The sequence below is a fragment of the Salarias fasciatus genome (genome assembly GCF_902148845.1).
Source record: "Salarias fasciatus chromosome 7 unlocalized genomic scaffold, fSalaFa1.1 super_scaffold_4, whole genome shotgun sequence".
Taxonomy (NCBI): Eukaryota; Metazoa; Chordata; class Actinopteri; order Blenniiformes; family Blenniidae; genus Salarias; species Salarias fasciatus.
The window spans coordinates 9,658,717-10,173,927 of NW_021941229.1; the positions used below are offsets into that span (position 1 = coordinate 9,658,717).

At 41.8% G+C, this 515,211-nt stretch overlaps 7 protein-coding genes across 10 annotated transcripts; 4 read left to right on the forward strand and 3 right to left on the reverse strand.

Moving 5' to 3' along the window:
* Window positions 1-55,483: 55,483 nt before the first annotated feature.
* On the forward strand, window positions 55,484-300,019 carry cntfr (ciliary neurotrophic factor receptor). Its single transcript, XM_030085403.1, has 11 exons — window positions 55,484-55,749; window positions 96,920-96,960; window positions 155,957-156,038; window positions 200,834-201,067; window positions 262,522-262,639; window positions 263,983-264,149; window positions 271,338-271,501; window positions 288,149-288,217; window positions 288,775-288,895; window positions 297,352-297,478; window positions 299,117-300,019. Coding segments are annotated over exons 3-11 (1,083 nt in total). The 5' UTR covers window positions 55,484-55,749; window positions 96,920-96,960; the 3' UTR covers window positions 299,118-300,019.
* Window positions 300,020-311,231: 11,212 nt separating this feature from the next.
* Window positions 311,232-316,138, forward strand: tmem267 (transmembrane protein 267). The gene is made up of 3 exons (XM_030084596.1): window positions 311,232-311,265; window positions 312,868-313,325; window positions 314,035-316,138. Exons 2-3 carry the CDS (start codon window positions 312,918-312,920, stop codon window positions 314,368-314,370), a joined length of 744 nt encoding a protein of 247 aa, XP_029940456.1. The 5' UTR covers window positions 311,232-311,265; window positions 312,868-312,917; the 3' UTR covers window positions 314,371-316,138.
* A 744-nt stretch (window positions 316,139-316,882) lies between these two features.
* Window positions 316,883-366,067, reverse strand: il11ra (interleukin 11 receptor subunit alpha). The gene is made up of 12 exons (XM_030084593.1): window positions 365,926-366,067; window positions 334,442-334,538; window positions 329,594-329,660; window positions 328,185-328,351; window positions 326,146-326,260; window positions 325,911-326,071; window positions 325,370-325,533; window positions 325,102-325,246; window positions 324,925-325,011; window positions 321,356-321,458; window positions 321,066-321,145; window positions 316,883-320,632 (listed from the first exon to the last, which is right to left on the reverse strand). Exons 2-11 carry the CDS (start codon window positions 334,536-334,538, stop codon window positions 321,067-321,069), a joined length of 1,185 nt encoding a protein of 394 aa, XP_029940453.1. The 5' UTR covers window positions 365,926-366,067; the 3' UTR covers window positions 316,883-320,632; window position 321,066.
* A 14,304-nt stretch (window positions 366,068-380,371) lies between these two features.
* LOC115382739 (cystatin-like) lies at window positions 380,372-384,676 on the forward strand. Of its 2 annotated transcripts, none has more exons than XM_030084599.1 (5): window positions 380,372-380,512; window positions 380,614-380,770; window positions 382,921-383,072; window positions 383,149-383,250; window positions 384,411-384,676. In XM_030084599.1, the coding sequence occupies exons 2-5, from the start codon at window positions 380,683-380,685 to the stop codon at window positions 384,504-384,506; spliced, it is 438 nt and encodes a 145-aa protein (XP_029940459.1). In that variant the 5' UTR covers window positions 380,372-380,512; window positions 380,614-380,682; the 3' UTR covers window positions 384,507-384,676. The 2 variants fall into 2 exon arrangements, with proteins under 2 accessions (XP_029940459.1, XP_029940460.1); XM_030084600.1 differs by having other exon boundaries at window positions 380,379-380,512; window positions 380,639-380,770.
* Window positions 384,677-406,668: 21,992 nt separating this feature from the next.
* Window positions 406,669-415,140, reverse strand: rassf6 (Ras association domain family member 6). 2 transcript variants are annotated; one of them, XM_030084594.1, is made up of 11 exons: window positions 415,039-415,140; window positions 412,115-412,189; window positions 411,932-412,010; window positions 410,576-410,736; window positions 409,995-410,089; window positions 409,609-409,811; window positions 409,418-409,519; window positions 409,284-409,335; window positions 409,080-409,198; window positions 408,537-408,634; window positions 406,669-407,277 (listed from the first exon to the last, which is right to left on the reverse strand). In XM_030084594.1, the coding sequence occupies exons 2-11, from the start codon at window positions 412,171-412,173 to the stop codon at window positions 407,202-407,204; spliced, it is 1,044 nt and encodes a 347-aa protein (XP_029940454.1). In that variant the 5' UTR covers window positions 412,174-412,189; window positions 415,039-415,140; the 3' UTR covers window positions 406,669-407,201. The 2 variants fall into 2 exon arrangements, with proteins under 2 accessions (XP_029940454.1, XP_029940455.1); XM_030084595.1 differs by lacking the exon at window positions 415,039-415,140 and adding an exon at window positions 412,430-412,897.
* Window positions 415,141-418,112: 2,972 nt separating this feature from the next.
* On the forward strand, window positions 418,113-450,558 carry musk (muscle, skeletal, receptor tyrosine kinase). The gene is made up of 17 exons (XM_030085603.1): window positions 418,113-418,182; window positions 426,856-426,982; window positions 427,455-427,606; window positions 427,757-427,884; window positions 427,989-428,130; window positions 428,261-428,385; window positions 431,680-431,839; window positions 432,254-432,260; window positions 435,628-435,891; window positions 435,970-436,163; window positions 437,309-437,332; window positions 437,411-437,499; window positions 441,467-441,641; window positions 441,734-441,920; window positions 442,003-442,194; window positions 444,976-445,124; window positions 449,503-450,558. Exons 1-17 carry the CDS (start codon window positions 418,113-418,115, stop codon window positions 450,201-450,203), a joined length of 2,886 nt encoding a protein of 961 aa, XP_029941463.1. The 3' UTR covers window positions 450,204-450,558.
* A 5,015-nt stretch (window positions 450,559-455,573) lies between these two features.
* Window positions 455,574-491,609, reverse strand: lpar1 (lysophosphatidic acid receptor 1). Of its 2 annotated transcripts, none has more exons than XM_030085358.1 (3): window positions 491,310-491,609; window positions 473,619-474,386; window positions 455,574-459,090 (listed from the first exon to the last, which is right to left on the reverse strand). In XM_030085358.1, exons 2-3 carry the CDS (start codon window positions 474,367-474,369, stop codon window positions 458,768-458,770), a joined length of 1,074 nt encoding a protein of 357 aa, XP_029941218.1. In that variant the 5' UTR covers window positions 474,370-474,386; window positions 491,310-491,609; the 3' UTR covers window positions 455,574-458,767. The 2 variants fall into 2 exon arrangements, with proteins under 2 accessions (XP_029941218.1, XP_029941219.1); XM_030085359.1 differs by having other exon boundaries at window positions 491,306-491,609.
* Window positions 491,610-515,211: the final 23,602 nt, after the last annotated feature.

Consider the following 515,211-nt stretch of genomic DNA (forward strand, 5'->3'; position numbering starts at 1 on the left):
AGGCTTCTGGAGAACTATGCTGGATGAGATACTAATGAGTGGGTAAAATTGACTAATAATAACTATTCTTTCGTGTTTACAGATTATCATGGTATAGACTTACACTTGCCTCGGACCAATTACTTAATATGACCTTAACCACTCACTCTGTCATTGTGTGCACTGTGATGTTTTATTTTCTGACATTACTTGTAATGACCTAGAGTTTGAATTCAGACTGTACACAGTGCAATTACTTGGTGGTTGGTTGGACCCCTGTTGAAAAGCTGTAAGCTTCTAGGGTGTCCTTTTTCACAATATGCAATGCAGTCTTTGTAAGTTACAGTTTTGTAATGCTTATAAAATTGTGAAATAAACGCACAAACAAACCAGAGCAAAAAGGCTGTGACCAGAAAAATGCTCATTAGAGGAGCAAGGAGATTGTGTGTGCAAAGATAAAAATCCAAAATGATTTTTTTTTTTTTTTATGTTTTTTCATACCTTTTGGAACTTTACTTTTGAATGTCTCTTAGCAAGGATTCTCGATTTGACCTTCTGAGTTCTGGAGATCGAACATGAGGTAGTGCAGATGTTAACATGGGAGTGAAAGAGGAGTCCAGCAACAGGGCAGGAGCCACATCATAAATACCTGCTCTTTTTGTGGTCACGCACTTCATAAATTGCGTTATGGCCATAATTAGTTGGAACTATAACTGGATTTATGTCAGAAATGATGGCGTCCCGGTGGACAGACAAAAACAATAAACAGTCATAACATCACCTTGTTTAATTTCCCAGCGTGGATACTTGGAGAACAATACACTCCTACAAAGTGTCATATGAGTTTCTGATGTATGTGGGAAAATAACTACAATCATGCCCCCTTGTTCAGGGACTGTATGTGTTACCATGGTTTCCAAATCATTTTGCATGCATAGATTGCTCAGATAGATTTTTTTCTGAGATCGTTTCCTGATAGAGTGCAAGGTCACTCTGTGGATTGTGTAAATTTAGCTTTTATCTGTTGAAATAATGCTGAATTCACAAACCTTCCAAGTGCACTATGTTATGTGGTTTGCATTTGCATCAAAGATAATTTCAAGAGTCTCTTCAACCTAACCCCAACCCTCTTCAAAGTGAGGAATGGATAATATTGTACGCTGAGAGGCTTCTGTATTACAGCGGTGGCTCTCAGCCTGGGGGGCCAAGGCTGAATTCATAGAGGGGGCTGAGACTTTTCCTGCACTTGCTGTCTCAAGCAGATCTGTACGTCTCATGAAAGAACACAGGAGGACACTTTACATTTCTGCACAAAAAAGTTAGTACATAAGGAGTTAAATTCCGCCGCTCCATAACACGGCCTACAGCAGCGGATCGATCCATCTTCTACACCTCTTCATCCATCTCTGGAGCACTGGTAGCTGAAGCCAGTAACAGCTGGCTGAAGCGGTGCACATCCTGGACACGTTGCCAGTTACTAATGTACCCTGCACAGCAATAATGCAACGGATCGTCGCTGATCCGCGGCCCGCACCGTTCTCTCTCCGCACTTCACCGCACACTTGGACGGCAGGTTGATGGAAGGTTGGGAAAAAAAAGTACCCGTTCATGTGAAGGGCATGTGTTCAATACAGAACAGAAGGAAGGCTGCAGACATTATTTGTAGATTTTAGAGCAGATACCAACGGTTCACAAGAGCGAAGTTCAGTCATTTGTGGCAAAATAATTCAAGGCTTTTCCTCTGGGATTAATAAACCACTAGCTATTCTATTCTTTGATTCTGATTTGGATGCAAAAAAATGTTGAATTCTTGGATGTTTGCACCCGATGGCATTGGCGCAAAAAAAAAAAAAAGTATTTCTAGTATTATTATTTCATGTGGAATTTTTCATTAAGCATTTGTGACTTTTGGTATTCAACAAAAGACAAAAAAAAAATGTTTTCTATTGAAAACCTTTCGGTCTGCGTGACTCTCTGGGTTGTACGTAGCCTAAAATGCTCTAGAGTGCTGTCTGTCCAATGAGAGAGGTGGAAAAAAGCTGCTTCCAATGCTTGTAGCTGGAAGGGAAAATGTAACCAGAAGCTCTCAGTAGCTTACGAACAGCAGACATTGTTTTCATCCAAAACTTTTTCGAGACGAATTGAGGACAGACTGAAAATCACAAATGTCATCCAGCTCAAAACAGTCGCTCAGTCTTTGTCAGTGTGTCTTTAAAATAGACTTTAACGCATGCATTTACATCAGGAAAAAAAGTGTATTTTAAGAAATGACAACAAAATATAAAAGAAAGCACACACAGATCTGACAGTAGAAATAAACACTGTGCAACAGCAGTACCTTCAGGCCATTCCTCCTACCTTCAAAGAACAATCATATATTAAACTTCCTGAGAGAAGAGAAGTTTGAAGCTTCTTCTCCCCTTTTCGTTTACATACATGAGTTGGTGTGAGTATCAGGAACAGCCGTAATAGAGTGCAGTCCAGAGCAGCGCCACCATTTAGTTTGTAGGAATATTAAAGGCTTCATAAAAGCAGATTTTATAGCAGAATGGTTGTAATGGCTCGCATTACATCGAACAGGTGCAGATAATAAAGCAGCCACTGACTATAGTCCTTGTGTTCTAGATACATAATCACACATACTGCAGTCGTAAAACATTTTTTAAAAATCACGGAACAACCTTATATGGTACTGCTGCGCACAAGCTACAAATCTGAGTTAAAGAGCGACACGTTACATAAATAGAAATGGCAAACACAAGGAAGTGTTTGCCAGAGTATCTGCTGCCAGTGAGTCAAAAAAGTCCACCATTTGTTATCCCACCTGTTATTAGAAGCTGAAACCAGTGTACTGTCATTTTGCTCAGCCTGGCATTTAGAAACAAAAATCACAAACTTTTTTTTTGTGTGTATGTTCTTGAACATTTGTCAATTTTTGAATAATAATTATGAAAAAACATAAAATCAAACAAAACAATTAAAAAAAAAAGACAAAACATAATTAAAAAAAAAAGAATGAAAGAAACATTAACCCCGCCAAGATCCCAGCTCTCTTCAGCTTTAATCCCTACAATGTTCAGACAGTTCTGAATTCTCAATGACAGAACTATGAGTTCTTTCCACAATTCAGTCATCATTTTGGCATCTGGACACCAAGCAAAATGAAGTTGAATAAATAAGTATTTAAAAAAAAAAATCACAATTTGTTGTAGCCCAATGTGATGTTTACTTAATAGTCCGAAGGACCTGTGGAGAGAAACCTCTGAGACTCTCATAGAAAGCCAGAAACTATGTTGAAATGCCCTTCATGGTCACGGGATGTCCTGGGCTGTGAGAAGTAAAAGTCCAGCACAATTAGATTTGTGCTCTCTTGCTTGGATTCAGCCAAAATTGAGGCTGCAGATGAAATTCCGTTAACCCCCACCCAGATGCATCCTACACCAGAGATATGGAGGGACTGAAAGCTAGCTCGGAAGACCAACAACTCCAGGATTATATTGACTGAAAGTACAGATTTTTCTTTGAAGTCTGTTTGCAGTGAGGGGAAGAATATAATAATGGAGCGCCATCTCAGGGAAAAAAAAAGAAAAAGTTCTCTCACAGTAAGGTAGAGCTAGCTAAAATGTTGTTGGCTCGGTCCATGACTGTAATTTACTTTTGCTCTCATATTTGTATACCTCCATGCTTCTCCATAAGACACCTTTAATCAAAGGGTTCCTCATCGAAATGCACTTAAAATCAATCAAACCTTTTTCCTTTAACCACTGCTGCTCCATCTGTCCATCGTCACACTGAAACTAATGCAGGCCCTTCTGCTACCATGTGAGTTTTATCAGAATTTGCAGAGACATCAGAGCGATGAGATGCATTGGGAAGCTCCAGAGTGACTCTCCTCGTGGATTTAAAGCAGAGTGTACACAAACTCCCTCGCGGTCTCCATCACGCTCACAGATATACGACTGCATTTTATTTCTCACTTCCACAAACACAATGGTCCTTTCTGCTCACACGTCTTTTTTTTTTTTTTCCTTCTAAAATCATATTCATGACTCAAGGAGAACGTTTTCATCACCGTGTGTTCACTTCAGATGAAAGCCCTCTTTCCCTTATTCAGACGTATTTACGATGAGATAAGTCAGAGCTCACACCAGCATGCAAAGCAAGAGAAGAAGAAGAAGAAGGAAAAAAAAAAAGAAGCTTCCCCCATCTGTGCTCATTTTAGACTGAATATGAATTGGCCAAAGAGTGCACCATTTGAAGCGTTTTTAGTGTCTGCTGTGCTGGGCTATTTGATTTGGACACCAGCTCTTGGCAGCCTGGAGTTTATACAGTAAATGACAGTTTTGGCTGCAGCGGCCAGCAAACGAAAATTGGATGAGTTTCCCTCTTTTCCCTCGTTCTCTGCCTCTTGGCACCCGGGCTAATGTTGTGTTTAGCTTTCAGTGCAGGTTTCATCTTGCTTTTGGGGGACATGTTGACTCTTGCGAGACAGTCTGACAAACAAGAAAATAAGGGGGGAAAAACTGCAAGAAAGAAAAAGCATCACGCTACTAATCTGTCAAATCTGAATTTTGTGATCTGGTATATACTCACTTTTTCTTAAAAACACCAGTCCTCAACATTTCTGTCTCAAGGCAAATGCATTAAAGAGTAGATGGGAAGCAAAGGCTTTGGAGTTTATCAAATCTAGAAAATTAGAGATTTTTCTAAACCAACATATCATTTCAGTATATATTGTACATATTTACAAACTTCAAAATAAAAATGGGAGGTACTCCTTGCAATTATATTGATAACAATGATACATAAGGTTATGAAAGTCTTCGTCTGTCTCATACTGGTTCGGTCCAGACTGACTGACTGACAGCAGCACTGTGGTGCAGGATGAGAGAGGAAAACTACTGGCACTCAGGAAACGTCGCACTCTTATTTACTTGGACTTTCCAGTAAAACCCAAGACATTAGTCAACTCTCTCTCTTTCTCTCTCTCTCCATTTGCGAAGCTGTGCATTAGTCCAAGTATTTTAGACACAATCTTGCTATATATGTGAGGGCTTTGCTCACCACTCTCTTAGATTTTGACTTCTGCTGAAGTGTGAGGTACTTTGCAGTCATGATTTTCAGTGTCCGTCCAGGCTCAGTGTAACTTCCTGAAGCCTTCACCTTCAACTCAGGACCTGTCTTCATGACGTTTCAAGTGAAACTACACTGTTTTTGAAAAGTTAAGCATTTAAATGACAACATTTTGAAAACAATGTTCATTTATACTGAGATGCTAAAAACCATGTAATTTTCCTGTAGGACCTCTAGTGGGCGCAGTTTATCTTTGTAATCGGACCACATCCTCCTGCATGCAGAAAACAATACGCTATAAACATTAACAATGGTGAGTACACTAACATGTGAGGGATCACTAAATCAGATTGCTGTGACGGGTGATTCTCAACAACGAAACGATGAAGTCCCAGGAGAATATGGACTCATGGACTCATGGCACTCTGGAGGCAAACGATATTGTCCATCGACTCGCGCTTGTGCAGAAGGACTATTTATTACGGGCATGGTGCGAATTCCCAGTAGCCTATCTGCTTTTCAGAAAAGTAGCATTTTCCCCCACATAAATGCCAATATGCTACTTTGTTTTCATGTTCTGTTTGAAAATTTTGCCGGACTGTGTCGGGTAAAGAAGAAAATATCGTTTTGTTTCAATGGCACAAGCAAAAGTTTATCCTGTAAATGTTCGAGTTTATGAAATTTTGGGCTCAAATTTGATGAAGACCTTCTGGGGAAGAAGTAAGAATACAATATTACATACACAGAAGAGGGTGTGAATTGTCAACTATATGGTGCCATGAGTTTGAAGGTAATTTTTTTTTGGAACAAAGTTTTTTTTAGTCAGTGATTTGATTTAGAATTTTCAAAATATGTAAAGATTGTCTGCTGAACAGGAATAACAACTGGAATGAGGCACGACCGTCAAGTTGGCCTACAAAATGATGCCAGTCCTGCGACGCCCCTTTGTCCCAGCAGTCCCTCTTATTTCTGGCCATAGAAAGTGTGCAAAGTGGGGCTTTACAGATGGTAATGTCACTATGCTTCATTAACCTCCCATCAGCTTTTTTTCGCTGCAGCAGGCATCCATAAAATCTCCCCTTAGGTCCGCGCCAGTTCACTGTGACTTGTGGTGATACTCTGATCTCTTACAGGGTGACATTTCGGCCCACTCTGATTAGCACGTGCGCCCTGCGGAAGGGCTTAGTCATCGCTGGGACATTATACGGCCAGGGACCATTCGAATATCTCCACGAGATTTATGTAAAAGTTGGTTATTTGAAAACTTTCCCAGCAGTTCAGTTTAAACATAGTAATTACTCACTTGCAGTGCAATATAGCAGCAGATCAAAGAAAGCGCCGGCATCGGTCACTTTCTGCACAATGATCTGTAAAGGAATGAAGGATTACTGGTCAGCACCGCTCCATTATTAGTGGTGACCTACAGTTGTCCTTAACTGAACCTCTTTTCTTTATTTAAAGGACTGAGGAGAGTCCGTTTATGGGTGCGTTCTCCTTTGAGTCACATATTCACATTGCCTGAACAGTTCAAGCAAACTTGCTGTTTTCGTTGTTCATTTTATTGTTTTTTTTTAAATTTTATTTTAGATTGATGCTGTATTTGATCAGCTACAGCACCGCTCGGATGATTCACACACTGATTTATACAGTACGATCACTGCTGGTGTTACAGGATTTCTTGAGTCATTCACGTTTCGTTCTCTCTTCTTTGATCTCGATAATCTCTGTGACACAAAACTTGTCCCGAAGGAAAGCAACTTATCACGAAGTTAATCCAGGCTCGAATTTTTCCAACCTCGCAACTTCCCCGTGTTGACAAGCTGTAAAGCCCACAAGGAAAATGACTCAAAAGTGAAATCATTAAGCTTTATTCATCGCGGCAGGTTTGCTGGAGCTGAGCCACAAACATATGTACAATCTTATTACATTAATCCTCAAAAATCTGGAATTTATTTTTTTCGCTTAATATCTTCATCTCCTCAAAGAAATGGTCATAAAACTCAGTTGCTTGACTTGTTTCGGGAGACGTCCTCAAAAGCTGCAGAACCCACTGAAAGAATTAAAATGATTTCTGTGCAAAGTGAAGCAGTTTTATGACTGAAGAAAAGGAGACGGATCTGAAAATAACTAGGGTTCAGCACCCATTGTGCTTGAGACCTTCTGGGTAAATGTGTAACGTAAAAGACAAAATTCAAGCTTAATTTACATCAAGCGTATGGCAGTTGACCCAACCGGCGTGCGGCAGTCCAAAAACAGCTTGTGCCAATAAGCAGACACTAATGGGGTGACTTTCACAATCGCTACAGCATGTTAAGTCGCTCGGTCAGTCGCACTCACGTCTTTGTGCTTCCCCCAAATCTGCGTTCTTTCAGTAGTTTTTTTTTTTTTTTTATCACATTCAGATTTTACGTGTTGTCTGGACTGGACAGAGAAAGAGGGCAGAAATGCAAGATGATGCTTTATTATAGACAGTTGGGACAAACATTTACAATTTCTTTTGCTTAAAAAAAAATAGATGAATCAGCATTTATTTAATCTGTCACAAAACTGTTTTTAGCATCTACAGTAAATATAACATTTACTGTTATGTTTTTTTTAAGGTGTCACATCAAGCTGAGGAGAAAAAAAGTGTACCAACAGAGTTAAATAAAATACGTCTTCATTGAATAAATGGACAAAATTAGAGCTGAACGCATCTGCTGAAGTGAAAACTGGTGAATGAAAGTGTGAAACTGCCAGCCGAAGTGGCTCCAGTCCACCAAACACCCTCAGATGTGTGCAAACACGAGGAGTTTATCTTCAGAGAAAAGGAACTCGTCGTTAAGCAGGCCACACTGTAGCAGCCCACGGCAATGCAACACTTCGTTGTTGTTGAAGGATTTGAAAAAAAGACATTTTTAAAGAAAATGATTTGCGTTATGGATCAAACAGCAGCAGGAAAGATAGGTCTAAAGAGATGGAGATGTTTTCCTTACTCTTTCCAGTTCGCCGGTTTCTGCATAATAGGCTTAGTACATGTATTGCATGCTAAAGGATAAATGGTTATCCTCATGAATATGTGCCGCTAATCAAAATTACACAACTGCTGTAAGCTTTTGTTTTTGGTTGATTATTATTTTTGCTTTCTGTTATTAGCATATGGCATCCCTTGAGACAACAGCCTTCGCCCAAGTCGCTAATCTTTGGAAACACATACGGTTTTTATATTACACATCAACAGCACGAGTGCTTTTCTTCGCTTTATGAAATGTTTGGTGACGTACTTCTTGTATTGTTTTCATCTGACAACGATAACCACGAGAAAGGATTTTAATTTAATGGAGTGCAGAAGAATGACATTTATCATAATTGTTTCATAAAGGGAGAAACAACAATTTTACCTTGTATTGCAATAAAACTTCATTTCATCGTTGTTATTTAAGCATTGAATCACATAAATGTCAAAATGTCAGCTTTGTTGTTGTTTGCTGAATTTATTTTGGTTCCTCCAAACCCCTCCCAGCAACACAACTGAGTATTAAAATCTAAAAGCAGAACCATAAACATATGGCACTGGTTTCCAAGTGCGACACAAACTTTTTTTTTTTTTTTTTTTTTGGAGAAAAAGGCCACTTCACAGCTCTGAATCTAATCCAACTAACATGTGGCCAGGAATGTGTTTTGGGGGCCAAACTATGTGTAATGACACACATGTGTGAAAGGGCAACTCTAACCGTGGGGAGCTAAACGAGCAAGCTTTAGGTGGCTTGACCTTTGAACCAAAACCAAAGGCTGGTGCAAAGGGAGCCACCTCTAATGAAGGGCTTCAGAGTGGAAACCGCCGTGCCTCCTGTCATTTACAGAAATCACTCTTAAAATTAAAAACTGTCCACAGAGAACATTCTTTTTAAGCTTTTATTTACCTGGAGGGAGCCGACTGTGAACACATGCTCCCTTTCAACAAAGCTCCACTTAACACTCAGAGTGACACTTTGGAGCTGGCCGGTCTTCTTCTGCTGGCCGTTAACCAGCTCGGCTGAAGCCGCCGGGGGTCGGGGAAACTCACTGAAGGTGCGACTGCTGAACGTGCAGGGCAGCACGCCTGGCATCTTGTTACTAGTAGGAGCCGCACATCAATCGGTTCCTGTTTTGTCATAATTGCCTTCAAGTATTTGTTTATCAGACTGGACCTTTTATTGCCTGAAGTCAGGTGTGTTGTATTTTAATTTGACAAGGGTCACGGCGTAACGACAAGGTTTAAAGCACTCCCCAAAAAATTACTGTGAAACGGTATCAATGAAACGTGATCCAATTAGGGAAGAACAGTGAATTGGCTCTGGGGTCAGCCCTTGACAGTCAAAGCTGGTTGATGCATACATGAAATGAAGAGCGGCCCCTGTGGCCCAATCAGCTGGAGCTGCAGTAAGCGTTGAGTTGATCAGACCACAGGGGCCTGACCCCGGTGGTCTGATCAACTCAACGCTTACTGCAGCTCCAGTTTCTGCACAAATGAATGCTGGTTCTGACAGGAAGGCGTCAGAAGACCCAAGTGCATGCGTGACAAGTTTGAACAAAACCATTAAAAACACAGGCTTACCTCAGGAAGCTGTGAAGTAGTTTAAAGTAATACATGTGTTTCTATTATTAGCTTTCCTCTGACGTCTTCCTGATGTTCTGACGTTTGTATAACTGGACTGGAACCGTGCTGCATTAGCTGAGAGGATTAATCTCACGCAGAGATGGACGCTGCTGGTCCTCCAGAGCTGCTGTTCTTCACATTTTATCTCAGCTGAACACACTATGCTATTATAATTGTACATCTTGAAATGACTGGTTTATTATTTGCCTTCATGCGAAGCTTCATGTATTAAAATCAGGTGTTTTGGAGCAGAGAGCTGTTGAAAACTTCCAGTACCCAAAGTACCCACCTCTAGTTTAATGACTCACACACTCATTAATTTCGGCTCAACTTAAAACAGTTAAGCTGGAAGTCAAATGGTGGTGGACACACCTTATTTTGGTCTGTCTGAGTCATTATTTATGTCTGGCGTACTGGGCCGCACTGCCAGTCTGCAGGATCGCCAGTCATGCAGAACTTGGCAAAACACCTGTTCTGGAAGGAAACTCATTCTTCATGAAATAATGACAGCAAGGAAAAAGCAGAGAGAAAAAAAAATCTGCAAGGATTTACCTCCAACATGCAAACGACATCCTATTAGATCCTAATAAGACATTTTCCAGTAGTAGCAGAAAATTACACCACCTGAGACAAGTGGTCACTGTATTATGGCTGTGAAAGGCAGATCATGTGTTACAGGCATAAAAAAAGAGCTGAAAAAGTTGAATGGACTGGCACAGCGTTAATGCACGTTATTGGTTCCCACATGATGAGTTCCCATATGACTTTGAAGATGCCCTGAATTTTACCCCAGAACCACCATGAGGCTGACATTTACTGTTTTCTGTCATCCTCTTCGAGATGGCATTTGGTACACATATTCAGGTCGACCTCAAGATGGAATTAATAAATATGAAGATCCTTGACTTTTCATATTTTGCCATCAGGATCAAGTTTTTTTTTTCCTTTCTTTTTTTCCCCCAGATGATTGTCTTGAAAAGCAGCAGTCATTGAGTTAGCCAGCATTAGCATGCCCGAAAGCTGAGCTCCAATGCAAACAAACAAACAGATTAAAAGCCTTTATCTATCCAAAAATGTCAACGTGGCGGTCTGCATCCTAATCTAGCCCTCATGAAGATTGCATTTAGCATAAACATTTGTGTTTCTCTTGATATGATTGAATTATAACGAATAAACTTACCAAAAAAACAAAAAAACACAACTCATCATCTTGAATGATTTGAGGACAAAGACAAGACAATCTTTTTGCCGTGAGCAGGGTGGAGGATCCCCACGGTAAGAATGTGTAAACAGATTTATGTCTCCACATTATGAGTAATGCTAACACACACAGTGAAATCACAGTGTTGGCGTGCTGGCACACAGAAGTGTCAGATCAACCTCCCTGCCCTTGCTCGGTCAAAAAGCATCAAAACAGATGAGATGATGGATTACGCGGTGAACACCTCATCCCATGAATGCTTGTTAAATAAATTACAACACTTGAAATATTACGCTTTAAGAGTATGACAGAGTTTGGGTTTTACAAGTTGCAAGATAGTTTAGGTATTGAAGGTTAAGCCTTTAGGAGTTCAGTATAAGTGAGTGAAAGGTCACCTTAAGCCATGGAGGCACAGTCTAGTGTCCGAGGATTTGATGATCTCGTCTTTGTTGACATTGCCACATTTATTTTTGGGCGGCTTTGAAGCCACTCGCTCATTTAAGAAACGACAGCTGAAATTAAGCCATTACATTTAATTAACATTTCCTGACCTTTTGTACAAACCCTTTGATGGAATCATTCGGGGGTAAGGAGGTGAGGGAGCGTGAGGTTGTTACAAATATCAGGTGTTCTTTTTTTTTTTTTTGTGGTTTCCCAAAGTGACACGTTTCCAGCTAAATGTTCCCTGCCCTCCTCGGCTCCCCACGGGAACAGCAGCAGCCTCGAGGTCATTGCGCTCTGATGAACTCTGAGGAACCTGTGTAATTAGAAAGGGTAAAGCACATTTTTACTCCAGCCAAAGAAAAAAAATAACCTTCATTTAAAGTTTATTTTCAAGCGCAGCAGCAGTACGGATTTCATTAGGAGCTTTGTGATGAAGGTCAGTATGTTGACGTGAATGAAATGGATTGCTCAAGGCTTTAACAAATGTGATTTTAAGAACATTGACCTGTAAACATCAATGACATGAAAGTTAATATTTGCCCGACAGAGATTTTAAAGTGAAGCTAGACGTCAATCCATAAACTCAAATAAACACAGGGGGAGACACAATGCTGTGCCTCAACTCAGGAGTGTTTGATTTAATTTTACAGGTTTAGTTGGGTTTTTGAAGATAAGAATTTGTCAGCTGGAGAGTTTGTCTGCTTATCATGCCTTCTGATTTTCCTTTCTGTTTTAGTACATGCTAGCTAAAATGCCTGCTATATTTTTATTTTAGTTTTAGTTTTGCAGACAGTTAAATGCAAATTAACAATTTAGATGATTAAGCATATAGTGAAGGTCAGAGATAATGGTAGGAAAGGGTCTGTCATGATAAACACTGTTGGTAAATTGAGCTAAATATAAATATTTTTTTAAATATTCTCTGAATGTTCCTATATCATGCCATAAATTTACCGGGGGCTTAAGGCACCGGCTTAAAAACTACAGTGTGAGGCCTCACTGTTATTGTCCAATGAGAGGATACAGCATATCGGCCCTCAGGAAGAACAGCAAGACAGAGTTTTTTAAACTGTGTCCTATTTTATGGATTAGTTTCTAATCTGTTTTACATAGTCTTCTTGCATCTTTACTTCAAATCCGGGGAGAAACGGTACCCGTTTGGACACCATGGTCACAAACTGTGTTTTCCATGGTCGCTATGAGCACCGTGAACAGGAATAGCATTCTTATCTCCTGCAAAGTTCCAACTAACTGAAACTAGGTCTCAGGACAATTGCATTGTTGCATTGTTTTTTTGTTGTTGTTTAAAGGTGTTGTGGGGTACACCAGCTATCATGGCCGTTGAAATAGTGCCGTTGGTGTTTATTTTAATTGCTGTCAGAGTTGGGATGATGGTGGTCTTTGGAGTGCAGCGCCGCCGCCGCCACAGCACAATGAGCCGGTGGCTGTGAAGGTCTTTGCAGGAATTCATCTCTGTGTGTGTGTCTCCTTTTGTGCCTCGCTGCGGATGTTCCTGTCCGAGATAAGAATATAGAAGAAGATAAATGCCCAGAGATAAAGAGAGGTATGTAAATACAGGGCAGTGGAGTAGCATACAGTATATTTTATTTGCAGCGACGGCGCTGCCAGGGTGCTCAAGGTGTTCCCTTTCAAACTAATGACTTTAGGTGAGAGAGAGATGACTAAGCTGTTTCATAATGGTTCAGTTCATTCAGGAGGTATGAGAGGAGCAAAAAAAAAAAAAAAAAAATCTTTTTCTTTTGTATGTTCAAAACAGGCAGCAGGAGATGGACTAAAAGACAGCAACAGAATAAGAGAACAAAGGAGAGACAGTGTGATCGAGGAGCTTTTTGGTTATCACCAAAAGCGGCAGATTAAGAAAAGAGGTTAAGAAAGTAATTAGGATCACCCTGAGGAATTAATCACAGTGGGTGACGTGCACTTATCGATATAGCGCTGCACTTCGTCTCTGATCGGGTGGATTCTCAAACCTCTCATCTCTCAACACAACAGTGAAAGCTTGAAACATGTTTGAGTGTTTCAGCAGCGTTCCAAGCAGAGCATTGTTTAGCTTCTTGCTTGAATGTTAATGTGTTTCCGCAGGTTGACGACTCATCTGTGGAGGTGGGTGGAGTGTTGGATGACCGATGAGTATGCAGAGGCCTGTGCTTTGTTGAGCTGGAATTTAACCTTCTATAGTCATTCCTAATGCTCTTCATATGCAGCAGTACAGAGAACAGTTTTATGACCGAGAGAAAAAGCCTCACAAGCGGTGCAGCCAGTCAGAGAGAAGCTTCAAGGAGCCACTAAGTGGTCAAAAATAGAATGAAAGCACTTTCGTTTGAATTTTTCTTCAAGTGATAAATGGTTGCATTCTACACATGCTTGCTGTTCAGTTTGATCACTTTTTCTGTTCAACTTTTACCTGCTGTTTTTCTTGAGGGTGCGGGTCGAGCTTCAAGTGTCTGTCCGGCTCTTTCTCAGAGAGTCTGCTTTAAAGATTTTTGGCTCTAGTTTAACAGCAGTCGTTCCTTTCATTTTGTCTTCCAGAGGATGTTGAAGGGTTAAAATTAAACTTTAAGAAGTAAAACTTTCACTTCGGGGCATCATGACACCACCACCTGAGATGCTGTCTATGGCTTCCTCCCATTCCTCTGGCGTGCAAAAATAATCTGAATCTAATACTGAAGATAGGTGATAATTTTCAAAATGGAAAGTGATTTAAAAAAAAAATATCTAGTGAATATTTTTCTGAGATATTATACTGTGAATGTCAACCTTCAAATTTACCAAATCAGTGAGTGTTTGTGCGTTTTCCGAACCACGAACACTGAGTTCAAATGATATTGCATTCACAGGAATGGTATGCACAGATAAACAACTTAAAAACAATGCCTCGAGGTCACTGCTCTTGCCTGGCAGGAGTTTAAAAAGAGAATGTGGCAAATGGCTGGATGAGATTGAATGGTTCGGAATGAAAAGCAAGCAACCAACAAGTTTTTACAATGTCTCAAACATCAGTCTCCAATTTGTTAGACTTTTCAAAACACATTTTGGCGTCGGCTGCTTTGCAGCCCACATCCCTCATTGATGACTTCAATGCTCTCATGTGCACTCTCCGAAAGACCTTCCACCCGCCAGGACGTGAGTGGTTAAAACTGATTCATTTCCTCCTCTACCTCCCGGGCGCAGCTTTTTCCAAAATATCCAAGACGGGACACAATGCTCGCTGTGGTTTCGCCGCTAAATGCTTTCAATCATCTCCCAACAGGGAAGTTAATTAAGATCAAAGAGGTCATCTGCTCCAATCTCATAAATCCGATCTCTCCATGTTCGTGGCGCTCAAGTGGAAAAGCACATGTGAGCAAACACAGCCTCGCTTGAAAACAGGAAATGATCACAGAATCTGCGCTTACAGTTATTTTCTTTTGGGATTTAGTACCACAGGGAAAGTTTTGAATGCGGTGTTGTGACACTTCCTCTGCAGGAACGTGTCAGTGAAAGCTATCGCATATTGCACCCGACACACCTCTGGTAATTAGGCCTTCTGTATATCACGGCACGCTTCTATTGACATACATTGTTATGTGCGTACCCATCCTCCCTTTTGATGCAATGAGTCGACTGTAGGTGCTGCGAGGAGATCAAAAGAGGTGAGAATAATCTTGTGAGATGAATATCCTGCTGCACCTCGGATGGATCATACATACATGATGAGGAATCAGACCACTGCCTTTGCTCCCTTGTTGCTCCCGGTTGTAATGGTTGCTTTTGTTGCTTTGTGCTCCTTTTAAACCACCCATCATACAACGGGGAGTTTCATCTTTGCGCTGGCATATATTCACATATCACACACAGTCTGATTCTGAAATGTTACAAAACATATCAGAACAGCATTTTGATATCCTGATCTGCTCAAAACATTGATTTTAGCCATCTTGTTTGACATATTATATAACACCTATGACTGATCTGTTGCTTTTAGACTGTGTTCTGTGTAGGCAGCGAGCGAACCAAACTCTTCTCCTCTCTCCCTCTTTTCCTATGACAAAACACTAAAGTCAGTCCTCAAATAGTCCGTCCACCTCCATATCGTTCACCTCCTCCGAGGGGGTGGGGGGGCAGCTCAAGTTGTTCTCTGCTCATCCATCAGACTGTGATGCTTTCCGTCCACATGTATCAGCTCCTCCTCTTTGCATTCTCACTTTCTCATTTCCAGTCTTCTGTGTTGCACAAAGCATGCTCACCCGGTCTTAAATCTCTGTTGCTTTCTGTTTAGGAACTCATATGATGGCACTGGGTTTATGCGCAAACATTGATCCATAATACTCTTTGATCAGCCAAGCAGTGAGGCTGTATCTCTTTGAGATGCAATCTAAATATCTCAGAGATTTCATGTTCACGCCTGACCACAAAAAAAAAAAAAAGAAAGAAATTAAAAAAAAAAACAGGGAGGCACAGTTTCCCTAGTTCCTTCAGGCTAGTGGATCAATGCAAACAATGAAAAGCGAATAATCAATCTTTCAGCTACACTCACAACCATTAATTAGGTACATGTTCCTGGAACACAATTGGATTCCCTTTTACCTACAGAAGTGCCTTCATTGTTTATTTCACAGTTTTTGAAACACGTGTCGTTCTGTAGATGAATATAGACCAAGATCATTTTCAGTTCCTGGTTATGTTTGCATAGAGGAGTGGACAGAATATTACCTACTCATATCATTCACATGAATTTTGTTCAGTTCTCTTTGCAACAGAAATAAAATGTTTCAGTTCTATTTGGGTTTTACTGTCTTGCACCACAAAGTCCATCAATTCTCAGTTATTGATTTGTTTTTTGTCTTTTTTTAATCTTGGATTTTAATTCTTATTTTATCTCAGACTGATTTTGAGGAGAGAGGTGATCAGTGTTTTAGAATTACATGTTCACCACTGTATAACCCAAAAAAATCAAGCAACAGAAGCACAACATCAAACTCACTCCTGGTGATGGTTCTCCAGAAGTCCGAAGTAAAAAATCCTCTGCTTGTTGCAGCAAACAAGCAGGGTGAATATTCTGTCTTGCCTTCTCTCCTTTAGGATGCATGAAATAGCTGTAAGAAAAAAAAAAAAATGAGGTGCAAGCCATCTTAGCTATTGCACAATTCAACAGCATTTTTAACATTTTTATGTCAGTAGATATATTTCACTGCATTTGACTTATTTTCTTACTGGCTCTTCACGTCACTTTCTTGTCTGCGTGTTGACTTGAGGCCTTACTATTGTAGATTTGTTGAGTGCACATCCAAGTGAAATATCCTGTGCTATACATGCCAAAGGGTGGAGATGTGGTAGCTATAGAGGCCACTGGAGTACAGGAAATCCACTGTCATGTTCCAAGAAACCGTTTTCCCCTGTCTCATGCTGTCCAGTCTCGATGAGCCTGCAGCTTCAGTTGCCTGATGTTTGTTGACAGGCACTTGTGGCGCTCGTGTGTTCTGCTGCTGTCGGCTTCAAAATCTGACGTGTTTTGCGGGCAGAGACGGTCTTCTGCATGACATGGTTGTAACAAGTGGTTATTTGAGTTACTGCTGCCTTTATATCATTTTGAACCACTCTGGCCAATTTTCCACTGACCCCTGACAACAACAAGGCGTTTTGGCTCAGAGAACTGCTGCTCTCTGGATATTTTATCCTTTGAAACCCTCTCTCTAAACCCTCGAGATGGTCATGTGCAACAGTCCCAGTAGATCAGCAATTTCTGCAATACCGAGGCCAGCTCGTTTGGCACCAACAAGCGTGCCACATTCAAAGACACTGAAATCACTTTCTTTCCCATTGTCAAGCTCCCTTTGAACCTTTGGTCGGTCATCTTGACCATGTCTGCTTGAATAAATATATTAAATATATTATACTGAAATTGGTTAATTAAAGTTGTGTGTTAATGAGGAGTTGAGCAGGTGAAACTAATGCAGTAGATATTGAATGTTTCAGCAATGTGATTCCACTGGAGATCAATACTCCGCAATTCAGACTTCGAGAGAGGGGTGTTAACTATTGTTTATAGTGAATGTTAGTTGATGATGCCTCGAAAATGATGAAAACTTGAACTGAATTAGCGTCTGTCGGAGAGCCTTGCATTTGAGATGTGACTTGTGCAATTACCAAAAGACTGGCTAATAATTTCTGTGTACTGAAATGAACACCCATCTCAACATATTGAAGTCCCATTTACACAGTTTATACAGCAGCATGTTCTAGTGGCAAAGGAAAATGTCCATTTCGGTGTCCAAACGATGCTTGGAGCCACTAAAAACACAATGTATGGAAAATGGCTGCCAAGGTAGAACCTTTCAAAAATGATCAAGCTCCATCTCTGTGGAGCTCATGATGATCAAGATAGAAAACAACAATGGTGGCAAAAAGTCGTGCACATGTAAACCTAGCTTATGTCTGGTTTATTTACAAAAAACAATCAACAGCGCCCACTTGTGTCCTGGCATGCTAACTTCATTGCCTCCAGCGCTTGTGTGTGAACAGACATCATTTCAAAGTGTTGAAACATTTCCGAAATGAAAATACTAAAGCACTGTATCATGTAAACCGGGCCTATACTGGCAGCAGACCCCTCAAAGTAAGCTTGACATCTATCTAAGTATCCTGATGCATGAGAGGGAGTTACTGCGGTGGCAAGTTTCTAAATATTCCTTGTAGTGGAACGTCTTTCATGTTGCTTTTAGGAGGATCGAGTCAATTAATTATTGAGACGCTCCTCCAGGAAAAGTAAGTAATCTTCTCACTGGAGATAATGTTTTTGGTCAGCAGGACAAGGAGGGACGACAGGTCTGAAATAACGTCACACAAGGCAAAAGTAATGAGCAACAAGCCAAATGAAACTTCAATTCTGAATGTGAGTTGGGGTTCGCCACACCGGGCTTAATATGACTCTCCTACACATTCTCACTTGGAAAATGTTGTGGTGTGGTCGATTGTAAAAAAAAAAAACAACAAAAAAACAAAAACAAAATCATTTTAGCCATGTCTGCATGGAGAAAGCTTTTCTGGCTTTGACTTTATTTTTTTTTAACTTACCTTTATATGAGAAAACATCATGTCCATATTTGACATTTGGGGACTAATACATATTTTTTTTTTTTTTCATGCTTATTTTTGGATTTAGTGTCCAAGTATCTAAAACACATGAAACATAAATGAATGAGCTTCAAACCTTCAGTATCGGTTTCTTTTGATGGGAGTAGGAATATCCTTTCTTACTCTGTTCTGCAGCCAAATGAGCTACAACAATCTGCCCATGCTACTGGAGCTCAGCAGGAGTCCAAAAGGAAGACAAAGGGAAAGGAAAAGCATGCTGGGCTGATGCTTTTCAGATTCATAACCAGCCACGGACATATATGTTCTTAAAGGCAGTCTGGGAATTCATTACTATCCAGTGCTCACAATCACCTTTGATTTAATGTCTTTGAGTTTAGTTTCGGTTCAAACTGTGCTTTGGAAATTTCAGCTTCAGTTTCACGTAGAGTGGGGAGGGAATTTCACTTTTTTCTGCCTTGTTTGGTGTTTGGCAAAGAAAATATTCCCTCTCGATCACACTTTTAATGATAAACTTCCAATCAAAAGTCAGAGAAGGCTCTGTGTTGGCCCTTTGCTACGGGGGAAAGCTAATTCAGACGCCACTTATAACAAGACTGCTTTTTGCCGTGGAGTCATCTAGAAAGGGCAGTGCTGTATTTGGATGAATATTTAATGGTGGGAGACAGAAAGAAGGAAGTTTGCAAAATATTTCACCTTTACATTTTAAACAAAGTACATTTTAAGACTTTCTAGCTGTAAGGAAGACAAAATAAGTGTCTATTTGAAGTATATCCCTAAACATTTTGCATTTACCTTTTTTTTTTTTTTTAAGATAAAAGATCCCAAAACTGAGTGAGTTTTTTCTTAAAGTTCCCTTTCAAATGTAAATTGGGTGCAGTTGTTCAGTCACTAAGGTTATAAAAACACTATATTTGTCACAATAAAGTTTTTAGTTTTTCTTTTAAACTTATTTTTGTGACTCATAATTATCTGCCAGGATTGGGAATATACCTCAATATGCTTCAAGCCTCTCAGTGTCCTCTTCATGAAAATTACTCTGAGTTAAGAAGACATTTCAAGAGGTATTTCCGTGCAAAATGACGAGGGAAGGTGTCGCCCTGGGAGATGGAAGCTTATTAGCCCACCAATAAAACATTCTCCCTTAGCAGCAAATGAAAAAAGATCATCATCTCTCCGGTAGTTCATTTGTTATCCAGACAGCATGAAGAGGAGGGAGGAAAATAATCAGGAACACAGTGGAAGTATCCATCAAAAATGGTGGGAAAGGAGCGAGCAGGGAGGTCAAGAGGGGAGACGTGTGATGCAGAGGAAGAGGTCGTCAGGATGAAAGAGGTGGAAGAAGAAAAAGGGGAAGAATTTTGATCACTACCAAAGCCATGTGAATTTACATTTCAGACATTTGATGAGATCCCACTCGTATTTCCGTCTGACCTACCACCCTGCAGTCAATCTGAAGATGTATGGAGGTGTAAGTCGATCGTTTACCTTCTTCACTCGGCCCTTGTTCTCTCTCCTCACTCTCTTCCTTTCTTCTCCTCCCTTTGAGCACTTCTCAATTTATTCTGATACCCTCTTCCACCATTGTTTGATCAAGCCTGCTTTTCAGTTTGTCCCCATTTAGTCCTCGTTTTTCTCTTTATTTTTCAGTCTTTCTTTGTCTCCTCTTCTTTATCTTCATGTTCTTCCTTCCCTCTTCTCCATCCCTTCTTACAGTACGGTACAGTATACAGTATAGTCCCTGATGATGTGTTCTGTGCTTGTCTATACATGGAGGTGTGTACGATGTGTTTATATCAGGTGAGGTCAGGTTCAGGGCTGCCTGTACTGACTGTGGCAATTAAACATTGATCGACATTGATCTCTCGGTATGGAAGTCTTTCTGCCGATTCTTTTCTCCAAAGAGTGAGGAGATTGGTTTGCTGTCCTTCTGCATCAGTGTTTTTATTTAAAGGTTAGAGAAAAATGCCGGAGCTCAGTTGATGACTTATTTGATTGAAGAACTCCAAGGATGAAAAAAAATAATAAAAAATGCTATAATCTTCTAAACCCCATATACACCCTTTATACCACAGTGGGAAACATCATGATGGGAGTTTTTAACCAAGAGAGATCCTTTTTGCTGATGATGGATTTTCAAAATGATTTAGAATGACTCATTTTGGATACAACAATGATATAAATGATCTCATTGGAAACCGAGTCCAAAAGAGAAAAGTGTGGTTAGGCAATTTTGAAACATTTTATTACCAAGAAATGTTCGAACATATTCTCTTGGTCAAGGTTTCATTACTTTGCCATAACATAAAATGGGGTTATTTGTAAATTTGTATGTACTTTCCTGCCACTAGCAGGGGCTGGGAACCCCTTCACTGATGGTGTCCATCGCAAAAACCTCCCCTGCTTCCACTCATGTAATATAGATAAATGCCTTGTGAAAATATCTCAGTTTAGCACATTGTACTTAAATAAATCGGTTGGATTTTCAAGATCAAATCAGGTAATTTCTATTCTAGCCTGATTTTGCTAGCTGTTGTCAAATTTGAAGTAAATGGAAAAATCTGGGGTGAATGAATATCAGACAATACAAACAAGCAACTCGAAGCATTTCAGCAATGTTTAACTAGTGCACATCAACCAACAAAATATTATGAATGTAACATGAACTAAATAGTAAGAAGACAGTTTATTGCATTCAATAGAAGTTTCTCCATATGTCTTTAGTAAAGGACAGTTGGACACATGGACGGGTTGAGATGGAGAATTGAACTGCCAACCTGAAGAATGAAAGATGATCTGCTGTTTAATACAGTCAGACAAAAGTATGGAAACAACTTAACTGTGCTCTCCATGCCTACCTTCTGACTTCAGAACTCCATTTCTTTGCACCATCACAACCTTCCTCTTCTTAATCATTCTGTTCTCCACCACCTCCACGCGGCTGTAATTTGCATGCTGCTCAACCCCTTTCCCTCGGTTTTACCGCCACCCCTCCGCCCCCCATCTCCACTCTCAACTCTGCGGTCAGCAAAACTGAGGAAAACCGCTGCAGCTGGAAACCCTAACTTGTTACTCTCAGAGTTTAAGCCCCTGCCAAATAAAAGCCCCTGCTCACAGGCCTGTAGGCAGTAAAATGCGGTAACAGAAACCAAGACTTGTAAATCACATCTTGATTGAAGGCTTGCTAAGAATGGGATAAGAGGCCTGTGTGTGCGCGCGCACACACACAGTCACACGTTTAAGCGCAGATGTACGCCCCCGCTCCTCATGTCTGTCCATTTAGATTTTTTTTTCTGATCTTGATATTTTCTAGCCTTTACTTCTTCTTTTCATGTTTGTCCTTTGTTCCTTGATGCTCCTCTGCAGCTGTCTATTATCTCCTGACCAGATCCTCCACCAGATGCTGTGTCCCCGTGGCAACTGCTCTGCATCTCTTCCATCCTACTTTGTAAAATACACAATAGACAGAAGATTGCAAAGTAGAGACATGTTTCCAACAGCTTGATCATGCAGATATTTGTTTCGCTCATCCTCGCCCTAACTTTACCCCAGGATTTGCATGAAATGATTATGAAATAAATAAGTAAGAATTTAATGACTAAATTACCTTGATGTTCTGCAATAATTTGGACCTCCATGACAAATGACACTAAGAACAGACACTCGGGTCATAACATGGCTACTTATTACCAACTATAATCGGTTTGGACAATGAGACGTTTTGCTGCGACACTGAATGAAGATGCAGTGGCATCATGAGACAGTTGACTCTAATCTGGTCATCCGCTGATCCATCCATTGACAACTGGTCAGCAGGGTAATTTCATTGACTTCATCCAACTCAGCAATTATATGGACGACCATCGACAGCTCATTGACAAGACTTCTGTCATGCTATTATCTGGCTGTCCACTGATGATTACGATCGGATGGGAAATGATGATACAGTCTGGAGCTCATACAGATGTTGATTGGTGAACAGGATTGTTGGACACATTGAACAGGATTTTTGATCACAGTTTGGACAGGAGAGCTCTAGCAGCTGCGCCGCGGCCTGCTTCACGCGCCTCTGTGAAGCAAGCCACGGCGCGTATCGCTCCGGGTCTCCGCTCCCGGTCGGAGACGTGCTCTGTGCCGGCTGCGGGGCGCGCGGGGACCCGCCGCATAACCACGGAGGCGTGTGAAGCAGCCCGCGGCGCGGCTGCTAGAGCTCTCCCGTCGCCTCCGTGGAGCAGCTCCGGGCCGTTTATCCAATCGGCCCCAACTCTGCCCCTGGAAGTCAGGCACCCAGGCGCCGTGACAGCCGAGGCTGAGCCAAAAGGCCTTTCTGCTGGGGAGAGGAGCTCCGCGACGTTCCCATCCGAGCTAAGTTAGCGAGGTGTCAGAGAAGAGCGAAGCGCAGCAGAACCCATCAGAGCAGAGCAGAGCTTTGAGCATCCAATTCCGGACTGAAAGGCAACCCGGGGCCGCCATGGGGGCCCCCAGCCCAGCACGGCGCCCAGCGCCACCGCCATGGTGGACGGTTCCCCCGACCCAGCGGCCTAGCCTCCAGGCCCGGCTCCGCAGGCGGGCGACCGGACCGACGTGCCGACTGCCCCTGGCCGTCTGAACGTCTTCAGGTGGGTCAGCTGACCCACCTGAAGACGGTAGACGAGCTGAGTTTATGCAGCCTCCCGACGAGTCCGACGCCCGCGCGCCGTGACAGCCAGGCCGACTCAAAGTGCCTTTCTGCTGGGGAGAGGAGCTCCAACGTTCCCATCCGAGCTAATTGTGGCTAAGTTAGCGAAAACTGTCAGCTGACCCACCTGAAGACGGTAGACGAGCTGACTTTATGATAACACTGGCGATGGATGAAAAAATATAGCCGAAATGAGCGATTTTGCAGAGATTATGTCCCACGCTGAAGCTCCCTTGCCGTGGCCCCCGCTAAATCGGTTGGATCTAAATGACTTCTGAAGGACTCCGAGCTGCACGATGTTTGTCTGAGTGAGTATATGAGCATGCACACACCTATAAATAAGGTCCAGGTGTCAAAAAACCGGAGTTGCCCTTTAAGTGGAGATCCAAAGTCTTTGGCATATTTAAACATCTTTTTCGAAAGTAACACAACAGTTACTTTGCCTAGTAATTAGTTACTTTTGAAATATTGTAATTCAGTTATAAACTCAGTTTGAACTAGTAACTATAGCTAATTTCCTTTCAAAAGTAACTTGCCCAACACTTCATAAAACATCATACATATACAGTTATGTGATGGAAAGAAGAGGAGCTCAGTTTGGCCACAAGAATCACAAAGAAAAACAGTGATTGTGGAATATTCAGAGCATAGCTTTAAAGATCAACCAAGCTAATGCATGGCATGTTCATTCAATCAGATACACATTTTAATTAATAGAATACAAACAGTTTTATTCTATGTCAGTACAAGAGATCAACATCAGCATATCCCAGAGTGTGTTTGAGACACCTGCCGTTCCTAAACGCTGCGTGAGCCTCGCCAAACCAGAATGAAGAATTTGTAGGCTGGCTTTTACAGACCCTAGAAATGGAGATGTGTGCCCCAGGACGCATGTACAATGAAAGGAGTGCAAGTTTGGCTCCTACCAGGTACTGGCCAATCCCTTCCAATCACACTCTGACAGCTCAGATTTTTCTTTTTTAGTTCAAACCCACTCAAATCCCACAATACAATTAGACAACAACAGTGGAAACTTTTACATAAGCTGTCATGAAGGCATCAACCTGCCCGCTTCAGAGCTTTAATAATAAGCTGTGCCACGTTTTTGACATTTTCAAGTGCTCCTGCTTCTCGCTCAATCTACTTTTTTAATGCTGTCTGATGTCTATCAGCATATCAAGTGTAAAGTAATGCTATTTTTCATGAAAATTCCTTTACTTGAGCTTTCCTTTGTTGTGTTGAACCTCAGATACAAACATCGAAGTTGTTGATCATCTAACATTAGAGTTACTAGTGTGCATACCATAAAGCAGTAGAAAGCTAAAATCTGCTAAAATATACGTAAAACTAAAAATATACCAATACTGTAGTTGAAGCCTCAGTGGAATGTCTCTTTTTATCCACTATGAATGATGCTTGTTTCTGGATGTAAAGTTTCCTTGAATAGAACCGCGAATCGACCTTGACACCCCGGTCCGAAGCTTTTGAGTCGTTGCGATCTCGTGGTAAAGAGAAGTGCAAGATGTAAAAGAAAAGAGAATATCTCAGATACATCCTCCTGCACTTTTGTGGACCGTGTTTGATGTTCTGCGACTGTCTGGAAATACGGAAAGGTAAAGTTTCCAAGGCGGTAGTGAGAGCTGCCATGGCGTATTGTCTGGTGGACAGCTGTGCTATTTAAAAAGACAGAAGGTCGAGCTGGTGGAGGCAACGACGAAGATGAATGTTGAAATCTGCTGGGAGTGAGGAGGGTGGACAGGATGAAACATAAACAGATCAGAGGTTGAGCTGTCCGAGATAAAGGAAAGTTGAGATTGTTTGGATGTGTTGAGGAGAGACAGCGGCTGAATCGACAAAACAATGTTGAAGGCTGAGAGAAAAAAGAGAAACCTCAGAAGACTCATGGATGCAGTGAAGGAGGATCTTTGCACAGTTGGCGCAACAATACAGGTGAGAGTTGATATGGAGGCAGATAGTCTGCTGTGGCGACGAATGACGTGCTCAGAAACACGTGTCTGAGGTCAGCAGGCTTTCAGCCTGAACTGATCTTCTCCCAGGTATTTTTTCGTCACGTTTGGGCAAATGAATTCCTCCTGGACAGCTCAGACAGCAATGAAATGTGCGCTACGTGCCGGCACCTCTGCCCACTTCCCTTTCTGAGTGCTTCCAAGAGACAAGAGAACAGTTATCGCTTATTGAACTGGACAGATACCATGCCTCCATATTGAAAAACTCATCTGTCTCTCTACCCTGTGCTGAATTCAGGGATGAAGAGAAATGTTTTTTAATAAAGCTGCAGACCCGTATCTGTAAGGAAATTGTACAGAAGATAGCGAAGCCTGTCCTTAACTTTTCAAACAAATGTAAAAACATCATCTTTGAAAAGGTTTTTAAACTTTTCACCAGATTTCTGGACTTTGATTGCGATGCAGACCTGGATGTCAATTATTTTCTCACAACTACATGCATGATCTGAAATTCAGAGTGGGATTATTCATAAAGCAATATTTGCTCATGAGTATCGAACTTCAGAGTAATGACACTTGATCACACGAGTCTCAGTTCAGAGGCTGAACCGGAGCATTTTCATCCCACAGATCTGGGATTATGCTAATTTACAGGGGATAGCTGCTCTTCAGGGGTCCAGAGGCAGCAACTTGTCAAAGCCAGTCCTCCGGCTGCTTCTGCTTTTCAAGCTGTCCGCCCTTATTTGAGGGGACGGTTTAATGAAAATCAAAGTGTAAATACATTACATTAGATCCACTTCGGGTTGATAACGCAATCCGGAACTCTGTTACAGGTAACATTTTCTAATAAGCTGTTCCTAAACACCTGTAAAATACCTGAAAATGAGTAGCAGAGTATATATAGCAGTAGTTTCTACCATTCTGACTCATAGCTCACTCAGATGGACACTACCTCTCATCCTTTGAGTGACTGACCAAATCTGGATATAGAGGAGAAAATGAGGGGAGCCAAATCGCTTTCTTCCTTCATTTTACCCACAAGCAGCTCTTGGGGGAGGTGCCGAGTCCCTAACTGCTCCAAGTAGAGCCGTTCAGAGCCAACAGCATAATAATGCTGCGGTTGTACTCGGTGGCTCCCAGGTGAGAAAAGTGTGTAACTGAGTGATTCTGAAGGAGCTGCTGAAAAGGAGCATATGAACTCGGCTCATCTTCTCTGGGCGAAGAGAAGTTAGAAAAAAGAAAAAGAAGAGGAAAAAAAAGACCTACACACATATACACACACACACATACACACATCCCCAGTCTTCTCTCACTTACAAGTGTCAAGAGTCAGTTCTCCCTTTACCTGCAGCTTCTCCCTGCTGACACTCAGGCACATGTACTGCACATCCACAGACAGTTCCTCCACTTTGTTTATTGATATTGCGCCAGTCAAGTTGAAGATCCAAGTACCGGAACATCTCCAGAAATAAGAATGTTTGAGGTATATATATGTATGCATGTGTGTGTAAAAGTTCAGAAACACCAGTGTGTTGACAGTGTGCACTTCACATTAATCTGGAAACAGATGGGATTGTATTTCAAATTGTTCAAATTCAGTGGTCATGTTTAATCTTCACTGGCATGTGGGATTAAAAGGCAAAAAAAAAAAAAAAGAAATCAAACTTTTCTTGGACTGGTTATAAGCTGCAATAGTTACACCACCCACCTGCTGAAGTTCACACTCCCCAAGGAAAAGTTCCTCAAACAACCTGAAAACAGCTTCTTTAGACTCTTGAGCCCTTCATATATTTGGCCTCAGGTCAGTGTGCATCATGGCTGAAACCTTAATGTAACATTTGCGAAGTGTCCTTCATCCAAGAAGTTCGTGGCGCCCTAAGTTTTCTTACACTACAGTTATGAGTTTTCACAATATCCCATTTTCAGTGTTCCTGTCTTGGTTTCCTAAGTCTTTTTGGATTGTTAATATCAGTTATTAGTGGCATAAATGAGGGCTAAAGGGACCCAATGAAGCCCGTAAGGGAACATGTTGCATCTTATGCTTAATAAAGTCATGACAAAAGCAATATGGGATGGCAGAAGAAAAAAAAAATTCATGTCAGCGCATACATATAACACTTACACATTCTCCTTTTATCACTCTTTTTGCTTTTCCCAAACCAAAGCCGGGTGTCTTTACATCCCGGTCACTCTAACCAAAATATTGACGTTCATTAGTCGGATGCATGTCAAAGGAAGCCAAGGGATTAGATTCAGATGGCGGAGGGGAAGCCAGAGGGCAGATAATGAAATCTGGACCGCAGAGCCGAGGCAGAAGGGATCTGAGGGTGGAACGTGTGGTGAGACGCACACACAGCGCTTCTGCGGGATAACACACACACACACACGCACATAGAGGGAAAAAAAAATCAGCATAGGATTGCGCGCACGCCTTAGGACTGCATTTCGTATATCACACAGAAGTTTGCTGTGCGCACATGGACTTCAGTCACACACACACACACACACACACACACACACACTGAGTGATGCAGAAGACCACAAGGCTCTGTGTTGAGGTCAGGCTCCGTTTCATCTCCGGCCGCGGCCTAAATCTCCTCAGACAGGGGCCTCGCTTTGACACATTCCCCCAGCAGCCAAGCTCTCACCCTGGCATGTGTGAAGCTCTGAAGTTGCGGTCGACTCGGGGCTTTTCTTTTTTTTTTCCCCTCTCTCTCTCTCTCTCTCTCTCTCTCTCTCTCACTCTCTCGTCCTCCTTTCTCGTAATAAAAGGGCTCTTTTTTTTTTTCCTTTCAGCATTTTATCTGCATGTCTCTGGTTAATCTCAACTGTGTGTCTTTATGTACGTTTTTAAGAGGCCGCATGCGCCCTCGCGCGCGCGTCGGAACGTTAGCGTGTGTGTGTGCGTATCTCCTCATGCGGGCCATGTAAGTCTGACATCTCTGCTCCTCATTGTTCTCCTGTGTTCTCCGAGCCTCCGACTCGTCCCCGAACACGCAGCAGGATATTGAACTGTGTTGCTGGCTTAGAGAGCAGGCAAACTGATCTTCATCTGGGATAAATATAGAAAACAGACACTTTCTTGGGCCTCAAAACTATGAAAGTTTATAAGAACAAGAGGGCTTTGAAGCAGATGGGTTTTGATTTTGACGGCTGATAGCGCTGTGCCGTTGTGTTTGGTTCATAGCTTAATAATGCAAGACCTTTTTTTCTTTTTTTTTCTTTTTTTTCCTGCAGATCTAATCAGTGATGGGCTGGAATATAACATGCATTTTTTGGTTGTCGTTTTTGGCTAAACTATGGCTTTTCAGCATTGTGCTACAGGGGTGACGCATCAGGGTTTTTTTTTTGTTTTTTTTTTACTGGGTTTTTCTGTCTCGAACAACAGTCTTTAATTAAAAAGAAAAACAATTCAATCTCTGTTTTTTTTCTAGCTAAATAAATGAAAGAATAAATAAATACATTTGGAAAATTCAGTATACTTATCAATGACATTAGAACGTTCTAGCTGAAGTTGCAAGGCTGCTAGAAGTTTTTATATCAAGATGAAAACGCTGAAAGAGTAGATTCCTGAATAGATGCTTTCAGAGGTTGTCGTGACGGCATAACATTTTGAAAACATTTAGCAGTTTGCAAGCAGCGGCAATATTGAAAGTACCTTAAAAGCACAAAACGATCATGGCTGGAATGTTTTGTGTGACATTGTGGAGGCTCACAAGGATATAATTTAGTACAGAAGACGGATGAACGCGAGGATGGATTAAATCCATTTAGAAACTAAAAAGATTGCACTATTGAGTTCATCAATCTAAATTTTGAGGAATTTCTGGCTACTTAGTGAGTTTCAGAGTGCATTACACAGCCTGGGTAGATTAAGCTCGAAGCATCTGCACAGTCAGCTGAAAACTCAAGCGAGTGGGTAAATATTTCTTTTCATTTTGGAGGAATCTACCTCACTGCAGTTGATGAAGAACAGAAAGCAGACCACTCTGGTTATAATTCATCTCTTTGTTTGTGTAGGTACAGCTGAAAGATGAAGAAGTTCTGCAAACTCCACACAAAATCAGACTCCGTCGTTATTGCTCTAAATTATTGCCTTTTGCACTGAATGTCTGAGTGCTTTATTTTAAAACGCCGCCAAGCCCTGATTGCATAACAACACAAAATGTAGGAGAAACGTGAAAACATACACTGTTTCTATCTCAGATTAGCCATCAATGCCCGTTAATGAGATGAAAATGAATTTTGTAGTGATTGCTTTGCTATCTAAAATATGCTAATGCAATCATCCTTATCCAATTACTTCATTTGCAGAATCAATGTACCCTTATTTATCCAACATTATGCGGCTAATGGCTACTGCATATGCATCGAGTGCTTTATATTCGGAGACGATTCCCCCAGCTATTGTACACGGTATTTTACTGTATGTTCCCCCGACTGCAACTCGGGAGTGTTGTCACAGTGGTGGGCCAATATTTACCGAGCCCTCCTCCTGCTCTGTGCGTCTGGATATGTTTTTCCAATTCTAATTGGAATTTTAATTGCAACAAGGATTAAGGCTGAGTGTTATGGATAATTGAAACTGACAAACAGAGCATGGGGCGAGCAACACACACTGGACTAATCTTGTTCCTCGTTTTGCTTCGACTTCAATGGGCCTGTTTTATTTAGGGGTTGTTTTATTTTTTTTTTCCTTCTCCCTAGGCGTTTGTAGCATTCAGGGCAAGTCGGTGGTTTTTGCAAAGAGTCTCCCGCTTTACATTTTCAGTTCAAAACATAACAAAGCTTTGAAAGATCTTCCAAAAACACAGAGGGAATCTGGAGTCAAGAGGATGTTGTGGGGGTAATGCAGCAACAAGTTCAGTGTTAGAAAAGATCTGTCATGGTTTGGCTTTTAAACAATTTGTTTTCTTTTAAAGAGAAAACCAACCCTGATGTCACCCTTCATTCAGTATGACACAGTAATAAGAAACCCATCTTTGGTTTTCTGTTCTTGTTCTCCTGAAGGAGAACGTGTTGCTGTTTTTGTTGAACTGTTGCATCATCAGACGAGTTTTCACAAATGTCCTAATGCAGTAAGGTAAGGTAAGGTAAGGTACTTTATTGGTCATTATACAGTGAATGTACAACGAAATTTGTTCTCTGCATTTAACCCATCCATCGATGCCACTGAGGCATTCCGTATGGAGCAGTGGGCAGCTGCGGGGAGCGCCCGGGGACCCATCTCCAGATGTGGGGTCAGGTTAATGGTCAGAATCACCTGACTGGAGGATTGACCTATGGTGCATGTTATCGGTTGACGGGGGAAACCGGAGATCCCGGAGGAAACCCATCCAGACACGGGGAGGAACATGCAAACTCCACACAGAAAGGCCCGCACGGTCCACGGTGCAGTGTCTCAGAACGCTACCTGCTTCCAGTGTGGCAGATGTTCGGCGCTGGGTATTCACGCCAAACAACAGCAGAGGCTGCACAAGTCGACAGGCGCTGTGGTTCTTGATTCAAACCACTGGATAGAAGAATAAGTAAAAGAAATGTAAATGAACACATTATTTTGTGTCAGAATAAATCAAGCGGTGGACTGTCTGGGTGTGTCTTCGCCCAGCTGGGACTGACTCCAGCACCGTGCAACACTGCACGGGATGGATGGATGGATGGATAAATCACATCGAAGATATTTCAAAGCCTTTCATGCCCCTATATGACAGTTGTGTCAAACTCACTGTACTTGTTGCCTGAAGAACCTGTTATAACTGAAAATCTCAAGAACAAGAAAAAAAATACTGAATTGTGTTTTATATAAGCTAAACACCTCAACCTTTTTTCTTTTTTTTTTTTGCGCACATGGATAATTGTGTGGCTAAAATAAAAAAAAAAAAGATTTCATGAAATTTTAAAATTTGTTATGTTTTTATTTTTTCTGAATAATAGTTAACATGAAATGGTTAATGGTTAACTTTTTTCAAACTATTTTTTTGTTATAAAATATATGCTTCGATGTACTGTTCAGAACATTCATCTTTCAACGATTAAACATTTACATTTCGATGATATACATCCATCCATCTTCTATAATCTTCATCCTCTGCAGGGTCACAGGACACTGTAGTCAGTTCTTACCTTGAGGGCAGGATACAACCTGCACAGGTCACCAGTCCATCAGAGGAAAATAGACAGACAGACAACAACACACACTCACATTCACACCTACAGATAATTTGGTTTCATCAATTAACCTCATGCACTGTTTTGAACTGTGGAAGGAAACCAGAACACCCGAGGAAAGCCACGCATAAACAGGGAGAGCATGCAAACTCTGCACAGAAAGACCTACATTAAAATGTCAATGGAAACAATATTCCTTCATTATTTAATCTGAGTTTTAACAAGCTGTTTTGACTACTTTTCATACCACAACTTTTTCTCGCGAGGGTACATGTGAGATTTTGACTGGTGCAACGCACACAAATGACTCAGTCACATCCTATAAAACTTTAAAGACTCGTGTGGAGACAGCGGCATTTCGGGTGTGGGACGCTGTTATTTTGCAAAATTTTCAAAATCAACGTGCATCATGGGAGATGTAGTTTATAGTGGCTTTACACTCGAAGCTGAAAATGACTTTCAAGATTTTAAAAAGATATTACAGCCTGGAGGAATCTCTCAGCCTTTTGTTGTGACAACACGGTGAAATAGGAAAAAATAAAAAGTTTCACTGACCTATTTTCTCAAAAAGAACACCTCATAACATTATTGCCAATTCTTTTTTTTAAATTCCTACTATAAACAGCAACAATCAACATACTGCATATTACAATGGATAAATACAAACATTCGATTCCATTTTTTAGTTTCATATAATTTCATTCATCGGATTTGATGGTGTTGCTAAAAATTCATTATTACAGAGCCGTCTCGCCACAATACGACTACAAAACAACATCAAAGCTTCTTTCTCTCTGCTTATAACAGAACATACCTTTATTATCTGTCCAAGGTGGATGAATGAAATCATTCTCTGGTGCTTCTGATGAGAAAGTGTCAATCCAAAGAAAACTGAGCGAGAAATCTCTCACTATATTCCCTGTAAACACATGCAGCAAATTAATAATTATTTTAGCGAGCAGTTGGAGTCCCATACATTCAACTCAATAATTCCATCAATCTTTATTAATACTGCACCTTTCAGAAAGAAATTGAAAGTTTAGTTTAGTTAGTTTAGTTTAGTTTATTTGTTTCTTTCGTTTAAAACAACAACACAAAAACAAAAAAATGATGAAAATACAACAATGTCAGTTTGAAAAACAAAACAAATGAAAGAAAAGGGGCAGAAAGAAGAACAATCTTATTATATCTGCCCCTTTGCATACAAATTATTTAAACTGATACAAATTTACAATACTAAAAACTGATACAAATTAACAATACTCAAAAACTCAATTTCACTCAATCAAATTTTTTCACAGCAACAACTTAGTTTCATTTTCATGTTCATCCAACGTGGATTTTTTAAATATGTTTCTTAAATGTCATAATTGTTTTGCACTCTTTGATTTCCTGTTTCAGAGCATTCCATAAGCTCACTCCTTTAACCGCAATGCTTCTTTCTTTGATTTTGGTTCTGAATCTGGGTTTTTTGAACACGTCTATTCCTTTAAGATTGTATATACTGGTTCTTATTTCAAATATAATCTGAAGATTTGCAGGCAATAATTTCCACTTGGCCTTGTACATTATCTTTAGGATACTTAAATCAACAATGTCTTGGAATGTCAATACTTTCAGTTTGATAAACAATGGATTAGATGGTTCTCCATAATGACTGTTTGTGATTATCCTTAAAGCCCTTTTTTGTAAAATGACAATTGTCTGTAAATGGGTTTTACATGTCGTGCCCCATACTTCAACACAATAAATGAGATATGGTAACATCAATGTGTTATACAATGTTAATAAAGCACAACTGTTCAAAAAAAAAAAACTTAACTCTGTGTAACACAAAAATGGCTTTCCCAATTTTCCCTTTGGTGTAATTAATATGAGATTTCCACTTTAGATCGTCATCAATCATCACTCCTAAGAATTTTGTTTCTGTTACACGATGAATTTCAACTCCATCTATTTCGAGTTTTACTTTCACTTTTTCCTTTTTAATATTAAACAACATAAAATTTATTTTTTGGGCATTTAGGATCAATCCGTTTAGATCAAACCAGTGTTTTATCAATTCTTCATTCACTACTTTTGTGACTTCTTGTATACTTTTACCTGAATAAAATAGTGTGGTATCATCTGCAAATCGAACTTAGAGATCATAGACAAAAATAAAAATTAAACATTGAATATAGACAAAATACATCACCCACAAATTAAAATGAAAATAACAAAATAGAGAACAGAGGCAAGACAAAGAGTGCAATGTGATTGGAAACATGGAAGTTAAAAGCAAAAAAAAATAAATGTGGAATATGCAACATAATATACTCCTGAAATGTGTAAATACATTACAGTTCATCCTCTGAATAAACTGCATCCATGTAATTGTTCATTGATACAAAACAAGCAGGAGACCTGAAATCAAGTCTAAAAGCGAGGGGGAAAATATGCCCATGGTTATTTATTAAGCATGAATGAACATATATATTAGATACATTGTACTTAGGTTTGAATTACTTTATCATGCTGCTGGACAAATGATCCAAATATTCATAAATGAGATTTTCACTCTGTAATTACGCCGAACGGTTGAAAATGATGATGAAGTGAAAAACAAAGCACCGTCTCTGCCGAACAGCGCAGTCATTATGAGGCCATTTTCTCAGTATTTGATTGGACTGCCGAACAGTTTCTCTACCCTGGAAATATCTCACTGTCAGTCTGGGATGTGAACGATGATTCTTCACGGGCTGGATGTATAACGTCAGGGGGATGACTCACCTGACGTCATCGGTTCTCTTCATAATGACTCCGCTGCGTCTGTAACACGTCACTCAGGTTCTCTCTCTCTTGGGAGAGACGCCGCGTTGAAGTACCTGCTCCTGTCGTCCCTTTGATTGGCAGTAATCGTCTTATCCATCAGGAGGATTAACGCAGGCATAAACGCTCTTGCATGAATATATTATTCAGACGGCGTCGCAGTTAACCACGACTCCAGGATTTCTGTCTCTAGGCTCAAGTTTGCACGGAAAATTTGCTTTCGGCTGGAAGTGCCTCACTGTTTTAAAAAAAAAGCACATACAGTGGGGAGCCTGATCTGCTGCCAGAGTACACAGCAGTACTAAATGAGGATAATTTCTTTATGCCTCGACGGTAAGCCCACCACTGTCCCTCATCGCCAGGTCAGGACGGTGTAAAATTGTGATTGCGCATAAATCCAGTCGGACCTGACAGATGACATTTTGGGTTCGAATCAAATCCCGCTGGGTGCAATGGCACAGGGTGAAAGCAATCAGAAAACTATCCTTAATCCAGTTAGTATTTAGCGGGGTGGTGATTAGACTGGTGTCAAATTAAGAACAGCACTGCGTGTGGCCATCAGAGCATGTTAACACTCGTCAAGGCGAAAGGACAAATCACCACGGAAGACACAACAAGACGGAAATGTGCCATCACGTGACTTTGTCAGGTACAGTCAGAGTTTCAGACAGAGACACTTTTTTGTAGCAAGCAAACAAAAATAGGTTTTTAGATCGAGACTGAAAATAACTAAATGCAATTTCCAGTTTTGGTTCAGCTGTGGGCCTTTGCTTTTCCCTGTAGAGGTGGGTTTTCTCCAGTTTCCTCCGACAATCCCAAAACATGTACCCGAGGTTAAGTGGTCACTCCAAACTTCCAATAGGTCTGAATATGTGTGTGATTGTTTGTCTCTTTGAGTTTCCTCTGTGATGGACCGGTGACGTATCCAGGGTGTCCTTCGGCCTTCGCCTTTACTCAGCTGGGATTGCCTCCATTTGAGGTGGATGAAATGGACTACAGATGGATGAAATCTGCATCAAATGTGTGTGGCTAGGATGAAACTACATGCATATCAGTCAAATTTGTTCAATCTTAAAGTTTAAGCTGTATAAATAGTAAATTCAATTGCATTCCCAATGGATTTGAGAGTCTTAGACCCTGTTTATACAGTAACGTTTCAAGTGAAAAGGTATCGATTTTGCCTTTAAGTTTCTGAAAAGTTTTGTGTTCACACAGCAACGTTTTGAAAACTGTCCATTTACAAGGAAGCAGGAGAAACACTGAAAACAGTGGAGTAACCATGCCAGGCCACGAGATGGCACTGATGGTGGTTTTTGTAATGAAACCACACACAATATGCTACAAATATAAACAAAGATCTGTAGAAGTTTGGATTGTTATTAAAGGTGACCCTCAACTACAAAACTACCAAGTCCCAGGAGAATATGGGCAGGGAGTCATGGCATTCGGGAGGCCATCATTGTTGTTAATAATTTACTACAGCCCTGGTGTGCATGCACAGTAGCAACGTTTCAGAAAAATGAGTTTTTCTACTAAAACAGAATCGGAGCGTTTTCGAAAATTTCCACCTTGACAGTCAGTTCTAAAAACTTGTATTTTCAGAGGCTCTGAGCCCTGAAATCAAACAAAAGTTTTCTGTTTTCACTTTTAAACGGTGGTTAGACATTGGTCCAGCAGTGGATCTTTGGATTTCAATGTGGTAGAGAGGGTTTCCCCCCAGTTTCCTCCCACACTTCAAAAACACACCCAAGGTTAAGTGGTCTCTAAATTTCTAGTAGGTCTGAATATGTGTGTCTCAGTTTCCTCTGTGGTGAAGTTGCATATCCAGGATGTAACTTTGCCTTCAGTCGTGTTCAGCTGGAATTGGCTGCGATTGGGTTCCATCTTAATGCCCACACTGTATAAATAGCAAATGCACTTACATTTCCCATGGGTTTGTGGGTCTTAAAGTGAGGTGTGGTCAGGCTTTCTGGTGGCAAGGAGAAACGGAGTGTGCACACACGTTTTGATCAAAGTAAATGTGTTGTGCTGTCTGCATGAACAGCAGTAGGATCCTAACATGTTTCTATAGCACTGTGGTGCACGCTTTTTTAAATATGACAGGTGATTTTTCGTCCATTAACTAGTGTGATAAAGTGTGCAGCCATTCCATGTCTGCCCTTCTTAATAATTTCTGTCACAGTGTCAATTTTTAACTCAGTGAAACTCCCAGAACTCACCTCCCATCTGGAGCCAAAGGATTACAAACAAGGAATGTGTGTTTAAATCAGAATCTCATTGATATGTTTGACTGTAGACGTGTGAAAAGCGGTCACATGTGCACCAGGGGACGTCCTTCATGGCAAGATCATAAGACTCTTAACATGAAATATGAACAGGAAATAAACCATTCAATCATCACAAACATGTCTTTAATGATTGGCTAGCTGGTTTTTAAATGTATCTTCAGTGTCCTGTGGGAGTAGCACATTTTTAAAAAGCAAATCATTAAAAAAAAAAAAAAAAAAAAACACACGCATGCATTTTTTCCAGTTTGAATAAAAATGTTCCCCACTACTTTCTAATGTGAGGATCTGGAGAAGCAGCTGTGCTAATGAAAGATGTTGAGTAGTTTGGTAATTCTAGTTTTCGTCTGACTGCGAGGAATTCCGCAAGTGTTCACAGGAACCTTAAATTGGAGATTAAATTTGACAGGACTCCGAGATAATGAGACAATTTGATTACAAGGTGTTACCTGTCAGGCACTCGTTTTTCCCACCTTTTCGTTGCAACTATAATGAACCATCAGCTTGTCAGACATCTACTATTAAAAATATGTGAATGTACACACAAAAAAAGCAAGAGAGAAAAAACTAATGGAAGGCCAGGTTAGTCCTTCAAGTAATTTTGTAATCACATAAGCCCTTTAAATGTTTGAGAGAAATTCCCCCTGCTGCTTTTGTCTGCAGGGAGCAGTGAAGACACCAAGAGAGAGAGGAGGAAGCACGGGAAGAGGACGAGAAACATGAGAGAGAAAGAGTCAAAGAGAGAAGTCATGATGAGGAGGGATGCAGGCAGCAATAAAGGAAGGTGCAAGAAAGTGAGGCAGAGAAATAACAAGATTGCGGAGGAAGAGTGTGTGAGAATAGACAAAAACAGCAGGAGATGCGACTAGAAAGCATTTTTTTTCTCAGCGAGTGAGCGATAGTCAAGGGCCACATTAAATATATTTATTAGACGAGGGAAATGTCAAGCATGCCACGTTACCGGAACGGCATTGTTATTTTGGGTTATGCAAGAGAAAATCAATGTTTCATTGGGTCTGTATGACAAATGCAACCAGGCGCCGTCTCGTGTGGAGAGCAGGGGACATGCACAGATTCAGCGATTCGCTTAACAGCTTGACAAGAACACAGAACGCATTTACATACTATCTGTAGAATCTATATTCACCGCGAGTTATTGTGTGACAGGTAATCGCATTCGATCCAACACCTGAGCAGCTGCTGCTGCCCAAAGCGGGAACAGTCCACAGCCAATGAGAACACTGTACTGATGCATTTGAGGATCTGATCTGTTGAAACCTCAAATGAAATATGAGCGCACTGTATAACATGGACAAACGATATCAAGTCTTTTATGTTCCAGATAGTTGTTCATTGATGTTTTTTCACCTTTAATCAATATCCCTCCAGCAGATTCCTTCAAATGCAGACAGACTGTGACAGTCAGTGTATTTCTTTACCGCGCCGTCGCCGTCAAGTCCTCAGCTCCAGCTGTCACTGTTATCACTGCTCAGCACTTCAGCCGTCATAATACTAATTAGCATCCATTTCAGTGTAATTGTCTGGAGGTGCTATAAGCATAGGACGAGCGCCAACGTGAACAAGGCGGAAATGAAATGTTCTATGTGGTAACTGCAGAGTGGGTCAATTAATTGATGTTACACTCAAATCAATCATCACAAGGACAATAGTAAATGACTTTACTAATGTCTTCCCAGTGTGATCGAACAGTCATAACCACGAGTATGTCTTACTATCAACTGAAGAATACAGCGATGGTTGAAAGAACCGACGACTCAGGGTTTACAGATGTTCTGTTCTGAGAAACGCCAACGCAGCGGACCACATCGCTCCGGTTCTCATGTGTTTTCACTGGCTTCCTGTCATAAAAACAATAGATTTCACACTATTTTCTGCAAATCTCTGAATGGTTTAGCTCCAAAATAAATCTCAGATGTTCTGTTATCTTTCAAGCCACTCGGACCTCTCGGGTCGTCCGGATCAAACCTGCTGTCTGTTTCTCAGAGTCAGACCCAAACATGCAGAAGCTGCTTTCAGTTTTCATGCACCAAATATTTGGAACAAACTTCCAAAAAACTGCATAATAAATGATTTCAAAACCAAGCTGAAGATCTGTGTGTTTGCTGCTTATGTTGCACTGTTTCTTTAACACCTTTTCTTATTGTTTTGATACTTAAGAGTATATTGTGTCTTGTCCTTGTTTTAATTCACATTTCTTGATACCAGCTCTATCAAATCTTAATTTCAGCAATCACAATGCTTTTTGAGCATTTTAGGTATGTGTTAATAGGATATAACGGCAAGGTACTCATGCTCGATAAGTGTCAGGTTCTCTACAAGCTGAATGTTCATAATACTTAGAGCGCCACCCATTATTTGAAAATTACACAACAGACTTAACGCTGATTGCATGTTATTTTTCATCTAAAAATAGAAAAGGCGACCGTGCTGTTCTTGGAAAGACTGCAGACTGCAAATCACTTTTGGTACAAAATAAACACAACTCTGCATCGCCGCTGTGGCTCAGTGTGTGAGATGATGGGAAGATGTGGACAGACGTTTGACACCATGACACCGGAACGGTCCGCCGCGATACCGCCACTAAAGACTTCCAATTTTAGGAAAGCAAACAATCCAACAAGCAAACATACCCCGCATGGCGAACAATGACATTTTTGTGTTCGTCTTATCAGAGCAAATAAATATTGGCTCGGCGCTGATGGAGGCTTGTGGGTCGGGTGCTGTTTGTGATTCCGGGAATCAAGTGCCGCAGGGCCCGAAGGCGTGTTTTGTTGCTTTCCATCCAGAGTCTCCCAATGAGGAGGAATCTATCTCCCTGACCTCAGCTTACACCCCCAGACATGCTGATAAACACTGAATATTTATCATACACACTCTCTTTCCCTCCCTCTCTTACACACAGACACACACCTCCAAGAAAAGCCAACTGCTTACACTGTTTTATGCACACATTGTTTAAAAAAAAAAAAAAAAATGAGAGAGAGAGAAATAAAACATGGTTGTCCACGCACACATATGCTCCGGCTGCCAAGCCAGCACACGCACATACAGACACACACACACACACACACACACACAGAGAGCAATATTCAGCTACTTCAAATAACGTAAGTGCACTGAAATTTTCAGAGATCTCAGATGAACATTAGCTTTGAGGTTCCTTTTTTTTGTGACCAATTTTGCAGGAACAGACTGTTCCAAAATGTGGCGTTAAGCGCTGACAAAACTGCAGTCCTATTTCACAACAGCTGCCAGTGCTCACACCAGCTTTAATTGTTGGGGTGACTACGAGCCATGACAACGTGGGAACACGGCACAATGAAGAGTAGAAGAAAGAACTGTACTCATTAACATCAAGCCAAAATATCTCCTGAGAAAAGAGGAAAAATGTTGATTTTGAAACTTTTCTTGTTCGCCAAGGGCTCAGCAGGTTCAACCGTTCAGGGCAGTTTTTTTGGAATCCTTAAAACATTTATTCAAAAAGCTGTCCATTTTTTTTCTTTTTTTTTTTTTTTAATAAATTCCCAAGATAATGAAAACCAAAAGGTTCAGATTTAGTTTTCTGATGACTGTACTTCTTTGTGATGAAGATAAAATGTCTTCCCAACTGTGTGATTCATAATGAATAACATTTTCACCATTTCAATCTACTTTCCTGTATTTTACATCTATGACAGGCGAAAACTGTACCTAATTTATATATTGCCTGCCATCTCTGTCGGAGCAGCTCTGCTCCCAGCACTTCCGAAAGAAAGGTCCCTGTCCTCGTACATGTCAAGTATCATCTCTAACACTGACAACACGGCTTAATTAGACTTCAGTCTGTGGAGTAAAGTCGGTTTGAGAGGAGCGAACCTCAGCGGTGACGTGAGGCAGCATGACTACAGATGTGATGATGAACCTCGGAAACGTCTGTGTAACCAAATATTTGTTTAATTTCCAGTTAACTTTTCAGTGCAACTCTGTCAACTTAAAACAAACAAACCTATTAATGCAAAAACTATCAATTGGTTCATAAAACCATCAGCTGTGAACCCAATCACACCACTGCGCAGCCCTATTTCTCCATTTTCATTCCCTTCTGTGCAATTTATGAGTTAAAATGTCTTTACCAGTGCAAACTGGACCAAAACAGTTCACATTTCATCTTTTCAAGAATAAAAATGTATGGATTTCTCACCGGATTTCTTTGAAATATTGCATATAAACCTGTTTTTTTATTGTATTAATCATTACAAAGAATAGTAATTTATCTAATATGTTGGGTACCAGTTTGAGAATCGACATATTAATACTTGCAAAAAAACAAGAAAACGCTGCCACACAGGACGACTTCCAAGTTCATACTCTTCATAATTCATATTTTCATGGCATGGTGTGAATTATTTTTGACACCTGCCAAAAAATTACTCAGACTAGCATAATATACAAAACGGAATATATAAATAGGCTGAAATTAATAAATATTTAATTTATCCATGATTTATTTTTTGCATGTCATCTTGGCTTGATGAAGAACATATTTTATACCATCAAGACATCAAATGTGAAAATGGAAACTTGGACACTAAAACATGTTTAAAGATGCACCACAAAGACACAACTGCTAAATATCCAAGAACATTTCTCGTGGTCAAGATTACATGTGACAGCCTGTCCTTCAAAGTCCTCACAGGACCATGGCCGCCATGGCCAGCATGTGTTCACCATTAAACATGCTAACCGGAGAAGACACAAACGATCTGCCTGAAAGATCGAGTCTACAATGTGCCACTATCATCCGCCTGAGGTTAAAAGCTCGCTGTGCTCGGAGCGGCGTACGTCCGGGGTGACGGGTTAATTATGTGTTTGCCTGGCGGGACTCCTCCATTGTCGAGTTAAAAGAAGCGTCTCCCCGGTGTCAATAGTCCTTTTCTCCACTTCTCAACGGAGAACTGTTGGAAATTCTCACGCCGTTTTCAAACTGCTGTTTAGCGAGAGGTGAGTCCCCGAGCGAGAACGCTGATGCCGGAGAACATTAGTAGATTGTTAGAACTACATAAAATAAAGCCCCAATTGACTGTGCAGCAGTAAAAAGCCGAGGAGCTCGGTCTTAATTGGTGCAACCTCGTCGAGCGTTGCTGCAATGTGAAACCGTTCATTTTGATCGTGATGTAATAAACAATTCTGAGGAGCTTTTCTTTCACGCCAGCAGTCATTTTGCGAGATTACCTTTTTGTGGAAATCTCTATTCCGACAATAACCCCCTAATAAGCCTGTTTTTTGGTTAATTATTTCTGCATGTTTTTACATGAATCCACAAAGCTTTCATTAAGGTGATTATATTCAGCGCGATACCGGGCCCGAGGCTGAGTTTGGCATCTGCTGAGAATTAAAACTTAACGGAGAACGACTGAATCGCTTTTTGCTCAGACATTCATTTTGTTCTCTTATCTCGGGGTGGGATTAGTGCATGACAGAGAAAACGCTCATGACCCGCAATTCACAGTGTTCATTTTCAAACTCAGAATGTCTTCAGAACAGTCCCAAGGATGCTGTTTGGCACACTCTGTGAATAGAAACGACCCATTAGCGTTAGCGCCCTCCTTTTAGGGTGACACTCGGAGACTGAGGGTAGGATATATCATTTACACAGAGGAAGGGGTTCGCTTTGTTGTGTTTGTTTGTCCTTGTTGTCACATGACAGCTTTGCAGTCATTGCATCTGAGGAGAGTCTGCTGGAAGGTGACAGGCATTTCAAATGCCTCGTCATATTTTCATCACCCGATAGTTTGTGTAGGTTTGAACGGGCAGCTGTGGCTCAGTCGGTAGTGTAGTTGTCTCAGTTCCAAGGTTGCAGGGTCAATGCCCCATCTCCCGAGGTCTACATGTGGAAGTGTTGAGGCAATGAACTCCAAAAAGCCCCTAATGGATGGACTGATCACCTTGGAGCTGCATTCTGATAAGTTATTTTTTTTTTTTATAAAGGATTGTTGTATAAATAAATATTACCATTCCATCACGCAGTGAAAACTGTCAAAAAATCATAAAAGGACATTTAGATCTGTAGGCCATAATGAACATTCAATATTAGTTAAAGAGGTTATCCATCAGTTGAAAAATTTCTCATCAGAGCTGATGTTTAGGGTTCAGTAAAAATGGCCAACCATGAGGATTTGTGAGATCTTGACATTGTAAATTGTGATGGGTACTGGGTACAAGCTTTTCCCAAAGTGCTACTCTCAGCGGGCGTTCCAGTCTGCAGTGGTCAGTAGCTATGAAGGGCGGCCCAAAGATACAACAGAAGGGAACCGTAACTAGGTCAGCTTGTATTGTCAGACTTGGTGATTCCATTGGGAAGTGAAGGCGTCGTCTGTGATCTGATCCAACAGACAAGCTTATGTACTGTAGCTTATATTGCCACAAAAACTGTGACTGATTTTGATAGAAAAGTGTGAGAATACACTGTGAATCCGAGCTGCAGATCTGTCAGGGCTACTGTTAGGGCTATTTTTTTTTTTCTTGTTCAAATTGACCGTGGTGCATTTGTTTGTTTCTCCTGTTTTGACGTTGACTAATCAGTCTGTACAGTCAGGCACATGGTTCTTAGACTGTTATGGACTGATGTTCTGTCCATTGTCAACTTGGAACAGCAAAAGCGACTTTCTTGTCAAATGCATTGAGAAATAAGTTGCGATAAGTTACTTAAAGTGTGTTTAATTTTGATGCAATATATATTTTGTACTGTAGGTGGTACTAACGCCTTCCTGTAGGAGTGTATTCATATGGCCAGGTTAATGAGTCCAGGTGTGAACAGGTGTGAACAAACAGGTGAGGCAGTGGAGGTGACAACAACAGGAAAATAACTGTAAATTCATCTAAAACTGGAACCGTCTGGACATTGATTGTGTCAGTTGAGCACTGCGTCACTAAATGCACCTGTATGCTCCAGCAGTGGAAGTAGAGATCCACTTACAGATGGTTTTAATGGAGAGCTCATTTCACTGTTTGAAATATAAACCAAACAAAATGAAAACATAAAGTCATAATGGTAAATATACCCTCAAATATTTCAAGCATGTAGTGGAGAAGTTTAACATTCCTCGCTCTCTTTGTTTGATGTCATTAGTAATGAGAACGGCTGCCGTTGCCTGACTTTGTCCCGACTTGCCGAATGATTGGCACACTCAGCATTTTTCTTGGAACACTTACATGTACCGTAACACCTTAAGCACTCACTGCACTTCAATGGCTGCCAATCTTTTCCTCCCAAAAGGCTTTCAGTGGCTCAATTAAGGAGGCATCGGACTCATTCAGGCTCCTGAGTACCACTACCCTCCAAAGGGAGAAGAAAATCCTCAGAGTGATCAATATTATCTATCAGAGGATGTTCTTGCAGACACCAAGGTCAATATTTCACTGCAAATCACGAGTTATTTTCATAGATCAATGGTGAGAAAAAGGGAGCATCCCTTGCTTAAACTCTTGCGGCTGATTCCAATAATAGCTTGGGTATTTTGTTTGTAGTTGTTAAGAGGTTACCCACACAGCACTGTCTAAAAGCAGGGGATGAAAAGACGGACCCATTAAAGCCTCATTCCGCTTCCACTGTGTTGACCGCTGGGCTCAGGGGCCAACTTCACAGAATAATTGGGCAAGAAGTAGTTCCAAACAATCTGAACCAGGGGGAACCCCCAAAAAACTGTTAGAAGCCCCACATTATATGGCTAAAACTATTTTAGTAATGCATTTAAACAAGTACGTCATACACCTGAGTCTTGACAGTAAATCAAATCCTGCAGCTAATTTGCTTGTTCATGCAAGCGTTTGGGAAAAACACAGCAATAATCTGCTTTTAAAGCAATTCATTGTAATGACGGTAAATCTATTTTAGACTATCAGCAATAATCTATTTCAATTCTGAAAATTAACTCAGTGACAGGCTAACTTCACCGCCTGTCAGCGTATTCTGGAAGATTCACTGCAGAGGCACTCAGCTGACATATTAGCTTACAAATGCAAAACAAAAGTAAGTTGAAAAAAAAATGATTAAAGAGCTGCTTAATGCATTCTTGGCACAAATGACCTGATGCCACACGACTGTCTCTCTTGTCTCTGTTGCCATTCAGTGAATAATTACTCTGGAACCTTTACAAAAATACACATTCTTTCCATTGTTGATACTGTTTTTAAAAGACATTTTATTTTATATGTTGGTGTATTGTGTCTGTTCATCCACCCATCATCCAAAAATAGACATAAAATACAAATGCATCTGTAAAAACTGACAGTATATTTATATTCTTAGTTATTTGTCTTCAGTGATTCGTGAGGCTAATCACATCTCCCCTGGGTCATTCAACCAAGGCAAATTTTAAATCGAAATCTCTGCTGTAGGCAAGTCTGCACTGCACAGAGTCAATGCCCTTTCTACCATGAAACATCAGTCTCAAACTAATGCCTTTCTCTCTGTGCAACCTCTGGCCATGCAAAATATTTGTATTTTTTATTTTCTCAGAATGGTTTGTAACATTTTAAATGCTGTGCACACCAGAGTGAGCTGTAGTTACTATTAATGTTAATGAGGGTGCGTTTTGAAAGGTGTTGCACTTGCTTCACTTCAGGGAGATTATTGTCGGCAGCAGCAGCCATGTGAAAACGTTCGGACGGCGGTTCTGGCGTCGAACCTTTCAGAATGAGTCTGTCTCCTCTAACTTCCTCCTCGCTATTATAATATACTGGTGGCCTCATTTCTCCTCCTGAACCTCAAGAAACAGGTCAAACAGTAACAGAAACAGGTCACAACCAGCGTAATAAATGTGGGAAACTGATGGGTACTGTTTAGCCCTGCAATAAATCAAGGCCCTGATGCCTATAATGTATGACTTATCCTGACTTTGACCAAATTTAATTTTCACTGTGTTTTCACAAATACACTGTAAGACACATTTAACCTGTTTCACAGTCCCAAATAAAACCCATGGTTGCCTGCCTGGTATTTAGAAATGTGTCTACGGAGACCATCTGACCTACTTGCTCCAAATGGACCCTGACGTCGGCAACTTTTTATTTGATGCCTTCCATCGGTCCTGGAATCAGAGGGCTGAGCTGTGGATACCCTCCAAAACTGAGTCGACGGTGTTTGTCTGTCAGGTGGGACCTATGATAATTTGTTGATGTTCACAGTAGAGAGCGTTTGAAATCAGTCAATCCACTTAGGTTTGGCCCGCAGGCAGAGCTGCGTGTCTGGGATCAAAGAAGTGAAACTCTCACCTCGCTGTGCCGCCGCACTGCTCTTCCTGTCGCTCAGTTCTAGTTGACAGGATTTGGGATTTCTCTTCTCAGTAACTGTAAGTTGCCATTTACAAAACTGTAGCCGTGAGCCCCATAAATAACAATTTTGCCTGGAATATGTGGATGTCTTCAGTACATTGGTCCATTTTGGATCTTTTTACTGCTCGGGTATAAGTTAAATGTAACTGACGGATGTATTTAAAGTTCAAACTACCGGAATTTTAGTTTAATCTTGGAAAAAGCTTTGTTTTCTTTGAGTACATGTTTATTGCAGTTGGTGTCGATACATGGTGGAGTTTTATTAAGAACTGAGAGGGGGAGGTTTGTGGGTTGGCAGTAGTGGATGGGAGCAGCATTTCAAAAAAGTTGCGAAAAAAAGTGGAGGAGGAGTCGGAGCATTTTCAAAAACTGCTATCTTTGGGAGTCATTTTCAAAACATTAGATTATCAGTGGCTTCGAGCACCATTGTGATATAATTCAACACGAAAAACACAACAAATTTTTTTCTGTTTTCACTTGAAAATGCATGAACAAGGTGTGAAAGGCATATTCGAGGATTCTCCGCCGACTTCGTACAACATGGCCGATGTGCCATTTTTGGAGCACTGCGCGTGCGCGTCTCCCTCCGCGCGAGGACTGTCAGAAGCGCGCACGTCAGCCACATGTCAGTTTGTTTACATCCGCGCAGCTGGAGCATCGTCTTTCCGCACAGGATTAAAACACATTTGTAATCATGTCGGACTCTTCTTCCAATCATACATAAGAATACGATCCGTAAAGTAGTGTCTTACGTGTTTGTGCAACAGAAACACATCTGAATGGGATAATCAGCATGTTACCTGTCCAGCAGAAACTTCCCCACATCGTGATCAGTCCTAAATCCCTTTTGTGCTTTGAATGTCCGCCACCTCGTAAAAGAATCTCCGAGTAAAACACACGTTTTGCCCTTCTTTTCTGTGGCCTTTCCTCTATCCTCTGCCATCTCAAACAATGTTCTTTTTTTGTGGCTAGCCATCTTCGGAGGTGTTCGCGGGAAGAGCAAGCCGCTTCTGAATGAGGGGCTTTGGTCGCTCCCACTGCATGTCACTTCCAAAATAATGCTCTGCGTATGCGCGGCTCGAAACCAGAACGCGCACAGAGGCGGCGACTCGACATGATGTGTCATCACACAAACGCGTTCCCACATTGATTGGCATTATGACTGCCCAATTACGAGTTGGAACCATACAATTCTGATTGGTTCTAAGGATCCTCCAGTATACCTTTAACGCAAAACCGTGCTGGTCGCATGCCATGGATAATTTTTTTTTCTTTTTCTTTTTTTTAGCTTGCCTTTGAATTCCACCAACTGTAACCAAAAGCACTTTTGATGTACAACATGAATCCGACTTGAGATTCAGAACTAACTTGTTCAACGTTTTAGAGAGAAATCAATTTTATCCTTTTGACAGAAATCATTGTGAAGCAGAAGTCACCAAGCGTTGGATTGTTCACCCACTAATAGGGAATGTGAGCTGGGATTAGACCCTCGTGAGACAGGTTAGTTTTACCCTACTGATGGTGTGTTGTTGCAATAGTAATCCTAAGCATGTCAAGCGGAGGGAAGAGGGGGCAAATCCCTCCATCCCAACTGGAAAATCACCCCCCTATTACAGGTCCCTGTGACAAACATTCTGTTGCTGCAACATATTTACGTTTTCCCACCGCTAAGCATCAAGAGGAAGGCATCAAACAACCCAAATAATGAAGATCTGCATGTCTTCAGCAACAGGAAGGACACAGAGTTCAGCAGCAGCTGCTGGAGCCTCCTGGGACGACTTGTAACGTCATCCAGTCTTGGTCTTGGATCATTCTTTGAGAGAGAAGCAACTGTGACAGTCACAGAAGATCTGCTCTGAATCCTCACCAGTTGTGGTGTGATGCAATGGTAAGGACATTTGACAAATCTACCTGCTTCTACTTCATCACAATAAATGCAAAAACAATGCATTTTCACTTGAAACATTGTGTAAACAGGGAACAGATGTCATTCAGTATGATCTTTATTATTTTGCATGCTTCGCTGGAATAAAATGCATCAATTAAAGTGGAATTGAATGTGTTTTGGTCCATAATTGTCATTATAAATTTGATAAGATCTGTGGTCAAGATAGGTTACAACATGATGTCCAGGCACAAAGTGTCCATCATTTTCAACCTCAGTTTTCTTAAAATATCAAGTGCGCCATAGAGGAAGTCACAGGAAGCTGAATTCTGACTAATTTTGTGCAAATGGCTGGACCGTTTGGCTTCAATTCAAAATCACAGCTTTTAATTTGAAACACAAAGAAAACGCTTTATTTGCCCACTGACTGAGGCACATATTTGCCAACATTCAGCACTGAGAGAAAGAGCTGTTTTGTCTTTGCTGTTATTTTTGTTTTCTTTTTTCCTTAGTTTTTTTCTTTGTATCTTTTGGATCTGGTTCTCTCTGTTCCATCTACGTCAGTTGATATTTTGGTTTCCGATTTTTTACTGTCTCAGAAATAAGTTTTGTTTTTGAGAGTTCTGAAATTCTAAAATTGAGTTGTTAAACTTGATCATAGCATGATTTTTTTTTTTTTTTTGGAACAAAAGTTTATTGATATTTCAAGCTTCACATTCTTCACTCGTACACATTCTGTTTCAGTGTAAAGAAAAAGCTTCAAGAACAGCTTCAATATAGTGCAAATAACATGGCATGATTTTTAGAAGAACCATAAATGCCTTTCAGAATTCCGCTAACAGGTGCTGATGTTCAATACTTAGCTGCTCACGCTGCAGTTCTCAAACTGGGGTCCCTTTACCCTCAGTAGTCAGCGAGCCAGAGCTTGAGGTCCGTGAAAAAATGTCAACTAAACTGATACTAAATTAATAAGCAAGCTGAATAAAAAAAACCGGTGTATATTTACATGTAGGTAGCAGTACACCAATAAACAAATTACTCCCACTGCTGTAGGCCAATAAAAACTCTGACATGATTTGTGATACCTATCACTAAATCTGTGATCCATTACTTGCATCACACACAGCTCCTGCCTCTAATCAGTGTTTCTGGCCAGTGACGATGGAAACATATTTAAATAAGCCTCGTCATCAAGTGGTGTTAAATCCAAAGCAGCAGAACTGAGAAAATATCACCATTGTCTGGAGCTTGGTTTCATTGAGAACAGTGACAGAAGACCAAGATGTGTTTAGAGTCTTCAGCTGGTAGCAAGTGAAGCCATGAAGCCACCGAGCGAAAGCAGCTCCTGATCACCAAGAACCAGAGTCCAGAGACTAAACAGAGGAAAGAGTGAGGAGTACATCAGCCTGAAAACGGGAATGCTGAATTTGGCTGTAACTTCAGAAACAGTCCAGGAGGAGGATCTGAGTCTACTTTTCATCCATCACTCCAGAATAGAGAAACTGTGTTGTGAGAAACAGATTCACCTTCTCACTAATTTAACCTGTTAGTGATGTGACTGAGCTGTGTGTGATCAGACTTGTTACATATATTTACTGGATGACTCCAACTATTAGGATGCTTGTCAGTTTTCTTCCAATCATTCAAAGAAGTGACAATAGATGTTGAACCACCTCAGAGGGTTATGAACTGGTTTTCAAATAAACTAGGTTCATTAGGACAGTGTCAGTGTTCATCCTGTTTGTAGTAACTTGTAGATGAAGGAAACTCTCTGGTATGAAGCGTCACAACTCCACACTTGATTACCAGGTGCTGCACAGAAGATCTAACTACTCACACTACCTGGTCAACTCCTTAACTTCCTGCAGCATGCTGTAACTCCAAGACGCCACTTGAACATGAGAGCTGACCTCTGACCTGCCTGACTACAACATAACTTCCACATTACAACACTGATTCTGTTCTGAAAGCTGGGATAGCTGTAAATTAAAAATTCTTAATTCTGTGAAGGGAGAATAGAGCTTCAATAAGAACATGATAGAAATTGTTTTGACATTACTCCAATTTAATTTTGTGAAGTTCATTTGTACTCCACAGATCTTAAATATTTCGGTTTGAACGTTTCCAAAAATAGATCATTCATATGACATTTGGGGTTACAAATGGCAGATTGTGTTAAATTAACATGAGGGTTATGAGTAGTCCTTGAAAAATAGTCTCCCCTGTAAGAGGTCCCTGGATCCAAAAAAGTTTAAGAAACCTGGTGTATAATGTTAAATACAGGTTTTTATTCATCAGACAAGAAGCATTTGGTTTATTCATAACATGGAACTTTATGCTGTTAGCTGGAGCTAACTAGCAGTTACTACTTACTTTATTGAAACACTTTCATACATCTTTTATCCATCCGTCCACGTTCTTCTCTTAATACCATTTTATTCAGCTCTGTGTGTTTCAAAGACGCTCAAACAGGCGCCGGCTGCACGGAAGGGCACAGGGAAAACCTGGACTGGATTTTCAGTGGTGTGGTGGTTCTCTATATGAACAAGTGGAATGGATTCACTGAAGGGCTCTCTGAAGTGAGGGGACTGACTGACAGATTGTTGATCAAATATGAACGGTTATATGATTATTTAAAATCATATTCCAACTACTTTATGTAGAAAATTAATTTGTAAAATAATAATGATAATAATAATAATAATAATAATAATAATAATAATAATAATAATAATAATAATAATAATGATGGCACCAAATTATTTTATTTAGGGGGGCTTAAGATTGTTTTAGGACTCCAGCCCCCTTAAATAGGTCTAACGACGCCACTGTTCAAAACTTTTATGCGTTTAATGAAGTGAAAACTAACTAACTAAATAAATAAATAAATAAAGCTCTTATATCCACATTGCCCCACCCACCCAGTGACGTACCAGAAGCCGAACACTACCTGAGCACGTGCAGCTGCAGCAGTCTGACACTGGTTCGTCGAACCACAACAGGTATGTGTAATTCTGTAACTTTATGGTAAATGGGGTGAAACTGCGTTTGCATGGACGGATAAACATTTCTTCCTGTTTGTAACATTTTCTAACATGTGTTACTTGCAGCAACAACAAAGGACGTTCAGGAAATCGGTCACCAGTTGACAAACACTAGAACATCCAAAACGCCGACCGGAAATCGAGAAGTGACTGTTGCGCAATCAAAAAAAGTAAAGCGCTTCTCAACATGTAAGTAGAAAATCTTTTATAATTAAGAACAATTATTTTAAATCAAGATTATGTCTATTCTTTGTTTATTTAATTTTCTTGGATTTGGAATGGGATTTTATTGAATTTCATTTTTATTGTTGTCCACCTTATGGGTGACTCGTTGTGTGCATCTCTCTCCAAAGGTTTTTCTTTAGTCACAACTCTGCTTAGAAACATGTTTTGAAATTTGCTCAGTATTTTGATCGATTGGGAGTTAATTAATGTTTTCCTTCTTTGTCGTTGTTTTGTCATTAATAGATTTGCCCTCTGTCATAATGCTTATTAATTGCTTATACAATAATCAAGTTGTATCTCAAATGGGTCCAGATGTGTAGGCATTGAAGCCTTGAAAGGTAGACCTGACTTAAGAAAGACGTGTTTAATAGTATCATTCTCCCACCTTTAGAAACTCTTTGACCTTAATTACCTTAAATGTCTGTTGATTGAATAAAATTTGGCTTTAAATTTGAATGGCTTTTCTACTGAAAAACCACCTGTCAGAAAGTAAATCAACCTTAGAGTGCTTTGTTGATTTTACTTTTATTTTTTATAGGTTAATCAATAAATCATTACTTTTTCCCTTTAAAGTAAAATCCAAGATAAACTATAGGAGTTTGTTCCGGTTGTAGGTTTTAGAGGGGGCATGAACGACATGCATATCTGCACCAGACACATTCAGAACCTTTTGAGTCAGTTGTAGTTGTCATTGCTGTTGTTGCCAGGAGCATATTAATAGTTGGAGGTGACTTTAATGCTGTGAAAGATTCAAGATTAGATAAAACACCAGCAGAAAGGGACCCTAAAGTGCTGCCAATTACATTAGATGTTACACAAAGAGAAATCCATGAAGCCATAAAAAAAATCACAAACCTCAAAAACAACACATCTCAAGTTAAAGTAAATTAAATGAATGAATGACACTGACAGCCTAATTGATCACATTTCCAGTAGAATTCACTGCTTTTTTCCATGTAAGTAAAGAGATATTTTGCATGAGACATATTTCTTTTTCTTGGATTAGTGCTATGAATCTTCTTTCCTTTGTTCATATAGGGGACAAAACACCTGTAGTATATAACCGATTGTGTAAGACGTTTCACTGACTTTTTAATTTATACTGATGTTGCTAATATTGGGTAGAAGTAGGATTGCGTTTATAGTTTTCATTGATATAATTTTCAGTGTTTATGCTATATTTTCATGTCCAGGTGGATATATTACAGAATAACTCTGAACACCAGGGTTTCTGCTGGTGTGTTGCGAGGCTGGCAGCCCACTGAGCCGAGTCGACCTCTCCCGCTGAGACAAAGCCTCCAAGCTTTCTTTCTTTCTTTCTTTTTTTTTTTTTTAAATATGTATTTTTAATCAGAAAAGGATTTAACTCAGGAAGTTATCATTAAATATCCACCACAAACACAACAATGTGACCCCCGTTGTCACATAAACTAACTTTATGCCGAAAGATCATGCTTTTTATAAACTCCCCAGCAGTGATCCAAGCGAGTGCCGCGGAAATGAAAATTAGAAAATAAGAAAAAAAAAGGAAAATATTCAAGAGCGGCTGCTGCACCAGTACTGTTACCCAGGCGTGACAGCTTTTTTTTTTTTTTTTTTTTTTTTCTTGAGGGGAAAAAATAACACCCTGCATGCCCACGCAGGTGTTTTTACTTATTCTGCCTCATTAGAGCTGTGGTCAGGTTGAAGCCAGGAGGAACTATGCTGGGAATCGCATGAGGTCACCGAGCGAAGCCGGACCAATAAAAAAAGATAAAGCCGTAACTGTCCCACTAATAACACGTGTAATAAACCTATCAAGTGGAGTGGCGATATATCAAGTCACTATATAGTCTGTAAAGTGGGGCAGTAACCGAGCCTCGACCCGCTTTGAACTTGATGTTGTGCTTTAAAGATACGACAATAGGAAAAAAAAAATGAAGCTGTTATTAAAGAAGTGATGCATTTCATTATCAAGACGTTAGTATTGCCTAATGCGCATAAGTATAGCAACTCTTTAACAGAATTTCTAATCTTAACTTTGCAGGATAAGTTGAATCAGTTTCCTCGATTGTTGTTATTGTCCATCTCCTCGAGAATGTGTAGAACAGACTATTTAAAATCACCTTGGTGACAGTGTGCAGTATAGCAGCAAAAAGTTACATTTTCAGTGACTCTGAGCACTGTCGTCATGTAAGAAACACCCAAAACGCTGCGGAAATTTTCCATTTTCATTAGAAAACATGGTTGTGTGTTTGCTTCTAAGCTAAGTTTTTAAGTGGCATTCATCTAATTCTGCTGTTGTTACATGTGGATCCCAACAACTGTTGACACAAAATCCTTTCACATCATGTCAAAAAGAAAAAAACAGACGGTGTCACTTTTATACCTCTGCTTTATACTTGATTTTTGCAGATACATTTACGTACTGTGATTTTATCTCTGAAAGACAGACGCCAGTGCAGAAAATGTACAGAGCAGAATGGATTTCTAAACAAAAAGCAGGTTTTCTGTTTCAAGTGCACAGCATATTTAAAAAGTGGAATCAATTGGTGCTTTAGAGACACATTCAAAAATACACACTTTTTTTTTCTTCGGTTACTTACATTTAGGGACCTTTTTTTACGCTGACAAAAAGAGTTAAAACCTAAGATATATCACTCTGGTACGATGAAAAATTTGAGGTGTGTAAATTATCTGCAGGGGGCATCGTAACAAGTGCGACGACGTGAATGTGTCACTGATCTGTCACCGCATTCGCTCCTGTGATCGAAGAAAAGACTTTCCGGAGTATTACCGTGTGAATAAATGATATTCAGTAGCTATTCATTTCGGTTCAAGGTCCTTGTGAGCCGCAGTGGAAGGACTAGAAGTCCCTGAGCGTTGCGAGATGAATGTGTCAGGAGCTGATCAACTATCCGTTGGTGCGCATGCGGCGTGAATACAGCTCTGGCTGTGTGAGTTTTGGGGGGGAAAAAAAATGATGCAGCGTCAGGGGTGTTTTGCAGCTAGTGCAATCTCATCGATGCATTTCCTAAGGGCCAATACATCATCTTCTCTATTTATGCTGTCATACAAAGTTTTGAGGCATTTCTGACTCTATGTGGCCGTAAAAAATAGAAAAAGAAAAAAAAAAGTCTTTGTTGGTGCCACTATATATATTTCAAATGAAACATTTCATCTGTAGTGTTTTCCATTGTCGTTTCTTAAGGTTTGATACCGATAATGCAATCCTATCAGCCTTGCAACTGAAGGTCAGCTTTAAAAGGTTTTCCATTACTGAAAAGGTCAGCGCTCCTAGGTGTGAGGCTGCGCCGCCGCACTGATGGAAAAGTCTGAAACCGCTGAAACAAGATTTAATTGGATGAATTGTTCCTAATTATGCGAGATGTATTTTGTTTTCCATGCGTTGCGTGGGTTTGCGTTGACTGAGGTGGTCTTCAAGTTTGACAAATGGGGGTCAACACAGACTGCAAAATCACAATACAGGATGTTTTTGGGTAAACTAACAAACGAATAATTGATACAGCACCACTTTCCCAAAGCCACTTCTCATTATGGTTCAATTAAATACAATTGCATGCTTTAACATTGGCCAGATATGATGAATTTAGTAGAAATCCTATAAATTCACTAGATAAATGTAAGAAATAAAGTGAGAAAATATAAATGTTAGCCCAAAGTGATGCTATATAAGCAGTGCTAATGTTGTTTTTTTTTTTTTTTTTCTTTAAGTAGTATGGGGAAGCAGTGTCCTTGTTGTACATACAGGAAGCTGTTCAGGGCAAGGTCATGGTCAAGATTCTTTAAAAACTAATATTACTTTAGTGCAGTCAAACACATTTTAGTTTTGTTGTTGATGTCTGTTGCCAGCCAAGCTTGACGTTAACCTCTGAGATACATTATGAAACTTTTGGGGTTGTTGCTTTCACTGGAAGTAACATCCCTGTTTAAAGATACATCTCTCAAAACTCACACTGACAACATGACTTTTTAGGGGCAGTGCTCGCTTGCTTGCAACCAGGTAGCGTGCTTATATGTCAGCACCATTTATTTCTCAGCTCAGGTCTGTGCTGTTGTGCAAGAATTTGCTTTCTTTAAAAATGTTATACTTTACTTGGTCGTTTCATCTGGCTGGATACCAGTCCGTCTTGGTCCACAGACCTTATTTTTGACAAAATGATTGACTTGTGTTCGCAAAAAATTGCAACGAAATGTTCAAAGCACAATTTTATGTGTTAATTTTTTCTTCCATTTACTTTGTGTTCATGGTGGTGTCTTCAGTATACACAAGTTCAGCATAGTTTCAACACAATGGAACATACAGTAAAATACATATTTCAGAGTTAGAAATGTCTACTTGGTTTGTGATTGACTATTTCTTCCATAAATTTGTTCATCTTGCATTTGTTATGTTCTGCTGTATACTATGAATTCATGTGAATGTGTGTGTTTTGGTGCACATGCTGTGTGAGGGTTGTTCCTTCCAGTTCCCTGAACGGTGGCTAGGGGGTGCACTGTGGACACGGTGTGTGTGTGTGTGTGTGTGTGTGTGTGTGTATGTGTGTGTGTGTATGGATGAGAGAGAGAGAGAGAGCGAGGAGAGAGAGAGAGAGAGACTGGGTAATGTATTCCTGCCTGTGGCTGGGCTGGTCACATGGGGAGAGCAGCCTGTTTAAAACAGCCTCGGCTCGCTCAGTCAGAGCACTGCGAGACGCAGAGACAGACGCACACGTTGGCTCTCTCTCTCTCTCTCTCCCTCTCTCTATCCGTCCTTCTCTTCACGCACACACACGCACACGCACGCACACACATGCTCCTGCACGGCAACTTTCCTCTATCGGACTGACACATCGCACAGCAGCTGGGATAGACACACTCTCACCTTTTGCTACACTGGAGAAGAAGATAAGGAGTGACAGATCAGGACAAACATACTGACAAAAAGAGAAGCTCCCAGTGAGTAGGTAATTTCCATTCATTATTTTTTTCTGCTCTTTTTATTCTTGATTTTCCTCTTGGCGGACTTTCCCTCGTCTTCAGGACCTGACAGGAGACACTGTGGGAGGGAATGTGAGTTAGTGGATGGAAGGAAGAAACAAAGCAAAAAGAAAAGATAAAGCAGGAGAGGTGACAGGAGAGAGCAGCGATGTGGTGCCGGTGCAACGCTGGAATACCTCTCCATCCATCCATCCAGCTCTCCCTCTCGTCTGCGAGGATCTAATGCCGTTAATTAGCAGCATGCGCTTGGAATGAGAGGAATGCCATTGCGCCGAGCTGAAGTGGGGTCTGCTTGGACTCCCGTTCTTCTTGTGTGTGTGTGTGTGTGTGTGTGTGTGTGTGTGTGTGTCTTTTGGGAGCTTTTGTTTGCCGGTTGCATTGTGGTGGTCAGTCAGTCACAGTGATGTGGAGCAGATTCTCCGAGACACACGCTGCTCCGGCTGTGATTAATAGAAAGCCATTGATATGCAGATGGGAGTGGATGGACCTGTCACCGCGCTCCCGGTGATATGAGTGATGTGCTGTGGAGGTGGCGAGGCGGGAAACACGGAGGGACACTGTCACTGTCCAACTCTGGGTGTTTCGCTCCCTCGTCTGCCCTCCTGCCTCATTCATCCTCTCGCTGGCTCCTGCCGCCGCCGCCGCCGATCTCTCGTCATGTCACACTCTCTCCTCGCTCCCATCCCTGTGGTTTCTTTTAACTTTTCCCCCCCCGTGCATCTTTTCTTTTCTGTCTTGCTTTCGTCACATCTTGCTGAAGTGTTGTGGATTCCTGAGTTTGAGTGGAAAAGATGCTCGAGGATCGCAGAGTCCCGAGAAGGGGAAAGCAAAAAAGTAGAGAAGAAAGAGAGGAATGAGGGAGAAAGTGCAAAAGGGGGTGGATGGGGAGGTGAAGCAGGGAGGAGGGTGACAGGCAGAGGAGATCGGAGGGAGGGGGGGGGCATTGAAAAGGCTGACACTGGCTTGGACAATTAGCCTGGGGAGTCCGTCCTGGGGTGCTATTCTGAGAGAGGCTTTGGCCCCCGGGCCCTGGGCGCTGGGTCACGGGATGCCTTGACCCTTCCAGTCGACAGCCAGGCATGGGAGCCATTATCACGGCCTGATTGATTAGCGCCGAGCGGAAATCCCTTTTCTCTTCACTCCTTGGGAGAAAAAGACGGGAGGTTTTTGTCCTTTTGCTGCTGCTTGCTGGTTTAGTATCTGCCTGCATGACTGTTGCAAGCTTTGGCTGCTGTTTTATTTATTTACTTTTTTTTTTTCCATAGTCCTGTCGGTGACACAAATTTGAGTTTTTATCTTGTTTGTCTTGTCAAACTGTGAGCGAGTGCAACATCTATCCGGCTAACAAGTCGGACGTCATTTGTCTGGAAACTTTTTTAATATCTGGCCAGTTTGATCGTTTGACTTCTCTGGTTGCGTTCAGTCCTCCTCTGAGCTCTCATTAGCTGTGCACCTGCGGAGATCTTTTTGGGGGACGACACGGAGAGGAGTGGAAGAAACTAACGATCAAAAAGAGATGTGAAGGAACAAATCAAGCCTCTCTCTTCTAGTCGTTCCATTCTGAGCCATCTGGTACCATCTCTCTCACTAAATCTCACTACTTTCCCTCAGTGGCCACCTCATCCACCCCCCTCCTTCTGCCCCGTCCTCAGACTGGGGAGTTTAGCGGGGTGTTTAGCCCAGCTCACGGCTGATCAAAGCAGTGTGTGTCAGACTGGGCTTAGTCCAGGCACTCCTTAATGGAGCACCGTTTTCATGCCTAGTTGGTGGTGGTGGTGGTGGTGGTGGAGCGGGAGGGACCGATGGGAGGTTTCGGGGGAAAAGGAGGGGTTGGATGCAAATCGAAAGAGTGACAGGAAAAAAAAAAAAAGTTTAGAGGGAGGGAAAGACAGTGGCGGAGAGGAGGAGCGCGGGCGAGCAGATTAGAGCGGACAGGCAGATGGACCATAATGACTAACAAGCAAGAAAGAGGTGAAAAAGCAGGAATAAATAACAGATGCTGGGTGTCGGGAGTGTGCAGAGAGGCCCGGTCAAAGACGGGGCAGCGGGCAGAGCGACGGCCTCTTCCCATCCTGCTTCTGGTGGAAACGGCCCAGCGCCGGCGAGGGCATACAGTTTAGGGCCAGCACAGGATAGCTCCCACACATGGTTTGGTTTTAGGCTGGAAGCAGCACCAGACGGGGAGAGGCCTGTGTGTGCACGGCGTCTGTGTTAATGTGTGTGTGTGTGTGTGTATGAGAGAGATAACGAGAAAAAAAAAGAAGCGCCTGTGTGTGTGTGTGTGTGCGTGTGTGTACACGCATGGTAAGCATCTGCGTGCCCGTCTGCATACGTCTGTATGCCAAGCAGCGCAGACACTCATGTATAACTACACACTGATTTGAACCCTGACTGTTTTAAGAAAAAAATCTGTGGATTTTAAAGTGCTCATTTTGCTTCTTTGCTTCCAAGATGTTTTTTCTGCTGAGAGTAAAACTTTATTTTAGTAATGATGAGGGAAAAATGTCCCTATTTTAACCTTGAGGAATAAGAAGTAGGAGTACATACTTTTAGTTAGGGGGACAGATTAAACCACCACAACCACATTTTGAAGTGATTTTACTAAATGTTGTGAAGCAACTTGATTGAGATGTAGTGTCAGGATTGATTGTCGTCTTTTCTTCTCATTCTCTCTCAACTCTTCTTCCCTCATGTTCTGATTTCCTTGTCTTCTTCCATCCCTGTCTTTTTGTCCCTTTCCTTCTCGCTTCATCTTTTCATATCTCTCAGGTTCACTCAGTCTTACTCCCTGAACGCTTTCCTCTTTTTTTTAGTCTCTTTCTCCTTGCCTCTCCTCTCCCATCCCCACTTTGCAATGCTGGTGTTTATGCTTCACACAGAAGAAAGGTAAGGTAAAACTAGGATAATATTTCCCCTAACATACTTACTGCTTGGGTAAACATCCTCAGACAGATGTCCGAGCGCAGGTCTGATCAGAGCCGGGCGGAGGGGGCCTGCGAATCTCCGTGCTGTAACGTACACAAAAGCTACAAATTGGAAGCTGGTGTGGAGAAGGGCTGCAGGGCGAGGCAGGGAGGTTCAGGGACACGAACAAAGAGTCTTCTCGCCTTGAAAACAAAGCAGATCAAGATAAAGCGATCGTCTTCTAGATATAGGGGTGGATTAAATAGGAGCTCTGGTCTGGAGTGAGTAAGCCTCATGAATTCTTTTTCAAGGATTTTCTGATCAGATTTCCCTAACTTTTATAAAGTTCACCATGATTTACTTATTAACAAAGTTACAGCTTCCTGAGCTTTCTATTTAAGACGTAGTTTTGTATTGCACAGTTTTATGGGCACCGGATCCCTAACTGACAAATTATGAATCAAGTTCAGAACTTTTTTGCTTAAAGAAGTGAAGAGTTTCTTTTCTAAGAGTTTGAACAAAAGTGTGAACTCTGTGATCTTCAGGAGAATAACTTCAGAATTCCAAGACTGATCTGGAGCATAGTGCTTTTCTTTTTTAGGTGCTGTGTGAATATTGAATATCCCTAAATTGTGGTCACGACATGTCCTTCAGAATAACAGCATTTCTGCGACAGACTCCAGTTTTCATTGTATTTTAAGAAAGAGCAGCATGTGTGTCTGAGCAAAGTGGTTTATTTAAAGGAGACAGTTAAAGGTTTGACTTGGGTGCATTTTTTATTACTCACTTGAATCTGAGACAAAAAACGGGCGGTTAATCATAAACTTTGCTGAAAGTAGGTTTGTGTCTCTTGGCTGGCTCTGTGTAAGCAGGTGTTTGTGCGTCTGCCAAATATTTGTTTGTTAGAAGAAGAAAGTCCACTCTCTGACAACAAACTGTGATTATGTATGTGCAGCTTCACAACTCCAGACGTTTTTTTCTTCTGGTAAAAGCTCCTTTTTGAGTACAGGTTGGACTCTTAAATATAATTTTATCAGTTTTAATAGCTCAAGATTTGTATTATTCGGAGAAGCAGCGGTAGAAGAGGGCAGGCAACATCGATTTGAACTGCGTGAGTTACGTATTTAATCAGCATTTCACCTGCTGCTCATCCTGTTTAAGGGAGAAAATTAATTAATCTAGCATGAAAGCTGTTATCCATTAGCCTTCTCATCCGACAAAAGGCGATTACTGATCTAATCTGAATATTCAGTTACAGATATTTATAGCTTTAGTTACTTGTAAAATGCTAAAAGCTCTGCATAATTAGATTTAGCGAGGGATTTGAAAGGATCTGATAAACAAATTCAGGTGTCGGATCCAGAAAGCTCAAACCTTTCAACAGGGGGAGTGCGTGAGAGACGAGTGAGTGAGAGGAGAGCTGGAGCGCTGAGAGGCAGGGGGAAAAAAAAGAAGATTTTCAGAAAGTGTGTTTGTGTGTACATGCAGTGCGTGCCTCAGAGCCGTTTTATTCACTTTCTGCGAGGCAAACGTGGACGGGATGCTTTGTGCGCGACGAGCCCCCAAACGGCGCCGGAGACGTTACAAAAGCCCGAGCTCATCTCTGGCAATGCACGGCTCCCACGCTTTCCTCCTTCTTTCTCTCTCTCTCTTTTAGTAAGATATGCCACTTGCTGTGCGCTTTTATCTAACTGCACCTACGGGTGTGAAAACATGACAAGATTTTGTTAAGATTTGGCCCCAATTAAGGCGCCTCACATGCGTTTCAGAGCTTTCTGCGCTTTACGATGATTTCCTCTCCACACTGGGAGGGGGACTCGGTGTGTAATTATTTTGGTAATCCAAACGAACTTCCCTGCTTTCTTTGTTGCATTTTTTAACAGGGAAGAGGACGCACAGATGTGAAGGCGCTCCTTGGCGCCGCAACTCAGAACATGCCCCCGAACAATGGATCAGCATCTTAAAGTGGCAGCTGTTAGTTTGAACGCCGTTTGACAGTTTTTCCACCTAAAACATGCATTTTTCTGCCCCTTTTCTTATTCCTCTCGATCTATTTTTCTGCCTGTCTGCTTTTGAGAAATGGCCTTTTTTGTCTTGTCAGTTTATGCACAGGCTTGTGAGTCAGCGCGCATGCATGTGTGTGTCACGTTGCGTGTATTTTCTTGAAGAGACAGCTCTGTGTTCAGCCCCTTTCAGAATTCTCACGAACCGGGCGACAGAATAGTTTGACTCCCCTAACATTCGGATCAAAGCAAACAAGCCGTGAAAGGATGAAAACGCTGAAAAGCGTCGATGAATATGCATTAGTCAGTCCAACATGAGCCCCTCAAATCTTTTGTATACGTTGACAATCAAAACGCTGCCTCCACCAGTAGGGGGCGTGCACTTTAAAGAATATCTACTACTACCTAACTTCTTAAAGCCACTTTCTTTGGTATAATGACACGCCACGCACGGTTTGATATACACATGGTGGCAAACAGCCTGCACTCAATTCATCAGGCTGATATATAAAGTGCTCACTTTCAGGATGTGGAAATAAGTTCCTCAGACACATGCACCAGCGTATATAAATATGCATCTTGAAGACGGGCAGATTGGAGTAGGTTTGCCTCCAGGCGATGGTACAGTGCAGCGCAGGATGTATGCAGAGTGGGAATACATTATGTGAGGGAGTCATTAGATATTCTGTTGGGAAGAAAAAAGATGCCTCTTTCTAGCTACTCTTGTGTCTCTATTGTCAGTTTGCTCACATCTTTCGAGTATGGACAGTGTTAATAAAACATCGGTGTTGTCTGTGTTTCGCCAGGCCAGCACAAGACAACGGCTCTCTCGTCCTCCTCCTGGAAATGAAATGGAGGTTATGTCAGAAGCAGTGCGTCACTGTGCCACCGGCACACATTTTAATTGAGTGAAATAGGAGAAAATAGGATAGAAGTGCTCGTTGGTGTCACGGTTAGCACTCTCGTCTCATTGCGAGTTCAGTTCTGTGTGACTTATTCTACATTTTTTTTTCTCTCAGTACTTCTGTTTTCTCCCACAGTATTTATGGTTTGAAGGTTAACTTGTTACTTTAAAATTACCTGTGGATGTGAATGTGTGTGTTTGTGTGTGTGGTTGTTCGTTTCTCTGATGGACTGGTGATCTGTCCAGTGTCCCCCGCCTTCCCCCACCGCCTGCTATGATTGCCTCCAGCCCCCTGCAGCTCAGAACTGGATAAACTGGTATAGAAGATTCGTGGAGACGATTAAAAAAAAAACACATAAAATATTTGGTGCACAGATACAAATGAAGGAACACAAAACAGAAATGCAAATACACATAGAAAAACTTGCTTTGTATTGGCTTGTAGCAGTCTTTTATATAGTACATTGCTTTAATTTTAACTGGCCTTCATGACTGAAATAGTCTCTGTACGTTGCGCCTCTTCTTTTGAAGCACAATCACTGATTGGTGCTGCTGACATACAGTACACGTAACCTGAATGCCTCCTGTGTTGAAATGAACACAGTGCACCTTCTGTTGCTGTGGTTTTCCTTTCATTGTTGCTTAGTTGTACCAGCACCATACCAGGGGTTTTTGGCATCCAGTGTGTCTGCTGATGGTAATGTTTGGTGAAGCAATGCTTTAATAATAGGGGATTCCCAACATTGCAATCACAGAAATGACTGTAATCTTGAGCAATTTCCACAGAAAGTTGAAAGTCATTCAGCTGAAAGCGATACACGTCATAGATTTCTCTTGAACAGAATGCTTGTTGTCTTTAAAATTTCTCAATCAGCTTGGCTTTTACCGTCATTGACCATTATGTCATTTACCATGGAGTTACTCTCATACAGCTTTTAGTTTGGGAACGACAAAGAGAGTCTCTACAGTGAAAAGACAACTTTTAAACCTTGATGCAGGCTAATCTTTCCTGTTTTCTGCATCCTTAAAAAGAGAGAGTGGAGCATCATTGTCAGGTAGAGTCACAGTACATGAGAGAGAAGCTTGTATCTGAGGAAGCGAGACAAACGGAGGTCAGCTGAAGCTGACAGCCCGCTGTGGGCCCGTCTTGAGGGGAAGAGGAGGTCAAGAGAAGTGACAGGAAAAGTTGAGTTTAACAACAGGTAAGAATGCTCTCACCCGAGGCAGAATGGGGGAATATGGGAGTCGTCCAGGAGGGGAGGGGAGAGGTAAGCCCAGGCATAGCTAACACCATCTGTGTCTTCCTGAGGGAGGGATTAAAAGAGACAAGAGGACTAGAAACGCGACTTAAGAGGTGAAGAAGCTGCTAACAACAAAGTGATTGTGGTCAGAGGAAAGAAGCAAGAAAACTATAAGAGCATGGGAGATTCAATTATGGAGCAGAAGGCATTTTTACGGAAGGATACCATCAGGCTTGATTGGGAGTATAAAGACAGTGGCGAGGAGTAGGAGGCAATGAAAGGAGCGTATGGACCTGGCAGAGGCTAACGGCTGCTGTGATTGTGGTCAAATGTGGGAGAGAAAGACTCAAAGCAATGAGAGGGGAAGTGGAGGTGAGGAAAGGAAATTAGAGGTTAGGTTAGGATGAGCGTCATCTTTGAAAAGACCCACAGCACAAATACGCACAAAGAAAAAAAAAAAAAAGAAAGATAGTGAGGCCAACAGCTTTATGGGCAATTCTGTGACTGAATTCAGACAAGAGGGAGATATGCATGCATGCAGGAGAGAACAAGAAGAAAGACATCGTTTTTGAGGTGAAGCAATTCGTGAAGGTAAAATGTGACAATGTTCATTGTGCAGAAGTCAGACGCGACTATAGATGGAAAATGAAATGCAAAGCTGTCATGAAAACACTGCTGTGTTTTAATTTGATGTAGAAAAAAATAGAGAAAGATAGCAGCTGTATATAAAACGGATTACTCTACATGCATTACATTGGATGAATTGTTGCATCAAAGCGATCTCTGAGGCGGATGTTCCAGGAAAAAAAGATGTCTGTTAATGGGGCCTGAAGTACGTTTTTTTGTTTAGTTAAGTTTTTAACTTAACTAAACAAAAAAGTACTTAAAATACAACTTTTTTTCTTTAATGTTGTGACTCTGTGTCTCTGGAATCCCAGGAGAAACGCAGCTTTTTGAAAATGGATTGACCCCATTGAAAAAAGCTATTTAAAGCGTTTTACTGAAGTCAGGGAAAGAAGCAAACTTGAGGTTGGGAACGTTGTCCCACACAGACATTCTTCTGGAACATGTGTAAAATGTGTATGGAATTTGGCTTTACTTTTACCATAACAACTCAAGGCCGAGTGAATGTTATTTTTCTTCCCCTTCACAACTGCTGTTGCGCCATATTCATGTTTTTTTTTTTTTTTTTCTCATAGTACATTAGCAGTGGCACGCTGAAACACTTCCACTCTTATTCATTCTCATTACTCTTTCATTGTATTTTTTTTAAACACAGAGTGAAACCTGACATCACCACCCTTGTGTGTAGGAAACGTTCGCCAGTCCTGCACCATGCCACTTTATTAATAATGTACTCCATTAATAATGCATGAATTTTCCATCAATTGGAAAATCAGCAGTGGGGCACCCACTTTATAACAGCGAGCAGATTTATTCTTATTTGGAGATGATTTCCCATGTATTTATTTATCGTGGTTATGAAATACATATGAGCTGTTGACAGCCTTCAGGACTGTGCCTGTGGCTCTGCCTTTTCTGGGTGTTTGTATCTCCACAGAGTTTGACCATCTAATGTCTCTGTCCTCTTAAGATATGAAGCTGCTTCTGGTGCTCATGTGCTGCTGCTTGGGTCCATCTCTTTCTATCTGTGAATTAGCCCATTGGTGTGTTTGTGTTTGAGCTCACTTTTCTGCACCAGTGTGCACGTGAGTGAGTGACACCGTCTTTCAGAGCCGGGGGCTTTTAATCTATTAAAGCCCGATCCTTAAACACTAATCAATGTACCCTTTCATATTTCCATTACAGTAGAGAGAGAAAAGGATAAATAAACCTTGACAGTAGAGTTCAGTCAAGGCCACGTAACACTGGTTTGTGTGATACTTGTTGATTTGTGTTAAAAAGCAAATTGAAGAAGATGTGTTGTCGATGTTTATGTCAGTTTCACACTAAAACTCGAGTCAGTAGATGGACAATAATGTTTTCCTCCAGTATCATGACTCCCAGCTCATATAATCCTCGCAGTTTTAGAGTTGAGAGTCAAGAATGTCTCTATTCTTGCCAGTGTTTATAGCATATTGTTCTCTGCGTGCGCGTGTTTTCGTTGAAAAAAAAAAAAAAAGGGGCAACAACAGCTCCCACTAGTGGGCAGACAGGAAAACTACATTCTTTTTAAGATTTCTGCCATTCCTGTGCAAACGGACATAGTTTTGAAAACGTTGTCGAGAAAATGCAGAATGGTTCTGAAATAAAAATTGAAAACTTTTTGCATTTTTACTTGAAATTTCGTGTAAACGGGGCCTCAAAGTCACACCCGATTGCAACTGACCGCTTCAATTACAGCAGCTGTGTGTCAGATCGTCTTATCATATCTTTACCACATTCAATAATAGTCAAAACTGTGCGGAAAAAAATCATTTGTGGCATGTAGGTATTTGTTTATCTGGAATTAGAAGACTGGGTTGCACCATCTGTTTTTTTTTCTTTTTCGTTTTTTTGTTTTTGCTTTAAGGTTGAAGGGTGAGAATCTTGCACTGCATGTGTGACAACTGTTGCTTAGAAATATTGCTTTTTGTGTGGATATTATGAATAATTTGGAAACTGTTTTGGACTTCGTGAAGTTTTCTCACTGACCTTTGAATAGTTCTCTCATTGAGTATCATTTTACACTTTTTACATGACTTTTATTAAAAAATGACAACAAATATTTCTCGCGTAAACTACAGCTGGCTTTTAATAATACTGTTTGAAAGCATTTAAAACTATCCTCTTCTTGGACTATTAATATGAAAAAGTGGACGAAAGGTCATAAGAAACACATCAAGTTCAACAAACAAAGTAAATCCAGAACCAGTCCTAAAGACTGAGCGTTTTTCCGCGGGAGCTGCCATTTTCACGCTTGCTGATTCCTGTTTTTGTTGCACACTTTGTACGACTCGTCGCAGTTTCAATCTCTGGTGCGTCTGGGACATCTTTAATGTTATCAGCCTTATATGTACACATTATTTCTACTTCCTCTGTGTGGTGGAATCATTTTCAGCAGGTTTTCCACTCGGTTTGATGAGGACGGCAGGGCATATTGTAAAGTCAGTGCCATCGTGTCTCATTTCCTCTTCTTCTGCCGTTCCTTGAAATACAACTTCCGTGTTCAGCTGACAAAAATAAGTTTCTCTTTCAGTGAATATCTTTCACTTCCTGCTCAGTGTTTGCTCCCTGTTCGCCAGGGTCACACATGAGTTTGTTGGATGATTGTAACATTAGAGCTGGCGGAGAAAAGTCCAGCTCGTGTTTCTCACACGGGGCTCCAGCTGTTTCTGCAAGTACATTGTTCTCATAATTAGAGAAAAATAGTCCACTTGCATGTTTAAAGAAAGTTTAAAGAAGGCTGCCAAAGCATTTTTTTTCTGTGTGTTCTTGACACCTCCTTGTTGCAGTCAGACAGAGCGAAGTGTGTTGTTAAAGCAACATCGTATCACTCGTCTCCCGCCGTTACTTTTATATATTCTCCTTAAATTGCGGCTCTCTTTGCTTGAACTGCAGCGTGGCACATTCCCGTGAGACTGTATTTAAGTCGTGATGTATGCACCCCTGCTCTTAGCCACCAGGAGAGAACCCTGAAAAGACTGTGCACACTACTGTTCCGTAGATGATTTACAGCAAATGACTGCAGTGCAACAGGAACCCCCCTCTCCTCCAGAAGCCCCCCCCCCCGCCTTTTCCAATTTAAACCCACTAAACTGACAGTATTTACTTCTTCTCAGAGGACACTCTATTAACCGCTGTCTGCCTATGTAGGGGCTACGTGTCCCTTAACCCCAATTAATTGAGTCTGCTTAAGTGGCAGATTTGCCTTAGACCATGTTTGCTGTTAGAGTATACTTTATTAGTGTTGTCTAAGTAACCCACGGTGACGCCTTGCAACCTCGTCCCCAGCCGCCCACCCCACACACACACACACACACACGCATTCATTTCACTGTGCCGTCCCCAACAGTATTTTCTCAGCAGGAGCGCATGTGTGTGTGTGTTTTCCGCTCGACTGTGGTAGTTTATTAGCAATGTCTCCTTTGATAGTTAGTGTGCACGCTTGATTATGGCTGAAAGGGAGTGGGCCGGGCACTTGGCCGGAGAGGAAGTCTGCCTAATGATATTAACAACATCCTTTATTGGTTAGCTACTGCAAGGCAGAGGCAGGGAAACGAGGAGAGGGAGAGGGAGAGGGACGGGGTGGGCGTATTGGATGGAGTTTAAGAGTGGCGTGTTGGGGAGGGGAGTGTAGGGTAAATGAAAGAGACAGGGAGGAAGGCTATTTTGTAAATTCAGCTGGAAACAAAAACATACGAGATTAATACACTTATATGAGAGGTGTGACCTGCATCAAAACAACCCTGATTGATACTTCACTGCCACATTTTCTTAAGTTAATGTGTAAGGACCAAGAAATTGTGCAGAGATTGAAGCATGGTGTCTTGGGAGTTTGTATGCAAGGATTGGGCAGAAACAATCTGATGATCGGAAACATGCTTTTACCATCGTGATTTGTCCAAAAACACATCTGTCAGTTTGTATCTATACTTTGGGGAATGTCAGTCGAAGACTCTTTGGACAAGTTTGACTTCCTGAAGGAAATGCGTGTGGTTAAAATCTTTCAGATGACCATTGTTCAGTCAGGAAGTTCCTGAAGTTTATGAGCAACTATAGAGCCTCCATAAAAGCCTCAGTGTATTTTATATGAGGTGGAGGAATCAAGAGCACAATTAAAAACTGAATTGCAGCGATGTCAAAGCAACCTCACGCAAAACCGGAGGGACTGACCATGATCAATTGAAGTAAATTGCCCATCACCCCCCTCATCAATCTTTTCAGGATAATACAGATGGAAGTATCAGGAGGCCAGATTGTCTTTGCAGATAGAAGTTTAATAGAGACATCTCTTATTGAACCTGACAACCTCAACGTGAAGAGAGGAGCAGCGATTGTTTGAATGCTGTCTGATAAAACAAGGCCGAACGTCTGCATCAGTCAGCGACGCCGTCAGGTTTCCATACGGGCATTTTCACCCGTTACTGATCAGCTTTAGGATATAGGTAACGTTTTTTTGTGCAGTGTAAAATGACTTTTGTCTTGGAGGATGTTCTTGCATGTTTCAATTATGTTCCATTTGTCTTGTACAATTTCCGTGAAAATGGTTGGCTTTCATTTATATCGTACATTTTCACTGCTCCTTCACTCTCAAGGTTGTTTGCATGGCTCGGTGTCTTCACACATGTACAAATAAACCAGTGGATGGAGGAAATGACTAGTATGTAATTTTGAGAATTACGCATTGGCAGCTGATGACTAACTGCAAGACAACCAGCTCTGTTCACTGATCCACAGCCGTCTTGTCAATACTTTGGCCAACATGTATGAAGATTTTATTTTCTTTATAATATGAATCGACTGCCATTACAAATATATGAATTTTTATTTATGTACTTCTTGATTGCTAATTGAAGTAATCTATAAAACATGAATTCCTTTGTGAAACCTCACAAATTTACTGTAAAATCTGAACGATTGAATTATCACCTAAAACAACCTTGATATTGATATTGTAGAATCAAAACAATAATTACTACTCTTTTACTTTCATTCATTTTGTTTGATATTGTGAGAAGATTCTTCATCACAACAAAACAAATCTTTCCTCCAACCTTGAGTCATTCAAAATCTATTTTCTGTTGAAGGTCTTACCCTGTTTCAGAGTCCAGATATGCTCTTTGATCTATTTTTTTGTGCACAACAGAAATTATTTTTTGTTTTTGGTCACGGACGCATAGAGACAGAGGCTTGATGTTTATTTAATCCTAATATATTCCACTTTACACAACTGGGTGAACACGCACATTTTACACTCTGGCATTGCACAAATATGGGATGAATGGAGGAGGATTATTTGCACAGCCAGTTTGTCTCTCTTGTACTTTTCAAAGACAACAAACACAAAACACGATAGCACAACTGGCATTGTAGGGTGAACAGGGAAATTGCTCTCCAGAAACACAATAACAGAGAAATGCACACAGCTGAATGAAAGTTTTGAAATACTGAATTGAAAATCAGATGTCGGCTGCAGTCAGTAAATATTTGTCTTTTGTTTGCTCTCAACAATAAATTATCTGCTCTGTATTTGAACTCCAAGCTCTCGAAGGTGTGAAAGGGCAGATCTTAATACTTTCAATTTGATACCCAGGTTTACAGAAGGAGAGCAGAGGGTCCTTGTTTCTCAGATTTGCTCATGATCATGTCCTTGCTCATTGTTTTTGTGCCTTCGCCTTCTTTTTTGTATGACACAAAACTCAATTGTTATTTTTTTTTCTGCTTCTCAATTCTACTTGATCCATCTAAAAGTGGATTTTTACAACAAATTCAGATCGAGCTATTCAATCAAAGCCTGCACGGACGAAGACTTTGTCCTTTTATCTGGGACTTAACCAGTGAAACGAGCACATCGAGGACAAAGTTTAGCCTGTTTGAGAGAAAATAGCATGCATGAAACAACACAGATACAATCAGTAGACAATGTTCTGTGCTGACCCCGTGTAGTTCAACATTCACATGAACACACTCTGTACTCTCCCACACGAATGTTCCCCCCCATGGAGCAACACTCGAACCCACACACCCAATCGTTGCTTTACATCTCCGACTGAAAGCTGTCAGGTTTCCCTCAACACCACAACATGTAAAGGCTGGTTATTTCTGTTATTTCTTCCATTTACCTTGGCGAGGCGCCTAAGATCCCACGTCCCTCCTTGATGCGTTGGTGTGCATGAGAATGCACGGATGCGTATTTATTCATTAGTCTCAGAACAAGCTTCAGTGTGCAGCTGCGTGCTGCTTTTCTTGATTATATATTTGAATTCCTGCGCGCCCGTGTCCGCGTGAGAACGACACGCGGATAAATAAACTCGCTCTCCCGCCTCTCCGCGAGCGGCGTCAGCATCTCGCTGCACCTGTGCCTAACGAGACATATCAAATACACAGTCGGAACTTTTTGCACGCACCTCGTTGAACGTGGCACGCAAAGCAGGGAGAAAAAAAAAAAAAAAAAAAGTCCACACGTCCTCGGTGGAAGTGCACACATTGTCACACGGTTTTGCGAGGAGACAAGCGCGGGGCAGCGACACTCGCTGCTCACCCCGACATGCGCACGCAAGCACACCCCGGCTCACCTCCGCACATGCAGACATCCACTGGTATGTCAGAATTTCTCTTTTACCGGGATCTTCCCCCAGGTAGACGTGACTGCTCTCGCTCTGTGTGCATATTTGTGTGTGTGTGTGAGAGAGAGAAAGAGAGAGAGCGGAAACTAGTACCTTATCAGGCAGGATCAAAAAGGAATCAGCTCACATACCTGAAATAACTGCACCTTCCATCTATCTGTGTGTGTGTGTGTGCCTATCATATTTATACTGTTTATATCTGACAGCGTCTCAGGTTGTTTTTAACAATGATAATTTTGCCAAAGTTTGCACAAAAACTGATATCTTGTATTTGCATAACATAAATACATTTTAAAAAAAGCAAAGTAATTATAGAAACGTTGCCACAACATTAGCTACACCTGAACGTTTCCTCCTTGCTGCAAATATCTAATCAGCCGCCGACGCAGCTCATTAAAAGTGGCGAGCCGTGTCACTGAAGATTGGAAAAAGGGTCCCCTGCTCTGATGAGTCTCGATTTCCACTGGAACTTCTTCCTGATGGGGAAAAAAAATCTGTGGAAAACAGCACAAAAGCATGGATCCACCCTGCCTTGTATCAACAAGCTGCCGCTGCTGCTGGTGTAACAGTGTGAGGTATTTTTCTCTGTACACTTTGAGCCCTTTAGTACACATTCATCACAATTTAAACACCAGGCGTATAACACGCCGGTCCTTTTATGGGAACAGTGTACCCGTCTTCTGATGGCTACTTTCAGCAGGATTACGTACCGTGTCACACAGCTGCAGTCGCCTCAAACTGATTTCTGGAACGTTCATGTGAGTTTATCACGTTTTAAAAGCCTCCGCAGTCACCAGATATGAATCCATCAGAGCTCTGTTACGGTATGGAGTAACCATTGTATGCTGTTGTTTCTTTATGGACTATTGTCAACAAGAAATATTTCTAGAACGGTGCTCCAAAAAAAAGCAGTTCAGCCAACTACAATCGAGCATTGTGTTCTTAATAGTGAGGTCAATTAAACTGTTGATGCAGGTTGAATTTATGCAATTTCTTTCTGTTAGTAGAGACGTGTGCAGCGTTTTTTCTTAGACTTCTTTTGACATCGTATGAACAATCAGCAAAATGATTTGTACAGGACAAATCAACTCACAGTATTTTACCCTGATGGGTATTTTTTTTTCTGTCATTAAGAGGGAAAACGCTCAGAAGATAGTTCAAATGTATTTAATTAGGGTCGATTTATCCCATTGTCTTACTGAAACCTTTACCTTGAAAAAGCACAGGTGGAAGCATGTCTTGCGAGGCCATTGCCGTAATGAGCTGCATTTTTCTTCCTGGAGTGGTCGGGATGCCAGCATTTTAAAGGTAATGAGGTTGGCCTGAGTGTGTCGGCACCGCAGCCGCATGCAGGCGCAATATCTTGTTCGAATGTAATTATGCATTCCGTTACTGTATAAACCTGTAGGATGTAACGTTTGTGTGCCATTTGTCGTTTACTGTCGCCTTAATTAGCGGAGAAGATCTCAGGAGATCAAGTGGTGAAAGTCTGATAAACCGAGCAACAACTGTGATGTACAAACGTGACATTATGTATATGTTTCCCTGCCTTTCCAATCCCCTGATGTGATTTCACTAATTAAAAACATAAACAGAGATTCAGACATTTTTGAAATCCTGCACTAATATTAAAGGCGTGGAGCATCATATCTACGGGAAATAATCATCTGAAAGGTCACGGTGGAGAGGCACGTCCCTCACATCGATGTCCCCCGGCAAATCGGTGTCATTAATGTGGAAGCAACCCTGGCAAAAACAAAACCGGACAGAGCATGTAAACTGGCTGCCTGAAGCAATACGGCGCTGCGGCCAACGAATTGATGTGTGGTGGATAAAAAGCCCCGGTCCAAACACCAGCTGAACACACCATCTGTTTCCCTGCAATTCCACTCATTAGGATACATATTTTAATTTATTTTTTTATTTCCCTTGTCATTTCATGGGCAAACTATCGCCCTACTATTTTGTGCTATCATGTTGTCACTGTCAGTTTTTTAACAGCTCTTGATTTGTTGTTGCGGCACTTCTGGATGATTTTTCTTTCTTTTTTTTTTTTTTTTCAAATCTCTTGAGGATTTTCCCCGCTTACTCAGTTTGACGGTCTCATCTCCTTTGGCTTTGTTTCCTTCTACATTCTGCCAAATTCAACGTGATTGATCAGTGGTATGCCACCAGTTTACTGCGTAAAGTTCAAAAAGTACTCCAATGTTTTTTTGTAGTTTATTTTTTTTCCACATTTTCTTCAGGGAAATTTATTCACCCTCACCACATAATTTCTTTTGCTCGCTGCTGTGTTCATTATGTTTTTGAATGCAACATTCAAAAACCAATGGACTCATCAACTGCAAGCCCAGAGGCTGCAGTCATGCTAGCCTTCTGCTGTTCCCCCCCTCCAGATGCAACCTTTACATGCTCCATCTGTGGTTGTGTGATTGCTCTCAGTGGCCACCTGCAGCAGCACCGTCACTGACAGGCACGGCTGCAGCTATCCTCACGCGGCCCGCTTCCATAACCATTCATGCCACTCTGTAGCCGCTACTGAGAAGTTTTGACGTTTTGCAGAAAGTTGGGACAATTTCACGAGAGCGATGGCAAAATGTCTTAAGCTCTGTCGACACGGCAAAGTTTCCGAGTGAAAACACAAAACTTTTATTGCATTATCAGTGTCCATTTCCATGAAAACTATGCTCGGAGCCACTGAAGATGCAGCCTTTTGGAAACGGCTCTCAAATTAGCCGTTTGGCACATATGCGAGTAGATAGACAACAATAATGGCGGTGTGTAAAGTGTCGTGACTCCCAGTCCATGTTCTCCTGGAACTTGGTAGATTTATAGTTAAGATGCACCAAAACTAGCAGTCCAGCTTCATTGTCTGTGTGTGCATTTCATATTCTAATTGTTTTTAGCGCATTGTTGTCTGCACGCATGTTTGTGTAGTTTCATTACAAAACTAGCCAACATTGCCAACTAGTGGCCTGACAGGCTAACTGCATTGTTTTCAGCATTTCGGCAATTTCCGTGCACATAATTTTCGACGAGTTAATGTGAAAACATGAAAGTTTCCTGAACCAAAAGCGTTTTCACTCGTACGTGAGGTCTTATTCACCTCCTTTTGACTGATTGCAGTGAACACAATTCATTTAGCAGAAATCATGCAGAAAGGATTTTTACATTTAGTCATTTTCCTCCTGAAATTGGTTACAAATTGCGAGTTTAGAAAAGGAAATAAAGGGCACATTATTCATCTTCATGTATGCTCTTGACTTGCACTCCTAAATCTGACTTGTAGCTACAGAAAAGCCAGCCGAGTCCAGCAGCTGTCCATGTGAAAACTGATAGTAAATCCAGCATTAGGGAGGAAGAGTGTCATGTTAGAGGAACAGATTTTGTTTGACGTTAACTCCACTTTTTTTTTTTTTCCCTCCCTCCCATGTGCACACATGTGCTCGTGCATAAGCATGGAGTCTCTGTACGTGTTTGAGAGGGAGATTTTGTATGTTCTCGTGTGCGAATGTGCGTGCGCTGGAGAGGCAGATTCGATTTCACTGCAAAGGCATGTTGAACAGTCTGTCAATTTCCTGCCCGCACGTTCAAGTTTTTCCCTCCCCATGACAAATTCCTCGATTTCCTCACAACACATTCCTGATGCATTATTGGTCATGGACATTATATGGTCCCCACATACTCTGTCCTTCAGAGTCTGGGAAGTATCGAGTTGCCTCTGTGTTTATGCGAACAGGCAAGAGCGAAAGAAAAGAGCAGAAGCCAACAATGTCTTCTCCTCTTGTTGGGGAACGCTGAGCATCTTGTCAAGAGACTTTTGGCTTTCCATATTTAAATCCCATGCCTTTCTTGTCGTGCTCATTGAGAACTAGAGCAAGTTTGTAATTGGGAAGCGCACAGAATCTTAATTTAACCTCCTTTTTTTTGTGTCAGTGCGTGTAAGATGTGCTTTGCGTTGTTTGGGTTCTCTGTTTGCTATGCTACTGTTTAAATAAGATAAAAAGTTCTCAAGATTAGAAACAGATACATGATGGCAAATAACGGCATCAATATATTCCTCCTCCATGAGCAGGAACCAGAGGGAGGCTGTTGCCTGAGAAAATGTGAGTGTTTGCAGTGGCAGTAGAGGGAACTGACGTGACTTGAGGCTTTTATATTGTTGAGGAAAGTAAGGAGGTTTAGCTTGACTGTGAAATTCATATTGAAGTCCTTTGGTTATGCTTGATTTAGTTTGTGTGTGTGTGTGTGTTTTCTTGTATCTGTTCACCTGCGCGTGTGCACAGCACTCATTTATGCATACAGTACTCCGTAGAATGTAAGGCTCTGTGCATTGGTATGAAAATATAGCGCTGGTATTTCCATTTAACTGCGTGTGTGTGTGTGTGTGTGAGAAAAAGTGAGAAAGAGGCCATTGTGTAATTCATGACCCTCCAACTATTTCATAAATCAATGAACTGGTAGCTCAAAATGACAGAAATGTAGGAAAAAAGGTCCATATGGAACTTATAAGTAACCATATTTCTTCATTACTCGAAGCAATTTGTTTTAATTGCATACTTAGAAGTAATATGGTCTCAGACTAGGTTTTTTTTTTTCAGTGAAAACCAAAATGAAAAATGAGAATGCCCATTAACTGCAGCGATTATGTTCTAATAATCAGAAAATTGAGTTGTCAAGACTGGAAAGCTTCTTTTAGATGGTGGTTTCACAGCATATGCCGTGTGTGTGTCTACATGTGTGTGTGCGTGTGTGAGTCTGGAAGCAAGCCTCTGCGGATGCGACAGAAATCGCTATTTTCATAAGCAGTCATGCTGTAATTGATGGGCTAATTCTCTGTTGCGCTGGTGGTTTAAATATAAACCGGTTTGGACACTTCACCTGTAGGTGTGAGGAGGTTGACAAGGCGACGCGGTCCATGATTTCACTTTCTCACATAGCTTTTCCTATTAATTTAGATTTGACCTGCCACAAATAGCGGACAAAAATAACCTCACTTTCATAAGGTTTTACCTCGCCTAAAGAATGTTCAGTTTACGGTTTTAGCAAAGTTTATTTCATGAGAGATACTGCCACACTGTCTGTCTGGCCTTATACAACATACACGGCATTTTCAAGGCACAAAACCTCAATGCAGCCTATTCAGTAGAATCTGAAGATATCGTTTCTGAAGGACCTCTCGTTCAGTTGAGTTCACGTATGCATCTATGCAAAGGCTGCTTTAAGACTCCTTTTAAATTAATTCATATTCTGAGTAGAGTTTTGATGCAGGCTAATTCATACAAGCATTTGCAAAATTCAACCTAATACAAGGATACAAATGTTAACAGAAAATACAACTTTGTAAAGTAGATGAACATAAATTTGCTGTTAAAAGACTCAAAGCAGCTTTATTTTTATGTGGTGTGCTCACAGAACGGGAGCTCTAGGAGTCAAAGTATCTAAAACACTCAGTTGCTAATTAATTTCAAAATTTAATTTGCCATGTATTGGGTCAGAAAATGTTGTTTGAAGTGATTCCAGTATGTTTTGGTGACACTTTTGAAGTGATGAACATATTCTGGTTTTTATCGTGATTATATGGCAAATCAAAATTGCTTTGGCCCAGATAATCGTGATATTGTCCCATGCCTAGTGTGAATTAATACGCATTCTCTTGTGTGGAACAGGGTTTCCCTGACCCACCGTACGGTGGTATAATCATACAAAACCCAGTGGGAAGCTCTTCATATTCATGATTACAATACGCAGCTCATTAATGAATCCTAAACAGCGCCGTGGCCTCAACGTGCACTCCATCCCAAGTGGCTGCAGGGGCGTTCATTAGTTTAAAATAATCCCAATTTTTCAAAGCAATGGACTTGATACTGACATCTACGAGTGCGCTCGGCACATTCAGCTGAGTCAGAGTTCATGAATCGCTTTTACTCCAACTTAATTCCACTGATAGATGGCGGTGAGTGAAGCTTATGGGGGACTATTTGATTGAGTGGAGCACAAATCCCAAATCTCTGACAGTGACGTTGGTTTAAAGTTGTTTCATTAATGTCACGAGGTCAAAGACATCAACCGATTCAACACACATGAAGCTGTAACTTCAAAAGAAATGGATCAAAAGACGAAGAATCTTTACATTTTTGCAGCTAATGTTCCCAATTCTCAAGCAATTTCATTTTACTGTACAGAACATTATGCTTTTTGTACGTTACCCTCTACATTCAGTTCACCTTAGCTGGGATGTATTATGATTAACGCTGAAGGAGGTAAAAAAAAAAAAAAAAAAAAAAAAAACCCACACATTTTTCTGTGTCTGGCATCGATTCCCACTCTGAGCTTGAAGCTGCGCTTGACTTAGCTTCTCCAATCGCTCTTGATATGCGGGAGGCTTTTAGTGGGCTTTATTTCAAAACGACAGGCGTAAGGGATTCTCACGGGGCTGTGACACTCCCATTAGGACCACGGATCCCACACCGAGCTCCGGAGCCCCCTCCGCCTGCAGCGGCGTCCACAAATTACACTGGCATTGTAACCCCGAGATGTTTTTGCTGCTCAGACCGAGGATTGTTCTCGTGGCTGCGAACTTGCAAACTGGATTTGCCGTCATGCTGTCTCAAAGTAGAAAAAGCTCAACATGTTCTGATTTAGTGGTCAAGGACTCGGCTGAAAGTTTCGTCTCATTTTAAATGCAAATGCCGCGACTTTAATCTTCTTGGCTAAATTAGCATGGATGGTTCTAGCTCAGCGCCGGAGTGTTAAGTTATGGGCTTTTTTTCAGGACACGGCGCTCTCTGTTTTATGTTTTTCACCGTGCTTGACTGCTAGCTTTGCCCTCTAATCCTGTTACACAAAAACAAGATGTTCATGTGAGACTCGGAGAGCAGTTTTTTTTTTTTTTTTTTTTTTTTATTTAAGGGTTAGGACACACCTGTGGTGCATTTGGAAACAGCGCGCGCGTAGGAGAAATACATTATCAGTGGGTGTGCGAAAGGCTGCCATCAATCATGGCCAATCAAATCAGCTCCTCTAATTCCCTCTAAAAGCAGTGCACTCCCCGCCATGAGGCACTGACAGTTTTATTATGGCCAGTCCAGCCCGCTTCTCCTGAAAGGAATCGGAGGCGGTCTGGGCTGGATGGTCTTGTCTCGGAGGTGCAGAGTCACAATAGCAAAACGTGTAACACCCTAAATATGAATATATGGCACTATTCTTCCAAGGAGCGATTGTGTGTCTTTTGTTAAGAATGTGGAACAATTGAGAGTATGGGAAGTCCATGCCAGGGGCATCCAGCTGTAACCATCTGATACCATTATAATTCAATTTTGACATGTATTATTCATGTATCGACACAATTTAGGAATCCCTCCATTTGCCGCTGAGGAAAAGATTCACGTGCGAAGCCCTTTTGCAGCACATAAAATATGTGATTGAGTTAAAACATGGGCTTTTTCCCCCTCCGCATTTAATGAACGGCTAACATATTGGTGATGCTTCTGATGGCGACTGAATGGTAATTAAGTGAAATGATGCCTTTCATTCAATTTAATTTCCTGGAGGCATTGGGCATAGAGGAAACATTTAATTGAAACATAAATTATCTGGCTTTGAATAAAGGTCAATTATTTCTCTTGGCCTTTGTGTGAATGGGTTACATTCTTCCATTTATGTGTTCTCCCATTTTTTTGACCACAGAGATGCCAGCCTGCCAGACAGTTAACCTCTTTTTGGCCTCAGACGAGGCCTCTTGTGTCAGGTCTTTTAGACCCATGAACACTTACCTTATTGTCATGCTTGGCTGAAATTCTGTGAATCAAAATGGAAATATGTACAGCACAGATGCCATCGAAACCATTCTGTAGTCGGATTAGTGAAGGCTGTTGTTGGACTTTTAGGTTTTGATTTTAAAACTCTTCAGCTTGCAGAAGTGGAAGGAGAGTAGATGGTGGCTTCACTCCTGTCAGTCTGCTTTACATTATCAAAGGAAATAGGATTAAAAAAAAAAAAAGGTGTAGTCCTTGGATTTCAGCATATTTTCTTCAGTTCATTTTGGATCCATGACAGATTATTAGCAATGCGCCGGTCTTTGAATGACAGGTTTAAAAAAAAAAAAAAAAAAAAAAAGAGAGCAAACATTTGAATTTCAGGACTGTGGAATATTCAGAAAAGATTTTACTTTCAAGTATCTCAACTAAATGAACAAAAGTACAACATTAACCAAGGACTACTGTTAAATGAGTGCGAGCAGCACATTAATGAAAGTTGAAAACTTTCATTATGCTCTAGGTATCTGTTTACATGACAACTATGTAAAAGACACACATTGTTTAAAATTACTCCCAAAGTTTAACTTTTCAACACTCCAACTCTCTCTGTGTCAACAGGGAGAAATGCTTCTTTTTGAAATATTGCTGCTACTCAGCTAAAAAAATTGTTAATGAAATTCAACTAAATTTCAAAGTATATTTGTGTTTGCTACATGATTTAAATTCTTCTTGACTTCCTGGTTCTAATTTCTTTATCTCTTAGAAATAATGCCACATTTAAAAGGAAGATGCGTTTGAGTTGGGTATACGTAATCTCCTTTTGGCTTTAGTTCAAAGAAGTCAGACAAAGCCAATAAAGGTGCCAACAGATTTAAAATTCTGTATTAAAAACAGTTGCAGCGGTATGTTTCATTATGGTTTTATATTTAGTCTTCTTACAATCCAATCCCAGAGTATTTATTTCAGTTGAATGCCGCCTGTATGATCCATCATTCAGCAGACAGATCGAAACAGATCATGCTCTGCCCCTAGAGGACAAAAGAAAATCAATTAAACATCGCCTCAGAAAAATGCTCACATCTATTCTGAAAAGTAATTCATCTTGCTTTATTCATTTTCCCTTTTCCGAGGAAATGATGTTTGATTTTGAGATTTGCTATGGATTATTACCTCTCTGCACGGACGCTTCGAAGGAGTCTCAGTCATTAAAAATGTAAAGAGTGGAGGAGGCGAGCAGCCGGGTGTCTGCTCGCCTCCACCTGCGCTTCCTGTCGCACCACATGTGTGATGCCAACCAAACTAACTCTAAACAGATAAAATTTTCAATTTTCGCTACAATTCCAGACTGTGGAATCCAGGTTCGTCTGTCATGATGGTTATTTTGATCAATATCTTACTGGTTCGCGCCCAATGCGTTCAGTACAAGTCGGGCAGCATTCAGAAATCCATTTTTAACAGATTACGTCTGACACTTGTGATTCCTGAGAGGAGTTTGAAGAGATTGAGCCTCTGAATTGCACGGACGGACCACAGCTGAATGGGAGTGAGATGTATTGAAGGGTTATTGATCAGCAGCTTCAGGGATTGAAATGGAACTTCAGCTGTGTGTTTGAGTGTGTGTACGTTCGTATATGATAGTGCACATTACACATGGACTCATCCTTCTTGTTGCTCAGCTGATTGTACCAATAAATAGGTTTTTCACGACTGAATACAAATGTAGGACAGCCATGAATCTAAGTGAAGCTCTTTCCATAATGACATGTAGCAGCGATGACTAAAGTGTGTCATTATGCCGTACTGCCATTGAAATGGATTCATTTTGCTGAAACAAGCAAGAAAACTGATGTTCTTTCCAGCTTCCTGGATTATCGTAATGCTTTGATAGGCAACCACCAAGAAGTTTGGAATGTGTGAGGATGTTGTAATGGAATACAAAACCCATGTTAGAGTCACACAGACAGCAGCTGTGTCCCAATTCAGAAGCTTCATGCTTCCAAGGTTGCATTTCAACAGGGACGATGTCTGTTGTGGCACAACAAAAATGACTCAATTTAGTGCCTCTTTCAAGACCGACCGAGTAAGTGTGTCCTCTGTTTGCAAGACAACACAGGATTAAAGACAAGTGTAGTTCACATTTTTGAGTTTCCTAATATTTGAGAGTGTTTGTGAATTTTTAAACTTTTCCTTATCTACCTGAACAAATGTAGTTCAACATACGAACCAATTTTTTTAGTAATTGCACTGCGGCAAGTATCTCACCCTCCTTGAGCACACAGATAGAAAAGCACAAAGTGTTTGGAGAAAACCTTTGTTGGCACAGTCAGGACATTCAATCTCACCCACCTCCCTGTGAGGCAAGAATGCAAAAATGAAAGGTTTTGTTGCATTTTGAGTGTCCGTTTACACAACAATGGACCTCTGGAGCCTCTGAAAATGCATTATTGAAAATGGTTCCCAAGGTGGCACTTATTGAAAATGCCCCAGTACATCTCCATGTCGATGGAAGAAAACGCAGCTTTTTGAACACGCTGTTTGTGCATATTTGCACCATAGTTGCTGTTCATAGTTCTTCTGTACATAGGTGAGTAGATGGAGAATCGAAACAATTGTGGGCCCCAGAGGTCATGACTTTCTGTCCATATTCTCCTTCGGCCTGGTATTTTATTAGCCCATGATTACAATCCAACTCGGTCTTCAGTCCACAGGAATGTCTGTTTTCCCATCATTAATGTTTATAGCACATTGTTCTCTGCACGCATGTGTACAAGGTTTAATTGCAAAAAATAACCAACAGCGACAACTGCTGGCCTGGCATGGTGACTATGTCGCTTTCAGCATTTCTACCATTTTCATGTAAACAGACACTGAATTCGAAACGTTGCTGTGTCAGTGTGAAACGTTTCTGAACTGTCTTCTCCGTGCTTTTGTCCGTTGCACATCAAACAAACTCTGTTTCAGATTTCGCTGTATTCCAGCATAATGGTGAGGAGATCTCAGGTGAAAAAGTAAAATGTGTTTCTAGATGATTATCTGCCTGCTATGTTACATTCAGCGATAGCACCATATTTACAGAGTTGATGATGTTTTAATTTAAAGGGATAGTTGACCCCTCCATAAATGAGGCATGAAATCCTTCCAATTAACATGTTGGTGGGGAACCAAAATGGCCGCATATATCAATGAGATCCCATTACGGGGGCATGAATATGGCGGTCTGGGGCAGCAGCCTGCGATGCACTGCAATAATTTTTTTTTTTTCCTATGCACAGCATGTGAGAGAGAGAAAAAGAAAAACCGACCCAAGGCCAACGCAAATACGTTAAGCGATTAAAAAGACGTGCACCAGGCAGTACACGGAGACTGAGGCAACAGAAACAGCGGCGCTTTGAGATATGAGAGGAGTCAGGCCACCAGATGGTCTAATGACCACAGGAAATATTACAGCTGGCAACCGCACTCCACCATTGATGACACCAGTCATTTAAGACCCTTGAGAAGAGATACTGTGTGGGTGTGTGTGTGTGTGTGTCTTACTGATTATGCATGTGTATGCACTGCATTTAACAGTACTTGCAAGGTCAATATCCCCCCCGCCACACCACCTCCACCCCTCCCACCCTCTCCCCGACCCCAAACCATTGTACAATTAGCAGGAGGAGAGGCCTGGAGACAACTGAAGATTGAATGTTTCATAAAATAGCAAAAATGGTCAAGTCTGGAAATGTTGGTGTGCATAGTCTTTTCTGCTGGGCTGCTTGATTTGGTGCTTTTATTATTTATTTAAATGTTCTACCTGAAAAAAAAGTGAATGTGAAATTTAATTTTATCTTAAACCTTCAGCAATACCAAAGATAATTGCTCTTAGTAGCTGATATATCATCTATGTGGAAAACTGTGGAACGTCCCTGGGAAATTGAAGTTTTTCTGTGTGTGTTAATATTTGTGATTTTCTAGAAGGACTTTCTAGGTTTACATTGCTTTTTCTTCTAAATTTAAGGAGTTTTTGATCATGTGTGAATTAAAAAAAAAAAAAAATCAGCACAACACAATAGCTAACCTACTTTTCCCAAATCTAACTGTTGACTTTCCAGTAGCCTAAAATGTTGATGTTCAGTCAACTTTTCCAAGTGTTTATACCCAGGATGCAGCTCTTACTCCTCCTGCTTTAAGGCATTAAAGACAAAAGTTTGAGGTCAGGGGTCAGAACATGAGCAGATGCTGTTAAAAGTAATCTCCATACTGTGAAGACCAGATTGAATCCTGTGTTTCACAATGACATTAATTGCATATTCCATTTATATCATCAGATCACAGTGATGTGTCCATGTGTTACATATTCCCCACCAATCATTGGGCCTTGCAGTAGATATTCTGATGACAACTTGTACGAACAGCTTTTACCGAGTTCACGCTGAACAAAGTGATGGAGATGAAAAGCATTTGTGCATTTAGGCTATACATTGGCTTTATTTATGTAAGATCTGACCCAAACCTGTTGTAAAATGTATACGTTGGCATCAGAATCACGCCTGCAGATGTTTGTGTTGAATGTTAATGTTGCGCTCTTGCATATTTTTTCGTTCCTGCCGGGCTCGTATGTCTTGTTGACTGCTGTCAGTCTCGGATACTATAGACTCCATGTGAATTGTGTTTATGTACTCTATAGTGTGTAACCTGTCTTTATCCTTCCTCCGTCTCTGTTTATATCCCTCTCTTGGCATTCTCTGTCTCTTCCTCCATTCTTCATGCCCCCTCTTATCGCTCTCTGTCTCTCGCTCTCTCTCCTGGGTCTATATGAAATATTCTGACCAGGCTCCTACAGTGAACACATAATTAGAAAGCACTGAAGCGTGGCTCCAACATAGGAGGGGGCGCTTTGCTCCTATCTGTGTGGTGGAGGTGGGGGGCAGATGATGAGGATGGGACGCCTGTAAAACATCTTCATGGCCAGAATACTGAGGACGGTCCGAGCCGCCGGTGGTGTCCTGCAGGGCATTCAGACAGATAAGAGGGGGAAAGAGAGGGTAGAAGGAAGCGGATGGAGGAGGGAGAATGGATAAATGGATTGATAGATGAGGCATGGGGGAGAAGGAACGCATCAACAGTGAGATGGAAAGAGAGCGGTATGGCTTGTGTCCATTAGCTCTTGTTTTCCATCGCCACCGTAATATCGGCGCAGTGCATCGCTGGGGTTTTGTCTTCATTAATTGGCCTGCTTCAGTAAAGAAGACTCAGGTTTTTTGAGTAAGAGAGGAAAATGTTAACATACACAGCATTGTGTGAGCCAGATATACTGTGATATGATTGTTCTTCATGAGGAAATGTCCACATTGATCTGATTCATAATGATTTTACTGTTAATTTATTGGCGTAATTCGATCAATGTTAAGTTTGGTGTCCAGTTGACTCTAACTGTTCCCAGCTTACTTGTTTGCAAAGTGGCTGGTTTAGAATTCAGCATACAAAAAAATTCAACATTATTCACCAATATCACTAATGATGAGCTCTGAGGTCAATGAGTTCAACCTTCCGGCAGACTGAGCATTGATAGCAGACGGTGCAAAACTTTGGAGGAATAAACAACATGAAGATCCCCTTTACACGTTTCAAGAGAAAATATGTTGTTCTTTTGTTTCTGTTTTGGAAAAGTCTTGTGTTTGATGGTGATTATTATCTCTTCAAACCTCTGTTCGGTTCACACAGGGTGATTGTGACAGCCCTGGCAAATAACATGCTTATTTTCACTCTTGATGAAACACAATCCTCCGTGGACTCGTGTGTCTCCTTCCTAACAATCTATCTGGGCAGAAAATGTTTCATTACAAGATAAAAGTGATCACTTACATGATTGTATTGATGTGCCTTCAAGATGATGTGCAGTAAATGTCCCTGTGCAGTATGAGTCTCTCTGTAGTCATTACAATGATCTCACGTATAATCAATACGGACATGGGGTCATCGCATGATGTGTGTTTTACTCTGCTGACACAGACCCGTAATATGGCTTTCTTGCTTTATCTTTCTTCCTCGTGCTGCTCTTGTTGATGTCACAGTGCGTCTGGACTGTGCGTGGACACACACCTCCACGTGGTCGAGCTTTGACTTTTACCTGACTTTGCCCTGCGTGGCTTTAATAAATTGTCATTGTGTGACTAGCTTGTTATGGTTTGTGCTGATGGCTGATTGCGGTGTTGGAAAAAAGGCCAGAGGAGCCTTTGGGACAGTCTGCATCACCGCTTGTCCTCGGAAGGTCGACGTGCTGTCACGTTCAGACGCAAAGACACGCAAGGACACTTTACGTTCTCGACACAGACACACGCATGTTTTTATGAGTCCTCCCTTTTGGCTATAGCAGGAAATGAAAGTCCGGTAGCCGAGGCTGTTAATTAACATTTATGGCCGCTGAATCGTTAGACTGGCTCTCACAGCGTTCACGTCAAAGCAATCAGGGTATAAAAATCCAATCTCTTGCCCCTGACTCCAAGCCAAAGTAATGATAGCGGATCATGATGTTGATTTGTTTCATAATCTAAATCTAAACACCAGTCATCTCCTTTGGGGATACAGTATTTGTTTGTTCCCTTCAATGGTATGTTTCACCGATTTACTAGGCGAGGCGTGTGGATATGTGGAACCCTGTGTTTTCTGTTGATAGCGCTGTTGCATTACCCCCTTTGACATTTAATATAATACGTTAAGAATCTGCAGATTGAATGGATGTCTGCTGTAGTGATGTGAGAGAATGAAAATTTCATATTGTGAGAAATGATAAGTCAAGTCTCATTGTGTTATTGTGATACAGCAAAGCATCTGTTTGCATCAGATACACTAGTAACTTCCCTACAACTGTTTTGATAGGAAATAAAAACAATTTTTTAAAAAATAAGAAAAGTAGGTATATATGTGTGAAATATAAAACTGTATCATGCATTAATGGTAAGATGAAGGTGAATCCTCGTATATCGTCGTGGTGGTTTTACAAGTTCTTTTCAACACTTTTATTGTTGAGAGTTTTTGATGGTAAGACTGTAACTAGTTGATACTGATCAATATTTACCAGTATTACATATTTAACATCAAAGGTTTGTTTCATCCATAGCTGTATTTTGTTGAACCTCTCTGATTCCTGATGCCCTTTTCATTTCTCACTTGTTATTCAGGCTGCTGCATCACACAAACAGTCTATAGTTATACCAGGCTTCCACTGCTGAAACATTGATTATATACAAGTCCACAGTGAGGGACAGGCAGTGACTAATAGTGCTTCCAACCAGGACCAAGGCTCTGCAATAAGCAACAAACAAAAGCAATTCCTCGATCAATAGCAACATGCAGCCATTGTTTTCTAGTTGGATATAGATCGAGTCAGGGAAACTTGTACTTTGGTGTAATGCAAGTACTAACCCAGCGCTCATAAACATTTATGCTGTTGTAAGTCTGCACAGGAACGTTGGAATATGAACTTGAAATTGCGACAGAGCACCATCCAAACACAAGCAAACATTCATGTTTTCGTGTTACTCCTTTAAATCTGTGCAAAGTTAGACGTTCTGGTCGCACGTACAGGACACACGAGAATTCAGCGTAATCGCAAAACTACACAGACGGCAATGCACAAACAGACATCTGAGTCGATTCCAATCACAGCTCCAAAACACCTATCTGCCAATCTTCCGCCGGTGTTGTGTCTGCTTTTCCCTGGCCAGTGTGTGCGCGACCAGCATCCGTGTTATGTCACTTTCTGTGTGTGCGTGTGTGTGTATGTGTGTGTCAGCAGTCTGACGGCCACAGATAAGGTGGCAGTTATCTTATCATAGTGGGCCAACCTCACCCCGAACCCCTCGTAAACCTCAGGTGTCACACTGCGCCGGCTTTTCCCCAAGCCCCCCTCATTTTCATGTCGATTTCACACCATTTTGCGCGCTCTCAGTCACTGCCCTCTTTCCCCTGCGCTCTTTATATCCCTTGATTTGCCCCTCCCCACACACACTCTCCCCATTACTTCTTTCTCATAGGTAGTTAAGCCCATTTTACTTCAGTTTTGCGCCTCTGCTCTCTCTTCACCTCTTCCGTTTTTTTTTTATCCCTCCCAGCAGCCCTATTTGATCTTTCTTGGTCTCCTTCCACTTGGCCTTGTTATCAATCTCGCCCGTCGCTGGCTAACTTTGACAGTACTCGCTATCCTGCTTATTTTCACTTTGTCCACATCTGACTTCTTTCTGTACTTATCTCTCCTCTTCCTTTTCTTGCTCTTCCCATCTTTACCCCTCGCGTTCTCCTTATCTGTGCCCTCTGTCTGAGTCCTCTTAGTCTCCCCTGTTTTCTCCAACAGGTGACAATTCATTTTCCAGCGCTCCTTACTCATCCCCTGTGCCTTTCTGCTCTACTCTTCTTTTCATCGCATTTTATCCTCTCATTTATTTATAGCCCCATGAGAGATGACAGTTTATCAATCTGCTGCTCAATTTACTCTCTTTCTGTGTTTTGTCTTCCGTGCCCGGAGTGTGTCTCTTCTGTCTTTTGTATTTCTTATGGATTCTGTCACTCCGTCCCTCTGCCAAGCTGTCCAGCTCTCGCTCCTTCCCCTTGGCCTTGTTAGAGCGTCTTAAATCATATGAGCTCATCGGTTTTGGAGGACAAAGTCTCCAAGTGATTCAGTGACTGTCAGCTGGAGATGAAATCGATAAAATAGAAGCGGCGGAAACAAACAGTTTGGTTTAATTTTTTCTTAAAGGCGTTTCCATAGAAACCTTAAAGGTCTAAATAGATGACCGTAAACTAATTTTGTGAGAGAGGAGACAGAGTGAACATTTCACAATCCAAAACAAATAATATGGGATTTAAAAAGTAAAGTAAACCTTGTCACATCCTGCGGCACACCCGAAGCAGCAGCTGTCGTACCAAACCACACACACCTGGAAGAAAATGTGTTCCTCAGCGTGTCTTTACCAAATCTGTGGAACATCTGCAACAGTCATCCAGCTGCCAGCTTGGTGTTGCTGTGATCATATGTCTGCTGCACTTTAAATGATCAGGTGATGTTTTTTTTACATTTTAATAGATGGAATTTTACTTTTTTTTTCATGGTATTTGCAGTCAATAGAAAAATACGTATGGTAATGTTGATGAAAAAAACATTAATGATTTAATCTGTGGCATTTTGCCATAATTGATTTTAAAAATATGGTGATAAATCTAGGAGGTAAATTACCAAAAAAAAAGCTTCCCGCTCCTGCCAGACAGTGAACAGGATGGAAAGTGGAGCAATATTTTATTTTCTACTATATTCACAATTCCTTCTTTCCTCCCTTCCTGCCTCCCCTGCTTACTTCACTCCTCGCGTCCTTCCTTTGCTTCCTTCCTTCCTTCTCTCATCATTCTCCAGTTCTATCCTTTTTGTGTCTTGAACTTCATAATGACAGGTGCAGCATTGTATTCCTAAGAGATAGTAAGTAGAGCTGAGGATATAATTTTTTCACATTTCTTCTATTATTCGCGGATCCTGGAAGTAAATCTCCATTAGAAGTGTTTTTTTTTTTTTTTTTATAAAACCTGACAGATGACAGATGTCAATACCCAAACTCAGCTCAGTCCCTCGCCAATAAGATTCACCAATAAGATCCACCATACATTTCAAGGGAGGAGAAACACAAATGCAATGTGAGGAAAAGTAAAACACAACCAGAACATCCAAACAGAAAAATATGAAAACACACAAGAAATACATTTGAAAATCAGTCAAATGCACTCTTTAAAATATATCCAAAGTCAATTCCAACAGAAAGCTTCGAGTTTCTCCACATTTATTTGAACTCATTGTGGTTGATACATATCTTCAAACGAATACCTGCAACAACTCAGTGCTGATATCATTTGACTGAATTTTTGTAGAATATATTGCTTTTAACCTTCTCTTCCTGAGCATCTCTACCATTTCTTCCCCAAGCATCAGGATTTCCAATGAATGTCCCTTCATCCTCTGTCCTCATTTCCCTACAAAGTATTGTCAGCTGTCTGCTACACGCTCGCTCTCATCCATTAGGTAAAACCCCTCAATTCATTTTACCTTATATCTTTCCTCCGACGGCCTCCCGCTCCCTTCTCAAAGCACATCAGACGGTTGTTATCTCTCTGCAAGAGGCGAGAACACAATCTCGTTTTCAGTTTTACCTCCACCGCCCCCCCCCCTCCGCCCCTCCTGCTTTGACTTCATTTACACGTGGCGGTGCAGAGGTGGACGCGGCAATGAGAGGAGTCGAGCGTCCCCTGAACGCCCCTCGGGGGGTTTCACTCTCCTTCTCGTCCTTCTCTCTAACTTCAGGACTCATTATCTCCGCTTTACTATTCTGTTTGTCACCCTCGTAGCTTTGAAGATTTTTTATCACTTAAGACATTTGGTAACTCATTTTTTCCCCACTTTATTTGTAGTATAAAATTTTGTTGGCGCTTGTCACCTCGTTTTCAAGGAAAGGTGTAGAAGTTATATCTAACCTCTTTGTCCTCGATGTCTCATCTTGAGAAGTGAATGTCTAGCAAGTGGTTGTGTGATACACAAGTCCTGTAACCTTTCCATTCACCAGCTCTTGTTTGGGTATTGTCCTTATAAAGTTCTGCTGATTTATTGGTTTCCACCTTTCCCAACTCAAGACTGCATAATTCACCAAGGAAATGAGGCCACGGAAAAAAGAGAATGTGAAAATAAAGAGGAAAATCATGACATTTAAAAGTAGATATTCCTCACTGTGTTGTATTTTCTAGAAGTTAGAGATGGCTCCTTGACACGCTGGATTTATGCTGAACACGTTTGGTGATTCTGACAGGAAATGTAGTGCTACACGGTAAAAAACCAAAAAAAAAAAACAAAAAAAGGAAGAAGAAGAAGAAACAATACACCTTGAATATTTCTCGGTAACAAGCAACGACAGCTTTCTTGACATTTACATTTTTCTGTCGACTTTCTAAGCACAAGCGAAGCGTCCTGATTCTGCTTGTGATCTGCCGGAGCCTGACACTAAATGAACTCTCTCGGAGCCAGGAGTGAGATTTGGGCTGCGGAGTTCTGAGCTCTGCTTTGCCTTCAATGCGTTTCATTATTGACACTTCCTGCCAGGAGTTCCTGTGGGCAGCAAACGCTGTCTGCTCATCTCTGTCCATCTTTGACCTATTTTTCTTATGAAAATGTACCATAATCTTACAGCACACAGCTTTGAGTCAACCCAGAATATACCATATTGGTCCAGATATGACCAGACGTTTTCATTCCTAGATATACACCTGAAATATCTCCAAATTACGGACGACATTCTGAAAACACCCCAACTCAGTCTCCATGGAAATGTCATGTGGATAAACGCCAACATTTTCAGTGTTTCTGCCATTTTTGAGTGAATGGACATTGTTTTCAAAATGTTACCGTGTAAATGCGAAATCTTTCGGAAACAAATGTAAAAATGATGCATTTTCACAGTAAACATATTTTAAATGGGGCCTATCAATTCATTTCTTGTAACATCATACCAGACCTCCTCCTGTAATCAAAAAGTACTTTTTAATGACAATACCCTTTTAAAAGAACATTTATTGCATTTTTTTTTTATTTGTTGCAATTTGCTGTCGTATTTTAATTAAACTCGTCATACCTAATCACAAAGGTATTTCTTAATTAATGCAAGAGTCACAAAATAATATGACATGGATCTGTAGTTCTTTATCATGTAAATTAAAAAAAAAATGCATTCTTCATCTGTGGAGTGATTATTGCATAAGTTTCAACAGGCACCACGTGAGTTAACTTTCCTTTGCAATTGTCAGCACACTCAGCAACTCGGACTCAGTCTATTTTTAGATTTGGTAGAATTCTGAATAGGTGACACTAACAGTAGCTCCAACCTGAAACAGTAGTAATTGTATAGATTGTTCAGATCCTCCATGCTGCAGGGTGAAAGAGGTGCTGAGCTCATCTCCAGTTTTGAATTTGTAGCTTCTTTGCAGTTAAACCAGCACGCTGTGTCGGTTATACAAGTTTGGGGAGAGGTGGACGTAAACCGTTGGAATGCTTCCTGGGGTCTGGTAATTCCAGTTTTCATTACGTGATTGTATTGTGAGAAATGAAAATGTCAGACGCTGCTTCCTCTGGTCTCTGTGCAACGGATCCCACTATTTATGCCCTGTCCACGCTTTTGTCCAACATTCAATTGTATGAGCATGCGTCTGCGTGTGTGCAAATAAATTCAATGCAGAGCCCGCTGGAGCTTGTGTGCTGCAGACAGGTGATTGGGTTCAGCATTGACTAATTGTCGACCTCAGCTTGCTGACCTCTGTCTTGAGCGCCGTCTTGGGCACGATCTGTACAGCCCTTCAGTGTGTGTCCCTGTGTGAAACCGAGCAAATCCAGCTGAAAGGACACTGTAAATTAAGCTTTTTAATTATCCAGACTTGGGTGAGTCCGTGAAACTGACCACTTTACCTTGGATGACCTCATTTAACAACAAGGACAATGTTGGTAGATCTGTTGAGCTGGAAAGCTCTGAAGATGAAAGGAGAAATCAATCTCAAACAGGAATGGCTTGAAGACGTTTACGTTTGAGATTTCAGAGATGATGGTCACGTAACCACTGCTGTTTTCGAAATGGGCTGTGAAGATCTCAAAGGGCAGGTACATCATAACCTGACCCGCATTCATGTGAATTTAAGTAAGACATCTTATAATTAGGAATTCTAATAATTAGGAATTTCCTGTTATTGATTATCTTTAGTAGTGATCTAAGAGAAATAAACATTTAGCGAAAACCACGATTTATTTTGATATAACAGGAGCTTACATGCTTAATAATTGTCCAAATAAAACAATTCAAGTATTGGTAAGTTAATGTTTATTTCATCAAATAGCCAAAGTTTTGTTTTCTTTGTCAATATTAAAAAAAAAAAACTTGTTTTTTGAATACGCATCAGCCTGTGAACTACCATAGTAACAGTCGGCTTCAGGTTTACTTTTTCAAGCGTCAGTGGCAAGCTGTTATTGCAATTTGGGTGTCTGTTTACAAGGCAACGGTGCTCATTGCCACTGAAAATGCTAATTTGTGAAAATGCTCCAATTCCATGGAAATGGGGGAAAACACATTTTCTGAACAGCTGCTGTTGTGCATGTGCACCATGACTGGAGTAAACAGTTCTTCTGCACGTGGGTTAGCAGGGACAGTAACAATAATGGCGGCCTCCAGAGTATCATGATTCCCAGTTCATGTTTTTCTTGAACTTGGTAGTTTTGTCTTTGAAGTATGAAATATTGAACTATGAGATGAAACTGCAGAGTCTCAACCATGAATATGGCTGCATGATGCATAAAACCTGAAATGCTTCCAGCATGAAAAGGAGATGTTTTGGCATGTAAATATCAAAAGCCAATACTGCATGATAGCAAAATAAACTGTTAGCAACTTTAGAATTGGTTTAAACATACTTCTAGTTATTTTTTTAATGAGCGGTCAGCACACAAGTTAAGAACAACAAAACTGTTTGAGCAGTCATTTGCACGGTGGCTCATTATCACACTGGTAATAGTTTTCTCTGTTCTTATCACTGTGGTGGAGAGGCCTCTTTATCCTTTTCACATTTTTATGAAGTGGATTAATAGGCGAAGTGCATCTGTTTGTGTCTGTGTCTCTTCCTGTTTTCATCCCACCTCAGTGTAAAAAAAAAAAAGAAAGAAGACTCCAACCCATTTCAAGGCAGAGTCGGGTGACACTTATGAAGCACATTATGAGGCTTATTGTCTGAACTCTCATGCTCTGCTTTGCTCTCTAACCTCTGACATCTTAACTGTGGAGTTATAAGGTTTTTCTATGCAACGCCATATTTACTTTTTCATTTATTTCAATTTCCAAACCAGCACTTGAGGGTTTTATGCCAATTGTTCCCTAATGTAAATTTTTTTATGTCATTTAATATCACATATATAACAGCGTTCCAAATCAGAACTACTAAACATTTTGTTCCATATAACATTAACTGTATAGAACGGGAACCTATTTTCCCCGTCCTCGATCTTTCCATCACTCTGCTTTGTTTCAGCGCATTGTCTCTCAATGTAGCTTCACTACATGTCATAACATGGCTTTAGGCAACACCTGTCAGGAAAAGGTGTTAGATTAAAGATTGTTGTGTTTTCTCCAGAGCGCTTTGATGAAATGTCTTCAAAAGCAGTGGATGCGTTCACTTACACCTAGAGACAACTGAATATGTTTATATAGAGAACGTGAAAATTACTGTTATCATTAGTTTACCCAAGATCTCAACAAAAGCTACATTTAATACTTTTTTTGTATTCATTAGCTATTTATACTCCATATAATCGGACAAACACTAATCCGACTTCTAGTTGATAAAGTCCCGTAACTGCAGGCAAGTAATTGAACGTTATCCTATTAAATTACAATAAACGTGAAAACAAGGCATAGAAAACAGAAGAGCACCTTAAAAAATCCATTAATTTAAGACTTCCTTGCTTTGGTTGGCTTCATGCTGTGCTGTGCTGCACGTACCTAATTCAGTTCCGTGGGAATTTCCATCACGTATTCTTCAAAATAAACTAACAGGCCAACCTGTTTTCTGCAGCTTTGCCTCCCACTGAGCTCATAGTTAAATTCCCTGTCTCTCCATGCTCCTTTAGCCTTCATCTTCTTAACCTGATCCCCCGGCTTGCTAATAATAGCCCCGGCTCCGACAGAACCGGCGGGGGAAACAGAGCAGACGGGGTGAATTGGGGGGACTGCTGGCTGAATTCACATCGGATCCCGCGGCCCTCAGGACTTCTGTTAGCCCATATTGATTTATAGTAGTAATCCTGCCAGGGTAACCTTTTAATTCCGTGTCTTTATTTTTAGTCTGTATGTGCGAGGCGGTGCTTTTATACCCGAGCAGCGCTTCCCCTCAGGTGGCCGGCTAGTTTAGAAATAAAATGCAAACGTTTCCCTTTCTGTGGAATCGCTGCGAGCAAGGCTCAATCAATGCATACATGCCCGTGCTGGAGTCAGTGAGAGGTGACGTGCGCCATCAGTCACACCGTAAAGGGCACGGGCTGGTCGGAGCTCGTCCCTGGGAGCTTATTTCTGCTGAAAACGAATGCGGTGGCACACGCGGCTGTGTCTGGGGTGCATTATGTGTGGCCGGCAGAGCAGGCAATCTTCCATATGTCTACCATATCTCCAACCCAGAATCAGTACGTGCAGCCGTGACTTCCGCGTTTCTGCCAAGATTTGGCCGAACACCGGAGAGGGAAAAATCCACCCACGCTACGGCGCTACGGCGTTCTGATTGAATATTAATGCGAGGTAATGATAAGTGTGGGGTTTTGCTGTCTGTGACTGAGGATCCGGAGTGTTGAAAAGACACACGCTGAGTACATAATTATCTCTGAGAGTCATCTCTCTCTGTTCAGACTCTCATCTCTACATTTCAATCCCTCATTCTGTCGTAGATACTGTAAATTTAGCAGCTTCTCTTCTTCTCTTTCAGCTTCCCCTGCATAATCATCTGAACACTCTCCACATAAATAATTTTTCGCCTGACCTGCTAACACTGTCAAACGTCCTATCTGGAGCTGCGTTGGCCTGAGGGATTTGTTTTTTTTCCTTTGGTTGTTTTTTTGCTGATTTGCTTGGTCTTGCTGCGGGTTGTTCGCCTGTCTTTTAGTTTCTATAAAGTTGTTGTGTGTGTGATTTCCTTTGTGTGTTCTTACCCGGTGTGAAATCCCATTGTGTCATCCGGAGAGTTCAAGAACTGCTGAATTGGAAAAGTGCATCTCGTGTCAAGGCCTGGAAGAAAGGTGAAAATGGGTAGAGAGATGTTTGCGGGACGATGTATGTGCATGTAAGAGCGGAAAAGCAAAGGCATAGGTATGAAAAACAGAAACTGAGAAAGGGAGATCGGGGGCCGCAAACAAGAGGACTTCGGCTGGGAGATGGAGAGAAAGCGTGTACTTGTCTAAAAGGTGATGCTTCACATGATGGCATGTTCTGCTGTGTTGCATCAGTTCTCCTCCAAAACCCTCGTCTCTTTTTTTTTTCTTTTTTTTCTGCTGCTTTTCCCCCCACCAACCAAACACACGAGTTTTCAGGGAATAAATAAATAACCTTTAGGCCACCGATGCCTCTGGGTGAACTACGTCGGCTTTGACACACCACCAAAAAAAAAAAAAAAAAAAAAAAAAAAGCAGTGAAATAGATAACAAGCAAAACATCCTATAACCGTGACGCTGAGGTCAGAATTTCTCTGCGGTGTGGGAATCGTAAAGATTCCAACAACGGAATGAAGCTAACAGTAAAAATAGTGGAGAATTTTATATACTCTGTATGCAATTCATGCTTTGCCATATTGCAAAGTGCACAGATAAATCCTGGTTATACTGGGGGTTACTCAGCGATCGATTTACGTGGTGAGGCAATGACTCGTGTTTTCCTCTCATCCATATTAAGAAACATTATTTACAACCTGCACATCCTCGATGCTGTTGCTCCAGCCAATGGTTGCTCATGACTTGGATCATATTAAGTATTCTCAAGGCCAGAGAATGCAATAATCTTTGTGAAGGTGGTCAATGAAAAACTCATTTTACTTCTCCCGAATGATGTCAATCATACTTTACTTTTCCAGTATTCAGGAAATCAGTTTCTTCGTATATATGTTATTATTCCTGCAGTTTAAATCCAGTGAAGACACACTACTGCAGTCACAGAGAACACTGGGCTAAGGTGGATTGTTGTCCGCTTCCACAGAAGGGGGTTAGATCCAGAAGATGGCTATTTGACTGTCTGCGTCTCAGTGTGAGATCAAACATGATCATTGAGTGTTGACAAAAGTGTGGCTGGAAATGATGCACAGGGATGAGTCTGGAAAAGACTTTCAAGCAAAACTATTGTCAGAAGTTGAAGGACTGAACTACAGTGACGCTTGTTGACTTGAAAGACTCGGTTGCTGACTTTGGCCTGGAGTATTTTTTGGTTGTTATTTATGTCTAATTGAAAGGCCTTCGATGAATCATTAACTGATAACATGCATCTTCTTGAGAGTGTTACTTACAAAATGTTTTTTTTTAGGTTTGGTTGGTTGTCAAAGTTTTCATGACTCTCCCCTCTTTCCGTTAATTTCTCTGGACTAGGGAAAAACAGACACCAGCTTAACGCTTGTTTCTCTGTCCTGGAACCAGTTGTTTAACTATCAAAACACATCTGGTTTAAATATTGGTCCTGTCCCAGAACTAGCTCCAGGTCCTTTCAGGTTTAGAACTCGTAACCAACACATCTAAGAAGTTAACGTCGTTGGTTTCAGTCGTAACGACTTGAGGTATTGAGGTTCTAATTTTATCAACACGGATAGCATTGGTAGGCTGAGCAGCCTGGAGGAGTAAATGTTGACTCACTTATACTGATCAACAATCTTTCAGCCCGACTATATACTATAGCAGTGATGGTTAGATTGACTGTTTGCTGTGCATTTACTCGGATGACACATGAAATTTGAACGACTTGCAAAGTGAGACCTTCAGCTCTACTCTCCTGTGTTTTTTCACGGTGAATCACCTGATATTTTTCTCTCCTGTATTCAGCTTTGATGAGTCTTTGAGTCACTATTTGAAGGCGAATCTGCTCCTTTCAATGTATTTTGTGGAATGTTTTTTTTTTTTTTTTTTTTTGCTCTCTGTTCGTGAGCTTTTATAGGATGGACACTAGACTGCTTCATCAGGGCGTGACGCGGCCGCAGTAACAGCCGTGTTACGGCGCTGCAGATTTGTCTGATGTGCATGGCGACTTAAATTGGCATGAAGTAGAGCTTGTGTGTATGTGTGTGCGCGTGTGTGTGTGTGTCTAGCAGACAGTGTGAGAAGCGTGTAATAGGCTCACCTGTCCCCGGCTGCAGACTGATGGGCAGGTGGAGAGAATGGAAACCAGATGGAGGGAAAAAAAAGGGTGGGGGGGGGGGGGGGGTGGGGGGGGGTAGTGAATGCACAGAGCAGATAAGACTGCCGTAGACAGCCGATGGGCTGGATGCATTTAGATCCTGACTTTTCCCATATTGTTGGTGAGTCCCTTGGCATTGATTCATACGTAATGTCTTTACAGTATGTTATGTTTTTACGACAGTGAGATTTAACACAGTTCACATGTATCTGCCTTTTCTTCCAAGGATTGAACGGTTTTGTTGTTGTCCCCCCCCCCCCCCCCCCCCCCCCCCCCCGCCGCATTGTGTTTCTTCTTTTAATGGTACTAATCTAATTCTCTTCAAATAAAGGCCAGTGTTGATCGCCATTGTGATGTGTGGGTAGCCGATTGAACCAACTCACAAGGCTTGTGATTGCTTAGCAGAAAAGTTAGGAAATAGATTATTTATTTTATTGCTTTTTTTTCCCCCTCACTTCTCTGTATGTCTTTATGTTAAGTGATTTTATGAAGAATACAGGGAAATTATGATGAATCAAGGTTTTGTGGACGATGGTTTCTCGTTTTGCCATGTAAAATTCTGAAATGCGAAATGTTATTTCAGAAGAGTTCTCCTTCATTGTAATGCTAGTAAAATTAAACACTGTTTTTAATTTTGTTAAGTCTGTGATGGTAATGTATCTTTTGCATTTAGTGAAAACAACCAATTACTGATTACTCCACAGCCGCCTTGCTGAAAGACCAAAAACATTATATCTCAGCTCTTATAAACTGCATTTGACCACACTTCAAAAAACTGAACTCTTTCCCAAATCTATTTTTCTTTTTCTTTCTGGGGAGAGAGAAAATCTCATCATCACTGATAATGGTGACAGCTGCTTTGTCGAAGCAATCAGCTCGCAGGAACGCACTCGATCCCTAAATCGAAACTATGGCTGCCACTACAAAGAGTTTTGAAGTCTGCAATGATCTCACTTCAGATTCTTTTGATTTGTTACAGCTTTGTTGTATCAAGACCTTATTTTTACTTCTTCATTTTTCTCTTCACGTTGTTGTTTTCTGATCTCAAGTCTGTTACATACACTGTCTAACCCAAAGTTTCTGTTTACATGTTGGACAGGGTGAAGAGGAAGACTGTGCTGACGTGTTGCCTTGTCCAAGGTAAGCTTATTTAAAATGTGTGAAATCTGTACATTTTATGAAACCACTGGTGCTGAAATTACAGACTTTAGATGTCACCGACTGCTTTTGCTATTCACAATGACTTCCTTGTGACGTGTGCGATATTCGGTTTTCTTCTTTTTGTAAACCGACGACATGTGTCACTCTCGATCTTTCCTTTCTTTGCTCAAACATACAGCACGTACTTTAGGATCGTAGTGAGAATAAATCAATAATGAGAGCCATGTAAGTATAAAGACGGTCTCAGCGTTTCCTTTTTGGCACATGTGAAAACATGAGGATAGTCTGCTGAAGCGCTGACGTTTATATCACGCTGATCTTAGTTGATGTGTTTGTGTAAAAAAAAAAAAAAAAATGTTTAACGGGTTTGCCACATTTGAGAAAAGTCTGTCCTTCCAGTATGGTGGTCTCTGCTTCTGTCAGTAGCATGTCTTCGGCTGCATCTGGTCACCGTGGTGACATGCATGTGTCAGCAGCAGTGTGTGTGTGTGTGTGTGTGTGTGTGTGTGGAGCAGAGCGGCGGGCGTTGAAAGGACTCCACACAGCAGTATAGGGTTCCTCTGTCCAGAAATGCCACTGACCTCCACACATACACACACACACATGCGACCAACTGTAGGCAACAAACAGACTTTACACACACACACACATACACACACAGGCATGTGCACACCTACACACACCCCGATAGGAAATACGCAGACGACTACGGACACACACGTAGACAGATATCCAGATTCCAGGGAGGCCACTGCCTGTGCGTTCACACTGACAGCTCAGGGCTATAAGGTTACACATCGGGAAGTCCGTGCCCGTCGCAGCGCTTTGAACACTAATAGTATGTGTACACACTTTTACTCACTCCAGAACCCCGGAGCTAAAGTTTAACGCCGTTCATTTGGAACTGCAAATAAATGTCTTGCATCCAGTTTTCACTGATTTATTTTCTTATACATACAAGATTGATGATATTTGCATGCGGAATTAGCAGAATGCAAATGGTCGTTCCCTCGGCAGCCGCGGCGGGGAAATGGGGAAGTGGCGGGGCCTCGCTTTGGGGCAACTCGGCTGTAGTTGATGAGTGAAGAGAGAAGGTTCGTCACTCCCCTCCTCCCCCTAAAGCAGGCCTGGGGAATTGATCCGAGGACACGAGCGACCGCAGAGGCTTTAGGGTCGCTGCTGACGAACAGGTGTGACACAATGCAATTACAACGGCGGTTTTCTTCTTCGACGCAGTCGTAATTGAGTTCAAGTTCAGGAATTTATGGTCCCCGTCGGGACGTTTGGCTCGCAGCGAGGCATATGTCATGTTGCATAATCACAGCAAACAAAGAGCTGATGCTCAGAAACGCAAGACATATTAAATGAGTTGGAAGGAGGGAAGGCTCGGGAGACGGGGGCTCAGGAGCCCAGCAGGTCCAGATCGGTTCCAGGTAAGAATCTTAATGAGACCGCAGATGAATTATCGCTGCAATTGAGAGTCTTCTTCCTGGATATGTGATCTGTTTTCTAAGACCTCCAGCTTCATGCTGGTTTAAGGAGTTTAATGACTGATAAAGTCACTTTGCTTCAGTCTCAAAAACAAAACTGCAGCAACAATTAGACCAGTGTTGGACCCCAGATTTTTTTCCCCTTTCTTTCCTGACATAATTGTCGACAAGCCACTTTAACATTGTGACACATTAATTTTGAGCCTGTAGAGGTCACAAATGGGGTTTTGTGCTCATTACAAAGTAAAATTAAAGCAAGGAAAAATACAGTGGTGCAGACTTTTTGTTCTCCAATAATAGAAGACGATTGAGTGAAATTAGTCCAACAGGTGACTGGATGTAGCACCGAGTAATGCAACATAATAAACAGATTAATATATGAGGCAACATAGCAGGACTTTTCTTATTAACTTACAGCACAGTTTTTTTTACCAAAATATGTTTTTTTTTTTCAGCTGGGACAGCCTTTTTTCACTAGTTCACAGTGACCAGGTTATTTACTTATATTTGTCAACAGTCTTGTCATTTCAGCAGATTGCCTATTTTGAAAGAAGTATTTTTCCATAAAGAAAACATTGTTATTTTGAAAGTTTTTGCATTGGAATTGTCCTGTTTATTTTACCTTTTCTCTCAGTGAATAAACTCATACCTACTTGTTGCATTGAGCTTGAAGTGTCCGTGTGCAGTTTCTGTCGAACGATTTGAACTTATTGTCTGTGACCTTTGATGACGGCGAGCATTCTCAGTGTCAAGGTTTCCTCCATGACGGGGCAAGTGCACGCACCCCCTGCTGTTCGGAGTCTGTGTGTGGGGGTGGGCGGGCATCAGTAATGTGAGAGTGTGTGTTTTGATCCCTCTGGGTCGCCCTGTCGCCAGAATCACCTTCACACACACACGCACACACACACAAACACAGGCACAGTTGATCCTGCTCACGGAGCCATTCACAGTGCACGCATGAACACTTTTTTTTTTTTTTTTCCAGATCATATTGACATTGATTTGTCTACAATGTGCCCTGTACCACTTCCTAATTTGCTTTGCTAATGCACTTTGGCACAAAATTGACTTTGAAATGGACTTTTAGGTTTGCAATTATGCCAAGGTTACTATTTTATTGTACCCTCGCTCTGCTTTACGTGTGCGTGCCTGTGTCAGTTGTTCTGTCCTCTAGTGTTCACTGTGTTGTGTGTGTATGTGCATGCATGCATATACGTAAGTGTGTACACATCACCTAAGAGCCCGTCCTGCGATAATGGATTCAAAATGACCTGAGAGCTCTTCCAACTTCGCTCATTATGCCGAGCATCAGGATGTGTTTTTGTCCCTTTTCAGAAGCTAATAATATTTCATTTTGCCCACAGCCATCCTGAAAGAGTTCATTTAGCAATGCATATTTGGAAATGCCTTTTTTTTTTTTTTTTTTTTTCAATCGTTGAGACAATCCAATATTGGGTATCAATTAGAGGAGAATGCCATGGATGATACTGCAAGTTTTTGGAAACAAATGGTTTTTTTTTTTGAATAACTGTTTTAATTTGTCTCATTGATTTTGAAATAAGCACAAATCAAAGCATGATCTAGCTTCAATTTACTGCTTTTACGTTGAAGAAATCCTCCTCATGTTCTTTTTCATGACAATCTTGGATTTTTTTTTTTTTTTTTAACCGTAGATCTGGTGAATTTCACCCTTTCTCAGTTGGCTATTCACTTTTAGCATATCCCTCTCATATTTCATTTGAAGCCATGTATCAGTCTGCAATCCCAGCACTGCACGACGCAGAAGTGCTGACAAGGGAGTGATAAGCCAAAGAATTATATGAATGCGGCCGTGTCCTGACCGTGCTGACAAGACGTTCTTCTCCGGGCCCGCCGCTGTCGTCAGACGGCTCTGAAGACGGAGCCGTTTGCCGACGCTGAAATACACCGACGCTGACAAGCAATCGTGGACTCTGGCTTTATGAACTGTTGACCAGGGAAATGTGAGGCGAGAAAGGAAGAAGAAGAAGAAGAAGGAGGAAAAAAAAAAGTTTGCCACATCAAATTCACATGTTGACAAGCAAGGCTTGGCTGAGCGCTGAGGCCTGCCTTGCCCTTGTTGTCGCTGACAAGACGCTAGATGTTTGGTGACAAGCTGCTTGCTATTCCCCACCCATGTTAGCGCGGCTAAGGTCACATAGACATCTGTAGTCTGGGGGGGGGGGGGAAACTTGAGCCTATCTCTCCGGCAGGCTTTGCCGGCGTGTGCAACGCGAGAGCCAGTTGATAGGGATTAGCGGAGATGTGCGAGCACGGCTCCCCGGGATGGTCCCGCTTGCGGCTGGAGGTCAGCGCGCTGCGATGTCCACAAGCGTGTGTTTGTGTGTGACTCCGAGTGTGTGCATGTGTATTTGCGAAGCGGTGGGGGGTTAGGCCGGGATTGCAATGACAATGGAGAAGAATTTAAATGAGTGAAAAAAACGGATCAGGGACGTTTGCAAGGAGGATGGAAGAGGCTTTGGCGCCATTGTTATTCTTCCCCTTTGTCATTCGGCTCTATCTCTCTATTACAAATCCTTCACTCCGTGTGTGTCTCTCTCACTCCTGCCTGCCACATCTGTCTGCCTCTCCTGGTTTTATCCCGACTCCTGTCTTCCTCTCACTCTTGTTAATATGTCTAATTCTGAGGATTGCTGAGGCTCTTCCTGTCATGTTGTAAGATTCTGTGGGAGCTTTACCCCAGGATTGATGTGTCTTGATCTTACACTGTACCTGATCATGATTCTAAATAAATGAGTTATTCATGCACTCATCTTCAGTTTAACCAGAACAGCTTTCGAATATATAGCTGGTCTCTGTTGACTGGGGGCGGAGGTGGAGACCTGCTGGACAGATCGCCAGTCCATCACAAAGCAAACACAAAGGCACACATACACACCTGTGGAAACTTGGAGTCACCGATATATCAAATACATGTGTCTGGAGTTTGTGAGGAAATCCTGCAGAAAGGAGCCTCTGTGTGGCCTCCAGCCCACTGTGGATATGCTCTCACTCTGTGCTGTGAAAAATGATCACAGTGTGTTTCTACAAACTATAAAGTGAATTTCCATCCTCCAAAAACAATGTTGTTTATATCCCCAATTCCAGGTATAAGCCACTGGCTCCCTTAACTTTTATTATTGTGCTAATCATGATTTAGGTGAGGAAATTACCTGTAGAAAGTGGAATAATGCTATTGTTCTACTCATTTGATTTCAGTCGTAGGAAAACACGCTGGTCTCAAAACAGCTTTAACCAGCTTTGTGCTACTGATTTGTTCAGCTGATGCTTTGCTTCCTGAAGCTGTCCTTTGTTCCTGTCAGGGCTAATACAGCCACCAGAGGCTACCTGCTGGTACTGCCAGTGGTATGAATGTGGGATATCAAACGTATCCTTCATTTGCAGTGACAACAAGCCAGAACTGACATCAGGTTAGAGCAACTGTGACTCAAAAATCACAAAACGGGCACATTTGTGTTGATAGATACATAAGCAGAAAAGATTGAAATTGTTTAGTCAGTGCTAAATGTGTTTTCTGTTTCTGACAAACGATTTGGCCAATACCGCCAAAGGTTCCCTTATCTTTTCGCATCAAGTTTTATTTTAATACCTTTCTTTAGCAATGCTCTGTTTTGTTTTTCTGTTTTGCCGTGACTCACCGTTGCTTTGTGTCTCATCTGTCTCATATCAGGTTTTTTATTTATTTTTTTTTTTTCACCCCAGCAGCCTGTGGTCAAATGCAGTCCAGTTGCTAATATAACCACTCTCAAACAGGCCCATTGATTTTAATCACTTTGTGTGCGTATGTCACACACACACACACACACACACACACACACACACACACACACACACACACACACACACACTTTCTTTCCATATCTCCGTTTGTCTGCCCCCTCCCCACACCACCACCACCACCCACCATCTCTTTGCACTGTAGCGGCTCTAATTGCGATCAATTAGGAAACTTCAGAAGGCTGAAATCGGAGCTGTGACAAGGGGCATCCGCTGAGCTGGCAGGGAGGGAGGGAGGGAGGGAGGGAGGGAGGGAAGGATTGAAGGAAAGAGAGAACGGTGACATGGGAGTGGAAAGGGGAGGCTGGGAGGGGCACGGGGAGAGGAGCCCAAGTCGGTGTGGAGAGATGAGCTAATGGTAATAGCGTGATTGATGTGGCCACAGCAGCTGAAAGTCACATCGTTTTTCAAGCCAGGTATCGATTCCCGACAACCTCTTGTTAGCTCTGGGGGGCTGGCAGATTGGGCATGGCACTAGCATCGCCACGGGTAGGGGTTGTATTCCCATTTGAAATGTATGCTGCTACTCTGCTGAAAGGGGGGCTTTGAACAAAAGGATCATGCTCTAAATTCTGAGCATGCCAGCTGGAAAAAGACAGGGTTGTAAACTGATTTCAGAAAGCAGTGGCGCTGAAACGTGAGAAGACAATCAGGGATTTTTCTTGGTTTTATTTGTAGATTTTATTTCATCCAAGTGCACTGGAATCACTGCTGTGTGAAAACAACATACTTTCTCATTTTTGCTTGAAAATGTTTTTGTAAACAGATAGAACATGCAAACTGTGCACAGACAGCCCAGAAACAAACCGGGGTCCCTCTGGCTGTGCGATGAAAGTGCAACCCGCTCGAAACATTCCTGCAAATCTGGAGTGAAAATGATGAACGTGCCTGTTTGCAGTGGAAGCCGAGGAGATAAAGGCACCTGATAAAACAAAAGCTAGCGTCCCGACTTCCTGTTTCTCCCGGCTTTCGCTTGTTTACATACGCATTAACAAGACCCGGCCTCAACGGCAACCTCCAAGACAGCTTTGCTTGAACAGTCTTTTTTCCAAAAAAACAAGAAACTTCCAGTTCGAGTCAAGTATCCCCCACACGCTCCCACCCCAAAGGCACGGGCTTATAAATAGCGTTATAATTCGGACATTTTTTCTCACAGAGATCGGAGCGTGCTGTTGCCTTCAGCTTTCTGAGGCAACAGCTGTAAATGTTTGGCCCATTCTGCAAGGTCCATGTTGTTTCACACACAGCCCGGCTTACAGATGATGAAAATAAATAAAAATAAGCTTGCGGTAAATAAATGGAATGGTAATTTCCCAATGTTTCCCGTCGGCGGTACGGTCGCATGTTTGCCGCCGTGGGTTTGTTAAGTGTTTCTGCTCTTGATGCTCATACTAGGAGCTGGAAGCCCCTGATTTCTTGTTTAGCTGGCTTTTGCCGTGGGGCATGCAGACCCTTTTATCTTGTCACCCTAATGTGTGTGTATGTGTGTGTGAGGCAGAAAGAGAGGGAACAAGAGAGAGAGAGAGAGATAGCTAGTGAAGAGATAGGAGGATCAATACTAAGCAGTCAGGAGGTCTGCTACTCCCAAAGAGAGAGGGAACAGGACACCCAGCGAAGAGGAGAGGGAGAGAGTAACAGAGAGTGAGAGACAAAGGAGAGGAGAACGTGACGGAAGGGAAGAAACAAAGGGAAAGACGAGGTGGCAAATGATTGGATAGTTGGAAAGTAACTGAAGGGAGATGGGCTGGAGATGTATAATCAATGTGGCCAGTGCTGGGTGGACAGACGGGACAGACAGAGAAAACATGGGGCAGAATAATGCAAATGAACGGTTGTGGACGCTGAGCGAAGGCGTGAGGAAGACGGCAAACAGAGTTGTAAATGTGATGTAACAAGTGAATATCAAACTTGAGTGACGGCATTGTTTGCATGATGAAGTGATAAAAGGAGTTAATTCAACATGTTGGAAATTAAACCAGTGGATATGTCACGGTACATACAGTCAGATAGTTCCAATGATTACCTTCATTAAGTATTCTCTTATTCAATCCTGCATCCCAGCTTGTCCCAGGATATTATAATAGCAAAAAACTTTCCTTCTGACTCGAGCAGGTTCTTTAACCGACTACGTATAGAAATGAAATTAACATTATTGTCATTCCATGAATGTCTGAATTGACTGATCCCCGAGTGTCACAGGAGTAATCTGGGATACATACTGAAGTGTCATTGAGCTGAACAGGAAACCTCTCCCCTGAAAACCCCTTCGCGTTGGAACCGCCGACACCTTAAATGCGAATATCAAGAGAAATGTTCCTATAATGGAGAGATCACACATCTGGTTCCCTTGAACGTGCAAAATTTCCATCAAATCGCCGTCTTGTGTCATCATCATTGGGCATTGTTCCAGCCGAGTTCCTCAGGAATAAATGTCAGCCGGCGCTTCGCAGCGTTTTGCACTTGTTACTGAAAGTATCTCGTGCAGCAGGATTATCCGCTAATGGCGCTTTCTTTTTAACCCACGTCGTATATCTCACGGGCCTGAGTACAGTTGGTTAGATTTACACCCTGAACTCTGGCATCGCCAGTGCAAAGCAAGAGCTCCTCCTTATAGATACACCAACAACAAAAACAACAGACTACGGGTATTTATAGTGCAGGTTTTGATGCATAATTCAGCGAACATAAACATCGAATAAGTAGAGAAGCGTAACTGCATCCCACAAGATCTAAAAGCTTCGACTTGACACTCATAATGAATATTTAAACCCTGATGACCTGACTCTGCGTATGTAAATGATTTATTCTTCTCCCTCCCACGTGCCTATTTTTATACCTTTTGTCTTTTTTCCTTCCCCTTTAATTTCTGTTTCACCTCTTTTTATCTTCTCCCCTTTCTGCCATTGACATATATATATATTTTTTTTTCAATTTCTGACTCCCCAAGCGCATGAAAGTCGTCAACCAAAGACGGATAGCGATGACGTGTAAGCCTGCCAGCTGTGGAAGAAGCGGAAGACAGTAAAGCTAAAATAGAGAGAGAGAGAAAAAAAAAATCCTATGTGTGAATTATCTGTGAATATCATCAACTGTAATTATCGTTCTGCAGTGTGTTCCAGCCCGTGATGATTAAGTTTCTTAATGGGCTCTGGGAATAGTAGTATTTAATGTAGGGGAATAAAATGGGGAATAATACCCCATTATTATTAAATGTATTCGAGATGAAGAATTTCAATTGTGAGTTTCGTTATACTTGGGCCAATAATGACCCAGGTTCTTTAATGAAAGAAATGACTCTGAGGCATAACACAGTTTTTCACAATGAAGCAAAAGGATGTAATGAAACATCTCTTCCTGAATAATGCTTTATCTACTTTTTTTTTTAGCAAGGCTTGAAAAAGGCCATTTTATGCTTTAACACAGAATCGCACTAAATGTTTTTCTGATGCTAATCAGTGGGTCAGAACAGTGCCGGAGATTAAAGCCAAAGATGGATTGGAACACTACAGTGTTTTCCTTAAAATAGGGGCTGCAGTTATTACTTCAGGTTCTGCATTGATAATTTCTGTTAAAAAGTCACACAGACAATGGAAAGATCATCTTTAAGACAGTTTAGAAAAAGCTTTTTGGTGTTTTGTGTGTACTTCAGTAGTAAATTACTTTTTTTTTCTAGTCATCAACAGTTAGATGTCATTTTAAATTGGTTTAAACAAGCCCTGGTTCAAATGAAGTAGCCTCATGTTTAAACTGAAATAGATTTAGGTAGAAACCTTCTCCAGCTGGATGGTTGTAAAACTTCTGACCATTTTTGACACATTTTTGGTGCAAATGTATTGGTTGTGTGCTTTGATTACAGTTTTGAGAACAATGTTCATTTGCATGGAAAAAAGATGCTGTTTTGGAGAGTCTTCTGAAAGTCTGAAAGTTTCTCCTTGAGAGTTGTTTTCAAAAAGTCTGAGCACTGCTCTCGTCTGGATGGCGCCTTCGAAAAATTACACATGAAAGCGTCTTCAAGTTGTAGCAAGAAATTCAAAAGAAAAGTTTTGTAGTTGTTGGAATCAGACATGATGAAACATTGTGAGTGAGCTTGAAATTTGGGTTGATGATTTAGAATCGATAAATCGTGGTCGTCCACTGCTGTCTGCGCCGCAGTCCCGCTATATTTATTAGCCGTAACCTGCTACTGATCTCACGGTGCCTTTTATTGGAAGACAAAAGGTCATTTGGCCTTCGGGGGGCCGTCCAGACGGCCCCAGACGGAAGCTAAATATTTGTCTTTTCGTGCCTTCTAACGGGCTTTTATTTTGCTAGAATCACCTACAACAAACAGAATTGTAAATCAGCGCTTTTTTAAAAACGGACTCGCCGCAGGAAAAGAGCCTGAGTGATTCTTACAGCATCACTTTAACAGTCTGAGCTGTCTAATATTAGCCGTGCTCAGTAATGAAGACCAACAGCCTCGTTTATGGCAGAATGTGCCTTTGCAACCTGCATCCCTCGGTCGATCTCAAGGTTAGGGCTCACGGGGGGAGGAGAGGGGATCAGGTTACACTAATGCATCATGGCTGCTGGAGGACACGCGCGCACACGCCTCGTCACATGCTGTCTCACCTCATCTCTCTTCCTCTTCCCCACTCGCACACGCACGCGCGCAGCCTTGCGCAGCGATATCCCTGTGCGGGTCTGAAGCATGGCGGCGGCCTTGTGTTTCCGTGGCCTCGCAACCCGCAAGCCGTCTGCTGTCTTTCCTCTGGGCAAATCGCTTGTCTCCAAAAATAAACCCAAACCGTGTACGACTGCGAAAGAGGCGGCCGAGGGTTAAGCAGTGGCGGAGCGGTTAATTCCAATCAAAGCCCCTCTTTGATGCGATATTCAGGATTTTAAATGATCTGACTTGAGGCCGCTGAGTTGATATCACAGATCTTGCTCATGATTTGCTGTTATGTAGTTCACTTTAGGTTGAATTGGTTGAAGATTTTTGCATTGATTACTCTCGATGTTTTTGTTGATTTATCGTTCCCTTATAAGAATACGATAAATCAACCAGTAATAAAAATAACTGAACTGCACCCGTGTCCATTTCACCACTATTTCTGAGATTTATCGTTGGATTACTCACAGTTCCCATCCTCCCACCAGGCACAGTCTCCCAGTTACACACACAGCTACATTTCCTTGATATTAATTGTCTAAAAATAAAGCAGCGTTCTGACCCTTCTGGGTCTTCATCAGGGAAACGGCCAACAGAATAAAGAACGGAACATTTATCGCTTCCAAAGTAGTTACATCATGCTAACGTTATTAAATTCACAATATTATCAGTTTGTATATTTCTCTGATGAAAAACCCTTTTTCATCAAATTATTTTCCATCATTCTTATATAAAACATCTTTATTACCAGGGACATTACACTGATGCTCTGTTTGAACATTATTTTTGCATTTTTGTTTAAGAAACAGCAGCATTTTGAAAAAAGATGTCAGTTTCTGCAGAAGATGACATAGTCAGGGTTCCAGGCCATGAGTTGGTCATGGTCGCAATGTATTATTACAGAAAACGTACAGCAGCAACAATGACGATTTTGTGCACTTAATTTTTTTATTTTGGTTGGATTTGACTTGGCGAGCTGCAGAGCTCCCGAAACTGAAAACCTTTTGAACACATGGAACTGTATCTGGAGCCATGCTTGAACATTAGCTTCCCCTTTTCAATACCTGCTTGCATGTCAACTGCTTCCTTGTGTTATTTTAGCGAATTCACAAATCTGTTCCACACCATCTTCCTCCCACAAACTGGTGTAAATGTATTGGAACCGAATGAGTGAACCAGTGATGAAAACGACCCACAAAGCGCCCAGAATCCAGCTAATGTGTCACAGCAGCTCTACAATAATAATATGCACATCGTCAAAGCCCTGCAGTAAGAAGTGAAGTAACTGGGACCGTAATTTGCACATTGTCTTTTCTTTGCGTAACACTGTGCAAATCACATCATACATGATTGTCAATTTAGAAGATAGCCATGCTTAATCTTGATACTTTCATGAAATGATGACCGCTTAATTGAATGACAAACTGGCTTTTGATCACGTACAAGACTTATATACTTGCTTATCACCTCACTGTAAGTTCTGTTTTTAACCCATTGAGTTATATCAGTGGTAAATTTGGCTCCATATTAAAATGTAAATATGGATGTTATTCACTTCTAATTGCATGCAACCATTCCATATATATGTGAATGTGCACACACCCTCATTTGCTGTTTATAGATAAACTTTGAAGTATTAAGCATAATTGCTTGGTGACTGACTTTGATGATGAATCAATTTGCATTATTGTTAGTGTTGAATTTGGGGCTAATTAATTCAGCGCCTGTGATATTCACTCAACAGTGGCATTACGGAAGGTTACAGGACCAAGTATTGGATAATTTTTTGACCTTTCCTCCCTATTGTAGGAATTACACTGCCTTGGCTCATTAGCTAAATCTGGAAAGTAGTAGAATTTTATTTCATATTGATTTTTAACAGGTTCAGGCCAGTGCTTGCCATTCCTAAAGCTTGAGTTATCGCTGCCTTGTTTTAGAGGTCTGCATGCACGGGCGTGCATAAATCAAGTCAAATCACCGTCTCATTATCAAGCTGCAGCAGAGCTTGATTTCAACAATAAGGTGATTATTGCATGATTGCATTAACCTTATCCAGCCTAATTGGATGCATGCATGATAACGATGACATTTTGCCAAAGTGAACAAAAGCTTGGCGTTACTCACCGTTCAGCCAGCGAGTTAATTTAGTCAAGAGGAGGAAGCGAGGAGCCGGTGCGTCATCGGGGCCGGAGTGAATATCCACCTGCTGATGGTGCAGTCCTCAGAGTAATAATGTATTCATCATGCTTCACTGTTTGTCACAATATGCCCAGAATGCAGTTCCTCATTAGGACACCCGAACTGACAAGAGTGTGCACTTGCAACTGTGCTTACACCCACACCCTTAAAAAAAAAATTAGGCCTTGTTTCCACTCTTTGTGGTTTTATTCAGACACATTTATCCATTTGTCCATTTGTCCATTAGTGGCAAGTCTGTTCACTTAATATAACTCAACGTTTTGACTGTCAACCCAATAAAATGCATTAAGAAATTACGATTTTTGATGTGGTTTATCAAAACTATGTTTACTCTTTCAAAAGTCCAAGTGCAAAACACTAAAACCTAAATAATGTGATACTGTGAAATACAGTAAACGTATAAAAACGACACTCATATCATGCTGTATCATATAAAGTAACACTGGACAAAAAGGAACTGCAGAAAGCCTCCTTATAAGCCCAAGTTACCTGAGGGTTGACATTTCGGTAACAAACTGCCAATTTGAACAGCAATGATAGGACTAACAGGACTGAGTTGGCATCCAGACAGGAGATATATTCTGAGCAGCACATTTCGCAGGGCAGCAGCTACTGCGAGGAATCCTGAGGAGGGTTCCATAGATGCTGCTGGGTACTTGAGGTAAATAGAGGAAATACATTTATCTCTGCTGTTTCTCAAAGTAAGACATCGAGTTATTTGTGGGAATAACACATGATTGCACTCAACAGCATTTTCATGACATCTTTCTCATCATAGTTATAAGACCAGTCTTCTCGAACATTCACTGTTCAGTTAACCTGACATTGTGACAAATATTTTAAATAATTAACATTCTGCAGCTATTTGATTAAAATAAATAAATAAATAAATAAATAAATACAATGGATGAAATGATAAGCAGTAGAATCCCTGGTCTCTGCAGGAAAAGCCGGGTTAGACAGGATGGAGGATGAAAAAAAGCTGGTTTCATAATACAAGAGTAACAGCGAGAAAAACACTTTCTCACTTACATTCACCTGCGGGCTTTCTCACTGACATACTGTAAAAGTCTCCCTGTACACGCTGTATTCGCTTCTACGAGGCCCTGCCAGAAAAGGCCCAATGAAATTTCCATTGGAAGACCGACCGTTGACCTCTAATACTAAGAAAGGAACAGAGAGCTGGAGGGTCATTTTCGTCGTCAATGGCATTCTCTCACTCACACACACACACACACACACACACACACACACACATACACGGATGCACACTTTTTCTCTCTCGCGCGCGCGCGCACGCACACACACACACACACACACTCTCTCTCTCCCTTTCCCAAGTGTAGTGAGAGGGCTTTATTGTGTGAGCCAGAGGAAATGCAGACACAGCAGAGGACAGGCCATCCATTGATCCGAGTATAGACTCCTCTCCTCCTCGGCCTCTCTGCTGTCCCACACTGTCTCTGGCTTTTCCCCCCCCTCCTCAATCCTTTGCTTTCTCTGCTCTTTGTGTTATCTGCGCTCTACTCTCCTACATATAGTTTTTGTCTCCCTGTGATCTACCACCCCCTCTTTCTCCATTTTCTCTCTCTCTCTCTCTCTCTACAAGCCATCTCTGCTGCCCCTCTCTCTCTCTCTCTCTCTCTCTCTCTCTCTCTCTCTCTCTCTCTCTAAACATGCTTTCTCCTCTCTCATGTTTCTGCCACATTTCTGTTTAATACTTGCGTCTGCCAAAAAATCATCCATCCATCTATCCTTCATCCCTTTTTGTTGTTCACTCCATTTCACTCCGGCGCCCTGTCCATCGCCTCGATGACAGGATTGCCCCCCCCCCCCCCCCCCCCCCCCTTCCTCTCTTTACTATTGTTTTTGTCTCCGAGGATTTGTGTCTTTTGGAGCTTGAAGTTGGTCGGGATTTCATTCATGTTTGATTTATTCTTTTATATTTGCTCATAGCAGCATAACCCACCATTGGGATGATTATTTGGTTTGGTCTCAGTGTGGATTAAGAAAAGAAGAAGCATGGATGGATGGTATAGTTGGCATAAGCATGTGTTGAGTCGGTTTCGTTAGAAATTCTTTGATGGCATGACCATGAGCGGAAACAATGTCATTCTTTATTAAACCTATTGTAATCCAAACTCAAGGCAACACTGGGTTTCCAAAATAAATTTTCCACTTAGCAGGAACGTTTTGGAAGCTTCGCCTTGTGTCTTGTCATCTTCGATTATGCTGCTTCTGATCATCAACACCGCTGGATTCAGTGAGAGAGAAGTTAATCTCCTGCACATGTATGCGTGAGACTGTCTGAACCAGAAGAGCGTCCGTTGCCACATCCAGCGCGTTCTTCTCCACATCGTCGCCCATCTGGGACGTAGCTTCTCCTGCTAATCTGTCACTCGCAGAAGCGAAGTGGACCAAACCCCGCTCTGGTTTGACATGCATGTGAAATGCAGATTGATCGCTCTGAGCGGAGATAGTGCGCAAGATGGAGTGGGTGAGTGAGTGGCAGAGTGAAATTAAAAGTCCTCCTTTCAAGCTGAGAGCCGTAAAGCATTTCATCTGTAGTGCGTCCAGCTTTCATCCTGGATTTGTCGTCATGTTGATTTGATGAATGATTCTACTCAAAAAAACAAAACAAAACAACATAACAGAATAAAAACCATTACTTCTGTTATTTGTTGGACGGAACAGATTATGTGCTGTCAGTCTGTTGCTATTTACTGGGAGCCTCATGTCATGGCTGAAAGTGGGGCTTGATGAGGTTGATGTAAAGTTCTGTTTATTCTTTTTCAAATGAAAACAGAAAACTTTTGTTGAGCTGTTTTGTCTGTTTGAAGATTCCCCTGTCAGAAAGTTGTTCCCAACGTGGAACTTATTTGAAACCAACCGACTCCGCCTCTGTGGAACTGGAGGAAAAGCACCTTTTTGAAAATGCCGCTACTGCACATGGATGGAGTAAATAAACTGTTTCTTTACGAAGGTCAGTTTGAGTTCATTTAAATTAATTTAGAAACACAGAACATGCATACATGAACCCACTTTTCCTTTTAATAGATATTTTTATGTCAGTGCAACATTCTGAAATGTTGACTTCAGGTTCTGTTTCATGACTAATGTTTTTTTTTTTTTCGTAAGAATTGTAGGATATTTTAGTCTAACAGAAGGAATTGTGGCTTTTTATAGCTCTTGTCAAGGTGCATGATATATGCAGGGGAGAGAGAGAGAGCGGAGAGCAGTGGCAGGTAGTTTGTATGTTAAAATGTGTTGAAGCTGTGCCAGGAGGAAGTGATTTAGAGAAAACACACACACACACACATAGACACGAATGACGTACAGCTTCAGCCATGGCCAAAGCAACCTTCGTATGACTTGTAATCCTCAGAACTCTCCTCATTTGTACATCCCTCATCTCCTTCACTCGTTCACCTCCTCTCCTCCTCTTCATCTCCCCCGCCGCCTCCTCCCTTCACCTCCTCCCTCCCCTCATCTTTCTCTGCTCTGACACTTTCTTCTTTCTTCTCCCTCCCCCTCTGCGCCTCTCGCTCCCTTTCCTGCCGGACAGGCTTTTATACGAGCCATGTGGACCTCCCTAATGACATGTGGACCTGTGTGTAGTGCGCGCGCCGAAGGTGCTGACATGTGCATGTGTGTGTTTGAAGTGGATGCGTGTGCGTGTTGTTTGATGGAGGTGCTGACGTGTCTGATCGCGGTGTGGTTCTCCTACAGAAGTTGTGCCGACAGCCTTTTATACCTTTGAAGAGGCCAGTGGGCAGAGAGGAGGGGAGGGCGGGAGAGGTGAGGAAGAGGAAGGCATTAAAAAAAAAAAAAAAAAGTTTCTCGCCCAGAGGAGGAGTGAAGCAGGGGAAGGAGGTGAACCCAGAGCGGAGATCAGGATGGATTCATCGGCAGGGAGGATCACGGTGTGAAGAAAAATGAATGGGAGTTACCTTTTAGCCCTCCCGATTTAGATACTTATTATGGAGGTTTTACCGTGCAGAGGGATGCTTTACATGTGAGGAATACAGAAAATAAAGGGCAGACGAGTGGGAGTAAAGCGAGTGATGGATGGATGCTTTTGCAGTTAGTTTCATGCCTGCAGCAGTGGACAGAGCTATACACGTCCTATAGACTTATATGTGATAATGTCTTCAGGTTCAACAAAAGGTATGAATGTCCTGGTTGCATGACTGGGTGCTGTTGTTTTTTTGTAATGAAACCACACACACTTACAGAGAATATGACTGGACATCATGAGACTCTGGATGAAATGAAATGCCAGTGAAGGCATCCCAATAATCCACCTACTAATCTGTCTCCTGTACCTTTTCATACACTGGTCCATCACTGCGAGTCGCACCATCAGACATCTATGGAGAATTTGTTCGCCTGTTGTGACCTTACAAGTGTGTATTTTGTGGAGAGAAGCCAGCACATCGAGAGAAAGTCCATTCACACTTTGGGAGAACATGCAAACTCCTGTCAGAAAGCTGGAATCAACTCGAGGTGTTCTTGCTTTTGCTTGCAGTCCGAGAAATCTGCGATTATTCTTGAGGTCATGGTGAACTTTAAGTGAGCGAGTGGGCTAAATTTAAGGAAATTACCTGGAATGGTGCTTCATTACTGCTTTCAGCATTACATTATACAGAAATACATTCGCCTGACGACACATTACCTGCTGTATCTGACTGTCTTTGGATGAGGCTGGGAGAGGTAGCGGGAACGAGAGGGCCAAGGGTGCTCAGGCATCCACAAGGGGCTGAAAGTGTCATGTTTCACCCTTTCAAGTCGGCACTGAGATGTGAGGACACTTGGAGAAATGAAAGAAGAGGTGGGGGTCATTGTGTCGCAGTAAAGTGAGCCTGCTCGCAACATGACAACTTTTAAGTAGCTCTGATTGGAGTTTTAAGTGTTTAAGGAGGCTGCTTCAAGGGACCAACCACCTGCACTACTTCTACTGAGAGACCTGCTAACAGTGAATGACAGAATATTAATATGTCCTATTTTAGAGTATTTAAGTTTTCTTTATTTTTTCTAATCAGCAGAGAAGTAAAGATCTCTCAGGAAAACTTTAATCCTGCCTCTTCACTCTATTAATTTAACTGTAAACTGTTGACTTTACTCTGATACTTTCAAGTTAAACCTCATGATTTACCAAACATATTTTTTGTGGGTTTTTTTTTCCTTTTTTTTTCCAAGATCAAGATTTAATTTATAGTTTACCCAGTCCTATTAAATGAAATCCATAAAGTGTCACTTTAAACAACTAAGTCATAGTTAATAGGACTACACAAATGTTCTGTCTGGTGAAGGTCATGTAGAGCCTCTTGATGTATTAAAAACAAACAGGCTGATATAATAAAGTATTCTGTGTGAAAAAAAACATGAGATTTTAAACCAAAGATTTAATGCTAAGCCGGGTGGTTGTAAAAAGGTGACTTGGTTTTTCAATAAAGGCTCAAACCTTGTGAAAGAGACATACAAAACCTGCAGGTTTACTTTGGCTTCTCAAACAGGGTTATTGAGACAAGTGTGGGAAAAAAACAATCCATCAAAACAACTGAATGAGTTTGGCCTAGAATGTTAATGTCATAAAGAAGAGGTCCAGACTTTGTTTACGCTTCAAGGGTGTCCGTCATTAGCTTGTTAGTCTATGCCGCGAACGTGAGGGGTCCTGACTTTAGCCGAGGTCCGTGATTATTTGTTCTGCTGTCTCAGATGTGTAATTTCTTATGGATTTCTCCCATATGTTCTCTGTTGCGAGCATCTGACTGCATTCTGGTGTGATGAAGCAAGCTCTTTGTTTATGAAGCGCCATAGGATGCCTTTGAAGAAGAGCTGCAGCTATGCTCGAAAGATGAAAGGAGAGACAAAAAGAGACCATTTGTCCAGCATAAGAGACTCTCAAATGGCGAAATGCAACAGACGAACAACACAGTGAAATGCAGTCACAAAAGCACAGATCAAGGATGTTAGTGTTACATAGCGGGAGTTGAATCGGGGGCAAATGAAAGTGTTTTTGAACCGCATACTCCTCACTTGTGTTTATCAAAGACTGATCATTACAGTATGAAGAGTGTTTTGTTCACTCACTTCACTCTGAGAGGTTAAAACCATCTCTGTAAACTTCAGTGGGCATATATGAACCCCTAGGAGTCGATGAATGGCAGATTCTGCAAATATGAACTTGTAGACAATATCAACCTGTCAATTTGCTGCATCTCATATACTTAATCAGTGTATTCTTTTTTACCTTCTTCCATATGTTGGCCCTCATGTGATCACCTTCTGTTCTTTAGTAACAGTTTTTATATGCCCAATGCTGACTTTGCTGAAAAGCTGAACAATCTGCTGACGTTAATCTTGACATTGCTCAAACAACAGACACTATTGGCTCACTTGAAAAAGGATAAACACTTCAGGATTATACTAGAAGTCCCTCTCCTGTCAGGAACAGTTTTGACTTAATCACTTATTTCATAATCAGCATTTTTGATGGTATCGGGCAAAACACTGCCTATTACTTAGAGTTGGACCTTTGTTCTGGTAACTCCTGGGCCAGCAGTGGTTTTCTGCTCTGATCCACTGTCTTTTACATTTGATTCAGTTTTGAAGACCAAGTGCTTGCATATGGGTTCTGATTATCACCATCATCATGTCCATGATGTTTTTTTGGGGGGTATACATTTTAATATGCTAATACAAAAAAAGTCAGATCACAAAACATGTCAAGCCGAATATTCACCAGATGTGTTTACTCGGATTGCACGTTGTGTGAATGATACCAGTGTTGTTTGATGGTGGTAGCCGTTATCTCCAGCCAGAGTTTGGGCAGATTTCCACTCGTAGTTAATTCCTCTTGTTGAGTCAAAGCAAGACTAACTTCTACTCATGACGTCCTCTAGTGGCAGGACAGTGTGCTCATTTTACGTTACATCTCAGAAGCTTGTTGTTTTACATAATTTCCTTGCTGATTAGGTGAATTTTTGTTTTTAGCCATTTGCTTGAACGATTTATCTGTGGAAGTCTACAAGGCTTAACTTTTGATCTTTTGATGCTGGTGTATTTACAAAACCCTGAACCATATATCAACCATGGCAGCATGAAGTCCTGCTTTTTCCCTTCTTTACATAAATGTGGGGTCCCTAAAGTTAGTGTGGGAGATGTTTTGACAGTGTGGCTAGTTAGCAGTGATTGATATGTACAGGCCCCCTCAGCTGTTAAAGAGAGAAGAGGGAGAAGAAGTGATGCGAATCGGATTGGAAGCTGCCTGCTGGCATCTGACTTCAGGAATGGTGATTAAAAACACATTATGACAAAGACAACATCTGGCGGTGCATTTGAAGCGTCAACCGAACAGTAGTGCCCTGGTACATTACCCCGGCAGAACATGCACCGAAGATGAAAGGTGCTCCTCAAAAACTCCAGACTCCTTTCTAAACACTTGAATATGACAAAGAAAACAGAATGAAAGCGATATTTTCTGCTGCTTGATGGTGCTTTGAGGAAACAATGAAGAATCACAAAGTAATTAGCTTCATTGTCATTGTGTTTTCTCACCCTTAGAAAATTGATGTTACTCTTTTTTTTTTCTTAATTTGTGCAACTTTTCATTCTGCAATAATTTGTTGAATCATTATTTTACATGGATCAAATTCTGATCCCAGATAGGTTATCAAGCCTCAAGTCAAAAAATAACAAACATGCTATATAATCTATGACTGCAATCTAACAGATACTTGCAACGGTACATACGTTCATTCTCTGGTAGGGCTTCAGAGCTCGGGGGCCATATGTGGCTCTTCAGCTCTTCTTGACCGGCCCCTCAGGGTGTCAAAGAGAAATTCTGAATCAACTGAAAACCGCTTTTAGTATTGGCTTCCATTACATCTCAAATTGTCACATTTTTCATGTTACTGGCCATTATTGGATTATTAGTTGTGTCTTGGCTAACAGGGATAGCAATTCACAAAATGTGTTCCACAGTGGGGAAAAAAAGGAGAGTTAATGAATAAAATATGTAGTTTTTATACTCATACTTCAAAATTAGAAAAAATATAATCGTGATTTCCTGGCATAGACTGGGACAACAAAGTTCACAGAGCAACAGTAGGTCATAAAAATCATAAATAGAATAAAAAAAAATGCTTTTTATCAAGAGATAATTCTTTTTAAGCAGACTGAAGTCAATGTATGTCTTGGCTCTTAGTGCTAATTTTCCATGTGGCCCTTTGGGAAAATTAGTTGCCCACTCTTGCTGTAGATGGTTTTTCCTCCCATTTTCGCGCTGAAGTGACTTCTCAGGGGCGTCTTAACCTATTTGTTGGCTCATTAGGCTTTTCTGAAATGACTTCAAAACTAAAGCAGATCAACAAGCGTATGTTGTTGTCCTGGTAGCCAAATATAACCCCAATATAAAATCATAATTTGTGTCATTAGCATGGTTAATCATTATGCTTTTAGTGTTACATAACTGGCAGAAGTTATAATATATAGGTGAGACATCGCTGAAGTCAATTTGTGCATGACAGTTTGACGAAGGTAAACTTGATCGAGTTGAAGACTTGCTGAAGCTGTGGTTTGTCTTTTGTGTCAAGTCAGTAAATGAACATTGTAGCTCCTTTCCACATGAACTGAATGAAGGAAAACCTTGAACATGAACACAGTTCTACGTGAAAGCCAATGCTTTCCAAACACTTCAGGCTGCTCTAAATGAACCGTATTGACTTTTCTTTGCACAGAGCGTGAACAGCATTGTCCTGTCAGCAACAAGCGTCTTTCACTCAGCTTCCTCCATTGTTCCTGTCATATCACAGGTGTCCTCTAGAGGGCCCTCTAGTGTATAACAGTGAGGAGTCTAGTTTTGGGTCAATCTGTGAAAATGGCTTTGCTGTAGAATGATTATATTTCTGTACTCTGCTTTTGCTAAAGCGAATAGTAACAAATGTGTGGGATTCATTTGCAGCCTCTGTGCAGTTCACAATATTCATTACGATACATCAATATGAAAGTAATGAATTGGCAGTTTTATTCCGGTGTCATTTGACAAAAAAATGCTGCTGCTTTTCATCTTTTATTAAACTCTTTGAGTCTAAATTAATCACATTCCAACAGGGAAGACCTCAAAGTGAATCATGTTAAATTATAAAATGCCATTCCTTCTTCAAGTGTGTATGAATGTGTATTCGTGTCTCCTTTTCAGTGTCGGGGTTATTCTTCCTGCTTTCATGTTATGTCTTCACAGTTTAACTTCACATTTATAGTGTTAATGAGGCAAATTTCAAACTAAGAACATCAAAAGCTTGCTCAAGTTTCGATTTATGACTGCGGAGACAGAAACAGACAGACGAAAGGACGGGCAATAACAAAACATGACTGAAAAGGATGTCTGCGAATTGACCAGAAAGTTTAATATGTAGCTTCTAAAAGCATAAAGACAGTGAACATCTGCATCTCAGCAGTCAGTTGATTAAAAAAAAACAAACTGTCATTGTATGTGAAAATTGCATGAGGCGCAACAGTTATTTATGTGACACAAAAGCATTGTGAACGACAGAAAGACTGTCACTCAGTAGGAGAAACAAATCGCTCCGCCCGACAATTAAACTCACGCTCCGCTCACAATTTGTGGAAAAATCTCCAGAAGCAGGCAGATGCTTTTGTCAGTGCAAATTAAAACTCGAGGTAAAAAAAAAAAAAAAAAGAAAAAAAAAAAGAAGAAAAAAAAGTGGCATTTCTTTCTTTTAAAGCTCTGTGGCTTTCAAGGGGACTGAACTGTCTCTCTGCACTGAGTTCAATGAAAACAACTTTATTTGAAACCTCATAATCCTCCATCGAAATGCGACGTGCAGCCAGCGAGATAAATTCTTCGAAGGCAAACCTCGCCGAATCCAGCTGACCACAGCGATTCACACACTGTGGCCATAGGGCTGGAATTGTAAACCCTCCACTGTAGATTTTTGTAATCAAGTGTGTTATTCGGAGAGTGATGTAACGTTCAGAAATGCTTCACGCGTTTATGCTGACTTGAAGGTTGGAAATTAATTTGTGGGTCCTCGAACTACGAATATTACTCTTTGCAGTTGATTCCATTCACTTAGAAGAAATCAGCGGTGGCCATGGCAAAGATGGAGTAAAATTAAAAGGAACTTCAAGTTGCTGTATGAAATGAAACTGAGTTTATGGCATTAGATGTATGTTTATTGGCATTCTTGCCATTGAGTGTAGATTCCTATTCATTGACTTAAACTATCTGACTGTTAGAAGGTAAGAAAGATGAAAAGAAGGGATTGTGTTGAGACAATGAGTTCTGAAAGAGGCTTATCTGAAATCATAAAGGAGCTTTTCCCTTTAACTTATGCTACATCCATACAAAAGATATGCAATTAAGCAGTCGAGTTTAATATGTCCATTAAAAATTGTCAGTTCTTGAGTGGATTTTAAGGTTGACATCTAAACAAACAAGACATATTGCCTTTTTAAGAATGTCTTTATTTTGAGATCCAAGTTTTGTCATCTGTGAAAAACAATGGAGTATATTCCTCCGTTGGAATGTGCTTCAGCTGCTTAGCAGTAGGCAGTGTTGGTCACTCTTCTCCTCTGACTTAGGTCCAGTTACTCAACGTTTCAAGTGAAAACACATAATTTTTGTGTTTTTGTTTCTGAAAAGCTTCAGGTTAACACGACAGTGTTTCAAAAATGATATTTATTTACACTGAAAAAAGCTGAAACAGAAAATAATGTAGTTTTCATGTATGGCCATTAGCAGGTGCTTTTAGTTGTTTTTGTAATGAAGCCACATATACTGTACATATGCACACAGAGATCAGTGCTTAGAGAAGTGGTGGTCGGTATGGTGATTGTTGCATGAAGTAAACTAAACCATTATAATAACAAATCGGAGAGACATACACATGATAATTTGTCTCTGCAGCTTAGCTGTGTCCTTTAAATCCTTCACATGCTTCTTAACAATGGAAACTGTGGTTTACTAAAACCCCCTTAAAGTCGGACATGCAATTTATCGGTAGACGCTGAATTTTACGGCTGTTCCCGAAAAGTTATCTAGTAAACAAGCTTGCCTAATGTTACTCAACAATCGGTTTTACTGGAATTCTCAAAATGCTCAATGAACAGCTCATAAATGGATGCCACCCTAATGCTTAACAAGTAACTAATTCACAGGAACGAGTCAGGGCATTAATGAGATGTCCCCTTGTAAGCCATTGGTTGACAGGAAGTTTGACAGAAAGCCCTCACACGCAGCCTGTTGTCCCACGCTGCAGCTTCAAATGTCACATAAATGTTTCACATGCAAGCTTATCCGCAGATGCTATAAAGTCCACATGGTGGGCACAACAATTCACAGATGTACCCTGAACGCCTCTCATGCAAAATCATGGCAAACACGCTCGGACAGTTACTTAATGGTCCATGTAGAGTTTTGTCAGACGCTTCAATTTACAGAAGCTCCATGAACACCTCATTTAGAGACGGCCTCCGGAGATCTGACAGGTAAATGCTTTGGTTTGTCGCCACCCAAGTGACTCCATTAAATCGATTGACGCTCCTATGAACAGATTTCCACTTAATTTCAAATAACTATAATATTCTACAGTGTAAATCCATGGCGGACATGCTTTTCTAAACACTTTACGTGCAAATAGCCAATATATCCATTGATTTGCAGCTGCCTCTTAAATTTGCTCATAGACAAACTCCCTTTACATGTTAATTTGCTCATATTAGACACTGCGGCTTGCATATGCCCCCTAAAGTGGACTATCGACTGACGCGACTATTTAGCCATATATCTACGCGTGCAGACTTTCTGTAGTTATTACACTTTACTGATGTCCTCCTGAAAAGCCTTGCAGGCTGGACGACTCCGTCCCTGCAGCTTAATTAATCAACTAAATGATTAACTGAACAGCAGAAATAAACACTCTAATCCTGTCTAGTGGGAGAGTTGCAGCTGCTTATAAAGTAATTTCAAACATGTCATGCATGTTTTTGTCAACTTCAGAGGTAGAGTGTGTGAGTGAGGGTGGGGTGGAAAAACAGAAAACAAAGTGAAACAGCCAAGACTGAGGGAATTGCTTTAGTGTCTCTCATTGGAGTAAATCAGGAGGAACTCACACACACAGAGGCAGCCTTCCAACCAATAATGATTTGTGGAGATGTGGACCGGTGCGGGCCTGTGAGACCCGGCCGAGGTCTCCGCTGTAAAAGCTGCAATTCTTCCATGTGAGCTGTTGCTGAGTTAGAAGCTAATTAGTTTGGTGCAGCAGTGGGAAGAGTCCCAGTGCCCTGTGTGTGTGTGTGTGTGTGTGTGTGTGTCGGGGGGTGCAAAGGAGGGGTTAATCCTGACTGGTTGTTCTACATCAGCGCGCCCCCCCTCCAACCCCCAGACACCCCTCCTCCTCCTCCTCCTGTTTAGCAGACCTTCAACTTTTCTGCTTGTCTTTTGTGTCCGTTTCCCTTCATCCTTTTGACTTTCCACTCTTTCATTTGTTTTCTCTCTGTCATGCTTGTTTGTAGCAGCATCACTTTGTTTTCAGTTTTCAACCATCACAGGACTCTTTTTACACCATCGCATGCGTATTTATTTTATTTCCCACCCCTTATCCCTGCTTGACCCCCCTCCTCTTCGTCTCTCCGTATCTTCCTGTTTATCCTCTCATCTTTACATTTCTCCCCGCCCCCCCCCCCCCCCCCCCCCCCCGACTAATGAAAGTCCCCCCCATATCTGCGTAATCCAGTGTCTGTTTCTCCCGCCGTCTTTCCGTTGCTCTTTCTTTTTCCCCTTCCTATCCGAAGAACTAATGAAAGTCTGTGGTGTTGGTCTAATCCCCCCAGCTTGTGTGCTCTCAGACTCTTTGTTGGTCAAATCTGACTAATGCTGTCCGTCTCACTCCACAGCACAGGAGCCTCTTACCTCAGCCCTCGTGGATAAGCACACACACACACACACACGCACACACACAGGCCTTGGGAAGCAGTATAATTTAGCTTAAATTGTATGTCTACTTTAACTCCTTTGCGATTGTTTCTCGAAGAAGACTTTTAAATGTACTCACTTTTTCAAACATTGACGTACAGAACTGAGCACACACACACACACACACACACTCGCATGTGTACAAACAATATAATTGGTCCGAAACACACATCAGTGTGTTTGGGTCTGAACTCTCACAGGTTTTAGGCCGTTGCACGCTCTTGACTTTCCCCTCCTGCATTATGGATGAGTGTGACTAACTGTTCGCGGCTCCTGGCCTTATTATGGGAACGAGCAGCTCCCAGTTTTTGTTTTCAGGTGACCTGATATGAAATATTGACATTTAAAAAAACTAGTGTTGGGTGTTGTAGCAAAGCAGAGATGAGTCATTTTTTTTTTACATTTCATGAGACCTGCATCAGCAGTGATATCTGCATTTATGAAGGGTAAACAACCCTCAGGGTAATCACACACAGGAAAAGCCACACTGCACCTTTAATGAGTCACTGTGTTCAGACTTCTGAGCTTACGCGAGTCCCAGGCTGCAATTTGTTTTTCTCAGATTTCTTTGTTTTTTTGCCCAAAGCACTTTTTGTAATTATGAAATGGATTAATGAGCTTTTAACAACTCGCTAAGGAGTTATTGCAAATATAATATTGGTCATTACTTTACAGAATGGTTATTAATGCTAAAGCCCTTTGTTTATATAAGCCGTGTCAGAGTCAAGCCTTTCCTTCACATCCTGTTTATCCTAAGATTAATAGAAAAATGCAGTAAATACATCATTTTCCCCCCAAAAGCATCACTGAAATAAGAATTTCTTGAAATCAACTGATGACTTTATGAAACACTTTCTTTCAGTTTTTAATTCAGAATCAAAATCAAAATAGTTGAATAACCTCAGGGAAATTATTGATCATGCTAACGAAAACACAATGTGTGCACATATTTTAACATCAGTTTTTTTTCTTTTTTTAAATTCATTTCAGCTTGCTGCTACAAACTGAAGCAGTTTCAGACATAGTCTATTGTTCCCTGAACACCTAGACACATTTATGGAGCTGTTTGTTTGTTTGTTTGTGTCTTGCAAAACATGACACTCCTGTGGCTTTCTTGCCTATTCATCACAGACATTATAAAAAAAAAAATACTATAATCGAAACATAAAAAATGGATTTATCCAAAATTTTTGGCAGATTCTACAATATGAACTTCAGTCCTCTTTCCTTTCAGTGATGTGCTCAATGTGTTTATTTATTTCTGGAAACCTAAAAGGCTCTGAACTACCATTTATAACTGAACTTTCAAAACTTTTTTCCTGCCATCCCTCGAGCAGGTGTGATCAGCAAACAGCTGTAAAAATCATTTTCAACAAAAACTACATGCGTCTGTTTTTGTGTGTGTTCGAAGCACAAGCCTCAATAAAAACACCATTTATTTATCCGGGCCTTTCTAACAGATGACTTGTATCAGCAAAGCTCAAGGGCAGTGCTCATGACTGTAATTCACAGAGGAGAGGGCTGAGTTACCCGAGGCTGCAGCCGCAGCTCGTGGTTAAACCGGAGAATGAAAAGTGCCTCTTTCTCTGCCTGTTGGTTGGTTGAGAGTCCCTCGACACATGACTGAAGACCTCGAGGAACGACTGTCATCGAGGTTACTGTGCTGGCATTGTTAAGACGAGCTTAAATTAGATACTCTGCTTCTTCTTTTTTTTTTTTTTGTTTTGCTTTCTGAGGCTCAACAGCAAATCTTTGCGTCCGTGAGCTGCAGTCAGCATCCCGCTGACCTCGGCTCACCCCACCGCGTAGTGACGCTGCGCTAAGCAGCGGACCGACCCTGACACCTGCACGCAGGTCAGAGCGGATCGTTTTCCCCGCCCGGCGGTCCTCAGTCGCAGCTACAGCTTCATCCCGCCGGTGTGCGTTTCGGCCTTCCGATGACTGCTTCATTACGGGGCCAGACGGCGACCCCGCCTGACCCCCGGGCCGTCCTCGCCGAGGAGCTAGCGAATGTTAATGGTTTGTATTGACATACTGATGCGCCGTGTCCCTGTAATGCACATGCAAATGTTCCAGTCGATACTCTTCGGTAAGGTGAGGTGGGCTGTCAGAAATGTGCACATGATAAATACAGTATGTACTGCATTGTGTTTCACATATTGATTTTTTTTTTTTTCTTCATCTTCCTGTGCTGGCTGCTGCCAGCGCAGCATCATTGACTTTAGATCACTAGGTATTTCTGTGTGTCAGAGAGTCTGCAGCTTACATAGGTGTGTGTGTTTGTGTGTGGAAGATGAATTCATCCTTAAACTGTGTATTTCTTTATGAGAGCGTACGTGCACACCCCCGCCTGCGCTCGCAAGCCGAGTCTTACACAATTCTGACAGTGTTTGTAATATTCTCAGTCATTAGGTTTCCTGTTTATGGAGACGTGATAAATCATGACAAAACATAACTAAACACAAGTGTGTGTTTATCAACAGGAGAAAGCTGTTGCGGGCACTGCGCGGTTTCAGCCGGGGATGTTTCTTCCGAGGTGAAATTGTTGTGGTTTGTGCAGAAACTAGGAGTAAAAATTGGCTTTCCGACGTTGGTCTGTGGCCATGTGGCTCATGTTGTGTGAAGTGTCACATTTTGGGGACGAAGCGATTGGATTTCAACAGGCTTCAACAACAACCTTGCAGTTTTGGAGCGCTATCTTGCAATGATCTGAATTTCTTCTGTAACAGATGTTTTGTGTTCACATAAATTCATCTCAATCGGACTGTTTTCTGACCTGAAGTAAGTGACACTCGGCATATCCTGCAGATGTCTCGCTCATAAAGCGGAGAGATGAAACCCTTTAAGTCTCTTCAATATTTGAATGTGAAACATATGAGTTCGAAATGGCCTCTGTGTATCCACTGTTAAACTGTTACACTGAGAAAATCAGGAATTCGGAGCAGCACAGTGCTCATTAAAGCGCCGCTGTGTTTGACTGAAATTGATTTATTTAGAAAATAAATATTACGTTTTGAAATAACAAGGGAAGAATATTTAAATTGTCTCATTCTTGTGAGTTAATAACAAAAACATGGTAAAATAATTAAGGCGTGCAAACCCTTCCACATCCTCAGGTGAGGGGACGTGTCTGAAATGCAAAACAACTTTAAATTCCAGCCTAAACTGAAATGAATTCGGGAAGTTGCTTCTTTTCGTAAAACGTCGGTGGGACTTTGGGATTTTCCAATTTGGACAGTGACAGCTTGGTTTAATTCCCCTGAATTCCCAGTTGGGGCTCAATACTCTTTGCCGGCTGATGCAACGGCTTCTGAAGAATCGCTGGCCGGGTCCACAAATGGTTTTTGTGGAAGAGGCAGATTTGTGTTATTGGGCTGCCAAGTTTTCGGTGACCGAACGGTCTGACCTCCTCCCAGAGTGTGTCATCTTATGTCTGCGCCTGACTCACTCATCTGTCCCTGCAGCCATGTGTGTGTGTGTGAGTGGAAGTGATGTGAAAGTTTCAGTTGTATGGTGTAAAACATCCCCATTTATTATGGAATTCTAAACAAAGCTTTTCATTTTTGATGTGCTTTTTAAATGATTTTATGGAACTTATGAAGAAAACATGTTTTTTTTTTTCTTTCTTTCTTTCTGGTCTTCTTCAATATCAAACATCTGACACCGTCACAAGAAAATCAGCTGAATTTGTTTTATTAAAATATATAATAGTTTACTACTTTGGAAAACCAGGTGGCAGATTTTTTATTGCCAATTTAGGTCCCGTTTGCACGTCAATATTTTCAAGTGAAAATGGAAAATGCTTGTTTATTTTCAATGGCAGAATAAAAATACAGAATACAGACAAAATATTGTCTGGAAACAGAATAAAAGTAAGAAAAAAAAAAACAATATAGGCAAGAAAACACAACAAGACATTAAAGTAAAAGCTAGAAATCAGAAACATGCAATATTTAATAATCCACTGAAATGTTCAATATTTGATGTACCTTAAATGTGCAATACAGTATACCTCAAGGTAATATTACATTATACCATGAAAATGAGCAATATATAGTCCAGTATATCGTAAAATGTTCAAAATCTAGTAACATATAACCATTACATTGGTGCCCTATATAGCAATACCTTGAAAGGACCATATATATCAAAATGTGTCAACAAGGCTGACAGACATCTGCAAACATCTGTCACAATAAATAACGCCAAGATAGTTTTTCTTTTTCACTATTTAGTAAATAATTCAGTTGTTAAGCTGTTGTTTTTCTTTTCATTTGTTTTTTTTTTTTAGTCGACGGTTCTCTGTTCTTCACAACGCCGGTCTGACACGTGTCATGTTTATCATGAAGAGATTACACCGTTGAAGTCCCGCATTGTACGAGCTGTGGGTCTCGCAAAAAATGTCTCCGGGAGTTAAAAGTAAGACACAAACACTCAGGATTTGACAGTTGAGCTTTTTTTTCCCACCCTCCTGGGGTAGTTTTTTCCTGAAAATTAGACATCATTTGACAAATGAGAAAATAAAAAACCTGACAACCCGTCACATTTGAAGTCATAGGAAGAAAATAAATTACACACGTCCCATTTTTTTTAAAAAAAAAGCTGTCGCAATCGCAGTGTCTTGTCAACATCAATAATGTTTACAGTCTCGCCCTACTTCCACGAGCTAGACTGAATTATTATTGAAATATCCGGGGATTAAACACTTAGTTTAGCACATGCTTCAGTATTTAAACTTCTTTAATTTTGAAAATCAGAATATTAAATCGGCGCTTTTTGCTTCTGTCGTCACATTTCTTTCTGTGCTTCCAGTAAATGCGTATTGAGTGTATTTCAAACCAGATTCTCTCATGTGGGAAGTTTACATGTACAAGTCAGCCAAAGGTGAAATCCAGTCCTGCCAAGGGAGATTTTCAGCTTACAAGGTCTCAGGCAAGACTCCTCTGATTCATAAAGGGTGTGTAGAAAGAGCGAATAAACCTCTGTGTATGTGTGTGTGTGTGTGAGAGAATGTGTGTGATCACCAGGCAGACTTTTCAGACGTTCTCATCCGTTGGGGCATCCGAGGATTTCGCTGTTTTCTTAATACTCAGACTGTAGAAAAATAGTGGCAGTAATCGCTGAAAGCTGGAAAGTGCTGTTTAATCTCATGCGCGACCATTTGAATATCGATGTGGAGCAATTTCCGAAAATATTTTGATGTGAGGAAACGTCAGAGACGGGAGAGGTTAACCAGTCAGTGAGAAGGACAGGCACAATGAAGAAATGGTTCGAGAACACAAACGATTCTTTTCACCATCATCAGCAAAAATGTACAGAAGATGTTGATTTGCCATCATGTTGGCGGTATTTAATAAATTGTAGATGAGCGATAAGAGACTGTTCTCTTTTTGTTCATTATGTTCAGACAACAACATGAACGGCAATCGATTGGAGATTTTGTCGGCTTTGTGCTCTGAAGTGATTCTGCGAGCTCTGTGTGCTCCTCTGTAGAGGATGGAAGGAAGACAAAAATCCCAACATTTCCACGTACAATGTATTGTAATATAATATTAGTATTAGTAATAGTATTGTAATGTAATATTGACATTAGCACAGTACAAACTAAGAGCATGTTCACGTAATAATATTTCAAGTGAAATCATGTGGTTTTTGCATTTTCATATCGGAAACATGGTTCAGAAATTCATTCAATTTAATATAGGATGTTCAAACAAAGATTTCATGTATTCTTCTCCATCGCTTGTGATCTGTTAAAACTCTTTCTCTGCTATGTTCATGATATACCAGAGATCGCAAAGGAAGACATTGTTTTTAAGTAAGTCACAGAATTTGTCATTCATGTCCTGTGGGATAACCACTACCTTTCTCAATGCTGAAACATCACTGTAGGAACAATATTTGTGTGTTTTTGCATTGGCACACCAGTGATGAGGCCGGAAACATGGTGCTGTAGTCATCAGTACTTCCGAAAGTTCTGACTATTTCAGCTCCCTTGAATATTTTGACTTGATGAGTCAAATGTCAAACTCACTGGGAGTTCAAACCAGGGAGGACAGGAGATACTGAGCAGAATGCCAAAATTTAGTCCAAGTCTGGAAAAAGAACAAAAGCCCCAGTCATGCCGAGCGTAAACACCAGGGACAGTGGGGAAAGAGAAAGGGCGAAAGGTGTCGCCACCTCTATTGGCATCCTCTCCAACCGCCTGTCTAATCCGACAGAAGCTGCCATGAAATCATCTCCCCTGCTCCCTGCCCTCCTGCCTCAAGAGTGAAAACCACGGTTGAATCAAGCAGAGAGAATAACTGAGGAGCCGCGGTGCTAATCCACCCGTCGGGTCTGCCGGCCCGGGGATTTCGGGACTAACTCTTCTCACTTAGCGTGAAAGAGGAGGAGGACGGAGACGAGGGAGGTGAATGAATACGAGCGCGGGTCAGAGAAACGGCCGTGTTCGACGCTGGCCTCTCTCATGTCAGTCACGCCGCTGCTTCCTCTCAACCTCCGCTCAAACTTAGACTCTCTCCGCTCCAACTCTCACTTTTTTTTTTTTCCCTTTATCATCTCCTCCCACCTCGCAGGATACACTGTGACTCCTCTTCCTCTCTATCTGTCTCCGGAAGCTTTGTTAATACCACTCTATCTCTAATCAGGCAGCGAGCCAATCCACTTCCCCGAGCAGAGCCGTGAACTCCATTACTGCTGCCAAATCACAAAGAACGGCGTCTAAAAGAAGGTATGTAGATAGAGCCATTAGCAACCTTCCACTGGGAGAGGTTTCAGAAGCGGAGAGCGCTTGATTGCTCAGATCTGTTTATGCTTGGTGTTTTATAAAGTCATAAATCGGCCTCAAAGTTCAGGGAAGTGAAAAGAACAGTCAACTACAATGTTGTCCCGGTGAAAAAGGCTATTTATCCATACACACACACACACACACACACACACACACACACACACACACACTGCGAGCTGAGTTGGTACAACAAAACGTAAGGCGCTACAACTGCAAGGTTTGCTGTCTCACTTACAAAAGTGGTAAATCTCAATATTATCTGGAAAATTTCAACCTCTAGTGAAACAAAAATGCACTAACTGGACAATTCAGCTAATTGAGGTAAGAGAGGAACAGTGAGTTTGTCAGTCAGTTCCTACTGGTCATGGGGAGTTGCTGTAGCATGCATCCTGTCCTTATTTGATCTCTCTTAGTTGTGACAGTTCGGTATTTATGTAGAACTTCCGCCGTCGTTGTCTTATTGGTCCATCTGCCGGTGTTGGCAGCCAGGCACCCTGTCTTACTGCGCTGAGACCAGACATATATGAGACATCTTGTAGGACAAAAGTGGTATTAAAAAATTGGATGGGTGACAGTTTTTAGTTGGCTAGCTAACCCTATAGCATAATGCACAGATTTCTTCAAGTTTTTGCTACTTTCAGTGTTTTGCTTCTGGTTACTTCTACCTAGAGTGTAGAATATTTAATCTTTCACTGCACTCTCACATGCAGTGTATTCATAATGTTGTGGCATTCCATGAGTTACCTTCACAGACTCATCAATTTCTCATCCTCACTATTATTATTATCTGTCTACGTGAATTTAAATTTAAGTGAGTATTTTCTGAGCATAATTTAAACTGCTTTCTTCCACACTGCTAAAGGAAAAAGAAAAAAAAAAAAAAAACATCCTTGCTGATCAAGAAATTCAGCAATTCAGGCTTTTGGATGAGTGAGCGCCGGATTCCTGGAATGAAGCCTGTAATTGCTCAGAAGCATAAGCGTCTGTTTGGCCACCGATGCTGCCGCGGACTCTGTGAGTCCTGGTGCTGGCGGTGCTGGTGACGGGGAGTTAAATGTTGGCAGCGGTCTAAGGAGCTGGAGGCAGAGTGATACAGAAGCAGCTGATTGGATTAATAAAGCACACACTGATTAGTGATTGGCTTCCTCGCTCGCGGGCAGTCGCGGGCCACAAAGGAGATGCCTCCTGAATCCTAGAGTGCGGAGAGGCGAGGAGAAAAGTGCAAGTAAACTAGTCCCCCCCTGATTGAACATGTTCAATCACAGACTCATTTTTATGCTGAGGGACGAGCGCTTCAGCCAGCCTCTTTGGCTCCGCTCTCTCGAAGTTGCAGGCTGACATTTAGGATGCTGAGAAGTGATTCAATTTGTCACTTTGACCTGAAGTGATACTGTCACTGACTGAGCAACATGCAAGAAAACACAAAAGGCTGTGAAGCCCCGGCAATGCAGGAATAGGTCAGAGTAGAAAGCAGCCGCTTGCCTGTTGGTTGTTTGAAATACCTTGTTTCCCCCTGTTTTTTCTGTGCCATTTCTTTGACTTAAAACAACTTTTACCTCTTGTTTCTGTGCAGCTTTGTGCACGTTGTGCTACTCCACAAGGCGTGCAGAAGCTAATTGACCTTGCAGAAGCGAACATGTGCACCAATTCCGGCATATTGCGCATTAGCCATACCCAGTGGTGCACAGTAGATCTCATCCTGTAGCTAATTATTATCAGCCATCTGCTAAATGCATACGGCTTGGCATCAGCTGCATTGCCATCATTTGATATTACCCATTTCTCTATATGTTCCCCTTTTATATTCCTGCTGTTACATTTCCATACCTCCTATTGTTTTACCAAGTTGATATTTCTTACTGTTCGGCGTTAGAACTCACTTTTTTTTTTCCATTCTCTGCATCTGTTCCATTTCTTTCTTTTTTTTTTTGTCCGTGCTCATTTTGTGGGAATAGTGTGGTCTGCAGTTATAAAAAGCAACTATAAACAACAAACTGGAATTCCTGTCGCTGGAGTCTGAAAGCCCGTTCATGAGCATGGCGATAAATTTAGAGCTAACAGCATGGTAGCAAATTTCACTCCTATATTTCCTCTCTCTGCCCACAAAACAGGGCTTTCTGCTGGACTTGTAAATGTCATGCCTTTTTCTTGCTTTCTTGCGATCAGTAGCTTTACAGGCCGATCGCAACATAAGGTTCAAACTAATACTGATCATCTGTAACATCCATTATGTCACCTTTATGGAGCATTCAGGCAGTTGTACCCATCATGGGTACCCATCATGGGGAAGTTTATATTAATGGAAACCGAAGGAAGACCGAAGGGGGAAAAAAAGCACTGAAAAGATGAAAGGGTACATTTGAAAGGAAAAGAAAAAACAAACAAAAAGTCATTTCATTTGTTTGTAAAAAGCCAGCAGATGAGAGTTGAGAGGGAGTTGGACAAGGTCGGCAGCAGAAGTCCAGCTGTGGGAAAAATAGACAAACCAGGAGAAAATAAGCTGGTTGGGGAGTTCACTTGAGCCGCACTCACGAGAAAGCAGAAAGACCATCAGCCGAAATGGTTGCGATCGGACCCTTGGCAGAAAACATGAAATCTTCTTTGATTGTCTGCGATTACAGATAAATGCAGTATTTTCTCAAAGAACCATTTGTTTTGATAAAGACTTATCCCTCTTCCCGAGAGAGAGAGGTTAAAATAAGCCGAGAGAAATGGGGGAAAATAGAAAAAAAGAAAAGGATTGAGAGAAACCACTTGTTGGTATTAAATACTTTGATGTGAATGCTAAATTATTCCTCAGCTCCTTCACCAGTTCGTCTGTCCCCAACTTCTTTGCTCTCAGTTCTGTCTTTCTTTTATCAGTCATACATGGACTTGGAACTCTGATTTTGTTTTGTTTTGTTTTTCTTTCTTATGTTCCTGCTCTTCCACACTGTCATCTCCCTTTCACTTTCCTTCTCCACCCTTGGTCCAAACCTTGACAACAATTAAAAAAAAAAAAAACAAAACTGGCAGTGGAAGGAACACCTGCTGTAGGAGCAATGTTTACTAATGTAGGCTCATCATGGGCAGTTTTCAGTCGTATTTTATACTTTACCTGCTTTGTACCTACTCAGAGTATTGATGGCATCTGTTATGGTGTGGATCAAAGGGCTTGTGTTAACCCAAACTAGGATTGACAAACTGTTACATGGTTAAGATATTTTTCTTTTTGATTCTCACTCAAATCTTGGAGGAGTGTCCGGCAAAAAAAAAAAAAAAAAACGAACACATGGTAATCTGAAAGCACCTGTGAACAATTTTAAAAACATCTGCTACATACAAAAGTGTTTTCCTACAAAATTAGAATGACTTTTTGACAGATTAATGCTGAGTACACACAATTGCTTCAATGTTCACATCGAAACTAATGCAAAAATGCAAGTTTTCCAAAAGTGATTCAAAAGTAATGATTATGATTGAATAAAAGCATGGCCATCATCTCAGTAATGAGTGTGCCATTCAGTTGGAAAATGAAGTCCGAATGTCATTACGTTGACTTGTTTTGAGGTGGACACAAACAGACTCTGCAGAACGAAAGCGGATCAATGGCTCGGCAATTACTTGTTTCAGCCATAAGTTCACTCAACAGAGGCCTACCATTGGATTTATTAAAGCATTTCACTGTAAATAATAAATGAATGAATGAAATCTGTGGTTGATGGCGCAGAATAATGCCCTGTCTTCCATTTGAGCCATTACATAAAAGCAACATGATGGCTAATTATCCCTGACAATAACCTGCATTAGTCTTCGGTCACTGAGCCACTCATTACCATTGGAATGGCTTTCTTTGTCCCCTTGGGACATTCCATTTAAATCAAATCATTTATAGCCAGCACACTGACTGAGGGCTATACAGACAACTCTCGGTCACTTTTTATCAGAGGGAGCCCAGGCGCAACATCAAACCCTGGCAAACAGGGTCATGGGAAGAATGTGAAGAGAGGAAATGCTAACTGGGAATAGTTGGAATATTAGTTGGCGGTTTCTTTCATGGGTTTTGTACTTTGTTGTGCCTACCCCTCTATTCATCAAATTAATTTACTTCAAATTTGGCAGTGTTGGTAATACATTCTTTACTAATTGTACCTTCAAAAGTGGTAATTCCAGTTGGTTCTCACGTCTTATTTGGGATCCAGAGCCACTTTTGTGATGTCCAGGCCAGCAGGGGTATCCTACCTTATTCCTGGAGAGCCCCTGTCCTGTGTTCAGCTCTCTCCCTTGTTCAACCCATCTGACAGGCTCATTGCGGGGACGGTTGGTTAGGGGCTTGGCGTTGACAGAATCATTAGATCCAGGCATGTTGAAGGACAGGGGTTCTCCAGGAAAAGGGTTGGGCACCCCTGATGCACAAGATTATTATTCCAGCTGGAGTTCCTACTGGTTAGGTAAACTTTTGAATTCTGCCTTCCTGTGTTTATAAGTTTTTAGTTTTGTGTCTGCGAGATTACCTTTTCAGTCCTTTCTCTTGTTTCATGACCGTGGATCAAGGAGCAGATGGAGACTTGTAAAACAGATAACTTTACCTTCGATTTTTACATCTCATCCTCAGTCCCTTGTGGTCTCTAAATAGTATTCCGTCTCCTTGTCCTTTCACTAGTCTCTCTTGAATAAGACCAGCCGTGTGAACTCCTGCCTCGGGTTGGTTTCACCCCTTATCTGAAAGGGACATGCTGTCCTTCTCACTGAGGAAACTATACTGGAGTTTAAAAACCTCGACAGCCTACCAAGTTCTTCTTAACCCTTATTTAAGCTGCAGATACTTCCAGTGCATGCTGGAGCACATTATTTGCAAAAGGCATAGACTATGTTTTGTGAATATATACAGCAAGCCCGTTCATGAGCATGTGTTTGAATGTTATTTCAAAAAGTTTTAGAAGCTAAGAGGCTTTGAAATTTATCGCCATTGCTTCCTGTTCAGTTAATTGTTGTCTGAAGCATGAATCCATCATTGTGCACATTGTAGCACATGGTTTTCTTCATGTGCTCTTGAGTTTTTCTCCATAGAACTGTTTGGAGTTTTAAGCCTCACATCGATCTGAATCAAGATGCATACTTGATCTTACAAAGTGTTCCCCAGAAACAGGCATCTCTCGGCGCCACACATTTGGCTTTTTCTCACCAACCCCTTCACTGAAGAGCCCTGTGTAGCACAGAAAATGGAGATATTCTATCTGGTGCAGTCATGTTTACAGCTTTTTGGCATGCAAGCCTCTTTTTGATGATAAAAATGTTTGGTAACGTTACCATCCAGCTTTGCCCAGTACCTCTTTTATCGAGAAGCCCAATTCCAGCAAGTATAAATCAGAAATTTCTGGCATTTTGACATCTTGTAGCTTGGCCTCTGCCCTTCCTCCTGAAGTATTCAGCAATGAGAAAAACAAAACTTTAAAAAGAAATGAACGTAGGACAGTTGGTGAGGTCTTTAGAGCTTTATGCATTTTTACTCATCTTGCATCATCCCCTAAAAAAGCAGCACTATTTCCATCGACGAGGAAAGCAGGGAGAGCCCCTTTCACCTTGAAATGTGCCGCGTTTCTGTCTAATCTTCTTTCCCCCTTAAAAAATTACCTTTCTGAAGGGCGCTGGGGTTCAGGGAATCAATAGATCACTCAGGCTGCAAATGTATTATCTTACAAAGCAAGAGAGACGGGTAAGGAGGAGGGAGAGAGCGAAAGAATGGATGAAGACAGGGAGGGAGAATGAGAGAGGGAGGGAGGGTGAGGGCTGGAGAGTGAAAGGAGAGATGAAGAGAGGAGTGGGGAATGGAGAGGAAGTGAGGGATCGGGATGATTAGGGTAAAAGTGGTGGAGGCTAGATGGATAAAACAAGGGAATGATGAAATTGTAGAAAAGTGAGGTTGCAGGAGGAGAAGTGCGAGCAGCCATCGACTAACACTGAATGGTACATATTAATGATGGGTGTAAGAGCAGACTTAGGGAGGAGAGAATCTGTCACCTTTAAATGATTATGTAAAGCAGAAGAGACACAAAATCAGGTCAGAAAAATATATATAAAAAAAGTGTATTTAACGAAGATGTCCTCAGCTGCAACAAAAACCAGCCATGAGATTATGCTTCGATGAAAAATGTTTCTCTGTTATCACCTTTCTCATTCCCAGCAGGGCAAGCTGCAGTAGTTTTACCCCACAGGCTGATGTTTCTGCGCAGGAGTAAAGTTTGAGATGTTCTGAACAGATGGAAAGTAGAGATATAACAGGGACGGAGCAACAGTCAGGAGTCGAGGAACAAACAGTGCAAGCTCTAAAGCCAAGCCCAGCTCTATAGTCATCATATATCAGCATACATTTGACCTATTTTGAGACAAAAGGTTTAACTCTTTGGTTGCAAAAAATACAATTTGAATAGAAGAGAGTGGAAACTTTTCTTTTTCAAGATATATTTAAAAAGCAGCAGTGATTTAGTTGAATTGCTCGTTTGTGCATTAAGACAGATTAATGTCGGTGTCAAAAGGCATACAATACAATGAACAATTAGAGAGTAAATGGGGGCAGCATACTGGTTCATCACCTCAGCAAAGTCTTTATATCGAAAATATGAGCAGAAAAGGAAAAAAAAACAACTTGTTGATTCACTGTATACACGTTAGCACATTCACTCATGTTTGGAATCTTGTTTCCAGTTTCAATCTAGAAACATCTCGCACTCCCTGCTGGGTGTTTCTACAATGTGATGCATTCAAGGTCTCCCAACTTATTTAGAGTCTCTTCACTGTAGTCACTCTCATTGATTTATCTTGCGATAACTTGGATCAATGAGTTATACTGTAATTATTTAGCACAGAATAACAGGTTTGTCCTGCAACATTTTCTTTCAGGGTTTTAGCAAATAGTGGTTCTGCTGTTTGCGTTATTTTTTTGAATAGTTGTGATCTATTTGGCCTTGTCCAAAGTTATACTGTACGGGTACATTGTATGGCTGAAAACATTTCATCTTGTACTAGCTCAGCCTCTGTAGACATACTTTGTGGGATTTATTCGATCAGTTATCAGCAGAAATTACTGGCTTCTCTTATGTTGCTTCTTCTTAACACATTAAAACATTTGATCCACTTTAGAACTTCAGAGCTTCTTATTGCATGGGATTCAAGATACTTCTACCTTGTGGTACAAGCATTTCTGCTGCTTTCAGGTGGCTGTTTTGTGCCCACCACTTTAAAATTTGAGCCAAAAGCAGTCACCCCCCCTTTCTATTAATCAAGTTTTCTGAAGTCAAAATTTGTGACTGCGGCTGTGTTCCCACTGACTTAACGATGCCATTGTCACTCTGTCGGCGGGTTGAAAGATAGACCTCCTCAAAGATGACATGGAGGGCAACTCCTCCCGCTCACACATAAACACACTGGCAGACGGATCAATACTGTCTCATTTCACACCCTGTGCAGCCAAAGTTCTCCATTGTACAGGTAGCAAAACAGACAGCCAACAGATATAGATAGCCCAGGAGACAGACGGCGCGCACGGAGAGGTGCAAGGTTGAGTGTCAGAAAAGAGGTGCAAATAGAGAGCCGCATCCCGATAATGGTGATTGATGTGGAAAAAAAGAAATAACGGAATTAAATGTTGCTGGGCTAAAGCAGATTTTACCTCCTATCTAAAGGGGTTTCTCGGTGCGGAGCTCAGACAAGCGTGCTGGGTGTAAAACAGCTTCCTCTGTTACCCTGTTCCTCACGCTGACACTGATCTGGCTCTTCCCAGCCTGTCTGATATATTTTCTTCTCCCTCCTCTTCTTTTTAAACATTACTTGACATTAATCTGACAGATTCAGCCATCTTCTGCTTAACACTGTAAGCAACAAGAGATTAAAGCAATGTGTTACTGTAGAACATTACAAACTCCCAAAATAGAAAACACAAAGAGTCGAAGTGTGAGTGCGAACGCAGCAATCCTTTAACCTCATTGAATATTAGAGCACAGTCTGGGAAGGCTTAATAGAATAAGTCCTCCTCTCCTCTCCTTGCTTTTAGTTTATTTGTGACATAACATTGATATTTATTTATGCACACCCTTCATCGTTACCCTATCTATTCTTTTTTGCGTGCATGTGTAGTCAACATTAGCTTTTCTCCACTTTAGCGTTTCCCTACAGCCTACAGACTTTGCTCATCTATACCTGCTGTATATGTACAGCGTTTGTCAGTCATGTCACACGTGGCTTCAAACTAGAACAAAAAATGGGGCCCCGATAAAGCCTTCTCACTTAAACGTGCACGTAGTGAAGCCGGAAAGCATTTGATTAACATCCATCTCTGCATCACTTCTTTTCTGAGTCACCTCCACACAATAAAACCATTACAGCCACTTTGCCTTACACCAGCGAGCGTTTGTCATCCCATTGTGCCGAATAACAACGCTGCGAGATTACTATTGTTCGCTCATTATTCATCCTTTTATGTTTCTATTCTTTTTGCACGGAATTGCCTCCTAACTCATCCTTCATGGGCCGAAAACTCATTTTTGTTTATTCTATCCCATTTTTTTAAAGCCCAATTTGCAGGTTTTGTTGTCTCACGCGACTCCAGCACTAAGTACACTAGGTGTTAGAGCGTTCTTCCATCAAAGTCGCATTTGTTCTTACAGGAGTATAAATGTAGTGAATTCAATTTTTTACTCCTAACCGTAACCCTTTTTTGAAATTGCAGTAAAGGATTGAGGAAAAAAAAACATAACTACTGCATGTAAATCACTCTTCTACCAGTATGTACCTGCTAGGTGTGACCAAAACATCACAATAATGTACTAACATATTGAAGGACTGATTTAAAACTAAAAATCTATTGTTTACAATATTTTTCAAGCATTCAAAATCTATGACTGTACATTACTGGCAGCTGGATGACTGTAAGTTACTGTCAAACAGTTTACAGCAGCAACAATAACAGTTGTTTTATTGTATCATCACTGTACACTACAGGGAATGCTGTTATAGTCTTCTTGAATGCTTAGCGGTTAGCATCATAGCATTCAGGGCAATGACCTGGTCTTACTTCTGTGCTCAAGTAAGTGCCCCTCTGCTCTTGTAATGCCTTGCCCATTTCACTTTTTATTACAACTGGAGACAAAGAACTAGAGACTCATTGAAGTCAAGCTTACTGCTTTCATGTCCGCAGTCATTGCAGACACTTGTATTATGAAAACAGCACAATCTACAAGCAATGAAAAATTCAATTAAAGTTGTAGTTTCCACTTGAAAACTTGAGATGACCTAAAAGTTTGACTTTTGTCTTCCCATACTTAAAAAAAAAAACAAACAAAAAAACCTCTTCATTAAAGTATAGCTTTTATTAGTAATTTTAACTAGATTTCACGTTCCGTACCGACATGCATATTGCTACATATCACATTCACGTCACAGGATTCTGGCAAAATTTACTAAAACTGATGGAGGACAGCTCATAGGCCCCTGATCCAGGTGATCGAAGTGTAATCTGCAGACATTCCTCTCCCTCACACCTGCCCAATAAGAGATTAAGTCAGGTCAATTTCAGCCGCTCTCTAAAACCAACAAACCGGCAATCTAGCCACTTCAAGCAGTGATTGGACATCTGTGTGTAGGAGAAATAGCAAGTCAACGTATCTTGCTATTGAAGAAACGCCTCCTGTTTTTCATCTGTGCGACTGCCAGTCAGAGGAATCAAACACTTCTGATGTTTTGAAGTGATCAGACAGCTCATATAAAGTAGTTGTAATCTGACACAACCCAAACCTGTGAACTGTGCATGAACTAACTGACTCATCTGCCTGTCACTCAAGGTGTCAGCGTTCCTGTGTTTCATCAGCAAAATGCGTTATTGTGCTTGATTACACACTTTCAGCGTGTCGCAATGTAAGCATCAGATTGGCCTTAATCTGATGAAAAGGGGTTTGCAAATCGTGTCAAAAGGCTTTTAAGTTTGTCTCAAAGGCCGTGCACATTAATGCACTTCACGCAGCTGCAGCAAATCCAGTATTTATCTCTAAATTTCCCTGATGCGGATGATAATGACTTCCTTCTTGACATGAGACAGATGAGCTGTCACACTCAGTTATTTCTTACATCAACCTTCCTCAGTCTTCAGCTCTGTTAGAGTTGTCGCATCCCTGTTATTACTTTTCTCTGCAATAAGGCGCACTCTGCCTGTGTTGCCGGGCGATGTACTGGCGAATACAACCATCTTAACAATCCTGGAAACAGGGGTTCAATCCCCATCTGACTCATGGGGGGGGATGGTATTTCAGTTGGAAAAGAGATGGGTTTGTTTGAATCTCACTGGCAGCGCAGTCACCGCTGAGTCCCTGAGGAAACCCCGAAACTCCAGAATGCAAAAGGCCAGACAGTGCTAGTCAGTGCTTCTTAGAGACAGGCTGAAAACAGAGAATAAATGTGTGAGAAACAAAGGATTGTTCATCTTCAGATGAAAGATGTTCAGTTATACTAAAGACCAACTGCTGCCTCTTAAAAGCGTGCACATGGCTGCGATTTCCAAATGCTTCTGGAGCTAGTGTCCTTAGCATCTGTTCTCGGGAAGCCTTTTATGCACTCAGTGGATGCACGTCGTGATCCAGTTTATAGCACATAGTACTTTGCTTCATCAACTTAATTTTAGCTGTTAAATAGTCGTAGTAGAATTCTGCTGCTTTGGCATAGAATCGCACCTTCAGCTCCTGAGGCCACTGCGCATTTAAAGACCAGCAGCCCAACACATGATCGTGAGGCCATTTGCAGTACTGAACAAGTCTTAATGAAAGAGTTTAAGCTGGGGGTGGCCAAATATGTCTGAGTACCATAATCAAATTCACTCGAGTAGAGGAAGAGTAGAAACAGATTTGTGATGATGGAAATACATCCAAGTTACTGAGGGTATGTCCTTTCCTAATGCGATGCCTTTCCGCACCCATTAGATCAACAGCCATGATCCCAGATCAGCCCAACAAGCAGCACTCAGCAGGGAAATTAGAACATATTGTGTTACTTGCATAATTCTATGTCCTCACTATCATCATAGGTAGGAAGGCCGTAGATAATCGAGAAGATTTTTTGCTTTACATCTTGGTTTTAGGTGTGTTCTTATAGGGTCTTATTAGTATTGTAATTTAAGACAGAAACAGACAACAAAGTGTCTGCAAGCCATCAGGTTGGGTCAATCTCAAACACCCACCTTCCCAATACTGGTTAGTAGTGATATAGATTTGCTTGAAATGTAACAAAAAAGAAGGAGGGGGGGCTGAGGATGAGCTTTTTATCTTTTCTGACATTTTTATGCTACAAGTACCCACCCACACATCTTCAAATTCCACTGCTGAAAGATATATAGTGTCACTGCTATAATCACTGCTCGCAGTTTGAGTGTATTTCACTCGGCTGGAGTTTATTCTCCCAGTCGAGTTTAGCTTAAAAGCTGCTCTCAGCTTGGGAGGTTACATATTTGGCTGAGCAGCACGGGAGAGCGACGCTTCCAAATCCCGTGTGAGAAAAATGATTTTCAAATGTTGAATATCGAAGTGCTGTTGCATAAGAGTCTTAAATGACTTCATGATAATCGGTAGACAAACAGAGTTACATAAACCGCGCGCAAGAATTCATCGGCGTGCGCGCTGGCGCGTGTGCGTCCTGCACCAGGAATGCTTTGTCCGCTGTGTAAAGGAGTTTTTTTTTTTTTTTTTTTTTCACATCATTCGGTTCCCACTTTCCATGCTGGTGTGTTGTTTCCTCCCTTCGCCACCATTGTCTCAACATTTCCCCACAATACCCACGGTCGTCTTCCTCATCTTCTTTCTTGTCCAACTCCATTTTTGTCTTCATTTCTCCCCTCGTACAACAGTGCATTTTTAGTTCTCTGCTTCTGCCCCGACCCCTTTTTCTGTGTTGTTATGCTTTGGGATTTATTTCCGTTCTGAGGAGCGTGACTGCAACCTTGATGATGGGATATTTCCGCGCAGCAGGTTATCGAGATGCAGCCGGGGTGGACGCGAAGGTGTGAGCGCCCGGCCAAACCCATGTAATGGATTGCCTGGCTGATAAGCTGTGAAAGGTCAGGTGCAAAGTGGTCGGGCGGTGTCAGCTTGTGTGTGTGTTTGTGTGTGTGGGTGTGAGGGGCACGTAGGAAGAGAATCCTGATGTTGCTGTCAAGACCCTGATGAGCCAGGTGTTTAATTCTAAACAACACGTGCCGTTGCTCATGGGTGGGTTTTGTACACACTTCAATAAGATCTGATGTTTATTTACCTTTAAAATGTACTCCAGGACTTGGTTTTCCGTATTTTCATCTGTTCATTGTATTCTAAACTCTCCTCTTTTGCATGAACAACAACCTGGAAGGAAATAGCCACTTATTCAGATTTACTCAGCCACTTACCCAGCAGTCAGAGCAAATAAATAAATAAATTTGTCACAGCTCATTATCATGTGGCTGTTTGGCCAAAGCCAATTTGAACAATATAATGAGAATTCAAACGATTACCCAGAAAGCTCCTCAGGCTGAAATATATTATAGTATGTATTTTAATGTTTATTTGCAGGTAATGTTGACGAATCCTGCACGTTTCCTCTAGCAGGGCTCTGCTTCTAAGTCATGCTCTGATGCATATTAACAAGTGGGAGTCGCATCGTGAACGCTTCTTCTCGGTCGGCGACCACAGGGCAACTCCGCTGGAGCAGATAGAGGTCCGATGCCTTGCTCAGGGGCATCTTGAAAAAGTACTTTGCAGCACAAGCGGGAGCTGTTACTCATGTTTTTCCACCCACATCCCAGAGCTTGAATTGTCAAATTTCCATTAGTGCAAGCTCACTTTGTCTGAAACTCTAATGTTTGTTGTTACCTTCACAAACGTCTGTGTAACCTTGTTCTAAACAGTGTTTCGTGGAGCCTGTGGTCGATGAGCTACTTTGGCTCAGTCGCATGCCGAAGCAGATTTACATTCGGAGGTTGTCACCGTCCCTGCTTACTCATTGGCGCGTCACCGCCGTAGCGGTCCCTCTGGGAAGTCGGCGGCTCTCTTGTCGCGTGAGGAAGCGAAATGCTGTCATCAGCGTTTACGGGAGGACGGAGGAAGACGGAGACAGGTTGACGGCGAGAATGAGCACCGGAGGTGAGAGCAGATGAGAAAAGGTGAACGGAGAAGGGCAGAGAGAAAGCGGAGATAATGACAGATATGAAAAGGGGCAGGTGGAAAGAGAAAAGGGCTTCATGAGGGATGCAGATGGAGCGGTGGATACAGACAGTCTGAGGTAAAACGCTGAATTACTGCTCTGTGTGGAGAGGCAGGAGGGGAGCCTATAGGGTCGATGAGGAGCAGAGCGACTCGACTAAGATAATGAATGTGTCTCCACCTCTGTGAGGCACGCAGCTGTATAGTCACAGGGCGAGCTTCCACGGTGACATCAGTGTTAAATCAGCGGTGACTAAGTGTAGACCTCCAGAAGAGTAGTGCTCAGCAGGAGATGACTCTCCTCCGGGCGACTCATGGCGGGGATGATGTAAGATGATGTCCTGAGCGCTCAGCAACTTTAGCTTCAGCCTTGGGTGGTGCAAGTATCCCCTCTACGGTTTTCTTTTTCAGTCACAGATGGATCAAATGTTTCATTATTGAGCCTGAACTGATATGTTTGTTTTGTTTTAATAGCATTTTAATAGGGGAGACGTTGTTCCTACATGAACTGTTGAGAGTACGTTTGGAGGATTTGGTCACTGAACATTTCATTCTTTTATTCTTTCCTTCTAATTATTTATCAGTTAGACAATAAATCTGCCTGGTACACTTTGGGTACCACTTTAGAGACATTCGGTTACATATTGATGGCACTCGAAAACCTGTGGGTCCACATTACCTCGGGCAGTTGTTATTTATTTATTTATTTTTATTTTTTTTGGGCGGGGGGTTCATGGCTTAACGTGACTTAAAGGTAACATTGGATCCCAACTTGCTCTGTTGTTTCATCAGATTTTGGAAGCTTCAGTTTAATTATTGGAATGTCAGTTGTCTGGTAATGTGGAACATGTATGCATATTTTGACCAGCTGATTAGTGATTACCTAAAAGTTTACAGTCAGTTGGTTCTGGTTATATACAAGGTTTGTGTGATGCTTTGTAACTCAAAACTCAAATTGGTCTTTCATTCATTTTCAGTGGACATGTGATTTTCATTGAAATACTCAGTGTTACCGTATTAAATAACTCTGACTCTGGAATTGCTGGAAATCAGCAAGCACATGAGTATTTCTGCATCGCACAGGCAATCGTCCTTGAACACATGCGCTCACACACACACAGAGGACTATTTCAGTGTATTTGCTCAGAGAAAAGTGGCAACAGACACTTAACTGTGTTTAAGTGAATGCTCCAGTATAGTTCGTCTGTTTGTCTGGTTGCTGAGGTAGTTGGCCACCCAACTTCCGAATATGTGTTCCTTCCCATGCGCTCCTCATGGCATCGCTACGTTCAAGGTTAGTGCATGTTTGGACGCAGTTTCATCCACCACTTAAACCGTGTTTGCTTTACTGTCTGCACATGTGTGGCGGTCCTGTATCTTCTGGACGTGTGCGTAAACCACCCAGCCGTGCAAGGCCGCCGGACGGACGGCCACATCGACATCAAGGCCGCGGGACGGCACTCTACAAATAGCCCTCCGGTGGTACAGAAACACAGCGGAACAGATAGTGTTTGTGCGGTGCATGTGTGCACAATTATGCGTGCGCGTAAGCGTCTTTGAGTTTGTGTACGCCAAGTCTATGCTTCTACTGTATACCCAGTGTTTACTGAGAAAGACGGCAAACAGGTTGAGTCAACATGCAGTTTTTGAGTTTCCAGTGCATGCATACCAGCTCTCAGACTTGCCTGTTCAATTACATGCATGGAGACACCACTTCATAGCTGTTTTCAATCATCTTTTTGCAATTGTTGTTGATTCTTTACCCTTCATTGTTCATTCACTGTCGTACCCTTGTCAGGCATCTGGCCATTTCTTTCATGCTTGCTTTGGAATACAGTATAATACCCTCAGGATCGAAGGACTGAATTCAACACAGCTATTGCATTTTAGACAAAGAATTGTTGAGCTGCTATGTATTAAAAATGAACGGTGTTTTAGATAATGGTTAATAATGTGGACTGTCTGTGCGGAGTTTGCATGTTCTCCTTTGGGGCTTTCCACTGGGTGTGTTAGCTGTTTAGTGTCTCTCTCTTTTTGCTCTGTGATGAACATTTCACCCTCGCCACTCTGTAACCGGAGCTTTGTCAGTTGGCATCAGCTTCAGTCAACTTCAACCCAGAACATATTTGCATATTCGACAGATGCTTCCAGAGCCAATCAAATGTGTTTGTCATCAAGTAGTTTTTCTGTCGAAATCTAACCAAAGAGCAGCTGTGAACTTTGTTTAAAACATCACCATTGCAACAAATGGTAATTTTCAGATCTTAAAAGATCCCATTATAGCCAAATCAAAAGCTAATCAACTAATTCTGCTGGCTAATCTTAACCAAATAGATGTCAAAATGATCATAAACACTCTGTTGTCCGTGTAGAGCCTTCCTGCACATTTGATAAGACTGCTTAAGCACCCGTAAAATCATTGGGTGATTTAGGAGCTATATGCCTGAAAAACCAGTTAACCTCAATAAGCACAGCAATATCCATTGTGATGCTCAATTATGATCACTGGATTCAGAACTATCATTTTCTGCCACTCAGTCTCAGTTTCATTTACCGTGTTTACTATAATGCGGTTCTGTAAACCACTCAGGCCATGTGGTAACTGAGCTGCAGGAATATTTTCCCTCACAAATATTAGCCCGGCCTTGGTCAAAGCCAGGAGGTTATTTCGAGCTCTCTGTGTGGATTACTCCAAAGACAAATGTCCCTCAGCGGTGGTGCTGCAACCTTTTGTTTTTGTTGTTGAGTTTTTGTGCTTTAATCAATGTATTGCGATTTCATGACGATTCAACATTGCACCTCAGGCTGAAAATGGAAATAACAGAGATAATTTACTCTTGTTTTCTTGTTGCTGTGAATTAATGGCCGGAGTTATTTCTTTATTTATTTGAGTTCCCATTAATTACTAGTGTCAAAGCTTGTACTCCTTGCAGTCCAAGAAAAAAAAAGAAGAAAAAAAAAACAAGTTGTTGATAATACCAATTAGAAGATACATGGATTAACATATATGTTTGTTTATGTGAACATTTCTATTTATTGTAACTGGGTGTAAATCCGGCAATAAAACAATGTTTCTTTACTTCAAAACACATGTTCTCCATATGGACTTTGCACACAGCCCCGATCTGTCTCACATTTTTTTTAGGTGAATCAAAAACTCTGTTTAAGCTCTGATCTGAAATGTAAATTTATTGTTGTATGAGGCTGAAATGTTATGAGATGTGCCTAAAATATACAAAACTGTGTTGCTTTCAAGATTATTAAATGCTCCTTTGTTTTTCTCAATTAATAAGATAAGGTTTAAAAAAAAAAAAATGTTTTTTATAAATTAACATGATACATTTTCTTTTAAAAAAATGGGGCCTGTCTCTGAATTAACAAGATAAGTTTTAATGAAAAAGTTTCTTTTGGCTCTGTTTTCTGAATAAATAAGATTTGACACAAAACAACAAGCAACGCTTTGACAACTTACCGGTCTTAATTATGCATTTAAATTAGAATAGGAGGTCATAATGAACAAAACAGGCCAAATCAGAGAACTGACAGGTTCTGGTGCAAGTTTAATGCATCAAAATGAAGCATTTCAGAAATCCTTAGGTTAGTGTGATGGATTTCCTTTAGATTGTCTCTAGTTTTCTGTCTTAACACAATGTGAAGCCTCTTGTCAGTTGGAGTTCTCTGAGTTACACCACAAAGCGTGTGGTTATGGAAGCCTCCCCCGGCCTGGACAGTGAGCCGGCTTGATGGACAGCTTCATATGTAGCTGGTGTCGCGGAGCTAAGAGGAGTCGGATCTGGACTTTGAGGAGCCGCAGCCAAACAAACAGCAGACTTTCTTCAAACACTGCCGGGGGGTTTGGCAGGCCAGTGACAGACACTCTCTGAGGGGTTGACCTCTTCCCTGCGTGTGTCCACTTGTGAGTGTCTGTCCCACTGCTAGCGCCGCTCCGGCCACTGGTCCGTGACGTAGGTGGTCACTGCTTGAAAAGTGCTCAACGCCACACGTCGGGATGTTTTTGTTCCTGGACGTGATTGATGTTCGCTTGAAGAACACATCATGCCGCGCATTTACCTTTTTTATGCCCCGCCTGTTTCAGCTGACAGGGTTCAGCACTCATGCCTCTGTTAACAACAACTCCTGGGCTGCTCATGGTATATAGACAATTCAAACACTGCCAGAAAGAAGAGAAATACACTTAAACGTCTGTTTACAGGTCATTAAAGTGGCCTCCAAAACATCTGCTCCGTGACCTCCATTCTCCAGCATGTCACACAGTAATCCTGTACCAGAAAAAGATTTGAAGAATGATGTCGGAGTGACTTTTTTTAAAGCATTTTCTCTCTATCAATAAGAAGCGACCGCATTTCTGGTTATATGTTTAGTTTTGCTGTTTCTAGAAAAACAGAATATCATGTACCTGAGCAACACCAAAGCTGTATAACCTTCAGTTTATTCTCTTTTTGGTTTGTTCCCATCCTGATTTCAGTGGCACATCGTCCCATATCCTAACCTATGACTCTTGACGGGCGGCCGTGACTCGGCTGGCAGAACGAGTTGTCGATTGGAAGGTTGTAGGTTCGATTTCCTATCTGTCCAGGGGTCGACTTGACCTTGAGCAAGACTGTTGACCTCAGATTACTCCCAGTGGATGGACGGCAGCCGCCTCCATTAATGTGTCAGTAGATGAATGTGATTAACAATGCGAAGCACTTTGGGGACTGCTCAAGCAGTGGATATGACTGAAATGCATTTAACATTTTACTATTTGACATTACACTTCACTATGAAGTGCAACATTACTATTTGCTGCTTGTAAAGCCTCTGTGTGAATCCCTTTGCGCAATATCTTTTAAGAGCTTTTTGTTGCCTTTATTCTTGTTCAGAATGTGACATGTCAGTTTGTTTTTTTATTGACCGGACATATGCTTCATTGTAAAATCACTTTACCATTTCCCTTCGGATCATTGGAGGACAACTTGCCTGTTTCTTTTGTTCTTTCCTTCTATTTTGACCTGACTGAGCACCTGAAATACAGCTATGAATTGGTTAAGGAGACAGAACCCATGATTAGTCTTTTTATTTATATGAATTTCAAGAAGTGCAACTTGAGGGTGAAAAATGCATAACGATTAAGTGATCTAGTGGTCAATTGAAAGTAAAGCAATGACTGCGTGTGTGTATGCTTGCGTGTGTGTGCACGTGCGTGTGTGTGTTTGTGCGCCTCGCCCACTGTGGGCAAGGCACTGACTCTGTTTCTGATTAACTCTCTGTAAAAACACCTCTGTTCAGAACATCACAGCCCGTACATCACACATTCCCTCTCTCTCACATACACACACACACACACACACACACACACACACACACACGCATGTGCGCACACACACTTGCACACACACTTGCACACACACTCATGCTGTGCAGCTCCTGGAGGCTCCCTGTTCACTGAGGGGAGTCTACACCCATCATTCAGAGCCTTATAGGACTTAAGAATGCTGACACACACACACACTCATTTACACCGACACACACACACAGACACGGACACACAAAGTGCTCTGTTTTCTTAGCTTTGATACACTTATAGAGTTCAGAGGTGAGAGGGCTGGAGGTAACACTGTGTTTTTCCAGAGCTTTCTAACCACCTAAATCTGCTGCTGCACACACAAGGAGGTCCAGATGGCTGGGTGGAGACAAAAACACTCACACATATACACTCGCCGCCGAGCGCCGAAGAAAAGATAAGTAGTCATCACAGATTTAATTCCTACCACGGGCACAATGAGTCCCGCAGACATTTCCAAGTTTTGATTTGTTTTTAGTTTGTTCATTTGCGCTTGAGCCGCTTCCCACCGCGGGTAATAAAGTGTGTGTGCGCGCTCTGTGGGTATTTGTATAAAACCAAAGCAGATGAGATGCTGCAATTATGTGATGTGAGACCTCCAGAGACCCGGAGCGACAGCCGCAGCAGCGGTGCAGCGGGGCAACACGATGCATTCCATCTGACTTGTTCAGGTCCTCTAAATCTCAGCCAGCTGAAAGCAGTCACATGTGATCAATGGCTAAATTTATCACTGGCAGCCAAACGCCATCATCCACATGCATGAGGGTCTGCTGCCGTGTGTGTGTGTGTGTGTGTGTGTGTGTGTTGCCATTCCTGGTCCGAACCCCCCGCGACCTCTCAAGACGCGATTGACGCTGTCTTTAGCAAGCAATTATAGCCAGAACGGCTGCGCGGGGAAAAGGTCACAGCCGTCCGGCTATCAACACTTGGCAACCAAATGCCAACTGTGTGTGCTCTACCCAAAATGCCAGCAGCCACACTATCAGCCCCAACACTTCCCTCCTCTGCCGCCGCCGCCGCCGCCACCCCACCTTCCACCCCAAGCGGCGCTCGGAGATAATCTGCTGCAACCCCTGCATGATTGATGAGAGAATTAACATTGCCAAGCAAAGCATTATGGGAACAGGGTAAAGTTGTACTACTGGAAAGGGAGCGTGACATTAAAGGTTGCAGTGGCGACAGTTGTGTGTGGTTCTGTGCGTGTGTGTGTGAGCGTGTCAGGTCGGGACTTTTTTTTTTTTGATGGATGAGGTGCTGTGAATTTCTATTATAGGTCACAGACGTATAAACTCTATGAACATTTGAGCAAACTGGTGCTGGACATCTACTGATGAACACCTGACCAATGTTAAACATTGATAATAGACAGTAAATGGTCCAATACGAACCAAAGCATGAAATTGTCGTGAAAAAAATTAACATTGTGTTGTTTTCAAAGTGCATTCTTTCCAGAATAATGGTTTAAGGAAAATGAAACAGTTTTCCATCAACTTCTCTCCCTTTCTTATCTGTATTACCTCAGTTTAAAAAAAAAAAAAAAAGCCCGGGGGGAGGACAAATGTGTCAAAAGAAAGTCACTCAGTCATTCCTGCTGAGAACAGACGTCCTTTTCTTGCCGTGAGGATCCCCTTAAAGTTTAAGTCGGCCTCCTTGATAGAATGCCTTAACTCAGTTTCATGGTTTCACTTAATGTGATTATAAAGTTAGAAGAGTATTTCCAAATGTCTCCGAGACTATATTCACCATTTCTCCTTGTGCTCGGTAGGTTTTTGGTGAATTCTCATCATTTCAGTCTGTGTGTTGCTTGTTTAACGTATTTAGAAAATTCCCCTCGGACAAACAAAAATAACATAATACAGCTGTAATCAAGACAAAGCATCAGCAAAGAGAGAGAATATATGAAGAAATAAAATAGAATCAAAATGGAACGATTGTAAAAAGACATAAAATTGTGTGTTTGTGCAACTGGGAACTTGAAAAGCTCCCAGTTCTCCTCTCCAGTTGGGAGCATTAGTTTGACAACAAAATAACAATCAGCAAGTCTGCCACCAAAAAAATGCTGTTTTATTTTACGAGCCTCATTTCAACCCATTTGGAAGAACATAGGGAAAGGCTCACAATGTTCTCCTAATTTGACATTTTTTGCAATATGGTAGCTTTATTACAGGATGCAGTTTTTGGACATTTTTTTTCTCGTGTCGATGCACAAATGCTGCCATGTTGAAAGATGTTAAATTTTGGAGTATCTCTGTCAGACTGGGAAGTCCAGCCAACTCACTGTCTGGCACACTAACTACATTGTTTTCAGCATTTCTGCTGTTTGAGTGTCAACAAACATTTTTTCTTTTCCCCAAAAAATGTTACCGTGTGAACATGAAACTGTAAAAAGAAAACTGAAAAACAATACGTTTTTACGTGGAACCTTCTGTAAACGGAATCTGAGATGTTTGTCACAGGCAGTTGGTGAACTCTTCCCATCACTTCCCAGTCAAACAGGGAGTCGCGGAGAGACGCCAGCATCGGATCTTTGTTGAATCCAGTGAGAAACCTCGCCGCTGCATGCAGATCATCGCTCCAGGCGAGAGAGTAACTTTTACTTAACGCCAGAGCGACAAGACATCCAACAGTCAACTGTAGATTATGTTTCTCTTTCCAAAAAGGCGGATTTAAAGGGGGCTGCTCCTTCAGGAGGCCTCACGCTGTTGGAACTCGGAGAGACGAAGCGCGGTGCGGCCGCTTGTTTTGTTCTTACTCGAGCTGCTATATTCGAGCGTCTTTCCTGTTTACGCGTCGCTCCAGATGGTTGGTGGCGTCTCTGTGAGTCAGTATATAAAGCTTGCAGGCACGAGAGAGGTGTGATTTTACAGACTTTTAACATCCTCAGTGCTGCCAGACGAGGCTGGGTTGAGCATTTAAAAAAAAAAAGAAAACTGCTGGAATCCCAGCTGGATTACACTCCTCTGGTGTCAGCATCATATATTCTTTAATTGCCTGTGCGATCCATAAATCTCACTTCTGGATGGCCCCTTCAGGAATTGCTGAATATGAGAGGTATCTTTAAAAAAAAGAAAAAAAAAAAAGAGAGCGAGAGAGTGAAATCATTTATTTTGATTGAGCGTTAAGAGATTCGGTGTCGTTTTCCAAACATGATGGATATCTCTGATACAAAAACTCCTTATATACAATTCCCCGCTGTTGGCCTCACGGACAGCAACCCAACCCGTCTATTGTTAGCTCCTTCTGAACATGCGATCGCCGCGGCTGCCGTTCTTCAGGGCTGTAACTCCCTACTCTTGCAATAAATCAGAGCTCTCATTTATTACCCTAGGGGAGCGCTTCTCTTTATTTTCACCGCAGACACATTTGTAATGAACTATTCTGTTTCTGACAGCGCGCTGACAGGAGGAATTTAGTCGCTTTGCTTTTTGGTTTGTTTGTTTGTTTTGCAAAGAAGAGAGAATAAAAATGCAGCTATTATTCCAGTCAACTAGTGGTTTGGTGAAATGAGGATGACAGTCAGGTTGGGATTCGTGAAGAAAGCAAACAGAGGGGGTGTTTATAACGACTTGGGAACTGGGCATGGGGTCTCTGGTGGAATATTGTTTATTTTGAGGTGAAATTATGAAGTTGAAGACTAACACTTATTCTATTAAAACCTCTTTTTTTAACCAAATGCAACAATCGTCACCAAGAAAACAAGGGAAATGAGAACTGCAACTGCTGCTTTTGTGAATAATTACTTCACAACTTTTTAGTAAGACCTTCTCACCATTTTTTTTTCTTTTTAAATATTGTTAACTTTGTGTCTTGGAGTGCCTTCTTACCTCCCAACCATTTCATTCTTTCAACACGCTGCGCGCCTCGTCCTTCCAGTCTGGTGGTGAAGTAGTTTCAGTTTGATCAAACATGAGGCTGAAAATGGACACAAAGTTTTTTTTTTTTTTTTCTTCATTTCCATTACAAGATTGTGCCTCTTGGCCGACCACTACAGTTTGATTTTCAGGCACTTTCTGGACCTAATAAGGGGGAAAGAAAAAAAAAAAGTATGTATGTGCATTTTTTTTTTTTTAAATAGAAGGATGCCTTCTATTTTCACATGCACACACACAGCACAGGCTGCTGAGTATATTTCCCTCCTGGCTTTCCAATTTAAATGCAAATGTTCCCAAATCGGACTCCACAAAGAAGCAGAGGCAAAATCATTTGACGCAGATGAATTATATATTTTAATTAAGCAGCCAGAAGAATCACGCCTATTCAGCCCTTTACCCTCCAATAAGAAATGAATAAATAAATATGGAATAAGGAAGGCAGAAGAGGGGAATAAATGGGAGGGTCGACGGAGGGGAGGGATGCCAGGATGAAGGCAGGAGGGTTTTGTATTGAGTTTGTGTGATTGCTGCGCTAACCGCCTGTGGGCTGTCATTATGTGAGCGATCTGAAGCTGTCACTTTTCAAAACTGTATTGTTTTCTGATAGACGGGCTAAATACCCCCAAAGCTCCAAGCTCGCTCTCTCTCTCACACACACACACACCCTCGAGAGCGTTTTGCACCCAAAAGATCTTTAATGCATGCCAACGCACACACACACACACACACACACATGCCATTGGAGTTTTTGATGGGCGAAGCAGCACTTTGAAAATGAAGAGCAGCGATGAGGATTGTGATGCTCTGACAAGGGATGCAATTTTAATTTCACCCCCTGTCACTCTCCTCAATATCTGCTCAGATGAAATACATATGAGCTGCCAATCACTCACACAGGCAAATAGACATGCACAGACACACACACACACGCACACACACTAATGCACACTCTTTCTGTGTGTGCTATCGGTTGCCGTTTCGTGAACAGGTGTGTGTTCACACACACACACATACACACACCTAAGCACACACTGAAATGCAAAGTCTTTTGATATCAGCTGTCAAGATTAGAGTCAGCGTTCAACAGGTGGATGTGCGATTCAATCGGAAAAAAAGAAAAACGCCGCCACTAGTGCTCTCAAGGCTTCCTACCAAGTAATCAAGAAATAAGATGAGACTATATGATTCTGAAATAGGACTGAAACTATTGAGGCAAAGTAGTTTTTAATGTTTTTTGTAATTTCTTTTTAAAGCTCCAAAGCCAAATCAATAGAATATATTGTGACAACATCTAGAATTTAATGTAATGTCTGCAAAAAACAACAAACTGATGACAAAACCACCGGTAAAATAAGTAATTTTCCTGTAAATCTGCAAAAAATTGGATGAAGGCAAACATTTCTGCAGCTAAGCAGGTTTTAACAGAACACAGTGAAACATCCAAATAACCACTGTATACAAGAGTAGAAACACATTTTTCATCTTCCGTCCATATCTATAAAAACTTTGGAGAAGTGCTTCTTTTTAAAACGTAATCCTCTGTTTTCGTCCTTTCTCCATGCGCGTTGCAGTTCAAAGAAGAAGCCAAAATGGCTGTAAATAGCAAATTTCCCCTTCAGTTTTTGCTGTACAAGCTGAAAGAAAAACTCCTCCGGTCAGCTGTACGAAGGTGATGAGGCGCTGCTATATAAGCAGTCACACCTATTAAAAGTGCTCAGATGATGATTAATGAATGTGTGCAGTCGGTGTTCTTCACCTCGGAACAGGTGCACATTGTGCTCGTCTTTCCTCGAACATATCATGATGCTATGTTACCACGTGTATGCAAAGAACCAACAGATGGAGGCATGTTTAGTTGAAGCATCATTTGGGATCAAGAGCAGTATCATTAGTGATATTTTAAAAAAGCTGGGGGGAAATGTGCTAAATGCCATTACCTTAATTATTTCTGGTGAGAATTACCTTGCTGTAATTACTGCATGGCACTTTGGCTTAAAAAACAACTGATTTCTCTATTCATACTAATTAAAATTACCCAAACAAGTTCAATTAATTAATATTTTTTGGGTTATTTTAGACAATTTTGCAGTAGGTGGGGACCTTTCGTTTTTGTTCATTGTTAATTAGTTTGGATGTAAAAGCTTTTGCTTTCAAGCAGCAGTCATGTTTATTCAGTCAGGAAAAGCTTCCCTCGTATGTTTTTCTCCCGACTTTAAAAGCTTTTCTGTGTTCTCGAGCATTACACCGGCGTTTCTTTTTTACGAGGGACTCCGACATTTGGTGAAAGTGTCCGTGTTGGAACTTAACTGCAACGGACAGAACAGGGGTATGATATGAAGGGGGGACATGGAGAGGCGCAAACAAAGGAGGGAGAGAAGACCGAGGGTGAAATGACAAAAGAACAGAGTCAGAAAGAGCCGAGCTGAAGCCAAACAAAGAGTAAGAGCTAATGGAATATGACAGAGGTTTGTAACAGCTGGAGTCTCGCATCAGAAGAACAAAGAAATCCACTTTCCTTTCTTCGCCTCTCTTTTAGAGTGCACGCTCTGTTCTTCGCATGCAGACACACTCACACCTTTTCTCACCACGGGTCTCAGCGGCAGGGAGACCCCCAGACGACCTTTGTCTGTAACGGAGCCAGCTATTTCACCTCAGGACGGAGGAGCGGCCCGGAGAGAGGAGACGAGAAGGAAATGTAGGAGGAGAAAGAGAGAGCGCATTTTTATTGGAACGACCCGGGTTCAAGCCCCTCTTGTTGGCGGGACTCCAGGCCGCTCAGCTGTCCTCGTATAGAGTTTTCTAATCTTCCCAGCTCCAGCGGAGAAGTCGTGTAGTGGGTGACCCCGACCTCCGACTTTACAGCTTCCAGTAGAGGTTGGAGTGGAGGAAACGCTGGTTTCATTAAAGGGAGCATCTCAAACGGACTCATCAGCATCACGTAAACCTTTCTCGGGTAGCTTGATGCTCGCCGTTCCCGGTCAACGAGCAGCTGAGAGCCGTCCCTGCCGACCGAGGAGACAAAAACCAGAAACTTGTGCAGCATGTCCCAGAGCCTGGGATGCTATACAGATGTGCTGGATGGACAGAGAAACACTGCGGTTTGTCAAGAAAAATCATAAAACCAAGAATTGTTTCCTTTAAAAGAAGCCGGCCACGTTAACCAGCTGCTGAAGGAAGAACCATAACCATAACCATAACCATAACCATAACCCACGTTCAAACCAACAATTTGTCAATTTTACACCTTTCTGTTCCGATTGAATTGAACAATATATCTTCTAGAGGACTTGAGTCGGACTTTGTGCTTGAAAGGAATCGACTCTGTTTCCGATGTTGTAAAATCACAAAGGTTTTCTGGTGGTTCGAAAAATCATAAACTTTATAGAAGGTGAAGAAAGGTGCTGGAACAAGCTGGAGGTACCATATGCAAGAACAGTGTCCGGCAGCCACAAGATGATGCTGGTGTCAAATTTCAAGCACTACGCTTTGCAACACAAACAAGTTAGCGTTGTCAGAAGAGATAGTATCTGAATAATATGTGCACTTGGTGATAATAATTAATATGGCTAAAACTAACATTGTCAGAGGTTCACTTCATTCCGTCATCTTCTTCAGGCACGGCAGCAATCCGCAAGGGCATGATGCTGATGTCTAATTACAAGCACACTGCATTAAAGTTGCAGCAAGAACTAGTTAGAACTAGGTTTGCATGAGGTGACGTTTGCTTTCCAAGGATTTCAAGTGTTTTGAGTTTCAGGATGAGCCTGGTGTCAAATTACAATCTGCACTTAATGCGATTAAGCACGAAGACAACTAGATAACCAGAAGAGACGAGCTGAAGTTGTTTGTTTTGAAGCTCGAAGGCGGATTGAAGCGCTGCGTGAATGACTTGTGAACGACAAAGGAGTTTCAGGGTTGAATATTCTGAAAATTTGTTGTGATGGAGGAAAATAAAATGCCCCAATTGACTAAGCTTTCTGATTCGTAGCCTCATATTTAGTCCACACATATGGTGGTTGCAGAAAGCAAAACATTTCAATATTGTAAAACACATCTTACACAGAGCGGCAGTTCGAATGCTAAACAGGTATTTAATTTTTGACATACGGTGACAAGAAGGCAAAGAGATTTCTATGAATCACTGTTGTGTGTTTGTTTATGCTGTGCTATACCTTTAAGAGCTGCTGGCCATAGCCCATCCCAGAGAGGATGGACCCATTAGGCTGATGAACAGAACGAAAGAGAGGAGGAAGGAGAGAAAGAGATGCACATAAAGAGAAAGATAGAGCGCGTATTCCTCCTATAAAAAAAGACTCAAAAAAAAAAGACGAGAGTGGGAGAAGTGAAAGAAATCAAATACAGCAGGAGACTTGGACGAGTGGGGAGGAAACTGTGAAGAAAAGAAAAAAAAAGGACCACTTGAAGGACTGGGATAGTGAAAGGAGATAGACACACTGAGAGATACAGTGAGAGAGGACAGGAAGCGGCTATCTCTCCATCTCTACATGGTGTTGTAGGCGTCTATGGGTCTGTCAGTCAATCAGGACGACAGGCGGACGCTCTCTCTCGCCGGCTCTCGGTCTCTCGCTCGCGCTGATGACTTTGCTGTGTGTGTGTCTACAGATGGCAAACCTTGTGACATCGCTGTGCTGTGTAGTTCTGGCCGCGGTGGTGGTAGCCTACGCTCAGAGGCGCAGTCAGCTCGGTGAGTATGCATTTTATCATCTTCTTCTTGTTTGCGGAGGCCTGCTCTGCCTATCCTGGTTTTACCCCGGCCGGTGAACCCTGGTGGGCTCATCTCTTTTCTCAAACTGTGCTTCTTTGCAACTTTAGTGGACTCTACAGTGCTTTTCTCTGCTCCTCTTGACTGTGTTATTGTGTGTTTTCTGATGCTCCGCTGACTTTTTCTCCAACTTTCATCTATTCAATCTATCAAATAGTTTTCTGTTTTCTTATATGATGCTATAAATGTATGCTGGGCTTCATTTGAAGTTGGCTTTATTGTCCGAGCTAGACATTTGGGAAGTTAAGAGTTGTTTCTGTGGTTGTGCTTTCATCTCATTGGAGAGCTTTAAGGTAGCATTCAAAGACAAAAAAAGCCACATTTGAGGAATTTCCTGAAATTTTTGCATCAACAACATTGTCCCTTTAAACAAAAAAAGTTTTAGTGAAGGCAACTAGTGATCAGAAGTGTCGCAACCAATTTATTCCGTGATGTTTTTAGAGAGTTAACTGGAGTTTATAAAGACGTAATCCAGGATCCACTCTTCTGAGAATTCACACGACATGCCGTAAATTAGAGCATATGTGGAAGCGGCTTGTGTGTGTGTGTGTGTGTGTGTGTGTGTGTGTGTGTGTGTGTGTGTGTGAGTGTGTGTTTGTGAGAGAGTGTGTGTGTGTGTGCGTGTGTGTGTTTAATGTTAACAGAAGAATCAATTTGTCACTTGACTTTTAGTGAAGGGTGGCCTTGGCTTATTACCCAATCAGGCCGGGCTGTATAAGTCAGCTGACCTGAAGAAAGAGTCTAAGTCAATAAGTCTCCAGTGACGCACATCTCTATGTCACGAGGGCAACACACACACACACACACACACACACACACACACACACACGAATGGGATGAGCGCCAGAGTGAAAACGGATGAAAATAGGGAGAAATCAAGAGAATAGCAGGAGACAGAAATGGAAGGCGAACAGAACCAGACTCACTGGCAAATACAATTAAAGCAGAAAATAGGCACAGAGACTGCAAGACATGCCTTTCAAGAATGTCCCCCAGGGATTAATAAAGTGTTTCTATTCTGTAACGATGCAATACGCATGTGAAAGATTAAGTGTGAAGTTGTTCCTTGAATTTGAGAGCAGCCATTAGCTTCAGTGGAACTGTGATTCGTCTATACCAACTTTATTCAGGTTTGAGTCACAGAAACCTGGAGCCTATCTGAACTGCTTCACTCACCCTGAGTGTACCCTGGCTCCCTCCATGTAATTTTGTTGAAATTACAAGTTTTTTTCTGAACTTTCTTGCAAAAGTTTTTGAATCCTTTCTATGTTTCGGTCTTGGCGGTAGAATACGATACAACGTGGTAATTCAATTATAACGGAAGTGGAGGAAAATTGGACTTGGTAGTTTTATAATTGAGACTCACTGATAGCAATTCAACTTTTGTCGTATGTGTGTATGTAGATCTGTAGCGTATCTACTTCTGTTTTTTGCTTTTTTTATTCTCCACCTAATAAATCAACTTGAACACACCTAAACATAATAGCAAATAGTGTGTATACAACAATCACATTTGCACTGGGAAGCTTTAGCATTCATGCATAATCAAGTAAGAAAAACAGTAGTCTTCCTCGTCTGTGCATTTCTAGTGTGCATGTACACACACACACACACACACACACACACACACAGATATATATACACATCTGTCTTGCAAAGTGCTTGTGTCTTTGACAAATTGCCAGCTGGTTTGACTGACAGGGTTCCCTGGGGTGTGCTGTCTTGGCAAAGTGTGCAGCACGTATGTGGACCGACTCACACATAAACATTTACACGTGCACAGTGACGCATGCTCAGAGTGTAGTGCACACACACACATATATTGTTAGGTCTCAGTCAATTTGTAGGAGCGTCACATACTTAGAAAGACACGCTGCCTTTTTTTTTTTCTTTCGTCAACTTCTGTGTGTTTTTGTGACACAGAGTGTGTGAGGCATCCATTCGAGGCTTCATAATTAATGACAGCAGTGCACTGCTGAAAAAATAGCAATAAGAAACAGTGCTAGAAAACATCTACAGACACAGTCAAACAAACAGATACAAGCCTGACGCTTCCAAGAGTGTTGTCTGGATGATGGGGAGAGGGGGAAGGGAGAGAAAGAGGGGAGAGTCAGGGGAGAGAGAGAGAGAGAGAGAGAGAGAGAGAGAGAGAAGGAATGATGGAGGGTGGAGCAACAGAGTGAGAGACAGACGAGGAAGCAGAAAACAAACAAGAACTCCTCAGAGGAACAGACAAAATGTTCACCAGGCATTAAATGGAGCCCATCACAGAGATCTAATCTAGATTTAGAGTGTGATATTAAAGATAAGAAAGCTGTTATTATGCCTTTTGTGGCAGTCGTATTTTGTGCTTTTGTTGAAAGATTTAATAAACTTCTCAAAAAAAAATTGCAAAACATTGTGATTTTTGAATTGAACCACAATTGACATAACCGGCTGTGATGAGACCAAAGAACGTCTTGAAATCTTTCATTGCAGCTGCTGTATTTATTACTGAACAAAAGACTCAGTAGAGCAACCGTGTTTAAAAAATAAAAGCAGTTTTATCTGCCATTTGTGACAGAACAAAGTTTGTTTTCATCAAAGAACAAAAGGATATTCCCAAACGTCAAATTATGGGCTGTGTAAATAGCTAGAAATTTGGTTTGTGGAGTGATGAAAACGTGTGTGGCTGTCTGTGCAGATTGTGGCGGATTTTATGCGCATCCAGCAGATGAGTAACAAAATCAACCACCAACAACATCGACACCTAAAGCTATGCTTGGTGAAGGGATAAAGTAAGGTTTAGAGTTCTCAATTTTATTTTAAACTTCAATAATGTATATTTGTGTCTGTGATGCAAAAAAAAAAATACAATATTGATTGCTTTGTTGAAAATGAAAATGTCTTAGCAAAACCAAAGGAACAGAACTGAAAGGTAAGAACCTGTAGAGTGAGGTTGAGACTTGAAGATCAGGTCGATTTAGCGTTCTTCAGTCTGAGTCTGATCTTATTGTTAGTGAAAAACAGATGATCGGAGGTTGCGGAGGAGGGCAAGGAAGACTTAAAGTGGGTGGAACCGACAGAAGACAGATACATGTCGGGGGGTGGGGTGGCATGAGAGAATACCAAAGCGAAGACAAATGAAGAGACATGAGAGTGAGAGCGTGGGAGAGACGGAGCCAGAGAGACATGCTTCGGACTGTTATTCCATGGTGCTCACATACATATATGCCCACATCAGGATAACCCTTGGTGCTCACCTGAGGCGATCACTGACACTACAAGAAGTCGCCTAAACTGCAAAAATTTTGTTGAATATTTATAGTTTTCGGTGTGTAAAAAAAAGGATATACCCTGGATGTCTTGGGTCCAGACAGGCTGTGGTGCTGCGCTGATCCTGACCTCCCGTCATCCCTGTGGCTGAAGAGGAGGAGAAGGGAAGAGAAATCAATAGCATCATATTCATGCATTAGCATTATCATTAGGCAGTAAGCAGCTTTTGTTTCTCATAGTAAAACAAAAGTTTAGAGAATTGCAGGACTGCAGCCAAAATTTGACAGTGTGAACAATTATAGTCTGCTCCAGTTTTCGTGTTTTCAGTAATTAAGAATATCGTATCAATTGACTTTGGGAAGAAGGTTATGTTCTCAGCACTGGCTGTTTGTCTTTTGGATAGATTAGAAAAAACACTTCCAGCGGAATGGTTCAGAAAACTGTTGGGAGAATGAAGCGTTCATCTATTTTCTATGAGTGAATGATGCTCGCTTCCTCGCACAGTCCAGAGACATGATTGCCATACCACTGACGTGTCAATCTGCCTCGCCGAACTGTATACAAGAGTCAAATAAGATGTTCAACTCAGCGGGGTAATGAGTAAAATAACAGAAGAGAAAACACATCTTCTACTGCATAAATGTATGTTTCTTCCAGATTATGCCGTGAATAATCAAGTCAATTATCTCAAGAATGAAAAACTTGACAATTGATCTTAAACATGGAAAAACAGAAACTTCATTTTCTCCCACAATTTGCCTTTAATCCTTGATCCATCTCTCACTTCGTCTTTCATAAAGAAGTCTGTTTTTCCCTGATTCCATCCTCATCCGTCTCTCGTTATCTTTCTATCTTCCCTTTAATCCCGAGATATATCAGAAAGTCCTTCGGCAGAGCAGTACCATTCCATTAATGGGGTTGCCTCACACAGTAAATACTGGGAGACAGCACAACGAGAATACCAATGAACAAAGTGTGAGAAGGCTTTAGCGGAAAGTGGGAGAGCTGAATGAAACGAAGGACAAAAATGAGGAAAATACGGTGCAACTCAGGTTGTTTGCTTTCAAATATTTTGACTTTTCTGTGTCTTCCTTTCTTTTTTTTTCTTCTTTTTCCTCAAGACAGGCATCTCGGCTACATTTGCCCCCACATCACATCTCTACTTCCTTGTGTGTGTGTGTGTGTGTGTGTGAGAGAGAGAACGTGGTGACATCATGCTGTTGACTGAGAGGGCATGTTATTTATGGGAGTCCATATCCTGATTGAGTGGCAAACATTTCCACTCATAATCATTCCCTCCATCCTTCTCTCCCTCTCTCTGTTGCACCTCTCCCTCCTCCCACTCACTCGATACCCCGTCCTCCTCCTCCTCCTCCTGCTGCACTTCACCGTGCACATCATCATCATCTCCTCCTCTTATGCGCCTCTTTTCTTTCCCCTCTTCATCTCCCTCTCTCCCTTCCTCGGCTCTCTAATTTCTTTACATTACTTCCTCTCTCTGGATCTTCTTCCCTCCCCTCCTGCCCCTTTAATCCATCCGCTAAGTGATCAACAGCAGATTTATCACACATGACATCTTTCACCCCATGTATTTGTGCGCTGTGTGTCTGCGGTTTGGACCAGCCTTTTTTTTTTTTTTGTTGTTGTTGAGAAAGAAGAAGGGAGTCCGAGGCCGAGGGGAGGGTAGCGGGTGAGAGACAGGAGGAGAGTAAGAGGTTAACTCCTGCACTAATTCCATGGTATTACAGCTGTCAAAGCTGTATTTATTTCTTGAGCGTGGGACACGTGCTGCTGTGACTCTCCAAACATGCCCGGGCATGTGCGTTGCCACGCCGCAGCCTCATTTACCCGCTCTCCAGTGAAAAGGATTGTGGTGGATGTTCAAATTAAATTATTCCCCCGCATTTTTTTTTTTTTTTTTTTTTTTTTTTTTTAACCCTCTTCCGCCGCGTTTGGAGAGGCGAGCCCTGATCTGATTCAGGCGGAAATGCTCATACAGACAGACGCAATTAGCACCAATAATTGCTGCGCTCCAAAAACATGGCGGCAGGCAAGAAAATACACCGCATCAGATCTATTCGCGGGGAAAGTATCCTTTCAGGTTTAATCACTTATCTTCCGTCTTTTTAAGGTCTGTATATGCAAGTAAATTACGAGTCCTTCAGAGGCCTGTTATGTAAGATCTTCTTTACTGGTTTGATGCTGCTGTACCTCTATATGGATGAAATACTACTCTAATTGCAGGTACTTTTTCATTCACTTTACATTGAGCCTTTTTGAAGTCTGATTGAACGCTCATACGTAAGCTTCACCTGACTAAACAGCTCCCATCAGGGCTCATTATAAATACCAGAGAAAGACATGTCACTCTCCTCACTGCTGATACTGTGTATAACTTCAATTCCTTACAAGGGCTGAACCACTTTCTGTCATTTTGAACATCACAAATACACTTTCCATTCAGTTTTATTGACTATAAATACATAACTGCAGGTTTTCACTCACATTTTCACTCTCATCTGTTACATGTGCCTTTTTTTTTTGTGACATGAAGGCACGTGTACTCTATTCTGCTTTGCAAATTGTATTGTGCAGGTTATTCACGTGTTCGTCACTGTTTCATTAAAACAAAAACATAACTCAGAAATGAACTTTTAAGAACACATGAAGCAGGGGTGGTAATTAAAATAGGGAAATAGTCTTTTGAGTTGTCTTTTCTCCTTTAATTTGATTACTCAAATGGTTTTTTTCTGATGTGTGGAGACAAAAGAAACCTCAGTGTTCGTATTTCAAGATTTAGGGGATATCATTGAAACAAGCATAGAATGTGGCAGTTTTCCCTGAGAGAGTCTTCTTTTACTGTCCAGAAGATCTGTTTCAACAAGCTCTCAATTATAATACCAATTTATGGTGATTCTTTTCAAAGAGCAATTAAAGGTTGACGTTCTAATTGGTTTATGTCTTGATGTGCCTAAATCTTTGAAGAACTGAGGCTCAAAGTGAAGCTTTAGAGCAGCTAGAACAGAGGCCTGCATATCTCGTGGCTGTCGGTTTGACGTCCATCGCTACCTGTCCTTATTTGAATGCACGGATGCTTTACAAAGCCGTCGCCGCCATTGGTATGCGAGTGTGTGCACAAATGTGTTTGTGAATAGAGGAATGTTAAGTACGGCTATAACATCAAAGGTCCATTTTTCACAGAGACGAGTGTCTTACAAGATACTTACTGTCTATGTGTTACAGACAAGGCTTTAGTGGTTTGAACAAGTCTTTCCTCTGTATTCATAAATAGCAGCGACAGGACTATTATGTGCCTCGACAGTGGGACACTTCTCTGCATATTTAGCCCTGATACAACAGCATTCATTTGAGTATTACATCGTGAATGATCCCATCCTAAAGAGGATTGTGATGCTGGGTAAATAGGCATCAACAGGGAAGTCACTTTATTTCACCGTCCACATATTTACTCCGCTAACACCAACTCACTTGGCTGGTAAAGACACGGTCTGATTGCAATCCGATTGGTTTATTGTAACTTGCGCTCAATGCTATTGAGCTGTGCTCACGCTCCACTTTTTTTTTTTTGGTTTGTTTTCACACACAGTTCAGGGCAGGAAAATATTTACATTTGTGTATTTATCAGGATTAATATAAAGTGTTAAACTGAATCCACACATGTTGCTTAGGATGCAGTTTATTTACTGTGATGAAAAAAAACATCTATTTGTGTTTCCGATATGTTTCCAGTTTTGTAACTCTGAAAGACAAATCCAGGCAATAAAACAGTAATTACACATAGAATTTAATTGCTCTTTGACGTCTCATCTGATAAATCAGCTGCTGTAAATCTGCAAAACAAAACAAACAAAAAAAAAAAGTAGCATATCAGCGTGTGCGATCGCCCGTCTTCCTCTTATTTTCAACGCCGTGCTTGTGCCGGAAGGGAAACCTTGGTGACTCTCATTAACCTGAGTAGCACTCAATGTAATCAGTGTTCTCTGTTTGGCATGCTGCTTTGTAGTAAATTCACGACGCAGCTCGGGCCGATTGATTGAAAGACTAGATTGGCAGACGGATTACCGCCTGACCGACTGGGTGACTGACAGTCTGTAAATGTAATGCTAATCCCATTTATCCATGGCTTGAAAATGCGGAAAACAGAAAACATGCCCATGGTGTTAAATTGATGATCGTATATAATTATTGAATTGTATAAATACCATCAGCTTTGTATGTGCTGTTGGTTTAACGGGCTGGAAACTCTGTACTGGTTGGATGGATTTGCATAGATTGTTGATCCAGCAACTGAAAACTTCATTAGCTGGTGGTCCACCCTGGTGCCTGACAGATTGACCAATCGGTTGACTTAAGTGTTGAGGATAGGGTATTGTTTGCGCGATATTGTAATGGTTGGAAAACTAATGCTCAAAGACGTGAGGGTGGGTCGTGAGAATCGGTACGATGTAGCAGCTGGAACAGGAACAAGTCAGTGTGTGTGTGATCATAGTTTGGGTTTGTTTGGACATGCTAGCCATCGTGCGCCGGCGTCAAGATCTCCATTAAGATACGCCGGTCAACATTTACAAACACATGTCCACAAACACACGAACCCATGCATAGTTTTCGGACTCACTCAGAGTTTCTTTTGTGTGTCGTAAACCTGTTTTAACATTGTTTAGCTCTCTGCAGAGTCGGCACACACTCACACACACAAACACAAACTTTCACTGGCCACAGAACTCAAACATTGTTTGTAAAAATTACTGAAACGAGCACACATTTCCTTGAGAAAGTACTGGTCGGGGTCGTGGTTCAGCAGGATTTCACATGGCCTGAAGTCAGGATTGTGTCTGCCTCTCTAATTTAAAGCTGTTTGACAAATTTTCATCACTTTGTTTGAGTTTGATCTGAGATCTGTTAAACCTTTCTGCGGCCCTTCCAGATTCTGTTGTACTATTCTCAAAAAGTTACTTTGTAGTTTTAATTGGGCCTGGTTTCTGTGCTTTATGATTCATTGACATTTTGCTAACAGGAAGAGTGTCCAAACATTTATGAATCAATAACAGTTCGAGAAGAAAATAATAAACCTTTCTTTACTGTGGACGAGAGAGACTCACTGTGTGCCCGTTGCTCCGATTGATTGCAGTTATTTCTGCTTTGTTCTGGTCTAAATTTAGATGTAGTGTCAAATTCCTAAGCGATCTGAAAGACTTAACCAACAAGCCAAGATATGTTCTGATATCAAGCCTTTCTGTGTTACAAGCACACAAATACTGTACAGTCTTGTGTTTGGTTCTCAGAATTCTGGTAACGGAACATGAACGCCAGAAGGAGGAAGCTGAGCTATGCTAACTAAGCTAAGCTAAACAATGCTTAGCAATGTATTCTGCTCTTCTTCTGGCAAAGACACTGACGGATACAGTTGGATGGGAAATCATAGTTTAATCCACATTTTGCACATTCTGTATTCAGCATTTTTTTGAAGTTTTTTTCTTGTTTTAAACATCAAACTTTTTCTGTTTCTTGCGTTGTACAACTATGTCTCTAAGTTTACCTTTTAGCTGTAGAGATGGTAATGAAATAATAAAAAAAAGACTTACAAGAAGAATATGTGGGTATTCTACTTGTCAATAACGTAATCTATAATGAAACCAGCAATCAGAATTCAACCAAATCAGAAATCCCCCACTCGGCTTGCAAACTCACAATATGTATTTTCTTTTACGTCGGTTTCCGATGACATACAAATAGCAGAATGCGACACTTGATGAACACATATCCATACTGTCCCCTACTGTTTGGCGCATGTTTCTATAATTGGTCCGCTATAGGAGCAGGATTCCCGACCATCTGATAAAATCTGTCTGGTAATGGACCATTTCCAACCAATCGCAGTATTTTCTGCTGCGATACAGAATCTCTGAATCTCACTGTCTGGGGCAGAGCGTTTGTGCCTGTTGTGTGCATTATCTGAGTGGGCTTTTGGATGTGTGAGTGTGTGCGTGTGTGTATGTGTGTGTGTGTGTGATTGTCGTGTCTAACTCTTTTAACTCATTAATCTTTTACGAGGGATTCCCAGTAAAGCTTTGATCAGCCTTTTCTCTCGCTTTCTCCCTGAAGGCTCCTTCCCAAAAGTCTGAAACAGTTAAACAACAGCATGCATTCACAGTAAAATTTCACCTCTTTTTGGTTCGTCGACCAAACAAATGACGGAAATGGAAACTGCATATTTACGCCGTCTGATGTTGAGCTCTGGCTAACTTGTGTGTTTTTTGCAGTTTTCCCCTGCCGGGGCTGTCGGGGTTTTGATGCACGCCGTAGCTTCAGTTCTGTAGCGAAGTGAAGATGATTTGTTTACTTCACTGTAAACTCTGTATCCATGTTATTAAGATGATTCTGGCCTGAAAAACGAAATGGAATGTCCATCACGGCTTTGGGATAGAGGAGATGAATGCTAGAGAAGTTCAGGCATGACTTTCTGTGTTATGCACTGCAGTAAAGCATACGAGTAGAATCGTAAACCTTTAGAAAAAGTACATTCCATTTACTGCCTTTAGTTTGAATGATTTGTAGGCAAGTCGGGGAGGTTGGAGAGCCTGATCTAGGGGTTGCTTTTGATTGTTCAAAAGGATTTGTCATTATCTTTTGAATAATATCAGCCACAAAGTCAATCATTCAGGCTGACTGTATTTTTTATTTTTTTTTAACAAAAAGACGATCCATATTTTGCAGACCAGTTATACGGAGCACATATGGTCATGGACTCATTGTAAAAAAAAAAAAAGACACTAAATTACAGTGCCAGTGACCAATGACCTTATTTCATTGGTCAGTAAACAACATAATTGCAAATGTTGCCTCCAGATATCAGTTGGGAGCTAATTCAGCAGACCACACATCATCTTGACACCATCCCACCGACGGGCACTCGGATCACTGCAATTATATTTACTGTTGAAGGTGCACTCGCAGGAACATGGAACAGAAAATGAATGAGACATCTTGCACCGTGTTTGGCTAAAGACTGAATTTTATTTATTTATTTTTTTTTTTTTGGTCAACCTTGATGTTTTTCATATCACTGTTGTGTAATTGACTCCTGGGAAAATTGAGATTTTTCTCAGGTTTCCTTCAAATACAGTCATAAAGATAAGTCAGAAGGTTCCAACACCTATCAAATTCTGTCTTTGGTTCAATTAGACAACTTTGATATGTGCTAGATTTTTACTTGAAGTGAACCACACTCGTCTATTTTTTGGGAACCGATCTTTGACCCTCTTCTGCTTATCGGTTTTTTGTGTGATTATTTTGTGCAGGCGGGAGCTTGAGGTGGCAGCATCAATGCTTGTTAAAATTAAACTAAGAGAACATTCACACATGAGTTCTTTGCAATCAAAATTCACCAAAGTTGCCAAAGATATAAAGGAATAGAAAAAGTCTGAAACTCTCATGGACATTTTGCTTGATTTTTTTTCAAATGATGTTTAAATCCTTGCTTGCTTTAAACCTCATTTCTATTTTCATACTATCAGACCCATTTTACACTAAAGCTGATTTTCACATTGTGCACTTGCATTATCACTGTAGTGAAACTAATTTTAAGGTTCTGTTTACACACTGCTACTGCACATGCGTGAGTAAGTCACCCATAATCCAAGTTTGTCATTTGTGTATACGGATGTCTGTGTATTGTTCTCTGTATGTGTGATTTCACTACAAAATCAACCCACATCGTCATCTTGTGGCTGTCTATCTAAAAGTGGAAGCTGCAGAGGTCGTCTGCTCCTTTCTTGTTTGTCCGCTCTGCCGGCCTCTCGCTTTCAAGCACACTTTCCGAGATAAAAGTGGAGGAAGGTAAACTGCCCCGAACGACCAGCGCATAAGCTCTCACCTTGGCTTTCATTAAAGGAGCCCAAATATTAAGAGCACACTCGTGTGTGTTGCTTAATGCGAGTCATTAGTGGAATTGTGGAGTAATGAGGCTTGCAGCAGGTCACAGGCAGCCAGTGTTTAATGACAAATAAATAGTGAACAGAATGACGTGACGGCACTGGGGTCAGACGACGTTTAGCATAGCCGCCGTGGGACGATGTCCGTTCTCTGTCGAGGGTTTGTTCCGCAGTAAGAAATAATAATAGAATAATAAATAGATAGATAGAATAGAAAAATGTGCAAATTCCTGTTTTTTTTGGACAGATATTTTTGAAGAAATTTTATGACTACATAGCCTAAATGATGAGGAATGAAAGAAGCGCTTCATTTATAATGTAACATTTTTTAGCCTTAGAGATTCATAAGATGTAGAAGTAACTAAAAGAAATTTAATATGGAGGTCAAAATCTGAAAAAAAAAAAAAAAAAAAAAATTGAAAAAGAAAACCAAAACACTCACACAGAAGCAAGGCTCTCACAGGGAGTTTTAAGAGGTAAAGTATGACACTGACTCTGCGTGTCTCATTTCTTGAGGAAGGTCGTTGTAAAGTCAAGCCGCCTCTGCTGGCTGAAGTACAGTCATCTTCACATTTTAGCCTCAACTTTGGAACAACCAGCGGGGTCTTACTTCAGGATTTAGGGCGATGAGCTGACTCATATGAGGTCATGATTACTCTGATATAACTTTGGAGTCAGCCGAACACAATATTTTAAAAGTTTTTAGTGCGGCCGTAAACTCAGATGTGGATTGGATGGTGAGCCGCCGCTGAGACCAGGACCGGACTGACGATGTCCTCAGATTAAAGCCAGGGAGAAAGAACCTCAGCGGCCGTATTTTTAAAGCCAGTCGAAGTGCTGGACGGAGACATTAGCGAGGGAACGAGGGCTGGTTTGGTTTTACGAACGGGTCTTTGTTGAAAGGATAGCTATTTGATTTATGTTTGAAGCTTAAAGTAAATACCTGCTATCATGGTTCGCTATTGGAAAAAGAAGTCAGCCAGAGGACGGACTTGATGCTGCAGCCTGATGCGTTCCTGAACCCTCCCTTTTTGGTGTCTGTCACAGCAGCCTGATTAACCTCCCTCCATCCTGTTGTGCAGCTAATGACGGCGTGCTTGTGTCTGCGAGGAAATGGAGGTACGGTACAGTAGATTGGCTGTTGGGGCCTGGTGAGATGAGGAATCTTAACTATACAGTTAATACTCAGGAGGCAGTTCCAACACGCTGTGATGTGTGCCGCTTCCAAGGCGTGCCGATGCATTCCCAATTACTGCGCCACACAAACACAAACCTAAGCACTTTTCCTTCCCCTACTGTATATCATGCTGGGTGAAAGGCCCCCTGATTATACATAGTGATATATTTTTGGATGGTTTATTTATACTTAATTTATTGTGTTGCTCTTTCAGTCTCACCCTGCAGTTAATCTCAAATGTAATGCTATAGCTCTTTTTTTTTTTTTTTAAATGTAAATATGCCATATATTAGGTCGAGTCTTTTATTTTCTAAATAGCACAGAGAATTATGGCTTTGTTCTTTCTCCCTTTCCATTAAAGCAGTCACTTCTGGGTTTTAATGCACTCTGTTTGACTACTGACCCATGTGTACCAGACAACAAGCAAATAAATGTCTAAAAATATTTTTTTTTTTCTTCTGTCTGATAAAGTAAGGAAACACGATCCTGCAGCCTGTGTGTTGAAGAGGGGCGACTTTGGCAATATTGGAAACCAACGGGCCAGCTGTAATTTCAAATAAATTACCTTAAAAAAAATCAATTTATTTTGGTCATTTAAAAAAGCATTTCATTTGTAGATGAACAGAATGTCCCCTCTATCGAATTGAGTGACCATTTGCGAGATAGATTTTCTGTTTCCCGAGCCATTTTGTTGATTCCAGCCCATTAAATCTTGAGTTGTGTTTTGCCGTGCCATTAAAAATCACTGAGCCCCCGCTAGTCCCCCTGATCCCTCCTGATAGACTGTTCAATAAGTTAGCGTTGCCAGGAACCTAATGTAATTCCAGCTAGCATGAGCTTAGTTTTGGCTAATGTTGCTTCGCAATAAAACTTTGTTCCAAGACACTGGAACTGAATCACCAGAGGCTTAAAAGGGGTCTTAGACCCCTCAATGGTACAACACTTCTAAATATACACATTTAATTTGATCTATTGTTAACAGGAGGAACTTTCAATGTGACGCATGGTGAGGCAAAAGTGGGAGAGTGACGGGGCGGCGGGGGGGATCGCCGTTTATCACACTGAACTTCACTTTAATTTAATTCAGCTCAACTTTATTGTCATTCCTCTCAACTTGAGTCATTCTGCTTAACTCAAGCACACAGAAACAAGGGGAGGGGAATGTACTAAATGCAGCGGTGCAAGAGAAAGTGAAATAAAAACAAGTGCCAGGACAGAAATTACAAACAAGAAAGGCACAGCGGTAAAGTGCAATAGCAAAACAGTGTGAAGTAAAGCGACGTACAGGATACGGTGGTTACTGAAAGCCAACAGATCTGTTCACAGCTGCCAAAAATAAATCAGTCTTGCAAAACAGCATTTAGAAGCTCCTCCAGTATCGACGAAAGGAAAATTAGAATTAGGCCTCCTTTACGTTTTCAGGCTTCGGGTGTCCGTTTACATGACATGGGTGCTTGGAGCCGCTGAAAGGTTTTTGAGCGCGCTCTGACTCAGACTCTTTGGAAATGGACCAAAACACAACTTTTCTGAAACTATGCTACTGCACAAACGCACCATGGTGATAGGAAATAGTTCTTCTGCTCATGAGCGACTCGATCAACAGTAACAACAATGGCGGCCTCCTGAGTGCCATGACTCCCAGTCCTTATTCTCCTGAGACTTGGTAGCTTTATATTGCGTCACCAGTAATGGACATCCAACTTCATGATCTGTCCATACCAATGCCCCTGTCCTAATGTTTAGAGTGTATTGTTCTCTGCATACATGTGTGATTTCATTACAAAAACAATTGAGTTGTAGCATTTTAACGACATAGTTTTCAGCTTTTCTGTGGAAACACGCATTGGTTTCAAAATGTTGCTTTTTTTTAAATTTCAGATGTATTGGATATAAATCATACTTTAAAGCTCAGAGATGTATTCTTCAAATTCTTCTTGTAAATCCTGAAAATCAAATGTGCAGCATATGAAAATATTAGAATATTTCATGCGATCAGAGGTTGCCTTTTTGTTTGTCAATGCCCACAATCCAACCAAAACTTAAAAAATGTAAAATGCTTCAAACGTGTCTTTTATGTTTTGTAAATGTCAAAAGAAACCACTTTACAATAATGTTTTTTTAAGTTGTCTTCATTGTAACTAGTAAATAAAAATAAAAGAAAAAAACAACAAAAACACACACAAAAAAGATATTAATTTATGATCGGTAAACTGCTCAAAAGAAAAACAGGGTTTAAAAAATTATACTGTGAAATTCAAATCAAATAAATCTACATTATTTATTAAATCTGAATAACAAATCTGTGTCTGGGTTCGATATCAACCCATAATTGTGTTTTTCCGGTGTGCAGCTGCAGGAGACAATTTTAAAATAAAATACTACAAATGCTTTGAAGATGAGCATCAAAAGTTTGTCAATTTAGGCTGGACTGACCTCTAAAACCAGCTGCATGCTTGGTGATGTTTTTGGAATAAAGCAGCTGTGTGGCGGGGCTGAAGGTTTCCAAGAAGAATCAATTCCTGCAGACAAAACGTGGATGTACATGTGCACGGTTTGAAGTGGATGAATCTGTTTTTCTGTGCGACGTTGAGTTTCTCGCCACTACCGACGCAGCTCTTTTAAGTCTCAGTGGACTCCGGATATCGCTGAGTGATAGTCAGTGTTTTGTTGGTGCGATGGACAAGAAAGCTTTGGGAATTTGAATTTGAAAGGAGTGGAGGGAGCCTTTTGTCCCCAGACAATAACAGTTGGAGGGTTCGGGGAGCGAATGATTTTCCGTATGAATCCATTCCACCACAGGAAATCAAGCCTCAACCAACAGGGAGATGGGCTCCGTCCTTGCACAAAGTCACGGGCAATATATACAAACACACCAAGCACTCTGAAGGACGTACACACTGCGCACTCTCTATTTTGCGCAGTTTTTTTTTTTTTTGTTGTTGTTGTTTTTTTTTTTTATGTGCTTCCAGCTCCTTTGTTGCCTCGCCTCTGCAAGGACAAACAGTTCTTTCAGAAATTTTGTAGTGTTTTGTTGTTGTTTCATTTTTCATCTCTTCTAAAGTTCCAGGTATTGGCTAACAGTGCTGCCATATACCTAGACAACCCTTTTTTTCTGAGAGAAAGGGAAAAAAAAAAAAAAACGTTTTCTAAAGAAATACAAAAAGGTAGAGACACTAGCTCACATTGACAGGACACAACAAACCTTTTCTCATTCCAGACGGCAGAAAATAAGAACTTTTCCCAGTGAGAAAACAAGCCCTCAAAGCAATCTAGGAGAGAATCTAACTCAAGAGCTACTTCTGGGATGTTTATCAGTTACTGTTGCTTCATTGCTCTTAATCCGTCGACATGCTTGTTTTCCAAACATGTGAGCGGTTTGGCTTTTCCCTGCGCGGCTCAGAAACAGGTGTCCTAGTTCCAAAAGACACACGTGTCATAAAAACTATGAGTTTGGTATTCCAAGAAAAAAAGAAGACGCTCCAGTGACACTGAATGAGATACTTCAACTAAAAGTAAATGATTACACCACTGTCATGAAATGGAACTTCGCACAGACTGCAAACATAAGTACCATTCAAATGTAAACTATGAAATTAATATTACTAATTATAATTGGTGATTATATTAATATTTGCCCAAGGTCATTAATGAAAGTTGACAAGTATAGAGAGGGCTTTTGGTTTATCTGTTGCAGTGTTTAGCGTTACAAATTAGAGGTTAATTAAATTTTTTTCTATGATTTGATGAGATGGCCATTGTTATTTTGACTTCCATTGACTATGACTTTTTCTTAAGAATATTTGTTTTAATCACATTTAATGACAAAATTAAAATTTTCAAATCAAGGACATTGACATTATTATCTTTCAATTCTTAAATGTATTCATATTTTCTTAATTTTCTCAGGAGGTCTTCAGCTTCTTTCAAATATTACTTTGAGCAAATAAATTCACCCCTGCATGCAACACATGGAAACCAGAGCAGTCGGATAAATTCCACAGCTAGAACGTGCAAACTCAAACCTGGACTTAAACAGGCGCTTATAGTGAAACATCCTCAACCTAAAATTTGTGTGAAACATCATGGGACCTTGTTTTTTGTCTCCCCGTTGAAGTTTAAGACCCACAAGTATGTGAATGCTCGTTTTTCTGTCTGATCAGAGACAACAAGTACACACACATTTGAGGGGGAAAAAAACACAGAAAGAAGCAATAACTTTCTGTACTTTTTTTTTAATACTTTGGATTAACTTTAAAGGCAGTATGAAATATAATACTAATTTCATTCTGCTTTGAAGCAGGCTGAAGAAAATAACTTCAAATTGGAAACTGATTTTTTCATTAAAACACTAATAAAATACACAGTAAATTACAGAATGGTTTCATTTTTTTCAACTTGATCAAAACAGCATGCTGTGCGCACATCTCTGGAAAATACACCACAATGTTCTAAGACCTGAAAAAGAAAGAGGAAATGGAATAAAAGCTAAATCAGCAAAATGAAGAGCAGACTTTTTTGTTTGTTTAGTTTTTTGTTTTTTTTTTTTTTGCCTCAAGTTTTTGAAAGCGGCAGTGTGTGTAACTGTTCGGGAGATTGCTCCATTACTAATACATAACAGGCTGGCTCTGTACAATAACCATGCGCCCCTAAAGTAAGACACAGAAGCGAAGCCCGCTCCGTCACTGTCAGCCTCGCCACCACTCCGCTGCCTCGGGAGCCTGCGTCTCCTAATCCACCAGGACTAACAAGTCATTATGCGGCGTAATGCCCTGTCATGGTGGAGGTGACCAGCTGTGGAATTATGATGAGCTATCTGCTTTAGACCCCGGCGACTGGTTATTCTCCTCCGCAGATAAAGAGCCATGAATGCCTGACCGGGGCGGCGTGTGGGGAGGTGAGCGGTGATGAAGAGCAGAGCGAGCGAGCCTCGCTGACCTTTCGGCTCCCGCGATACCGAGAAGGCTCATAGAAAGAGAATTAGAAAATGGAAACAAACATTTAATCAAAAAAAAAAAAACAAAAACAAAAAAAAAGCAAAGCTGTTATGAGAAGAAGTAAAATAGGACCATTATGTGACTTTCTCCTCCAGTTCTCCTTCCCCCGCAGTAGGAGTATGAGCCACTTGTGCATAATCAGGCGCATAACCTGAGAAATTGAAGTCCTTTACGCTATCCAATCATTGCCTGACGCGAGGTTACATAACATTTTTTTTTTCCCATGAGCATTTCCTGAGTAGTCCACAGCACCGAATAATATTAAAAATAAAGATTTGAAATGTGATAAAATTCACTTGTTTACCCATAAAATGTCACAATAATGAGTCAGAACACAACAATTTGGGATATTTTGTAGATTTAGTTATGCATTTGATATAAGAGACTCGACAGTATGTGTTTAGTTCACCACCACCGGACTTCTGAGTAACCCACAGGGCAGATTCAAACAAGAAGCTTGTCATCTAATAAAGTTGTTACATTTTTCCAAAATACACTGGAAAGGTTCTACCCTGGGAAACATTTTGAAAAATTTCCATTTTCAAAGGCTCCGAGAACTGTCGTCATGTAAGCAGAAACCCAAAATGCAAGCTCCTAAAATCTGGAATTTCCCTGACCGGCTACCAGTGAGCGCCTACCCTTCCTCGCCGCTACAGCTGCTTAGCTTTCACACGTCCGCGAATCAGACCACAGACCACAGCTTTCACACCAGCCCCGTCTGCCTGTACAGTGAATTTGTACCAGCGTAACACGGGCTGGAGTTGGTCAGATTGATAACACGCCGTATTCATCAGAGCAGCTTCCCCACGCCCACCACTCACGCGGCTCAGGTAATCTAGTAGGTGTTGTGAACCTTTCTCCTGCACACGGACACACTGACGGCGGCGCCGTCTCACACACTATCCCACACAGGTAGCTCGCAATTCTTTCAAGTGTGTCTCGTTATTTGTGTGTGTGTGGCTTTTTGTGTCCACAAATATATGAACACTATATATGAAATACCGTGTATTGTTGTTGCAACCCGTGCTATTGTTGTGCTCCTGCTTTCCCCTCTGCTCACAACCCCTTTCTGAAAGGGTAACACTAATCCTAAACTAATGAAAAAAAGAAGCTGTGCTGCTCGAAACATGCACAGAATAATAGAATAAGCAGAAACTATTAGTCTCTTATTACACTTGCAACAGAATACTGTAAAATCTTATTTTAAGACGAGCTGAACAGAGAGCTCCTTCTTGTCCACATGCTCTGTTGTTGCTCTTTGATGGAGGCTCCTGTTTCTATAGAGGAAGCCTGTGGCCTTGGTTATCCATGTGAGAATGTGTAGGGGATTTAGGGTTCTTATCACTGCTGGCCAGCTCTGCTGAAATCCACCCAGGCCATGTGTCCTGCACCCTCTAACCAGCTGTGCAAAAACACAAAGAACTATAAATCCAGCGGTAGAGAACATAAACCTTTAGCGTGAACCAGATGAGGCTTGATAAATCATGATCATTTTTCACTCCTAAAGGGAGTCCAGTGGGATATTTTTTTAATGTTGTTTGGAGCAATTGACAGCTGTTTTGTAGGGTTTTTTTAAGTAAAGCTGGTCGATCATAGCAGTCTAGTCATATGATAAGAGCCCCAGGTTGACTGAAAACATTCTACGTATATTTATTCAGAGCAGCTCCATCTTTTCCGTCAATGTACTCATTCTTTGATTCTTCCTGTCTGCGCCTTTCTTTAATTTCAGCTTCTGTAATACACAAATAGCAAAAACTTTTCTTTTTTGTCACCAATCAATATGAAATATAAGCAGTCATGTGAACATTTTATATTTGTAAAGCTGAAAATACAGTGTGTGAACTTACTGGTGTATAAATCACATTTTGGCCCTGTTTACCCAGTAAAGTTCTCAAGCAAAAATGCAAACTTTTCATAGTGTTGTGCATGTGTGTTTACATGATGATGGTGCTCAGAGTCACTGAAAACACAACTTTTTTGAAAACTGTCAATTTGGTGACACGTGGGGAGTGAGCTGGCATGATGTAGTAAAAGCAGCAGATACATTTCAAAAGAATAAAAACAATTCAGTATTGTTACATTTCTGCAATGCCAATCATACCGTCATGAACTTTCATGATCAATAAACAAACCGACTGACATCAGTAAAAGTGTGTACTCTACGCCTTCTTATTGCACAAGATATTGTCTCTTCTGCATATGCCGTGTTGGATGTAGCTTCGTACGTGTTTCTAAGTTATGCATCACGTCTCGCAGGCGAGACAACGCAAACCCAGTCTCAGATTTATCTCCGAGTTTGTGGCCACCATAGAATCTCTGACAAGCTTTTAGAGACTTAAAGCAGTGAACAATGCCAGCTCAATACAATAAATGTCAGTTGTCATCCACTTCAATATGCTCCACAGTGGACACAGCTCATGGGCTTTGTCTTCATTGAGACAACGCATGACGGGGTCACGTGACGACTACGCGATCCCAGCTCTTTTCTGTTTCTGTTTTCTTTTTTTTCATATGCAATTCTTGCATTAAGATGTGTCCTTCGTCCCTTTTTTCTCTCCAACACATCAACATGCAGTGCATCTGCTTCCACCTTTTCTTTCCCACTCATATATTATTGTTATTTCATTTATTTTTGTGAGAGAAGGTCATGAGGTCCTTCAGGAGAAAAAAAAAAAATCAAAAGGTTTAATCCCTGTTTGCAAACTCTCACATCTTCCTGAAATACAATAACAAGGGGGAAAAAAAAATAGCAAGGCTGCGGTGCTGGTGGAGCTCGGTTGTCACTTTCTAACAGATACGCTGACATTTCGAAGCACCGGCATCTGATGTGTAATTTCTCAGCTCCTGGCGTAATTGTCTTTGTGGGACGCCTCTGACTCATCACGTCCTCGGCGCTAACTGCCCCGCTTAACAGTCAGCGGTCACAATAGAAACACAACAGTTTACACAACAGGTAAGAGCTTTTGTCTTTCTCAACGCCGGAGCCAAATTGAAGCAATTAGAGTGCTCGCAGTCAAAGCTTCTCACTTTTATTGTGTCTGCTGAGATTTTTATGTCAGATTCGTGAAAGCAGCTTTTTGGCCACTGTGGGTAAAGTTACAAAACATTTCTACCAAAATATCACCGAGTTCTGCTACACATGTGTCACAGCTGTCTGCTATTATGCTCTCCTTTTTTTTTAAAGGTTTACTTCCCTACCGCAAAGCTTAATATTATCGAGGTGTTTAGTTTTATGTGATGAATGTCCGTCACCTCATCAAGTCTGCGGCATTAAATTTCTAAAATTGCAACGTCGTCAATGTGGCCCTTTTCCTGTAATTTTCAGCTATTAGATTTAAATTTTAATATCCCACTGTGAGAAGGACTGTATTCACCCTATAAAGCAAAAGTGTCAAACTCATTTCAGTTCAGGGGTCACATGCACCCCCGTTTAATCTCATCTGGACTCGTCCAGTAAAATTGTAAAGTAATAACCGCCGACAACGCCACATTTATTGCAAATAAGTTTGAGGACATTCATTCATTCACTGAACATTTTATATAACCTTTTCTGAAACACGAAAACTGAGAAGTTGCATTTTTCCTTGCCACAGAGGTTCACTTCACATGTGAGCTGTGAAGTGTGTTGCTTTTTAGCCCATACAATATGGGCGACCTTCAGTGCGCTGGCGGAGACTTGCATTTCAAACTCGCGTGGCCAGAAGTTGGAGAAACGTCCTTTGGCAAAACCAGCACTGTTTGGCTGTGCTTTCATCTACAAATCAACTGGAGGTAGCCTGACGGTTGTGTCAGTAAATCAAACAAGTGTATATCCACTCCACTCTAGCAATACAACCCTTCATTCCGCTCAGGCATTCAGAAATTACCTGCGGAGAACTGGCAGTTCTAGCCATGCTCAAACCCATTTCAGATTAGAGTAAATCCGAAAAGATAACACAGCTCCTCTTAACAATGGCCTCTAAAGATCTGCTTCCACTTTGTTGAAGACAAAACTTTCAGAAGGTTAAGTGAATACAGTGAGGTAGAATTCAACGTAATAAACTGTGTCTGTTTCCTGGAAAAAGTAGCTCTCACTGCGGCCTTGAGTTGAGTTGTAGGTCTCAGAGTTGTATTGTGTTCGTGCAACTCACAGCCACCAATCCACAAGTAGAAGGTGAATGACAAAATGTGTGTATCCATAGTTCCTTATTATAATTTTTAGTCTTTGCAATGTCAACAAGCAGGCCAGATCCGGCCGTCTCGTGGGTCGGCTTTAGCCGGAGGATATATGGCCCTCTTGCTGTAAAGGACAGTATGTTATGACTTCATAATTGCAGCTTGTGGGTTTCACATACTTTTTCTTTTTTTTTTTTTTGTAAGAAACCCCATAACTCACATGGAGATGTACTCCTGCCTTTAGAAAGAAAAGGAAAACATGCGGGTGCATGTGCGCTCAAAGGAATGGATGTGTTGAATACCCCTTCCTTCAACAAGCAGCTGAGACATGAATGCTCCTGTCTTCCATCCTGGGGTGAACGCCGGTACGCTCCTGTCTTCAGCATTGAGATACAGTGTGCTGATACCTTTCAACAGGCCAGTGTGCATGCCCGGGCACTTGAACACCTCTAATAAGGCATGTTTCCAGAGGTCCCTTCACATGACGTTCATTTTTTCCTATTTGCAGACTCACTGACCTTTTTTATTCAAAAACTTGCATTACGTCATATTAAATGTATTAAAAGACTGCAACACAAATCATTTAAGCACATGCTGTAGAGTTTAAACACCATTTAAATGGTGGGAAACAGGGATAAAAAGCCTTCTTAGCCTCTTGAGCTTTGGGGATCCATTTTCACATCATGTAAATGGCAGAAAACAAAACTTTTTTGAAATGCTGTTACTGTTGCATGCACACAACGGCCATAGTCAATCGTTCTTCTGCACAGACCTGAGTAAATGGACAATTACCACAATGGCGGCCTCCGGAGTGTCATGGCTCTGAGTCTATGTTCTCCTGGGACTTGGTAGTTTCATTGTTGAGCCAACCGTGATGTTTTCATGCAAGCATATTGCTTGAGAAGGAAATCACAGAAAAAGGTGGGAGAGAGCTCCAAAATGTGACGACCCTTTCTCTTCGTCTCCTTTTGTTTTGTTTTTTTTTTTACTGTCGTTGATGATTGCAGCATAGCTAATAATCCCCATCTCTAGTAGTGGACTAAAGATTAAGTCAGACCAAAATACTTTTCTGTCAATCTGAATTACTGTTGGAATAGTTTGTTTTGGTTTGCGTCAGAGATCCTCTCTCTGTGGAGTTTCTGTCTGGGCCTGGAGGATCATTTCCTCCGTTTTCCAGCTATTCCTACAAGAATCCGAAAGCAGTGCTTGTTAGGCAGACTCAAATGCAGATGTTAGGTGACCACTCCATTTGCCAGGATAGGCTCTATTCCCTAGAAACCTAATTTGAATGGAATGAGTTTGAAGCATGGATGCAAATGAGGGATGAGTGACTTCTGTTACTCACAGAACACACTTCAATATCAGTGTTCTGATCCTGGATGTTTCGGCTTTTGAACACTGGTGAGGAGATGACGGAGAGACCGTCTTTGATTGTTCGCTTCCACTCAGCCGCTCAAACGCCGCATTGCATCGACACGAAACAGAAACTTTCCTCATCTCAGTGACGAACTTTGTCAAGACTTTGAAGCAAACTGCCAATGAGATGCAGTAGCAGATTTTAATGTTCCTTCTGGCCACTTTATGCAGTCTTCTCACTCGCGGCTGCTAATGATGGAGACACAAATGAGTGTGCATCGGGAGGAATGCCTCTGGTTGATGTGGGTAGATAATGCCCGGTCACGTAATGCCCTCTAGAGCAGGCTTTTTGTGTGGGATTTTTTTTTTTTGGGAGGAAAAAAGAAAAACTAGGGGCAAGCCTTTTTCAAAGTTTGCATCAGCTGGTTTAAAGTAATTCACAAAAAGAAAGAAGACTAGTTTTAGAAACCCACAAAGGGAAGCTGCCCAGGCTCACGGTGCATTATACAGTAAGTGGTTGGTGGACCTGTGGGTACAGATGAGACAGGAATACACAGAGGACACTTTTCTGGAACACTGTCCTTTTAATTACTCCTCAATGATATGATAAAGATTCAAATCTTGATAAGAGAGCAGTTTTCTTGAGGAATGAATAATTTTTAAAAAGGTAATCAGGCTTATTTTAAGTGCAAGCACTAACTTTTACTTGGGACCGACTTTTTCCCCCTTTCACTCAAAACTATCTGTCAATACATACAAACATGTCCCATAGACATGATGCGTAAGTGTTGCTCACCTCCTGATGAAAACCTGAATGTTCCTGAGTGTAAACGTGGTGTTGTCATAAAGAAAAGATCAGCATTCCACAGTGGTGATAAAATGCGGTCCACCTGCCTCATTAGTAACGTAGAGTCATTCACGTTGCACCTGCTAAATGCTGGAATACATTCAGGAAGCATCGCGATAAACTGAGGACAGACCGGGTGAACATTCGTGCGCTCATGTCTTACTTGTGTTTTCAATGAGGAGGTGCCAGGTAGAATCACAGTGTGTGTGTTTGTGTGTGTGTGTGTGTGTGTGTGTGAGAGAGAGAGAGAGAGAGAGAGAGAGAGAGAGAGAGAGAGAGAGAGAGAGAGAGAGAGAGAGAGAGAGAGAGAGAGAGAGAGAGAGAGAGAGAGAGAGAGAGAGAGAGAGAGAGAGAGAGAGAGAGAGAGAGAGAGAGAGAGAGAGAGAGAGAGAGAAGGGAAGAGTGGAGATCTGTTTTGAATGAGAGGAAAGTTTGGAGCAGACAAAGAGGCCAAGCTACTGGAATGTCAACAAGCTGGGGTAAAATGGTGTGTGAGCATGTGTGTGCAGACATGGATATCCGTGTGTGTGTATGTGTGTGTGTGTGTGTGTGTGTATATTTTTGATTACATGAGCTTGTACGCATTAGATCGCGGACTCATTGTACAGACGGACGATGCACACATGCATCCATGCAGATGTACACTGCAAGCTCCAGGAGAATGAAAAACACACATTTGCACACACATCTGCTTGCACAAGCACAGCTCCCCCCCGCCCCCCTCTCTCCTTCCCACCCCGCCTTGTGCTGATACCCTGTGTGGAGCTGCGATGAGCCGTGTAAAATGAAGAGCAAACATACCTGGATGTCATTATAGCTCAACTTCAGACAGGCTCGTTGCTGAAGCAGAGGGCCTCGAACCAAACTTGTGTGTGAATGTGCATATGCTTCCTATTTTGCTCAAGTATTCACACATGCAATATGTGTCTTTGCATGCCTGAGTGCCAACAGATGAGCGTGCCAGCGTTTCTGTGAGCGCACTATCAAAATGTCAGCCTCTCCTGTTGTATGTTGGGTGAATACATAATGAATAATACCGGCTCAGACATTTGCCCAGTGAATACATCTCGAAAAGCGCTGTCTTTTCCTACTCCGCACACCTTAAATCTCTCATTCCCCTCCCTCAATCGCTTGCCACTTTCTTTTTTCTCCATTTTTTTTTCTTTCAGCTTCTCTTTATATCTTTCTTCCTCTTCCTGTCCTTATTGCCTTTTCTTTTCCTTCAAAGAGCCCTCATTGCACACGCTCATCCATAACATATGCTTTGACATTCCTTCTAAGCACCAACAAAGCCTCTTAATTTCTCCCATTTGCCTGTCCTGTTGTTACAGCTTTGACATTTCTGCGTTTCTGCGGTTTCACAGTCTGTGGCAAAAAAAATGGCTGACCTGTCTCTGGCTACAAGTATGCTTCAGTCTGCAAGTCTGTGTGTGACAGAGGACGACGGCAGGGACACAAATGAAGGTTAATTTGAGTAATGCATTTTTTAGCACATGTCTGGATGCCATCATTTGTGATGCTGGTGTTTTGTTCCATCCTGATCAGTTTTAATAGCAAAAATAAAAAAAAATGAATAAAAAAAGAAGAAGAAGAGACAAACCTGTCCTGGCTGTGACCCATGTCCAGTATCACGCCACCTGTCGCAGAGGGAAAGAGAGCACACAATAAAGCAAGAAAAGAGAGAAACCACTGGCTTTTGGGTCATTAAGGTAGCAGCCCATCGATTCTGGCTATGTCTACTGCAGCCAGTTCTTTCCGCCTGTTATTGACCGTCTCGCCTGCAGTGTTTCACCAGAGCTGCCTTTTATCCTCTGTACGGTTTATTTTTAGTGTGAAAGGTGGCCTTATTTTTTATTAATCCCTATATAATTTCTTTGAACGACATACAGATGGCTAAAAACAGAACAATTTTGTGCTATTTTGTGTTTTTTGACTTAAGCAGTATTTCAGAAAGAGGCGTTGCATCAACTACCATTATCCTGGATATCTGTGTTTTCTGTCCTATAAAGCAACATTTTGGATTGACCTGTAGTTCTCATCATCAGTCAGCAGTATGCGCACCATGCATTTAGGGCACGTCTGCAAATTTCAAGGTATGTTGAAAGACTGCAAACGAGATGTAGAGGAGATGTCAAAATTTCCATCACTGGTGTGCGTGTCTGAAGGGTTTATGTGACATTTGGGTTTTGCATCACCTACATGCAACTTGTTGCTGCAATATATTCAATCTCTAGCATCTATTAAGTTGCTAATGTGATGTTTACAAATTGCATTATCAATGCTACACACGTGTGTTGTGCGTATGTATCACCCACTTTGTTCTCACTGTATGCTGATTTCCATAAATGATGTAATTAAACTAACTAAATGCTCTTTTTGAATTGTTTAGGCGCCCGACTCTGATGCCATGATTACTGTGGTCACTGTTTTCTATGATTATTATCACCAATCCGCAATAATTAACCTAAATTCTTTTGATCTCCTAATAACTGAGCGCGGCGATGAGAGTACTCCCCACTCCGGTCTCGTCTTTGAAGTCAGGCTCATTCATAGGGGGGGATTGTCAGAGAAAATTATTCACTGATAATGATTTTTTTTTTTTTTTTTTTTTGTTGTAGTAAATATTATGTTCAGCGTCATTAGTCTTCTGACAAACCGTGAGCGCAGAAGTGTAAGTTAAGTTTAGCATCAAAGGCCGAGCAACAACACTGCAGGGCGCAATCCAGTTGTAATGAATCGGTGTGTGTGTATGTGTATGTGTGTGTGTGTGTGTGTGTGCGTGTGCCTCTGCTGAAGTTATTTGCTTCCACACCTTTTATCAGTCCTCTATACTGAAAATGCACACGGCAAGTAGTAATCTGCGCCCTCTCAGCTGCTTAGATTACAGATGCAACAATGTGTTTTGCAGCCACTGAAGCGCACAGCCGCTCTTTTCCCCGCAGCGCCTCACTTGTTGTGTGTTTGAGTGCACTCGTGTTGGGGCACAAAAGCAGGTGGACACACATTTCACCCTGTTTGTGTGTGTGTGTATGCACGAGTCGGTAAGATTCTGTGCACATCGGTGTGTGCGCGCAGCCGTGTGTTGTCCGCACAGTTGTGTTTGTTACCTTTCCAGTCACACATGATTGATTGCAGCTTCAGAGCTACTCATGTGCAGGTCCCCCCGGTACCCGGCTGTACTTGGAAAACAGTCACACACAGCCAGCCAGCGGTGGACTCACACGACTGTGAGGTGGGAAAAAAAAAGAAAAATTATTCTTGAATTTCACAGAACCTCTGCAGCGACAGGGAACTAGCCTCGGGTCCCACTTGGAATGGAGGTCCTTTAGATTGCTGACTCAAATAACAATGAAAATAATGCTAGAAGCTCCAGTGTTGTGTGGTGGAGTCGGGCCCATGCTCCATTTAGCTTCCTCTGCAACAGCTTGACGAACCGGGCTGATTGTCGTTCCAAGAGCCGGGTGATTGATGGCTCGGCGGCAGCTTACTGCACCCTGGAGTTCAGCAGCGGGACAGAAATAACTTCTGTGCGTTCCACATGCAAAGATGTGCTGTTTCATAATTTACTAATTTCTGCTGTTGTGCTTTCCATCCTCCCGCCTATATTTCATTCTAAAAATGTCCTCCTAAAACCAGATTTGACCTCTTCAGTGAAGAAAATGAATTATATGCAGTAAAGATATAAATTACTTCATGTTTACTCATAAGTCTACAGTTTTCATCACTACTTGGCCACAATATAATGAACTGAAGTGTCATGTGCCATCAGAACAGGAGCCAGTTGTTCATATCAATGAAACCTGTTTCAGATGGGATCAGATTTTTCCTGCAAGAAACAAACTGTTAACCAGGAGAATCAAACATAAGGCCCGTGGTTCAAAACTGGCTTCCAAACCAGCAAGCAAGTCACTGATCATTTGAACAAAACATTGATTTTATTAAGAAATTTCTTAAGATCAGCAGAGTGAACACAATGCAATACTGTCCTGAGTTGAGATATCGGTGAAGCTGCCATTAAAGATAGTTATCTTTACTAATTTAAAATGTAAAGCAACTGTTTTAAGAGGGGTTTCAGACATGTCACTGTACTTATTTTGTATTTCCTGTAGAAATTGATTTTTTCAAAAATATACTGTATATGACATTTCCATCATGTGCGCCACAAGTAAGAAAAGCTTCAAAAAGTTTTAAATTAAAGGTTGTTATGGCACTATTTCACCAGTCTGGCCCACTCGAGGTGACATTGAGCTGTATGTGTCCCCTGAATTAAAAGTATTTGACAACCCTGCCCTATATCTTAACAAATCCACTAAAATGAAGTAAAATAAACTCATCGACTAAACACACTCTTCATCCCTGAGAGGCAGTTGTCGTTCGCTCTTTGACCCACTCAGGTGTGGCCACCATATTTTTGCAGGTTTTCGTTCTCACATGACTAATTCGTCCAACATGATGGTTTCCAGGGAGAAAGTCTGTCTGGATTCCTGCACTGCTTCTAACAGAATTACTACAGCTTCACTGTGTCGCCGTTAATCTCTGCTTTCCTGGCTCCGGTTGGTGCAGTTGAGTCGTACTTCTCCATATTTATGGGACTAATAAAAACTGACTATTGCCAATAATATGACCTGAAAGTATCGGCTTGAAAGAAAAAACAGAATCCAACATTAAGTATTACTTATAATCCAAAAACTTAGTTTGTGCGCTGCGTGATATCAGGCTAATATCCACCAATATTGTACTGTCTGAGACAGAAAAACAGTGGAGGTCAGTATGTACCTTTAAAGAGCTTCAGAATAGAATATATAATCTCTAAAAGAACATTTAATAGATTTTCGGGCATGCTAAAATTTTTAGTAGAGGTACAATTTATTTCAAAGCATTTAAATAAACTATGTTTTTAATATTTTAAAAATTAAAACTTAAGAAAATATAAGTGGAGGAGCTGTGTTTGAAGATTATTTAAACTGAATGTATTCATAAAAACCTTGTAGAAGCCGTCACTTTAAAAATGTATGATGTGTTGTATATTTACTTGACCTCAAATCCAAAATTAGCCTATTTTTGGTTCAGTCCCAAACAAACTGATGTCGTTGGACTGAAGTCTGAATGCAGAATGAATCAACATGGGTTTCAGAAGTCCCACTCTCTTTTTCAAAAATAAGAAAGATCTCTCCCATTTCTGACACCTTTGGAGAGTTTTTCAGCTCATTGTACAGGCATTGTACAATATGCATATATAGCAGAAGTTCCATTACATGACGACTGTCCACTCGTCTCTCAGTCCGATGGTTCAGGAGATGGTGCGGAATCGAAACCGGCCAGACGAGAGTGAAAACTTTTGTCTCTTTTCCAACTTCCAACCAGAGATTAAAAAAAAAAAAAAAAAACTGCCTTTGTTTCCGTCAAGAGTTTCTCAGATTTCACTTCGTCGTCACTTCTTCCAGCAAGGTCATGGTCTATTTGCACAGTGTGCCCGTGGTGAAGGCAGTAATTTTTGCTGATACCATCTTGGAACCCAGAAATACTGTCGTATATTACAGTCCATTAATTAAGACGGTCATTTCTCCGTCCGTCCCCCTCCTCTCATCTCTCCCTCTGAAACCCTTCCCTCCTCGATCTCCCCTTATCACCTCACACGTTGTTCTCATCCCCTTGTTAACTTACATGTTCACTCTCTTTTGCCCTTCACTCTGTCTTTTGACCTTCTTTTCTCTGCATTTATTTTCCTCTCACTTTCTCAAAGCTCCTTTTTTTAATCTCCCCGAGCTCATCATATTCTCCTTGTCTTTATCTTTTTTTTTTTTTTTGCTTTTTGCTCTATTGTCTGCACCCCGTTTGGTTTAATAAATGAGCAGCACAGTATTAGCGCTGACCTTCGTAGTTTGGCTCTCAGGGAAAGCTTAGGGTGATGTTAGCCATGTTATTAACCAATAAGATTAGGACTGCGAGGGAGGTTTCTACAGGCTTATGTCTGATTATCATCATCATGCAGTCTTACCGAAGGGGAAGCAGAAAATAATATTTATTAGATACACGCTTCATTATGAAAGCAGATTATAACGATCTCATTCTAAGGTTAACGCGCTCCCACTGATACCGCACTCTACTTGTTTTTTTTAATTCCAAAGGAGAAATTCAAACTGAAGATCGACTAAGATTTACATAGTTTGTTGGCAGATTTGAAGACCAAACCGCACCAGATCCTCCCCTGTTATGTTGTGGGTCACACATTAGAGTTCAAATATTCAGGAAGAATGATTGTTTAACTTTTGTGCTTCAGCAGTGAACGAAACCACCTCTACTGGGTCTAGTTAGCAAATTGGACATGGGAATGAAAGCTGACCCATGCCACATGTTAATCACACATCCCTCATGTACAATTATAATGTGCTCAAGAAAACTGAAGCTACAAACAATAAAAATGAGCAATTTTGACCCAAAACTGAGACACATTCAATATTTGAATGTTCTGCATTCACATAGCTCGACTTCTGTGGTGCAGCACTCTAAAAGTGGTTTGCGTAGCTAATTCGGTTGACAGATTCATGGCACATTTAAAAAGCAAAACACATAATTTTGGTGTTTCACGTTCAGTTTCACGTTTTACCGACAATGTTGTGAAACGGCATCTATTTACACAGAAACACAAAAAATTGATATAATTATTAATAAGGATCGACCGATATGGCTTTTTTAGGGCTGATGCTGATGCCGATTATTGGAAACCGATAACAGATATGTCGAACCGATATTCATTTGCAGTAAAAATGAACATTTTGGCGTCAAAATTTAGCCGTGGGTGGGGCATTGTTCCACAGCCCAGACTAGTGACTTCAGGCCGAGAGACGGCTGTAATATATGATCCAAAGAGCACGTTTTAAAATGAATTTATTTCATCGGCTACTGGAGGAAAAAAAGGCCGATACCGATTATTAGAAAAATGCCCAATATCGGACGATATTATCGGCCAGGCCAATAATTGGTCGATCCTTAATTATTATCAATGGTTCTGGTAAAATACCCTCTCTTTGAAAAACGGTGTCATTGTTGCAGCGGATGTCAATAAACAATCTTGGATACCTCTCAGTTTCTGTTAATTAAAATGTACACGGAATGAGACCTAATCATTTAATGAAAAAAGAACCAAAAAAATGAAAATCTGAGGCTTATCCATTGTCCTCAGTAATTTTTTTATCACATTTATAGACTGAAACTCTGAAGGCTTCCCGCAATTCTTCTTTGATGCCGTTGTCCTAGCTTTATTGGAGAAGATTCTATGTTTGAAGTGAAGAAAAAGTTCATCCATCTGTCTTCTACCCTGCTTCAGCCAATCTAGTCGCCTATCCCAGTAAACTGTGGGTGAAGACAGGGTTCACGGGCAATTTCACCGTCGCCAATTTACCTCAAACACATGTTTTTGAGCTCTGTGAGGAAATCTGAGCACCCACAGAAAAACTCATTGTTTGAACCTGCGAATGCCGCACAGAAAGACTCTCAAGCCTGGAATCAAAGCCTTGATTTGAGTGTTAAAAGTGTTCAAAAAGACATTTTAGAATGCCTTTTTCAAACAGTGAAATAATTCCAGTGACTTTGCGCTGATCTGTGACTCACCCACAGCAATGTTGACTGGCTTGGTGTCCTTCTTTAAGTATTTTAAGGATTGTTAAATATCATCTGGGTCAATTTAACTTGGGAGTAATTTAATTGATCTTCACAGGTGAATGAGACAGGAGGGTTAAGAGCAAACACTCCTCCTCCTGTCTCGAGGTGAAACCTGTCCAGGCAAACACACCAATCAGGGTCGCTCACTGTTTTTCTCCCTCCGCCACGAAAAACCTACAGATGTTTCTGATCAAAGCGGCGTTACCCAGCTGTCCCGTCGTAGCCGGCGCTCAGGAATCTTTCTCCCATTCCTCATTTCATGACCTCTCTAATCCGGGCTTGTAAAATATTAACTGCCCCATCTCGCCCTCAACAATTCGCCCTCCCTCTCCTCGCCTCCCTCCTGTACCACAACTCCTCTCAATCTTACATCTCTCTCCTCTTCTTCCCTCCATCCGACACACACACAAATACACACACACACGCTCTGAACCTCTAAAATGTGAAGTATCAATTAACCCCGTTCCCTGCAAATCTTTATGCTCTCTCTCTCTCTCTGGCGGCTTCAGCAGAAGCCAGATGAGCGATGAAGACGAGGCCGGCGCTAGCGTTGTCAGATGGCAGGAAACCGAGCGAAGATTTATCTAAGCGATGGCGCGCCTGACTCATACACGTACGAAACAAAAAAACACACACATACACACAAACACATGCACAGCTGCAGCTGCCTTACATGAAAGGAGAGGCGAATGCGCCGAGCGAGCGCTAATCCGACTGTGGGAACGGGAGACAGGGGAGGGATGAAGTGATAACTTAATTCCAAGATGTTTGCAGAGGAAGTGCGTGTGTGAGAGCGCGGCGGCGGGAAGTGGCGGATCGCGCGCGTTTGCACGCGCTTCCGTCCGAGGGGGGGCTTGATTTTCCGGCGCCTTGTGTGTGGCCCGCACGAGCGCGCGCGCGCACGTGCACGCGGGCCTGTATCAACACCGCGTACGCGTCGGTGTATTAATATGTGCATAACCGTGAAAGTGTCAACAGCATTTTATTGCCGATGCTTATTATGTCGAACAGCGGTTAATCGGATCTCTGTCATATAAATCGCTGAGGGGGGTGGGTTAGGTGTGTGGGTGTGTTTGTGTGGTGTGGTGGGGGGGTTTAGCGTTTTGCTGTGTCACACACCTCACGCAGCGTCGGAGGAACCTGCCTAACCAGCTGTGCCACATGCTGACTGAGTCAATCTGCCTGCGAAATAATGATTCGGAGAAGAAGCTGTGTGAAATGCCAAGCTCCGCTTTCCGGGGACGAACCAGAACCTCCACAACAATCAGTCCTCAGCCTGCCAGATATGTTTACTCCCGTCACTCATTCCGCTCACAAGGTATTTTGGTTGTGAAACTGAGTCATTGCCTCTTAGATAAAATGTCGCAAAAACGCATATTAACCTCTCGCGGCACCTGATCAGTGGCTGCAAACAAATAAGTGGGAGCTTAAATGGAAATGGTTAGGAAACAAATATTTAGCTCTGTTGGATGCCTTTAATCTTACCCGCTTTGGCAGATGAGTGTTTCTATAGACAATTAATCAGTCATCCCTGCAGTGTGGAAGCGAATGCTTTCTTTATCAAACCACTCACACTGTCTCAGTGGAGCAGCGGCGTCAAGAGCAACAGGAGAGACTGAAAAATACGTATAACTGCTGTTCAACTTTGACCTTTCAGCTTTCTGAGAAGCAAATTTTACATCTCTCAGCACTGTCTCATGTTTGCCTACAAGGAATCGTATTTCCTCAAAATGAAAAACATAAAGAAGTAAACTGATTAAAGTTAAAATAATAAAACGCAGACTTCAGTGGTTTGGTGCAGATAGTGAGCGCGTATCAATTCATCCATGTATCGACTGTGGTGTGAATTACCAAACTCATAACTGAACATTTGCACATATAATTCTGCTGAGTGATCACTGAAGCGTAACAATGACTAAAAATAACTAGACTCAATGGCTGATCGCTCGATAGGAGATGTATAACATTCTGGTCATGGGCTGGCTCTCCATCTTTATGGAAATTGGGGGAAACGCAATTTTTTCGAATACAGTTCGAATACCTTCTTGAAGGTAGAAGGACAACAACAACAATGGCGTCAGACTGTCATAAAAAACAAACAACGACCATGATTGGACCTTTATGAAAACTGCATTCTTTCCAGCGTTAAAGCACCTTTTATTGAATACGTCACTTTATCTTTTGTGCCACTGACAAGTCCAGGCTTCTAAAGTGGAGGTTTCGAAAAATTTAATATAAATGGACTGCGGTCACAACGACCTCGATCTTTTAGACCTTTTATCTCGCACAACCAAACATTTTGAATGAAATCAACCTGTGAAAAGAATTTCAAGAATTTCTCCTTTGTCTGGACTCATTGATAGGACTGTGAGAGGTTAGTGCGACCCCGACCTTTGACTACTGAAGTATGTTATTCTGTGGATGTTTTTTTTTTTTTTTTTGGCTAATAGTTGAAGCACATAGACTGCTGAAATTCAAGGATTAAAAAAAAAATTGCACAGCTGCTCCTGTGGGTCAGATCACAACAAGTTTAAATGAACAGCTCAGCTCCAGTCATTGAAGGCAGCATTAAAAATAACTCCTAAAAAAGATTAAAAAATCAGCTGCATTGAAAGACTTCTGACATATATTGACCTTTCATCTGGTCTGCATTCATATAATAAACCTTTTTTTTTTTCATTTGTGCATGTCTATAACAATTGACTTCACCACTTTCACAGGACAAAATGTGTAACTGCATTATTAAATCGTGTTTTTTTTTTTCCTGTCTGCAGTTGAATGGGCTTTGATAAAAGTGATTTTGCCAAACAATGTGATGACATTGCGGGAATGATGTTGATGGCTGAGCACACTGGGGTGTCATGAAAAGACAAGCGAAGGCCGAGGAGGTGGTGCATCAGAGGCTCTAAGCAACAGACCAGTCATTCATGAATAACCCATGTGTGGACCCATGCATTTTTAGTTATTTTTTGGGTTTCTGCTTACTTTACTTATCATAACACTGTCCTCAATCCAATATTTATTCGACGGATAGCTTAGTTTAATGATCTAATGTCTAATGATCTCCTCAGTTATCCGTTTCCAGCTGGAAAAGAACTGTCCTCAATACATCCTGAGATTAATGAGAACTGGACCAATGACGAGTCCAGAAGTTTTGCCTTCTGTTCACAGCATTTACCAAAAATACTTGCGTTGTTGATATTTGCCCTCATACAGCACAGTTTCATCTTGAGTGGGAGTATACGTGTTGGATACATCTGTATTTTCACACAACCAAAAAAAAAAAAAAATAACTGCAATCTCAACTTGAAGCCGGTTTTAATGATACCCTCTGGAGCAAAATCCAGTGAAATGTCCAAAAAACTTCTCCCACAGCTGTTGCATTATGCATGTTTTTACAAAGTTGCCCTGGCAGCATGGATTAGAGCAACAAGGTAGCAAGCCTTCATGCCGATCCCTCAGCTCTGTGATGTGTTGTCTTAAGAAAACTGGTAAAATATAATCAGTACTTTCTTTGAAGTTTTTACCACTTCCTTGGTGGTTTGGTGGACCGGATTGGAACCTGTTTGTGGGCCGATTTTAGCCCACAAGCCTTATGTTTGACACCCCTGATGGAACTACTGGTGTCTTGTTACTTGCTTGGTTAAATTAAGATGTACGTGATGCTTAAATAATAAAAGACCCTCCCCTCCTTGGTCTTGTTTCCCCAAGGACCCTAAGTTTTTCCAGATAGCTGCTTGTAGTGTAAGAAGATACGTTAATATGGAATGTGTTTTCGTGTTTGTTTGTTTTTTTGTGTGTGTGTGTGTGTGTGTGTTTTTTTTTTTTTTCCGACTTATCCTAAAACTCTGCAGCCTTTCTGAGCATATGGAACTACAGAGCACAATGATTCTTCATTCCTTCTGTGTTTTTGGTAAACTGAAAAAACTACAGCACATTTATTCCGAGGAAGTGATGTTTTTGTGAAAACTGAGAACGATCAAAACTCGTCTGAGGGTGTCCAACTGTCTTCTGTTAACAGATGCTTTCAGGCATGTCAACATTTTGATGGAATAAGTTTCTCTCCAAATGCAAAGTCAAACATCAGTCTTTTTTCTGCTTTCTAGTTTTTTTGTTTTGTTTTTTTTTTTTATTAAAATGTCAAACGCAGATGTCTTTTGAATAACAGGTTTTTAGGTTTCTAGTCATTCGGTTTGTGTTTCTCTAGAAATAAGATCGATAACCCCCGTCCTTCCAATCACAGTTTATCTGTATGCGCTCGATTCCTCTGCGTCGGCACCATCGGTGGCAGCAGCCTCGGCGTGCGAAAAGCCACTGAGTCAAAAAATTTGATCTTCTTAACCTAAAGTGATAATTCTCCTGGGCTCCATCTCTGTTTGTCTGCCAATCCCGCGTTTTACTGTTGGACTTTCAAAAGGCACGGCTCCCCTTAGGCATACAAATGTGATTCACTGATAAATGTTCTGGTGAGTTACGACCCCGGCTGGAAGGCGACACGGTCTCACACGGCCTGATATGCACATGCCAATGAATCCACAAGGAGGGCTACGCGTGCGTGGAGAAACTGCACACACGCACACACACACACACACATATACGTAAGTGTACACACAAACACAGAGACTAGAACACTTTGAGATGGTAAATCAGAATACCCGCGCTGAACTTCAATTTCATTTCACGCCACCACTGTGCAGTCGAATCATAACTTACAGCTGGTTACACGCGCAGACACACACTTTAAGCACACACATGCGCGCACAGCTGAAGTCAGAGATGCAGAATGACAGAGCCACTTTTTTTCTTTATTTATTTATATTTTTCGGGGCGCATATGAGGGAAAGATATTCTGTAAATTGAAATGCACGCGCACATATTCACCGGCTCATATGCAGCTGGTTCTCCGTCATCAAAATTCATCAGCTTTCTAATCCTGTCAAGAGGACCTACGTGTTTGTTTAACGGCTTGTGTGTTTGAGACTGTGTGCATGTCTGGCTGTTTACCTGTGTGAGTCTGAACCCCACAGTTTTTTTGTTTTTTGTTTTTTTACTAATGCTGCTGCAGCTCGGTGTACAAGGCAGATGTGTACAAACAGGCTATTTCCTTCCATGAGTTTCAAAGTGCAACAAAGCTGATTTGTGGAGGATTGCATCTGAGAAAAGTAATTTCCAAAGCGATCGTATATAATGCTGCTCGTAACACCAGCAAAACAGGCTTTAAAATATAGATTACCAAGATCTAAACTTATAGACTGACTGAAAAAAAGAAAAGATATTGGTCTTCAGATCAGCAATTTTTTGTGATTTATGTTTTTTAACTGCTTTTGCACCGATCTTGCGATTTCTCATGATGTGCTTTCAAGTGTAGAAACTCCGTTAGAGGTTACCAAAGACGACTAAGGTGGGAGATGCTTTATTCTAGCATAACTTTGAATAAATAATTATTTAATAAACTAATCATACTTTACCAGTCATACTTGTAGAATTTATTTCTTTTTTTCCTCATTGATGAATTGTATTTCACACAGTGGTGACTCATCACCTGTGGGATTCGAATATGCAAACTCCAAGTCTGTTTCACTGTTTTAGAGCTGAACTCAGTCAATCAATGCAAAGAGTAAAGTTAAAAAAAAGAGGTTTTCTCTGAAAAAATGTGGGAATACGTCATATATGTCTTGTTGTGGGAAGCTGCAAGTCCAGTTTAAATTCAAATACCATCACATCCAACCATTTATGTAACAACAGTTTAGCTGTCATTTTATATTTCATTTCAGAAAAGTTCACATTTACACGGCAACGTTTTGAAAATGATGTCCATTTAAATGGAAATGGCAGAAATGCCAAAAGCAATGTAGTTACCATGCCAGGACAGGAGTTGGCGCTGTTGGCTGTTAGTAGTGAAACTATACACACATGCACACAGAGGACAATATGCTATGAGCATTAACAACGATGAGTACATGGACAGTATAGACTAACCTTGAAGATGGATTGCTCTCACGGGCAACTCTGAACAAAGTGTATCTGATATATAAATATATCAGATTATAAAATGATTTTCGGAACTTAGCATGAATCAGATTCTTGTGTAACTCCTCATGTCTTATTTGAAAATGCAGTATTTGAGCTGTTCTCCACAAACTCAGCACATGGTTTTGCCTTTAACTCCATTATAAAACTACTTAGAAGTCCAACTCCATTCTGCATCAATCTTCCTTTACTAACATCTTTCCAGGTTAACGATTGTTTGCTGTGCTCGCTAACAAAGTGAAGATTTGTGAAGGTGCTCACACAAACAGAAACTTCCAACACTGACAAAGATAAAGTGACCAACTGAGAGAGATAAGCTATTGTATTGGTTGCAGCATGTATACAAATTATCATTTTATTGACGATTTCATGGTGATTTGATAGAAGCCAGTTGTATAACTGTAGCTGTATAACATCCAGCTGGACATGATGCAATCAAACACCAGATACAATATAAGATAGAGTCCTGAAAGTTTAGTTTAAAGTACATTTAAGCACTGTTTAATAAACTAATCTAAAGTATTCTATCTTTTCTTAAAGACACTTTCTTAAAAAAGGTATTTTTTTAGCCACAATAATAAATGACTTTAGGTTCAAAACAGAATATTTATTTCATTTTTGGGTTTCTTTTTCCATGACCAAAGTACTCAGATTCACTGAAAGCATATGTTTTTGAAAACAGCATTTTCTCTTGAAACACTGTAAATGCGACCTAAATCTCATCCTCGTCGTAGCCATCCGATCCGTTGCTCCTTATTACCCCCTGCTGTCACTCAGTTCTGTCTCTGGATGACTACAGCCTTGCTGTGGGAACCTGATTATCTGAGTGGAGGTCAGAGTGTAAAATTTTCATCGTCAGATGAGGATGTTTACCCAGATCCACTTTGTATTGATTGCTGTGACCCTTCACGGCCCCGTACAAGCAAAATGCCTCTTGCAGCATAAACAGCTCCCGGATCCTTTCAGTGTAAGAGCTGGGCACTGAAGCCTGCTCTGTTGCTCATTTGTCAGGAAAAGGTCAGAGATGACACATCTGACCATTTGACTTTGTTGGACATTTCACACGAGTCTCGATGCACAGGTATTTTTTGTAGTCTGGTCATGTCCTTCCTCCTCACTTGATGTTCAAAGGACTATTTCCTTTCAGATTACACTAATAAACGTAATGTAATGTTAGATTAGTCTTGGTCAACTTCCATATTACAACTGGTCAAGTCAGAGAGTCTTTGGGATTGAAGCGTTTGTCAACATCGGCCGTCTTGATCTGAAATAATAATTAACCCACATCAGCTTGGTTGTGTCATACATGTCGCACGACACGAGTGTGTGCTAAATGCTTAATTAAATTTCTGCGTCTGTGAGGAAGCATCTGCCATTATTTAATCAAGCCTTTCCTTTAATTTGTCGTTCCTCCGTGTGTGGCGCGTGTGTTTGTGTGTGTGCGTTTTAGTGCACAAGTGCGTGAGCCAACATTCTCAAGAGTTTGTTTGTGTATGTGCAACGGCGTGTTTGCACAGAGCGTGCAGTTCATCCTCGTCGGTTTTAGTAAACAGCTCATGAACCGACGTGCTCAGTTCACACGCTGTTGGTTTCGACGGTACGAATCTGTGCGTTTGTTTTCACGATTCTTTAAAATAGCTGAGATGCTCTAGTGTCCAGCACGTCTTAGCACCACTGACCTCAAAACATGGCACGTTGTTGGCTCTTTATGTTAATGCATCAGTACCCTCAGTACCCAGAATCCCACACTGCACACCAAGGTCAATTTATTTCTGTCCAATACACAATCAGAAGATTTTTTTTTTTTTTGCCTTATGTATGAATGGAAATAGAAACATTCTTCAGTACAGTATTTTCCTGAACCTTTTAACTATAATTTTTTGACTGATTCAAGCATTTGCTGAACCTTATAATAATAGTCATTTAATGCTAGATGCCTTTCAAAAGTTCCCTTAGAAGTGTACAGGCGGAAACTGCGCTTTTATCTAAATGTCAAGCGTACAGTACTACTGCCGTTACTTTTCAACAGGAACATGTTAAAATACAGCCGCTTAAGAGCTGCTATCTTTCTCTCTTTTCTGATCTGACTTTTAGTTGTAGCATTAGCACGAACCAGATCGGTTGCCTCTCCTCCGCCTCCTCCTGTTTCCTGGAGGCACACGTCATTGATCTTGAACTAATTCCGTCCTTCTGACAGCAACATGAAAGATGTCAGACTGTAAGTAACATTACCATTAGGCTGCAGCCATAAATATGCAGGGCTGTGTTTGCTGTTAAACTCAGTAGTTTGGTTGCTGACCCTTCTGCCTGCTTTCGCTTCTTCACATTGTTAATGTATCACATCAATAATAGAAATATAAAGTTATGTTTATATGATTGACAAGACTGATCAAAAACTCCAATTTTATGTTTTTGCGTCAGTGCAGCTCGTTTGACTCCGTCTTTCTGAATTTGAGACGAACTTTAGTTACCTGATCTGCTTTGCCTCCGGGAGAGCCACAGCCTGTTTATCCATTAGAGTTATATCAGCATAAATAATGGGAAGTAATGAGCATAAACAGTAAAATTGAAGTTTTTGAAAAGGACATTGGTGTTTTTTTATTGCTGCTTGGTACACAGTGTGTCCTGCCGCTGCTTACAGTGGCCCTGCCTATTATCGTGAGATCAATACTGCTGGAGATGAATGTCATTATGGTTATTAGGCCTATTTGTCTGTATGGTCATGAGGACATTATGCAGGGCGGCACACACATGCGTGAGTGAGCGCAGGAGTGTAACCGTTGGAGTATCTGCTTGCATTTCCACCCATGCTTTAAAGAGTATTATGCATGAGCGGCGCGCACGCCGACTGCTGATGATTAGTGATACGCCGCTGATGACTGCGGAAATTTCAGCGCCGCTCGCATGGAGAGTGTAGGTGAGTGCTTTCAAGGTGAGAGGGAGAGGAAGTGATGGAGAGGGCGGAGGGAAAGGGTGAGCAGAGATACACAGAGGGGAGAGGAGATAAGAGAGCCACGGACAGTGAGAATGACTCTCAGAAGGATAAACAACGACAGAACCAGAGGCAGCGGATACCGACTGATGTGCTGAGGAGGCGCTACCTGATGCTGTGCTGGTGTTGGTTTCATTAAGATTCCTTAAGACCAAGTGAACTGTAGTTCAATCAAATCTCAGAGGTTGAAGGGTAAAGCTGGAATGTGTTGTCTGTGAACCCAAACCTTGATAAATCCTGTACCTCGGTGCCACTGAGCTCCATTAATATCCAGAAAATGATGAGCACCATTGCAGCCGGCTGCATTGTTGAACTCCACGACTTGCTTCACTGGCGCGTTCCCACGCGGCAGTTTGTTTGTAGTCGCTGTCAACGTGGATGAAGGCCTGTGGTTTTCTGGTTATGCGTCTGCACTGTAGGTCTATTCTCTTTAAAGTAATATTGAAGAAATGTCTGAGGATTTTCCTCAACTTGGCCGCAGACATTAGCTCCGGTTGAACCTCTCTGACCTCACTGGGTCTGGAATGCCTTCAAGGAATTTCTGCAAACTTGGCACAAATACTCATCCGAGCTCAAAAATCAATTATTAGCTTGTCGTAGTCAATAGATAAATATTGTGTTGCTTTATTTTATTTTTGCTACAAACATTTCAATGGCGAGCAAACAGATAACTGTGCGAACAGACATTCTCCAATATAAAGTGTGTTTTCAAAAATTTCCACCTTCGGAGCTGTTTTCAAAAAGTTGTTTTCTCAGTGTCTCAGAGCATCGAAGTTGCACAAACGGACACTCAAAACACAATGAAAGTTTGACATTTTCACTTGAAAAGTCTGTATGAACGGAGCCGCGCTCTCACGGTTGATCTGCTCTCATCTTGATCTCAGGTCAAAGTCCCGACGACCCCGCAGATTCCACTTATTGTTCTATCTTAGAAACACTCATTTGCCTGTTAAAAATGCGTTAATGTCACTCAGGAATGAGAGTCAGAGGTCACTGAGACTTCACTATTTTATCCTTCAGGCCATAGCTGAGAATTCCTTGAGAGAATTTCCTCACATTTGGCTTCAGTTTTCAGTATCATTGAAGGGCGATCTAATTATGCGTCTGAATGTCAGAGGTAAAGGATGCTGTGAATTTCTCAGAAATGCTGGCGGAAGCTCCAGGATATACCCAGCTGGCCTTGAATTTGCACAATTCGTATGAATGTGACATATCTCAGCAAAACCTATACTTAAAAAAAAAAAAAAAAGCCACATTCGCAGCGTTCACCACTAATGTTATATAAACCTGGACAGGCAGCAGCGTAAACAGCAACATTGCCGGTTGGCGGAGGTGGTAATTTCTTGTCTGGATCTGACAGCACCCAGCATCACTGTTGCCAATTTTTTTCCTTCATATTAGATTTTCTCCATGTTTACATCCTCGGCATAAACAATTCACCACAAGATTGTGAATAAAGATCACCGAGAGGGAAATTGGAAGTAAAAAGTGAAATGTTTTGATGTCTGACTCAACCACACCAGATTTCGTGAAACAAATTCAAAAAACACCATTGTATTGGAACTTGGGAGGACTTTAAGAGGGCGGAGTGTGAAAGTCTGAGAGGTGAAGAGATCTGAGAGAGGACAGAGGTGGAAGGAGAGTGATGGAGCCACAGAGAGGAAGGAGAAAGGAATGCGGAGGCGAATGCGGAGGTCAGAGGGTCAAACGATGAAGGACACGCACAAAAAAAATCAAAAATATGCACTGCTTGAGTAGTGAGCTTTAAAATACTCTTAATACATGCTCCTTTCAGGATTATGATTTCACACGCTGGCTTTGATAACAGCTTAATGCCATCTAAAGGCTGTGGGAGGAACTTTAGGCAGGGAGTTCTCATGAAGTATTAAAGTTTAGAATAAAAATCTTCTCTCACTTTTGATTAAACAGTCGATGTAATGATACGGAGCGGCACATCCGGTAGATTTATGACCTGCAGAGAACCGGCAGCGATGCCCACTGAGTTCCCTCAAGTCCTCCTCTTTCCTCCTCCCCGCCGCTCTAGTCCTCTTGTCACATGAAGCACGAGGCCACCGCCATCAAAGCCGACATCAAAGTTACTCTTTTTTTTTTTTTTTTTTGCTTTTTCTCCCTTCCAAACATGCAAATAATTTTCTATGTAAATAAGTCACATAAACCCATTGAAAGAAACTCGACAGAGTAGGAGATCAAAGAAAACGGGCACTTCTCGCCACTAATTTGCATATGCGCTCACAATTATTTTAGGGGATGTGGAAGGAGAGCATGGTGGCGACGGCGGCGACGGGAACGGCGAGCGCCAGTTCGAGAGATGTCGAGGGAGCCGACGAGCGGAAGACAGGGAGAACAAACAGTGTCAGGTTCATGTTAACGGGGACGAGGATCTCGGCCCATTAAATATAGATGGCTCTGTTATGGGACATGAAATATACATGAAACGCTAGTTTGACATCTGTATCGGCCGTGTGAGGAATCGTGTCTCAGCTGCAGTGAAAACGAGAGTCGAAGTGTGGGGACAGAAAAAAAAAAGACAAGGAAAGAAAGAGAAACATCAGACTCAGACAAGGATCTGGACAGCATTTGATCCCAGGCCAATGGGGGCAGGTTCTTTATTTTTTTTTTTTCCTCCCCTCCTGTTCATGGATCCAGGCTTGTCCTGAGATGGGGGGGGATCAATATTTTATTGTTGTGTCTTGTTGTGCTGTGGATTCTCAGTGATTCACTGTTAATCTGAGGTCTTTACTCCCTGTGGCCGGGACGAGCCCCGTGGGACTTATCAGCGGAGCGGGCCGCTGACCCCGCTGTCGCGACAAGAGCTCCCATTAGGCCCGCACACATCCGTTAACCCCGGAGGTCACGGTCCCGGACACTTTTCTGACAAGTCAGGAATGATGTCGGCGCTGAGGGAGTGGAAACAAAGACAAAAAGCAACAATTCAAGATTTGTTTTAAAGGCACTATTTATTGTCAAGACAGTTCAGTACACGTTATGTTTAGAGAGCGAACCCCATCCGAGTGTGTGTGTGTGTGTGTGTGTGTGTGTGTTGTTTGAATGATGCGTGGTCGGCTGGTGGTGGGCACGCTGCTATTTTTGAGGCAGCAGGGCTGCGTAGGACAGGATTACGCTACGGGGCATCAAATAAATTCAAGGTATTCAGAATAAAATTTTTGTGAGAAGCCTTTTCTGGTGTGATACTACTTCCACATGCCTCTCAAATACACAGCTCATTCAAGAGTAAAAACAAAAACACTCTGAATGTTCACATTTCACCATATACACTCAACACCCACAATCAGAGCATGCAGGTCTGAAACCACGTCGCTGTTGTGGAGAATTTACAAACATTTGCTGTATTTTGTTCTAAATCTTCCTATTTTACTCATGTAGTGTGAAAAATCATTCAATAGTTTGATCTTTCTGAAGCATTGTAAATATTTCTGATTTCTGACAATTCAAATTGTTTTTTGATCAAAATTTTGTATTTTTTTTTTGAATATCTACAATTTTCCTCACTTGGTTTTTTTCGATTTTGATGACACAAAGCAGGACTTTCTTTCTGTCTTCTACACACAACAAAGAGTCTCTCACACTCTCCCCTTGACTTTGCCATTACAATAATCGTTTTGTATTCGGCATAATAATTCAAAAATGCTTACAGCTATGATCTAAAGGTTTCCAACTTCCCGTGTGTCGGTTTAATAAGTAGCGTTCAAGACGAACATTTCAGTGAATAGGTTGCATTGATAACAGCAGCATTACAGAGACGGTGCAGTTTGATGGTGAGGCGGAGGGGTCGCCTCATTCTGGAGGCTGCTGGTGGTTTAGCAGAGTGGGAATAATCGACTGTCTGGCTGGGTAGGGTGCTGAAGTGATTAAATGCAGAAATATAATTGAACAGAGATTTATGGTGATGAAATTTATGATCAGGTGATTTTGACAGCGTTAGACAGTGGGAGTGACTTGCAGAAAAGAAACTTATAAAAACTTAGTCAGCAGAGACAGTGCAATTAACTTCTGCATATTCAGTTCCTGAATATGAAATTCTAATAAGATTTATTCCTTTTCTTGTGGCTTGGATACAGTGAAACCATGAAATGCAGGAATATCCTCCACAGATTTGCTGCGAGCGCTCATATCATTATCAGTGTTTTCATTCTGACTGTGTTTAATTACTGGAAGCCATCGTCCTCGGAGGACGGCGATTAACCTCCGCAGACACTCCTGCAAAAGCGCTGCTACTACCTCCGGCGCTCACTCCACACCTCCATCTGTTCCGCAGTTGCCAGGAACCAGTACGAGCGGATGGGCAGCGACGTCACCATGCAGTGCGGCTCCCTGGGTAACGACGCGTCCGTGTCGTGGAAGGTGAACGGCACAGACGTGAAGGCCCAGCACCGTCTGGAAGGGCCCCGGCTGATCCTGACAGAGGTGAACCTGGGCCACAACGGCCTCTACAGCTGCTTCCAGAACCCCCACGGAGAGAGGCGCGACACCATCTTCCTCCACATCGGCAGTGAGTGCTCGCTTTTTTTTTTTGCTCTCTCTCTCTCTCTCTCTCTCTCTCTCTCCGGCCCCAGTCGGAGATTTCATTTCAAATAAGTGATGAATCTTTAATTATCCCAAATTGGAGATGATATGAGTCATTGCAGCTGTGAAGAGTGAGCAGAGAGAGAAGAAATAAGAGAAAACCCCATGGTGCAGTCAGCCATGATGCAATTACAAGTCCCAACAGAAATATATGAATTTTTAATATCAGCAGTTTTGCTCATTTGCATGTGCAAAAAAAGTTAAGACAAAAACAAGACAGAAAAATATGAAATGAGAGCCACAGGAACTTTAATTGTATAGTTTCATGGCTCTCTGTATGCCGTCTTAAGAGTGTTGTTCTTTCCTATTTCTTACACCAAATGTAGCTTAATTCACAATTTGCTATGTATTTTAACTGACAGGCGGGATGTAAAAATGACTGTTTTCAAAAAAGGAAACAAAATGTGAAGAAGGACGTCAATGCTTTGTTTTGGGTTTATGCTGGCATGAAGTCGATATTGTTCTGTGGAGTCGCTTCTATTAGAAATGGGAATGTGTAGGGTTTTTTATGTGCTGTCTTTGGTGGAAACTTCTCTCGGTTTCGGAGCGGAATGTTGTTTAAGCTTCTCTTCACCGCTCTCCAGTCATTCGTCGCTTTTCTTATTGTTCATGAAAACATAACTGAGGAATCAGTAAATACATCAATACTTTTGAACTCCTCTTGCTAGATAGTTTTGATTTTCAAAAAGTTGCTTTTTTAATGTATTTAACAAAACGCTCACAGCATTTTGCTTTCAGAATTAATGTACAGATGCCGTTTGATTTGCCTGCTTGCTTTAAATAACTAAATGAATGTGGCACCGGAACTAAACTGTTTTTTTGCCACCCCTGGTTTTCATGGCCAGATCCTCCAGCGAAGTCAAAGCCATCAGTGTCCAAGTCTGAAACACAACATTCATTTTCAATTGTGTTCAATATGTAACGAGACACTTTGGATTTACTGTGAGAACTCTCTCCTCCTCCTCCTCGCTGTGGCCTGTTGATTAAATCTGCCACTGCAGTAATGCCTCATGACTGATGGCTGCCTGTCCACTTCTCAAATGACAAATTTGAGAAAAACAATTTTTAGCCCGCAATGATTTGATGTTTTCTTATTGTCGAAGAAAACACAAGTATATGTAATCTCTGCCTGTCGGAGTTGTCACATAGGAGCGATCGCTCCCTGTCGCCCCTTCGGTTTGGAGCTGTTTGGATCGAAGGGGTGGAAAGCAGTTTAAATTAGATTTCTACAGGGAATCAGACTACGGCTTCTCGCTGGCTAGCAGGTGGAATTAGATATGTTTTTGGCATCAATCATGGCGTGGCCACTTCAAAGTGCTGCCAAAAAGTGACAAATTTTGATGCACTGCGAGAGAAAAACCTTGATTAATCACTACTGCGGCGTTAAAAAAAAAAAAAATAAAAAAAGAGCCGATACCGGTTTTCCTCATCCTGACGCGGCTGTGTTATGGAGTCTTCCTCAGGTTCGCATCAAAGAGGAGCAGACCTTTTTGCCTCCTGTGTTTCGTCAAAATGTTACCTCAGCAACTACTCAACAAATACAAATAAACGGTCGCCATTCAAGCCGATACAAAGCTCCATCAGACTGGACCGTTTGGGAAAGCGCGGCCCCCTCCTGCTCGCCAGTAAACCACGCATGTATCCACTTGTCAACAGAAGCAATAGCGAGCCAAGCGCGCCACCCATCAAGATTTCATTCCAGCGCTGATGTTAAATGCAACATTTCCATGCAAATGTTTGATGAATGAGACTATATGGGAGGGTGACAGTTTGGTTAATCATATCGGCAATGATGAATTACCGAATGCTGAAATAATACTGAATTAATGAGAGTTTTATGTTATGGTAGATTATGTCAGCAGGGCGAGTGATGCAATGCATAAACAGACAGGAATGTGTGTGTGTGTGTGTGTGTGTGTGTGTGTGTGTGTGTGTGTGTGTGTGTGTGTGTGTGTGCGCGTGTGTGTGTGCGCGTGTGTGTGTGTGTGTGTGTGTGTGTGTGTGTGTGTGTGTGTGTGCGCGTCCCTTCTCACCAGTGCTGCTCCTCTGCGTTGTAATGACACTGAGGTGGTCTCAAACTGTGTGCAAGAGGGTGGGGAAAAAAAACAGACTTTCCCTCACGCAGACATTCATCAGGGGTCAATTATAAGTTTGTGAGAACAATACCTCGGCGGTCTATCCTGGCACTGAGTGTAATCGCCTTGATAACAGTTTGTGTTTTTATGACACATCCTGGAAACACACACTGGGGCAACATCCGCTTCAATTCTGCATTTTAGTCTAAAAAAAAAAAAAAGACAGATTGTACTCCCTCATTGTCTATATCACTTTCTCCAACTATCAAATCCTCAGTTTGCTTTTACTTTATCGTTTACCATCTGTTCTCTTTTTTAATAACCTTTTCTTTTTTACAACCCCCCTCTTTTTTTTTTTCTTTTTGCCCACATCTTTCAGTATGTAATCCACAGAACTTAAATGTAGCACAGATACAGTGATAATGACTCGATGACAAGCGGCACTCGTTGCGATTACCGTCATGATGATGGCTTGATTTTACGCAGTGTTTATTGCTTACACCAGGGGCTTGTTGCATTTTACACAGACAGAATTGTTATCAGGAGAATAGCACACAGCCATCTGTCTATGCTTTTTTTAAATTTGCCTTTTGTATCCTTCAAATGTTACAATCTCAGATCCAACTCATTTCATCTTGGTTTTTTTATGCTTTTGTCTGGTTTGTTTTTTGGACGTCCATTCTTGTTAATGTGATAATTCAGGGTTCGCTTTTGAAATTGAAGTCAAACGATGTGCCAATTCGATTTCGTTCGAAGATCATCTAGAGCCAACATTTGTCCTTATCTTCAATGCACGATGATTCAGTATCTGAATGTTTGGTTCCTGTGGACTTAAGGACGGACTGAAGAAAAGTTTTCAGTTGTGACACAAACATTTATCAGTAAAATGTGAATTGATGTCGTTTTGGCGTTCAAAACAGAATCGAAGTCGGTCACAGTGGCTCATTGGTGAATGTAGATCAAAGCTCATCGAGCGTCCTCATGACAATTTATCCTGTACTGCACTTTTTCCAGAGAAGATTGAGTTGCTCTTGTTGCTTGACAAAATACTTCCAAATTTTACCCAAATATTATACATGATAATATATATAATAAATGATTAAAATGCGGTGGTCAGGAAGATGTTCTCTTTACTGAATAAGTACACATGTGGCAGGATGTTGAATGAGCTCTGCTCCCGCAGTCGAGTACCTCCTCGGACACTATCTTCAAAAAACAAGGGGGGGGGGGGAATTCACTGGAAGAGAGATAAAAACTGACAAGCTGATGACAAAATGAAAGAGAAAATGAAAGAGTAGGGCCAGTAAAAATTCATTATAATTTAATAAGCAGGAGGTCATAAAAGTGGAAAAGCTCTGCGGTGAAATACTGCATCCTTTAGTTCGCTGTCACAATGGGGGAAGTTATTGCTGCCCTGCCCTTTTCTGGCTTTGTCCGTTCTTGTATCTATTGCTGTCCTCAGTTGGCCGTCAGCTTTAGCAATTTATAGTATCGCGGCATGGGCTGCAGCCGCCCAGTTCCTCGGCCTCCCAGCGAGCGCCGAATCAACTGCAGCGGGTCATTTAACCTGCCAACCGGTCAACAGCCGAACGCCCACTCGACCAGAGCGAAGGCAGTCGCAGAGCCGACCTGGAGCTAATGCAGCGGCTGTAGGTACGTTCAGATAGCACGCTGGTGCAGAAGAAGCAGGGGTCATACATGAGGTTTCTCTGATGAAATGACATGACTATATGATTATATAGGACTCAATGTGCTACACGGACAGTTTTCCACGTTAGATATTATATTGTCAGTTGTCAAGAATACATTGAGGGGAATTCAAAGTTAGACTTCAGCATTATAATAGATACAACCAACGATAAGTCCTTATAGAAAAAGTAAGAATAAAGTGTTGAATGGCAGATTGCACATTTGAAAACAATCACAAAGTCACATAGGCTGAAAGACCACCACTCTACTGTTCTGGGAAAGAGCAGAAGTCCACACAAGCTGTGTACGACGTTAGTCATCCAAAGCACTGCCAATCAAATGGATTTACCATATACCTTCACCCTAACTCTACTTTTCTTGGTCCTTTTGATGGTAAAATTCTGGCCATTAGTGTGTGAAATAAAGATCTGCATGGAAAAAGAAAAGGGTTGACAGCACATGAGACTGATTTTAAATGAAGTGCGTCCTCCTCTGTGGTCACCAGCCCTTCCAAAATAGAATGATTTGGTGCGGAGCTGTGAAATTGCAATGGCCCTTCAAACATCAGGCCGAGTATATCTAATAGCCCCGCCGCTGATCACTCCCCATCTCCCCATTAGTCAGCTACTCAGCCACTCACTGTGCCAGCAAGTCACTCAGCCTGCCAGCCAACACCAGACTCTGGAAGAACAGCCCCCCTCCCCCTCCAAATTCTTGACAGATAATTCATGGGATAATCAAGGCTCTCCAGACAGAGCGATCCCATTACCGCAATGACAAGATTTTGAATGTCTACAATAAAGAAAAACATTTATATTGTAAGCAAGCACAGCGACTGTGCAGTAATGAATTTATGCCATCCATCATCACACAAGAAAGAGGGTTCTGGGTTTGGCTGCAGCCCGTTCCTGTAAACAAATCCAGTCTGAGCGGCTCTCCGATCGCAGCCCCGGCAGTATGTAAACACCACTGCGGTGCAAACTTTTCCTTTTTTCCTCAGTACTACAAATGATAACAGAAGTCTACCGCCAGTGCTGTGGGAATAGATCGGGTTATGAGGTTAGCACTGGAAACGCTAATTTAGGAGCTCAGATATTCAACAAAATATTATGTTCCTTTGATTTTTAGTTCTTTACTGCAGTTTTTCTCAGTCTGTCTTTTTGTATGATCAGTGCAAGGGGAAGGGAGATGTGCAGCGTGAGAGTCTGCTGAACTTCCGTGATACTCATGCATCGTGTGTAGTTATATATGAAGACAAACCTTTTGGTGAAATCACAGTGGCAGTTGATCGATTCTCAGTCAACACGTCCACGTTATTTTATGTTTTTTTGTGTGTGGACTTCGAAAAATGATTTAGCTCAACCAGAGTTTGTTAAATGTAAGTAGAAGTGTTCTTTTTTTCATGGGTAGATATAACCAAGCCTCCATCGTCTTCTTCAGTGGAGCAATAGGCTTATTTTTATTGTTCTCTTCAGTGGATTAACACCAGCGTATCAGAAAAGTTGCATATTCTCTTGTCTCCATGGAAACAGAAGCAGATCATTTTCAAAAAGTTCTTCCTTGGGACCTTGGGAGCTGTTTTCAAAAAATGTTTTTTTTTTTTGTTTTTTTTTAATGAAATTTTTGTTGTTGTTATCAGTGATTATCTAAGCATGTGACTGACTGGTTTGATCCATCAGTGACGTTCAGATGCGGCCTTTGAAAAGTCAGTACAGTGACGGGGTCGCCTCTGGCCTCAAAGGAAGCATGAGTTGTCTTCTTAGACTGATGCCTGTTTCATATGCACAGACACACGCACGCCGCCCCCCCCCCCCCCCCCCCCCCCCCCCCCCACACACACACACACACACACACACACACACACACACAAATAGACAAATCTTTGTGTATTTCCTCCCCCTGGGCAACTTGTTTTGTAACCCTACAAACCTGTGGGCACACACACAAACACACACACACACACACACACACACACACACTCACTCCGGGGACCTGTGCTACATTGCTGGGTAATGGAATTGTCTTGTCTCCTCGCAGACAGATCGCTATGGAGGAGGCCGAATTCATAGAGTTCCTCAGAGACTTCCCATTTAAACCAAGAAGTGTTTTCCTCCTCCCGTCACAGGCTCGCATGTAAGGTCGCTTCTGGAACTCCCCCCAGTTTTCATTTTAGTTACTCCCAGCATTTGTCCCTGGACTCAGTAAATGATTGTAAATTAAAAACAAAACACACCAAATGCAAAAAGACATGTGAAGGAGTTTGGCCACTGAATATTCGTCAGCGACAGAAAGTGTTACGTTGGATACTTCTGATTGTCTGGATGTGATGTTTGTGGAATAATTTCCAGTGACTAACTAGACGTTAGACATAGACTAATTTGATATTTCTGTGTGTTTTTGATAGCTATGTGAGTCTTGTGGTGATTCTTGTCTGATTAGTGCCATGAGGACCAGCATATTGAGTGTATGTTGGCATGAAGTTCTATTTCTGTGTTATAGAAATACATATGATCTATGATATATATATAGTTTTGGTAAAATGCTATAACTGTCAGTTGTGTCCGAGTTCTTGTTAGGAAAAGCAGTGAATGTTCTCACGGATGATAGGGATACAAGGAATAATAAGGGCTTCCTATTATTCAATTCAGCTTTATTTATAAAGTGCCAATTACAACATAATCATCTCTAGACACTTTTACAGAGAAAACCTAACAGATCCACACGAGCAAACATAACTGTGGAAAGGAAAAAACTCCTTATCCTAAATTGTCTTTCCTATTATTGAAAACAACCCCACGTATGGCTTCTCATACAGTAGACCAAATATAAGACTACAGTAGTTAATCCCCAAAATCAATGGGCACTATCATAATAACATTAATTGTAGAAACAAAAATCTGTGGGTATTTTAGTTTCTAGCATGAGGCTCAATGTATCCTCCTCCTTCCATAACAGTTTGTCCCCTTTTGTTCCGCTCCATATCACAAATTTCCTCCCACTTCATTTTTTGCTCTACTTGCAGGACAACAGCATCCCCCATCACGTTATTACAGCAGACAGCCATAACAAATGGGAAAATGGGCCCGGTTTAAGAAGTCAATGGGAAGCCATGAGGGAAAGTCAAAAGGGAAAAAAAAAAAAAGTGTGTGCTTTGGCCTCTTTGTATCTGTTGGGTATCAAGCATAACCCGGCAAGACAGACTGCTTTTTTTTTTTTCCTTCCTCTTCCACTCAGAGCTGCTTCTCAAACAAAGAGAGTGCGGTAAAAAAAAATAGCCATGTTTATCTTGTGGACTATGTTACATCTTTATTCCACATCCAAGTTGCTGTTTTTCTGCCGTGCCATGGTGAAGGTGGAAGGGCCACACTCATGTCATCCAGGGTCAAAAAGTGGCTTCTCGACTCAGCCAAGATTTCACAACGCTTTTTGTTTTCAACATCATTTTTCACCGCTTTCCTCCGTTCATCACTCTCATCCATCACTCCTCTCCACATAGCGCTTCTTTCCTCTGTTCCCATCCTCCTCCTCATACCTCAAAATTCTGGGCCAGTGCTCCAGTGTCTATCTTTTTCTGTGCTTTCTCTTTCCCGCACTAATCCTCTTATACCACTTCCAGTCTGTCCTATCTCACTTATTACTCTACCTTCCCTTTCACTTGTCAACTTTGTCCAAGTTTGTTGTGTAGAAGTTTATTTTGAAAGCCTCACTGTGTATCTGTGTTATTAATAGATGTTACATAAATGTAATTTCCAACTACGGGAAATATAAAAAAACACCCTCAATGGAAAAAGTTGTTTTTACATGAGTATACTTCAGTAGTTAATTGAATATATGCTGCTAGCCTTGCTGGTTTAGGCGCATTGTTAAAAGCCAGCAGGCTAAACTAAGGTCAGGATTCCATTTAAAAACAGAGGCGGCATTGAAAAATAAGGTGCGCTGTTAGGATAACGCTGTACAAGACTGAAGTTAATAAGGTAGTGCCTCGATTAAGTCAGCCAGGTCAAGAAAACCCTTCCCGGCAAAGGAGATGAAGTGAAGTTGAATAAAGACCAGCCACAGACAGGAGGGCTTAGTTTGAGGAACCGGAGCCTAACTCCGGAAATAGTGCAGGCACGGAGCGGGCTCCATGATCCTCAGGAGGATTTATCAAAAAGAAGATCTGTACATGCAGTGATGAGGAAAATGTAAAATCGTTGCAGCCATGAATTCATTTGCTTTAAAGGTGCCATGCTGGAATGGAAAAAAAGAGAAAGTCCCTTTCTGTTATAAAATGGGCAAAGGAGCCGTATAAAACCTTTAAATGAAGCTTACGCAACCAGGTCTAATTAGATTTTACTATTCGATGTCACCCGTGTATTAATTATCATATCATGTGGTCACCGATCAGGAGGTGATTTTAAAAAGCACAGTTGTCAAACGGAGCCTATAGGCTCGAGAGAATGGCTGGAAAACAACACTGAGATGCTTGAAACTTTAGAAAATAACATCTCAAAGACTACATGATAGCCAGAGAAAGGTAGAAAAATGTGACCTTTAAAAGATGACTGTGAGGCCGCTGTAGAGCCAAACACAGGCGGGATATCACAGCAGCACAGTCAGTTGGCATTTAGGTGAATTACAAATAAGACAGTTTCATTCAGCAGGGCCAAACAACCGAATATATACATTTAAATAAAACGCAGTATCAGACGTCTCAGCATGAAAATAAGGCCGGCTAGCAGTCAGATATGAAGTGACTGTCGTTTTAATGCAAGTTGTCGAGCAAATAAAGTCTTTGAGATAGTTCATGAAACAAGCTTAGCGTTACGAACATGGTGCTGACGTTTCCGCTCCTTCAGACGGAAGCTTGCGTTGTCTGTGGGCAAAGCGGGACTGAAGTTTAACTCTGGTCTACTTCTGGCATTACGGAAAGTGGCCACATCCGTGTCACAAACATGAGGCTGCCTAGTCTTTTGTGCTTTTTTTTCGGTGGCAGTGAAACCAAGTGGAGCAAACTCGAGGCATCAAACGCCGCTCCTTGCTCCAATTACTTTCCCTGCGCTACAGCTCTGTTCCACTTGCATGCTCTGTATGAAAAGGAGAAAAAAACAAAACAAAATGCAGTGTAACTGGTAATTGGCAGCGTTGTCTTTGTGTTTTTCTGTTGTTGTTTTGCTCTTTTGTCATCCTGCTGGCCTCACACCTTCTGTAATGCTCTTTGTTGGCGATCTATGTAAAGTCAGTGCACTGTCAAGTTTCCCCTGGATTTCTAATTTGTGTTTTATAATCAAAGCCTTGAAGTTTTCCTCTTCTTGTGAACGCCACCCTAATGCCTCAATGTCCAAGACACTGAATTGGTTGAGTGTTGGCAGACATTGGTATTTTAAAAAGACAAACTATCACCAATATTGTGGGATTTACCTGCTTCGCAGTGCATGCGGTTCTGGACTTGCCTTGAAACGTTCTGTACTGAATACGAGTCTCCTTATTGTTGTTACCATAGAGTCTAAAGTTTTCCTCCCATAAAAAATATATAATAGCTAGCATTTATTTTCTAATAACCGACTGCGGCAGTCTATAAAATACTATTTTTATCCATTATCCTTTAACTGTTCTCTACTCAATCCAGACTTTGTCTGCTAACCTGAGGTTATCCAACCAGACGATGATTGTTTTTAGTTTGTTTTCACTGGTTCTGCTGCTACTGAAACCCCCACCACCACTCCTACCCCACCCCGGCTTCTCTGGCGCCCCCGAGAGGAGGCAAAGCCAACTGTCTCTCCTCTCTGCTTTCAGTCCTGTCATTTCTACACATCCTCTCATCTGATTCTGCACACACCGCCGCTCATTGCAGCCACAGCTTTAAATATGGACCAGAGGTACATAAATTCTTCTCCGATTTTTTGAGGGGGACCAAGTGCATCAATCTTTTGATAAAAGAAGATTATATATTGATTGAATCGAATCCATTGTGGGTCCCGTTTCTTTTTCTCTGCCTGTGTGTGTGTGTGTCTCTCTCTCTCTCTTTCCTCTCTCTAAACTCCCTCCTTCCCTCTAATTACCCTTCCAGAGGTAGTGGCATAAACCAACTGATGCACTGTATTATTATCTTGTCTTCTCTGTTTGCTGCGCTCTCCCTGCAGTTGACATGCAGCAAAACACAAAGCACAATGCCTGTGCTGCGGGTGTGTTTTCGTGTGTAAAGTAGCTTCTATGTAGGTGTTGGTGCTCGAGGCTGCCGTTCCTGTGTGTGTGTGTGTGTGTGTGTGTGTGTGTGTGTGTGTGTGTACGTGTGTGTGAGCAGGCTTCATATTAATTTGTCTTTCTGTTTGTGTCTTTGCGTCACTGGCTGTCACAATGGGTTTTGTCTGTGTGCCAGGAAGGTAAAGGCCTGTTCCCTCTTGATTAGCGTCCAGCCAAACAGAAATTTCTGGGCTGTCTCGGCCTTTTTTTTTTTTTTCATGATCCTGCATTACTGCATGTGTGTGTATTTGAGAAAGAGAGCGAGACAGAGGGGAGAGACTTTGACCAGAAACCATTCCCTCTGGCACTGCGTCCGGCCGTGAGGTTGAGCATTTTGCTCCACTGACGTCAAGGGAATGAGGTACGGTCAGATACCCATGAAAATATGCTCATCGGCCATTTTTGCGCGAGTGTGTCTGCAGAGAGACTCAAATGTGAAATGGTTCGAGAGGTGAAACTGTCATCCTTCAGCTGACCCTTTCAGCCAGACCAGTTATTTTAATGCGTCCAAAACCCCCTGATACTCAAACTGCTCGATGGTTGGACGACTTGTAGCACACATGGTCAGTGGATGTATGCAGATATGGAATGGGAGGTAAAACCAGCAACCAGCGTCTTTGCTACCTGGCCTCAAGGTACCGTGGTATCGTTTCAAACGGAACGTCTCAATTAGAGGCAACTACTGTCAAACCAACTATCCATTCAAGTGTTCTCAGTTGAGATCTTGTATACTGTGCATGTCGACAGGAGAGCGGAAAGTTCACCAGTTATGCCTTCAACTGCTCTATAAATGAGTTTCAGTCATACTTTTCTCTACGGAGACAAATGGAGACAAAATATGAAAGCAAAAAATGTCCAAACAACAATGGAGAGTTTTCCTTCATTTGGCGCCTGTCTTAAGCAAGGCGTTTCGATTCAAAATCTATGGTTCTGGTATCTTAAAAAAAAAAAAAAGAGAGAGAGAAACTGAATTCACTTAAAATATTTAAAACCAAAATTTCATTGATCTTTGTGCAGAATTTTATGAAATATTGTGATAATTACGTATGCTTTATTCCACAATAGATATTATCTATCTGTCTACCGTCTCCTACATTGCTTGTATCCTGTTCAGGGTCGTGGGAAACAAGAGCTAAACCCATGAAGAACTTAATTAATAGTGCAAAATAAATAAATAAATAAATAACCTGTTGCTGAATCTACACACAGCCCTTCATGAAACGACATTTACTAATATTTAAGGTGGTTATGCCTACTTTATAGAGAGAGTCCATGAAGGCATCTGGTAGTTCTCTGGTTCAGTATTTATTCTGCCTCCCAGGTAAAGAAGGTGTGAATGGCACAGTGTCATGTGCGTGTTTTTAAAAATAAAGTGAAATCTCTCTCCTGAGACTGGATTTTGTGTGCGACACTTCCTGACAGCGACAGCTTGTCACCAGTAGAGTGTCATGTATGAGTATGAATACGCTTCGTATTTCCATCACTCCCTTGGCACGTTTTACAATGTCTGACTCACACAGTCGCCATGTTTCCAGCTTTAAAAAAAAAAAAAAAAACTCTAGAAATCTCTGTTAAACACATCCTGGGTTTCACTGCATCTTTTATAGAATTAATTCTAAATGATTTTCCCCTGCACTCTTTATATTTTCATTGCCCTGTTAAAGATACTAAAATAGAAACTTAAGAAAATCAGAGCGCTCCTTTCGACTCTCATCAGCATACATACTCAGAGTGAGAAGAAAAAAATGTGTGTGCTACTATTAAGTACAAAGAGATACTGTGTGTGGGAAAAAAAAAAATAGACATCAGGGAGGATATGAATGTATTCATGAACTTAATGTGTGCATGTATGGCTTCACATGTGGATTCTCAACATGCTCATGTGAATTCATGCGTCTGCTTAAGTGTAAGTATCCTCAACACATGTACATTTCTCACATCGATCCTTATATGTGTGTGTGTAATGGACTAGGATCTAACATAATTTCATGCTTCGGGATAAAAGCGACTTCTCCATTTAGTCCGTTCAGGCCGTTTGAATTTGACGATGCAGCGTAATCTGCGCTTCCAAAGGAGATTGTTTCTCACTCACTTGCCGACTTGTTAAAATGATGATAATATGTGTGTGCGGATGGCTAACACGGGAAGACGCGCTTCGAGAACATTCTCTGCCACTTCAGTTAGAACTGTCTTCAGTACTAAAGTAGAGTAATTTAATCCCTCTTCTCGAGTGATTCTGTGTTGAAGGTCAGTGTATGATCTGGTCCACGGTGGTGTGGGTGGTGTTATATATGTTAATATTTGTTAAAATGCCGATGAGGCGTTAAGGTTATGGAGGTTTTCAAAGTGAGTGGAGGAGCTATAGGGGAATTCAACATGAGGAAAATACTGGGTTCATAAGCAGGTCTTTTCCCACTGTTTTAGATTTGAATTTACTATAACGGTAATTAGGATGAGTTAACTGTTCTGTTACTGTGCACAGTTGTGCATTATGCGTATTGAAACTTACCAGATATTTTTGGAGAGCTGAGGAGAGTTATGCTTTTTGTCTTTGGATCTCAACTATGAAGCTATGTACTAAGCCGTTTTAATTGGGGCTCGTCTCCTGACATTAAATATTCTTACAAGAATGTCAACGATATTATTGTATAAATTGTCATCATTGTATTCAAATGTCAGGTTTGGTATTTGTTGTGAGAAGATAGTTCACTAAATGTAAATTTTTAAGTGACATACTTTTAAACACAGACTTAGAATTCTATTTGTTTACAGATTGAAAAAGTCTTTTGGCCCACATGAGATCAGATTGCATTGTATGAGGACCCTGAAGCAAAATAAGTTGACAAGCCTGGTATTGATTATCAAATAATGTAATTATCGCATTGTGAACGCACAGCGCTGCCGCCTAGTCTTACATGTAGCAATGACAGGGAATAGCATTGAGCGGCGACAGAAACCGTGAGTGAAACGCTGAAACAGCTCAGGTGTGGTTTGAAACCCAGCAGTGAATGCAGTACAGTCCAGGATACAGTGTAAATATGTGGGATGGATAAGAACTCTCGTATTGTTGTCCTCTTGGAGATGTCTCAATTACGCCAGCTTGTCGGTGGGCCCTCTGGGGAGCAGGCAGCTGTGAGCCTGGACTGCAGCTCCGCGGGATGGTCCCGAAGGACGCATATACTCACACAACAGCTTAACTGAAAAAGACTGACGTCTTTTTTTTTTTTTTTTTTTTCTTAGCTGTCTTGAAGAATTAGCATAACAGAGATATTTTATATTCCACTGAAACAGGAAGTAAAAACCCTACCGGTGTTTTGGATAAACACACACTGACTTCTGGGATTGCTGGACACGCAAACACCACTGCTCGTGCACGCACGTGCACATGCTCTCTCTCTCTCTCTCTCTCACACACACACACACACACGTTACGGTGGGTGGATAAAAGGGCATTCGCACAAACAGAGCTCCTGTGTCGAATGAGCTGCTCTCGTTGTGGAAAAACACAGAGATGTTGGTCTTGGCTGAAGAATGTGGGCTGCATCGACGCTGCGTGTGGGTGTGGAGTCCGCGCACGTGTGTGTGACCAGCCGAGCATCGCTTATTTGTGCAGGCTCCGTTTCAAACGGCAAACAGATGCACACAAATATTGTCCTCAGAAGCCTAATTATCCACCAAACTGTTGGGGAAGCGTCCTCCCATTCATCTTGATATTTTAATATATATCTATTTTTTCCACATTGTGTAGCGTAATTACTCAGCTCCTCTACCTAAATTCACCTTGTTATCTCTCATATATTTGGAAGGGCAAATCACAGACAATCCCATGAGGTGAAAATGTGGTAACTTTGACTGATTCAATTCTTCAGGGTGTGCGGGAACATTGATTTGCTTATTTGTGTCTTTGAATGTGAAAAGCATCCAGTTTTGCTTTGAATTTGTTTTTATTCACAGCGCATTGTGGAAGCGCTCGGTGAGTTTTCCGCTCAGATCAAAGCGTCGACAAGACAGTTTGGCTGCAGATGTATTCTTCCTCGCTTCCACTGATTCAAGCAGACAAAACCGAAGCAGAGAATAAGTGAGTTTAAGCAGTTATCTAACAGCTGCTGCCACAAATAAACCGTGGATATGATGTGAGTAGCCTGCAAATGGAATTAGAACATGTTTAATTTGGAGGACAGTAAAGAGGTGAAACATGCTCAATACATTACAAATCAACTGTCAGTTTGACTTTGGAGAGTGTTTATGAATTGTCTATGAGAAGTCTATGTTTGCAGAGCGGGATGGACACTTGATGAAGGACACATGCTATAATTGGAGTTAATTTGTTGCATAAATGTGCCCTCTGTGCCCTGTGGGTCCTCTGGGTCGTGATTGATTTTCCAAGATGCAACCAACACAGAATTGTGTGGCGTGTTGAGCCTGCAATATTATCAAGCCAGATGTTTCTCAAACATGAATGCAGCTTACTGTCGATCAACATTTTCATGACTGAAAAGCTGGCATGGTCCGACACAGCAAGCTTGTTGATAAAATGATAAAAGGACGCTTCATTTCAAGATATTGTTTTTCAGTAAAGGTTTCAAATCCTCTGCCACAGGAAATCATGTCTAGAGGAATGAGACGCAGGTTTGCATCGCTGGGTAATCAACTCGCTTCTTTCCAGTCATTCCTGACATCTGAAGTTTACAAATTTAAATCTTTTTTGTGAGCCTCCAATGCCTCATTCAGAATCTGTCAACATGGGGGGAAAAAAAAAAAAAAAAGGCGAGTTGCCTGGCGGAGGCAAGTAATCTGCTCTCTGACTGATTTCTCGTCATGATGTGGTTTTGCTATATTGAGCTGGAGTTATTATTATTCACTGCTCTGAGCGATGCATTCATCCAACCTGTGACAGGTGACAGAAAAGTCACAATCATTCTGACGGAGAACAATATGAGGGCGCACATCCACGGCGAAGATCACGGCTTCAACCGATCCCTCACGCAAAGACAGTCGGGCATAAATATGCAGAGAAGCGTCGGAAAGTTTTCCTCTTTGGGCCAACAGGTGTGGCACGTGTACCCGCCTGCATCTGTCTGTGTGGGGAAAGTCAGATTAACTGTATCAGAAAACTCAGAAGAGAAAAGAAATCATTTCAGATTTCTTTCAGCATCTCTGGAGGGGAAAGTTATTGCGTGCTAATCAGAGAGAAAGATGAAATCATCAAAGCAATACTACAGTCTAGTGGGTCTGTCTGAATCTCAACGCTCAGTCTGCTTTCTCATTTTTCCTTCTCCCTCCTCCTTGCTTTGTGTTTTTTTTTTTTCTTTTTCCTGCATGCCTTCCTCCTCAGTGCACTCCGTCTGTGTTTGTGGCTCCATCCTTCATGTGTATTTCACACAATGCTCTTTCTTCTGAATGAGCAGAAAAGTAGTTCCACTTCAGATTTTGCATTTTACTGTCAACGATAATGCTTGCAAGAACAAAAACAGGAAAAAACAAAAAAAAAAAAAAAAGGAGGAAGACTTACGCAATAGCAAATATTGTGGCAAGGATTCAGAAGCTGCAACAGCAATGCAAAAGTCACAATGCAAATACAAGAACACCTTCACATTCCTGATGGTGCATTGAGTGAAATCTCCACCTTGAGTTCGCTTGCAGCAGGAAGTCTTCAATGCAAAAAGCAAGGACTTGCTAACGGGAGCAGCTGCATGTAGTAATAGTAAAAGACGGTCATTGTCAGGTGGCCAAAAGTCACGTCTCGCTCACTTATTTACAAACGTCTTGTCAAAGCTGAAACAATCCTTCGAAAAACCCTGAAAACAGCATAAACAGCCTGTATCTCACTCATTCATGTTCATGTTGAGATTGTGCGTTGTGGTTTTTTGGATGGATTATACAACAGGTTTTTAAAGGAAGGACTGATGTATTCAACTATTTTTTTTTAATGCATTCATTCATTCATGCATTCATTCATTCATCTTGTGGATGGCATCAATCCACCTCCATATTCTAGATCGCTGGTCTCAAATGGAAAATTGCCTAAAAACAGGAACAGAAGGACTTGAAAACCAACCTTCAAGCTTCTGCCTTTTTCAGAATGGACCAGAAACAATAGTTGTTTGAAAAAAATCAGTGATTTTATTCATGCATGTGCCCATTTAACAACAGAGCTGTCAGCAGTGCTCAAGTGGACGGGATTAGAATATAACGGTTGAAAATTGCAGCGCAGTTTGGCAGTACTTTCATTTATAAAATGAAAAAAAGAGTATAGCATGCAGGCATACACTCACTTTATAGTAGCAATGTGCAGCTACATTCAGTTCATGCGTTTGGAGTTTAACTTGCGAAGAGTGACCAAACCAGTGACTTTTTCAGATGACAGATCCCCACTGAAAACATGCAAACTTTTGCTGCAAGCTTCACACAGTTAAAATAGACCTCATAATTCATTCAGCAGTTTTGGTTTTACGTGCTTCTGACTTCTTACTGATGCAAAAAGGGTCCGACAACGAATGTTTTCCTTGATTGGACGTTCACGGCGTGAGCCGGGCGTGTTGCTAATGGGACGCTGCTGATAGGAACCGTGTCCTCGCTCGGCACGTTCACGCCCGACTGAGTCGCCCCTCTCAACAAAGCGGCGTCGTAACGGCGGCAGATGTTTACGCCGCGTAATCACTCACGTTCGCCGCGGTCATTTGGAAATTGCAACATGGACGTTCAGCATTAAATCTGAAATACAAATTGGATTTGTCCGCCACAGGCTCTCGACATATGTCCGAATGGATTTCTCTTCCTCTTTTATCTTTCATACAATATTCAGGATTTGAATTGTCCCTACTCTACTATTGTTTCATGTCTGTCCTTTTCATTTGTCCATTTTTTTTTTCAAACTAAAGCATTAAATTGAAAAACACTGTCTTGCCTCGGCAGTCCCATTGTGTTATCTGTCTAAAGCCCATTAAGAAATAATTAGCCTAATTCACTTTTGCTTTAGGCAGATTTTCCCAATGGTATTTTGTAACAGTGACTTACAATGAAAAGAGAGATACCGGACAGTCCTGGAAATGCTTTTGGGAAATGAAGGCAGAATTAACGATAACACTGCACTCTTGTGCCGAACGCGCGACTCATTACTGCAGCGCGAATCAGAGCTACAAGCTAATGTTTCAAAATGAAAAAGCCAATTGGGGCAAACATGAAACGGCAGAAAATGTTGGCTTTGTTTAGCATAAAGTACAAATTAGTTACTTGGAGAGGTAATTTTATGACTTGACACACCCAATAGCAATTTGAACTATAGATTCTCTGCATCAAAAGAAAGAAAATTTTAAGTTTAAAGGATATTACGGCTGTTTTACTGGTCCAGTTCATGACCAGCCACTGAACTGCTTTAGATTATCCCAGACAATTCGCTTCACAGGATGGTGGAGCCTGATGAGCGCATCTGCCACAACGCCGCCGTATGCAACAGAGTTTTAATATTACTAACTGGGATCTCAGTGAACTTAATGTTTGCCTTCATCTGTTTTAAAGTGCCGCGCTGCGCTGACTGAGATGTAAGTTACGCTGGCAGTTCAATGGAAAATGTTGGGTGCAGTTAATCAGTCGAGCAAGTTTCCAGTTGAATTCCCTCCAAGGAAATTGTTCTACAGTTACCTGTTAAATAAAGTGCTTTCTGCAGTACTAATTCTCTTTTAGTAGCTATAATTGAATGCGGTGGAAAATGCTCCCGAACCCCAGGTTCTCAGTGTAACTCCATACACTGCGTGATTTTAAATAATTCTGGAAAAGAAAAAAAAAAAAAAAAAGAAGAAGTTGGCACGGGGTTGAGGACGGGGGAGGACAGGGGTTAGGCCGAGGTCGCGCAGACACAATGATTTTTACTTATTGGTACAAGCGCAGCGCAGTACAGTATTTATCTTCAGTTAAGCTGATATGTTGTCACACAGCAGGAAAATGTATGAAGCTACGCGAGGCCAGACTGGAGGAGAATAATAAAGAGCGCATGTGTCCAAGTGGCCGGAAACCAAGAAATCAGATAAAATACAGTACGGCTGAGCTGGAGTAGGTGACAAAAGGTGAAGTGTTGTGCCATTTATCTCACGGGGGCCAGAGCACGCTTCAGTTTCTCCTCCAACCAAACAGCCTTTCATTTCCTCCTGTCCATCTTTGCTCTCTGTTGATAATGATCTTGGCAGGCCACAATGAATAATGTACACTTACCGTAATGGTCGGAAGAGGTTCAGAGAACACACGCGCACACACACACACACGCACTTGGACAAAACATGCACGCACACACGAGCAGTTTGACACACGGCGATACCTCACACATACACAAACACAGCACTTGTGCGCAGCGCTAACTTTACAAACGATGCTGCACAAGCACGCTTTTTCTCAAGGACACACGAGCTCACCAGCAAGTGCACGCGCGCGCACACACACACACGCACGCACACATATACATGCAGCTAGGGGGTAATTCCCTCATTTCTTAATGATGGGCATCAGAGAGTAAGGGATGTAAATTATTAAAGCATACAGCAATTAGATACATAACACTCCCAGAGAGAGAGACACTCACTCACTTTTTAAAGTACATGGACACACGCGCGCGCACGCACACACACACTACTTAAGATGCATGAACACAAAGAAATCTTCAGAAGTATGGGGGGGAAAAAAAGTGCTTCTTATCTATGCACACACGAATCAATTATTCTGTGCAGAGCCACTCCACTGTGTACACACTTAAACATGGTTTAATTGGCCTAATTGTATAATAGTTAGAAATGCAAAGCTGATTTCAGCTGGGCGTGGCCGCCGTTACACACTGAACTGGAAAATCTCACTTGACGTCTGCATTTTTTAATGCAGTGTTTTTATAAGTTGAAAAAGAAACAGACAACTTCATGGTGAGTTGCATAAAATTGAAAGCAGATCACTTTTTTTTTTTTTTTAAATACCGTCCGTCACTTTCACTGTGTTAAATTCTGCTTCCGCCTCGTCCTGACCGTCTTGATCCTGCAACCTCCAGGTTAATGACTGGCTCACATCAAACACCTCCAGCATCAAATACCCTTTCAGAGAAGGTATTAGAAAAGCTTATTATATCTGCCCGCTGGTGTCATTACAGGATTCAATCTCGGTGGTCTAACTTGTTTCCAGGCTAAGGACACATTTCATGGGAGATGGTGTCTGCTGTCTGGGAGGGAAGAAAAATGAATTATTCATTTGAGGCTTTTACATGACAACAATTTTTCATATCTTTAGATTGTCCGCTGGATATGGAGAGCTGGACAGGCGCCCGCCGTGCGAGTGACGATCGCAATGTCAAGGGCATCGTGTGCAACTTTTAAAGCACACATAAGAATCACGCTTTCATTCAGCTTTACTTACAACATCCCTTAAGGTGAAAAGTATTAGAGGATATTTAAACTGAATATGAAGGTAAAGCTAAGTCATTGAAGGGGGATTATTGGCTTTTTGTGAAAATGGAAGTTATTTTATGCAGTTGCATAATAGTCTCAGGCTGAAAGGCTGAAGGCTATCAGGGTGTTAGTTAGATCATTGCTTTAAATACAGTTCAGACTTTCTTTAAATGTAGCGATTGTTCAGTCTGGCTGTACTCTTTAAATTAGTTTATGGATTTAGTATGAAAGATTTAAGTCATCCTTCTTTTGAACTTTGGGGTTGAAGTTGGGCTCCTAGAAATGTTAGTTTGAAACTATTTTTTACTGATCTGTGCACCAACACTTCCTTCTTTTTCAGAGCACAGAAAGGAGTGACTTATTGTGGTAATTATTTGATTTTCCCTTCACCGTCATCTATAGTCATAGTCAGTAATCTCAAAACAGATGTTTTCTCACATTCTGTTACCCATCAGACATGTTGCTCCTTGTTTGGATCTTTGAATTTTGGTGACTTAGTTCGGAGATAGTCCAAATCAGAACGCGTCCTCGTTCATTTTTTTGTCTCATAACTAGCTGCTCTTGTCTCAGAGGTGCGTTTTGACAAATCTGCTTCCACTTGGCGTCACCACTGTGCAAACCCCTGGCCCTCAGACGTGAAATGTTTATGACCCTGATTGATAGTCGGCCTCGTGTGCCTCCTGGGAGCGCCTTCCGACACTTTCACAGATACGTCTTATATAACGCTCTGTTTGATAACTGCTTTTTGGGCCCTGGGGGATGTTTTGCTACCACAGTTGGCTGCTAAGACGAACTGGCAGCCAGACCGACTTCTGTCTAGCTTTCTTACAGTAATCCATTCATGATTGCGCCCCACCTCGCCCGGCCTTCCCTCTCCCGCTCCATTGGCTGCAGTTGGCCCCTCTACTTTCACATTAAAAACCTTTGCTGAGGCATAAAAGCTTTTTAGGTTGCGCCAGCGTAATGCATCAAAGCTCTGCTATGCAGCCCCGGCGCACTTGTGTCTGCCTCTCTTGAAGCCACCGTGTCATTGCTCCACCTCTTATCAGCTTTTTGCTCTCCGGTGGGGCAACGGCTCTCCGACTGACAGTCGCTCCCTGTCTTCGCTCATGAATTGAAAATGCAGCTCTTGAAGAGTCACTTCACGTTCTTTTCCCTTAGCACCTATTCCTCACTGCACCTGACCTTCCTTTTGTCTTAAAAGGAAAGTTTTTTTTTTTTTTGCTCTCTCTCTCTCTCTCTCTCTCTCTCTCTCTCTCTCCCTGCATCTGTGTCGTATTCATTGTAAATCACGAGCTAAATGCTTGAAATGCGGAGGAAACCACTGAGTGCTGAGGGAATTCAATAATTCCACCTTGCAGTAAAGATATAGTGCATCTCCTAAGCCGTGCAAACGTACTATATATGACTTTCAATGAGCCGCAGCGATCAAAGGATGTGGTTTTGATAATCGTGTTTACTTAGCCCCATTGATTTTCAAGGGGAAAAAAAAGGTCAAACAGATAATATTTCTCAATGACACACACTCAACGCAGGACAAGACTCTCATACTGAAAGTAATGCATTTAATTTGCTGGTTGCGTGTTGATGTTTGGGGTGTCGAACATGTGGTTATGCGCGTTCGGGAGCAGGCGGTGATAAACGCACAGCGGCGTCTGACTGCCTGCCCCCCCCCCCCCCCCAGCAAACCCACATGAAAATTGATCTGTATTTTCATCTGACTGGTGAATTTCCTGCGGCTGTATGGAAACCAGTCATTTACCCTTCACAGAGCGGTTATGTGACGTGCTCGCAAACACACACACACACACACACACACACACAGCGAAGCCGCTCATTCCAACCGGCGGCCCTGCCGATGCGCGCCCTTTGGGGTTTTGGGTCACGCTCAAGGCCGAAGTGTTTCTCCTCAGCGTCGTCGACCGTTTGGAAATGGAACATGCACCAACTTCTGCACGGCTAATGATATGGCTGCTTCCTTTGGTCTCGCCACACACCGCCAGCCACTGCTCTGCACTGTTATCCAGCTCTGCAGTGTCTTAAAGTTCATGACACAGCCATGCTGTGTTGGATTATAGTTTAACACCTAAAAAGTACAGTATATAAGATTTAAACTGTGCCGAAAAGATACTTTTGTCTTGGGAACTCGGCTTGTGGTGGACGTGGACTTTGGGCAAAGCATCATGTTTGTCCTTTTGCTTTTGTTTCGTATGTTTAAAAGACATTTCTTTTAAGTTAAAATGCAAAATTTCCATTGTGGTGGTGTCCATTTATACTACAGTAGTGCCCAGAGTAACTGAAAATGCAACTTTTTGAAAACTGTGGAATGGTGGAACTTTTTGAAAATGCTCAGCCTTCGTCTCCATGGAGACAGCATGAAAAGCTGCTACTTTTATACTTCAGTCACCCACAATAACAATCCTACAGGTACCCTCATATCCAGAGAAATGAGGGGACCTGATCAGGAATGAATGTGAGCGATTGTGTCTCTCTGTCTGTCCTCTGATGGTCTGGCAACACGTCCAGGATTGACTCTGTCTTCACCCATACTCAAATGGGATCAGTGTTGACTCCCTCATGACCCTGAAATAGAACAAAGCCGAACAGATATCACATAAATTGATGTTATCTCGCCATGAGAAGCACATCTATTTGGAGTATTTCTTGGTAGTTTGAAAGTATTGCAAGTTGTTGAACAAAGTTGTTTATGCGGACATTAGGACTTTGAAGAAGCACTTCTGAGTGTTTCTGCTGTTTGATGCTGCAGTGAGAAGTCCTTCAACAGTCACTCTCAACTACCACAACTTGATAATATTTCTAGAGTGAAAATTCTATCCCAACAAAAGCAAACACATGCAACTAGTTGTGGGCAAAGGGAGTTGCAAAAACATGTGAGAGGATCCAAACAGGGAGAGGTTCTAACGCCCAACAGAAACCACAGTTAGTGTAACGTTACACAAATGCAGTATGTGTCCGAACACACGACAGCGAGCGTTGTTTAGTCTGTCCTCAGATGAGTTCCAAATTCAGCACTCGGAACTCAAAATTGAACCCATGATATAACACCTAAAAAAAAAAGACTTGTTTTCAAAGACATGAACAAAAATAACATGATCAGATTGCTGCTCCGCTATCTCCTCCAGACTGCACACTGATGTGGGCACTGTGTCGAAACAGTTATTAACACAGGGTTTTTTTTTTTTTTCCCCCTCCCAGCATTATATCATATTGTCATGAATAGTGTTATTGCAAAGCTCGCCTGAATTATGGTGTTATTTGTAAAAAGAAAATTGCCTGCCCGGAACTGGGTTATCTTAAAGCATAATCTTAAGGGCTCCACGTAATGTAATACATCGCCTGTGCTACTCTGAGCTCATATAAAGAGTGGACAAAACATAAAATAAAGTGTAAGGGTGTGTGTGAGTGTGTGTGAGTGTGAGCTCTGTAGTGTTAGTGTTATCATAGTCAGTTATTGATCCCCAGTCTTTCCTGCCTGGTCCGCTCACGGCTTTCACTCCCTGATTGCCTCCTTAGATTCATTTTCACTTTCTCTTACCTTCTCTCCTATTTCCCATTTTATTTCCTTTTCGCTCTCTCCCTCCTTCTCTATCTCTAAAGTCATTTAGTATCATGAGATTAATGACGGCCATTAGAAACTTCTATATCAGCTCGTCTCAGAGTTCACCAGATACGGCCCGTGTGGCATCTGGCCAGCTGCGTGTGAGTGTGTGTGAGTGTGTGTCTGCTAGTATCTCCATATTTGTGTTGCAGTGCCTCTGTGTCCACAAATTACCCTTCAGTGAAAGCGGAGAGGCACAGCAGCACACATAAAAATCCTCTCCCGGTGGATAATTTGTGTGCATTAAAACACACACGTGCATTCCAAAGAGTTTATTAAAAAACGTAATTAAGGTTCAGACACCTTGAAATGGCGCCACGGCACTTTGTTTACTGTCATCATCTCCAAATAATGAGCAGAGCTGAAAACATATCCTTTGAATTCCTGAAATAACATGGACTCAAATGCATTTCCACCGGCTGAATTATGAACCGGTTTCTTTTTTTTTTTTCTTTTTTTTTTAAACAGCAGAAACAGTGGCGCAGTAAAGGAAACCTGGCAGTGTGTATTAAATGTGTTTAATGGTGGGTGAAAGTAGTTTGTTTAAACTGACGTTAAAATGATTTACCTCGCATGTTAGTGTTGCTCTGTCACTTTGAAATCCTCACTTTAAAGATAAATCTATGTGACTGCACACAGACTTTTTTTCCCCCCCTCAGGCTGTTCTGATGTATTTCTCTTTCAGATATTTATCTGATATTGGTAAGAACTGAAGGTTAATTACTTGGTGTAAGCAGTCAGATGTGCCTGGCTCTCACAAGTGTGTACGAGTTGACATTGATGGGAATATAAAAGCAGGTTTGAGGAAAAGCGTTTTCATTTCTGACTGTGGTTTATGTTGTAGTGTAGCTTCATGTACAAGTCTCAAATCCACCATATAAAATATTAATGAAAGCACCATTTAGAACATATAAATATGTATTTCACTGTACCAGCACTCAAATCCCCCCCCCCTTTTTTTTTTTAACTAACCTTTTTTGGGGGATATTATATGAACTGTGCACCATCTAGACAATAGGCGTCAAACACATCATCAATTCAAGGCTGAAAACCTCATTTCATCTTGAGTGGGCCAGGCTATGCAGATTTGTGCAGACAATTATTAATCTATCAGTAAGTCTGTGTCATCCATGTCCTTCATACATAAAGTTTCATAGACTAATGATTGATGTCTTGGAATGATATTGCTTTCCCATTTTTGTTTTATGTATGACTTTAGCCGCTCAACCATCCTTTGTCTTTTCATTGATGTAAACCACCAAGTAAATCATTTTAACTCTACTTAAGAAAAAAAAACAAGTTTTCCTTCAAATCATTCTCTGGCCACAGTGCGCAGAGCAGAGAGATACTTTACTTTAAGCCCAAACATCCACTTAAGACCTTTGATTACATTCCTCAAAAGTCCTCTGGACCGAACTTCCAGAGTCGTCTTCATCAAATTCCCCTGCCAAGCTGTCTCGCTACCTTGAATAATTGGGCTACTTTTTAGAGATCATATCACGGCTACATAGTCTCTCAAAGAGACATTTGACCCCGCGGCACCAAAAATCCTGCGTAAACAGACTGAAATATCTCCAGTAAGCTTGAGAAACATGACAACAACACCAAACTTCACTGCGGCGGCGGCGTATTATAGCCATTCTTTCACCTGGAGAGCTCTTGTTTGTACATCATAAAGAAAAGCTTTGTCCTCTGTGTGTGTCTGATAAGAGGATTTGAGAGGTTTAAGGAAACAATACTTTGCACGCACTGTAAGCCCCATATTTACCGTTCACTTTTTACCCTCATCCTACTTTGTCTTAATTATTCCCCCCCCCCCCCCCCCCCCCGGGGATCAGACACAGAGTATTTGCAGGAATGCATTTTTTTTGGGGGGGGGGGGACCTTTAGAGAAATATTTTTGAGGTTTTCTCAGGGCAGCTGCACAAATGTAGAAACCACCATGAAGTATATTCCCATAGTGTGTGTTCGTGCTTTATTATGCTGCATACGCATATATATGCATATATATATATATATATATATATATATATATATATATATATGTGTGTATATATATATATATATATATATATATATATATATATATATATATATATATGCTCTTCTCAATTCGCTTGGTGTAAATGCATTAAAAGTGCTTTGAAAAAACATGTTGCTCTCTATTCAGAATGATGCAAAAGTCACTGTAGCTTAAATAAATCGTGTTTCAACTGAAAATGTGCTCATTATGTTTACAAAGGGGAATTATCAGCTTCTCTTTACTCAAGCTTTTTTTTTTTTTTTTTTAACTTTTTGAAGGGGGCAAAAAAGCCATAGACGTGTATGCACTTGCCTTAATTCAATAGTAAGCTTCTTGTCAACACGAGCCCACCGCAGCAGCCCCACAAGCTCAGCCCAGATCAACAGATAGTGTTTTGATATATGTCAAGGCTCCTTTTCAAATCCTCCAAACCTGTCAATACCCAGCATCAAAAGAGAGCTCATTTTTAACATCACACATCTGCAGAATGGATAATACCAGCCGTCACAGGGTGAAAAAAAGTCTTGAATCGTTAATGCTGCCCAAAATAGTACCGTGCAGAAAGTCGGTCGTATCTCTCCTGATCCATCAGAGGAATATTTCCTCCTCTTCATCCCCTGTCAGCCCATCACTCTCCTCCTCCTCGTCCTCTTCAGCTCACGTGTTACTCTCTAGTTCACCTCTGAATCAAAACTGTAATTACAGTTTCCATCTGTTGCATGGACCTATAGGTGTATTCATATCCATGTGGTGATGAGCCGATGGAACTTATTCTCCTGCTTATCGTTCCTGTCCACTACTTTGCATTTATGTTTTTTCCTACACTTCCCAGAATGCTTGTCACTCACAAAGCTGCTCAAATGCATCCTTTCTAGCTGAATTTTTATATTTCCGCCCAACACAATCCTGAGAAAAAGAGGCGACATTTTCTCCTTTAAAAGTGTAGAATCACTCGGTTTCTTGTGTAAGAGGGAAAATGAGCCTGTCGCCACATTGCTGGTAGATAAATTTGTATCTCCACCATGATGGATTCCGCTTTCTATTGCTGTTGAAAGTCATTGCAAAATGATAAACTCTGCTAAAGCCGCCGTGCAATCGTCTTGACGTCATCTGCTGCGCAGCGTTCCAGCCCTCCTCACAGAAAGAATAATACATTACAGAACAAAATTGGTCCTCAAGTGCAAAGTTTACTCAGTGCGCTGTTTATCACGATTAGAGCCGGAGCCCTTCGGGACGCCTTAGTGCTACAACATGCACATTTTAGGTAATGCTACGCTTCCAGCCTCTTTTGATGAACAGTTCCACTTTTCAGCAAGCAGGTTTGGACAAATGAGATGCACGTGTGACGCTTTTCTTTTATTTGTTAGTTTCTCCTCAACAGCTTCCAAAGCCCTTTTGGACCTTTCGCTAGGCAGTTATTTTTTTTCCCCAAGTGGGCCCCATGAAAAACTCGGACTGCTGTGAACGGCGGAACCACGGGTTGAACTCAATCGTTTGCCAAAAACTGTTTCATGTTTTTGACAAGCAGATATTCACACATTGCATCCATCGAGTTTTTCTTCTTACTGATACTTCAACACATTATTGACACAATATTTCAAAAACGTGCAATCCACCTATGCATTCATCTTCATCACTTTTTGCCGCTCAGAATCACTTTGACAGCCAATCCCAGCTGTTGCGAGTGAAAGGCAGGATTCAACTTGGACTAATTTCCAGTCCATCGCATGGCCAAAGAGAAACAAACAACCATACAGTCACTAAAGGAAACCTTGGGCTAATTCAAAGAGACAAATTCACCTTGTGTTTTGGCCCAATAGAAAAAAAGAGTGCCAATGAATACCATGCATCATCCAAACAGAGAGGCTCAACAGCAGATATTCTTGCCTTAAATTACGAACGCTAACCACTGCACCACTGTATGGCCTCTGGACGCAATACCACTTCAGTCCCACAGAGGGCGCTGATGTGCTAATATTTTCAGACACATGAAATCCCATTGGCTGCTGATGAATGAGCTCATTTATGAATATTAGTATATCAGACTGTACATTTATTAACATATCAATTCAAAATCATGGAAAATACCGGACACACACAAAAAAAAGCCCCTTTGTCATGAACCTCCATTTTTCCCCATTGAAAGCCTTTCGTGTCCGTCTCATCTCTCTCTCTTCTTGTCAAGATGTTTGTTCCCCTCTTTTCTTTCTCCACTCCTCTCCTTCCGTGTCAATCCATCCCTCCTCAGCAGCTCTAGACTGTCACCTTATGTTTGGTGTGAGGAGCAATGGAGAGCAGACAGAAGACAGGAGGAAGCTATGCATGGGGGGGGGGGGGAGACGACATGATGAGAGAACAGTAGGAGAGCCTGGGACGGCGATTAAGATGGGATTTGGGGGTTTTCAGGTTTTTCTGACCGGGCTGCGTTTTTGTGTCTTTGAGTTTGTTTGTCTGCAAAAGTCCGTTTTCATGTGCCAGCGTGTCTGCGTGTGTTTGAGTGCAAGAGGGGACGCACACCCTCAAAGAGCCATCCGCGGTAGGGGGCCATTCACGATTTCATCACCCAAGCGCCGCGTAAAGCGCTCTCAAACACTACTCCCTTTTTTTACAGCTCGCTCTTTGCCTCTTTCCCATGCTCCCTTTCTTTTTTCATCATTCCCTACAGCTTCCTTCACACTGTTTTCCCCAGCTCTCTCCGCTAGTTTACCCTCCTCAAATCTTTGGTGTTCTTCGTTGCTTTTTCCCTCTTATGTGTGAAGTTACACCACTTCTTTTTTTTGTGTTTATCTCCTCCTGGTCTTATTTAGATTTTATGTCCAGCTTTTTCCTGAGAATGCCTTCGGCTGAAAGTATTTCTTTTTTTTTTTTTGTAATGTTTCATACTCTCTCTATCCTCCGTTTTCTCGCTTTCTTTGTCCATCCTCCTGTTTTTATTCGTTTGCTCCTGCGGTTGTGCACAGCGATCTTGTTTTCCTTCTCATTCTGTAAAGTGATGCAAGGGCATGGATCACACCTTTGAGAAGAAACATTTAAAACTACCATGTGGCGTGCATATATAGATGTGTTGGCGTGGAAGCACACAAATTATGTGCATGCACTCTGCTGCTGTAGGATGAAAGTGTTGCAACATATAATTATAAAAAAACAAAAAACAACCTTATCTTTTGGACGTGTCTTATTTTCATTGGAAATGAACACCGGATGAAGACAGTGGGTATCTTTTATTTTTGACTGAGTTTATTTTCCGTTGTCCTTGTCATGAAGGATGCCAGATGTTGTCCACATTTCAGAAAGGTTTTTGCCATATCTGACCTGAAAACAAGCTCCTAATGTTCATCAAGAGGTATTACTTGTCCTTTATCAAAGTTAAAGTGTGATGACTTTATTATGCTCAAAGACCGAATGGAATTTTAATAATGTTGACTAACGTAACGGTATCAAAACCTGGAATGACAGAAGGAAGCAGGTAGATAATCAGAGCCCCATGAAGAGAAGAGCGGGGTTGCAGTGAATCTATTTCCATGTGAATCCTTCAGTGCTCTGCACGGAGCTTCCAGGACTGCAAAAAAAAAAAAAGTGCAGAACTCCTCTGGTTCACAGCAAGACATCCCCAGTTCAATCCAGTATCACATAGTGTGCGTACTGTGTGTATCTTTGGCTTTTTCAGTTTGCTCCCACAGTGCAAAATCCAATATTTAAAGTTAAATGGGGATTCTAATGTGTGCTTAGGTCTGAATTTGAGTGTGTGTGGCTTTGTTTTTTCTGTTTGCCCTGTGATGAACCAGCGAAAGTCCAGAGTGTGCTTTTGCATTGAACAACAGTCAGCTGGGATTGGTTCCAACGCCCTTCGACCCTGAAATAATGGAGCTGTATATAAGATGGATGGATGTATCACCTGATTGAAATGTCTGTTGTTGTAGATTCCAGTTTTCCTTCAAAACTCACAGTTCCAACTTGTTTTTCAGAGTTGAGGAGCTGCCCTCAGTCGCATCCTCTCCGCTGCTTTACTGGGTCGCCGTTCACACAGGCAGATTCCTTTTTTTTAATGCTTTTAAAACCCAGATGCTGCTTTGCACAAAGTTTAATTGGGGTACAAACACAGAGTGGCTGTTCTGCACGACGCTTGGAGGGTGCACACCTCCTCCCCTTAATTAAACATCGCAAATGGAGAGCGCCGTTTCTGCTGCCGCCACACGTCTGCCGGGGTCCAATCAGCAGAAAGGCCGAGCTTTCATACATTCTCCGAGCAGTTTTGGATGACAGATATTGGAAAAAATCACCTCCCAACATCCCCCTGTACAGACTGTGTCATACTCAATTTATTACCTTATTCCCCAGTGAAATTGCATTTTTTGCAGTTGTATGCAAACATTTCCGACGGCTGAAGAATTTATATGAAGATGAAAGGTGCATTAAGTGGCTTTATGTGATTGGGAGGCAAAGTGATTATAAAGGCCACCTGCATCCAGGCCAAGATTACATAGGATTACTGTGGCTTCAAACAGATCACAAAGGTTTCCTATAAAAAAAAAAAAAAAAAAAAAAAGGACTAATTCAGCATTGACATTTGATTTGTTTTGAGTCTCTCCTCTAATTAACTCCCTTGCCTCTTTTGGGCTTAAACACCACACAAGCCACAGATGACACAACATACCGTCGCATCTACAGGGATGTACAGGAATGACCTGTCTGGCTGCACAGTTGTCATCATCGTAACCAAAACCGCCCCGCATATTCACCAGGAGGAAACAGTTTAACATAATAGAGCTGCTTGATAAGAGGCTCCCTCTCAGAGGTGCGCTGGTATGTTAATCCTAAAGTGGTCATTTATTTTTAGTGTGCAATTTGGCGCCATGAAAGCTGGGGGGTGGCGGATGTTCTCTTAATTTAGTGCTTGACAATAAAAGGTTACACATTGTAAGTTTGAAAAAAAAAAAAAAAAGGAGATTAGAAATGCATATTAGAACTGTGGTATATGAGTTGTTCACCTTGCTTTAAAAGTCTGCTGCTTAAAGTTGACGGTGTTACTACAGAGAGATGTGCTCGTGCCCACTTTGCCATTTCAGCCGCAGCTAATCTGTGCACAGGGCTCGGTTGTGCTAAGTCTCCCACCTTTTATCCTGAATCAGACAAAGCAATCGCAGCGTGATTTCCCATTCCGTGTGCATGTGTAAACTAATTAGTTTATTATATTCGGGTGGATTTGTCCAGGAAAGACAAAAGACGAATTCAACACAGGAGGAATGGAGCGACTTGTGCATGAGGTATAAGTGGCAGCTGGAGCTAAAGACAGAGAACAGCTTCTTTGTGGCAACAGTTTTAACTGTTTAAAGCTCCTCCGAAAGGAGGGACTGTGCACAATAGCATCTGTTATTAGAGTCTCGCTCATTCTTGCCTCCTATCAGACACAATCATACATGAATAATAAAGTTATTGTTGTCGTCCCACTTGTGCAAATGCATGCAAATGTCCCTCTTTGGACAAATATGTACACATCTAATTGTACATATTTAACGAACCAAATGGACAGAAAAAAAACCAATAAAAATGATTTTTTTTTAAAAGGTGTTTCAGTCGGTTATTAGTGACTAATCACTATAGGTGATGGGAAATTTGTATGTCTGATAGCAGGAGAGAAAGTCACACCGCTCCTGTCGGCACTTTGCAGCAATTTCAAGATCATGCAGACGAGCATTGTACACACACTCACACACACCTGAGTCTTAAGAGGACAAAAAGACTTGTGGATGATGGACAAGCTCTTTCCATCTCTTTGCAGTAAATGCAAACACACTCTCTTCCCTGCTCACATGCGCATACTCTCTCTCTCTCTCACACACACACACACACAGACAGACATGCACCTCATTGGCATGCTCATATGCCTGCACATGTCCTGTCAGATCCAAGAAGGCATTTAAAACACTAACAAGGCTTCTATTCATTTTGGCCTCATGCCAACCAGCAGCACTCACGTGTGTGCACGCACACATACACACACAAACACATACACACAGTCACAGAAACTCAGAATCTGTCGAGACACTCTTGCAAATTATGCAGACAAAATGAACGCACACGCAAGCGAACACACGGGGCTCTATGCTCAGAGTTCTTCAATTACACAGGAATATTTTGATAGAAAATTCCCTAACACTCCAGGTGACTGACCCCCCGGTGCTGGAAAAACACACACTCCCCTCGCATGCTCGCGCACACGCTTCCGTCAGCCAGATGAAATTGCCCTTCAAAGCAACCGCACAATCAGCGGCGGCGGCTCTAAGCGGGGGCTCTCCGCGAGCTCTGGGATCGTTCCGATGTGAGCTGGGTGCAGCGGCCATTGTGCTGCCGAGGTCATATATTCTTATTTCTGCGCCGATTGTATCTGCCTCCGCAGACGGGAGGGAAAAAAGGTCTCTTTCGCCGGTGACACATCGGCGGAGTTTGTGTGCCGCAGCACGGAGCGGTTAGCGGTGTCACATTCCATCCACATCCAGCTCACACCGTAGCATGCCCTTTGATACTCTGCAAGACACACACACACACATACAGACGCACACAAGCTGAGATGCCCACTAAAACTTTTTTGATGTTTGCATGATCCTGAAATAGAATGAAAGGGGGGAAAAAAGGACTTGAACAGTCCATATCCAGCAATTTCCCACAAACTAAAGCTTTATTTTTATTTATTTTTTTTTTCCTCCAAGTGTGTAACTTGTCAACTCGGATTCAAAAAAGACTTAAAGTCAAAATGAAAAACAGTTTCAAATGATTCCAGTACAAAATGTTTCTGAACTTGATTTGATTAATAAACATGTTTGGCAGATCTCGAGGTGTTGAACACTGTTTTTACTTGGGAAAAAATGCCAGAGGGCAAGAACACCACGACCGTGGTAGTTTGATAGAGATATCAGAGGGTGATGCCAATCAATAGAGAGGTCCTCATATTATTTTAATGCATAACTCTCTACTTGGTTATGTGATCCATTGGTTTTTGAATTTGTTTTCTGCGTTCCTCCCCTCCCAGATCTTCGCTAGCCCAGTAAAGCGCTGGAACTTCACAGTGTTGCCGTTCCTTAAAGACGTCTTTCGGCGTTTAAGTGGACTTGTGAACGAGTGATTTCTGATTCGTGATAGTTTTCGCGTAATGGGGAGCAGATCCTGGCCGGCACTCGACTTGCCAGCAGCAGGCTAATGTGTTTATAATGGGGAACAAGCGTATTATGACTAATGTCAGAATGAATGGATTTCACAGTGAATCATCTGCTCTCTTTAGCGCTCCCCTTTTCTTTTTAGCTGCCGTAAACCGCATTTGGCAAACTCGTCTTTTCGACAGTGTTTGACACCGTACTTTAAATTGTGCCACTGTTTCAGAGTGACGATGGAAGCTATGTGCTTTTTGGTTCGTGTAGCACAGAAAATGGTTTCAGTGCTTTCATAATTTACACAACTGCTTAACAGCCCCCCCCTTAAAAAAACAACAACGAAAAAAATTAAAAGTGGTGTAATTGGAAAAGCCAAACAGGAAACTGGAAGATAAATGGAAAATGAATGTTTTCCCCAAAGTTAGCCTGTAATTTATTCAGGAGAAATGAAAAAACCTCTAACCTCAGACATCCTGGGTGAAGCTGGACATGAAACTGTTGTTATGACATGAGATCTGTGGACCTGTGGCCTTGGCTGGGACTGTTCTCGGCCTTGTCAAGTCTGTGTGAGTAAATGACCGGACATACTGTGTGTGTGTGTGTGTGTGTGTGTGTGTGTCATCAACCCCAGTGGTTGTTAATGTCAGCAGGTAGCATTTAGCCACGGAGGAGCTGAAACCATAAACCTCTATATATTCCAAATCTCGTGTTGACTTTGGGAATTTCTCATATTGTTGTTTTCCAAATGTTGGTGTGTGTGGTACCTCAGCAGCACACACACACACACACACACACACACACACACACACACACACACACACACACACACACACACACAGACAAACAATCTAATGGAGGGTTTGGATGATTGAAATACTCGAGGACACATCCTGCGGTCATAAGCGAGTTTACGAGCGAGAGAGGAAATTCAGATCAGGTTAGTTTTATTCAGGGTGGATTATTTACACATAGCACTATCAAGGCTGCTGGGACCAGTGCAGTGGAAAAGAGGAGGAAAAAAAAACAACTGAAAAACAAGGCCGTCTGTCTTTTTCTAAGCCTCCAGGGGCTTTTTCACACTTGGGGCTTGCAGAACAGTCTCTATTCTCTCCACCCGGACCTTCAACTGTTTGCGCCGAGGTACATTTGGTGAAGTGTGACAGGTGTTGTCAAATCCAGGTGCAGTGCAGGGAAGCTTGTCTCTCAGCTCTGCCTCCGAACAGTGATCTGGGCTTCAGCCGCCGTGCGGTCCCCGGGGGTTCACGCCAGATGTGAAACCCTAACCCTGCACTCATTTAAAGTTAAATACTGCGCCGGCGAAGGCGTTCTGGAACGCTGTCCGTCACGTTGGTTCGGTTGACAGCGTGGCAGCCGAAAACACAAAGAACAGGGCAGAAGCATTTATCATACTCAGAATCAATTGAAACTGAAGCCTGTGACGGCAATTGTTGCACATGCTTTGAGAACTATTAACCTTTTTTTTTTTACTCTGTAGTAGAGAAAAGATAACAGCAAGCAGCCATATGTAAACTTTGCCTAAATCATTGACCAAAACGAGTCTTTCTCTTATCTAATATTTGGTTTTCTGCTTTAACAATCCTTTCTTAGCTTTTTCTCTTCTCCGTCTCGTTTACATACAGCACTGACAGAAACAACCTCTACGTAATCTTCTGTCTCATCTACTAATCCCATTAATTATCACACAGCCATTATTCTTCCTGGTCATAATCCCCCCCTGGAGATCTGCTCTGCAGCTCCAGACAGGAAGCCTGCATACCCATCTGCATGTGTGTGCCAGAATAGACAAATCAGACATATGAATGAAAGCCTTGTGTCTCGCTTTTCAAAGGGCAACACGCAGATAAACTACTGCAGATTTAAATATATATTCAGTAGAATTTGAGAAGCACTGTTGGTTTTGGATGAATACAGGCAATAAAGGGTGAAGAGCACCAAGGTAGATTAGTACGACATGAGTCTTGAGCTAAATGAAAAGCAAAGCCCTTACTGACAGAAGTGATGTTGGCACTGGTACATGAGCTGACAAATGTGACTTTTTTCAAAATAAGTTATATTTTCAGTGCCTCAGTGTGTCATGAAAACACACATAACACAATGTTTTTTGTGTTTTTACATGACAACAAACAACAGAGCTTTAACATTTCATTCGAAGCCGTCTGAACATTTTGTTGCCTGCTGAATGAGGTGAAATTCTAGGATGTAAAGTCTCTGTCTGGCCAAGACCGGCAATCGGAAAAACCTGGTCATCAATTATTAAAAGCTAACAATTGAAGTGTTGTCTTTCAATCTCATTGTGTAAGTTTATCTTAGAGAAAACCTGAGGAAGACATATTTGACATTTGCCACAAAATTCCAAATAAATCCAGTCATAAAAATTAAAAAGTGCCAATGTAACAAGGTGCAAGCCTTTGACAGTATCACTACTTTTCTGTTTTAAAATCCTTCATGTTAAAAATGAGAAAACATTGTCTTAGAAAGCACTCAAATGAGAGTATTTAATGATGAACTGCTATAACTTATGTTACTGCCGGAGCGTATTTGTCATGAAATGTTTTGCCGCAGACAAAAAAGGACACAGACACACACAGCGAGAGCCTCACATAACTCACACAGAGATTACAGGTTCATGCATCAAGCTCAATTTTGCTCTTATCTGCGGAGAACACAGTGAACTCGTCACTTTGATATCGAGCAGGTGTTAAAGAGGCTTTTTGGAGCCCTGAACGGTGGAGAAGAGCACACCAAGATTTCTCTTCTTATCAGTCACCACTTTTCAGAGATAAGAGGGTTTTGTTTGTTGTTTTGTTAAAATTAAAGATGCCCTTTAAAATGTGAAAATGCCAAAGCAGCTGAGCAGTTTACGTTCATTTCTCCCGGAGTTTCTCTTAAAGATGTTCTTCAAGTCATCTCAGGAGGAGGGATGTGACACTAACAAAAACATCTCAAAGCAGGTAAATATGTTAATAAAAGCTTGCAGTGTGTACACATAACAGAACGTTGATGTATATTGTAAGCCTTATTCTAATATGTTTCATAAAGTTTTGGAAAGAAAAATAAGTTAAGGTCCTTTTGACAAGATAAATGTAGAAAGTCTGGTCCTGGACTGTCAGCACATTTTATTTTATTCTTTTCATAGTTTGTCTGGCTTGAATTAACGTAAACTCAGAATTAGACTTTGAAACTCAAAGCAGTCTTAATCAATAACTTTCTTTAAAAAAAAGAAAGAAATCTCCAGAATCGTACAGAATGCAGGTCACAAACTGCAGGAGTTAAACAAACTCAAAGATAGACTGAGGCACAGAAAGAACTGGGGAAATGGGGGGTTGGTGGGAATTGGAATGAGACAGAAGCACAGATCACATTCACACTAAGGCCCCGTTTCCAGGAACTTGGTTTTCCAGTGGAAACTGAAAACCTCTGTTGCGTTTTGGACGTCCGTTTACACTGCAGTGGTGCCCAGAGCCACTGCTTCATCAGATGCAGCCGGTTCCTGCACTGACTGTCAGATGGAAGACGTACAGACGGCTGATCTTAAACTTGACCTCTGATGAAACATGAACCTGTGAGCATGTAAAAGTACAGCTGATGCACAGACCATAACTCATCCAGCCAGACCACTTAGCCTTATTAGTCTACGACAAAAGATACATATTTCAAAGCCATAAACAAAGAAAACAAACAGGAGAAGCCACCGCGGAACCATAACTCAGGTCTGGGGGCCACTTAACATTATTGTAAACCAAATATTTAATATTTCCAACCATAAACTATAATAAAGAGACAAGCTCTCTGGGTAGCCAGAGTGGCGCGCAGCCCCTCCCCTTCCCGTTTCATCCGCTCCTCTCTGGATTCCATGAACCAGAACAAATAATTGCATATCATAAGCAGAGTTTGTGTACAGTCTGTGCTTTTGCATTGTTTGGAGGGTGTGCTCGGGTTTATCAAATTAATCAAACGTTCTAAATGAAGCAGCTGTCTGTCTGCAGGGAAGCAGAAGGAGATTAAGTAAATTAAGAGGATGCAGAAAGCAACAGAGATGGGAGAGGAGAATGGGGGAATCAGGAGGGGATAAGGAAGAAAGAAAGAAAAGGGAGAAGACAGCAGATTGCAGCAGTGGATAAAAGTGGGAGTGAAAATGGGTTTTGGCGATTTTTACAAAGCTCAACAAATGCGTGTGGCGGGAAAGAGCAGCAAAGCAATTAACAAAAAGGAATAACACATGGATATTTAATTTTTTTTTGTAGGAAAAGAATGGAAAAGTTGGCTAAGTGGAGAAAATGTGAGATAAAGTGAAGAATCGGAGCGGCAGAAGCGAGCGCGGGAGCTGACTGCGACCTTGATGCAGACCCGAGTCAGCTCAAACACAACACGCCATCACTCACGCGCTAATGAGCTAAGCTAGCTCAGTGTTTTGCTGAGCGCGGGAGCCTGATTGTAATCCATTTTCAGGGTTGAGTAGTCATCAGACGCATTTTCATGTGTGCCGCTGAGTGCTCCGCGTCGCATTTACGGAGCCCGGTTCAGTAGAAATAAATGTTTGTCAGTTTTATTGTGGGACTGACTGAAAGGAAAGCGCCGTCTTCCGTTTCAGCGATGACAAACTGTCCTGGAATAGCTTTTTGTCTTTTCGGAGAGTCGCACGATGATTTTTCCATCTTTCATTCTCCACTAAAGAACACTTTAACCTTTCAGAACATCTCCGTATATCTCAAGCGGCAACAGCTGGGAGCTGAAGCCGTTGTGTCTGTTGATCCATCTCATTCTAATTGAACCAATATCTCAGAAAAGTCTTGAGGGAATTTCTTTGAATTCATCTCCAGCATTGGAGATGAATTCACTCAAGGACAAACTGGTCACCTCTGAGTGGTCAATGCCTCCGATTCATCCCACTGCAACAGCGAAAACGTTCAGCGCGTTTCCCCAAAGGGCTTCTTTCTGCTGTGACTAAACTGTCGCCGCGGACTCAAGAATGAACTGGTTCTGTTCAAGGTCACTCACACTTCAAGTTTATCCGTTTTGTGGATCCTGTGTCAAAAGAAACCATTCAGATTTGCCTCAAATTCAATATTTACAGCAATGACGCAGTTTCTCACAAGTGTGTAATATAAAGGCCACGGCTGTCTTAATGTGCTCTTCTCGAGCTGTCATAGTGACACATTCACCCATTCAAACAATCATTCACTCACTAAGGTAATTCCAGCCCATTAGGAGCATCTTGGGATGTCCTGCCCGAGGACAGGAGGGCAGAACTGGGGATTGAACTCTGGGATCAGAGCACAGAGCCACAGCTGACCTCAGTAGATAATATCGCTGCACAGCCCACAATCAAATTACGCATCATGTCATTAAATTTCCTTTGTCCGATTGTGTTCATTTTGAACGATATTAGAATAACGCACCTTGAGATTGAAAGTAACCTGTTCTTCCAGTTGAGTCGCAGCTGCCTTTTCCTCTCTAAATGTCTGTGAAATTGCTACATGTGGCATTTTATTCCTGGTTCATTGTCATAGCTAACACTGTGACAAACAGATGCGTGTGTTCATCATGGCTGCGTTTGGCGGTGTGCTCAGCAGCCGTCTGGACTCCGTCTTACAGCTGTATCTACAAGTCTTTTTGTCAACGAGCCCTCATCCAGATCATTATGGACGCAGTGTGCTGTTGATTATAAAATAAAAAGGGTCTGGTTTAGATTATTCCAGCTGATTCTGAATTTCACGGACTCCTCTGGCTCTTAATTTCATCCGCAGATGGTGCACTCTCTTCTTTGCTTGGGTGCGTTAACCTCATCTGCGGTTACACAAACACATACACACACACACACACACACACACACTTACACACTCGCAATCTTATTTACCGCTCTCCTCTTCCCTTGCGTTTGACAGAAATCTCCATAATTAGTTTGGCTGGGGCCGCTCTGCAGTTTTTAATGGGGTGAAATGATTTCACCGCATCAGCACCGAGGTTCGGAAAAGTTCATCCAGCCACTCGATATCTCAAACTCCATAACTTTGTGTGTTTAAGTATGTGTTTGACTACACTGCAGCAATATCTCTGTGTTTTTTCCTCTCTCTCGTTCTGTGTTTGTATGGGTGTGCGTGCGGCTCTGTTCCGAATGTGATAATGACTTATTGATCTGACGACAAATTAATTTGTCACCGTGGAAGCCCCTCTGACGGCTAGCGCGCGCGACGCCTTTTCTTTTCTCTCACTCACTTTGTTTAACTCCAACTTTCTTGCAGCTCCTCCGGGCTCCAGTTTCGCTTTTCATTCCCGCGACTGCCTGTAATCCCCCCCTTTCTTATTCTCTCCCCATCAGAGTGACAGCCCCTTCCTTGATGTGGCTGCGCCGAGATATCCAAGAGAAAGCAATCTGTCTTGTGTGATTTTGTGGTCAGGAGAATAAGTTTCATACAGCGTCAGCCATTGTACAAGTCCCCACATCCTGCGTCGATCCCACTTCTCTCCTCCTCACCATGTAACCGCTGTGGAAGGCCACCATATCCTGCAGCCATCCTCTGTGATTACCGCAGCTGTTTTCCAAATGATTCCTCATGATAGTGAAGTGAAGGGGGGGGGGGGGGGGGGGAGGCGGCTGCAGGATCACATTAAATAAAGCACTTTGAAAAATTAAGGCAATTTCCATTGTAAAAGCAGTTTAAATCATTTCAGTTTGTTGGCTGTCGGTGTGACTGATGTGCTGCATTTTCCTAATGTAAACTGGCTTTTTATGTGTGATCATGTGGCGCCCTTTTATGTTATCTTCTCATTTAATAACATGAAGTGCTTCCTAACTAAGTTGTTTGTGTTGAAGGTGCCAGATAAATAAGAGGCCGTGACCTTTCTGTGGCAAGTATCGGTCTTGAGATTGCACGCTTTGTTGATGAAGTATCCACACTTGTGCAGTCACACTGTGTTTGTCTGGTTCAATACCTCGATTTTTAAGTGGAAGTCTAACAATGAGCCCACCATATCTCAGTTCAAGCTGACCCATTTGCTTTAAAAGCTTAAGAAAATGTGGATAACATCAATATTTTCTGATGAGTTTGTCATATATTGCAGACTGCAGCTGACTTCCAGAAACATGATGCATGTTGGATTATCCATCTTTCCTGTTTTTGATGTTACAACAGCTCAGAAATATCTTGAAAGAAACATTTTTTGATTTTATTTACACGGTCACACTAAACTGACAATGAACTGATCATATTCAGTGATTTAAAGAGAATGGATGTTTCACTATATGGCAATCCAACAAGATAACAATTAGAAAGGTGCTTCTTTCAAAATGTTGAGAGGAAACATATAGGAAAAACCGAATAGACTTATTTCTTTAATATGCACAAGTAATAACCTACTAATCCTACTGGTTGTATATTTAGATCCACTAGCATCTGTGAAATCAAAAACTAGCAACACTGATTTAAAAACTATGTTCAATCACAGTACATGAATGTCATTATTGCCAAATGAAGACCTGAATGGTACTTAAATATTAATTTCTCACTTTCAGTGAACGAGGCGTTTGACTGTGAAACCTCTCTACCACGTTTTAAAGAGCTACTGAACCTTTTTTTTTTTTTCCCCACAATAGTAAAAGTGGTCTTCTTGAAATGGTTAAACCAAGTGGAACTTGTGCTAACCGCTGCATTTGTGAAAAGTTTCTCCCTCTGGATTTGAGCGCGTGAGGAGGGGGAGCTGTTGTCTGATTCCTCTAAAGGAGATTAATGAAAGAACTACAAACAGAGAGGGAGGGGACAGACGGAGGGATGAGAGAGGGAGGAGGGGGGTGACGGGTAGTAGAGGGGTTACAGGGATGGTGAGAGTGTGTGTGTGTTTGTGTGTGTGTGTGTGTTGCTTGGGGAGTCCTCTGTGAAGTCCATTCATGCCCTGCTGAATGGAATTCTTTCTCCCCTCTCCGGTTTTCCCTTTTTTTCCCTTCCGATTTTCTCATACCCTCCCAGACCGGCTCGCTCTCTCTCGCTCTCCATCATCTGGTTATTCTCTCTCCTCTTTGCTCTTCTATGGTTTCAATCCTCCTCCTGCGCCACATTCCTCCTGTCTTGCCTGTCACGGCCTTATGTCATTCAGGACAAAGGCGCCAAGCTTGCCTGGAATGTGAGACCGACTGAGCGCGAGAGGCAACGGCTGGGAAAGAGTTAAAGACCGAGGGGAAACCGGGTAATAAAATGTTTAAAATGTGGATGCAGTGAATGCCGTGCGGCTGACAAATGAGGCATTTATTCCAACGTTGAAGTATGTCGGAATTTTCTCCAATTTGCAAAAAAAAAAAGCCTGCAACAAGACGCGGCTTGTTCCCGGGTTCGGTTAAAAATAAAAACGTCTGTGCGTTACTCAGGGAAATTAGCATTTGCGGATAGAAGTGGGATTTTCTCGCTCCTCCGGGGGCGGTGTGAGAGCTGCGTTCGGGCCACGGAGGTGAAGACATGAGCTGCAGGTGTTTCAGGCGTTTATTGTGGTTTATCCCTTTGATTTGTCTCATTTATGTGAACACATTCAACAGTTTGCATCAATGAATTGTGTCTATTTGCTATGATCACTATTTCTTGAAAGTAAAGTTTTGTTTTTTTTAATTCAAACAATTAAACAAATGTCTTTCACAGTCATTTGAGATGAAAAGATAGCTAAATGCAACAGCGTCTCAGTAAATAAAGCACATATACTACAGAGGCTGGTAACATAAAGTTGTTCATGTCAGTTGGATCCAGTACAACCGTTTCATATATTCTGGTGTTTTTTACAAATGCCACAAATAACATACTTTCTTTCTGTAAAAATCTGGTCCCATTTTTATGAAGTTGAGAGAAAAACATAAGAAAGAAAAATCTGAGTGTTTTCTTTCTTACTTTTTTAAAGGCAAGGGAACTTTATTTTTTTACAGCACATTTTCAGAACAAAGCAATTTGAAGTGTTTTACAGCAACAAAAGTTTAAAATCAAAAGATTTTTCTGCCAAAATTTGTAATTACACATCAGCAGAGTCTTATATCAGGTTCTACTTGATGTGAGTGTAAAAACAACCTTACTCTGAGTCTTCTACAAACTCAGATGCTTTTACTGCCTTTTTCATTTAAATTGCCAGATGAGTGAGCGCGCAAAATGTTTTGCTTATTTTGTGCTGTGCATTTCTCTCTGAATGTATTCAGTTAGTAATGTGTGTGTTTCCATTAATTGCTTATGAGTTAAATAACTAGTTCTTTTAAGTCATGAACTCTTCGAAGTCAAAAGGTTTGCTGGGAACAGGCGTCGTCCTGAACGCTAGATTTCCTGACTGGCGCGCCACGTGGAGCTCTCTGACGCCCCCCAGTGGAGGGATGCCTCACACTTTCAAAACTATCACTTCGAAAGAAACACGCTACAATTTCAGGCTACAACTTGACTTGATTCAAGCCTCTTTTTTTTTTTTTGTTGTTTTTGTTTTTTACTGACCGCGATTAAAAGAAATTGTGCATCAGCTTATGTTTTGTTCGGTTGCCGAGAGACGAGATGGCGCTGTGTTGGCTATGCCGAAGGCATTATCTCACGTTGACAGTGACGCAACTGCTATAAATGTGTCATGTTCCCATAGCAAAGCCGCCCGTGAAAGAGAACACTGCACCGAGGGATCTTTAAAACACGTAGGGGTCACTTTTTTGTCAAATTTGTCCGAGTTTGCTCTTAGCCGCCTGCATTCCCAGAGAGAACGTCCCCGTTGGCCGTTTTGAGAGCTATTCCCATCTTTTTGGGGGCAAATGAGTGACAGCGGTCTTTCTTCCCGCGCCACGCTGGTATGCGCTTTGTCACATGCCGGCGCTGCCGCCGAATGACTGTCGAACACAGCAGAGTTCCCAAGGTTGTCAAGCTGCTGGATGAATCAACCCACATGCCGCCGGAGAGCATCAATGAGCGTATAAACACGCCGGCCGTGTTTGCTTTTAATCCACGGTTCAGCTGATGTCAAGGTTAGGAGGAATGAGTAGCAGGTACGCTGCGCCGGGAGAGAGAGCGAGAGAGAGAGAGCAAGAGAGAGAGAAGGGGGAGGATAATGAAAAATGAGAGAGCGGCGAGTCGAGAGGTGTGAGGAGAAGAGGGAAAACAGCAAGTGAAAGGCCGAGAGACGGAGAAGCGAACATCAGGGGAGAGCAGAGAATCACATTTATATTCCCACTAAAGCGGAGTCACCGTGTGTGTCCCAAAAGAAGAATGTTTGTGTCTGACCACACACACACACACACACAAACGCATACACACGTATGCGTGTGGAGTGTGACCTCTCTGCGGCGGCCTGTCCGTCAGACGGACATGCTGATGGATGAAGCTGTCAGTGCTTGTGTGTCTCGCTTATCAAGCAGTCAAATGGCTCTCTCAGCAGACCACACACACACACACACACACACACACACACACACACACACACGTGCGCGCACACACGTGCACGCACACACACAAACACACACACTATTGCAGGAAAGATAGAGTCCAACTCTTTGAAGGTGAGCTATAAAAGAAATCAGTAAAGTGGAAGAAGATACCAGGCAGAGCTGCGGCTTCTTCCTTTCTCTTTCTCTTTCTTTCTTCCTTTCTTTCTGTCTTTCTTTCCAGGATAATCTTCAAAGATTTACAAACTGTTAACGAAGGCCTGATTTGAAGTCTTGAAAATCGATCAGTCTTTGAAGAAAACTCACGTTCCAGAACCTTAATGACGGCAGCCTAACTTGCATTTTTAAATGAGTAAATAGTGGATTTAAGTGTCTTAAAAAAGATTTTTAGGAGTGAAAAATATAAGAATATATAAAAAAAAAAAAAACAAAAAAAAAAAACAACGGGGCATGGGTGTTTAGACGTTTTTCTTTTTGATGTTCAAATTGGAAGAAATAACATACATAAATGGTTATGGCATGCAAATCTGAATATTAATTACTTCCCCGAGAGTCTGAGATACAGTTTGAGATTACTTCACTTTATTACTCTATATTTGTAAATATATGTGATTGTAAGTTATCTACTCTTAAGCTACAGAAAATAGTTTATTCCAAAAAAAAAAATAAATAAATATTGGAACTAAACTGTTAAAAATCCCAAAACACTCTCTCTCTCTTCCCCTCGTGGCGTTTTGTGGTAATGACACGGTTTGCAGTTGAAGACCTTGTTTACATCACTTGTTTACCGCCCGATGCTGATCACCAAAACACTGATTTACCTTCCGGGTTGCACTGTGCAACGCTTGGTTGTGCCGCCGATTGATCCAAGGAGCCCCTCAGTGAGAGCAACAAACGTATATCACCCATTTCCGTGCGATGTATGAGGTGTTTAAAGCTAACCATGAGGAGGGAGAACCCGGCGGAGGAGGCAGCGCTTTTTTCCAATTTTCCAAGCGAGTGTTTCTGGGGGGAAGGCGAGCGAGACTCAGCATGCTCTCATCCTCACTCTTCTTTACTCTCTCAGGTAGTTGGCATGAGGTGTGTGTGTGTATGTGTGTGTGTGTGTGTGTGTGTGTGTGTGTGTGTGTGTGTGTAGGCGTGCTCTCATATGCATGCCTGTGTGGCTCACCCACTCAGCAGTAAATTCTGTTATCCTTGGGGGTCCGGCTGTGCGAGGATTACGCTGGCATCCCACTCTGGCTTCAAAACGCAAACAAACACAAGGCACATGTGCACAAAAAAAAAAAAAAAAAAAAAAAAAAAATCCTGTGCACCAAACACACACAGACACACACACACACACGCACATTCTCCAGAGTGTACCTGCACAACACACGCACTTTCCCTCGTCTTTTGCGTGCTTGCTCGCCAGCTTGGCTTTGCTACGGCTCCGCTTTTCAATTTTCAGCTCAATTACATTCCACTGTTACCTATTCTAAACCAAGATCCCTCTTCTCCCTCAGGACACACATACACACACACACACATACACACACACACACACACGCACACACACACACACACACACACTCATTTAATGGTGCTGCATCCCTCTTAAGCCTGAGATTGTGTGGCCTTCTCAACTTTCACTTAAAGTGAGAAGGATTCGATGCTGTCGAGACTTTTAAAGACTTGTGTTGCTGTTTACTCTGTAGAAATGAAGCTGCACAGATTTGGAGCTCAGTTGCATGAAGTGGAAGCATAAATGTTTGAATAAATTCACTGAGAAAAATCTTGCTGTGATATATTTTTTAGGCGTTTTCAAGTTTTCAAACCTCGTCTTTATTTGCTGAATGTGGCAGGAGGAGAGTGAATACCAGTGAATACCGCACACATCGCATAAGCCAGGTACTGTTTTGGTAACTTCATTAAAACATATTTTTGTGGTTGGGTAACACATTTTATTCAATAAGCCTTTCAGGCATGAAATGAGTTGAAAACAAAAAACAGTCTGAGTCTGGGACTAAAAGTCTTGTATGACCTTCAAAATGAAGAAAAGTGAAGTTTATCATAAGTATTTAAACCAAGACTGTTGAAGAAACATATCAAACCATAATAAAGAAGTGTTACAAAAACTAAAAATATCCCCTTGAAAAGGTTGTCAGCTGTTAAACAAAATGAAAAATGATTGCTGAACAATGTTAGTTAAGTAATATTCGAACCTATGGGCTGATTTAATTGAATAATTAATCGATAGATAGATAGATAGATAGATAGATAGATAGATAGATAGATAGATAGATAGATAGGTCTCTTCTGTGTGTGGTGCTGTCGGGATTCTGAAAGTAGATTCCACAGAGCAGAAGCTCTCCCACGGTGGTGAGTTTGTTCCTGGGGATGTTGAGGTGAGATGAGTTATTGGAGCGGAGGGAGCGTGCTGTGGTGTGTGTGTGTGTGTGTGTGTGTGTGTGTTGCTGGGCGGGTACTTCCTCGAGGTGGATGGGGGTGTGTTAGTGCAGACGCACTCGTGTGTGAGGAGACAGATCTTGTGCTGTTTTCTGGACAGGTGGAGGGAGCACAGCGCCCAGATGATGTAGCTGTTGTTGAAGATCAGTGTCACTTTTGTAATCTGTCAGTCTGCAAATATTAATCTTTTTTTTTTTATTTTTTTTTTTAGGTTTTAAGAGCTTTATATGAGTTTCTTGCCTTTGTACATTTGTTCAACAAAACTCCTCAGGGCCAGCATAATGACTTCTTAATTTGTGTAAAACTCTCTTTCTTTTATTCTTCGACATTTAATTCATGATTATTTAAAACATGTCTGCCAAATCCTGTCAGTGCTGGCAGAATTGGATTGTAAGGTTTGCCTTCTTTTAAACTTAGCCGGCTTTACACATGTCGTATGACTTTAAAACTAATAACTCAGCTCAGAAGTCTTAAAGGACTCACATTCAGCAAATGCTGCCAAGCTCAGTATAACTTTAATTTACTGTGCTCTAATATATTCCATGACACATGCCCAATATTTCAGATTAAGAGATAATCTCGTGTTCATGTTAACAAAATACAGTCGTAAAACAAAACTCACTTTTACAGCCCTCTGTCGGGCTTTGTGCGACAGCAACTGAAACAATATGTTCTGGATTTAAAGAACTTCCTTTGTTAAAACAAAGCCAGAGAAGTGGAGCAATATTCTTCATTTCGGTCTGACTTTAATCAGTTTCTTGTGACAGAGGAACTGAGGCTGCTGTCTCCGCACAGAGACGAGAGGATCCGGCGTCAGTCAACCTCGAAAAACCTCTTGTTTGTCTTTGCTCCACTAAATGATATAAAAAAAAAAAAAAAAAAAAAAAGACAAAAGTCCCTAATATTATCAGGGGTAGGCTTTTAGTTTAAAGTAATCTTCATTTCTCTCTCTCTTGCTTTCTCTGTCTGTCTCTCTCTCACACACACGCACACACACAAACAATCCCTTCGCATTGCAGGCGAGCATACAAAAGGAACAAACAGCCATGTAATGTGGCGGTTCCCTCTCATTGACACTGGGCACTGGAATGCAACATAAGAGGGAGGGGGTGAGTCCAGCACATGGTGTGTGTGAGTGTGAGTGTGTGTGTCGTCCTGTCAGATTAGCCCTAATGATTAGCATTACTGAGAACTGACAGCAAGAGGAAGGAACAATAAGTGTCATTTATCCTCCTTTTCTCTCCCTTGCCCACTCACTCTCTTTCTCTTTCTCTGTCTTTTTCTTTCTTTTTCTGTTCCCTGCTTTTAATCTCTGACCCTCCACCCCCCCACCCCTACACACACACACACGCACACACACGCACATGCACACACACGCATACCTCCCTTACCCTCCCGTCCCTCTGTCTCCCTCACTGCTTGGCTGGCATCTTCCATAATGGTTTTATTTACATTTTTAGTGAATTAAAAAAACAGTGGCATCCAAACTGAACTGTGTCAAAATGTTTTTGCTCCGTCCCATTCAGTTGAAATTTGTGTAAATGACATTCAGTATGAATTGTGGATTTCCAATAGGGAAAGTTGCGCTGTAGTTGGAACTGTTATTTTTTCAGTCCAACTTTTCTTGATTTTGTGTGGCATTAAAAGAAAAAAAAAAAAAAAGATCCCTCCAAAAAAACATTTATTCCATTCAATAATTTTTGCCATATGCGAACTTCCTTTTTGGGGAAAAGAATGGGTTTTCCAGCTGATTTTGGGGCATTAGTGAATGTCTGGATTGTTTCCTTTTCCCTGATCGTCACTGGAAGTATGAATGGTTAAACTAAATGTCTTTTCCATGCACAATATGACATAACTGGGCATATTTTACTGTTCCTCATCATCGATGGGTGTACGGCCTGATCTGATGTACTTTCCGTTACGGCCCTAGTTAACTGACTTATGGCATATTACCAAGCACTCAACAGCTGCCATGATCATTGTGGTTATCAGTTAAGTTCACATATATGACCTGATGTTCAGAATATGGATCAACAGGATGATGATATGAACCCACAATAGATCATCTTTCACCTGATTCCAGTCATTTCTGCTAAATCCCAACCAAACCACCCCGTCTGACCCATTTATAAAAGGACGTGTAAATTCCGGTCATCTGTCATCTCAGTGGATCTGGCTTTGGCAGTTCATGGATGTGACTTGCTGGGAAGCATTTAAGCAGCACCAATCCTACTCGAAGCAGCTTAGCTGATAAAGTATAATAACAGGTTACCGTCGCCAAACCCTATAAAATAGTCAAGGCGCCGACTGCCAATGAAGACAGATGTAATCAGCAAATCAAAGTTCAACGCGGTTGAGGGTTGGTTGATTGAAATTCAGGACACACATGGAAAAATTGAGGGTTGGCCATGAAAGAGACGGGAGTGGAAGTGATAAGAAAAGAGAAGTGAAGGAAGAAAACAAACAGGAGGATTAGGTAATAAACGGAAAAGAAAGAGAACACAAAGGGAAGATGCATCGTCTGCCATCTCACGTCTTCCGCCTTTTTATTCGGCCGAAGTCACGCACCCTTTCAGCACATTTGGAAATGACTGTGTGGGTGGTGTTTGTGTGATCACATGTGTTGTGAAACACAGACTAAATAGGTTGGCAAACCGGCCGTCAGTCGTCTTTTAGCTTCCAAGTCAACAATTTTGGGGGAATTTCGAGTCGCTACAATCTGAGGCAGACCAACCGTCTGAGGCTGAAAAGAAGCATTTTTTTTTTTTAAATTTTTGTTGGCGTTTTGTTCTCATAGTCTTCTAAACTCTAACTTTTTTTTGTTTTATCGTGAAATCAACCTCTGGTGTTGGGATTGGAAAACCCACAGATAAAAAAAAAAAAAAAAAAAAAAGCCAAGAAATAAAGAAGTTAATGTTAAAGACTAAAGAATGTTTCCATCACTTCCAGCAGCTTTTCTGAGTCAAGGTGTTTACTGTGTGCGTGTGTGTGTGTGTGTGTGTGTGTGTGTGTGTGTGTGTGTGTGTGTGTGTGTGTTGCTCTGCTTTTGAATCCAAGCCGTTCTGAAAGGGATGAGGATAGGTGTGATAGGAGCATCCTGTTGTGGTTGTGCCCGTGCCAGAAAAGCCACCGAGGGAATGAGATCACCGCTGGTTCTTCCACTGAGCCGTGCCGACCGACTCCCTCTTGCTTTTACCGCCGCAATTTGGCTCTCCGTCTCGGCCCGACTTTCGTATATGGAAAGTTTCGTACGTTGTCTCTCAAGGATGAAGGGATTGGGTTTTTATGATTATGCTGTCTTGCTTGGCAAAGGGACACGTCGCCGCGTGTCCTTTATTCCTCCCACTGTCATTTCCTCGCCGGCGAGCCTGCTCGCGTGTTGACAAGCAATACATCACACCGGTGATGCACAGTGACCAGGTCATTGTTCTCCCAGCACAAGTAAATTTAACAACTGCTGAGGGAAAAGGTCATATTAGACTTTGATATTGGTTATGGGATCAGAATGGAATATATATTCCTCTCAGGCAAGAAATAATGTGCAATGCTGACAAGTTGGTATTGAGTAAACTGTCTTTCAAATGGTATTGACCTGTCCGCTCTCTTTTCAATATGTTGGGGTTATTCTAAGGCTCAAGTTTTATAGCCTCAAAAAAAAAAAAATTAAATGACTAGAGCATAATTTATTCCATGCCGTGCTAGAAATGCATGAAACAATCATCATAATGCAGTAATTAGGTTTTAATTGCTATGAAGAAGCAAAACAACACAATAAACATGATAAAAGGGCGCAGTGTTATTGGCTGGCTCCAGCTTTGTATATCAGCTCATTCAGACCCGGGTTGGTTCTGCACAGCTGAAAACACCAATTTTAGTTGTTTCGTATTGCCTTTTTACTTCTTTTATAATTCTGATCTGTTGAAGGTTTGCAGGCTTTAATACAAAAGAGGGAAGGATCAACAGGCGGGCACCGGTAACAGTCTGTAGGACACAAAGGTCAGGAAACCTTAAGCAAACATCTAGAGACACAAAATGAACACAGAATGTCACATGCTGACGATGAAGGGATGCAAAAAGATCTCAATACACACACAGTGATTAAAAAAAAGACCACAAAGAGTTACAAACTGACCTAAAGCAGAAGAGACACACATTAAAAGACTAAAAGACTAAAAAACTAGCCATTAAAAGATACAGATTACCACAAAGCAGAAAAGACCAAAATAAAATGCAAAATAACGTAAAAACTAAAAGTCCACCGAAATACAAAACAGCACTTAAAAATAAATTATAAAAAGACCCCACCAACAATTGAACTTATGGAATTTAGAGCTGTTTGGAAAACACTGAAGACATCTCAGATGTCTACTATCTCAAGGTCTGCTCATCCGCAGACTCGTGTTTTATCTCTTCGCAATGCGATTTTGATGCAGCACAGACAGGCTTGTCTGTTGCAGATGCTTTGCTGTCACATGTTCTGTCACTGACACTGCCAAGAGCTGAGATCTTCCAGCCTGGATGACGGGGGGGGGGGGGGGGGGGGCCTGGGTTGTGCACAGCTGGTATTCTGAGGACCTGATTGAAACCATGTAGCTTAGAGTCACTGTGAAAACACTGCAATAGAGCTCCAGAACAATATTACCAAGAATCGCTGGAGTAGCCCCACAGCAGGACTACGGAAAAATACATTTTGTGTCTTGTCTGTGCTAGTTTTTACACGCCATCCCACGCCATCCTACGCCATTTTACACGCCAGTGTCTGGATTTGTACGTATGACCATACGTATATTTGAAGGTGTCGGATCGGTCATTGTGGTTTCACAGTCATGTGACACCTTCCATACCTCCCTGGAGAGGATATACGGAAAAAAAAAGACAGCACGGACCGGTCTTGCTCAAAACGGCTGACTGAATTAACAATGATGGCCCGGAGCTTTACAACACTAGACACTTTTGATTCTCTCCTTCTTACTTTTCCTGCCTCTCTCTCTCTCTCTCTCTCTCTCTCTCTCTCTCTCTCTCTCTCTCTCTCTCTCTCTCTCTCTCTCTCTCTGTCTTTGATATTGACAGCTAAATTTGAAAGTAGTCATCTGTTTCGATTCAGACGTCGGGGATTTGGGTGGTACCTGCCTCTCCCCCCCCCTCTCTGTGACTGATGGCACTTAGCAGTCTGTGCTTCTGGCAGACTGACATGTCTGGTCGGTCAATCCCAACCTGTCACTCATTACACCGTCACGGACACGCCGGCTAAGAGGCAATCGCGGCAGCAGCGGCGGCGCCTCGGGCTGTTATTGCCATAGTGACATGGAGCTTTACCTCTCAGTGAGACTACAGACATCTCCGCTGAGCGGCTTTAACGCACTCAGATTTCAGTCTGGCACAGTAAAAAAAAGGCACGACTTCTTTACTTACTGGGACTGACAGGATTTTTTGTGGGAATGGAACAGTATTTTTCGAGCTGCGTTATAGCATGCCGACATTACGTCGGCCATTCCCTCATCGACGGCAACTGAAGTTTAAACGTTTTCTCTAACCTCAGAGCGACGTCCTTCTGTGCTTTCTTTCAATAAAAAAGTGGTAAATTCTGTCCAAAGTGTTTTATTGGGGCAGAACAAAAGTGCAGAGCTATAAAGTACAATTAAAATGTTCTGTATTTGACAGAAGAGATAAATAATGCTCGTTGGAAATGTGGAAAAGAAGGCTGTAGGTCAAAGTAGTTGCAGAACAGAATAACCACAGTCCGGGTAAGTGACCTAAAAGGTTTTTAAAATGGCCACGAGGAGATCCACAGTGATTGAGTGGGACAAAACCGTCACCATCAAAAGATATGCAGAACTCCAAATAACAACAGGAGATGAAAATGAAATATTTCACCACAAAACAACAGAATGATACTGACTGACCTCAAAGAAACTTTTTAGCTGCTGATAAAAAACAGACATGAAACTATGCAGAATGAAGTCTTAAAAAAACATAATGCTGTTTTATATATATATATATATATATATATATATAATCCCAGGTTCTCATGAAGATGGGTAAAATTACCATAAACTAATGCAAAATTACTTCAGACATAAAACAATTCTGGTGAAACACAAACTTTTCAAAAAGAGACATAAAATGATCAAAAAGTTTCAATTTGAATTAAAAGAGATTCAAAATAATGATGTGAATGTAAAAAATTGCCAAAAAAGACAGACAAAAAAAATCCAACAATCATCAGAACATGGCAAATGAGCCTGTAGCCCAGTGAAAAAAATGTACCTCAAAGACACAAAATTAACATCACAAACTGTAGGAAACAGCACACAACAAGCTCAAATAGATAAAGTGGCTTTAAAATGACACAAACTGAGTCCTGAGATATGAATATTATCCACAGATAACAGGATTGATCACAGAAAGCAATAAAAACTACCAGCAAAAGATGTAAAATAACTGTTTAAAAAAACAAGTGATGACAAGTATTCCCATAAGTTCAATTTCAAGACGGCGAAACGCATAGGAAGTTAAGTGAACACGAACAGACGTGACGTGACGGGATGAAAACAGTAGAAGTGGAGTTATCGTAGAGCTCAGGGAAGATCCGGAAGTGCCCGACGGTCGGCACCAGATGTGACTGGTGACTCGGTCAGATGTGTGACGAGGAAGAGAGCGAGAGTTCAGATCGCTGCTATACCTGCCGGTGTGAACGTCGCTCTTCCTCACACACACACACACACACACACACACACACACTGCGACACGTCGCTCGACTTTATCCCCTCGTTAGCCGAAGTGTTTGACCTGCCGCAGCACCGAGCCAGAGACAATTAATCCATCGCTGCCCTTCTGCTCTGAGAGAGTGCAAAACCATTTAAAAAGACTAATTTATCCTCAGCTGTGTGAAAAAAGAAATATCTAAATCCATTTCAGATCTTTTTTTTTTTTTTTGTCTTACTTTGTTCTTACAATTGCATTACTCTCTCTCCACAGCAAGGGGAAGAAAAAAAGGGAATGACAACAAAAAGAAGTGAAATAAAATGTGAGGAAACATCAGGGCATGCGAGGCTACAGCTCGGAAAGTTAAAATCCCAGTTTCACTAAGAAGATTACTTTTAAATGAACAAATCACTCATGAGTGGCACGGTGCTGTTTCCCAACTTTCCTGGCAATCTCCGCCGCGCTGTCAAGATAAATAATAATGAAATATGGTCAGAATGAAGTAGCATGAAAGGAATTCCTGGCCTCTCACAAAGCTTCTGGATTCAATGCTGCCACTTTGTGCACTGTTCCGAGGCATTTTAAATGGAACATAATATGCCAATTTTCAAAGGTATTTTCGCATTTATTTACTTCCATATGCACGTTTTTCCAGAGGAAACGTGTATTCTATAGAAGTAACTGTTCTCCACATCAATCCTGCTATAAACAAGTTGTTTTAGTGTCTGTTTCCTCTTTTTTTTCATGAATTAAGAGAACTATTGTCTTTAAATTGAAGGTTGGTGAGAATGTCGTTCTTTGTCCCTTTGGACTGCATTCAGCCATTCATCACTCTGAAATGGAAAAAAAAGCAATATAGACTGATTTTAGTTGTGATTTTTAAATTTCTCTCCTCTCTCGAAGGAATCCAGACTTTTTTCACGACACATACAACAACAGTTATTAGACCGCCGCTTTCCATTGACGATTTTCTTGAATGAGTCTCTTCACATCGCTGCTGCGTTGCCGTTATGAAACATCAAAGGACTCATTTGGAGGCCCACTAAGAGAGTTCTTGACCCGCGGTTCAGAGACGTAGCTGCTCATTCTTCTGACACAAGCCAGAAGTCGGTCTGATTTGTCAGAGTTGCTGAGATTGGGTGGTGTTGTCAAGTGTTGCCGTTCTTTGCTTGACTTGTGCGAGTGGTTAAGTGAGCGTTAGTGTGAACAACACCTCATGAGCTGTAGAGATCCAGCGAAACCTTTCTCTATCTTCTTTCATCTTTCTGTTTTTTCTCAATCTTTTTTTTAACAAAATAATTCTGATTTACTCCAGCTGAGACCTGCGGGAAGCAGATGCTTCTGCTGTTCACGATTACACCGGGGCTAATCAGCGATCAAAGAATGTGAATAAATCATTAATAAAGTAGAAGACTCTACCTTCTCCAACCTTTTCCTACCCCGTCCTCCTCCCAACGATCTCTCCCTTATCTGCTCCAGATAAGCTATTCATCCTCCTTTCATTCATTCATCTCCCCAAACGGCTGTTTCCAATTGGCTCGGAAACATTCCTGGAATGCCGGCCGTCTTTGTCCTGTGAGTGTGTCTGCGTGTGTGTGTGTGTTTGTGTATTTATGCGTGTGTGAGAAAGAGAACATGTGAAATGTGGGATGAGAAGAGATTGATTTGTATCAAAATAGAAGTGTTGATTCCCAGTTTAACACAAAACACTATGAAACAACACGCCTTCATATTCGACATTGATATTTTTGTGTGATATCTGACTGAAAGCAAAAAGCAACAACTATGAATGTGGTTATAGGTTGGTTCTGGAGTGGTGTTGTTATGAAGTTTGCATGTTCTCCCTGTGCATATATGGGCTTTTTGCAGGTGCTCTGGTTTATGCTCACTGCCCAAAAACATGGATTGGTTGACTATGTATTGTATGAAGGCGTGGATCCATCCCAGTGCCCAGCAAGTCAAACTTCACTGAAAATATATACAAATGAGCCCAAACTTGTCATGACAAGGTCCTATTTTCATATTTAGACTTAAAAACTGAGGAAGGATAAACTAATCCATTGAAGCAGACATCGTCATCGCTTTAATTATGAATTTGCACGCACTGACCTTTCTTTATTTATTTTAATTCTTTTCATCCACAAGTTTTCAAACATGCCAAATATGCTCTGTTGAATGCGAAGAAACACGTATAATCAAATCAAGCTAAAAAAGAAAAGAAAAAAAGAACCATGAAAGTGAATAAAAGTGAATAGTTTGCTTAATGGGTCAAAAATTGTGTTTGAAATCATTGATCTGAGGCACCGTACTTTTAAAAAAGTGCACGCTCTGCACGGACGAGCCTACAAAAATCCCCCAATTCAATTACACGTACATAAAACTTTGTATTCATGTTACACACACTCGCACACGAAAGGCCCGCAGTCACATACACACTCACGCATGTCCGCACGTACCTCAGAGCGGCTTCGAAAGCGCCGGGTAAAAATATTACACCACAATTACATTAGCGTTGGCCACGACAGCTGGTCTGGACAAAAAGGCACCACAGCGTCTCCGCAACTTTGTCCTGCAGTTTTATTTACATTCCTCCGTCTCCCATGACACATGACTAAGCTGATCTGAAACGCGGCGAGCCCGACGCTGGCAGGCCGAGTCGGGCCGAGACCAGAGCCATCTGCCTAAACGAGTTACGGCGTTGGGAGCAGATCGGGCTCTTCCCATCAGGGTTCCTCACATGAAGTAGGTGATTTGAAAGTGGAGGAGAAAGTGTATAATAGACAATCGACACACAAAATGTATTTTTTAACTCCTATAATGTTTTTTTTTTTTTTTTTTTTTTCCCCTCAAAGTTAACAGTGTGAGTCAGAGTTTGCAGTTTGTCATAATGATTCGTTGGACAGAGAAATTGAATCGGGGTAAACTTGAATGGGGAGTGTGACCCAGGAGGGTTCGTAAAGATGAGATTTTGTTTTTCTCCTTTTCTCTGTGGCCGAGGCCATAGGCGTGGATTTATATTATAAAGTGAATGAATGGAGAAATTGCAAGAAGGGGAAGAAAAACGCATTCATCTTTGTTGTCATAGCAGGAGAATCCGCTACACACACGCACACACACACACGCGCACACACACAAACAGGGAGCTAGCAACACAACCAAATAGCAATTACTACAGTGTCCGCAGCCTGGCAACCAGGCCGCTGGTTGTCATTGTCCTTCATCACATTTCTGTGTGTGTGCACGTGCGTGTGTGCATGTGCGTGTGTGTGCGCCCTCCTGTGACAAAGATCCTCTCCTTTGCAAAACCCGAATTTTTGTGTGACAGCTTTCTGAATGGCAGCGCAGAAGGGAGACAGAAAATGCCACAAGAGAGAGGAAGAGTGACAATTAGGTTTTTTTTTTTTTGATTAAAATACAAAGTTCAAAGTCACAACACTTCCAGATTAATATCGTCTGTTGAGCTTTTATTGCATTTTCATTTAATTCTTTAAAAACGGAACAATCAGACAGATAAAAAGGTGAAGATACAGTGATAAGAGAACCTCAGTTTCAAAACCATTCATGTCTTTGTACATGCATTAAACACAACTCCAATGCCAAACTAACTAGATTAACCAAATAAAAATATCTTGGTGTCTCTCTTGTTAGAATAAAACAGACGCAGCTTGGTGTACTGAAATTAGCTGCCTCTTCTTTTTTTGTCAGAGCAGCAAATAGATTATGCATCTTACATTGTTTACGCAGTTCACAAATGTCACAAATGACAATATGATATAATCAGCTTCACATTCCTTAATCATACATGTCAATACATTTACTTACATCAAATTACATCAAGACTCATTTATTACACTGAAACAAAGAATTATTAATTAGACTATTATGACATTTTAAATGTGTTGCGCTTATGCAGCTGCTCTGGGAGACGGTGGTAAATCACTCTCAATAGGATCACAGACTAGAGAATGTGAGAATAACTTTTTAATAACCTGATTCTATGTCAGTTTTTTTTTTTTTTTTTTTGTTATTACGCATCAACAATGGAACTGAAATTATTTATAGAATCTGTGTAATCTGGGATCTTATCTGAAGTGATTCGGTTCAAACGAGCGAGGCGTTCACAGGCACATAACGTCTGCAGCCTTCAGTTTGCATGTTTTTCACAAATCACCCGCAAAGTATTACCCCCATGTTACTGCTGTTTAGCAGACATTGCCAACTTTCCTATGGGTTTGCTGCCCTCTACGTCTCATTTTGTGGTTTTAGTGTTGTGTTATGGTTTATAAGATAATTAAAAGTAAACGCTGGAATCACAAAACTGAGCAAAAACACCAGGGTTTCAACAAAACAATTAACTTTCACGCATCAGGTTTTGTCATCAATCAGCTGCTGTCTGTAACAAACCGAGTCTGCAACCTATTACCATTTAAAAGTGGCCTCTCTCGCCACTTGTGCATTCACACGTGTGCGCACTCGCCCGTGTATATTTCATGAAGCAAAGCGCATCTTCAAAATCACGTTTGATTTAACGATTCAGACCAGATGATGAAAGTGATCTAATTCAAATGACATTTATTCATGAGGCGCGGCGTCCTGTGTGCCGCTGGCTTCAGGTAATGTGTCGCCCCCTCCCTAAAAACAGAACCAACCCGCGCCATGTAATTTTAATTTCAATTATTGTTTTATTTGCTTTAATATTCATACTGTCTTTGTTCTGTGCTGTGTTTTTTTTGTTTTTTCCAACAGGTGTGCCATCTCTTCTTCTTCCGGCCCCCTTTTTTTAGCTGCATGGAAAGCTTTTGATGTGCTGCTGTTATTGAGGCAGACACCTCTTTGTGCATGCATACGTGTCGTGCGTGTGAAATATTCTAAGTGCACATTAGTCAAATCTGATGAAAGAATGCTGCCTTGTCTCATCCCATCTCCGCTCCATTTTTCATGCGTTGGCCTTTGTCTCTGCAGATATTTTGTTTTTTGCGTCTCCTTCATCTCATGTGAGCCCGTCCTTTCCCTCTTTCATCCTTTGCCCGGTTCCCTCTCGATACGGCGCTTCTCTATCATGTGCTCATATCCGTCCGTCTGTCTTCACTGTTAGTCTCGCCAGCAGGAGCCTCCTTTATTCTCTTTCAGAGTTACCGACACCAACACTGAACTAATAAATCACTTTATTGGTTCTTGCATTATCAAACCAGCCTCTAAACTCCAGATTTAAATGTTAAAAATGTTAACAATGAAGGTTGGTTTAAAAAAAGAAAGAAAAAAAAAAAGGTTAGCACAAAACAACAGTCATGATGCAATGGCAAGAATATTTTGTAACGTGCGCCTGGTTTACCTATCAAAGTCGGCAGATCATCCGTCTTGACCCAGCCTGTTTAGTCTGGCAATACAATGAAGTATTGAGACGTTCAAGGGAAAAGCAAAGCATACAGTAAACACCAACAATGACTGAATACCTCATCACGCATGACTACAGATGTGCACAGAGTGTTCCAGCCGTACATTGGTTTCCGTGGTGTGTGTGTGAGTGTGTGTATGTGTGTTTATACAGTACCGGTACATATATATCATTTCAGCCTGGTGATGCAGGTTTCAGCTCTAGTGCCATCGAGTTTGTACATAATTTTCTTTCTGTGCAAATTCTGTTATTTGCAGACAGAAGTCTGCAAATAACTCGGATGATTTCCAGAAGCTTTCACAGGGCCAATAGATTCATCTGGTGATTGCTGTTCCGCGCTAATAATAGCAGGTTTGTACATTTAGCTCCTCAAACTGTTTTGCATCCTGTCATATTTTGGATGCATATTTACTTTAAATAACCATGTAGGCATTCTTTGCCTACAACTGCGCCTTTCAATGTAAGCCTTATCATTTAAAATTGCATCGACTGTTTGTAAGATTCAAATTGTCAATAGCAATAAATTATTCGTCTTTCATTTAATCAAAAAATATCCAATATAACACAGTCATTTTGAAAATATATACATGCATTTAAATAATAAAAAAAAGTGACCTTTGAAGTTTGAATTTACTTTCCCACATCGCTAATTTTCCAATAATAGTTGTGGCATTGCCACTTTTCAGTGTACTTGTGTCTACATGTACATAACTTGGGATCTGTCATTTAAAGTTGGCCACAACTTCCCCCTATTGGTTGATCCACACTGGGGCGCAAATTCACTGAATGTGCCTTCCCTCATTAGTATTAGCAAGAATAGGAAAAAAAAACCAAGTGACAGCCCTGTAATTAGCGTGATTATGTAAAAATATACATAAATATGAAAATAAATACACAATAAGTTTGAGGAGATAGAAGAAAACTAATGCAGGAATAAATCCATTTGAAAAGTAATGGAGAAAAAAATGTAAATTTAAATACTTTAAGAGCTCTATTACAAGGGTTCAGAGACACAGAGGAAATACTAAGGTAATTTTATGCTACACTGTATCATCTAATCACACTTTGTTATTGTGTTCTTTTTTTCAATCTATTTAACATTCGATCCTCAAAACAAGGGAGCATTTACATTAGCATTAAAATCGGCCCTGTTTTTGATTTGCCTTTGTTTCTTTCTACCGTATTTACCCATTTAAATCTCAGCCAGCCTCTGTGGTTTGTGTCATGGAGTCTTTTCGTATTGATTGGTCCAGAGAGCGCTCTGACAAGCCGTGGGTCCTCACGGAGGCACCCTGCGGTGAGCGCCTGCCGTTCTGGTGCTCTGGTTTGATTGACACGGCTCAAGGCTGGGAGAAAGTGAACCGAATTAAAGGGGTAAACACTCCAAGCCACTTCAAACAAGACCGCAGGAGTTGGTCTTCTTCACACCTGTTCTCCTCCGCCAGTCGGCCTCTCTTCTCACTCTCCACCTTCCTCCTCATCATCCGTGTTTTGCGGGCTGCTAATAAGCCGGATTGATTGATAAGGACAAGTTCTGCGACTCGTGCGCGTGTGAGTGCGCTGGCGTGACTTTGACTGAAGCCCGATTGATTGAGATGGCCCCAATTAGCTCCCGTGATTAATTGAGTGTGATTGGACGTCGTCCCCGTCACCCTCACTGTTCAGAGTTATTGACAGGCTAATTAGTTGCCGTGGTGACCGCTTAAACACAGCTGATTGTATGTGACAGTGAGGTGACCCCCGCAGCAGTCGATCAAGTGCACCTGTCGCCGGCGGGCGTGCGCGCCTGCCTGCACGTTTGTGGCCAAACACACCTGGAAGGGGCTGTCAGCGGAAGATGCCGCAGAGACGTGGAGATATCACAATCACCAATTAACCGCGAGAGATTCCGAGTCGGAAACGGAATCGCTCAAATCATCGTCAAGTCCCCCTCGGTATGGATGCAACATTAATCTAGAACGGGAAAGTGAGCATATAGAATGAGGCAGCGGAGACATAGATGGAGGAGAGAATGCGCCACGCTAAGTGCTGAGACGAGAAGAAAGTGACAAAATGCTTCTTCTTACAATGTGGCTGCAGATTAATTATCTGTGTAATTATTGATGGTGAAAGAAATCCTTGAGCTACAGTGGATAAATCAGATTTAATGCGGGCATTGTGTTGTGTTTTTTTTTTTCTTTCTCCTCCTTCCTCGAGTGACTGATCAGTGTTAGAGGAAATAAACAAACAGCCAGAGCTAAAGTGGTACTTGCATCTGATGGATTAACCCACCTTCACTCAGTTCTTCTGACACACAAGATACTTGAATCTGATTTACTTGCAGGAAGTTTCAATTAGATACACGAGGCAGAGACATCCACGATATATAAGGATCTGAGGACATTATAACAGGTTATCGTGATTACAGTTTGACATGGTAGTGTGCATTTTTACATGCTGGGGTTCAATTACATCAAGAGACGTCTTATTAGAGAGGCTTGATATGATTTCATTCAACACAGATTGGTGTGACACAGCGAAATGATGATGTAAAATGATGCAGTGTGATACTTTCCAATCAGATTTTATTCAGTGTGATACGAATCAATATGATGTAATGTGATATGATGCAATACAAGACAATGCAGTCTGATGTAATGGGATCCTATGAGGAGTAATCTGACATAATAGGATGTAATATGATATGATTTAATCCAGTATGATGCAACATGATCCAATCCAAACCAATAAGACATAATGCAATAGAATGCAACATGATAGAATTCAATTTAAGATGTGATGTTGCAATATGATATAGCATGATACTGCATCATGATATGATGCAAAACAATATGATGTGATATAATACAATGTGATGAGATTATTATCTCAGTCCTCCCAATTTGTCCAAAATCTGAAACATGTCCAGCTTTCAGATTTTCTCCCAGCAGTTTTTTTTCAGTCATTCATGTAACCTGAGTTTCCTCAAGGGTCGCTTGAAACCCCACAACGTTACCAGAACACGACTGTGTGAAGTATCACGTGTCAGTCTGTGTCATTCAAAGCAGGTAAAGCGCCGTCTTTTTAAACACTGGCCGGTTATTGTCTGGCCACACCTCTGGAAACCTCTGTGCTGCAAAAACACCCAGCGCTCTCGTCTTTCCACTCAGGGGAGCGAGATCCGACCCTCGCCTAGCTTTTCCCATGTCTGCATTGATCCCGGATCTCAAAGGCAGGTCGACTCATCTCCTGTGTCCAAACGCTACATCCGCGACTGCCTATAAATTCTTTACGGGCTAAAGCAGTAGTCATGCGGAGATAAAAATGCTACAGTTTAATAGAATGAAATAACTCAGGGTTGAGCGGTGATTTATGGATATCATTTAGGCCTGATGCTGCACACTTGCTTTATTGTTGGCCGAAGGGGTGAAAAGCTGCGGGGAGAAAGAAAGAGGGAGTGGCAGACGAGCGCACGGTCGGGTAGCCGTGGAGAAAGGAGCCTAATCTTGGAGGAGGCCGGAGTTGGTGTAACATCACTTTTTCAGGCCGGCCTCTTTAAGTGTTCTCCTGCATAAACACTTCAACGTCCCCCCCCCACTTGTTTCCTCCACACACCATCTTTCTTCCGTCCAAACGTCTGTTCAGTCATCACCGCCTTCTTTACAGTTTCTAATCGATTGATTGATTGTCTGAAACACTCGGCAGCAGGCGTTAAAATGGTGGTTTTTTGTTTGTTTTTTTATAAACAGCACTCTTCCAAACTTTCCTCAAATGACTTTTCTAAAAAAAAAAAAAAAAGAAAAAAAAAAAGAAATATTTCAACTTCCTGAAGTTTCTCTGAGCTTAAAGTGTAAACAAATTGGATTTTATGATTTAAAGCCAACATCTTTCTTCAGCTACTCCATCCAAGCCCTTTCCAGTCTCTTGTCGGAGATTCAGATGTTGTTTCGAAAACACACGCTGAAAATCACAACAAAATAAATTAAAGCACATCTAATAAAACATGCCAGAGTCACTGCTTAATTCAACCCGAGGAGCATTAGCGCGTTGAATGAAAAATCTGATCAAGAATGAATTATGCAATAAGATAATGTGTAATTAGGCACAGCTGCTTTGCATTTGATTAATGTGTGCTTCTCTCAATTTGATCCTTCATCCTGGACTGATTTTCCACACGTCTCAGCATTTGTCTTAATGAAATACTGTACCATTAGTTAACTGTCCGTGCTCTTTCTCTCTCTCTCTCTCTCTCTACTCTGTAGTTCCTCCTCGGGAGCCGTCGGTCACCTGCCGGTCCAACACGTACCCCAAAGGCTTCTACTGCAGCTGGCACCAGCTGCACCCCACGTACATCCCCACCACCTTCGAAGTGGACGTACAGTGAGTTCTGATCTGTCTTCCTACAGCTGGTGATAACCTGAAATGCGCCGTGTTATACTCGTTCAGTTCAGAATAAGTTGCTTCAGTCACTGGGAGGAAGATGCTCTATAATCTGGAGTATTTCCTAAAAGAAACAGATTCATAAAGTGATGATTAAAGAATGAATAAAAAAAAAAAAAGCTGAGATCAACTGCAAACATTCAGACAGAATCAAATTACCATTGAACTAAAGTGTATTAGAAACTGTTTAATGTGGCTACAACCTAATTATATTGTTAATTGTAACTGTGTTATATTTTGAATACAAGTCAGTCGATTACTCATCTCAGCTAAAAGTCCTTACTGTACAGCAGCAACAGCAAAAACCTTTTTTTTTCACATTGTTTACTCACAGTGAAAGATTATCCATGCCTGCAGTGGCACATAAAGTTATTGAATAAATGTCACAGTTCCCACTTTTATTTACTAATGACATTGTAATCTCTAATGTTTTAAGTGATTAATCTGAAAAAAAAAAAAAAAAAAAAACATTAGACCAAAGGAAAGAAACATAATATTTCATGAGTGTGGTGAAGAATTTTAAACTGAATAATGCAAAGAAGACCTTCCTGTGATAAATACGTTATCAAGAAATGGGCTTTTAAGAAAATTGTGATCAAGCTATACTGCTATTCAAACAACCCTAGCTGACCAGATCAGTTCCAACTGGATTTATTCAGCCGTTGTTAAATAAAATTCCCACAATTCCCACCACAGCAGGTTGACTCTGCCTTCCCTTCTGAAATGCTGTCATGCTTTTCTGTTTGTCGATAATGAGGAAAGAGTCAAATAGAAATGTAGCTAAAAAATAACCCGATGGGGAGATTTACAGTAAACACCTTCAAAGTATTTTTGGCTGAAGCCAGAAATATGTTTCATTCTGCACCATTGGTCCCACGTTTTTCTTCACAGCTCTTTTTAAATGAAAAGAATCTGTGACTTCCTAAAAAAGAAAATCCTTTAACTAGCCTGTGAAGATCTGGCATGTGACGTTCATCTGCCATTAAAAGTGTTCTCACATAAACTGCCATTACAGTCTGACAAAATGTAAATAATGTAACATTTCCCATGAAAATGCAAAGTGCAATCAGCACTTTTTAGTGCCAGAATTAATCTCATTTTTAATTTAGTGTTTGATTGAGAACATCGCTGCATGTATAAAACGTGTTCCTGATGTAGATTTACGCCATATCCACGCCACTTGCTGTGCCCTCTTGACTCCAGCGCCGGTGCGCACCCGCCGGTTTCTGCCGTCTCCTTCCTGTTCTACGGTCTTACTTTTTCATTTCCTTTTTCCCCTTCAGACATAACCAGCGTTCACTGGAGGTGCAGAAAGACGCGGTCCATAAGAACCGCTGTCACGTACGGTTTCCTGAAGTCTTCTCCATCTTCCCCTACAAAGTCAACGTGACCGCAGTCAATGCCCTGGGGAACGCCTATTTGACTATCTCCTTCGAAGAGTCCACTATAGGTAAAAAGATTTTTACAATCTATTCGCTTTTCCCACACTTTTGTTCGAGCGCCACATGAAATTTTTGGCACTCAAATAATTTCTTGCTTATCGCTGCTGAGGCCGCACGCAACGACTTTTCTATTCTGATAACGTTTCTCTCGAAATTAAACAGTTTAATTTAGGATCCGAGCTCAAAAGCTTAGAAGGGAACTCATTGACATTTGGAAGATTGTACAAACATTTTCTTATAATTCGTTCAAGCAGCGAACGTTAATACTTTTCATTCAGGCCGACCAACAATGCTTCTGTGAACTTAGTTCAGGGACGAATCTGAGATTTTCTTTTTCCCACACAGATTGACAATTATTTGGCAAAGTGAAAAAAAAAGGAGCTAAAATGCACAGTGTCAAGGCATCTCTTTGAGGATGCCAAACCCTTGAGCAATGTTAATGCATTTGTTTGACCACAGATGAATGATTTCATTCACTTCTGGTTCCCTTTGGAGATTTGTTGCACACGCAGCAAGTGCTCGGTGCCAGGAAGACAAAGAAAATTGAAATTTCAATGGCCAAATAAATGTCACCCGACTGATAGGAAGAGCGCTCTGCTTTCTGCCCACCCCCAACCAACGGCATGGTCTATTAGCAAGAAACTCACTGACTGTGCACCCATGTCATTACCAAAGACACTGGCTAATAAACAATCAACCTCTGAACCTTTTTTCTGCAGTAAGCAGCGTTTAATTGAGGCTCGGACAAGACGTGACAGTCACAAATCAGTGGCTGGCTTTCTCATTTTGTCGTCCGCCTGCCACCATATGCACACATCTGAGTCATTTTTAATGTGAGACGTAATTGCTTCATCGGCTCATTTTCTTTTTAAATTACAACCTTCATTGCCACGGGGAAGTGTGGTTTTTTTTTTTTTTTTTTTTTTTTTTTTTTAAGCAGTTTGGATAGTGAAGTTTTGCTTCTCCCAGGCTGGAGGAGGCTACATAATAAGGGCAACACCCCTGGAATTCTCAAGCAACTCAAACTGGAAGGCAGTGAAGAGGAGAAATTCATTTTAAAGGAGGAATGAGGAGTACTTTGATAGATAAGAGAAGTGCTGGCAGCAGTCCTCAGCGCCGTTGTATTGCTTAGAGTGCGATACGGGCTTGCATGGCGCATAAACACACACACACACACACACACACACACACACACACACACACACACACACACACACACATACGCACACACACACACACACACCAATGGGGCCCTAAGCGACTGTATGGAGTGTGTCGGTTGAGAGGGTTAGGTATTGAAACAGAGAGCGGGTGTGCGTGCATGTGTGTGTGTGTGTGTGTGTGTGTGTGTGTGTGTGTGTGTGTGTGCGTGTGTGTACATAAGTAACCAAATGAGGGAGTGACATGCTCTGCCAAGCCCTGGACACAGGACTCATGAAAATGCTAATGGTAGACGGATTAGCGCCTTGGCTGAGGAAATATCCCTCCACTATTGGTGATAGCAAAACACCCCACTGCTCCTTTCTCTCCCCCAGTGTTTGCTTTTTCTTTTTCTTTTTTTTTTCTTTCTTTCCAGCACACCCTCCTCGCAACTTTGTTTGCATTCTTCCCCGTTTCCTTCCCTGTTTTGTCGTCTCCCTTTCTCTTTACATCATCAGCCAAATCATTCCAAATGGAGGTTGCCATTTGCATGACAAATCTTCTCCGCCCGTGCTTTTCATAGTTTGTTTTTAAGCCTCTAAAAGTACGTCGTCTTTTATTGTCCTCGCCAGTCGCTTGCCCTGACTTTTAAGTAGTGATGCGGATAAACTTCTTCTGGTTTGCCTAATCTGTTCTTTCCTTGGGTGTTTAATTTTCTGACAGCATCTCGCTTTGGTTCTGTGCAATTTAAAGCAAGTGCACCTGACATTTTCAAAGTTGATTAATTTAGTTTTAATTTCAGCTCGCATTTGAGACAAAAGTGTTGTGCTTGCCTTCCCAGCATCAGACTGCTTTACAGATAAATGAATCAGACAGTAATATGGAAATGATGGACTAATGTATTTGCAATGTGCACTAATGTCTGTAGATGTAGGAAGACAACTGTGTAACGGAGGTAATTGACAAAGAAGGGAGAGATGTCCATGCAGATTCAGAACAACACAAATATATAAACCAGTCAGCCAATACATTATGAACACGTACTGTGGTCAACAAACTACAACGCACTGTGTAATATAACAGCCTCCTATCAGAATCAGCATCAATCCATGCTGCACTTATAACTGCAGCAGCTCATCAGTTAGACTGGACCAAATGGGTCAACATTCACTCCACATGTACATAATTAGTAATGGCTGCTCATGACCTGGTTGTCGGTTCACTACCTTCTTTACTTTTTTTAAAATTAAATTTCATTTAAAACTGCTTATACCCTTTTTGTTTTTAAACGTTTCTCTTTTTATAATGAGAAAATCCTTGTTTACTTATGTAATGTTATGACTGATTATATAACAGGTGTGATGGTAGAAATACTGTATCTTTAAAGGGTAAAATTTTACTATGGCACACTGAGTATTATTCAGACCAGAGGTGTGTGTCCCCTCCTGGTGCTGGACAGCCACATGCGTTAGTGAAAGACATGCTTTAGGGTCGAGGGTAATGGCAACGATCACAGCTAACCGTTTTCAAACACACAGTTCAGCTGGGTCATGAATAACCAATGCATGTAAACCAAACACAAAGGCTGCAAAAAAAAAATACATGAAATCATTATAAAACATTCCACATTATTGGATTTAAAAAGAGCATCCATCAGCTGAATTGATTCAAGCGTCATTGCCCTCTGTTTACATTTTCGGCAATGTCCCAGTGATACAATACAGCTGTTGTTATTGATCACTGAATCCATTTCAAGACACCCCTTTAAAATTTTAACTGCGACCTGAGAGACCAGAACACATAAGAAAATAGGTTTTCTAAGCCTCCTCTCCCCTCACCTCATCTCTCCCCCGCTGCTGCATTGTTAAAAGTCTTTCTTGTGCCATCCCAAGTTGTAAGTCACATTCATTTTCAGGGACAACGAGGCACATCGTAAATAAATAAAACAATTTCATGCTTCCCGGTGCACTTCTGAATTCTGAGTGGGAGTAAGACGATTCTCGACTGTCCTCGTTCATCCGACCAGAGCTGGGGCGAAATTAAATGAGACGAGATCGGATGTGTGTGTGTGTGTATGTGTGTGTGCGTGCGCGCGCGTTTCCCCTCCCACCATCTCCGCCGTATGTGTGCTGCAAAGGGTGCAATTACAAAGAGAAATCCTCAAAGCACCTCCAGACTCATCAAATGATAAGTTAAATCATTCTAGTGCCAAGATGATCAAACGATAACTGATCTCGTCTAAGTGAAAAGGCTTCTCCAGTTAAAGAAGTTTTCACTGACAGCAAAGAACTTTTCTCTCTCTTTTTCTTTTGTTGTCATTTCTGACAGCGGCCCACCTGAGCACCTGCCGCCGCTCAGCAGAAAGACATTCCTCATTCACCGTGATTGAAGCGAACGCACTGTAACCTAATTCCTTCACTGTCTTTTCAGCGGCGAGCCCGGACTCCTTTGTCACGTGTGTCATGCTTTATGTCATTAGATGAAAGAGGGCGGTGATCAGATTCGGGTGTAGTCCGTGGTTACTTTGGGGTCGTCGGAGAGGTCGCCCAGGTGCACTTACCAGTACAGAGACGACAGTTTACAGGTCTTGAAACAGGCGGACAAGCTGACTTTTTTTTTGCTTTTTGATCGCAGTGCGCTGTTCTCTCTACATTAGAGAGGTTAAAGATCAGCTCTGACAACAAAATAGTGAAGCTGGCAAAAGCGAAAGTACTGAGAGAGGCACTAATTAGTAGTACAAACCAAATTAAACTGCTTTGAGGAAAAGAGCTGAGTTGTACTTTGCACTTTCCTTTTGCACGGGAAAGTGCAATATTGACACATCCCCACTGGACAGCTCGCTGTCAGACTCGGCGCTCCTAATCCTTTCCCCTTGTAGCTCTTCTCTCTGAACTATCAAAACATTACAGCGAAGCCCAACAGCGGTGGTGACGACCAACACCACACTCATCACAAACATACATAGTGGGAGCCATGACACTCCGGAGGCCGCCGTGGTTCTTGTCGTCCATCTACTCCTGCATGTAGAGAATGACTGTTTACTGCAGTTTTTCCTCTTGTGAAAAACTGAGTATAAATCTATGAAACAGCTACTTTAAAAAAGAAGAAGATTTCAGTTGGAAACTGTTTTCAGCTTCATTATACAGCTAACTGATCTTGATGTTTGATGTGCTCTGCTGTATTTTGTCATTGGCGTTGCATATGAAGACGACTCTCCGTTGTATATCTCTCAAAGCAGCGATTGTATAGGAGCGCTCTATATTCCTCCCTCCTTGTTCCTTTTTCTTCTGTTAAGTCATTTTCGTAAGATATCAGCGCAGATCGAAGCACTCTGCTTCTCCCTATTTTTCCCATTTGTTCAAGTGCACCGTTGTACCCTGTCATCCAGCACTTCAATGAATCGATGTCCAGATTTTATTCTTTCTCAAAAAAGGACAGAGCGATTTGAAAGGAAAAATGGGCCATTGAGGGGGACAGGAGAAAGAGGAGCTATAGACTCTAAGATGCTTTTTGTTTTTTGTTTTTTTTGTTTTTTTCTCACCCCTTCATGGTGTCACCTGGACGCATTAAGTGAAACGAACAGATGACACCTAATAATGGTTTCACAAACGCCAATCCTCGGTCCAGGGAAGGCCAAGGAATACAGACATGCACGCATTTTCCAGTTTCTAGTCCACTGTTGCTCTGCTTGTTGTGTCCATATGTAAATGACATTAGCTGCCCTGTCTTTCACTTTGTCCTCCGGTTCTCAGCAGACCGTGCACGTCCTGGCCAGGGTTATATTTTACATCAGGCTGGTGAGCTTCAAACCCCAGCAAAGGGCTGTTACACGAGACTAAAGCAGAGAGGGTGGAACCCAAATGTGTGTGCGAAATTGAATTAACAAAGCCAAGGGAGGCGTGACAGACGTTTTTAGGCCAAGCTTGGACAGCCGCAACAATGGAGTGTCAAAAAATTATGACGTTGTATATTATTTTATATTTTACCCAGCCATACAGGGCTAAATATTTTATCCTTTTCCTCCACATTTGGTGCCAGTGGGGCAATGGCACCAAATGTGGAGGAAAAGGATAAAATATTTAGCCCTGTCTAAGGATTCTCACAGTTTGTATATAAGAGGAAGACTTTTTTTCCTCTTTTAACTTTGGTCCTAAAAGTAATTCTCGGTCAGGCCCCTGTCTCCTTCCCAGAGGTCCTGAAAAGAGGGATGTGTTCATTACTCATGCAACACAAAGCTAATACTATATGTTTCAAGTCAGATGAATAGTTTAAAGGCCTCTGGGACGCTCCGCCCATACAGATTCTCTCTCTCTCTCTCCCTCTTCTCTTGTTCCACATGTTTCCTTCTGTCGGACAAAGAGGAGAATCTCTTTTTGCCCGTCTCTGCCGACTTCACATTGGCTTTACTCTTCCTTCATCAACTTTTCACTCCTTCTTCCCTCCTATCAGTCCTCATTTCACAAACTAACTTGAAAAAAGGTCACAGGGAGATTACCATCTATTTTTCAAAGGCGGAAGCCGCCTGTTTGCTTTCATGTGTCTATCATTATCTCTCTGTCGTTCACATTTTTTAATCAGTCTGAAGGTCTTACTCGCCATGCAGATGCCTGTCTTCTTCCCTCCGTCCTTATTTGTCTGTGCAGCGTCTTGTTTATATGCCGTCCTCAATGTGCGTCCGTACCAAATTGCTTTCATCCTCTGCTGCTATCTGTGCGTATGTTATCAGACGTTCAGCTTATAATTGCGGCTATCCATTTCCCTATTGTGGTACCGTGTGTGTGTGTGTGTGTGTGTGTGTGTGTGTGTGTGTGTGTGTGTCTGTGTGTGTGTCTGGCTGAGAAGAGGTTTGGTGTAGCTGCAGTGGCGGGCCGGTGCGTTCCCTTGTGGGAGCGAGCTAACAAAGACCGGGTCATTCAATATCATCTCAAAAGCTTCGAATTGAATTCTTTCAATCTCTGTGTCTTTCTCAGTGGACAGGTATTCAAAAGCGCATCTTTTATACATGTTTTTTTTTTTTTTTTTCTCCCCACCAAGGACTCATAGCATCTCATCTTTTGCCTCTCAACTGTTCTCGCAAATATTTTCTGCCTCCAGCTTTGTACTCGTAGCTTCTTTTTTGCTGTAAAATCTAAGCAGCTTTCTACCTCTGACTCTCGGTTTTCATTTGACATAATGGCAGTGTTTCTTATATAATGTTTTGAGAAATAAATCACACACAAAAATGAAAAGTATCATTGTGTGACTACACCGATATCTGCAGACATTACCAAGCGAGCTAACACGCCCCAGTGCGTCTGGTTTTGGAGTTTAACGCTGCTTTGTAACACAAGATGATGTTGTGAGTTCTTTCAGGATCAAGTCTATTGAGAGAGAAAAGAGTAGAAGACCTAGAAATACAGCAGAAGGGCAGTTTAAGCTTCTTGCAGCAGCAACATATTTCGCTGATGCACAAAAGTGAAATTGCGACCCTGGTGAGGTTACACTGATGATAAGCAAGATACACATTCAGAAGACTTTTTTTTTTTTCTCAGTCTTTGCACTGAAGGTTGTTATGTCCCACCCCAAGTTAGGCCAGCAAGCTCTTGATCATGCAGCTCATTAGCATCTTGCATTGTACTCAATGCTCTCATCTATTAATTTGGGCTTCTGTTTCACATCTCATGCTCAAAAACTTCTAATTAACATCCTCCAACAAATCAAAACACCTCAGTGTGCATGTTCATGTACTGAATGTTGTAAAAGTTCATATATGTTGACATGATTTACCTCTGGAGCAGGAATGGGCCACTTTGATCACTGTAAATGCTGTTTATTGCTCTAAAATAAACTCGGCAATATATTAATTTCATATTATTTGAATTATTTGAATTATTACCTTCTCCAGATGTACTTAAAATAAACATGATAGTTGGATTGTCTTTTAAAACATGTTTTTATAGATTTTGTTGGTGAAACACTGCCACAAACTGCCCACATCTGCAGCTTCACTTTCCCCATCCTTAAGAATACCTCTCTGAGCCTGTATTTTTTTTTTTTTTTTTGTCATCCAAAAACAGTCAAACCGGACCCCCCAGAGCGAGTGACCGCCACGCCGATCCGCTCCAGCCCTCGGAGGCTGGAGGTGTCCTGGCACAGCCCGGCCACCTGGCCCGACATCGACAACTTCCCCCTGAAGTACTTCCTCCGGTACCGGCCGCTCATCCGGGAGCAGTGGCAGCACGTGAGTAGCGCCCTGCGAGAGAGTATCCGTCCAACTATTCGACAGTTATCCTTCCACATTATACCTTAAAATTATAAACAAAGTTACAACTGATGAAGAATAGATTGAATTCCAGACTGGGATGTTAGGTGAAAAGACAACGGGTTGAAACATGACACTCGTTTCCAACAAGACTCTCACGCTTTATGAACCAACTTGTCTGAGTTGCTTGAAAACTGGACTTTTGTGGATGTTTTATGAGCAAATCCTCTCCTTAAAAAAAACCATACTGTCAGTCACTCAAGAAGATCGGCGCTAATCAAGGATACGCTGGAAAACAGCTGCTGAAGTCCCTTTCAGTGTTCAGCGATTGAAAACCTGGATCTTTGCCGTACTGTATTACATCCTACAGACTAAATGACAATTCTTTTCATATGCCTGCTTTTCTTATACCTGCTTAAGTCAGTATTGTACGTTGATGAAAATGAGCACTGCTCATTCCCAAAACTGTCCAAAGAGACACCCTGACAGCAGTTCATAGATATTTATGAAATGACCCAACGTGAAGCCTTTTTGATCCCTGGTCAGACAGACGTAATTGCAGAGCTGTCTTGGAGCATGTTACAGTATCTGACTGTTTCTTGTGGGCTCGGTTCCCTCAGGGCTGCATATAGTAAAAGCATATGTGTCCACTATAGGATTCCTGGGATGAAAGCCCTGTCTTCCAGGGTCTAACGTTGCAGGGTTATTATCATGCACGTCAAAGGTTCGCTAAGGTGTTATTCCAAGAGGTTGGGTTACGTCGCCTCATACAGGATGGCGCATACACACATGTGATCTACAGATCAGGACACGTTTCCTTGTGGAAAGGTTTATCTACTGGTATTTCGCCCTCATTTGTTAGAAAATCAAGTCAAGTACTTTTCATTATATTTCAGTTAAATGCGAGTCTCGGCCAGCAGTCACTCATGCAAAGACACATTTTGGTCTCATGTTTTCTGAATATGTTTGATTTGTTTCTTTTGATTATCATTATAATGACAAGATGCTATAGAGGTTGAGTTGTTGAACTGTAAAGCACATATTTGACTCCATTAAAGTGAAGATAAAGGTTCAAAGTTTACTTCTTTTAAATGATATAAGTTATGGCTCCAAACAGAAACAGCCCCATAGCTGAAAGCTAAACTCAAGGAACAATCACTACAAAAATAAGTGATTTTTCAAGACATCATGATTTAGGTTCTCCCTTTAATAGGGTTTCCCCCTGAAGGACCCTTCACATCAATGAACTTAAAGCTTGTTTTTATTAAACGTTTCTCAACAGAAAATTAATTGCCCCAATTAAAACCATTGATTACAATTGCCAAGTGATCCATCAAGTGTGGGAATTAGCTGATGAAAGATGTGAAGAATTGTTGAATTTTTGCATTATTGACCAAGCTGCCCTCAGGTCTTTTAAGAGAACATGATCTAGGGTTTTAGTTTAGTTTTCTGGGGTTTGTTTTTTGGAATTTAGGCATAAAACCAGTAATTAATCATATGCAAAGCAATGACAGTAGACTGTAGAAGTACAGACAGAAAGCTATTCAAACATATTACACATTTACTTAACACACACACACACACACACACACACACACACACACTGCAGCAGGAATGAAAAACTTCTAATAACTTTGTGGTTCAAACTGATGATTAAACTTGACACACACTAAGAGTTTTCTTCTCCCCCTCACCGCTAATCAATCAATAGGCGTACCGACGCGTAACCTGAAAGGTGGGAAGCCTTAAGTCAATATTTGGATTGGGTAGGGACACGTAATTTGAAAATTGCATAAATGTGGGCGATGACAGCTGGAAACTTGCAGGGTTTTCCGTTTTCTCCGCGCTCTTTGATGAATGTCTTTGCGGTCGGGGTTTCTTATTTTCGCAGCAGCGAGTGTGGTTTTCTGATGGGAGAGTTCTGCACATATCAACTCTGGCCTCGTGAGCGCTGTATGGTCGAGCGTCTGCCCCGTTTATTAAGTGCTGGGTAATAACATCAGCAGTATTCACAATCAGACAGAGAGAGCGCAGCGCAGGAAAAATGACTGACCTTTGTGCATTTCATTTGCTTTACTCATTGTTCCTTATTCATTTGAATTTCTTACTAATTGCCAAGATTATTTCTCGAACGGCCTCATTCTTTCCTAAGAAGAATTTGTTGGCAGTGCGAACACTCGGAGGCTTTAAAGGAGCAGCGGTTGCTTTCACTTTCCCACCAAAGTCTCTTATGTTCTCTTACCTTCTATATCTGCTTCATCCAAAGTGAGGCAGGGTACACCCTGAACCACGTACACGTCAAACTGTCACACACTGACCTACGGCTCATCTTCAATCTTCAATTAATCCCTTTTTTTGATACTCTTGTAGAAGGGACATGCAAACTGGACGGAGGACGGATACAGACCAGAAACTGCAGATGAATTGTAATGGTCCGATATTATTCTTACTTGTTTCCACGGGCCAGTCAGTCATTCTGAAAGTTGTATTAAGACACAGATTACACAAGGCAGACATCAGCAGACACAGTATCAGAGTCAAAATAATCCAACACAGTCAAAGCATTGACACACTTATTGTTTTTACAACTGTATTTAATGAGAATACATGGTTTTTGTGTCACACAAACATTCATCTGTGGTCTGTGGTCAAACATGGACCCGTGAGACAATGTTGGGCTGCAAGAAGCTCCAGTTTTGGTTATAGCAGCTCGTGTGGACTGCCATTAGCACGGATCCCTTCAGTGACTACAGTAGCAAACTGTTGTAGAGAACATTTGGGGTGAAAACTATCAAGCTGTGACATAAATCATTAAGTGGAGTTTAATGAGCCTGCCAACATAAGATACACTGTTTATTTGGCCCCCGTATATACTTCATTAATTACAGTCCCAGAGGTCGAATACTAATTGAAGTGGTTAGTATTGCCCAGGAATGTGCCTTTAATGCGGTTGGACAGCGGAGCCGGGCGCGAATGGCTTTCACATGTAACATTTGGAAATGTGTTTCGAGTCAGGAATGAAAGAGGCGCTGTGATCAGACCGATCTTCGCAGGAAGCCATCCATCGTCCTCAAGAATGAAGGCATGACTGGCCCAGATACTCTGAATGATGGGGATTCAGATGGAAGGAGGAAAATGAGGAGAAGTTTTGAAGTGGAGATGAATGGAGTGCATCAGAGAAAGAGAAAAGGCGTTAATGGATAGCAGACTGTGGAAAAAGAAAAAGAAAAAAAGCAGACAAGCATTATATATAAATGAGATGGATACAAAGAATCGTTTCAACTTCTGTCGTAAAAAAGGTGACTGGAACACACTGTGGACTCTACTTCTGAAGAGATGTAATGTTAAATAACCGGCAAAAGTGTGGGACGATATAACCGTTGATGAAGACTGATAAAGCAACGGTGGCTGATGGGAGCATCGAGCGAAAAGAGAGAAACTGACGTTTGGAGAGAGGCGTGATTAACTGTACAGAGCAGAGTCGGATAGATAAATGGATGAAACTGTGGGAGACGTAAAGAGAAAGGGAGCACCGGAGGCTGCTTTTAAAGTGAAGTTTGAGAAGTTATTGGTTACTTTGCGTTTGAAGTTGAAGAAGACACATGAATTGTTCAAGGCAAGAAAAAGGAATGAAGAAAAATATGAAACACTTCAAGCCATTAAATAGTGAATGACGTTGAGAAAAAGCAGCCAGGGTAGCCTGACATCGAGTTTTACCTGAGTTTCATCTGTAGCACATCTGCACTTTATATCAGCACCAAAGGTTGCTTTGTCCCAAAACCGTCAAAACAGTGTTATTTTTTTTTTTTTTTTTTTTAAGTCATCAACTTTACATTCATCCAGTAACTTCACATGTATGGTTTTGAACTCATTCGGGAAATTGGGAGAATCTGAAAACAACCCAGAGAGAACTTGCAAACTCTACAATAACCTGCTCACTGATAACCACTGCACCAGTGAACAGTCCCACTGAAATATCAATCCATGGCAGCATCTGAAATTCACACATTTATTCAGTTGACATGAGAAGCACAGCGGCAGGAAACCTCTACTGGCCACATTACTATTTATGAGTTTCAGGTAGGTTTGTAGCCAAGAAAAAGCAACAAAGTTTACAGTAAAATGCTACTTTGAGGTAAATAAAATGAAATCCTGAATCTATGTTCAGGGATCCATTGTGACACAAGAGTGTGAAGGTGTCTAATGTTTCAAGGGTGAGCACATATAACAAAATTTTATCCTCCTGTCTTTTTACAATTCTTGGTTTGTTGTTTGTCATGTTTGTTAATGGAAAGTATTTCAAATTGTTTGTCTTTAAAGTTCGTACAAACCACTTTAGCCATACGCAGTGTGCATATGCAGTCTTTAATTATTCAAATTCTGTCATTCAAAAAGCATTTCCATATGTTGGAGATAATGAAACAGGACTGTCGCCATCAGTTTGTTGCGTTTCCTTAGTGTCCTGAAGGCGCCCTCTAGTGGCCACTGTGTTTGTGATTTCCACAAGAGAGAGGAGCAGATGGAGATCGATCAGGTTAACGACACGCGCTCGAATGAGAACAGTAGTTTACCTTCATATCTAAACTTTCTTTGCTTTTCTGATGAGTCCATCAGTATTTACAGTGACGCAGTGAACTGGTTGAAGCTGAAGAAGGATATTTGAGGTCAGTAAACCCACTGAGGCGCAACAGATTTTAATCTAAACAGTAACTCAAATTAAACGGGTGACATTGAGTGCAGGGTGGCACCGCTTGTTGACAGTGTCCACACATCTTTATTACAGCGGTGTCTTGCTTCCTGCATGCATCGGTGCTCCGCAAAAATAGCAACATTGCTCCCCAGATAGGAATATCCAGTATACACCGACTACATCTTCTGTTTGCAGCCTACAAGCTCGGGCAGATGTAAAACAACAGCAACAACAGCGTGCGCCGTGGCAGTTTGTGTTTTGTGCTTCAGAGAGTAATCAAAATGGGCAATTTGATCCATGAATGCTCTCACAGGCCACTTGATGAAGATTTCTTTCTCTTAGGCCCAACATGAAAGGGGAAGCCAAAATTGTGTCCAATTTAATTGAATGATGTTAATTTGCTCATGTCTGTGAGGATTTCTGCATTCTCCTCTGTGCCTTATTTTTGCGAGAATATTGAGCTCCACTTAATTACCACAACTGCCTTGGATTCCACACAAGGAAATACATCTGTATTTTGTAAGTAATCTGTGAATTGTTTAGTTTCCCGTGGCTTTGCGACGGTGTTGTTTTTTCCCCTCACAATCCCCTCACCGAGATGTAAACTCAAACTCTCACAGCAATTAAAGAAATGGTCCAGTAACTGTGATAAGAACAATTTCAGATTGCTCAGTATTCTCCTCGCGCCATGAAACTGCATCTGCCGCGCTGTAATTGCCCTTTGGGGGTGATGCCGAACTCCAGTCAGCTGAAAACACACACACACACGATTCCACGCAGACATCCCCGTGCACGGAAAAACAGACGTACACTCTCAGATGCTGGCATGCATATAAATAAATGCAGATAAACATGCTCAAAGTTGCGCACACTCTTGTTCTTGGAATTACTTTGCATGCATATACTGTCCTAATGCTAATATGCAGGCAGTGTGAATGCAAACAACACAAACCCATTATCAAAAATGAAACATATAATTGGATTTTGTCAGTTGCAACGATAACATAGTGGTTTTATTGTGAGAAGGGTTTTTTTTTTTTATTTCCTCCCCTTGGAAATAGGTTTGGAAAACAGATATTATCTGATATTCTGAGGCGAATATTGAGCTCCTTGTGTCGCGCTTAAGAACGGCACCAGGGCCTCACAGACAAAAGACATGCTGGACGTGATCCACCGACAGCAGGGCAGAGCCAGTAAAGCGTCAGGTGCGTGCACGGAACAGCGACTTGGTGATCAGGCTGGGGGGAATGAGAAGCCAGCTGAAGGGGCTGAACGCCGCTGCTGTTGTTGTTAACAAGCCGTTCAAAGGCTTTAAAATGCCGCATTTCGAATGGCGGCGAGGATGACGCACCGTAGGAGGAGCAGGTGGCGCTGGAGCATGAGAGCGACGATTGCCGTTTAACCCCGTGTGGTTTTGATGTATTTATTTCACAAAGTATAATCCATCTGTTCAGGAGAAAGAAAAATAAAAAACAACCATTTGATCTGGTTGATTCTTGGCTTGTTTCACATTTTCCCAGTTCCTTCATGAGTGATGAGGCCGTATCTGCATCAAACAGAAGATGCTCGGGTACCACAGCTACTCCAGGATGCATGACCAGACTCTGCTCAGCAGAGTCAGTGGTGGAGCTTCTTCTACTGGAGAAGAGAGGCGAACCCAAAGGAGCAGAGCAGGCAGACCAACAAAACACATGAAAAAGTCCAAGCAAAGAAAGATTCTTTCTTTCCTTAATCTGTGCCCGCTTCACCAGCATCGCTTAGTCTCTCATTCACTGATTTATTCCACATTTTCCCTCCTTTGTCCTTCTGTCCGACTCGCTGCATCCTCCTTCTCCCATCCCTCCCGTCGCCATCTCACTGTCTTTCTCACCTTTTCTCCCCCTATTATTTTCATGTTGCTCATTTTTCCCTCCCACAGTCACTCTCCCTACACAGTGCTCCACTTTGTTATCAGTCTGCCCCTCCAACCCCCCCACCCCCACCCCCACATGCACACTCCCGACCCGTCCACGTAATGATGGGCTGTGTATGTTTGCCAGAAGTCACTCTCATCCTGTGAGCACTTAGGTGAATCAATAGTGAGCTATGAGCTGTGTGTCTGAGTGTGTGTGTGTGTGTGTGCTTGATGCACTTGTGCTACTGTTGCTGTGGGAACATGAGTCCGTCACATCGCAGAGCACGGAGCAAGTCCTCGCAATATGAATGGTTATATTTTGGTGTTGTTCAGCTGAGGTGAATACGCGTGTTTCCTTTGGTCCTATAGATGTTTGCTGTTAGGGCTTTGATCAACGCAGTGGAACGAAGAGGCAAGACTCCTGCTGACCTGTGATGAGCAGAGAAAAATATAAGGAAAATTTCCAGTTAAGGGTAAAGTATGGATGTAGTAGTAGAGGATGTGTTTAAAGCTCATGTAAAATTAATATGACTTTTTTTTTTCAGTAACATCGTTTATTTATAAGTATATTGTTATTAGATCTGCTTGCGCGTTGCTTTCCTGAAGCTCACAGAGCATTACGGTGGCTTTAAGTGACCAAAAAAGAGACAATGCACATAAAATTGACTTTGGTGGCAAGAATCAGATTGTAAGAGTGATTGTGTTTAATCTCACTGTGTGACAGCGTTAACTACATGTTCATTTCATTAGGTTGATTAAGTTTTCTATTTCCCAAATCTATTTTTGATTAACTTAATATTTTCCAGACTAAGGACGAAGGTTTGTTTCTTTGCATGCTCTTTATCCGGTTTCTCTTTATCCCATGATCTGCTGTGGCCACGCCATACGGGACCAGTTAATACACACTTATGTTTTACAAATGGATGGTAAATGAAAAGCAGAAATGTATATTTAGCTCACTTCAACAACTCACCGCTTTTTTCTTCCCCTTCAACTCCGACTCCCCGTAAACTGCTTCGTCTGTGTTTTTCCGCATGCTTTCACTCCTCACTCCTGCCATTCACCAACGCTTCTCCCTCTCAACGCCACGGTTTCACCGTCACCTCCTCATCCATCCATCCATCCATAGATACACTCTCCCCTCCACCCACCCATGCGTTGCGCCACCTGTCTCACCATTTCACCCTGGAGCCATCCATTCGTATCTATGGGTGCACATGATAAATGTTTAGACCCTGTTTGGGGAAAACATCCCTTTCTAAAGGACACTCTCATGGACAGATCATTTATCAAATGCCATCATTCTCACACACACACACACACGCACACACACACATGCAGACACACACACACACACACACACCATCGTGTATGGAAGCTATCATTTGTCAAAACGCATTAAAGTACATTTCGCTGACTGATATGCATGTAGTGGAAACTGTGCAGCGTGTTGGCTTTATGTTAATTTTCAGTTGAATTGCATTGGAATTAAATATTTCATAGCCAGTGTATAAAAATGTGAATGTATTCCAGAGAAATTGCACCAGGGGGAGAGGAAGAACCGTTTCCAAGAAACGGCCAAGTGGCTCTTTCTGTTGAACATCACTGCAGGGATGAGGTAGACCAATCATCTGAGATAGAGCTCTCTTATCTCCTGTCTGCTTCTGAGGCTGCAGTTGGAATATTTCAGCATGTTCTATTTGTAGTGCGGTGGATGTCTCACTGTGTGCCAGTGGATGAAGATGAATGGGGCCACTGCTCTCTCCTCTGCCGCCATTGATTTCTGTATCACCTTGTCAATCCCCCGCGCTGTCATACACACTGAGTACACCCCTGTCTGCTGTCAGGACACACACACACACACACACACACACACACACACACACACACACACACACACACACACACGTGTGTGCTGTGTCAGCATTGTCCTGATGAAGAGATCTCAGCAGATGCAAAGTGCAAAAGCCAAACACTATTAGCTATTTGGCAATTTTTGTTTTGATCTACTGTTCAGAGAAGACATGAATATCACAGCCGCTGTGTTATTTCTTTGCTCTCTACAGTTTGAACACAATTTTTCAAAAGGCCTTACTGTCCCTTTTTTTTTTAACCCAGTATACTCACAATAGAAGGCATAAATCTCTGTGGAACAAAAGTTTAATAGTTTAACTAGTTAAAGGTTCTCAGGCAAGTGTGTAATTGATTATTTGTTGTTCATAAAGTGGCAGCTTCCTAAAGTCATCATTTATTAACCAATGTGTCTTTTACCTCTTGATGATATGGCCACGCTTTATTAATGTCACCTGCTTTCTGAGTGAAACGGGGGAAATTGTGGCCAAGATAGCCTGTATATCAAGGTTTCTCTGTGTGTATTTCCGCTCGTCCAGGTAGGAAACACCTCAAAGCAAACTGTATCAGGTCAGTTGAACTTGCTCATGTGTCTTGGAAGATGTTTTTCTTTTTATCCAGAGGGAACCTGGTACATCTAAAGGACTGTGGCCTGCTCTGAGAGAAGAAACCTGGCATATAGTGTAATAACTTTCATATTGGTGAAGTTAAACAACCACTGAACAAATCCAGAGGAGCTAAACTCCACATGTCCAGACTCGGCTTTCTTTTCACACCTCAAGAAACAGTCGCCCTCCTTCAAGAGACTAATGGACAGAGAAGACGGACGGTTCAAGAGAGGGATAAAAGAAGCCATGTGTGTGAAAGCGGAAAAAGCTTCCCTTAACAGGAGGAGGAGGTTTACGACACGATCTCTCCTGTTAAAATTCCAATTCAGATTCAAAGGTCAATCACAAGCATCCTGTTTAGAACCCCATCCGACCTCATGTCAGTTCAACGAAAGTTGTTAAAACAAAATACATTATCAATGAGCCTCAACGTATAGGACCTATCACCATTAAAATAAGAAACCTTAGACTATTAACTTATAAAACCTTGAAGAGTTTAAACACCTGAGCCCCTCAGTGTCTAGTTAGCACAACCAGAATGGTCAAAGGAGCAGCATGAAGTGATGAGGCCACTTGGAAAGACGACAAAACGTTTTCCGAGTCCAGCCAGCCTGCTGACGTTTGCGTCCCCCTGCCAGCCGCATACCACTGTGGGCTTTTAAATACCGTCCATCCGTCTTCTGTGGCGTTCAAGGTCGTCACGGGGTGCTGGAGTTAATCCCAGCTAACTATGAGGGAAGACTACACCCAGGTTGGCAGTCCACCATGGGCCAGACAGCGAGAGGCAGATACACACACACTCATTCACACCCACGGGCAATTTAAAGTCACCAGTTCACCTTAAGAAACAACACACACAGACACACTGGTGTGTCTTTTCTAATTAACACAACAAGGACTTATTTCTATAAAGCATAAACCCTAACCCCAGGGAAAATTCATTATTCAAGCTCTAAAAGTCATTTTATTTGACTTTATAAAGTTGAACACCTTCAGATTTCAGTACACATTGTTCAGTTCACTGCAGAAATTTGAAGGAAGCCTTTGAAGTTGAACTTTTCGGAACATTTGAATTTGATGTGTGCTCTCTAGAGTGTGAAGTGCGGATCTGATATCACTGTCTCAGGCATCAGTTGCTGTGTGTGGCGGTAAAGTGCCGTTGGAGTCATTTGTTCAGGATTCAAACACCTTGAACACCCTTGGAAACACTGAAGGGGATCTTTGAGTTGTCACTGTAAGAGGTGAATATCAATTCTTAGTTCCTCGCGTGTTCGCGTTTCATGTTTTTGACATGACAACATCAATCCGGAGCAAATGCGGAGTCACCGTGGCCCCATGGGTCGTCCAAATTACCGCCTGCTTTTTACTTTTTAAAGGGTGTAAGCTCCACTTCGTGTTTTTTTTTTTTTTTTCGATTGGCTTCGGGGGGGCTGTTGAGCTTCCCTTTTACAGTAATTGCTGCTATGGCGATTGGGGCTTCAAAGAGAGAAATACTGTCTGAGAAATTACCCCTGGACCTGGCATTCATGTCTGCGTGAGTGTGTGAGTGTGTGCGCTCTCAAATGGGAGAAGAGCGTGGCGGAAAAATGGGAGCTGTCAGTCAACCTAATGAGACCAACCTTCGCCGTGCACAGGCGCGCGCCCACGTACACACAGAGCGCCATCGGGCCAGTGGAAGTGCCATATAATTGGGTTTCCTTTCCAGGACAACAGACATGCTCACTGGATTAGATCTGACCACCGACGCCAATTCCCTCCATGTCTCCCTCTCTCTGCTTTTCCTCCTATTTTGCGTTCTCAGACCGTCTCTTTTTTCTCCGCCTCTTCATTTCTCCTCCACTTTTTCTGCTCTTCTTTATGTTCTGCTTATCGCGATGTCCTTACCGCTGACCTGCAGCCAACAGCGAGACCTTTATCAGATGTTATTGTAGCTGACATGCATCACAAAAACAACAACACGAGAGCTTTGTTGTTCAGCTCATTTCAGGATGCAGTAATTAAAATCAGTAACAGAATTGTCCATATTGACAAGTTTCCAAAGGTGACTGTGTTCATTATCAAGATAAACTTAGCTTGACTTAGAATTAGCACGTGCATATTAATAGTTATTTTCATAGCTTTAATTCAAGAATGTATTTTTTTTTTTTTTGCCATTTTCCGATAACAAATCATCATCAAAGATATTGGATTTAACTCATAATCCCTCTCTGTTGTGCTCTAATGAAGCATGGCTGAATCCCTTTTTCCCTAATTTAATAAATAAATGTGTGTTTGTGTGAACTCGGATGAGTTGGGACTTTATTGATCCTACAAGCAAAGTAATTTGAACTTTTTGCAACAGTAAACACAAGCAAGCAGGAGGAGAGGGAGAGCAATTAAACAGGGCAGAAGAAAGTGGAGGTGTGAGACCAAAACAAGAAAGGACCGAGGAAGAAGGGATGTGTGGGGAGTAAAGGGTCACTTCTTTTTCCTCTCAGTTCCTTATGCAATCCCAGAGGAATGTTCGCTTCTCCTCTCTCTGCCCCTCTCATTGTCTGGAGTTGTGTAGCAGTTCTTGGTGCCTGCGTGCATGTGTGTGTGTGTGTGTGTGTGTGTGTGCATGCATTGTGTATGGCTGAGAAGGATTTTCTAAGATTTTCTCCATCCTGGTGTGTCTGTGTATACGAAGCCATACTGTGAAGCTATACCTCTCCTCAGAGTTCATTTTTCTCCCTTTTTTTTTTTTTTTTTTTTTTTTACCATGAATGATCTCCGCCTACACACATAATCTACAACTTGCGTATCAAAAAGCGTCTTGTGTATTTAAAATCGTAGGACTGTGTAGGCAGTGCGACTCTCTGTCGCAGAATAACAGCTGGAAGCTGCTCAACGTCACACTGTGATCTGCACTGTTCATGAAAGAGATGCCGCCTCCCTCTCTGCTTTCAGCCAATCAGGCACAATCTGCTTTTCAGATTCATAAAACCTGTTGAATAATATTGTTTGTTTTTTGTTTGTTAAATCCTGCAGCGGAATGGTGTGAGCATATTCATAGTCAAACATTGGCTCTTGCGTTCAGCTCCGTGCAAGTCTTTATATATTTAAAACGGAATGTAATTTTGTTCGAAATCAGAGTTGCAGGTGCGAACAACGCAAGAATTATGCTTTTGTTCTTTGCGCGGCAACAGCAGAAATGCTGAAAAGAAGTAGTTTTCTTGTTGGGCCACTAGTGGGTGCTGTTTATGGACTGGAATTCACGACCCATTGCAGTTCTTGTCTACTACTGTCGACTCACTCTTTTCAAAAATTTCCATTTTCAGTTTCACGAAGCACAGTCATCGTGTAAACGGACACCCAACGCTCAACGAGGCCGAAATATTATATTGTTAAATTAAAAGAGGTGTGTTTTTAAAAAAAACTCCTCATGCTTACTTTCTTTAGCACATTTTTATCTTAAAAACTAAAAATAAGAAAAAACAAAGTTGGGAAAGAAGAGTTCTTTTAACTGGCAGCATTTTCCTGTTGTCCGCCCTCGAGCTCTGACGTTTCCCAGAGGAGACCATCCCACACTTTAAAAACACTTTTTATATGTAGTTTTATGCTATTTGTTAGATGTTTTGCAAATATCTGCAACATTATAATGTCAATTTTAAACTCCAGTGTTCGACACCAGTAATTAAATACGATTCCAAATAGAGATGTTAAATTTAACTCACTTTTCATGCTTATTTTTCCTCCTCAGACTCTACTTCATTTATTAATTTTATTATTAGTGACCACATCGCTACAGGAAATAACGTTACAGATGATGAAAGTCTTCCCATTGTTTGAAGTAATAACAGTCTGGATGTGTGAAATTCGCTTTGATTTATAAATAACTGCGGCTTAAATGTTGTAGCAGTTTAAAGCTCGTATCACTTCCAGCATCAGCACCTGCTGCCGCAGCTCATCCTCCAACCTTCGCCCCCCCCCCCCATAGGCTCTTTACAGCAATGAGATGTGCGGTTTTATGCATGAAGTGAGAGAATTTAGTGCCCATTTAGTCTTTACTTTCCAAACAGAGCATTTTGTGGCCAATCTTCTTGGGCAAAATCCTTTTTCCATTTATCACATTACATCCGCAGGTTCCTGACTACGGCATATTTACACTGAGCTAATGAGATGTGATTATGGCGAGGTAAATATTTGGCTGTTTAGGGTGGTATTGTGTTTATTTGTCAGCGCGTGGGTGTGAGTGGCTGCTTTCTTTGTGTAACGCGCACATTTTCACATCCGCATTTAATGAGCGGCGAACGCTTTTAATGAACGCTCCTTGCGGCTCCGAGCAGCTTTGTTTACAATGAATCGGCCCTTACGAAAATGTAAATACACACTCTCTCACACACGTACGCGAAGCAATACGTAAATACACCAACACAAGGACTGGGTCTGAGTGCGTGAGGGATCTGACAGTGTGTTTTTTGGCAGCTATCAGCACAGTCTCTCTCTCTCTCTCTCTGCGAAAGGCAATCTCCCTCCATCCGGCCCACCTCCAGCCCCGCCCGCTCCCCCCACGACGTGATATTAAGTGCTGCTCTCACTGCTCCCTGTTTAGCCACTTGGCAACGCAGCACAACATCCATCTCTCTGGAAATGTTTATCTGCAAGCTGTTTACTCCATATTCTCCACCACCCATACACGTACATGTAGTCTGGACACGCACACGCACACACACACACACACACAGTTCAGCCTTGCAAAGAATAATATGACGGTCATGGGAGCAAACGTGCAAGCAGGAAAAAAAAAACAAAAAAACCCCCACAAATGTGTGTTTTTGAATACCAAGATAAAACACACACTGACACAAATGGATGAGTGCATGACTGGATTTCATGAGGTTTCACTCTACAGATGCTGATGTGCACACTCGCACATATGAGAACAAACACGTTATGAGGGTGGAGGGCTTGTTGGTCTGGATATGTTCAAACAGTGGAAGATTTAGCTTCATAGCACATGCCCGCTGCAGCGCAGAGCAAAAGATGCAATGCACACACATGCTGGGATGACGTTGTTATTGCATTCCGCTAATTAAATTAAGCCTATAAATGCAGAGCTCGCTCAGGAGATAAAGACAGAGCTTCCTCCTAAACACGGAGAGCGAGAGAGGCAGGGAGGGAGGCAGGGAGGGAGGCAGGGAGGGAGGGAGGGGGGGGGCAAAGCAGGAGTGGATAGAGAAGAAGCAAGTCGGTGTTGAAAATAGAGAGGTCAGCCTCGTGGAGGGGGCGAGCAGCGATGAGAGAGAGATTACAGGAGAGGAGAGGAAGTGTGCGGGGGCTTCTGGGATGGTTGACTACAGGTTTGCAAGTTTTCAGGGCAGACTTCAATCGGTGGTGGGGAAATGATTGTAAGGCTCTGTGAGGGGATCCTGGTCTCACCATGGCGAGGGAGCCTATTACGCCTCTTCATATCTTCTGTAATTAAAAATGAGGTTGAACACATCTTTAATTCCCTCAGGGGAAAAGTCAAAACTTTTTTCATTCGGAACTTGTACCTGGTTCACTCAAAAGTGAATTATCCAGCATTTTCATTTTCAAAAAGACAGTGATGCTTGTGCCAAATTACAAGTTCTGGATGCTACACATCAACAGATTCAGACTCTGTTTCGACGGAAGTTATCTCATGGAGAAAGATGGTTTTATGTCAAGTTACTGGCTGTATGATCAAGTTACTTTGTTGCTATTTTTAACTCAGTATTAGGTCAAACCCATCCAAAGTGTCATCGGTGAGCTTGGATCCAGCAAGTGGGCCAAGGAAATGTTAAGTAGCTAAAACTATTTTGTATAATTTATGACGTAGGAGTGAGGGTGTATGAAGGGCTCGCAAGCATAAAATAACTTCCTTCTTTGATGGAATGCATCATGAACAGCTAAACAGTGCAGCCTCAATCTAGAAAAACCCTGAAAAATATGCATCACACATCTCCTCTAAAGAAGGTCTGACACGGAGAATCAAACTTTCAAATCCACACATTTCCGGGTCGATGTGTGACCTCCCACACTCACTATGCCGCTCGCATATTATCAAGGGACGTTCTGCTTGCTTGCGTTTTTTTTTTTTTTTTTTTTTTTTGTTTTTTTGTTTTGGGTGTTTTTCATGTATGAGATAATCTCGCTGAACTGTGTTCTTACCCACAACCTCTCTGATCATCCGCCTGCTCCAGGCTTCACCTGTCAGACTAGCACAATGTTCCCCGATCGCAGCCGCTGTACCGGCAGGCGTCGCGTTGCCTCGGCTGACAGAAGCAATGACAGGAGCTGAAAACGCTCACCCCTCGAGTTTTGACTATTTCATGCGGCTGGACTTGTTTGTGACATTTATTCAAATGTTTGAATTTGCTTTCCCTTCAAATGTAGTTAGCATCTTCGGCTGTTGGCGCCATTCAGACTCCGATAAACATTTCAAGATGAATTATTCTGGGCGAAAGCTGGATGTGTGTCAACAGCTTTCACATCTGATACTGCTGCAGTCAGAACTATCAAGATTACAAGTCATCAATTTATTACGAGGAAGCACATAATAAATGAGCTGTGTCGATTAGCTGTTCTGCCGTCTGGAATTGTGTTTTTGTGAACATTTCAAGTTCAATTTATCATATTTGACTCATCGTATCAATTATTATGTCACGTATTAACGTGATATAATGACTCCAGATAGCTTCCAGTGCTTTGTTCAGCTTGAATCACCTTGATGTGTGTTTGTATATGTGTGTGTCTTGTTTCACTTTAGCAGTGCCCTCCCCTCCTTTTATTTTTCCTTCAGTCTTTCGACACGGGCCAAAGGCAAACAAACAGCACTAACCGTAAATTACAGAGACGCGGCAAATCATTCTCTCACGCACTCCCCCGGTAACTCAGACATTTAGTTCATTCCCCCGTTTTTTTGCTTTGCAAATTAAAGTGTGCACAAAAGGCTTTCAAATGCCGGCAATGCATTTATATTGTGTCATAAAATTATGTAGCATTGATGCCAACGCTTTCTGGAATAATCGTCAATTATGCTGCTGGTGCTCTACACGTGTGTGTGAGTGCGGGTGTGTCTGAGAATGTACAGGCTGCGATGGGATCAAGGTTCAGTCGATCCAGCATTGAGATGTAAAACATCTCAAGGATAAAGCGTCTCACTTGACCTATGCACGGAATAATGATGAAAGGTGCGCTGTCAATAAATGATCGCTGCGTAAAAATTGTATAGAGCACACCGCAGCAGAATCTTCCCACCATAAAACATTAAAAGCTCAAGCTTAGCTTTGCTATACTGAGCACATAATTCATGGGTAGAGTTACGGGGAGGAGGCGAAGACGGCCAGACCGAAAGTTGACTTAGGACCTCATAAGTGCCTGCCTTTCTGCGGAAAATCTTCATAATTCACAACGTTCGAGCAAATTATATATCAGAAAATCCTTCAAAAATGGATCTGGTTTCAAAAATGTACCAGATCTATTTATAAATGAACCAAATCTGTTAAGGCCTTTGAGATAATGTAAATAAAACTACTTATTCGCTCAGTATTTGAAATGAATTTGCCCTGAACTGACCTCTTCTTTGTTTCCCTGTTTAGGTGGAGCTGTCCGACAGCACTTCTCACACCATCACTGATGCCTATGCTGGGAAGGAGTACATCATTCAGGTAACGGCGTCTGATTTTTGGTCAATCCTGCCTTTGTTTTTTTGCCTCATTTTCATGCTGATGACAAGCAAGCTGGAGGCTGAGCGTTTTCCAATTTGTCTCATTCTAGTTTAAGACGTATTTCGAAAAACGCCTGCCAGGAATCTGGCACTCATCCTCACTCAAAGATGAACTGCCGACATGTTTGGTAGCCAGAAATCCAAAAGAACAAGGTCACTGTCACCCGGGCTGTGATTAGTTACAGCCGTTTGCAATATTCCATCACGCGGCTTTGAGCGAACACTTTCAGCGAGTTTACGGTGATTCTGCCAAATTGTTTGGAGAATACAACATCCCAGGGGTTGTTTGAGGCCGGCTCAGGCCGCGAGAATTCAAAAATGACAAGCATCTGGTTACATAACGGAGCAGAACTGTTCGCAGGTTGAAGCAGCACCCTCCTCGCATGAAAAGTCAGATTTTATGCGTTTGGTTAGTGAGGTAGCGTTGGGGAGAACAGACGTTTTGATGCAAATCCATGTGTGAACCCGTAACTCACCGAATGCTCCCGTGTTGAGCAGGTGGCGGCCAAGGACACAGAGATTGGAACATGGAGCGACTGGAGCGTTGCTGTTCATGCCACGCCTTGGATCGAGGATCCTGTGCCCATCGCCTCCACGACTGAGGGGATCTTTTCCACCGGTAGGTCGCAGCTCCCTGATAGAGGGACACAGAGTTTATTAAAGCTCCAGTTCTTATCGTGTTAAGCTTTGATGGGTTCATCGTGTCTCCTCTCCAATTCCATAAAAATGGCGCACAAGAGCCCATCTCCTCATCCTAATCAGCTCAGTGGCGCATTATCGTAAATACGCTTCAACAAAGGAGACCACTGGAGATAAACAATGAACAAATTATGACACAGCAGCACTTTGGTTTGGCTTCCGGAAGCGCTAAAGTTTTGGCTTCAATATCATCTCTCATTGATTAGATTGTGTTGCTTTATTTATCAGATAAAATGTTTTATTTTGAGTTTCAGGGAATATATCACTGAGAATCCTCGTCTTACCCTGTTCTACAAGCAAACTTAGCTCCTCATGCGGATTTTCTCTCACCTTTTTCTTAATCTCCAGCCTTTTTATGTGGTTTCTGTCATAATCAAGAGAGTTACTACATGACACCTTATATCTTAACCTGCTTAGTGCGTGCAGCTGAGCTCAGTCCACAATCCCACACATCTGTGAGACTGTGAAAAAAAACTGACCTTTTCTTTGGACAAATTAACTATTTCCAGCTGATGTGATACATTGAGATTTTTTGGAAATAGTACTCTATATTAATTCCAAAGACATGAATGTTTACACAACGTAGAGATGGATATTAGGAAACTTTTCTATATTATACTGTTTGATTTTTATGATCTTTGTAGTCCATCAGCTGAGAAAATCATTGTGATGTTAGTGTAATATTCCAATAATGACTTTAGCTTTGTTCTCTGTGCCCACGGCTATCACACAGCCACTACTTTTTTTTTTTGTAAATCAGCTATGCTTGAAATTAAGTTTTCTTAATAATTTCCTTTATGATTAAATTGGAAGCATTTGATAGCGTTGAACTTTTATCATAGTTTAAGCTGCGAGATCCGGCGGCCTCGAGACAAATCCTCTCGCACATCCACCTGAACACCTGCCTGCCGCCTGGAGAGAAGCTCAGCCAGCTTTTCAAAACGCTCACGTCTCTCCTCCAGCTTCAAAACTGCTGCGATTACAATGCAAGGCTTGACGAGCGATCGGCTAAACGGAATTAATTTTACATCATTACGTTTGGCGCGATGACTGACAGCGGTAGACGAGGACGAGGACGATCTCTGGGAGCAATCTGCTCGGCACCTTTTTAGCGTTTGACGGGGATCAAGGGAGGCATATGTGTCAAATCAAAATCTCTCACCACAGCGAGGAGCCCCGAACAACAAGACGTCCATTTCACGTCTGAAGACTTTTCCATCAGCAGCGTTCAGATCGCACTGGAATTGCAAAGAAGCGGCACACACGGGGAATGAAAGCAAGTGGAATATAAGAGAGGATGTGTATTTGTTCGGTTGTTTTTTTTTTTTTTTTTTCTTTCTTTCTTGCAAAAGCAGCTACTGGCTAGATACAGCATCAGCAGCTTCCAAGCAAGCAAACACTGTATTTTGTTATTGAAAATAGAATACGGACGATGCAAAGGTCAGACCTTGAAATGTTCAAGTATTTCCAACTGAATGAGCTCCAAGGTGTTTTGTTGCTCTTCTGCACCTGCACCCATTTGCTGCAGTCATGTCGTGGCGCAGCGATCAGAGCTCACCTCCACCTCAAAGCAACTTCCAACACCTTCAGCCATTAAAAGTTGGCTTGAATTAGATTGCTCCTTTAACATCCTGCGAAGGCTTACTTTACTGCTGGAAAGTGTGGCTTTGGTAATCTAGATGTAAATCTCTTGACTTTCAGTGCACACTCTGCAGTGTGTGCACTTCCTGTATGAAAGTAAGTTTTCAAAGCCTGCACACGTAAAGCGTCTTTGCAATGAATTACCAGTGTGAAGTGTCCGAACTGGCTCTCGAGCTGCAGGGACCGCTGTTGCATCTCAGCTGACTGGACGCTCCCGTCTTCAGGCGTGTTGAGTGCCATCTGCAGCAGTGGATCTCCTCCACAGGGACATGATAGCTGCTCTTACACTTGACCTTCGGGTGATGACTGATTGTGTTGTTTCTGCTGGAGCACGCACTGCGGCCACAGTGCTATTGCAGTGGACTGTCCAAGAGCCATCATGCCACTGCCGAGGGGTGTTACAACTTCTAGAAGGATGAGACGATCCGCCGGTTTTGATCATATTCAACCTGAAAATCCCAACAAGTGATGAGTTTAGTTTAAATGTCTTGACATTGTAATGTTTGTCAGCTCTTCCTGTTTTTGGGTTACGTGCTTTTCATTTGCATTAAAACGTATCGTACTATTTCAATCAATTCTCTATCACATTTCAGTGTGTTATTCTTGATCTCAGTGAAACATCAGGCCACAATCTGTTGTCACGGTAGAAATCTTCACTGATGTCAAACAAATCTCAGAATGACCACAAGAGTCTTTCTCTTTCTTGTCACATTTATCTTGGGATTTTGTGCCAGATGCTGATTCGTCCTCCCCATTAAAGGACCTACAAGTGTTTTTAAGAAATACAGCAGAGCACTCGCTCCAGTGAGAGCTGAACAAACAGCGAGCAGGATCTCCTCCTGGCTTTTTCCTTTGAGTCCGCGCTGCAGCCGTCCAGTGATCAGTGGAGGCTGTTGTGTTCTGCACTCGCTGTGAAAAAGGTTCGCAAACTCACATCGAGGATGAAGGAAAAATAAATAAATAACAGCCAGAACCTACTTAAACCTGAAGATATCTCAATCTACACTCATTTTTATTCCACTTCAGAAACCAAGGCGCCGCTCTTGCGTGTCCACTAACTGATAAGCTGTTTACTTATCTTCTGCACAACATGAATTTTACAGTAAGCACAGATGAAAGAAGTGTCTTAAAACTGACTTCAGGCTCATTTAACGCCTGTTCGTCTGCCTCTCTTTATCTCCCTTCCTCTGGCTTTCCATTGAAACGCACTCAGCACTTTCACAGTGCAGCACTGCCTCCTGTTGGACGACGGCGGCACTGCACAGAGATCACCACACGCCTGGCGTTCAGCAAAATACCTGAGAAATAGAAAAACATGTGACACGCAATACAGGTCCAACAGTTTCTATGCACACATAGACGCAGCCCCACAATAAATACGGTGTGTACACACAAACACACACACACACACACTCTTGCTCAAGACACAGTGTATTATTCTTGGTTTCAGGGAAAGAACATGAGGTTATTGGGATTCTCCTCATGCCTCCTCTCGATCCAGCTGCCGCCTCCTTGCCTCCTTTCATACTGTCTTTGTCCTGTTCTCTCTCTCTCTCTCTCTCTCTCTCTCCCTGTTTTTGCCTAAAAGCCTTTCTTTTGCCTCACTCTTCCTCCTTTCCCTCTCTGGCATCTCGTCTTTCTCTCAGCTTTTGTCACGTTGCACCTCATACTTGCCTGTCCCTTGTCTGGCCTTGTGCTACTTTCCTGTACAGATGTTGTTTGCTGAATGACTGATTACCTTTGTCAGGCGTCTGCGTACGAAGGAACAAACACTCTGTTGGAATCAATGGGATGAATTCAAGTTCAGCCGTTATTGTAGCTGATAGACGCAGTGCACCGTTTCCGTCCTGGATCAGGACCAGCATGGAGCCTTTCTGTGTGGAGTTGCGTGTTCTCCATGTGCATGCACGCATTTCCCCAGCACTCCGGTCTGATTGTTGGCTCTAAATTGTCCTGTCTGTCTCTCTGTTTGCACCGTGTTGGACTGCAGCCTCTCCAGGATGTATCCTGCCTCCGCCCATAATCAGCTGGGATTGACTTCAGCTCCCTGCCATCCTAAGTTGAATAATATTGCAGTGGAGAAGATGGAATCCATCCATCTTCTCTTATGCAAAAAAATTCCCAAATCCTCTCTGCACCGTGTGCAATAATTTAAAAACTGAACCAATTGTTTGTATTTGAGAGCTGAAACTATTGTACATGAGGCAGAATCCCATCAGCAGGGAAACAAGACAGATATCTGATTTCCTGTCTTTGACCAACACCAATAAACACGAAAAGTTCAGGCAGGGCCGGCATTTCTTTCAGCTGACCCGCTTGTTAACATCAGCGCGCTGACCAATATTTTCTGACTACTCAGCCGAATAGTAAATGAACCGATTTCCTGCAACGTATTGATCGTGCAGCTCAGACTTAAACACACTCCGCCGTTTTCCCAGAGTCTTCACCGCATTTCCTCTTCCTCCTTTCCCCTGTTTGCCTTTCTCCCCGTTTTCATGAGGACAGAGATCCCAGTTTATGCTTGTTCATCCTTTGGCATCAACACACCGTCTACACATGGTCAGGATCACACGGTGGCAGACGGTCCACGGCCAGAAATCCCCATCCTCCGTGATGGGAGCGCCGCTCGGCGACCGCATTCCAGGAAGTAAAAAGCAGATCAGACGAGGCTTTAAAAGGCTGCAGCCAACCTCAGTGTCAGAATCGTCTGAGATATGTGTTTGTGCCTCGCCCACTCGCCCAGACAGAAACTGGACACTGTCTAGCACCTAACGGGGAACTCTGGGTATCACAGCTTGTTTATTTCATGACTATTTATAAAGGCGGACGTTTCTGTTCCGCAGCATGTAGTACAAGAAGAACATGTGTAAAAGATGGACTCTGCTGAGGTGCATCGAGGACGCTTTCGATGGAGTTTTCAAAAATTCATACAGATCATTAATTACAGTGTAACATGGGAGAGTTGTAAGATTCTACGTTCAGTTCCAAATTTCTAATAGTCCATGTTTAAAGCCGATCAGCCCCAAAACCACTGAGTGCATCCACATCGGATGCAAATTGTTTAGTTCTAAGAATGTTTGAGACTTGTTTTTCAAGTACAGATCACACAACCTCGTTTAGCTCATGAAACTCTGATCAATTTCCTCTGGATGGAAAAGCACAGTATTCTGGATCAGGAGGTCACTTCCTCTCAGGGAAAGAGTTGTGTTTTTTTTACACATTACAATGGAATTAACTTCCAGGTAGCGGTTAAAACACTAACAAAACATGCCCAGTGGTCTTTCCTGTTGACAGACTCCTTTGAACTACCTTTTCTTGACATGCTCCAACATTCTCATCTCGAATCATTAGAAATATTTTACAAGTTCTTAAAAAGGAGATTAATTTCTTTTGTATTCCATTCAGTTGTTTTTCACAGACCTACTTTACATGGTTGTTTCACAGTAATGTTGTTAAGCTGTTTGAGTCAGTCCGATGCCTGAGACTCATTAATTCTTGCTGAAAATACATCAGCGAGGTGGAAAAGGTGTTATTTTTTTTCTTGCGCATCTGTGCTGAGAGTTTTAAGAAATAAAAAAAAAAATCTCAAAACTAAAGGTCAAGTTCAACGTCTCCATCGACCCTCAAATATGGCAACAAGCACTGAGAAAACTGTGCATCAGCAGTCTTCGGACGATCGCATCTGCTGCATATGTGTTTTCCCTGTATACACACGCATCAACATAATTCATAAAGTGGCAGGGCATTTCAAGTTCAATTCATTCAGCACTTTAAATCTTTTCATCCTCTTTTGCCTTCAGTGTGTTGTTTCTGCTCCATCTCTTCCTCCTCTTGTTCATCAGTCCTCTCTCCTCGTCTCTTCATTGTCTAGCCTCCCGACTAGCTTGTTAAATCAGCGTACACCTTATAACTGTCTCAGCCTGTCGCCGGCACGTTATTTCTGCATAATTTGTATTTTCCTCACCACTCCAAAGCGCAGCGTTTTGCTGCAGGCAGGAACTTTTACGCTGAGCTACTGAACATGCTAAATGCGTCTCCTCTCTCTCTCTCCCTCTCTCTCTCTCTCTCTCTGGCTATTTCACACCTGGCTGCTTCCTTCTAATATCTCCCGACTCCCAACGCAGAGTTACACAACAGCCATTAATTGCAAGGAGAGGGAAATCATTGTCTCTCTCCGCTAAGAGAAAACAAAATAATGCCACTGCTCCTACACCGATCGGCAAACATCACACACACGTTGAAATCTGCAGCTGTAGCACTCATTCAGTTTTTAAAACTTTGTTCTATTATTTCTGTTTTCAGGCCCTTTAAAACTAAATTGAAAAGTCTTTAATCTTTTTTTTTTGTGTGTGTGTGTGTGTTTTGTGGTCCTTCTATGATTTGGCGATTCTCCTCGATCGTGGCTCAGAGTCGGTGGTCTCTTGTCACACAGTGAGGAGGGTTTGCAGGAGTGTGAAAACTTTATTATAGCTAAAGTTGAGAGAGCTTTTTACAAGTTGCTGGGTCTGTCCCATGTGAAACATTCTATTTCCGAAACTTTTTCAAATTTGGTCTGAATTCAAAATACCTTCAAACATCAGTTCTCTCATTACTCAAATCCCCAGAATACCCTCAGGATGCGTCTCCATATTTGGCAGCAGGTTTTTAAAGAGCTCAGGAATGAAGTGATCAGTCCTCAGGTGTTTGAAGAAGGAGGCTGGCCTCCTCAGGGGGGGTCAACACTGGAAGTCCACAGAGCCGTGTCGTGCTGTGGGATCTCACATGTTGGACACGTGTTTCTCTCTTCACCTGCTGTGTGATATTGTGTCTTGGTAGAACTCTCGCATTAAAAAAAATACAAACAAAAAAATCCCTTTCAAATGTCTGGCCTGCAGGATCAATGGTTCACTTCAAACTCCTTTATCTGGACTGTTCTCCTCAGTGATGAGGAAAAGGACCCTGATCCCCACGGACCCCTGTCACCCCTCCATGACAGCTTCCTATTACTGCCCCGAGGCAGACACCAGAGGACCGCCGGTCCGCAAGCAACACAGTCAACAAAAGACCTTTGATTCACTCTGCCAGTATAATTCTAAACAAGAATAAGCACCTCAGTGAAGCCTGCTGGTGTGGCTGTATCCTCCTTTTCTACATTGTCTTTCCAGTGTTTGTTTGACTAGACTGTGACAAACATTTTTTCCTGTCCTCTGTTCTTGACCATGCATGCGATTCTTGATGTTTGGAGTTTGCATGCGCTCTCTGTGCACAATGGTTTTTCCTGTCTTTTTGTCATCCAAAGCCTTTTGGGGTTAATTTTAGATTTTTAATTGTTCTGCCTGATTTTGTTTGCTCCCACAGATCTTGATTTATTCGAAGCTGTTTGGAGACTAATTTTTCCTATAGGAATGAATGAGTGTGTGTGTGTGTGTGTGTGTGTGTGTGTGTGTGTGTGTGTGTGTGTGTGTGTGTGTGTGTGGCTGTCTCACTCTGACCTGTCCAGACAGTGTTTTCTGTCCCAAATAGAGGACTTCATAGAGAACATCTTCATGGATGTCTATAACAGTGTTTACTCTTCACTGACCTATTGAAATGACCCAATTAGAATAAAAGGAACTGATTAAAACTCAGAAGTTCACCTTTTGCCAAAGTTGGTCCAAGGACTCTAGAAGGATCTGGACGGGACATGAATGTCTCAGTGAGCGAAAGCCTGTCTCACAATATCTGAGACTTTTAGAAAATGTCCTCAAGTTTGTAACAAATGGTCACATGGAATCCAGCTCTGGCTGATCAGATTACGGTGGTCGAAAGAGACCGTGACCTCGGCCCGCTCTAATATGTGAATGGGCTCTATCAGAAAAACCTGAAGGAGATTTAATTTCATCTGGCACAAACACTACCACGGACTCCGGGATGAACTTGGAGAAGGTCACTTTTTGCACAGCGTTTCTAATGAGTCTGGACAGACATCAATGCCAACTACGTTGAATAAAGCTGATTTACTGTTTTCATTTTTTTTTTTTTTTTTTGGAACGTCAAAAGTCATGAGGCCTTGAGTGAAGTCCCACTGCGCCGACATGCAGAGACTTCTCAATTCCATATTTTTGTGGCTGAAATACCTTAATTTTGTGGCTGCAGTTGGTATCAAACTGTCTTCATGTGATTAAAACTCTAGAGCTATCACTACATATTGCTTAATAACTGTATAAACCTCAAACACTTCATCAGGCTCCATTCAGGGAAGTCTGAACCGCTGCAATGTGCATTTTAACGTCTTTAGTTTACCTTTATCATGTCTTCACCTCGGTTTCCTTCAAGGTTTCTGTCTCACCTCCTGTATCAGTTTCCAGTAATGCTGTATCTTCTCCGCTCCATCCCTCCCCGTGTCCCTTTGCCTCCCCCCAGGCTTCAGCATGAATGAAATTATTATTTTTTTTCATCCAGTTCACTTCATAACTGCCTTGACAAGTCTTATATTGATTGCGCTTGCAGATTAGAATTGATTTAGCTCTTCACTGTACTTTCCTCGCCGTTTGCTTCTTCCCGGTACGATGAGCGCTTTTCAGCCGCCATTCATCAGCGAGACGTCTTTAACGTTTCAAGCCCCGGGTGGGAATCCAGAAAGGAGCAGAAAGAAGCGAAGGGCGAACCCAAACTGAGGATTTAGAGTTAATTCTTTTATTTTTAAGAAATGCACATGAGGCTTATTGTGTTTTCTGATTGTGTGCCCCCCCCCCCCCCCCCCCCCCCCCCCCGCAGAGACAAAGACCTCCCCGATACCGTCCTCCAACGCACCACAGAAGGCTGAGCCACCAGTGGGCAGAGCTGCCAGGGTCCTCACATTCTTCTCCCCTCTGCTGTTAGGAATGCTGCTGCTGTTCATGTGGTGAGAGCACACACACACACACACACACACACACACAAACGGCGCGTCATCTCTGCTTCGATTACAAACCGAGCCGTTCCCTCACGTATCGGCAGGTCGATGCACGCCCGTTGACGTCGAGAGCATGTTTAATAGGCCGAGAGCAGCAACAGTTGTGTGAGTTTGTTTTATTCCTCATGTGCTCTGCAGGGCCCCCTGAAGGGATGGAGGTACAAAAAAATTCGATTCAGAGCCGTCCCATTTCATTAATTTTACATGCCTTGTGCTATAAATCATGCCAGAAATCATAGCAGGTGTGCTGTTGAAAATGTAAATGCTTGAAATCGCAGCGCCGCAGATCAGCATTGAGTCGATGGTACAGGTGTGCAAGCAGCATTTTTCATAGTGTAATTACAGATATGGCACTTTCATGCCTTTGCTCTGATTATATACCTTGTTTGTCTGACTGAGAAACTGGTGTGAAATGTATCTCCTCATCCATACTGCAAATAAAAAAATAAAAAAATAAATCCAACAGCCTGCCCTGAAGTATAGTGATATAAAGGATTGCCACGAAGATGCTATGATCAGCACTCTGCAAGAAAACCCTGTGTGTGTGTGTGAGTGTGGGATTGGATACGCTCCCTGCAGCTCTGATGCAGTGGGGAAAGCAGTTGAATAGATTAACACAGGGGTGTCGAACATGGCCGGCCAGAGGTCCACTCCTGTCACGCTCTTCAGGCCAGTTCATTAGTCTGGACAGAGGCACAGCAGAGCTGATTTCATCCTCCAAAAAAAAAGTTTCTTTAAATGAGGTTTTATTTGCGGCTAAGTTGAAATTTATGAGTTGCCGGAATTTATTTGTCATCATGCTCTCTTTCTGTTTCGTTGACATTCAACTCAGCTGCGTGAAACTGTGTGGTTTACTTACCAAAGTGCTTCACTGCTGCACTGTTTTGAAGTAACGTTTGTATAATTTCCATGTGGTAAATGGAAAATCAAATCAAATATTACCTGTACTATATTTCACTCATACATCAATTGATCCTTTCTCCATTGATTAACAACAGATTAACAGTTAAACCAGGAAGGGCTTTTCTTATTCAAAACATTGAGTGTTCCTTCCCGACACATCACGGAAAGCACTTTTGTCGATACTATTCATGAATTTATACATTTCTGAATGTGTAAACTCTGTGGATCAAGTCTCCATCAACCTACATAGTGACCTACATAGTGACCCCTGCACGCCACCCACCACCACCAACCATCCACCACCACCATCAAACCGCCTGCAAAGGTTTTTGTGTTTATTGTCTGCCTACAACAACATCTGGAAGCTTTTTTTGATCGATCCCTCCCGGACCTCAGGCAGAATCCGTCCCCTCCGGAGCATTTTCAGCAAATACAGTCCGAATTCATGACTTTCTACAAAACGTGAAGCAAATGTATTCCTCGATTCATGTTTCACTCACAACAGATGCTCCTCAAGTCAGTTCTGGAGTATTTTTGTTTCACACACACACCAAGTCTAGAGAATTGTGTCCTCGGGGTGACGACCACACGACGTGATTAAGGGGAACGTTGTCCACTTCTACTGATGGATGTGATTCAACTTCATTTGTCTAACCTGTGTAACCCTTGTGTGTCTTTCTCCAGATCGAAATGTCTTAATCCTGAAGGGTGCGAGGATTCGGAGGGAGATGACGAGGAGGAGGCTGGTGTTTTTTCTATTTTGCACATGTTTCGAGGATACAGTGCATTGTCCCATCACGCAGTTACTCACCAAAATTACTTAGACATGAAATCAGACGATGATAATGCGACTCGGCATTTTTTGATTAATGGTGACAAAGGAAATTCTTCAGAGGAACTTTTGGAAGGGACATCTTCCTCATCATCGTCAACAACAACAACAACAACAGTGGCAGGAGCAACAACAACCACAGCAGCAGTCTTGGATTGCCCCCTGGTGGCTGTGACGTGTCACAGCAGACTGAATTTCTCAGTTCACTTTGGGAAGCTCCTCTTCAGAGCAAAGAAAATCAAGTCCTCAATCAACAACAACAACAACAACACCCCTTTGTTACCTTTTGTGCTCTTTGTTTCTCATTAATTGATAGTCTTTCTTTTTGCTTTCTTTTAAAAATGTCAGTGCTGCACAGACAAACACACAAACATGTAGAGCTGGTGTGTTTGTATGTGCGGCTGTAGCAGTGCCCCCCACCCCCCTTATATACAGCTTAATCATCATGCCAAAGACTCAACTACACCCGCCCGCCCGCCCGGCCGCTCTCCCACCTCCCTCTTAACAAAGTGGTTCCCCAAACGATTCATTGAGCTTCCTGAAGCCTGTGCCTGTCTCCGTTGTGGGTTCAATTCCACCCCACCCCCTGCCAGAAAGGTGCGTGTGTGTGTGTGAGAGAGTATGTGTGTGTGTGTGTGTGTGTGTGTGTGTGTGTGTGCACACATGAATCAAATCTCGGGACAAATTGGAGGAACCCTGCAGCTCCTTGTTTGTGCAAAACCCGCCATTTGATAAAGAAGCCACAGAAAAGAAAAGGTCAGAGTCAAGTCGATCGGGCTTGAGACGCGCACGCCTCCAGCGACCGAATCCCCCCCGGTGGAGCGAGACGTTTTCCGATGCGAGGACTAACACTTTGAGGAGTTCAGTAACAGTAGCCCGGCTTATTTAGACACTTAGCTTTACATCGTGCTTCGAGCGACCGGCGAGGAGGACCTGGATTGTAAAAAAAAACAAAACAAAACAAAAAAACAAACACATTTTAAAAAGTTGGAAAAAAAAAACAAAAAAAGAATGAATAAAGTGGATTTGAGACTGAACAACTCTTTGCCCACCCATTTGTTTTCGGTCTGACTTTGTATTGACGGCCACACAGCTGATCACTGACATGAGCGATGTTGGTTTTCCATCCTGCTCCGTGCTGTAAAATACAACACCACAAAAAAACACTCTGCTTTCCCAAACTCTGACGCCTTTACAAATGTCTTTTTGCAGTTTACATTTCAGTAGCCAATATCACCAGTTAATATTATGTTATTCAAAGGAATTCTGATGTGTTTATTGTGTTTTTTTTAATTCTATGGACAAATATTAAAAAGACGCATATAGTTTTGTTTGTTTTTTTATTTTTTTTTTATTTTCAGGCATTCATAATGGCTTAATTCTCCTTGATCCTATTTTGTAAACTATGATATGTAACTTTAACATTGAACAAAAAGTTTATTATTTAATAATAATAATAATGTATGTATTAGCGGTAGAATGTCGTAACCTGTACCTGGGGTCTTTTTTATAGATGTATATACAATGACAGGTTTCAACCATTAAATGTGACCATTTCACAATGAACTGTGCCTCATTCTGCCTTCACGAGTGATACAGAACATGTCAGGAGTGTCGATCTCTGCTCCCCCTGATCCTGATCATACACAATGTAATGAAGTACAGTTAGTGTGGGGTGTCAGCGAACATTCATCATGCAGCCGTAAAACAAACTCAGCTTCATTTCAAGTTTCCTGGAGTTTCAGGACTGTTTTTCTCACCGAGATAAATGTGTTTACAGAGTCCAACAGGCTCCACTGGCGTTCACTGAGTGATCTATGAAGCTGGAGTCTGAGGTTTGGAATGAATCACTCTTGAGACATGATGCATCAACCGTCCCTGCTTTCAGTCGAGGGTGTTTCTGTAGTTCAGGATGTGCACTACATTATATCAACCTTAAGTTTCAGTTATTGTTAACATTTGGAGGATTTTTATTTCATCTTGTTAGTTGGACAAAAGTGGTGATTGTGATAATGGCAGGAAAGAAGAAAACCAAGGTAAAAACTATTACCCGTGTGTCATTTTTTACTTCAACCAAATGATCAGCTGATATGAGGGCGTCACTGGTAACTGTAAAATGTAAATGTGCTTTACTAATATAGTGAATTTTGTTCTCTTGAAGTTTCTCAACATGCTTCACATGCTCTGTGATTTTCACCCATCTACTCAAACAACCACAATTTAATGCAAAGTGTTTCTATAAGTGGACCAGGATTAGATGGGGAATTGAACCGCTAACCTCAGGATTGGTAGCCGACGCTCTGTGTGTCACTTCATTCATGAAAAATGATTGTCATATGTGTACAACCATCATGTTTTTGTTTCTGTTTGAACACCATTGGTGTTTTTCCCCGTCCTTACAGTGATGTTACGACTCTTCTTTGCAGGATTTATGGAATCATTTTAGTTATAAATTTCCATTTGACTGAGGTCCGTTCGAAGAGGAATTGGAAAAGGAGGGTGAGAAGAGGTCCGAGTCTGCTTTGTGACCTTTAGCTCTCACTCTCCCTGTCTCTGTCGGATGTGTCTCTCGGTCTCTCCTCCCTCTCTCCAGCTCTCTTTCTTTCATTATTCTGACAAGTTCTGGCAGGCTGATTTGGAGAGCGAGAACAAATCAATACACCATCTAACAGCTGTCAGCTGGAGTCCTCAGTCTGTGTGTGTATGTGTGTGTGTGTGTGTGTGTGTGTAGTGGGGTGTATCTGCTTGCATGGGTATTGCATTCATTACTCTTTCCTTCCTTCCCTCTCATCCCTTGCTTATACTGGCCTGTCCTTTCCTCTTTTTTTATGTGAGTGCCAATGAGAAGTCAATTAATACTCCCAATGACAGCACACGAAGCAAACATGAAGGGTAAAACAGAGGGCGCGTTGTCTCTCTGTTGCCCTTGTTCTTCTCTGCATTGTACAAATAACTTTTGTTCTGCTCTTACATTCTGAAAACACTGCTGAAAACTTGTATTGGAAGCTTTAAAACTTTAATTAAGTTACAATTGGAATGTTCTGCTATGTTTCCTTTGTCTGCAATAATGATGTGATCCACATTAACCTCGTGTGTGTGTGTGTGTGTGTGTGTGTGTGTGTGTGTGTGTGTGTGTGTGTGTGCGCCTGTCAGTTGTGAGCGCCCTGGTCTGCTCTAATGAGTAGTTTGACCTTTCACTGAGCCCTGGTTGAATGACACCATCTCTGCCTCCGTCTCACTTCTGCCTCTGAGTCGGCCTTTTGCCTCTCTGTCTTTTCTTCTCCTGACTCGTTTATTGTGCACATTCAGAAACACGCTCTCCAAAGTTGTTTTAAGACTTCACACAGTGTAGAAAACCATGTGAAATTCAGTCTTCCACATGAAATCTTCATTCGTAAAAAGCTCTCACCTGACTAGATGGAAGTCTCAGCTATAGACAAACGCACTGTGAAGAAGACCTGAACCGTTATGCTCAACAAACCTTGATTTCAGGTTATTCAGAGTTGTTTTGAGGCTGCATGTCAGAAGAAAATCCAAGAGAAGAAATGGCTAGAAATTGACCACCTTAAATACCTTTTCTTGTTACTGTATGTTGTCTAAGATTAAAAAAAATAAACAAACAAACAATAAAATAGCAATAAAATGAAGAAAGTAGATAGCCTATCCTGCCCTCACAGTCCTACAACAATTTCATCAATTGGTGTCTGAAAATAGCAAGTTAATGTCGGAGTCATCGTCTCTCCACGTTTGCTACGTAATGACCTCAAAATCTGTGCAGGGTGCCCTTAACCTGACATAGTTCTGGATTCATTCCAGTCTCCTGCAACATGAAACTGGATGAAGTGGTGCATCAGATGCACGAATGGATGAACTGTTTCTCTGATTTTACCACAGGAGGGCCACAGAGTGAATCTGGTGCTGTGTGAGCTGTCTGTGGTGCTGAAACAGTCAGCATTAATTTCTACGTCTCTGTCTGTGGTGCTGAAATACTGATCATTAATTTATATGTCTCCGTGGTGCTGAAATACTCAGCTTTAATTTTGATGTCTCTGTCCGTGGTGCTGAAATATTCGGCATTAATTTCTACGTCTGTCCGTGGTTCTGAAATATTCAGCATTAATTTATATGTCTCTGTCTGTGGTTCTGAAATACTGAGCATTAATTTATATGTCTCTGTCTGTGGTTCTGAAATACTGAGCATTAATTTATATGTCTCTGTCTGTGGTTCTGAAATACTGAGCATTAATTCATATGTCTCTGTCTGTGGTGCTGAAATACTCAGCATTAATTTTGATGTATCAGTCCGTGGGGCTGATTCGATCAAAGCCAGAAGATCTTTATCTCCTTTTATATTTCCTCATTTGAACATTTGTGAGACAATATTTGAATCAGCCTCTTGTGGTTGAAACTGACACATGTACTGTATAAATATACCTTCAGTGTAGTTTCATGTCAGAGAAGAGCAGCTTCAGAGTGATGAGGGGAAGCAATTTTTTTTCTGGAAGAGGTTTTATTGCAAGCTCTGGATTTCAAACTGATGGTGTTTTTCTCTCAAGTTAACCAATCATGGGTCTATTTCAACGTGTTCTGCCAGCTCAACGCGTCCAGATCACACATGCGGCTGACAGCAGTGGTAGGCAGTTATTTCCACCCAAGTGTTGGACTGCCTAAAGGTCACGTTGCAATTACAAACTGCAAACAAGTAAAGCTTCTCCTCAAACCACTAAAGATGATCCTTCTTGAAAAAAGTGTTTAACTTTTTTGAAAGGATGTCCAGACTGAGAAAATTCAAGGGGATTTGAATATGTTGACAAGATTAACAAGCTCCATTAAAACAATCTGTGTTCAGTCTTCATTAAAACTCCAGATTGTGCTCAGGAATGATACTGGATGAGATTAATGCATCCAAACCCAACACAAGAAGACGGACTGATACCAACAGGATAATGGAGATGAAAAAAAGATGTAAATTCAAGAAAGTAGGCAGGTCAGGATGAAAATCACATTCCTGAGTCCATGTCTTGCAACAGTGTTCCAGAATGGGACTCTGTGTGGATTATGTGTGATTTTATGGTTGAACTTCACCATGTGGTAATCAAATCCAAACCATGATAGAAATTTACTGACATTTGAATGTAACTTGCATTTTTTTTTCTTTTATGTGGTGCACATTTCCAGGGGCAGCAGCAGCAGTGTTTGCTTCAACTCTGTTTACACAGAAGGTGCTGAAGCCTGTTGGTGAGCAGACTGATGCCAGGTATGTTTATAAAATACAGAGAAATAGATGAGAAAATGAAAATGATGGTCCTCAAAAAGAACAGGTCACTGCTATTGACTACATTTACAGAAGAGTAATGTCCGTACGCCTCTGAAAGATTTTAAATGACAAATATACAGTCTTTAATATTTTGGTAGTAAACTACTGAAATTTTTATTTGCCAAGTGATTTTATGTTGTCAGACGGCTAAGGTGTTTATAACCTGAAGACATTTTTAGAAGAATAAACAAATGCACACCACATGACCATGCACACCATATCTCCATAGAAGCAAATCACCTCACTTAGATATAAAGTAGGAATAAATAATAAGAGGATTAAAAATAAAAATGCCTTTTGTCAATTTGAAGTGATTTTTAGGGATAGAAAAAAAAAACTCACCAGCCACACACACGCAGAAAGCTGAGTGTCTTGGCGGCTCACAGGATGACAATAGAAATATTCTTAGTTTAAAATATTTTTGTGGCCTGTCTCAAGGAAAAGACGACACTCAGACATATTTTTTCAAACAAAGGATTTCACTGCACTAAAATGTAAAAAGCAAGGTCATTGGAATAAAACCTTTCATTTAGAATATCTTATCCTGATGCCTTACTCAGACATCTTTCGATAACCATCCAGTGACCCCAGAACTGGTGATGAACAGGCTTCAACCTTCACAACTTGAGTTACTCCTCTTCCTCATCATGCCTCTTTCTATGCCTGCACTAAGACCAGGAGGGCATCAGAGGAGATTTAAAGTCTGTAGGTAAATGAGTCAAACGGCGCATTGAGCAAATTAAATTTCAACATCTTCTGAGCACACAGAGGTCAGAATCACACAGTAAAGAAGAAATATTAATAAAACATGATAATAATTGCTTGACAGCTTTGGATTCTGCTAAAACATGGAGCTGGAACAAAGAGGGACAAATTGAGGCCAAAAATCCCTCGATAGACATCACTAAAGGGCTGAATAAGAAAGAATGGAGGAAGGAAAATTAAAACATGATTGACATTTTGAATGACTACCTTCAGAGATACAGTGAAGAAAAGGTAGCACATTAAAGACTTCCTATTAAGAAGAGGACATCCTATTAAAGGGATTCAACTTGTCACCTCAGATGTAATCTCGTATTTTTAATAGAGACATTATTAAAATTTGATTTTTATATAAGTGGTGCCATTCATTATTTATTCTATGGCAAGTTTCAGGTGTCTGAGCAGACACACCTATTTGAAATTCTCCCGCTCAGCAGTTTTTTTTTTTTTAATGTGAAAAAAGGGGACTAATATAATCTGTCTGCCTGGAGGTAAGACGTGACTGTGAGATTCACCTCAGAAGTACTTTTTTCATTTTCATGTAGAATAATTGACTGGCCTGGGTACTTTGACTCTGTTTCATGTTTTTTGAGAAGACATTTTCAATTTAGATTTTGAACAATAAAATATAGAATATATATATTGGTCAGGGCGAGGAATAACCAGGTGGACCCTTGGGCAAGGCCCTTTGCACTGAATGCCTATACCTCAACAATGAGTGCTACACAGGCCGATAGGGTCATCCCAGGTTGAACATTGCCCAGGTTAGCAAGTCAGGTGTCATGGAACCAGGACACCCTGACAAGAAGTTGGCTACTGGAACAAAAAGATGAGTATGGACGAGACCAGAAACCATGGCATTAATGGAGTGTTACTATCAGGGCAAACCGAGGGAAAATGAATACATGCAGAGAATGTTGGATGAATGATTGTTAAGAAATCTCACATCTATACTGAGTAACAAACAACTACTAGCTTAAGGCTCTAATATCCAAAGGAGAAAATTCCTGTCACAGTTGGAGATTGATGAGGTGCAGTGTGCCTCATCCACGGTACAAATATGCTACGGCAAGGAGGAGTCAAGACGCCAGGTCAGTATGTAGTGATTTCAACCTCACGTCCAAACAGCAATATTGGTTACGAAGCCCCAATGGGAGAATCACTCTGAGGGGAGGGCAGCTGACCTGAAATAAACGATCATTTATGCCTAGGGGAACATAACCACCTCCAGCTTGCCAAGGCTAAAGAATAAAGCACCAGAAAGATCTTGACGAGACGATGCAAACAAAACACTGCTAAGTATCTCCACCAAGGACACCGAGACTAACCAGCTGATCTACACTATCAGTCATCCTAGAGATGCTTGGCTAGAAGAGGAACAGCATGACTAGCCAGAAGTCAGAGCCTCCATTTCAAAGAAGACTAGAGCAAAAATGAAAGGAATACGCAAAGACGTTAGCCTCTTGGCAGAACTGAACAGAGGTGTGAAGCTTAAAGGTGCATTAAGGAGTTTGCACATTTTATGCGAAACAACGGCCCCTGCAGGCCTTGGGTGTAACTGCAGCTTAGTGAAACGCTGTGTCTGTGGTTTGCGTCCATGTACGTGCACGGAAGAGGGGGACTCTTTCCTCGCTCTTTTAGTAGCACTCGAGTAAAATTTAAGTTTCTTTTGCCTGGTGGAGTCTGTGCTGGAGCTGTGGCAGTGCTAGAAGCCGGTCTTTTCTTACTTTCTGGAAGATCCATCCTCGATACTGCTCAGTTGCTGCTCGCTAAGCATCTGGCGGAGTAATGGCGGACAAAACGAAACCTAAGGAAATCAGGCCAGCGGATTACGCCACATCATCTCAAATTCTCAGCAAAAAAATTCTGGTGCCGGATCGGCACTGCAACTTTCAAGTGACAGTTTAACGCTGTTCGCGGTAATTACAATGAATATATCAGGGCACATTGTACACACCATTGAATATTTGTAACATATTTATGGTGGAAAATAAGTCTTTTTAAAGTTGAAAAACTCCTTAATGCACCTTTAAGAAGGAACTGTCCAAGAAATACATCAAGCTATCCACAGCTGAGGCACTAGAGACTGGGAAACAAAGACTCACAGCTCTAGCTACCCGCCCAAAGAGACATACAAGAGAAGTGGAAGCCAGGAGAATAAACACAACATTCTCCAAACACTCAGCAGAGCTATACTTTCAATGGCAGGGCAGTAAGACCACAGCTGACTCAAACAGCAGAGAGACTGAGTAATACTGGAAGAGTATCTGGGAGAAAGAGTTGGCACACAGCACTCATGTACAGTGGCTACCAGACCTGCAATCAAAACACTCCAACCTCCCAGAACAACAACCAGCAGTCATCACAACAGCAGACATCCAGAAGCAGCAAAATGAAGAGCTGGACAACTCCAAGTCCTGACGGCATTCACACCTACTGGCTGAAGAAGCTAACTGCACTCCATGAATGCCTGGCAGCCCAAATGACCCAGCTGCTAAGAGCCCACAGTGGGTGACCCAAGGTCGAACAGTCCTCATCATGAAGGACCCCCAGAAGAGAACAATATCATCCAACTACCGGCCTATAAGCTGCCTCAGCACAACATGGAAGCTCCTATCTGGCATCATAGCGGCTAAGATGAACAATCACATGGAGCAATACATGAGCAGAGCTCAGAAAGGAATTGGCAATAACGGCAACGGAGCCAAGCACCAGTTACTGGTCAACAGGACGATTGTAAGAAAAGAAACACCAACTTGTGCACTGCCTGGTTTGATTACAAGAAAGCCTGTGACTTAATGCTGCAAACATGGATACTGGAATACCTGAAACTGTACAACATCAACAGGGAACTGAGAATCTTCCAGGGAAACTCAACGAGGCTATGGAAGACAACTCTGGAAGCTAACTCCAAAACAGTGGCAAAGGTGAGTATAAAAAGTGGCATATACCAAGGAGACACTCTGTCCCCCCTGCTGTTCTGAATGGGCATGAACCCCCTCAGCCAGATCATCACCAAGAATGGATACGGGTACCGATTCCACAGTGGAACAATTGTCAGTCACCTCCTCTACATGACGTCAAGCTCTATGCCAAGAGTGAGAAGGACATCGACTCCCTGATTCACCTGTTTCACTATATATATATATTTTTTTTAAACTCAGATGTGTGTATTCATTCTGCGGCAACACTTTTGTTTCTCTTTTGGGGTAAATCAATTAAATAAATCAGTCTATCTGTAGGTATAGATGTATTATAATACAACATTTACATCATATCTTTTCAAGTGTTTTATGTATTTCTGGAAGAGGAGACTGTAAACAAACAAGTGGGACGTCCATGTGTGTGGGGGGGTTGAATATTTAATATGAATGTGACAAAATGCACTTAACATGTATATATTGGCACATATAGAGGAATACACATTCAATACAAGTAGGACACAAGAAGTAGACTATATTTCAGGCTACTACAGGTTGATTTTGGCTCCTAAAAATGTCTAAATTAATGCATGTTGGTGGCTCAGAAAAAAAACAACAACAACAAAACAAACATTTGGACCACTGGGCCTCAAATCAAGTGCCGTGAAGTGAACATTTAATAAGGCCTGGTTGGAGAAATGCTTATACTCCACCTGGCTGACACCAGCAGAAGGGAACATGTTTGAAGCTCTTTACGCCTTGTGCAAACATTTCAACTGTGAACGATGTAGAGATGTAGAGAGTCGGATGAGAAATCATGGAAACACATGGCCCAAGTAAAAGCCAGACAACAAACTCCTCAAATCTGTGTTCACTTCTGATGGGAGATTATCAGGTTCCCAGGGCTAGAGCACCTCGTCCAGCAGCAGCAACAAGAATCGACCTCCAAACAGTGTTTGGCTTCACTCTGACCTTAAAAACAGAGCTTTCATTAGCGCATTTCCCTACACAATCAGGTGTGCTGAGACCTGAAACATGCACGACTGTAGCCCATGAGGACCAGGACTGAGTTCTGTTGTCGAGGGATCTGTGTTTTTTACTTAAGAGACTGTATGTACATCCACAATGAAGCTATTATAGTGAGGCAGACGCTCACATTGTACACACGCACATACACAGTTCTGCGTACAAAATATATGCAATATTCAGTATCTGCTGATCTAAATAAATGCATTTTTCTCTGTTATGTTGTGTTAAAAAGGTCTTAAAATGTTTGAATTTAACTTGTAGGAACCCTGGTGAACCCTGTTGGTGAAGCTTCCATTTCACCACAGCAGGTGAGAATTGTGGAGGTGTGAGTCAGGGGGAGCTGAACTTCAGGCAAATGATGAACTACTCTACCTGGGTCAGGTATACATTAAGTTTGGGGGTACTTTATTTTCTGTGTGGTGCAGATAATACAAGTAAAAATATCCACATAAAACCAAATGATGAGGTCAGGACTGATCATAAATCCTCTACACTGGTAAATTCCATTTAGACTTTAGACTAGCACTAGGGGAAGGGTGCTACCGCTGGCGCCACGACCAGGTCCTTAAGGCAGTTGCTGACAACAGAGCCACAGCCATCAGCACCACTAAGGGCCACAGCAGGGTACAGACCATCAAGTTCCACAGAGCTGGAGAGAAGCCGGAAAAACAACCAAGGGTGAGATCAGGCCTCCTCACCACCGCGGTTGACTGGCAACTACAAGTAGACCTGGGCAAACAGCTAAAGTTTCCAGCCAGGATAACATCTACACGGCTCCGACCAGATATGATCCTATTGTCAGAATCCACCAAGCAATTGGTCATGCTGGAACTCACAGTTCCCTGTGAAGAGCGCATGGATGAGGCCAATGAAAGGAAAAGCGCCAAGTACCAGGAACAGGTAGACGAGTGCAAGAGGCAGGGCTGGAAAACCTCTTGTGAACCTCTGGAGGTAGGCTGCCGAGGATTTACAGGGCCGATCCCTCTGCAAAGTTCTATCACTGCTGGACCTCACAGGGGAGGCGAAGCGGAAGGCCATCAGATCCACGGCTGAAGCCGCAGAGAAAGCCACAAGGTGGCTATGGATTAAGAGGGCAGACCCGTGGGCGAGTGCTGCTGGGACACAGGCAAGAGTCTGATCACCTCTGGTCGGGTCGCCTGGGCGAGGGTGTCTGATGTTGAAAGACCCAAAACATCCGTGAGATGTATCTTTCAACAGACTGAGTCAAATTAAGATTTGCCAGTAGATGTGATGATGCTCATTAACATATCATATTCAACTATTTCCTCCACCTTTTTATAGATTCCAGTCATGTTATTAACACATTGTCCATCAAGTGCCATTCTTTCTCACCCTTCCTTCTCTGTCTTAATTTACTTTTTCAAGTGTGTCATGTTTGAAGAAATATCCTGTGCTACTGTGAAGTTTGTTCATGTGCTAAAAAAAAAAGTCTATGAAAATATCACTCTCTTCTCGAATTTATTCATTTTCCCTTTCATCAATAGATATTCATCAATAGTCATCTTTCACCTCTATTACTTTCTTTGTTAATTCCAGGATCCCATCATACTGCATGCTGTAAATTGTTCAGGAGGTTAACTAGACCAAGCAGCATTTTGGTACTGGAATACCAGGGCAGGGAGGATCACATAGATTTAAGTTTTTTAGATAAATACATATACACCAACACAACAGTGCACTATCATAGGCTTCATCATCCCTCTATCAATACCTGCTGGGCCAGTCACGGCTGAAAATGACCCAGCCCGGCCCTGTATACATATACAGAGTTTCCATGTCAATGAGTCTCTTCAAGGAAAATGTTGAATGTCTTTCCATTGAAACGTCGTGTCCTTGCAGTCCCACCGCTGGCCTGCAGATGGCAGCACAGCATCAAGGAGCGATCAGCGCTGCAGCGGAGCAGCGTAGAGTCAGAGTGGACACCCCGGCTTCAGGACAACAGAGTGATGGGGTGAGTGTCTCTTTATCTTCCCAGCCGTTCTTCTTAAATGTTTTTTAAGTGCATCATTTGACGGAGGTGCTGAATTCGGGTTTTACACCGAGGAGCGGCGCGTGTCACGTTGTGTAACTCTCCGTAGTGACAGCTGCTGTCCGCCCACACAAAGCGGCTCCTCTGTCACTGTTAGCTTAACTAGCTCGCAGCTAGCAGCCTCCATAAGGTCAATTAAACTACTCTTCACGTTACTGTAACGGAGGAATCTGCACGTAACGGAGTAACGTCGCCCCGAGAGAGGCGGCTGGTGTGCGAGTTAGCGGAGGGTAGCAGGGAAGCTGCCGGCCGGGGACAGAAATAACCAGCTAATTAAATTTTCATCCAGAGCAGCTTCATGTTGGAGGATGATTCTCCTGCAGAGAGAGGCAGCAGCTTCATCCTCACAGAGACTCTGACCGCCTCCCGTGTTCATCTAAGAGCTGTTATTACATCCCTCCATTCAAATTATAAAGTATTTTTGCTTTTACTGCTGCGATCCTTCAATGCTTGGTTTGGCATCATCCTCAACTGGAGTCCTCTCTCTCTCTCTGTCTCTGTGTGTGTGTATCTGCTTTGTTTCTTATGTAAATGACGGCAGTGCACTCAACAGCTACTGTACATCTGTAGCCTGTTTTTTTTTTCTTATGTTCAAAATAGAGACCTTTTCATCCAATCTTAAAAAGAATGTTTTGCTTTCCATGAGGAAAAATCAATCTATTGATTATTGAGTTATTGATTTATCAATCCCCTGCTTGAGGTTGAGGCTTCATTTTGACTGGATTCAGTTGTAGTATTAGTGTTATCTAAATAAATCCCTGCCAAACAGCAAGTCTTTTGAATCCTTTACTAAATAATCGTATGTGGATGATCATTTCTGATGCATCTTTTGAATGATTTATTATCAGAGTATCTTCTGTTTCCTGACACAGCTGTTATCTCCATGAAAATACTGAAACCTGAAGAATCAATCAAGGGTTTGCTTCGCAACATTACTAAAGCTCAAGTTAATGGTACTAATGAAATAAATCCAAAGAAGAGCTTATATGTTACATGCAGTGTGACTTTTATCAAGTACCTGTTCTCAATCTGGAAAGAAGTTGTTTCGTTAAATAAATATAATAAAAAAGAAAAAAACATTTCCCTGGACTTGTAATACTTGTTATTCCAACAAACAAATCTTACAAAACTAAATAATGCAAAGAAAATGCTGCAAATTATGACAGATAACTTAGCATTTGCAGTTGGATTATTGCACATTTTGACTGTGATTAAAAGTAAGAAACTGCACTCAGATGCCTTTTAATATTTTTCTCCATCACATTTGTTGTTGCAGACTATCAGTTTTCCCCCAGTTGGTACTCACTGCTAACGCTCACAGTGAGACTCATTTCTGTCTTTTATTGTTTGGAGCTGACAGTAAGAACAGGCTGTTTTCACTCCTTTGGGTCTAATAAAATCCTGGAAGTTGAAGCAGCTTGGACTGAGAAGGAGAAGAATTGTGATTCAATTGAAAATGAAGCAGTGAAGCTGCAAAGCGCTCCGGTGTCTCAGCTTGTCCTCCCGTCTTTCTCTTCCCTCCAGTCTGTCTGAACGCTGCTGACCTTCGCCGCTGATTGGCAGCTCCGTCAAGCATGCAAGGCTTCTACTCCAAGCTGGACTCGTCGCCCTCGGCGTCCCCGCTGCTGGGGGCGGGGCTCGGGGGGGACGGCGGCCCGCTGCCCCTCAGCCTGGCCGTGGAGACGGAGAAGGCCCAGGCCCTGCTGCAGACCTTCAGCTCCGCCTCGCTGCTGGCCTCGGCCGGACTCGGCATGTTCTGCGTGGCGGCCGACCACGCCCTGCAGCTGTCCGTCATCCAGAACCACCTGTGGCTGCGCGCCGCGCTGGACAACGCCACGCACGGCCTGGTGGGGCTGTGGTCGTGGGCGGTGGTCATCGGCCTGAGGAAGAAGAGCGACCTGTACGAGGTGCTGCTGGCCGGCCTGCTGGCCTCCATCATCGACCTGGACCACTTCTACATGGCCGGATCGCTGTCGCTCAAGGTGAGACCGAGTCCCACACCCGATAAATCCACTCATCCAGTAGCTCTCAGATGATTCAGCTCCCGTCCCAAACAGCGTCTTTCTGCCACTGGATCATTAAAATGATCCATGTTGGACAAATTGATCAGTTCAGCAGCTGTTTGAAATCTCCTCCTGTCACATTCTGTTATCTCCCTCCTTAACTCATCAGGCTTTTCTCACGCAGCTCTTCTATCTCAGGTTCTGGTGGAAATCATTCAGTTTAAAAGCTGGAAAATCTTTTTCCCTGCATGATTTTTTTTTTTTTTTTTTTTTTTTACTTTTTGAGGAAGAAACAATGACTAAAATATAAGAGTAAAATAAGCATTTCAACACGTTTTTACAGCTTAAACCATGTGCAAGTGATTTGAAATAAATCTAAGTATGAAAGAACATCCGGTATTTTCTACTTTTTATTTACTTCAGATTCCAACAAGTGTTTATATAAATGTCTTAAACTGAGAGGTCAGAGGTCAGAGGGTCCTCCTCCCACACATTGACCACCACTGTTACAGCATTGATTGATTGTGGCTGATGGGATGGTTTCCATGGCAACATCACATGAGGTTTACGACAACTGATGTTTTGTATTTAAAATATTTTGTATCAACCACAAATTGAGAAGAAAGAATTAGAGTGACATATTAATGTCCTGTGCTGATCCTCTCTCGTCCCGTCTCCCCCCCCCCAGGCCGCAGTCTCCCTCCCGCAGCGCCCGCCCCTCCACTGCTCCTCCCTCATCCCCGTCATCTGCCTCTCCCTACGCTTCCTCATGTGGGTCGGACGCCTCAAAGACGCCTGGTGCTCGCTGCCCTGGATGCTCTTCATCTCCATGGCGACGCACCACGTGCGGGACGCCGTGCGCCACGGCCTGTGGGTGTGCCCGTTCGGCAACACGGCGCCGCTGCCCTACTGGCTGTACGTGAGCACCACGGCCACGCTGCCCCACCTCTGCTCCGTGCTCATGTACCTGACGGGCACCAGGGACGTGATCTCCACCAAGCACGGCGTGGCCATCGACGTTTAGCCCCGCCCACACGCCCGGTGCTTGAAAACACTGGAGGAACTAAAAGTAATAAGCTCCTTTGAGAAAGGAGCGAGTGCCAACCTTTGAGGAATCTTTGTAACTCTGCTCACTGATGCAGGGAGTGGCGCTCGCCACTGAGACGTGTGTGTGTTTGTGTGTGTGTGAGGGACCCTTTAAAGCTCCGACTTGCCTCTCATCTCTCCACCGTCACGTCCTCGGACCAGAGGGCCGATCGGTTTCTCGAGTCTGTAGATGATCACTTTCACGTCAGCGTTTGTTATTGTTTTTATCTGATACTGGAACTGAAGTGAGAAGACTTTCCTCCTTCTGACCTGCTGAACCAGTAATGTTCACATCTCCTGAAAAACGTCTCGTTGCTTCACGTCTGCTTCTACTTTTCAACCTATTCATGTTTTCCATTGATTAAGTCGAACTTCAGCATCTGTTTGTGAGTCACATCTCAGAAAACGGGAATCAAACTGAAGAGGTTTTTTTCTTCACTCATACAAACTAAAACGTTATGAACATTTTTGTGTTTACATTTTGAAATAATGAAATATTTACAGATGTTGAGTTACTGTAATTTATTATATTTTAAGCTATTATGAATAATTTAAATGTGTATTTCTGTGAACATCCATGCTTGAATCAAACGGTCTTCAGTACTGTTCTGTTTTTGATGCACTTCTTTGTCTTTTTTTGCACTTCTCTTGTCAAATATTCACCAAATTTCTGAGTTTTATCTAAATTTTCATACGGCTTTATTTCCATTTTCTCAGATTCTTCGTATTTGGCTTTATTTGGGCCCCATAATGACCCAAGCCCGTGGATTTTATTTATTTCTTCTCTCTTTTTGAACTTTTACGTGAACCTCTTTGTCTTTTCGCACTCAGAGAACTGTAACAGTCAACATGATGATGTTTTCTCGCAGGGGTTAAACAGTAGGCGGGGGTCAGATGGAATACGAAACAGAGATAACCGTCTCTTTTCTTCCTCTCTGGTGACTCTGAAGCACTCGGGGAGCTCCGGGGCTTCGCAGTGCCTCCAGTGAAACCTGCTTCCTGAGCTGCTCTCAGGCTCTTCCGCTCAACACGAACCAGCCGCTGGTTTCCTCTCACTCTCTCCTGCAGTGTGGACGCTGGAGGGCCACAGACATTTAAAACACAAACATTCCTGAACTGTTTTATTTGACGCCGTAGTGTTCGTGGGTTGTAGAAACAGTGTTATCTGAATGTAAAAGGGATGAGTGTGTTTTTTTTTTTTCTTCTTCTTGAAGCTGGTGCTCAGCGCTGCGGGCTGTAGTGATGCCTGTTGTCCACTAGGTGGCGACTGCAGTTTCATCTTGGCGTACAGATGAGTCTCTTTACTGAGTCATGAATTAGAAATGAGATCCCGGATGATGAGTCAGCTCTAAGTGTGCACTAAATCATGTTATAAAACTTAAAAAACACGTTTTTTTTTTTTTGTTTTTTTTTATACTTTATGACACACTTTGTCCGTAGGAGAAAAGACACAGACCAGGACAAACATTTCTACCATGAATGATTTTTTTTTTTGCAGCTTCTGTTTACAACGTGACCTTCCTCTCATGCAATGTTATGTTGAATTTTTGCACATTTTGAGTTTCTACTTGTGATTGAATTTATAAAACACTGGGTAAGGATGTGTTTGTTTGGCTGAGTTTAGGTTTTATTCACTCGGAGGTATAAATAGTAAACAGGTAGTTCATATGTTGACTTTTATCTCAATAAAAGAAGATCATGTGGAATGTTTGTGCATTTTTATCCCCACTAAATAAAAGTCAATCTTGTTGCACATCACCCTGGAAATAACTCCACTACTGACAGTTGATGGAGAGTCTGCCGTCCGGAGCGGGAGGAGGCAGACGGCGGGCTGCGTGACGGGCAAGTTCCCCTCCGTCGCTCCTCCTGAAAGCCCCTTTTCATCACGACAACAAAAGGAAGCTCAGCAGACGCCGTCGGAGTGGAAACAGTCTCAGAGAGAACAGTGGAGAGAAAGTGTGATAAAATATTTTTTTTATTTTTACAGAAACATAACAGGACAAGACAGGGGAGGAAAAAAAAAACAGCTTATGGTGATATCTGTCAAACACATAAAGCGAACGACACAAAACGGTATGTACAGATGAGAATGGACGCCTGAGAGTAATATGAACTGGAATCCCACATTCGAGGGTCCAGCTTTCACAAACAGATGGACAGCTGCTGCATGACCATAAAAACCTGCAGATTTTATAAAAAGTTGAATCCGTTTTGAAGATAAAATACTGATCTTTTAATATTCTGCTGGAAAAATATAAACTATTTGTGAAACAAGTTTATATAATATAGTTCATTATACGTTCAATTTAAAAACTTTTGAAAGCATGATGGTAATGATTCAATAGGACCTGACATTCAAGGATAATTTATGAGTCAAATCAACAGATTTTACAACATTTTCTAACTGAGTTGCTGTAAGTCTAACATGTTTTGTTTCCGAGGGAAACAGGCACATCTTAAAGTGTGTTTAACTTCTCTCAGTCCTCCCTTCTGAGCTTGATTTCACTTTTTTTTTTTTCATTCCTTTCTCCACAAACAGAGGTTTTATTAACATTACAGAGTTGGAGCGGACTGGCGTAAACACACGCTCCTCGTGTTACTGTTGTCGTCCCCGGCGGTTTGTGTTTACGTGCGCCCGGGCGTCCCGACTCTTCTCATTAGCCTGATTATTGCCGGCTTTGTTTAGCCCACCGTGTTTGCGCTGTTTGGTTTTGTAGATACACAGAGAACAGAAGCATGTGGCTACGACAACATAAACACAACATGACCACAAAGGACGAAAGCAAAACACGCAAAACCAAAAAGTCTGGCTTTTGCTACATTAACGGATACAGTTTGGCTGGAATTACTGGTATTAGTTACTGAAAAAAAAATAAAATTCTTGCTCGTTTCCGATCAAATTCATGCAACAGATTTTCATGGTTCTTTCCTGTGGTCCGACTGTTTATATGGAGGACTATTTTAGAACCGTGCCACACACTCAAAGCCTGGGTGTGTGTTTTTACTTGTCATTTTTGAAGTTAAATCTGTGTTTTCATCAAATATGACAAAAATATTAAAGATTTCATCTGGAGTGGCACATTTAAAATAGAGATTATGTTGAAAAAGAAGACCTGAATTCAGGTAAATTGTCAAATTATTCAACAGTTCTCTGTCACTTTCACTACTGCTTGTCAATCAGAAGAAAAAAAAAATCAAAAATTTGGGTGAACAATTTTTAGAAAGGGATTCACCTGACTGTAAAGAGGAGCTCAGTAAACACACTTGTCCATACAGTAATCGTACAGTAACACAGCTTCATATAACTGGGCAGAACGACACAAAGACACAAACACACAATGCGTGGAGAGGCTGTACAGACGTGAGCTCCCCTCAATCTACAGGACTACCGTCTGTCTCTCTACATATAAACACCACGTATAACATACATGTTCTGTTTTTTAAAGTGTGATATACAATAATATACAAAAAAAAGCTTGAATTGGATCCATGCATAATATGTGGAGCTAGCTTGAGAGAACATACAGTCGTCAAACTAGGAAACAAATAAAGGAGAAGTTTGACTTCGATGCACCTTGTGTTTCTGAAACAATCATTCAGTCAATCAAGCGACGCAGCTTTGGATCAGCAGCCACCAAACCGAGAGGAAGAAAGAAATGAAGAAACGTTGGAGGCGGTGCGGACACCGAGCAGATGTACTCGAGGTATTTTCACACTGATCATCCAGCAGCGTCTGATTAATACTCAGCTGGTGCAACAAGACACAAAGAAAAATGTTCACTGGTGTCGACGCCCGACCCGCTCGGCCAGTTTCCTAAAAAATAAAAAAACAAATCCAGCAGAATCTCTATCTTTAGCCTTCCCCATCCATTGATGTTGTTTCTGCTGACAGTGAACGCCGACTGGCGCTCTGTTATTTACTTCGAACATCCATAGCGACGAAGCGGCCCGCTCACATGAAAGGGACCGTCCTCCAGCACAGATGTGAGCGACACTCCACCACTTATTGCTCGTATGGACAGAGAGAACTTAAGGCTTCACTTGCTCACTTTATTGCTGAGTGTGGGACAGAAACAGATTTCACGAGGAGACTTGTACTCTCCCAGCCCAGGCTGTCACTTCCACGACTGCTTGGCAAACCTGTCCTCAAAATTCAAATGTCTTTTAAAATTGAGAAAGAAAGATTTATATTACTGAATATGTTGTCAATTTCTTTATACAGGTACTTTTAACATAGCGTTTTCAAATCTAATCTCCCCGCAGTGAGGAAGATGTTAAAAATCAAGGCTCTCCGAGTCTCCTCTATTTGATGACATACAAAATGATAAATGCCCTCCTACTGGAAACTTTCCCTGGTTCAAGTCTCCATGACACGTAGCCATCCATCACCATACAGACGTTCAGGCATGACGGTGGTTTCTCAAACTCAATGGCAAACAAAGTGCTTCAAACTTATAACTTTTGCTTATATTTTCCCATCTCAGCTACTTGTGAGGCCTTTTACTGTCTGAAATCTTCAATTACAGAACCTTATTTTTTCACGCATTACTGTCTTTTGAAACAAATACAAACTGTCTTTAACAAATCAACATACAGGCCGATACTCAACGTGCATATCGCCATTGGTCAGACTTTGTCTTTAAAAGGTAAAGTCTATTAAACACTCTTTTTCCAAATCTAACAAAAACAAAAACCCTCCTCACAGAACTGGATGTTTGTACTTGGCTCTTGCTCTGTAAACCCGACCCTGGTCCAGCTAATCAGCCGTGTTCACGGCTGATCACGCTTTACACCAACATCCGTAAACACAACAGGACGTCTCTCACCTCCAATGACAAAAACAGAAGACAAAAAAAAAAAAAACCAACAAAAACAAATGAGTGTATTTGCACAGTTGCTACAAGCTTGAGCTAGCTGTGTGATTTAGTGTTTTATTTAGTGTATTGGCACCTGCTAGTTCCTGTTCGTGCTGTTTTTTGATGATAATTTACGGCATGCTTATTTTGCTGCAATAAAGTCGAATCCACTCCCGCACCACACGAGGTCCATGAATTTCAGGTGCAGAGCTTCAGTCGTAGTACCGAAGGAGGGGGAGCGTGACCAGCCTTCCCGGACTGAATGTTTGAAAAATGAGTTTTGTAAATCTCAGACTTGCAAATTTAAATCACATCGTATCATATCAGACTGAATGAACTTACTCTGAGCTCACTAGAAAACTATCTTGTAAGAGACGTTTGAAGTGATCTCTATCTTCCTGGTGTCTTCATGCTGGTGACTCTGTGAAAGGCCACGGTCGCCTTCTTTCTCTGCACGCAATGTGACAACAGTGGATGGATGGCTTTAAAGAGCTACATTAAAAAGCAACAGAGATGCCAGGCAACATAACAGGAACGTCAACTTTGCAACACAAAGTCATGAAAGAGTCTCTGAGACTCGCCCTGCACCACCTCAGTGTCTGTAATCTCCCTTCAGCTGGGAGCAGCGTGTCCCTTTCCTGGCCCCTCCCTTTCCCTCCCACTGAGGAGACTGTAATGCCCAGAGTTGCTGCTTTGGCATCTGATGCACATTCACACACAAACACACACAAACACAAACACACAAAGAGACTGGCAGAAGTTATATTTCCTTCACAGCATTGAGTCGGTCAGTCAGTCGATGCGAGAATGGACGCTCGTGTTTATGTGCTCCTTCTCATAATTAACCTCTAACAAAATGTAGGAGCGTGAGGAGTCCTGGATGGGAGAAGAGCGCGGCAAGTTGTCCCAGAAATAAAATCTTCCCCTTCCACTAAAACGTTCTCCTTTAAGCCAGCTGCACTTCTCGTCCTCAAATGTTCAGAAAGTTTAAAAGTCGCTCCTCCAAATAAAGAGCTGAGGAGTCAGTCCACCTGAAGCAGCTCTGCTGGGTGAAGTGTTGCTCCGTAGGTCCGCAGAAGTCAGGGCTGTCTTCCTTGTACCCACTGATGCATTATGGGAAGCGCAGTTCGATGTGATTCTTTTTAACGGGTCCGGGGAAACTGAGAACTCACCCCGCATGCAGGCCGCTGCTGAGACTCAGTTCTTTGCGTGGGTTTGTCGTTTCCCCGTCCGGATTGTGACTGATGCATTGTGGGTAATGTAGTGGACGGTGAGTGTGGAGGCTGCCTCACTGGTGGAGCACCAGGATGAGCTGAAGACGGGCACAAGATGCTTTAAATAGACCTGAGATGAGAGGAAAGCATCATGAGTGGAGAGGAAAAGGAATGAGGAAGAGAGAAAGCAACTCAAGCAAACACGTATAAATCATAATGTAATTAAACACTGTCGCGCGCGTGTGTGTGTGTGTGTGTGTGTGTGTGTGTGTGTGTGTATAGCCTTATAATCACTAGTTGGCGAGCTATCTGAAGGACTGTCTGCATGTTTATAGCAGCCCTTTGAACCCTTTCAGTTCTTAATAAAGCTCCTCTCAGTGGCTCTTTGTGGACAGTTTGTGGTAATTTTATGAATCTGGAAGGAGCAACGCTTAATTTGGAATTTAATTACATTCAATGCAACTAAACAGAGTTCAAAACCTGGCTGGCACAAACAATCTAAACTGAAACACAAACAGCCGCGCGCGCCCGTAACTGTGAAGGTTTTGGTGGGTGTGTCTCACTCTAGATTGGCATGGACTTCATCTTGACCATGGAGGTGAGCTCCTGCTTGGTGGCTTGATCCCGCCGTCTCTGCCTCATCCTGAAAACATTAACACAATCACAAACAAAACATAAAAAAAAAAAAAAAAAAAAACGATTCGGAGAAGTTTGCAATCAAATTGGACGAGACAGGCCACTCAGCGGTGGCTTGCGGGCTGTGTGTGTGTGCGTGTGTGTGTGTGTGTGTGTGTGTGTGTGTGTGTGTGTGTGTGTGTGTGTGTGTGTGTGTGTGTGTGTGTGTGTGTCTTACCACATAACAAAGATGAGGGAAAGGATGGTGGTGAGGATGACCACGGAGAACAAAACCAGGAGGATCACCAACCCTAAATTACCTTCATCCCCTTGGATCGGATCTGAGCGGGAAGAGAAAGGCAGACGGTCGTCATGACGATTCAGGGAGGAATGTGACATTCGGACAACGTCAAACCCTGAAATTTTCAACTTTAATATAATCTTTTCGGAGAAAAATAACCTTCTGTCTTTTCTGTGAAAGTAGAAATCTACTCTCTAAAGGTTCAGATCCTCAAACGGAAGAAGTGAACTGTGAACAGAAATGAATCACTCTATACTTCTGTTTGAGTCTCATGTTTTTATGTATCGGGGTCAGTCGCTACATTAATGAATCAGATTCCTGATCTGTGATTTTGAATTGATGTGTTAACATTTCAATCCTGAAGCGTTTCTGAGACGAAATCTCTACAATGATGAAACGTCGCGTAAACAAAGCCCCAGTTAAGTTTATTTACAGTTTATTGACGTCAGCAGGAACTGATTTGTATATCTTGTATCATAATTACAGAAAAGAGTGCTCTTTTGTTTTGTTTCTCCTTATTTATATGCTTTGGCTTCCATATTTGACAAGACGAATATTTCCTGAACCCCGAAGGGATCCGGCTTCTCCACACATCCTAATCCTGATTTGCTGAAAGGGAAAAAGTCTTGAGTTGTAGATGAATCTAACACCAGATTTTGCTTCTAATTTTCAATTTTCTCACAGCTCACGAGAGATAACACTGGAGTGCACACACACACATATAATCATTCTATAATTTTTAACACTTAATTTCATAATATATCTACTTTTGACAATATGCCGAGTGATAAATATAGTTTTAAAAAGTGTAAGTGAAACAACATAAACTACACACCATAAAGTAAAATTTCAATGGTGGCACGTTTGCAGGCGACATGCATTTCTATGTGGGTTGCGCCCGTGAATGTTTTGCCAAATCTTCTCTGCCAAAGACAAACAGGTTTTGTTTTAAAGGACTTTCCAATGGTCTGAGATTTATTGCCAGGAGGTATTATTATAACTAGCACACAACCTAACAAACACACGAGCTGATGAGGAAAAAAAAACACTTTGTAGTCTCTCGTCTGCATGTGTGTGTGAGAGACGGAGAGAGAAAGACAGCGTCTGTCTGTGTGTGTGTGTGTGTGTGTGTGTGTGTGTGAGAGTGTGTGTTCGGGGATTGGATTACTCTTTGGTGACAAGTTAATTTCACGTCTGCCGTTCGAGCTTTCACACAAACATGCATTCATTATACTGACAGGAGTAAACAACTCGCTTTCACACACAAGAGGGAACCAAACTCAAAACGTGAAAAAAAAAAAAAAAAAAAAAATCTCGACCCTGACCGAGTTAAACCGGAGATTTATGAGCACGTCTGCAGGACGCCAGCGGACTCTCTCACTCAGTAACAGCAACAGAAACACACATCTGGTTCCCGGTCCGTGCCCTCTTTGTGTCTCCTGTGTGTGTCGAGCTTTCATGGCGTGTTTGCAACTGTTTCTGCCCGTGTGAACACGCTGCTACGCACTCTGCGTGTGGAGAACACGACACCCCGCAGGTACAATTTGCTGCAATTATATGCAATTTGGTGATGAGGCCAGGCGAGAGGTAGCATTACTTGCTCTGTTTTAGTCAGGCTGTAATGTCTGTAAATAATGCTTTCTTCCAAATTGCGGCGATATAAGTGGATGATCGGGATTGTCGGTGCTGACAAAAACAGGGTGGAAAAAAAGAAGAAGTGCTGTTTGATCAGCTGTGATTCACAGACGGAAGACATTCACTATGTTTGAAACTTGCAAACAATCAAAGCTTTGATCAATAGGTTCATTTTAAATTGACACAATGTGTGTTTTATTTGTGTTTATAGGTAAAGTTTTGTCTAAATCAATCACTTCATTTCATTTGTGTCCTCGCAGGGCAATTCCAGAAGGACTGATTCAATATAATAAACTAAAACAGGTCAGCTCCGGCAGCCGATCAGCTATAAAACCAAGATTGTTAAAGTGCCATCGGTTCCTGCTGACTCCTCCTACCGTGACCCAAATCCAGAGGGGAAATGGCTTTAGCGATGAAGGAGTGTTTGAACACGTTACCCTTTAAACAAGGAAGTGAGAGCTGCAGTCCAGAAGGCAAAAACTAGAACTCGGCATGTAGGGGATGGGAGCTGTCGGAACAGATGCAGTTAGTGTAAATACTGCTCGTCCATATGACACTGCTTGATGTATGTATGACCTGGTGCTGAGGTTCACAAAACAACAAAGAAAAGAAAAGGTCAGAGCAGATTTAATAGGTGATCTATAAACTAAAATCATCAGATTTATCGATTGGGCTCTAAGAAAGTTTCCTCAGACAGGCTGGATTGTGTTAAAAGCCGACCGAGATCCATAATCATCCTTTGAACCGCTGGAAAAGACTGACTTTGTGGATCTGCTGTCTCGAGCTGTGCCTCGACCGACAGGATTTACTGTCACTCCTGCTGTGGCGGCACCAGGAGGACACACAAACACTCTTTGTATTTTTTGACTCAGACTGCGTCTGTGTGCGATCAGTTTTGATTCACAGTTGATTTTTGTCTGTTCTGTGGGTTTGGATGGAAAGGATTTTGGGATGACGGTTCTGTGAAAGCCTTGTGTGCAACAAACAAGCTGCCCGAGACCAACTGAGGAGCAGACTTCAGTCATCTGGAAGTGAATCTAAAAAGAAAAAGAAGCACTGACCAAATGTTTTGATGGCATTTCAAAACCTATCTCTGAGTTGCAGAAGTGTCAAGTACTTTTTTTCTTTTTTTTTTTTCTTTTTAGTTTTTTTAATTTACTCAAGTAATATTTTCAAGTCTGCATACTTTACTTTTTCCTCCTCACTTTTCATACAGATGATTCAGCCACAGCAGAGGGGTGAAAGCAGGTAAAGGTCACTTACAAAGCTCGAGTGCTCAAAAAACATCGAAAGTTTGAAGTGTAACTCAAGGGAAAAATTAAGATTTTATTGCTGAATTAAACCTGAAGCTGAGTCATGATCAACTGAAAGTCTTATTATTTTAACTAGAATGTTCACAATATCAAAATATCTGCACCACTAAAAAGGTAAAAAATGCCTTCAAAGACACATCCTGTCACAACAAAGGTGAAAATTCAAGCAGCAAAGCAACCTTCCTTTTTTACTGCAGTAATGAACTTACTACTTTTAATTGAGAAGTTCAATCTGTACTTTTAGGAAATCTTTTTTTACACAAATCTGTACTTAATTGAACAATGTGGGGGCTTTTTTGCAAACTGGAGAGCTCTCAGTGCTAGTGTGTTTCACCTCAGAGCACAGTTGAAGTATTTTTTTTTTTTTTCTACAGATTTCAACAATGGGAAATTCCTTTAAAGATCAGATAATAACAAACTGTTACAAATGACTGTTGATGCTGAAGCTGAAATCTGCAGGTTACCAGTTCATCTTCCATGTTTGACGTTCAATCAATAAGGTCTAATCTGATCAAACGTCAAGCTGACACTGACACCTCAGCAGCACGTGAAACTTACTGTGCGACTTTTCAGTGGAGGTTTCAGGTTTGGTATCGAAGGGGAAAAAGTACTCGGACTCCTCCGTAGGGTCGGCAGTGGCGTAGACTGGAGAAAAGAGATTCATCCAAATTAAGATTTGGCCATTTTAGATGGGCTGAGTGCTACTCGATCAGACATGTGCGTGGCTGTCCTGACCTTCCCAGGGTTTGACGAGGAGCAGCTGACTCCAGTCGCTCCACCGGCTCTCCGAATTCACCTCGTCTCGGGCTCGAACCTGAACCTGGTGGAGGTGGCCCGCCAAGGCATCCAATATGACGAAAGAACTCTCCTCGGTGTAAATCTGGTCGAGAGGGGTGAAATTGAACTGAACGAGTGCACAGAAAACCTTGTTTTTGCATAAAGACCTAACATAAGTCCAAGTTCTCTTGCGGCCGCATGTAATGTTACTCAGTTACTCACTGACCTCTGACCAGTATACGGAGCCCTGAGGTCTGTATCTGATGTGAAACATGAGTGGGAATGCGTCCTCCACCGGCCAGGAGGAGGGAAAGCTCCAGGAGACCAGCAGCCTCTGTGGAAAGTCCTCCAGCTCCTCCACCTTCACGGACTCCGGAGGGTCCGGTTTCACTGCGAAAAGAAAATCTCAATTACCACAAGTATTTTCCACTGCGTCAAAAATAGAGAGCGCCATTTAAACACAAGTTCCAAAGCTGTTTTATTTCTTTGTTTTTGAGATCATTGCTGGCGTTATGTACCCACGAAAGCTTTAATTGCAACAATTCAAACCAAGGAACAACCTCTGTTCAGCCACCGAACGACCGAGACTAGAAATTAGCTTTGACGCTACATGACGACTAATTTAAACTCGGCGGTGGCGGTGTCTTCTGGAAGAGTATCAGAAAGTAACTAATTACAGTAAAATAAACCAAAATGATCAACTTTTGGTGGAAAACTTCCACCTTTTCTATATGTGTGTGTGTGTGTGTGTGTTCATGGGGCCTTACACAGCTCATGGAGCTTAATACGGATGGTCGTCTTCGAAGATCCGAAGTCGTTAAACGCCGTGACAATGAGCGTGTGCATGGGCTGCCAGAAGGCCAGCTCGTCCACGTCACAGTGTCTGCGGGCGGCGTCCACGACGCACGGCCTCCACTCCGCGCCGTTCCTGGACAGCAGGGGGAAAAGCTGTTTCACAAGCCGCATGGTTTCCCCGGCTCAGCTGCAGTTACGGGCTCTTACTTGAAGGTGGCGTTGTACGAGACTGGTAGATACATCTTTGCCGGTTCCACCCAGGAGCAGCGGACATGTGTGTGATTGGGCACTCGGCAGGAAATGCTCAGCAGCCCAGGGCGATCTGAGGGGGGGGAAGGGGAAACCCAGTCAGGGAGAGTTCACTTTCAGGACACAGGAATTAGTTTTTTTTAACAGGCTTTTAATGGACTTTGCTTTTTTTCAGTGTCTCTGTCTGGTCCTTGAGGCAGTGAAGTTATTTACACCAGCTTCAAAAAGAACTGCAGTAATGCTGTCGGACTGCCAGAACTACTGACTCCACCGGAGTGAGGTGGAAGTCTCCAAAGGGAGCCGAAGACGGTCGCTCTCTTTTTGTTTTACATGATTTATACCTCTGGAACACCTGCACACACAGCTCAGCAAACTCAGTATGTATTGTTTAAATGAGGTCCTCCTGGTTAGTAGTCTGTCTGAAACAAGCTGGTTGAGGGAAACCAGTTCAGCTTCTCGTTCTGCGACGCGTTTGTAATTTCACACCAGCCTCATTATCTCATCGGCTGCTTTTGTGAATCGAATTACTGTTCAGAGCAATTTACTTGGAGGATATATTTAGTTAAATAAACAGCAAAGGTATATTTCAGGGCAGTGTATTTTCCTCAGAAAAACACAGACCGATACAACATAATACAACAGGAAAATACTGTGTTTTTCTATTTTTGCTATATCAAATACATTTTAATATTGAAATTTTCAAAAAGTAAATGAAAAAAAAAAGTTTTATTGAATGTATGGAAAAGAAGCCACAACACTTACTTGTCCTGAGGTTTATGTAATTCGGGCGTAACTAGCTTTACTCTCAGCTCTATCTTCAGTGAAACATTCCTCTATTGTTTGGGAGACTCCAGCCACAACATCCAGTGTTCAACCCCATTTTTCTCAATTTGCCCGACAGAGACATAAAACACAACAACTGCTCGTGAGGTTAAGTAATCCCCATTACACTAGAATAACAGCTGAAGACTTGAACAAATCACCGAAACTGATTAACATTTCTGTTTGGTTGTGGTCCAGCTCTGCGGCCTGCACTGAATTCACACTTCAGTCTGAGCCAGAGTGCAGTTGCAGGCATATGGAGACCTGCTTTCAAACATATTTTCACAGACAGATGGAAGAATCGCAGCTGTTCTCAGAGTATATAAGCTTTGTGTTAATTCAAGTGCTGTGACAAAACATTTGTTGTAGTACGGAAACTGATTTTATACGCATTTTAGAAAATTTGGTGTCAGTGTGACGAGACTTTCACTTAAATATAGAAAATGATGTTTTGTTAATACAAGCTTGGAATTGATTTTTTTCATTCATACAACCCTTTTTTTTTTTTGCATCTATTTGGTCAAAACTTTTTAAAACTTATATGGCGGACTTGACGAATGAAACAAGTAAAACATCATTCAGTGTTCTTGAAACAAGGACACAGAATGGGAGGTTTAGCTGACAGCGATCCCATATTTCAGCTGTGTATATCCAGTTATGTGGCCTATTTCTTCCTTGAGACCAAAACGAAGCACTTTGCTCCCTGGAGTCTCACTCGCTCTACTAAAATATCTTTGGAGCGATTTCAGCAGTACCATGGAAAAAATCCCTCTGTTTCTGGAAAGGAAGCACACTTAAGGGAGTCGCTTCCTGTTTAAAACAGTGAGAGGAAGCGTCGGGCTTTGTCCTCGTGATGGCCGATAAGACTCGCTTCCTCTGACGATCGGCAGCGCCGCTCTAATTATCACTGTTTGAATGACTTCTTGTTTCCCCGAGTGAACATCGAATTAATTTTTATGAGGAGGTAAAAGAAGTGAAATATGAAAAAAAAAAAGATGCGTAGGTCAGGAGCCAGAAAGGTGGAAACAAACGCTTCGGACAGGGTGAAATGAAGTGTGAGCGTCTGGGATGCGCGCCTCTTCCTGAAAGCCGCCGTCCCCCTTGGCAAAAGACTAAATATACAGCAATCCCTAAATTAGCCGGCGCGATCGCCGGCAAGTCACAGCGACACTTACGGCCCAGCCTGAGGGTGACGGTGTGGAGGAGCCGCCCCTCGGTGTCGTAGCAGCTGTAGTCGCCCTGCGCCGATCGGTCGACCTGCGGCAGGATTAACTCGCCGTCCGGTGTCACTCGGTGCCATGGCAACACCGAGCTGTTGTTGAGATGCCACACCACGGGTAACCTATCAGGACACAGCCAGCGTCACTTAGCATGCTTGGGATTAATGTAGAAAAAGGCGATTCGAGCGTCACAAGTGCAAAACACCAGTGTGATTATTTATACGCTACAGTTGGTCTTAAGAAAACCACTGAAAAACTAACAAAGCCCTGCTGGTCCTGCTTGTGGTCTTCTCCAAACTCCCACTCTAGGCCGTGCCAGCTCTAATATCATTACCATTGTGAAGCACAAACCAGCACGCATCCGTTTATTCAGCCGAGATTAGCCTGTTGTAATACAGTACAGCTTATTTTTAACCATCTGATGATGTGCTGTGGCGCCTTTCCACCAGGCTGAAGAGGCACACTGTTAAATTGAAGATTCCTTTTCTCCAATTAAATTTCACTCACATTGGTATTCGAGCATATCTTTTGATAAAAGCGGAAAATTAGTCACTAATGGAATATAAAGACTCCATTATACAAACGTATAGTTCACACAAGAAGCTCCAACAGCTGAAGAATAAAGTTCAGTGGTGCCTAAAAATACGCTATGAGCTTCGGCCTAAACTTAACAGCTTACGTTTAATGTTAAAGGTATTCACAGCTTGGTGATTAGATCAGTGCACTGTTTGGGTTTAAGTCTGATTTGAAGTAACTTCAACCCAAAGTGGTGCAGCTCAATAAGTCATCGGTCACACAGTCATGTTCCGCTGCAATTATCAGTTTCTGATATTTTACATCAGACAGTTTGATCAGTGTTACAGATTACTGTTTGGCAAAATTCCACCCAACCTCACTGAAACCGGTCTGCAGGGAGCTCAGCTACAGGTCAGTGAAGGCCTGCACATCCAGACTCACCTGGACATTAGTGTTTCAATATCTCCATCGCATGCAATCCTTTTAATGATTACCTCATAATTTGTCTCATGTGTTCCATTGTCTACGTTACTGCACTTTATAAATCTGTACTATGTGTAAAGTTTACACAAGGGGAGCAGCACCTGTAATTTCATATAGTGACAAGAGAGCTATTCTATTTTCATAACAGAATTAAAATTAACACTTTGGTTGCTATTGTTGAACACCACTGTACTTCAAATCTAAAACAAGAGTAAACCGACCCTACATTCTTCAGATTGCTTGTCACAAAGACTGCAGGGACCCCAGGTAGAAAACCTCTCCTCTATATGACCCTGATGAAATGAAACAAAAAAACAGAGCAGCTGTGTTGAAATCCCGCCGCGCTCCGGGTTCGAATTCCTCACCTGTTTTGTGACTTCCCGCATGTCAGTGTCACATTGGATCCCAGGGTTTTGTACTGCACGTCTGGCACTGCAAACACACATCCAGACCAAACATAAAACATTGAAGCACATTGTTGCCTGACTTGCAGTGTCTGCACTATGCTGGATTGTGCATACCACGTGTTGTCCTTGTCAGTATAAATGTGATTAGAGCGGCCACCATTTACAGTCTAGCCCAGAGTGTGACAATAACATCGCCATAAATGGCGAGCGCTCCTGCAGGCCTCAGGCTGAGAACACTCCGGCACACAGGACGAAGCTGCACACTCTGGAACTTTCTTTCTGGGGTTTTTTTTTTTTTTTTTTTGGAAGCACATTATCATCACTGCCATAAAAATATTATTATTATTAGTAGTAGTATATTATATCAGTTAATCCTTGCAAATCCCCTTCAATAAAAAACAGATTAACTGTTGAGCATTTCAGGAGATTCCTGAAGAAAGACTGTTTTTATAAACTCCAATTTGAAAAGTTTTTGGCATCAATACCAAAAAAAAAAAAAAAAAAATTGAAATGACTCTCAGAGTTGTTGATCCCAGTGAGGAAAACACGGATTTGTTTAGGGTTAGTTTTCCTCTTCACAGTCTACCAACCTGCAACGTGTAATTTGACCCCAGCCTCATCATCTTGCCGTCAATCCTGATGCATTAAAATCATTTGTTAATGATCTGATTTAATCTTGCATGAAAGCAACACAAGCTGGGTCTTAACTTCAACCTAAAAACTACATTGTTATCCAAATTCTGTTTTATGTTATTTCTTTGATAATTTTTTTTTCCATATTTAACATGACCGAAAGAGGGAAGCATGTACAGCTTTAACTTAAATAAATAAAATGACAGTTTGTAGTAATTTGTACATAAAGTGCTTAATTAATCTGTTATTTGTTTCTATAAAAAACTAAAAAGAGAGTGAGAGCGTGGGTAAAGTGCAGATTGAATTATCAATCTGAATTATTTTTACTCGACAAACTTCCACTTAAAAACAACACACACAGACGGCGATAACTCAAAACCTTTTCCTTGCATCACCCGGAATTAGAGGGGAGCTGAAGGAATACTAAGTGCAGTGTATACCTGGACAAATATTTGCGGTGACTGTGGTAATCTGCGAAGCCGATACTCTATCGGCTGTATGTGAGCGTACGTCTGCGCCTGTTTAGCTTGGCTTCATCATGCTAAAGCGGGCATTTCCAGTAGATGTGGAGTGGAAAAACATCACCCTAACTGCGAGTGTGCCACGCACACACCTTCATTAATTCTACAGCTCAATCACTCAGGCATGCACACTCCCTGCTGGCTCCCCTCCTCTGGTAACAAACTATTTCCTCCAGATTTCAGCCTATGTTTTCTTTCTTCCTCATTTTCATTTGCCTGAACTCTTCCTTATGTCATTTTTCACCAGACAATCCTGAAACACTGAGGAAAATTGATTTTTTTTCTTCACATCATTTCTATTAACACAGGAGCCATTGTTTTTATTTAATGTGATGTAGAAGTATATTCGTAGCTGTTTTCTCTCCTACGATACCCTCACATGCCCTTGAGGGAACAGCTTCGTTAATTCCTAATCTAATTTCACATATTCACGGGGTGAATGCATTATTCAGCTCTGTGTTTTCGCTGGCACTTAAAGTTCGCTCTCTGGCCTTTCTCCTGTCCGTGGCTGCACATAATGAAACAGCTGGGGAAAAGAGCAGCAGCAAAGTGCTCCACTGTGATTTTGTGGTTGCATTTATATTTTGGAGTGTAAGAGACAAATGCACAAAGAGGGGGGAGCGATGAAGCCTGCTGAGATTTTCTGGGATGAAAAAGAAAAAAAAAAAAAAATCAGGGAAACAGAAGCTTCTGGTTTTTGCATTCATGCATTTAAGTGAGGATTCATCATATGCAGCATACGGTTACTCCATAAAGTCTGTCCACACAGCTGCACTGTATGTGACTTCAAACAAGAATGAGAAAAATGATTCATTTCTCAACTTTTTAGGTGTTATTTGTTCAGAATCAGTTCTATCCGTTTTCAGTTTGTATAGTTTTGCTCATTGATGGTTTTTAGAATCTGCTTCTCATTATTTATAGATCATGAAAAAGTGCCAGTATTCTTTTCTTCTTTCTGTTTCTGTCTTCCAGTTGTGCTCTTTTGAGTAAATCTCTCTTCTTTTGACAGAGTCGCGCTGACCAGCACACAGCGCAGAGAGCTGATCGCTATTAATTTTCCTGCCGTATCTTTACTGTGCTGTCCCTGGACCAGATGACCACATATGGAAATCTACAGTGAGCCGATGTGAGCTTGGCAAAACCAAACATACAGGCCTGGTTTCAAACCATGGCTATATTCAATTAAAGCATTAAAAACATGGTGATATCTTAGTGTTTATATCACTGAACAAGTTATGGACAATTTGAAATTTTAATTTTTTTAAAGTCTCTTATAAAGCTCCAGCAATTTAAACATGCCTTATATGATCACTCAGTCATTTATTCATGCAATCATTCACAGTGTCACACCCATGGGGTTGGCTCATATGCACAGAACTCACATCACCGGATCGTACTTGTAATTCAGTGTATTGCCCAAAAACACAAGGACCGAGCAACATGGAGAAACAAACCAACATTGGTATTTTAGGATCACCTACTTTAGCAACTGAGCCACAGGTGCCCCGCAATTATATAATTTATGTAAATTATTATTTAAAAACATAATAAAATAATCAAGTTTTGTTATCCTCATCTGAGACCAAAAAACAAAGCACAGAAAGATTTTTGAAAACCACAACAAAACACACAGAGCAGCTGGAAAGCTGTCTATGATTACTGATCTGCAGCACGTCTTCTTTTGTTTCAGAGGTTGTTGGTTTGATTTCTCATCTCATTATCTTCACGTGTGGAGGTGTGCTTGAAATTTAACCCCAATAGTGTGCAGGCAACTTACTATGTCAGTGAGTGATCGTGTAAGGAAAGCATTAAAACACATTTTACAACATTGATGTGTTGTATAACCTGGAATGCTCTCGAAAGCAGCTTTTGAGTTGATGAGAATTTCTTTCAGCCCAATGACAATATGTTTCCAAATGCTAAAATCTGAAGGTTGCAATTAAAATGTGAATTAAACTCCCTGCATTTTTCCAGTCATGAAATCATTTGTTACCACTGAAGCTACATGACAGTAGAGAAATGAACACATCAGCAACTTTGATTGTAATAAAAAAAATGTTATGGTGGAGAAGAGGAAAGAAGTTCTTGCTATATGAAATGAACAGGTATAAAAACCAAACACCAGATGGCTTTATGATTAGAACAAAAGCCTATCACTTTAAAGACTGAAAAAAACACATTTGGCCAAGCAGTGGGTGAAATCTATCAGACTGTGAGTCAGTTTCTCAGCCCCCCTAAAAAAAGTGAAAGTTCTTCTCAGAGGCGCAGGTTTGTCATTTGCACCACTGATCACAGCTTTGACGTGTTAGGAAACTGTTAATGATATATTTAACCACTAAACAGCTATTAAAAACAGTTGCTGTTGTGCCTTGCGAGTAGCATATCACTTTAAATCCATTCGTCATTCTGCCCTCATCTGTACGTCCAAGCAGAAAGCTTCAGAGGAGAAAAATCGAGACAGACGTTTAACTTTTAAATGCATTTAATTCTGGTTTTATATTATTACTGTCTACTACAGTATTGTTTCACCTCCATGTCAGTCTTTCCGTCTATCAAACTACATATACAATACCTCTTTCACCGGTTTCACCCAGTTTTCCTTTCTCAGTTTAACCATCACACACACACACACACACATAGGTTCTATGTGTGTGCTACCTGGAGGCTTGGTGCGGTGTAAAGACTTGGCTGGTCTGAATGTGTGTATTCATGTTTTATTGGCAGTGCAGTACATTATTCCCCAAACCCGCAGCGTTCCACTCATATCTGATTCTGCTTCTGGCCAGAGGGGCCCAGACTTGTGCACGCCAGCACACACACACATGAAAAACACATGCACACGCAGACACACCGTGCAGCACACGCGCACAAACACACGCTGGGGCTGCAGGTTTCTTCTCACATTGGAATCAGATGGACACAGAATTTGCAAGCTGGATGAAACTTAGTACTTTCCAAACAATAAAAAACAAGGACTCTGGAGCTGCTGCAGGGTGAAATAAACGAGGAGGGGAAAAGTTTGACAGTTCCCCCTAATGATCTACGAGCAAGTCTTTCTTTTTGTTGGAATGATTAATGGGGCTAATTCTGAAGAAAACGAGGGTAAAGAGAAAGACTGAAAGGAAGAGAGAGAGAACGATTAAACATAAGTTAAAAAAGGAGGAAAGGGAGATTGAAATAAGGCAGAGATGAAGAAAGAAAGATTTCTAAATCCCATAGAGATCTCTGAGGTGACCACAAACAATGTGCTTCTTGTTTGAAAAGGAAAAAAAAAAAACTTGAATTCCAATTCAGCCAATACAAAATACTCAAACAGCAGAAATAAGATCCTAAAAACTACTGATGAAAAGACATTTTTTGGATGAGAGGCTTTTTTTTAAGCATGTGTCACAGTTTTATGGTGAACGTGAATGTTTTCACTTAAAATTTTTGACACCGCTCCAGATAGCACGAGCACTTTGACTCAAGATAAGTCCTAAAATAGGTCCTGAAGGAATTCGCCGCTGATCCTTCACAGAATGTGAGTGTGTGCTCGAAAGAGTGCCCGTGTGTTTGAAAGTGTATTGCTACGCTTATTTTCATACTTCTGCCTCTTCGTGTGTAAATGCAGCGCGCGTGTGTGTGTGTGTGTTCATGTGTGTGTGTGATTTACCTTCATCAGTCCGAATCTGAGCACGACTGGAACACAGTGACCAAGATAAAAACCAGATGACTGTCAGACACACAGGACTGGACAAAAGGCCTGGCATCTGCACAAAGAGAAGGAGAGAGCGCGGATCAGGAAAGGAGGCAGCATAATGCATAATTAGGAGTTATTTTAGAGCCTGAACCATTTTGTCAGTCAACGTTCAACATCAGCAACAACAACAACAGCAGCAGCAGTATTATCGCCATCATAATTCTGCTCATCCGGTAGAAGAAAATGGGCATGAAGGGAAATTTCTTCTCACTCTGGTCTATTTCCTCTCCACAGAAATGACCGAGCAAAGGTAAAAAAGAGCGGGAAAACAACAAAAATATATTCAACCACTTCACACTGTAACCTGTAGATGTTTCTATCTGAATATTGACAGCTGTGTACAAGAAACTGAATATTGCGAATATGCAAAGACGTCAGTCAAGACAGATGTTGATGTCTGTGTCTGACTGGTGAAACTGTTGAGTACAAGTATTGAAAGCATATTTATCATGTAAAACAAAAAGGAAAATATGTTGGAAATGGCTTTTTTGTTGTATTTTAGTTGGCTCCAGTTATTCACCGTTTCTCGGAACACTGGGGCTCCAGTTCCACTGGAGTTGGACACGAAATGCTTCTTGAGGTCTTGTTCTATGAAGCCACGCAACACATCTTCAATCACATTTAACCAGAATCACCAAAGAATAATACGACCACAGCGAGAAGTGTGTTTGGCATGATTACAATTACTCAATCAAAAGTCTGGTTCTGTGGAATACAGTGTGTCTCGCTTCAAATCAGCTTCAAAAGCACTTGGTTTTATGTTGCATTGGATCAGATCAAGAAATTCCGATACATTAATTATTCTTTGCTATGTTTGTTATTTATCAATTTTTTTTCCTGAATTTTCTTTTTCTCAATCCTTGTATCGCTGGTCATTGCCTTTATGTAAGCAGTGCTGAACGAGTTAAATGAGTTCACAGACTGTAAGCGAAGAAAAAAAAAAACTGTTGAATAATTCACCATGATATACTGACAGAGCTTGTCCTCGATGTCTGGGATCCAGTAAACACAGGCGTGACATGAAACATCTGTGAAACAACTGTGCCACTTCGGAGACCCACCTATAAATTCTACTGTTTGACGCTGGTTTATAACAATCGCCTACAATAACTTTGACGCTTCAGGCACAACTTTGTTCCAGACAAACTAGGCTGCGTTTTACGTGTGATTTTTTTTTTTTTTCAATCGTTTCTTTGCTGCTTCGGAATTGTGAGAGCAAGGATTCGAACCTGCAACATGAACCTGATTGAGAGACAACTACTCTATCAGCAGATTCAACATTACATACATCGAAAGAGGGAGAGCCAAATGTTATGCATGCCTTCTACAGCTTTGGTCAAATGAGAAAAGAAATTTTGTACTAAAAGATCATTTAAAATGCTCTCTGTGAATTGAAGAACATCTTAAAGTGCAAAGGCTATTCAAACACACAAATCAAACTCAGTGGTATAAAGAACCTGCGTCAAAAAGATTTCAACCTTGTACTGTCAGAAAAGAAGGACTGTATGATAAACGATGCAACAATCCCTGTAAAACAAGCCTCTGAGCATCAGCGGGCACAGAATGAGCCTGTTGTTTCGTAGTAATGACTGTTTGCCATGGAAACGCTGAAGCCTCAGGTGCTGAAACTGAAAGGTAACAGATACTCAGCCGACAGCTACGATGCAGCGCTTCAACAGAAAGCGGGTGAAAATACTTTGAGAAATGTGTGTTTCAATGAGGCTATTCATCCATATACTTCACTCTGGAGACTGTTCAATGTCATGTTTCTGCATAAAGCGAATGAGACATCTTCAGTGGGCTGACTAATGGTCTGATGAAGTCAGCACAAAGCTGCGAGCGCTCTATTTTTTTTTTTTTTTAAATCTGTACCCAAACAAGACTTTTTCCAATGTCGTTCACAAAAAAGCAGAAAGAGTGATGAGTTAGGGGGCCGATCAGCACAGCAGCACTTATTGTTCTTGTGCACTTAGTACAGCAGGTTGAAGACAGTTGTAGGCACGCAGGTAAACAAATAAATGCTTGATAATTCAGCACCACCTCCAACTGGAGGAGAGTTATTCTCTCCAGCCTTTTAAACTTGAATGGACCCAAGTGACTAATAGAGAAGTGAAGAAAGTATTGAGTCAAATACATGTGCACACGTCAAATTGTATCCATCTTTTAAATATACGTATGTAGGAAAGCATTGGAAGTTCACCCAAACCGTACCCAGTCCTGGCATTACTCAGAAAGTTTTATGAGACATGGGCTTCACAAACAAAGTGACCTTCAGAGGTTTTCACAAAAGCCCTTTAAAACACACTCTGCAGCTTCGTGAAAATAAACCTGTAACCTCTGCTTGTTGGTATCATTGCCAAAGACATTATCTGTTTGTTTAAAACCATAAAAGAAACACAATCGTCTTTTCCTGTTTGGCTAGTACAAGTGCTGTGAGTCGGTCAACATCTGAGCAATGACGGCGATGTGTTCGCTGAATTTTAGAAGGCTATTGACAGTGTGATAGGATTACAGTTAATAGAGGATTAATGAGGACAATGATAAAACAGCAGCCAAAGACAATAAAAGGAGGAAGACTTTACAATGACGAGGCACAACCACCAGCAAATTAGTCTTTGACCAAAAGACACTTCACACTGGTATGGAATGAAATTTCACAACACCTGAACCCATTGTTTTCTTTAGAAGGCCAGAAAACTGGTTTGCAGATACATCACTGTTCGTTTGTTTAATAACGCTGTTTGTTCTGTTTGTTTACTTTAAAGAAAAGCACCTCTTCAATCTGTCAGTTTGTTTGTGGTGTTTCTTACACACGTTCATGTTCTCATAATAACCCCACATGGATTAATTTATAATTAATGCAATTATTTTTAAGCGATTGGGTTCCTGTAGTAATTTCTTCGGTCTATCATACCTACCACGTCATGAGGATGGTGTCAAATTACAAACACAATGCTGCATGTCAGTTTGTTGAGTCCAAAAATCAGTACTGGTCTGATATTGTCTGATCAGAACATCCATAGTATTTCAGAATGCAGTCAAAGCTTCCTCTCATGAAAAACAGGGAGAAAACAGCCAAGTCATTCAAGTAGCCAAACATCTCACATCCATCTAGTTATGCTGACTATTCCCATGTGAAATATTATTTTTTTAAGATGGAGGTGCAAGGTCAAGGACACGAAATATTTATGTAATATCTGTTTGATTTATTACCTTCTTCATCACTCAGCTGCGAATCTCCAAACTGCAGCTCAGTTCGGTATGAAATATGTTGACTCCACTGGATGAGACACACATTTAAGATGGCAAAAGTAAAACTACAGATTCATCACAAGAAAAGACGCCAACGAATTAGCAGTTATGTCATAATCTCTCTTTTTCAGTGAAGTGTGAGTGTATCTGCCAAAATTCTGAATAGAAAAACTAAGCAGCTGTGGCTCACAGAGTCAGCTCTCCCACAAAAAGTTCTTGGAAACCCTGCAGAGACACAAGGTACTCACATCTTCACTGGTGTCTTATGATGTAGCACAGCAGTGTTACATTCGCCACTGTAACTTCACAAAGCACACTCAGCGAATCTCACAGACAGCCATCTCCTCCACTTGCTCACATTCCTCTTGCTGTCACTCTCGTTGTGCTTTCTTATGCTTTTTTCTCTTTCAGTACGCACATTCTGCACTTGCCATCCAAAGGGCACTTTTGAATTGCACCAAAAAGCAGTAAATATTTGTTGAGAAATAAAAGGAAAATTGATTCCCTGCAAAGCCTGGCCTTATGGCAGTGCTGTACTTTTTAAGTCCTTGAAACAGCTTTTTTTTTTTTTTTTTTCCACTCAGCAGTGAGTCCTTGGCTTTCCCATCCCTGAAATGCCAAATAGTTCAAGGTTCAGTAAACACAGCCATGTCATGGTTTATAACAACTCACTCTTTTCTTTTGCACCGTCTCCTCCAGATTAGCAAGAGGTTCCTTCATGTAAGCTGTATCTTCTCATACCTGTTTTGCAGCTATCCTCTACTTCCTTCCTCTTCTTTCAAGTCGATTTATTTAGTCCCTTTGACAACTTATCACCTCCTCCCCCCCGAACAAACTTGAAAGGTCTATTTTTTCCATCGGCGCTCATGTTTTCCTGTTTACTTACCACCTCTAATACCAGTCAGTACAAGGTCCAGTAAGCACATTCACGCAGCTCCGTAATGCTCTTTCTGAAATGCTTAAAAAACAATGCTTCCTCCTGAGAGCTAAATGTTAATCGGTCCTCCTCCAATAAAATGCAGGTTATATATTAAGTCTTGGAAAGCATTTTAATGAGCAGATGGAGTTTTTAAACCGAATTAAGATAAGTAATGATGAACACCATCACTGGCACGCCTCTGCTAGACGCATTTTAAATCAAATCTGTTTTCACAGATGTAATGAGCTGGTATAGATGATATAGATTACAAGCAAACATCTGTTTCAGCAGTGCAGCTGTTTTTGGCAGCTTGACTGCAGCGTTAAAAGATACTCCCAGCATGTACCCGGGTTATGCCTGCATACCGTTTTTATTCAACAGTTATGACTAAGAGTCAAGTCTGCTGAAAGAATAATGAAGGTTTTATAATGAGGCAATAATTTTGTAGGTTAATTATTATTGTTATGACTACAGCACATCTGCACAGCTGCAAAAGAATAACCACAATCTTCAGTGACTTGAAACACTGTTTCAGTTTCTGATCTTTAGTTCTAATGAGGTATGTGCAGATTTAATCAGTTAAATGAATAAACTCTATACTAGTTGGCACCACAAGTAAAATCAAATTAAACAAATAAGAAATGTGTTCATGTTTATAGCTATTCAAGTTCTAAACTGCCTTCATTTAAAACAGTGCTGTGGAAAGTTGCTGATCTTGTCCTTCTCCTTTGAATCTTTAGCTGATTCAAGCTAGATGTTCTGAAAGTGTGATACTGGTGCAGCTCCGTTCGTTTCCCTCTGTGGTGTAGTCATTTCAGTCAAAGTACATTTGAGCCCATTCCTCAGCCTACCAATGTGATACCGAAACTCCAATGAAAGGAGATTACCTACTGGAATCTATGCAAAGCTGATATTACCACAAACCACTTTCCCTTCGCACCCGGAGGGGGTCTTTCTGAAGTTCAATATGAAAAACCTACCTTTGATCTCAAGTAAACATGTTCACTGTATGCCACTGAGGTACCTGTGGCGTTGTTCTCATTCAGCCTACTGTGAAAAATAATTCACAGCAATATAAGTGACCAAGCTAAAGCCAAGAGTAACCCTATAGAAGACCATATTGAGGTTCTCCAGTTTCTTTCTTTCCACAGTGTTGAGTGCATGTAATCACGAGCCTATTCTCTGACTCACCCGCACCAGTCACCTTTCAAGAGTAACTCTTCCAGCAGGAGCAGGAATAGACAGGGGGAATGTAGCCATGGATATTGTCACTAGGATGCACCCATGAAGCAAGAATTCCCACAGGGACAAGTAGCCAGAGGATGCAAAACAAACAGATGTCCCAAGTCACAACCATTTTCTCCTGAAAAAAAAAAAAAAAATCCCTCCGGTTTTTGAAAACTTCACAGTGAAAGATCCACAGTGAAATCACAAAAAAAGTACATTTCCTCATGAAGGGTCACCGTCAAGGTACAACAGTGATGCTGAGAGGTAATGAGAAAGGAAATACTGAAATTAGAAGCATGAAAAGCAGACAAGATTTTTTTTCTCTCTCTCACTTTTGGATTTGATGACAAAAAAAGGACATCGTAAAGTGAGGTCTGTGCACACTGACAATGAGTAATCCACTCCAAAACGGGTCTCTATTAGCCGGCCTGCTCTGTGGCAGTGAGAGCCCACATGGTTACTCACCAAAACTCTGGCATGCCGCTGCACATTCACTCAGCTTTACAAGACAGAAAACGAGACAGCGCGGAGAGGGGGGAGAAAAAAGAAAAAAAAAAAAAAAACTACAAAAAGGGAAAAGTGGGAAGGCAGGAAGAGCCAAAGGGACTGGACTAAAATGAACAAAACAGGATGACAGGATGAAAGACTGGCATTCAACAATTCACAAACATGTCAGTAGTTGGATTAAAGTCTTTTCAGTACAGCAGTCTCCTTAACCTAATTTTCTATCCCCACGCATACATGCACACATGCTGTTTTGAAGTGTGGTGACATAACAAATTATTACAGGATGTCCTGTTCATGAGGATGGGTTGCTGTTGTTAGACCCTAAGTCGTCAATTAAAGATTAACAAAGGTGGATGTGTAATTTAGCCTGCAGCTGCTCATTAATCTGTACACATGTGTGTGTGTTTTAAGGACAGGTCAACACTTCTTCAGGGGTTATCTAACCTGAGCATCCATAAGTGTGTTTGAGGGCGAGCGAAAGAACACACACTGGTACTTTGCATGTGCACACTGAATCAACACAGGCAAGGCCGGCCAGCACAGAGGAGGAGGAATTACAAAGGCTGTGGTGTTTGCACTGGTCACCATGGCAATTTCTGCACACCCTGATTGTCTGACCTTTCCAGGCGACAACAACGTAGCTGACTGGCGTACGTGCATGTGAGTGTGTGTGTTGGGCTGGTTTAGTTGAACATGTGACAACAAAAGATAAGACATTAACAAAACAGGCGTTTGCTCCTTGTGCAGCATTTATATGCTGCTCAGATCTTTCAGAGTCTCAGCTTCCTTTTAAACGAGTAAAAACTCTCTTAAAATTGTCAAAAACGCATTTCTGTATCTTTTATTATCATCATTTATTCTTTGTTTCTATTTGAATTACTTAACTTGCTTCAATGGACACATTAAAGGAGTCATATTATGCTATTTTTCAGTCACGTCATATAGGTCACGGATGCCCAAAAACATAGTATATAAGTTTGTTTGCCCCAAATTCGTCCTATGTTTGGAGTTTGAGCATTCTAAAAAGTGGCTCTGAGGAGCCTTCTTCAGAACAGCCTGTTTTTGACAGCCTATTTTCTGTGATGATCTTGAACGCATCTGGCCACGCCCACCTCGTAAATTCACTGTCGTTAAGAAAGCACCTTACAGGAAGTTACACCGGAAGTTTCAAAATAAAACACAATGTACGACCTCACGGACGTAAACTTTTTCCTATATGTTGTTATTACGCCACCTCGGGAGGCACGAGAATCAGCTCAACAGGGTCCCAGACAGTAGCGAACGCGGAAATTACCGTTTTTATGTAGAATGAACCATACAAAAGGAACTATTGGATAAAGAAAAGCACTCATTTGAGATCGAAACATAAACCATGTACTCATCCTTGCTGGAAGTACTACAAATTACAGATCAATGTGGCTGGACGAGCAGAGCGACCTTGCAGAAGCGAAATGAGGTGTGTTTTTTTTTTATTTTCTGTTTATATCATGTGTTGTTCGTGTGATATCAAGAGCACGACAACCTCTCAGAGGAGCAGCCCTCTTCATCCGGACGGCGCTGCCGGTGTGTGTTGACTTTGCAACCCGCGCGCAGTGCGCCTCCGCTGGGCTCCGCAGCTGAACAGCGTCCTGGCAAGGAGAGGAGCGGCCCAGCGGCTGCGCGCGAGCCGTGCGTCTCCGCCGGCTTCGGGACCAGCTTCCGTGGAACAGCTCCGGGCCGTTTACCCAATCGGCCCCAACTCGGCTCCTGGAAGTCAGACGCCCGGGCGCCGTCACAGCCGCGGCCGACTCAAAGTGCCTCTCTGCTGGGGAGAGGAGCTCCGCTACGTTCCCATCCGAGCTAAATGTGGCTAAGCTAGCAAAAACTGTCAGCTCGTCAGCTGACCCACCTGAAGACGGCGGAGGAGCTGACTTTACGAAAACACTGGCGATGGATGACAAAATACAGCCGAGATGAGCGACCTATCCGGGGGCCGGCCAAAGGCTGGATTCTCTTCCGGGGGGGGGGGAGTGGCGTTCCTCTTCCTGACGTCAGAAAGAGGGAGATTGCAGAACCACGTGTTTGAGTGTATATTTTCTCAAAAGTGGAGCGCACAATTGAGGGAGGTGACAGAATTTTTCACTTCTGGGGGATCATACAGAGGCTCTGGGAGGCAATATGACTGTAAAGACACCTTTTTACAGTGAATTTTGCATAATATGACTCCTTTAATAATTAGGTATGCAGATTTTTAGTTTCCTGAAGTTACTAATCTTTCTGTTTTTCATTTTTGTTTCAGTTTTTAAAAACTCTAGTCACCTAAGAGGGGTGAGCCAAACACTAAACGAGTACTCGTTAAGAATAATGCATTTTTGCCGAATCCGAGTATAGCCCGAGCATTGTCCGTCATTATTCGAACTCGTGCTGATGGGAAATCCTCATTGGGCACAAACTGCTGTCTTCACTCTGTCACGCTCTGTGATTGGCCAGTCACACACACAGCGCCCACTCCTCCTGCACAGACTGGCTCTAGCCAGAGAAGCGGTGTCTTTCGCTTCCACTCAGACAGTGACAACGCGATCTCTCTGTGGTTGGTTGGCCTGACTCTATATATAACTTTCAAAATATTCATGTTTTGACTAAAATTAAAAAAAAAAAAAAAACTTGTACATTGTATCATTAAGACTGTTCTGTAAATAGTTTTCAGATAAACAATAAATATAGCAACTTCTGAGTAATCCATATCAATTTCAGACTTAAAATACTGTAATTTATGCCCCAACCTATTTCCAGTTAAACCACACCCACTTCATGTTTAGGCCACGCCCCCTCTGAGTACAGATATGGATACAGACACAGATACTGGTGTACTCACTCATCCCTATCATCTAAACTTGTGGGGAAAACATATACTGTCAGCAATACAGCAGCAAAATTTAAACCAATGTGAATATTAGGGATGCACCGATTTCGCCTTCTCAAGGATGGAGGACATGTACTCACCTTCAGCAAATTACCAACACCAGACATGACTAACACCCATATCAGTACTTATTAAACACCCTAAAGCATTGCTGTCCAAAGTTGGTCCTGGAGGGCCGCAGCCCTGCATGTTTTCCATGTCTTCCTAATTCAACACAACTGACTCACTTGGCATTTTCTGGATGGATCAAACATGAGGGAACTGCTGTCAGGTTCTGAGGTGAACACAAGTTCTCAATTGGTGTGTCCAGCATGAAGCCTTTTCACCAGCAGTGTTATCAGATAAACTGTCAACATGAGGGAAGAAAAACCTGCGTCTGAACGATAAGTCAGACATTACTGACAGAACTGACTTTAGTCCCTGTACATTTTAAGCTTGCGTGGCCGATTCAAATCCAACAGAGATCCTAGAACCAGCTGACAAGGGAATAAATCAAAGAAGAAGAAAACTGTGTCTACAAGACAGATAGAGAGAATGGTCAGTGGTGTTACCGTCCAGAAACCAATGGCAGAAAACGGTTCAGCCAGGCATCAAAATCAAAACCACCCAATGGTGATAGGTCTTAAGTGCACAGGAGATAAGCACTCTGCTGAAGTGGAAAAATGAGAGGTCGTGTTCCTGAGGGCAAGTACAGGTGATAAGAAGAGGACATCTGTTACCGAGGAAGGAGAAGCTGGGAGGGTGGTGAAATGTTCTTCTGATCAGTAAGCAATCATCCCAGGTCTGGCAAGAGTTTCACTGCTTCTATACAATCAGTGCTTTGTCATATGTTTAAACTGTGGAAGTGTTTTGGCTTATATAATAAAATAGGAGCTTCATGGAGGCCAACATGGCAGAGGCTGCTAATACGGCTGAACTCATAGTTGGACGTAAGCAATGCTCCTTCAACCACACACGGCATGACGAATGGACAAAAGATAGGCGCACATAAATATATGAAGCCATGGTGGATTTTGAAAACCAGAGTAAAGCAGACTACGAATACTAATCCATGCTAGTGCTATCCAGCAATCAAACTGCTGGGCTTGTGTCCAATTTTTGCCCAGGCCTAAACACACAAAAAGTAATGTCTGCCATGTGTGTACAGAGATAGCACCAAGCCAACCCACAGACCAAGGCCTGAGTGTGTGTGTGAGAGTGAGACAAAATAGGGCGGGATGAGTACTTCGGAGAAAAAGAGAGGGAATATAAAATGCAAAACAGCTTTCAGCTTGTTAGTGAAAAGAACATTTTCCATCAAGTTGTTAGTCTCTTCAAAAGTTAAAAAAAAATATGACTGTGTGCGGGAGTTTGGCCCAAGAAACACAAACCTGTACTGTTTTGTGTGTGTGTGTGTGTGTGTGTGTGTGTGTGTGTGTGTGTGTGTGTGTGTGTGTGTGTGTGTGTGTGTGTGTGTGTGTGTGTGCGCAGGGGGGGGGGTGCAGTATCTTGGCCTTAGCTCTACAACACTGGAATTTCCTTCAGCTAGACCGCCAGGGCAAGATGGCTACCATATGCCAGTTATTCACACATGCAAACGCACATACACACATACATACACAATCCCGCAAGCACACAGGTCTGTAACGCAGAGCCTCCAACCTCCTGTATAAACAAACACAGGCTGAGATGCATAATGAGGTGAACCCTGAACTAAACATCCAAATTCACACACATGTGCCATGATCTGGTGTGGACAAATGCAGCCGTGCTCAGCATTGCAAGTGTGCATGCATGTTGGAAGATCCAATTTAAGGGTGGTCAAGAATCACATGTCACAAGCAACTGAAGCGTTATCTCACACACCTCCAACCACTAAATATGTGATTTCAGCCCTCCTCAATACAGTTTTATAAACATGACTCAGTTTGATGGTAAAGTTAACAACACTTGACAAAGAGTGGGTTAACTGAATAGCAAAACGACATAAAGATAAGAGTGCTGGTCATTTCAGAAACTGTCTTCAAAATCCCAGTTTTTCATTTTTAAAAAGCCCAAATGCTCCAATTTTTGATCAGCAAAATGAAAATTTGGTTGGTACCTTGTCTTTCATGAGAATATGTTAAAAGATATTCAGCACAATCATCTTTCACATCCTTCTGACATGTGAGGACCAAAAAAAAAAAGAAAAACTAATACAGAAAACAAGGAAATATGAAAAACCAATCGGTGATAAATGACTGATGACCAGTGAACACTGAGCAGATGTCAGAATCTTATCGACGCCTGTTCACAGTGCATCACAGTGAATTTCTCTTACTTTTCCCACAGCTGGCAACATGCAAACATCTGGTGACTTATTAAATTCTAAAGTTGTTTCTCACTGGAGGGTGATGATGGAGAGGGAGGAGTGAAACCAAGCTGTATTAAATGACAGCTGCTTCAACTCTGGCCACAGGCAACCATCAATCACATGCATGTGGTAAGGTGTGAGGCGTTTATATTGCTCGGCTTAAGAGGGATGAGAAAAAAAAACTGTCCTGGCAGTCAGTGCCACAGTAAACACCAGTATGTGCTAAAGCTAACCACAGTAAGGGTTTCAACCGTCAGTCTTCTGTATGCAAAGTCACGCTGGAGCTAAAATGCGGCATCTAAAGAACCTTGTCTCAGAATTTAAAGACAAGTAGCAAAGCATCTTCACGACAGTGTTAGATAACAAGTACACAATCAATTTGGTCAACACTGGTAGGGTCATAGTGAGCTGGCTTGTTTCTTAACAATATCCATGAATACAAAGAGTCATTATCAAGAGAATTATATATTTTGTAAATTAGAGTTCATTGTCTCGATGCCAATGTCTGATGTCACTTCTGTCAGAGGGTCCTTTCTTCTTCCAGTAAATTTTCGAACTTCTTCTCTTGGTAACCAGCTTCATAAAGTTTGTGTATCAAATCACTGACGAGAGCCAAGACATTTAGTTCCAGCTTACAAGCACTCCTGCAAGACAAGCGAACGGCCACAAATAGAGAGGCCAAACAGATGCTGTCCAGTGGAACCACATCAGCTGCCAGCAGCAGCCATGGAAGTCTTCATTCAGGGGTCTAACAGTACACAGAACTCATTGTTCACTAAATGCCACAGTTTTGTTTCAAGATCTGTTACAACTCAACACTGTACAGTACGGCTGTGTTTTTCAATGAGAGGTTTGTTTGTTTTTTTAAGTCTTCATAATCCTAAAGCAAAGTGATAACTAGTCTACTGGGCTTTACTTGATCTGTCGCCAAGTCATAACATTCTGGATTTTATTTCTTTGTTTTTGTACCCTTGTCATATATCCCTGGATCCATTCATATCCATGTTAATCAAGGATAACAACCACAGTATCTGTCAAGCAGATGATAGGATAATAAAACTGGAATCGACTGAAACAATAGAGACTAAATTAAGCTGAACAAAGAAAAACTACAGTCTTTGTACCTACTGTGGAGTCACCCAATGACTACAGCTTGGGTTAAGTCTATATAGACTGATAAATAGATCCTAGCCATTCAATGATCCTAGGTTTTCTACATTGGAGCGAGATAGCACTGAAGAGGGTCTGAGATATCTCCGCTTAACTTGCATTAATTTTTAATAGGGTTCTCTGAACAAATGTCTGCGAGTTATATGAACTTTCATCAAGATTCTGATTCATTCATTCTGATTCAGGAGGCAGGGAATTATTTAGATTTTATTGCTGTACAAGTCAAAAATGTGTGACGCACTGAATCCTGTTTGTGACTGGGGCTGTATTGAGGAGGTCCTTGAGGATTTTGTAGTGACTAATATTTTGTAGATATCCCAAACAGTATATAAGTTATGCTTCCTAGGCGTACACGTGGCAGTTCTATCAGTGGTGAAAACACAAAAGTATCAGGGTTAAACGAGCATGCCATCTGTTTCCCCTGCCAAGAAAACTAAGAACTATTTTGTAAAGTCTGTTTTCCATCATTTCAATTCATTCCTATGCTTTTTCCTAACACTGCTTTAATTAATTCTTAAAGTTTAGCTGAGTCCACAATGCACATTTTTTGATGTGTTGCTATTCGCAAAGCCTTGAGGCATCTTTGAGCAATTCCAGCCCTCATTTAACATTAAGCAATAATCACCTCATTCACTTTCATTCTATGTAAAGCCAGGTCCAATAAGGTACCAGTGCCAACCGAACAAGCTACGATAAATTGCTGATGACATTTGTTTACAAGCTTTGCTTTTCTTGTAAATGCACAGCAAGAGACGAAACAAAGCGAACACACAGAAAGTGACAAAAGAAACATTTCCACTAACAAAGTTGACCATAGATGTGATCTCACCACTCAACGTGTTTAGCTGTGCTTAACTACGCTTAACTGTTTGGACGACATTCAACTGGAGTCAGCTGGCAGCACCAGAATATTACCGTAAACCACAGCATTTTATAACCGTGGTTTGGAAAATTCCACAGCAATAGTGTCCCGCTTGAAGCTCCCAGTCGTCTGCACACTGATCTAAACATTTGTCAGTGCATCTAGCAGTGGGCTGTGTCCAATCACACGTCCTAATGGAGTGCGTTTGTGAGTCTCGCGACTGCTTTGTGCTGTTTGCTTCGCTTGTTGAAATGTAGCAGAACAGCCTGAGTCGGTGCTCCTAGTAGCTGCAAGAAGATGATGGTCCAACAAACATCTGCTCTGTATGAGCCAATGACAAGCTCTTTAAACATACACCCACCTCCCCTCCCACATCTGCTCTCTGTTATCCAACAAAGCCTCACACACAGGCAGACGCAGCCACAGGCGTACAGGGACACACATACACAAGTACGCTTGTGAGATCAATTACCAGCCCCGCAAAGCCAATATACGTACATATTACAAGCAATGACAAAGCCCAATGGAGAGCAAAGAACTAAAGGCAAAGACTTGAAAAACGTTCTTCTCTGAGTTTTGGTTCTGTGATTCAAAGCTGCGTTTGCGTTATTTGCTCGTAAAACAAATTAATCAATTCTGAAGGCAATAAATAGATCGGTTGTGGGCCGTTTGTTCCCCTGAAAACTCACGCTGCTGAATACATTAGTCAAACTCAACTTTGGCGCATGTGTTGCTGATGATAGCTGCATCAGGCAGAGTCCAAGTCAATAAGCTTGCAGGTTGAGCAGCCAGCAAATACTGTGGAGTTCTGCTTTGCCACACGTCTCTGATGAGCCGCTGCGAGTCCATGTATCTGTGTGTGTGTGTGTGTGTGTGAGTGAGTGTGCACGCGCAGGCGTTTCTCTGCGCGTCCATGTATATTTGACTGGCGCCATTCTACTGCTGGGAGCAATTATAAAGACATGAAGCAGATAGCTGAAGATTGCTGTTTTATGCAACGCCGAGAAGCACACAAGGGCATAAATATATACACACACAAAAATATGGCTAAGTGGAATGTCTGCATGTTAAAAAAAGGTTGTCATTTGTCTCCATTGATAGTATGTCATTACAACGAGAACGGCGGCGACAGAAGTAGTGTAAAGCTTAACTTGCATTAAAGTCGAAAACTTGACTATAAAATGTCAAACAAAGTAGAAAAAAAATGTGACTCTTGACCTGTCCCAAAATGTTGGATATTGTTGTCTGGTTTCCTAATGGCTTTCTTGTGTAACATTAGTGAGACTGAACAACACATCTTGGGCCTGGACTTATGGAGAACTGAGGCTCAGATGTAAATGACTGGCTGTTTGTTGCACCACAGCAGGCAACTTTGTACTTACATGAGTGTTAAACACCACTGGATGTGAAGGACTTTATTGCTGTTTAAAAGCATTTGGTGGAATGAGGGAAAGTGACAAAAATAGCAATAATTGGTGTGTTGTTTTCTTTTCATTCGATGGCTAAAAGGTTAGGGTTAAAATTAAACTTTAGAGACTTTAAAATTGCCTATGGATGTTAATGACTCTATGTATCTTAATGAATGGATGGATTGATGGATAAACAAGTAATAGATTACACTTGCCCACATGTTAGGAAAACAAGCTAATAACTGCAGGTTTGCAAGATCAAATCCCTTTATTCCTTGGCTGAATGAACACGGACCTCTAAACCCAAACCGGTTAGGTTGCAACCTCTTGAACATCAGGACATCCTGAAAACAGCTAGTGTCAAATCAAACATGTGGCTTAGACACTCTGCTGTGGCGCACTGGAACGGAGCAGACACACTCCCTCAGTGTATTAATGTCACATAGATGTCACTACTGATGATTCAGAAGTTCACATGAATCAACTGGAGTGGATGTGCATGACATGCTTTTCATTCAAAACTTTACACTGACAAAATAATTGTCTGGGTTTTATTTTTTTAAGTATTCCTGTCTGACAGGAAAACGTGAACTATTAAAATTGATCATAATTATAGTGCTTTTCTCTGTTGATAATTATAAACCTGGATTTTAGCAGTGAAAGCAAAGCAGTGCACTTCTGTTCAATTCGAAACACCCCAACACACACACACACACACACACACACACACACACAAATTAACTTGTTGTGTGACAGATGCAAGACTGCTGATGCAACCATGATCCATGCATACTGTTGGAGGGGTGTTAAAAGATGATGTGGGGAACCACCCCCCCCCCCCCAACACTAGAAGAGGCTGCCCTCCCTTCCATCTTTACACTGAAAAGAGTAAAGATTCATAATCTGGTAACCATAGCATAATGCTACTGTGGACACATCACATCAGGGAAAACAGGCTTGGGCAAATATGCGATACAATTAATAACTAAACAAGTCTACACTGACATAAAAAAAAAAAAATCAAAGGTTTTTACACAAAGTCATTTAACGTTTTCAGCAAAGTCACTGAATCTAACATAAATCTATTTCTACTAGCTACAACCTGTTTATTTAAAGCAATAGTAACTGATAGTAAATGAAACCACTGTCAGGCATGGCTGAATGAAACTGAAGAAGAAACAAGAGTGTAGCTAAGCTTAACATCAATAAAATTCTGACTATAACCATGCCTACAAACATAGGCATACTCTTGTTTTATTGCTTTTCTTTTATTGCTTTTGTATACTTAGAGATGACATATTATGTCGTTTCTATCAACAGCCACTGCAGTCCTGGGTGTCCTCATGAAACACGCTTTTGGCCAAAAACACTAAAGAATAAATTTCAACAGCAGATTTTTCAACCGGAGTAGGAGTACCATGTATGAGTTAGTGAAGATGTTTTTTCCTCATGGTAAATGTGGCGAACTTTACGTGTTTGTGACGACTGCCACACAGCAGGCGGAGCAACTTGAACATGTGTTCAGCGGGAAGGAAAGACATGGGAAACATATACATCCCAACTACACAAACATGGCAGGACATACATGTGCATACGCTCACTGACTCGCACAGACTTGGAAATCCCGCCCACTACCACCCACACATCCACACATCCACACACCCACACACCCACACACCCACACACTCACATACACACACGCACACGCGCGCACACACGACCCTTGCTCGCTGAAGCAATGAGTCACTCTGCTGGGAACTCCATGCTTTCCCCATTACAACAGACTGGCTGACTGACTGCCCCAACATGCAGATAGAGCCAGGTAAGAGAGAGATAGAGAGAAAGAGAGCGATAACAAAGAAAAAGTAAAGTACATACATATTAAAAACACAGAGAAAACACTTAACGGGTTTGGGAGATGTGATGATCATGAAGTGTCAGACCAAATGAGGCAATGAAATCATTCTGTGTTAACTCTCAGCGGTCTTGCAACTCCACACAAAAGCGGAGTAAAACAGTGAGTTTAACATCCAGGAACAGCACATCATAAACCAGAGCGCGCATATGAGAAACTCATGCCTTTTTATTACTACTGTCTGACTGCCTCTGCAAAAATCCTTCTGGCAAGGAGACAAAGAAGAAGAAAGAGAAGAAAAGGAGGAGCAAGACACCGAGCAATGTTAATGTAAACCATATTTGGAGCAGTTAATGCCTGTCCTGCTACTCATAAACTGCACTGAACAGAACACTAATCGAATGTATATAAAGAAAAGTTCATAATTAAACACAACGCTCACTGAGGCTTTCATGTACTCCCTGTATTGTAAACAGGAAGCGATTTGTTTTATGTCTTGTATCTCGCTTTAACATATACAGACAGCAGAGGGCTTCAAATTCTACCTCGTAATATGGCAGTTAAATGAATAAACCTTCATTGAAAGTTTGGATGAAAAAATACCAACAGCAATTCACAGAACTGAATCCTCAAAGCTAAAAGCAAACTTCATCTAATGCCAAATCTACAAAATTTCTTTTTTCTTCAACAAAATATCTGTAGTTATTACTGTAATGTGGGCTGTCGATGCTAAAAGTACTGAGCTGGACATGTCAATAACCTTTATGTGAGAACCACAAATAAAGTCAGCAGCACTTTAGGATTAGCTCAGGATAACATGTTATATTTAACAGTTATTCGTAATATTGCACTTGGCATTGGTGTAAGATTTCTATTGCAGGATGACAGTAACTGACACGATTAGGTATCAACTAGGGATGCTTAAATGCCACAAGTAAATTTGGACGCCAGTCAATGCTGAGGACCAATATGAGTACTCAGAAACGCAGACGTAGTAAGTGTTGATTCAGCTGCTCCCTTTCACAGGGCTATGCTAGTTTTTGCAACTTGCATCTTAGATTTGGCTCTGTAGGCCTTCCAGCTACGATCAGGATTAAAGTCAGGTTTACCGTATTCAAGGTTGAGACCTAACAAGATTCGGAGCAACAGTATATACCACAATTACAATTCTTAGAATTACTTAAAGCGTACTTAGTGTCCATTTGCCACAACTGCCAAAGATTGTGGCATTGCTAAAGAGAAAAAAAGAGCCAAACTGTTGTTTATCCAAACAATTCTCAACTCACAATCAAATCACTAACCAACACTTGCCAACTATATTATTTGGAGTCAGCTTCATCTGTGTCACTGTTGATTATTTCAAATCTCAACACGATATTGCTCTTTCTTCACTGATTGCTTACTCTACTAGGCTGCACGATATCAACATGTGTTATTTCAAAAACAAAACACACATTTAGGTCTGAATGCTTTGGGATTTCAACTTCCAGATATGTTTTTTTTGTTTGTTTGTTTTTTTTGTCTTGCATACTAATTTACAACTATTGTGTCGGGGAGACTTGCTCACTCACACACTTTGTGACCTCAGACACACACATGTACATAGTGGGCGGGCATCTATCTCATCTGACTGACATACAAAGCATGTCTGCATTCCAGGTTGAAACAATCTAATGCAGACAACATTAAGACAGAAAAATCGTTTTCCATGTTCTCAGAGTTTAAAACAAAGTCATGCTAAAAAAAAAAAGAGAGAGACCTGCATTTAGGAAACTATGGCTGATTAACTTTTAGCTAAAGGCTGTATGCATGTTGAGATTGTTGTAGGTCTATTAATCCATTAATCAACAGTGCCAAAACCATTATTAAGTGTGATGAGACTGGAAGCCTTCATAATCCCACAAGAAACAAACAAAACAATAAACACGCACCACAATTGGACAATTATGTTCAAAAACCATGCAAAAACATTTTCACAACAGCAAAATGCTCAATTAAAGTCAAGCTGAGGAGCCTTTTAAGTTAAAAAAAAGAATTGAACAATATATTTGCAAAAACAAAAGAAACAAACATTGCACTTGTTCATTTGGTTTATTCAAATGTGTTGGAGTATCACACATGCTTTCATTTTGCGAACACAGAAAATGAAAGTAAATTGTGAGAGTGACGAACATTTGGCCATGGGGGAAAATGTTATCCAAGTGATTTGCCTTTCTAAAAAGTATTTTACTGACATTGCTTATGTTTAATTCATTGCAGATTGGAATGTGGTGAAATCAGGATGGAAAGAGAAGGAGGGAGAGCTGGAGCAGGAACGGAGAAAAGTGAAAAGAACAAAAAGGAGGGAGAAATAACATTCTTAACAGCACAAACAGCTGGTGATAAGAACACCTGACGCTAAAAAAAAAACTTAACAAGTGGAAAAAATGAGTGAAGCCTCTGTGAGTCGTTTATTTTCGAGTAAATGGGTCCAAAAATAATAATACAGACAGAGCGAGGACACAGCTGGATTAACTCAATTAACAGCTGGATGGGTCTGCTTCTTCAACATCTGCCACACCTTGTCATCTTGCTTTCAACAGTTCAGATGTTGACCTTTCCAACAAGCGAACGATATTAGACAGGCTTGTACTGGAGGGCTACCTCACATTAGCTGTAAACCTCCATTAAAACATTAAAACGTATATTTTGCGGCTTGGTTTGTATTTACAAATTGACTCAAGCTTGCTCACACTAGATGAAAAGATCACAGAGAGGTAAGCAAGCAGCTCTCACACACTGCACACCACATTGAGGTTTCTCTCTCTCTCACACACACACACACACACACACACACACACACACACACACACACACACACACACACACACACACACACACACAGCATCAGTGTACACTGGAAGATGGACAGTACAGCTATTCAGTCAAAGCAGACGCTGGTGCAAACACACCCTATATATGCCAGGCTAAAGTGAAACTCATCAGGCGCAATGACGAAATCTGAGCAGAAGTAGACAAAGGGGCAAAGCCGTTTCATGCCAGCTATCTCCGCAAAGTAGATTAGACTTTAATTGACGGAGAGAGAAAAACAGACATCAACAACCTCTAATCACTCTGTGATTGCTGCAAGCAGGATTCAAAGCAAACCATAACAATGTTTCTTTCAGAATAATCGAGTGACAAAGTAAGAAAATGCCCTCATCAGACTGCCTGGCTCTGCAGCACCAACCTGACTCGCAAACAGCAGACCTTCCAAACGGTTTGCTTGAGATAGCATGGAGAGATAGCGGGTTGATTTACAGTCCACCGCCATGATTTGGTTTCAAAGTTTGTTGATTTTGAGCCACCCTTCGTTCATGTGTACGTGTCTTCTCTGTGTGTGTGTGTGTGTGTGTGTGTGTGTGTGTGTGTGTGTGTGTGTGTGTGTGTGTGTGTGTGTGTGTGTGTGTGTGTGTGTGTGTGTGTGTGTGTGTGTGTGTGTGTGTGTGTGTGTGATTCAGAAAGCAGATTATGAAGCATGTTTAAGATCAAAGGCAGCAGCAGGGAGGAATGAGGGTCTCAGGGTTCAAATCTGATGATACATTTAAGGCACTGCTTTCAAAATGCAACACAATTCACCGCATTCAGTAACATTTATGCGTTTACCACTAACTCAGCTATAAAACGTTCAAGTCCACTGGGAGTCATGACACTCTTTGGGGCCACCCTGTTTGCCATTGATGATGTACTCACACATGTGCATAAAGGACTATTTGCTACAGGGGTGAAGTGCATGTGTAGTTGCAGAAAAAGTGTTTTCAAAAAGTTCCAACTTAGGAGCCACTTTCAAAAAGTTGTGTTTTCAGTGGTTCCAAGCACCAATTTCACCTTAATGGACACTCAAAACACTACGAAGTCTTCCATTTTCACTTGAATGTCATGTAAACTGGCCCTGAGACAAACTTCTGCTCTCTAAAAGGCTTTTTACTTACAAAAGCCTGAAGAAGAAAACTGAAAGGTGTGAGCGCAAACCACAAAAACCCCTGATGCATTGCTTCAAGCTCAGCGTACCTGAGAGACAACAATAGGCTCATGTGATCCACATAAAACACAATTTCAGAAACAAATCTCATAATGTACTCAACACAGATTTCAAACAATCAGGTCTCTTTTGTAGAGATCTCAGGCGAACAGAACCTCCAGAGGCAATAAAGTGGAAGACACCTCTCTTCGTGCGGTTATTTCCTCCTACTGCAGTGTTTCCAAACACATTAGCCATGTTGACCTAACAGAAAGGCTCCATTTGAAAATCATTTACACAAACGGAGTCCATATGGTCACCCATTACGGTTACCGAACACAAAGTAGAGAGGCATGCTTCCCTTCACGACTATTTGTCTCCGTGGCATCTCATCCAATCCGATCCAGACACAGTTGTGGACACATGATTTCAAATGTTTATTTGTTGACACACTATTGGCATTTTCTGTTGACTCATGGTTGCTCTGGTGCTCTGGTGGTCATGCTCTGGCTCTGGTTGCTTCTCATGTTCATCCAAAAAAACATCTGAGACCTCTCACTTGACGGTCCTCTATGAACAATCTCGCCTCAAAGTGTTTCACTCCATATATTTACTAAATAAATCCAAAGTTTAGCATCATTTAGCACATATATCTACTTTAAAGTGAAGCTCATTATTTATTTTTTGTTTGGTTTTAACTGAAGCTCTGCAGAGCATTTCTGAAATGCAATGATGTCAGTGATGCCAGCTTGACTCATTGCAACCAACCCGAACTGAGGCCGTAAAGCTGTCTTCAAAACAGCTTTTTGTTTGGTAGAAAAATTCCAAGACACTGAAAACTGCACCCAATGCTGGCACATTTATCCAACTGAGATAGACAGAGCAATTGCGCACAATAAAGCAAGACGTGATTCAGACCCTCAGTAATTAACTACAAATGTCAAGCATTTCATTTACCCGTCAATGAGAAACTGAACTTCAAAGCATTCTTTTCTTTACGGGAAAAGAGAAAATGTTTTAGTCGTTTCGTACTTGCTGAGACTACTGATTTGATAATTCTTCATTTACAGACTTTCTTGGAGATTATTGCACAATATTTGGAAATACTAATTCAAACCATTTCTAGGACATCATAAAAAAATCCCTATACAATGTAACTTATGAAAAGCCTATGAAAAGAGATATGTTCAAAACAAACCAATAGATTAAAAATATACATAAGATTATATAAAATCAAGCAGCAAGACAAACTTTTTTTCCCAATCAGGATTTTACTTCAAAAAATATGTTGTTTCTAAAACCACATTTAGAGTTACAAAGATCCATCACTCGCTGTGTAAACATTCAAGCATATCACCCTATTTATATATAGCTAACAAATCTCTCATCAACAAATGTGCAGCATTGACAGGCCTCCTCAAAGCAACTCAAACGACATCTTTCTGAATTAATTAGCATCAAAAGGCACTGTTAGCAGAAGTTCATGTTACGCATGTAAAAGCAGACAATACTGTGTATTTCATCATCATGTCGGATCACCACAGTGGGACTCTGAGCAAGGCCTTCGGCCCCCCACTGGTAAATCTTCAAAACACACGGACCACATGATCGACTGTGATGTTCCCTGAAAGGGGCAAAACAACCTCTTACCGTGACGTGGTTAAAAAACTGTGGCTCACACCCCAGGAAGCTTCAGTTCCAGTATTATTACTCATGAACTCAGAGCACAGGATAGGAAGGTCAAAGGATAACTGTCTGAGCAACACATATCAAGTGAGTCTGCTGCTCATCAGATTCAGTCAAACACTCACACATGAGCAAATCTCTCATACCTATATCCCAAATAGGGCTCTTTTTTTCTACAATACAAATATCTAATTCTGATGCCAGCCTCAAGTTTAAAAAGCTAGTTAGATTTTGGCTCACTGATATTTTTTCATATCCATAACACACAAACAGCGCGTTCAATCATCATCACGTGCAAGAGAACGCACACATAATAGAAATCTCATGCTGTAGTGTGAATATCTTCTGAGAAATACTGCTATTGTAGCCTCATTTGCCTCTGTCACCTGTGTGCCAAATCAGATTTGATCGACACGCTCGATAGCACTCATTCATCCTCCTTTAAGACTGCTAACGCTCCATAAAGACAACAAACACAAGCTGGGAAGCAAAGCAAAGGAGGCACACAGGTAAAAGGACACAGGGAGCTCATAAAACCATAAAAAGGAGACATAACAAAAGATAAAGAAGAAGTGAAACTGTGATAGAGAAACAAACCTTCCAGGAGAGAGAAAGAAAAATACAAAGACATACAAACACCAAGAGACTTTGCCACTATATGTTCTCACTGTCACATAATTTAAAGTGACAAGTCTATCAATTATGGACGGACAGGGGAGTAAAAATAGTGAACAGATAAAGATGCTGTGGTCAAACACCGTTTCTACCCAGCTGGATCACACAGTATTCTGTCTCAGACACATCTCACACTTAAGGCACTAAGCTTAAGTAATTACCTAATGCGATGAGTAATACATCTTTCAAATACACTTTAAATCCTAGACCACCCACTGCTGCTCTATGTCAACACAATGCCAAACAATAATTTAAAGGAGCGTTTGCTTTTGCTTTAGTTTTTCTCCCCCAAAAACCATCTCTTCAGGGATCTTCTTTTAATTTCAGACCATTTTCTACTTGTACAGGACAAAGGACAAGTAGCATCAGCAAACAGTTGAGGCTGATGCCCTGTCTATGTAAAAAGTAAGAGGCATAAAAAGGAAATAAACGTTTGACAAAAAATATTTTCAAGATGATTTCAAGATGGCTTCATTTAGAGTTGGTGATGATTGTGATTAAGCATATCAAATCTGACTGATTAAAAAAAAAGCTTCAATTCAATGACTCACACTGGACTGGGTAAAAATGGACAATTTGTCAGTGAAAAATACAGTGAAATGACAAGCTTGGTCACTGTTCTTTTACCTGATGCTCCCCCAGCTGATGTCAGTTTCAGCAGCGCACTCAACAAAAGAGGCTTCTGTCTCCAACAAGGTACCACCACTGATTTACATTTAATGCAAATGCCGATACAAACAAATAAACTGTGTGGTCTTCAAACGCATGAATACTCAAAACTTGCTCCCCTACTCTGTCGCACAAGTGGGACAAAGTTTCTTGGGGGGAAAAACTTCATTTGCATATGCAAACTGAAGCCACTGCATGGGTTGCTGTCGATGACTAAACAGACAAGACAAAGACAAGCATCCATTATTCACACCAAGGAAATATCCTTTTTCAACAACTTGAGCCACGGGTTAGAGCTTGAACAACAGCTGATGGCACCTATCACACACCTTAATCCTCTCACAATAAAGTATCCCTTTAAGCTCTGAAAACAATCATTCACACTGTCAAAGGTTGAGTCAAGATCCAAGGAGACTAACTAATCCGGGTCAAGTTATCACTGTAAGAAACTCAGAAAAACCTTCACATTACTATGTTTCATGAGCACATGTGGTCAAAGGAAAAAAAAAAGTTACTTTGCACACACTAAGTTTGTATAGGTGACCAGCGTGAAGCAACTATGCTTTCAACTACTTGAACCCAACAAACAGAAAACAAAGCTTTGTCTTCCACACAGCCATCTTGACTCTTAAAGTAAGTACTATGAGAGTTCACCGAGAGAGTGTGCATTAATGAACCTCTAGAAATAACAAAAAGGTGAATTTATGTGCTCAGCTGAGGAGCTGCTGTAATTGCAAATGATTCATAAATAGAAATATTTTTTGGAGTCAGCAATGACGGTAAAGTCAAGCACCTGCAGGGTGGGAGTCAATACCAACCCGCCAGAATTCTGGTATGTATTTCTGACACACCAGCTTGTAAATCAATCCACTGTGTTCTCCACGCTGGTTTGGCAAGTAACCATCCACGATCTGGACGTATAAATTTTTCTACCAAAGCAATCAATAGAGTATTTTTCCAGTGCAGACCCAACGAGCTGCCAAGCTCTAATAATCTCCACGGTTAGCTCTGTTTTCAAAGTCAACACCACAGTGGACAGGTTCACTACAGCTTATAAACTAGACTCAATAATATGGTGCTTTCACTGGCAGAACTGCATGAAGATGTCAAAGAGTACTCTGCACATTTATTACACACCCGTGTTCATTAACGTTGTGTAACATCTACATGATCACAGGCTGGGACTCACAGATACAAAGCAGGGTTTCCTGAGAGGAAACACTGGAAAGCATATTTGCATGGAAAGGACACACTTATCATGTATTAGAGCTGCCACAGTTCTGAAAAACAATGCTACCTTTCCATGGAAGGAAATGCTCTGAGACACACAGACCAAGAAGAATGAAATAAACAATGAACAGCGGCCACACAGTAGTTCAACGGGTAGCAGTCTTACCTCCTAGAAGGAGGACTATTCCATTTGAATCCAGGTTGGACCTGGGATCATTTTGTCAGGAGATTACACATTCCCACAGTGTGTGTGTGTGTGTGTGTGTGTGTGTGTGTGTGTGTGTGTGTGTGTGTGTGTGTGTGTGTGTGTGTGTTCTCGTATTTCTATCCTTGTCGGGGCCAAATGTCCCCACAAGGATAGCAAAACGTGGAACAACGTGCCTTGTGGGGACCTTTTTCCGGTCCTAAGTAGGAGAAACAGTGTTTTCTTGACCATGTTGTTGTTACTGAAAAAAGTAAAAGTGCAATAACATTTCTTTAGGGTTAGGCTTTGTTGTGGTGTGGGTTAGGGTTAGGGTAAGGGTCAGGGTTAGGGGCTAGACATGAATGGGAGTCAATGGACGGTCCCCACAAGGATAGAAATACAAGACTGTGGGGGTGTGTGTGTGTGTGTGTGTGCGTGTGTGTCTCCCATTTGCCTGGTGACATGCCCAGGGTGTATCCTGCCCTTTGCTCATTGTCAGCTGGGTCCGACTTCAGCACCACACAACCTTGTATTGGATAAAGCAGTTTAGGAAACGGATCATCACAAGTCCAGCAGTAGAGTTGGGTTTACTAACCGCACAGAATTTCCACACCGTTTGTACAAATTATATATATATATATATATATATATATATATATATATATATATATATATATATACTATATGCATTCCTGCAGCTTCTGTTTCTTTTATAGAAGTAAAAATCATTGTGTCATCATCATTAAATGAAAAAGTTTCAAAAGACTGAAAAAACAAAGGTTTGAGAAAAAAGATGCAGTGTTTTTTACACGTCACGCTGCTACAGCTGTAATATCCAACCCAGGCTAATCACTAAGTAATAAAGTACCATAACAGGCTTTAAAAATGCAACGTCCTGCCCACAGGTCACATGAAAGAGTTATAAAAAGATAAGTTCTCAAGTCATACATCAATATTTTGCTGCTTTCTGTTGACCAAGCATCCTCTTGTGTGATTTGCTATAGATTGCTCTTTTCATTTAAAAACTGTCTCTGATACAAAGGACCTCAGAGTCTTTTCTGTTGGCTTTATCCACACCCGTCTTTAATTTCAAGGCAGCTCTTATGTTTATGATTTCAAATTCTGGAACAGGCTGAATAACGTTTCCAAAAGGATCCAGAAACTGCCATGAAGTGGTCTTCTATCTAAAACAGATGCGTATAAACTCAGATCAGGTCCCACTTATTGAGCAGCAAGTATCAGGTTCCTCTTCAGAGACACACATTCAGCTCCCCCTCAGAGAGACAGTTATTGTGAAACTTAAAAGTCTGTAAAGCTGATAAAGAAATAACTACACTTACACTGTCACAGAAGGCGTCATAGGTCCAAGCCACCTAGTGGTTTACAGCTGAAGGGAACATGTTGAATGCAGACAAATATTGCAATATCTACAAATACAAAAGTGTTGGTGAAAGATCATGCAACTCTTTCTTGACTGTTTTCTTTCTATCTTTCTAACTGTTGAAATGGAAAAGTGATCTGAGCTCTTAGTAAGGGACAAAGTGCACCAACAGCAGCAGAGAGGAGGAGAATTACCCTAATCGAGCCCCTGAAAGTTGGTTTAATATCAAGCGCTGACTCTTTCTGTCTCTCACATACGCACTTGAAGAACAGCATGGCCTCAGACCTGGCAGCCGGCACTACCAGTTCTTGGAGCAGCTTTCTCTCTAATTTAAAGTTGATTGCTGTGGGCCCTCTGTGTGTGACTAGTGAAATATGAGTGCGGAGAAGGACTATGGAGCCTTGGCCTGAGTTTAGATGACTGAGTGCGCACATGCAGAGGTTTCAGATCGCCTTGAGTTAACCGTCTATACATGTGTACGTGCATGCATGGATCTGTGTCAAGGTCTGTGTGGAGCCAGCGTGTGCGCGTGTGGTTTTTGGCGAGGACCAGTGTAGATTTGAGCTGCCAGCCAGAGCCGTCCGCAGGGAATCGAGCAAAAGGCAAAAAGTCGGGCTGAATAGCAGCACCTCTCTCGATCTAGAATGAGGTGTTTGGAGCTGAGTTTGACTCAACTGAGCCCAACAGAAAATGAACTGCAAGTTATACTGTACAGCTGCAGGTCTGCCCACAAGACTTAAGCTTTACAACAGATGTTATCATTTCATTACAAACAATGGAGCAAATCTTTGGTTGAGATAACTTGCTGCTTTCTCTTCCATGTGATTATTCAAAAACGTATTCTGAAAAGTAAAAATTGTGAGAAATGTGCACTAATGAACAGATTTTAACTTAAGAAATCCATTAAATCGTTAGTATGTCCCATATTCTTAAACGAAAACACCAAAAACCACATAATACTCAATGGAAGTGAAGCCACAGTAAAAACAAAAAGTGTGCATCACTTTGTAACTGTGTAAATTCTGACCACCAACAAATACAAAACAAGCATCATCTGAATCTATTATATTTAACTTTTATTCGGTAAACTTGTGTATCCTATCAAGATCCTGTTCACATATTTTTAGATAAATTCTGCCACCACACTATGCAGTAGATTTTTGTCCAGTCCCTTGATGTAAACTGTGAACATCAACATGCAGTCTGACAAAACTTCTGTAATCAAAAAAAAACCCTGTCACTGACATACTGTAAAAGGTTGTGGTAGATTTGGATCACTTTAACTCAAGCAGAGTTACAAAATGAAATTGTAAAAACGTTCTGAGAACACTCATTTACTTTATTCATGTAAAGTCCATGCTATAAATTAATCTGACACCCAGACAAATGCTTCAGCCAAAACAAACAGCCCAACTGTCAGCAGAGCTTAAACTGAGGTGTTTCACTCATTTGAAATCTGAGCTGGTGGAGATCCCTTTCTTTTTGAGATATGCACACAACATATAATGTCCAAAGAGCACTTTTGTTCAATGTTTTACTAAGTCAGTAAACCAAAAATACCCCGGACTTTTCCTTTTATAGAGACAGAAGCCTTTAATCCATGGGCAGGCTGAGTTCCCAGAGGTAAACAGCCAGGTGCCCCGTGCCGGTACATTTAGTTTCACAGTGGTAAAGTGGTCGAGAAAGCACAAGAGGTGATGTTCTGCACGGGTGTCCAAACTAATAAACGTCACCCGGAGTGGACTCAGCAGACTCTGAAATCCTGAAACAGTAAATGTTGCTGTAATTGACACCGATGCTGCCAGGGAGTGGCCAGACGCTTGGTTCTTCTCATAACAGAGAGGATGCCGACTCTGGGTAAAGGAAGCAACAATTAGTCAATCTCTCTGCGGAGAATGTACTGAAAGGGTTTTTTTTTTAAGAAAATAAACAGCAATCAAACTAGAAACCACTGAAAAGTTTGGACATATAAACATCAGATGGTTGGTTTGAGCAATTCTGCTGTCGAGTTTCACTGCTGCATAAGATTGGAGTAGGAAAATGAGCTTCTATTGGTCCACAGAGAGGCTCCAAACTACACTTTCTGAGTGTGATCTTTTCCATATCTCAAGCTACCGATGATGAGTCACACCTCCAAAAAAAGAAGAAAAAGATGCGTACTCGTTGCATAATGTTCGGCACACGATATGTACACAGTGGAGCTTCTGAGTATTTAAGTACACAAACAATTTGAAATCATCTTCTGGCCGCCTCATTCCAGGGTCACTAAGCTCTTCCTCACACATCCCGCAGTGGGATTCAAGCCTCAACCTTCCAGTCACAAATTCACTTGTAAGTAAACATCAATCCGTCCATCGATCTGCCAGTTAACAATAGGAAGATCCAAGGTAGTTCATCAGCAAACAAAAACTCAGTCATTCATAAACTAGCCTAAAGAGGAAGTATTTGGGTTGTGGGAAGAAGCCAAAGTACCTTGCAAAGCCTACACATACACAGGAAGAGTATGTAAAAGTCCTTACAGAAAAAAAGCCCCCATCCAGAATCTCAGCATCATCATACTGCAATGATGACTTCTAACTTACTGTACCTCTTGTGTCCTCAATTCACATTTTCATTTAAACCAGCTATCCAATGTAAGAACATTTAAAGCTCCAGATCAATAAAGACGAGGATTCCCCGGGCCAGCATGAAAGGATAGGATACAGGGGTAAAGTCCAACTTTTGCTACAAAAATAAAAGTGACGTTTGATGCACAAAACGTTTAAACCTTTCTATGAAGTATTTCACTCCTGATAGGTGTAAAAGAGCGGTGAACCTTGACCCACTTTTCTCCTTCCAAAACGGGAGTCATTTAGGAAACAGAAATGAAGTGAGTCTGAAGCAAAAGAGCTCTCGATGTTTAGCTTCTCTGATCCCTGTTACCACCTACCTTCACTCTCCTGCTTCTGAGACGCCCCCAGGCTTCATCTTTCTGCTCCGTCTGTTTGCATTCCTGTTGGGCTCTATTTAAAGGCTCCATCACTCCACTGACTACAAGAATGCACATCTGCAGCGAGACCCCCGTCCCACAGTCTCGGTCGTCCCTTGACTTCGTCTGCTCGTGTGCACAGCCATTTATTTTTAATCGGTGAGGTAGCTTTTACCACTGCCCCAAAATTACAATCACAGCATAGCATAAATATACAAGAGGAAAAAGTAGGAAGTTTATCACAGCAACAAGTGCTTTTGTCAAGGGAAGCTCTGCGTTTGTGTTTACAAGGTACAAACAAAACTCCCAGGGGTGAAAGCTACAAATTACAAACAATGATATTATTTACTTTGAAATATGTAATGTTATTCATAGTTTTAGGAATAATTTTATTCATATTGAATAGTTTGGAAGTTTTAATCTTGAGTGTGGGGGATGATGTTTCAAGTGAAACATTGTTTTTGTTTCAAAACAAAATTTACATTTAAACAGCAATGTGTTGAAAACAATGTGTGTTTACACAGAAATAGACATTCTGAAAAATGTTTTCATGTTGAGCTTCCTGTGGGTGCTATTGTCATGCATTATAAACCTCAACAATAGTAAGAACAGGGACATTCCTAGGGACAGACAACAAAGTCAGACTGCTATTAGGGATGATTGCTAAGTATAAAACTATCAAATCCCAGGAGAAATACAGACAGGGAGCTATGCCACTCTGGAGGCCACCATTGTTGTTATTGCAGAACAACTATTTACTATGGACATGGTGCATATGCAAAGCAGCAGCATCTTCAAAAAGTTATCTTTCCCCTGTTTCCACATGAGATGGAGTTTCCAAAAGTTCCAAAGCTTTTTGGAGCGTTTCCTACATGTTTCACCTTGGGATTCATTTTCAAAAAACTGTTTTCAGTGGCCGTGAGCATCACTGCCGTGCAAACGGACACTCAAGATGCAACACGTTGTCACATAAATGGAGCCTAATATTTTTGAAGTCTCATTCTTGAGAGTGGGAAATACTGATGTTTCCACCAAACTTACCTCAAAATATATATGAATGGTTAAGCAAGCATGTGATACCAAAATTCCAGAAATGGGCCAACTATACAAAATTCATATCATCCATTTATATTAAATATCAACCAATTAATCATTTATGTTTCAGTATATCCTCATATGTCTTGTAATTAGTTTGAATGACTCACCATTTCAGGTACTGATAACAACTGTAATTGTGCAGTGATCACTTTCCAATCAATGAATGAAATGTACCTTTAATCTCACTTTCTGTTTGCAATTATGTGTACTACAAATATGTATATTGTTTCAGTCAGTTTAATCCAGTACAGTCAGATTTTGCCATGTTGCTTGCAAATCCTGGGAGCCCTTGCATGGGTGATAACTCTAATATTCCAGGGCATATGAATCCTAAATAAGGGTATCAGGTGTAAAACCCATCCACGTAAGGTGCAAGTTACAATAGTTACCTGTGGCGACCTCTCTGGAAGAGATGCAGTGGAATCAAAAAAAGCTGACACTTTTACTTGAATATTAAAAAATATACTTTTAGTTACAATTGAGTGTATTTCCTGCAGTAATACAGTAGATGTACTGGAGTGAAAACTTCTTTCCACCTCTGACAATTAAGTGCAGTAATATTGTGTTTGAGCAATCTGTGGTAGTCCACCTATGAAAACATAAGCAAACTTGCAAACACAAAGTTGCAGCATACACACCACTTCTGCCACACAATCCATACACGCACAACACAGCATTTATACCTTTATCTTGCAATATAACCATCAGAGCTGAGCACTTCGTTTTGACAGCTTTCACTAATAAGCAGGTTATTGTATTTTGAAATGATCAGTCAAATGAGCACAAGGACATCATATTGACTCAGGTGACTGAACTATCTCTATCAGAGAGGTTTTCCTGGAGCTATTTGGGCTACACAGGCTCAAACAGGCCAGCTAGCAGCATGACACATCCACACAGTGAACAACATTGGAGTAACTGGCTCTCTCCCTGCTGTCCCGTGCACTGAGGCGGATGAACTTCTCGCTCCCCCTCCTCCTCTTCCACCTCCTCCTCCTCCACCCGCAGCCACCTCGCCGTTAATCCCCCCTTCCACCTCCTCCTTTCCCGGCTTTAAAGAAAACAACTCACCTTGAAAGATCTTCCCCCGAGTTAAACTGGCATGATTATATTGTCGTCTTCCATGGCGGCGGACTTCAACGAGTTGTTCCTCGGTTCCGGAGAAGAGACCAGAGACGGACGAGACTAGCGGGGCAGGAGAGCAACAAAGTCGGACAAGCAAGGGAGGGAGGGAGGGGGCGGGGCCGAGGGAGGAGGCACGAGGCCCAGACAGTGGAGGCCGCCGCCCTGATTGGACGGGAGAGCTGTCATTGAGCCGCGAGGAGTGGGCGGGGCCTAACTGTAAAGGGATTATGGAGGCCGAGCTATCAGCGCTGGGTTGAAGTATGAGGAATGTGGCGGGGAAAAACAGACAGGAGCGCTACACGACAAGTGTTTGCATCTACTCCTGTTGTTGTTCACTGTGAAAATGGAGCTCAGCAAATAAATAAGTCATTAAAACTTTTACAATTTCATTTTTTAACTCAGGCATTTTATTGTGTATTGTAAACTTATTCCTGAGGACCTCAGAGGCTGGATGTTTCATGTTCTACAAATTAATCTGAGATTTAAGTCTAAGACCATTCAAAGCTTGATTGACCAGAAGTAAGATTTTGAAGTTGATCTAATCAGAGTGGAAATAACTAATGTAGAATTTGGAATCATTAAAAAAAATGTTTTGAGTGACTCTTGAAATTGGCAGAGCCCCAATTGCTGTCATTCAATAAACTGCATTAGGGTAGCAGTTGTATAAATATTACTCTTGTGGATTTGCTGCTGATCTGAGTATTAGCACATCTATAAATATCTACTCTGACTAAATCACAGCCGTGTTTATATTCACTGCAATGACACTTGTTCTTGTGTGACATTGTTTAATTGTTTATTCCAAATGATTTTAGCCAATCATCGTTAGTCTGTTTATGTTCTCCCTCTATTTGCAAATAATTCCAGATTATTGTTCTTAAAAATCATTTCACAGAGATTTAAAGTAGTCTATCACGCTGGAAAATGATTCCCCAAGTTATGAAAGCTAGCTGTGCCTTCTATCTGTGGACAGATATTCCTTGAATGCCAGGATTTACAAGAGAAATTATTTATATTTTTGCAAAATTGTGAGATAAACAGCATTTCTTTTGCATAGACGGGGAGGTGAGGACCACTGCTTACAGCTCCTGCTATCATTAAGTGGGGATTCAATGATTATTTCCCCCAAAAGCCTTTGTCTTCCTATCAGCAACATCTGGCACTGTTCCCTGCCGCATCGGTTCCCAGTAATTTTTAACAGCACTATGGTACTGCATTACAGCTGCAAACCTAATTTCTACTGATTTGCCAATTTTAAGGGAGCATCTCTTTAGTGAGGTTAATGGTAAAACCTGTTCCATCCCGTCTGAGTGACTCAAAATTATTTACTATAAATGCTTATGTGACCAAAAATATGGAAAAGAGCAATAGTTTTCCTGTGAATAGTCAGAAAAACAATATCATTTTTAATTCAGAAAAGTTTCTACTTTTTTTTAATCCCTGTGAAATATTGATTGATTGATTGAACTTTCATCTTTTATAACCATAAGAAACAAATTTGATTGATTGCTTTACTAAATGCCAAACCCATCACATGTGGAAATGAGAAATAAGTCTGAGCCTGCGTAGAAAGACACAACTCTGACTGATGTGCTCGTCCACTCGCTTTATCTGTTATGTGATGAGCACATAAACACATTAAACCCATTTATACCTCCAGTGCTGCCCGCTTTATCAGGAAATAAAACAGATGACGGTGACATCTCATTACTGGAAGCGATGACCTTTCACCCCCCTCATCATGTTTGTAAATGGAGGTGGAAAAACACATCAGCCAACATGTGGAGCCACTCTGCTCAGCACTGCATGGACAAAGCATAGTGTTAAAAGATTCACTTTTCAAAGTGAGGATTCATTTCATCTGTATTATATTTCTTCATATGATACAGATCAAAATGATAAATTTCAGTTATGAATCATCATATATCACATATCATACAGGCAATATGGCATGCATTGTTTCCAAAATGATGTTGAGTAATATCAAACTAATCCGACTGATCACAAATTACATGAAATTAGAAAACATGCATTACTTGATCAAGAAATGAGATAAAACGACCATTAATTGTTAAAAACCCGTTAAAAGGACTTCAAAAACACAAACTTTGAGTGTTTGTCTTTTTGAATGAACATATCATCTTTAAAAATGTTAACCTTAGATGTGTGAACGTTGGAAGGAGTAAATGTGCGAATCAGAATCAGAATAAAAAATAAATAAATCTTTATTTATCCCTGAGGGTCAAAGTCAACCAAGTGAAAAGTCAATAGTAAATCAGTGCCGAGAACTCAATGCTGAAAAGACAAACATTTGCTCGATTGCACTGAATACACTGAGAACTCGGCGTTGCTCCAAAAGTGAAAAAGCACATCTACAGCTAAACATTAAAAATGTTAAGGTGTTAGTTTTCTTCCTTCTTTTCCTAACATTAAGATGCAAAATGAAATCTTAAATGTGTTGAATTTGGTGTCAGCCAGTTTAGGATTCAGTTGCTTATCCATCCATCTTCGTCTTCATTTTTAGATTTTTAAGCCACCGCCTGCATGAAAATCAGATGGACAAATGGTTCATGTTTCTGGTGTTTCCCATATCAATGACAGAATATATTTTTTTTGTGTGTTTCATTTGTTCTCCACACCCAAAGTGAAGATTCAAACCGATACACCACAAATAACATGCATATAGCTGACTTATTTTAGTATTTTAAAGGAAGAGCACTGTTCTTTAGTGTCACATAATAAAAACAATCCTTGCCAGGTTGCTTTTGGTTGGACAGATTTTAGTGAAGTCATCAGAAAATCATCAATTATTTTACCAGAAAAAGAAGGGGGGGAGGGGGTCTCCCATTTCCATCAGACTCATCCTTCCCCTCGCTGACCCTGACCTACTTGTTGTGGCTTGGAAGAGTTACATGTCTCATTAGGAGCTGTTGAGTAATAATCAACAACCAGTCCTAGACAAGAAATACCCGACTGTTTTTGGCAAATTGCCAATATGGCAAACATGTTAGTTTTTCATATTTGTGATGCAAATGTGTAACCAACTGTGCCAATTGGGAAAACAAAAAGTTCCCTTGAAGCTTGGCATGATGTTGTTTTATTTGGCATCTTCTCATCCGTTGCATAAGAAAAAAACCCTTCATAGAAACATTTTGCAATATTTAAGGCACAGTTTGTGGTGCTGTTAGACTGGCTGCACCTGCTTCTTGTTGACTCAGCGCTCATCCATCTGAACGGTTAGTCTCTCAGTCCATCATTTGATTTATCTGCCTCAGAAGTTACAGTCCATCGTGTGTTCTCATTAACATTTCCCCAAATCTCCTTCGTCTTGATCTACACTGCCTCTGTTGGAATTCTAAAGTCTTCTATGAATTATTTAGCTCTTTTTGTTGATTTAACATTTCTTCTAATCCGTGCCCCACCCGTTTCATCAGAGTATAAACGTATTTCTGTGTCATGATTCTGCGTCACTAACTAGCAGTTAAGCCAACATTCCTGTTTTGCATATTGTCAAATTAAAACAGGGAAGAAATAATCTTCTTCTTTATTTATCACTTCTGATATTATCATTATATGTATAACCTCCCTTTGGTAACTTGAAGGTTATGAAATCAAAGTTAATCTTGAATTTGAAAATGAAATTAACTTTTCATAATGTGATGTGCATTCTCGCAAATCTGTCAAAAAAGGAGACTAGAAATATATTTAAAATCTGTCAAACCACAAGAAAAAGGCCTTGTCAGCCACCTGTTGCACTGTATAGAAGCTGTTGCTTCCCTCTGCTGGACAGTGGGATTGATTACAGACAAGTGTGACAGGAGAACAGTAGATATATAGATTTAGAATTTCCAAACACTTGTTGCTTTATTTCAATAACAGCTCTCAATGTGAAATATGTGTTGGTGTGCAGATTGTACGTCAACATGCACTCAATCCCTCCAATACTGTGATATCACAGGATGAGGGTGAACAAAAAAGAAAGCACATCAGTCAGGGTGTAACACAGAATGTTGTGCCTCATATAAAACTTTATGGTCAAGCCAAGAGCACCTTTAGCTTGTTTGACTTTGAGGTGTGTCAATAAATGGTCTGGTACTTACATGGCGGCGGTGCAGATTTGCCACATGTGAAAACCAGCCGTCAAAAGGCCACAACTTAGTAATTCCACCAAAGTCATTTGGAATAATGGTCTGGCGTATACAGATGTCTGTAAGGGTTGTGCTAACTCACCTTTAATATGTTTGACTTGTTACAAATGAGTGAATATTTTAAATGTCCAAGATGTTTCAAGGAAATAATCTTGAACTTTTTTATTTACTTTGACTTAGCTTGTTGCATTCATGTGGATTTAATTTACCATGCACAGGGGCAGAGCAAACATGGTGTATTTATTAAGCTATTACGTCTAGTGATGCAAGTTGGTTGAGTTTTTCACTAAAGTTTAGAGAGGGATCTTGGCATTCACAGTCCTCGCTGGTTGAGTGTATGTTAATATTTCTGGTGAAACACATGGTTTGGTGTGGTCTCCTTCAGTAACACTGACACTAGCCCTTAAAATACCACCGTAGGATTTGTCAGAAAGAGAAGACCATGGAGTCCACAGGAATTTTAACCAGATATATTTTTAAGTCTGTCTAATCATTGCTAATGTCTATTAATCTTCCAAAGGGAGAACATGCAAACTCCAGACAAGAAGAATGCAGGGCCTGAGCTTGAACCAGGAATATCCCTGCTGTGATGCAACGAGTGCAAACTACAGCCCCACTGCGAGGTTTCCAGTGTTATGATTTAATCTACTAAATTTTGAATTTTAAAAATTTTTGAGAAATTTCTCCAGGAATTTCAGGCGGTAGAGTTGATTCATCTGAGAGATTTTAAATGATTATAGGAGAAAAAATAACTTTTGGGGCTTCTCTTGTTGCTGTTGAAATAATACAATAAACAATGATTAAAAAAAAAAAAAAAAAATTTCCCTTAGGTGTAGGCAAGTCTTCTAGGTTGTAAAAAAGTATCTGAATGCTGTCCAAATATGGAAGCGGCCACTGGTAAAGTGGGAAAATTGAAGGGGAAAAAAAACCTCTTCCATATGTTGACTTTTATACTTATTTGTTTTAGTAACATGTCATCAGAATGCACCGCCATGTTGAAACATTATTTCAGGGTTCTTGAAGCTCTGAAGTTTAACCTCAGATCATGGACCTAAACAGGGTAAAAGTTGTAAACTTTCAAACCATAATTCCATCAGTTTAAAAAGGTAATGAGGATATTATTTATCATTTAAATGTAGATTTTTCTAATCCTGTCTTACTAGCAGATTTTCATCATGTGAATACTCCCAACTGGGGAATGGAAATATCCTTTCCCATAAGCTTCTAAGTAACAGCAAACATTAGTTACAACTAGAACAAACAGTGTTGTATTCAAAGTTCGACTGTGCCGTGACAGCGTGATGGAAAGAGGGAGGGTGGGTGGTACCATCCAGTAAAACCACCACAGAAATGTTGCTGAAAATGACGGTGGCTCCCTTCATTTTATGAGTACTGCAGTTTTACACAGGATACTCACTTCTCATTTACTGACACACTAATAGAGTTTATTACAGTTTGATGTGAGGCTGATGGATTAAGTACTTTTAGATGTCCACTGCATAAAAGTGAAGTTTTAAAACTGAAAATGCATAATGAATAACAAAAACTAACTTTTTCGGTGAGTTTTGCCATTCTGCAGCCAGTATTACATGAGGAATCTTTATTCATGAACTCCATTTAGTTCCACTTGTTGCCATTTTTGCATCCATTCACTGCAATCACAATAGTTCACCAGCCCATAGCAGATGTTCTGGTTACAGTTTCAATGCATCCCGAGCTAACGCCCGTTGGGGTTTTGCTGTGTGCTATAGTTTTTCCCTTGACTCACTGGCTGCAAACACATCGGCAGCCAAGTTTGAGTCAGAACCTCACAAAAGCAGCGTGTTGGCTCCTGTAAAACGAAAAGGACTAAATAGAAGTGTATGCATTCACACAGGCACATAAAAAAAAAACAAAAAAAAAAAAACTTCACAACCACAACACACCCATAAGTGCAAACCCACAAGCACTGAAACACCAAAGACTTCACACACAATGGGACACATCAGACACACATTGACACCCACTCCCCCATCCTCCAAGTTGTACAGACAGATCCTGAGCTAAAAGCCAATGGGATCATATGACAGTTAGGGTGAGTATGGATTTTAACGAACAATATAATTGATCATTCAAAAGGTTCCACCTTGGGAGTCACTTTTAAAAAAAGTTATGTTTTCAGTGGCTCCGAACTCCGGTTTGACCCAACAGGTAGGCGGGAACGCACTTATTCGCAGAACTGGAGTTACGTCCAGTAACTACTAAATCTACTTCATTAGTGCTTAGCCCGCCTACGGGCTTTGCTATGGGGTACTCACCAAAGGCGAAGGCCGTAGGGATGAATGTACTCCCAGCTGGCATGCTGACAGGATTGGTGCGTAGGACGGAAGTGACAAACTGTACGTCCAGAACGATCGTAGAACTCCCGAAGAACGAGGTGGGCATCCATGTGCCAAGCGCAGCCCGCGACGTGAACAAGCATTGCCACAGCGACACACACATGCCGGCCACGGCACAGCTGAGCGACAGGTGGGAAAGCCCTGGTCCGCCGCCCCCCAGGGATGCGAAGACAGGCCAGAGGGCCGAAACGGTTAAGCGACCGAACCCCTGTTCACGCCAAAAACCGACATGGCCACAGAGTCTGTGCACATATCCAACAGATATGAACGCACAAAGGTGGACACAGAGGCCCAAGAGGTAGCCTGGCAGATGTCACCCACCGTGACACCCCTGCACAGGGCCGCAGAGGCAGCCACATTGCCTGGAGGAACTCCAAAACTCCACCAATGGCACAGGAGACCGGGTCCAAGCCCCTCTCCGAGCGCCACAACGTGAAGAGCTGCCACCGAGACCTGTAGGCCCTGACAGTGGAGGGGGCCCTGGCATTCTGGATGGTGGACACCACCGCTGGGGGGAGGTCTAGTTCCACTAGCCTCACCCGCTCAGCCTCCAAACCAGGATCCTCCCGCCCAGGAAGGGGCGGGAATGAAGGGCGCCCCTTGCTTGCAGCAGCACGTCGGGCCCATCGGGAATCAGCAACGGGTCCCCGACCGCCAACTGAACCAGGTCGGGAGACCACCGTGCACTCAGGATGTCCGGAGCCACCACGATCACGCGGAGACTGTGCACCTTCACCCTGTGCAGCAGCGGGGTCAAGAGGTGGGCCGGAGGGAATGCGTACAAGAGGCCTGGAGGCCAGATCCTGTTTTCGAAGGCATCTACCCCCAGAGGGGGTCCGTCTGACGACCTGAGCGAGAACCAGAGTGGGCACTGTGCATTCTCTGCACTGGCAAAAAGGTCTGCCACTGGGCGTCCAAACCGGCGCCAAAGCTGGGCTGCGACCCACGGGGAGAGGCCCCACTCGTCGCAGAATGGGCCTCCTCAGGACATCCTGTCTGCACCGACGTTGAGAACCCCGGGCACATGTCGCGCTCTGAGAAACGCGAGGTGCCGGTCCGCCCACAGGAGGATCTCCACCGCTTTCCGTTGAAGAAGGGGAGACCGAGTCCCCCCCTGCCTTCCAGAACCTTCTGCACCGCAGCCATCAAGCCCAGGACGGTTCTGATCAATCAGACCCTGACCAGGGGTGTGGTCATCACAGACCTCAGGGCCGAGAGCAGAGAGGTTCGTCTCTCCTCGGAGAGGCGTGCCGTCATGGAGAGCAAGTCCAGCTCCAACCCCAGGTAAGCCGTCCGCTGAGCCGGGGTGAGCGCGCTCTTGTTTCGGTTCACCGTGAAACCCAGGAGCTCCATGTGGTGCAGGACCTGAGTCGTGTGCAGCACAGCCTCCTGCTGGGAAGACCCCAGTATGAGCCAGTCGTCGATGTACGTGAGGATCCTCAAACCGCGACGACGGAGGGGCTCCAACGCTGCTTCGACACGCTTGGTGATTGTGCGAGGAGCGAGAGAATAGCAGAAAGGGAGCCGGGTGTACTGAAAACACCTGCCTCCTGCGGCAAACCTGAGGAAGGGCCTGTGCGTCAGGTCGACCGACGTCATCCAGTCCCCGGGCCGGATGCACTCCAGGAGGTGTTTGACCGTAAGCATGCGGAACCTCCTGGTGGCTATGTGAGTATTGAGGACCCGCAGGTCCAAAATGGGTCTTACACCCCCTCTTTTCTTGGGAACCAAGAAGTAGGGGGAACAGAAGCCCGAGTGCGCCTCCTCCGCGCTCAGCTCCGTGACCGCACCCCGGCGGAGGAGCGAGGCTATTTTCACTTCGAGAGCGGCCGCCCACGCAGGGCATGCAAGCCGCGTACGAAGGATGCCGTTGAAGAGAGGCGGGCGACAGGCGAACTGCAGGGCATAACCGTTTCTCAGTGTCCTGGACAGCCAGGGAGAAAGCGGACCCAACATAACACGCCATGTGTGAAAACGGAGCGTGAGTGGTTGCACTATGGCCTGAGGGGACGGCCCACCCGTCCTCCCGGCCTCGGGAGACGGGGAGCCCCCCTACGAAAGGGCCATGGAGGTGGTGTCCCGTGCTCGAGCGCGGGCGGCCGCTCCGGGGCCGCGGGCCGGCTCTTTGTTGGAGACAACCTGGGCAGAGGCTGCGAGAGCGCGGCGTTTCCCGGGTCGCTATCCGTGGTCCTGAAACCGCGGCCGAGACGCTCCAGCAGAGGCCACATAAAGTCCTGCCCGGCCCGGAGTCCTTCGGGTCGCTGGCCGTGGTCCTGAAGCCGAGGCCCGAACGCTCAATAATGGGACGCTTCGAGGCGATAACCCGGAGCGTCTAGCCGCGCGTCGCGGCGAGGCTGGAGGGGAAACGCTGCTGGGAGCGTGATGAACAACGCCGAGAGCGGCGCCCGACGGTGGAGACCCGGGTCGGCGAAGCTCCGCTGCCGAGACGCTTCGCTATGCTCACCTGAGCCGAAGCCGACGGATAATGCAGCCTGGAGCGTTTACGGGGTGCTGGAAGGACGGGGAAGCCAGCGGTCTAGACGCGCTGCTGCATCCCGTATGCGCAGCCGTCGTGCGGCCAGCGCGTGAGTGCGCATTCAACTCACCGATCTCAGCCGCTTTATCCCGAGCGGGAGAGAGGTGGAGAGACCCTGCCGAGTTTAACACTTTTCGATCGTGTAAACAACTGGGGAAAGAAGAGACAGCTGCACTGAAATAGTTGTAACGTGCCCGACGGTCTTTATTTACAGATTTCACAGCTGGCATTGGACGAGCGGATGGGGTGCTCCGGGAGTCTGACGCCGGGAACGCACTGGACGCGGAAGCGTAGCGGAGGCGCCGCGCGCGCCGCGCGCGTCTCAGCGCCGGCGCTTGGCTGTTCGCACTGGAGGCGCCTGCGCTCTCCGCGCAGGTCACACATAGGCTGCACTCGGCTCGCTCCGTCAGCTCTCGGTTTTCACGTTTGTTCCCTGTTCCCTCTGTCTCGCTCTGCCAGTATGGATGTGTGTGTTTTGGTGACCTGTGGAGAGACTTTTTCTCCTCCTGTCCTCTTTTTTTTCTGCATCACGTGAATCTCTGTCGCTGTGTGTGTGTGTGCAGGGCCGGCCCGGGCTTCAGAGGCGCCCTAGGCGAGCCCGAGACGAGCGCCCCTTGGGAGCGTGCTTTTCGAGCGGTCCCGACATTTGTTGAGGGGGGGGGGGGGGGGGGGGGGGGAAATGCGCTGAGGAGCGATGCCGAACAATACCGATCAGTGCCGGGCAGCGCCGAGGACGAGGAGCGCGGTGCGTCGGACCGCTGCACAGCGGGGCACACGGAACACAGAGCGTCGTGGCGCCCCTTGTACGACCGCGGCGCCCCCCTCGGGACGTGGCGCCCTAGGCGGCCGCCTAGTTCGCCTATGCCTAGAGCCGGCCCTGTGTGTGTGTGTGTGTGTGTGTGTGTGTGTGTGTGTGTGTGTGTGTGTGTGTGTGTGTGTGTGTGTGTGTGTGTGTGTGTGTGTGTTTGATTGGGTGCGTCGTGGGTATGTCTGTTTGTGTGTCCATCTCTCTTGTGATTAGACCCAAGTGACCAGCTTGACATGTGGCGCTCGCGGTGCTCGCAGCTCGCGTGAAAAATAGAACAAAGCGGAGCGGGCGCGCGCGGCGCTCCCCTGCGCATTGTGTGCAGCCAGCTAGATAGGTTAACATGGGAGGCGCTTCCGTGTCCAGTGCGTTCAGGCCGTTAAGCGTGGGCCCGTTTTGGCTGGTCGTCTTCCCAGGAGGGTCGGCGGGAAGACGGTCGAGTCTGGCCAGACACCGGGGAGACCAGGCGAGGCGCCGCTGGTCCGCGGGACGTCGTTTCTGCTGCGCTTCGTGGCGAGGCTGCAGATGCGGAGCGAGCTGCTCGCAGCCGCCTCCAAGCGCTCGATGATGGCCTGTTGTGGTCACCTGCTCCCACTCAACGTTTTTCCATTTGTTTGTGTCCTCCAAAAAGGACAGAAGACCGGCTCTCCACCTCACCAATAAGGGTTTGGATTTCTGTCTGAGGCCCCAACGTCCAGCAGCCAGAGAGGGACCCGCAGCATCACCTCAAAGCTCCACACAGTGGCAGATCGCCATGGATGCGAAGTGTCTCACTTGCCAGCCGACACTTGTGTTCTGCGCCTGCAGCGAGATGCTGATCGCCCTTGAAAAGGAAAAGCTGCGTTGTACTCTGAGCATGCTGAATGTTCAATTAAATTGCAAATGCCACTATTATGCACACTTTTCTTCGTTTGGCTGATCAAAAAGTGTTTTTCTATCGTTTTCGTTCGTTTCTTTACGTTTGGAATAAGATTTAAAATGTTGCTTTTTTTTTTTATTTGAGTGCTTCAACCGCAACCGCCCGAATGTAATTAAAATCTTAATTTTTCGACACCTCATCCGCCCGATCCACAGTTATCCGCAGGCTCCGCGAGTGCGATGACAGGCTGGACCAATCACATTTACATTTGATTTCAAACATGGAGATGTCCTGCTGAACTCGCCGAAATCTTCAGAATAGGATTTCGGAGCGCTATGGGTGAGGTCATGAAAAGTCCATCCATTGTATTTACTATCAATGGTCTAAACAGAAGAATTTAGAGCGCTGGTGCAGCAGGTAAGTGAAACCATCTTTCAAAATGTGACACAAGCACCAAACTTGGCAGAAATACTTCTTATGGATTACTTAAAAAAAAAATATGCTGGCCACCTGAAATCCAAGATGGCTGCAATTTTTTTTTAAAGATGGCTGTCATAATCAATAACAAAATATTACTTTTTGCAATAAATGCACAGACTTTCTCAGTACAGTCGATTCTGGTACCGAATCATACTCGATAGATCATGAAGGATCTGATTTTCGAACGAATAACTAAGAACCTTCCTTTCATCGAATTTGGTGCTTTGGATTAAGATTATAGAATAGTAATCCACCTTTACGTTTCAGTTCTGGCACCTGCTGTTGTCCATTGAACTAGTGGTCCTCCTGGTTCAAGCATTTAGAGAGGCAGCTTCAGTCTGTATTGCCAGTCACTGGATGAAGAAATTGCACACTTCTCCACCAATAACAACACAATCCAAACACACAACATCCTTCAAAGTCATGTTTGAACCCCTGACACAGATACAGTCATCGTAGATGGCTCAGCACTGGAGAACCATGAACGTCAAAGGCTTTCAAGGACTATACAACGCTGGTGGTCTTCCCATCCACACAAGGATACTCCATCAAGTACCAGAGAACAGATCTGGTGTTTAATGGCTAACAGTCATTAAATTTGAAGGCAGAGACAAGGACAAATCGAGGACATGGGGCCAAAAGCAGGGTGACAAGCAAGGGAAAAATCCCCCAAAACTGTCAGAACTTCCTGAGAGACAATGACAACAAAGCTGAGCTGTTCAACATCCTGGCTCAGAAGATTGCACACATATCAACACCCATCACAGTCATTGTGATGACAGAAGAGGATGTTGCCAACAACTAGGAAGTCAGCATGAATATTATGGCTCCTTCTAAGTTTTCACTGTTTTGGTCTTGAAATGGTTGAAAGAAGCTCCAAATGTATGTTAGAGTTGTAGTTTTGGATTCATTCCTTATACTTGAGAGCCTGCTTTTTTAATACAAAGATCAAGTAAATTGGTCACTGCAATGAGAGTCTATGGTAAAATGGGCACATCTGCTACTCTAGTAGGACCAAAAGCCAAAGTTGTGTGTTTTCCTCTCAATTTAATCTGCAGCAGGGTCAGTGCACATCCCTACAGTGATGTTGTACTTCTCTTTGGTCATGATAATGTCAGTTTTCATTAATCTTTGACATAAGGACAGGACGTTCACTGTCACACGGAAGTGGTTTATTTATTATCAGCTGTTATCGGCTATGAGAGCTGTTTCATGAAACCTAAATGAGGATTTTCCTGTTTTGACACACTCAAAATGGAGTATTGAGTTTCACCAAGATGAAAACGCACAAGTTAACATGTAGATTTATTTGGTGCAACCAGCATGCTCTTCACCAGGCTCACACTTAAGGTAAATTCATCTCAGCTCAGTAGGAGCTGATCAGATAATTTCACCTCAAATCACTGTTAAAAAAAAATCAATGATTTAGTTTTTCATTTTGTACATTTCCCAAATTTTCTCCATAACTGCAGAAAAAAGCACATGTGAAAAAAATAGCTCATATTATTTAATTAAATAAAAATACATATAAATGTGTACCAAGAATATAATAACTGCGTCATAACTTAGTTATGCAAATATTATCACTGAGTTTAATTCCATCTCTGAAAGTACTCCGAATTTTGTTTTCTGACCAGACAGCTTGCCTTTTCTTCAGGAATGATGGCTTTTTGCTGTACTTCCAAGTTCATTTAGGTAAAATAAAAAGGACAAAGATAAACAAAAAGGCAAAAGGGTAAAATGTTACATAATTTGATTAATGAATACATTAATTGTATAGATCTTTTAAAAAGAAGCCACAGCAGCATCTTGTTATGTGTTAAATCCTGAATGTCGCTGTGGCGCCTGGCCGCTGTGTTATCTCTCCTCGGAGCTTTTAAAAGATCAAGGTGTTTAAAAGGTGCTTTAAATAAACTTTGACTTGACTCCTCAGTTTGGGCTGATCACACATAACACTCCATTATAATCTGCCTCATTATTCTCCCTCATCGCAGCCACTCGATTTCCTTTTTTGGTGAATAACGGTTTAAACTGGTTGCATGCAACTGTCAGAGGCTGTTACTCGTTTAGATCTGTTACTGTGACTCAACTTTTGTCTGTGTCTGACTACTGAATTTATGATTTATTTTAAAGTCTTTAGAAGACAGCTGTTGATGTGGCTCTGGGTTGAATAAGGCCCAGTTGATCAGGTTTTCAAGTGAAAACAGAAAAGTTCTGTTACATTTTTGGTGTCCGTTTACTCGGACTCAATGAAAATCCAACTTTGAAATCTGCAATGAATTTGGGGATAAACACAACTTCTCGAAAATGCTTTTCTGAAACACCGCTACTGCACACGCGTATTACAGCCACAGTAAATAGTTTTTCTGCACAGGGGTCAGACGGACAACAATGGGCCATGACTGCTCGTTCATATTCCTCTGGGACTTCACAGTTTTATAGCTAAGAGTCACCCAGAATGACAATCCAACTTCATGGTCTGTCCACTCGTGCTCGCCAATGTTAGTGTTAATAATGTTGTTCTCTGTCCATATATATGGCTTCATTACAATAACAAACAACAGCACTCACAAGTGGCTCAACATGAAAACGTTTTCAGCGTTTTGCCATTTCCTTGTTGTCAAAATGTTGCAGTGGAAACACAAAACTTTTCTTAAAGGCAAACGTAAAAGTGGTACATTTTCACTTGAAACATTGTGTGAATGTGTCCTAAACCAGACAGTTTTCATGTAAACGGGGGCTGAACTGGCTTTTCCCTGCCAGCTTGGGCTTGGTGAAACACAAGCTGACATGCTCCAGCAGTCGCTTTCACTACAGCTTTGCACATTTTCACACTACGACGACAAATCCCCGAGGTGTTGGCAGAAATATTTTCTTCACAGAACAGGGAGACTGAAACAGGGCTGACTTTAAATCTAACAAGATAAATTCGGTAAAACATGCCATATGCAGGTGGTTTTAAAACTTCTTTTCCGAGAGATAATTGATATTTGTTCAAGAATCAAAAGGCAGCTGATGTTTTGGACATGATTTGATGCTCTCAGCTAACAGGACTTTGCAGAGCGACAGTGACTCACTGCTATGCCAACACATGTCAGCCACACCCACTCACACACACTCACACACACACAATACAACCCATGGCTGTTCACATGCATGATGTCAGTGGCTGGCTGTGGGTGGGTGTGGTCTTCACCCTCTTGTTGAACATACCAGAGCTTAAAAGCTGAACAGTTGAAGCTCTTTCCCCCCTCACATGCAGTTTGTCTCAGTGTGACTCACATCAGCATTGGCTGGAGCAGCTTCTCCATTTAAAGCAACAGAAAGGTAAATACGTTTGCTTTATTTTCCCTCTTGTGTTTGTGAATTTACTTATTTTTTTTCCCTTAAACAACCTTTGATGTCTCTCCCTTCTTGTGGACCTTCAGCTGACTTCAGACAATCTCTCAACAGGAAAGCAGCTTTTGAGAAGTTTGACAGTGGTGAAGGAAAGGAAGATGCCTCTCCCGGTGTCATTGCTGATATGTCTGTCAGTTGTCCATCTGTGTATGGGAGATCAGCCTGTGGAGGAAGTCATCACTGCCAGTAAGTACTGAAAAGCTGATGAAAAGATATCGCAGTTTACCATTTAGACACAACCTGTTTTTATCCCAACATACTTCAAGACCAATTCACAAACCTTGGACAGGAAAAAACTATCAGATACAACATCAAAAACTTATATTTCTGTCTCTGCTATTTTACGATTTGATCTCATTCTACATAAACAGCACAAAAATACACAAAGCAAAATCAACAGGCGTTTCGAGGCTGCCGGCCAACACCTCTGACACACATGGTAATGTTGCAGCTATTGTTGCACGGCGGGGCTTTCTCTGCACTCCGTATTCTGTCTTTCCATTTGTCGAACCATGTTTTGTCTCTATTTTCCATTACTGCTGCAGCACAGCGAGCCACTGCTCACTGAACCACACAACGGAAAACATCATGGACTGTATTATCCTCCCCTGTTGAGATTGGACGTCATCTTACTTAACTTTAATGACTGAACTTAAAAATTACGATGTTTGAAATTGGTAAATTGCTTCCCGGGTAAAGTTGCTCATCCCACTAATTTATCAAAACGTGGCACCACATTCAAAATGAATTAAAACAACTTTCTGATAGTGTAAGATGTATTAAAAGTAGGATTTTTACAATCAAAAAAGGAAAAACAAAACACTTTTTGTTACTTTTTGTAGTATGTTTTGTTTCCAAGAGGTTAGAGAAGCAGATCGGGGATCAGGGGTTTATAAGTTTGAATCCCACAGCTGACAGGTCACCTCAGAGGGTCGCTGACCCCCATCAGCACCACCATAACACCATGATGTGGCTGCATTTCCACACCCGAGAAATGCAGGAAAAAAAGGAATTTCATCAAGGGGGTTAAGAAAGTACTAGTTTTAGCTTAGTTTATTAATTATACAGGTGGAGGTTAATAAAGTTTTAGACAACCCCACAATGTATTGATTTGTTTATCTTATGTGATACTCTCTTCGTTCAAAGAAATCATTGTATTAGAGGTAAAAAAAAAAAAAAAAAAGGAAGTTCTCTGTTTGTATTCCCAGACTGGAGACAGTGTCTGCTCACTGCAGTTCGGTTGGGTAGAGTGAGTCAGACTTCTTGGCCATAAGTCAGTCAAAAGTCATCCTTCCCCAACTACTATTTAATTTGGCATAATAGAGTGTTTCAGAATACAAAATAATCCATCTGGCCAATTAAGTAGCAAAACTCATTATGCATGTCGCATGTGAATGGAAAGGGCAACTCTTTTTTTTTGCTCACCTCAGATGAAGCCAGACCTGTTACATTCCTGCCAAACTACAAGGAAAAATGTGTGCCTGTGCTCAACTGGGAACACAAACAATCTGAGGGTACAAACTGGATTTTCAGCCTGCATAGTTTCCATGAAATAGAACATTAGCAAGTAGCCCGAAAGAGCTTGTGACATGTGTGACAAAGAGGCATTTCAGTCAGCAGGTAAAAAAAAAATCCTCATGAGGAAGCTCAATTAGCTCTTGGTTATTCTTTAGTTATTGTGATATTTCTCCATTTGGAAACTCTTGTTTGCCGCAAACTGAGATTCTTTGATAAGCAGCAGTTCTTTTTTCCAGTAAAAGTTTGGGAGCCACAAACTCAGATCGCTTAAGCCACGAAAATTTTTAACTTATTCAATTTCCCATCCAGCACATTTGAAGACATCTTCAATCATAGCCATGCACATATGTATTCAATATTGCCTGCTGCACTCTTTTCAACAATTGTTGGTATTTCTCCATCTATTTAAAGTTGGAACCCTATACCAAATGCATATATGCATGAACACACAAAGTAAGATGGTTTCATTTCGTGTGGCTGAGCCACCAAGGTACAAAAGCTGGAACTGGACCTTTAAATTTTGCTTCTGTTTACTTGGGCAAGCATGGACTGATGATCAGTGCTTGGTTTGGCAGAGAGCAGCTCGAGCTGGGTTGTGGTCTTACAGCCTGACTGTTGGCTAATGCCCTGAAGTGAAGCATGAAAGTCACTGGGTTGAGTCTACATTCTGTCGGACTGAACCATTTATTTCTCCCATGCACTTTAGAGTGGATTACATATGCATTCATGCGCATGTCAATTGGTTGTTGATTTTCCCCCATCTGCGATGTCATTCCCTCCGATATGTACCTTTCACTGCTTGTCCTATTTCCTCACAGAAAAAGTGCATCACATGGGAAGCTGGATCGAGACTGATCCCTACGCAGAGGACGTTCAAGAGGCCGTCCAGTTTGCAGTACAGATGTTCAACACACAATCTAAGAGCAAAAAGATGTTCAAACTGGTGTCAGTGGAAAACACAAAGAGTCAGGTTAGAGTTAACTCTCACAAATAAAACATGTGTCAGTCCAGCCACTTGTAACTGTTGGATCTTGTCTTCTCTTCAGGTGACCAACAGAATCGGCTTTAAGTTTGATGCAGTCTTGGTTAAAACCAAGTGTCTGAAATCTGAAAACCATGACGTGAACAGCTGCAGTCTGAAGAAAAGGGTAAATCTCTTCCTCCTTTTTCGACTCATAGCATTATATAAATAAGCTGTTTGCGGTTTATATCCACCCCCATAACAGTACCATTCCTGTCATCTCATTAATATTAATATTAAAGGTGCAACAAGTAATATTATGTCACATAGCTAACCCCCCCCCCCCCCCCCCCCCCCCCTCCGGAGGTTGCCAGTGTTGGAGACTTTAAGTGACATTAGACAGTTCAAGTTGCATAGCAGTGGGTGGCGTGCACACACGCGTGGCTGCAGTCGCGCGCACAGGAATGGCATTGCGCGTGCACGTCACACAACTGGCGTCTGGCGCACGCGCATGGCTGGCTGGCCGACGGCACTGTCATGAAATACGGATTGCTGCGCTGCTTGTTTAGTAACCTCGGGAACTCACATATGTTTGGCTCTGGAACCAGGAAGTGTGACAGTCTAGCCCCGCCCATTGGAGATTTCTGTCCTGAAACTGTCATTTTGAAAGAAAAAAAAAACTTGACCAAGACATTGTTGATAGAGATGGCAGATTGTTTACAGGGAATGTTTCTCCTTTGACAGGTGAAAAATGGGAATGATTTTTTCGGTTTTTGCAGTTAAAATTCTTACTTATTGCACCTTTAACATCGTGAATTAAAAATGATAACTTACCAAACCTTACCTGTTCTTCTGACTGCTATCAGTTCTCTGATAATTTGATGTCTGTATGAAAGGATTTGACCTCACAGCTCAGAACTGGAGGATAAAAACAGACATTTAGCTAGATTCACCCGCTTTTTTTTCTTGAAGCAAAGTGTCACATACAGTTTAAGTTGCCTTAATTTCTCTGTGATTGGGAATGCATGGACTGACATAAACTGGGTATGAAGAATTTTTTTTTATTCTGGTGCAATTACACCACATGCTTCAAAAGAGAGATGGGGATCTACAAGTGGTATGAATTTAATGTGATAACTGAGGATGTGTATACATTTAGCACGTAATCAAATCGATCAAAACGTTCAAAATTATGTTCATAATGTCAAACCAAACCATCACTACATAGGTACACAGAAAAGAATAAAAAAAATTACAATAAACATATTTTTTAATAAGCCTTAACTGAAATGATATTTCTTCCTCATTGATATTTAACTGTTGACGCTTTTTTCTCCTTTTTTTCAGCATATGAAGTGCCACTTCAGGGTGTCTTTCGACGCCCACACCAGGAAACACGATGTGGAGAAACACAAGTGCAAGAAACAAATTGAGAAGGCTTAAATTTTTTTCACAAATAAGTTCTATGTTTTTATAGCTCGGTAGCTTGATTATCTTCTTCAAATTTTTTACATACTTTTTTATGTTTCAGAAATGATTTACTATTGTGCACATGATGAATATATGCTTTAGATAGGAGAAAACTAAATAAATTCAATAAAATCTCAAAGAAGTTTGACTGTTTTCCTGCTAACTCAGGTGCATCAGCTTATGTTTCCACAGTGTGGAACCCAGGTTTGAACTATTCATTAGTTTGTCCTCATCCAGAAATCATCCAAGCAGCATCTGCAGATCTCTTTCATAATACAGGAGCAATGCTGTGCCTCTGGCGTCCAGAGTGTTTTTTTCTGCTTGGTAGAGGACTGTCAGCCTCGGATGCTCACTGGGTGTTGCATGGAAACTCCATCCTTCACAATAAACCCATTCTGATACCATTTATTCACAATTAGTCACTCATCACTTCAGAGGGGAAAATTCGAATCATTACTTGGTAATATGAGGCCGTCTGGTGGTCTGGCGAGCCACTGTGAAATCTGTGCCACTTAACAGCTCGACTCACTCCACACTGCGTCATTATTGAACTGGACGACAGTGTTTTCCACTTGTAAGCACTTTCCTGTTTCTCTCTCACACACACATACATCCAACCAGCCTACAAATTTCAAGTTTTCTCATTTTGTTTCCCTATGAATGAACACGAGGAGGATAAATGTCTTTATTCTACTCGCTCTATATTTATTTGGTTATTTTTTGGACTAGTAAGACTTTTATAAGTTGTATTTTTCCCAACATTCATATTGTCACAGACCGAAGCTGCACAGAATGATTTGGTCTGCATTCTCACCATGACTCTGTTCTGGAGACATTCATTACGTAATTCTGACAATGTCTCCTGTCTGTTATATAAACACTGTGAGCTGAGCTGAAGGGATCAAAGATTTAAACCAACAACTTAATGTAATTGTGATGACAGTCATGTCGGCCACACCTCTTCGTTGTGCTTTGGTCTCGCTCACATCACTGAAATGGAACAACACTGAAGTTCTACAAAGTTTAGAATCTGCCTTAACACAAATACACTGCTGTCACAGAGCAATCCCAGCAGAGTTTGAATATTGGATCCTCCTCCCAAAATGGGAAGAAGTGGTGCCTCTAAATTGCCTGTAGGTGTATTTTGTCGAGCACTCTAAAAACTAACTCAGAGGAGCTTTTAACACCACTTGATTAATACATGGATCCAAGTAAAAAATTGTAATTAGTTGATTTTGATAAACTTTCTAAGTTGAAAAAACCTATTTTTTTCAAGTTATGAAAAAGTTGTTATGTTCTAAATTACATCAACTTAATTTTGCTTGCAGTTTGAACTCAAAATTCATTGTTGATGGGTTTAAAACAAAATTCAAGTTGTTATAACTTAACAAACTTGGCTTGATAATTTGATTTTGTCAACGTTGACTTCACAATTTTAAGTTCCCTCTCGCCACACAACATGCCTGGACAAGTTGGACAGTCGGTTAGCAGGATGAAAAACCTCGATACAAGCAACATTTCATGGTGACTAAAATTCATTTTTAGTAGGGTAAGGACACCACATCGGCATGGTTATTGTTGGTCACAGCGTAAAGGAAACAGGCTCTTTGAAGAATTTAACAATGATGATGGTAGTGCCGCAATGCATCATGGGAGTTTGGGATGAGATATTCAAGATTTAAACATTGATTTCATTATTTATTTCGATGTTCTGATGTTAATAGTGTTATTGGTAGTTGTGTTTGGTTGTGTTCTTGTTCAGTTAATCTAAATAGTTTAGTTACTTTTTGTGTCAAACCTGGAATGAGAAGTATTGAGCATTTAATCTGGTCCTGCTATGACTCCAAAACTCATAGAGTTCAACAGAGCAGTTCGCAGTTGCCTCTGGGCTTATTAATATCCTGATTCTACCTGTGCAGAATCAGTCCACAGTGCCCATGACAGCATCGTATTCCCAAATACTCACAACGTTAAGCTTCAACAGAAACTGGCCATTTTAACAACTTAAAAGTGGGCAGCCAATTTATTTGAGTTATCAACTTAAAAATCTTGCATTTATTAAGTAAGCAGTACTTAAAATGATCTTTGACTGATGACAAAAAATGAATTCACTGAAAGTAATATAGTTTGTTGATTCAATGTAATTTCTGAGGTTGCCATAACTTAAAAAGACTAATGCAAACTGTTGCGTTGATTTTTTTTTGTTGAGTCTAGACATTTCTTTTTAGAGTGAGTGTATTCCTGTTCTGTTTGGTGGTCTGGAGAGAACTGTTTCCCCTGACCAGTGCCATCCTCTTCCTGTGGCCTATGCCCTCCATGCAACCTGTGCCTAAATACTGCCACCAAGTGTCTGTATTTTGCAACAACAAAAATATTTAAATACACTAAAGAACTTGCCAACAATAAGTAGAAATGGCTCCACCCTTACTTCAGTCATATTAAACTGAGATAGATTCTTGTGATCTTTAAGCCTCAGTTTAGTTTTATTTTAGTTTAGTTTATTGATTTATGATTATGTGGACTGTGTCCTTCAATTCATCATACTGTTAAAGGGGCAAATTTGGCCTTCATGGCTAATTTCCAGCTGCAGTGGCACCCTAAAAAATGCAGTTTCTAAAATTTAAAAAATACAGGCAAAAACAGAACTGCAATCATAATTACAACAGGCCTCGGCACAAGGAAAAGAGCATGCAGTCAGAGCCCGTCAGAAAAGATCATACATTAGAGACAGTATGGGAAAAGACAGAGGGTAGGAAGAAGAATCCTGAAGGCCACAATAAAGGCAAAGAAAAAACAAATACATAAAATGAAAGCAGATAGCAACAACGAACATGTCACATGAAACAATGACAAGGGTCAATGAGTCGTAGTTGTCTATAATTCATTTTTTTCAGTTGTGTTGTGAAGACAGATCATCTGTGTGTTTCTGATTGATGTGTTGTGTTCTGAGTCCAGCTGATAGAGCTCCTTCATGTTCAGTTTTCCTCTTCTTTGTGAATAGTGCTCTCACCTCTCCTTTTTCCTGTGCTTTTAAGTGTGATTTAATGTAATTCCTAAAATCATGTTTTCATTTCCACATACTTGACTGTAATAAGTAGCTTCTTGAAGAGTTTGTTGAATCTTCAAGAATTACACAGAGATGTAAAACAAAGCAGGACTGTTTCTCTCCAGAACCTGGACTGAACTGTGTTGGTGCAAACAGAACTCGTGATCTACAAAAACCAAAACAATGATCAGTTCACATGTTTGAACCCACCTGGTGACGGGTTCCCACTGTGGGTCGATGAACAAGCCCGAGTTCAGGTAAATTATGGAGGGTGGAGAGAAATTATTTCACAGTGGAATCAATCAAAAGGAAGGCAACCTATTCAGTTTCATTTATTTGTTTTATAAGCCAAAGGCAGATCAATACATGTGTAATTATTGTGTTGGTGTTCATACCAGCCAGCCTGTCATGTCGTCTGTTCCTAGGTCTCTGTTGTATTCAGACATATACTTTCCAATCCAGTTGTCTTCCCTTTTTTGATGTGATATAGAGTAAAGGACAGGAGCTTTCACACAACAACCTTAGGACTGTGTGGTTAAGATTAGATTCACTATGTTTATCTTTTTTTCATCTTTGTCTTTTTCCTTCTTTTTCTTCTAATCTCACACTAGAAAGAGAAAAGAAACTTGGAAAATGGACCCAACATTATTCAGAAAAGACAAAAAAACAAATAAAAACAGAAACACAATTTCATACAGAGGAAACAAGTTGGCAAAAGTTTTTCAAGTAGACTAAGAACAGGATCTTTATGGACACATGACAACATTGTGTTAAAGCTTAGATGTGCTGAATCTTGTTCCACTGAACTTTCTTCAGATGCTGGTCTCGATGTGAGGGGGGGTCTTATGGTTCAGTATCCTGGACAAGACTTGGTGCTGGTGCTGGGACCTGAACACACAGGAAACAACCACGTGAAGTCACAATGAGGAAGCAGCAAATCCATTCAAGGTGTCTGGAATATTTGGCACTATCTTGTGGACTAAAAGTGTTACTACACTGTACAGAACACTTCTCCCTCAGTTTTAGTGGAACCTGGTCCAGGATGGGAAGCTCAAGCCTCAGACACAGAGCGACCTGAAATGAGGAGCAGGAAAATATAAACAGACAAAAACGTTTGCAACACATGTAGGAAGCACAAATTCACATTAGGTGTCAACTTCCTGTTATGACAAATTAATAAATGAATGAAAGCATTGGTTCACTGTGCTTGCAATCATTTTTGCATGCTCTGTTTTTCCCTGCTGCACCACTACTAATAGAAGAATAGAAACTAGACACCTTTTAATTACATATAAATATTTTTTTTCTGAATGATTCTTCTGTTTACATATGAAACAAAAGTAAACATGTTCTCATGTCCACTTATATCCAGTGAAGATGAATATACCTTTTTATGTTTAATATGTGAATCTTTGTGTCACACAGACAGGGCTTTGGATTGTGGAAGGGGGACACACACAAAATGTATCAAATGCAGCTTTACTTTTGGCTTTGTGCAACACAACAAAACAAAACAAAACAAAACAAAACAAAACAAAACAAAACAAAACAAAACAAAACAAAACAAAACAAAACAAAACAAACACATTACAAGAGACCTGATTGACTAATGTTGTCTTTTAATGCATGGACGAAGCCTTTGGTACCTGGGAGTAGCTTGGAATACAGTCATTTTGTGATCTTTATGTAGAGAATGCATTTGCCACCTTTGAAAAGTTATCACAGAAATACAGTATTCATAAATCCCAGTTTTTCAGGTATTTACAGCTCCGAGGTTTTGTGAAGTCTAATTCTGAATGTTTTCCAACAAGCTCTTATATGTTTCTTTTGGATTCAATTTTTAAATGTAAAACCTCTACGAAGCAAACAATGAGTAAAATCTGTGAGTTGCTCAGTTCATGTCAAGCAGTCGGCTTAGAATCACTTAAAAACAAATATGAATCTGAATCTGTTTCAGATTCAGTCTGGCAAAACATTGTACAGATTTTATTTTATTTTATTTATTTATTTATTTCGAACTTGCCATAAATAATATAATAAATAAACTGAGATATACGTAAAAAAAAGAGAAAAAAAAGCAATATTAATAATCCAACAAATTAATAGAGTCCGACATGTCCGAAAAGGGGTAGGAAGAAGCATAAGCTTATTTACACCTACCCCCTCTCCACTAACAATTAGTATCCTGAACATCTATTTACATAATCAATATTTACTTAAAAGAAAATTAACAAGATAAATAAACATAGTCACAGATTAAATAGACATTCAGTGAATAAAACAAAACCCCCGAAAGAAAATAAATTAAAAAAAAAGAAACCTAACAAAAAAATAAAGAAAAAGACAGACAAAAAGAATTTGTGAAAACACCCGACCGTTATAAGCCTTCTTCAGAGAATTCAACCCTCATCAATATGCCTCAGACACAGAGTGATCCAGTTCAAAATTGTGCACCGCCTCCACTGGTCCAAGGTCAAACTGTCCAAACTTAAACAGGAATTGCATCCCACATGTGACCACTGTAAACAGGTACACTTCCCAGCTACACTGTTGCATATGCTTTGGAAATGTCCAAAGTTTTACAGGTTCTGGAAATCAAATTTTGACATCATTTCCAAAGTATATGGAAAAACAATAAGCTCATCTCCACTTATTTCATCATTTGGGGTGACTCCTGAGGGTGTTGTTCTCAGTGGCTGCAACAAAAGCCTGATTGTCTTCTGCTCTTTGTTGGCCAGGAGGCTAATCCTTACAAATTGGAGGAAGTCTCACCCACCAACATTCGGGCACTGGATAAAAGAGGTTATGAGTCATATTCATATGGAAAAAATTCGATAAGAGGTTCTGTGAAGAAATGTAATGATTCCTGGGCCATTCTTATCTGTGGTCGAAGACATGGCAGCTGCCAGTGTAACTGTGTAACTGCTGTACTGTTGGAGTGCTGAGCATATGCATGCGTGTGAATTGGTGATGTACAGAGTGAAAAAATAATGCAATGCAAAGTGTCCAGAAGAGCGCTGTATAAAACCAATGCATTATTATTATTATTATTATTATTATTATTATTATTGTTGTTATTATTATTATTATTATTATTATTATTGTTATTATTATTATTATTATTATTATTATTGTTGTTGTTATTGTTATTATTATTATTATTATTATTATTATTATTATGTGTGATCTATTAGTAAGGATTATAAGGATGCCTTTTTTCTTTCATTTCTGAAGTGTAACTGACTCTCCGGAGTTCTGGGGTTGGGGTGGGAGGGGTTCAGTTTGTGTGTGATTTTTGTCTTGTTGGTATTTGTTTTTTGTAAAATAAGATTGAGAAAACAATAAAAAGACTTTGTTCGAAAAAAAAAAAAGAGTTATGAAAAACCTCATACAGTTTTTCCATGAAAAATCTCTCCATGTATGTGAACCTGTAGTTGTAATTTGTGTATTAATTATATTTGTCCATTGTTCAGGAGTAATTACAATTCCTAGTTCCTCTTCCCATTTGGCTTTTACATAAAATGTTGAGTGGCCTCGCAATTCTACTATATACCTGTACAAATCTCCAATGATAAATTGTTCTATTATTGACAAATTGACTCCAAGATCATTAAAATTGTCCATATATTTACATTTCTGAACGCAAAGGTGACTGAGGCAGGTCAAATTGAGGCCATCTTGAAAAATAAACACCATCTTGGATTTTTAGCTGGCCGATCAAGCAGCTCTGATTAACAAGCCCTGAAGAACAATCATGCAAAATTTCATGCTTGTGTAACATTTAATTTGGAGACAATCATATTCATTTGTGTTTGTTTATTTCTTACTCTGTTAAATGTTTAACCAAGAATACAACAGGACTATGATCAGTGCGTGGCAAAACTCAATGATGTTTTTGGCAGAAAGGAGTTTTTGCTTCATTTTCAAACTTTTGTGAATGCAAGACAGCGCCTGCCCAAAGAACCATTGGAAGTTTTCGCTGCAGAAGTGACAAGACTGGTACTGGAAGCATTTCCCAACTATGGAGAGGCAGCCATTGCCATGGAACGCTTCAGAAGATTTGTCGCGGGACTTGACCCTGTGCTGCAATCCAAATGTCATGAACATGGTGCAGCTACACTCGAAGAGGCTTTGGCAGTGGCATGCAAATGTGAACGTACTCAAGAGGCTTTAAGATTCCTTCCACCTCCATCCACAGTGAGTACCACACCATATGCTACTCCTCCTGTGCCCAGAGAAGAGCCGCTGTCTGCTATGGTGTCCACAACAGATGAAAAGAGCGGAGGAGACCGCTCTGATGAACTTTTTGATGCAATAACAAAGCTTTCCAAAGATGTTCAGGCTCTGAAGCTGCATGTTGCGTCACAAGGCATGTGAGCCACTCCAGACACGACAACTACTCCAGAGATGATCGCGGCAGAGAGAGGGATCGACGCAGTCCATCGGTGTCTCCTGTTCGACATGCCTGCTCCTCCACACCAACCTACCACCAATCCAGCAGGTCACACAGTGACTACAGCTTTTCCAGACGTTCACCGGACCCCTCCTACAGCCGACGTCCCCGTGGGCCATCATCATCGCCTCACCGCCAGAACCATCTCTACAGCTACGAGAGGTGCTCCCGTCCCCGCAGCCCAGAGAGATGGAACCGTCCACATCGAGATGACAGGTCCTCACCATACCGTGACTATGACTCTACTCACGACTCAGGTAGGCACAGGTCCCCCTCTGCGCGTTCAGGCAGGGAAAGAGAACGACAATACGACAGGGATCAACGTGTGACCTTTAGCAACAGCTACAACAAACAGGGAAACGGATGGTAGCAGACGCTGAGGGCCAAGTGTTTGCTTCTAGGGAAGAGGCCCCGACCACATCAGTGCAGCAATCCAAAGGTAGAGCATTCACACGCAATGTATTAGCCATTATTGAATATGTTGCTACAAAAGTGTACATTGATTCTGGCTCAGACATTTCACTGATAAGCGAAGCCTTTAGATTGTCCATCCCCTCTTTGAGAACAAAACCACTACAGCGACCTCAAGTTGTCCCGAGAGCAGTGACTGGTGACTACTTAGACAACCTCGGCACTTTCTCTATGACTGTGACGCTAGGTGGTGAGATGTTTACACACACAGTCCAAGTAGTCAGGAGTGTTACACAGCCTGTCATATTAGGCTGGGACTTCTTACTTGCACATTTTGCCGTTTTGGATCTGAAAGAAGGTGTCCTTAAGATGGGTAACCGAGCCAAAGTTCCACTGTCGTGCGCTACACAGACAGCCCCTTTAAGTTGCCGTGCCATTACAGTGACCCCACTGTTGGTGCCTGCTATGTCACAGATGACTGTTCTCGCTCAAGTACAACCCACCATTGGTGTACCTGACTTCAACATTGACTACACTGGTATTGTTGAACCAGGACCACCCAGTCCCCATGGCTTACTGGCCGCGCGGACTGTTGCTAATGTTCAGGCGGGTTTTACTTATGTTAGAGTGATGAACCCAACTACCTCTGATTTGAACATACCCTGTGACACTAAACTAGGTGATTTTTATCCCCTAGGACAGGATGATGATGATGAATACTGCACAGTTGAGCCTGCCGTTGATGCAGTTACTACCCACACTGAGTCTACTCAACAGGTGTTGCCAGACGTTCATCTCAATGACTCTGCTTTAACAGCTGATCAGAGACAGAAGCTTCAGGCTTTACTTTCATCCTACTATGACGTGTTTAGTGCACATGACCATGACTTTGGACGAACAGACCTGGTTAAGCACAGCATCCGGACAGGTGATGCTCCTCCAATCAAGCAAAGGGCATACCGGGCGTCCCCAAACATCTGAGCTGAGATCGACAGGCAAGTTCAACAACTCCTGGACCAGGACATCATTGAAGAGAGCTACAGCCCATAGCTGGGAGGCTGGGAGCTTCTCACATCCTTCATTACAAAAGGAAGGATGAACACGCAGCTCTGCCTCCTCTTTCCTTACTTTTTTGTTTTATATACCGTAGTTTCTGTTATGACCAGGAATATCACATATATTGCTTGCTGAATTTAGTTGGCTTTTTACCAACCATGTAACCATTATCCACTCATCATTTTATCACAATGTTCATAACTGGGTTGCGTTCATGACACATGATGCATTGTAAAGCAGGGCGATGGGCGCCTGATATGTAGATATTGTATCACACTGTTACACATCAGTTCCACCCACTAGTCCAGGTACTATGATCCTTTAGTGATTAGTAAGTTGTTTTCCCTCCTCCATGCTCTCATATCCTTATTGTATGGATGATATTTCACTGTTTTCTGTATAAACTTGTATATAAATATATGTTGACAGTGCTTTATGTCTGCCCGAGCATGGATATTGTTTTACATGAGATCCTTCTTCAGTATTTACCCCATATTCTGTGTCTGTCCGTCTTGCTCTTGATCGTGGGCTTCAACAACAACAACTCACTGTTGCTTTATATGTGTCTATCTCAACAGAGAAGTACTAGATCAGAAACAACAACACAAAACTCCATGTGGAAAAATAATATAATTCCAAATGACTTATATGCATTTATGTTTTTCTAAAACTACTTGGCCACCCCAAGAAATCATCTCCTGACACCCAATGTTGAGATCATTACATTGACATTCAATCACAGAAACACCAGAAGAAACAAGAAATTAAGAAAGGGAAAGAACCAGCGTGGATATTTTAAATAAGCCTGTGACTGCACTTCCTGATCTCAGCGTCTTTCAGCGAATAAACAAGCTCTTGGGTAAACACCGTCATCATGGAGCACTGTTAATACATCTTTGAAAGACAAAAATTGAAAAGTGAAACAGTGGCATCATCACCGAGTTCAGCGGCCCGAGAAGCCTCGGGATCACACCGCCTCCACCGGGTTTGTCCCCAACAAAGCGCTAGTCTGCGGCCCCAAGGCGGCCGCCTGCGCTTTTTCGTGAGACGCCCCCTCTACAGCCCTTTCGCCGGGAGGACGGGAGGGCTGTCCCCACCCCACCCCGTGGTGCAGCCACTGACACTCCGCTTCCAGACGTGGTTCGCCATGTTGGGACCGCTTTCACCCTGGTTGTCCAGGATGCTGAGAAGCAGCTATGCCTTGCAGTTCGCCTGTCGTCCACCTCTCTTTAATGGGATCCTTACGCGGCTCGCATGCCCTGCAGAGGCGGCCGCTCTCAAAGCAGAAGTGTCCTCGCTCCTCCACCGGGGTGCAGTAACGGAGTTGAGCACGGAGGAGGCGCACTCGGGCTTTTATTCCCCCTACTTGGTTCCCAAGAAGAGCAGCGGTATGAGACCCATTCTGGAGCTGCGGGTCCTGAACGCTCACATAGCCACCAGGAGGTTCTGCATGCTGACAGTCAAGCACCTCTTGGAGAGCGTCCACCCTTGGGGACTGGATGACGTCGATCGACCTCACGGACGCCTACTTCCACATCCCCATTCTGAGGAGGCACAGAACCTTCCTCTGGTTCGCTGTGGGGACCAGGTATTTTCAATACAACTGGCTCCCCTTCAGTTCCTCGCACCTTTACCAAGTGTGTCGAGGCGGCGCTGAAGCCCCTCCGATGTTGTGGTCTGAGGATCTTCACCTACATCGATGACTGGCTCATACTGGCACCCTCTTGTCAGGAGGCAGTGGAGCACACGGCCAGGTCCTGCACCACATCGAACTCCTGGGGTTCATGGTGAACCGAGAAAAGAGCGCGCTCACCCCAGCTCAGCACACGGCGGAGCTGGACACGCTCTGTATGACGGCCCGTCTCTCCGAGGACAGACGAACCTCCCTCCTCTTGGCCCTGAGGTCTGCGATGACGACACATCTGGTCACGGTCCGTTTGATCAGGACCGTCCTGGGTTTAATGGCCACGACACACCCGGTGGTATGGTTGGGCCTTCTGCACATGCGCAGGCTGCAGTGGTGGTTTGCACGCCTCCACTGCTTGGGGAAGCGGGACGGATGCAGAAAGGTCTCAATCCCGCCCCAGGCATGCCAGGATCTCCTTTTCTGGATGGATCCTGCTCTCCTTATGCAGGGAGTCCCCTTGGGCTGTGTATCGCTTCAGGTTGAGTTGTTCACGGATGCGTCTCTCGCAGGATGGGGAGGAACCCAAGGCCATCTTGTGGTGGGTGGGGCCTGGGGTTCCACACCTATTCACATCAATGTGCTGGAAATGACGGCAGTGCAGCAGGTTCTCCTCCATTTCCAGGCCAGGCTGAAGGACAGCCATGTGCTCGTCAGGTCGGACAACACCATGGTGGTCGCGTACCTGAACAAGCAGTGGGGGACTCGGTCTCCCCCTCTTCATCGCAAAGCGGCGGAGATCCTACTGTGGGCAGATCAGCACCTTGCCTCTCTGAGAGCGTGACACATGCCCGGGGTTCTCAACGTCAGCGCGGACAGAATGTCCCGGGGAGGCCCACTCCACGATGAGTGGGGCCTGTCCCCGTAGGTGGCAGCTCGACTCTGGTCCAGGTTCAGCCTTCCAGTGGCAGACCTTTTCGCCAGTGCAGAGAACGCACAGTGGCCAGTCTGGTTCTTGCTCAGGTCGTCAGATGGACCCCTCTCGGGGTAGACGCCTTCGCACACAGGGACTGGCCTCCGGGCCTCCTGTACACATTCCCTCCAGCCCGCCTCTTAAGCCAGCCCACCAGCCCTCCTGGTGGTTCCCGGACCTGGTCCAGTTGGCGGTCGGAGACCCGTGGCCGATCCCCGACGGGCCCGACGTGCTGCTGCAGGCAGGGGGCGCCCTCCGATCCTGCCCTCTCCTGGGCGGGAGGCTCCTGGCTTGGAGGATGAATTGGTGAGACTAGTGGAACTAGATCTCCCTCCAGCTGTGGTTTCCACCATCCAGAGTGCCAGGGCCTCCTCTACTGTCAAGGCCTACAGGTCTCGGTGGCAGCTCTTCACGACGTGGCGCTCGGAGAGGGGTCTGGACCCGGTCTCCTTCGCCGTCGGTGGAGTTTTGGAGTTTCTCCAGGCCCTGCTGGACAGCGGTCACGCTGCATCCACTCTAGCAGTGTTTGCATCGGCTATTACGGCGGGTCATGGCGACTTCGGCCTCTTCTCTGTGCGCAGCCACCCGCTGGTGAAACGGTTTCTGCACAGGGCGTGTTGGCTTCGGCCACCCCCAAGGCATGTGGTCTTCCCGTGGGACCTCCACACTGTTTTGGAGGGTCTGAAGGGACCCCCCTTTGAGCCTTTGGAGCAGGCGGAGGACCGTTTTCTCTCCTTTAAGGCCACCCTCCTGTTGGCGCTTGCATCCGCCAAGAGAGTTGGGGTCGTGTTATAATCGGAGTCATCCAATCTCTTTGAGAATCAGCTCAGCAGGGTCCCAGACAGTAGCAAACGCGGAAATTCCCGTTTTTATATAGAATAAACCATACAAAAGTAACTATTAGATAAAGAAAAGCTCTCATTTGAGATCGAAACATAAACCATGTACTCATCCTTGCTGGAAGTCTATAAATTACAGATCAATGTGGCTGGACGAGCAGAGCGACCTTGCAGAAGCGAAATGAGGTGTGTTTTTTTCTGTTTATATCATGTGTTGTTCGTGTGATATCGAGAGCAGAGAGCCTCTCAGAGGAGCAGCCCTCTTCATCCGGACGGCGCTGCCGGTGTGTGTTGACTTTGCGCCCCGTGCGCAGTGCGCCTCCGCTGGGCTCCGGAGCTTAGCAGCCTCCCGGCGAGGAGAGGAGCGGCCCAGTGGCCGCGCGCAAGCCATGCGTCTCCGCCGGCTTCGGGACCAGCTTCCGTGGAGCAGCTCCGGGCCGTTTACCCAATCTGCCCCAACTCGGCTCCTGGAAGTCAGACGCCCGGGCGCCGTCACAGCCTCAAAGTGCCTCTCTGCTGGGGAAAGAAGCTCCGCTACGTTCCCGTCCGAGCTAATTGTGACTAAGTCAGCGAAAACTGTCAGCTCGTCAGCTGACCCACCCGAAGACGGTGGAGGAGCTGACTTTATGATAACACTGGCGATGGATGAAAAAATACAGCCGAAATGAGCGACCTATCGGGGGCGGCCAAAGGCTGGATTCTCTTCCGGGGGGGAGTGGCGTTCCTCTTCATGACGTCGAGAAGAGGGAGATTTCAGAACCGCGTGTCTGAGTGTATATTTTCTTAAAAGTGGAGCGCACAATTGAGGGAGTTGACTGAATTTTTCACTTCTGGGGGATCATACAGAGGCTCTGGGAGGCAATATGACTGTAAAGACACCTTTTTACAGTGAATTTTGCATAATATGACTCCTTTAAGTGGTAGGGTTTGTGTCAGTCCAACTGACCGGCACCAACGAAAGCCTTCCTGTTGGATGTCCTTGAGTCTTGACTTTTGACTTTTGACTTTGACTTTTGGATCCAAACCACCGAGGAACACTCCCATTTGGACATTTATTTTATTTTATTTTATTTTATTTTATTTTATTTTATTTTATTTTATTTTATTTTATTTTATTTTATTTCTTAGTTTATGGGCCCAAGGTTGTAATGTTATTGTGCGTTGTATTGTTAAGATCTTTGTGGAACTAAAGAGTTTCAAATCATTCTGCCTCTGTGTCCAGTGGTTATTGTTTCACTCGGCTCCTACGAACCTAGTATGTGACATGTACATACCCTGAAGTGGGTTACATTTAAAAAAAAAAAAACAACTTTTTTTTTTATATTTTATGTAGGTAGTTTGTATTAAAGTTTGTGCTTCTCTTTTCAAGTGGTGTAAAGAAATTAAAAATATTTTTTGGACATTCATATTTTTGAATTTTATTTAAAAGGCATTGGTTTAGATTACAGTACTAATGGTTAAAAAAGGAGATAAGTTTTTTGTTTTAAATACAGGTTTGTGGTGAATAATAAAAAAATTGCAATGGCTGCATTTTTATTACAATATCCGAATACGTTCAATAGACGTCTACAAGACGAGTGGTTTCTGTAAGGGGTTTAAATTTGGTACAAAAGTAAACGTCTAGCAAACGTCTAAATTTATACGTCTATAAATAGACGTATATTAATGATTAAACGTCTAAGATGAGACGAGGCGTACAGACTTAGACGGCTAAAAGACGGCTAATAGCTAAAAAACGGCTAATGCTTAGACCGCTAAAAAACTTTCATTTTTAGACCACTGGTGGACCAATTTTAGACTACATGTTGAAGAAACATTTAGACATCATTTAGACGTCATTTAAACCGAAAAATGCTCGGTGGGGAGATTAATACAAATTCATTTCCTTATACTGAGGAAGAAAATTCTCGGAACAGGAGAAAGCAATCAAGTATCACATCAATTTTTTTCTTTTTTTGATCCATCTTTAAATATCATTGCGTAACTGCTTTATGGATTGTCTTCCTCTACTTTTATTTCTGTCTCTGCTGCTTTACTATTTCATCTCATTCTCCATAAAACAGCACAAAAATACACAAAGCAACATCAGCAGGAGTTTCTGTGGTGCAGGCCAACACCTCTGACAAACATAATAATGTTGCAGCTACTGTTGCATGATCGGTGCTTGGTTTGGCAAAGAGCAGCTCGATCCGGGTTGTGGTCTGACAGCCTGACTGTTGGCTAATGCTGTCAAGAGAAGCATGAAAGTCACTGGCTTGAGTCTACGTACTATCAGACAGAACCATTTATTTCACCCAGGCACTTTAGAGTGGATTACATATACGTGCATGTGCATGTCAATGAATTGTTGATTTTCTACCAGCAGCGAAGTCATTCCTTAAAGGGCAACTCCGGTTTTTTGACACCTGGACCTTGTTTATAGGTGTGTGCATGCTCATATACTCACTCAGACAAACATCGTGCAGCTCGGAGTCCTTCAGAAGTTATTTAGATCCAACAGATTTAGCGGGGGTCACGGCAAGGGAGCTTCAGCGCGGGGCATAATCTCTGCAAAATCGCTCATTTTGGCCATATTTTTTCATCCATTGCCAGTGTTATCATAAAGTCAGCTCGTCTACCGTCTTCAGGTGGGTCAGCTGACAAGCTGACAGTTTTCGCTAACTGAACCACAATTAGCTTGGATGGGAATGTTGCTGAGATCTTCTCCCCAGCAGAGAGGCACTTTGAATCGGCCTCAGCTGTCACGGCGCCCGGGCGTCTGACTTCCAGGGGCCGAGTTGGAAAACAGCCCTCAGCTGCTCCACGGAGGCTTCGGAGGTCCCAAAGTCTCTCCTCATCGGGAAGATGCGTATCGCATCCGCCGGGCAGCGGAGATCTGGATTCTCCCGCTGCGGCCAGGGCTCCGGCCGCAGGGCGTGGCGGGTCCCCGCGCGCCCCGCGGCCGGCCCGGAGCGTGTATCCGCCGGGGAGCGGAGATATGCATGCTCCCGGCGAGGAGAGACATCCAGCAGCCCAGCGTGAACAGTGCGTCTCCGCCGGCTTTGGGACCTCCGAAGCCTCCGTGGAGCAGCTGAGGGCAAATTTTCCAACTGGGCCCCAACTCGTCCCCTGGAAGTCAGACGCCTGGGCGCCATGACAGCCGAGGCCAACTCAAAGTGCCTCTCTGCTGGAGAGAAAAACTTCGCAATGTTCCCATCCGAGCTGTGAATTTCACCTCTCTTAGTGCTCAGAGGCCCGAGCGCTGTCCCAGACAAACCACTAACCAACACGAAATAGCAGCTCCTCAAAGCCTGGTTGGGTACAAAATGTTCTTTTGAATCCCCTTAATAAAACATCAATTTCCTGGCTTGAAAAAGAACAATTTATATCCAATTCCTCTGAATGTGGAGGAAACATTTATGTTGTTATTCAAGAACAATCAGGATCCTTTCTGGCAGAACCACCAGTCACAGGAGCTCAGAGGAGAGACCTGAAGTGTCCTTGAACAAGAACTAATGATGCCTATGAAATGGGGCACCTGTGGATCAGTGGGAAGAGTTGTCTTGCAATCGAGATGTTGTTAGTTCGATTCCTGTCTTCCCCTGTCTGCATGTCGAAGTGTCCTTGAGCAAGACACTGAACCTTAATTTGCCCCCAGTGGATGGACTGAGTGCCTTGCATGGTGTGAGTGTGAATGGGTATATGCGATAATGCAGTGTAAGCGCCTGTAAAGCGCTTTGGGTTCTGTCAATGCAGAGGAAAAGCACTATAGAAGTGTAGTCCATTTACTCCTTAAAGGAGAAACTGAAAGAACAGAAGCACAGATCCTCCGGTAGAGGAACAAATCAAGCAGCGCAAACTGCAGCAAACCAGGGAGAACGTCACATCTGCCCCCTAAAAGCAGAGCTTGAAAATGCTGATGAACCCTGAACATTCTCCGCGACTGCTCTTTTTCATTTATTTTTCAAAATATCCACAATGTATTTAATCATTTATTTGTTGTGACTCAGTTGTGTGATAATTAAAGAAAATATAAACACTGGAAGATGATTATGTTGAATTTGTATTTGTCTCAAAATACAAACTCTTAAAGTGAGCCCATGTTGGCTCTGCTACCTGGAGTTTTTTTACATTGCTGCTTGCATTGGTAATCCACATTTGGTAATCTTGAAAACTGTGTATCTGGATCAGGGTGATCCAATCAAATGTTGCTTTGAACAACCGGCAATAAAGTAAGGCGAATTACTCAATCCTTGATAGCAAAAATGGGATTTCTAAATCCAGATAATTTTGATCCAGATTAATTTTTTTTTAACCACTGGCTCCAAGATATCCTACCTTAATCTCTTGTCTTAGTTTTGTGCAACAGGCCCCAGGATGAAAGTGACACACTGCTACGCCAACACATGTCACATGCCACCAACACCCACTGACAAACTGGCACAAACATGACAACCCGTGATGCTAAATGTCAGTGGCTGGCTGTGGATGGGTGTGGTCCTCTTGTTGAATATATCAGAACATAAAAAGGGAACAGTTTGCCTCAGCGCAACTCACATCAGCATTCACTGGAGCAGAATCTGCACTTCGAGCAACAGTAAGGTAAATTCATTTTCTTTATTCTCGCTTCCTTAAACTTGTGTCTGTTGATTTCTGTTCTTTTTTTCTTTTTTTTTATTAAACTACCTTAAATATCTCTCCCTTCTTGTGGGCCCTCCAGCTGACTTCAGACGATCTCTCATCAAGAAAGCAGCTTCTGAGAAGTTTAACAGTGGTTAACGAAATGAAAATGTTTCTCCCGGTGTCATTGCTGATATGCCTGTCAGTTGTGCATATGTTTATGGGAGATCAGCCTGTGGCAGAAGCCACCACTTCTGGTAAGTACTGAAATATTGAGGAAAAGACCTCGATGTTTATTTTTATACTTTTATTTCTGTCTCTGCTGTTTGACTATTTAATCTCATTCCACATAGAACATCGCAAAAAGACACAAAGCAAAATCATCAGGAGTTCCTGTGGTGCCTCTGACACACATATTAATGTTGGAGCTATTGCTGCCTGATCGGTGCTCAATTTGGCAGAGAGCAGCTCGATCCCGGTCGTGGTCTTCCAGCCTGACTGTTGGCTAGTGCCCTGAAGTGAAGCATGAAATTTGCTTGGTTGAGTCTGCGTACTATCAGAACCATTAATTTCTCCCATGCTCTTTAGAGTGGATTACACATGCAAGTCAATGAATTGTTGATTTTCCACCAGCGGCGACATCATTCTTTAAGACATGCAAAATTCACCCTGTACATCTTTCACTGCTTGGCTTATTTCCTCATTGACAGAGGAATACTCCATAGACTGGTTTGAAAATGGTCCCAAACCAAGAGTAGTCAAACAAGTCGCTACTTTAGCAATGAGAAGATATAACTCACAATCCAGGAAGGACAACATTTTCAAACTGGTGTCACTGGAAAATGCAACGGTTGAGGTACGAGTTTCTTCTCGCAAACAAAAGGAACCCTGTCGGTACATGTCAGTACAGCGTCGCTTGTAACTGCTGAATCTTGTCTTGTCTTCAGTTCAGCTATACGCTCCAGTTTCAGTTTGATGCCGTCTTGGCTGAAACCGATTGTCTGAAATCGGACAACCGTGACGTGAACAGCTGCAGCCTCAAGAAAACGGTAAATCGTTTCCTCATTTCAACTTTTAGCCTTACATGGATAAGCTGTTGGTGGTTTATATCCACCTCCATAACAGTGCCATTCCTGTCATACCATTAATATTGATGTCATGAATCAAATGTCATCAACTTATCAAAATAATGGCCGAAGTCATATTTTGAAGTTTTTGGGAAAATACAAAACACTTAACCAAATGCAGAGAACGCCGACTGTCTGTGCTGACTTTGTTTTGTTTTCCCGGCTTGATTTAATCTTCTATGTGAAATCTATTTATTCACTTTATCAAATGTATGTACTCTTTCAGATGGAGTTGTTTATTTGCATAATTAAAAAACCTTATGCACACACACACACACACACACACACACACACACACACACACACACACACATATATCAAAATTTTTATCATATTGTCAAACCATCATTACAAAGGACATACAGACAAAAGAAAAGAAAGATACTCAATATAATTTCTTATAAACCTTAACTGAAAATATATTTTGTCCTTCATGAGATTTCACTGTTTTTTTGTTTTTTTTCTCCCTTTTCACAGCATTTGAAGTGTAAATTCACAGTGGATTTCGACATCGACACCTACGAATACAAGGATGAGCATTACAAATGCAGTCAACTGCCTGAGAAGGCTTAAATTCTTCAAAAATACGTTTAATGTTTTTACAGCAACATTGATTTAATTATCTTCTTCATGTTTCATAAATGATTTACTGTGGTGCACATGACGGATATATGATTTGGGAAACAGAAAACAATAAAGTCATTAAAATCTGAAAGACGTTAGAAAAGACATATGAAAGCATAATTTTTGGGGGTGTTGTGGTTTTGAAGTCATGTTATCTTGGTCTTTTATTCTTTTTTTAATCAATTTGACTCTTCCTGACTCTACCAATCATTATCAGTGAATACATGTAAAAAACAAACAAAAAAAAGAATAAAGTCTTTGAATTCAACTATTGTTTAAGACAATTTAATGAACCACTGACTTGATTTATTTGCTGCCACTTATTGTTTTACTTCCTTGAATATCCTTTTTCTCGAAGAAAGTCTTTTTATTGTTTTTTAAATCTTATTTTACAAAAAAACAAATACCAACAAGACAAAAATCACACACAAACTGAACCCCTCCCACCCCAACCCCAGAACTCCAGACAGTCAGTTACACTTCAGAATAGAAAAAAAAAGGCATCCATATAATCCTTACTAATAGATCACACATAATAATAATAATAATAATAATAATAATAATAATAATAATAATAATAATAATAATAATAATAATGCATTGGTTTTATACAGCGCTCTTCTGGACACTCAAAGACACTTTACATTGCATTATTCTTTCACTCCATACTGTACATCACGAATTCACAGGCATGCATATGCTCAGCACTCAAAAAGTACAGCAGTTACACAGTTACACTGGCAGCTGCCATGTCTTCGACCATTTATGAATACTGTATTTCTGTGATAACCGTTCAAAGGTGGCAAATGTATTCTCTACATAAAGATCACAAAATGACTGTATCCAACGCTTCTGCCAGGTACCAAAGGCTTCATCCATTATTGATGGATTAAGCATGTGATTTTTTTTGTCACAGGTGCAGCAAGTGACAGTCCCGTCAGATTGAACGACCGTCTAAATTGGTTCCAAATTTTTACTGTATTGATCACTGGGTTAGATGTGAAAGTTGAAACATCCTGCTCAAAAGGTAGTTTACAACATAGCAGGGTAACAGGAGAAGTGGAGTCAAGTGTGGCCCTCTCAAGTATCAGCCAACTAGGCCTAACGCTATGTTGTCGCATTATAGCAAGGTTCTTATGTTTGCTGCTCAATAATAATATAAAACATTTGGGAGTGACATGCCCCCCCCCCCCCCCCCCCCCCCCCCCCCCATTTCGCAGGGCAGCTGCAATATGTTTGTGCTTATTCTAGGATGCTTATTGTTCCATGTAAAGGTTGATATCTGGCTGTTGAGATTGGGAAATAAAAGACTTGGTTAAAAAGATGGGGAGACATTGGAACAGGTAAATAAATTTAGGAAGTACAGTCATTTTAATTGTATTAATTCTGCCCCCTAGAGACAGGTGTAAGGCATCCCAGCAATCTAAGTCTTGTTTGAGACCCGACAGTAGAGGTTGATAGTTTGCCTTATATCAATCTTCATGACTGTGGGTTACCCATATGCCTAAATGTCTGAAATTTTTAGGACTAATTTTGAATGGGGATAACCCAAGACTCATCAGAATTACTGGGCATCAGCTCACTTTTTTGAAGATTAATCTTATAGCCAGATAACTTTCCAAAGTCATCAAGTAAGGTCAGTCATTTAGGAATGCTTGAGAGAGGGTCCGAAATAACATGTCGTCCACATGACACGAGTCCTTATGCTCCATGCCCGCTTGGCGAATCCCCCTGATATCAGAGTTCTGTCTAAGATTGAGCTGGTGCAAAGGTGGGGAAAAGTAACAGATCTTTTCAGCTGACCTGGTATGACAAGGTGAGCTGGCTGACTGGAAGTGCTGTCACCAATAAAAGGTCCTGCTGGCCATGCCTCTTGATGAAATCATCTCAGGGATGTGTTGTCTGATCAAAAGTGGGCTATGGGGATCTGTCTAACTTTGACGGGGCATACAAAAGGCATGATAGCTCATAGAATGTACATACAAATAAACAGACACATTACAATGTATGCTGAAAATGAGCTTCCCCTCCTTGGAAGACCAGCATCCGCCACTGTTCTGTATAAAGGTACAGCCCGGGTACAGCACAGGCATTGATTCAGCATATTTTTGTCAAATCAGTATTGTCTTTATACATTCTAGCTTTCTGTCTCTAATGTAAATCTGCCAAAACTATCCCATTGTTCATTGATAACATCAGTTTGATTGTTCAATCTCTCCAACATCTTCTCACATGCTACTGCTTCCATCTTCCACATATTCAGCCTGGGGATTTGGGGATCTCTCCAACACTTCAGAATTGTCCTTGTGCAGGTTATTAGGCCAGTCTTTAATATTCTAAAGATATATATATATATATATATATATATATATATATATATATATATATATATATATATATATATATATATATATATATATATATTTTTTTTTTTTTTTTTTTTTTTTTTTTTTAAATAAGGTACCATAGTTCTGTCCCCAGAGAGACAATCTAGGTGGTCTGGAAAGTTCACTTCAGCCATTTACTAAAGCAATCTAAAACAGTTTCCCAAAAGACTGACTGCTTGACGAATGTCACGTGACTCTATTGGACACATCAGCCTCATTAGCGTGGAGGCAATTCACAATTTTGTGACATCTGGAAATTGTTACTGTCGGTTGTGAGTTTTCATCTGGTGCTTTAATTTATTTGATGACCTGGATTGAAGAGATGCTTTTCTGACACACATTACATTGTGATTTCCCTTGAATATCATCCTCTGAGAAGAGCTTCAAAATGCTGCTATGTGTCCTTTGACTGAGCATGTGTGTGTGTGTGTGTGTGTGTGTGTGTGTGTGTGTGTGTTTGTGTGTTCCATTGCTAAAACCTCTGATAAAGCCATCAATAGTAGCAGTCAATTTTTAAATCAGACTCATAGAAAGTCTGACATGGCTTCTTGTCTGGTTTTTTAACATCTACCAGCAGCAAGGGGCGTGAAAGAAACCCAGTCACCAATTGCCAGGGAAACCAATTATTCCAAAACACCGGCTCCACTCCGGTTTCTAGACACTTCTACCCAGCGAGTTAGCTGCTGCGTTCAGGTGACTGGAGCATGCTGTGGAAAACTGAAATTCGGTCACTTCGAAGGAAGTGTGGATAATTTGCACATATGAACAGCTCTCAGACAGCTATGAACCGGCTCCCATCATTCACGTAAAAGAGCCGTTCAAACGACTCGTTCAGTGAACGTCACAGCTCTACTCCGGAGCTCTGCAGATACAGAGGCCTGAAAGATGGCACAGGGTTAGTGATTTTGAAAAACAACTTCATCATCACAAATTTAAAAAATTCCTGAGAATGTTTTAACACCGCTGTACAAAACGGGATAGGAGTGGAACTTAAAGGTCCTGAACAGAGTCCTTTATTCGGATCTGGAGTGGATTCTCACTAAATTAGATTGTGTTTTTTTTGTTTTTTGTTTTTTATTATTTATCTTTGTCTTTTTCCTGCTTTCTTCCTCTCAGTCTCACTCTGGAAAGAGAAAAGAAACTTCTTTTGAAACTGGACTCAGCATTTATTCAGAAAGATGGAAATTCATCAAATAGTCTCACAATTGTAAAAAGCAAAACAAAAATAGAAGTAAAAATTAATACAGAGGAAACAAGTTGGTAAGACTTTTCAAGTAGAATAAGAAGAAGATCTTTTGTTAGATTCCATGTGTCCATAATGTTCAGGTTCACATCAGCTGGATTGATGAGTTCTATAATGCAGGTAAAAGACGGATGGATGCTGAATTCTGAAGTAACTGAATCGTTTCTCTCTTGTCACACTCCAAAGTCATGTTTAGAAGGTAGAATTAATGAAGCTACAGAGTTCTTGAGAGATGATTGTGTGTTAAATATTAGATATGTGCTGAATCTTGTTTACTGAACTTTCTTCAGACGCTGGTCTCGATGTGAGGGGGGGTCTTATGGTTCATTATCCTGGTCAAGACTTTTTGCTGGTGCTGGTACCTGAACACACAGGAAACAACCATGTGAAGTCACAATGAGGAAGCAACAAATCAAACTGAGGTGTCTGAAATCTTTGGCGCTATCTTGTGGACGAAAAGTGTCACTACACCGTTTTGTTTTAAATCGCTTTGAAAGAGTCAAGTATTTCAATATACAAATGGATGCCTAAAGAAATATTGCAGGGTATTTTATTTTACTCCCTTGATAATGTAAAATAGGTTCAAAAAAAGTGTGAATATTGGTTTATTATATTGTTGAAAAACTGTCAAATAAACTACAGATACCTGAAAACTTTAAAGGGCAACTTCGGTTTTTTGACATCTGGACCTTATTTCTAGGTGTGTGCATGCTCGTATACTCACTCAGACAAACATTGTGCAGCACGGAGTCCTTCAGAAGCTATTTAGATCCAACCGATTAAAGCTGCTGTAGGCAAGATTTTGCTAGTCAATGCTATTTTTCTGTGTTTTCTTTGGATTAAATGTTCGAGTATCCATTGATAATCCTTTAGGAGTGTAGCATAATTGCACTGCCGCGAGGGCGCAGCATTTCCATCTGTCTCTGTTCTGAGCTGAAAAGGAATCTCGACCGCTCCAGGTATCTTTGACCAATCAGAAGAGCCCCTGAGGCTCTAACCGTGATTGGTTGAGGGGCGTTCGTCGCACGTTTGTCTGAGTGAGTATACGAGCATGCACACACCTAGAAATAAGGTCCAGATGTCAAAAAAAATGAAGTTGCCCTTTAAGTGCAGTACCAAGTTATTGCTTTCCTTTGATGAGATTTATCCTGAAGTTATCCTGCGAGAATGATCTGATTGGATGAGAGACATTAAGCTAACAACTGCTTACTTTCACTCAACACCAAAACACTGATCCATGTAATGTACAGTACACTGACATAAAAAAGTGTAAAAGAAATATAATTAAAATCAAACAAAAAAATTTTTTTTTCATTTGTATAAAAAAATGTGTTGACAACATGATTGTTTGAAAAAATATAAAACATATTTATTTAATTTCTATTGCTTTCAACATATAAACAACATAAGAACTCGCACCTACAGTGTTTTATTGAATATCAGCTCAGCTATATTGACCTATCATGTGATGTTTCTCAAGTCAGCATGCGCTCTGTCACTGTGTAATCTCCGTACAGAAACATGATCATTTCCTCGTCAGACTGCATTAACTACTTCTCTTCCAGAAATAAAAATGCAATTACATGACTGGTATCTGGAAAGAAAAAGATTGTGCACTGACTTGCTGATAACCCGTTGTATCTCTGTGTTCTCCTCCTCTGTCAGTTTCAGTAGAACCTGTTCCAGGATGGGAAGCTCCAAGTTCAGATACTGGGCGACCTGAAATAGTTCGATAAACAGAGATACATTCAGAACGCGCAAAGACATATGAAGTGTAAAGTTCTGTAAAACTATCTTTTATGACATATTGATAAATAATATGAATAAAAAGAATGGTTCACTTTATTTACACTCACTTTTACATGCTTTACTTTTCCCTGCTATAGCATGATAAACAGAAGTGTCGAAACTGGAAATCTGTATAATTATATATAATTTCTTTTCATTTTTTCTTGATGATTCTGATAATTATGGAATGAAAGAAACAAGTTTTTCTGTGTCCACTTATAATCTTGTTAAGATGCACATAACATATTTTGTGTAATATTCTTTTTAATTAATATAATATTCAAGCTTAATTGATTTTGCACTCCAAGGTGCTGCACATTTTTTTATGCTAAATTCTGCCATGATTTTGGAATGCTCTCCCATTCGAGACACTCACGTCATTGCTGACTTCCTCCTCATCCTTGTCCATCAAAAAGATCTTCATGGTGTCATCTGATGGTCCCTGAAGGATGCGTTCCCACAGCGGTTGGTCCCTGTCGCTCAGCTTCCTCTTTTCTGGAAACACATCCACACACCACAGCTATGAAGCATTTAGAATTTCTTTTTATTCTCTCTGTTAAAGAGGTCACCCTCTGCCTACCTCCACTCTGGTGAACACAGTACAGTGCAAACTCCTGGGGATCGTTCTCTATCTGTGAGGGTTAGAGTACATATCTCCAGTGAAACATGTTTTTGATAAATGACCTTGGAGTGATGAGCTCTAATCCAGCTCACCTTGAATTTCTGGAGCAGCTGTTTGATGACTTGGTTTGTGGTCATTCTGCTGGAGGTACGAACTTTGGTCGGAGTACCGAAGGACGGTGTGAAGATAGAGGTCTGCAGAAGAGAAGGAGAGATAAATCACCTGCAGTGGGAGGACTGTGTGAGGCGTATTGGAAAACTTGTGTTGGTTTGCTGGAACTTGCTTTGTAGTTATAGAAGTGGCCGTTGATGGAGAAGCGATGCTGCCTCTCTTCCTCCCGTTGAGCTGCCGACTTTTCTCTGCCTCTCCTCCTCCTCTGAACCAAAGAGGCGTCGCTCATGCAGCGAAAGAGGTTGGACTCCACCTCCAGCTCGGGGTTTTTACTCCTCGCTGGGCGCAGGGTGGCTGTCTCATACACAGGCGGGGCTTTGGATTGTAGACGGAGGACACACACAGAAAGTCTCAAATGCAGCTTTACTTTGTGCAACACAACAAAATAAAACAAACATTTCAAGACAGATTGACCAATGTTGTCTGTTAGTGCAATAGATATTGAATGAAGATGGTAGAATTGTGAAATATGCAAATTATGGGGGAATTAACATCAACCTGGCAGAGGCTTGTTGGCTGCAGTTTCTTGTGGCGTCTCAACCATCTCATCTATCTGGTGGAGGTCAATGTATTCTCCCCATCGTGACATACCCCTGAACAAACACAGCCACATCATCGTAAAGTAAATCTGGCATTTTTATGACTAAATTCTCAGCTACTATCTAGTAAAACAAAAATAAATCATTTGCATGTTATATTTGCTTTTTCTGAGTTATGAAGACGATAAAAACACTAACAACCACAATGAAGATGACATATGGGAAATTTCAACCATTCAGATAAAGAGATTTCAGTAACAAATAATATAATAATGGCCAATAATATAATAACGTGCTAATATTGTAATAATAACATATTTGTTTGACTTTCAGGCAAAAAGTTACTGAGCTACCAGTCAAAAATCCTTTGAAAATGGAATAACTAAAGCTAATAATGTAATAATACATAAACAGGGCTGCATTTTCTTTTGGAAATCAAAGATCTATGTGCTGATAGAAAAAACAAGTTCTACTGGGGGAAAAAAAGCCCATTTGACTTCCCTGAGAAGCCTTGATTGTTCAGACATAATGAAAACCAACCTTCTGTTTCCCATGAGACCGACTGGGCTGATGGGGTCGGGTGAGTTCGGAGGAACAAAAGGAAGGATCTGTTTGTCGTCCTGTATTTTCAGCCTGATGGGCCTCCGCACTCCCCAGGAGATATTCAGGAAACCCTCCACCACCACCTCTCCATCTGCCTCCTGTTACAGAGACACACCCCCACACACACCTGCACGGTGTATAATTGCAGTCACGCAGCATTAAAGAGACTAAATTCATTTTAATCCTCAAACATAACTGGAATTCAGCTGTATGTCGTTGTCTCATTTTAGCAATGGACATGTCAACATTGGTGCCTCAGTTTTGGTTAGGTTGGCTAGGCTAGGTCAAATATAACACAACTTCATCAATGTGTTGCTTGACATGATCTAAAATCAATCCTTGCTTGAATTGAAGAACCGTCTTGGTTTAAACCTAAAGAAAACGTCACTTCATGTCATATTTTTCCAGGTTTCTCTTCACATTGTCTCTGTCATAATCACGACAACCACAAGAGGTCACACTAAATCTTATCTTCCCCCTTGAGTCACCTTTATCTTTTTTGGTCTTTTTTGGACTAGCATACAGTCTATGAACATCAACAAAGCAATTTCACGATTAAATCTGGTTAGCTGGAGTTTCAGTCAGCATTTTAAACCTGGTTTCCTTGGTAAAAGTCCAGTTCTTTGTTCCATAACATGTGCTCCTCGAATCTTTGGAATTTTTACATGGCTCCTGTCATTTTCCTCCAACCACTAGAGGGCACCAAGGAATTACCATCAGCAGAGGGGTCTGAAACCTTTCTAATCAAAACCCCTATTTCTGCCCAATTTCCTCCAAATACAATTAATCCACAACCACAAAACAAATTTCACCTTCAAAATCAGAGAAAACACAAACTTACGAGTACATATTCAACAAGCATAGATGTTTGTGTTTTCTCTGTTATAAATGGATTTAAAACTTCTCTATTAGAATAGCAATTAGTAATTATGGAACATTCATTTAATTTTTTTCAAGTTTTTAAAGTATTTTTACTTGAGGTTCTTTTTTCTTTTGCTGAGTTTAATAGTTAGACAACCATTTCAATTGTCGTAACCTTTCCACCTGTGCCCTGTAGTTAAAAATGCAACAGCTGAGTATGTAACCTTGAACACTGAGATGAGAGTCCTTTTGAAATTTTGTCTACTGTGAAGCAAAGACAGACATAATGAAAAAAGATCAAAGGAGCCACAGAGGGGTTAAAGAGCCTCATGTGGTTTCAGGCACAGAGACATCTGCATTAGTGCACAAGATACAAAGCCAGATACTGTCGCTTCAGTAGGATTTGGAGCTACTTTATTCATGAAACCATACCTGTGTATAGCTGAGGTGTAGTTGAGTCTGGTCTTTCAGAAAGCAGTTGTAAGTGCTGAACAGTGAAAGAAACTCGGCTCTGGAATCAAACATTAAAAAAATAAGTGTTTGAAAGCAAGAAATGAAAATACTGTAATATTTTTTAAGCAGAGTTGAGTTTTCAGTCCTCATAGAGAAACTCACCTGGACAGAGCCCTCCCATCCCCTGCCTGGATCACAAGAGGCAGATCTGTTTCATTCATCTCCTCATGAAAACTTCTGCAAAGACATCAACCAAAAACAAACTGCTTGAGCAAATAAGTATGGATGCACACTAAGAGTAAAAGCCATGTTGGATTAAAGGTTGCATAACAGTCCAGTTCTGCATGCCACTAATGCTGTAGCTCTCCAACAAACACCCAATTCTATCAACCTGAAGCAAGGTGCGACATGGAAAATGCAAATATACAACTCACATGGTGCCAAGCCTCCCAAAAATAACCAAATCATTAGTCTTACCTCCTTTAACATTGCAAATCCAAGCTGTCCTCTTTGTCTCTGTCTCTCTCTTCTTCCTGTGCTTTAAATATATCTTTCCAGCGTCTCTCTCTTGCTCTCTCTGAAGGTTTTGTGTTATATTTATCTCTCCCTCGCTCCCTCTCTTTGTCCATCTGGCCATGCCTGCACTGTTTCACTTTCTAATTTTTGTCTCTGAGAGATTTAATGACAGTGCTCCACCCAGAAACCAGTGATGACAGTGTAGACCCGAGAGTTTGTTTATTTGCTGAAAGACACAGACCAGGAACTGCAGTCACAGGCTCGGTTAAAATATCCACGCTGATTGGTTCTCTTGCTTCTTTTTTTTTTTTTTTTTTTTTTTGTCTTCTGGTGTTTCTATGATTGACAGTCAGTCTAATGTGTTTCACTGAGCTTGTTGAAGCTCGTTGTGAACAAGTGAAAAATCTCAAGTATTCAGGTTGGTCATGATTATTGTGAATCACATAAAAGCATGTTTTACTGTTTTCAGACCAGATCCAGAAAAACCCATCAGAAACATCAAAACGCATTGTTTAAAATCTGCACTTTTGTGTCTCTAATTTCCATGTATTAACAAGAAGCGGTTTTCCAATTTGAACAACTTTCTGATGAGCGTCCGTCATAATCACAGTGTGTGATGCAGACAGAATTCACGGATCCGTTCGACATGGGGATGTGTCTGAGTTGGCAGAATTACTTGAGATGAGCTTTAGGTGAAGAAGAGCCACAAATTATATATAATACAAAACAGGACAAACAAATAATGGTTGTGTCGTTTTTGTTTAAATAAGTACCAGAACTTCAACTACAAACTTTTCTCATCTTTTTACTTCTCTTGTGCCAGAGCATCAAAAGGGTCTTTCAAGTCTTGACTTGAAAAGATTTTAAGTTCCCCAAGAGCTCATGATCTGTGTGTGTGTGTGTGTGTGTGTGTGTGTGTGTGTGTGTGTGTGTGTGTGTGTGTGTGTGTGTGTGTGTGTGTGTGTGTGTGTGTGTTCTTGTATTTCTATCCTTGTCGGGGCCAAATGTCCCCACAAGGATAGCAAAACGTGGAACGACGTGCCTTGTGGGGACCTTTTTCCGGTCCTAAGTAGGAGAAACAGTGTTTTCTTGACCATGTTGTTGTTACTGAAAAAAGTAAAAGTGCAAAAACATTTCTTTAGGGTTAGGCTTTGTTGTGGTGTGGGTTAGGGTTAGGGTAAGGGTCAGGGTTAGGGGCTAGACATGAATGGGAGTCAATGGACGGTCCCCACAAGGATAGAAATACAAGACTGGGCGTGTGTGTGTGTGTGTATGTTCAATAGTGAAGCTTTTATTAGTCTATTGACCATATTTGGTAACGTCTGCATTTCTTCCTTTTCGCTGTAAAACTAAGAATGCTAAGCTCATTATGATATTGCTGATATTGATAAACCTGTAGCTTGTGAAGGATTGTAAAAATGAATGAAAAATAAGGAAAGAGCTTCACTTAATACAACAATAAAATCCTTTGTTTTTGAACCGTGATACCACAGTTGATCTCATAAATTCTGCATTTAAAATGACAAAAATAAATCTTCACTGCATCCAAAAAGTTACATTTAGGCTTTTTGTTATTTCATATAAAAGTTAACATTACTCATTAATGTAACAAATACGGGAAAAACAGTATAACCTCACATATCCTCAATATCACTTTTTTCTAAAACAAACTCAGAAACAATTCCAAAACGTTGTGAAAGGTTCAGAATCAGCCAGCTGACATGTTTAAAATGTCATCTGCTTTTGTTTTGCTCTGCTTTTGAGTAACTCATACAATTTTGATGGCATTTCATGGGATTTCCAGCCACTTTAATAAGTAGCTTCATGACCTTTTCTTTCGGAACAGATTTTATAGAACCGTGATTCACGGCGACTTCCCACTGAGTTTCTGAAACATTTCCACCTCTTCCCGTGTCAGGTGTTGGTAATCCTGTCTGGAGCGTGAACAGAAGCCGCTCTGACGTCGCGCAGCAAAGTCCACGCTTCTCTTTTCTTTCATTGCCAGCTGTCATCAGGAAAAAGTTGGCCAGAGGGAAAAAAGCCAAGGTACACTGACACGCCCTGCTCCTCCCCTTTCTGCTGGCGTCCTACAAGCCACCCCCACCGACTCTCCACTCCTTTCTGTCATTCTGCTGTCTCTATGTGGCACTTTCTCTTTCACAAGCAACAGATTCTGTCGTTTTGTATCGCTTGTTGACATTTGTTTCTTGGGATTCTCCATTGTGAATAAAAGCAATTACCACTTGGTTTTTAAACGCTGAGCTTCTTTAGGTTATGATTCAGAGACTACATGACATGAGTGTGCAGCTCTGATTCATTCTGGTCGGGAGAACTTAGTGTCCACAAATGTGGTAAACAAAAAAAAACAGCTTACTAAAAGTATTCAATCATTAAGTTTCATTATAAAATAAAGACTTGTATACATTAGTGTAATAATGAGGAGTAATAGTAATGTCATAAATATCCTTTCCATTCTGTCAAACATTTCTAGTTTCCAAAAAGGCAGTTCAGTCGAACATAAAATCTACTGCTTATAAAAGGAAAATGACGAACATGACATGAGTTCCTACCTGGAGAGCAAATCCTTTAATAACTGAAGCGCTCCATGCGTGAGGTCTGGTGTGTGCGTCTGCGTGCCTTGTTTGTGTTCATAGGTCCAGAGTACAGTTTGTATGGTGGGAGGGGAACCCGGGGAGTGCACGCACACACACACGCACACGCACACGCACGCACGCACACACACACACGCACGCTCACACACACACACACACACACACACACACACACACACACACCACATTCACCGTGGCAGCAGCAGCAGCTGGTTAGTTATTACAGAACACGTTGAGACAGAGTTGCGAGGGAGTGGCTGACTGACACCAGATATGACTCCTCTTTAGTGTGTGTGTGTGTGTGTGTGTGTGTGTGTGTGTGTGTGTGTGTGAGAGAGAGAGAGAGAGAGAGAGAGAGAGAGAGAGAGAGAGAGAGAGGCCACACATAACTGAGGGTTACCAGCTTAATGGATCCAAATTGAAAGTTGTCAAAGCTCTCGTCTCGACTGAAAGTTTATTGATGCCAATAAACACTGACAGTCTCCAAAACAAAGAATTCTTTTTACCTAATTTTGAATAACATTATTATTATTGGTGCACTCAGATGGTCTGTTAGATTATATAAAGTATAAAGTATTTCTTTGATATTGATCATGTTTGCACAACAATCAGCTTTTAGAAACACCGCCATATTACCATTTTACTTTTTGATTGCTTTGATTTTCCAAATGTTGGTAGACGCACCAACTTTAACCAACATATTGAAGCTCAGAGGCCAGAAAACTGAAAGCAGTCAGTTTCCCAGGTTTACTCCTAATTCCAGAAAGCGCCTCTGCATACTCAGTATTGAGTCTGACAAACTCTGAGCTAATTGTGATCTCTGTCGTCCACCTTCTGTTGGTCCAGGAACCACTGACTGACCATCCCGTCCAATCCATCATTATTTATGAAGCGCTACGACAGAGCTGCTTGGTGGATCCTGTCAGCAGATGGAGTCAGAGTGTCAGCTCTCATGCAGTCCTGACTCACTGAGTCACGGCTTCCTGGAAGAGGAGTGCTGGACTTGTCTGTTACTACTTCCTTGAGTGTGGTTGAAAGACGCTGGCTGTGTTTGAGCTAAAAAACCGGGGAGAAAAGAAGCCGATCCATAGTCTGGCCGACAGCATCATCTAGTGGAGTGAACCTAATAGTGGAAAGTCTTGTGTTGCTGCTGGAATGAGACATATTGAGAGTCACAGGAATGAGTCTGAAACCAAAGAATTATGTCACAATTGAGCATATTCAGTTCACCTAAAAGCCTTTTTGGTTAGATGCATGAAGTCTAGTGTCAAGAAAGGCTGAAAGGATTCTTGTATTAGAAAACACTAAAAAGTGGATAAATTAAACCATAAATGCTGCTTTTAGCAAATTATTCTAATGAGTAAATGAGAAGTGAGAAATGTCCCTATACCTCACCCAATATGTGATATATGATAGGTGGCATTAAAAACACCAGTAGTTTCACATGTTCAGTATAATATTTATCCATAACAATGACTTTCTTTCATGTTTTTTTTCCTTATGTGGGTAATGACAACGTATTTTTTCAATTTTCTGCAGATTTACATTTGCTGAACTATTGTTTTCTTGAATCATTTGAACTATCCCAATGTGGAAATAGGTCTTTCGCATCTGATAATCTTCTGAATTCTGAGCTGTGTGAATGCACCTTCTCTGTATTTATTCAGTTTTGGGAATTTTAGGGTACCTCTCAGGCCTCATTTCCACAATGCAGTTTCAAGTGAAAACTCTTAGTTTTTGTTTTTTTTGGTCTCAGAAAAGTTTGGTGTTTTCATGGGAACATTTTGAAAATGATGTACTACATCTACAACAAAATGACAGGAACACTGAAAACACAGTAGTTCGTGTAAACAGTGTGCATCAGAAAAGAAAGCAGGCTGGAAGTTGGAAGCTAAGTACTTAAATTGTTGAATTTCGGCCTTTGAATGCAGAAAAACTGCTGTTTACATGAACAATTCGCTTCTCTATAGAGCTGTAGTGCTATCAGAGACACATGCAGTATATGAACGTATTTAAAGCGTCTTGATTCTCTAAGTAAGAACAGGCACATGCGACATCATTGTTGTTGGACTATAATTCAAAACCATAATCCAGCACAAAGCTTCCTTTCATGTTTGAATAGTCAAACTGAATCCTAATCAATCCAGATCCAGACGACAGTCTCCAAGCTTCACTTCTGATGGAGCACAATGGTGAAGGCCGTCCACGGCAGAACGGATAAGCAGCAAACCGGCAGAAATGCCATTCCTTTCCTAAAATAAAACTGGACATACAGGCCGGCAGGCAACAGGTGGAAACAAAGGCAGCCCTCTGGACTGAGTGTATTTTGAGGTGTGTGTTTGTCAAAATGTTAAGTAGTGAGATGAAATATGCCGGTTTGTGAAAATGCAGAAAGACTTGCGATGTGTTACATCCTTAACATGCACTGTTAATGTTTATCTACACTGGGGCTACGAATCGTCATCGAATGAGCATTATGTGCTGCATCCTGATGGTCCTTTTTTGTTTTTATTTTTTCTGGATATAAGTTCATATAGGTTTTACCTAATAGTTTGAATAAACATCCAATTGAAGAAAAGGGAAATTTCTATTCAATATAAAAAAGTTTTTGCTATTTTGGTTCTCACATCGTTAGTAAATCAGCATAAAAACAAAGGTGGAGGAGGTACGCTCTGAATCCAGCTCTGGATTATCAGTGTTGTCTCGGGTTTTTGATCAGAAACAGCGAGCGCTGGAGCCATCGGAGCCGAGAGCACGGCTACAGAATCTGAGTGACTGTACATGAGGACAGCAAGCAGCTGCCGCTGTCCATCACAGAGTGAAAACACACACACACACACACACACTCACCCAGACACAGTATGACCGCGTAGCTTCGTGCTGAGAGCTCATGGCTGTCGCTGGCTGCGGCACACGCAGACGCACACAGCGAAGACACACGTGAACTGACAACATCTCCTCAACCCGCCGACATGGGAATCTAACCCTCAACCTGCACTGAGACCAGTCCAACAGATTTGTTGAGAGTCAGGATGGAGACCGTGGGACGTGTTCTCGTCTTTCTGCTGGTTTTGGTCACCTCGAGTTACGGCATACAGAGAGGTGAGTCGAGGCTCTCTTACACAAGAGCCCGTGTAAAAGCTTCTTGTGCAGCGAACAGGAGTTAGACTTAGGAAAACAGTACGAACTTCACTGTGTTTTTTAAGAACAGTATTCTATTGTGTCTTAATAGCTTTCAAACTGTGAATGTGATCAACAGAATAAGTTTCACCTTATGAAAGGATGCATAGGTCAAAGATCAGTGAAAAGCAGAGGAGCATCCTTCTATTTTAGTGTGTATTTTACATTGTGTCTTCCTAAAAGAGCACACAGCTTAAGTATTTCCCACATACCGCAATCACCTGTTTCCAATCGCACATCCTGCAGGGAAAAGGAGAAGGTGTTTATAGGCCAACGCAGTGTAAATCTGACTAAATCTATATCCTTCCTACGCTGACAGTATATCCTCTCCGCAGCAAAGGTGCGAAAGGTGGTTGGGAAGCATCTTATTTCTCTAATATGCCATGTCTCATTATGATTTGGACCACTCTGCCACACAGCTACTGGGGATCAAACATGACCGGGACCTGCTGTTGAACCGGGCAGGTTCAGATGTGGCTTCGGTTTCGGGACACGTGAGACGGGGATCAGATCGGATTCTGGCACCAGGCATGGGCCTGCATAGCAAACTACAGACGTGTATATTGAACAAGCACACACATGCAGCTATGCATGCTGCGTAGGCTATGGGCCTGCAGAAGCAGGTGGTCCAGATGCTGGAGCTTCTGGTGTGTGAGAGATACTGTAACAACGTTAGCTGCTGGATGTTGGACGGGTAGGGTTGGGAGCTCCAGACAGTCTCTCCTTATGAATGATATCTGAGGAATCACAAGGCTGAAATGCATGTAGAGCCCATCTTTTTGGTTTTTATGCATGGTTTGGCGATATGAAAAAGAATATATTCAGGATCAGATATAAATGGAGTATCTTCAATGCAAAGTTGGTTTGATTACCATCCATGTAAGTTTATATATCAGTACAACAGGAAACAAAGATAATTTGCATTGTGCCTTAACATAAAAGTTTTTTCATTGCCCTCTACAGGGCAGGATGCAAATAACTAAGATTACAAGAGACATTCAGCCCTTGTTGAACAAACTTCAGTAATAGTAGACAAGTGCAGCCCCACCAGGATGCAGTAACTTAAGAAACCAAAGGAGGGAACGTTTCCAACAGGAATGCTTGAAGATGTTTTTGCAGAATATCTAACTTTTCTATTCATGATCAAAAGGAACAAGAGGAGTTTGAAAGTCAGATTTCTTTAATGAAAAAGTCGATTTCTATCACTGAATATAATACGAATTTAATGAAAACGCTTTGTAACAAGGGCTGTAGAGTGAAGAGAATAAAGAATCAGACAAAAGAAAATATTGGACGAAGAGATTTATTCATAAACACAATGGTCAAAATTTGAGCTGGTGAACGCAATTATCACTCCATGTAAGCTGGAGTAGCACCAGACCATCAAACCTCTGAAAATGGTGTGTCAGTTCAGAAAAGAAAAAGGTTGGGAGCCAGTGGTTTGGAAAATGCACAGAAATATTTGATATAATGAGCTGCCTATATAGATACCCATGAGTGTCAAGTGGAAGGCAGTGGCAGGCTTGTAAAAGGACTGACCCACCAGCAACTGATCATTACATACATTTCTGAAAGGACGTCTGTAAAGTAACAGTTGCTCCCTCTTCTAAACATTAATAATAAAGGCCAATTATATGAAAAATGTGACAATTTCAAACCAATACGTTTATGGTATTGCATGCGTCCCATACAGTAACTTTCATTTGAGGATTTCCCAGTCACCCCCTTAGGGCCAGTCAAGCAGAGCTAAAAGGCCGTATATGGCCCCCAGGCCTTATGTTGCCCACAACTGCTGTAACATAAATGTGGAAACAGCAAAGTCCTCTGAATACTTAAATACATTTCTCTAACTAGTGCAGCATTGATCATGCATTTTCACTGATATCAGTCCTTGAATCCAAGTTTTTAAATAGGAGAGAGGGAGATTTTATTCTCCCCGGTGTGAGAGTGATGCAGTAAAGGAAAGAACATTCTGACCGGAAGAAGAACAGATCCCTCTGAGCTCCCAGCAAATCACATCAAGAACATTAAATTACACAAATTGTAACTTTTGAACCGTTATAAATCAAACTCAAGTTTGCTTTAGGAGTTTTCCAGAAGGTATCGAGCTTTCTGCCCTCAGTTGAATCACATGCTGTCATGATCTGTACGCCGTTAGACCCAGATGCAGAGAGGTCAGACCAGGGTAAACGTTTGATCAAGTTTAATGAAGACAAGGGTGATCAAAAACGGCTGCTGCCTGGTGGAGGCGTCAAAGATTTCTCAGTTTTGTTCCGACGAAAAAATCCCTTTCAGAACTTGGCAGAGCAGGAGAATCCGTCTGCAGCAGCAAAGGTGCCTGGAGAAGATAACGATCCCACAAGGAACAGGTGGCAGAGAGAGGTTAATAAAGGCAGACAGAGTGGCAGTCCCCAGGTGGATGCAATCAGCAATCAGACGGACCCAGGGGAGCCTGGGACTGCCCGCTGCCTGCCTGAACAGAATCCTGACACATACTCTCCCTTTGCATTGCAAGCCCAGTTTGGATAAACAGATACAAACAATGGATGAATGATTCTGAACGTCACTTTAATATCAACCTCTGTGCAACCAAAATTTTGTTCTGCAAAAAGCAGAATTATAATTAAACATCATACATTGTACCTGTGATTTTGAGAGTTATCAAAACGGTCTTAAAGTCACCTATTTGTCCATGCTTCCAGTTAACTGGAAATAGTATGGTAAAAGTGAAGTTTAAGTTGCTGTAACATTTACTATGATAGAAAAAAACAACCATCTACATAGATAGCGATCACTGGTTTTGTGAGCCTATTTAACAGGCTCAAGTGTTGCAAAAGCTTGTTGTTATAGGAGATATATGCATACCGTATATTTTTATTGTGTCGTCTCTTTGTGGTGGTTTCGTTTCGAGGCGTGGGTCAAGTGTGCAAAGTTAAGACAGAGGCCACTAATGCTAAAAGTTTGTCTTTCGTGTGTTCTTCCTGTGTGCACAAACTTTGACAAGGTGGGTCGTGTTAAACTTAAAATGGGTACAGACAAGCAATTAAAATGTATTTTTACTATTAATGCAAAATGGGTGAAATAGCCCAATGCAGCTTGTAGCTCTTTAGGATGAATTTACAATGAAGGATCAAATGTATTGTTAAAGGCAGTGTTGTGAGCTAAAAGTTTGTCCAGTAATGCCCAGCATGTTTTTGTGAAGTGATCCACGATAAACAACAGAGCAGCCTTCAGCAGACGGCTGCTTCCTCCAACCCCAGAACAAATCCATTTCTGCATTTGTTCTCATTCTGACCATAATGAAAGCCTGAAGTGAAGAAACCTTGTCTCCGCTCGGCATGATAGCATCACGGCAGGCCTGAGTTTGTTTGTGGGGCGTAGAGAGAGAATACTGTTTGCAATTTGACTCTCGGTATGGAAAAAAAGCTGGAGGATGAACTGTAAACCAGAGGTTAAACGTTCCAGGCTCAGAACGGGAATGAAAAGGTTCACAGGGACTCAAAATAGAGATGCTAAAGAGAGCTAAACATCTTGAAAAACAAGCATCTAGGCTGATGCTACAGGAAGTGTTTTGGGACAATGACAAATATGATGAAGTGAGGAGAAGCTCTGAAAGGCTTGCAGAAGGAATATGAAGTGCTTGGATAAAAAGGTTTGAGCCCTTTTGAAGTCGGTTCAGTGAAGTAAGCCTTTTGTAAATCCACTGACTCACCTGTGGTAAACGCGGCTGACTCGTTCCTGTTGTTTATGCTCAGCCCCCCGCTTTATGACTAACTTGTGTTAACTTTAGGGGCTCACCCTTGATGGACTCGTACTAAAAACAACCCTGGTAACTATTGTATCAAATGGGTTTGTTGTGTTTAGGAAGGCCTGATTTACTGCGGGGAGTGCCAAACGGATTTTAATTCAGGGACCACATAGAACAAAGGGCACAAATAAACTCAGAATGTAGCAGACGACTTCTGCTGGGAGGCATTTCCTCAGCTGCACCCCCACCAGTTTTATTTGCAGAAATGTTATTATAGTCTCTTTTGTTATTCTTCTTAGTTTTTTTTTTTACCATCTTTTCTTGATTTCTTCTGTTAAAAAAAAAAATCCCTGTTTCTGTTAAAATTCTCTCATCTACAAAGTCATGAAGCATTTCTGTAAAAAAATTATCACAGGTCTTTATTTCAGGTAACGTCACTACCTCGTGGTTCTGAACTCGGTGTTATAGGATAGACACACTCAACATTTGATTCAGCATCACAGTCCCTAAATAACCCTGCATTATATAATCACTAACACGGCAGTTTCCCCTCTGAAACTAAATGACACATTTTAGCTTTCTATCAGAAGATTCACATCGTCCATCATTACACTAAGTTGGTCTTACGTGGCTCTTTTGCTCAAGGCTTCACAGGAAATATTCCCTTATTTCATTGTGAGGATGTCTGGCTTTTTTTGCTTTCCATAATTGATGCGAAGAGGCACAAAATATGGTTTAAAATGAGCAAAACTGGAGACGTAAACAGCAAAGCACACTGAACGGTGATAAAATAGCTTCATATGTTCACTTCCTGCTGACGGCATCCGAGGACTTTCTCGAAACAGACATTTATAGCGCGACAGTTATTGTTGACGCGCTCACGCACACACGCACACACACACACACACACACACACACACACACACACACATACAAAACTAAAAACAAGCCAAAGGGAGTGATAGTGAAACTGTTTGAGTTGGATCAAGGTTTTGTGTGAAGCAGTAAAACAAGCACGATGTGACCTCTTTAACAGTGTTATATCATATCCATGTCCAAACAACCTCTTTTTTTTTCCTTGATTCCAGAAACAAGAACTTTGCTCTAAACAATGAGTCACAGGTCTTCAGACTTCGCATGTAACCCATCTGTCCGGACATATTGTTGGCAGTCGAAAGTAACTGAAGAAAGAAACACACTCTCCAAACATATATCAGCCTGAAGGTTAAAATTGTGTCCCCTCGATTGTCTTCCCCCCCCCCCTCAGCCTTCGAGCTGCACATGCTATGGGACAGGCAAACCCTCAGGTTTTTCTTGCTGCTCAGACCGTTTTGGAAACCACAAGCCAGTGGTGTGTGAATGCAAACAACAACCCTTACAGTAGTTGGACGAAAATAAGAGCGCACACATCAGTCCGGCTTCAAAGGAGATATTTCCAGCTCACTCTGACCTCGTGGGACCTTGGTTTAAGTTATATTTCCAGGTTTAAAACCCAGGTCAGAACTTTATGCTGGGGCTCAGCCGTTCAGCAGCAGCAGTAGTCACCAAAGCTGATGAGGCTGCTTTCTTTTTAAGCCATTTCTGTTGTGAAATCCTATTTTTCATAGGAAACAAAACAGGAACAGGGTTTCATCCCCTCCTCTCGTTCCTCTGTTGTCTCACTTTATTCCCTACTTTGTTTTCTGTTTTCCCTCCTCCTCTTTTTAGTTCACACAAAGTTTAAAGAAACCCTCGTGTCTCTGATGTGAATCCATATGTAAACAGCTGCAGCCTCACTCCTGTGCTACCGCTGTCTTCATCCATCAATGGTCCCCTTAAACAATCTTACATACTCACCAAGTGCACAGAAAATGCTGATATTGACCATACTTAGAATCCCTCACGTCAGTTCGTCCAACAGCTCCTATGACTAACTGTAAAGGTAAAGTAAATATTGATCAAATCGTTACTCTGCGTTGTAGAGGAGCTGGTGTTTCTAATAATTTCCCTCCTCAGCACGCACACAGCTGGTAATTTATCCTCCATTGTCTCCTCAAACAGATGGCCTCTGTTTGAAACAAAGTGAACAATGTGTCTGTACGATGGAAAGAGGCTTCAGACGAAGACAGAGTTCTTGTTTTAGCGACAGTTTGAGTAATTAACAAGGGCAATTAACAAATATTTTTTATTGTTCTAACTTTTATATCAGGCCCATGTGGTAGTGTAGTGTGGTACCATTAGTTTTCATGGTCTTCAATACTTTCGAAGATTCCGTACAAAGCTGGAAACTGTAAGCAGTGACACTAAATTTCCACTAGGTGTGGATGGAACTTGAATATATTCAGGCTGCAAAGTCTCATAATTTGCAAGAGAAGCTACCTTCCAACTGCTGACCTGAGAAACAGAATGTTGTTTATTTGTACCGCTGATACAAGATGGTCGGCCAAAGCCAAGACTATTGTTCTCTGCAGTAAAGTAATTGAACTGTTTTGTATTGTTTCTGAATTATCAATATTATTATTTAACAGTTCTTTATTACGAGGAATAACCCCTTGAGATAAGTTATCTCGTTTTCGAGGGGATCCTCAGATTCATAACAACATAAAGAGCAGAGCAGCGTAACAAAATACAAGATAGCAAAATTACATATACATATGAAGAAAAGATAAAATATATACACATAAATAATAAGAAAAGACAAACAAAACAAAACAAAACAAAATAAAAGTAATAATAAAAAAATAATAATAAAAAGAGACAATAAGAAAAAACGTAACAGCACACGCACACACATACACACAAACCAGCTCTGAATGTTCACCTCTCTCCACCCATCAAAGTCAGCACAGCGTAGTCAAACATAGTCAAAACACAACATCACAACAAAAATTTAAATCACGTGAACCTTTTCGTTTATGGTCGAAAGCAAAGTAATTACAACAAAAGTTAAAAATCAGTAAAGTCATTTATGGTCGTTCGAGCAAACTAGAAACAATGGCAAGTATTTTGAAGATGTGTTAATCGAGCACTATGGAATGAAGTTAATGAAGTTATAGAACGAATAGATACAGAAAGATTGTTCCAGTCATTATGAGCCCTAACACAGAATGCGTGTTTACCTACTTCACGCTTAACTCTTGGAACAATAAAGAACATTTGTTCATCGTGTCCTAAGTTATGCTGAGAGTTATGGAGCACTAGCTATTGCTTTAAATAATAGGGAACATTAAGATGAATACTTTTGAAAATGCAGTTTAAGATTGTTTTCACCTGTGGCCAAGGCATTTCTCCACAACAGCATGGAATAAGATTTAGATTTTTTTAAGAAGTAATTTATTAACTGACAGCCACTATTGCACAGAGTCAAAGTCATGCTGTAAAGAAACAATATCAGAGAGGATTGGTTCAGAGCAGTAAATAACTGTATCATCAGCATATAAATGAATATCACAGCTTGAGCAGCAAAGTGGCATGTCATTAATAAAGATGGAAAACAGTAAGGGCCCAAGAGAGGAGCCTTGAGGAATGCCTTTGTCAGTGCTTGTAAAATTTGACAGACTGCCCCTATAGGAAACACACGACGATGGCGACGATGATGGAGGTAAGAGTTAAACCATAAAAGAGATGATCTACAGAGGCCAATGGCCTGCAATAAAATGATTCAAATAAGAAAATTGATGAAATTAGAAAATTACCAATGGCGCAAGAAATCACCTTTTGGGTTATGGGATATTCAGAAATGTGAAAATAAAAAAAAACTGCAAAAAAAAAAACAAAAAACAACTCAAGAACACGCTCCACAAACGTGTGTATCAGTGAGCTTTGGTTGTTTCTCAGGTTGCAGTTTTTGCATCCTAAAGTGTCTAAGTGCCACAACTTCACAGGTCTGAGGAGAAATTAGAATTAATGAATGAATTGAATATCTGGCTAAAATATTTTGTTACATTTCTCTGTCTTACATTAGAGGCTTTACAAACAGATAAATGGATATGAAATCATCATGTTCAGAGAGGGAAACATTTCATTAATTTGGTTTATTGAATATGGCATCTGCTTTTGTGTTCCTTTACTATGTAGAATTGGCAATGTGGGAGCCCCAAAAAGTAGCTTGCATGAGTAGATGGCCAAAGGCAACCTCCAGAGAGTCATGACTCCCTCTGTTATTTCTTATTGTTGTGTTTGCATGTGTGTGTGATTTCACTACTAAATGATGGCCCTGTCATGTTAAGTACATTGTTTCAAGTGCTTCTTCTGTTTAACACTATTTCTGTGTAAATGGAGTACGAGAACCCAAAAGGATTGGATATCAAATTTTAGAGATCCAGCACCTCATGTGGAAACTGCAAACTTTTGCAAATATTTTTGGATATTCTTTAAAACTCTTTCATCAATTTTATTTGTTCATTCTGTTGCTGTCTTTCACTATGAACACAAGATGTGTGAATGTACACATAGAAACATGCCCTCACAATGTGTGTCATTGTCTTATTTTTAAAATCTGAATAACCTCCAATCCTCTCATCAGGTCCTGTTGCTCAGGAGTCCAGAGCAGATCCAACAGATGACTCAGTCTAAAATCATTATACCAAGAGTGTCAATAATTGTGCAAAAAGGCAGCTGTTTACAATTTCCTCAGTGGTATTGTGTCATGTTATAAAGAAGCCTGTTTCACTTTGCCTGGTTGTAAAAGTTCACTTTTGCTTTGTTCTGCAAGCACATCTGGACAACAGTGACTCAGCTCAGTGTCTATTCAAAAGTCACAGCGTGAATAAAAAGTACAAATACCATGTTTTGTGCTGCAGAGGACCTAAACTGATCTCATTAAATGTAAATCTCTCTCTCCTGTCTTGTCTGCGCTCGTTGCCCAGCACCTCGTATCATCACGCTGTTAGAGACAGTGGATGTACTGCTGGATCACAACGCCACCTTCATCTGCGAGGTGGAGTCCCGCCCTCCGGCTGAGATCACCTGGACCAAGAACAACCACCAAATCATGTAAATTTACATTATGACTGTTTTATGGTTCACTTCAAAAGACTTCTTGGTGTATTTTTTTTTTCTTTCAACTACAAAGAAAAACAATTTCTGTTGGCTAAATTGCAAATGACGAATGAGGAGCATTTCAACTAAAAGCACAGAAGATTTAATCACTCTTGCTCTTTTGGGGTCTGATTACATGACAACGCTACTCTACAATGGAACTTTATCATATCATTACAAAAACAAACAGCAGCAACCACTAGTGGCCCCACATCAAAACTACACTGTTTTCAGCTTTTCTGCTGTTTTCTGTGCAAACTTTTCTAAAACAAAAATGCAAAAATAATGCATTTTCAATTGATATGTTGTTGTTCAAACAGTCCACCTTACTACCCCCATCCCGGAATGACGGCCGTCAACATGATGAAGGTCATTATTATCTCCCACATGACATCTTTCTTGCTTTGTATCATCCTCGTCCCACCAGGTACTATGACTCCAGGTATCTTACAAGAGAGCACGGTCAGATGCTGATCATCCCTCACGTTCGAGAGTCTGATAATGGAGAATACTGCTGCGTTGCCAATAATGGCATCGGAGAGCCTGCAAAGAGCTGCGGAGCTCTTCAACTGAAGATGAGTATGTGTGCTTTCTCCCAAGTTTAAATGGACGACGAGAGTTGAAATTAGCCCAGGTCTTTAATCAAAAGGAATGAAAAGTGTGTGAGTAACACTTTTCCATCAGTCACCATGTAATGACTGTACCCTGTCTGGTCTTTCTGTCCATCAGAGCCACAGATCAAACGGCATCCGACCAACGTAACCCTTCTGATCGAATCCAAAGCAGTGTTGCCCTGCGTGACCCTGGGAAATCCTAAACCTGACATCACATGGCTCAAAGATGATGAGCTCATCAAGGTGCGCTTTTCTAACAAACAAAAAACAAAACCAGCAGAGTGAAATTTCCTAAGAATCCCAGCAGATAAACAGCATCTTTAAAAAAGAAGTCGGATCTCTTGCAGATCAGTGACCGCGTCACCATTCTTGACTACGGCGCATTAAAAATCCACAACATCCAGAAGGAGGATGCAGGACAGTACCGCTGCGTGGCCAGGAATAGTTTTGGTCTGGCCTTCTCCAAACCTGTCACCATAGAGGTACAGGGTATGTCATTTCATCCACTTTCATTTTTCAAAGGTTGTTATTTAAAACCCAGAGATGTTGGTTATACGGTGAGTACATGTGGTCAGCAGCCTGTACTCATTGTGTCTGTGTGTGTTTTGTGTGAGCGCAGCTCCGTCACGGATCCTGCGGGTTCCAAAGGAGAAGAGAGTAGCGTACGGCAGCCAGGTTTCCCTGGAGTGCAACGCCACAGGAAATCCAATCCCGACCATTACTTGGCTGGAAAATGGGAATACCGTGAGTGCTTTTGTCGAGTGTGTGTTTGCATGTTTGACAAATGCTGAATGTTTCTCATCGAGCTCATTGTATGGTGATTGTTTACCAAATTCAGAATCACTTCCCCATGTGTGTTCCTGGCCCCAGTCAACAGCTTTGGGTACATGTGATCTCAATGTGCATATTCTTAACTGAAGAATTCTTTGGCTCTAATGTGAGTCAACACCGCCAGCATAAAATACATTTTAGCACGTGGCTAAAATTGTGACACATTGTCAGCTGCAGGGAGATATAATCTGAAAGCAGTCACAAGATAGTTTGGAAAGGCAGCATGCAATACTCAGTGGGAAAATAATCAATTTAAAGGGCAAAATGCTGATTTTCGAATTGATTTACTGACTTGAAATAATTTCTTTTGCCCAAAAAAATCGTATCTTCCATGAACTCCTGAGGTAAATTGCAGTTTATTGACAGAGAACAACTTTACACTATCTCAGTTATCAGATGCTGTTATTGGTATGATTTCAATCAGATGTTCCAGATTTGGAAAAAATAATAAAAACACATTAAATGACTGACATGAGACACCTGATTGGGCCTGATTGACTAATATTCTTTTTAATACATCCTATATTGCATGCTCATGTGTTTTGCAGGTACTTTTGTAAACATTGTAAACATTGTATAACATATGACAGAATTTCACAGTAAAACCAAATATGTTCTACAGTCGAGTTCATTGATAAACTGAAGCTCGTATAGGCTCAATATTGCCTCAGTATTTTTGCAAACAGGTCCTTTACTGGATGTTTTCAGAACTTCTTTGTGCAGCCTCAGCAGTTTAGTATCAATCTCCCAACAATCTCTAATGTTGCACCTCTGATAGATTTATCATTTAGTGTATGGTTCACACAGAACAACATGTATTCTTGTCGGGTGAATTTATTGTCGTGTTTTTGCTCTTTTTCACACGTGACTTCCTGCCTTCAACATGAAGCCAAATGAGCTTTAGCAAAAGGCAAAAATAGAGACGTGGACACTTATTAGCAACGTAAATCGAGTACAGCGTGATGTATTTACAAGAAATGACCTGCTTATCCCTGTCTATGACTGTATCTCACACACACACACACACACACACACACACAGACAAACGATTGTCAGTGGGATCAGTGGTATAAACAGCAAAGGAATTCTCATTATGGCCACAGAGGATTGAAGAGATTACACTGCAGCTAACCAGCAGTGCTCATTGTCCCCAGCTTAAACTGTCCTGTTTTCTCAAAGGAGAGAGGCGACTGGGATGGAAACACCTTGCTAGCCTCACATTCTTTAGTTTTAAGGGTTCTGAAAGCTTACTGGAACCCAGAATGCCTCAAATGCTCCATAATACTTAGGAAGAATGTTTAATGACAGCTTTTATTCTCTGAGACGGCCCACATTTCTTACACATGCTTCAGCGGTCGACATACTACACCACATAATGTCTGGGTATTTAATCGTCTTAGGTGCTAGCTACAATGTGATTACAGGCCCATGCAGCTTGTAAATGTTGTGTGTGTGCGTGCGTGCATGTGTGTGTGTGATTAAAATGACGGTGGGAGCTGATTTTCTGGCAGCCTGTTGGGGTCATTAGTTCCAGTGAGGCTGGACGTCCTAAAACAGGCCGCGTCACACATCCTTCAAATATAGATGAAGTCACACATCAGCACCTTGACCAGCTCACAGACCCCACTGCAGAGCCTCACGTATATCATTTATATATGCAAGTGTGAATGTAGACTAAAAACAACACTGAAATATTATCGGGCAACATTTACATTGTGTAAATAGCCTAGAAGGACTGAATATCCTCAGTGATTAATGGTTCAGTCCTTGACAGTGACTTTATATAGCTATGCAGCAGTTTTATCAATCGTACATGTCGACTTTGTGATTATTAGGGATGAAGCTCATGAAGTATGTCAGGTATGTAAGGTGCTTGGTGTCTTGGAAAGCTTACTGAAAATGTTCCAGTCTCGGGTGTCTCTGTGTAGACAGTAAAAAAAAGCTACTTTTCTGAAACGCTGCTGCACATGTGAGAGTAGATGGACAATAACAAGAGTGGCAGTCTCCAGATTGGCATTGCTCCCAGCTCATATTCTCCTGGAACTTTGTAGTTTTGTAGCTGAAAGTCACTGATGATGTCAATTCAACTTTTTCAACTCTCCATACGAAAGTCCATGTGTGCGCCATTGTTAGTGTTTATAGTCTATTGTCCTCTGCTCATATATGTGTTTGGGTTCGTGACAAAAGAAAACAAACATCCTTTCCAGCACCTCTGTAATTTCCATGTAAACATCATTTAAAATGAAAGTCTGTGTAAACACAAACCTTTCCAAAACAAAAACTCAAAAATGAAGCATACTCACGTTGAAGCGTCATGTAAATAGACCTTCAGAGGTTAACACTTTAATACAGCATGGTGCTATTTGATCCTTAGACTTACATGATCAATAATAAAGTCAGTGTGTGTCACTGTATGTGAAAAATTGGCCAACACTTGGTGAATAACGCTTTGGAGTTTGTAATGAACGCAAACATGTTGCTTTTTTTTTTAATTATACCAATTATTATTTATTCGAACGATATGGAGGACACTATTGGAATGTATTATTCATAGTCATTTATGAATTTAAACAGGCTTTACTTGCATTTTCAAATTGTTTTTAAGTCTGATATTACAATCCTCAAATGTATATTATCACTGTAAATGCTGTCTATGAAATTATTTTGAAGAAAAACTTTGTTGGCATTTACTACAGCTATCAGCGAGAATATACACGTAGAGTAAAGCTCTCCTGTACTATTTCACTGATTTAACAAAGTAAAAAGGAGGAGGAACAGAAGAAGTGTACATCATTAACAAACACTCGGACATCTTGACTTCAATAATTTGGATAATGTTAAGACCTTCATTAAAATCAATAGCCAACAACATATTAGCATTTTATAGCTGTTTTCACATGTACACAGAAAGTTAGCAACATGCTAAAGGTAACAGTGTGACTTTTGCTTATGGTGAATATCGTGACCTATTCAAATTCATCTTTACTTATATATCTAAATTTCATAATGAACATAAGCTGTGAGTTTTAATATTTGGCCAAGACATGGGAAATTATTTTTGAGATCAGACCTAATTATGTGGCGTGGGTAAAGTGCTAAGATTGATCGACTTTGGTATAAGTAAACTGAATTGAAAACTGAAAGGTTATGCCAGTAAAGCTGTGTTGAATATAAAGAAAAGTAACAAATGTGTGCTCCCTCCCTCAGATTTCAGGTGCATCAGTGGAGGAGACCCTGGTGGGCGAGGTGGTTTTGTCCATCCTTAAAGTAACGGCGACCAAGCCGGCCCTGTACACCTGTCTGGCCTCCAACAGACACAACGCCGGCGCCAACACGGTCAAAGCCACTGCAAGGGTCACCATAGAAGGTTTGGATTTTGATTTCATGCTGGGATGAATGCGAAACATCACACGAGTTAAAAGCTGCCGTTGTCTGCGTTCCCTTGTCTGCTTCCCCTGCCCGGCGTTATGCTAGCTGTCAGTTGTGTCGATGTGGTTTCAGCTGTGAGTTGTTGCCCCCATTTGGCCGACCCTCCCACCCACTCACACCCTGACCACAGCCACCTCAGACACACCGCTCCCTGACCACACACATGCTCTCCCTCCACCTCACAGCCAGCTATGAACTGCACGGACAAGCAATATGCTAGTTTTCCCTTTCATGCTGAGACTTCCTCTCATATTTGGGCTCTGTTCAGTTTATCTCTTGCCCTTCTTTTCTCCCCTTGTTCTTCTTGCACTCTGCCGACCGGCCTCCTCTGGATACTGCCACTTTCCCATAGAATGGAGGTAAGAAAAACACCGTACTTTATTTCTTCACTGAACACTTTTATGCATGTTGTATTTTCATGACAGTAATCTTACCGTCCTGGAGCAGTGACAGCTCGTTTTAACTCGTTTCACCCTCTTTAAATCACTATAATGTCACCAGAAAATCGCCTGCCACTAATATATTTTCTTGGGCACCATAACCATCGAAGAGCAGTTGCTGGGGTCTGCTCAGTGCAACACGCCGTCTGGCTGCGCCAATAAATGTCACCGTGACGAGAGGGAGCCGCTCTCTCAATCACACATGTGGTGCGAGTTGGATTTGAACCTTTCTGAACCGCGGCTCGCCGCTTTCACTACATCTGGACTATGTAACTGCAGAGAGAGCGAAGGAAGGAGACATTAGATGTAAAGGAAGGAGGAAAAAGGAGATGCAAGATGAAAACTGGCGTTTCTTCATGTGAAGAAACGTAAATAGACGGGAGATTTCAGGTCAAACAGACTGAGTACAAAGGAACAACGTGTTCTACAAAACTGATGAACGACAGCAGTTTGAATGCCAAACATCCAGACACCACAGAAAATGCGATATGTGATTTATCGTCCCTACGGGGGATGTTTGGGAAGCAATTCTAACTGTGTCGGGAAGGAGTCTGCATATTGAATATCATGATGAGACCATTCATCCATTCATCTTCTGCACTGCTTCATCCAGCTGCGGGTCAGAGGGAGCTGGAGCCGACGGCAGGTTAGACACTGAACAGGTCGCAGGGGCCAATGCAGGCGATCACTCACACATTTAGAGTCATCGGCTGATCTGAAATGCATGTTTTTAGACTGTGACTGTGGAGAAAGAAAAAAAATGTGCACAGAGAAAACAGATGAGACCCCAATTCACGGGACGTATGTTTACTGTCAGACAAACATGTGGACCCCGACATCCTGCATACCCCTCAAATAGTCCAACTACAGGACTCCCCATGATGCCACACCGTGAACCAAATCAAGACAAATATTGAACTTTTCATTGTCATTAGATGAAGAAAGGTGAACCTTTACATTGATTACAAGATCCTAATTCTTTTTTAAATTGGTAAACAGCAAAACTAGCTGCAGTAGGGATTCCATCAAGGGAAACATTCCATCTGCACTTAAGTTGAAATCAGAACTTATCACTTCACGTTTAAACTGAGTCAACAGTTATTAATGCACACATAAGAAATAAATTTGGTTCCCAGTGAGAAGATCCAACATGTCACTTCAGTTTTTATAACTTTATCCTGTCACAGAGATTTTTTCCCTCCTCTCACATCAATATAATGGAACGTACATCTCATGTCCCACGTCGTCCCTGTGTTTCACCAAACTCATTCGGCATAAGTGAACAAACTTTGTGGAGTTGGTCGGCTCACATTGCAAGGCATTATCCCCACCTTCTGTTAAGGAGTGTGAATATAATGCTGCATTGTGACCCACTAAAACAAATTGGTGTTGGACTTTGAGACCATCCAGCCATCGCTCTTTACTCACTGACTCCCTTATACTTCTTGTATTTTAAAGCGGACAGACAGCCGATGATATGTCATGTCTTAAAAAAAGGATCTAGAAAAAAGAGAAATTGAACATGTTTCCTTCAAGTCCCAGGAGGTTTTAACAACTTTAGGTATGAATAAACGTGCATGGGATCCTCCACGCCAAGGTATAATAGCAAGGAATATACATGTAATGCCATGCTGTACCACAAGGTGGTGCTGTGATTTGATCAAGTCTTCCTTTGGGCAAACAAGAAAAATTAATTTGCAATTTCTGACTCGACTCAACACTGCCCTCCTGAGTCCACAAGTAGCGTTACCTAGTCTCTACAATTTGCAGCTTTAATAGTTAGATTTGAGCACAACTTGTCAACTCGTGACCACATCTGGACGATCAAAACGCTGAGAAGAAAGAGAGAAAATGAAGACAAGGTGGACCTGATGGATTTACAGGTGGCCTTTAAGTTTGACTGTTTGGCTCGAACCTCACCGAGAGACGACATCTGGACTCTGTAAGTGTTGCAATATGAAGAGGCAGCAGGAAGACTGGGATGAAAACTGTAATATACTCAGTTAGGAAAACCACCACGGGAGACGAACAGAGAAAAAGCCTTGGGTTTTTTGGGTTTTTTTTTTTTTTTTTTTTTTCCGAGCATGGATAATGCAGATAAGAGCCGGACGTCAGGCGGGAGAACAGAGGGAGTCTGGAGCAGAGATGGGCAGCTTTAGTACGTATGACTGAGCTGTTCAGTCGGCTGCGGAGCCAGCAGGGAAGCCAAACGGAGAGGATGTAATTTCACATGAGCTTTCCACAACCTGTTCCACCGTCAACATCTGGATGGCGTTAGAGGAGATATTTCAAGTGAAAGATCACTTCGCAAACCCCACGTATTCACCAAAGACCAGCAGAAACAGAGACATGCTTCAGGCCAGGAAACACTCCTTACAGTTTTCCTTTCTTTGTATCTTAGATCAAAAACAGGTAATATTATGGAACGGAAGGGGAAAAAAAGACCAGAAGGGTGTAAAGAGTATGAATTGTCAAATGTATTCTAAAATATCATTCAGCTAATGCAATAAGACGATTGGATTAGGACGCAAAAATAGCTTTAAAACTAGCTTCCCATGGTGTGGTATCTATTCACATCACAAGATAGGTGCTGTGAGTGGGTGTCCAACATGAAACCGACGACCCCGAAGTGGACCACCAGAAGATTAAATCCAGTCTGTGGGATTAAGTTGCAAAGAAGACAAACTAGCTGACTAGTCATTACTATTCAAGTAGCACAAACATAAAAGCCACTGTGACGGTGGAGTTTTTGAAAAACAACAAAGCAAAGAACACTGAAATATTATGCAGCCAGAGAATTGATAGAGTGTTGCCCATTCCTTTCAAGTCACTTTAACAGAAAAAACCCAACAATTCCACAGAATCAAGCATAAACAATGAAAAGAGCACAGCGGAACTCCCTTTTATCAGGACTTAATCCAGAACAACCTGGATCATTGGTGCAGAAGTTCTGCTGTTCCGGTTTGGGTTAGGAGACAGAAAAACAGAAAAGGTTCAGACAGAGAGACCACAATGAGTTTGACACTCCTGCTCTACTTTCTCATTTGTCTTTTGAGCAAATAAACAAACAACAAAAAAGCCTGAGGGGCAAACACTGAACAACTACTAACCAATAGCAAACTACTAAAACGGTCATGTCTTAGACTGAATTTATGGTGATTAATATCTCTGTCCTCGTCATTCTTTGTTGGAGCAGTAGTATCTTGATCTAACAGGCTTATTTGATCAAATGTAAATGAATAATAAAACCTTTGTATAGAACACTCAGACCTGCTTCTTTCAACAGGCTCTACAAGGGCGTGGCGGGTTACTGCAGCGCGTATCGCGGAGACGTTTGCCGCACGGTTCTGCGCGACGACTCGCTGGTGTTCTTCAACTCTTCCCACTTGGACCCCGAGGACATGCAGGAGTACCTGGTGCAGAGCTGGTGGGCCGAGCTGGAGGGGCTCAGCGGGCTGTGCAGCCCTGCGGTGCGCTCTCTGCTCTGCCACTCGTCTTTCCCAGACTGCAACCCCTCAGGTCTGGGACCTGCGCCTAAACCTGTCTGCAGGTAGTGGAGTCCTCCTCCGTCTTCAGGGCTCCGGATCACTGAGGTGCAGACTTAACGTCGCCTGTTGCTGTTCCTCAGAGAGCACTGCTTAGCGGTGAAGGAGCTGTACTGCCATAAGGAGTGGCTGCTTCTGGAAGGCAGCGCCTCCATCCAGCCGGGTTTCTTCAGCTCCATCGCTGGATCCCACACCTCCAAATCCCTGCTGCCCAACTGTCAGGCCTTACCAAGCCTTCAGACCGACCCCGGGGCTTGTACCTACGTTCCTTTTGTGGGTAAGATCAGAGCTGAGAGAGACAGTCTGGAGTCATTCACAAAGTAGGCTCTCAGTTTGTAAGAATGAAAATGAGTACATTTTAAGTTCATGTCATCATGAAGCATACCCTGAAATTCCTAAAAACACACATATACAGCTGTTGCTTTCAGCCTTTTGCATGTTTTTAGAATATTGCCCTGACCGCATGGCTTTTAGGCTAATGCTAGCCTTCATGGGAGCATCACACATGTCTTAGTGTTGCATTATGTCTGCGACTCTTAACAAATGTGTTAGACATTCAATACTCTCTTAGCAATTATTAAAATCTGCTTGGTAGTTCGGCGGGCCGAATTGCACCCCCTTGCAGGCTGGTTTTGGCCCACGGGCGTTACGTTTGATGCCTGATTGAAATAAAGTCAGTGACAGAAGTAAGGGTAACAAGAGTTAACTCTGCTTTATCCTGTTATGAAAGGTTTAAATGTCTATTGGAGGTTGAATTTTTAGTATCATTAGTATTCATTATAATAATTAGAACTAATTTTGGGGGGGAATGTTCTTGCAGTATCGCCATGTTTTGACCTTTTTTTTTTTTTTTACATTCCACTGTGACTTCCTCAGTGTATGGCAAACCTAAATATAACATTTGAGTACACTTCTACAGCTTGGTAAAGTAAATTGGTGCAAAATGTTTTTTTTTTCTGCCGGAGAAACTAATACATCAAGGTATATTTGGTCACTTGTGTAGATTTCTGTTTCATTGCTCTGTTATGAAGCAGCCCGCAGGCTGCAACGTTGAAAGAAAAAAAGCAGTTCTGAGGCAGTAAATGGAGCGTACTGTATGTAAAGGAAAAGCAGGATTTGGCTCAGTGCAGAAACTTGTGTGTGCTGAAGGCCAAATAAAGCCTGGCCCGCTACACAGCAGGTCACCGACGCTCATGAGGTCATTGATCTAAACTCAGCCAAAATACACAACCGCAGGTGTGTGTGCGTGTGTGTGTGTGTGGTGTGTATGTGTGTGTTTGGCATGATAGTCTGTAATATAATTCTAAGTGCACTGAACTGACCTCAGTACTGTTGATTTTTGTTTTGTTGAAATAACTCAGTGTCTTCTGTTATTTCCTCCTGTTATTGGCTGTGTTAACAGTCTCTTTTCCTAAATTTCAGACATCAAGAAAGATCAAATCACAAGTAAGAGTCCTCACACAGAAGTAAATCACTCCACTTGCTAGAAATAAGATGGTAATCCAGCAGTGACTCGGTTTTCAGCAACTTGTTACAATGGCAGAGGACAGTTCTACCAAGGCACAGTGAACGTGACCAGATCTGAGATTCAGTGTCAGCCATGGGACCAGCAGGTATGGTGGACTGCGTTTTGTGTGTGTGTGTGTGTGTGTGTGTGTCACTAAAGCTCGATGTACAAATACAAACAATGTGATTAACTAAATATCACAACTTAAGACAGTACAAATATCAAGAACAGCTTTTAGACATGTTAAAAAACATAACAGTGCAGTTTGGTCTCAATGTGCAAAACTCAGGCAAGAGTTTACGTGTACTCCACAAGTAGCTGCACAAAACTAAATCATCAAGTTACTTCCACTTTCTGTGCTTGTACCTTGAAGGGAAGCACACAAACACACACACACACACACACACACCTACTCACACACACACCTACTCACACTCACACACTCCCCGTGGCCCAAGAGATCCTTTGTTTTCATGGCTTTGCTCTGTGAGAGGGTCTGTTTGGGTGCGCTGTTGCTACTCTCCTGTGCAGTGTGTGTGTGTGTGTGTGTGTGTGTGTGTGTGTGTGTGTGTGTGTGTGTGTGCCAGGTCAGCAGAGAGGGAGGGGCTCATAATGTCACATCCTGCCTCTGGAAGCAATTAGCTTTCACACGCATATGCTCCACAGACTGAATTACACTCAGACATACACACACACACACACACACACACACACACACACACACACACACACACACACACACACACACACACACACACACTTTTAAAAATGTAACATTTGCTCACGCCGCACATACGTCCTCTTAATTGTGATCGACCTAATGCTATTCACAAATGTGAGCTCGTTCACGCTTCTTTTCTCTTCACACGGTGTTGGCTAACACTCACAGCTCACAAATGAATTGTTTGGTGTGTGTGTGTGTGTGTGTGTGTGTGTGTGTTTTCCCTATTAGCTATTTTTCACACACACCCAAAACCATGTGTGTATTAGATCACAAATTACATACAAACATGAATCCTGTCTTTCAACAGGCTCTCTCAATGCAGGAGTTCTCACACAGTGGGTCACTTATTTTCAGCTTCTTTGTGTTCCATCTGAAAAACATACTCAGTGGGAGTGTGTGTGTGTGTATGCAGTACATCTTAAATCACTCTTTGCAATCCATTTTAAATCCCTTACTCTTCTTCACATTTTTTTTTAAACAATCAAATTGCATTAATGTATCTGTGCAGGAGGTTGCTGATGGTATTTGCAATTTTTATGTGATTGTTTTGGCTTAAAGTTAAATTTGCTCGTCAGCAGCTAAGGTGAAATGTGTTTTCTGATTGTGCCAGATTCATTGGAAAACACTTGAAATGTCTTCACATGTAAAAACGCAGGTACGGTTTGCTGAAAGATGGATTCAAGTTGCCAGTGGAACAGGAGCTCATTTAATTGGAGCGCCAAAAAAAAAAAAGAAAAAAGAAAAAAGAAAACAACCAAAAATCCCAAATCACTAAATCTTGGAGATCACAGGAAGTAATGCCTAGACACTGAAAGCAACCCGCGAATACAGACGAACTAGCAACCACAACACATAAGGAGAGCCGGCGTGGGCTTCTCAGGCACCCTGGGCAAGCCCGACACGAGCGGCCCGTGGGCGGGGGGGGGGGGGGGGGGGGGGGGGGGGGTAGGGGTAGAGACAATCGGCAACAGTTGTCGAGAGGCGCAAGCGAGCAAACCAAGCTCAAACGGCCGTCACAGTGGCGCACCTTGGGCGGTGCGCCTCACGGCCTCATCAAGCACCCCCCTATGGCTCGGCACCCTGGGCAAGTGCCCCGGATGCCCAGCCTAATCGCCGGCCCTGCACATAAGATGTCTGAGCTAAACCACAGCCACCTGGTGAAACACACCAGGGGAGGAACAGCAATCAGACACAGGGAGGAGAAATCAAGGAGTCTGAAACAAGCGAACGTCAGAATCACAAGATTAACACAAGAAACAAAGCAGCAAATTAAAGTGACAAGTTTTTAGCCCCAGTCCAGAGAGAAACACAGTAACACATCAGGTTTTATATTAGTGTTAATTTCAAACAATAAGTTTAGTGATATCACTAAATGTTTTGCTGAAGAGATTTAACAGGCTTGTTTGTGGCCTCTGAACTAAACTGAGTGTGACACAGTCGGTGTAGTGTGCAGACTGCCAAGCAAGCAGAGGTTTGTGTTTCCAAAGAGCAGAGACAGAAAATAAAAAAGAAAAAACGTTGTGTGTGTGGATAGGATGGATGACAATTTTCATTTAAATTGAGATCTGTGTCTAATCAGCAGCATCATGTTGCATGTGAGCCACTTGAAGGCATGAGGAGATTTGTTTTCCTGGAATAGTAGTAAATATGCAACGTTTGTGCAATGATGAGTTTTTGAAGGTTTGATCAGTACCAGGGGAGGAATTTAGTGTCCTGGGGGGTGATTAAGAACCTCCAGGGTTTCTTCTCTTTTCAAATGAGTCACACCAACAATTTGAGAATCGAGTCAAGAACAGATGTTTTAATCAAGATAACATGTTTAATTAGCCACAGTTTATTAAAGCAAAATGTGCCAGGAACAGCTGCCCTGAGTGGATGAGCAGAGACCAAAGGACTGATTTCCTTTGCCACCATGGGGAATAATGCACGTATTGTTTCCAGAACCCTCTCTGAACCATATGTGTGTGATTGCCTCATTTTGAATTACAACACTTTCCATCAGTTTCTGTACTTTGTCCTTCATACACTATAGGAAACTTGAGGAAAAGCTGCTCATATTTTCCCTGCTCCGTCTGCATTCTTTAAACCTACAACTCAAACTCATTCATCGGGGCTATTGACTCATCCTTCACTTTCTGCATTTCAGAAACAAGATATGTTTTGATTTAATGTAAAAAAAAAAAAAAACGATGTAAAATATTCAGCAGGCAAGCAGGAAATGAGCACAGGCTTCCATACTCGATATGTAAAGATCACGTTTCGGCATCCTGTCGACGCACGTGTCACATGAGGAGTGTGTGATCCCTCACGTTTTAATGCTGACTCATAGAAGTCACAGTTTGATTCAGGCTCATGGCAGAAATGTGGAAAACATTACAAACGAGGTGAGGATACTATGAAGGGCTTCGTCATCCTGATGGCATGTTTAACGACTCAGGCAGACAACTGCTGCTTTCAAGAAGTCGGAGAAATATGCCACAGGAAGGCCGTCGCACTGAAATACACTTTGGCATCAATTCAGATAAACTGTGATGAATAACACTTGACTCATTTGGTCGTCGACCTATGAAGGAATTCCTGAATCCTCCTATTGTGAGAAGATGATGTTGCCTTATAAAGGCATTATGGATTATTTGTTAAGTCCTATGATGGAAAAACAATAACATCAGTCGTTAAATCATCAGTAATGTTGATGAATAGATGGGATTTTGTAAAAGTTGTTGGATTATTTCAGGAGGCCATGTTAAGTCGCCACATTAGTCATTCTGGTATGAAGACTTGTTGTTTTTAACATTCCAGGCACTATTTACAAATCAGCCCTGCGAGCAGCTGTCTGGACCCGTTTAGCCACAGCAGCGCGTGTCGACGGCGGCTTTTTCAAGCCATGTCTTCATGTCTCCTGGGATCAATTTGACCATGGGTCCTTTGATGATTACAGCTCCAGTCAGTAAAATACAGCAGATGTTCAATATTTAAGTTGGCAGTTTAGTCCGCAGAAGCAAAAGCAAAATCTTTAATGTCCCACAAAAGGATATTTTATGGCCTCTGACTAATAATCCATAGCCCCGTGGTGGGCCCAAGACAAAGCATTAAATACATGATTTAAGTGATTTGAATGATTTTTTTTTGAAGCACCAATCTTTAGATTCTACCTTTTTTTGAATGAGTGTCTTTTCTGTTTTCATTGAAAAACTGAAGTAACAGAAAACTCTCAGCAAAACCACTTCTTCAAAAGGAAATTGTCTTCGCCCATCTTATCGTGGATGGTTTTCTGGAAGTCTTTTGGGTCACTTTATTTGGGGAAACTTCAGCAAAAGTCACTTCTTGCTAATTACTCTTTCTATTTTAGATTCCCCACCAGCACCGCCTGTCTGTAGAGGTCATTCCAGAGTTGAGGGACTCTGAAAACTACTGCAGGAACCCGGGAGGAATCAGCGAGAAGCCCTGGTGTTACACCACCAACCCCAACATCCGCTGGGAGTACTGTGCCGTGCCCCTGTGTGGGGAGACGTTCACGGCATCAGGTACGGTTTTTCCACCGCGTCCAGCACCGTGTAAACTTCAGCAGCTGGACGTGTGAGCGGACTCGTGATGTTCCCACGTCTGTTTCTGTCAGCGGTGAAGCCGGAGTCGGCGGGCCCTCGTCAGACTCCACGTCTCCCGCCCACAACCACCGTGTCGTCCCCAGCTTACTCCATGTCCGTCATCGTGATCGTCCTGGCCGCGCTCGCAGCCTCGGTCTTCCTGGCCGTCGTCGTCCTCGCCTGCCGCAGACGGAGGAAGCAGTGGAGGAATCGGAAGAGGTGAAGAACGGCGCGGCGCTTTATTCCTCGCCTTCTGCTCGCCATGTCACTTCACCGCCTGCTGTGGTTTTCCCTTTGAAAGAGCGATGGAGACCCCGACGCTGAGCGCTCTTCCGTCTGAGCTCCTGCTGGATCGACTCCACCCCAACCCCATGTACCAGCGCGTCCCCCTGCTGCTGAACTCAAAGCTGCTGGCCCTGGAGTATCCCCGCAACAACATCCAATACGTCAGAGATATTGGGGAGGGAGCCTTTGGGAGAGTTTTCCAAGCCAGGTGAGGAGGAGGACGAGGAGGGAAATGTAGGATGTAGACCCACATGGGAGGAAGAGTCCCCCCCCCCCCCACCCGAAACAGATCTGGAACTGCATTGTGCTTCTCTAACCCCTAACTCTCACGCCACACATGCTTCATCCCACGCCACCGAGTTATTTTTGGTCCATTGCTGGACTTTTCTATTTTTCACATGTGGCATAAGCCAGGGCTCTGCAACCTGTGGCTCCGAGGCCACATGTGGCGCCTCCGCAGTGACCCCCGAAGCCTCCATCCAGTCCTCGATCCTGGATATAAACAGCTTAAAAAAATGGAATGAAGATGAAAAAAATGGATAAAATCGATAAAAACTGTATAAAAAGTGAAGCTCTTAAAATTTTTAAAACGACGACGAGAACAGCCAACAAAATAAAGCTTAAAAAAGCCTAAAATTTCTGTTAAAGCAAACATTGCTAAGAGTCATTTTGAAAGACAAAGAACTACAATTGTATGATTTACTAAAAACAACATGTGTCTAAAATGTCGAAACAACAACAACAACAAAACCTTAAATAGGCCAATAAAGCTTAAACTAGAAAAAGCAAAAGCAGTAGTCAATTAAGCAAAAAGCTTAATTGATTGACTAAAAGGGGGAAAATGTAAACTTGTACTAAACAAAAAAAAAAAAAATCATAAATTTCACCTAGTTTATAGTTTTTGAATAAATAGCAACACGATTGTCGGCATTTATTTTTTTGAAAGGTTAAAAATGTTATTTTGCTTCACATAAGGTTATCTGTTGTCTCTTTTGGTCACAAAAGTTGCAAAATCTGGCTCCACTGGAGCTTTCCATCGCCCCCTCAGAAGGACGTCTGCTTCGCACTTTAAAACAAAATGAGACAAATGAGAAAACAAGAGGTTAGAAGGCCTTAAATTCATATTTAACAACGAAGCGTGATGATAGTTGATGTGACGGCCTGACATGATGGTTTGAGGACGAGGTGACGGAGTGAGACGGAAAGGAGGACAGCATTTCTCAACAAGGTCGTTCTGAGAACTGCTGCGTCATTCACGAAGTCACAAGCAAGAGGTGCTACAGGTGTCACTTTCCCTGCACTGTTCACAGCAGGACACGAGTATCTCAAACTAATCTCTTTGATGGAATTGAACCGCGTCGCATTTTGTTTCTGAAATATCACAAATCCGTCAACGGCAGCTTTGCTCTTTCACTCACTGAAACAAACCACAGCTCCTGCAGGGAAACATGCATGTTCTCACCGCTGAAGAGACTGGATGTAGATATTTTTCTAACCTTGTCAGAATCTGTATTTTTTTGGATTTCACTCTCCCACACGGAATTCCTCTCACTCTTGTGGCGTCGCTGATCGCTTGTCTGTGTTTGACCCACACGACTTTAACAGAAAGCCAGGAAGGCCTTCGAAGGGGAGTTTTCCTTTTCAAAACAACGATGAGGGACTTTCATTGAGACGTTCAACACGATGACATCCAATTATTTTAACATGACGACAGCAATGAACCCAATGCTCGTGCGTCTTGAGCAGCAATTATCATCTTTCGTTCTTTCCATCATGGAACCTGAACACGACACAGATCTGGCATCACTAAGTAGAACACAACAGACAGATGATAGCCTGCTCACACGGCTATAAGAGCTTGTGGCATTTTAACAGTAGCACCTAAGTTGTGTGACTAATCAAATCTGAGAGATCAGATTTGATGTCCTTGAGGCTTGCTGGTAATCCCCTCAGTGACAATTAGAATGGTGCAGTATATGGGACACCCCTGGGAATACAACACATTCACACACATATCTTATAAATCTGCTCATTTGGGTTAAATTTGTACATAGAATGAGATTTGTCAATGCGTACAAAGATATTCATAGTTGAGAAATGTACATGAAATAGTCATTTTCAGTATCAAATGGTGAAAAACATAATGAAAACAATAAAAAAAAGATTGATCTGTTAAGTTTATATGTGGCGTGTATCACATTGTAGTCTTTTCCAAACGTTTTTATTGAAGTCTTTTAAAGCGCAGCCCAGCGTTCCTGTCTGAAGTCTCCCTGTGTGAAAGGGTTTAATAAAACCTTCCTGCTAAACTGTGACCAAAAACACCAATTACTTAACACTTAGGCCTCAAACTGAAAGCGTTGGCAATTTGAAGCCACTTTTTGGAAATCAGAGACTGGCCCGAATGTCGTCACATTCGAACCACATCCTTTCTCTGAAGCTTTTATTGGTCTTTACCGACAGCGGAGGAGACTCACTGACACACAAACTCCAAGCCGCTTCCTGCAGCCATAACCTGTCAAAGGTGCAGATAAATATACATCCTCAGTTAACACACACGCAAGCACACACACACACACACACACACACACAAACGAGTACATCACCTCTTAACTGACAGATGGGCTTCAGTCTGTAGATGTCAATGTATTTGTCTCCAAGTGGCTGAGCGTTTCCATCTGTGTCTTCAGTGTGTATGTCGAGCGGTTTTGTGCGTCCACAGTATATTTATATGAATCTTCACTGAGAAACAGCATGTTGACTTTAGTTTGCCCCCCATTTGAGACAAAACAGGATGTGAGCATTTTTATATGTTGCACGCACATTTCCTCCAAGTAACTGATGTTTGTGGTCCACTTTTACAGGTTTCTGGGCTCCTCGTTTCTGTTCTCAGGGGCATTTTAAAACACGATTGTGCAATGTTTTGATATTGTTGTGCAGATTTTTTTTTTTTGTTGCCGTCCTGAGTAACCTGTGTGCGTGTCGGCTACAGAGCGCCGGCCCTGCTGCCCATGGAGTCTTTCACCATGGTGGCGGTGAAGATGCTGAAGGAAGAAGCCTCGGCCGACATGCAGAACGACTTCCAGCGGGAGGCGGCGCTCATGGCCGAGTTCGACCATCCCAACATCGTCCGACTGCTCGGTTGGTTTTGTTTCCGTGTGTGCGATGACGAGTGGAAGAGTGCGGACTGAGAGATTTCCAAAGCGGCTGAGTGTCATCACAGCTGGATTTCACATCAGATAACTGCTGGAACTCAGCATTCGCTCCAGGGAGAACGAGAGAGCAAGAGCAGATATTGAAACGAAAAGGAGGCGTTGAGGAGACACGGAGAGGGCAGGTCGTACATGAGAAAAGAATATAAACAGTCAGAAAGTCCTCCAAAACATTATTCATTCATCCTAAATCATCTCTTACTTAAAATCTATTGGACTTGGAAAAGTGGTGCTCGGTCCAAATCACAAGGTGCACACAGTGGCTGGATGTCCTTCCTGGCTTTGGGAATATTTTCCATCCTCTGCTTTTCTCTTGAGGAGTTTCCCACGATCCCTGTTCAGAACAGAAACAGTTTGTGGGAAAACTGAAGTGACATCAAGGAAAGTATAGAGCTTTTAAATTTATATTACTTCATTTATCTTTATTAATTAAGTTTGCACTATGCTGAATTTAATAACTTCATTAAGGCCCAAACAGAAGCAACAAACTGGAGAAGTTTGGTTAATTTTCAGTTGTAAATTTCAAGTGAATCTATAGGATGACTGCACCGTTCACTCAGAGAGCCATCGAAGAAAACTGCATTCCTAAGAGTTACTAAATGGCCAACATAATGGTTTTCAAAAGTTTGTAAACTTGCTGTCACTCTTGTCTGAGCTTCTTCAGAGGTAAATGTTGAACCTGTGTAAGTTTGATTTGATATAAAGAATGGATTAAGTCTTCATTCAAGGTGATGCAAGGAGAACCATTTTCCCCAGTTCACTGATTTCAGTGATTCCTTTCGAAGTAATGACCTCCCACAGAAAAAAAAGATACATTATGTTCACTTTGACACATGTTCACATATGCTTTATTGTTGTCTGCGTAGCTATTTCTGATGATTTATGATGGTGGACTCATTGCTGCTGAAAACGTCCAGTTGGGAGTGCTCACATGTCAGCAAGTTTACGTCATGAAAATCTGCAGGGTTAAAAAGAATTATGTCGTCATCAGCATCATAAATCAAAACATGGATGAAATACTTTTGATGTCAGTATTATTGATCGATGTTGCTTCTACATGTATGAAAACGTGTTTATTTTGAGTGTGGTGAAACTAGTTTCTGGGTGTAATTCTGGAACATCCCAGTTACTTAGAACAAAAAAAAATCTTTGTTCACATTACTTTTTCTCAAATAAATAAGGAAATTAAAAAAATATAGGTAATAGTAATAATAATAATAATAATAATAATAATAATAATAATAATAATCACATTGTTAGAAAGGCTGACATAATCAAACTCTAACTTCTTTAAATTAAAGCTTCCACACTAACTTTTGTATATTAAGCATTTAGTATTCGAGATATTAGTCCTTGATTATGTGGCTTTGACTACAGCAGTTCTGATTAGGTTTTCTTATTTATTTCTTACTTCTTTAATATAAACCTGCAGCACATCCAGAGTCTGACTGTTCATAAACAAGTGCCACTTGACAACTAATGTGTCTTTGTCACCCCTAGAAGAGCAATTATCATCTATTCAAGTTTATCTCGGCTCGTGCATCATCTCTTATCTGAATGGCTCATATCCAAATATATTTCCTGGAAGATGCTGAGAGACACAAACAAGCTCTTTAATGTGACGTGGCCAGAGAGTAAACAGAGCCCCCAGTCATTGGTTATGATGAAAGAAATGGACATTTACAGCTCCACACGTTGAGAAATGTCTTCTCACAGCTCCAGGAAAAAGTGTTCTTTTCTGTTTTTTCTGTTTTTGATGTGGGTCGTCTGAAGAGAGACGTACACAGCAAACTGCAGCACATGAAACCAGAGTTGATTAGATTACTTCCTTAACCTCTAATTACCCTCAAGACTAATAATACACTGCAAATCATGGCAGAAAATATATGCGTCCTCCGTTACATTAATGTGTCAAATTTAGAGACGCCACATGTCCGTATGTCTTTACTGTGAGCAGGATGAGGCCTCTGTCTTCCGTATATTTAGCGATGGAGAGAAACATTTTAATCCAGCTTCTGACCTTCAGCCAAGGTTGCTACTGTTGAAATATGACTTGTTTTTGAGCGTGGGCGTGTGCGCACACACACGCACGCACGGTAGCGGTAATCAGAGCCGGTCCTCTGGGGAGCTGTCCCACTCAGTGACCCGCAGGACAGGAACTAACTGAACATGACCTCCACGCCCGCTCTTCAGCTTGATAGTCAGCAGTTTGTCTTCTGTGCAAAGGCAGCCTGCAGCTACACTTTTCTAACATTTGTTGAGCTATCAGAGTATTTTGGCTGATCATGCCTCAGTTCTTTAATCCACAGACACACCTGCAATCCACCTGAGTCAATCAGAAAGTGCTCAGTAAAGTAGGTAATCTAGGTAATTGAATTGGGAGATGTAGGAATTCAGCCGAGCTTAAAAAATGACTGCTTGGCCTGAGATGAGTTTGAAGTCAAACAGACGTTTTTAGAGCACATTGCAGTTCTCAGTTATTCTAATGTGTGCAGGTTATGATATTAATCATCATGTGTGCCATGACGTGCGGTAGCCAGTCATCTGTTTTCATAATGGAGCAGCCAGTTGCATCAGGTGGTTTGTGGGTAATGTGGCTCTTTACAGCCCTCACGACAACAGGACTCATACTTCACATACAAAGTTCATTCTGCACAATCCTGCGTCTAACAATGGAAACAAAGAGCAGGCTCCTGGTTGTCCTTCTGACCTCTTTGAATTTTAGAGCCGGGACTTTTCCCAGTGAGTGGAGACTGCTATGTAGGAGAGATGCATCTCAAATGTTTTTCAGTTCAGGAATAAGTGAGGCAGCCTGAGCTGCAGAGACAAGACAAGACAAGACTGTTCTTCCTGGGCTGTGGTGGTCTGTGGCTGAAGGATCTGTTCTCAGCTCCCACCGGCCCATGCAGTGTGTGAGAACAGTTTCCTATGAGCTTTTCAAGCACCTCTTCTCATCCACAAAGTCCAAGCAACAGCCCAGCACAGTGCAGTATTTTGTTCCATATCACCCTTGAGCAATCTCTGCTTTGTAGTGCAAGTCCCAGGAGAGCAGAGTGAGGTTTTGTTCAGGAGACAACTGTGTCGTGATCTTCTGCCCTCACTGGAATTCCTCACTGGAAAAGAAACTGAACTCCTGTAGTGTTAATGCCTTTACTGAATGCCAGGTGGGATGAATCGGGCATCTACAGGCGATGCAGGGCGTTCCACACTGTGTCCCTAAAAGCATTTAAAGGAGTGCATATATAAACACGCAGTCATGCTTTTAGAAAGGCAAATAAGTAGGAAATGAACTAAAAATTCAACTTTACCAACAGGCTGGTTCACACAACGATTTCATTTGATTCATTAACATTTTATGGTGTGTTTATTCCTCCTGGTCTGATGGAAGAAATACTACATTTAAACCATTAATCTTCAAACAAAAGCTGTCATCCAAATGAAGATTGTCAGATTTTGACATTCTAGGACTCAGTCTTTGTGTTTTTATCAGACAGAAATACAGACATGCCCAGAAAACACAAGAAAAGCAGTGTGTTTACATAAAGCACTACTAAAGTCAGACCGTCTCGAGGATTTATTTAAGAGTGTGCACACATCACTGATGGTTCAGTCTGTGTTTATGTCTGCGCCTGATATTTGTTTACCTTTTACAGTGAATGAGCTCATTATGTGTCTCTGTGGAAGAAGAATACTGTTTATGTAGCACCTTTTATTGATGTCACCAATATGTTTATGTGGATTAATATTTACGTTTGGCCCCTCAGTACTCTGGGAAAATTGCGGGTCCAAGTTAAGTTTCGGTATTTAAAACACATCGTTAAAAAAGAGGAGCAGGTGGGCAACAGTTCTCTGAACAACTTTCGAAATTTCTAGGAATTGAGGTGACTGGTTGTTTTAACTATTAGAGATAAGTTAAATGTCTCATACAAAATCCTCAAGTAAACGAGGTCCTAATGCTTTGCGCGTCAGATATTTGAAGTAAATTTAGGGATCAGTTTACACGACAGCTTTGCATGTGAAAATGCATATTTTTTTGTTTTCATTTCAGAAATGTTTGGGATTTTTATAGCAACGTTTTAAAAATGATGAAAAAAGTTCCTGTTTGGGAGCCGTTTTCTAAAAGTTGCATTTTAATTGGCTCCAAAGATAAAAGTTTTACATTTTTACTCGAAAATAACCAGTAAACAGGGATTTTTTAGTGTAGCAGAAGGTCAAAAGAAAACACAACCATGAGTTGAGGGATCAAAGTGAAGTCTTCTTTGGACCATTAAATGAAGTGTAATCTTCCATGTGCCCTCTCACTGCAGGTGTGTGTGCGGTGGGTAAACCCATGTGCCTGATGTTTGAGTACATGGCCCACGGCGACCTCAACGAGTTCCTGCGTCGCAGATCCCCGACCCAGTCGGTGCGCACCCTCAGCAGGGCCAGCCTCTCCGGGCGCAGCTTCTCCTCCGAGATGGAGGCGGGCGCCCTCTCCTGCCTGGAGCAGCTGTCCATTTCCAAGCAGATCGCCGCGGGGATGGCTTACCTGTCGGAGCGCAAGTTCGTCCACCGCGACCTCGCCACGCGCAACTGCCTGGTCGGGGAGGAGATGGTGGTGAAGATCGCCGACTTCGGCCTCTCCAGGAACATCTACTCGGCCGACTACTACAAAGCCAACGAAAACGACGCCATCCCCATTAGGTGGATGCCGCCGGAGTCGATTTTCTACAACCGCTACACCACCGAATCGGACGTGTGGGCCTACGGCGTGGTGTTGTGGGAGATTTTCTCCCATGGGATGCAGCCCTATTACGGAATGGGTCACGAAGAGGTGATTTACTATGTGAGGGACGGTCACATTCTCTCGAGCCCCGAGAACTGTCCACTGGAGCTGTACAACCTGATGAGGCTCTGCTGGAGCACACACCCGTCAGACAGGCCCAGCTTCAGCAGCATACACCGCATCCTGGAGCGCATGCACGAGAACAGACTGAGCATGAGCGCTGAGCCAGAGGCGGAGGGCTAGCTAACCTCGACATGTGTCCAGCCGGTGAAATGAAGTCAGTCCCAACACTGAGACGAACACTCAGTACAAGACTCAGATAGTTGGGTGACGTCAGTCTCTCTGCTTGTCCAGGTTGGTTTTCAGTGGAGATCGTCTGGTACTGACCGTATACCTGGATTCAGAAATTAACCTAGTCTTGCTTTCAGTTTAGAAAATACTAACTGAGTGGATAAAACTGTCTGACTGACCCCTGACCACTGAAACTTAAAAAACGGGAGTTGCCCTTTAACTCCAGAGAATTTGAATCCCAATTGTGTGGACGTGCCTTCATACTTTTATCAAACAGATGTCTGCTAAACCTTGTTCTTCAAATGTATTTGTGTGTTTTTTATCATTTTACTACGATTTATGCTTTGAAGCTGCATTTAGTAAATTTAGCAGGGCAGTGGTTTGGGGTAAGTTCTTCCACTCAACGTATCAGACATTGTACGTTTTAAGACCTCTAGTAAATTCCACTGTGGCACACAATCACTTTAAGCCAAGACTGGTGGTTATTTAATAGATATAAGTTGCTATTCCATTTCTGGGCATTCTCTATTTACTTCTATCACCTTTTCTTTACCTTGTTTGTCATCTTTGTTGTTGATCTGTGTTTGACAGCGGCCATTTTCATAAAATCTTCCTCATTCATCTGAAAGTCTCTTAAACTGAATAAATTATGATTACGCAGAACCTTGTGACAGGCATCTATTCTTATGCTTGAAAAGAGGCTTTTCAAAGAGTGAAAAATGCCCCAAACGTGCATAGAAATTCACGTTCTGAGAGACTAAATATACTCTCTTGTTACTCTTACTGAGTTATGTCAGTGTATTCTTTTTTTCTCTTCTTAACTGTGCAAAGTCAGATGTGGGAAGTGGGTTTACTTCAATAAACTGTTACACCTACACACTATATGCATAAATGACCTTTAAAAATCTGTCATTATCAACTGAGATTACAGTTGTCACAACTGAGGCTTGATTTTTTTCAAAAATGTGGTGTGATGTTAAGATTTTGTTCTTTGCTACATTACACCAGTGGTCAAACTGTTTCCCATGAAGTATGATACTGTATGTCTTTGTATTGCTTGCAAATAAACATGATTATTCAACACTTTGCTATGCAGAATTGGCTAAGAATAGTTTGATGTACATGAACGGTAATAGTTTCATATTTTATAGCATATTTTTAAGAAAAAAAAAACAAAACAAAACATCGACCTCCCTTAGACTTCAGGTATTTCTGTCTGTCTTATCTCATTCTTTTTGCAAGTTCCTCTCTGTTTATTCAATCAAGTGCAGCAAGTCTTCCACCATATGGACGCTGTAGTGTTGGTTCTCACCACAGGAGGCACCGGAGGGGGCAACCTGCTGCAGAAAACTGCTGAGCTTGACTGGAAAAAGATACGTCTGCTTTCATTTATTTTGGTTTATATGGCTTTGTCCCGTGGCCTGCTTTTGCATCCTGTGTGTGAGTGTGTTGTGTGTTCTGGGGGATGCCCGCCCGGTATAAACAGTTTAGAGTGAGGAGTATGGCGTTTGGGACTCGGACCGGTCGTCCCTCTTGTCTCTCGTCTAAACTGTGGCTCTGACTCTTCCACTCCTGCTTCATCCTCTCTTCTCACTTTCATTTCCATCCAGAAGGAGTTCAGTTGTGTCTGTTCTACCTCGTTCTTTTGTTCTTTCTCTCTCTCTCTCTCAGTGCGCGCTGCATTCCTGCACATGATTCGTAATATACTTCAGCTGTAGAACAATCCAGACGACTCCAGTTATCTGATCCACATTTGCTTTAAACTTAAGGTAAATGATATTTCAAAATGTGTTCATACTTTCTAAATGAAAGTGTTTGCTTTTTTTAAGCAGCTGTCAATACAAAATAGTTTTCAAGCTCTTTCATCATTCTCCTAAAAGAGTTTCTACAACATCATCCAATATCAACAACATCAAGATGTTTTCACCAAGATCTCCAGTGTCAGTGTTTTCTCACTTTAAAGTTATATTAAATATCTCGTTTCGAAATCACTTTATAATCATATTTTTTTGTTTGAATTGGATATTGATGAAACAAAGCAATCATTCTGAAGCCTGAGTGGATTTTCTAAGTAAAATGTCATTATAATATAATTTAATAAGTAAAACAGGATAAATATTTGCAAAGTTTGCTTAAGTAACTGCTTAGATAAAACCATGGCTTCACTGTGGTGAACATAACGCAGCAGCTCATCTTTTCGTTGTCACAGTGTCACAGTGTGTTTATGAACCTTTTCTGTGTATTAATATAGTAATTTATGACTAAAAGATTTGCTTTGAAATAACATGTTCCTACTTCCTAATATTGAACCATCTATTATTTTTACCTTTCATTGTGTTTATCCATTTCCTTATTTCTGTTTCAACACTTCTCCTGCAGGCTCTCATTGTCCGCCTGTCCTCTCCCCTCTCGTTCCATCGCCACCGTTTCCTTTCTTATCTGTGTCCCCTGCAGTCGGTTCCTTCCAACGTCTCACAAACGTTTCAGCCAGAAGGCAGCTGCAGATGCTGGGAAGCAGGGCTCATTCACAGCGAATTAGCCCGCCGTCCCTTCTCCAAACACGAGCTTTATCTGAATGGACTCCTTAACCTTCCTGCCAACACGCAACAGCAGCTCGGACTGTTTGGCAGCCGTGTGTTACAGCCTCTTGTTTTGACACAATGATGTGGGTCGGTACATTTCTTCACGGAAATTTGTAGTAGTGTCAGCGTGTTGACTTTTGCGTCCCTCATAAATGTAAGATGAAAACAAAATGCTGGGCTCCGTCCAACGGGAGCTTTAATCCATCCGCATCAAAATCAGCGGGACATTTGACCGAGGGGACGTATTTGTCAGTCAGCGAACAATGACGGAAAGCGCCTGTATTGACATTGTGACGGCCGTGTGACATCCCCCTCACTCGGCGGCCGTGGGGGGGGGGGGGGGGGGGACTTCCCGTGTGGCTGCACCCACGCTGATTGGCCTGTTTGGGGAGCAACAGGAAGCAAGGAGACATATATCAGTCAACTGGAGGCTAGCACTCCAAAGCTGTGGAACAATAAACACAGCAGAGTATGCACACACACACACATACACACACACAAACAGTGAGAGGGAGAACATTCCTTTCAGTGAAAACATTTGCCCTCTGTTTCAAGCTAATTCACATCACATATGACGTGCAAAGTGGCCTGGATCACTCTAACAGTAGCAATTGAACATACAAGCCGCACATGTCCGTGGTTAATCACGCAGCATCTGCATCCCGTCAGCGTTCGTACGTTCAGTAGAACCCACGCAGATTTTAATGTATAAATCAAGCAGCTCTGTCTTCTGGCTGGGGTCTTGTTTATGTGACATTTTCAGATGAAAACAATAAACTTACACTGTGTTTCAGCTGTTTATTCTACAGTAATGTTGAAGTCAATGAAAATGGGAGGGAAAGTGATTTTTTTTTCTGAAGCACAATACTCCACATGTGAGGCACTGCAGGCTTTCTGCACATGTGAGTGGATTCAAACAAAAACAGTGGAGGAGTCCAGTGTTTGTGCTGCTCGTGCGGTTGAAATTAACAGTGCAGTACCACACCGTCATCTGGGTCACATATGGAAAAACATTTTTCTCACACATCAGATGCTGAACACAGCGCCATGCATGCAAACTACAGCACTGTCAGCGTTACTGGCCTTCCTGCGCATACATTGAAAACCCTGCCGTCTGAATGTGAAATTTTTCTGAAAACCTTGTCAAAGTGGGCAGAGCATCCTCGGTTTTACTGCTTTATGAAACCTAAACAGAAAACCAAATAGCTGCTGTAGTGTTATTTTGTTACTTATAAAGTCTTGAATGAAGGAGGAATTCAGTCAAACAGCCAAGGTCAGAACTGAATATCACATTTTATATCACCCTGTTGCTAGTTTCTAGGTCATTAACATACTGGCACCAACTGCTTCTTCGGTTTTTTCTTGCACCAAGAACAGACCAGAAATTTTAAAGGTGACATCATGCTGTGATGAAAAGTGATATTACCGACCACATTCACACGCTGATTGATAAATTGATTGTATTTCACCTACTGATGTACCATGAACAGAAATCTTTGACAAGATTCCATTTCCTCAAATTTCTGTGATCCATCAAGGGGAAAATTCATCAACAAAATATTGCTGTATTGTACCTGAAGGGATGGAATTAATTTATGTAATACTGATCAGTTGGTAGGGTGGGTCATCTCTCAAATGGACGGTTTCAGATTCAAACCTCCATAGTTGAAGTGTCCTTGAAGGAGACATTGAATCCTAAACTGCTGGACTGAGTGAAGTGTTCGAGCAGTACGAGAGAATCAGAACCTGAAGTCTTGTCAATATGATGAAACCGATTTGTCCTTCATCTCACATTTCTCACCTCTGAACCTGCACAGCTGCACAGAAACAGGACAAACAAGCGTTTTCGTCCCACACACACACACACACACACACACACACACACACACACACACACACACACACACACACACACACACACTGAGCTGAACATCAAGGTCCCACATTGTGTGAACAAACTCAAGGTCCAAGGATTATTGGGTCTGAAGTAAACCAAAACAAAACCCATGCGACCCTGTCTGTTCTCGTCCTATCGTTTTACGTGTTACAGAAGCAGAAACTCTGCTGGATAACAAACAGAAACATCCCCGGAGCAGCAATGCCCACACGAAAGAAACACTGTCATACATCAATTCAGAGTTTTGGGATTTTTTTTTTTTTTTATTGTTGCTTGAATATCAACACTTCAACTCTGGCGGAAAATGCTTTGACAGTGGCCTACACAGCACAGACAGTATGGAAATCACATTCATTTCTGCATCTCATTGACTTTCTGGACGCCAGTAGTACACACTTTGTTAAATCTGAACCTTGGCAGCTGTCAGTGAACATTCGAAATGTTTTAATTTGGACAACGAATGTTTAAAGATCCATAAGTCGGGAGACTGGTTGTTAGTCCAAGATGACATCAAATGATCATCATTATGTGTAGCTTCGGGATGCAGAGCGTCACAGTTAACAGTCGCGTACTGAAACAGAGATTTCGAAACTGTGTCAAACAGCGTGAGTCGAAGGCCGAAGTGAACGATTGATACAGCTTTCAGACATGCAGGTAGGCTGAACGTGGGAGTGACTTTTCACAGAAAACAACAGATTGTTGTAGGAATGAAACATTTAATCAGAAAAATTAACCGGAAAATCTCATTTTCACTGATCTGAAATGGTTTTAATTCTCATTTGCAATCTGAACCACAGGAGATGGTAAAAGACGACTCTTCAAATTGATGTCAGGCTACTTTTTCACCAAGAATGGGAGCTGAAAGGCACTGCACTCAGAGGTTTCACTTCAGGTTTGCACACAAGTTAATAACTGGGATATTGTCTACAGAAAATCCATTAATTTGAGTCACAATACAAACGGCAAAAACAATAATAAAAAATACACAATCCTACAGTACATCTGGACAGAGTGTAACAGTTAAATTTACAAACACTTTTTTCCCTTTGGTGATTAACTTTTGAGTAATATATTTTATATATACATACTGTACACATATAGTACTTACAACGGCATAGAAAGAGTGACAGACGGACGTTACAGTGGGTTTGAATCATGAAACCAGATCCAGAGCTTTACGAAGCTGGAATATTTGAAGTAAATATTTTTGGAAAATTTGGATTTTTTCTTGTTTTTTTTTCTTACAGTGTAGAAGCACAGCAAGCGATAAAGAGTTCCTCAACAGTTTGTTTGTACTGTTCTGGATGAAGAAAGACAACAAGGAGCGACCTCCCTGCTTCGACAGTGGTCAATAAGCTGCCCTGGACCACAGTGTTTCTTCCCACATGTGCAGCAGGAAAACAACAAACTGATGGCGAGAAAAGAGAGGGTGAAGTTTTACAAGCTTTGTCGGGATCAGACAGCATGCGCTGCCCGATAAACAGGCCAACATTTCGGGCGACTTCAAAAGAAGAGAACGCCAGCCGACTCCGATTCCCAACAAACGTCTTTGTTTCCTGGAAAACGTCTGACTGCAGTTCTTGGCGGGGATTTTCAGATTGCTGTCAGCTGCTGGGTTCCTCCGTCTGTGTGTTTTGGCCAAAAAGTGTTTGGATTTACATCGCGACAGAACATTCAGCTGGTTAGATGTCGCGGTATTACCACCCCGGCACAAAATCTCACGGTATCTGGCAGAAGTGAGAGAGTGCACTTGTGGAAATAATATTTCAGTTTTTAATACTGCACTGGGTTCGACCTCAACTCCTTAGATCATGGAAAAAACACTCCAGCTGTAACATATCATTGTTTTCAGTATTCTTTTAGTAGGAATTGACCTTTAAACATCAACTATCTAATATGGTCATTAAAAAAACTACCAGTATTGCTTCATATAACCAATAACACTGTTACAATCAAATTGTCAACAGAAAACGAACAAAACAAAAAAAATCTGGAGTGCTTTCTAAAGCTAAATGTACTTAGAGTTATGTTTCCCCATTGATTGATCGATCAGTTTAAAACTGGTAAAAATGTAGAACTTTCAGGATTCAGCTTCACTTCAAAGGTTTGTGTTGTTGAGATGCGTGACGTTTTGGAGCTGGAGCTTTTTTTCCAGCCATGTTGCATCGTAAACTAGTCACTGTTTTGTCTCCAAAAGACGAGACAATCATGAAAAGAGATAATAGTCATAAAGTTAAGATAGGATTTTGTGGGGTTGGCTGAATGGATTAACCCCTTATGCATGAATGTTGAATTCAATTATTTTGTTTCATGAAACCTAATTATGTAGTTTTGGTGACTCAGCCTGATCAAATTCTGTCCAGCTGCAACTTTATTGATTGATTATCATTAGTATTTTGATAAATGTAATAATTTCCTGAGAAGTTTAATGTCAATGCATATTTTTATTTCAATACGAGGAACAGAGAACAGCGCTGTACAGTCTTGGCCCTGTTGGCTATTTGTTATTCTACATGGTTTAAATTTAACTCGTGTCTTGGTGAGTTATTCCCAACTGTTAAGTTTGAGCAAATAATGGATGACAGAGGTGGTCCACTTCCTTTTTTTTATTTGAAGGGCCTTTAAGAAAAAATAAGGTGAACCAGCAACATACTATACACGGCCGTTCACACTCACTCTGATTGTGGACGTCTTTTTAGAAATATGTGGAAAACCTTCACAAAACATTAATCAACATCCTTTTTAATGTCAGAGCTCATCTAAACATATCTTTAGAAGTACAACCATATGATATTAATTTCAAGTCGCTACACCTCAAACTAGTTAACACTGTTTATACTTTCACATTCTCGTCCACGTCGCCTCCTTTTCCAGGGTAAACCTCGCAGACAAGGCGACACAGCAGCCACTTTAACGCATGTCTCTCGGTAATCTCTTCTCGGTCTGACCTTCATCTCGCACCTGGTTTTCGCATAACACTGCAGCGTGGAGCCTCCTCCTCCTCCTCCTCGGCTTATCTGTAGTTCCTGGGAGCGTGATGACTGCCCTGGGACTGCTTGTAAATCTTGGATCCTTTGTGTATTTGAGTTGGATGAAAGTGGGAAACTCCTGAGATGGAATAACAAAAGCGGTTTAATAAAAGAGGAGGATCTGTCACAAAGGTATTTAGGCTGTAAGGTCACTTCTCATCATAATGTGAAAGATGCCGCCTCTATTGTAAGAGAGGGGTAATGACCGGCCGTCTAAACACACAACGACTTCCTGAAGTTGTTTTTCTGGCATGCTACTGTGTAAACAGCGAAATGTGTATATATATTTAGAAGTGTTTTCAGGATAACTGCTTACTTTTGACGCTGGATAACACCTTGAAATTAAAACCTGTCAAGACACTTGCCCTAAAATGAAAGCAAGTGTCTGTGATTTTCACAGATTTACATTTGTTAGAATCAAATCTGACTGGAAATAAATACAAATATTGTTCCAATAATAGGATCAGACCCCGATTCCTCTACCATAAATCAGTTATTAAAAGTATGTAAGTTAAATAGCAGTGGTAGTAGTGTCATGTTGTTCGTATGTAGCAGTAACGCGTACGAATGGTGTTAATTATCATGCTTTGGGGGATCTAGATGAGTAATATCCATGTTAGAGAAGACGGTACAGAGACCATGGGTTATACTGGCATTATCTTCATTTCACAGATTACTTTAAATAGTTCATATCATCTTTGCCTGCAACAACACTGAAATCATTAAAAAAAAAAAAATAAAATAAAAAACTAAACAAAAATTCTAACAGCCTATCCTCGGAGTTCATGAAGATCACACCCCTTTATCCTTTTTTCCTCTTTCACTGTCATCTTCATCACAATCACCATCCAGCTCCTCAGCTCCAGCCACTTCTCACTTTCAAATTTAGTCAATGTTATGTTTGGAGTCCTTCTCCAAATCAGGATACTTCGCTTTGCCTTCTTTCAGTTTGAGAGAACATCCCCTCCAAGCAGATGGATCGACCTCCGAGACCTTCCTTTCTCGGCTCTATACCACCGAGTGTTCGTTGTGGTGGTGGTGATGGTGCACGCCGCTGCCGCTCAGCACCGTGTGGTTGATGGACGACGCCGACCGGTCCGATCCCTCCGCCGCCGTCCCGTTGACGTTCTCCTGCCGCTGGCAGCACAGGATCTGCCTGAAGGTGGCGCTCATCTCCTTGTCGCGGTAGGAGTAGATGATGGGGTTCATGGCCGAGTTGAACTCGGCGAGGAGCAGGAAGAACTTCTCGTAGGTCAGGACGTTGCAGCTGGCGCAGAAGACGTCGAGGAGGAGGATGACCAGACCGGGTGTCCAGCAGACGATGAATGCACCTGAACAAGGAAAGAAATAAGAACATTACTTTAAAAACAGTATTTTTTTTTTTTTTTTTCTGCCAAAGTCTGTTTTTTTTCCAAGCACAGAGAGACAGATACACACATTCACGTCGATGGGCAGTTGTTTTTGTGATTTAGTTTGAGAAAAAAATTGCGTTCAGACGGCAACGTCAATGATATCCGTTTGAATGGAAACAGCAGAAATAGTGCTGTTCTAATGTTTTAAAACTTCCTGTGTATTCATACAGAGAGCAGCATGCTGTAAACGCTTAAGCTCCTTTAAATTGTCTTTTTTCTATCGGTTTTTAGGATTAAAATGTGTCCCCACATGGGATCCAGATGGTGTACTAATTGTACACTTTATTAGAGGAGCGCTGTTGCATCAAGAGTGAAGCACACACACCGTATGATTCTTTCCATTGTTATGAATGACTCTTTCTCGAACATGGGTGGAACAATTTACAAGCAGCAACGCCGATTCAAAAGAGTGTTTTTGAGAAAATCCACCTCAGGAGCCATTTTCAACGTGTTCCTCCAAAGACTGTTGTCATGTTAACGCACCAGCAACGGAAGTTTTCTGCTTTCACTTGAAAACATCGTCATGAAAGTGAAGTCTCTGTTTTAAAAAGTGAACCTGAAACACACATTTTTTTTGGAATGTACTTCCAAACTTCATACAGAACCAGGCTCAAACATTTGTCACTATGAGGTGGGAGTGCCAACCACTACACTCCCAGTACAATAAATATGTTACAAATATGACTCCAGCAATACACACAAATTAAAGTAGTTATGCTTGTTTGTTACTTTGGAATCCTGTTTTTTTTAATTAAGTCTCTCAGTGAGCCTCCGGTAAAAATACTTTTCATAATGTGAACCATCCGGTTCTCTGTTAACCTTAAATCGAAGAGAAAGTAGAAGTCTGGGCTTCAGTTGAGTTTCGTTATTCATTTCTGTAGATAAGTTAAAAAAACAAGTAAAGAAAAGAAAGAGTGGCGGTTTTCATTCATGTGTATCTCAAAATTACGAATTTGCTTCAAATGCAGGCTTCATATGTATAATGTTCATCTGTGGACTGCTGTAATCTGGATTGTAATTAGGTTTTTGTATTATAAAAGTTATTTTTACTAACTGATTGTGAAATACAATGCAATCAACACGATCTTGCTCTCATTGCATTAAACAACTGTTTTTTCTAATATTTTCTTGAGCTGCTCAGTGTTTGAGTCTCACTGAAGCAGCCAAAAGCATCAATTGTGTCGAGTTAATGAGACTGAAACCCAGAACTGAGAGTGTGGCTACTACAACAGGAAAGTGATAGGAGGCCGACTTTCTTGAATTTCACCCAGTTGACATGCTGTATTCTGCCAAATCAGCAGACCGTGTGTGTTTTTCGATAGTTCTGCAGCACGTCGCAGTATTAGGGCTTGGCTTTTCCTTCACTCATGTCACTTCGATTTGCGTGACTCATAATTTGAATTTGGAAACTTATTCCTCGGTTTTGAGCTTTTGCTGAATCGCACATGAGTAATAATGAGTCACTTGGTTTCAGAGTGACACTCCTGATGACCTACTGCTCGGTGCCATCTTCAAACTAAATGGTTGATTCATGCATTTGTACTCAGAATGCACCCTGCCGCTTTCTCCCCTTTCACTGGCAATGACTTGAACCACATGGATCACACACACACAAACACACACACACACACACACACACACACACACACACACACACACACACACACTGAGTTTCTGAAAATAAAATGTAGTTGAAGCGAACAAACATCAACCAACAACCACAGCACCATCACTTAACCACACAATGATCTCTGGACAAAACAAAACACTCAGTTTCACTTTAGAACCACATTCCAGTGACATACTGTGAGCTGAAAGACCTTCAGCTGTCGGGGGCTTTCATTGCATTGCCTTGTTTTGAGCTGTGGGTGCATTAGGATGAAAGCTCTGAAGCAAGTGTTTTTCCACCAACCGGAGAAGAGGCACTTTAAATTAATGTATGCTTAATGTGAATTATAAGGAATAAGCATCAAGTAATAGTGATGACGACAATGAGATAAAGTAACTACAGCTATCCACATGTTGATGTCCTGATCAGCACTCTTGCCTGGCAGTGATAGATGTTTTCCCTGTACAGAAAAAAAAGGTTTCCTCTGGGCGAGTCCAGATCTACAATCCAAAGACACAGGAGGGGTGGTGGCTCTGTGTTCCGCCTTTACATGACATTTCGAAAACGTCTTCTATTTGCATGGCAGTGGTAGAAATACTGCAAACTGTGCAGTTTTCACTTAGGGTCACGAGTTCACGCTGGTGGTTGTTTTTCCACTCAGTTTATTGTCTGTAATCAGGGAACAAAAGTGCAAAAACCTAAAGTCTTCCTGCAAATATTGCAAGGTTCACTATGGCTCAGAGGAACTGCAGCGCAGGGGAGAAGTCCAACAATATAGAAGCCACAGCACAAGAGGAGAGAGACACAGGGAGACAGACAAAAGCAGAGGCATGCGGTGAACACAGGCAAAGCGACAACCGGGACACACAAGGACAGCCCCTAATGAGCCCGAGGCGCCAGGTGGCTGGAATCACACAGTCAGGCACCAGTGAGCGACATCAGGGCAGGAAGCAGCAATCAGACATGAGGAGAGCCTGAGCCTGAGCCACATTTGTCTGCTGAGATTCTGATGTACAGAATATTTACGGACAGAGATGGTTCAACTAATAAACGAGGTGACGCCTCAGAGTTTTCTTCAAACCACAGAACTTGACCATGGATGAGACCAGAGTGACCACAAAGAGATGACGCCATGACTATTCTTCATTATATGAAGCTTTGAAACAAATATGTACCCTTCGCCCTTTAATAAACATAAATCACAACATTGGATATAGTGTAACTTTATGCTGTCTCATTTATGAGAGTCTTTAAACTTGAAGGGGAAAACACGACATTCCAAAAAAATCATAGAAGTGTTGCAACCATTGTCAGTAAAGCAAGATGGGATTCCAGATTTCTTCAGAAATCAAACAAACAGACTGCATTTCTCAACCAAATTGCTGGTAATCGTTATCCTTGTAAGGGCATCTAGGAGGCTGCAATGCATCATTTCTTCTTCTTCAAACAAACTATGTTAGTAAAGCGGAAGGGGTCACTCATCCATTGCTCACAAATGGCGAGCTCAAGCGTTCCAAACTCTATCAACAGATGCCATTCGTCCTGAGTGAAAGACAACTGGAGGACATTACACTCTTGAGACAGTAAAACAAAAGGTCTGGATGGGGCATTTGGCAAACGGAGATGAGAGAAGGAAGGGGCGGTATTGACAGGCAGGTCTGTTATCTGTTAGCGTTCTGCGGGCGGCAGCTGCCGCTAAAGGCTTGACCTCACTTCCCAGCTATGCAAGCTGACCCTCCGGAGCTGGATAAATTTCTTGCACGGTTCACAGCCCGGCAGAGAAACTATCTGAACTATTTGTCTCAGTGTGAAACAGAACAGAACAAGACTCAGCACAAAAAAAAAAAAAAGCACCCAAAGGAAACACTAAAAACTTCAAGTCAGAGAAAAATAAAGTTTCCCTGCTGTCAGCAACACCGCATCATTTTGTTAGGAGTCATGGGAACATATAATAGTTGTGAAATTGATGTTAAACGTGCATTTTGTAAGGATTAAGTATTGAGACACTATAACATCCAATCATTGTGGATCTCAAATTTTTTGGCAGTTTACTTTTATTTATGCCGTTGCCAAGATCGCTGGTGACAGATTCATCGGTGAGTGTCAGCACCTGATGCGACTTCCTCTTTCTGCTGGACAATTTCCACCACCGGTGTCCAGCACATTTCAGTTCAGGGGCCACAGAAAGTTTCGCCCTGAGAGGGCAGGATCAGTAAAATAATGCCAAAATAACATTTAAATCTAAACTTTTTAAAGATTTTATTTGACATGGCACAGAGTACGTGTGAAGAAAAAAGTCTATATTTTTGAGAAAGTCAAACAACTTTTCAAAGCAATTAAAACAAAATATAGTATATTTATATGAGTTGAAAATGTGAAAATGTGCCAAATAATAATGGTTAGTTTTTTAAATTACTGTCATGAAACAAGGGGATCTAAACCTATATATAGGATGCTTTTTTGTGGTTGCTTCTGGTCTGTGTGAAGCTCTGACCGAGAGCGTTCGCTCTCAAATTCTTTCATTTCCTCTACCAATCCGAGGAAGTGTCGTCACTTGCTGCATTACAACAAAAACAAAAAAGAAAACAATCCTTCACATTGGCTACGCCCGCCGACATGTTCCTCTTTCACCACATCTTGCTGCATCACTACAGCACCAGGGTTGATGTAGGGTAAACCAGAGTTGATGGAAGAGAGAGAAATTCGTTTTTGGCAACTCATCCTGAGTGTTGCCTCTGCCACGACTTGAAAATGCCACATGGAGGGAAGCGAGACTGGAGCAATGGAAAGTCACTGGAGAAAGGTAAATAAACCCGGCTCCGAAACAGGCCTGGAAAGTTTGGAAACGCATGAAAAAGCACTTTGACACTTTCCATGTCTTGAAAGAATTAGAAATCACAGAGAGGACTGAGACATGTGAGCCACATTATCACAACACCTGTTTTTTTTTCTATTAAATGTGATTTAAATAAATGTAGTCATGTCAAACAAATCTACCCACACAAATATGACGATATTTGCTTAAAGGACCTACAACAGCTCCTCGAAGCTCTCGGACTTTGAGCCACAAAGCAAACCCACAACTTTCTGTGAAACAGAATCTGCAACAATGATTTAATACCAACCAGTCCTGTCAACTTTTAGGTATAGACGCCACTGGTTGTTTTTCTCATTACAATGAAGCAACTAACGGCAACACGAGAAAGTTTTTGAAAACAAAATTTAGTTTAACTTCAATCCTAATAATGTTTTTATTTTATTAAGAAAATAACATTTAGCATTACATGCATCGCTCATTGTGTTTCAAAACAAGATCTGATAATTAACTTCAAGCTCAAACTTCTAATTTAAAATACAAAGTAACTTTTTTCAATTACAGCCTGAACTTCACTCCTTTTTTCTTTTTTTTTTTCTTGCTGGAAACGGGTTTCCATGGAAAAGTGAGCAGAGTTCCCGATGGGAACAAAAATAATGAAATAATGGGGACCAGATTATGGCAGTGAACCCTGCACCTCCACAAACACACGGGAAAAGAAGAAAGAAAAAAAAAGAGGATTCACACAGATGTTCAGACACAAACACACGCAAACACTCACTTACATAATTACACGTGGCACAAAGACAACTTGATGTTGAGAAAGCTCGGCATACACACCCCGCATCCTTTCCCTTCTAATCAGTGTGGTAATCAGCATTGCGAGATCGGGTTTTTTGGGGTCATTCTCTGTCCTTGTACATAAACTCCAACTCCACACGAAGAAACGCTGATCTCTCAGCCAATCTGTCCACACGAAGCTTTGCTCCGATGGTTCTCGTGCCGCATTTCTACCCTCGTCGAGATGTTCCTCTGTCGCTGACATGCTGCCTCTCCTCACGTGTAGCGCATGGCCACAGATTTACGTAAATGTAAAATTAAATGGTTTAAAGGATTGCGTTGGTGGTTGTGCATGTTTAGTCCTTTCATTAGAAATGACATGTTATGCTGATTGCCCAGAGTTGGGCTGCTGTTGGTTTCCAGTGACTTGGCGACACTTTAAAACAGCTCGCATTAGCAAATTTCCTGAAGCGTGCTCAAAACAGCAAACACAGCCCATGATCTCATTTATTTTTGACCTGTAAGAGTTACTCACATACTTTCTTAATACTGTTCTTTCTTGGCGGAACATGCGCAGGTCCTCTTGTAGAGTTTACACTGTGGTCACAGTGGCATTGCCATGCTGCTTCTGCATTAAACAGGCTTTTAAAGGTGCAGGTTATTGGTTAATCGCCCAAAATCCAGTTAAATTCAAAAGATAAATGAATGAAGCGTGACCTGAAATCTATAGTTGTCAGCCTCTAAAAGCCATTTTCAGTCATGTGACCTTCAGCGGTAAGATCAAAACATTTGACAGATAGGATTTTGTAAACTTCAGCACATTTGTGTTGGTACTTTGGTGTGTTTAGTCCCGCCATGTCTGCATCTGTGAGGCATTACACCTACAAACCTTCCACACTGATTCATTCAACTGAACGGTAATTACAGATGAATATACAGCAAAGACCAAATTACAGTGACTGCAAGAGAAGAGCCTACATTCTCCAAGGCCAGGATGTCACTATAGTACTGTTAAATATGTACATATTCTTCATCAGTAGAAAATTAGGCAATCAAGTCATTGAATTTGTCGTTCTCCATTGCAACACACTGAACGCCAGTTCTCATCCCCCGCATTCCTGTCAGGGGCCAAGCAGTGAATTGATGAGGATGAACAAAGTAAACCATGACTTGAACAACCGCCACAAAAAAGGTCGACAGACAAAAACCATTCAAAATGACCACAAGATGTCATGTCATGGTCGATGAGTAGATGAGATGTTCTTCTGACCGCCAAAGATCGTGAAGTACCGGGTCAATAAACCATTGTGGACGTGTTGCTCACTTTCGGTCCATCCATCCATCTGAATCCTTAATAAATGAATAAATGTGGCTGTTTCTTGTAGAAAATTGCATCTTAGATAAACTGCAAATTATTTAAAGAGATTAAAAAGATATGCAACTATTTTCTGTGCTGCATGAAGTTAGCACAGGGATGGAGAATTTTTTTTTAAAGAGCTCTATTATTACATCTGTGGAGGGCAGAGCTGAGAGTCGAAGTCAGTTTTGCTAAAAAGTTACTTTATCTCTTAAAAAGCAGTACGTCACATGTTTCCGATTGGCTGTTTTGTTGCTTGTTTTTCCAATTTTATACAATTCAAGTTGTTGTATTTTACTAATATGGCAATGACAGCATCAAAGGTACGTGATAAAAAAAAAAAAAAAATCCACAATCATTTCTTGACCTTTCACTTTAGTAAATATGCATTTAGACTTCCATTTTTTGCAAAGTCAGCCTTCTACAACAGAAATTTAAAGCACTCATATTCAAAATACTTTCAATATTTCACATGTCTGATGATCATCGCTGGAGACAATGTCATATAACAATAAGAGACGACAGGGGACAGCGTGGACAGGTCCCAGTTCAAGGTCAACATTTCTCCTGGACTGTGAGCGGTTAACAGGACTTATGTGTCCCAGCTGGTGTTCTGATATCAGTGGGGAAAAAAAGCTGATATTTCTCTGTATAAAGAAAAAAAAACATGAAATTCAATAAAACCTCAAAATGTTTGATCCTTATAAGCCTTAATTCACACTTCTGAGGGTCTCAAAACGCTCTGTTAATATATCCCACATGTTGTAACATCACTCATCAGAGAGCTTTACAGTCTACTGTCTCAGATCTTCCTGCTTTGCTATTCTTCTCTCATATGTCATCATACCGGCTTAAATTTCCACTAATGTAAATTCTCCCCGGCCATTAAAATGAAGAAACACACCAGATTGAATTACTGCTGTCATTTGCACCCCCTTTCTTATCATTAATCAGTATTTAAAGCACTCTGCCTCTTTTTTTTTTAAACTCATTTCCTGTTCTTCTCCCCACTCGTCCTTAATTTCTATGTACTTCTTTACTCTCTCTTCTTACTGTCCTTTCCCTATTTTTTTTTCTAAATCTAATTTATGTTCTGAACCCTCTTCTTGTTCTCTCACTATCTTCCGCCGCAGCGTGTCCATATTTCAAACCTCCATCCCTCAAAAAGTTACAGTTTTTTTTTCTTCTATCGTTCTTCTAAACCAACCGTCCTCTGTGGCCATGGCTGTGGTTGTGATTTTACTGAAATGGCCCTCTGGCTTCCCTTCTCTGAAAAGATCCCTTTCTCTTCTTTCCCACATCAAACCCTCCACATCCACACAGGAGATTAGATAAAAGTTCACATTCAGTAGCTGAGTGTTTACAGTTATTGATAAAGGGGCTTGTGGTGCGCAGTGATGGAGTTCACCGCTGGTGTCACGCTGATCTAATGGCTACAAAAACAAGCTTTTGACTGGAAATACAGTGGCTTCTTTTCAATGACCGTAATGGACTTTTTTTCTTTCTGCTCTGCAAGCACAAAAAGCCCAAATGAATCTGCAGTGTGACTCACTTGCTGGGATGCTGAGACGAGAAGATTTTCAACCTGACTTTCCTGTTTTTTCCTCACTGTTTAGAAACAAAAAGACTCACATCATCAGTAAATGTGATCCCATGGTATAAACAGTTTTCTTTTGACTGGTAACAATCCATCTCATTTTCTCTAAATTCACAGTTGATTCATCTAAAGATGATCCTGTTTCGTTGCCAAGGCGACGTTTTGAAAATGATGTTTTCATCCATGATACACTGAAAGCCGTGCAGTTTTCATGCCGGGCCACGAGTTGGCACTGTTGTTCGTTTCTGCGATGAAACCAGACACACGTGAGTAGAGGGATCAGTTTTCAGTGACTCCTTAAATGTTTTCACTCGAAGACGTTGTGTATACAGTGTCTCAGAATAAGAAGTGGTCCATGACGCTTCAGCCGGTCGAAATAGGACCTGCTGAGTTTCTGAGGGATTTGTTTGTCTTACTCTTCCATCTCACATGTTTCCCCTTTTCGGTATCATTACATGCTGAAGCGTGACTCACCCTGCGCTCATGATACCGTTTTTAACCGGAGATATCAACAGAAAGTGCACTGTTATGATGTGCATGCTGCCACAATAAGGCTGTGTGTTTGGCCAAACGCAGCGCAGCCCACTCAGGATTACTCATGCAGGATGTCCGCGAGCTGAGAAGTCGCCGGCAAGTGTAGAAAATGTGAAATCCATTCACAGCAGTGACATAAAGTCTTCCACTTCACTCAAAGATATAAACAAAGATCTGCTGCGAGGACTCATCACCTCTAAAGCCGGTCCCGGCCTGTGTTTGGTCTGCTGGTCTTGCTGGTCGCTGCCTTTAAACTTCAATAAAACCACACCAAAGTCAGTTCAGACGACGGGACTTCACAGTGTTTTTGGTTCTTTGAGTGGGAAAACAAATATTTAATGAAGCCATGTGTACTGAAGCACAAATTTGTCCATCGTGTTTTTAATAAACTCACCACACGTTTTGTCCTTTCTTTGGTTGAGTGTATGTTTGAGATATGGATATTATCAGTGCAGCTTTACACATACAGGAATATTAAAAAAACACTCAAAACAATAAGTTGCCACATTCACAACGGGTTGCTGAATATATGTTAGGAGTCAGTAAGGAAGGCAGGAAGTACAAAGCTATTTTGAGTTTGCAAGAACAGATGCTGCAACACTGAGTGATTGGAAAAGCTGCACTATGCATTGTAATTCGTTACATTTGCTACTTCACAAACACGCGCATGAGTGCGCACACCCACACACGCCCACACGCACACATGCACCAGCAGAAAACAGGTGATGTGCAAAGCTGCATGCTGGGAATGCTTTCGGACTGACATCGGATTGGAGCATTTAGCTTGTGTGTGTGTGTGTGTGTGTGTGTGTGTGTGTCTTAGTGACTATTACTTTCTCTGTCCTTCTAGAATCAGGGGAAACAGTGGGTGGTCATGCATGACGATCCTGACGTGTAAGCCAGCGACACGGCATGTGTTTGCATGTGCTTTGGGGACGGTGTGGCTTGGCGCTCCTCGCTGTCGGACAATGTGACCTCACGCAGCACCGAGAGGTTGAAGATAATCAAATCATTCACAGACGACTCCTCCGCGAGCCAACACTTGACACACACTGACACCCACACTCTGAATGGAGCTCATGGTGAATTTGACCCTCCAGTTGGCTTACTGAGGAGTAATGGAGGATATAAGATCGGATATGAGTTGGATTTCCAAGAAGTAGCCTTGTGTTGGCTCAATAATGAAGCAGAGGTAAACATGATGAGTTGTTAATCGCGAGAGAAAGTTCAGATGGAAAAAAAATAGTGGTCTGATCATGAGCTATTTCTTTCACATGTAGGAAAAAGAACATAATGATACTTTCTATCAATTAAAGTCATTATTTCTTTCCATTTCCACGGTCCAAGCTGTCGGTTTCATGGATTGTGGTTAATCACTGATGTATACAGTTCATTTCTCATTGTTCAGATTATTTGGAAAGTTTCATTATACTCTTTATGGAAATTCACTTTTACTGTTGCTTTTTTTGTTGTTACATCTTTTTCATTTATTTGCTGAGTGACAATAAAATGATCCAAGCAAAGTAAATGTTTAAATAGAGCCCATTTAAAAACAGAAAACAGGCAGTAATCAAGTTTTTGTAAATTTCATTATGGAGTTTATGTAGTTTAGGATCAGTTTTTTCTTTCATTTAGTCAGATTCACATTTCTTCTGTATATTTTACATTCTTCTATCTCAGTTTAAAGGTTTTCTTACTTAGTAGTCTTACTAAAGGTATTGCAATTTGCTCGTCTTTCAATTGTAAAGATCACTCCTATTTCAACCTTTAAAAATGCTTTATAAATCCACTCTTGTCTTTTGTTTTCTGTTTTTATGGCCATACATCACCCCATAAAGCACCATAAATAGTACCAACCACTCAGAAAAGGTGTACAAAAAGTTTGATAGATTGATTGACTGACTGATAACACTGCTCCCTGACCAGCAGAACAGTGGCATCCTTCCTTTGTGCTATGGAGCAAACACTCATCTCTGTGTGAAACAAGGACTTCTTCTAGCAGAGAACCCAAACACACAGCCAAGTTTGTCGTGAAAAACAAGACTTTCGAGCCTTTAAGTCCAAAGAGACATAGAAATTGGAATGAGAAAAAAGGCAGATCTGGACCCGACACAGGGAACAGACAACTCACAGCAGGTAAAGCACTTTGACTTGTACTTGGAGAGACAATGAAGAACAGCTGGGAGCAATCAGAGGTGGGGAAAATCCAGAATTGAGATACACACCGTGACAGCTACTGAGCTGCCAAAAACTCTCCCGAGGATCGGAAAGGACAAATTTAAATATCGACTTGTTTGTGAGTCTCGCTGTTTCCAGATGTGTGTGCACACTTATCTCTGTCATTGTGGGGGTGGGGGTGGGGGGGAAATAGAATAAGTCAGATTCTGGTTTTGCTTTCCCATCATACATGAGAGTTTATGTGAATGGAGCCAACGTCAGAGACTGTGTGTGTGTGTGTGCGTGTGTGTGTGTGTGTGTGTGTGTGTGTGTGTGTGTGTGTGTGTGTGTGTGTGTGTACATCCGCCTGTGTTTACACATGTGCACATGTGTGACCGACCGTGCCTGTTTTCCCCATCTGCAGTATCCTGAAGGGGACAAGTGGAGGGGGTAGCAGGCGGCATGGGACCCGTTATTTTCATATGCTAAAGAAAACGGAAAAAAAAAAAAAAAAAAAAAAAAGCTGGACTGGGAATTGTTGTGAGATTCACATTCTGGTCAAGCTGAACTCACTTCAGCCTTTTCCCAAAGACACACATCATCAAACCCAAGAGCCTAATGGTCACCCCACCAGAGAGGGGAGAACCCCTGACCCTGTTTGTTTGATTTGAGCTTGGGTGTTCGAAAACAAGCAAAGGGGGGATTTTGGTGGGGGTCGAGAACTCAGAAGTGTCCAGGAGATGTGAATAAGTGCTTGTATACAGAGGTGAAAGAGGCAAGTGATGGAAGGGAGTGACCCAGGGAGGGATGTAGTATTTAATATCCTCTGCAGTGCTTGAAAATGACCTCACTCAGAAACAGCAGTGGATTCCAGAGCGAAGCAAAACACATAACACCCCGGCTCTGAGGACTCACTTTCCCACTGGCGTTTTGACTCCACAAAATCTCAACAAATGCAATTTGTTCAGAAGTTTCAAACAATAGTGGCTCCAATTTTCAGTATATTACAAACTGCTTAAATTACAGCAATGTGGGAACGAGTGTTAAAGCTGATGAGAGTTGAGTAAAACTGTGAAATACAGAGTGGTTCCAGGGAGTAACAGGAGAGTTGTCCTTTAGTTATCTCTGTATGGACTTTATTCAAGGCAGTATCAGCGTATTGTGTGGGAATGGAGGGAAAAAGCAGCAGTGGATTTGTTTCTCTGCATTTTCATTTCTCTGTTTCACTACACAGAAAACTTTCTGTTTCACATCCAATTTAAAAAATAAAAAAAACAAAAGGAAAAATAAAAGAGAACATTTTGTAGGGGGATTACCCAGGAATTACCATTGTTGTGCTGGGCAAAGACTGGACCAGACGTCTGCAACCTTTATGAATAAAATAACCGTTTTTTGCAATTGAATTAAATCAATCAGGAGGATAAACTGACTCTGTCTCCATGGAAATGATGAAAACTCAACTCTTCTGAAACACTGCTACTGTGCATCACGGCCATAGTAAATAGATCTGCACACACGCAAGTGGATGGAGGATAACAGCAGCGGCCTCGGAGCGCCGTGACTCCCAGTAAATAATCTCCATCACAGAAAAATCCTGTCGTGAAAACACCAGAATTATATATATGCTTCCCTTCTTTCTCTGGAAATGGGCTTCAGTCGGTGTAACTGTTGTGACTAATCCACTTACATGGTAGTTAATTCACAGTACTGCATTTATGGGCAACACCCTCCAGCAATAAGCCTGCAGATGGACCTCGGAGCCGCTTCCCTCCTTCCCTCTCAGGTTAAATAAGCAGAAATAAACAGAGTATCTCCAAGGAGCAGAAAATGTAGGTTGGCCATTTATTTCGCTCACTACAGGCCGTGGAGCACATTCTGCTGTCTACTGCTCTGAATTAAGTGTGGAGTAAAGACAACAACTGCAACAGGATGAGATAACACAGCGCATAGGAGACAAATCACATGGAATCCTTCGGTATGTTTTGTCTAGGACCGGCACATCCTGCTTCCAGGCACCGAGAAACCTTTTTCCCACAATTCACGCTCAAGCGTAGCTGGAGCTGGCGGTGCTACCGTGCTGCACCGTGTGTTTATTTCACTCCGAAGAGGCCTGGAGACTCCCCCAGACATAAAACTGTCCGACTGCACACTCTGCACAACTTATATGTTAAACAGACCGTTTGGTTTTGTCACTGCATTTCAGTCACAGGTGTAAAAGCAACTGAAGCTGACAATGATTTAGTTTTATGGCAAAATGGCGAATCAGCTATTACAGAAAGCTGGAGTGGAATCGATTTTATCTGATGGGAGGGTTATCATCCATTATGTCATGGCACAAAATCATACCTCACACATCTGCGAGTACAACTGATAATCTGGAGCCTTATCAAAAATAACCGAGAGTATTTCATAACTCTTAAACACTTCAGCATATGTTCAGTCTGATGACATAACATTAGGACCGCAGAATAGAGATGAAACCACAGTCTAAGATGAGATCTAAGACTGTAAAAACACTTTTGTGCACATTTCGTGTGATTACTATATGATGTCGTGTGAAGCCAGCCGCTTTCCTTCAGCCCTGGAACAGCGTGTAAGCATCGTGCAGCACCTCAGATTTCAGTCACACAACCTGCTTAAAGTGAGCGAGTTAAGCTTTGTTCCTCAGAGTCTCATCTTGGATTTCCATGTTGAGTTTTTTTTTTTTTTTTTTTTTTTAAACACACTTCAGGCACACAACTCTCAGCAAAATGCAGCGTGGGGAAAAAACTGCTGACAGGCTGCTGGACCGCTAACATCGTGCAGGCACCATTACATAACTGACACGGCCACCATAGTTCCAGTGTTTTTCTGAACAATAAAGCCAAAGTTGTAGTGGTTAGCATGCTCCACTCATGGGAAGATTATCCAAGTTCAATTTGAGGCCTCCCTTTGTGGAGTTTGTGCGTTTTCTCCGGATACTCTAGTTTCCAGCAAAAGTCCAAACATGCACAGGTGAAATTATATCTACAGTGTGTGGTTGTCTGTTTCTATGTTTGTTCTCTGATGTACTGGCTTCCTGGAATCAGCTCCAGTCCCCCCACTGATAGACAATGTCAGCAATATCAGCACTGCAGGAGTAACAGCTACTTGTTAGAAAGTATGCACTATTCTCATATGTGCTTATTCAGCACTTCAAACTAAAACACAATGAACAAAGTGACAAGTTCACGATCCTCATATAGTTTATAATGAAATCATATTCTCATGCACAAATACAGCATCGTGACATTATTTTCCTGCGTGCTGTGCGTATTGCTTTCAGCGGTGCCAAGCATGCACTGTGCTCGGACCGAACGCTCGCAGATCGACCCTGGATCAACAGGTTCATTGTTCTGCTGATGACTTCAGAAGCTGCTCGCTGCGACACTGGCTGATAAAAAGACAGCGCGTCGATTTTCTCATCGGACCGAGCTGCCATGAACACTGGTAATAGAGAAATTTACAAAGTAAGAACCATTGGGGTAGCTAGGAAACAAACAGGGTGCTTCCACGAGGCATGCACTGTTAGAGTTTTGTGTTAAAAATCTTTTTAACCTGATAGAGGAATAACTCTTACCGAGCACGATGACCACAGTCTTCAGCAGAGACATCATCGTGTCTCGATTGCGACGCGGTCCCGAGCTGTGCCTCGACATCCTCATGGTCCTCTGCCGCACGTAGACGAAGATGTGGGCGTACAGCGTCACCATGACGACGAACGTCACCAGGTTGAACACCGCCCAGAACACCAGGTAGGAGTTGCTGTAGAGCGGCGCCATGTTGGAGCACGACCTGATGCTGCAGATGCAGTTCCAGCCCACGCTGGGGATGGCCCCCATCACGATGGACATGGTCCAGATGATGACGATCACCACCACCACGCGCCGGTTGCTCATGCGCGTGTGCAGCTGCATGCGGAACACGGTGATGTGGCGCTCGATGGCGATGGCGAGCAGGTTGGCCACCGACGCCGTGAGGCTGGTGTCGATCAGGCCCTGCCGCAGCAGCCACGTGGAGACGGTCAGGCGCCTCGTGTTCGGCCCCGTGTTGAACATCAAGTAGAAATAAGCCAGTCCGGCGAAAAAATCAGCAGCTGCCAGGTTAGCCATCAGGTAGTAGATGGGGAAGTGGAACCTCCGGTTGACGTAGATGGCGATCATCACCAGGAGGTTGGCGAGCATGATGAAGATGCACACGGTGATGCCCAGGCCCATCACCAGCCTGCTGACAGTGTTCCAGTCAGTAGCCAGGTACTTGCCACTGCGGTTGTAGAAGAAGGCGATGGTCTCGTTGTAGTAACACTGTTCGTTCGACCAGTCTTCGTCCATGGTGGTAGTGTCGCGTACTGCGAGGAGAGCAGAGAAAACGCCATTAGTGGTTTGTTTACATAAACAGGGAGACGCTTTCATCCCCATGACAAAGTTTCTTATTATGCTAACTAGTTTAGAACATACTTAGAGTCAGCATGAGACAAATGTTTGACTCCGAGTGAAAACTACTTATCTGACATAAAGAATAGTGTTGATTATCAACTCTCCAAGCAGTTTTTGCATATGTCTGAAGCACCAAAGTGCTTGACAAAAAGGCAATAAGAATGAAAAACATACCATCAACACAATAAAAAATATCTGTTCTTTAAAATTAGTAAATATACAGTATTTCTTTGCAGTTTTTCACTTTAGCTATCCCATTTGCAGTTCAGGAGTTCATTAACAGTTTTGGTTGAATGAGTCACGTACAGAAAAATAGAAGAAATTGCATAAATCAGCACTATGATCAAAATGTGCATTTATTCTCAAAATTAAACATTTTATTAGATCATCAAAAAACGAATGGACATAAAATGTGCTACATTTCATCCTGATGTTATAGCCTCGGTTACAGTCTTTTATACTGTTCTTCAACTCTACAATAATGTGTAAACAGTGCAAACTTACAACAGTATGAAAGACACTTGAAGCTTTTCATGGAATAACTAAGTAATTCTACCTTTGTAAGTATCTGATGGACACAAAAGTTTTGCTCAGCTCAGTAAACAAAGTTATAACTCCAAACATAATGGAGCTGCTGTTTTCTTTAGGAAATGTGAAGATATAAAGACGGTTAATCTCCAGTATGGTGATAAATGTCTTGTCCAGATGAGAGGATCTGGGCTGAAATATTTATTATTGAATAAAATTATATGTAATTGTAGAAGTGCTTCTTGTTTGTGATCACATTCATTCAGAATTTCCTCTTCAAAGTGGCCTTTATTGTATTTCCTGCTATCCGTTTACATGGAATTACCTAAACAAAATCAGCCTGCACTAAGTAGAATAGCCTCTGTGTTCACTTTTCTGAGCTGTTTTCATCCTTCAGTCAAGAACGAGTTAATCTCTGCTTCAGGAAAACACTTATATTCCGCTTTCATAACATTCAATACAAAGAGAAGCTTTAGGGAAATGCACTGACGAGAGCCAGCTCCTGAAACATGGAAAAAACCTGAAAATCCCCCCACATTGGTTTGAGAATCAATGGGTGGTGATGTGCGTGTGCACGTGTGTGCGCCAGCAGCATTTCGTATACATGGAAAAGAAAACCATTGTTGCGTCAGGAACAGAAGCTTTGGAGAAGCAAAAGAGTTTAAGTTGGTTTGAAACAAGACTTGTTCTGTCAACATGAGTGTTGTGCGATTCTGTGTATGTATGCATGCTTGCTTGATGTGTGTGTGCCGGAGTGTACTTGTATGAATACACCTCAGTGTGACACGACACAAAAAACAGCAATTTTTTTTTTTTTTTTTTTTTTTTTTCATCTGGTTGAAGTTTACAGAGTGTTTATGCATTCATAAAAAAAATGCATTTGGGAAAACGGAGCAGAAACAGCAGCAGCATTATCCTCAGGATCAGCTCATAAACACACACACACACACACACACACACACAAGCACACAAACACACACACACAATAATGCTCACAGAAACATGTGTGTGCTTGTGCAATAAGCTCCAGTCCCACACAGATGCTGGTTAGTCTCTCTCATGCACCCCAGACCGGAAACAGGACCTCAGGGCGAGAGTAGTGTGTGTGTGTGTGTGTGTGTGTGTGTGTGTGTGTGTGTGTGTGTGTGTGTGTGTGTGTGTGTGTGTGCCAAGGAGAAAGTCAAGAGAGAAGGAAGGAACTAGAAAAAGAAAGTGAGTATTAGAAGTTCCGGGTCAAAGGTCAAAGTTCTTGTGGAAATCCTCTTTTGTTGATTTTCTTTCTCTAATGATCACCCAGATCTCCAAAGTCTTTTTTTGTCTCTGCACTGATGCAACACACACACACACACACACACACACACACACACACACACACACACACACACACACACTCTTCCAATTTGCACTGCAAACGCGATGAAGCATTTTTTCCTCCTCTCCACTGGACGAATGTGAAACGTTAGAAAGCCCGCCCCAGCCCTCACCTCTCCAAAATTCTCAGGGAAAATCCAGGATACTCCGGGGTAATGAGGCAGTGTTGAAAGATAGGAAAGCTTAATTCTGCCAAAAATGCATTTAAACTGCTGCACCTCGACGACACGCGCCATTGGTCATAAACTGGCTGGAGGCTCTGATATAGAAGAAAAGTTACATGATGCTGGGAAATCGCTGTGAATTATCCAGTGAATGCGTTTCTGCTTGATGGTCCTATAACATCTAAATTTGGTGCATTTTCTGTCGTAACCCAAGCATCAAGAACATGTTGGACCGCTCCAGAGTATCTGTGACTTCTTGATCCAGAACGAGCTCATATTAGACATGGCAGAGCACCCACATAAAGGAAGTCCGAATAAATTAAACAAGCGGTTTTCTGGATTTGGTTCATATCTCTAATGTCCTCAGGGGGGAAAGATAAGGACCTCCATCTGCGGCCATATTTGCTTGGACTGCCAATAAAATGTTATTTCATTCAGTGAAAAAGCAGCATAAAGCGCTATTAGCTATATTAAATTATAGCTGGAAGTATCGGCTTAATTTCTCCACATTGTGTTTTCAAGGGCAAGTCAACAAAGAAACACAGGAGATAGTAATGACAGAGCAACATGGTTAACTCTGTGCTTGTATTTGATTGATGACCAGACCTTCCTTCCTTCCATCCATCCATCCATCCATCCATCTTCTGTACCTCTTAATCCTGTGAGGTGAGCACTCTAACCACTGTGGCCGATCCAAAGTTTATTGAACTTCATGTAGGCTTTAGAGTAGCTCAGCATTCACTCTCACACACACGCGCGCACACACACACACACACACACACACACACACACACACACACAGATATAGATTGTCAGTACTTTTTTTATCTATTAATTTTTTCCCCGCTCGTCCGTACAGGGAATAAAGGTCATCTTCGTCACACTCCTCCACCTGCTGGAGCTTCTCAGCCGACACTGGACCAAAGCCCAGAGGCCGCCTGGACAGGTCATCAATCCATGGCAGGGTCCACGCAAACATACATTCCAGATCCTCCATCTGTCCATTCATCCATTCAGGACAGACATTTTCCCAGAATGCCCTGTACTCGCCTGTTGACGTTTTTGGAAAGAAATCATGACAAATGCAATACGGCGCCACAGGATCATTACTGTGGCAATAAGACTCTTTAACTGCTACAGTTGTTGTGTTTTTCCTGTTCATTTCATTCCTCTATGCTTACACCAGTCACCGCTCAGCTCAGCCCTCTATCTATTATCAGTTAATATTACTTCTTCAATTGAATAAAATATTTCTATTCCATTCTATTTAACTTTATTCTCCAAAAAAGTGAACAACTGTAGTTTACATATTTTAATCAGAACTGAATGTAATGATGCGATGAATTCATTGTGATAATAAAGGAGGTCTAACATTCAGATGAAAAATTACAACTTAACACAAGTAAAAGCATATTAAGTGTATTATATATGTGAGAGGAGGCAGTTTTCAGATATGCGTTGTATGATCTGTTGGTGGAGTAGCTCTCTAGACAGGACTTTATCTCCGCATTCTTTGTTGCCATATTACACCATCCACTCATACAGCCTTCCTTAACATCTGTGTTGCACAAATCAACCAGGTTGAATAATATGATTCCAGTTCCTCTGTTAATATGACATAGTGGGCTGGCACGGCGCTTAAAGGGGTGTGAAGCCATAAACAAGCCGAGGATCACTGATGCACAAGATACATAATAGAAGTGAAGTATTATTTTGCACAAGTAGCTTGATTTTTTTTTTTTTTTCCACTGGTTATACTGCTCTCACTCCCTTCTGGATCAACACTGTAACATTTATCATTTTAATTATGGCAGATACAAAGTGGGAAGTGAGTCTCTTGCTGTAGCTGCTGTGGACAATTAACCTGAAAGCTATATCATTTCAAATCCTTTAAAATCAGCACACAATTATACTGCATCTGCAAACGTCTCTATTTACAGTTGTTCATTTTCCTCAGTTCTTAAAAACAATGAAAAATGGGTATTATGATAAGCATTCAAATGAGACTCGTAAGTTTTATCTCGACCCTGGTGTCTGCGGTGAACTACTTTAAACTTGTAGCATTGATCATTTCCTTTGATAAACTTTTAAAGCAACAACTCATCCATTAGGAGAATCGCGCCGAACAGCTGAAAGACGGCGGCGGCACTAATGCAGGATAAAACCACAGCGACAGAGCTCCGATGACAAACACCGCAGCAGATGAAAGCTCCATCTCTTCAGATTGTCATCTGTGGTTTCTGGCCATTAAACGTCTGTCGGGAGCCGTCAGCGAGGCATTAGATGCCCGGGGCCGGTCGTCAGCGCTGGAAAAGTGCAGGAAGTGTCAGTGGCCTCTCCGTGCACGTTCCCAACACTTTCATCGAACCCCAACGGCAAGCCTGTCACTGTGTGTGTGCGTGTGTGTTGTAGGGAAGGATTGAGCAACAGAGAAAACTCCAAAGAGGGGATTTCAGCTTCCCGTGCGCCTGCAGCGCACCTGGATATGTATACTGAATCTGCACATTATAAATGATGAACTTTATATCTTTATTTCGAATAAATTGTGTGCAGGAGGGGGACAGGAATGTGGGGGAGTGTGTGTGTTTACATGATGTATCCAACCCAGCGAGGCTCAAGTGTGTGTCAACACACACTCTGCTTGGTTGTTGGTTGCAGCAGAGAGTGAAAAAGTCTTGCACAGTGTTTAAAGACTGAGATCGAGTATGCGTGTATGTGTGTGCACATTTGTGCATGCATGTGTGTGTGTGTGTGTGTGTGTGTGTGTGTGTGTGTGTGTGTGTGGGTGGGTGGTTGTAAATTTCTGACAGGCTATGAAGAGGACCACCCTGGAGTCCGCGCATGTGAGACGTGAAGCCGTAACTCAAGCGTCAGCAGCAGGACGGCGTCCATGCATTAATGTGTCTAATAGACTCTTAGTTCAATCTCACACTCCTACATGTTCTGACAACCTCTATTCACCTGAGCAAAGACGGCAAGATGGAGGAGTAAACTGTGTCACATCACTGCAATCCGTCAACATAATTTTTTGGGAATCACGGCTTGCCGTTTGAAAAGCTTTAAAGACTGGATGTCCAAGTGAAGCGTCCTCCAACCAAAAGGCAGAAGTCGTCAATAATGTTTTGTAGCAGCAGCATCCTGACAGAGGCAGATGAGGAAATGAGCATTATCCCAGCAGGTCAGGGTGAATTGAGGGGCTTTCAAAACATCTCATAAGAGGAGAACAATACCCTCATTTCAATTGTCACCAGAGGGCAACGCTTTCAAAGTCGGGTTATATAAACAAATGCTTCTACTGTGATCCTGATGATGAATGATTACTTTATCCATCATCTGTATTCATGAAGCAGGACATACTGTAGCTGACTCAGTGTTCACAGGCAAACCAAGGAAGACAAGCAATCGTCCCGTCACATTCACAAGTACAGATAATTTAGAGTCGCTTATTCACCTCGAATCCTTTGGACTGAGGAAGAGAAGATGTTCACACGTAATACAAACATGCAGACTCTGCACAGGACGGCCCTCAAGCCTGGACATGAACCCTGAATGTTCCTGATGAATAATACTAACCACCTCTCCAGCCTCACAATAATTTAATATTAGCAATAGTCGTATTTCTGCCTGATGTAATCCTGCTTTTATGACGGTGTAATCCAACTGGAAAGTGAATTTGTAACAATTTAAAAAATAACATAAAATTTTACTCCAGAGTGGTAAAATACAACAACAAAACTAAATAACCATAAATAAAAAAGCAAACTTGAGAAAAATCAGAATTTTCTTGAATATTATATACAGTATATTCCATCACAACCAATAAAGTGCTGAAGCTGTAAAATCAAATGTTTGTTCAGGTCCATTTCTAAGTTAGTTTTGTGACTTAATAAGTGCCTGATATCTTCCTTCAGTGAAGAATAAGTAGAGAGAGAGAGCTCTATGAGTCTATACCGTATAAAGTAGAGTATGTTTTCATATCAGTTCCTAAGTCTGTTCTTCACTGAGATAAATCCACTCTGAGATGAGCCAGGTTAAACTATATCGCAAGCTGAGGTCTCTTCCTCAACTCCCAACTATTTATCATCACATGGAGCTCTATGGAAGCCATTTTTAAAACTGTCCTGAAAGAAGTGAAGCTTTAAAAGATTCAGCACAGAGCGGCATATTATCTTTCCACAGAGTTCAACTTAATCTGTGTTAATCATCATTCAGACGAAAGTCTGGCCGATGATCTGAGATTCTATACCGAGGCTGGCAATTTACTACAGACTGCACAGTCTCCAGTCATATTTCCATCCCTTTCAAACTGATCTACAGCTCATTTGTTCCCAACAGTCTGCACAGATGCATGAATTATGTCTGCAAATCCATTATCTCCTAAGTGAGGTCAAGTTCTGATGAAATTTCTCTTTTAAGGACTTAATAGTTAATCTGCAGATCACTCAAAAATGCAGATGCTTTATTGCTCACCACAATTTATCAGCATGGTAATTCCCAATAATTTCTCAGTTTGAGGTTTTTCAACGTTGGAAGAATTATTAATTAAGAAAAGAAGCATGTGAGAGTAATATCAGCAATGGATAAATAACTATGAGGGAAAAATGATTCTCTTAATATGCAGCAGAATTAACATCTGCTTTCTAAAAATGTGAAACTATTGCTGGTTTTTAAAATGAATTGCAACATTAAACCGGGGCATTTTTCAAAGCCGGCTTTGATGTGCAGGAGTTATGAGAGACAGAGGGAACATGTGGAAGCGATAGAAAGTCGCTTCTCTGAACGCTTGCAGATTATGCAGCAGCTGAGTTTTTACAGTAAAACTCACATCTGTGTTTACGTCTAATGAATTGATGACCAATTATCAGTTTCTCATACCTGGGGTCAACAGTATTTGCCATCGCAGTGTGATATATGGACTGAATGACCGTCTCTTCAGTAGCACAGCACACTGCTTCAGTATGTATGCATTTAAAATGCAGTTCTTAGAAGACTTAGTGTCGTGGATCTCAGTTCCTTTAACGCTTGGGGAGCAACTTGGTGTCCCTCCCACCCCGGCAGACAGAATAACAGCTCCCTGCTGCTACTGTATGCATGCATCATAAAACCCTGATATATTACCTTAACTGGCAATTCAGTTTATTTTGCTGGGTGCATTGAAAAAACGACAATAAAGAAATCTCATCTCATCAATTCCAATACTTTATTTCAACTCTCTTCACTTCATCCTCCATAACTCCCCTTCTTTCCTCATCTTCCTTCCACTGTCCTTTAAACTCCTGTCTTTTCTCCCGTGCACTTATCTTCAGCCATCCCTCTTCCCCTCAGCTCTCCCCTGCCTCCTCCTCCTCCTCCTCCTCCTGCTGCTGCTGCTGCTTCTCCTCCACCCCTGCTACCTCCCGGCCCCCCCCCCGTCTTTGCCAGCCCTCCTTACAATGTGCCCATTGTTCCCAGACTCCCACCCTAGAAAGCAGAGAAACAGGACTTCTGCGATCCAGAGTGCACGCAAACACTCGTACACATAGACTCTCATTCTCTTCACTTTCTCTCCAACATCACAGGCGAGTGCACACAAACTTCCCTCCCACCACCAAACACACACACACACACACACACACACACACACACACACACCCTCACACTCGCACATACTCTCCAACAGTTGCTGCGTAGCGAGCGAGTGCTCGGGACAAGGGCTGGATTGAGAGTTGGCGTTGACTCATGTGTGACTGCAGCCGTGTCGGGCTGATTCACAGCTCGTCAGCGGGTGATACCCCTGAGACCACCGCAGGACGTCCATCTCAGCGCACAAAAACCTCAAATACCATCAAATCCATCAACATGTTAGACATTCTTTTAGAATATCTGTGAACATGAACTAGAAAATCTGATGTTGACTGCAGAAATATTGAAAAAAGCGCACTGCAGCGCAAGAAAAAGAAATCATCACATGATCGACAGGCGCACTCTGAGAGCATCTGCTCTTGGTCGACTGGATAATGTTTTACTCCCCGGGGAGAAGGAGCGCACTGACCGCTGCCAAGTTACACAGAGACTGTTTCTGCAGCTTCTGTTTCGTTAAAAAGTCACAGAATATAAATGTGATTACTCAATAATGAACAGCATGATAAATAACAGTGCAGTTAGAGAAAGCAGGCGTCCCGGAACGTGACCTTTGACCCCCAACCAGCTCCCGATGAAGAATTTCCAGAAGAGTAGATCGGTAGAGTATACAAAAACAAAGACGGAAAAGTCATTTTATTATATTTAAGCCTATGAATTTACTCCCGAGCTCTGAAAGCGGAGTGACGATCTGAGAACCGGCTCGGAGGCGATCATCTGCGGCGCAGCACATAACACACCTTTTCATTTGACGAATGTACTACTAATAAGCTTTAAGTTCTTTCCACTGTGATCTGTTCCACATGTTTAGGTAAAGCTGAGCTAACGCTTAGGGAAAAAAAAAAGTGGAACCATAGAACAAATCCTTAAGAATGCCTCGGTAGCACCGGTGCAGTTTGAGACTGCTTTTTGCATTTCAAAAACGTATGAGCGAAGAGTTTCTTAATCCCACCCAGGAGATGGAGGAGGTCTGGGCTGCCTCTTTGCTCCCACGCACCTGATTCGCATGAAGAGGGTCACGGAGCCCTGCAGAGGCCCGCGAGCGGCGTGTTCATTTCAATCAGGTGCACGGGAGTAAAGAGGCGGTTCAGAAGGAACCTGATATGAATGGAAAAACAGGAGCGTTTTGTTTGTTTGGAGAAAAAGAAAGGTCATTGTAGCACGTAACACACCAGTACAATAAGCGATGGAGACAGAAGAATCATGAGATGTTACCAAGACAACAGATTCATACATCAGTCAGAACAGTTTAAAAACTTTGCCACTTACGCATGCTCGTGAACAGAAAATCCATTTGCACATTGCACTCTGTGTGTGTTTACTCCTTGAAGCCTTTGATAGCCGCAGACAGATAAGTGTGACGGGTGGGCGTGTCTGGCAGCTGGCAGGATTTGTAGTGGATGTGTTTTGTCTTCCTACAGTCTGGGAAGAAAGAAAACCTCAAACCAAAGGAAACTGAGAAAAAGCTCCTGGCTATTCCAAGGTTTTCAAAATCTTTCAAAGGAAAACTTTGTTCTCAGTTTTTCTTTTGAGAATTTGGAAAAAAAAAAAAAGTCCAAAAGTACAGTTACTGAAGTGTTTCCCTCCAATAAGCAGCTTCACCTGTTTGCCTTCATGAATATGCAAATATCATGACGTCAACCTACAACTATTGCATTTCCGATCCAGTCGGTGGACCATGCTTGTAAATATGTACTTCTAACATATGAAAAGCACCACATGGAAATGTTGACATGATTAAAAACTTCTTGTTGTGTAATATCTATTAGAAAAAGCGGCTTGGTGAGGTTAACCGAACTTGTAATTAACGCCGACTGGCTGCAGACGAGCAGTTTCCACCGAGTGTGTCAGGTTTGTCAGCGGCTCATTTCTGGGTGTGTATGGCCGTCCCCTCATGAAATCACTCTATTAGAGACAGATTCTGCAGATTGCATCACCGGAGAGCCCCGCTGCAATATGAGCATTGCGTCAGTGTGGCCCGCAGAGGTTTCAGATCCCTTCTCCAAAGCGTTCCTCAGATTCATCTGTTCACACTCCGCCCTGTGACAACTGCTAACGCTGTGAAATGAAGAGAAACAAGTGGCCGCACTGAAGTTATAATCAATGCTACACTTTTGGATTCCTAAATCTTTATTTGGGACATTTTCTATAGATGCTTCATTTTTGTGGTATAATATCCTATGTTAAAGTTATTTTGCAGCTTTGAAGTCAATATTGTGTATTCCATATATCACAACTTGGCGTCTCACGCCGTTCCCCAGAGCCCTCTCAACTCAATATGAGAACAATCCAGAGGGACAATATTTTTTTTTCCGCTGAGAAGAGACAACCGGGGAGCTTTTACGACCAGGCACAGGAATGTAGCTGAGGAGTTTGACCTCAGTCCAACTGAGCTTGTTTCACTTTTCACTCTGTTACTGGTTTGCCGGAGAAAGCAAGACCGTTTAATTTGTACTTTAACAGCAGATACCAAGAGTTCAGAAGAGGAAAAGTAGGTAGGATAATTAGGAGAGAATCTGTGATGACTAGTGACAGTATTCAAGACTTTGTTATTTCACTTCTTTTCCACCCAAAAAAAAAAAAACGAATTTCAAATCTGAAGAAGGTATTAACAATTAGCGCTGACATCCAGATTACATAAGGATTCAGGTTTTCTACTTCTCAGAAGCCCCACTGGCAACCTTTGCTGCTTCAGGCTGTAGCAGAGTCTCTAAGCTTTGGCAGATCCTTTTAAAATTCATTCAGAGCCCGTTCGCTGTGCGCTGCCTCCTGAGGTTTCCCCACAAAGGCTCCTCAGTGGCTGAAGTGGCGGGCCAGGCTGGGCCGACCCCGAAGCATTCAGGCTTTGTCCTGACTGGATGCATCAGGTATGTGTCACACTGAAAGGTGAAACTTCTCCACTGTGCACAGTCAGAACCTTTTGGGAAACATTTGACCACAATTTGTGTGACCACAGCGTTCCGTAGAGAGTCTGACTTCTCCTTACTTTAAAATAATCAGGTTCGCAAATTAGTAATTGAATCACTGATCGATAGAATTTCAATTTGTAAGAAAATGCAGCGCACAGTTTGAACTCTTCATGCATGTCATCAACTTAACCCCCAAACCAAATGGGTATCACTCCTACCCTGTTTAAAAAGGCAGTGAAAGCACACTAACAGTGTACAGTACGCAGCGCTGCATTTCACTTTCAAAATGATTAGCTTATTTTTGCAGATTTCGGTTCCTCTTTCTATTTTGGAGTTCGAGAAGTCAATTCAGAGTATTTTAAACCAAATGCATGTTTTTTATGTTTTTTTGTACACAGAAGCTGGTACAGTATCAGCCAGAACGAGACTGATTTTTCTCCAATGAGGCCAAACCTGATTCCTGACTCGTCTCCTGCTTGACCTGCACCCGATTAGAGCTTCTGGTCACTGTGCTCAGCACTTTACTGCCATCTTGACCTTTTCTTTATTCTTAAAAAAACAAAACAAGCCCGTAACCTCAAACAAGATGTATAAAGCTGTCAGTGAACATCAGATAACAACAGTGATGTAGAGTATAAATTACATAATCTGTCGAGTGAAAAGACAGACATTTACACCATGAGTGGGAAATTAAGGAGTCATGTTAAAATTTAGGACTATGAGATCATGAAGCGAGAATCTACCTCTCTATGGAAAGCTGTATGTTACATAAACCACTGTTCTTTTCCTGCTTCAGTTCTTAAATCTCTTTGTCTGGTTGAAATTGTAATTGTTTAACAAAGTGCAGACGGGTAAATTTACATGCTTCCAACCTCAGTTATATTGTGTGCAACGTGTACAATAGTTTTCATTTCATTCAGAATTTCTCAATGTCTCCTTGAACAGTAAAAGAGCCGCAGGGCTGATCAACTGCAAGTGATCAGTCACAGTCTGCAGAATAAAAGGTACACCAAGTATCCTAATGCCAAACTGATGTCCATCTGGGTCTGTCTGTAGATCAGAGACTCTTTCCTGTCTCCCTGTCTCTCTGATGTGCTTCTTTCTCATTATCTTCCCTATTTTCTCAGAGTCTGTCTGCACGTCTCTGAGCCATCTGGATATGCTGAATGCACTGCAAGGATGTGACGTGTGGTTCCTGCAGGGCATTCAGAGATAACACGACGTTTTCTCTTATTTTCAGCCTCCGTCTTCACAAGATAGCGAGCAGGATAGTCTGACAGAGAGAGATGAGAAGTTTTCTGGCTTGAGAGACATGAGCTGAACACATGTCCCAAAATAGAAAAAAGAAGGAGAAGAAAAATATTTCTGGTATACAAAGTTAGCATCAAACTTGAGCAGTGACTAAAACAATAAGATGATTTCCACTCATCTTGGAAACATCTTAAAGTTTGCATCTGACTGAATGGTGAAGAGGAGCAGTGACGGCTATAAGCTTGTTCATTTTATTACAGGCTTGGTTGAGTTTACGCACCACAACCACTTTGTCTCATTCAGGAACAAAGTCTGAAATATTTATATCTTCTTGCATAATTGAGGAGGAATATTTAGGACTTCGACCTTTATTTCTAGATTTGAATGCCACACTCCAGAGAACACTCCTCTGCCTGATCAGCTCATCCAGCCACACTTCCTCCAGATGGGCGTTTTACTCCTCTGTTGAACATACCTTAAAAGTACGTTTTCTAAGGTCTTAAAATTTGCTTAAAAAAACTTTTTCATTTTAAGCACATTTTGCTTCTATAAAAATAGCTATGCCCCTGGGGAATGACCATCTATCTATCAGATATCAGTGATTCTACCTCTTTTCTATCAAAGTAGCTTCAGCCTTTTTTCAGTTCTCCAAAGTTTGCATCCTTTCTTTTCAGATGTTTTAGTGAACAGTTTGCTGATTTTAATAAAATCAAAACAACATTGTATTATATGCATTTGTATTGGAGTATGTTAAACTCCAAGGTCTGCCTTGCTACAGGAACTACAGCATTACACCCTGAGTTGTGAACGTCATTCCCATCATGCAACGCTGCAAAAGGATGGCATAGTTGTTTACTCACTAAGTGACAGAACTATTTCAATTTCTGTATTTCCTGAAGAACTTTTGCATGATGAAAGGTGCCTCACCACAATGAGCAGTTGAATAAGCGGAAACGGTTTTACAAAGAACACACTCTGCACTTAAGGAGGAAATGCAAGAAAAGACATCTTTTAAATAGAGAGAAAATAAAAAGTGAATAGTAGAATTTTTCATGTCTGAGGAGAAAAATGAATACACTTTCTATAAGATTCTTGATCATAAGGCTTGAGAGGAATACATTTTTTTTTACCTGCCTGAATGTGGAAGCAATCTCAAAAGTTTGTGGTAAGAATGGGTGGAATGTGGGTTCTTAGACAGGGGGGGGAGGAGAGATCATGCTTTCAGTAATCACAACACAGATGTTTCAAGGACCCGCTCTCTTGACGGATGTCCGAGCTCATGTGGGGAAACATAAAACAGCCATCGTCGGGGGGAGACGCTAAGTCCGTGCAGTGGGAGTTCTGTTTAGTTTGATCAAGAAGGTCAGAAGTCAGACGCGTCAACTTCGCCCCTGAAACTGTGTTGCGGCTCTGCGGCATCCCTCAAGTTGTGGAATAACTTTCGTGCAAGAGTGTTTTTCGTAGTCTGTCGGTGGGAACTTTAAAAAAACTAATAGCCCGCGCCGCCTCCGCGGTTGCTGGAGAAACCAGGAGCCCCTGCGAACCGTCCTGTCCTCGTACTTGAAGCGCTGAGGCTTCATATCCATGGTGACTTAATGCGATTTTAGGACGGAGAAACCACAGAGAGGGAAAACTCCCGAGGCGCAGACAGATTCTGAAGACCCGGTGACTTACAAATCAGCCGGGACATTGTTTGGAGGAGTCTTTTCAGAACTTGAAGTCAAACACTGCACGAGAGGGAGCTTAATATTTATCGTCTTATCTATTGCTTTGAATGCAAGGCAGAGCAAAAGACTCGCTGCCTTTAACTCTTCGAGATGGAGGAGCAGTCTGTTCCTGTCATGTTCAATCAGTTTGGCTTCCTCAATGCAAAACATCCCCATTAGCTGTCAAAAGCAAATACTCTTATTATACGTTATAAAGATCCAGTCAAGTTGGATATTTTTGACATGAACACATTATTTATTGATTGTTTTTTAAATGGTACATTTTCATATTGGTGATTTAACTTGGTCAAAACAACACTGAATTTGAGATATTTTCTGTTTTAATTGCATTAATATCTTAAAAAAGGCAATGTTATTCAATCATCTACATGTATTAATGCTAAAAACATAATACTCGGACATACTGGGCGTGTACTGTTCATTGTGACCTATCAACTCTCACATTGGAAAGAAAGAAGAAAGCTGATGAAGCACTGAGGGTAGAATGAATGGATGGATCAATCACTGGATATTTAATCAATAAACTGCCGATCCAAGCATAAACACGGTGCTTTTCAACTGAATAGTGTCCGTTTTCTATTGGCAAGCACGTTTTGTCTGGTGTTGCTCAAAACCAACAAAATATTATTTCAAAAACAAATTTAAACTCATAAATCAACAAGTGTCTTCATGGAAATCATGACAGCATTGGACTTTTAAGAAGTGAGTGGACATTGAAATATCCATTTCATTATGAGAATGTGTTAATTAAAAAAAAGAAGTTTTATATTTGCTGGTCTCTTTTTTTTCCCGATTAAAAGTGGCTGGTACTTTTTTTTTTTTTTCAACCAGTGCACATGTGACTGCAGTACATCAAACAGCCTAGGATCAACAATATGAGCTGCAGGCAACACTCAACAAATGTGACTCATTCAAGGGCATCTTAAAATCTGGCTGGTCCAAAATCAAAAACACAGATCCATAAAGTGCTTAATTAATTAAAAAAAAAAAAAAAACACTGCTCAGAGTCCTGACTGACCTATCCTATCAGCATGGGTCAAAATGCCCTCACACTCCCCCCATAGCATCAAAGAGCCCCTGAGCTGTGTGGCAGTAGGTGGTAGGTAAACACAATTCTCCCTCTGCCTTGGGAATACGCAGATAAACACACTAGCACACACACACACACACACACACACACACACACACACACACACACACACACACACACACAAACCATTTGAGACCCAGATGAGTGTTAATTAGGCCGACATCAAAAGAGCAATGACAGCATGTAGCGAGCATATGGTTGCTTTTACAGCAGACCCTTGGACTCAGTTAAAAACCACTTTGGTGGAGCACAAACCCCGACGCTGTCATGTTTGTGGGAGCTTAGGTAAATACAAAGGCTGTAATATGACGTGAAAGACAACGGGGGTAGAGCTTTTGTAATCTTAAATGGAAGAGTTATGAAAAGATCAGAAAACTGCCGTTTATTATATCATCCAGTATCCAGTTTCATTTTGTGTGCAACCAAACTAACCAGAACAGAAAAAAAAATATTACAAAAAGTGTTTCCCACCTCTGAAACCCTGGGACCATGCATAAAGAAACATAAATCCATCCCTTGGTCTCTAGAGACTTTAATTTCACTTCTGTAGCACTACTTGTGTGCCTCATTAGAGATAAAGGCAAGAGTTAAAAAAAAAAGTGTGTTGAATGTTTGTCTCTCCTCTCAAGATGTGAGATGGTTTATGTTCAGATGGATATTTAGTCTGAGAGTTAAGTGAAATGTTAGAGGTCTCAGTGGAGATTAGAAATTGTCCCCTGAGATAGTTTGAAAGCAGTCAGGCAACTGTCAAATATATCAACCGCCACAAAAAAGAAGGGAAAGCCTTTAAAATGCTGCTGTGCAATGCTCCTCAAATAAACCATCAGAGCTGTTTTGAGATAATAAATACCTGTTTCCTTTAAAACACAAACAGATCCAACAAAATGCATCGTTAGGCAACTTGTTTGACGTTCAGTTTCAGATATAAATCCACGCTGTTTCAATTATAAGGGAAGTTTGCACAAATGTAAACAAACTTTTTTTAATTTAGAGGTTCAGCTGGTCACCTCAGCGATCTATAGAATCACCGGTTTGATTCTCTTTGTGGAATTTGCATACTCTTCCAAAATCATGAGTTCTCTTTCAGATGGTGGCTCTAAATCAGCCTCAGATGTGAATGTGAGTGTGTATTTATCCTGTGATGAACTGAGGACTTGCTCCGGGTGTGTCCTGCCCTCATCCACGTTCAGCTGGATCGGCCCCCACAACTCTACACTGGATTGAGATCAATCGATATTTAGGGGCAAAAAACAAAGCGTCTGAGCACTATGCAGTGTTTGAAGCCGAACCATCTTGTCTGATTTCACAGTTTGGATCCATTAATCTTCCTCCAGGTTGAAGGAGAGGTGAAGTCTGTCAGCCGGAATTTCGTCCATCAGCAACTCTTCATATCTTGAACTAGATCATCAGTTTTTCCAGTGTCGTATATCTCGCAGGCTTTGAGAAGAAGTTATTTCAGGGACTGAGTGTGATGGACTGACTCCTGCCAGCAGCACGCAGCATCAAGGCGTGTGCTTTGGGCAGACGCCAAACGCCACAAGAAATGTCTGAGGACCATCTCTAGAGTTGCCGGTCTGAATCCTTGCTCTCACTGACATCTCAATTGTGTTAATAGATTTTTGACAAGTTGTTTTGAAGTGCATGTGGAGCGGGTGAAATATTTGGGAGACAGACAGGGTAGGAAAATCTATCAGAAAGCTCCAAACACACTCTCCAAGTGCAAATCAGCGTGGAGAATCAAGACAGATGCCAGATTTGTTGTTTTTTTCTTTTTACTCCAAGACCCAACGCCCGTTTTTTCCCCTCCCTTCTACAAGTCCCACAGTTTGATAAGGAGCCCAGCTCTGGCGCAACAAGTCCTTTCATTCCAGCCGCGTCCCTCTTCTCACCCTGTCAATACGCGCAATTGCGCGTCTTCGCGCTGAAATAACAGCGCGCACAGACTTTTACGCATCTGCTTCTGCCATCAAAGCCTTTATCTGGACCGAAAACCTCTGCACGCCGCGTCTACGTGGCAGGTACACTTAGGATTATGTAAAAGATGCCCAGATGACCCGTGCGTAAAAGGGGCGTAGTAGTCGGAAATATGGGAATAACGCATCGCTCTCTTTTCCAGTGGGGCCAAATGTGACAAATCGGTTCAAAAAGAAAAAGTAGTGGAAAGATGGATACTCACGTCGTCTTGCTTTCCAGATCAAGCGGTGTGTAGGTGGTTCAGCTTACTCCCTGACTGGTGCCTGGATGTCCCGCTCGGAGTTTGACTGTGCGTGAATTTCCTCAGAGAGACTCTGCCTGCATGCGCAACTGTGACTCCAAACCCAGAATACAGCCAGGTAACCCTTTCATTTTATGTCCGGGCAGAAAAGCAACATTCCCAACAGCAGTCAGTCCGTTTTCTCTCCTGGTCTTCCCGTGTTTAGTGAAATGTCTTGAATTTCTCCCCCAGATGTTGAAGCCGTGATGCTGCTCCGCTGCGTCTCCGTGCCGCTCTGCGCTGGCTCTGCTCCTCTCTCTCTCTCTCCTCTCTCTCTCTCTCTCTCTCTCTCTCTCTCTCTCTCTCTCTCTCTCTCTCTCTCTCTCTCTCTCTCTCTCTCTCTCTCTCTCTAACACACACACACACACACACACCCTGCACGAGACGGGACCTTTGTCTACTGGCGACGTCACGTGCGCAAGAATTGGCTCATTTTAATCAGGAGTTCATTATTTTAATGGTAAAAACATGTGAGCGACTTCCTCTCAAAAGTTTTTTTTTTCTTTTGCATATATAAAAGAGTTTATCTGCATCATATGCATTCATTTTAAAAAATATATATATTTCCAGTTATTTTTATGAACTGGGAAGATAAGATTATGCAAAATGACAATGGCTTTTTTGTGAATTTTCTAGTATTGGTTGCCATTGAGAGTTGTTCTCTCTCCCTCAGAGCCTAATTGGAAACACATTTTTTTCAGCAGCAACTTGTTAAGAGAGGGAGAGAGAGAGAGAGGAGGGAGAGAGGGGTGGAGTGCAGCAGGGAGAGAGAGAAAAAAAAGAGAGTGGCACTGACACCAAAGCACTCAAAGACATATTGTATTCCTTTCCAATTAACCCTCCACATAATATATTAGAACTTTTTCCTCCCGTCTGCCAGTGCCAGAGTCCAAGTGGAGCTTGAACCTCCCCCTCCTCCTCTTCCTCCTCCTCCTGTGAAGCTCCTCAGGTTGTGAGAAAGTGGATGGGACGCTCCAGGTCTGCCCGCTTCACACCATCTGCAAACACTTACTGAGGTGTTCACAGTAAACTGGCCAGCAGTAGTGGAATGAAATGGAGCGTTGAAGCCGCTACGAGAAGAGATATATATGGACGTTTGTCACTTTCACAATTGAGGTAAATGACATACATTTAGATTTTATTACCGGTTTTGGATTAGTCACAAAAAATTAGCTTGAGTAGTTATTTAAAACTGCTTACTTCCCTTTTTGATTGAATACAACTAACTTATGCATAATGTGTATATTTGAATACCTGCTTCACTACACTTCTGTGAAGGGGAACTGTTCTCAGCAGTGATGCAAAAATCCAGCGTAACATCTGTTCCTAAAACAAAAGCATGAATGAACAACAGAGGAAGCATGAGAGGAAGTGAGCTACCAATACACAGACAGGTCTTACAAATCGAAGCCAGTATTTATTCCAGGGATCGAAGGCCTTGTTTACACGACACTGTTTGAAGTGAAAATGCTGAAAACGATGTAGTTTTCATGTAGGGCCACTGGTGGATGTTGGTTGTTTTTGCTGTGTGAAATCACACACATGCCTGCAGAGAACCAGAGACTGTAAACATTAATGTTATATGGAAAAATTATGACGTTATTTTGCTGTGACCCTCAGTGATAAAACCACCAAATCCCATTAAAAGACATGGATTTTTTTTTCTATAAAGCAAAACGCATGGAATTGTGATGTTTATTGAATATAGCAAAGCTCACACTGAGACTGGAACTGGCACGTTATTGATGCTGCAGGAAAAGTGCAAGCCAACTTATTAATAAAGGAACATCATTGACATATGGTGGAGGTGAATCTGTCAAAAAAAATAAAGTACAATAAAAAAAAGAAAAAAAATCTGTGTTTAGCAGCAGGAGTCATCCAAAAAAAGGGAAACATTTCGTGATGTCCAACAATATGTTAAAGAACTCCCTCTTAGGGTTGCAAATGGAACCTCTGAGCAACAAACAACAACAAACAGTGAAGTAAAAAGCTGGAATCAAGCACATAAGCTGACAGGGATCTAGTATTTGGTTGCAGTCTAACCGTTTGAGAGAATGAGTGGTAGATTTCAACATAGCAGGTATCTCATGCAACATAGGGGTTATTTTTGTACTTCTCTGTGAAGACATAGTTCTTGATATTCCTGATTCGGCCAACATATTAAACATAAAAAAGACCCTGGAAGACTTCCAAAGTAAATGAGGAAAAACACACAGTTTTCCTTTGTCCTCCAGCAAGGAAAAGTGTTGTCTCAGGTGACGCCACTCTGGTTTATTTGAACTAACCTTTGTTGTCTTTGACCTGACAGTTAACCTAAGCAGACCTCAGCCAGACGGGACTCTACAGATCCCAGTGCCATTGATCAATGTGTGGTCCGACATGCCACGGCTGAGTCAAGTGTGGATTAAATCATGTTTATAACATCATCTGTCATAGTGGCCATCTCAGCTTTATAACAATCACATTGCATCACCTTTGTGTGGCAACAACATTTATCATGAACCTGATATTTGATATTCAGTCTGACATCTGGAGATTGAAAGATTAAAAGAAGCAACAAAAGTCTGTATTGGGAATAATTGTGTGAAATTAAGTAAAAGCTTTGGCGACAGGCTTAAATCCAATGAAGAGATGGAAACCAGCATTTTCTAACAACGAGTCATGGTGATTTTGGAGAGGTTTCAGGAGGGAGACACAAACAGAGGCAGAGATGAAACAAAGGGGGTCTTTAATGGATGACAATTGAAAGCAGAAGTCTCTAAACTCCATGATACATATCACTTTTAAAAACAGAACAAAGCGGCAACCACAGGTACTAACACAGGAAACGCCGCTGCAGCCGGACATACGCAGTCAGACAGCTTTCACAATCAAAGATGAGTCTGATCAAGCAGAATAAGTATCACATTCGCACACTGAGCGATGGGACGATGAGATAGAGATGTGACATGATAAGTTTATACAGACTGAGGACAAAAGTCATAGCTTTGCATTCTGTATAATATATGAGTCAGTAACACCAGAATAAACTGGGCAAACTTAAAAGATGCTGTAATAATAATGAAGAAAAGTAAAGAAAGACTGGATTTAAAACTGATTTACTGCTCTTTTTAGGGTATGAATGAAAAAAACGTAACACAGAGTCACTTGTCGTCTCCGGCACACTTGTGGGTAGTAGAGGTATGAGAGAAACCTCGAAGACCCTCCTGATGGTGGGAACCTGCCTGCTCTGAGTCTCTTGCATTACCACCAAGCTCCATTTCTGCTCTTGTTGTTACAGAAGCTTCTCTATTTGATAGAAATCCCAGAGACCAAATTTAAACCATGGTGTCCCACAATGGAAAGCAAACATCTGCCGGGCAGCCAGAGGAGAATCCCACCTACTGTACGAGGGGGAGGATCAGACTCCCACGGCAGCAGGCTGAGGTCGACGCATGTTTATTTGCGTGTTTATATAAAAAGCATGATGAGAGGAAGGACTCTTTATTCCAAAATTTACTTTGAAGCATTTCTTTTTTTCATCAAAGACAGAAAACAGGACTGCGGTGCCGACAGGAACCATATTGCTCTGCTTGACAAGAGTACTTTTATGTCTGATCACCTGTAGGCATAAAAATGAAGCTGGTTCTTTCACATCCGCCTGGGCGAGGTTTGCAGAGGGCTGTTCCCCAAAAGTCTCTCAAAATCCCACCATAGAAATTTCCCAGCAATGAAGCCAATGATTCCCTCATTTACATTTATGTATCCAACACTGACTTATACACTCGATGCTGTTAGATCGAGGCTGAAAAGCTTTAAAGTTGCTGTGACATAAAATATAACAACTGTTGTTAAGGTGTCTCAATCCCTAAAGCCAGCTCAGTTTCGGGGGCCCGTTTAGTAATAATGCTAAGTCATTTAATACTGTGTGGATGAGCAGAGTGTTTGGCATTTTGCCCAGAGAAAATTCTGTGGGAACATTTTGGCGCATTGTTTGAAAGGCAATCATGTCCCTCTCCACATGACATTTAGTTATGTAGATAAGGCAAGCTTGACATTTTGAGTTTGGGTATATAAGACAAAATCCTCTCCATCACCCCAACTTTCCCTTGGCTTCACATGGAAATGTTTTTCAAGCACTCCGAGGTGGGAATGAATCAATCGGAGGCTTTACAGAGAGACCAAAAGGTAATTTGATTAGATTGCTACAGAGAGTTTAGACACAATGGCAAGAGGAGAACAGACAGGAGCTCAGGGGTTTCACAGCAGGATTGGTCTTCGGTCCTGGAGAGCGAAAGTGAGGTTAGCTGGGGTAAAATCAAGGACATAGCAGGGGAAAGAGAGGGTGTGTGTGTGTGTGTGTGTGTGTGTGTGTGTGTGTGTGTGTGTGGGGGGGGGGGGGGGGGGGGGGGGATGAATAACTTCACAAAGTAAACAAGACTCCTCAGTGGGATCTAACAAAAATAAGGATGGGCAGGTCTGAATGTGAAAGGCCTCAAAATCAGAAGTCAATAGGTTGTGTGAAACATATTACCTCTAAATATATTTATACACTCATTCATTTTTAACCTATCTACCATCTCTGCTCATGATGCACTGCTATGACCATGTTTGCATGCCTCTGTCTCGTTACTGTTGGTGGAGAAAAGAGCAACGAGATGGAGAAGACAGATTAGCCTCGGTCACTTCCTTTGTTCTAGGTGGCGGTACGTGGGTAATAGCTTCTCTCTGGCTGATAACTGTGTCGGTGATGAAGTGGTCCCTTTGTAATGGACTCTTGTTTACTGGTTTATGGCCTTTTCCCGTAATCACTGAGTCCTAAACCGCACGTGGCCATCACTGCCAGGCTCACACTGTAAAAATAGAACAATGTCCAATATTGACATGAATGACCAACTCAGCAGCAAATGCAAGGCAACTTATGTCTGAACGTTCTCAGGCTGAAGAGGTTTAAGGAATATATTCTAATGTGAAACAGCTGTTCTTCATACTGTTTGATCCACATGCAACAACAGACTTTTGCTAATATATATAATGTGATGACAACATGAGAAAAATGCCTCATTATTCTCATTACTTTCAACTCTTCTTCCTCTTGCGTTTTTTTTTTTTTCTTAACAAGTATACTGACAAATTTTCTGCATTAAATATTTAGGTGTGTGTTTGCAAAATGCAACTTTTTGAAAACAGGTTCCAAAGTGGAACTTTTTTTTAAAAAAAAAGCTCTGACACAGTCTATGTGGAAAATGAATGCCCGTGAACTCACTATTGTTAACATTTATAGCGTATTGTTCTCTGCACTTGTGCTTTTGTGTGGTTTCGCTATACAACATTCAACACTCCAACTTGCGGCCTGGCATGCTAACTGCATGGTTTTCAGCGTGTCTACTGTTTCCATGAAAACTGATGCATAAACACCAAATTGATGCATTTTCATTTGAAACATGTAAACAGGGCCTAAGAATAAATACCACAAGTAACATTACATTCAAAGAAAAGCATTTATATTTCAGCTTTCTATGTTTGAGATCATGTTTATAAGGATTTTTAGCAGGAAATAGTTTATTTGGATGTATTAACATGAGAATGTTACGAAAATAAAGTAATTGACGAGGTAATTGTTCACAAAATGAAAAGTGTTATTAATTAAGCACATTAGTTGTGGCCCAGCTGTGGCAATTATTCCTCACAGTAACAGTACAGCAGATGTATAATAATAAACAATACAAGTATTTTCAAAGGTATTTAATTACCCACCCATCTATCCATCCATCCATCCATCCATCCATCCTCCACTGCTTATCCGAGACCAGGTCAGGGGGACAGCAGTCTTAGTAGAGATGCCCAGAGTTCCCTGTGCTCAGTAACTTCCTCCAGCTCTTCCGGGAGGATCCCAAGGCGTTCCCAGACCAGCCAAGAGACATAGTCTCTCCAGCGTGTCCTCGATCTTCCCCAGGGCGTCCTCCCAGTGGGACATGGGACATAAAGCCCCCGACAACATAGCTCCTGGGATCAAACTCTCCCACCACTTTAAGGTGGCAGGTCAGGGGGGAGTATTCAATCACATTTTACCTTAATCGATCATCTGAAGCTTCTTCTAGTATTCTGTGCAATCTGTGAGGCATTGATAGATCAGCTACCCTTCAGTAGTTCAGACTCCACATACTATAGCCTATGTGGGATATATTAGTGGAAGGTCAAAAGGACACCCAACCATGATTTGTTGCAACTCAGCAAGACTGGATGATTGGTCAAATGTAGAAATTAAGCTTGTTAGAGCAGTTTGTTCCTTACCCTGAGCTCAGTCATTGTCCAGCAATTGTCGATTGTTAGTGTCAGCAAAGGCCAGCAAAGCCATTTTTAATGAAAAAAAAAAATATTATCATAAGACATTTTACATAATCCAGAACAAATGTCATTCTTTCTTATAACATTACAAAGCAACCATGTCGTTTTAGCCTCATTTTAGATTGCCGAAAAAAATATAAAAACTGCAAGTAATGATTGGCCACAGTTTTGAGTTACACTTCCAATCCATTGTGCCGGGTCAACGTTTTCTACCCAGTGTTATGTCAAAGTTACCCAATGTAAAACCCAGGGGCCCAAACCCTCAGCAGCCATTTCTGCAAAATAACCCGGCACTAAAGTGTTCAAGAAACTGTCATGCAGGCAAGGAAGAAGTCACACACACAGCAAGAGGCAATTAAGCAGGTAAGTGTGTCTAAACCTACACACACACATACATACTCGTGCACACACACACACATACACATACACACACACACACACACACACACACACACACACACACACACACACATACATACTCGTGCACACACACACACAGTGCTTTGACCCTGCAATGCCACAGTGAGAGTTTGGACTTCTACAACCAGCGGACCTCAATGACCTTACTGGCTCAATAACAAACAGCTGTCACATCAGAGACCCGTGTGTGTGTGTGTGTGTGTGTGTGTGTGTGTGTGTGTGTGTGTGTGTGTGTGTGTGTGTGCGTGTGTGTGTGTGTATGTACGTGTGCGCGTGTGTGTGTGTGTTTATATCCACTTTTTGTTAGTCTTCAACAGTATAGTACATATGTATCTCTTTTAGATGTTCAATAAATATGAAACCACAAATTTGAGATTTTGGGTGAAAGATAAACATGAAATGCTGGGAATATCAGACACATCCACCTCGTTTTTTCATGCTATTCAAGTCATTTGACAACTATGTCCTGAACTTACGCTGAACTCTGCCATGTGTATCATTGCTCAATTCAACAAGTCCCCTAACCATAACCTTAGTCTCAGGTTATTGACTTGCATAGATTTACTTAATATTCAGTATTTATTCTTATCGGAGACATAACTACTGGTTGCTGTTTCACCGTATAGTAAACATCCTTTCATCTTCCATATACCTGGGGCTGGAGAATGGGGGCATGTCCATGGTAAAATTGAACTTGTGAGGAAACAGAAATAGTTTATTGAGCAGAAAGTTGCATTTTTTTTAATGGAAAGCCAAGTTAGTCTCCACAATGTCATTATGTGAACAGCTACAGGATCCTTCACAACAGTAATGTATACTCTTATACACAAGGAGGAAAATGTCCTTCAGTGAACAGGTTTTGGAAGTTATAGTAAATTTAGTGCTTTACTTGTCTTTCTTAGTATCCAGGTAAATTAAATCACATTAATAAGTTTCAATTTAATCTGTGAAACAATAAACTTACAAGCAAAGCCTGCATTTTATACATCCAAAGCATAACATGAAATCATAATGTACTGTAGATTACTCCTTTTTACCCAGAAGTCATCATCATTGGGTTTTGGTGATATTTTGATGCTACTGCCTTTATTAAGAGTGTTACATGTAAACTCTCTCTAAGGTAAAACCCACTACATGGTGCGCCGTTACACAACTTGCAGTCTCCACTTTTATGTCGAGACTTATTGAGCTTCCCCGAGATAAGATTGCGACGTAGCGTCAACGCTCATTCAAAAGCTGCCCGTGACCTTTGATCGTAATCGTGCAATCACAGTTGGCGCATTTGTATTATTGCATACCTTCTAATTTAAAGCAGGTCATGAGCCCTGCTGGGACGCTTGCGTAGCCCCCGCCGGAGCGCTGCAGCATGGAAAAGCCATTACAGCTGACAGAAAGGACTTTTATTTGGGGGACTAAGCACAGGTTTACATCAGGAACCAATTAAGTTAAACTTCTTTCCTCTGAAAGAGGTTGAAGACTCTGCCCCCCTACAAGACCACCACCTCTACCTCAGTCTGGATCCACCCCCCCCCCCCCCCCCCCCCCCACCCCACACACACACTTTTACTCACCTCCTTCTGTTGCCCTCCGCTCTTGTCTACTGTACCTCCCTGTATGAATACCTCCCTTCCCTTCCTTTATCCTATCTCTCTTTCTCGCTCGCTGGCACCTTGCTCTTTCACCAACCCTCCTTTTCCTTCCTGTCTCACTCTCTATCTGCTTTCACTCTTTTCTCCCCCGCCCTTTCCTGCCAGCTAACCTTACTTTTTTATGTTTTCCCTCTCGTTTTCATTTTTTTTTCTCCCCCAAAATTTCTCTCTTCTCGTTTCCTCTTCTCATAACCTCCTCCTGTCCCCTGCCCAGGTCTTTCTGCACCTCACTCATATTCCATCCCCTTGTTATCGTCTCCTCTTTCGCTGCAAATGCATTGCCTCCCTCCACCCCTTCGACAAGTTTCCAAAGTCTGCTTTTTCTTCTTTTTTTATATACTTACACTGAAAAGAGCAGAAATAGAAAATCAGAAATGGGACAGCAGATATTTGATGTCAGGAAGTATCCAGAATATACTAGTAACTGTAGAAATTAGTAATTGTAGAATTGCTTGGAAACACCTCGAATAATTAGGATTTATGATAACTTTTTTCACACTCTCTTCTTAATTTTAAGTGTCTGGCATTATCAGATTTTTTTTTTCCATTTTGGGTCATAACTCTCTACAGAGTAACTATCCATATGCTGTGAGGTTAGAGTCATGCTACTGAAAATGTTCTTTTGAAGTGATGATTTTATTGGATGCGGCTGGTAACAGTCAGACATGGGTGGATCTACCTAAGCTGCAACCACTTATACCTCTATCTAACTAGATTGTGGTTTCAGAACCTCAGAGGGAAATTGCTTTTCAGAATCATTTAAGTATGAACCAGCAACAATTGAGCATGTGATACACATAAGTAGTAAACGGTTAGGGTGAGAGTCAGAGGTGTGGACTCGAGTCATGAATTTGATGACTTTTGACTTGACTTGAACATTTTTTAAAAGACTTGCAACTTGACTTGGACTTGACGTGCAAAGACTCAAGACTTCACTTGGACTTGACTCTAAATGACTTGCTGCTTTCACCCAAACAAGGATTTAGAAATGAAAAGTATGTTAACAAACACTCTGCCACTCTCTCTCTCTCTCTCTCTGAGAACGTGTGTGTATGTGATGATGTGATGTGCACGTGCATGCATGATACAATTGAATGTATTGCAAGTCTGCAATAAAGTAGTTTATTAAGTACAGCATTTACTTTACGTTGAGCGAACATTAAACCCCACCGCCCGACCTGCGGCCTGGTTGGTAACCCGGCGGGCACGCGGAGTGATGCGTCACCTTCACGTCAATAGGTCCGGTTCTGAGCTCACGTCCGGGCCGAGCTGAGAAAACCCGCGCCGCGCTCCGCCTGCTGCCCCGGTGACGGTCATGAGAGAGTTGCCAGCAGACAAGGTGAGACAGAGGAAAGGGAGGCTGCCGCCGGAGATGGTGCGCTGTGAACGACCCTGGGCCAAGACCGGGGAGGAGGAGAGCAGGGGGGTTTATTCCACACGGGACAGCTGTGTGAAGCCCATGCTGTACTTCATTATTCACATGGAGGAGCTGAGAACAGTCTGAACAGTTATGACTAAGGGACTTTTTATTTCCTAAAAAAAAATAAAAAAATAATAATAATAATAATAATAATAAAGTGAATTACTCTTTAAAATGACCATGTAAGCACCTGAAATCTTTACTTGGAATTAACCTGCCGTTTATTCACACACGCTCGCTCCCTGATGACACAATATTCCAAGATGGTGGCAAGCGTTCGACTCTTCTGGAGACAATTTATTTAATGCTAAGGTTGGCGATCTGAATTAGATACATTTTTTTAAATTCTGGTTAAAATGATCTTTATGACCCGATGGGAAGCAATTCATAGCGTGTTTTTAAAGTAGTTTGGAAAATATCCGCTATCTACAGCAGGAGTAAAATGGGAAAAACAGCAACCAATAGTCTTGTCGGGACACCTTTTTTTAAACCAGTCAAAATCCCTTCGCCGTTCGACCTGCCCCCTGCGCGTAAATGTCAGTGGCGTGCACTGACCCTGGTTCAGTGCGCGCGTAGAAGGACGGAGCGTCGTTGCAGAATGGTGGAGAAGAATGTTTGGGGGTTTACTTACTGTTGAGTGTGCCATAACTTGGCGTAGTGCAAATAAAGAAAAACGAAGAAACGAAGCGCTGAGGACAGCGGTGCTCGTGCACGTAAGCGGGTGCGTCCGAGCTCCCAACAGGAGCTCCTCCAATGGGGTGGGAGCTAGGCGGAGCCTTGGGAAGATGCTACATTCGTGCTACATGCTAGTTTTCCAAGATTGCCAGCCCTAGCTTTAACGAGAGCCTCAGTAGAAATATTTCATGAAAAGAGCAGATGGATTGAAGTATACCTATGCAGACATTTTTACAGCTGTAGCATCAAAGTTAATCGAGAAAGAAAGAGAAAAAGCTCCGGCACCAGGATCTGTTTACCCCCGGTAGATGTAAATACGTCACGTCCATCACTTGTCTTGTCAGAACGCTCCACCCCCAGCATGAAGTGTATTTAATCCTCTATCTTGTAAACACAAAGATAATAAATGTAATTTGGAATTAACTAATTCTGAATTAAAAACACCCATGTAACCATGGCCACTGACACACGTTGTGCTCTACGCTGCAGAGCAGGTCGTTGTTTTTTTTCCCTCCCTTTGTGAGCAAAGGATACTGTAGGACAACATAGTGCACCTGCCCATCCTGCACCCGATTCATTGAATCCTCTGGACAGTTCTCCACACACACACACACACACACACACACACACACACACACACACACACACACAATGAGTTTGTTTTAATGAATACAGATTTGAAAGCATATTTAATCTGTGCAAATTCAATGTGTCATTACTTTGTTGTTAAAATGACTTGAAAAGTTTCGAAAATGTGGGACTTGCAACTTGACTTGAGACTTGTCAGTCTCGACTTGAGACTTGACTCGGGACTTGCCTGTCTTGACTCGGGACTTGAGGGAAAAGACTTGAGACCTACTTTTGACTTGCAAATCAGTGACTTGATCCCACCTCTGGTTAGAGTTAACCCCTAACCCTGAAATGAATACTTTAACACTTGAATAGAAAAAAACTGTTTATTTTTGAGAAGGTCATGCAAAAAGACGTCATAGGTAAATGTGTCTACGATGACTTAATTTGTTGCATAATATCACCTCTTTGATAGAGATAGCATGCAGAGTTGTTCAGGCCGCAGCAAAACGTTTATCAGACTGATGTCTGTGAGACTGAGGGAAACAGTCTCTCTCTAGGGCAAGAGAAAGTTTTTTTCTTTTTTTTCTCCTTATCATATGATCTTGGATTGTTGTGTGGTAGATCTGGTTTTGTTCTCGACCCTCTTGCTAAACCAAACTTTCCTGTGGGTGTCTGTGAACCACACCACCTCAACTGCTTCTTACCTAAATTGTGAGTTCTGGATGGTGGGTTGAAAAAAAAAACTGTGTTTGTGAAGCTTTTGTGAGCCCATTGTGTTACACAACTAACCTGCATAAACACATTATCTCACATTAGACAGCTTTTTTAGTCCATAAATTTTCTTCACCGCTTTTAACCTGCATGAGGTCATGAGACACTGCTTCCAATTCCTGTTATCTCTGTGTGAGGAAAAGGACAGTCTGCCCATCCAGAACAGGGCAAAAACACACACCGGGAGACAGACCATCACACACAGGAGTGGCAGAACTGTTGTTTCCATGTTGGGACAGTAGTTAGGTGCGGCTGTAATGAAAACTTGTTTCATCCCTTTTTTAAGAGGCTCTGTGGGAAGCTGCTTAACTAACATCTAATAATCCATGTGAGGCATTCAGGAAGGAGGGCAGACAGAGGAATACCCCAGGTGAGTGCCTGTCCTGTGAACTCTGCATGAACATTGATCACACAGCTCTTCACTCACTAACGCTCCATTTGCATCCGATTTAAAACAGCAGACTGGACGGTTTTTGGAAAAACAAGTCTACACATTGTGTGTACAGTATATATTGTATGTAAGTCAGTACATCTTCTTAAAAACAATCACCTGACTGGTGTGGCTCCCAAAAGTTCCCCAGCTGGTGGTTGCTGTGCGGGAATCTCCAGAATTGGTCCTCTGTAAAAATCACCTTTCGGTGTTTTCCTGTTTGAGTGACTGTAGTCAGTCAGTATGATGTAGCACAGGTGGTGTTGAAGAGCCATGAATTTCAAATGATTTAAAAAAAAACACAAACCAGAAGCTGTGGAAACGACTACAGATTCATAATCCGAGGGTTACCCAGAGAATTTGGCTGAAATTACACCTGCCTGTGGAACTAAATTAGTCAGTGATTTGATTAAAACTAAGTTTGCATCTGAAATCACAGGTTTAGTATTGGAACATATTGAACGTCTCCCCACAGGCATGCATGTGGTCTGCTTCCACTCACACAGAATAGACTGAACTGCACACACACATACGCTGAGCCGTGCCACGTCTGTGGTTAAAAGCCTGGTGGTGTGGTACCATGTAAACACACCACTCAGTAGCATGGTTGTGGTAACCCTCACACATCGTGCACCCTCTCAGCCCGTCTGTCTTTATTTCTGTCTTTTCCCACTTGTTGGCACTTGTTTTCCTCTTTCACTAAATCTCATGCTGCCATCTTTTGCTTATTTCATCGCTGTTGTGCTTCTTACACCTGATATTATCTGTTGATGTTTGAAAACACATAACGTGTGTGGACTGATGTTTCAACCCGCATGGATTTTTTTTTAAGGTACTTCAGCCTTGCACCGATGAATGGCTGACTTTTTCATTTTAATGTATTTATTAATTACATTCTGTTTGTGCACCGACCGGTCATATGAGAACCCGGCTACCTCCCAGACACACGCCGTCTCTCCTGTAGGTTAATACACAGAGACATTCTTGGATAAAGAGCTATTTGTTTTAATGGTTGAAGGGAGGATGTGGATCTACCACCCATTGTGGGACTATGCTGACTGCTGTGGTTCTCAGGCATTGTGTGAAGAAAATCGCCCCTTAAAACTCCACATTAGAGACAGTCGGCCCTAAAAACTCCATGTTCACGCCGCTGGAACAGCTGGAGACCGGTCAGGCTGTGCATACAGTTTGCCAAAGAAAATCATAGTTCGGGCAGCTCATGGTAATTTACATAATCAGCAGAATAGAGAGCCTATAGCAGGATGCTGTCGGTAATGAAGGCAAGTGACCCCATAGTTACAAATAAATACTCAAGTATTATTTTAAATCCACACATTGTTTGTTCAAGTGAAATCTCTTCATATGCCAAACCCACAAGGCAGATATTACTATGTAAAACAGCTTCAGTCCAGGAGTAGGGCACACACTCACTTGGTATCCATATGCTTTACATTAATTAGCATGTCTGCTGCGTTCAAGTGTAGCGACTGAAACGATTATCCACCACTAATCATCGGTGTTCTCAGAGCAGCAGCTAAAACGCCACAAATCCCCCTCACTCTACCCTCCGTTCCTGCCACTGCGAACACAGCGATCCTGTCTTTAGTTACTGTACACAAGGGAAATAATTCGATTCAGCTATACAGTAAAGCAGGAGAGAGAATCCAGTTACAAAAATAAATTCACTTAGGGCTTGGCTGGCAACACCCTGTTTATTCTATGGTAAATTCAATGAAAGACTGGCCTTTTTCTGCTGTTACTCGACTCCTACGGTTCAAACTTTGCCAGAAATGAGTTTTTTTTTTTCTTTTTCATTTCAATTCACTTGACCCTGTCTTAAATTGTCACATGCAGTTTATCTTCCTTTCTCTTGATCCCCCGGCCCCTAGCCCCCATGTCAATATTTTGCCATTCTCTCTTTTCTCTGACATTCCTCGCAGTTATTTTAATTCGGCATCCAGTCACCTCCATCGCCTCCTCTGTTGTGGCTGTGTGTACATGTGAGTGTGCTTCCCACCACAGCATGGTTAGTGTGATTTATAGGGAAGCTGCAGACTGTGGAGAGACTCTGGTTTCAGCTTTGAAGTTGTGACGACCACAGGACCACTGGCTGACACACACACACACACACACACACACACACACACACACACACACACACACACACACACACACACACACACACACACACACACACACACACACACACACACACACACTTTCTCAGTTCATCTGCCAGAATTCTAAAAGAGCGAGTCAGCATGGGAGAGGAGTGACACCAGGAAAGAGGGCAAGTAAGAGAAGGATGGTAGTAAGAGAAGAGAGAAAGTGAGCAGAGGGATATAAAGACCCTAAGAAAATAGAGGAAGGGAAGGAGAGAGAGAGAGAGAGAGAGAGAGAGAGAGAGGGAGGAAGGGAAAGAGGGGGGGAAAGGAAATGGTCCCTGCCCATTGAGGTAAAAGAAGCCCTTGTCTGTTTCAACAAAGTCACATTTCAACTCTCTTCAGTTCAGCCCAGCTTGTCACTTCTCCCAGATTCCCAGACGTTCCATATCTGCTTCAGTGAGAGCGATCTCTTATTGTACACACCCAGATTTCCTTGGGACTGACTTAATTTCAACTTTTATATATATATATATATATATATATATATATATATATATATATATATATATATATATATATATATATGAACATTCTAAAATGACAAATCAAATTGAGGAATTGTATGAAAATATGAGAGTGGACAGGTGGTTTAAAGCTCTTTGTATCAGGTGAATTTTCCCTGTGGGAACCAGGGTGAGATGAAATCAAGCCACGCAGCTACAGACAAAGTTCAGCTCTTTTTTTGGTGAAATAAGCTTATTTCGGAAAAATCGCCCAAGTCAGAAATATTAGGTGGTTTCCACGCTACCGCTGGTTTACTTAACACCCAGTGAGGATTTACTCTCTGAATTTCGCCTCAGGAAAGATTCCTGCTCAAAACTCTTCTTAACACAGAAACCGAGTATATTTGAGCTCATTCATCTTTCTAGTACCAAACTTTGATTTCATCACAGAAGCAACATTTTTCCTTTAAATATGCAGATATTACAGCATTTTTTTGGTCATTAAAATCGACACCGTGTAAAAAGACGCCCAAAACGTCTCAAAAGTTTTGTGTTTTCACTTGAAAATGCTGTGATGCCGAAAGCTCCCCTCAGCCATGACCTGAATAAATTGGGTGCCTGAGATAGAAATAAAATACACGGTATTAAGTGTCGCAGTGATTGTGATGAAATCAATGAAGGAACAAAATTAGGAAAAGATGATGAATGGACAGCAAACTCTTAAAAACACAATCTGGCTTATAGCTGTTGCCAGAAAAAGACAAAAAAAACAAAGAAAAAATCCACATAGGAGTTTAATAATTTCAGTATGATTGTAATATAATATTCACGATCACATTCAATAAAGTTAAAAATAAATCAAGAACAGAAGAAAACACTTGTTGTCCAAAGTATTTTGAAATGGTGTTCAGTGAATTTCCATTAAACTGAGTTCAGTGGAAGCTAAATGAGCAAAGTCAATGGTGGACCATCAATCTTGGCCTGTCGCTACTAATTCATGTTGAAACAATCAGTTGTTTCAGGATTGTGCAATAAAGCAATCTATATGCAGTCTTGTTCTTTCTTTATTATTTAGAGATTAGAGCCCACGGCGACTGACGGATGTGTTTGTGTGTGGTGCCTGCTCTGGTTTGGAGGGCTGCTTTAGCATATGGTTGATAAAAGAGGGGGGGGGGGGGCTTGTATGTGACAATCACTATGGCATGTCAGGAATGTTGTCAGAACACAGTCAAACACAGGCGGTGTTGTGCTTTTACATCAAAGTGGTGACTTTTCGCACCCCGCTTCAATAAGAGGTCGACCCCGGCGGATCACCCACCGTCAGAGAGCAGATGAGAGTGTCATTCATCTGGCTGTGGCCAGCGAGGCGAAGGAAGAGCTGGAGATATGGAGAATGAAAGAGGGAATAAAGGGAGCATATGTCTGGGTGTTTGTGTCACTGGGTCACATGAGGCTGTCAGCACGACACTGAAGCAACTCAACAGCTCTTACGTATCCGCTTTCACATGTACACACTGATAAGAAGTGACGCCATTCTAGGGTTATTATTACGTCAGTTACCATTATGGAGAAAGGCATAAACACACTCAGAAGTTACACGTTTTGGAGATGAGTGTGTGGCTTCACTTGAATGGTTTCGAATGGAAAGAGTGTACAAATTCAAAACACCTGGTCTGAGATATTTTAGTAATTTCATCCCAGCTTCAAATAGCACAAACATTTGCAGGAAGACCTGAAGATTCTGAACATCGCTGACATTAGAGTGAAAATGCACCATTTTTGTGATTTAATTTAAGAAAAACTTCTTTTTTAAATGTTTTGAAAATGATGTAGTTAGCATGTCAGGTCACTAGTGGGTGCTGTTGGCTATTTTGGGAATGAAATCACACACGTGTAGCAAACAATACACTATGAACATTAACGATTGCACACAGACATTCTTATGTACATATGATGAAGGCTCAGAGCTCTGTTAAGGCAACTGAATTTTTTCCATTTTCGCTTGAAAATGTCAAGTAAACAGGGCCTAAGTCAAAAACCCAGACTACTCTCTAATGGTTTATCGTACAATAATTTTACTTTGATATTTACGTTAGAAATACTCAAATGAGTAGATGAAGAAATGTGAGCCCTACAGGGTTCATTGAAATTGTTTAACTTAACTCTATTCTAAGAATATTCTGTTCTGAAATTGTATATTTTCATGCATTGACTGGCAACCTGCAATTAGCTGTAGTCACCATATGTGGAGCAGAATGTGCAATTGTCAGTTTGAAAAATCTGGATGTTCATCATGAATGCCTGACAAGTGAACGCTGTGTATTGAAAGCTGATGGCAAATATTATTATTTTTATATATTATTGTGTATTCCTGCAGATTTCAAGCAGATGTTGGAAAAATAAAACTTGTCAGTTTTTAATAAAGGGCCCAACTATGGACGACCTCTGTACATGGCCTCCTCAGGCCTAATTATCACTGAAGTTTGTTTAATCAGAAGTAAAGTGTTTGACCTGAATGTCTGTTTAGCATTCCTGCTGGCGACAATAATGGAGTTGTGCTTCTCAAATGTAATTATTTACAGAGGAAAATCCTTGTTTACTGTCCCAGTTTAGTTTCTGCATGTGCATTTGTTTGGACTGTCAGTGTTTGTATCTGCTTGTCCTTCCATATGGATGGATGTATTTGAGTTTTACTGGCGTATTTCTTCCAGTTCAATGAATTGTTTTTGTCGTATTTGAATGGATGAAGCTATCCATGCTGGTCCTGGAGATACAGATTTTACTGCGTGACTCCTGAAAATAAACAATTGTGTCTGTTGCTTGACATACAGAAATGTCCACAATCAAATACTAGTCATTCTGTATTAGTAAAAATAGGTGATAGAGTTTAGTTTTATTGCATCTGGTATTTCAGGAAACCCCATTTCAAACTGGGGTTTTAAAAATTAAAGAAAGGGTGACAAAAAGTGGAAAACAATGAAGTCAACATGACAAAGATTAACCAAGGAAAACTGCGATGGGTATGTGTTAGGCGTGTGTATTCATCAACTTATACACACAGGAAGAAAGCTGAGTCAAGCAAAGAGATCCTAGAAAAACACACATGCACGCCAAGTCAAACAGCGAGGGGAAAAAAAAAAAACGATCGGGGAGGAAGAGACACTAAGATGTGGTGATTTTCCTCTTTGAAACATGGCTGCTCTCCGACGCCGCTGACCTGTCCGTGATCCTCGCTGCACCGATCGAGCGTTTCCATCTGTGTCGTGCGCACATTAATTCTACAGAAGACTTTCATCTTCCAACAGCAATTACAAGATATTTTATTTGCTTTAAACTCCTCGAAAACAATTTATGTGAAAAACAGGAAAGGGTGTATCGCTGTCAGGGAATAACTAAAGACAGGCGCCAAAGACAGAAAGCATTACAGATGTGTGGGACACAAAAACAAGTTCGGGAGGCAACAAAGATAAAACGGAAACATGGGAGTGAATGGTTTGAACCACTCCAAGATACTCCATTCATCTGAAAATCAGATTATGCTGTGAAATTTGTTTTAAACTGCAGAAATGAGATTATTTTAATGTAGGGTGTATTGTACATGGATGCAGCCGACTCAAAGATTTATCATTTTAATAAAACTGTGCAGTTTAGGGACGACTGCGTAAGTCATCCTTGAGGGGAAAAAAAAAAAAAAATCAAAGCTTGAAACTGCAACACAACAAACTCAGTGATATTTGAAGAATGTCACGGGGTGGGACAGAGGCTCAGGCACAGAAATCAAGCAAGGCGGAGATGTAAAGTTCAAATTAGGATTTAGATTTTTAGTGAACATAAAGTCTTAGAACTGACAAATCAGGAAGCTAGTTCCAGGCGCTATGAGTTGGGTTCCTCCAGAACAGATCCTCAGGCCCCAAGAAACCCTTCCTGGGCATGCGTTTCAGGAACAGAACTTAATTCTTAGTCAAAGCGTGTGCAGAAGGGAGCCGGGAATGCTGGCTGCAAAGGTGGTCAGACTGGAGGCACAGAAGACGAGCGTCAAACACCAGCTACAAAACTGACAGATGACACACCTCTCAACTAACTGTTGTCATATCGCGTCTCAAGTCCCCTTAAGTAGAGTTGCTCCTCATCAGGGGAATGTTCTCCACCCCGGCACCACAGGTGAAACAAATGTGCAATCAGCATCAGCTCCCTGCTTCTGCACACAGCCTGGCACCGCCCACCTGAAACCATGACAGAAAAACTAATGTAATATTTAGAATTAAAGCATTCAGGTGAATTGATCAATTGGCAGTAAATGTAATTTGCAGATGGTTTTTCATTTTTACTACCGGAGCACTCACAATATTTATTTTTCTTTCATGCATTTTGCTTTACTTCAACTACATGATCACATTTGTTGCATCAGTATAAACTGAATCACAATATAAGTCAGTGACCATGTGTAGTCCTGAATAGTTGCTTGTCGTTTTGATGTAATCATTTGTCAATGTGCACACAGAGGAGTCATTTCAGGAATGACATTTAATTCCAGGTGAGCTGCAGCCAGATCAGCCATAGAGCTGCACCATTAAATCCTACAGTTTATTTACTTTACTGTGCACGTGCAGAGCGCTCGTGAGGGCTGACTCCAGTGCACAGTTGGGTCCTCTGCTTTGATTGTGTTGCCAGCCAGACCAAAGGACAGATAAGGTCAGCTGGGAGGCGTCACCGCAGGCCTGAATGCAAAAGAACCAAGGATGATGAATATACGACTCCTCGCAGCGAGAAGCACAGCTGCCGCATGCTGTTCGTTACCACAGCTAATCTGCTAATGGTCGCTGTGCAGACGCAGCTTTCCACACCTCATGCTCTAATGGCCCCTTTTGTTGCTGTGTTTTTGAAGCTCTGCAACATTTTAACCACTTAAATATTTCCCGTAAAATTTTACAAACAGTACAACAATGAGGCAAAAGCCCGGGACTGTAAATACTGACATTTTCCTAAAACTCTACCACTTCAACAAAACTTTTTTTTAAACCCACATTTGTTTCTGTTTTTCTGTGAAAAAAAAAAAAAAAAAAAAGCAGAAAAAGCTGTGCTGAGCCACTAAAGCACAAGAGCCTCAGTTTATATTGACAGAGCTATGTTAGGTTTAGGTCAGTGGAAAAGATGAATGTACTACGTAGATCTAGATCACAGTTTACAGTGGGAAAGAGAGCAGAAACGGTTTGGAGTCTGAACAGAAACTCACACACTTTTATAACCCCACATCCTTATTCAGACATAAGCTGGATTTTTTTCAACTGTATGGCCAAGATCTTGCACCTCTGAAGTTGAAATTTAGATGAAAAAAAAAAATTCAAAACAATAGCATTAAATTGTGATCCATCTCATTTTGTCAAAGTTTCCATGATATCAGAAGTTGCATTCAAGCTGGATGTTTTGCATTGGAGCCTTTATCAATTCCATCAGTGGTTCACTCTGAGGTCAGGGAGAAAACACACTGCGTTCCCTTCTGTCAAACTCATTTCACACTGCTGGCCCCTCCCTCCAGTCAGTCTCTGGGCTTGTCTCTATCTGTCAAAGACATCCAAATCTGTCTCTTCGTATTTCAGAGGGAACATGTAGTATATACGTCATCTATTTTTCTGATATATGAGGGTGTTCTGTTGCTAGAAATTATCGTGAAATTATTTGAATTGCCTCGAAAACTGAGTTAATGGTTAGTTTTTATTCACCAAAAAGAGATACAAGGAAGAGACAATGAAAGTGGGCACAAAGTGTTTGGGAATATAATATTTCATGTCCAAATTTAAAGTTGCTTTAACAAAATCAATCATTCTGATTACTGACAGAGTATCAGGTAACGTCAATCTCTTCTTCGATCTGTCAAGCAGATCAAGGCTGATCTGTGAAAAGTTGTTGCAGTGCTGCGTTTTCAAAGAGGATACACCTGTGGCTCTTGGCTCGCAGTCCTTCTGTCTTTGCTGTGTTTTCAGGACGGAAGATCCTCGATGGCAGCCACCCTCGATCAGTTTCCATGTCTGGAGCACGGAGGCCAAAAGGTGCGAGGACAGGAAGCGGTATAATTAGCTCTCTTTTTTTCCCCTTCCTCTGTTTCTTTTTCTGCCACCACCTGTCCATCTAACCTATACTGCTTTTCTTCCGTTGAAATCAGTTATCAGGTCATATTAAAGGGCAGGATAAGCTGATTCACTTCCTACAGATCCAGTTTCATCATCGAAGAAATGTGATATTTCCTCTGCAATGTACTGGATCCCCTAGAGAGTCCCTGCAGTGTGTGTTTATATGTGATATTAAATAATAGATTAAAGAGGGGACAGATTATTATAGATAGTGTACTTTTTCACACTTTTGCACGTGTGCTTCTGCTATTGTGGTAAAATTACCACACGAGCATTTCACATGTTATATGCAATGATAAACAATAATTTAAATGCATGTTTATTGGGTGCAGACTCAAAAAAACGCTCCCCTCAGACAATGAATGCGAGTCAATAGACATTTGGCTGTTTCAAGGCAAGAAAATAGGAGACAAATGAACTGAAATATATTCCCCAAAATAATTTCATTTTTATGTTATGGGACTTTACTTTTTCTCTCCATAAGCGTCAATCAACTCCTGACAGGTTGAATTAGATCATTCATCATTTAATTATTAGCTGACTGGTTTCAGTTCAACAGTAAGTAAAAATCGGACAATAAAAACATGATCTTTCACATTATTAGCTGTAAATGTAAAGACTATATGGCTTCACGACTGAAATCTAAAAGAAAGGCTCAATTAAACTGCTGCCATCATGAAGTATGGTGTGTGTGTGTGTGTGTGTGTGTGTGTGTGTGTGTGTGTGTGTGTGTGTGTGTGTGTGTGTGTGTGTGTGTGTGTGTGTGTGTGTGTGAGAGAGAGAGACAGCAGCTAACAGGAGAAGTGAGTTGTGAATGAGGTCGGCTGCAGAGTGGAAAAGCAGGGTTTGGACACACGGCTTCCTGTGGAAACACTGATGTCATGTCAGTCTGTCTTTCACAGGCTCCGTGTGTGTGTGTGTGTGTGTGTGTGTGTGTGTGTGTGTGTGTGTAAACCAGGTTACTGTTAATGTCATTAACATACCTGTATCACATCATCTGAGTGGAACACGGAATTGTTTTATAGTGGGACTTCAGATTTCAACCCCACCACACTGGCTGGGAAAGAAAATCCGTCAGAACAAACCATGTTTTCACAAATTTTGTTCAGTCCAACCCCTGAAAATGAGCAACTTCTGCTTATTTAACAGGCTTGTCCGGAAATCATGCCTTAGGAGTGTTACGATAAAAGAAAACCTCTTACCTCTGTAGATGCACATGCACTGCTGCAGCTCCAGTCCACCTCAGTAAGATGGCGGCGCTTTAGGGACGTCTCTCGACCCACAGCGAGGTGTCTGTGTATATGATGTCTATGGTCGCTCTTGCATCAGAGTCGCGGTTGCCAAGGACAATGACCCCCGACTTGCGTGGGTGCGTGTTGCGTATTGGTCTCTGTGACGTAAAAATCTTCATTGATTCCTGTCCACTACAGTCCGTGCGGATCAATCCGTGGACTTCGGCGGTGCAGCAAGATTGCCGCGTTGCGCGTACGCGCACGTCACGCTGGTATACACATGCGCAAGAGCACCACAGCAAACAAAACACGACAGATGCTAATGCCCTTGTGTGTATGTATGTGTACTTGTTTGTACATGTGTGCTCGTGTGCATTTGTCCCTATATGAACCTCCTGCATTGTGGTCTTGATAAAATATTCCATAACACAAGCCTCTTTTTTTTCTTTGTACACTGAGGCTTGGAAGAAGACTAGTGCCAGACAGTCCGTGAGTTGAACTCCAAAAGGTCAATTAAGGTGTGTCTGTTCTTTAGGAAGTCAGAACTCTCACACTGTGGAGATTGAACCACAGTGGTGACCTCATTGTCTTCCTGCTGCAGCAGAAATAAAAGAAACAAGGAACCCATTGTTGGTGCATTCTTTTAATAGAATTTTCACAACACAAGATTATCCTTTAAGATGATCCTGTGGTCTAATTTGTGCACTTTCCACCATTAATTAAATGTCCCTCATCATCAGTGAGCACCAAGATTCTAGGCTGGTAGTGTGGTACCCACATCCCCCTGTATAATTTACACCATGCATGTGATCAAGACTTAAGAAAATTCTGGGAGAGATTCATCACACACACTTCCTCACCTGCTCCAGTTCAACTGCTCCTGGAACATCATGTAGTCGTGGAGAAACACGGTGGCGTTCAGCGCGCGGTATGTCTTCCTCTCGCTGGTGCGTGCGGCTCCGCTCCAATGGGCCCTGGCGCAGAGCGAGACGCAGAGCAGAGAGGCCACGGTCTGAGCCGTCTGATGCAAAGACATTGCATCAGGTGCAAAGCCACAAGCAGAGTGTGAGATCCGAGGACCCCAGTCTGACAAAGTGGCTGACATGATCATCTTCATCATTCTCATCATCACGCTCTTCATCGGTGTACCTGTGGACAAGTGCATGAGCGCACAGCACCCTCCCTGCGTTCATCACAACCAAACATGAAGGTGTAGCAGCAGAGAGGTGTCTGCTCTGTGTGCCCTGTACAGGGTGCTGCTGATTAGTCACCTGATAAGGTGGCCCAGTATAAAAGCAGGCCTCCTCCCACCAATCATCCTTTTGTGCCCCTGCTGGCATTGGCGCGTCATTTCAAGGTCAAGGTCAAGGTCAATGGTGCTCAGAAGAGGTAGACTGGACCACAAGTTCCACTTTAATATCGCTGGAATAACAATCCCGTCCATCACTGAGAAGCCAGTTAAGAGCTTATGCAAGATGTTTAATAGCGCATTAAAGGATGTGGCATCCATTAAAACAACTTTCGCTGATTGGCTGAAATGGTTGGCTGAAAGCAGTTGAAGGATCAGGGCTGCCAGGCAAATTTAAGGCCT

Bases quoted from the DNA above. Each gene is read 5' to 3' on its own strand.
- rassf6 (XM_030084594.1), bottom strand. From the start codon at position 412,173: ATGAATGAAACAGATCTGCCTCTTGTGATCCAGGCAGGGGATGGGAGG. The intron at 412,011-412,114 runs GTGAGTTTCTCT...GTTTGATTCCAG, and splicing joins GATGGGAGGGCTCTGTCCAG to AGCCGAGTTTCTTTCACTGT. The intron at 409,199-409,283 runs GTAGGCAGAGGG...ATGTGTTTCCAG, and splicing joins CTGTGTTCACCAGAGTGGAG to AAAAGAGGAAGCTGAGCGAC.
- cntfr (XM_030085403.1), top strand. From the start codon at position 155,957: ATGGCAAACCTTGTGACATCGCTGTGCTGTGTAGTTCTGGCCGCGGTG. The intron at 201,068-262,521 runs GTGAGTGCTCGC...TCTACTCTGTAG, and splicing joins CATCTTCCTCCACATCGGCA to TTCCTCCTCGGGAGCCGTCG. The intron at 262,640-263,982 runs GTGAGTTCTGAT...TTTCCCCTTCAG, and splicing joins ACCTTCGAAGTGGACGTACA to ACATAACCAGCGTTCACTGG.
- il11ra (XM_030084593.1), bottom strand. From the start codon at position 334,538: ATGCCAGGCCTTTTGTCCAGTCCTGTGTGTCTGACAGTCATCTGGTTT. The intron at 326,261-328,184 runs GTAAGTGTCGCT...CCCCCCCCTCAG, and splicing joins CGTCACCCTCAGGCTGGGCC to ATCGCCCTGGGCTGCTGAGC. The intron at 325,247-325,369 runs GTCAGTGAGTAA...CCTCTCGACCAG, and splicing joins GCTCCGTATACTGGTCAGAG to ATTTACACCGAGGAGAGTTC.
- musk (XM_030085603.1), top strand. From the start codon at position 418,113: ATGGAGACCGTGGGACGTGTTCTCGTCTTTCTGCTGGTTTTGGTCACC. The intron at 428,386-431,679 runs GTGAGTGCTTTT...TCCCTCCCTCAG, and splicing joins GGCTGGAAAATGGGAATACC to ATTTCAGGTGCATCAGTGGA. The intron at 437,333-437,410 runs GTAAGAGTCCTC...CTCGGTTTTCAG, and splicing joins CAAGAAAGATCAAATCACAA to CAACTTGTTACAATGGCAGA.
- tmem267 (XM_030084596.1), top strand. From the start codon at position 312,918: ATGCAAGGCTTCTACTCCAAGCTGGACTCGTCGCCCTCGGCGTCCCCG. The intron at 313,326-314,034 runs GTGAGACCGAGT...CCCCCCCCCCAG, and splicing joins CCGGATCGCTGTCGCTCAAG to GCCGCAGTCTCCCTCCCGCA.
- LOC115382739 (XM_030084599.1), top strand. From the start codon at position 380,683: ATGCCTCTCCCGGTGTCATTGCTGATATGTCTGTCAGTTGTCCATCTG. The intron at 383,073-383,148 runs GTTAGAGTTAAC...TCTTCTCTTCAG, and splicing joins TGGAAAACACAAAGAGTCAG to GTGACCAACAGAATCGGCTT. The intron at 383,251-384,410 runs GTAAATCTCTTC...CCTTTTTTTCAG, and splicing joins GCTGCAGTCTGAAGAAAAGG to CATATGAAGTGCCACTTCAG.
- lpar1 (XM_030085358.1), bottom strand. From the start codon at position 474,369: ATGGACGAAGACTGGTCGAACGAACAGTGTTACTACAACGAGACCATC. The intron at 459,091-473,618 runs GTAAGAGTTATT...TTCCTTGTTCAG, and splicing joins GACTGTGGTCATCGTGCTCG to GTGCATTCATCGTCTGCTGG.